Source organism: Natator depressus, chromosome 22 (genome assembly GCF_965152275.1).
Source record: "Natator depressus isolate rNatDep1 chromosome 22, rNatDep2.hap1, whole genome shotgun sequence".
NCBI lineage: Eukaryota > Metazoa > Chordata > Testudines > Cheloniidae > Natator > Natator depressus.
The window spans coordinates 17,016,922-17,584,317 of NC_134255.1; the positions used below are offsets into that span (position 1 = coordinate 17,016,922).

Sequence of the window (567,396 nt, forward strand, 5' to 3'; positions counted from 1 at the left end):
GAACAGTCCACCCGACAGTCCACAGTGCACCCGAGTGTGCTAACCACTCCACTGAGCTGTCCCTAATAACCTCATCTCTCTGTGTCTGATCAGAGAGTTGGCAACGATTGTATCCTGGAGGCAGTACATCACTCCCCAGCCCCACCTGCGAGGGACAGATCATGTAGGCGCAGGGGGCAGTGTTTGGTGTGTGGCCTCACTCCTCCTGACTGTCTCTTTGAGCAGGCTGCTGCCCCCGTTTGATTGATCTTGGGCTAGCTGTCTGTCTGTCCAGGCCCTAGTACTAGTGGCCTCGTTAGTTAGGGGAAAGAGTTGCTCAAGTCAATTTCTAATATGTATTAGGGAGAAACAGCAAAATCAATATCTCTGCAGAGTCATGGAGGGGAGGGATGGGACACAGGGGCAAGTTTAGATAATTGATGAGCTTAAAAAAGCTGTTCCCAACATCTGTGCTCATGTTAAATACATAATTGTGCCCATCAAATTCTGATTAACTTCGTGAGATGCTTTTCATTTGCAGCTCCTTTCCCCCCTCCCCTTGCATCACTTGGGCCTCTGAGCTGCAGGGCCCTGACAACCTCGTGTTCCATTAGCAAAGACATCCAGCCAGCCGCTCTTCTTACACTGACACTGGGGCTTGGAGGTGGGCTTGAGTCAGCCTCCTCACCTCTCCAAATCTGGGGTTATCCCCATTAGCTCCTGCAATATTGGGGGCTGGTTTGGAGAGCAAACTTCCCTGGAAATGCGCAATTAAGGAGTCTAAACAATAGAGATTTGCTTGAAAGTGTAATTTCCCTGGTCTAATGCTCTACGGTCATCCAGTTCAGGAGTTATGAACATGTTCCTTATGTTCTCCCCTTTCATCTCCAACTCAAGAAGGATGTTGATAAATTGGAGAGGGCACACAGAATGATAAAAGGGTTGGAAAACCTTCCTTAGAGTGATCGACTCCAGGAGCTCAGTGTGTTTAATTTAACAAAACAGATTGGTGACTTGATCCCAGCCTGTAAGTACCTACACATGAAACAAAACTTTAATAGTAGAGGGTTCTGCAGCAGCAGACAAAGGCACAACAATATCCAATGGATGGAAGCTGAAACTAGACAAATTCAGAATAGAAATAAGGCTCTCATTTTTGACAGTGACCATTTTTAACCATTGGAACATCTTACCAAAAGTTGTGGTGGATTCTCCATCACTGACAATTTTTGAATCAAGATTGAATGTTTTTTCTAACAGATCTGCTCTCGGAATTAATTCGGGGAAGTCCTATGGCCCGTGTTATACAGGAGGTCAGACTTGAAGATCACAGTGATCCCGTCTGGCTTTATAATCTGTAAACCTGTCAATCTGTAGACCTCACCACCCTTCCTTAACTTGTTCCTCTTTGAAGTCTTCTAGGCACAGTGTTCCATTTAGTGGTAACTTTTTTAATGGGTTATTTTTATTGTGTGGTTTCACAATCTGTTGTTTATGAGACTATCCAAGGAGTTGGCAGATAAATTTCTCCTCTCCCTGTTTTGTTTCTTTCCCAGTTGGCCCCCATCAGGTTGATTTCCCTCACCTTCTGTGTTTTACATACAGAGCATACATTAACATAGCTGCTTTCAAAGAGAATCTTTGATTTACATAGCAATATATCTGGCCAATGTAAGCATTCGTGTCTATGAGCCCAGCATCTGAGATGAAGAGAGAGCACAGTGCATAACAGTATTTGTTGGTGAACTGTTGTTGCCAAGCACTGTGTTTATATAGGGCCTATAAAAATGGGGAAATGGAAAAAGCAGTGGCAGATTTTAAAACATATTTCAAATCTGGCAGACTTTTTCCATCAGATTATTGCAACTATAAGAAATTCTATTTTATGTGTTATGGCAGTGCCAAGAGCCTCCCGCTAAGATTAGGGCTCTGTTGTGCCAGTCACTGCACAGACACAATCTGCCCCAGGGAGCTCACAATCTAAACAGCAAGACAAACCAAAGATGAGAGTAAAGATGTATTGGTATCCCTGTTCTACAGATGGGGATGTGGCACACAGAGACACGCAGCTGAGGTCACACAAGGAGTCCATACCAGCGCAGGGAACTGAATCGAGATCTCCCAAGTCCCAGTCCAGTCCCTTAACTACGAAACCATCTAGTTCTAACAAAAATATTAGACTTAGCAACCCTACAATAACAACCCAGGCTGTGTGCATGGCCTGTGTGAAGCAGGTGAGTTTTATTCTACCCATTTTATAGAAGGGAGACCAAGGCACAGCAGAGGGAAATGATTTGCCTGAAGCCAAACAATGAGCCAGCAACAGATATCTGATCTCCCGATTCCCAGCAAGAATTATTGACCCATTAGACCAAACTCCCTTCCTTCTGCCTATGAGTCCTTGTCCCACCGCTAAAGCCCCATGACAGCAGTGCCTTTCCCTCCCTGGCCCTTTAACTCTTCGGAGGCTTAGGGAATCACTCCTTCCTCACTTTTGTTATTGCACGATCCTGGTTTCCCTTTTTCTTTTCGCTAGCAATTTTTTGCCTTATAAATTTTGCATTTTCAGCCTGCTTGTCATATTTCCTACTGGATTGGGTGTTTAATTAAAATCATAATTAAAACTGATCTCCTCATTAGCATGCACCTGCTCTGCTGCTCACATCCCGGCATTCCATTATCCACTGAAGATGTCAAGTCTGACAGGCGAGAATGAGACCCCGGCCATCAACCCCTGACAGGACTTCCCAGCAACAACATCTGGACAGCAGGAACCCGTCTGCCAAAGTATTCCTGCGTGGGAGGGGGTGGCGGTGGTGCAGGCTGGGGATGTGGTTGCTAGAGAAACAACAAACACTTAGCATAGAGAGGCTTGCCAGGGATGGTCTGAGGTACGCTGCCTTCCTGCTTTTCCCTTCCATAGGCATGCAGCTGATAGCTTGACCCAGCTGCACTTCTCAACACCAAGCCCCAGTTCTAAGCCTGTGCTGCCTTCCCCCTTTCAGAGGATGGTACCGTGGGTCCTTAGGACATGACTAAGATGAAACATACAGTGCCATCAGCATAGAGGGACTTTATAGTCATCACTAAGGCTATGGGAGAGGAACCATCTAGCCCATTCCTCTACGTCACTGCAAGCAGTGAACCCACAAAGCCAGTGGGATAAGACAGTGCTCCTAGGTTTCACTGAGTGCTGCAGGTTTGGCTAGCGAAAGTTGGATTTAATGTGCAGTTCCCATCATGGTGCGAGGAGATACACCACAGACTATGTGTGGCACATCAGATTTATACCCTGTATCTTAGCTGGGGCCTGGAGCCACTTGTTTCAATGCAGTCCTCTCTCTCCTTTTACACATCTCTGAAATCTGATGGGAGGAGATTGCTGGGTTGTGTGGGGGGTAGACTTGAGCTGCTGGTTTTGCTCAGGTTATGTTCGCTGAAGCAATGTCGGAGGTGCAGACGGTGCAGTTCTCTATGTTATAAATTGCAGTAAGTAAATAACAAACTACATTACAACTTCAATAGCTCCACTGCAGTCAATATCGAACCATTAGCCAAGGGGATTATGGGGGCGTCACTCTCCCCTAAAGAATCAATTCTGGTTACTGTTTCTGCAGGCAGGACACTAGACTGGATGAACCACTGGGCTAGGTGAAGCAATGGTCTGCATCCAGCCTGGCAAATCAGCTGTATGGAAATCTGCACTGTATGGACATTCATTTTATCTCCCAAACTGATATTAAGCAGATATGGGCCTGAACCAAAGCCCCAGCGCAATTCCCCCAAACCCATGGCGGTACTTGAAATCCTGGTCTACAGCAGGACCCAAATTTTGCAAATGTGTTTATAATTGCACACCCAACCCCCAAACCTCCCAGCCCAGAACTAATACCGCCATACTCTGCAGAGTCACACTGGTGTAAATTGGCCATAGCCCCACTGGAGTCACTGCCCCAGATCCAGTGAATCGGCATCACTTCATTGATGACAGTGGTGTTCTGTGTGTAGTTTTTGTTTTCCTGAGAGCGCAGGAGTGGGCCTAGCACCGGCCTTTCTGAGAACACATGGCTACATGCCTCCATGGCCATGTGTGTGCTTACTCCAGGAGTATCACGGAGGCAGATTAAACCCCTTGGAGTACCAGTTGTCTTCTGAAGACAGAAAATAAATAGGGAACAAGAAGAACTAATGTGGCACCTTTAGGAGGCTATTACTGTCCTTCATATAATAGCAACCACTTAAAAACATGAACAAACAAAGTGAAAAAGGAAGTGGAGAAGGAAGCTGCTGTTTGCGCTCATGCCCTCCCCATTTGTATTAGGATTACAGGGAAGGAAGATGTGCTTAATTACAGACTTATCATTTTTATGACAAGCTCCTGGCAGCGATGCTGCGGGTTATGGAGCAGAGGACTTATTGAGTGTGAGATTCAAAGGAGCTGAGCGTGATACGGGATGACTGTTACAGCTTTTCTCCAGGCGTGCAGGTGACCCAATCACATGCCATTAAACATTGGGGTTAGCAACATTCAAGAGATGCTAAATAGCCAATCCTCCAAAGGAGGTGAAAAAACCCCACATCTCTAACTGACATAGTTACGCCAACAAAACCCCCAGAGTAGATGCAGCTATGCTGATGGAAGAGTGCTTCAATGGATGTATCAATGCATCCGATGAAGTGGGTATTCACCCACGAAAGCTTACGCTCCAATACGTCTGTTAGTCTATACGGTGCCACAGGACTCTTTGCTGCTTTTACAGATCCAGACTAACATGGCTACCCCTCTGATCAATGGATGTTGTTAAGGTCATTTGGGGAGGTAGTGTTCCTGCATCAACAGAAATACTCCTTTTGTCAGCGTAGGCTGCATCTACACCAGAGGGCTATGCCAACATAGCTATGCCAGTTCAGGCTCTATAATGCAGACATAATCATAGAAATGCAGGGCTGGAAGGGACCTCAAGAGGTGGTCTAGTTCATTTTCCCTCCCTAAGATAGAATTAAGTATATCTTTCTAGCTGTGGTCTCATTGAGTCCATACTAGGGGGTGGGGAGTTGTACCACTTTAACTATACTAGCCTAGTTAAAGCAGTACAATTTTTGTGTCTAGATTCTCCCATCACCCTCTCCTTTTATTATTATTGCTATTACCTCAGTGGCTACTGTGCGCAGCAGAAACTTAAAAACTGGACCTACTCCTTATTCTGTGCATTGAAAATAAAGCTGCTAAAAGACTTTTTTGTGGGAGGGAGCATTATAAATGAGAAGTTTCATTCCCCTGCACCCTTAACATCTCTGACTGATGGATGGAAGTCCAGCAGGATTCATGAAATGATGAGAGCTGTCACCAGAACATACCTACCAGCTTCAACATTCTCCCTGTTGCTCCTTGAGGATCAGATGGGTTTTAAAAATACCCAGTGGCCTTCCCCCTTTGCCCCGTCCCCTTCTCCCATACTGGAAGGGTGTCCAGGCAGTTTCAAAGCAAATACATCTCTGCCTACCCACCTCCTAAGACTTTGTGATTACTGAACCATCAGTTCAGACAGCAGGATGACGTAATGGCGAATATTTACAAAAGTGGCTTCTAATAAAATGATAAGGAGGCCTTTAAATCTTCCTTTGATTGTTCTTATTGTAACTTCAATTCTGACCATTTATCATGAGTTTCCTCACTGGGGAGGTCCTGCTTGTATGGTGCAGAATGAATCTGAGAGAGCATGCAAAAGCAATATATTACAGCATAGTTGCCCTTAAATTGTTAGGCTACTTATAAGACTGAGGCCATCAAATGCCAGATGCAGGGACCTTTTTGCAACAAGAGGCAAAGCTGATGAAACTCAAAGCTGAAACTTATGAATCTTTGGCTCTTCCAAAGTTGATGATGTTGGAGAATAACTTGCTGGTTTGAAAAAAGGAGCCATAGCAGGGTATGGCCAATGTGTGGGTTGGTTTATGCCAGGACAAGGGATAAGTGTGAAGTTTCAACCATACCCATTATGCATAATGAATGAAAAGCAGACATTTCCGGTTCATTAAAGGACATGAAAAATAATGATTAAAATACAAACAAAACAAAAAACAGATCAGATAATGGTATGAATTTTTCTGCTCTTCAAAAAGACGATACCTCCCTCTAATAAGGAACAGGACATTTGAATATTATAAAGGAATACATCCAGTACTATGAATGGCCAGATATCAGCACAGCATCTTGATGGGGAATATTATTTATGTGGCTACATCATTAGTAAACCTGCTGGGAATAATATTATTTAACAAAATAAGAGAGAAGGGGACTCTGCAGTTTATTTGGGGTGGGGGAGTACAGCAGGTTGGGGGATTGGAGAAAAGAGAATGCTGGACTCTGAGGGCCACATCGTCAGCTGGTGCAAACTGTCATAGTTCCAAAGACGTCAACGGAGGTTTGGCAACAGCTGAGGACCTAGACACGTGGCCCTAACCCTGACTATACGATACCTCTCATACTACAAACCAGAATCAGGCTACCACATCCTGAGGTTCTTAACTCACACAAACTCCCAGTGTTTTTAATGAGTTTTTGCCTATGTAAAGATTCGTCAGCATTGAGTACGGGCCAGGGAAGAATTAAGTGTGGACACGTACGTGACTGTGACAGTGGAGAAAGGGGGATACTAATATTACAGAGGTACACATACTCAAGGAGAAAGGATGTCAGAAGTGAGCCTGAAGCCAAGTATTGCATTTAGAATTTAGAGGAATGAAAGGATCCATTTTTCACTTGGTCTAAGTAAACATTTGTCATTTCGTTTCTAATTACACAATTACGTAAATGTGTGATATTAGTAAATGAAAGCCTGAAGATGTTCAATAAAGAATCACTTAAGTAAATAAATGCTGGAAAGCAATTTTGTCACTGGGTTTAAAGTTTAAAAAACAAACGTCTATATTTGTTCAGAATAAAACACAATGCAAGAGAAAATCAGGAAAAGGAAGGCCTACAAAACATGAAAACAGATATAGACACAGGATTAAGTAACAAAGGAATTTATTTTAGTGTTGATGATACAAGAGACAGGAATTATGTTACTATAACTGTTCTCCAAAGGTTCAGTTCAGGCTTCGCAGAATTGCTTTGCTCAGTTTCAAAAACTGAGAGGTAATTCCTGCTGTCAAGCTGTCTGGCACTGGCTCAAGAACATGAGTACCAACTATAGTGCATACTGTTAAGAACCAGGGCACAAACCCCCTGGGTGGGAGATTGAAACTTAGATTTCAACAACCAGTTATCAAGTGTAAATTTCTCAGGCATTGTAACAGCCTTAACATGGAGTCACAGACAGTCCCCTTGGGTACTCCGATCTGTCTTGCCAGCCAGGTGAGCCTACCTTTGTGATAGATGGTCCCTTACACCAAGTATTACAGCAATATTCAGGTTACTCCCAATCCCAAAGGACCAGTCACTTACCCCAGGTAAATTGCACTGTAGATCTCATAGCAAAGTAGCAAAGGCAACACTTGCAGCCAAGCCTATAATAAACTATAGGCAGATTTATTAATAGGAAAAGAAAATACAAGAGTTATTTACAAAGTAAAAGCAGGGAAACAGATACACCCAAATGAGTTCCAATCTTAAGTTTCAAACAGTAATAGAAACTTCTATAATAAGCAAGCTTTATATGTCCTTTAGGGCTAACTCAGGCTAAGCACTGGAGATCCTTTGCTTATGCCTAATAATCCTTGCCCCCAAACACCAACCAGAAATAAAGAAACAATTCCTCCTCATTAGTGGTTTTTATTGCCTTCCCCTCGAGTGCTCTGAGCTACAAACTCATCTGATGGGAGGAATTCACTTGCTTGCCTCATCTTCACTGTGGATTGGGGGGGGGGGAGACAGAGTAAATAACAACGTTTTTTATTGTCTTTAATGTTCCATACTAGTCCGTCTGGTGTCAATGGGCCTTCCTCACTGGACAAGATGTAACACCTTCTGCTGGAGACCAGCATTTCACACCAGTTAATGTCTCTCTCCTGGCTGGTGATTTACAAAGTTACAGAGGCGTACATAGCAAATACTCCACTATTACCTTATAATATGGGATACAAATGTGGTAAGAGAGATTCATGCCTGCAGCAACTTACACGACAAGTGTTCCATAAATTCTAACCACTAGACACATCCTTATAATTCTAATCCCGATTTTAACAACGCTAATGCACAGGCGAGCCAGACTGACTCCAGCCGTGTATCTGCCAGCGTTCAGCTGGTGCCTGGTCACCTCGGTGTGAGCTGGCACCTGCTGCCACCCCTGCATGCTGGCTCTCGTGATTTTATTTTAGCACTTCCTCATTGTGTCTGACTTGAAAATAAACGAAGGACAGACTCCCAGAAGGTTCATAGTCTAGAGATTAAAGTAGGAGACTCGGAGCCAGGGATCCTGAGGACTAATCAGCGCTCAGTCAATGATTCACTGTGGGACTTTCAAACCACTGTGCCTCAGTTTCCCCTACTGTAAAATAAGGCTGTTAATACTTAACCAGCTCACACTCTCTCTCTCCACACACACACACACACACACACACAGAGTGATTGCATGTCAGGAAGACAAGGTTAAAAAAAATACAGCTAAATGGCCTTGAGCCAATCAATTAAACGCGCCCCTCAGTCACCACTGTTTAGCTTGAGAAAACCTCCAGGGAGCCCGGCATGAAAAGAGCAACCATCCAGCACATGTGCAGCATCCCCCACAGCACCACGGAGGCGCAGGGGGTGATCATGGATGCCCCAGGTGTGGTTGATTTTGGCACAGGGAACCTGAACTTGTTGAGCTGGCTCCAGAGGTGGCTTGGGAGCCCAAAGCCAGGCAGCCATTCTGGCCGGATGATGATGTAGGCATCCCTGGTCATGGCAGAGGTTTTCTCCCATTCTGTCCACCACAGTGAGCTGATGATGTTGTCAGCTGATGATGTTGTGCAGCGCTTGGCCGGGGGTTTGGAGCCCCATAATGAGCTTAGCATATGGAAGGTGCACTAAGGGAGCAAAGGGTTATTACTGCTGTGGCCCTGTTTACTTCCAGCCTCAGCTGAAACCAGGATAGGCAGAGACAGCAATGAAACTAAAGCTCACTGACCCTTCCTCACCTCCTTTGCTGTTCAGTTTGAATCCTGGGTTTGAGCCAGGAGGGGGCTGGTGCTGTTGTGAGAAGAATGGGAGATGCTCAGACAGGCTCCATCTCAGATGTGTGAAATCTGGACAGGCCACCTAGGAAATCAGAGACACAGAGCTCAGGGGGGAAAGACTTACGCTGCAAAGCACAGGCATAGCTCCTGTGTATAAAATCTAAGCTTTATGCTACCTGAGCTGGACCATCTAGAGTAGTGTCTGATGGTGCCAGTGTCAGAATTGTGGGGCTCAAACCTGCGAGGTGCTGAGCATGCTGGCCCTGATCCAGCATGGGCTTAGCTTTAGGTATGAGTAATTGCACTGGTTTTAGCGGGATGAAGCACATGCTTGACATTAAGCCTGTGCTTTGAAGGATCAGGGTCAGCGCACTCAGCACGTTGCAGAACCAAGTCCCTGGAAGGAAGAAGAATGTCTCCCCCACTCCTCCTACTGGCTTACATGGAGCTGTACAGCATTGAATTAGGCATGCAGGGGAGTCTGCATCTCTGCTTAATGTTTGCCTATGCAAGGAGCTAAATATTCATTGAGTAATTAGCCAGTTCAGATTGGCGGTATGAAAAGACAATTCCTTCTAATTACAAGGGATGTCAGTTAGAAGATGCCACACAAGAATGTCAGTCACAGTGGAAAAGCAGCAATAAAATAGTATATAGAGAGACATTGTCCTTGCTTTGATTCACATTCAAAAAACCAAAAACATAAACAAACAATCAAACAATTTCCCCACGTTACTTTAGATAATTAAATATTTATCAGAGTTGAGGAATTAAAACCCATGTAATGTTTCAGGCTAGTTAATATCTCTCTCTCTCTCTTTTTAATGCCTCTTGCAATTGCTTTAGCGTTTCCCTGCCTTTCCCAGATGTGGGGATTCTGGTGTCTGCAGCAATGGCTTGTGAACCTTGCAGAGTATCCTCTCACCTGATCTGGGGAAAAGAGAGAGAAAGAGAGAGGGACAACTTGTTGCATGGGACTTTCCCTTACAGCCACTAATTCCAGGTCCCCCTTTTCCTTACTTTGTCATTCCAGTGCCCAGCGTGATTGCTTGTCAGGGTAGATGCAGGCTAAAGGAATCCCTTCAACAATGCCTACCATTATCTCAGAGATTGTGCCAAGTGTTTTCTTCCTCCTTGGTAAGGGCTGCAAAGAACTGTGTCTAACCAAGACAAACTCATCAAAGCTCCGTCTGATCAATTCAGGGGTTTTTGCCTATGTGGAGGGATGACTCACTTGACCGATGTGCTGCCTTTGGACTTCAAGGTTTCTGGTGAAAGCCTCAACTATGTTAATGTTTATGACATCCCACCAGCATATGGGTTACTCTGAGCTGGTCAAACCCACGCAGATGTCTGACCATCAGTTGTTAGACAAAATAGATCGCGATTTTTCACTAGGAGTGACCCACATTGATAGCCATTGTGATCCAGAAATGTGCAATGGTAAGTGTGGAAATGCAAGGAATTGACCAAGGCATCGCAAAATGGGTCAAATACTATAAATTGAACTTAAGTCCTCTCTTGTGTGACCTGCTGTGCCAGCTTTGCTGGCTTCCAGGGAACCCAGTCTTTGTGCGTCTCAGTAGGGTTGCCCAATGGGCAATGTAATGAGTTGATTGTGCTTCCCTCTGGTGTGATTTAGGCTCTGAGGGCAAAATTTAACCCTATCCTAAAAATCTCCAACTTCCCTTGAAGTCAAAGAGAGCTGTGCTCGAATTCCGTCAGAACTGGTGGCATAGTAAATTGCTGCTGAAGAAAGCAGGAGAGAGGCCACTGGCAGAAGATGCACTGGTGTGATGGTCTGAGTTTGAGTCTCGCCATCTGGGAATGTCATACTGGATAGCACAAGGGACCACTTCTGGCCTCTCTGCTGTACATGGGGAGTTCAGAGGTGCTTCAAGACTCTTTAATAAAAACAGTTCATGAGAGGACAAGAGCTACCTAGGAAAGAAGTGCAAAAGACTCCTCTGAGTTTATAACACTGCAAAATGGCTTTGAGGACACTGTGCAGCCTGCTGCCTGGTTGTCCTTACTGTGCAAACACTTTGGGAAAAGCTATGTATCTCTATAGTATGGAGAATCTCAGCACAATCAATGCAAATTGCATAAGGATACTTTGTTACCAATGCACAGCAATAGCCTCCTGCCAGACCGAGGAGGCTATTTATAAACAGCGGGAGGGAAGACATGAATGCCAGTAACTGAACTGTGCCAGCCTTTTGTTACCAGCCAGTCATCTTTGTAGCTCTTTTTAATGTTGGAGAAGACACGTCATTGGATGAGCAAAGGGGTGGGATACATCTAGGAGAAGATCCCTCCTTCTTTGCCTGTCTCCAAGTAGAGAAGCTGGGCTCTGTATTATGAAATTTCACATTTGGGATAATTGCATTAGGGTAATTGCCACTACAGCATTATTTTCGATTCCTAGGAGGGGCTGAGAAGAAGACTGAGTGTATTGTGTCTGCGTTAGCAGATTAATAATTACAGTCTGTTGGAACATTGCTAGTTTGTATAGATTTGCAGCTGCTAGGTCATTATGATGCAAACTTGAAGATACCCTATAGGAACAATGTACTGTGCTATATATATTTTACTTCAACTGCTTGTCTGTGTGTTTTCTATATTTTCATCAGATTCACAGCTTGTTACAAATAGAAAACATTTACTACTCAAAGAAATCAAAAGCTGGAACATTGTAGAATGACAATGTGCTGTTGTGGTCATGGATTATCTATTTAGCAGATTTGGGGGAAAAATTCTGGGCACAGTAATGACACTCCGCACGTCTCTGTAGCACTACGTTCTTTAGAGGTTTTCAAAGTACCTCACAAACATGAGTTAACTGAGCCTCATCACACCCTTGTGAGATAGAGAAGGAGATCTGTAGAGATCACTCTGCCGGCCACTGCAATCGATCCACCTCTGCAATGTAGACCCTTTGCAGCAGCTGTTTAATCTCTGCACAGAAGTTCAGGACAGGAAGTGAATTCCATAGCTAATTGAAAAGGCAGCGACAATTTAGGGAGGCAGAATTGGATTTCTCACTTGGGTTAATACTCTGGTGCTGCTGACTCATCCTTTGCGAAAATGTCATGGGATCTTTCATGACAGCAAACAGCGACGGGACATCTGTTTTACGGAGAGACTGCACCTCCTAGCACACACACTGTGCCAACGCATGAGAACCTAAAAGATGACTCTACACAGAAAGAGCAACAGTCCCATTAAGTTTCACTCTCCCACTAGGAGTAAAATGCAAAAAGCAAACTAACAACATAAACAGTGAAAAGCCAATTAGATTTGTGAAATGATTTCAATTTGCATGATCTAAGTAAGGCATCACGCCGCTAAGGAATTGTGTCAAATCTAAGATTTTTGTCTTCCTTGATGGTGTCTCTTTCACATAATGAATATTTATATCGAGTACACCATCTAATATATGACACAGAAAAACAATATTGTATTTCTCCTGTGGAGGACCTCAAGGGATTTAATGTAAGATTTCAAAGTAAAGTGAATATTGTTTATTCATGTGCAATTTAATCTTTATAACTGAGTCCATGGAGACGGTGTAACTTATTTATGGGGTGGGGCGGGAGAGCAAATGGTAAGTAGTGAGCATAGGAACATGAAGATGGAGCTATGCACATATCCATCATTCTGCTCCCCACAGGGTGGGGGATTGGAGAGAGCTTGGCATGTGTCACTACCCAAGAATCGGATCCAAAGCTCACTGAAGTCAGTGGAAAGACTCCCATAGACATCAATGGGCTTTGGGTCAGGCCCTAAGCAAACAGCAAAACACTGTTAACTGTGTGGTTCTACTGGATATCCTCGTGGCTCAGCCAGCATCAGAGATTATATTACAAATCTCCCTACAACACCCAGTGGAGAAAATTATAGTATCAGTACTGTGCACCTCCAGCCACTCAGCAGAGGAAATAAGATGACAGCTACATCCGTAACACCCAGTGGAGAAAAGGGGACCACTTGTATATTTTTTTACATATGCAATTATAGTGCTGAGCATTATTTGGATTTGCTTCTGCAGCTGCTGCTGTCCCGGAGTGTGTTCCAGCCAAATTACAGTTCCAAAATGAAATGTACACGTGCAGAACCACAGAGCGGCTCACCTTTGAATGGGAGCAAAGGGGCCATAATGACTTGCGCATGCTCTCTCCCAATGAGATCTAACCTGCTATCATGCAGGGGGATGGATTCTATTTGCCCACTAGTCTGCAATACATCCAGTTAAGATATACTACCTGGATTGGAGGGTGGGGTCAGAGGTCATCATTTAAATAGCTCTATCTATCTATCTGTTCATTCCCATAAGTATCTCTCTATTTATCTAACCATCCATCCATACCAAGCTTACTACTTTAGCATCTGATGCCCTCCAACTGTTTTTATATGGCCACCTACCTTCTAACAAAATTGTAATAAAATTGCACAGTGAAGTGGCATCTTTCCTTCTAAAAGGTAAAAATCACACCAACTTGTAGATGTACCCAGCTGTGAAGTCCTGACTTAGTCCTTCTGCAGGCAACTCTCTCCCTGGAAGTAACTATCACAGTGAGGATGCTGTCAAGATAATAATGTGATTCTTTCGTAATTTTATCATTCCTCCGTGAGCCTCCCTTGAAATGAAGGGCTAGGTAGGATAAAGGTTTATGTAGTTAGATCTCTGTTCACTTACCAGTGTCCTCTCTCCTTCTGCGCCTGCCAATCCTAACCCAGGCTGGAAAAATGCGGCCACCGCTGCTCTGTTAACAAAATAAAATAAAAATAAAAATAACTAAAGTCAAAATAATGCCTTAAATTAGCACCATTCTAGGACTCTATCTCCATAGCTGGCTAATGGTTTATACCATGAGGCCTCCCAAGACATATTTGTCTCTGTTCTTTGTCTATTTAGACTGAGAGGCTTCATCAACACAGGCTCTGAAACCCCACACGGCAGGTCCCACAGCTTGGGCTCCAGCCCGAGCCCGAACATCTACACTGCAATTTTATAGCCCTGCAGTCCAAGCCCCGCAAGCCCAAGTCAGCTGACCCGGGCTCTGCGACTCAGAACTGCATGTTTTGTATTGAAGTGTAGGCATACCCATGGAGTCTGGCAAGCTCTTATATCAGTAGCACTTGTTTGTTTAATTCTTTGGTTTTTTGTTTAACAGCCCATCCGAGGCCTTAAGTGCCCTGACCACATTAAAAGCACAAGCAGCTTGTAATCTGCTCACTGTACAGCAATCTAATTAAGTCTCATGTCTCTTTTGATGCTCCATGTTGTTGTCAAGAACCAGGATGGCCTGGTGGGAGTTACTTTGATCCTAAATAAGAAGGCTAAAGAGGGTCTCAGGAAAAGTTATCACCTTCTTCTTAAGAGCCTGTGTTGTCCCTTATTGCTTGGAAGCTGGGGGTCACCTCATAGGCTGGAAGGCTGGGGAGGGGTGTGAGGTGAGACCAGTTGGAGACAGAACACCTGGAAATACAGAATAGGTTCCTCGGTCAATCTCTCTCTACCCCAGTAGGCACTCACAGCTTTTAAAAAGTCAGAGATCTGGTAAACGAATTCCAGTTCATACCTGAGTCACGCTGCTCTTCTTCCGGGTGTGTGGTCAATGGGAACATTCATAAGAGTTCTGAGAAAAGGCACAAGCTGCAATGAAAGAGCTTTAGCCTGCTGCAAACAGAAGGATGTGGTCCTTACTTTCTGGCCTGAAGATTCTGCATAGGTGGCATTTGAAGTGCCCATGCCAAGCCCTTAGAATTACTGGCTGCCGTGCTCTCACTTGGTCGGATACCTGGACACCTCTTCTTTGAAGCAGAAGGTGGAATAACAACAACGAGTCCCTTACATCTGGAGCATAGGGGGCAGCGGGCCAGTACTTGTGGACATTGGCAGAGCTGAGTGAGCCCTTAGTGCTGGGTTATCATAGTGAGCCACAAGACCGGAGAAAAGTGTCCTGGCAAAGCTGTACATGGAAACTCAGAACTTCAGCAGCTGGGGTGGCTGTCAGTCATGGCTGAATTGCTTCAGCAAAGCTGTGTGGGAAACCCAGAAGTGGAATAACAGAGGGTGCTGCTTGACAAGGTACAGGTGCGTAGGCAGAGAACTGGACGAGCAGAGGGTGCCACAGTGCAGGTAGCATTTAGATGGCCATCGGCAGAGCTGTGTAGCAGTTTGGGCAGTGAGACCATGCCTGCAGTTTATCTGGCTGCAGCTAATGCTAGGAGTCGTTTAAAATCTTGAAACACAAATTGCCAATTCCTTGAAATAAATAAAACGGGAAGAGGTGGGGAGGAAACCGTTAACATCCACCCAAGGAGTCAGATTTGGCCCTGTGTTGCATCTCAAACAGTGCAAAGGGAAGCCACTGGCGAAGTAAGTAATGGCCTCAGGCTGCATAAAGTTTGCCTCCGCTGGCCCATTTTTGTTTTTGAAAGAGGTATATTTGCTAAGCTTCTTTTGCTGCCCATCTAATCAATGTTAAAAGAGCTCCAGATAGCTCCTCAGAGAAAGCCAATGTAAACAAGATTCAAATCAATGCAGAAGCCCCACTTACCTCATCAAGCCTGCCGCAGGCAGAGAAAGCAGTGCTGGCGTTGGCTCTTTCGAAGCAGCCATGTTTTGCTCCCGCCATGGAGACTGCCCTCCCAGGGCTTGTTCGCTGGAATTTGCAACACAGCCTCTGAGCAGAAACCGCTTCCCGCACCTGGCCAATGAGCTAAGTCTGAGCCAGTGAAATGAACAGAGCTACAGCTTCTCTGCAGGATGCCTCTTTATAGGCCTGAAGAACCCCGGCGCTCAGCTGCATTTGGCTGATTATAATATGTCTCCTTAAGATGTTGCTCACTGTACTCGTAACAAACACCATGCTGCCAGCAAATACTCTGCAGCCAATTACTCTGCTCTGATCAAGCCATCAGCAGCTTATTGCTTTGTTCCCCGTCTGATACTGTAAGGGTATGTCTACACTGCAACAAAACATCTGGGAGCTGACTCAAGCTGTGGGGCTATCAAATTACCCAAGATACCCTCTTGTGTCCCAGAGTCCAGGCTCCAGCCTGAGCCTGAACGTTTACACTGCAATTTTATAAACCCACAGCCTGAGCCCCCGGGAGCCCAAGTCAGCTGACATGGGCCAGCCACATGTGTTTTACTGCAGTGCAGACATACCCTTAGTAAAATGAGGCATGAGGCATAAAGCTTTGAACTTAACTTTCCTTTCATATGGTAGGAAGCCTTGGATGGATCTCTGATGAAGCACGCTCAGCTGTAATCTGTCTGCCAGTTTGCCCCAAAATACCTCCTCTTTGCATCCTTTCCTTCCCCTCCCCTACTCTCCCATCCCATCCCGCACCCAATTTTGCGGCTCTTCTCACCTTAGACTGAAGTGTGGGATTTCATAAGGGCTTAAATGGAGAAGGCAGGTGATGCCAAGCGCTGACTCAGCACCCTGGAGCTGACCAACCTTAATTTACCTCATCACCCAACCAGCTGCTAGCACACAGCTGAAATGGAAAAGTAGAGTTAACCCTTGGAAGGCCAGCACTGTCTAGGCTGCCTGCCAAATGAGCATTTCCGGGGGAGGATGTGAATGCAGAAACCCCTGATGCCTGCTGAATGCCACCCAGTTCTGCAGAAATCCAAATGTGTTCAGTCCTGCCCATCTGTCCGGAGTGCTCCAAGTTAGTAGCTACAGGCCTGGGCTTCCCACTCTATCCTCACATCAGTAATAAAAGCAGAAGATTAGAAAAGAAATGTCATCTCAGTGAGTTGATGCCTGGATCTCATGTCTGATGACACCCTCTTCATAGGCCCTTCAACTGCTCAATCCCAGTGGCATGAAAAAAATAAGATTGCTGCTAGGAAAAACAATTAGAAATACAATTAGTATTTTGAGAGCTAACGATAAATATTTGAGTTCTTTCTCTCCAGGGGAGAGACAGTGATGACAGCTCTCAACTCCTTGTATTGACAAAGGAGGAAACAGTCCATGAAACCGGTCATTTGCTGGGAATTTTTATCTATCAGTTCTGAGTGGGGAAAACAACAGAAGCACGAAAAGTCAGATTAACCGTCAAACCTTCATTCATTTTTGCAACATCGGCAATATGCAGTTACTGCAACACTCTCTCTCTCTCTCTCTCACACACACACACACACACACATTGAAGCACTTACACAGACACAAAGGCTTATGTATATTTCAGCCTGGAGAGGTACACACAAACCATGCCAAAAAGAAACAGACTTGAGCACAGACACACACTTGGTCACAAAACCACAGAACTCCAAAGGCAGGCAGGAGCTGAGTGTGCAGTGCCCATGAGAATCAATGGGTTAGTCACTGGTGCATTAGAAATGATCTTTTATTTATTTAAAAGACTGGTAAAGTGCTAAGAACAGAAATGTGCTAGTGACTTAAAAGACACCCTCCTCCTTCTTCAAGAGGGACTGAAAGGCTTTTATGTGCCAGGAGCCAAGGACAGGTTTCTGGGATTCTCTTGGTTATTCATAAATATTGTGGGAAGAAAAGTTAAAACGTAGGGTTTGCATTTTGCCATTTACACAAGCGGCCCACACTGGCTTTGTGAGGCTAATGGAAACGTGTGATCCTTCTCAGGTTTGTGCTTCGGACATTGTGTCTCCTGTTGTCAGTGCCTGTCAGTGTGGGGTTCCCTGCACGCAGGAGGGGAGTTAGTGTGTTCCCAGTACACAGGGGCCCAATGCGGTGCTTTACCTACTGCCTGCCATTATGGTATGAGCAGTGAGCAGAAAGCCTAGGGGATTACTTTGCCCATTCCACGCACCTGGCAATCCCCACCCGGTCAGGGCTCTTGGAGATACTCCTTGTGGTGTGGTCAGATCTGCCAGTTGCCCCACAGATCTGCAACGTCCGTAATATCCTCTCCTCTCTGTGCCATCATCTGAGTGTCAGCAGGTGTAACCGAGCAAATCATGTGTGCTGTCAGCATGCGATGCCAGTACACTTTAACCCTGGCACAGAGCAAGGCCTTCTTGCAGCAGACATGACACTGGCAGTGTTCTGCAGCCTTCCGCTTATTCCCCTGGTTGCTTGGCACCCATGCCTGAGGGCAAGTGCCTGACCAATTTGTGTGTGGGCACTGTGCCTTCCTAACAGATGGGCATGAGGGTAGCAGCCACCATAGCAGGGGTGTGCTTCAAGTGGCCTGTCACGGGGGGCAGAATTCTCCAAACTGACAACACTGACACAGCTGGAGAGTCTTTGGGCTTCTTCACAGCTACGGGCCAGGGGAACGTGCCTCATTTCCGCCAGTCCTGCTCTGAGCTGCATACGTGCTCCGAAACAGACACATCCCAGCTTCTGCAGCCACCCCAGGCTAGCTGCTGGGCTTGGTGACTCAGATGCTGGGTTGTGCGGCTGGACAGCGACATGGGGGAGTGATTCTCTCCCCCTCCTTCTTTCATTCAGGGCCAGGCATTAAACTTACATGTCAGCAGTGATTTCCCAGGGAAGGGGAAGCATTGATCTGCCTCTGCCATTGAGAAGTGAACGAGTACGAGCAGCACCATTTTAACATACGAATTTCTGATCAATACCCTGTTTTCATTGATTCCTTTGCTTGCTGTAATGAACTGATTAAGAGAAATACAGCTGCAAAACCAAGCGCTTTTTAATAACCAAAGCAGTAGCCTGGTCTCCTTAGTTAGGCGAGAGCCAAAGCAATATGCATGCATACACGCACGCTGGACTGAGTACACACACGCACACAGACATTAGACATGTTACGGATCATGGCTCCATAATTAAGACTGACTACACATACACACAAATAAATAAATAAGTGATGGATAAAAGTCCCCATGTCTTTGAATCAGAATGGTCTGACAATAAGGTTCATGCTGGGACTTCTCTGAGAAAACTTGTTTCTCATGTGACCTTCGGCCCTTCTTGTTTTTGCTCATACCTGGAATACTGCAAGACCTGCCTGTCTTGCAGCATCACCTTCTGTCAAGGCTGATTCCCCACTCTGGCACTCTGAGTGCAGAAGGCGGGGGCCCACAAGGATTCTAAAAATCAATACTTGCCACTCCAGGCTTGTATTAAGCTCCCAAGGTTACAGCTTCTCTCTGACCTTGGATGGGTAGATGCTGCCACCACCCACAGGCAAAAAACCCCTTTGGACCCAGGAAGGCGCACTTGGGAATTCCTCCCTCTGGGGCACCCTCAAGCCCTTTCACCGCCCCCTCCAGGGAAGAGCTGAGAAAGAAAACAAAGGAAATGAGCTGTTGCCACCAGCTAATTAAACAACATGTGCACAAACCTCTTAGGACACAAAAACCTCAATCGTGTTCTTAAAAAAGGTAAATTTTATTAAAAACAAAAAAGAAAGAAAATACATCTGGAACTTAGGCTATTGCTAAATTTAAAAAGAGCAAATATAATAATTAAGCATCAAGAACGGTTTTCTTGAGGTCCAGCTTAAAGGTTACAAGCAAAACAAAAGCACCTGGGGTTAGCACAGAGGAGTCCACAAGCCATAAAGAAATAAAAGAGAGAAACCCCATCGCGTCTCCCTAGACATTTCCTGATCTACTTACATATTGGGGCTTTCAAATGAGGAGTTTCTAGGGATGATCTGATGGTTTTCCATACCTGGCTTAAAGCTTCTTATAGCATAGTCCAGCCCTGTCCCTGCTCACTGGGAGAACAACCACAGACAGACAAAGGAAAAGTTTTTTTCCAATTTTAAAAAGTTCTAGCCCTCCCATTGGCTCTTTTGGTCAGGTGCCCACTCCCTGCCTTTTCCTATGGGCTTTTTTAACCCTTTACAGGTAAAGCAAGTAGAGAACAGCTACTAACAGGGATTTTGTAGCTAACTGGCTGGCTGGGTATCCATAAAAGGGAGCTACCCCCACCCTTCATTTATCACACCTTCTCTACAGCGTTTCAGAATTTCCATCCAACATCCAAATGAAAACCAAGATGCACAGAAGTTGATGTTCCAGTTGATGAGGAAGAAAGTTAGCAGAACATTTTCAAAGTCCAGAAAGATGTACATTTGGTTTGAATTTGCCCTGGAGGTTCAGGGCTTTCTTATTTTATCCAGACTGGTCCATTTGTATCCATTTCTTCATCTATCCCTCTATCTCCAACTCCATCCATCTACCTCTCTCATCTCAAGATAAAGAGTAAAAAATGTCTTTTTTTCCCTTCTTAACTGTATTCATTTTGAGTTAGAACTTACTTTGGCTGACCCTGCTGTGGCTGAATCTCAATGTCCTCTATATTGAATCCTTCTTCTGAAATTTATTAGATAGTATGGTATTACCCTCATAAAAATACAATAAATGGCCCTGTTTGCAATATATGCCATAATGATTCTAACCCAGTGGCATTCTTGGAAAGACCTCCCTAGAAATAAAGTGGGAGAAAAACCTAACGGAAATCTTTTGGATAATTAGATTGCTGGAGTGCAGAAACCTTTTGAATCATTTAAAAATCAAAAGGGACCCAGCCTTTAAATCATAGGTTAACAGTGCTTTGGTAGAGTTGCAAAATTCTGCAGTCTCGCCATATCTTCTTTGAACTGTGTGTATATTAAAAATCCCCAGCGACCGCTGAAATGTGTGTCTCTTTTATGTCTTTCCCTTTGCCTTCTCGTCGGTTTGGGAAAAGTCAGTGAGCTTGCTTATGGTATCACCTTGGTGTAAACCAGGAGTTACTCCACAGTGTCAAAACCATGACACTGACATAAAGGTGGTATAAGTAGCAGGGGAATCAGGACCAGCGTATTTGACTCCTGCTCTTGCTGCCAAAAACACTGTCTTCCTAGAAATGGCAGATGGGATCTTATTTTGTGTCACATAACCTGCTGGAACCCCAAGTGTCGCATGACTCTCACGGCTTCACATTATAACTATCGGAGAGGTCCTCGCCTACTCAGGCTACGGCTACACTTGGTGCTCGGGGGTTGATTCCCAGCTCCAGGACACATACTCGTGCTAGGTCTCGTCAAGCTAGCATGCTAAAAATAGTCCTGTAGCTGTGGGCAGCAGGGATAAATCTGCCCAGACCCTGTGGGCATACTCAGCCAATGCTGCTGCTTGCCGCTCCCCGTGCTACTACAGTGATGCTATTTTCTGAGCGTGTTAGCTTGATCAGAGCTAGTGCGAATATGTCTTCCCAAGCTGGGAATCACACCCCCGTTCCAAGGGTAGATATAGCCTAAGATATAGGTACCTCTGAACATAGCTGCACCAAACAACTCCCAAGTGCTCTGACCTGCACCGCGATGCCACAGAAATTGCTGCCAATCCCAGGAGCTGTAATCAGTCCTCGTGGCTGCTCTCTAAACCATAAGCCTTGTTTCCACTAGGAAGATTTTGCACAACATTCCCACCCTTGTTAACACTGGGGAAGCTGAACTGATGGTGGGGAATGTTTGCAAAATCTCCCTAGTAGAAACAAGGCTTATGGTTCTGATCCTGCATAGGGGTCGGCTAGAATGGCCTCATGTGGACTCCCAGGGATGTCAGTGTGGCCCCTCACAGAAGCAACTTGCAGGGTTGCAGCCTTAATGAGCAACAGCCATAATAATCCCAGTGCATTGGTGAGGGATCCTGTCACTTTAAGAGAAGCTGTCCTTTACGTAAAGTCTCTCCGGGGGGGGGGGTGTACGTGTGCTGGGGGTTGAGTAGCTGAATGTTGTGTATATGATATGGTGTGGGGAAAGCGGGTGAATGTATGTATGTGGATGAATGTTGTTTGATATGACGGGGTGGAGAGGAGGAGAAGAGGGAGTATGTGTTTCTATTTCTCCGTGTGTTACAGTAGCATGTGGGTCTGTGAGTGTTTGGGAGATGGAGTCTGGGAATGTCGATGTGTGTGTATATCATGGGGCTGAAGGTACATGTGAGATGAAGGTGGTAGTTTTGTGTGTGTGTGTGTGTGTGTGTGTGTGTGTGTGTGTGTATCTAGGTGATGTACGTATAGTTAATAGTCACTGGATTTATTTGCCTCATTTTGCACTACTAGCTTGAATTTGCCCCTGTGACTTCTGAAATTCAGCCACAGGGAAAGACTATATATTTTTACCATACCTGTATTACATGTCATAAAGTGTTTGGCACATTGATTTAAAATAGATGTGACAGTACTTAAAAATATCTCACATGGTATGAAACGAGTCACATTTTACTGCATTTGAAATCGATGGTGTGGCATGAAATAGCCGGCTAGATACAGAGACCCTCTAAATTAGTGAAAGTGTTTAATAAATAATAGATATACCAACATGTGTCAAATACACCAGGCCAGATTCAGAACCCCAATAGGGCTCCTTTATGGAGTTTATGTGGTATAAAGGGGCTGAAATAGACTTCATGGGACTTCATCCCATTCCCTCTCTCAGACCCCAGCATACAAGGTACTGGGGGCATGGCCAGGAACAGGAGGGGGCAGATTGGTTGGGGATGGTCTACCATGCTAGGCTGATTTAATTAACAGCAACCTTGGGGTTGATGTAATTTACTTGAAGGGACACTCTGGCCCCTGGAGCTGTACCTGAATCTCGGAAAATAAAGCCACCTTAGCTCCACCTCTTCTGGGGCTCCTGAGAGGCACTGCTCAGTCATGCCACAAAGGTTTTTAATATGAGTTGCATTATAGATCTGGGTCTTTTAGACTCAGTGCAAGCCCCCCTGCCCTGGCCAGGAGCATGGCTGGATAGGGCTTGTGATGTTGGGGAGAGACGGAGTTCAGCCTGCAGACACAGGCTAGCAGTTTGAGTAGCAGTTGTGATGCTGGCATGCCAGGTGCCAGCTCATGCCAAGGTCCCCAAGCCTCAGCTGAATACTGGTAGATATATAGCTGGAATCAGTCTGGCTCACCAGCATGTTAGTATTGTTAAAATATGTATGAGAATTATAAGAATGTGTTTAGTGTTTAGATGTTATGGAATACATGTAAATTGTTGCATGCACTAAACTCACTTATATAATCTGTCTCCCATAGTATAAGATCATATTGGAGAATTTGCATTGTAAGCCTCTATAACTATGTAGATGACCAGCCAGGAGAGAGACATTAACTGGTGTGAAATGCTGGTCTCCAGCAAAAGGTGTTACGTCCTGTCCAACAAGGAAGGCCCACTGACACTGGATGGTCTAGTGTGGAACATTAAAGACAATAAAAACATTGTTGTTTATTTTCCTCCAATCCCATAAAGCTGAGGCATGCAAATGAATTCCTCCCATGAGCTGAATTTATTTCTCAAAGCATAAGGAGCTGGGAGTGCGCATGGCTGGGAATTAAAACGCCTAACAAGAAGGAACTGTCTTTCTGTGCTGCTTGGACTCCACCAGGCAGGGTTTTCTAGGCATAAGCAAGAGAACCCCACTGCTTAGCCTGGGTTAGCCCTAAAGGACATATAGAGCTTGCTGGTTACAGAAGGTTCTATTACCTTTTAAAACTTAAGATTGGAACTCATTTGTGTATGTACGTTTATCTGCTTTAACCTTGTAAATAACTCTCATTGCCTTTTCAATAAATATTTAGATGGTTTAGTGTAGGATTGGCTACAAGCGTATTTAGTGTGAGATGTAAGGTACAACTGACCTAAGGTAAGTGGCTGGTCCTTTGGAACTGGGAGTAACCTGAATACTGTTGTGATTCTTGATGTAAGAATCTTCATCTATCACAAAGGTAGGCTCACGTGGGTGGTGAGACAGATCAGAGTACCCAGGGGGACTGTCTGTGACTCCATGTTTAGGCTGCTATCGTGTCTGAGGAGTTTACGCTTGATAATTGGTTATTGAAATCTAAGTCTAGAATTCCCAACCAGTTTGTGTTCTTACCAGTCTGCCCTGAGGTTGGTATTCATGCTCTTTGCCCACTGCAGGACAGCTTGACAGCAGTTAAATAGAATAAAAGCAATCTGGTGATTCTTAGATGTAGCAAGCAGAGCTGTGGGGTAGTGAGAGATATCAGGTTAAGAAATCTTTCTCCACATATGAAAGGCCTATATAAAGCAACCAGAAAAGAAGAGGAGAAAAATAAAACACCAGCAAAACCAAACAGACAAACAACACTTAGATCACAGGGAATTGCTTTACTTACATATTGATTGAACCAAAACTTTGCAAAAGCTCTGGAGGACACCAGCTCTTCCTCACACTACATTTTTTCAGGATTTGTCCAGCTCTCTGGAAAAGTAGGAAGCAATACTCATCTGGCACCGAGAACAATCAAGACTGGGGCAAATGAAAAGTTTTAGAGCTTGTCCTAGCAGCTGCTGACTTCCATGGGTAAAATTTTCAAAAATCACCTACGTGATTTAGGAGCTTAAGTCCCCTTTTCAAACATTACTTAGGTATTTAGTTGCCTAAGTCTCATGGCAAGACAATTTCAAAGCCAACTAAACATTTTATGAAAAATTTGTGAGCTGCTCTATTGTTGTGCTTAAACTAATGACCACAAGCTGCATGAATGTGAAGGGAACATAAAACATAAAAATCCTGCATGCGAAATGACTGAAGAAAAGTGGGCAACATCATCTGGAGAGATGAGAATGTAGATTCAAGCTGCTTAATTCTATACTCGAGGTGGGAGAAGGGCAATGGGGACCAATGTGGTTAAGTAGGGATGTAAAAATGAGTGTAAATAATAAGTAGAAAAGAAAAACAAAACAAAAAGAAAAGAAAAAATCCTTTCAAAAATATAAACAATCTGATAAACAGGGGCACTGGGGGATCCAGAAAAATAAGCAAACTCATCTTGGAGAGAGAGAGAGATTCATGATGGGAAGAGCAAAGAAATACAGGATGATGAATTGCAGGGAATCTTTCAACTAACACGAAAGGACTCATCAAATATATCTGCAGCTGACACAAGGCAAAAGGGAAAATTGGTCCAATTGAAAGCCATCAAACAAAAAACCAGTCAACCAACCAAAAAACCAGCAAACCTTAGTGCTGAATTGGAGACAGGGGAGGAGGAGGAAGATGCATAAAGCAGATAGAGGTGGTGGTTGTTGTTTGCAGCTTCCTCTTCTCCAAGGAAGGAAGAGAGAGGAAAATTGTCCCTTTGGCTGAGATGAGATGTAGTCTGGGAAGCAGAGAACTGTAATGAGAGTGGATGGGACATCCAGGTTAGTGCTGCATGAAGCCCAGTGAAGAAAGAGGGAGTATTGACCACTGTTTAGCAGTGAGGACCGGGAGACAGGACTCCTACAGCACTAAAAGGATCTTTAATGTAGCCGAGAAAGGCAGAACAAGAACTAATGGCTGGAAGCCAAAGCCAGGCACATTCAAATGAGAACTGGTGCACAAATGTTTAACAGGGATGGTGGCTAACCATTGGAACAAACTCCCAAGGGAAATCTCTTGAGGTCTTCGGATCAAGAGTGGAGGCCTTTTGGAAGATGTCAAACGCAAAGTATTGAGCTCAATCCTGGGTAAGTGGGTGAAGTGTAATGGCCTATGCTATCCAGGAGGTCAAACAAGATGATCGAATGGTCCTATAAAGGTTACAAATCGGATTTCTGGGTTCCGTTCCTGACTCTGAGACTAACACGCTGGGTGATTTGGGGCGAATTCCTTGCCCTCTCTGGGGCAGACTGGGTGAGACTCGTACTGGGACCCACCAATGCAGACTCTCCATTGGCCAGAGAGAATGCTATTGAGTGACACTTCGCTATCCCACCAAGGGCTTCCCACATTGCTTCTACAGCACTCCTCTCACTCCCTGTAGATCCCAGGGAATGTCACCAGGAACTTAACCCTGCTCTCCGTGACAGGGCTGGAGCACCCAACCCGCTGTCTCCTTGACACCTGAAAGAGCACAGCATGAGAGCCATGCTGGCTTGTGCACCAACTGTGTCTGAGCTTGGCATCTCTACCACTTTGGCCCTAGGAACCAGCCCCACTGGTGCAGTTGCAAAGTGGAGCCCTCTTTTGCTCAGGGTGCTTCTCACTGTGGGTGAATTCAGGGCCGGGAGCAGTAAGTTTCCCCTGGTTAAAGAGGAAGAAGACGGAAGAGCTGAGGCCTGTGAGAGCTCGGTGGGAAAGCGGGGGCTGAGGGGGAAGTTAGTTCAAGAATCTAGGGCCTGCTAGGTGACTCTTCCACGCCTAATGTTTTGTAAGGCCAGCAGCTTCTTTACCAAGCTGGTGCTGGGGGCGAGGGAAGGCTGCTGGTGGTGTGATGACTGTCACCTACGTTATGGGAAAGAGCAGAAGCGGATGCGTGAGTCTCCACAGCTTGACCTGGCTGGGTAGCCGAGGGCTGTAGCAGATTCACAGCCTTTGTAGATCGGGTACAGAGGGGGATGAGAACACACCCTGATCAGCATCATAGGGTTACCCTGGCATCTTCTTTGGGAGATGAAGATGAATCCTTTAATTTAGAGAATATCTCCTGCTAAAAACTCCCATGACCTGGTGTGAGCCTCCACTACCCAGTCTGAGTCTGGCCACATGCAGCTGCCCGACTCTTACTGGCTTTGCTTACTACTGGCTTGGGAGCATGGTTTATCCGTGGACTCAGATTTACTTGGCTTCGACTGAATGCTACTTAAAGGGAAAGCTCCATAACCACACAGGAGGATTTTGCTTGGTCAGCTGGTCTGACTTCTCCAGACCCCAAATTTGTTTGGATGGTATGCCTGTGGCAGTTTCATCTTCCATCTCAGCCTCTCTCTTCTTCCTCCTTTCAGTCTCTTACTGTATGCAGACAGGCTTCTCTGTGTAATAAGAACATGGGAATACCAGACTGGATCAGTTTCGAAGCCCAGCTAAACCAGTATCTGGGCTCTGACTGTAGTCATCACCAGATGATTCAGAGGATGCCTTGAGAACCCTGCAATAGAGAAATCTGGGATAATCTAACCCCCTCTAATAGATGAGCTAGAGATGCACTAAAGCCCTGAAGCAGGAGATTTAATATCCCTTCCTGAAGGTTTGTTAGCAGTAATTATGATAACTCCGGATAATAGCACAAGCCAATAGTGCACGACAAGATGATGTTTATATCTGCAGGGTGGGTATCATAAAGTGTGCACCTGGAGGTGATTTGTTAATTAATAGTGTCTGTTTCCAATGGGAGGGGACTAAATTGAATGTGTTCAGAGGTGAGGACATAGCACAGTGCAATTCATTCTGAGTGAGTTGTTTGGGGAAGATAGAAGAGACCAGTTTAAGCTCCAAAAGGAGAGGGATTGGATTAATATTCCACCAAACAAACAGCATTCCTGTTTGGATCCTATTTAAAAGTAAATATCAGATAATCCTTCCTGGATCTCTAAGGAGCTACACTGAGATCAGATCAGCTAATCAATGATCAGACAAGAAAATCACTGTCTTCCTCGTAAATTTGGCAGACAAGCTCTCTGGCCAGTTGCCTCATGCTTCCCAGCACAAAGCTGCACTTTGATCTGTTTTTCAGTTTGAAATCCCGCCTTCGATCCATTATTCACCACCATCACCAGAGCCCTGCGCCTGAGTCCTGATGGGGATGGAGCGGCTGCACCGCAGCCTTCTCAGGCTGCTACTCCCTAATTATTTACTGTTCACATTCTGGTGACAGCCTGTATAATGCAATAATGTTTAGGAGCAAATAGTATACACACAATAAACGGCTTTCAGCTTTGGTAAATGCTTGAGCGTTTGCTTTGCTGTTTACCTGACCTGGCAGCCATTTATTGCTCCTTCAGCTACTCACTTCTAAACATTATGCCTTAATTATATTTTAGGAAAGTGGCACTTCAGAAATATGGACTTTGCAGTTACAGTCAGGGTGTGTGTTTACTTGGGCCCTGTTTCTACACAGGATAGTGCAGTTTATTTGTACTCTGCTTCCTTTAGTTAAATAATAAAGTTGAGATATAAATCCACAGCAGAGGGAGAGGCATAGCCAAGAGACGGCGATTCAATAAGGCGTCTCTATAGTAAGGCAAGAGCTGCACAGGAGAAGACTCCTGCACCCAAGGTCTGATCATGGACTATAAAGATCCATAGGCAACAGGTCTCACAGGGTTGAAAAGTCAGTCTGCCTCCCGCACTGAGCCAGTCGTAGTCATGCTTACATCAGGTTCATTTTACCTGCTTGCACCAGTGGCATTTTAAGAGGAGCACTGGAAAATTTAAAGAACACCAGCCTGTTAAATAAGGGTCAGGATACTTGGAAAAACTGAAGAATGAGTGATGGATTTGCTCCACGTTGTGTGCGTGGACTAGGGTCATGCACAGATCTGGGTCTTGTTAACCCATGACCAAGCCAAAGTAGACAAATTCAAATATAGTCTAGCAGCTAGATTTCTTCCTCCATCCCCCAGGGCAGGACTCCTATCCTGTAATTTACTCTGATGGTATGTGGAAATGGAAACAAAGGGAGCATGAAAACAAAAGCTCTCTGCTCTGCAAGGCCAGTAATCAAAAACTCCTGATGCTAAACAGAAATGAAAACGTTAATGGCAAACACCCAAAGCAAATGTATTTCATATGCACAGGACAGCTATTGGCTGAAGAACACACATTTCACCTGAGTTACAGTGGAAGGAAAATGAAAAAACATTACAGGCAGGAGGAAAGTGGATTTGCTTCCTGCTGAGCCCAATCCAGCTCCCTGTCACTAGTAGCTCTATTTGGCCCTCTTTGCTATGGGCCCACCCCAACTGCAACACCAGATCACTGATTTCCACATTGTCTAGGTCTATAATGTTAGAGGCCAGATGGTCCATGGCAGTAGATTGAATGTTATAACAAAATGGCATATTTTTGTGACAGTTGGGTGTGGCTAGTACTTAATTCATCTGTGCTACTGTTACAACTGCTAGTGGATTGGAGATGCTATAAAACCACAGGGTCAAAGTCATCCCTGGAGAAACCCCTCTGAAGTGAAGCATAAATCTGGCCCCTTAGCAGAGCTGTGCATAACCTGCTGCCTTCAAAGCAAGCAAAACTCAGCAATTTCCACAGAGCTTCCATTTTGGGTTTATTGGTTCAACCCCTGAACTCAAAACCAAAATGAGTGCAGAACCCCATGGGAACCCAAATGGACAAATGATTCACAAGTCCCATCGTCATGAATGGGAACTCCCAGATATCCCACAGCTCTGAACATTCATGTTCTTATCACAGCTTCTAGTGTCATTATCCTGCTCTGGGTTGAACAAAATCTGTAGTAGATGGGCTTGGACAAAGCTTACACAAGCAGTTCCGGAAAGGTTGGTGTGATGGGCTGCAGCTTGTTAGGACTGCGGTAGCTCCTTGAAGTTCCAGGCAGGAGTGCCCCACGTGTGCAAAGCACTGTACAAACATAGAGTAAATGACAGTCCCTGCCCCGGGGCGTGTACAGCCCTAAAGGGCTGCCTTCTGATGAAAATCTCCCATGGCAACTTCTACAGCTTGTGCAAGGAAAATATGTCTGGGCATCACAGTGAACTAAGGAAATGAAACTTTTAGCACAAAGGGGAGAGAGGATGCAAAGTGGGATGGCTCCAAACTAGCCAGGACAGTAGAATGATGGGATTTAGGCCTCCCTTCCTTACACCAGCAGTGTCTAAGTCAGAAGGTCAGATGCCTTCTGACTCCTGCTTCCAGGCCAGTCCTGCCTGGGCAGAGCCAGCTGGGGGGAAGGCTTGAGCAAGGCTCTCTTAACATGAAACTGTTTTCAGAACAACATGCTGTGGGGTATATTTTTGGATGGGAGCCTTTTACTGCCTCTCTCTGTGACTGACTGAGAGCAGCCTTTAGCTTTGTCCCCAGCTAGAATTGCCACAAGCAGAGCTGGCATCAGGTTATGCAGCTGGGATCTGGGAATGTTTCCGAGCTGGGGTGGGGCTGGAACTTTGTCCTCTCAGAAACTTTTCTTGCCTCGATACTATCACTGTGGCACATGACACAGGCTCAGCACAGCTCAGCACCAAAGTCCTGGAACAAGGAGTTCTGGTGATGTCAGCGTAAGTGACTGACTCCACAGAGCCTCATGTTAAACAATGTCAACTTTGCTGAGTGCTGGGGGACCTGAAGTACAAAACTGCAGCCCTGGTTTAAAAGCAGTGTGTTTGGTGCCAGACTGACAGCACAGGGGACTCTAGACTTCTGTCCTCAAGCAGGTTCAGTACGAGTAGCTACAATGGAAACTTTCCCCCATGCTGTCCTCTACCATTGTGCCTCATCTTACACCTGTAGGGACTACTTGTATCTATCCTAGGTACTTATCTGGCCTGTTATCCTAGTATCTGAGAGCCTCACCATCTTTAATGTGTAACATCCCTGTGAGGTGGGGAAGTGTTGCTGTTTTTACAGATGGGAACGCAGGACACAGGAACTAACTAACTTGCCAGAGACGTCTGTGGCAGGGCAGTTTATTGAATGAGGGTCTCCTGAGCTCTTGGCCAGTGCCCAAGCCACTTGGCTTAGGGATTCTGAGGAACGAGGGGTCAGTCTCCATTGACCTTTTCAGCCCCTGATGTCTCTGCTGTGACTTCCAATTGCTACAGTGCATTTAGGCCCCGATTTTTCAAGGTATACAGTCATTGCTATGCTCAGGGTGCAATGCCCAGCTGATTATGGGGCCTTTTTGGAGTTTGTTAGCAGGACTCACAGAGAGTCATAGAGTTTAAGCCCAGCAGGGACCACTGGTTCATCTAGTCTGACCTTCAGTGTGTCACAGGCCACCCCCCATCCCCCACACTAAACCCAACAACCAAAATGTAGACTGAAGTATTACAGCCCAACAGAGACTACCAGTGGTTCTCAACCCATGGCCTGTTAGCCCCCTGCGGCCCAATCAGCACACAGCTGCAGCCCATGTGACATCCTCTGGGCCACACAGGTAGTACATATATTGTGTGGATGTGGTCCACATAACGCATATGAGGCCCACAATGGTAAATAGGTTGAGAACCTCTGGACAAGACTGTTCTGTGCCACAGAAAGAAAGCAGGAGGGGCCAAGTGCGCCAGTGCCTGAGGCCCTCTCAGTGGCAGGGAACGGACAAAGTGAGATATACCCAGATAATCCTGGCATGTAACCTGCACTCGCACGCTGCAGAGGGAGGCAAAATATTCCAAGGTCATTGCCATTGTCTCATTTTAAAAAGGGATTTAAGGCACGTAGCAGCCAAAATCCCATTGACTGTCAATGGGCATTCAGGCAACAGACTGCTACTAGCGATCCTAACCCTAGATGGGGCCTTGCTTTTATAACTGATCCTACTTACTGACGGTGGGGTTTGAGCCCAGGATTTATAAAGCTAAAACTAAGAGATTAAATCCCCTAGCTGGCAGCTGCAGTAGACTCATTAACTTCTGATACCAAGAGAGAACACTCCTCCTTGGTATTATTTTACTGTGGGTTAAATAATGATGCCAAGCAAAAACCTGATGCAGTATTCAAGTGCTTTCAACTGACCCTCCAAAGCTGATGTAATGTGCAAACCCAGTGCACATCAGGTGACTATACTGATGGAAGGGAGCAGCTCTTGTTCCTGTTAATAGATCATGAGAATCCTGCTAACAAACTCCAAAAAGAAGGGGCTGGAAGGAAACAGATGAAAGCAATATCCATTAGGGAAGAACATTCAACACCATGAATTATTGTGTTGATTGGAGGAGACACCATAAATTCTTCTTATTAAACTTCCTGATGCACAATATGAGGCAGAGACTAATTACCTAAAAATAATATACAGAAATGTAGCAGGAATACAGAATGTCTGGTTCGCAGGCCCCAGGGAAATCAGCCTAATGCTTAGCAAATGTTGGACAGTGAGCGTTGTTGTTTTTTCAATGGCCCCTAAACAACACCACTGGGACAGCTTATAGCACTGGGTGTTTTACATCAGGAGTTCTTTATGGCTCCAGTTGTTTTTAATGCAAATAGAGATTCTCTATAGAACTTAACTGCCCTGTGTTGGACAACAATGGTCCAGGGGTTGGGGTACTAACCTAGGATTTAGGAGATCTGGTTCATTGCCTGCTCCATCAAAAGCTTCCTTCATGAGCTTGGAGAAGCCACCTGAATTCTCCATTTCTGAAAAAAGAATATAGCACTTCTTTGCTACACAGCGGGATTGGGATACTTTGGTAATGGGAGCCAAGTATGTAACTAAGATAGGTAGATGAGGAAAAGCATTCCTTTCCCTGTCCTCACTCCTCCATGTTGTCTTTGACTGGCTGTTTACGTGCAGGTAGTGGTTACAGTGGCATATGGAGGTTCTAACTCATCACTCTGCCACTGACTGCTGGATGGATTTAGGTAGGTGATGTTGTTCCTCTGAGACTCAGCTTCTCCAAACTCCCCTTTGCACTTTGCGCAAAGTTCTCATCACCCAAATTTGGGGCTTGGATACCTTGGGCGTGTCACTTTTTTCTCTCTCCTGCCATCTACCTTCAAAAGCTCTTCCCCCACAACACACATAGAAATCAACATCCCTGAAGTTAATCAAGCGCAGAGGCACATCCCAGGGACAACTGTGAGGCAAATGCCTTGGTTCATAGTGAATCTACAGTAACCACACGCACCCTCCCAAGGCAGATAAAAGCAGAGTCCATCTTGTAGTGGACCGGCCCACTGAAGCAGAGCCAGCGAATGGCACAAATTGGATTTTCTACTTGCTGGTTCTCTCTCATTTTTAGAAAATCTTCTTCTTCTTCTTTTTAATATTAACCAGAATTAAAGTTAAATGTGAAGTCGAAACAATAAGACATGGAAATTGCAGAAATAACTTAATTAAGTTTTTAAAGATTTCCATGCTTGAATAAATTAGCTTCTCTGCAAATGTCACAACAGTCAGAAAAAAATGGTAATCAATGGAGCACAATGTGACTCTGCTCTTTATTTAAATGAAAGTTCCGTGGTGCATTTCCTTTCACCGCTTCCCTCCCCCCACATCCATCCTGAGGGCTCCAGGGGAAAAACTCCAAACGTTGACCATCAGCATTTTTCATCACTGAAATGATCTGGAGAGCTTTCATTTGCTGTTATATTAGCCAGTTCTGGTTTGCACATCCAGATTCCTTCTGTAGCTTGAGAATCAAACAGCTTCTCAGGGAAAATGGTATGAAAATTTCCTGCATGCAGCTGGCAGAAAGAGGGTGGAGGGGAAATCATTACTTTTGTAAAACAATTTTGCTAGTTACGTGAAAAATTTGGTGCCGTGTGCTTGAATTTTGTTTGCAGGTTCTACTATGGTGAAAGGCACTTTGCTTCTGGCACATGAGCAAGGCTTCCCAGTGTAAATCAGCGTCCGTATTCAGCACTGCATGGAGGGGATGTGGCTTGTGAGAAAGGGCCCAGGTGAAAACAGAAAAATGAGAAAGTATCACTCCCACAAAGTTCTCAAAGATCTGTGGTTTGGAAGGAGGGAGTTCGGAGTTGGCAACGGCACCTCCATGCAGTTCACGCCTAACTGGTTCTGAAAGAATAGAGGTGCAGTGGGGGGCGGTACCTAGTCTCAGGGTGCCTTTGGAAATGCAGGAGGAAAGCATAATTGCTTTAAAAACTTTGGTGCTAAAGTGACAGAGCTTGGAACTGAAGCTTTCTATAGTCAGACGTCGAGTGCACTGCCACCTTCCCACCCTGTGCCCTATTAAATGTGCCTGAATATTGTCATACACAAATAGGCTGAAACGGAGAAAACAGGCCAGTCTACACGGTCCTTTCAGCTCTTGGGCCCTTTGTGAAGGCTGCTAAAGAGGGGGCCAGTTGTTTTGTGACATAGACAGCTGTGCCCCTGAACATCAACACATTTCACACAGGAAACCAAACAGCCATAAATGAGAGCAGCTTTCAGTTATGTCTGGCCTTGATCAGACTTGAACCTGTGGCCTAGAAAAGATAAAAGGCAGCATATTCTAGCCTACTATTAAGCTCTAGAGTCACCCAGGCTGCTCAGGGAAGGGTTCTGAGATATGAAGTGAACTGTCAGTGGTGTTAAATGGCACCTCAGACCCCTCTATCATACAATCAATCCCCCCAAAAAATAACTTTCCAGAAGGGGATCTGCCTGGGGATCATTTGGGTCTATTCTGAGGTCTTTAGACCATTAAGGTCCATGCTGGAACTATAGTAAAAGAAGAAAGAAGTTATTTTTCAGGACAGGTCATTCCTCACGTTTCCTATTGTATTTTCAAGGCAGTGGGTATATAGAACAATTCTAGAAACAGCAGCAGCAATCAAACCATGCTGTGTGACCATGAAACCAAAGCAGGAAATCAAACCCAAGTTCTCCCACGTGGCATGGACAATAGTACAAGTATATTTTCAGTCCATTTGTGATATATTTGGATAACTATAAGGGCAAGCTAGTAAACTGCCTTTCTTTCCTATTGGAGTTAAGTTTTGGAGCAGGATTTCTGCTGTCTTTCAGATATAGAATGACTTATGCTTTCTAACACACCAAATTAGGCATGTAGGAAATTGTTCCAAGGCCATATTGAGTGTCCTAGAGGAATCAGTGACCAGAACTAGAATCCCAGGAGGAAGAAAATGACTGCCAGATTAAAAAGGGGAGAGCAAGGACATTTCTTCTTTGACTCGGCAGCCAATTAGATTTTCAGCACCACAAAAGTGAAGGGCAAACTGTTAGCTAATGGCTTTTGCTGCCAATCCCCTTACCAATGATGTCATGCTAAGCTCACGGCACTGAGGTAATGCAGCCGCGAGGATTCCATGGGGAAATCTTGGGGGAAATATAAGAAGCCTACAAAGCAGCAAAAGGCCTGGCAAAGTCAGGGAAATTGGAATCAGAGTCAGGCTGAAAGCAAATGTGCTAGACAATTTACATTTTCATAGGGAACTGGATTCTACTTTAGATGGGGGCGTTGCATTGTTTAGTCTAAATACCTCTTCTTTTACAGTGTTTTTAATAGTGAACTGAGCGTTGGTGAAAGCCAATGGATTGATCGCCCTGGAGAGAGACTGCCAGGAGCAGTGGCGTATTAATGCCTAGGCCAACAAGGCCTAGGCCTGGGGCAGCAAATTTATAATAGCAGCCAGAGGCTGCTTCCCCCGGTGCCAGTTCACGCCCTCCGCCCCCGGCCCCGCCCCAACTCCACCCCTTCCCCACCCTCATTCCCTGCCCCCTCCCTGTCCCTATTGGTCCCCTTCCACAAATCCCCGCCCCAGCCCCGCCTCCTCTCCTAAGCACGCCGCGTTCCCCCCCTTTCCCCCCTCCTTCGCGAAGCTGTTTCACGCACAAGCATGGGCAGGGAGCGGGGAGAAGCAGGACCTGGCTGCGCGCTCAGGGGAGGAGGTGGAAGCGGAGCTGGAGCCGGAGTGGAGGTGAGCTGGGCGGGGTGGTAATTATTTCTGGGCCTTTCAGATCTGGGCGGCAAAACCATTAATCCGCCACTGGCCAGGAGGTCAGACTAGATGATCACAATGGTCTCTTCCGGCCTTATAAATCATGCACTGCTTATTCATAGTGCTACAGGATAGGCAAGGGCAGTGACAGCTTTCTACATACACTGCTTTGCACCCACCAGGGTACTCCAAATATGACCTGTACAGACTGCCTTTAAATATTTGATCCAAGTGCACTGAAGTCAATATAAACCTTTCCATTGACATCAGTGATCAGACCAATGTCAATGACTCATGCAGTTCCTGGCCTCTCTGCTGATATTAGACCCAATCTTGTTCTCGCTGAAATTGACGGCAAAACTCGCATTGACTTTAATGGTGCATGATCAGCCCCATTGTCAACAAGGGAGCTAACTAATTACAGCTTGGCTGATCGGTCTTATAAGGTGAATAGCTGGCCCACTAGCACTTGCACTGTTACTTGTATCTCTAGTCATGGAAAAACAAATATCAGCCTGTGGGAAAAGTGATGAAATTATTAGATGCAATTAAGGCTACACTTGGCCCCAAGTGTGGTGTACTGGGGCAAAGATGAGAGTCGGCAGAACAATTTGTGTAGTTTCAGATAGGAAGTACGGATCAGTGTGATGAATCACATTCATCCATGTTTACAACTAGAGCGGACGGACAAACTGGAAAAAAAATCATAAGAATGTTGCCAATTTTTTCAGGTCCAAATTGCAAATTTTGATGAAAACTGTCAAAATTGCAAAATGCTAAAAAAAAATATAATAATGTGTCCTGGAATTATTAATGACTGTGTACTGGGCTGTAGAATTCTTTCAAATATATATTTTTAAACTTTTCAGGATTTTTATTTGCCAGTTCTTGATCCAAGAAACTTATCTCAAGTTTAAAGAAATGCCTTATGTCCTGCAGCTAGCACCACTGATATTTTAGGTGCTGTACAAACAAATAAGAAGGCAAGGCCTCTGTCCCAAGGAGCATGCAGTTTCAATTAAACTAGTAAAAAATGGATCAGGTCCTTAGTTCTTTTCTATTTTTCGTTTCTGGACCTTTATTTTGCATTAGATTTAGATTCCTGAAGGACAGGAACTACAGATTTTCTTCCCCTTCTGGGTATTATTTTTTAAAAAGTTGTTTTTAAAACGCTCCAGACAAATTATTTATCTGAAAGGCAAAAGCTTGGAAAATTACACTTGTCTTAATTGAAGATAAATCTTTCTTCCTCTGGCAAAATTTGGGTCCACTCTTACTAATGACCCCTTTGGAGCTGTGCCCAGAACACAAAGATATCATCTCCTGATCTGGGTACTGAGGTTGCAGCTGATCCTGAACAAATGTCAGAATTATTTAATAATCATTTTGTGAAGTCTGCCAATGACATGTCTGTTCGTCAGGCTAAGAAGCACCTATTTATCAGCAGGCCACATGAAGGGGTCTGATTATTTTAGATGACTTGTCTGGCAGGAGTTGGTTTCTTTTCATTCTCTCAACATTTCAAGGGATCACAGTCTATGAATTCAAATCAAATTAATGGCCGACTGTAACTGTTGGCACATCCTGATTGGGAGATGGTGGTGTTTCTCCCAATTCAATCCAGAGACATGGCAAACAGAACGTTATTGTTTATTATTTTGATCAGGGTAGCATGTAAAGACCCCACTGTGCCAAGCCATTGTATAAGTGCTTATAATTTAAACAGACAAAAAGTGGGAGGGGAAACAGAGAGAGATGCAGTGACTTCCCTAATGTGATGAGCAGATCCAGGAACAGATCACAGTCTCCTGACTCCTAGTCTAGTTCCCTGTGCATTAGACTCTTCTGGTTTTCACAAGAGCTGCAGAACTGTAACTTGCACATAACAAAGCTGGCAACATTCTGCCGCACAGAGTGAAAGCCAGATTTACTCCTCGTGCTTGGATTACCCTGGTACAGAAGGCTGGCCAGGTGGGCTCTGAGTGAGCTGCCCCCTGACAATAATGGGTCAATGGGGGAGACTTCTGGAAATAGCATCAAGTGCCAATTCACGGTGGAGTCAATGGAGTTCCAGCAGAGCTAGATTTAGCCCAGCATATCTTAACAGGCCTAGCGCGATCAAGGCAGAGTATCACATGCTGATATAATGAACTGACTCTACACACATACAGAGAGCTGGGACATCACTGGGACCTGCAGTTTGGACTTTCTGCACCAAAAGTACCCATGAATGCCCTTTAAAGTCAATGGGTGACTTTGCACTGGCTGCAGTGGGTGTTGGATCTGGCCTTAAGGAAGAAAATCCTTTAGCAGTGTGCAGGTGGCCTGTTCTGACCTGCACTGGTGCCTTGATTCAGGAAGGTACATAGTGACTTCTTCAGTGGGACTTCTTACATACTTATAGAGACCCATGTGCTCAAGTACCTTCCTGAGTCAGTGTTTGGAGACAGACCGAAGAGAGGAACTAAGTCACTGTATTAAACTGGGACGTGTAATCTCTGTGGATGTGTGTCTGAATTCAAGAGGAGAGCAACGTTTGTGGCACTACAGGATGCATGTGCCGTATTTGTCTCACGGGTTGCTCATTGGCCTTCTTGAAAAGGACGTTCTGTTTAAACACTAAGGTCGATCATCTCTGAGCATCAGCCACAGGAAGCTGGCCCTGTTCCTGTCTCCACCAGTGCTCACGTGTGCTGCTCACCTCCGGGCCTCATCCTTTCCAGGGAAAGCAGCCCAAAGCCCCTCACAAAACTGTCTGACGAATGCCCCTTGGCTGTCCTGTTTGTATAACTGTTCACAGGAAGCCTTGCCTTTCATTTCCTTAATCTTAAATTGCATCAAAAAGGCAGAGATTAGAGGTAAAACCTCAATAAAAGACTGAACAAAAGCCTGTGTCCAGATCGGATCCTCACACCGAGCTTTGCCTTATTTTTTTCTCCTCTTGTCTGACAGACGCTGAGTCTGAACCTTGGGGGAAAAAACCCCCAACCCTCAGATTAAAACTCTATTTAGAAAAGGCCATGTCAGTTTGAAATCACTTGTGGTTCATACATTAAACATCAAATGTACATTAACTCTGAATTATGGTCATGAAAAGCAAATCCTTTAATACTGGTTTTTGTGTTCCGCTAGCTGAAGCTTAGCATTAATGGTCCCTGTTTTCCCCCCAGCCCAGTCAATGGAATACTACTTTTCTGCCTTTTATTATTCTTCAGCATTTCAAATGTTCATGCTCTGGAAAAAAACACATGCAAAAAAGCTGGGAGAGTCAACTCTCATTTTGGTTGGGCTGCTTATTGACCCATTGCCAGCACCTTCAAAGATTTTTCGAAACAGGGGGTTGCAGCTACCAGGGCTCCTCTGGCTGGTAGGAAAGGATGCCATAGTAGTAAGGTCACAGGTTGAGTGATGCATCTGAGAAAAAGAGAGACAATCTGAAAGGTCTTTTCCTCAAAAAACAATGGGCCTAGAAGTATGCTGATCATCAGCTCCAAGGTTTGTGAAAAGAAATCAAAAGCAGCAGAAAATTCCAGCTTATGGTTCAACTTGGTCCTCTTTAGCTAAGATTTTTCTACTAAACTCATCACTGCAGCTTCTAAGGAATTCAAAGCTAATTTATATCAATGTGAGTCTTTGCATTGACTCCAATGGGCTTTGAATCAAGCCCTCAATGCAGGACAGGTAAATGAGAATTGCATGGACAGGTAGCAGAGGACATTATTATTAACCCCTCTGATTCTGGATGTAGAGCCTGGAGCAATGGAGGTGGTGGAGCTAAGCCCATTATTATAGCTGAGTGTCTGGACCCATGATCCTTCAGTTCTGGAATTTATGCTCTTGGTGGGCTTTCAGGGCATGCTGGAAAGGTTACATACCTAGGCTCTTCCTGAGAGGGAGAGCAGAAGGAATGTCTCTGATTTTATGGGGTTGGACAGCACTTGAGTTTTGATGGTGCATCAGCTCTGTATTACTTCTGCATGCGTCTTCAAACTACAATTGTTTTTGTGCTTAAGAGCTTGAAACAAGCACCTTGTAGGCACCACAGCAATAAATAATAAATCCAAACCTGCATCATCTTCCTAAAATAACACAACAGTTAAAGGAAACCATAACGTAAGTGACAATAAGTATAATGAAATCAAAGCAGCTTCACTCTTTGATCTGTCAGATGTTTTCTTGGGTGACAATCTTTTAAAGAAAAGAAAATGTTGTCTTCAAATGGCACCTGGAAGGAAAAGAACCGAATGCCCCACACCAAATGGACATAATTAATTCCAGGCACTGAGGCTGGGTTTTTGTGTTTTCTGCTTTTATTTCAGACCATTATTGAAAGTTGTCAGAACGTGTCTTGCTTTTCTTTTATTATTAATAATAATAACGTGAAAATAACATGCCCTGGGAGTGTTCCTGACATGCAGTGCCTAATCCCGAGAGATTAATTTATGAATGCAGCATAGGGCGAAGCTGACTCTCAGCTACTGTAAATTGCTGTCAGTTAGAACCAAACGTACTATCCGCAGCAAAACAAAGAGGCATCCAACAGCATTGCTGTGAGGCACAGAGGACAGGGGAACAGCAGCCCAGTAAGATAATAAGAATCCTATTTTTACATTTGTGCAGCATCTTTCATCCCAATGGATCCAAAACATTTTGCAAACTGGACTCAAGTTCTTTATCCCCAGCACAGATGCAGCACAGATGCAGACTTCCCCCATATTGTTCCATCATAATGGTTCAGATTCCACATGGAGGACCCTATTGTACGGCTAAGGGGTGTGACCAAGACCTATTCATTACCTTTATTATATTGTATTATGGACCCAAACAGGAATTAGACCCCCTTGTTCTAGGCATGTCCCACTACTAATACTCCTATTCACCCCGTGGAAGCTCTTCTTCCCCTGGTGTTATCATTGTTTTTATTTATGATTTGTGTTGTGGTAATACCATTGTGCCCCAGTCATGGACCAGGTCCGCAGTGCGCCAGGCGCTGCACAAACACAGAACAAAAAAACAGTCCCTTACAAGGATAGCTGTTGTGGGGATGGTTTGTATCACATGGACAACAGAACGAAGCACAGGCTCCTGGTGGGCGTCTGATGAGAGCAGCTGGAGCAGAGCTCTAACTTGAGCTCTCATTTCTTGTCTGCCCCGTTCATGTCTAGTGATATGCTATGATAGATCTAATATGACTGTCCTTCCCAGTGTGCCAAGCAGACAGCATGGGGCCAGCCGCACTGCCCAGAGCCCCTGTCACAGACAGTACCAACCAGAGCACTGGGCACTTATATATTACAGCTTTTCATCCCTAGGTCTCAGGAAATTTTACAAAGCCAAGTAACCACCCCCATTTTACAAATGGGGAAACTGAAGCAGGGAAACAACTTGCCCAGCAACACACAAGTCCGGATCCGAGCCCAGGCATCCCAACTCCTACCCCTCAGCGTAGGCCCATGACTGCAGCTGCCCCTATGCTTGGGCTCTGAATGCTGCCGAGGAAACAGGGAGGGGATATTAATTGTCTTAAGCCCACTGTATTATTTAGCTTCAACTATGAGACACACTTGTGCCACTACCATGCAGGATCTATCCCAGCTCTTTGCCTTTTAGCTCAGACTTCTTGCTCAGAGAGGGTCGGTGCTAGCATTTGACAAGGGGGCAGGCGGAAGGAGACAATGTGCATTGCTAGCCGTGTTTGTAGCAGGAGCAGTGGCTGTTTTTTTAAAGTAACTAACATTTCTCCATGCTGCTTAGTTTTCTGTTGAATCCTTTTCCCCAGAGAAGAGGCCCGTTAACTCTTCCCTTCCCACGAACTTCTTAGAGGACAGACATTTTTTGCATTTGTTCTGGCTTCATATTAGTGCAGCATTAAGTTAGGCTGTAACACTGGTCTGATGTTCCTGCCTACACGTGCTCCCTTTGTCACCAGAGTCCTCTTTCTGCACGTAGTGCTTTAATGACCCAAACAGGCTTTCAGGGCGGCAAGGCTAATGGAGAAAGATGAGAAACAGCATGTTTTAATGGGTACAGACTAGCTTTTCTACTACTTTCAGGTCCTTTCTACTCCTGCTTCTGCCACTGAGCAGAGGTGTCACCTGCTGACCCTGTCTAAATAAGTCTCCATGGGTTCCTGACACCATGCCTCTCTATCTTCTGTGTGTCCATGTTGCCAACCAGGACTGGCCTTAGACCAAACGGTGCTCCAGACGAGGCACATCTCTGGCGCATCTCCTCCATTTGTTAAACTTTCAAATATCTTATTTTTTTGATGCACGATTTGCATGCGTGATTTATCCCTGTCATGTCAGATGATAAATAAGCACGCTAGGGTCTGTAAATGTGTATTTATATCTCACTGACTGCCTGGCGACGCCTCACCCCTTATATACCCGCGAGAGCCTGGCTGACAACATTCTAGGATGGGGTGGGCAAACTACGGTCCGTGGGCCAGATCTGGCCCCTCAAGGCTTTGGATCCAGCCCGCAGGATTGCCCCCCGTGGTGCGACAGGCCCTGCGCTGCTCTCAGAAGCAGCCGCCACCTCGTCCCTGGGGCCCCGGGGTGGGGGCAGAGGGCTCCATGCGTTGCCCTTGCCTCCAGGCACCGTCCCCCACAGCTCCCATTGGCCAGGAAAGGGGAACTGCGGCCAACGGGAGCTTTGGGGAAGGTACCTGGAGGCATGGCAAGGGCAGCGCTCGGAGCCCTGCCACCACGGAGCTGCTTTAGGTACGTGGTGCCGGGCTGGAGCCCGAACCCCTCCTGCACCCTGTCCCCCAACTCCCTGCACTAAGCCCCCTGCCTGCACCTCAACCCCCTGCTGCACCGCTCCTGCACCCCACCCCAACTCCCTGCCTGCACCTCGCACCCCTCCTGCACCCCAACCCCCTGCTTTGAGCCCCCTGCTGCACCCCACACCCTTCCTGCACCCCAAACCCCTGCTCTGAGCCCCCTGCTGCACCCTGCACCTCTCCTGCACCCCAACCCCCTGCTCTGAGCCCCCTGCTGCACCCTGCACCTCTCCTGCACCCCAGCTCCCTGCCCTGAGCCCCTGCCGCACCCCTCCTGCACCCCAATCCCCTGCTCTGAGCCCCCTGCTGCACCCTGCACCTCTCCTGCACCCCAGCCCCCTGCCCTGAGCCCCTGCCACATCCCCATGCACCCCAACCCCCTGCCCTGAGCCCCCGCCGCACCCCACACCCTTCCTGCACCCCAACCCCCTGCTCTGAGCCCCCTGCTGCACCCCACACCCTTCCTGCACCCCAACCCCCTGCTCTGAGCCTCTGCCGCACCTCTCCTGCACCCCAACCCCCTGCTCTGAGCCCCCTGCTGCACCCTGCACCTCTCCTGCACCCCAGCCCCCTGCCCTGAGCCCCTGCCGCACCCCTCCTGCACCCCAACCCCCTGCTCTGAGCCCCCTGCTGCACCCTGCACCTCTCCTGCACCCCAGCTCCCTACCCTGAGCCCCTGCCACATCCCCATGCACCCCAACCCCCTGCCCTGAGCCCCCGCCGCACCCCACACCCTTCCTGCACCCCAACCCCCTGCTCTGAGCTCCCTCCTGCACTCTGTACCCCTTCTGCACCCCAACCCCCTTCCCTGAGACCATTCCTGCACACTGCACCCCATCCCACACCCCGCACTCCCTCCCACACCCCAACCCCCTGCCCCAGCTCTGCATACAAATTCCCCACCCAGATGTGGCCCTCGGCCCAAAAAGTTTGCCCACCCCTGTTCTAGGAGGTTTGAGGAGAATGTGGTTCTCAGAAAGTCTGGAAGGTTCCACGAGATACTACAAAGGTCCAGAACATTCTAGGAGGTGAGTGAAAGATGAATCCACACACGGATACTTCACACATTCTATTTTCCCTTTTGCCACTAACAACAAAAACAGCATCCTGCGCCCGGCGCCCCCCAAGCCCGGCACCCCAAGCAGTCGCCTGGGTCGCCTGCCCCTAAATCCGGCCCCGTTGCCAACTCATGTGATTTTATTGTGAGTCGCAAAATATTCGATGTCTTTCGCAAAGCCCCAGCTCTGGAATCCTGTGATTATGTGAGACTCTCGCTTGTTATATATTAGTTCCTATCCCTCGTGGTTTCAGAGAAAAGCTTGAGAACATGAATCCTAAAGGCAAAGAAGGTTATGATTTACATTTACATTCATTATTTAAAAAGACCCTCCTGGTTGTTAAGCCAGTCTCATGATTTTTGAGGGTTGGGTTAATAATATTGGGAGGAGAGAGGGGCTTGGCCCTGTTAAGATTACGAGCAAATAAAAGTGTCCACACTGCAGCAGGGAGCCAGTGTCCTCACCCGGGTATATGGACTTGCACTTGCGGGGCTTGAGCTAGCGCACTAAAAATAGCCGTGTGGACATTGCGGCACGGCTGCAGGCTCGGGCTAGCCACCCGGGCACAAGCCCACCCTACCCCTGGGTCCAAGTGGCTAGCCAGAGCCTCCGTCGGTGCCACCACCCTGCTATTTTTAGTGTGCTGGCTTGAGTCCCACGACCGTGAGTCTGTTCACCAGGGCTGGGGGGCTCATTCGCAGCTGCAGAAGAGATGCACCATTAGAGCCCAGCTCCCATTGAGATAGAGGGGCCGGGAGAGAGCCTCAGAAGCTCCTATGCACAAATATTGTGGCCCTTCGCGGGTACCCAGGGATCCCATAGACAGCAGGACGGTTGGCAGGCCCTAGGTGACCCTTCCAGGTTGCCATATCCCACCTACTGGACAGGAAGAAGCAGCCCGAAGGCTGCAGCTTACAGGCCAAATTGCTCACTACTGCTTAGCTTTTGTCGCTGTGCAGCTTTTCACATGGGAGAGGGAAACGTGGCCCTGTGTCTGTGGTGCCACGGAGTCTCACTTACTGTCACTTACACCTGCCCAGAGCTGGGCTATTGTCTTTTGTGACTCTCATTTTTTTAGGAGGGTAGCAACACAGAGGCAGCAATGAATTATCAGCTCAGCACCCCATCTCTCAACACCTGCCTTTCACCCTCTCCCCTGCACCGGCCAGCCCAGTCAGACCCAGGGTTATTATTGCTCTGGGTTTAACACCTGAAATTTATATGGCAGCACTTGGGTGATTTTGAACAGGAAATATTAGCAGAAGGAAATGGAAGAATCTCACTGATTAGCCAAGGCAATTACAGCGGAAACTCTCTACTCTTATGATGTAAGGGACTCCTTGAAGCTGCAACGGCTGACCTGCTCATCACCCTCCTGCATTTTGCTCTTGTGGGATGGAGGCGACAAGGGAGGAGGTGGAGACGGAGGTGATCTGAGGTTTCCCAAGGGACCTCACTCTGTGAAAAGCTTTGCTGGCAAATTCTCATCCCTCCTGTCTTCCAGACTCTCAGCCTAAGGGCTGCTGGGGCTAAGTGACCCCTACCGCCCAGGACACAAGAAACAGGGACAGCAAACGCCAAGCCTGTCTGAGTTTCATATTTAAAACTCTCCAGATGAAATACTGCTGGTGGTTTTACCCCAGCCCCACCCCCGGGTGGGGACATAGCTCCAGATGCAGGACTCATGAGTGCTGGGAAGAAAGTGACTAAGATCAGCTGGTTTGCACCTCTAGAAAAGAGTGTCAGTTTCCCCACTGATATTTTGCCAGTTTCAAGCCTTAAGAACAGGGACATTTCAGCCTTTGGAGGGCTGGAAATTTGGAGCTAGTTCTACGTTTTGTGGCTTGTACCCATTTCTGCTTGAAGTTAAATGAACACTGTCATAGGCAATTCTAATACAAAGGAACAGAGAAATTGCATTACTGGATCAGACCAGGTCCATCTAGCCCAGTGTCATACCTCTAACAGTGCCAGCACCAGCTGTTTCAGAGGTAGGTTCAAGGAACTGTGCAGTAATAAGGTAATCTGCCCCCCAGGGAAAGTTTTTTTTCTAGCTAGAAGTAGGCATCTGCCAACTCCACCCACCCAAAGCATCTCTGAAACTGGAGTGCAACCTCACACTTTTACTGAGGGTTGATCTAAATCCAGTAGACTTTTCTTCCTCTATTTAAAAACAAGTTTGAGTTGCCTTTCAGCTCTTTCTGGTTCTGGCTGGGCAACAAAAAATGCAAAACATAACAAGAAACTTCCCTTCTCCATGGTTTCAAGGTCCACTTCTGTAGACCCAAACAATTTGGTAAGTTTGGAGAAGTTTCCAAACTTTGGGATCCTTTCTCTGACCCAAACTTTGAAGTTCCCTGTTCACACAAACAAAAGGATTACTCTCCCAGGGACGCATCCAGTGCAGACCACAAAAATGACCGCAGCCTCATAGTTCCTGTTTTTTTGCAGGAGACACTTCCCTTGCTCAGGTCTGCAGATGCTTTCTGCAGCATTCAAGCTCCAGCGCGACAGCTTCTTGCTTTTTTCTCCTTTGCTAAATCCCGGCTCCCTTAGCGGGACTTTAACCTGATTTATTTTTGATCTTTTGAGCATTTACTTTCTCATGTATAAATATTGAGTTGTGTGGGGGCTGAAGCCAGCGCTCTGTGCCGAGGAGCAGTGACAGCAGAACTCCAACTGGGTTATTTTAAATACAAACTAAAAATTACGGGGCTCCCAAAATGTTTTCCAGCATCTTATTTTTTTCCCCATTCATAAGGGACACGCACAAAAATGTGGCCTCTGGCTTTGCTGAATTTTTTCATGGCCCTGAACTTGTGGTTAAAATGAAGGAAAGGAATGATTATTTATAAATAGGAGAAATGTTCACTCCATGCATTAGGAATGCAGCCCCTGAGCTACTAGAATGCACGATAAAATATTACCTTAATAAAGTACTCTGGGAGACCAACATGTAAATGGTAACAGCTGCTTTTGTGATGACCACATTACAAATGGTTGCAGTCTGATCATTAATATTGCATTGGAACAATAACATCTTGATTTGCAGGGAGAGCTACAGTCTCTCATTATTTCACTGAGGTGGGTTAGTTCTCCTCTTCTCTTTAAAGGAAGTTAGTCACATTAGGGTTACATTTCACCCTTGCCAGCTAAGGGTTGAAAATAAAAGCCCTTAGTAAATGGAATTGGTGCACCCAGAAAGGTTTAGAAATCATTGCCCAGGGAAGGAGGCCAGAGGGGGGTTGGAAAGTGAAGATAATTTTTCTTCTAACTGGCTCCTTGAGAAAATGCTTTGTTCTGTATGTGATTAGCTGTCTGTCTACGAAACAGCAGACTGGATCACGCTGTCCCTCAGTGTTCCAAACACTCTCATTGTCCCGCAGATGCCAACTGATCAGTGCCCAAGCTGAACTTCTCACCAGGCTAGATTTGGACTGAGACTGTGCCACCAAGCAGGGGCTTGAGTGGGAGTCAGACTCCTCAATGCCCCCCACAATGTACGGACTTGAACAGGCACAGAGGTAAGAGGCAACTGTCCACCAGAGCAGGTGGGGAGTGGTCTGACCTCCCCTACTCCAGTGCACCAGTCAGCACAGCTGAGCTGGGGTGGGTGGTAATTTGCAGCTGGCCTAGCTCAGAAGCAAAATTATCACCCCTTGGGAAAAAGCAGGGAGCAGTGAGAAAACTAACTTCCAGAGCTACAGTTCCTGCCCTGAGCTGCTCCTGAGCTGGCTCCTTAGTTGAGCTCTGTCCCTGGGACGTGATCTAGCCCACAGTGTATAGAGGAGTTCAGTGACCAAAGATGCCAGTCTGGCATCTTTTGCCCACACTGAAAATTCACTCACAATCTCAAACAACCTTCTCCCCCAAAGCCAGGAGAATAACAATGAAACTGACTTGACCAAAGTATTCCTTCCCATTTTTCTGACATGTGGTCCCCCTGAATGGCTGAGTCTAATCAATTCTCCTTCTGGGCCTGCTGCCTGCTTCATTCCAGCGGGGATGGGAAGGACACTTGTAAATAAGGCAAACATGCTGCTCAGAAGAGGAGGGAGACTTCCTGGGGAAAGATTGCATTCTGTGTTTTACCTTAATGAACAACGGTATTTATTACCAAAGACGTTTGCTCCTCAGAGTGATACACTCAGAGAATTTCATCTCAAGCCTGTTGCTTTCCCAGGTACCAAATGCTTTGTAATTGCTGCTCATAAACGCAGTGGACAGGGTTGCCAAGAAAAATAACTCCTAGCTGTAAATCTTAATAATAAAAATCAGCAGACCTTTGCTTTTCTATTTGGACACAATGCCCCAGAGAAAGTGGCATGGTATATGCCTTTGCTAATGCTCTCATTCCTCCTCCTCCTCTCTTTGCTCCAAAAATCCAATGCAATTTATGAAAGAAAGAGCTTCATGACAATTGCAGGGGAAGAGGGAGGCCAGCAGCTGCCTGCTGAGGGTCGGAGAACTCGCTGGACATTTACAAGATCAGCAGTGGCTTTCAGGGCTACATTCAGAACTAGGGGAGCTATGGCAGACCCGCACATGTGCAGGTGCATGCATTGGGTCTGCAACATCCACTTTAGTGCATGCAAATAGGGATTTGTGTGTGCAGATTGGGAAATTACACCCTTACCTACCCATTTGTCTGCGCAGTTACCTGACTTGCAAGAACAAATATAGGATTTTGCAGGTGCAATAGATACGTGCACATATTTTACTGATCTGCCCCTAATGCTGAGGTTTGAATATTTGGGCCTGAAACTCACTTTAGACAAAACCCTCTAAAGAACAGCAATGGGTGAACCTCAGTCGGTTTGGCTGAAGATATTGGCTGAATCGTAGGGTTGATGATGGGCACAGGGGCCAAGATTTCAACACTAGCAGTGATTCTGTGTGTTCAACTTGAGTCTCACAGAGAGTCCTGATTTCCATCAGCATTTTCTGAAAATCGGACTCCTTTGAGGTGTTTCCACTTGGGCATCCAAAAATAGAGGCATCACTATTCACTTTTGAAATATATTCCAGAGGCTTTTACTGCGAGGCCACTGGCTTGTGTCTGTCCTTGGACAATGGTGACGGAAAGTTGTGTTACCAACCGATAGTTGTTCATTCACCTACCTGAAATAGGGATAGTTGCCTTGATTACTTTCCCAGTGGACAGAGCTCTTTTTTCTAAAATAAGCACTTACATGACTGGCAGCATTTGTGGGCAATCTCAATTAGTCTGTTCTACAAAAATGGCTTTTCCATCAAAACAAAAATCTCATTGTGAAATGTCTGATGGTGATGATTTTGGGGAGCGGGTTGTCCAGAAACACCCCAAAATGTTGACAAAACAAACAAACAGAAAATATATTCCTTTACTTTCAAACTTTTTTCACAGGAGCAAATATAAATATCCTGATCAGCTCTACTGAATGGTGCTCTGGTGCCTAAAAATGGCCACTTCCAGGACAGAGTTGAATCACACTGGCAAGGTAATACAGAGATGTTTGCCCTCATTCTCCAGACTGTCCATGTTCTGAAGTTGATCAAGGATTTCAGTGTTCAGGGCTGTCAAGCCAACATCTTACATAAGAAATACTGCAGTAGAAAAGCTGCTGTTAAGATATATCTGCCACATGACACTTATGTTATCCAAACTTGTTCCTTTCCCCTTCTCCTCTTCCCCGCACACCTCTCCTGTACAAAAACTTACGTGTCATGGCAACTTTTGAATGTCAGAAAGCTGTCTAAACTTGAGCTGACAAAAGGGAAAGCAAAAGTCCTACTCAGACAAGTTCTCCTGTCTATAATGACAGCTCAACAGACATGTGAGATGGCTCCTTTGATAATATTTAATATGGCTTGGCTATAATGATGTCATGTCATTTGCAATGATACCGAATCACTCAGGGAGGGGGAAAAAAAGAGTACATGGTGTACCTATCAGCTTTGGAGTGGAATGAATTATAACTTTTGACAATGGCCATCTTATCTCCTGCAGATGTGCTCTTCATAGAATTCCCCTACAAGATTACGAGGGTATAAGAATGTAATGGTAGGAGCAGTCAATAATTCAAGGGATATTGATTGAAACCAGCTCTTTCTTCTTTTTTAATTTATATTTTATCCATTTTTTTTACCTGTTTTATTTTTTTAGTCATTCGAGGACTCCAGGGCTCTCTCTTCTGACAAAGGCACCTACTGGGCAAGATTGGCTCTTAATCAATTTATAATTTCCCCCCATTCTTTAAATTGTAGGGGTAATTCACAGAGCACTTATGAAAGTGGAAGAACTGATAGTGCTGGAGAGAGGCCAGAAAATAGAGCCAGCACGGACTGTGCAAGTTGCCAGCAACACATTGCTATGTCCATTAGTTACGGCCAGCCCTCAGGCTGCGTGTGGATAGAGGAAGCACTGAGATCTTCCCATGTTGCTATATGGCCTAGGAAAGGTAACATAAAAACGACCACACTGGATTGAACTAATGGCCCATCTAGTACAATATCCTGAGTGACTCACTTCCCCCCATCCATGCCTTTGTCTGTCTTGTCTCTTTGGATGTAAGCTCAGTGGGGCATGAACGTTCTGTCACTGTGCATGTGTCCAGAGCCTTGCTAAATGGGGCCTGAATCCTGAATGGTCCTTCTGGAAAACAAACTGTAGCACAACACAGTGGAGCATCTACAGAGACATACGTTCACAACACGTGATGGTACATGTGAAACTGGGCTGTTCCACCCACCCCACACTACAGAGACCATCCGCTAAACCCCCTCCCTCCCTCTAGCCCACGGACATTCATTCCATTACAGGCAGCTCAGGACTTCACTGATCACCACAGGGCCATTTTAACCTTCATTCTGCACATCTCCCCGCATAGGTTAATTTTATAAGAACTCCATGAGCCACTGTTTTTACACCTGTCATTCCAGTTGCTTTTTTAACTTGCAATTTTGAAGCAGGTATAGATTGCATGATCCCTGTAATTTACGAGCCAAGGGACACTGTTCTCCTCTAGTCCAGTGGTTCTTGGTTTGTTTGGTCACGTGGTTCTGACTTTTCAGTGCGCTGTTAAAAATCTGGCCATTACCTATGCAAATGAAAGGAGCAGATTCAGAGGGTGTGCTCTTCCTGGAGAGAAAGGCTGCGCTCTTCGAGCAGTAAGTAATAAATCATTCCAGTGTTCTTATTAAATAGCTCTTCTCCCAGGCCTACCTCTCCACACGCCTCTGCCTTTCCTTGCTACGTCATCAGCACAGTTAAAAAACACCATGGGAAAGATGGACAGAGGGGAAATATAAAGGCTGGACTGCCTCGCTTTCTAATAAGGTGAGCAAATTAAATGGAACAACCAAATACCAGCTGGTGTCACAAAAGCCTTGTGTGACAGATGCTGCAGGGTACCTGATTAATATTCTGTGCTGGGCCATGGGAGAACTGGTTTCTGAATTTCCATCTGAATTCATTAGTGGTTGTATCGTGCTTTGAGATCCACAGAGGGAAGCAGAGTGTTACTACATGGAATCCTGCTATCCCAGGGCTGGGTACGGTAAGCCCACTGACAGCCAGCCCTCCTCCCTTTGCTCCGTAGCCCAAAAAATGCTGCAAGTTGCACCCGTCCCTTCTAGGGATGGAGAAGACACTGGCGTGGTTCCACGCCTGCCCCCCGGGGTGAACCAGGCTAGCGCCTCAGCATGCTCTGGAGGAAGCTGCGTCTAACAAAGCTGTGTGGTGGAACCTTCATAATGAAGTCTCTGAAACTATGTCAAACACGCAAAGTTTGGGGTTGGTTATTGCCCTGAAACAGAGGCCAAGCTCCCTGAAAAATGTGCTGAGATTTGTGATCCTGGGGCCAGCGGATCTAAGCAAATTGAGGCCTATTGATAGCACTCTGACAACCAAAGCAGACACACAGCCCACTTCAGCCAAGCCCAAAGCAAAGGGTTAAAGCATCCATAGAAGCTAATGAATGAAAAACACTTCCCCTCTTTCTTTTCCCTGCTTCAGCTCTCCTCCTAGAGACCCTGACTCTCCCTAGCAAACTAAACTGGTCCCCCTCTCCATCTTTCTTATAGCCACTGGGAAATATAATTAATGCCCCACAGCTGGAGGCCCAGCCCCGCTTCTCAGCAAATCCCTGCACTTAGCTAGTCAGCTGTAAGCCTTCCTTGAGAGTTATCTCTTTCCTTGCCAGTCTCTGGAGGAGGCCTATACAGACTAGGCATCTAGACACCCAGCTCACACGGAGATCCATAGAAGTTAGGCACACAAAGAGCTTTGAGGAGCTGGACTTACAAGCATTCACAGGTCATGTATCTGTGTTATTAATATTATTATGTGACGTTTGTACCATGGGAGTGTCCATGCAGGATAAGGCGCCACTGGGTAGGTGCTGTACAAAACGCATGCACAGCACAGTCAGTTGGAAAATGTTTTCCTTTTTCCACAGAAGGTAATTTTTTGTGGAAAAAAATCAAAATCTGTAATATTTAGGACAAAAACTGAAATATTTAAGTTCTGAAATGCCTCCATGGTGCCATACGGAAGTCATAGTTTGGAAGTCATAGTCTCATTCTCCTTTGAAGGCTGGGCTCTCTGTTCAGCCCACTTCTCCCTCGATGCACCATGGAACGTGCTCGAGTTGAGCAAGGTATTGTGGCAGTTGCACGGCCGGGGTGCATGCTGGTGCATTTTCAACCAGTCCTCATATAAAGGCACAGCCAAGGTTTTCAAAAGTGATTAGTTATTTGGGGGCTCTTCAGTTCTTGAGGGCTCAGCCTGAGACACGTTCAGGGGCCTGATTCGTAGGTGGTGATTGCTCACCACCGTCCGATTGCAGCTGGATAGAATGCTGCTAGCCCACGGTGCACTCCCCTGCCAAAACGCACCCCCTATTCTATCAAGCATGCTTCAAGTCCTGAAGCAGCCCCTGCAATTCTAATCCTGCACCCTTCTCCCCCAGCTCTGCCAATTCATCTCAGTCCCAGCCTGTGCTTCCCACACTGTTCCAGTTTGGTGAGCCCCACCCAGCATCGGCTATGCACTTAAACTCTGTCCTGCAGTCCAGTTTTTGGGACCTTCCTATGCAGAGGGATGTCAGTCCTACTGAGCTGTGCCATGTGAAATCAGCTAGTAGTTTGAAAGTGTGCGGGGAAAAAATGGAGCTCAAGCCATTGGCAACCAGCAAACTCATTGCACTTGTGCCCTGCAAATGGCTTCGATTGCCAGCTGCTCAAAGTTAAATTAATCTAGTGCACAGCCTAGCTTCCCCATGACATATTATCACCTGCCATTTTGGACACCTGCTCCTACCTGTCTGCTCAGCTGTATTTATACGAACACAAAATCAGAAGCTCAAACAATCATGTCAGGGATAGTTTAGGGGGTGAGTTGATCCTGGCCTTCACTTGTCATGGAGCCTGGCTAAGTCATAGGAATTTATATCTAAGACAGATTTGATCTCTGTTCCTTTTGTAGCATTTAACTAAATATCTGTTTGTCTCAAGTCACTCACTGACAGCTATGAAACCTCCAATGGTTTATCAATAAACACAATGAGATAATTGACTGGAATCTCACCTCACCTTTCCTCTGCTCATAGAAAAAGGGAATTTCATTGGTTTATCCTTCTAGACTTTCATATTATTTCTTGCCTTTCCACTCTTTGCCATACGCTAAGTTTGCTGATGGTGATTGATGATTTGCTAACAAATATAAAAAAGAAGCTAAAATACCACTGGACAGTTTAACAGCCTTTGAAATATAATGGTCTCTCTTGCTGGACATTTGCAGTAGCCACAGAGTGCCAGGAAGGTCAGATTTTAATGAAGTGGTGAGAATTAAACAGAAGATATGAAACGGAGAGGTGTCCCAATGTCCTGAATTGACTGCAAAGCGTCTGACCTTGGGAAAGGAAGAAACAATTTTGTTTATTACATTTCCAGGGCTTTTTCTTTTTTACAGAACTGATCTGCTCTGTAGCTTCTTGGATGAGTAGCCCAGTGATCTGCCCACCAGCTTGTCACTGCTTGTAACAGGGGTATACTACCAAGGTTTGCCAGCATAAGTATTTCTGGTAGGGCTGTGAGTCACCCCTAAGTGACATAGCTACGACAGCAGGTCCCTGCTCCCCAGGTAGATGCAGCTTATACTGACAACAGAAACCTTTTGCAGATATTGCTTATGTCATTTGGGGAGGTGGTTTATCTCCTTTTGCCGGTATACCTTGTGTTTCTGCTGGAGAACTTTGCTGGGTAGCTGTCAGTAGCTATAGAAGACTATCCCTGGGGTTCGATGCTACATAAAGTCAAATATGTATTGTATAGGTTGGATCTCGGCCAAATTCCCACTTATTAACATTGCTGTATTGCCCCCCGTTCAATACCATGCAGCATGATTGGGAGTATCTGGCCAAGAAAACCCCAGGACTGGAATAGCAAGTGGTGCTTCAGGTCTGGATTCAGGAGCACTGACAAGACCTGTTTGGGCAGCCCAGGACTGGACTAGCAGGCAGACTGCAGCGCAGGACGGACCGAGGTGCATTGAGATGCGTGTGACATCCCCAAATTGGAACCATTTCAAGACAGTCCATGTGAGAGTGCAAAGCAAGTGCCACCAGTGCTGGGACATAAGCCTGTGAGCAACCCCTGTGCACTGAGACCAGGAACGAGGGGGTTTAAAATGAAGCTTTTGACAAAGTTTGAGAAATTGCTTGGGAAAGGAACAACCTCTGCCCTGGGGTAGCTGCAGTTTTGCTCACTTAGGCCTCCTGCGCTTTATTTATTTTGGGTACCTTTCACAGCGAAACAAACAAACAAGTTAAAAACAATCAGTCTGGTTTTGAGCAGGGTAATTGTTTCAGACAGTTATTTATTAATGCAGAGAAAGAACATGTCAACAGACAGCGGGACTCGCTGTAGAACTAATGTTAGCGAGGCGCAGGTTAGGGGTGAGGCAGGGCTGTTGTCAGTCTGCATTTGCTTAACGGTGTGAGTGTCTATTAATTACTGCGGTTTGGCTGTGCTGCTCAGCTGGGTGAGTGGCATGGGCGTTGGTGGGTCCCTTTCCTGTGCTGTGCTGATGCACCGCTGGAGATGGCTGCCATCTTTAGAAAAACACTCCCTGTTTCTTTAGTCTAGTCACAGCAGCTCCAATGCAGTCCAGCAATGATTGCTACTGGCGAAAGCGAGAGCAGAATTTAGCCCCATTTGCTTTCCTCTTGCTGTCTTAAACCTTCAATGCCAATTTTCAGTTCAAGGGTTGGATTTGTACCTCCAGCTTTGGAGGAATATATTGCTCCCGCCGTTGGGCCATTCTGAGATGAGGGCTTGGAAAGGCAGCATCCAAACCTGCCTGGTTCTTGCTAATCTGTGTACCAGGAGCTACTTGACTCTACAGGTCATTCTTCATAGGGTATGTCTACACTGCCATTAAAAACCCATGGCTGGCCTGTGCCAGCTGACTCAGGCTCACGGAGTTCAAGCTAAGGGGCTGTTTAATTGCAGTGTAGATGTTGGGGCTTGGGCTGGAGCCTGGGTCTAGGGTCCTGCAAGGTTGGGGATCCCAGAACTTGAACTGCACCCTACCCCCTATGTCTACACTGCCGTTAAACAGCCCTGCAGCCTGTACTCTGCAAGCCCAAGTCAGCTGAGCCAGGCCAGCCACACCATGGGGCTTTTATCCCCATGTAGACATACCCTGAGAGAACCTATGGTGCTGGGTGAAAATCATGCAAAACTCAGTGACTTTAGATTTTTGACCTGAAGCAAGGCTCCAGCTGGTGGTTTTGGCTGCTTTGTTCTGCAGGTGTAGGCTGATCAGATAGCAACTGTGAAAAAACAGGACAGGGGGTGGGGGGTAATAGACGCCTATATAAGAAAGTCCCCCAAAATGGGACTGTACCTTTAAAAACAGGACATCTGGTCACCCTACGTAGGTACAAACATCACAGAAATTGACCCTCAGATTCTGGCTCACATGAACCCCTTGAAAGTGAAACCACTGAGTTTTGCATGAGCCCAAGAAGCAAGCAGTACAATTACCCACAGCTGTTGTTCTCTGCGACTGTGGTTGCTTTGCAGCTACAGCAATGGGGCCTCCTGTCCTTTGAACGTGCAGTTGGTGAAATAAGCTCCAGTGGGCAGCTCGAGAAGAATCTGAATCCAGTTAATAATATTATTATTTGAAATATGCAGCTATGTAAATTAAATCCCAAGCAATGAGGCAGCCTTTTTATTTGCCAGGCAGGAAGCTCTGGGTCTGGTTCTAATCTCATCTGTACAGCTCCAGTGATTCCAGTGGTTACACCACCATGCGAGAGAAGACACTCGGGCCAGCTATTTCCCCTTTCTATTTCAAACCGTAATGGGGAGGGAACCCAGGACCTCCACAGCTAAAGGAGCAGCAGCTGCCGCAGCTTGCGCTGAAGGACCCGCTCCGGCACCCAGCAGTTGTTGCAGAGTCTTATCCTGTGCGGATCCTGCCCAAGGTGCATGCAGAGCACACACCAAACAGTGGGTATCACCAGCATGTCATTTGGTACTCCCCAGAGGAATGGGAGTCTCCAGCACCTCAGAGGCCACAGGATCCTCTGCTTTCCCCATCTTTATATCAGAGTCTTTATGGAGGAAACTCCTGGCAGAGTCCATCAATACCCACCCTAAACTATTCCTTGAAGGATGCTGGTTGAGCAGCCTGATGCTCTCAGTCTCTCTTCTCCAGTGACCAAGCGGCTCTGTGCAGCATTCTCTGTCTACACTAACCCTGGATGCAAGAGAGCAGGAGCCGGGTTCTGATCTCAGTTCCACTCGGGTGAAATCCAGAGCAGCTCTATTGACTTCAGGAGAGTTATCCCTATTGATGCTGGTGTGAGCCCACGATCTAGCCCAGAACTCGGAACTGGACTTGAGCCTCCCACACGGCACTATGCCGCGTCAGGACAGCCCAACTACATCGCTTGTCTAATATAATCGGAAAGCCCACATTTTCCCAAATGGGTGGGTCCTCTCCTGTGGCTTATGGACCAAATTCATCCCCAGTGTATCTACTGACAGTGATGGAATTAATCCAGGCATGGACTCGGCCTGTGGTGCTTTAGAAGTTGCTCCTATCTCTCCTGCAGTCATTTCGTGGTGATAGCGATACGGAAGCAAGGCTGGTAAAATGCAAACTTTCCCTGAACATATTCCTCAGCATGACACGTGTCAGCGGCAGACACAGTGAATAAATCCATTTTAATGGAATTATCCATTTCAGTTCCCAACTTAATTGAGCTTTGCCCTGTAACTTAGCACAAGAGTGCCTCTGCTAATTAACCCCACGCAGGCTACAGTGTTTTACCAGCACTTACACACATATTCAAAGTTTGAGAACCGATATCTGTGCAACATGATTTCTCCTGGCTTGAAAAATCGTCTTTCTCCTGCTGAAATGTGCCGATTTTTATTCAGCTGAGCTGGGTCTGAAACTGTGCAATGGTGAAGTGAGAGGTGAAGCTTCAGACTCTGTCAGTTGCTATTTATTAGAAACTGTGGGTGAGTTTTGTTACTTGTTTGCTTTTATAAGGTAGAACAAAACCTACACTGAATAAAGGGTTCTTGGAAAATCAGGTCTCCATCAAGCTGAGATGTGCTCCTATTTAAATTTCTTGTCTGCCTTTTGGCTTGATTTAAAGTTACAGTGTGGTGATAAAAATCATATCTATTTTTACAAGTTCTTACCTCTAAATGCCTGAAATAACTTTTAAAATCAGATATCTTGTTCACCATTTGCACTGCTTGTTTACATCCTGCATTCCACTCAAATCATGACACAAGACTTGTCAGCTCGACTTTCTACTGTACAATAGATTTTCATTTCTGGTTCTCATGATGCTGTTGTGGGTCTAGACTGAGGGTTTACTTTTACTCATAGTAAAGAGCAGCTTGTATCTGCACTGCCCCAGGGGTAGACTAGGGAGCGAACAGTGACTCAGAGGGGCTCCCCACTTACTGCATAGAGGAAATTTGCTACTGGTATGGGTCAGCAACACTGGCCCATGTTTCATTCCTTCCACTCCCCAGTCGCCTGTGCAGGAGAGGGAGCAATGGCCCATGGAACATGCTGTCCTCCCGTGCCCTGAGACGCCCCAACTCAAGCAAACGTACGCAGAAGAGTGGAGACGCATTATAATGACTGTTCAGGAGAAACTCAGCAGCCAGCATGTGTTGTGCAGCCGCTTCTGCACCTGATCCACAGAGAAGGCCAGACTGTTACAGCCCCTGCCGGCAAAGACTTGAGACTCCAGCTACAGTGACTCATGCTTTGAACATTGGAGGTCCTCTTACAATGTTACGTTTGTCAGCCAAGGTGGCCACCGACACACAAGCAGGTAATGCAACCCCTGATTTTGCCTTTACATGGAAAAGTTCCTTGAACTGGAGAGCTCCTTTCTCAAAGACGGTATCACATGCACTAGGGATCTGCTAAGCCCCAGGAAGTCCAGCCATTCACTTAAGTCATTGCGGACGCATGGTTTAATTAACTCAGCAAAAATTCCTCCTTTCTCTTTCCCACTTTTGCTATTAATATTTTCTCACTATCTGATAATGCAGCAGAGCTAATTCTTTCTGGCTTTATAATGAATGGCATTGTAATGAAAAAGGTGAGGGATGCTTCAGGCAGCTTTTAATTATCTCACTCAGCAGGTAAAAGAACCTTGCTTCCCTTCCCCCCACCCTTACTTCGCTCTGAACGGTAGAGCGTGGTGCCTTGTTGTTTTCTAAAGACAGTGAGCATGCACTGCCATTCGCCATTTTCCTGCTGTAACTGAACAGGGAGTTTAAGGCTAGGTGGTTCGTTCTCCTTGGCTCCTCTTGCATATGGAATGGGAGAATGCCCAGCTGTTAGAGATACATTAGATATGGCCCTCAGTCAGCAAGTTTCTTAAATACATGTCTAACTTTAAGCAGGTGATTATTCCTATTGAAGTCAACGAGACGACTCACACACATCAAAATTAGGCTTGTGCTTACGTATTTTGTGGAATCAGACCCTAATCAGGCCAGGTCCTGAGGGCCTTCCTCAGACCAAATTCCCATTGGCTTCAGTCGACTTCACTGACAACAGCAGGAGCTGCAAATAACTGTGCAAGACCCTCAAGGGTTGGTCCAGGGTGTATGCCTTGGTTTGCCATTGATTTCAGTAAGAATGGGATTAGGCCAGATCTTCCCCTGGTGTAAATCAGCATAGATCCATATTCTTGTAGCCAATCCTGTAATACTAACTAAAGATGTATCCACTAAGACAAAGAAATGAGGGTTATTTACAAGGGTAAAGCAGGTAAACGAACAGACACAAATGAGACACAGTCTTAGGTTCCAAAAGGTAATAGTTGTTGCTATAATTTGCAAGCTCTATATATCCTTTAGAGCTAACCTGACCCAAGCCGCTTGGGGATACCTTGTTATGCTTAGAAATATTGCCCTCTCCAATATTCCAAGCAGCACAGTGATCACAATTTCTCCTTGGCAGGGATTTTTAACCCCTTCTCCCAGCATTCAAGCTGTGATGAGAGGAGGGCTTGTGCAGGTTCCCTTTTCATGGATGGGGGAATCAATCAACAGAGCAGTTTGTCCCCTGATATTCCACAATGACTTGCCTAGTGTCTACAGGCCTTCTTTTGTTGGGAAGGAGAGCACACCTCTTGTGGTAAGCTAGCATTTCATACTTGGTAATGTTTCTCCCTTGACTGTGGGGTTTTAGAAAACACCTTTACAGTTACAGAGCAAACACTTAGCTATTACTGTATACCATGGGACACAGAGGTTATAAGTAAGATTAATACATGCAGCATCCTACAAGCATTTCATAAACACAAAAACACATTCTTATAACTCTAATATCTATTTTAACAATACTAACACACAGGTGAGACCGACAGGCTTCCAGCTACGCATTTGTCAGTGTGCACTGAGACCTAGGGGCCTTGGCATGAGCTGGTACCTGGTCTGCCAGTGTCGCAATCATAACAACCAGGTTGTTACATGAGTCAAACTTCTGAGCTATTAGACACTGACCCCTACTGTGTTGAAGCTCTGGTTTCCCAAATTGGGACATTATGCCATCCACTTATCCCTGCTGCTTGTGCAGAATCAGAAAGTTAACAAATAAATCGGATATTTACAAGGGCCTGTGTTTATAACCGCATCAGCAAATCCATAAATCAAAAGCAACTCATACTGAAACTTCTTTGCAGTAAATCACAATCCTTGTCTTATAAATAAGGCATCTCAGATGCTTATCGATCACACCGACTAGTAAATCAACTGAGTTTCTACGTAGGGGGAGGAGGGGAAGGGAAGGAATTTGGCAACCTGCCCCAATGTTTATGAACAGAGCTGGGGCATCTGTCCAGAAATGGATGGGGAGTTAAAGTCATCAGAAGTGGTAATTTGTTTTTAATTTATTTCCTTGGCTTTTATATATGACAGTACATCCTACACCCAGGGTCGGTCACAGGATGGCTTAGCAACTCACTAAAACACCCTCCTGGAAGCAGATTCTAGTACTTGGGGTTATTATAGCAATTTTATACATTCTTCCCCTGCGGGTTCCTAAAACCCACTAAACACAGTGTTTCCCCTGATCTCCTGCCAGTGAGTTAACTCCTTTATTTCAACACTCCCGTCCTCTCCTCTTGCAGATGCGAAAATAAGAATAAGCTGCCCTTTGGGAGAGCTGAGGAAATAAATCTCACACCAACGGGGCAAAGGCTTCGATTCTTAACTGGAGAGTCGTCTTTTTCTTGTTCCCTCTCTAAATGCAGCCTTCAGAGCCAATCTCTAACCACTACAGACCAGAATGAGACCTGATGTGGCGGGAACATTGTCCCGCAGGTGCTACAGCGGGGTTCTTACACCTTCCAATGAAGCTTCTGGTGCTGGCCATTGTCAGAGGGAGACAGGACACTGGGCTAGATGGGCCGTATCACTAGACTGGCTAGATGAGCCAGGCCACTGTCAGAGAGACAGAACTCTGGGCTAGATGGGCCAAGGGTCTGATCCAGTCTGGCAATCTCTTTGCTGCAATGTTCCAGGCTCTCAGCCCTTCTTGGCCCCTGGTATAACTACTGGCGGCTGTTGATCACTATTGCTTGTGCACTCACTTGGCTACCATGTGGCAAATAATTTCCTCAAGAAATAGGCACCAGCACCGTTCCCTCGCAAGATTGGTTACCCTGGGGAAGAGCTCTCTGCACAACCAGAAATGCTTGGTGGATTCCCTCCTCCGCGGGATTCATGGAGCTCTTGTGCAAGAAGCACCTTGTGAGATATTCGGTGCTCTGCTTCTCACAGAATCTTGCTTTGCATGGGTCTCAATGGCCTATATTTTCCCCCTGGGGAATGTGTATAATCATCTCGGGCTAGCTCCTACAAGGCACTGAGCAAAGTATTTAGACACATGATTAAAGTTAGGCATGTGCTTAAGTCACGTTGACATCACATGTTTAAGCACTTTGCTGGGTCTGGGCCAGTGGGGTCAGCACCTACCAGGATTGAGCCCTTAGGCTCTGACTCATCAGTTCATCCTTATTCAGCCCAGCACTTGAGCACCTACATAACTCTAAGCACTCCATGGAAGTCACTGGGACTTGGGCAGGTGCTTAAGTGCTTTGCTGGATCAAGGCCCTTGGAAGTATTTCAGTGTCCCCTGGAGACACAAGCTCTTCGCTGTACACTCATTCCCTATTGACGGGGGCCCTGGAAGCTGCTGGGATGGAGCAATGGCCTGCCCACTGCAGCACACCATGTGAAAAGGAAACCATACAAAGCTGTGCAAAGGAAAGGAGTCACCTAAGGCACCCCTCCCACCCCGGGCTGGTGCTCCGCATTCCCCAGAGTGATGTGATCTCCCTGGCTTCAGAGCACATTTAAATTTGTTGAAGGCTGTTTTCGTGGTTTGAGCTATGAAGTGGAATTCATAATCTCCTGCAATGACCAGTGAAAATAGCCACATTACATGGTTTCCCATTGAACATTTCTTTATCGTGGCTACTGTGGAGTTGTTTCTTTCTATTAACTGTAGGACTCCCATTCTTAAAAAAAGGAGGGACCAGCCAGTATCTTCCTATTTACTATTTTTTCCCCCATCATTGTACTTATTGGGAAATCGAGGCACAGAGAGGTGAAATGACTTGCCCCAACTCATACAGAGAGTCACATTCAGGGCTTGTCTGCACTTATCATGCTCAGCACCTGCCGTGCTTAGTGAAGACGCTACCTACACCGACCGGGGGAGCATCTCCTGTCGACGTTTGTACTCCACCTCTCCAAGAGCTAGTAGCTATGTCTCTGGGAGAAGACGTCCCATCGACATAGTGCTGTCTACACAAGGAGTTCAATCGGTACAACTGCATCACTCAGGGGGCATGGCTTTTAGTAATTTTACCCACATAAGTTTGTAGCATAGACCAGGGTTCAAAAGCACAGCTCTCTTAAGTCCAGGTGCTGTGTATTAATGACCCAACCAAGCTTCTGCTGTCAAAGTCCTCCAGCTTCCCCCAATTATTCAAATCTCTTCTGACTACAAACTTTATGAGCACATTAGATTATTGGTGTTCCTGCTTCCAGTCCCAAATGGAAATGTAACATGGACAGTCTCCATGGTGATATTTTTGCTGGTAAGGAAGTGAACTTTTTCCCCTTGTGAAAAATTTTGATGGAAATATATTTTGTCAAAAATTTTCTCAAAAGTTTTTGTGTTTTTTTTTAAAAACCAAAAACATTTTCAACAGCCAAAACCCAAAATGTTTCAGATTTCAGGGTTTCGTGTTTTTAAATGAAAAGCCACACAGTTTGGATTAAAATTATTTTTTTCCCCACAAAAATTTCCATTTGATAAAAAAGACATTTACCAAAATTTTCAACCAACTCTGCTTCCCTATCTGACTACGAGTTTAGGCCACTGAAGTCAATGGACTATTCATACCACATAAAGTTAAGCAGATGCATAAATCTTCACAAGATCAGGGCTTAAAAGTACAGGAAAAAGCAACAGGGGCCTGTAGCACAAAAATCATAATCATTAAAAAATATTATGTGAATATCTTCAAACAATAGAAAGTACGCATCAGTGCTGAGAGATTGCAGGGATGGGCACAAGATAGATTAGATAGAGGAACTAGTAAAAAATGGGAACACTTTTCACAACCATTTTCTTGATTAAAGTCAACGAAGTTTTTTTCATTGAAAAATCATAATTTGGAACATTTTGGCCACCTCTAATAGATAGAAAGATAGAAATATTCAGGGCTTGTTTCCGATTGCTTCATATTTGACCTAACCTGGTCACCCTTAGCACACAGCCATCTTAAAGCTATCTCTTCTGGGATGCTTACAGAAGATTGCCACATGACAATGGCTCGGCAAATGGGACCTAATTCAAAGCCTGTTGAAGTCCATGTGAGTCTATCCAGTGATTTACATGTGCTCTGGATTACTCAGAGGTAATTATTTTTTAACTGAAAATTGTTCTTTCAACATTGACCCGTTTTCCATGCAAAGTTGTTGGTTTGTGAAATGTGTCTATTTTTTTTTCATTCGTTGTCATTTTCTGTTTTAAGCAGTTTTTTTAAAACAGAATGTTTAATGTTTGAAATAGACTAATTGCAGTTCCCGAGTGACCAAAACTCATTTTCTAAACATTTCTTATTTTGAAAATGGAAAATGATCAATAGAAATTGTCAATTAAAAATTTTGCAAAAAAAGTTCTGAGAAAACATGTAAAAAAACCAAACAAACAAAAAAAGGAGATGAAAATGACTTTAAAAATGTTCACACAATTTATTTTCATTTTTTGATCAACTCTGCTATTAAATGTGCAAAAATCCTCTTGCTTTACTGTTACCTCGTTATATCATTAAATAAATAAGATTGTCTTCCCACCTCTACACAGCCCCTACTTTGGGTGTCACTTACCTGTGGCATCTTACCTGTTGGACTGTGACCTCTCTGGTCCAGATATTGTCTTTGTATTACTTGCTTGTATTGCACATAATACAATGGGTCCATGAACCACATTACTGACGGGGGCTCCCTAGGAACTAAGAAAATACAAATCAATAAACACATAAACATGAACTCATAATAATTTGCTCAATCACCGTTGCAGGGAGTATATCTGAACACATTTTAAGCCAGACCAGCTGGCTGCAACACGGACAGCATTTAAGAAATAGGCTACTAGATTCTGGCTGGTCATATGAAACCACTCATCCTTGATTTCCCTCCCCTCTTCCTATTTTCAGCTGGGGTCCCTCCATTCTGGTCCAGTCCCCACCCCAATGAATCTATTGATGACTATGGGCTGGATACGGCTGCTGATCCTGAGGATTATCCCAGCTGGGGATTTATTCCCTAAATCAGCAGAGAGCTTGGCAGGGCCAGGAAAGACGCGGGTGATTATATTTAGTCTCTTGTTCCTCTGACTGGATTGTGCATCACAAAAGAATGCTAATGCTCAGTGTCTTTATGAAAGCACTCGAGTTCATCAGCTTTGCAAAGAAGTGAAATTAAATCAAGATTTAATTGGGATATGCATGTTTTATTCATGGTACTATCCGCAGGAGAAGCCAGACAGTTGAAGGTAAAGAGGAAAAAAAAATTCTTTTGAAAAGTTGTTTCTCTCTGATTAAATAGAGATAGTTTCCCACTTCAAAGGAAATGCTTCTTTAATGTATTTTAAATGCTTGAATGCGCATGATGCCTCTGTGCATAAGGCTGACAAGGGCAACATGGGCTTTCTCCCGTTCCTTCTTACTATGGCCTCTAAAGCAGGTTTGCTGCCCCAGAACAGCATGCATGGAATGGCCTGCAGCAAGTCAAATGTGCATTCAGATTTTCAATGGCTTTTGTGTACAATGGCAGAGAGGCTGGGCCAGACTCCTTGGGATCATAAAAGAACCCAGCCAAACTTTTGTCCCAGTCTTAAATGTTTCCAAAAGCGCAGCTCAGCTCTGCAAACAGACTCTGTGAAAATGGCACCTTCTTAATGCTCCCTTTGAATGATCTCTGGATCTGGGCCACCGACTAAACTCACACTCCCATTTGCCCTGCAGAGCCAGCACTGGTCAGAGAGAGGGAGTGGGGTTGTGTTCATTCTTGTGCATCATCAGTAGAATTATTTACTCCGTTCCAACTGGAGCCCTGTTCATGGCTACAGAGTTTGGCCAGGAGGTGTCACTGGGGTCATAATTAAAAGACAAGGGGTGTACGGTGGTTGCTGAGGGGCTAATTTGACCTGAATAATCTTTCTTCCTGGTGGCACATGAAAAAGGCAGAACCCAGCTTGACTTTCAGATTGTAGGCTGAGTTGGCAAGGCTGGCAGTGTTGTGAGGTAAACAAGCAAATACTCTGGACCAAAGCTCTGAAGCTTTGCCTCCTCAGATAAAACCAGAGCTCCAGAATGCTGTGGGTGGAGTGGGGTGAAACCTGGGGCCACCTCACCTCACCCTAGACCGAGTTCTCCATTGTGCCGCATACCTTCTGTCACTGTTGACACCAGGGCAAAGTCATATTCCGATGCAGTGGGCTGTAGCTCACGAAAGCTCATGCTCAAATAAATTTGTTTTCTCTAAGGTGCCACAAGTCCTCCTTTTCTTTTATTCCGAGGAGGAACACCCACTGTGCATTTATTTTGCACTTGTGTCAGTGTCAGGTACGGGTAGCTCAGGCCTTGGGCATGCAGCAGGCTATAGGTGTTTGAGTATGCAGCATGCACAGGACAATCAGTAAAAAGCTCAGGAGTGAAACTGCATGCAGGTGCTTGCTCTGTTTTCCCCCGCATTGTCTAGGATTAGAGCTAATAACGTTGGGGTGATGGACACATCTGCTTTGGTCTACCCTGAGCCCTGTCAAATTTACAGACTTGGATTACAGGACAATCATGCTGAGTGAACATTGCTAATGTGGCTGTGATTCCCCCCCCCCACACACACACACACCCTTTCACATTTTAATGTAAACGCTGCAAGACCTGCTTTATTTTTACACATTTTATTCTTGTTAGCAAGAGTGGGGAACAGAAGGAGGCAAACACAGCAGTGAGATATGGGGAAGGAGGAGCTAGACATGGCACAAAGGCTGAAGAATGAGTGAAATGGAAGAGTATTTATAGGTTACAGTAGGGGTGAAGCAAAATGGGAAATGAAAATAGGCAGGGGAGCATGGTGTGGGGAGAGAGATGAGGGGTAAGGGAGAGAAAGGAAAGAAAATGAGGCATATCTAATTTAGTTCATTTGGACTCTACTATTCAGGGTCGCTGGGATTTGAACATGCTCAAAGTTAAGCACCTGCTTAAATGCTGTCTTGAATAGGGATGGACATAAGTGCTTTCTTACCAGCACCCATCACCTTATTACCTGAGTGTCTGAATTTGGGAAGCACCGGGCAAAAGGCTCCTCGAGAGCTTTGGAGAAAAGGTCGATGTGCATGAACCCAGGGCTCTGCTGGGAAATGCTCCTCACCTCTTCCTCTCCTGCTGCTTGTGTCCTCATCAGTTCAGGTGCTGGATGCAGACGAGAAATGCATCCACCAATGAGGATATAGGTGAGGGGACCGAGAGGGGCAGAATTAGAGTAGGGGACTAGGAGAGACCTGGATACAGCAGGCAGAAAAGTGATGGGACAGCAGGAAGGAGGAGAGTCTGGCTCAGACATGGAGATAACACCAGCGATGGCATGCACTCACACTCACACACACAGAGAAAGGCAGAGCCACGGGAAGGGGGAACATAACACCGAAGAGGCACAAAAGCAAGACTTTGAGGATACAGGGAACTTTTTGCTTCCTTTAAAATTAAAATCAGTAGTTAATCCATTGCAGCACCGCAGCTTGTAGGGTGGGGGAAGCAAATCTACACTGCAAGGTTTGTGCCATTCCAGGTGGGAATTTTTGCATAAAGGCCCTTTTGTTCATTGGCTGTGCCTGGCAAAAACTACAATTGGAAAACAGAAAAAATGCGACAACTCTGTAACTTGTGCCCTTCAGAAGCAGCCCCTTTGCGTTCGCCTTTTCGTAAAGCTGCTGCCTGGGGAATCTCAGATCTTTGTTAAGAAAAGGACATGCAAAAGAAACATACGTTCTCCGGGAGACTCATTACTCAAACGGTTCCAGATCCAGAGAACGAGTGGCGGTGACTTTGGAAGATGAACAATCTTATCTCCTGGGTGAAAAGGACCATTTGTTGTTTACTGTCCAGGAGAGAAAACTCACAATAGACATGAGGGGAACTTGGAGAATAGCTAAGCAAAAGTCACTGAATGAGCTGAGAAGGAAAAAGAAATATCCTGTGCTGAACCAGTGACATGTATTCAGCTGAGGCACAAACTCTTCCGCAGTGCAAAGCTAGCTCAGTGGAATTAATTAAAAAACAACCATCTTCTTGTCAGTCATGTTTGAGTGTCATTTTCTGGTTAGTTCAGTTTGTGACCCAACATAAACGGGGCCCAGGCAGTTCCTCCCGGCCCCTTCCCCACCCACACAAAGAAGAAGAGAAAGGACTGACTGGAAATTCATTCTGTAGCTGTTATTAACTAACTAATTCATGAAACCCACCTTAAGGTACCACACCAGCATGAAGCTGGTTAAAACGACTCTAACAGAACTTTAGGATGCAAAATCGGGTTTTCAATTAAATAAATTGCACAAAGTGTTGGCTTTTTATGGAAAACGTTGGGGTTTTGGTCAAAATATGTTGGCTGAAAATGGGAGTTATGGAGCACCATGCGAGTTGTAGTTTGCTTCTCTTGCCCCCATTCTCCTCTAAGGGCCAAGATCCCCAGCTGGACCCCATCTCCCATAATGGACCACAGCTCGGGATGCCACGATGCACAGCTTCCCCTCACCACGAGTTCAGTTTGGGGCCGAAATATTTTGGTTTTTGAGGTTTTCAGTCAAAAATAGAAATTGTTGATCCAAAATTCATTTCTCCAGTGAGGGAGCAGGGAGTGTCTGGGGTCTGAAAGCATTGGCAGCATTGGCCTCGGGAAGGCTGCCCAGTCAGGTTTCTATTGGATTTCTAGGCAACTATTGTTGCATAATTGCTTGTTTAGTTTGGAGATTGCAATGCCAAATCCTGGTTCACCCAGGACATCAGTTAGTTGGTCTCTGTAGTGTCTGGAGGAGTCATAGTTCAGATTCCAGAGGAGATCAAGGCTGGACAGAGGCATGAAATTTGCTGGCATATCTTTAATCAAAAGAGATTTTACATCCTGCCACTGCTGAATGGCATCTATTAATGATAAAAGTTCCTGTGGTTTATAATTACCAGTTTGACGAGTTCACAAGTTCTCTGTTAATTATTATAATTAGCTTTCACTCAGTGAGAATACAGGAGTTTAACAACAATATTAACAATGGGAGGACTACTATCAAGAATTAACTACAAAGACCTGACTAGAAAGATTTCCTCCCGACTGCCAGTGAGATTTATTAATGAACAAGAACCCTGCTTTTTTTCCTTCAGTCTTGCTTAACTCAGCAACTGGCTTGAAAGGTGTTCAGATAGTTAAAAGCAATAGTTTTGTCCACATGTTAAAGTGCCAGCATTGGAAATATGAACCAACCCTGTGCTGCTTAAAATAGGATTGAGCTTGAAACCAGTAAACACAAGGAAATTATAAGCTAAGGATGCCACAGACCACCTGGCACTTAGGAGAATGTTGCTTGCACTCAGTTTGCTCAGCTCAGCATTTTAAAACCTTCCTCCAAAGACTGCCACGTTTCGCCACGTAGCCGCTGTGAAATGGCCATGTGTATAGATATATTGCTCCCCGTGGGCCTCTTTGCATCTCCCTAGGCTGTTGGGTAGGCATACTCTGCCAGCTCTGCCCAGGGAGCGATTTGGGATGGGTGGATCTGCAGGAAGAGGGGAGGAAGAAGAGGCATGTTGAGGGCAATCCTGAGCACTGGCAATCCCCCACAGCAGCAGGGATGCCTTTGGGGATTCTCTAGCATGCAGAGGGGGCCAACAAGGCTGCACAGCCCCAGAATGGGGGCAGTGGTCTGTCCTCAATCCCAGGGGTAGCCCTGACACCAGCCACAGGGATGAATTCGCCCCTCATGCTTAGGAAAGGAACAGAAAGACACCACTGGCCAGAGCCAAGCAGGGTGCAACACGATACATGCGCCTACATGCAATGCCCCATCTATCCTTGTTCTGAGCCCCCATCTCCCATATTCAGCAGCCCCGGGCCCTAACACCGCTCTGCTAATGTATCAAACTCCAATCCACGTGCACTCGGGGATCTGGCACCTTTTCATCTCTCCGCCTATATCCTTCAGGGGTGTAGCCCACCCTGGCCTCGACAACCACACAAACGCCTCCCTGGCTCGTGGTTACATTGGATACCTGGGGCTACCAGCCTGGTGGAGTTACTCCTATTTTAGACCGGTGCACTTGCCACCTGATACAATGATCACTAAGGCAATGGGACTCCCTTATGGAATTCAGTGGGCTTTGAGTCAGGCCATGTGTGGAAAGAGAATCATGACAGCATGCTCGATTCCCCTCTCGCTTATGCCACATTTACACCAGTGATTGCACTGATTCACTGGATTGACCCCTATTTACACTGGTGTGAGTGAAGGAGAATTGGGCCCAATGAACATATTTTTGTATGCATATGTTCAACACCATACACTCTGAAGTAGCATAGCCAAGGAGGTCTTAAGACCCAGTGATTAAATTTCTGCTAAAGCCTTTCCTCCAGGGAATACACAGCAAGAGACAATAGGCTGAGCAAATATTAGAAAAATATCAATTTTCTGCCTTCCCCAATTTGCTGAAGATGAATGGATTGACTTCTCAAACACAGCAAGATCTTGACAGCAAAGCTGGATTCAAGATCAACATCGCTCAACTTCTCCCCTAATTTCCAAGTTCAAACGTATACAAAATATTTATCTAAAGTACAGAGGCGCTCAGAGAGCCAAGCTGTGCAAATAATTAGTTATCTTAAGCTGTTTCACACCTGAAACAGAAGGTTTTTTTTTTTTTAATTTTTAATCACATCTTTGTGGAACTGAGGTAATGACTAAGCAGCTTGTGGGGATAGTCAACTAGATCAATATTATCAGCAGAAAATGCCTTATGACACCCATGTAAATCTGTCTGAGATCTGAAACCCCAACATGAAGGAAGTACAGTCACAAAGAGAAAGATTTAGGAGAAGCAGATAGTGCCTGCAGCTGGGAACCAAATATGCAGCCTCTCATCTCTAGGGCTGTGTCTTCACTGTGATGAAAGGGGTGGATTGGGTGTGTTTTTTTAGAGCAAACATTGAGATAGCTGTCTCAGTGTGAAATTCTGGTGCAGACGAAGCACATGTAGCCTCAATGTAGCTAGTTAAGCTCAACTGTGTACCCCTCACATGGGGTTTACTATACCTGTTCACAGTGAAGGTATCGTCCAGGTCACTGCTGAGGATCCAGCCCAGGTCAACAGTGATTGAAGAAAATCACTGAAGGTCACTAGGAGGCCTATGTGAAATGAGGTGGGGGTCTGAGTCCTTGAAGTCATAGATATCTGCATATAATGCTACCACCCCCAACTAGTGCCACCTGCCCCCCTCATCATTCTTAGCAGGAACTAAGGATTAGAGCTGGTAGGGAATTTAACACTGAACCATTTTTCATCAGAAAGGGCCAGTTAGTTGACACTGAAGCTGTTCACAGGAAAGGTTTGCTTTCAGTGAATTTCCCATTAAAAAAAAAATTGAAAAAAATACACTGAGATTGTCAAAACATTCTGCTTCAACGTTTTTCAACCAAAACCTTCCATTTTTTATCTGATGCCACTTTTCATTGAGAAATGTAAGTTAATTTATAGTAAAATGTTAATTAAACAAATCAGAAGATATTTTGATTGCTCAGACCCAGATTTTTTTTTCCAGACTTTTGATTCATGAAAATTTGAGATTTTGACTTTTCATCCTCATTCCAAAAGGGAAAGTTTTTTGAAATCTCAAAAATTTTCACAGTATGGGAAAAATGTTTCCTACCTACCTCTACTGAGGATAGAAGGGCTGCAGAGCTTGAGAACGACAAAGAACACACTATGAAAGACAACTCTGTCTGTGTTCCATGATGTTATATTCAATTGCTTTCCCCAATATGAGGGACCTAGAGCCCCACCTGGCAGGGTCCTAGAGCCCGGGCTACAGCACAAGCCCAAATGTCTACACTGTAATTAAACAGCCCCTTTAGCCTGAGCCAGCTGGCGCAGGTTTTTAATTGCAGTGTAGGCATACCCATAGACACAATTTTAACTGTTTGACTACCACTGAGTGGTGTCTAAGCAGAATGCACCTGTGCTCTGCTGCTGAATGCATTAGGGAAAAGTCCAGGTGGATTACACCTGCTGTGCTGTGTCATGTACCCTTCTTCAGGTTTAGTATGTTACAGGTTTGTCTACTTCTCAGCAAGCAAGTTCTGTAAATCTCCAACTCCCACTGTTTTCAACAGATTACTAACAGATCAGACTAATAACACCGCCTCTTTCTTGTCTAGCCCTTTTCATCCATCGGTCTCGAAGTGCTTTACAAAGGAGATCAGGACCATTATCCCTGTTTAACAGAGGTGGAAACTGAGGCCAAGAGAGGGGACATTGCTTGCCCAAGGTCACTCAGAAGACCAGTTGTGGAGCATGGAAGAGAGCGCTGGTCTTTCTAAGCCCCAGTCCACTGCTCCGTCCACACTGCTGGCCAAATAACCGCAGACCAGAAAGTGTGATGGTGGCTCAGTCGTTAAAAAATGATGTCATAGCGTAACATCCCTTCCAAAACCCAGTTATAAAATACTTCTAATTTTTTTCCCGCTTAGCTATTAGCATAAGTAATTTATTTATGAAATTCCCAGGGGGAGGAAATTCTTGCAAACATCTCAAAGTCACAGACAAAGGTAAAAACCACATCATAACACATTTAACAAGTGAAAGTACAAACCACAGAAAAACAGAGCAGGAGATGGAGGTGATGGGGGTTGTGTGCATGTGTGACAAGAACCCATTCCCCTTCTGGGAAATTACTGAAGGTTTAGCACCAGGGAACAGATAGTTTAAGTGAAGGAAAAATTCTGATTCCCCCCTTGCAAATAAATCCCTAGTTAAAACAAGCATAACTATGGGGATGCTGGCTTACTCCTCTCTCTCTCTCTCTCTCTCTCTCTCTCTCACACACAGCTTTCTGGGAAATTTCTTTGAACATTTGCAATCTGAGAGTGCAGGCCCTGAGATTTGTTAGACACGTCTGACTTTATTATTTTTTTAAAAGGGGGATATTATCTCCCGCCTCCCAAGGGAAGGGGGAAAGGGAAAAGCCACCAATATGGAGAGACTGGAGATGGGCTGCAGTGTCTTATTATTTTTAAAAAAATATTAAAATATACAGACAGAAATATGCTTTTGCTTTATAACTGAATTCTGTCCTCTAAATATTTCATTTCCGACTAATGCATGAGCCAAATGGAAATTTTCAAGCAAAACTGCACTACTTAGAACATGCTAAATTATTGATTCAACCAAGGAAAAAAAGAAAAAGGAAGAAAGCACGCCATGCTGCTGTTGAGTTTGCTCTCCTGGCCCATTCTGTGCACCAGTGGGCACCTGGGCAGGCATTACCAGCCCCAGGATCTGCACACACTCCCCCTTTGAACTCTTGGAAGGGGAAGTGGAATTTCATCGTGGAGTGTGGTGAGGGAACAACAGAGATGCAGGGGCTCAAGGAAAATTTTTTAGCTGAGAGCAAGTGCCCTTCTCTGGCCAGGAGACGCAGGAAGGAGTGGGTGACTTGAAGGAGTTAGTGTTCATGGCAGGCATCCCACTGCCAGAACGTGGGATGGAAGCAGAAGCTTGTTGCACCAGCTTGCTGGAGGCCAGAGAGAGCAGCAGATGTGACAAACGTGCCAAGTCCTCCATGTAGGGACAGGAGTTGCTGTGAGCATCCTGCACGTTAACACAGCCAAGATTCACGCTACATCTTCGGTGATCCAGGGACAGGGGTTGGGGCGTGAGAGCCCAATACAAGGGCCGATACGAGCTTCACAATGCTGGCCTCAGCTGGCAGTCCCCCTTCCCCAGCTAGCCATTTCATCTGCGCTAACCCAGTGCTGTGCGGTAACAGTGCTGAGCTGGCCGGGGGCTCCCCTCCGACTTGCGACTGACCCTCCGAATCATCCGTCCAGTAGGAGACTCACTGAACTGGTCTAGTCTGGGAATTGGCCCCTCCTGGATGAGCTGGGCATGAACTTCACTAAGCTGCATGAGGCTGAACATGGTGGCAGGAGCTGTGCAGCATGGACTCCACGGGGTGCCTGCTCGCTACCTTACAGTGCCCTCTCCGGGGCTTTGTGCTGCCAACTCCCTACTGACCTTGGACACGTCCCTGGACTCAGCACCCTCTGCAAACATGCATCTCACCTAGTTCTCCCTCACTTAACTACCAGCCACAAGTGCCATCCCTGCACTGCCCCTGCTACAGCCAGACAAACAGTTCCTGAGGAAAGATGTGAATCAATAGGAAATTGAATTTCCAACTAGATGAAAGTGTCCATGGATGGAGTCTGCTTTCACTGGGAACTTCCAATTTTTCATCAATCCCTTTCCCCCCAAAGAAATCATTTCCACAATTTTGGTGACACTTTCAGTGGAAAATCCCTCATTTCCCAGCTGGCCCGGGGGGTGGACGAGTTACCCTGAAGAATGGACATTATCGTGCACAAGCTGCTTTCTCCCTCGCCCCCATGAAAGAAAAATCTGTAGAGAAAAGTCACTTGGTGCTCACGCCGGAGGAAAAAAAGATGGCTGTCTCTGAGGGTACGGATACGCTACAGAAACTGGCCTAGTCCTTTCGTGCAGATGAAGCCTACAGAAACAGAAGGGATTTTTCTGTCAGGATAGGAACACGACCGTCCTGAATGCAATTAGTAACTTTGACAGATGTCCTCTTCTGCCAATACAGACACAGCCACGGCATGGTTACATCGGGCATTGGTGTGATTTTTACCTGGCTCTGACTGAAGTAGCAATCATCTCTTTTTTTGGCTTCTCTTAACCACACTGCTATCACTTGCCAGGCCCAAATAAAGTGCCAGATCTGGAAGGTTTTACAGAAGGAAAACCATGGAGGAATATTTGTTCTCTGTTATTTATACTGCATGTAATAACTTTTTTTCTTCAGTGATTATATTTGCATGAGCTCTTCCTTGAGGGTGTCTTGCTCAAAAATGCTTTTTAGCCTATTGAAGCTAAGTACCACGTTAGGGAGAAGAGGAATAGGAAGAGTTTGACTCATCTAGTTTCAGCTAACAGAACCACAGCTAAGACTTACATTATTTTCTGAGGTTAAAAACAAGCAACTGAAATGTCTGGATGTTTTTTTAACTGGGTTATAAAGTGTGGGTAAGGTAAATTCCATCACCTGGATGTTACCATTTCCCTTCCCCTTTGGGTTTAAACACAGCCCAGTTACACAGCAGAACAGAGTGACACATCAGAAACACACTGGTTGGGAAACATATAGTCCATTCCAGTTGTTGGACAGATGGAGTTAAGTGCCTTTGGAACACACTCGCACAGTTTCTGCCATTGTCCTCATCTCACAGTTGGTCCACGCAGAAGATAACAGCCTAGTACTGCTACCCCCGATGGAGTTATTCTCTTAGCTCAACCATTGGAGCTCAGACTTTTGGTGCGGAAGGCAAGGGGTCCAAATCTTGCTTTTGACTGATGTGGAGGGGGCATGAGCTGGAGGACAGAAGTAGGTTTCTGGCCAGCCTACATCTTACCAGAGTGAAAGCGACCAATGCAGGAGAGAGATGTAAGGTTACAAGTGCCCCAACCAGCTGACCTCTCGGTTTCCAAGGCCTGGTCTGCACTACAGCAGTCAGGGGTATGAAAAATCCCCAGCCCTGAGTGCTGTCGCTATGCCAACCGAACTCCTGGTGTAGACACAGCTAGGTCAGTGGAAGAATGACTGGGGAGGCGATGTTCCTGCAGAGATGAAAAAATCCTGCCATGGCTACACCATTAGAGTCCCCATAGTGTAGATGAGGCCAAAGTCATGGCATCCACCAGACTGATATCTACCCAAACCAAACCTGCGGATCTCCTCTGTGACTGAGTGGGGCTGGATAATTGAATTTTGATGTCTGTTGGTACACAAGTGCAAGCAGCTGGGAACATGAGAGCTTCTTACCACGACAAAGTAACTAACTAAACACACCTGTGTTTGTGGCATTAGCTGGAAAACAGCTTTGCCAAGCAGAGGAAAGGAACAGAAAATAGGAAATCAATGGCAAGTCGAGACCAGGGAGAGCAATTAGTCCTTGGAGCGCTGCTGCTCACTGTGGCGGGACGGCATTTTTAAGTGTAGATGAACTGGATTTATACACTTACACAGGGCTGAAAAATCTCTCAGACAAAGCAGTTTATTACTGTGGTGCCATTTACAAGGAGAAAAACTTTGGCTGCTGTAACATGCACAAATGGACTCCAGGGGCCTGATTTTCCTCTCGCACCAGAGTAAATCAGGAGCAGCTCCCCGCCGTTCAGTGCAATTGCAGCAGTGTACAGCCAGGATAAGGAGAGAGGTGAGCCAAGCCCAAGAGGAACCTGAAGGGGAATATCTCCAGTGTGTTTTGGTAAAAGGTTTCACCGGTGTCTGTCACACTCTGCTAAGGGGGTGGGGGTGGGTTGCACCCTCTGAGAATGTTAAAACAAACAACAAAAACCACCACCAGGATTGTCTCCTGCAGGAGAAAACTTGAATCATGTTGGGGAGGAAAATATTTCATAGGGCCAGCTGAAAGTTTTCCACTGACATTTTTTCTTGACCAAAAATGGTTTTTGAGGAAATGAAAATTTTTGTGGCTAGTATCTGTGGTCCTCTTAAAATATTTGATTTTTTTTTTTGGTTGGAAAAAAAGAAAACCTTCAGTTAAAATTTCAGGTTTTGATAGTTTGGGGGTGCAAGAGGGAATCATATTTGGCATTTTTCAGCTGATTTTTTGTTTTTGTTTTCATTTTTCTGACAAAAAAGCCAAAATTTTCCACTGAAATTTGACAAAAAATGAACCATTTTTTATTTCCATTGAATATTGCCACAGAAAAAATTCTGACTACCTCTAGTATCTCCTTCTTCATCCACACCTGTCCTCTATCTCCTCAGTTTGAAAAGCCACCAACCTCTCCTCATTCAAATCCCTTGTAATAAACCAAATTTCTCCCATAAGCCATGGTTTATTGTAGTTCTAGAGGCATATTTATCACCACCTCCTCAAAATTCTTAAGTTAGCCTCACGTCTGCGGTTTCACAGTGCATTCTGCCTTCATTCTGTGGAGCCTCTAGGTTACAGGTACAGGGATTGTTTGTTTTTTGTGTGCATTGTATAGGGCTCAACACAATTATTATCATTAAATTAATTGTAATAACTAATAACATTCCAAGATCTGTGATCAATGGAGCAGGAGAGCTGGAGGTGAATCTACCCAGCTCAGAGTATTAGCTCATTTTTTTTAAGTGTTAAATTCCTACTACTCTCCAATTTCTCTAAGTTTTATGTCCATCTCAAGTTAAACTGGATAACCTACATGACTCTGTCTTAGTGGCTGTTACTGCTCTTTATTAGTTAGCCGAGGGAGTTAAAAGTCCCCCAAGGAGCCCTGGGAAAGGGATTTCTGAGACAAGTAGAATAGGACTTTTTCTTCCTCCATGGATGGAGGCAACAAGGGAGGGAAGGAGTTGTCTTGAGGTTAAAGCTAACGGAGAGAGAGGCCAGTGCTAGTATTAGACCTGGACCGTGTATGCATATATTGGGTTTAAGGAATAATTGAAAAAAAGAGATACTTCGCTTTTCTTAAAGAGGAGAGATAGTTGGGGGATAACGCACTGGACTAGGACCCAGAAGACCTTGGTTTGGTTCCCTGCACTACCACAGACTCCCTGTGTTACCACTAGTAAATCACATACTCAGTGTCACAGCTGTAAACTGGGGATGATAATCGTTCCTTTGTCTATCTGGACGGTAAAAGTTTCAGAGCAGGGACTGTCCCGCAGTATGCGAAGGTGCAGCACCTACCACAGTGGGGTTGTGATCTCAGCTAGGACTTTTAGGTACTACTGTAATATAAGAATGAGATCCCAGTAGGCCATGTTTTAAGCCTTTTCTTCTGCTGACAAAAATCGTAAAGTTTCCTCCGAAAAAACTGACTCAGACTAAATCCAAGTATTCTCTTGCATTCAGTGTTCTAGGGTTTAACATTTTTGTCTTGCAGTTTTTTCTTTACCAGAAAAATCAACAACTCGATCATCACGGCTGTGACCTGTTTGTATCACAGGGATCTGTTCTCCCTGTGCTCCTCTGTGTCAACATTCCAGGCACAGCTATCATTTCACATCCCTGGGCTCTTCTAGCACAGAGCAATTGCCGGCTCCATTAGCAAAATTAAGTTGTGCACACTGGGTGTGCTGCGAAAGAATCTTTTCTTCACCTCCTCTGAAAATTAAATACTACAAATAAATAACACAACAAGGCTCCTACAGTCCTATGGATAACTGAGGAGAAACTAGTCACCCAATATCTTTATCCATCCACCCACCCACCACACCATGTTTTATTATCTATTATCCTATAGCTATCTATTCATCTTCATCTAGTTTTTTATCTTCATCTACCTCTATTTTTAAATTGCCTATTGGTATTTGGAATCAGTTTGCCCGGTGGATCTATAAAGGCATAGCAACAAAGAAATCTATGACGAAAGATCATATTTTAAAAAAAAAAAAAATTATAGGGGACGGAAGGCAGTGGGGAGAGCACTGTGTTTTCCCGACTACCCTGATCTAAATATTTATAAGTCACTGACCTCCGGGAACCCCTTCTGATGAGCTGCCACTAGAAACAGCACAAGAGCAGGCAGGGCACTCAGTTGACATTGCCTGCGTAGTCCTGCATTGAAGCCTGGGACGAGCTCGCAAAGGAAAGAGGGCTCTGATAATTGGAATGCTGAATGTATTCCTGCCTATAACTGAAATGGGGGAACATCAAGCCTGCAAAATTAAGTGCAGATTCAATTAGAAATTTCACTGAAATTTCAAATTATGGCCATTTTTTAAGCGACAGAATTATACTATGTTACAGAGAAAGTGACAGGTAATTTGGGACACTAAAGATTTCTCGGACTCTGTAGTTAATGGGGAGTTTAGCACCAATTCCTCTGTAATTTGCACTTCTGAGAAACTGCATTATTATAAAGTCAGAAATCTCTAGCTCTTTCAACTCCAAGATCTGCAAGCTACAGATGACCAGAAATTGAGAAGGCCCGAGTCCATAGGTCAACCATTTCAATATCTGAGGCTGTGTGGCTTCCAAAACCTGGCATTCCAATTGAAGAGTTGAAAATTGGAGGTGACATTCAGAAGTCTCTGAAAATTATAACCCTGACTTCCTCCCAGTAAAGCTTATCTGAATCCTAGCTTATCCTTTGATGAGGTTACTAAAAAAGCATTCTGTTCTGAGTACTTGAAAGATAACAGGCAATGCATGTGAGCCAGTGTACTTCTCCCTAGGGGAGAAACACTATTGACTGAAACAAGCATGGAGCACTAATGAAATGGTCCAAATTATGCTGGACATCAAGATCCTGGTACGTTGCATCTTTCTCCTCTACAGCCCTAGTCTGATTCAGTACTGGACAAGCCCTGCAATGCTGAATTCTGGCCATAGAAACTGCAGGCTTTAATATAACATGTTACCAGCTGAGACTGTTGTCCATCTCTTCCTCTGAGTGCATGTCTTGGTCTTAATAGTCCCCAAGGGTGAAAAAGAACCAGTTTCTGGATCTCAGCGTAAAGATTGCGATCCTCAGAAAATCTCTAAAACTTTAATTAATTAAACACATTCTTTATTTTAGAGGATATAGAAAACTGAGGTCCTAGCTGCTGTTGCTCATTGAAAAGCCCACGAGAACAGGGAAATTAGTGTCACCCTATTCAGGAGAGCATTTAAGTATGTACTTAAAATTTAAGCACATGCCTAAGTCTCACTGACTAAAATGGAACTTAAGCACATGCTTAAAGTTAAGCAGCTACTGAAGTATTTTCCTCAATGTGGTCCTTAACAGAGAGAAAAGTGAGTGAAACAAGTTAATAGCCTCCCAAAGATATCACTGAGAAACAATGGACTCAGGCGTGTTCTGTTTAACCTGAACCCAGTTATCTGCTGAGCAAGCCAAGAAAATGACCAAATATGATATTTGTGAAGGAAAATAAAGTAGGTTATTTTATAAACTAGAGTGATATTTGAAGCTCATGAAAAACAAGATAATGCATATAAAAATAAGATATTATGGTAAAATCAGTATTAATTATCAGGAGCAAAAGTGCTGCACTTGAAGTAATAAAAGTTTTAATATTCTAAAAGAAAATGACTCTCGTAAAAGGCTAACAACTGGGCTGTGTGCCAGAATCCCATTGTAGGAATGTAATGCCACTGCCGCAGAACCCTCCCCAAATAAACATCCACACAGCACAGCGCTAATTTGGCTCCTATAACTAGGGTAGGAACAGTGGGGGAGAAAAGTGCTATTCCAGCAATTTACCTTTTTAATAACAGTAAATTATTCTATACATAAAGCTACTTTGTAAACCTTGTGTGCTTTACAAAGGCTATTTACCATTTATTGCTCACTTCACAAGTCTGAGGTTTTTTTTAGGGTGGTTTTAAAACATACATAGTGCATTTTTGTCACTCATTTCTCCTGCAAAAGCCCCCAAAAGCCCTTTAATTTATGGCAAGCCAGAATTACACTATTTTTTTTTTATATTTTGAATTTTAAGTGACTTCTACAGTTTAATACAGACTACAAATAAGATGCAAATATGATCTTAAGTTGAGGCCCGCAAATTATTTGTAATTAAATGCAAAACAATGTAAAATTCAGGGGTGGGGGGTGCTACATTTTATAACAAACTCCGAAGTGGGCTCATTCCTGTGAAAAAGTTTGGCGAGATAAGTACATTCTTCAAGTGGAAAGGGATGCATTTTCAAGAGAAGGCAGCTTTGCATCTTCACATTCAGCAGTTTGTAGGGCTTTGCATGTGAAGATTCAAATTTTGCATAAAGACAGATTCTGAGGGCTGCAAAATCATGCAAAACAGCAATGGTAAAATTACATTAAATTAGAAATTTAAAACTGATGTTCGAATTTTGCACCGATCGAATCATTGTTTCAACTAAACTGCATTATGCAAAGAATTCTAAGAGTTAATGCTTAAATAAAAAAAAAACAACAAATTTTGGCAGGGATATAAAATCTCATGTTTCAGGGTTAAAATCAATTTCTAACTATTAGGGGTTAAGATGAGACTTTCACCTGATGCAGATGATCCTACATCTCCCCACAGCAGGGTTTCTTGCACTTTTCTCTGAAGCAGCTAGTATTGGCCACTGACAGAGACAGGATACTGGACTAGGTGGACCATACATCTCATCCAGTCTGGAAACTCATTTGTTCCTCATTTACTTATCCAGACATATATATTTTTAAATCAAGATATTTTTGTTGATTTTATTATGAAATAATACAGGCCCTGATCCTGCAAACACTTACCCACGTGAGTAACTTTATGTATGCTAATGATACCTTTTAAGTCAGTGGGAGAACTCATTTGTGTGGAGTTGCTTGTCTGCATAAGGGTTTGCAGGATTGGGGCCCTGAAGAGACTAAATTTAGGGAGAAAAAAAAAGTTACTCAGCTGAAATCATGTGTTCTAAAACTAGTTGTGTTTCTTAATTCCCTCCCCACCTACACTGACAATAATTGTTTTTTTGGTTCACTGCCCCCACGCACGCCCCCACCAGTGCCTTCAGCATTCCAGTCACTGCAGTGTGAGAGTAGCTGGTATTTTGAGTGCTTTGCATCAAATGGATTGCAATACTATACATTTAACAGAGAGTATTTTGCAACTGCCAGAAAAAAATTGGAAGTAACTTTGAAATGGAAGGTCCATTTAATCTGATTCTGGAGGAAGATCAATGAAGCTAATATGTCTAGGGGGAAATGTTGCAAACTGCAGATACTTAATTGAAGAAAACCTGGAAAACAATAAGACTGATAGATGATAGAGCTCACCAAATTAAGTATGATCAAAGAATGCTTTACAGATCCAAAATGTGAAGGGAATTTTGGGTGGTAGACTCAGAAGCAGGAGGCCAGAAGAAGAGCTGTGTTTGTTGGTGCAGCTGTAATGGGATCATACATTTACACCTGCCAAGAGCAGGTCTGAATCTAGTCTGTTGTGTTACAAAGCAAGCAGATAATACTTCTCCTGGACCCCTCCGTCGGTAGCTCTGTCAGAGTACCTTAATACCAGCAAGAAGGGACAAACTCAGAGGGGTTCAGAGAACAGCAAGGAGAATCATCATGGATGAGGGCTAGAGGGGATTGAGACAGAGAGAGGGAGGGCTCACTTTCTCTGCAGAGTGTTACCTAAGCATCTGAAAAACAGGGAAGGAAGAAAGAAAGGGATGAAAAATGGGGAGGGAAAAAAAATGAAGCTAGAAGGATCAAAGGTTAGGAAAATGTTCCATGAATTACCCATGACAAGCTGCCATCTTTAATAAATCTCTCCCCGCTTGCCCTGCCCCCGCCCCCCCCTACACACATTGCCTAAGTGCTCACCTGTTATGTTACACTGGCTTTTAATGGTGTGATTGCTGATGGACTGTTCTCCCTGGCTGCAGTGGCCAAAACAACAAAGCTAAGCAGCACTTCAGGGAAATCCTTCAAAGGCCCCTCGCCTTGAAAACGCTGAACATTATTTCCGTGGGCTCTTAAACAGAATAATTCATTAGTCAGCTAAGAACAATCAATATCCCACTCCAACAATTTATACACTGACTGTTTACCCAGTGGACCCTCTTTGATAATATTATTTATGGTTCTAAATAACTCCATCGGTGTTCAATAGAGCTGGGAGGTGCCTATGGGACCAGAGCACAATCAAATTATGAAGACATATGGTTTACTCAGCACTGGAAATGTTCAAATGCATTTCATTGCTGTTAGCCTTGCTGCAGTACCTACCCCAATCAGTTATACAACCTTCTTAATATCCTTTACTATATGGGAACACTTCTTCAGGGAGAGAGAGGGCTCTGACTCAGCCAACTGAGAGAGGCTGCTCTAACGAGTATTTTATTGTGGCTATTTCAGGATTCTTAGAACTGAAGGACACCAACAGTTCAGTGCATCCCAGACTGAAGCTGCAATTAAGCTTCTGCACGGCTTAGGATCTAGGGGGAGGGAGAGAGATGGAAAGAGGAGGAGGGTTTTTTGTGAAAGTTACAATACCCTCCACTAGAGAGGAGTCAAATAAGTGCAGCACTAGCTCAGAACTACCCTGCTGAGAACATCCCAGAACTCTGCGTCTACATGCTGTATTTATGTCCAAGGAGTCCATTGTGTCCGTTTTAGTACAGGGCTTCTAAAATACTCAGAGACTAGCCAAACACTGAGCCTCATTGCGTATGTCTCCACTGCAATAAAACACCAGCGACTGGTCTGAGTCAGCTGACTTGGGCTCATGGAGCTCGTGCTGAGGGGCAATAAAATTCCAGTGTAGACCTTGAGGTCTGGGACCATGCCCCCCCCCACGTTTGGAGAGGTGTGCACATACATGTTTTGTCCATGTAAATGTGTGTTTTGTATCTGCACGTACAATATTGTTAATTGTAATGCAAAGTGTTCTCCTGTGCATGCAAATATCATCTTTCCAGTGCGGGGGAACCATTCTGTGGACACAACTTACTGACTTTTGCAAATCTCCCCCTGTCAGATTTTAAAATGCTTTAATTATTGTTTGTACTCTGGTAGGGTGTTGGTGGTCACCTTTAGATCTTTGGTGCCTCCTTGCAGCAAAAACAGACAACACAGTACCTCTGTTTCAGTTCCCCTCCTTTGATAGGCCAATAACCAACTTGCTTGCATGTCAATTCTTTGTTACAACCTTGGCTCCCCTGTTAAACCCTCCAATACTTCAGGCGGCCGGTCACCAGCCAAAAGAAAAGGAGGACTTGTGGCACCTTAGAGACTAACCAATTTATTTGAGCATGAGCTTTCGTGAGCTACAGCTCACTTCTGCAGTTTCCACAGTATGCATCCGATGAAGTGAGCTGTAGCTCACGAAAGCTCATGCTCAAATAAATTGGTTAGTCTCTAAGGTGCCACAAGTCCTCCTTTTCTTTTTGTGAATACAGACTAACACGGCTGTTACTCTGAAACCGGTCACCAGCCAGTCTCTTTAGATAACAGGCACACAATTCCTGCCCTCTTTGAGCACAGCTCACATGTTCAAGGCCTTAATAAACCCCCTTGCTGGTTTGAAAGGGGAACCCAGCCCAATCTGCTGCTCTGGGGTTCCAGACCAGGGACCCCATACACAGGGATTGGCACTATGCTCTTCCAACCTTGTACTGTTTCCCTAGCCTACTTCCTACCATACCCCTCTTGCAGGCTGTTCTCTGGCGTGGCTCTCTTGTCTGGAGGATCCAGTCTCCTGGATGGCTTCTCCCCACAATCTTGCTGAGGACAGCCACTCTCAACCCCTCTGGTCTCCTCAGCTGTCTCCTTAGCTGTGGGGAGGCCACCAATCAGCCTCAGCTGAACAGACAGTCAGGTTCCCTATTAACCGTTTATCATCTGAGACAGCTGGGGGTTTGCACACTCCAGGACATAGGGTCTAGCGACCCCACCTGATATTAGAGCCCCAGGGTGTCAGACATTGCATGAAACAGACAGTCCCAGCCCTGCAGCGTTTACAATCTAAGCAGACAACGACAGACAAAGGGTAAGGAAGGAGGAAGTATTATTAGCCTCATTTTTCAAATGGGTGACTGAGAGACAAAGAGATTTCACCACAGTCATCTCAAAAGCCTGTGGCAGATCTGGGAATTAAAGCCGGCTGTCCGAAGTCACAGCCCAGTGCCTTTACCCCAGCCCCGCCTTACTCTTTCCTTGCAAAGGGAGAGGTTTGTGTTCTTGAGTTCCACTTCCCTCCACTCTGCATTCCTGTGTCACAGACATTGCCTGAGAGGGTATGAGATGCTGGATTATGCAGCTTTAATCTCCCAGCTCAGGGTTGCTTGTTTCTCCTCCATATTGTTTGCAGTATCTTGCATGTTGTGTCCCTCTGTGAACTCAGCAGTCAGCCATGCTGGGTGATGCTGTTCAAATGCTGCAGCCTCTGTGTTTGCCGAGCTCCTTGCTGAACAAATTTACAGAGTAAACATTCTGGGGCATCATCGATTGCAAAAATAAATATATAATAAAACAACAAAACGCCTTTTGTTGTCTTCTGTCTCACTGAGTCTCTCTCCCTTCTGTCACTCTTTGTTCCCTTCCCTGATCCCTTGCGGTAATTAAAGATCCCAGTGCACTTCTACTGTACGAACAAGGGTGTTAACCCCAGGGTCCTGGCCAAATTCCACTCCAGGAAATTACGTCTGGCCTCTCTAAGTTCCCGGTGACGTCACCTGGATTCAGCATCCGTTTCCCCTACCTGTCCTCAGCTGTTGGCTAATGTGGCTGCAACCCCTGGCTGAGAGGAGCTTCCACCAGCTGAGTAAGGAACCAGGGGAGAGTGGTTTGCTCCTGTCTGGCCTGACAGAACCGCATCCTACAGACCCACTGTTCCAGTAAGTCTTGGCGGTCGGTTGGCCAGTTATTATTTTACTACTTCCATGCCTTCCACTTAGAAGTGAATGTTAACGTGTGCAGCAAACAGCCTCATCAGAGTGGGGAAGAGCTAGCTACTCGTGGTCATAGTTACTAGGCGTGAAGCCCCCAATCCAGGAAAGCACTTGAGCATGTGCATAATTGTAAGAGGTGAGTAGATCCTGCTCTCCCTCCTCACCCTGACAGCCCTATTCTGCAGACTCTCATCTGGGAGGTGGTATTTTACTGAGTCAGGCTCACATGTTCAGAGGTGGCCCCTGCTCCTGGAGATGCCTTGGTACCCATATTTTGTAAGGTTCTGAGCATCTGCAGTTCACAGGGAGTAGGTCAGAATGAGTTGTGGTTGCTCGGCACCTCTGAAAATCATGCTTTTCGCTGGGCACAAGATATGGAGCCCCCCCAATTTAATCCAGCCACCTCCCTGATATTCCTGTTTGAACCCTGCTCAGGAATTCTCTATCCAAAAAACAGAGATCGAACCTAGAACATATCTCCCCCTGCCCAAACCCTTGCATTCGAAGCCTCTAGCCTGAAGAGGAAAAGTGGCAAAGTTGTGTAGCAGTACTGGATGCCCAACTTGAGACTCCTGGTTATGAGAGGATGCTTAGCACCCAACCCTTTGGAAATCAGGCCCCTTGAAGGTCACTAGTTGCACACCCCAAATCACTGGTCATTCTTCAGAACCCTGGCCTGGAAATATAGGGCAGCTTCTGAGCAACCATCCTTAGGGAGAGGAATGACCCCTCCCAAATGCAGACCTCTCCAAACCATTCTGCTCTCCTGGGAGGCAGGGCTTTGCAGAAAGGCAAGAAACATCGGGCTGTCTTGACTCACATGAGATCCTCAATGTGGGAAAGGCCCATAAACCAGCATCCAACAACGGAAGGAAAAACAAATCGACAGCCAAAAGTCCTTCCCTGCTGTCACTCCTCTTGCCCAAGTGCATCGGCTTGTTTGTTATGTTCCAGCTAAAAGGGAAGGGGGTCCCATTCCAATCCCTCTTTCGCAGGCTCGGTTTAAATAACACACTGGGTAATATACTTCTCATTCCTCCAGTTTAATACCCTGAACTCCTTAAATGGCACTGAATCTAACTGAGTGGTGGATAAACATTAGTTTCACAGCTCACAAAGCAGAACTGCTGGCTACTGGCAGTCTAAATGTAATGAGTTCCTTTTTAGACCCCTGGGAGCATTTAGAATGGGTTCGTCTTTCCCCAAGCTGCCAGTCAAGTTGGTACCAGGGGGGGAAAAACACTGTTAATCTATTTCCCACCATCCCATCCCTAGCTGAAATCCCTTCGAGCATGTAACAGTTTTATTTTAATGTGCCATCCTGCCAGCCAATGGACAGGAGTGGAGTGGGCCACTCAGCGCTCGCCCAGCCGAGCGACTGGCAGAAACCTGTATGCTTGGCTTTCGATGCCTTTTAGAATGTGAACTTTGGCTGGAGAATTCTTAATTTGGTGGGAGAGGAAGGGACAAGAAGACTAGATGAAACAAACAATGAAAAAAAGTTTTCACGTTTCCCTTTTCACCCAGGCTTGGCATTGTCAGCTCTTTCCTCGGATACTCCTTAATTAAAAGCAGATTGATATTCTAGGGAGAAAAACTAATTTAGCATCCAAAAGTAGCAAAGAATGACTGCCAAGCAAGCTATCACCAGTGGCCAGAGACATCTCCCACTGCATTACGCTTTCACTGGGACTCTGAATCACTTGTCAGAAACTTTTCCCAACAGCCAAAGCTTTAGAGTAAATTAACTAACAAAGATGATGTTGTGACAAAGTGGGAATTTTCTGTGACATTTTTAAGAATGATATGCCTGACAGTGACTTACTTGGCGAGGGATTGCAACCCAGTGGATGCAAATGGCTGCTCTTGGGCCACAGCATAAGATATAAAGTGCTTGCATCATGCACCCGTCTGGGGTAGTATCAATGGGTCATTAAAGTTCTGGATGAAACTAATCCATATTAATGAAGGATCTGGAAAGCAATGGGAACCCCAAGGACTGAACAACTGATACCTATCCATGGGAATCTCTTGCTGGAGGAACACATGAACTCAGCCTGGGTCTGCAGGAGGAAGACAATGGACCAAGAGGTGACAGTAGGCTAGGATAAGAGATGGCCTTTGGAGAGACATGGGAGCTCACCTGGGACTGACAGAAAAAGGAACAGAGACCGAGAGAGGAAAAAAAGATGGTTCCTTCAGCAGCATGACAGCAGAAAGTCCTGTCCTGGCCTGTAGAAACTAGGATTTAAGCTTTGCTTCTCTGTGCCAACCTAGAGACTTCCCAACACTGTGTTCCCTGCTCTGTTCTGAACAGGCTGCATGGTGTCACTGCAAACAGTTGTGGTGGTGCATTGACCTGTGAATAAGGCAAAAAGTGTCTGAACAGGAGTTCCTCTCAGTTGGACTCGTGCAGAGCTCAGTGTGAACCAGGAACACTGGAGCCCAGAGGCTCAGTCTCTGAGGCATTGTGGCCTACCTGTGAGGAAGAGTGGGATGCTGGAGGGTCTGGGACACTGAAGGGGTTCCTCCAAGGAACTGTTTAAAGGCTGGAGCATAGCGCAGATCCTGTGGATCCAGGACAGAAGTCTGTCTAGGTTTGCAAGAGCAGCCGCAATGGATTCAACCTGTGGTGTCTCCTGCATTGGCAAATACTGTAAGCCATTCTCCAGTCCAGTGTGCACAGTGTCCTGTCTCCTTCAAGGAGGAAAATAAAACATAAAAAACCCCTATGGCAGGGAGGTCAAACTCATTGGGTGGAGGGCTGGATTTCGCTTGGAATTATGGTCCGTGGGTCAGGGCATATCTTTCAGGCTCAGTGCTGCCCTAGTTGGGTCAGAGAGCAAAGACAGACTGTTGGATGTGAGAAGGGACGGATCACCCAATAATTGCCCAGTTCTGTCCAATCTCTCTGGGGCACCTGGCATTGGCCACTGTGTGAAGCTGGGGTACTGGGCTGGATGTACCATTGGTCTGACCCACTTGAGCCATTCTTATGTCCCTATGGCTTTTAATCTTGCTGTCGCAACTAATATTTAATTCTTTATTCTGCTATCCCTGCCGAAGAGTCACATTCAGCATCAGTCAGAGAAAAATCTGCTTCCCTTTTGGTAGACTGTTATTTCTGCCTTTCATCTCTCTTGCTTCCCCATCTTCTTGTCTCTGATTCTCTTCCTGTTTTAGTATCCCTCCTCCTTTTCCAGTCTACATCTCCTTCCCTGCAGCAACTCTCAGTTCCAGCCTCCAGGGCGTTGCTCTGAATACCTCTGGAAAGTTGCCTGCAGTGACATGAGCATGAATACTAATCTCAGTGCAGAGTGTTAAGAACCAGGGCACAAACCCCAAGTTGGTTGTGAATTTTATACCTAGATTTCATTAACCAATTATCTAGTGTAAACTCCTCAGGTTCTATAACAGCCTCGACATGGAATCACAAACAGTCCCCCTGGGTACTCCAGTCTGTCTTGCCACAATGCCACCCAGGAGAATATACCTTTGTGATAGATGTTCCCATACACCAAGAATCACAGCACTATTCAGGTTACTCCTGGTCCCAAAGGACCAGTCCCTTAGCCCATGTCAATTGTACCTGAGATCTTACATCGAAGACAACACTTGTGGCCAATTCTACGGTAATCTAAGGATTTATTAAATAGGAAAAGGAAACAAAAGAGTTATTTACATGGTTAACGCAGGTAAACATACACACACAAATGAGTTCCAATCTTAAATTTCTAAAGGTAATGAAAGCTTCTATAATCCACAAGCTCTCTATGTGCTTTAGCGCTAACCCAGGCAAAGCACTGAAGAGCTCTTGAATATGCCTCGTAAACCTTGCCTCTCCCCCTGCCCCAGTCCAAGCAGCATAGAGAATTAGCTCCTTCTGTTTAGGGGTTTTATCCCCCTCCTGCCGTGTGCTCTGAGCTGCAAACTCAGCTCAATAAAGTCTAAACACTAAACACATTCTTATAAGCCCAACGCTGCTTTTAACAACGCTAACCTATAAGTGAGCCAGACTGATTCCAGCCTGGTATTTGTCAGGGTTCCATTGAGGCAGGGGGATCTTGGCATGACCTGGCACCTGGTCTGCCAGTGTCACAGCCTCCTCCATACCCACTGCTAAAAACGACATGGGTGAGGTGGGTCAGAACAGTGAGGGTATCCCTTCCTGAACTCCCCAGCAGCTGATGTATTCCCAGAGGCCTGGCCATCTTCACTGGCTTATACAAAGACAAATATCCAGGTGTAATTGGTAAATTATACTGTGATCCCATCCTGTCTCACAAGCTAAGCTAAGCCAATACATGCAAGGAGACCTCCATGGGGCAGCTATGGGACCTAGTGCAGAACCTTAAGAACATAGGAATAGCCACACTGAATTAGACCAATTGTCTGAAGAACTTTACCTGAAGCACATAGTGTTTGGAGAAAAGTTAAATAGCAAGCACCCCCAAACTCACGACACCTCTCAGCCCTTCCCCTTGCTGCTCACTTACACTCTCTGTGGTGTAAGAACTCAAGGGCCTGTTAGTGTTACAAAGTGATGGTAATTACATTGTTGGCCTTTTAACACATCTTCTAGGGTATTAATAGCCATCAGTGTCCTGCTCTAGTGTCCAGGCAGCCAGCAGGTTTCCACAGGGCACCTCAGCCCTTGCTTCAGTTTAAGCCCCTTGCTTCTTGTCCTAGCCTCAGAGTTTAAGGAGAACAATTTTTCTCTCTCCTCCTTGTAACAACCAGTTCTGTACCTGAAAACTGTTACCATGCCTCATTTTGTGGATTCAGGCTGGAATTTTCAGAAGAGTCGGAATGGAAATTAATGGGAGTTGGGTGCCGAACTTTTTCAGGGTCCTTTGAAAATCACAGCTTTGCTTCTTAAGGTCTCTCCCCTTAAACACTTCCAGAGACATTCTTCTTTGGTGACTTTTATCCCTCCTTGCAAATTGAAAAACTCTCAAGTCAGTGACTTACTTGAAAGCCTCATATGTACCCAGAGGCTTTGACTGCAGCCTCCTATTGCTCTTCTCCCAGGAGGTTGCCTCTGATGGTTTGAAATGTATATTCCCGTGGCTCCCAGAGGCCCTAGGTTATGTGCTTTGATGATCTATTGCCCTTAAGATTTGCCATAATTGAATGTTCACTTATAATGAGGTTTGTCAAAATCTCCTTAAAGCCCCATTGGAAAGTGACAAATCTTATCTATTCCGTTCCAAGAAGCAGTTGTCTGTACATCTGATTACAGTCCAAATCCAGGTATCAATTGAGGATGTTTTCAAATCAGATGCACAGGTGGACATCAATCACTGACATAATCCTCAGTTGGCGGAACACAAAAACAAAACCCCACCTTTCCTTGTAAGTGCAACCTTGTTAGTCTTGGGATAGACTATACATGGGTGCATAGAGTGAACAGCCAGCAATAGAAAAAAGAAAAGGAGTACTTGTGGCACCTTAGAGACTAACCAGTTTATTTGAGCATGAGCTTTCGTGAGCTACAGCTCACTTCATCGGATGCATAGCATATTGTGGAAACTGCAGAAGACATTATATACACACAGAGACCATGAAACAAAACTTCCTCCCATTGGTCAAACTGGACAGTCTCTACGTAAAAGAATAAATGGACACAAATCAGATGTTAAGAATTATAACATTCATAAACCAGTCGGAGAACACTTCAATCTCTCTGGTCACGCAATCACAGACATGAGGGTCGCTATCTTAAAGCAAAAAAACTTGAAATCCAGACTCCAGCGAGAAACTGCTGAATTGGAATTCATTTGCAAATTGGATACTATTAATTTGGGCTTGAATAGAGACTGGGAGTGGCTAAGTCATTATGCAAGGTAGCCTATCTCCCCTTGTTTTTTTCCTACAACCCCCCCCCCCCCAAGACGTTCTGGTTAAACTTGGATTATTGCTGTGCACATTGTAAGATGAGCTATTGCCAGCAGGAGAGTGAGTTTGTGTGTGGGGTTTTTGGAGGGGGGTGTGTGTGGGGGGGGGTGGTGGTGGTGAGAAAACCTGGATTAGTGCTGGAAATGACCCACCTTGATTATCATGCGCATTATAAAGAGAGGTTTCAAAGAGGGATGGGCTATTACCAGCAGGAGAGTGAGTTTGTATGTGTGTCTGTGGGGGGGGGGAAGGGTGAGAAAACCTGGATTTGTGCTGGAAATGGCCCTCCCTTGATGATCACTTTAGATAAGCTGTTACGAGCAGGACAGTGGGGTGGGAGGAAGTTTTGTTTCATGGTCTCTGTGTGTATATAATGTCTTCTGCAGTTTCCACGATATGCTATGCATCCGATGAAGTGAGCTGTAGCTCACGAAAGCTCATGCTCAAATAAACTGGTTAGTCTCTAAGGTGCCACAAGTACTCCTTTTCTTTTTTCTTTTTACGAATACAGACTAACACGGCTGTTACTCTGAAACCAGCCAGCAATAGGGGAGTGTTAGCAGATGAAACAGCAGCACTTGGTAGTGAATGACAAATCATTACTCGCTCCTTTCCCCATCAAGTGTAACCCCATTTGTCACATGTTGGGAATCTCTGGGTTTAAAGATGGATAGGCTACCATCATCCAGATGCCCGTGTGCGGCCTGCCTGGCAGAGTCCACTGTGATCAGTAAAGGGGAATGGCTTAGTACTTGCGTGCAGGGTGGGGGAACAGGCAGAGAGGGTGTGACATTTACTAAAATGCTGTCTTCAAAGGCGTTGCACTAGAAGTGTTAGGTTAATTGTCAGTGCAACCTAGTCCATGCAAAAAGAAATAACGTTGTTGGGAAAAGAGGTTGGTGGGATTCAAAGGTAGAAATTATTTTGGAGGGGGTTGACATCTGGAGCGAGGGGTGTAGCGTGGGTATAGTAATTACAGCTGGATGCCAATTTGACAACAAAATGTTTTTTTCATTGGAAAATGTCAATTTGTCAAAACTGAAAGTGTTTTGACGAATCTTCCTGTAGCGGGGCGGTCACCCCGCTCCGGCTCGGAAAGGGTTAAAGACAGCCCTTGGAGCGGGCTGGGGCTGAGAGAAGAGGCTAGGCTGATTCGGAAGGCAGCCACAGCTGGGGCCATGCCCCAATCAGGCCACAGCTGGCCCTATAAAAGGCCAGTGAGCCAGGAGACTCCCTTTAGCTTTTGAGAGAGAAGAACTGGTTGCTGGGGAGAAAAGGGTACCTGGAGTGGAGTAGGGCTGGGGGAAGGCCAGAGGAGCTGGGGAACTCCAGCCTGGAAAACCCCCAGGCTGCAGGCCTTGCTAAAGGCCAGGAAAGGTACTGGGGCTACAAAGGGGTAGCCTGGGAATAGGCAGGGGCAGCTGGTCCAACCCCCTTGCCAATGATGAGTGGTTTCCAGACTGCAGTCTGTCCCAGTGAGCGGGGGCTAGAAGATGACTGGCAGTAGTCATTGAGGCAAGGTGGGGATAGAGGGTTGGGAGTTCCCCGGGGTGGGGAAACCCAGATTGTAGGTGCCTGCTGGAGGCAGAACCCTGACATAGAGGGACACCAGGTTCCGGGAGAGACACCGGGGCCAGCGGCAGGTGAGACACTGGCCTGCGGCGGGCACTCCAGGCTGGAAGAGCTAATTCCCAGGATGACCATCAGGATTTGCTGCAGCGGTGAGTCATCGCCTTGCTACACTCCTTGATTTGAAAAAAATGTTTTAAAAGAGCTTTGAAATTGTGAAAACATCCCATTTTGACATTTTTGAAATGAAAAGTTTCAGGTTTCGGTTCTAAACTCTACCCCCTCCCACATTTTAGTTAATTTATACTTTTTTTAAAAAGGCAAAAATAAAAAGTTCAACATTGAAGCAAAATGTTTTGATTGACCAAATCTGACTCTTTTTTTTTTTTTTCCTTTTTTTCCTTGGGTGAAAATAGTCAAAATTTTGACTTTTTGTACTGATTCAGAATGGGAATTCTCATGGGACAGAAAACCCGCTTCCCTTCCAGCTCTAATATTAATGCCTACACTGTGCATATCTTTTGAATTTAAGGATATCCTTCAGGGTATGGCTAGAGGGATGTGCAAATGGGGAAAGGGACTTTTTCTCTTTAAATTCTAACAGATCCTGTTGCACGTTCCCAACCCTCTATTAGGGACACTGCTAAAAGCATTTGCTAGAATCATAGAAATCAGAGATGGAAAGTACCTTTGCAGACTCAGCCCATTCATCTTTTGCTAGTACAAGGTTTCTCCCGAATATACTTACTAGCACTTTGTCCAGTCTAACTTTAAATGTTTCAATCAATGAGGCTCCCACTGTTTTCTGTTAGTTGCTTTTCCTGTTACTACTGCCACTTCCTTTGCTCAGTGCGTCCGTTACACCTGCCTTGGTTTGTACATGCACCGGATCTATCTGCCTGTCGCCTTATGCCATTTCCATCATTACAATGAAATGTCAAATTGGCGCAAGTTGCACAACTATCCCACTAAAATTCATTGCCTGACCCACTAACACACAATGTACGCCTTAATTTAACTCCGGTATTTCCATGGGAATTGCATCTGCTTCTATCAGATGTGAATTTGGGCCAGTGTCTTTAAGGGTGACTGACAGAAGAGAAATCTGGGAACTATGTGGCATATCAGCAGAATGTGCTATATAGCTTCTCTACAGAGGCAAGGGCAGACTAATGACAATACCAGTTTTCCGGGCGGGGGGGGGGGGGGGGGAGAAGTACATTTTTCTCCTCTGGTTGGATGTGTTTCTGAAGTGGGTAACCAGTTTCTCCCACCCACATCCACTACAGTAGTTTTTCTCCACTTTAGCATGCCATACCTGCTGCAAAGTGCTGCCAACGGGAATATGAATAGCTTTGGATGACATCACCTCTGTCAATTATTCATAGGCTAAGGAGCATTTGAACTGGTCAAGAGGGGCCCCTTGAAGCACAATTGACAGCACGGGAGTTATTGTAGAACCTTACCCAAACAACATTAAATACTGTCGTGCAGTGACGGCCGTGTCTGCAGAGCAGGTGGCAAGAGGCTTTTGAACGCTCCCAACTCTGCTCAGAGTGTCCATTCCAAACTGATCATTAACTAGATGGAATCAAGGTCATTGCACAATATACATTGTTACTGTCTTTTAATGGATTTTTCCAAGACATGATTATTTCTGAACCAGAGAATCCACAGCTGAGACTTCTTAGCATAGGCCTGGAATAACCATCAAGGACCAGATAAATCTTTCCTATCAGTGGAGTTAAACAAGGGATGACTTTTCTCACAAATATTTGTCTAATCATGTGTGGCCTGGTAGTAGAACTGGAAATGTATCTGGACCAAACTTCTATACCACTTAGCACAACTATTAGGGTGACCAGATGTCCGATTTTATAGGGATAGGCCCGATATTCAGGGCTTTTTCTTATATAGGGACCTATTACCGCTCACCCCCTCTCCAGTCACCCTAACAACTATGCATCACCCCTACTTTCCTCCCACCCCACTTAAAACCATGGCACGATCCTTAGGAGTTTTTAAAAAAAAAAGCACTGCATGGTAACAGGAGTTTTTACAGTGATAAGGCGGAACAATATTTATAATATTAAATGTACTATAAAAGCACAGATCATCTTGTAAACCTCTTTTAATAAAGTCAGCCCACAGTAAATCAGTCTTATCCATAGTAATGCTACCATGAAACTGTAGGTAGCCAAGTAATGTTGTGGTAAACCATGCTGAGCTATTAACTACAGCTTTATGTTACCATCTGTGCTGTTACTATATTTTTACTATAACAGCCTTCATTCTGTTAATGTGCACTTCCCTGTACACTTGATATAACCTTTACAATGTGTGACAGGGTTGGGCCAGATGGCTACAGGAGAGTAATAGAAGGTTGATATATTAGCCCCAGGCTAAGTAGGTCCCTTTTCCCTGGGTAAGGTAATAGGGAAGGTTCCAGAACAATCAGGAACCATCTGGAGACACAGGCTGATTGGCTGCAGGTGTTCTAATCAAGAAGCTACCAGAATCAATTAAGGCAGGCTAATCAGGGCCCCTGGGTTTTAAAAAGGAGCTCACTTCAGTTTGTGGTGTGCGTGTGAGGAGCTGGGAGCCAGAGGTGCTAGGAGCTGAGAGTGAGAACGTGGACTGCTGGAGGACTGAGGAGTACAAGCATTATGAGACACCAGGAGGATGGTCCTGTGGTGAGGATAAAGAAGGTGTTGGGAGGAGGCCCTGGGGAAGTAGCCCAGGGAGTTGTAGCTGTCGCACAGCTGTTCCAGGAGGCACTCTAGACAGCTGCATTCCACAGGGCCCTGGGCTGGAACCCGGAGTAGAGGGCGGGCCCGGGTTCCCCCCAAACCTCCCAACTCCTGGTCAGACACAGGAGTCGTCGACCTGGACTGTGGGTTCAGAAAAACGGCCAAGCTGAGGGCTGCCGTGAAGCGCGAAGGCGAGCAAATCCGCCAATAAGCGCAAGACCCACCAAGGTAGAGCAGGAGCTTTGTCACAAATGCAACACAAAACAGAACTCTTCATCAGAAGACTGGAAGGAAGTGAAGTCTAATACTGCACCAACCCACTGGGATATATTTAGGTATCTTATTAAGTGTGTCTGGGTGTACTGCATTTTTAAATGTGTACAAAACTGCTGTCTTTGCAGAGAGAGGCAGACATTTTGTGTTCAGTTCAATACAGACTGTCACAGAGGAGAGATGCATACACATAGTATGCTCTTACCGGGCAACTTTATTTTAGATTAAGAGAAGAACAAAAAATAAAGGACATGCTAACTGAAAGCATCAGTGTGTTTGCATGGAGACGCACAATGCTTTCTCCCACTTTTCACTGCAGAAAATCAGCAGAGTTGAGCAAATTTAGTGTGAATAATTTATTCAATGAATTTTGACTCTTTGCCCACAAGCTGCTTATGATTCTCTCAAAAGTGTTGGTCCTATGAAATTATTCAGAAAACCTGTTTCTACAAATCAATCTTGGCCTGTAGCTTGTTCACTAGCAGTTCATAGTGAGTATTTGACATCTTGTATTTGAAATTCTAGTTGCTTGGTTAGTTTCAGTTAGACCCATAGGTCTCATGATATTTATTCTGGCTCAATGGAGAGCTCTTGGATGAAAACTCCTACAGGCAAAATATTGTTGTTACAACTTGGATTTTGGTTCCTAGATCAGGTGTTCCCAAATGCAGAATTAAGTACCATGAATTCAGCAAATGTGGAAAGTGGGCCCATGGAGTGTAGGTTACTTCTAGCAATGGTCAAAATGTAACCTTTCAGATTGTAAACTCTTTGGGTTATGGACTGTCATTTATTAAACCTTTGTATGGCATATAACGTAGTGTGACACTGACATGGTTAAGGACTCTGGGTATAATTATAAATAATTACTAGCAACCATACTGTTTATACCAATTGGTTTGTCTATGGGAAAGAGAAGGGGGGGGGTGTGTTGAGGAATTATGCTGCAGCCTTTGCCAAAACATATGAAGATCTGCCTCCAATTTATCTGACTTCCCTGCATTTTAAACATTTAAACTGCAAACCAAGTTGCATCTGTTATTTTTGTGACTCATGTTCTTTTGGCTGTTCACTGTGCCACCGTGTTGCACTGATCCACCATATATCACTGCTTTTCTGCAGGCTGGCTACCCGGATAGCACTCTCAAGATTGTAAACAGGATGATTCACAAACTGGTGGCAGAAGCTAAAAGCAGAGCAGTTCACAACCCCGAGAGCCATGCCAAGATTCTAAGTGGAACGTTGCAACAACAAATGTGATCTGAAGATTCTAAAACACAATGTGTCATCAGTGGGCTCTAAATCGGGTTAGATAACCTGTAACTGACATGCTCTGCAGTTGGTTTTCCATAGTCTCCACATCCTGTCACCCACTTAATACTTGTTGCACACTATATTTATGTATTTGTTGTAAAAAGGGGTGGCAGCAGACCAACCACAGTAGCTGGAGTGTCTTTCCGTTTGTTTTACCACACTGTAAAACAAACAAGCAGGATTAATTTCCTGATGAAAACAGCTTTGTCCAAAAATCTTAGATTTTGCTTAAGATAAAAATGAAAAAAGTGGCATGTTTTTGTTGTGCTTTGGATTTTAATTATAAAGCAATGAGGCACTGGAGGAATTTGTATGTAAACTTTGCTTTTTCAACATCAGCAACCTGAACACAGCATCACTGAGTTCCAGCATGAGATCACCTTGTTCTGCTGGGATTTTAGTGATGCAAAGAGGCAGAGTTAGCCAGCAGTTAGAACTTCTAGGTTCCGTTGTTGCCTTGCTTGTGTAAACTTGAGCAAATCACATCATCTCTCTGCCTCAGTTTTTCCATTTGTAAAATGATGTTTATAAACCTTGCTTAATTCACAGAAGTATTGCCAGACAACTTTTATGTAGCACTTTATGGTCTTTCGGTGTATGGCACCAAGAATTCCTGACTATTTATTATTATAGTTGGTTTTAAGATAGCTGATATTGATTGTTACTATTTTTCTATTTCTGCTCTTATCTATCACTAAGATGCTCAGAGGCACACAGGAAAAAACATGATGATTTTGATTCTTAATAAGCTTCAGTCATGTTTGAATTGTTTTTATTATTATTATTGGGACTGGTTCATCTGTCCCTGTGGTATTGGGGACTGTGCCTTTTTGGGTACATCTACATTGCACTGTAAACCCAGGCTTGTGGACTCGGTGTTCCAAGTCCACACTTAAGTATCTGCATGGGAAACCTGGGTTTACAATGGCAGAACCCGGGTCTCGCAGCTATGCTAAACACTTTCATTCTTCACTACTCAGACTTTCTGACTTGAATCTGAGGTTTGAGCTGTGTCCATACTGGAAAATGACAGGGCTTGGACCCAAGTCACAGTGGGACTCAAACTCTGACCCATCACCCAGCAGGATCCAAGGATCCAGGTCCTGAGTGTTTGCTGACCCAAGTCAGACTGATTTGTGTGTGGACAGAACTGGGGCTTAGGCTCAAACCTGCATTAGAGCCTGGACTAGTGTGCAGAGTAGACAAACCCTTGATGGTTGAGCTTCCCAGTGAGTCAGGGAAGAACTTGTTATGCACAGGCTCTTAGAACAAGACCTAGAATAACCAAGACCTCTCTTGCAAGCCCTTCAAGTACTTCAGTGAACACCACAGTCCCCACTTAAAAGAACCTTATAATTAATCCATAGGTCTGTTGCCATTATAACACCCTTCACTGTTTGTGGGTGACACTCTGTACCTACTGGAATAGCTAATGCAACTTTGCATTCACTATTCTGCATAGGGAGAGAATTACTGTGTTCATAAAAAAAGAATCTCCATATTAATGTCTGATTGCGAATCATTGTACTGCCTTTCTTAATACCTTGATTCCTCCTCCTCCTCTCTGCTGCAAGGCATTTGAATTGCAGCCGCTCTACAGAAAATAGCCTGCAACCCATTTTGTAGCCTCAAAACTCGGTAATCTGGCTGTCCATCAGAGCTATTGTACTTGGCGTTAACCGCTCATGCCAAGAGGAAGAAGGTTGACTTTGTGTTCCCAGTGTTGAAATCTCTGGTGGATTCTATGCAGAAACATCCCTTTTGTTTTCCTTTTTAAATGTTGAGGGCAGAACATCAGTGTAAAAATGAAGGTAGGTGTATAGGCTTACTTGAGAGAAAGACAGACTTAAAATTTGTTCTATCCTGAACTGGCATGTTAGCTCTTGGAAGCCAAATGAAATAATCCAAGTTATGAATAATGTGCATACACAACTTTCATTTTTTAAACCCAGCCATACATTCGAGCATGAGTCAAGCATGTGGTGAGAGAATAGACAGGCTGGGGATGGTATTTTTATGCTTTTGTGAATCATTATTGTACACAATATTTTCCTTCACTGCACTTTTCTGTCTTAATATTTTTCCTGCAATGAAATCCATTCGGCTGTACTGGAAATGTAGGCACTTTATAGAAAATCTTTAACAGTGCCGGCACAAATGGATGGGTCTTATTTCCTCTCTGCAGTGTGTGGATTTGCAAAGGCATTGCCAACAAATATTTTTTAAAAACACACTAAAGAAAGGCTTATGGAAATGAAAGCAAGCACATGTACAGGAATACACACTGCATAGGTGCCCATATGCACATATAGACCCAAATACACGCATGTACTTAACAGGCACCACACCCATGCACACACAAATTCACACACAGACACCACAAAAGACACACAAATACATACGCACTGAAACAGACACACACACAGATGCACAACAAGGTATACACATGCACTCACCGCCGCCCAACATACCACCTCATGCATGTAAACACTGCACAAGGCACACAAATTCACATACACAGATGCACATGAGTACAGACACGCAAATACATGTGCACACAGATACACAAATGCATATGCATATATACACGTGCATACGTACACATGCCTTCACAAACAGGAAAATATACAGGTTTCTTATTTTGTATCCTGGCTGTAGTGTCTGATTTTTTTGGAACTCTTATTTTGCCTTTTTTTTAAACATTTAATTAGTTGAGCCAGCTGGTTGGATTTTGAGTTATTTTTGTTTGCATTTGTTTTGTTAGCATGACCAATATACTCTCTGGCTGAGTTATACCTCTCAATCCCCCAGAACCCACCATTGTTTGTATTAATGCTGCTCAAGGTATAGGTTAGTAGCTGCAGGCTCTGCATTGGTGATTTCAGCCAAAGAGCTGGACTCCAGCCTGTGCTTGGATGAGAATAAGTACAGAACAGTGATATATTTTCTCCTTCATCCTTCTCATCTGGATTGGAACTGGGAGTGACCTTATACTTTACAGATTATTGTCCCTTGGCAATGGGATGAAAATCAGAGGCTTCACCAAGCAGAAGAAAGATTTCCAGCCAGCATGGCAGGATATGGATGCTGTTCCCCCGGTGAAGGGATTCTGACCAGCTGCAGCATACTCACTGCCTGCATGGATGAAAGGTGCTGATTTTTTTTAACAACCAGGCTAAAAATCCCCTCTGAGCTCCAAGAAAGGAACCCAAGCTCCAAGAAAGGAACCGGGAGAACTCTTTGGTTACAAGTGCCTAGCCCCGTTTCTGGAAAGGCTCTGGGAAACACCACTTTTTCTGGAGCTGCTCTGGCTCACTTGTTGCCGTTGTCCTCAGAGCGAAGTGAGAGCCCTGCAGAGGCACACAAGATTGATGATGGACCTGATTCAAAATCACTGAGCTCAAGGGGGGAGGGGGGGAGACCAGGAGGGGGTCTTTTCACTGCTTCAGGTCCATAGTTAGGAGCAGATTCTGGCTGGCTCCTGTGTGTGTGTTCAGAGAGTTGTTTTTCTAAGAGAATCTTCCTTTGCATTTGAGGTACGAATCTTCCTTTGCATTTGAGTGCGTCTGGCTACTAAACCCTCACAGGCGGGATTGTGATGTTCTGATAGTGTTCTGCTTTACTGACGCAGGCTATGTCTGGAGTCTCATCTGAGATCAGGTCACGGATAGCAGAACTGCTTGTTGGTTGATCTTGCATTCAGCAGCTTGAGTTTAAAATCCTGGGTATGGCTTGCATGTGGTAGGGTTTTGATATACAACTTCTAAGATGCTGGCACAAATCCAGCCCTGTGATCAAGCTTCTAACTGTTCAGGGCCCTATGCACAATAACTTGGGAAGGGTGGGTGTTCGGTGCATGTCCTGAATGGGACAAGGGTCCATGGCCACCAAATGCAAATGGCATGTATTGGTGTCCTTGCTAGCAGAGTCAGCGGAGAGGCCAAAAACAAGGTGTAGAAAATGAGTTACCCTCTCATCCTGCGAAGGTGACCCTCTGAGACAGTACCTGACATCACAGGGGACGCTTGCACTCTTACCTGTTACCTAGGGAAGCATCACACAGAGCACAGGACGGACAGCAGGCCTGAAAGTGCTGACACCTGAAGACAGTCTAATAAGAGAAAAGATGCTCCTGGACCCTCTCATAGGCCAGGAACAGAAGGAACCAGGGCCACCCTGGAATCTATTTCACACCCCTGCCTCCAGGCACAGCTTAGTGTAAACACAAATCTCATGAGTAACACCAAACACAGTGATTTCCCCCTGCCTCACATAGCCTGCTGTACTCAGAGTCCCAGCCCAGGGAAGGGGGGTCTCTCCTTTTTCTTAAATCCCTTGGTAGCTTGTGGGACAGGCAGGTAGCCCTTATCCTCTCCCTGGCCGCTTTAGCCCATTGCAATCTCCTAGCCTTTTGTGTGGTCACTCCACTCAGGAGGCTAAAATAAACAGGATGAGGCTTGGGAAAGAGGTACGTACTTAGGTGACAGGTTTGGCTTGAAATGACCCAGTTGTGGTCCTGTTTTTTCCTCTTCCTTGACCTCCACTCTTAATCTCCTGGAAACCTCCCTTCTCCCTTCCTCCCCAAATATCTCCTCTTCCAGGCTGCCTTTCATTCACCCCCAGCCCTTGCTTTTCCACTCGCTTTCCTTCTCAACATGGTACATTCGTGTCTGGCGTTTGCCTTGCTCTCCCTGACCTGCAGTTCCACATTTCCTTTCTGTTTTAGTCCCTGTAACTCCTGGAAAGTTGTTGGGTTGTTTTAATGTTTCTTCCCCACTCTCGTTTGTTTGTTCCCCATCCTCCCCCCACTGCTCCCCTTACATTTTCTGCTTCTGCTTTAACAGATCCACAGGGGGATCTGGAAAGCTCCTTGTTGAAATTCTGGCCCCAAACTGCACTGAGTATTGGGGTGATTTCCCTGCCACAGATGTCACCCCCCCACCCATTGCATGCTGCTAATTCATGCCTGCCAGAGATTAGGGGTGAAGCATTTGCCTTTGGAATGGGCTGGTTTACTACAAATGTCATGTCGTTGCAAAGCATTGCCATAGCCTTTGAAAAAGCTCCTCAATTCTAATGACAGACACTGATTCCTGGGCCAATCTGTCTAGACGAGGTCTGATCCTGCCCCTTGAATGTCAGTGGGAGTCTTGCACCGTATCAGTTGCAGTGTAAACTTTAGAGCTACTTGGAAAATGCCAGTTTTATTTTCTGGTAAATTATGTTTTTAATTGTTTTTGTTTTTCTAAAGTTCCTGTGAAAAATTTTTGTTTTTATTGAAAAAACAAAACACATCTAAAGTTTTCAGTTTCCAAGAATTGTTTTCTTTTTAAAAAAAGGCCAATTGTTGGTAAATAAAATTACTGAAACATTTTTCTGTTTCTTAAAAAGAAAAATCCACCTTCCCCACCCCAAATATTTCCACGACAATATTTCAGCCATTGCTAATACACGTTTCCAGCAGGAGCATTAATATAAGCTTGTTTGCCGAGTTGGATTCACTGCTCCCTTGATTATAGTTAGAAGAAGCTTTAAAAAATATATTGGAAAAGGAAATTAATAGTTTCCCCAGTTGTTCATGACCTCCTGGGGAGCTTGGGGTTTTTTTACAGAATGAGTGGAGCCTCATGTGTAATATTTGCAAATACAGCTCTACAATTAATTCCCAGCAAAGGGCAAGGTGAATTCTCTCTCCCCCTGCCCCTTTTCGGTTTCCAAATTGTCAGTGAGCAAAGTTTTCTAATGTTCTAAATTAATTTGTCATTGTCATTGTTTAGCTAACAATCTCCACGGATCATTTTGGTCCAACCAAGGCTCATGACCTCTTTGTTGTAAATATTGGTTCTATTCAAAATTTCAAAAATTGAAAATATCTTGGCTAATTTTGATTGGATTCACACATCTCATGACATTGTTTCTCTTCCCTAATTGGATGAGTGACACTTACAATCAGGTTTCTGGTTCAAATATTTGTATTTGAGTCTAAAATTAATTTCCCACGGGCACTAGCTTAAGAATTGCTGTCCCTGTAAAAGGTCCTACCAGCAACCTTATTAGCAAAGATATTCAGAGGCCAAACACAAGATATTCAGAGACCAAAGGGAGGGGCAAACACAGCCACCCAAACACTATTGACAGTATATCCCTTCCGCTGCCTCAAGAGTGAAGAATAATCTGATACCAAAAGGCTTTTTATTAAAAAAAAAATAAATCCTTGCTCCTCTCAGTTTTAGTTTCATCAGGAGCTGGATATAGACATTCCTAAGCTTCCCCCAGAAAACTGCTGATCTTGCAGGCTTTTCAGCCTCAGCTACAAAGCTTAGCCTTATTTCCAGCCCCAATGCGAGAATGAAATTCATTTGGTTGAGGCTATCCAATGGGAATCACACCAGCATTGGACACCCATTCATTGTTAAAGTGGCTGCTCTCATTGGTTTGGAGCTGAGTGGATGATTTTCACCTTCTAACAGCAGAATGAAAAAGAAATTCAAAGGAGCACGCACCCCTCCCTGCAATGGGCTGGCCAGCTCCAAAGGCAGGTTACCCCCCATGCACCTGGCCTAGACATCTCTCATGTCCCAATTAAGTTCTTTAATTGCACCAAATGTCAGGTATTTAAGTAGTACATTGGCATTTCACCCATTCTTGTATTCCATCACTGACCTCTTCATGTACTGCAGGAGTTAATTCCCCCTGGCCCTGACACTGTGAAACTCGAGATCCGTACACCCTGCAGGTCAGAGTGGAGCCCCTGGGATGAAATGGCAGAGACAGCTGCATTTTTTTCTCTTCCTGCAAATCCCTATGAACCTGTGACAGAAGTTGTCTGTGAGGTATCCAGGTATTTGTTTATCATATAAGCATCTCTCTGGTTGTCCCACACTAATCATTCGTGCTTTGCCTCCTTGGCTTGCTCTCGACACAATGGGTGGCTTGTATCTCTCTCTTGAGAGCAGCTGTGTGCAATTCCTTAACTTTTACCCATAATAAAAGTGAGTTGCTGGTTTCACAAACTGATGATCATAATCCATCCCAGCTTTTCAAGGATCGAGTGACAAATGGAGTATGGCCTGGTATTGTTGGCTAGTGATTTCACTGCTTTAGGATTACACCAGGTAATATTTCCTCTGTACGCAGCCCTGGTGAGCTGGTACAGAAAATACTGTTTACAGTTAGTGGCATCTTCCCCCCGCCGCCCAAAAAAAAAAAGCTTTAAAATCAAGTGGAAACAAAGATAAGAGGGTTGGAAGGTCTGATGTGAGAAAAAGATAAAGGAACTTAACTTATGGAGCTTTAAAGAAATAAAGGGGCATAAGGGAGTTGGGAAGAATAAGACAGCTATACAAAGAATAATTTTATTTATAAACTGCTCCACTCCAAGACACACAGTGGCCCAGGCAGACAATTAAAACACAATAATAATAAACAATAATAATTAAAACATCATAAAATGCACAATGTAAAAAGCAAACAATGTACTAAAAAGCCCACGAAATCCTAGAAAGGAAATAAAATAAAGGCAAAGGGGGGAAACATATTTGAAGTTGATTGAGGCTATATCTCAGGCATTAATGGCTTTGCACTTGGAAAAGGCCAAGTTTAGATTAGATGTAAGGGAAAACATCCTAGCAGGGAGAGCACATGGGCAGTGAGAGCTCTACTGAGAGTGGGCATGGTGGGGCAACAACATTGGACGTCCTCGCAAAGAGGTCATACCACACACTCGGATAACAGTGGCGTGAGCAGGTGGTTGAATCTGAAGTCCAGAGCCATTCCCGAGGTCTGTGATCACAGCATGGACAGTGAGAAGCAAAGAGAGAAACGCCTGAGTTCTGTCTAAAGCCCAGTACTGGTGACTCAGAACTTTCGTCTTTGAAAAGTAGCTCACCACAAGTCTGATGGAGCTGGGATGCAGTAGGTAAGCAGCCTTGCAGACCTGTGCCCGCTCTTCTTGTTTACGTGGAAGACACAAAACTAAACATAAGGATTGTCACCTCTCCAAACAGACCAATGGTCCAGCTCACTCGGAGTCCCAACTCCAAGAGCAGGTTTCACCCCCTCGTCTCCTCTCTGCCTCCTAAAAGTGCATCACTGTGCCAGGTGCCACTATACTGCCGGAGGAAGGTTCCTCCTGCCTCTTGTCCCCCACCCCCCCCCGCTACTGATCAAGTCTTGACCTGAAGCATGAGGAGAGAACTTCATCCTAGAGAGTGTTGTCCCCCCAACATGACACCGACTCCAGCTGCATGGGTATGCCCTGTGTGGTGCCGAGTGGCTGGCTATGGAGTGGAGAAAGGGCAGGATGGCCACGGCTATGTGGGTAACTTGCCAATGTCCCCCTGCAAATGGGGCATGCAAGCAGCAGCACAGAGCCTACGTCAGCCCGGTGTCTGGAGGAGCCAGTGAGAAGAAACTCTCCCATGCTCAGCCAGGTTCTGGGCCTGGAAACGTAAGTATTTGCAGATACTGTGTTTGCCATCGGGGGGTATAGGAACTGCCATGGCCGATCTGACCTGGGGTCGCTCTAGCTTACTGTCCTCTCTCTGATAGTGGCCAGGACCAGCTGCTTTCTAGGAAGGTGCAAGGAACTCTGCAGTTATGGGACAACCTGCTCTGGGGGAAAGGTTCGTCTTTGCTCGTTTCTGCCCAGAAGTAACTACTGGAGATAAGTCTCCTGTTAGCTCATTATACACAATAGCCCTAAACCTTTAGCATGAAACTGCCTTGGCAGGTGAAAAAGCATTTCTGCATGGCTAGTTTGGGCATGCATAAAGCTTTCTTCTCACTGTGGAAGTGGCCTAGTGTGCCAGGTTGCATATAACTGGAGATTTGCAGGGAACTGTTCACGGCTATTTCAAATAATTTCCTTTTACTTAGTGGCTAATCTGCTAGCTCTTCACCAAATGTTGGATCAAATTTCAGGAAACAATGGACATCACATCTAAAACCAGCAGGACTCCTTTATGTGATGTTGCCTTGCCACATTGTGTTATGTCATGTTGTCCCAAACTTCAGCACAGCTTCGGCTGGCATGAGGGTAACACATCCTGATTAAGAATGTAAAGACATGTGCAAACTTCTCTGTGTATAGTCCATGGAGATGGGAGTCAAGATCAGGGAGACTAAAATGCAGCATGACTGCTGCACGCACAAACCAGAGGATGCCAGAATACTTCTGACAAGTTACATCAATTATATTCCAGTTATTTGTCACACCGATTAGTTCATCAGTTTCCATTTCGAGCATGAGGCTATGTCTAAAGATGAGCCATTAATAAGGAAGTGGGGCAGGTCAACAGGAAGAGGGATGAGGTTTGGGGAGTGCCTGAACTCGTATACCTGCAAAGGAATACCCCAGGCTAATGCAACATAAATAAATATGCCATATAGCAACAGTGTATCTCTGCATTTTGCCATGTATTATGTGTGGGGAAAGACTCGGACGATACGCCGTACAGGATAATGATGAGAATATATTGTAGGGTAGCCAGCTCTTGGAAAAGAGTCAAACCTGCCGGTTAATAGTTGGAGAACTGTGCTGCTGGAAAATTCAGTTTGCCCTTGGAACATTAGCCATAAGGTTTGAAAGCTTCTTGTCTCAGCTGTGGGTGATGCCTGCAACAGGGAGACTCTCAGAAAAGATGCATTTTCTGACCGTGAGACAGTCACTCTGACCGAGAGCATCTACTGTGTGCTATGGCTACGTTGAAATTTCAGTGTCCTCCATCAGTTTAGCCTGGTATTAGGGATAGGAAGGTTGGCCCAGAAAATGCTTTTCAGATCCACCTGTGAGTCAGGAGCTGTGGGGAATTAGTTCTCCTGTGACCCCTCAATCCTACAGTCCTTTGAGCCTAAAAATAAGGGTTGGGCTGGGCAGATTTTAATGGGGGGAATGGTGAGGGGTTTTGCCATGCCTGGGGTAGCAGGCCAGTGCAGAGGCAGGAAAGACCATGGCTCTGCCTCCCCAGTACCCGTTCCTGACACGTTAGGGGCAAGGTGACACTTTGGGGGCTCACAGAAGGAGCAGTCCCTGCACTCTCCCTCCAGACCCAGGAGGAACCAGGGGAGAAAGCATTGTTAAAGGCTGTTAGTACCACATATCTCACGGCTTTATTACATCCCAGCACTTCCAAGGTGGCATCCAATTAGGGGGGACTTCTGTTGAATTTAATTACATGGGAACATGAGATTTGACAAACAGGACTAGGCAATTGGTCCATCTACTCCAGCATCTCAACTCACAATGTCTGGTGCTTCAAAGGAAGGTGGAAATGTAACCACTCATAAGTGTACCTGGCTGGGGGAAAAATTCCTGCCGGACCTCTTCAGACATTATCTTCAGCATGAGCTTGGATTAGCCCTCTCTTTTCCTTGCATCACTAAAAATGTTACTATTGATTGTAAAATTATGCAGCTTCTTTTTAAATCCAGCTACATTTAACTTTATGACCTCCTATGGATGCTAATTCCACAGGCTGCCAACATACTGGGTGAGGAAACAATGACTTCTGTTTATTCTAGATTTACCTATTAACTGCAGTGAACAGGTCCTTGTTCTCTTACTTCAGTATAGCAAACTAGGGACTGATCAGTTTTCATTCTACTCTTCATAACCTTAATACTTCATATTGAATGCTTTCTAGCCCTTCTCCTTGCCAGGCTAAATAATCCCAGTTTGTATATAGGTTCTATCATACTGCATATTATGCAGGCTTAATTTTGTGCCAACAATTTTTGCACCTACAATGAATAACAGGTGAAACTGGGAGTCCTTAGACATCTTACTACTGCATTGCACCAACAAATCAGGAGGTTAGTTGTCTAAGGGCTACCAGCCATGCCCGCAGTTCATTGCAGCTGCTTTTATTTGGAAAATCATGCCCCTAAGTCTGAAGGCTTGTCTGAAAATCACCCCATTGTCTGCTTCTGCAGGTAAGCAAAGAAAGAGGGAGAGAGGGATGCACATGCAGACATCAACACACAGATTTCCAGCCTGAATTTGTATCACTTTTGGTTCTTCAAAGGTAAACAAATAGATTGGTGTTTTTCCCCTCCTGCAACTGCTGAGCTGGTGTGCGGTGTCTTTTGTAGAGAGAGCCCTTTAAAAGCTCTGGGAAGCAGTTCCAGCATTTTCTATAGGTGCAGACAGATAATTGAATGCTTTCAAAGAACACTGTGAGGCAGGAAATCTTCAATTTTGCAGCATCGCGTTCTCTGCATGGACTGAGCTTTGTGCCTTGGTGAGTTTGTTTTTTTTTGTTTTGTTTTGTTTTTTGTTTTTGTGTTTTGCCCTCCTCCGTTCCTCTAGACGTTGAATTGCTCTCTGTGCTTTTGTGGTTTGTCGCTAACAAAGCAGGTAGGGTGGGAAAGGAGAAGTTATTAAAATCTGACCAAAGACTCTTGTAATCTATCAATCGGTAGAGCAGGGACTATTTTTTTATCTCATCTGAAATAAAGGAGCCTTTTCCAGGCAGTGATGATGGTCAGAAAGCCTTAACCCACACAGCAGCACAAAAGACAGCTCCAGGCAATTTGCTGGGTTTTGGTGGTTTTGTTTTGAATTTGTTGATTCATAGGCAGAACTAGAGTGATATTTTGGAAGCAGAGAGGGGATTTTCTTATCTCTTCAGTGCTTGCTGGCACAGCGATTAGATCTGTTTGGGTGTGAAGGGAAGAGCTTACTGCTGGCTGGAAATGAGCACCCTGCAGGCCTGAAGCAGCCAGATATTCTCTCATCGCTCTTTCAACGCACCCCCAGCCTGGAGTTCCAGGAGATGGGGTAGGAGCAAGAGAAGGAGAGTGGGTGTCTTTACTCTGACTATCCAAGGATCCAGTTACCTTCAGACACCTCTCACTCTGTGGCTCTGCCTCTTTAGATGTGGATGCTGCACATGCCCCAGTCAGTAGCAAGTGGTCCAGAAACCCAAGCTCCCCCAGTGTCTGTGGGGTCCATGTTGGGACTGGCACAGGCTGAGGTACATGAATTATTCTGGGCATTTGTCAGGGTCGATGTGGCTCAGCTGACATATTTGACCAGACACCATGTTGCTTTCAAGAACTCAGCCCACTCCTGTTGCTGCTGACGCCTCCAGCACTGTAGAAAATACAGATGGAAACAAATCTGTTAAGTCCCATTTTGCCAATCCCACTGCCAAATGTTTATTCCGCTGATTAGACTGCATCGTCTAACCTACTCATGAAGGGCCTATGCCATGTGCCTTCCACTGCTTCAGTAGCATGGTGTCCTGCAAAAGTCCAACAGGCTTCACCGTGGTAACAAAGGAACAATGATCTTTGGGTTAAAGCATCAGACTGGGGCTCAGGAGGTCTAGGCTCAGTTCCCAGGACCACCCCCAATCCCCCGTGTGACTCAGTCATTTAAACTCTCTGCCTCAGCACCCCCTCTGTAGAATGGGGATAAGAATTCTTCTTTTCTGCCACTCTTCAACTATCTTGTCTGTTTGGATTGTAATCTCTTTGGGGCAGGGACAGTTATTTATTGTGTGTATACAGCACCAAACAACGGGAACTGATCTCAGTGGGAGCCTCTAGGTGCTACCATAATGCAAATCAATAATAATAAAATAACATTTGTTGCTCTGCAGCTCCGAACCTCACTCAGTGTCATTTCAGTGTTCCTACTTACACCCCTTTGGTGCACCTCTAAATCTCCTCTCCTTGCTTGGCCTTTATTGCACCAGAGCACACCGAGACCAGGCCTCTGACAGAGCCTGGAACAAGGTCTGCCCGAGAATTCTGAGCGTTGTGTGCTGTCTCTAAGGCCCATCCTGGATATTGTTACTAGAGCTGCTCGGCAAAGCAGGCGTTTATCCTCTCGCTGTATCACAGCATCACAAGAAAGTGAGAGTTGTTCCTGTTCTTAGAACACAGCAGCGCAGGGGGGTGTTTTTAGCATGCTAACATAATTTCCGTTTTAATACCTGCTACGGCAGAAGAAGCAGCAGGTGTCTGTTGGTGGGATGAAGAGCTGTAGAAATGTTCAGGTGAGGGCTACCAGCAGGCAGCCACACACAGGATATTTTAAGGATACAGTGATTGGATTTTAAAGTTAACCCACCTGGAAGTAGGCTAATTCCCTATTTTAGTTCCCCACTGTGTGTGTGTTGGGGCGGGGGCCTGGGGGGAGGAGAGCGTGGAAGGGGGAGCTCAGAAGTTTAGTGCGTTCTTCACCTTTTGCATTTCAGGGCGGGTGGTTATTCCGTACAGGCGCAATCCATGTAGTTTATTTCTGGACCAAAGAAAAGACCAGTTTAAGTCTTGTTTCTGTTGGAAGCAACATTGCTTATGCACAGCCCCATGAGCTTCACAGGCTCTGTGCTGGCCCCTGGAACATCAGTGGGAGTTTTGCATTGAATGACACGATACAAAAATAAATTGTATTGTATTTAAATATTCCTAAAGTCATTTTCGTGCATTTAAGTCTTAATTCATCTTCTCTAAATCCCTTTTCACTACATTAATGTGATGTATTGATAGAAAAATGAATGACGTTACTAAAGAATCTTGCTGGCAATTTTAGTCATAAAATCTTTTTTTTTCCCCATTCCCTTTCTCCTTTCCTGTTCAGGCCCTCTTGCTTTCTTAATCTTCTAAGGCTATTCTTGGGTTCCTTGAAGAGGCTTCAAGATGTCTCCTAAATCTTTTCATTGCAGCTAATTTAATATGCACCAATTTAAAGATGTAATGAAGAAGAATCAGGTTTGGACTGGGGGAGTGAGGCCTGTTCAAGGAACGATCTTCTATTTAGAAAGAAGGGTGGAACATTTATTAAGGGCTTCCAGGCATGCACGCATGCACACACACAGGTCCAAATGGAGCATGTTCCTCCCCCGGTCCCCCACCCTAGCCTCTCTATTAAGAAATCTCAATCAGTTGATATTTGAATGCTGGATGCCACCCAACTTGAGAGTTGCATTGGCAGCAGGCCTCAAGTTTCTACCATTCAAGTCCTGAGCAGCCCGGCTCTGAATTTATGCACTGCTTTCCCATTCCTTCTTGATTTATCATTTCCAGCGTGCCAGCTAAGTCATATACATTAATCATCTCAACTTTTAAACCTTCTCCCTTAAATCATTTTTCACGCTGGGAGCCATTTGTTTTGCACACTGGAGGGCCCTTCTCTGTTTGCAATGCACATCTCCAGTGAAAGTATGATAAGCTGAGACAATTAGGGTTCTCCTCAAAAGGCTATGCCTCTTTTTGTTAAAGTAGGTAGGTAGATAAATAGGTGCAGAACTGTCCCTCCTGGATTGTTCAATTCTCTCCAGTAACAGGGAACTTGGCAACAAGATAGGATGGAAAAGCACAGAGAGAAGCTGCTTTTAACAAGAGCTGGGACTCTGAACCAGAAAGCTCAGATCCAAAGACCTTCAAGCTAAGGGCAATTTAGAATCATGTCTGGACTGGAACAAATGCAGTGGGACTGCTCTGGATTTACATAGACACATGACAGCACAAAATTAGACGCCACTTTTGTAAGTATTCCGATGGGGGTGTGTGCATGCAAGGGAGAGAGGACTGGGAACAAGGATGTTAACAGTCAAAGCTGCCTAGTAGTTCCACTAAGCTGCTTTACAACTGTGCTAACAATGGCTCTTCTCCCCCACCCAACCTCTTCATATCACGCTGCACATTTGGTTAGATTTGGATGGGAGCACTAGGCTGTTACTTCCCATATTCTGTAGGGCTCTGGTGGTGATGCCAGCCAGGTGGTGCTAACAGACAGATGCCTGTCCGGCTCTTTCGGAGGCTTATTTCCCACAGCAGGGCCAGTAGTCTATTACCAGCTGTGGAAAGCATTGCAGAGATCACTGTATTGCTGAGGATCCATTCCGTGCATTTTCACCACCACCCGCATGTGAATTCCCTTTGAGGGGCAGATTGTTCTTTTCATAAGGGATATGTAAGGAAAACACAAAGCAGGTGCCTGAAGAGGCTCCGACAGTGGCCAGTGCCGGATGTTTCAGAGGAAGATGTAAGAACTCTGCAGTAACAGATGTGGGATAATCCACCACCATTAGGTCTCATCCTGGTCTCCTAATAGCTAGAGACTGGCTTAACCCCAGAAGCCAGCGTTTGTTGTTACAGTCCGCTGAGTAAGAGAATGAGCGGCGCATTCTCCTCTGCCTGACATGTTGTATTTCCCCAGTCGGGGAGGTATGCATTTTGCTGTAGTGCCACATTAGCTTTTCTATATTGCAAATTAGATCTGGCTAATTAGATGAAGAAGAGGAATCCACTTTAAGGTCTGAAGCCTCCTGGTGTCTCTTGGTAACTAACCAGACTGCTGCCTTTACCGAACTGTTCACAAACCAAGAGCCCACAAGCAGAGAGGAGAGTGTGATTCAAAGTACACTTGATTTTGTGGTTCTAATCAGGTGTATTCTCTTGATCCCAGCAGCTCAGGGCATTGTGCATTATCCACGCATCCTGGTGTGAAAGGAGCCATTGACATTAGAAACAGAAAAGGTCTGTCTGGTCCCATTAGTCTTGCCCCTGGGGACTAGAGTATGATTGTGCATACAGTCCATTTTATGCTGCTTGGTCCTCTTGTTTTAAATGCTCCAAGCAATGGAAGTTCCTGTGAGCCTCGGTCATTGGCCCACTGTCGATGTATGGAAGGCGTGGACAGATGCTTCTGAGGTTACTAAATGGACAAAGCCACATGTTCCAGCAGACCACTCTCAGCCAGAGCATCTTGTGGCACTCAGGGGCAGAGCACAGCAGCTAAATACCAGAGTATAGGGCTCAGCTGGTCCTGAACCCAGGAATTTGGTGCCCTTTCGCTGCATGGGATCAGTTTGTTCTGTCCACGGTAAGCTCACCACATGTAGAAAGGGATATATGTCCGCTCATGTGGCAATCTTCCCAATGTCCAGGCACCCAGTGGAATTCAGAAGCAACACATGGAGCAGGGTGGTGGAGTTACTGCCATATATTGCTTTTGTACTATTATTCCCACACGTCCTATCTCCTGAAGGTGGTAATTCCTACCATGGGGCCAGGGTGGAGGCAACCCCCCACCATCATTTTTGCCCTAGAAAGCTAGAGAAATTGCTGAAAATGGCAAAAAATCCACCCCACAAACAAAATGTTCATGAACACTCACAAGGCCAAACTGATGGCGCAAACAATGATGGTTAGTGCCAACCAAAATTCAGGCAGAGGATTGAACCCTGCTTCTGGGGTTAAGCCAGTCTCTAGCTATTAGGAGACCAGGATGAGACCTAATGGTGGTGGATTATCCCACATGTGTTACTACAGAGTTCTTACATCTTCCTCCTGAAACATCTGGCATTGGCCATTGTCAGAGACTGGGCTAGATGGACCTTGGTTCTGATCCTGGCTGGCCATTTCTATGTTCCTATGATACTGGGTCACAGGACAGAACTCCAAGTGTAACTGAATTCCTTGGGGCAGGGCCCATGCCTGGAACAGGGACAAGCCCACTGCCAGGGTTTAGCAAGTAACAATAATTATTCTCATGGAATGTGGGCCCAGCTGAGAAGACACTGTGTGCTTTGTCTCTAAAGCCCTGTCGCCAACACAGCACCAAACGGCAGTCCGAGCAGAATGGGATCAGTCTGTGTGGGCTGTCCACCTCTCCTGCAGTCACTCCGTTCCCCAGTCAGGAGGGATGGAGGTGTGCACACATTGTATGAGTAGAGGGGAGTGATGTTGGAAGCTGGTAATCTAAGGAGAAGCCAAAAGAATGGGAAGATTTCTTTGCTAAGGCATAATCCACTTCAGTTCATCACCTGCCAAAGTAACTGCATCTGAATGGAGACCTGGAGCATGCAGCTGCCTTTTCCACATCTTAAAGCATCTGAGGCCAAACTCACTGTCTCAGCCCCTCTTCTGACCAAATCCCTCTCCAGCTCCCGACCCTTACTTTCCCTCGCTATGGTTTCAACAGCCATCTCAGGAGTCTAGATCGATGAGAAATCCCAGCCTGGAAGGCTCAGTGGGGGCTACCTAGGACTAGTCACAGGATGACACAGCCTGGTTTCCCATATGCTGCTCTGTAACAGAGTCTGAATCATCGCACTGCTGTGGTGAAAGCTTCCCATCCAGTGCACACAAGTCCTCTTTAATGCTCCAAGGTATATCTGCACCCCATGTAAATGCAAGAGACATGGCTTAGCACAAATGTAAGCAATGCACAGATTCGTTTTGACAGCCTGTGAATTATGTTGTAGGAGGGCAAGAAAAGGGAACAAATCAACTGGGGTCTGGGTAGCTTGCACTGTGTTGATTACTGTTTTAAAGGGCCAGCAGCTCCGAGACTTCCAGATTAAAAGGTGCATGTTAGCTGGAAAAGTGTGTATTGGTATGTTTGTAACAGGCTCTGCTCACTGTGCTGTGCTCTCACATACTGTGTTGGAATTGCAGGTTCAAACTGTGTGCACTGATCCTCGGCTGACATAAACGTAGCTTAAAAATAGAAAGTCAGATGAAAAGTGCAAAGAGAAACTGTAGGCTATGTGTGTGTTTAATATGAAATATTGAAGAGACAGCTCAGAATGGAGTTGTCAGTGCTTTGGGGGTTTGAGGAAGAACTAGAAGGGTGGATCTGCCACACTTTTATATTTATTTGGATAAGAGGGAGCAAATATAGCAGGGAGTTCGTGTTTCCAGTGTCGTGACAGGTGGGGAAGAGGGGGATTCTCTTTGCTGATGCATACTCTAAAGCCAAAGTGGGATCCCCATAATCCCATCAGCTTGAAATCACAGAAGGATTTCCCTATAACCTGTGACTTAAAATCTCCTGGATCCTCTCAAACATTATAGTCATTTTCTGGGATATTTAGCATCTATGTGCTAACCTCATGTTCTCGGGGGGGGCGGGGGGGGGAGGGTGTGTGTGTGTGTGGGGGGGGGGGTGTGTGTGTGCGTGTGACTTCTCCACATGAACAGTGCTGCCACAAGCAGTATTGTCCAGACCCATCTGGCCTGACGGGTCATGTAATTTATCTGTCAGGCCATGTGAGTGCCGTTCCCCAGTGACCTGGATTTTCTAGAGACACCCTGGAGCAAAGCCTCACACCTGCCAGCCATACATGATCACATTATCTCGCATGGCTTGGCCGTCAGCAAACCTTGTAAGATTCGAAATGAGTCTCTGGAGCTCCAGGCCTTACAGACCTCTTTGACCTGGACACCTTGTGTGAAAAAGTCCCCTTGTGAGATTCCCAGTACCTCTTCCTCCCATACCAGCTACCTACCCTGCAAGAACAGCCTCCGTCCCAGCTGTCTCCCTCAAGGGCATGGGCCTCCAGCATCTTCTCTGTACTCTCAGCCCATGGAAATAACATATCTTACTGATAGGACTGAGTCCACCGCTTGACTGGTTCCAGGAGCATCTGTGGCACACCCAGGGGCAAAGGCTACGGCTCAGCAGTGCAGACCATTCTCCAGTGGGCCAGCCTTCGCTACATTGCACTGTGTCACACAGGCGTGTAAGATCCGATTCCACAGCCAGCATTCACCTGCCCCACTCCAGGTATCTCTTATGCAGCACGACAGAGCCAGGCTTTGTCAGAAGCCAGCTGCCAATGCACTGGTGGCTCATCTCCGAGAATCACTCCTGTGCCTCAGACCTGCACAGCCCATTCAGTTCCAAGCAGTGAGCAGAATGAATTTTTCATTCCTTCATGTTCCACTTTTAATTCCTTAGGCGTTGGGGACGGCTAGCGTGAAAGGATTTACACGACCCACCACCCAGACGACTTAGGCAAGTAAAATAAACATGGGCCTTGAATAATTGACAGGGGGTTTCAACAGAGGGTGGGAAGCAGCCTGTGTGTAAAGACTCCAAGCTGCACAGAGGTCTCACCTGACTCCTTCCAGGGAAATACAAGAGGATCCCGGGGGCTGGTGTTCTAGGAATTCTACAGAGTTTCTGTCAGACTCTAACCTTTGCAAGTGCTGCAGTTTGGCCCAAACAGGAGGAATTTTAAAGGTTTATTTCCTGGATCCCAGCACTGCAGAAGAAAGCACTTATAATGGCTTCATCTCTGACATAAATCAGCGAGGGACACTTTTTGGCCTCCTAATTCATCTTGTATTTTTCCTGTTGTATGTTGGACTGTCCCCTGGGATGTTGGAGGGGCTGTTCCAGTACTCTCAGCTTTCATGTTGATGGAGCCCCAGGAAGAATCCAGACCTTATGTTACACAGCACAGCAGGGCCCCAGAAGGATAGTGCTGCAGTCACTCATCTCGCATGTGTTTGTGGACTCTCTCCCCCACTTATCCTGTATCTAGAAGGGTTGGGGATGAACTGGACCTTTGTGGATGGTAAGAAGGAGACCCACAAGCAAAGCATCTGCAGCATACACCTGCTTGAATTTTGCTTGGTCCTGTTGCTGGAAGTGGGTCCTGGACCTTAAATTGCTGTGCTCAATAATTCCTCCCCTTCCTTGGTATTTGCAATCCCCAAATACTTGTAGATGGTTATCAGAGCTTCACTTAGTCAGCATTTACCCTAGATCTAATTCTAAAAGTGTCCCTTTTGTAAGCCAGCCCTTTAATACACTGACTGGTTTCCCCCCGCCCAGTTTCTGCCAGGCTATAGTACTGAAATGCCCCAAGGATTCTTGAGTGCCGACATGCCCAGGCACTGCAAGGTCAGGTTTAAGAAGCTGCTGCAGCTGAAAGTCAGCACCTGAAACTCAGTGTTATACAATCCACACCACGTGGGAAGGTTTACATTTGTGCCTGATACCTGAAAGTACTTTGGCTACTTGGGAGAGACACGTGTGGAAGGTCTACAACACCCTACCCACACCCCGGGCAGGCCTGTTGCTTGAAAGAGAAGAAAGCTCTTCCGCTTACTCACTGTTTAGGCTCTCTAATGTTTCAGCCATCTACCTAGGTTAGGGCTCAACAAGCTGCATTTCTGCTCCAGGTTAATGCAGCTGCTCCTCAATGAATAAAATGCCTTTTATTCTGCTGCACCCAGAACAGGAGCTCCAAAAAGTATCTTGTTTCTTTTTCTTATTACCCATGTGCTTGTTTTTGACAAATTCTTACGAAGAGGAATAGTTTCTGTATCTCTTCTTGTAATAGTTCAACTGGTCTGTATTGCTTATTATTTATAATACAATAGCACTCAGAGGGTCTGATCAGGGCACGATACAAACAAATGTGAAGACATAATCCCTTCCCTGCAGAGTTTACAATGGAGAAACAGGATTTTTCTAGCAGATTTCTGTTGATTTCTGTGTGTAGCAGGGTGGAAGGGTTGGGGGAAGCACCAGGAACCTTGTGAATCAGATCATGATATCTGCTAGAGATGCTATCATTTCTGTACCCCAACCCGTAGCTGATTGATTAGAACCATTCGCAAGCTGATGAAAATGTGGTTACGGAGTTTCTGAAAGTTTGTAGGAACATTGGCCAGATTTGAGTTTGGACCTGGAGTACTTTATTTGGTCAAACTAAATGAGTATTTGTAAGGACTACTATGCTTTGATTTTAGGTGACAGGGCACTGGAATAGGCCATGCACTATCCCTGGGCATGATCACCCTCTGAGTCCATCTTCCCTTGTCACAAGGAAGAAGTGGAAATGTGTGAAAGGGTAATTGACAATGAATTGCTATTTATATTTAGCAAAGTGAGAATGGGCCTTCTCACATGGAAGTCTGCTTCAAGCTCCTTCTTACATGGGCCCCTCAATGTCCTGCTTATGAAGGGGACATCTGATTGTGGTTACCAATGGATTTGGCAAGAAAGTGTCCACCTTAGACTGGTACTTTCGCCTCTGACCTCAGATTATGATTTGTCCACGTTGAGCTATAGCCAACATCGTGGTACACCTAACTGCACAAGAGTGGAACCTGAGGCAAAGCCAGGGGACACTGAACCCTACAAAAGATTCTCCCACCGATGACACCTGGAGCTGTCTCCTGCTTCTTCCCTGGACAGGCCATCCAGAGAAGACAAAGACTCCGTCCACCAGCTAAGCCAAGCCTGAAATCCATCTGTAAGAGAGAGAAGAGACCAACCACCTCCCTGCATGTGAAAGAAGCTCAACTTGTTTGCAGCATCAGAACTAGTTCTCAGCTAAGACAAATCACGTGAGTGAGAGACTGTAAGGAGGCATGAGCGTGTTTTTGTATAGAATCCAGAGATGAGTCCTCCAACATTCCAGCTGTGTGTGTGTGTCACTGAACTATTCCCCCAGATAGACACTAACCCCCCTGATCTGTTACCTAATTAATAGGAAAGTGTTCTGGGTTAACAGCATGTTATTCCAAAGCTGCTAAGTGCCTGATTTAAGAATCATTTCTACATCTGTGTAAAAGTGTCAGATGCAGACACTGTATTAATGTGGGACAGGGAATAAGCCGAGTAAATAACATCTAACCTGGGTGGTATGTTCAGAGAAAATTCAGGTAGAGCCGCAAAGTGGGAAGGTACAAAGAAATCATTTTAAAGAGTTTTACTTCTTAAAACAAAGGCAAAAGTCAGCTTCTGTTTTTGGTAGATTCTGAGCTCAGTTGTTGGGATTGAAATAAAGGTGTTCTTTCTTTACTTCCCGTAAAGGATTGAAGTAATTCTTAGGTTAACCTTATATATTGATTTACTTATTCATTGTAATTGGGAGCCTGATAAATTGAACCATTGCTCTATTGATTTGACTTTCAGTTGCAACCTGGATTTGATTATTGCATTGTGTTATATTTGATTAGTTACAGGAAATTAGAAGTACAATTAGCTAGTGACATTTGCTAACCTTCATATTTGTTTGCTTATTCTTTTAATAAACCCATAAAAATACACTCGACTGGTTACACTCTCAAAACCTCAACTCCAGAAAGCAACCTTTTTAGAGGTAAAGGTAAATACACTGAATAGCTCCTGGACACACTTTCATTATTCAATTAAAATCCTGTTACCATCACAGTTGGAAAGGTTTTGGCTCTGATTCATCTCTAGCTCAGACTGCTCGAACCAATAACTTCTCTCAGATATTATGGCACTGCATCAGGACATGCAGGGCAACATGGGATATATAATTAATGTATAAGTAAGTGGGGGGGGGGCAGGGGGGTGAAGGGCAGTTACCAAACTTCTTTTGTGCTTGAGTTTGAATTTTGGACAAAGTTTCATACACAGGAATTAAAATCTCTATTTTAAAGTACTTCTGATCAACAGCATGAGAGGTACAAGGAGGCTGATGTAAATACTGGCACCCACACCATGAATAACATGACATTCTTATCGCTTTAATGTGCATCCTCAAACACAGGGACTTGTGAGAGATGATTTAATTCTTAACATGAAGCAGACGTAAGGAGATTTAAAGGGATAGCTATCAAACATGCACAGTAGAACTTCATAAGGATTACTTCTTTTGAGTCCACATTCCCTATTTGTCATACTCAAATTGCTGGTTTATAATTTCACGGGCTTTAGGTGAGTCAACAGCAGAAAACAAGGCAGGGAACAGTTGAAGGTTTATTCCCTGCTTGCAGCATGCAACTCAGTGTATGATTGAATTGTTTGAGTGTTCAAACTATTTTTTAGGTACAATGTTGGTATAAATTCAGACCCTTGTGAACCAATCCTCATTTCCCAGAATGCTGTTGCTGTTTGTAATTATTCACCACATAATTATTCAGAGAAACTATCTGCCTATTCTATTTTAGCCAACTTGTTCGCTCAGAATAGTTTGAATTTGTAATATTCAGTACCTGTGGTGTGCATAGTCACGTTGTATTATTTCTACTCTTTGGCTGGCTCAAAGTTTTTTAACTTCAGAATAATGAATGACAAGCAACATTCATAATGAATTTTTGGTAGAATAATCAATTAATTAAACTTTTTGGATCTGTAAGTGTGTGAATATCTGTTAGTGGACCATATACTCATGAATAATATTGCCCCCTGACTTTTAACATACTGAACGTGGTATTTTTGTTTGGAAAATTTTTTTGTGAATCATAATTCTTGCACTGTTTGACAACAGCTCTGGTGTACTGCCTCTGAAGAAATTGTAGGGGTTTGGTGTTGCGATGGGGGTATTCACTCCCCACCGGAAAGGAAGGGGTTAAAAAGTCTAAGGAGGCTGTGCAGGGGGCAGCCAATTGGGGAGAGGCTGCACAGAGCAACCAATCAGGCTCAGTAGGCTCACATAAAAGGGACCTACAGGGCAGAGTAGGGGTCCAGGAAGTCCCAGGAGAGAGGACTGTGTTCCTAATGGATTGCATGATGGTAGCATCTTGGGCAGAGCAGTTGCTGACAAGGATTGGGAGAGCAAGAGGGAGCTCCTGGCTGGCTGCTGGGATGTGCTGGCTGGAGGCCCTGAGAGAAGAGCGAAGAAGGTGCTGGGGCCGTGGGGAAGTGGCCCAGGGAATTGAAGCAGATCTGGCAGAGAAGTTAAGGAGGGCACCAGGAGGCTGCTAGTGACACGAGTCTCCGCCACTGGGAAAAGTCTGGACTATAGAACGAGGAGATATTCCCTCCTGCCTGGAAGGGGGAAAACGTGGATGGTGACATGGCCGGTGGGCTGAGTCTTGAAGAGGACACTGCGGGACTTTGGACTGGGGTGGGTCTGCAGGCAGAGACAATGGGAGAGGCACCACCTGGAGAGGGCGCAGCAGCTGGCGAAGCTAATGCCCATGATGGCCAGTGGGAGGCGCTGCTGTGGTGAGTGAACTGTCCCAGGTGTGTGTGAGACTGTGCATATAAGCATGTGTGTCAGTGCACATGTGAGTGTTTGTTTGCATGTGAGAATGTGTATCTCTGCGTGTGTTTTCCACCGGACATGGTTACAGAATTGCAGGACATGATGCTCACACTGTAGTCTTGAAAACCCACTGACTCTTGGGAGAACTATGAAAAACATTTTACTAAGACAAATCTGCTGCTCAGTTTCCTGTTTTCTTCTTCCCTGTCTCTATTTCTGCAGAGAGATTTGCATGAAAACAATTCTGTTTTTGCCTACTGCAGCTCCTTCCCCATCTGAACACTTAATCCCCCTGCCTGTGAGCTCCAAGTGACCTGCTGCAATGTCCGAGACGGTTCAGGCCTCAGGTTGGGGAAATAACTTGCGGTGGGAGCAAACACTTAAAAAAAAAAAAAACAAAAAACAAAACACTCCCAAAGATGATGGCAAAATTGTTCCTAAATTGAATGTTTTTCCTATTTTTCCATGTGGTGTTTGCAGCACTTTAAGACTATCCTCTCCTGGGGGCTTCATTAAAGCTGTAAATACTCTGAAATGCTTTCAACGCTAGCCCTATGAAAGTTCAGTTCTCAAGGAAATATATGTACTAATATGCATTGCCATCATTATTTGGGAGACCTAGGTGCAGATGCTTTTGTGTCTATGAAGAAAAGATTGCTGATTGCTAGTGTTTTGCTAAATGTTAAATACATCCAGTCTTTGTAGTTCACAAGAAATTTTTTTAAAGATAAACTCGAGTGGCGACTCCAATCCAGTGAGTCCCAGCTCCAGGGTTTATTTAGAGACTGAATCAAATTTTCATAAGTGACTTGAGAGCATCCGTCCCATTTTCAAAACTGACCTAAGAGCCTAAGTCTCACTGGAAGTTAATGGGCGCTAGGTGCCTGACCTGCTTAGGCACTTCTGATCCAATGGAGCAGATTCACAGCTGTTCACTTCACTGCCTGCCTATGCCATGGCTGGATTTGGCCTTCTGGATAGGCTCTTTAGGGGCAATACTCCGTACGCTGGAAAGGGAGAGTAGATACCCCTAAGAACAGCTATCCGTGTGACCTCTCTTAATGAAGCAGAAGTTTTTATTATTGTTGTATCTATTTATGAATTCGTATAGTGATAGAACGTAGGCAACTCAGCCCCATTGTGCTAGGCCCTGTACAGATATGTAAAAAAAAAAGGCCGTCCTTGCCCTGATTTAATTCATTTATTTGTATGTCCATAGCAGCTGAACACCTCAAAACGCTAACGCATTAGGCCACACAGCCCCACTGAAATATAAAGTGATTATCCCCATTCTACAGATGAGGAACCAAAGCCACTAAAGGACTAGCTAAAGTTACCCAGGGAGCGTGTGGCACAGCTAGGACAGAACCCAGGTCTCCTGACTCAGGCTTTTCCCTTATCCACAAGCCCACCTTCCCCTGAGTGTTCAGCAATGTATCATTTGAGCTACCTCCATTTCCTGGCATTGGAGCTCAGAAATGTTTCAGAAATCAGGGGGGAAAAGTGATGGGAGCATTTACTGCCAGGCTGCATTTGCAATAGAGTTACTGAAGACTGGTTACTCAACCATGTGGAGTCAACAGCCGCCCATGCACCCTCACCATCGGGTGTCAACACAGCTACCCAGTCAGCTGTCTCTGGGTGAATGTCGACACTGCAGTCAGAGGAGTAACTGCAGCATATGTGAGTGTACCTGAGCTAGCTTGGATTGAGCTGGCTTGCTAAAAATAGCCATGAAGCTGTGATAGCATGGGAGATGCTTGGAGCTGAGGCAAAATACTTTTCAAATAAAGGTGAGACTAGGTGACATCTGCATTTTATTTAGTTTTGTACTGGTGACAGAGGAAAATTCCTTTAGTTTGCACACCCTGCCCTCCCCCCTGCCAAAAAAAAACAACCCCTCCCCGCCCAAAGTGATGACATTTTCACTTTAAAAAAGGCCGGTCATTAAAAGGTCATTAAAAAGAGCCCATTTCTGCATGGGCATCATCTGTTCTATGCACAAAGCTGCTGGACACTCTGTTTTTCGATTCAGAGCAGCTGTTTTGTAGAAAATCGGTTGTCTGAGGGGAGGTGAACTTCCCCCAGATGAATCACGCAAAAAGCTTTGAGAACAATATCCCACTAATTTTTCACAGCTCTCGAGGCAGAATGGCTGCATGCTGCACATTGCAGCCAACTGCCTTTTAAGTGCCCTGGCCATTAGGCAATAGCAGAGATGCATATTGTCTGCTGACAACTGCCCTGGCTGTTTAGCTGCACATTTAGGAGTTTTAATCAATTTTAGTGGTTTTTTTTCTTTCTTTCTTCAGCCATATTTGGAAATTGGGTGAAACATCCCAGTGCTTGGCAATGAACACAGGTGACAAATGTGATCTCAACAGCAGCTTTCTGTGTAGGAGGGCAGGCTCTTAATCACACACACACACACACACACAGGCTCAGCAGCACAGATTAAGTGCCAGCATGATTTTTGTGGGAGTAATATCAGGAGGCATCCACCCCATACTGACTTGGAAACGCAAGCAGCTGAGCACTAGCAAACTCAGTACATGTGTTATAGCACATGGAATTTTTGTGTGTGTCTGCCATGCAGGCTGGGAAGAAATAGCAAATGCTCCCAAGCATCATCTTTGAAGCTAATGTTTTTTTTATGGAGGAGTAGAAGACATAAATCCAAGCCACTGGCCTGCACTGGATTTCAGCAGCACGGCTATCAGCAAGGAGTAGCCAAGACTTGAAGCATGGTGCTGAAGAAAATTCTGATTCTACTTAGACCTAGATATCTAAGTACTTATCTGGTGCCCATCACCATGGTACCGAAGCACCTCACCATCTTTACTGTATCTATTGTCAGAACACCCCGGTGAGGTCAGGCAGTGCTATTATCCCCACCTTACGCAAGGGGCACTGAGACAGACTTACCAAAGGTCACACCGGGATTACCTAGCATAGCAGGGATTGACTTCATGTCTCCTGAGGCCTACACTAGCACCCCATGTTTGCAGTGATTTTCCTCTTAAGGTGCATTAGCAGCTCTGAAGGGGGTGAGGGAAGTGAGCAGGACTAGAATCAGGAAACACCAGGAGATTTATGAGGCAGAGAGGGGGACCCTGGTTTCATAAACTTCCCAGTACTGGTTTTACAGATCCAGAAGCTGGGAGAGTTTGGGAAAGCTGAGCCGACCCTGAGCTCTGAAGTTTGTGGAGTTCATCCAACCCCTGGTCTCTAGGTTTCTCAATCTGGCATCTTTTACTGGCACCAAATTCTTTTACACAAAGTAATAATGACTAAAAACAGCCCTCCTACAAATCCCCTGTGGGTGGCCTCCTGACTTGGATTTTCCGGGGTTACCCAGCTTTTCTAGGGAGGAACTCCTGTTGCCCCACCAGAGGTTGTGGGATCTGAACAAGCCCTGAAATCCCTTTTTTTTTTTCTCACTTGTCTGCTTTAATACCACGTGCATCACCCCATGACTGACAGCGACATTCTGGAACAGGCGCAACATCATCCCATCTTGATGCAACGTTTATTCCTGCAAACTCATCCGTTGGGTTGTGCTGCTGAGGCAACAGCTTGATGGAGAAATCCAGACTCCAGCGTCATTCTCAAGCACAGTGCATGGCTGTGGATTTAAGAGACACAGGGAGACACGGCAAGCTAAACACAATTCATGTTAGAAATATACCCCATGTAAAGCCCTTCATAGAATGTCATGGCTTGTGGTATCGTTGTGGTCAGAAAGACATGCTGAGGGGAAAGGTTTGTAATCTACCACCCTTTAGGCTTGAGTGTCCTTGAAAGACAACTGAGAAATCCTCAAAGAAAGCAAGAGAAAGACCAGAGCTTTGGCGCGCTCGGCTTTCATTCCGGTGAACAACGAGGGGGAGAGGAGAAATGAGAAGCGGAGCTTTCCACTGGGAACACAATTCCGACAGACCCCAAATAAGCCTTTAGCAGACTAAAATAACAGGGGATGTAAATATCCGAGCTTCCCTATGCTGTCATATGTGAGATGATTGCTTGTGAGGATTCTCCTATCTGGTGTGTGTGCGTGTGCATAAGAGAGCTGGTGTGTGCGATTCATTAACTGATTCTTATAACAGTCTTGGACCAAACCAAGTACGATGATCCCCACTGAGTGCTGTGGAAGCTTTTATAACAAAGGCCCCAGGCTCTAGCCGTGTAAATGTGTGAATAAGAATCAGGGCCTGAGACATGGGACCAGTGTGACTCCCACTGTCTTGGGAGAAGATCCAGAAGAGGCTTTCCATGCCGAGCTGGAACAGACTTCTGGTCCAGTCTGACACCCACCATTACTGAGTTTAAGCTTTGCGAGGAACCCAGGGCTAGCAGGGCCTCCCTGGATTGAGATTAACCCGCTTTGCTTGGTATTTGTTGTTGTTTCACCTGCCTTCAGATGGGACCTGAAAGCACTTTGATAAATGAGCCCAGGGGTTTGTCTGGCTTCACTGTAACTCTTGCGAGTGCTTCTGCATCCTTTTGCAGACCTCCCTGTCTTGGGTCTAGCCTGGTCCTCCAGTGCAGGCAGGTTCATGGAGGGTGAAGTGCTCCCCAGTGCACTCAAGTGGTGCATGGGTCAGTGCTAGCTATCTGCAGAAAGATCCTGCTGACAGTGACGAGTTCCGAGGAAATTGCAACTTCAGGTTTAGGATGGATTTAGGTGGTGCATAGGGCTTGAGTTGCCCCTTGGTACTGGGATGAGTTTCCTCCATGACGGGACTAGTAAGGAGCAGCCATTTGCTAGCTTGACTGGAGCAAGAAAATCCCTGGAGACGTCTTGCAGTAACACTCATCAGTGAGTTGCATCAGATAGCTCATCACATCCTACGGCAACACGACACCGGGGAACTCGTCGTCTTCACATCAGAGTCACAAAGAGCTGTGCCACACCTGCAGCCTTCCACCCTTGGATGTCAAGGGCTCCCAAGCAAGGCTGGGATGCGTTCCAGAATGCAGACTGCTATCCCAGAGGGTTCCCTGGGACCAAAAAGACAAGAGTAAGAAAGTCAAACAAAGCCAGCTTTTCTTCGGTCAGTTTGTGCTCCCAAGGCAAAGCATTAATATGCATTTCTCTGACGTGCTGTAAGTCACTTGTGTGAGGTGCTGCATCTAATTGATTTGAGATGCACCAGCCAAGCCTTGTGACTGTCTCTGCTGTGCCTGCGTGTAATAAGTGCAACACGCTGGAAAGAGGGGAATTACTCTTGACACTGGGATTATATCTCTGCCAAAGGCATCAATATTCTATTAAAGATGTGTGATAATATAACACTAATTATCAATTGAGGGCCTATTAAAGGGAGAATACAAACAGCAATTCGATCTCACCTTTCACATTAAAAACCCACAACGATTTTCTGTTCCCTGTGCTTTATTTTTTTAATTTTTTTGTCTCCTGCATTGTTCAGTAATCCAAATTGCAGGCAAACACCTCAGAAACATCTGTCTTCCCCCAGCATGCTGGGGAAAAAGCTCCTCAGGACTGACCCATGCTAGGGGAAGCGCTCTCATCTCCACAAGCTGAGAACAGCGCAGGGAACATCATAGTCTGTTCTTATTTGCCTACTTGCCTCAGGGCAACATAATAAATTGCCTTGATTAAATTATTGAGAAAAGCACAGGGCATGTGAGATGAATTGGTACTAAACCAGCCTCTCAAAGCCCTCAGTAACTATAAATCCAGCCAGCAGAAGGAGTGCAACTTATGTTTCCAGGGTGAAGCTGTGGTGTATTGAAAACTGGGTTAAAATGATAAGCTATCACTTTAAGAGTAAAGGGCTTCCTGGTCCTACTTGCAGGCTACAAGTCTCTGTAGGGAAGTGTGTGATATGGGCGCTCTGCAGTCAAGTCTGTCAAGTCACCCTAGAGCAAAGCAGCGTGAGTTGTGCCTCATTGCCTCAGGGAGCAGCCTGATTTGTCACTCTCTGGCTTTTGCTTCTTATGTGCTAGGGTTTTGGATTTTAAGAAATAAGGTAATGTTATGTTCCAGCCTTCCAGCAAGAGTATTTGATGTTTTTATTGAACTTCCTCTGTGTGTTGTGAACATAAGAGAGGATAGGGCAGTTTTTGGCTACAAGTGAGCTGTAGGAAAGATCCATGTGAATTGGACAAAGGTCTGAAAGGAAATGGGAAGTAGGGTTAGTCAAGAGAGTAGTTAGTGTAGCCACCAGCTGCCAGAGATTATTGTCGTAGTGCCCAAGGGCCCCCTTTGGGATCAGGCCCCCATTGTGCTGTACATCTACATAGGAAGAGGTAGTTACTGCACTGAAGAGTTAGGTCCAAATGTGAGAAGTGAAGTAGGGTGAGGGTACCAATGATGGAAGCACATGGCTGCATAGGTGAACTGTATTATGGGTTGCAAGTAAATTCTTTCCCCTGCCTTCAGTATAAATAACACTGCAATATCCAGAATCCCTGCTTGCCCCTTGCCTAGCCATTATCTGCAATGGATTGAAGCTTCCAGGCTCTGAGTCAGTAGCATGCCACCAACGTCCCTCCAGCACTTCCAGACTCTCTAGCAGATGCCAATTCCTCCACAGAAAGGTCCAGCACAAGGCCAAGGCACCACTTACATCCTCAAAAAGGGCTTAGTTGGGAGCAAAATGGTGCAAGGCTTTGTGCCTGCTTTCCCCCAGGGCTGACCGTCACCCTAGAGAGCAGTTCTGCTGTCCCTTCTCCCTACTTCTTATTTAAGCCTGTTTCTATTTATCTTAATTACTTCTAAGGGGCCTATCACCTGAGATCTAAGGTCCAGGTCGGAGCCCTGGTCTGTGGTACATGCATGGGTTTAACTAAAGGTGTGTTTTATTTCAATCTGGCCAAACCAGTGTAAATCTTAAAGATTTAAGACTGTCCACACAGGGTCTGCACTGGTTTAGCTAATCCAATTAAAAAATTAAACTGGTGCAACTAACTAGCTAGTTAAACGGGCACAACTTGCAATGTAAGCAAGGCCAAGGTGCTATTATCTAAGTGGTGGTGTCTAAAGTTATATCTACACAGCGCTCTACACCTGGGCTTTGACGCAGGTCTAACCCCAACCTTTCCTTCCTTCCACACACAAATCAGTTTGACTTGGGTCAGCAAACACTCAGGACCTGGGTCCTAGGAGTCTTCGGAGAGCTGGGCCCAAGCCCTGTCATTTTACAGTGTGGATGCAGGTCAGGCAACAATCCCAAGTCAGAAGGCCTGTGTAGTCCAGTACGGATGTGTGAGCATGGCTGTGAGACCCAGGGCCGTCCATTGTAAACCCAGGCTCGCAATGCAATGTGGCTGCTCAAGTAGAAACCAAGTCCACAAGCCTGGGTCCCACAGACCTGGGCTTAGTGTGCAATGTAGACATACCTAAGGATGCTTCCACTCCTTGCTTTTAATAGGGCCTCTCTCTCTAGTGGCTGGAAACATGCACAAAAGCTTTAAAGCCCCAGTAATTTTGCTGGTTTTTGCAGTCTCCTTTCCCACAGCTGTAGGGCTGCCGCAGCTTTGAGCACTGATTGTTCCCATGTCGAAGTCCCAACAGGGAGAGGTTCCTAACTAAACTTGATGAGGAGAATGTCGTCTTGACCTCTCCAGAGGCGGTTTCCCTTTCACCTTGCACAAAAAACCAGCTGCCTGGGTAGGAGAATGGGCCTTTGTCAAGTACTTTGCAGCTCTGAAGAAGAGCTGGGTTTTTTTCCTCCTTGAAGACTTCATTTTCTGAGGGCAGGAACTAAGTAATATTTAACATCACTAGAGGGACACCCCCCTTCCTCCCTGGAAGAGACCTTTCCAAAAATTTGGGGCCAGTGGCTGATCTCCTGCCTACAAAAGGAGGCTAATGAAGCTAAATTCCCTTTAAACGTCACAGGAGGCATCTCAAGGCAATGGGCTTTTTTCCAAGCGGAATGTTTTTTCCCCTGCCCTTGTAAACCCAGTGCCTGTAGTTCTGCTAGCTAGTGTATTAAGCATCTCGGAGCAAGAGTCATTGACTTCCACGGTTTCCTCCCTCCTTTCACCCCCAACAGCTCTGGTCTCTCTGATCAACTTAGTGATGGTCTGTAGTGCTGAGCTAGCCTGCAAAGGTCAGGCTGAGATGAAATTCATTTTTACATCCCCTGTTTTGGAAGGGGAAAAAATGACCCGTGCCAGGGGAGAGCTGTTGCTTAGATTCAAACCATGCATTCCAAGAGCCCCCATCTAAACAACCAGCATGTATTAGAGTAGTTCATACCAGCTCTTTAACCTCTTCCTTGTCAAGGGGATTTACAACTCACTGTGCTCCAGGAACTGGATGGCGAAAATACTGTTAAGGCAGGAATAAGTGCACATCAACTTCTAGATTCTTTCAATGCTTCTGGCTTCTAAGATGCCTGCTGCATGCACGCTCACCACAGCCCTGAAAACAAAATCTGGCCTCATGATCACACAACCAGTTCAGCAGAGAGTGTAAAAGCCTATTGCTGTTGTGCTGGTCTCATTACCTGAGTGAGTGCTCCAAGGCCCCAACCATGCCAGCTCCTGTGTGGGTGCAGAGCCTGGCACCTGAGGGAGCCCCCATGTCCTCCCATGCAGAACATTTTGCAGGATCAGGGCCTAAAAGTAGAATCAAAATTGCTCCGCCACTAATGCCAATACAAGGGCACACCTTACCTCCTGTGACTGGGTGCCATGCAAGCACCCTGAATTTCCAATACATATCTGCAAACATTCCTGGGATGGGGATGAATTCCAGAGACCTGGACTCGCCCGGGTGTAGCATTGACAGAGAGATGCTATTCTGGGAATTCCTCCTGAGTGTTTGTTTTCTTGCATGCAGCAGCAATAGTCAGCTATGCGTTATTTTAAAGAGAGAGAATATTATTCTATCGGCTCTAGGAGCTATAGGTTGAAACCACCGAGAGAATCAATCTCAACCTCTATATGATCAATCCTGTCAAAATATGATCATTTAATTCCCTATAAAAGCAAGGAAGGCATGTTTAAAATGTCATCCTTTGGGTCTATGAGCAGGATTCCTAAAAATCAATCACCTCAGGTAAACTGTATTATTTAGGAGCTTTCTGACAGCAGACAAGCTGAAAACATTTTTAAACAATGCACACAAGATTCACAGTATCTCAGACTTTTAAATGATGCTGATGTTGTGTTGTGTTTTCAGGTTTATCCTACAGATTAATCACAATGGAGTGATTGTACCCAGAGACACACAAAAGAGGAAGGTGGCTTTGCAGAGGTTAGCATGGGCACACATGACCCATGCCTGAGATAATGCACCACTGAAACTCCACACTAATAATCTGTGAAATTGACAAGGAAATCTGAGTGGGTAAAAAATTGAAGTAAATGATTCAATGGAACTCTGTCTCCTGAAGACTTAGGTGCTTTGAAAATGGGACTTAGGCTCCAAAGTCACTTAGGGTATGTCTACATCGCAGTGAAACACTTTTGGCTGGCCCGTGTCAGTTGACTTGGTTTGCAGGGCTTGGGCTGCAAGGCTATCCAATTGCAATGTAGACACTTCGGCTGGAGCCCGGGTTCTGGGACCCTCCTGCCTCTTGAATGCAGAAAAGATAATCTTGCGAACTGATACATAAGAGACACACAGGTGCACTCATTTAGTGTCGGAGATGAGTGATAGGGAGATATACATATTTAAATGAAAATATAAACCATGGCATGTGGGTTCACTCACTCCGATACCTGACTATAAAGGAGGAGTCATGGAGCAGGTGACTAGTCCGGACCTCTTGGTTCTGTTCATGAATCTGCCATTGATTTTCCGTGAGGCCTTGGGTGAACTACCTCAACTCTCTGAGACTTGGTTAACACACTGATCTAGTCATGTTTACCTACATCGCAGGGATGCTGGGAGGCTTAGAATGATTTGAGATGTTTGCCTTAAACAAGTACAAAGTAGTATGGTAAAAGCACCAGCATGGAACAAGGTAGCAGCCTTAACTCTGACTTTCCCATCTTGATAATGCTGTGTGCTAAGCTTAATGCTAGCTGACTCCCAGAGCATGGGCTAAAGCCAATTTGAAGACAATTGTGATATCCTCATTGAGTTTAATGGGCTTTGATTCAGAGTCTCAGACAGCAAAATCAGATACCCAGAGACACTCATGATATCACCAGCAACAAAGATTCTCAGGATAGATGTCCTGAGAATGTCAGACCGCACTCAGAAGGATGTCCTTCTAGGAGAAAAGCATGGTGCAGAGAGGGGATTTTTTTTAAATACCCCCCCCCCCATTTAAAAGAAAAGATATTTGACCAATATGACAATAGGCATGGATCAGCTGGGTTCTTTATTGGTTCTGAAGGTGCTTATATTTAAAACAATTTGTTACGGTCTCTGTGATTTACTGCTGCACTGGAAAATGGGGCTGAGTATTGATTCTTTGCCTTTTCTATTGCAAATGGGTGTCATGTTTTATGGTATGTCAGAATAATAGCAGCGGGCACTTTATCAATGTCAAATGTTAAAAATGATCAGCTATTGTGATGTAGGAGATTAAATATGAAAGCTTGATGGGTATATAAAAGCGAAATGGCAATAATAAAGGGATTTTTATGTTCAACTCGTTGCTCTCTTGAATCTACCTGGGGAGCTATTAGAACCAATTGTGCTGATCAGTGACACATCGCCATGGGTTAAAGGACTGGAAAGTGCTGGGTTTTATTCCCCAGGTGGTTGTATTTGTTGCTGAGCTGATGTGGGGGCTGAGAGTTCTAACTTGCCCTTCTCAGGGAGGACTGAATGATGGTGCTTTTGATGGCTGAGCATGAGCCACACAGTGCTGACGTCCGGTGTTTCTGCAAAATGCAAACCCACCAGGGCATTGAGCACACAAGATGCAAGGCTTGTGAATCTGCCAACAGGTGGGCCAGGCGCTGGAATGGACTTTCCCAATGGGAATATTCACCCATTCAGCAGCTAGTTTCACTGTGTGCACTTGTACATTACTACAGCCAAGGAGTTTCCTGGTGCACTGCCCTCATTGTTGAGTGGAGAAGGCCAGTAGGAGACATGCTGAGCTCATTTCATGTGCAACTCACTTATTTCATACTAGGGCGTCTGGCTGAATGGAAACCGACCCAGACAGTCCCAAGGGGAGAGGTGTTTGAAATCCAAAGCAGCTTCTGAATTTTGCAGATGGATGCTATTTTCATAACAGGTTGAACAAGAACCCCAGATCCAAACCACGCCTAAAACTGGAGTGTTTGACGTGTGGATCTGCATGTTACAGCATGAGCACCTCTCTCTTTAAGATAAACAAACATGTTCTTGAAGCATTTAATAAATTGATTAGAAAATTTGTGCTTTAATAGTCAGTTGGGAACCCAGCATATCGGGGAAAAATGGAAAACAGCAGTAGCAGCACCAAAGATGCTGTCTGCCCAGCTGTTTGGAAATGAAACTGAGATATCACGTTTCAGCTGCTGAACTGGTTGAAATTTTTTCATTGAAAAAATTTTTGAGAAAATGTGGCTTTGTGATTTTTAGTCAAAATTTTCTTGTTTCTTGGCAAAAAATCTGAAAACAAGTGTGTTTTGTTTTGTTTTTTTCCTCAATTAAAAACAATTAGTTTTTAGTTTTAATTTTGGGATTTTGGAATTCAGGTTTTTTGTTAAAAGAGGTGGGTGGGTGGGGTTTTGATTGTTTGTTTGTTACTAAAATGGTATTCAAACATGAAAACATTTCATTTATTTTTGAAAAGCTGAACAAATTTCATGGGAAATTTTAAAAAGTACAAACCAAATATTTTTCAAATTTCCTCTGAGACATAATTAACTTTTTTCAGACACATCTGATCATCAACCCCTAAGGAACCTCTTACAAACTGAACTGCTTCTGACAAGCTGCTTGGAGCTGGAAAAGAAGCTAACCTCCACATAAGGGAGTAAAGATAAAGCTTTCCCATAAGTGTTAAAGTGTAAAGAATGTGCTGCTGCCCCTTTAAAGACAAAATACAAACACAGCAGAGCTTCCTGCAATCAAAGTGCAAAGCAGAGGGCTGGAGCATGGCTCATTGCAGCCAAGCTCCCAAGAAGAACGTTCACAACCATGTTGTCAACACTGTTCACGCTGCCTGTGTGTTCTATTCCTTTCCCCTAGCTTGTGTCTGTCTTGTCTATTTAGATGGTCCACTCTTCAGGGCAAGGACAACCTGAGACTCTGTTTGTACAGCATCTAGCACAATAGGGCCCCACTCTTGGTTCTTAAGTATTACCATAGTATACCTGTTTAATAATAGTGTTTTCCTCTCAATTCCATCCCTCTTCCTAAAGAACCTCTCACTGCTCAGTTCATCCCCCCAGTCCTACCCAGCACCATGCCTACTACAATGAGATGGAGGACTTAATTCCCAGCAGGCGGTCCTGCAAATCCTTGCGTTCAGGGCAATCAGATGTGCTGCTTCCTCTAGCCAAAGGCATGGCTAACCCCTTCCCAGCCAACCATTGGACAGGATCTGTCTCTATAACCCCTCCCAGTACTAGTGGTCCTCTGACTCCATCCCTCCCTTGAGAATGTCTTCAAGTTCACCTGCGTAACTTGGATACAAAAAGCAAAATTAAAGAGCAGCTGAATTTAGAAGAGGTGGGGAATCGGGTGTTTGGGAAGTTACTTCCTGGACTGGGGAAAGTGCAGAATTTCACCCAATGGAGAAATCAGACACTGAAACTGATTGGTTTGGGGTCTGGCACTGGTTTATGGACATAGGCATCCATCTAAACCTAACCTAAGAACAAGTGCCGTGTGGATACTGCAGTATATACCACAGACCAGCAGCCACGCACAGCAGCTGTCAAAGGGAATGTTGGGGGGGGGGCAGATTTTTAAATGCTGATTTCTGGCTGAGTGACAGGTCTCTGAGCTGGAAGTGAAGTGTGACTCCTGCCTTCTCAGCCCTGGAGTAGGATAAGAAAGGAACGTCATTGACACCAACATGTCTACTGTAGGCAGGAGATACTCCCAAAGGGCATCACTCACAGCACCCAAGAGGGAATAGACTGCTTCTGCTGCTATTTGATCTACCCCTGGAGACTGAGGAACTCAACCTCCCACCAGTTCTCCCTGTGCTGAAAAAAAAAAAAGTAACTTTTTAACTTGATCAGTAAAATGTTATTTCAGTTAGTAATTATTAATAATTACACAAGTACTGTATTACGGAGTAACTAAGAAAAGCATACAGTTCTTGAAGTCTAGACTCTAAGTATTTTTTTAAAATTGTTGTAAACAAGAAAAAAATATGCAGGCGGGACAAATGTTCTCCTAATTACCCAAGGACTTCATTAGCTGGCACTAATTAAAGCATTTTTTGGAGTCTGACGAATGTCTAGAATTACTCTGTTTAGAAGTTAGCTTTGACTCTGGTAATTTATTTAAAACTAGAATGTACTGGAAAAAAAACAAACCCTCAACAAATTTTATTTATGAAAGTTGATTACAATAATTAGTTATGTTACTAAGAGGAAGGCTCTGTTGAGGGTAATTTGTAAGAGAGGGATGGATTGGCTTAGGTCCAATACTAACTGGTTTGAACTTTGCTAACCCATTGCAGAACGATTGCCCCAAACTCAGGTCCACCCAGTGTGAATCTTTTGTTGACCTTCAGAAAAGTTTATCAGACCCTTCTGTTCATTATTAATTCAGTTGCATCCTAACTCTTCTCTTCCATACTCCAGCCAAAAACAAACAGAAGGATATGCACTATGAGAGGCTGTTCTGTGCCATTATAGCTGGGAGCGAAATCTTCCTTTTTTCTCATGGAATTTTGCAGCCTCTAGCCACATTTGTTTCTTTTAAAAAAAGAAACTACCATCTTTTGGATGCTGCTGGGACTTAAACTTCTGAAACCCTCAAGATTTGTCCATCACCAAAAGAGGAAACCTTGTAAAAATACTACAGTATTATCCAATAATCGTTCAAAATGCAACGGGCCAGTCGTAGCCCTGTGTCATCACCTAAACAGGGATAGAGGGGAGAATTTGCATCTCTCCTAATCGGGGACTGTGAGGGTCTTCCCAGTCATGGCCCTTCCTAGCCCATCCATCTCACCTCACCTCTACTGCAGTGCAGATCACTGACCGTTCCCTTTGCACAGGGGTAGTGCAGAACTGGCAGAACCAGTCCTGTGCCTGAATGGAACCGCCCCCTTCTCTGGGTGTATTACCCTTGCCCCATGCCTTGTGTAAAGGGCAATGAAGGATAGGGTTCAATAGCATCACTGCAGTTTTGGATCCATGCTTCCTGGCACTGCAGGATTTTTTTTTTTTTTTGATAAATGAACAGGTGTATTTGATTTCAGTAAAATAAACATCTCACTTAAAAAAAAATCTAATTCTTGGAGCAAACAGTACAGTCATAACAGGAGTGACTCAGTTTCTTAGTAAATGAAATTCAGTAATTACAGATGTGGATGTCCTTATAGCTCTTACATTGCTAAAAGTAGGCCTAAGTGTTTTGTTCTGCACAGTCCCACGCAGCAAAGACATTGCCCAATTAGTAACAAGCTACTCACTCAGAGGAGAAATATTTTGCACGGAAAAACAACACATTAATTTTGTTCCAGAGAATGGTTGCTCCCTTAAAGGGACACTGTCAAGAATTTTAGGACTGCCATGGCTTTCCCTGCACACAAGGAAACAAGTGGGAGGGAATCTGCCATTGTTGCCACCTCTCCTGAGTTTATCAGAAGACTTGAAATATTTGTGTTCCGTAAAGCCCCAGCTGGGGGAATCAATAGGTTGCATGAGGATGTCCGGTTTCATTTAAAAAATAAATTAGTTTTTAGTCAGCATGGTTGCAGAGAAAAGCTTGAGCCCATGAAGCAAGTACTCCCTCAGGGGTCCGAAATCAGAAGGCAAAGGAAAGAACCCACAATATATTATTTTAAAAAGCTCATGATTTTTAAGCCTGTCTCCTAATTTTTGGGGCCTGACTCATGATTATTTGATGCTGGAGGTCCGTGATACCAGTTTGTATTTCTTCTCTCCTGTATGTTCACCCTTAGAAAATGTTGCAGAGACAAATGTGGTCCAGGGACAAAGTAAACGGATAATACAGGCAAAGAGAAATGCAGAGGTGTACTGTCTGGGGAAAAGAGACAAACTACACAGAAGAGTCAGGGAAATGGCAAATGTAATTTGTTCGTGTTAAAAGGATGGAGATGAGGTTGATATTTACGGGGAAGACAGAGGGTTATAGGAGTCCATACCAGAGCCAGAAATTGACCCCGCAGCTTCCAAGTCCCAAAGCGCAGTCTGAGCCACAAAATCATCCGTCCTCTCTACCGCCTGAGCCCATAGAGGGTTTAAAAGACTAATACAAGAAAGCAATTTTGCCCTGGGTGTTGAAAGATCATGAGCCAGATTCAGCTTTGTTATGCCCGTGCAATCCCGCTGTGTTAAAAGGTGTCAGTAGGGTAAACCAGATCAGAATTTGACCTGGTAAAATATTCAGAGCTTTTTGTGGAGATATCTCTTTCCTCTCTTTATCTTTCTCTCTTTAAAAAAAAATAAAAATAGAGGAATGTGCTGTGGACTGAGAAAGGCACTTTAAACCTCACTTGCTACAGAGGTTAACTGGGAAGCCTTGACAGCTATGCTAATACTCTGCTATTTAGTCTGTCGAAAATGACATTGAAGGGTCTTGGTTAAAGATGTGGCTCATTGTTTGAGCAATTTAATGAGGTGTGACACACATACCGACCCTGTAGGAAGTATCATGGCTTTCTGAATGTTGCTGGTTGTGTTGGCCATTTGGTCCGACATCTGGTCTTACTACTAGTCGAACACTCAGTAATGTCTTTGAGGGGCCAGTCACATCTCAAGCAAGCATAAGAACGGCCAGACTGGGTCAGACCAAAGGTCCACCTAGCCCAGTATCCTGTCTTCCGACAGTGGCCAGTGCGAGGTGCCCCAGAGGAATGAACAGAACAGGGAATCAAAAAGTGATCCATCCATGATGAACCCTATTATAGTCTTGGCCTTCACAACATCCTCTGGCAAGGCTGATTGTGCATTGGTTTAAACCTGCTGCCTATTAATTTCATTTGGTGACCTCTAGTTCTTGTGTTGTGAGAAGGAGTAAATAACACTTCCTTATTTACTTTCTCCGTAACAGTCATGATTTCATAAACCTCTTACATAACCCCCCCCCCCCCCAGTCGTTTCTTTTCCGAGCTGAAAAGTCCCAGTCTTATTAATCCTTCCCTACGTGGAAGCTGTTCCATACCCCAAATCATTTTGTTGCCATTTTCTGAACCTTTTCTAAGTCCAATATATCTTTTTTTTGAGATGGGGTGACCACGTCTGCATGCTGTATTCAAGATGTGGGCGTACCATGGATTTATAGAGGGGGCAATATGATATTTTCTGTCTTATTAGCTAGCCCTTTCTTAATGATTCCCAATGTTCTGTTCACTTTTTTGACTGCCGCTGCACACTGAGTGGATGTTTTCAGAGAACTATCCACAATGACGAGATAACTGGCTCTGTGGATGAGGGGAAAGTGGTGGATGTGTTGTTCCTTGACTTTAGCAAAGCTTTTGACACGGTCTCCCACAGTATTCTTGCGAGCAAGTTAAAGAAGTATGGGCTGGATGAATGGACTATAAGGTGGATAGAAAGTTGGCTAGATTGTCGGGCTCAACGGGTAGTGATCAATGGCTCCATGTTTAGTTGGCAGCTGGTATCAAGTGGAGTGCCTCAAGGGTCGGTCCTCGGGCTGGTTTTGTTCAATATCTTCATCAATGATCTGGAGGATGGTGTGGATTGCACCCTCAGCAAGTTTGCAGATGACACTAAACTGGGAGGAGAGGTAGATACGCTGGAGGGTAGGGATAGGATACAGAGGGTCCTAGACAAATTAGAGGATTGGGCCAAAAGAAATCTGATGAGGTTCAACAAGGACAAGTGCAGAGTCCTGCACTTAGGATGGAAGAATCCAATGTACCGCTACAGACTAGGGACCGAATGGCTCGGCAGCAGTTCTGCAGAAAAGGACCTAGGGGTTACAGTGGACGAGAAGCTGGATATGAGTCAACAGTGTGCCCTTGTTGCCAAGAAGGCCAATGGCATTTTGGGATGTATAAGTAGCAGCATTGCCAGCAGATCAAGGGACGTGATCGTTCCCCTCTATTCAACATTGGTGAGGCCTCATCTGGAGTACTGTGTCCAGTTTTGGGCCCCACACTACAAGAAGGATGTGGAAAAATTGGAAAGCGTCCAGCGGAGGGCAACAAAAATGATTAGGGGACTGGAACACATGACTTATGAGGAGAGACTGAGGGAACTGGGGTTGTTTAGTCTGCGGAAGAGAAGAATGAGGGGGGATTTGATAGCTGCTTTCAACTACCTGAAAGGGGGTTCCAAAGAGGATGGATCTTGACTGTTCTCAGTGGTAGCTGATGACAGAACGAGGAGTAATGGTCTCAAATTGCAGTGGGGGAGGTTTAGGTTGGATATTAGGAAAAACTTTTTCACTAGGAGGGTGGTGAAACACTGGAATGCGTTACCTAGGGAGGTGGTGGAATCTCCTTCCCTAGAGGTTTTTAAGGTCAGGCTTGACAAAGCCCTGGCTGGGATGATTTAGTTGGGGATTGGCCCTGCTTTGAGCAGGGGGTTGGACTAGATGACCTCCTGAGGTCCCTTCCAACCCTGATATTCTATGATTCTATGACTCCAAGATCTCTTTCTTGAGTGGTAACAGCTAATTTAGCCCCCATCATTTTACAGGTATAGTTGGGATTATGTTTTCCAATGTGCATTACTTTGCATTTATCAACCTTGAATTTCATCTGCCATTTTGCTGCTCAGTCACCCAGTTTTGTGAGATCCCTCTGTAGATCTTCGCAGTCTGCTTGGAACATAACTATCTTGAGTAGTTTTGTATCATCTGCAAATTTTGCCACCTCGCTGCTTACCCCTTTTTCCAGATCATTTATGAATATGTGGAATAGCACAGACCCCTGGGGGTCACCACTATTTCTCCAGAGGTGCTGCTGTGATTAAAAAGTGTGCATGGTATGGAAAAAATGGTGCCTTCTAACACTCAGTAGAACTGGGAGGGAAGTGGTTTTCTCATTCCACAAGAATTTGAGATTTAAAAAAAAAATTTCTCATCCCAAATCAGGACCAATAATGGAAATCTTGAAAAAACCAAAAATATGAAAAAATTCAGATTAGGTCAATCAAAATATTTTGTTCTGATCATTTCAGAAAGTTGCAATATCTACCTTTTTATTTATATTTTTAAATATTTTAGTACAAATTATCTTAAATTTCAAACCAAAGGGAATTTCGAAGCAAACAACGCATTCTTTTAATTTCAGAAAAGTCAAAATGGGACGTTTCAACAATTTCAGAACCTTTTCCCCCCATTTTTATTGTAACAGAAGACTTGTTCAAGCCAAGCCTTTCTCGCCAACAGTTTTGGTTTCAACAAATTGGCATTTTCTGACAAGAAAAGGGTTGTTGAAGAATTCCTAATCAGCTCTACTACTTGACATATCTGCTCCTCGGGCATCTTTGAGTCAGAGCTCCTCACTTTGCTGACAGATAATAGCGGTACTCCTGCTGATCCAGCCCTGCCATGGAAGAGTGAGCTGGATTCTGCTCCGGCTTGTTCCAACGGCTGTGAAACTGCCAGTTAAGTTCTGATGGCAAAATCTTGATTGTTTGAGAGGCAGAAAGAACCCTGCTTAACTTTTACATTCCAGGTGGAATTTGCAAGGCAGGTAGGAAAAACATCTTTGGATTGTGAATTGGGCACAAATTGGGATCTGGAATCTCAAAGTGAGAGAATAATTATGCAGTTCTACGTAGTCATTTTTACAATCACTTATGACTAGTAGCCTGATTCTCCATGCCCTAGACCTTGTGCCTTCATTCACACCTCTGCAAAGAAATTGTAAAGCACGACCAAATCAGAGCTCCCCACTCCCAACGGTGATAGTGTTTCACGCTTTCTTTGCACTGGTCTCAGTGATGGCAAAGTGAAAGGCGGTGAGGAGGTAGGGCTGTCACTGCAGTGTGATATGCTATATTGCATTGTGGAAAGCATTTCAGTGGTCTGCCAGAGTAGGATGTCTAAGCTGGGCTGCTAGCATTTATTGGGTGGTGCCAGAGAGAGTGACTTTTTGCAGGGGTGGGTAAACTACGGCCCGCGGGCTGGATCCAGCCCCTCAGGGCTTTGGATCTGGCCCATGGGATTGCCCCCCATGGTGCCGCAGGCCCTGCGCCGCTCTCATAAGCGGCTGGCACCATGTCCCTGTGGCCTGGGGGGAGGGGGGCAGAGAGCTCCGTGCATGCCCTTACCTCCAGGCACCGCCTCCTGCAGCTCCCGTTGGCCGGGAACAGGGAACCGCGGCCAGTGGGAGTTTTGGGGGAGGTACCTGGAGGTGTGGCAAGGGCAGCTTGTGGAGCCCTGTGGGCCCCCCCAGGGGCCGCACAGTGACGTGGTGCTAGATGCTTCCTGGAGTGGTGTGGCGTGGGGCCAGGGTGGGCAGGCAGGGAGCCTGCCCTGGCCCCTGTGTGCACCGCTGCCACCCTGGAGCCACTTTAGGTAAGCGGCGCCAGGACGGAACCCGAACCCCTCCTGCACCCTGTCCCCCAACTCCCTGCCCTAAGACCCCTGCTGCACCCTGCACCTCAACTCCCTGCCCTGAGCCCCCTCCTGCACTTTGCACCCTTCCTTCACCCCGACCCCCTTCCCAGAACCCCCTCAAACACCCCACACCCCTCCTCTGCCCCAATCCCTTGCCCTGAGCCCATTCCTGCACACCGCACCCCCTCCCACGCTCCCTCCTGCACCCCAACCCCCTGCCAGCCCTGCATACAATTTCCCCACCCAGATGTGGCCCTCGGCCGAAAAAGTTTGCCCACCCCTGGCTTATTGTCTTAAAGGGAGGGGAGACAGGATTATTTTTCCTGAAGGAAAGTCCCACAATGCCACTCCCAGCCTGTGCAGGAGATGCTGAGCTCACACACTGGCCTGAGACCGTCTCCCCTGTCACGAAGGAGTCTGGAATGGATTGAATGGACGATAGAGGGAAGGCAGAGAAAGAGGTCTCAAAAGGATCAGGTGCTGAGAACCAAAGGAGAATGTGGCCCCAGAACAAATCACGCTTGGGAGGTGCCGCATCCATATTAAGCAATGTGAAGTTTGGCCATCTCTAGTGTAAGGTCAGATCTTTCAGAGGTGCTGGACTCTGTCACTGAAGCCAATGGAAGCTGAGGATGCTGACAAAAATAGTGTGGGCTGAGCAAAGAGAGATTTCACTTCCTCTGTATCTTTGGTCCAGGCACTCCTCAGAAAGGAGCTCACACAATGTCTGATTGCCAGTCATTCTTCTTCCTCCCTTTATTCCCATTCCAGTAGAAACAGATTAGGGTGCCAGACTTTAGTGACAGGCACTTGAGACTCAAATTGCTTTGGACAAACAGATGTACTACCCGCTCCGCTTTTAATATTTTAAAGTCAGAGGGAATGGCACAGCTTGTACCATTTAGCTCAACTCGAACACCCCTGTAATTTACAGGTTGCCAGGTTCTCAGCCTTGGAGCCTGTATTTCTCTCTCCCTCTCTGGAGGCTACTTGAGGCCTCTGGCGGCAATGAGTAACAGAGCACAGGGAGGATTTTGACAGCTGAGAGCAAAAGTCCTGGTCAGAAATAAGGGCAAGGCTATTTTTGGAGCTGTCCCCGGTGGTATGGGCATCCACTGCCCATCTCCCAGGGGTGCTGAGAACTCCCGCCCTAACTCCAGTGAAGTGCAAGGAATGGTCCATCAAGTTTTAAGTCAGGAGTGGATTTATTTTTTTTTAAAAAGATCTACTCTAGTTCAAACACAAATTATTTGAAGACGTTCGCTGGCCTGCATTACACAGGAAGTCACCTAGATTGTGGCAGTGGTCCCTTCTGGCTTGGGAATCTGTGACTCTCTGGAGAGCTAAAGATAAGGCTAGGATTTTTGAAGAGTGCTTAGAGAACTAGGCACCCAACCTAAAGGGCCCTTTGATAATCGCCGCCTTTGAAAACCCCTGCGGCCAGATTTTGACTTAACATGCACAACCCTATTCAATTCTATGGGGTTGGGCTGGGTATGCATAGGGCCTAAATGGGGCCCTTTGCACCTCACAAACAGATTTGAAGATGATAGCAAAGGATGGGAGAATTTCAAAGACATTCTTCAAATCCTTCCTGCCCGTGCACAATCAGGCAGCAGACCAGCATTCTAGGACTATAAGCTACCCATGTCCGGGGGCTCCCTGGCTGGCGCAGAACTGCGGGAGTAAATGGCTCAGTGGCAGCCTCCTCCCAGCCACTAGTGTAGGGGATGTGGCTGGAGGTGTGAGGAGGGAGGAATGGCAGAAGCACAGCAAAACCCTTCTGTGTAAATTAGAGGAGCCCTGCTCTGATTGATGTCAGATGCTTCAGGGGCCCTCAGATGACCTGAGAAGACAGGTTTGAAACCACCTTTACCTCCTGTGATACTGAACCCCATATTCTTCATCGTGATATTGTAATGTGATTATAGCATAATTATGATGCATTTTGTGCAAAACGGGTCATGTGAGGTGTCAGTGGAAAAGTTCTGATTTGCTGAATATGATTCTCCTATTTGTATGCATATCATTTTTGTATCTGAAGTTATGAATATGATTATGTATCTGTATTTCAAATGTAGTTACACCTGGGTAACGCCCACTAGGCAAGATGCTTTCCGTCTAGATAGCTGGTTGGGAAGAGCCTATTCAGGGCAATGAGCCATTGGGGAAAACAGTAGGCCTTCGGAGAAGCTTATCCTCCACCTGGTGAGCCTTCCTGAGAACGCTCCAGCCAGTGTGTAAGTAATGGCTGCTGTGACACCACAAGGGCATGTGACCAGGCCACAAGACTCTGGACTCCATTTTGGGGTGTTTGTATTTTTCCACAAACTGGTCGGGGAACTGGTTTTGGAACAAAGGGTTCCCGCCATATGCTACAGCTATATAAGGCAGGGAGTGACATCATCTCTTGTTCTTCAGGCCCCATATAAGAAAACTGCTGGAAACACCTGAAGAATAAAGACTGAACTGGGGGAAGTGCTGGACCCAGGCTAAAGGGGTTTCTAGGCTGTGTATTAAAAACCTGGGGATTCCAAGCTGCAAAGCAAGTGCAGCTTGGGCCTTGAATCTGCTTGTACCATCACTCAGGGTGAGAAACTACTAATTCATATCTATCTAGTATTTTAGGCTTAGTTTGCATTTTTGTTTATTTACTAGGTAATCTGCTTTGATCTGTTTGCTATCACTTAAGCTCTATTTTTTTGTAGTTAATTTTATATGTATTTTAAGTTTTAATCTAAACCAGTAGGTTTGGAGTGAAGTTCTTGGGAATCTTAGCTCAAGGGGCAGGGGCTGTTGCATTTCCTTTCCACATTGAGGGGGAGGCGAACTGGATAATCAATCCATACTGGTCAGGGTTTTGACCAGGGCAGGACGGTACAGCTCTGGGGTCCTAGGCTGGGAAGCTGGCAGTTATTTTGGCTGTAGCCTCTCTGTTGTTGGTTCATGCAGTGGCTGGTCAGAGTCTGCCTGTATCTGTAACTGGGTGTGTCCCTATCTGTGTGAATGCTGGTGGAAGTGTAGGACTGGGAGCGGGTCTGCAGCTTGTCACAGCAGCACAGTGTGAGAGGGAGCCCAGGCTGATGGGTCAGAGGGCTCAGTGGTACCCCAGTTCCAGGTGGCATCCTGGGCGAACTCATCACACACCCCTTCCCTTTCTTTACTCAACCTGCTGCTGGAACCGAGATGCAGGGCTGATGTATTGACAAGAACACACACAACTGTTATTTCTCTAATTTGTCCTGGGATCCTTAGATGCTATGGACCAAACTCTCTGGATGAAACTCCATTTAAGTCAATAGAGCTGGGGCCATTTACATCAGCCGGTATTTCGGCTTTATCACAGTTCTTGATGAGGCGGAAGTGCAGAGAGGGGGAAGGAAACAAATGGCAAAGCAACCCGAGCAAAGCACAGGAGGGGCACACTGCCTGGTGGAGCATGGTTAAATGGAAGAACAGGAAATCAGAAGGGGAAAAAGCACTTTATCTTGAAGCTTCTAATGGAGCATTGAAAAGGGGGGGGGTTGCTTTATTATTATTATTATTATTATTAAAAAGCTTTTAAATAAATAGCTGACAATGTCTCTTATTTGAGTAATTCTTTGCTAGCAATAAATGTGTCACTCTAAAGTGCTTTATTTAGAAGTAAAAAATGTATTTTTTTGTAGAATGCTCTGCTTTACATCAAGTCACAGGCTAGAAGCAAAATTCCTTCCTCTCTTCTCACCCCTCCCTGCTTGAGACAGTCAGTCATATATTCTTCTATAACTTGATCTTGATTATAAAAATATATATATATAAAAGAACAGAGAGACAGCTGGCGCTCCCACACATTTGACATTTCCCTTTCTGCCTGGTTTAACTTTTTTATGACTGCCAGGGTTGGCTTCATTGGAGAATTTCTCCCTTCAAATGAGTTTCATGTTTTATGTTAGAAATTTTCCTTTGGATAAACCTGGTAATTTTTCAAGTTAAAATGTGTACATTTTAAGCACTGAGGAAGTTTAAGGATCCCACTGATGGGCCAATAAATCTGAGTTTTTATTCACGCTGGAGTCTCTGCATCTACTTCCTTTAATAATAAAAAAAAAAAGAGAGAGAGAAAGAGACAGAACAAGAGCGAAGAAAGAGCCTGGCCTATTTTTAACTTATTTTAAAGTAGGATAAAACCCCACCTGTCAATTCTCTAAGTAATTTATTAGTATCTGCTCATTCTTCCAGCTCTTTATGTAGTAATGTCAGTGTAACACTGTACTTGCAGTTCTTCAAGCATGTACTCGTTTAATAGAAAATAAAGCTGAGGCTGATTTGGTTTCATTGTTATTTACTACATAAAATCAGGCTCCACTAAGGGAGTGAAATATATGTTGCATGCCTGCACTCAGTTATGCATCCAAAATCCTCCCATTCGACGTAGGTGGTGCTTCTGGAAATGACACCATCCCAGCACCAGCCACTGCGGGCTTCCAGGTACTGTTACATCCTTTCCTGGAGGGATGTATCTGTGTCGAAGTAGACTTGGGCTTGAGCCATCAAGTTTGGCACTGGATATGAATTCATGTATTTTCCAAGCTCACGGGGTTTCCTCAGATTCTGCATCATGGTTTGGGCTTCACCCCGGAGATGCACATTTTAGAATTAAATGCTGATCAGAATCCAAAGGTTCCTAAAGTTCAAAAGAGGTCAGAAAAAAGTCTTTGTGGAACCATTAAGCTGGGATTTCTCAGCATCTTCCACTTTTACAGCTTGCTTGTTTTCTAGGCCATGAAGCAGTAGCATCTCCAACCCCAAACTTTAAAAAAGGGAAGAAGGAGGATCCTGGGAACTACAGGCCAGTCAGCCTCACCTCAGTCCCTGGAAAAATCATGGAGCAGGTCCTCAAAGAATCAATCCTGAAGCACTTACATGAGAGGAAAGTGATCAGGAACAGTCAGCATGGATTCACCAAGGGAAGGTCATGCCTGACTAATCTAATTGCCTTCTATGATGAGATTACTGGTTCTGTGGATGAAGGGAAAGCAGTGGATGTATTGTTTCTTGACTTTAGCAAAGCTTTTGACACGGTCTCCCACAGTATTCTTGTCAGCAAGTTAAGGAAGTATGGGCTGGATGAATGCACTATAAGGTGGGTAGAAAGCTGGCTAGATTGTCGGGCTCAACGGGTAGTGATCAATGGCTCCATGTCTAGTTGGCAGCCGGTGTCAAGTGGAGTGCCCCAGGGGTCGGTCCTGGGGCCGGTTTTGTTCAATATCTTCATAAATGATCTGGAGGATGGTGTGGATTGCACTCTCAGCAAATTTGCAGATGATACTAAACTGGGAGGAGTGGTAGATACGCTGGAGGGGAGGGATAGGATACAGAAGGACCTAGACAAATTGGAGGATTGGGCCAAAAGAAATCTGATGAGGTTCAATAAGGATAAGTGCAGGGTCCTGCACTTAGGATGGAAGAATCCAATGCACCGCTACAGACTAGGGACCGAATGGCTAGGCAGCAGTTCTGCGGAAAAGGACCTAGGGGTGACAGTGGACGAGAAGCTGGATATGAGTCAACAGTGTGCCCTTGTTGCCAAGAAGGCCAATGGCATTTTGGGATGTATAAGTAGGGGCATAGCGAGCAGATCGAGGGACGTGATCGTTCCCCTCTATTCGACACTGGTGAGGCCTCATCTGGAGTACTGTGTCCAGTTTTGGGCCCCACACTACAAGAAGGATGTGGATAAATTGGAGAGAGTCCAGCGAAGGGCAACAAAAATGATTAGGGGTCTAGAGCACATGACTTATGAAGAGAGGCTGAAGGAGCTGGGATTGTTTAGTCTGCAGAAGAGAAGAATGAGGGGGGATTTGATAGCTGCTTTCAACTACCTGAAAGGGGGTTCCAAAGAGGATGGCTCTAGACTGTTCTCAATGGTAGCAGATGACAGAACGAGGAGTAATGGTCTCAAGTTGCAATGGGGGAGGTTTAGATTGGATATTAGGAAAAACTTTTTCACTAAGAGGGTGGTGAAACACTGGAATGCGTTACCTAGGGAGGTGGTAGAATCTCCTTCCTTAGAGGTTTTTAAGGTCAGGCTTGACAAAGCCCTGGCTGGGATGATTTAACTGGGAATTGGTCCTGCTTCGAGCAGGGGGTTGGACTAGATGACCTTCTGGGGTCCCTTCCAACCCTGATATTCTATGATTCTATGAAACCTCTTTCTGATACCTACTCCCTCACCCCCTTCTCTGTCTGTTGAATTGTTATAACACAAGATCACGTAATGAATCAAAGTGGGACCGGTCCTATTGTCTGGAAAGAAGAAGAAAAAATAAAAAAGCCAGGGACTTAAAAGACCAGTATTATTTTTCAAATAGAATGGGAAAAAAATCTAACATGGCTTATCGCAAGGAGAACAAGCACTGTGCAAATGTGTGGGTCTCTGAGTGGCGTGCGGGTTGTTTTGAATAGATGTATGACATTGTCAAAGAACCTGCCATTGTGTTCCTGAAAGGCACTTGCAACATTGCATAGAAATCAGTCATTCATGTCACCCTGAGACTAGGAAAAGATGGCATAGATTATTTATTTATTTTAAAAAGGAAATGTCGCCAGAATAAGACCTTCAAAGCCAGATAAAGCTTATTTTTGAAAGTCATCAGAAACTAATATATATATATATATATATATATATATATATATATATATATATATAGTTGACAGAGAGAGAACAATTTCATCTTCCCCTTGTATTTGTTTGAATGGTCTTTGGTCTCCAATCACTGGAGTTAGCCCAGGCTCATTGGTTGGCATATTTTGGGAATCAGAGTCAAAACTGCTCTCAGTGAGTGCTACTGCTCTAGCTGAGTGAAAAGAAGAGGAGATGCTCAGTTAGGGAGTTAGAAAGAGGACCCCACTTGTCCCAAAGGTGGGTGAAATTCAGTGCACTCTGAGGCTTTACACCATGGAAACCCGGAGCAGAGCCCTTTGCAGGAGTTGGCAGCAGGTGTTTAGGATAGGGCCAACACTCAGTGGGGGCACTGCATGGATTTTTGGATCTGGCTTTGATGCAGGACAATCTTTCACTGCCACTGCAAGGTTTTAGAAAGAGAACCTCTAAAGAAGAATTCAATTACAGCAGTGTGTAATTTTCTGTTTGCAGTGCCCTTATTGTATGTGTAATTGAATCAGAGTAAAAAGATCCAGCCAATTGCTGCAGGGCAGGGATAAAACTGTGGAGATAAACTGATGGAGCCTGACTTGAAAAGGCAGAGGAGGTGAGACCAGGTGTATGTGTAACACCAATTTCTGTCTCTGTCAAAGCATAGTGGTTAGAGCAAGGCTCTGGGAGCAAAAGTCCTAGATTTTCCACCTGGCCCAAGGAGGTATTCTAAGTCATTAGAGCAAGTGCCAGGGATTCTGGAGTCTTGAGTTCCATCCCTAGCTTTGGAAGTAAGTTTGTGTTGTGGTTAGAGCAGAGGTTTGGGAGCCAGGAGTCATCCTGGGTCCTATTCTCAGGCTTTCCTACTGGACTCAGGTGACCTTTGGCAGGTCCCTTCTGTAATACAGCTGTGAAAATGCTTGTCTATTTCACAGGGGCGCTACTAGCAGAAGAGAGACTGGTAAGGTGCTTTGAGATGCTGTGTAAGTGCACTTTTTGTTTGTCTCCTTGCTTGGCTTAATGTAGGTCAGTGCATTAGCTTTTGACTCATGAATTCAAATGAATCACTGAGCCATGTAGTCTAATGTTTGCAGCCAGGGGCATGGAATTAGGAGAACATTCACCATGTGCTCCTACTCAAATCTCTCCTACTATTTAAAGCAGTGAGGTGGGATCCCAGAACTCCTGGGTTCTATTCCCAGCTCTGTCACTGCCTTGATGGGTGATCTTGTGCTGGTCAGTTCACCTGTCTATGCCTCACTTTGTCCATTTGTAAATGAGGTCTAAGCAGTGCCTACCATACAGTGATCTTAAAGCTTAATTAACCCAGGAAGCTGATAAAGTGCTTTGGGAGCCTGGGCTAATGGTGGCAGAGAGGAGAGCAAAGCATTGTTCTCAAGTTCCATGACTTTGCCATGAGGGACACAGGAGGGGAGAAGGTTGTCCGGGGCTCAGATCAGAACCTGAGCCATATCAGGAGCCTTGTATCCACTTGGAAAATATCATCTGTCCCTGCCTCCATACCAGCCAGGGCTGGTTAGTTCCCCAAAGTATCCACTATTGACTAGGTCTTGTCCCAGGTTATTTCAAGGCTTTGGTAGGCAATTCATCCCTGCACTGGCGCAAAGCCTGGCACAGGGACTAGGGTTTGCACCTCTCCTATGCTAGGGACCATGGGGACTGGATCAACCACTGGACAAAGTTAGAGCAACCTGAGAGCTGCCCTAACCAAACCCTGCTCACATAGCCTGTAACAGGGTGGACTACGCCCAGAGGCCCTCTGCTGTATGCCTCAGGGTCCTTCCACACCCATCCTAGGAAAGAAGCAATGGAGCTAAGTCCTCCAAACAGCCTAGAGAGACTGTGCAGGAAAGCAGCCAATCAGGGGGTGGCTGCAAAGGGCTAGCCGATCAGTGGGTTCAGGCGGGTATAAAAGGAGCTGCAGTGCTGGAGCTACAGGAGTACAGATAGTGTGCCTGACTGGCCAAGAGAACTGTAGCACCATAGGCAGCTCAGTGCTAGCAAGGAATGAGAGCTCCTGGCTTGCTGCTGGGCCTGAGCACAGAAGAGCCCTGATGTAAGGGTGAAATATTGCTGAAGGCTGGGGCTGTAGCACATGGCTGCTATTCTTAGGGTCCCTGGGGTGGGGCCTGGGTCTCTCCCCACAGGCCACTGCAGAAGTAGTGTGCAATTGGACAGTGATAAACCACCAGAAAGGGATCTGAACTGTTAAGAGGCCCAGCTGGGGCCAGAACAGACCAGAATGGGTGAAGAGTCTCCAGGGAGAAAGCCATGGGGGCACAACCCCTACCAGGGCTAGGAGTACTTAGTCCAACAGATGTTCAGAGTGCAAACTGCATAGGGCCCAATGTAAATAGCTGCAGAAGCATGCCCCCGTCTTCTCCCACCACCCCCAAAGAGAGAGAAACCAAATAAACATATAATGGGGAGGGGGAGGATGGATGACAAAACAAGGATGCAGCAGCTTTGGACTCCCAAGCACTTGTTAATAGCTGGAGAGCAGGGGAAAGGAAGTGTCTCAGACTGTCATCCTTCACTGTGATGAGCACTTAGAATGCCAGGACCCCTTTCAGTAGCTCCATACAAGCAATCAGTCCCTCATGTCAGTCACTGCTGTTTGCTTGCCACCTCTCCAGCTTATTATAGGGATGCATTTAAAGAAGAATATTCTATCATATAGAAACAGCAGGGTGGGTGGAATGCTTCTGTCCAGGCCATTTAGGGAGTGTCAGCGTTGTCATAACACTGCTTTTCTGAGAAGCCCACCATACGGGGTTGAGCTTGCACTAGCTCTTGCTTAGGCTGGCATGGGAGGGAGTATGGTCTAGGGGACTGGGCACTGGATTAGTATTCTGAGCCTTGGGTTCTATTCCTGACTTTGCCATTGACTTGCAGTGCAAATCCCTCCTCTTCATTGTGACTAAGCTTCACCCTCTGTATATGGGGCCTTATCTTTTCCTTGCTCCTAGAGTGATTGTCTTGGAAGCCAAAACCCTGCTGGGGCTGCTTTGCAAGAATAATTGGGGGATTTACCTTCCTAGTTCTGGGCTCTAGTATCCGCCAATCTGTGGGTGGATCTCTCCCTGCTCATGGGGCCTGTGGCATATCTTGAGAGAGCCACAGGGTTTGAGGGACAGATGGATGGCTTTCTAAAGGGGTGCATGTCCTGCTCCTGGCAGAATCAAGAAAACACTTTCCAAAGGGGAGCCATGTTAAGGTTTTTCTCCCATAGCTCCCTCCTGTGGGATTCCTTGAATGAGGGAGTGATCTGGGCCTCTGTGTTCACTAGCAAGTCACCTACAGCAGCAGTGCTTAGTGGGAAAAAGTTTGGAAGATGTGGAGAGAGGCTAAGAGGCAGTTTGGTTTCCTGTGCAATGGGCATATTAGGGAGTTCAGAAATAAATACAGAAATTGTCAGAGCCTTCTAACTTCCAGCTGTGTCTCTGGATTGTGTTTTTGGAGGGGTTGCATGCAGTGCATTTCCACGAGGGTTGGAATGAAATCAGAACATAGATGCAGTTACGTTTCTTCTCTCACCCTTGTAGCGTCCCAGTTTCCAAGATCCACATTTTGGAGAGTAGAGCAATGAGGGTTGCTAATTCTAGCCCCTTGATCAGGGTGGATAAAAATCAATCAAAATCCCCTTTTTTAAATTTAAATACACTTCTCTTTTAAAATAAACTCATTTAAAACCAATTTTGAAATTATAACTAATATTAAGGCCTAAGCTTACTATAATCGATTTACCCTCATTTAAATTAAACAAAAAAAGGTAAGCAACACGTTTTTGCCGCTGAAGTTCTAAACAAAACCAGGCCATGGAATGGGTGAAAGTCCCTGTCTAAGCACCTGGAATCCATTTGCTGAAGTACTAAACCAGCTTTCGATAGTAGCTGCTTCTGCAGGTTGAGGGAATATTTTTCATTTCAGTTTATTCAGATAGTTCACTGTAATGATTAGTTATTCAAAGTTAAGCAGCCAATTGGGAGTTGAAGCTGGAAAGCTTGCTTTCCTCTTCCAATCTATGAATAAAAATGAAGTGTGAAAGGATGAGCTCTACTCATTCTAAAATCTTGAAGCACATGGAGACCAGTAAAAATCAGTTCAAATCACTAAGTACGGATAATAGTTGTTTTAGAGAACATTTTGTATTTAAAACTCAGTTATTAAACTTTTTTTATTTACCCAGCACATTTAAGGTAGTTCTAGTTATGCATCTTTCATTGAATTTCAATTTTCATTTAGAGATTGACATAAATCACAAGTAAAAATTGTCTAGTAAATAAATAATTAATCGTCCTTTTCTAGGATAATACAAATATAAAAAAGAATATGAATAAATGCATATTAAGCTATATAATTGCTTACATTAATGTATATAGACATTGTAATCTTCTGATTAGCAAAAAGTCCTAAATTTAGTGGAAAGGCTATATTTAGTTGCAAATCTACATATTTTAAGGAGAATCAACTTTTCTTTTAGGAAAATAACTAGAAAATACAATGCAAAACAAGATTAAAATTGATTATTTAAATCAAGCTTTCCTGCTTGTTTTAAATCATGATTAAAATTTGAGCTATAAGAACTTTGGTTTAAATCAGCCTTGCTCTTGATCCAATTCCCCAAAGACTCTGGGCTGTCCCCAAGCCTGGCTTACTTTTTGGAGGGAGCAGAGGCAGAGCAGGGGGCTGAGTGAGTTTTTCTGCACGTGCCGATGTGGTGCACTCAGCTGTCTCTGGGATTCGTAGCGGTCAACAAATGAGAGCCAATTATTTGAACTTGGTTTAAAGGGAAAAAATATTGTGTTGTCTGTTCCGAAAGAGCCTGGGAGTAGGCAGAATGGAGTTTAAGAGGCCAACAGATGGAGGACTGTGGAAATGACCGACATGGAGCGGATGAATGAGCAGTAAAACATGAGCATTTGCAAACTTATGTGGGTTTGGAGCTTAGCGGACTGAAGACTTCAGCTGAGCCTGCTTCCCAGCACTGCAGCTTCATTAGCTCTGCTTATGCTTTATTATCATTTAAGGCATGTTAAGTGCCAGTGAAAGATACTGGATTGACAGCCCCCGAGAGTGAGGCTGTCAACATGCTGCCCTACCAGCACTGTTGTTACTGTGTGTTAGTGGTGAGAGCCTCAAAGGGGGGCAGGGGTTTGGTCTGCATGACACATCCAATCCAAGCTGGGTGACTAAAATGTTTTCAACATTTTTTTAAAAAGGACAATTTTGTGGTGACATTTTAAGATCACGAAATCATTCAAAAGACTGTTTTGTCATTTCTGACTCAACAGTGAACTTATTTCTTGGAGTGGAGAGTATTTTTTAGTTGCATAGGTTTGTCTACATGAGAAAGTTGCAGTTGAATCAATTTTTAAAACGGATATAGTTAAACCAGTACAAATGTGTGGCAGGAGGCTCTGACTTGTATATGAGTGGCTTATATTTTGGTTTAGTTAAACATGTTCCGAATCAAAGTAAGCTAAAATAATCCACTTACACCAAAATAAGTGTCTGTGTGACCTTTTGCACCAATGTAACTATCAGTTTAAATACCCACCTTAAGTTATACCAGTGCAATGGTCTCATGTAGACAAGCCCCAGGTGTGTAAATGAGTTTATTGCAGAACACTAATCAAGTGTTGCCATTGTTCACTCTGAGCAAAGTAACCGCTCTGACAGCGCTGACTCTCTGGCTTTTTCATGCCAAACACTGATTATTACAGTGGACTCTCATTCCACTGGTCTGTTTGCTCCTGATAAACACAAAGCAAATTTCGCTCAGTGCCACTAAGCGTCTCGAAGTAACATTTTGTAGTTTAAATAAAACAAATATCTTAGTGAAATGGGACAGTTCAGATGTCCTGAAAGAAGATCCCAGGGCACCAAGACTGTCCTGGTAAAGCTGGGATATACTGCTACCTTATGTATGGCCAACAACGGGGCCGATTGTGCTAATGGTGTTTGACATGGAGTTGTACTGAACCACCCTTGTATTTCAAAAAGAAAAGGAGTATTTGTGGCACCTTAGAGACTAACAAATTTATTTGAGCCTTTAAGGTGCCACAAGTACTCCTTTTCTTTTTGCGAATACAGACTAACGCGGCTGCTACTCTGAAACCTTGTATTTCAAAAATTACCATCTGGTTGTTCAGTGGCCTGGCTTTTGGTCACTACTGAGTCTGACTAGACCTGCATTTGAACAGGTGCCAGGCAGGCAGACCACTCTGGGTTGTCAGTTTGCCCCATTATGGTTGATAATGATTCAAACTCCCCAATAGCACCATGCATGGGCTGGCTGGCTGGTGGTTTGAAATGAGATTGTGTTAGTGGCTCTGTAATAAAGGGGGTGGTGGAAGAGTACAGACAAACAAATGAGAAACCCACACTGCCTTAAATTCCTTATCCTTCTGTGGCTCGGAGCATTTCCAGATGTGGCCGTGAGTTGCTAGGCTCTGAATCTATTACCTTGTTGGTGAGGTGCGTGCACAACTGACCTTCCAGGTCCTGAGAAAAGGGACAAACCCAGGAGGGACTGTGGGGCAGTGCTTACCATGCAGGGCCATTAGGATTATTTGGTTGAGGAAATAATCAGACCACTGCAGTAAAATGATTAACATTCAGCAATGTCTGGCTGGACTTCCATGAGCCTGACTTCTGCTGTTCTTGAAGGGCACGTGACTGTGAGAGAAGGTGCAGAGGCAGCAAGAATCCTGACCCTAGATTGGGCAGGTAGACGGGTGGGATGGCGCAGCTGCAGGGGGATTGCTGGAGTGGGTGGGAACATGGGTGCATAGTAGCTGGAAGCCCAAGGCTAACCCGGGGGGAAACACGTGCCATACTTCCAACAGGTAGCTAAAGATGCTTCCTTGCATCCCTATGGATGCCCTGCCTAGATCAGCAACTTGCAAGCAGAACGTCTCCAGAGACTGCCACGCAGATGCCAGGCCTCGTGTGCTGCACCCTCCACTCTATATCTGGTTAAGTGCTTTTGGCCTCCCTTGGTTCCATGGAGAGGCAGGAGAGCTTATGTCACACAGGGATCCCGGGGCTGCATCCGCTGGGTGCACGTGAAACAGATGGCTCCAGCACCCCATATCCCATGTAGCTGAGCCAAAAGGCCACAGGGTTGGTGGGAACCAACAAGCAGTTTATGTGAATGTGGGAAGCTCTTAACTGGGCCCTATGGCTCAAAGGAGAGGGAGACTGTTATTGGTCCCCTTCCTGAAGCCCCAGGCCCGCTGGGCAGGGCAGTGTCTGTTCACTCAGGCGCAGTCCCACCGAATAACAAGTGGGGACAAACGTTTGAGTTTTGTGTCCCTCCACTCGACAACTTCTTATTGAAAGCCCTGGGATGACAGGGTGCTGGGACTTTTCCCTCTCCTGCCTATCGTTCGACCTGCTCTTTCTAGTCTCTCGTCCATAATGACTAACCGCTATTCTTTCCTTTACAGCCTCTGCTTTTCCTCCGTCTCTTCCTCCTTGCTGCCTTTCAGCTGCTCATGAGTCATTCTGGGCTGCTTTGCCTGCCACCCACTTGCTTCACTGAGCTTAAAAAAGCTATTTCGAGCACACTCTGCAGGAGGATCACAGGCTGGGGAACCCAGCTCCAAAAGAGCCACCCCTTGGACAAGAAATTCCTAGCCCTGGATTAAAGCCCAAAGAACTAAAGCAGAGAGAAGCAGCAGGGTCTAGTGGAGCGTGCACTTGATTGGGACTCGGGATACTTGGAGTCTATTCCTGCCTCTGCTCTGACCTCCAACAAGTCATTTTGCCTCTTTAGAGTCGATGCAGACAAATGGTAGGAGAAAGTTCCTGCCCTGACGAACTGTCTCTTGCTATGTGTCCGTGTAGCACCCAACACAGTGTGGTCCTGATCTCTAAGCACGAGTACTACCATAATGTTACTAATAATTTCCAAAAGGGCCCACTGATTGCAGGTGTCTCGATTTTTAGGGGCCCAGTTGGAGACCCCTTGGGCCTGTTTTTTCAGAGATTCTGCAGCCCGGGTGACTTCATTGGGGGTGGTAGGTCCAGAGTCTCGTCTCTTTACATCCCCAGGGTCTGTTTATTGGGGCAATGTGGAGTGATGTCCCAGGAATCTCAGGCATGTGCCCGGTTTATTACTGGTGATTGCTGGGAGCTGTGTGTGCTGCCCTTGTCTCCCTTGCTGAAAAGCTACTGCATTCTCCTTAAACAGCACTGAAATTTTGTTTCATTCATGAGGAATCTGTTGCTATAGAAATTGAATCTTTGTTCCCCTTTTTCTGCCTGTAAAGGGATATAAGTTACACTTTAAGTTCAATTTATTCTTTGCTATGTATTCATTAAATCCTGGTTAGTTACTGCATTATTTAATGGAATTGATGATGTAATTAAACCATAGGCAGACATTAACAACCAGAACCGTCAGGGAGGTTTAGGATCTTTTACTAATACGTTCCTAGCGTTACACAGCTTCTAATTTTATAACAATTACTCTAACAAGTTGGCTAGATCCACACACTTCAAGCATACTGAAAACACAAACCATCATGCTTGAGAAGAGCAAGGATAGGGATGCAGCTGAGCGTTTCATCACCCATGACTTCTGCTCCTTTGCTCTACTGTAAAATATCACAGTGCAGATGACCTCTTGCTATAGACTAGGACTCTATCTCCTTTCTTTTGTTTTGCTTCATGTTCTAGGTTTGCCGTGTTCAGATTACAAGTTCTCAGGGGCTCACTTTTTTTTAATTCTAATTTTAAAAAAATCATTGAAATATCATGCAGCAGTCACATCACTCTCTGGACTTTGTTGTTATTATTAATAACGGCAGAGCCCAACAAGGCATTGGAGTGAGCTGTCCTTGGAGAGCCTCAGGTGAAAAATAATGTAGCTAACGTGAATTGTTCAGGAATTACGCCTCACTATTTCGGGACATCACCGTTGTCAAAGCCAGGAATAGAACTCAGGACTCCTGAGTGCCAGCAGCCCACTGCACTAACCACTAGTGATCACTAACAGTCCAGGGTGAAAGCCAGTCCTACCTCTCTAGTGAAATCAATGGCATCCTTCCCACAGCCATCCATGGATGTCCAATCAGGGCCTTGATCAGTTTTCTGGGTGAGTGTGATTCCACACAGGAAGTGGTCCCAACCTCCCTAAGGCCAAATTGGGGAATTGGTGGTTCAGCCAGGATTAGAACTCAAGATCCTTCTCCAGGGAAACCACTGCCCAGACCTGATCTTTAGTCAGCGTTGTCTTGATAGGTGTGTAATCAGCCCTTTGGCAGGGGCAGGACGGGGCCTTAAAGGCAAGCCCCAGGACAGGCGGTCATCTACCTGAGTTCATGCTTAGGTTTCTTGAGGCTGTCCCCACTCTCACGCATGCTGATTTTACACTGATTAACCTCAGTCGACTTACTCCTGACTTATGTTGGTGTGTGATAAAGGGCTTCAGCCCCCTTATGTTTCCTTAACCAAGTTGGGTTACATTCCTGTGACTGTAATGTGGGGATAACCATCTCCCCTTGCCACCCAAGGCTGCGGTGAGTAGACATCTGTTATGCCTTGCCAAGGACTTTGAGATCCTCGGACAGGAAGACAGCCTTATTTTTGCTATAAGGGAATGTGCTCAGAGTATGCTGTCACCTATGTATGCCATCCTAGGAGCAATAATGTCACAGTGTGTCTAGGGCTTGATTCTCAGTGACACTATGCTCACTCTGGCAGCTTACAGGGGGCTGGGAGTGGGGATCACGTCCATGCAGAGGGTCCCCCTATCTGGTTTAGTCTGCCACAAGGGCTCTGGACCCCCTGTTCCAAACCCTGCATAGGGGGCAAACAATATAAGGTAGAACAGCCCTATCTTGCTAGGCATGGCCCTAAAATATGAGAACTGCAAAGCTGGTTTAAAGCAACCTCAGTCCCCCACACTGTGTCCTGCCCCACACCCAGCAATGGAGTCCCCAAGAATCAAGCCCATAACGTCTCCACTCTTAGTCCTTGTCTATACATGCAGTGTGGAGTAGGGTCTGTGTGACACGCTGCAGGGAAAGGCAGGCTGCGTCCACACTCCGGTGTGTACACATGCGGCAGAGGGGAGACAGCAGGATGCTACACTGCTAAAAATAGTAGTGGAGAGGGGCGAGGCTGTGCGTGTGTGTGTGTGTAGAGCTGTATAGGGTATGTCCCCTGGGGTTCTGGCGTGGCTGTACGCTACTTGCCTAAGCAGCACCTCACTGTCTAGGCTGCTGTTTACACCCGTGCTGGCTGGGCGTGCAGTGTCTGTACTCTACACGCTGCTGTAACGTAGGCCTCGCCTTAGGCTATGTCTGCACTAGAGAGCTTACAGCGGCATGACTGGAGGGATGCAGCTGCGCCACTGTAAGATCTCTCGCTCTGGGCCGATGGGAGAGAGCACTCCCATAGACATCCTTCATCCACCCTCAACCAGCGATGGAAGAAGCTCTCGCTTCATTTATGCCAGTGAAACATATGTCGCTCGGGGGGGGGGGGGGTGGAATATTCACACCCTTGAGCAACATACATTTCGCCAACATAAGTGGTGGTGTAGAAATAGCCTTCGTCACTGCTACAGTTACGGACATAATACGAATCAGCCTGATTCACTTTTAAATTCCCAAAGATCATAGCACGTACCCAGACAGACCAGCAAACCAGCCCACTCAGGCCTGCTCATCGCTGATCAGGACACGGCAGAGGATAAGCCAGGCAGGAGAGTTCGTGGGCCCACGCAGTGGTCAGCACCAAAGGATGGGAATGGAGCTATCCAATGCAGGACCATCACAGGTGTGCCCAAGGATCTTGCATTGTCGGGAGGTAAGCAGCCATGGCACGGCTGGGGTTCTTTCATCCAGTTTGCCTAGTTACTATGGGCACTGTGCTGGAGGCTTAGAGGAATGTGGTGATAACTTCCCACTGAGGTCGTGTTGAGAGAGCGCTTCCTGGTGCCTTATCTGCCCAGGGATATCAGCAGCAAGGATCTTATCCAATTTTAATTACCAGGCCTATATTTGCACTAATTGGCTCTCTGGAGTAAAGTTACTTCCAATCTGTATATTATGGGTGCACAGCAGGAAGCGTGTGTGATGATCTGTCAAGGATCAGCTGTAACTACAAACAAAGAGCAGGGGATTGGGTGAGTGAGTGAAACAAATGTGTGTGTGATATGCACTGTGGACAGAGCTCAGGAATGAATTCCCCTGACCCTACCCCTTGCCTAAGGGTATCTGCCATGGACTCCTCCTTGCACCTGATGCAAATACTTCAGTCAGTTGCAAATGTAGCAACGTGGCCTGGGTTTCTGCTTTTGGGACTTCAGTAAATTGGGGCACCAGGAGCAGTCGCGTTACTGTGCACTCAGGAAGGGCCATGACTTAGGAAAGCAAAACAGACAATAATTCTTACATACGTCTGCAGGTCTGTGCTCAGAATCCACTCCAGCTCGGCACACCAATCCAGCTGTAGTTCTTCTCCACCCAGAGTGTGCAGCCCGATTCCACTGTACGTGGGCACAAACCTGTGATTCAGCTTCTGCCTTCAGTGGAGGAACAGACTGAGCTGTTCCTCCCAGGCCATGAATCTTATTGTTCTATACGAAAGCATGCCCATGTTGTTGGCTAATGCTCTTCATCTCTAAAAGCCCTCTGTGCATTGTAAGCAGGATTGTTTTATATCCCATCATGATAAAAAGTGCACAGCAATTAGGAAAAGTCCGGAGGAAAATATTGTCTCTGAATACTTACCAAGGTTTCACAACTGAGAAGTTGTGCTCTGATGCTGGAATGTACATTTGGACTCCGCTTTACTCTGTAATTAGCCCATATTTGTCTCTGACTTCAACTAATATTTAGCAGTTTGGAGCTTGGGACCCACATTACTTCAGCAAAGCAATAAAAAAAAATAGAGAAGTAATTGAAATGCTGCTGGGTTCCTGTGGGACTCTAGTATGTTGCTTCACTCTGCTGAATGATAAAGATATGTTGCCCTGATCAGAGGCAGATAAGTAGGCTGGCTGATGAGGCTGAATCCCACAGGCAAGCCCTAATCTAGCACTCTGTTTGTTAACTATCAGTCTTTTTGTGATATTTGGTTTGCATAATGTGATAATATAATAACGTGATCATTCTTTAAGGGGAAATGAATCCAAATTAGGGGTAGTGGGGCGGAGGGTGGAGAAGCAATGCAGTCAAATCTCTTTCTCCATGGCAGATTTTATCATACACTCAATGAGCCAATTCTCAAGGCTTCATTTTGGGCCAATTTACTGCCCATTTTGGAATCCACTTAACTTGCGCAGTGTGAAGCAATAACCAGCTTGTGGTCAAACTCTGTACCATACACAGGAGTGTGTGTGTCCTTTATTTTCAGTAGTTACAGCTGATATTGCAATGGATCCCTAAAGGTTCCTGTTGGGATTGTGTTAGGTGCTGGACATAGAATGGAAACAGCCCATGCCTCTGAGGCCCTACAATGGTCAAGACATGGATGGACAAAGGGTAGAAGATGTCTATGTATGTGTGGATATGTATGTACAGTAGCGGTCAGATCCTCAGCAGGTATAAATGGTGCAGCTCCGTAGAAGATAATGGAGTTACACTGCCAATTTAGTCTATGAACTTAAGCCCTAGCCCCTGTGTATGGAACAGAAACCTACACTTTCCCTGAATTCAGAACACATCAACAAAACTTCATCAATGAACTTCCATCTGGGATCATTATGTACTTCCCACCTAAATGACCCCCGCAGTTTCAAATAATGATGGCATAATAAATATAATGACAATATAATGCAATGTTGTGAGCTTCTAATGAGCTGCCACCTTCACCCAAGACAGGGTGAGATCATCTCTGTGTATTGTTTTATGTTTAGAAAACACTTTGGGGCACTTTGGCATGAAAAGCACTACACAAATATAGGCAATTGCTAATATTTTCTATTCTAGTCACATCACAAAGTAACACATAATCCTGGGGGAAAAAACCAAAACTGAAAATAATGCAGAGAAGAAGGTAGGTATGAAATAGATTTTTTTTTTAATCTAGTCTCTGTACTCATATAAGAGCTCCGAAGAAAATCAGAGAGCCAATCATGGTCCAGATTCTCATTAACCTCCTATCGCTGGGACGTCCTCATCAAATTTTGGCTTGAAGGTTTCTTCACTCTGGTCAGTGTGGGCATGTTGCATTAATTAGATAGTTGATGTTACCTTTGCAAAGGGGCTTTTGTTTAGTTTTGTTTTTTCACATTTCTTATTCGGGCAAAACTCCCTTTGAAATCAATGGGTGGGAGTTTAGTCTGAGAGAGTTAAGGAACCAATCCTGCCAACACTTTGTTGGCTAATGTGTATGATCTCACTGACATCGGTGGGACAGATTGGCAGTAGTAGGTAGGGTGCTATGCCTTGTATGCATTAATTTTTTACTTTAGCTAAGGACTTCATGATTTGATCCATTGTTACTTACTCAACATTTTTAATTTCGAGTGTTGAGTAGAGATGAGCCTCAAAATGAAATCTAGCAGCCAAACAAGTCCTCAAACTTCGGGAAAGTTTAAATCTACATCCACATGTTGAACACTGTGTCTCAGGCCAGTCTCTGGCCTGCTAGGCCATCTAGTTTGTATCCTTCTGAGAGTAACTCCAGATGCTACTCTTATTATTATGCACAGTCCTTTCTTGATTCTTACTAAACTAATTGCCAGAATAATATCCTGCACCAGTGAGTTTCACAGGTTAATTATTTATTGTAATAAATGTTTCCTTTTATTCATTTTAAATGTATTGCCTTTTAATTCTGTCGAGTGCTCACTTTTCCTTGCATTATGGAAAAGGTTAAATATTATTGCTGCTAATGGGAACAAATTGAATTAGGCAGAGAAAATATGCCTAGAAGGAGAAATTCAGAAATTGGTCTGGAGTCCTTTGTTCATCCACCAAGCAGAAGGAACAGCTAAGTGGTAGCTTTCCCCACACACTGTGCCCTGCCCATGTGGCTCAACCCTGACTTAGAGGGACTACTACTACCCTGACTTAGAAGGGTGACGGGGAGGTTGGCCTCCATTAAAACCAAATTCTTCATCGCTCTGCTAAGATTAGTGGCAAGGAGGACAATCAGTGCCACTTGGGATACTAGTCTTTATGATATATAAACCTGTCCATTAGGCCAGTGTGTATTGAAATCTGGGCTGTCCCCTGCTCTAGGGGAAGGGTGCTGGACAACTACCTGGGAGTCACAGAAAGGCCTCCATTGTTCTCTAGAGTTTTGTCGGTAATTAAAAAAAAAAGTGTCTACCTGTTATTGGAGTTAAAACAACCAACCAACCAACAACAAAAAACCAGCTACATAATACTTCTGCATCCGTTACATTTGCTTTGTGTCTGCCTGGGTTTGCAGAAAGCCTGAAACAGTATCCCTGAGATGTGAATTGTCCCATTTGTTTCCAATGCTAATGATACTTTAAATGTCAGTATTGTGAACTGCATCACTGTTCACCAAAGCATGTAAGAAAGGAGAAGGAGCCTAGTCTGAAGCTCTGTGCGAGTGTTGAGATGTGAGCCAATAACAATACCTGCTGGGGTTGGAGGGGAGTGGGAAGGAAGGGAAAATTGCTTCCGTTTTCCTGAAGTGTGGGCTCAGCTTTTGAAAGTTAGGGAAATTTTGCATTATGCAGTGGACTGACATTCACTAACTCATCTCAGGCAAGCCACTGGACAGCTGTTAGAGAGGAACTACTTTTGAACATTGTCAGCTTGGTTGGCTGGGCTAGATTTGAAAGTGGGGGGCGGGGGGAAGACAGAGTCCAAGCGTCAGTCTCCTGAGCCATTCAATCCCTTGGTCTACTAAACATTCAGTAGGCCAGCTCCTCAGCTGGTGTAAAATGGCATAGCTGCATGACCTTCAGGGGAGTGATGCCAGTTTACTCCAGTTGAGAATCTGGCCCAATACTTGTCTCATTTCACTACAGTATGGTTCCTGGTAAGGTTGGCTCAGGAACAACAGTGCTAGTTTGAAAGCAATCCTTAATTTCAACCCAGCTGGGAAGCTCTGGTTGGTCTATTCGGGATCCCCTCCCTCGTTCTGACACATCATGCTTTTCTATCCTACACATGATAGCTCAATATTTCTATTTTGCCCACCGCCTCCTTCTCCCCCACTTCCCGGACTCCAGCAGCCTTTGGAAACTGACCTCTCTATAACTGAACAAAAGCCCAAGGTCACTGTGGGAAGGTTCCTTGGAGGCCAGCCCTCCTCTTCCAAACTCCTCACCAGCATCATGTCAGCAGGGAACTGAGACAAGATGTACCTTCCTCACTTGTGGAAAAGTCCACATCCTTTTTGTGTGGCTGTGAGAGTGGAGGAGTTTCTTCTGATGGGCTCTCATCTCACTCGAGCAGAGGTCCTCAGAATGACTCAGACGTTGTGGGGGGAATCTTTCCCATATTGTGAATCTTGGACAAAGCAATAACGAGTTCCCGATCCTCTTTGGACAGGGCTTCATTATACTGTTCCCTGCCCAAAGCACCTTTCCCTATAAACCTCACTCAGGGTTTGTTTCATAGCTCTCTCTCTCTCTATTTTATACCCTGAGGTGAATGTGGGACTCTTGGATCATCTGGGATTTCAGTGGGCATTATGAGCTTTCAAACCATAGTGCATGCTTCTGATTCAAAAGTGGGTCATGTACAGTGGTGTGCTGGAGATGCTTTGATGTGTAAAGAAAGGGAAGGAGGATTGGGGAACTTGCTGGTACTATTCAAATGCCAGTGAGCACCTGTCCAACTGAACTGATTTTACTCATGCAGTGCTGGGAGTTTGACCTGGCGCAGTAGCTGCTCTGTACTGATTCCCTGACTTCTTTCTGTGTTACAGCAATTACTGGTGGCTGCACCACTGCACAACTTGTGACAGAGGAATGACAGGGCCAGCTGGGGGGAACCTGGAGTCAAGGCAGAGTGGCTGTGGCAGGAGAATGTAGTCGAATGTGGTGTCTCCAGCTCAGTCACTCTGTATTTTCTCTGGGCCTTTCTTTTCCTGTATCACCCAAGCCATGCCTGCCTTTCCTCTGTTTGGGATCCGTAAATAAAAGGAGCTTTACGCACATGCAAGGTTTTCTTAGCTGTAGCAGGGTAAATAATGGCAAGAAGAGAGAAGATGCCACAGGAGAACTGATCCCTGGGCCTGTTTCTCCATTGGCCTGCATCTTGTGTTGTCACTGCCACCTTTACAAAATGGGTGTCTCTCATTACCATTCGGGTAGTAATGTTTTGTGCCATGAATTACGTCACCAGCTGCAAGGCTGTGGAGAATCAGACCCTGTATTTTCCCCTTCACAGATTCTATTAGTCTGTTCTGTGCATCAGATATAATATCACAACAAGTCCGCTCTTATGACCCCAAAAATCAGGATTCTACCTGCATTCCCCACCTTACTGGTGAGTGTAACAAACTCAGAAAAAAGAAGCCTATTAATAATAATTACCCAAAAAGAAAAAAACTTTCTTTTTTTTTAATGAGCTCTATAAAAAATAAGTTCCTTAATTAAAAAGCTTTTTACTTTGGAGATAGCAACAACACTTCAGAGAACTCCAGACGGCTCCGGCCGTGAATGAAGATGAAACGAACAAACTTGTCAGATAGCTCCTTATACGAGCATGAAAGAGAAACCTGAAAGTCAAAGGTCAGATGAAAGAGATCACTCAGATTCGAGGAACTATCAACAAGGCACTAATTGCACTGAAAGGAGGAGACAGATGGAAAGAAACAAAGCAGGAAAACATCTTTGGGACAAGCATAATTTAAAAACAAAAGTTTGGGGAAGAAAAAGCACCAAGCATTGGTGCAGGAGATAAACAGATGGTGACCCCATTCGTGACTTGCAGGGTGGAAGGTTTTGGAATTTACGGGTGGACCAAGTCACACATTAGCCCCTCTCTGCTGATTCCTTGTGGAAATTGGTTCTGGGGATGGGCTCTCCATAGAAACTGTTGAATAGGAGAAGGCCAGAGAGCAATACACATTCATATACACCTGTGCAAAGCAGGTATAAAGTTCTACCAAACCACAATGCTTGCATTCCACACCCCCTTCACATGGGGGCAGTTAACAACACAGTGATCAATTTGGCCCAGGACATTCAGGACTCATTGTGATAAATATGTCAATTTTCTGCAACATCCTTGGAAAAAGTGTTGAATTAAGTTTGTGTCTTTGGAGTCAATTAAATGCAAAGGTTTTGTATTATTGTGGGTCGAGATGTGACTACTCTAGGGGGCAGAGGGGATGTGAATCCTGAACTTCAAAGGACTGTACTGAATGATGTGCCAGACAAGAATAGACTTTTGGGACAAACAGTGGCAAGTGGTTTGCCTGGAGAGGTGAATGCAAATTTCCCACCTCTGCTTATGCAAAACCCCAGCCTTTTGCAGGTAAGCCCCAGGGAGAGTACCATTGTCTGCTATTTATCAGATTGTGCTACTCTCCATAAATTTTCACTGTAATCTGTGGGGTTCCTGAAGTCTCAAGATCAAAGGCCCCAAGCTGTATAAAAGAAAGACTGAGCTATTCATGGCTATTCTGGTTCTGAATCTGAGATAGCTGTGAACCTGTAACCAAGCAGAAAACTCAGAGCCTGAGACTGGATTTGGGAGTGACCTCTGGCAAGCTTTGTAGCATACATGTAGGTTCTGTTATTGCTTTTAATGTGTTTTCTCTGTAATTCTTTTACCGTAAGAATAAATGTACTTGCTTTTACAGAGCTCTGTGGTAACCTACAGGCAATTATAGATGTTCATAGACTTCAGAGAGAAAGCAAAGCACAGATGCTGGCTTGTTTGAGCAGTCAGGCTTGCTGGGCATATCCGTGTTGGCAAGCAATTGTGCAGCCTGAAAAAGCCTGGTCAGGAGGGAGACAGAGAGGTGGGTCTCTCCCAAAAAGAGGTGATGGCTGAGGAGCCTAGAGTGCAGGCCCTTGATGAACCACAGAGGGGGAAATACAGGTACAGTTGGCCTGAACTGTGACAATTATTCTGGCTGTTTTTGCTACTGGAGAGACCTCCACGGCTTGGACAAGGATGTTTAACAAGTAATCAGCACTAGGACCATACCAGGCCTGAGGCAATTCTCCTTTCAAGGAGAATCTCAGAGGCTTGTGATGTGAGGTCAGACTAAACAAAAAAATGCGGGACTGTCCTTGGAAATGTGTAAAGCTCCCCTTTGTGGTTGGTTGGTTGGCAGGATTTGCCTATGGAGAAAGAGCTCAGGAGGCTTCATTTCCGTGCCCTCTTCTTGCAGGGTCTTAATGCAGAGGCTGCTGCACTACAATGTAAAGCAAATCATATGGAGCAAGAGTGTGTGTATTTCTCTCCTATGGCAGAGAGTTGAGCCAACCTGGCTGGTTGCAAGGTGTTTTCGGTCCTTTAGCTCACTCACGGTAACTGAGACTGCAGCCCAGGAGGTAGAGAGAAGGGGAGTAAGACAAACCCAGTCCTAGGAAGGGATAAAAGAGGGAGCTAATGAGATGTGGAGAGGGGAGAAAGGTGTCCTGTGGCTGCCCTCTGCTTTGTGCAGCCCATGGGGACTGCTGGTGCCAGAGCTGGTCTCCCTTTTGTGCAGCCCTTCACTGAGCCTCATGTTATGACTGTGGCTCATGGTGGGCAGCCCTTGTGGTGAGGCAGATGCAGATCAATAGCCACTACGGACAGCTGAAGGCATGGCTGAGTGAGGTACAATCCAAGGGGCTAAGCCCCAGCCAGCCGAGTGCAGAGAAGCCACTTTTAATTTGCCAGCAGCAAGACATGTGAGTCGATCCATTGGGGCTGGTCCAATGCTCCCATTGACTTCAACGGGCCATGGAGTGGGCTCCTAGCTAGCAATGTGTGTGTTTGTGGGGGGGGAGTTAACATAGTCCCTTGCTCTAAAACAATAAGGCTTTTAAAAATAAGCCATCTGCATGGAGCATATTGCACTGGAGCGTTTCCTATTTCCGGTTCATAACCATTCACTTAAAGCTTTATCACCAAGTAAGACAAACCTTATGGTTTGAGAATCTATCACTCCTATTGCTTTTTCTGAATGGGCCATGGGAAATTATAGCTGCAGCAGCAGGCAAAATAACCTTTGTAAATTATGATGATCGGGTCTCCCCTCCCCCCCTGCACTCATCCCTGTGTGGGGAGCAGGTTTTCTTTCTGCTTTTGCTACCATCTGGCAAAAGGCCAGCCCAAAACAGAAATAATTTACATTGAGGCCAGTCAACCTAGCTTCATATTTGGCTACTCATCTGCTTGATTAATGGAATGTGGGATCCTGGCTGTGACAACACTCTGTTTGTTATATTTACACCCGCTATCCCTCCAGATCTACTTCTCTCAGCTTTCCCTCTGGGGAAGTCAAGAGCGAGGCCGCATTCAAGTGATGGTCAATGGTTAGCCTTCTCCCAGTGCTATTTCCCTTATTTATAATCCCTGCCCTCCTCTCCCACCTATGGGAGCACTTTATTATGAGCCATGGAGAAGCGCAAAACGCTCCTTGAACTCCTTAGATAGGCGCTGGTCTTTCTGAGATGAACAATGTGAACAACAGACTGACAGGTAGCCAGCTGCTGTTGCTCACCGTGGCCTGAGCTCTCCATCTGGTCTGTGGCTACTTCATTGTAAATCACGTGCCATGCAGGGAACTAGTTTAGCCAGGCTTCTTATTTATTTTATTGCACAGTGCCATAAATCTGCATCATCTTTCATCAGGTGTTGTGTTTGAAATACACCTCTTCCAGGTCAGTAGAAGATCTAATTCCCAGCCTTGTTTCATGTACACTCTGGGAATCAAGGAAAGAAGGCATAAGATGGTCTGGCCCTTTAATGCAGGAAGGAACTGGGTCCTGTGACTCCACCTACCTTCAGAGAAGCCCTCCAGACAGAAACTAGAAAACAGCCAGACACTGTGGAGATCATGAGACTAACAAAGTTAACCCTTTGCATAACTCCCAGAGAAGTCAGTGGAGGGATGAACTGGCCCCAAGATATCTCAAAGACATGTTGAAAATCCGTTTCATTGATTTTTTGTTTGTTTTGTTTTTTGTGTGTCTGTGTGCATTCTCTCCCCTCTTATAGGAGCCTGGCAGACAGTTGAGACCCAAATTCACATTTGTGACTAGGACTGTTTGCTTAGCTAGTCATAGCATATCAGAGCAGGGCATGTGTCAGATGATCGGGTGGTGGGAAGCTGCTAATAACTGGAGCTGGCCAGAAAATGTTTCGAAATTTTGAAGAAAAAATACAAAAAAAGTTGGAAAATGTTCCCGACAAAATTATTTCATTTTTTTCCAACAAGGCCTGATAATAACTCTTGTTGTTCCTTAGAAGCCGGATCACCTGGTGAAGATTTGCATACCTGAGTCAACAGACTTATTTCAGCTGAGAATCTGGCCCGAAAACTTTACCTTTTTATTCATTTAATGAGCTAAAAGTAATAACAAGGGTTGGGGACCTTAGATTCTGGCCAAGAAGTGGACTAGATCCTTATAGCACTTTCCTGTATTCCTGACTAGAAGTGGGGAAGACCTATGCAAAGCTTGGCTCTTCATAACACAAACACTCCTCCTCACTCCCTACAAGCAGGCTATACTGCTGTAGCCACAGGATGCATGTGGCTGCTGGAGACTTACCTTCCCCCCATCAAGTCCTCTCTTGAATTCTGCCCAAGTCCTCGCCAATTTTAGAGACAAACAACAAACACAATGAGACTTGATGTGTTTTTCTTCACCCCTCCCTCCGACTCCTCCTGTTTCTCAAATGAACTCCTTCAAGAAATGAACCGTCCCTTTGTGTGACAGCAAACACAGATATTTCACAGGCACTCTCGTGGGACGGCGCTCAGCAGCATGCACACGCACGGCTTTCATGTTTCCAAGTGTATTTAATGTGTGGGGCCCTTGGCAGCTCAAGGACGGCATTTCAAGTTGGGTAAAAAGACTGAAGCAAAGTTTTGATTGCTGAAAGAAACAGATCCTTAACAGACTTGATTGATAAAACATCACACTTGGGCCGATTAAAGCAGGCAGCTCAGAAGTTTTTGCAAAGAAAGGAACAATTGATTTTGGTGTCATACTTCCATTAGATCCCCAGAATAAGACTGCTGAAGCTTTAAATATTTATGAAGGTGAAAACTGATTGGGAGCTCCAGCGGCATGAGAGTGCAAAGCCTTGGGACCTGTAGACAGGGGTGGTGCTGGCTGCTGGTTAGAAATGAGGTTCACGGGTATTGCTTTACTGGGCAGAGAAGGAAATGGCGCACGTCTTTAGCACAAAGAGTTGCGTGATGTTTGGTTAATAAGGGCATGGTTGGGGCAAACAGGGTGCCATTTCCTCATCTCCTTGCAAGTTATCTTGGTTGCAGTTTGTTTGTCGAGGAGTATTACACTGGGAATGTGTGGGACAGTTGACTATTTACCAGATAGGGCTACTCTCCATAAATCCGCACTGGATCTGTGGGGTTTTTATGGAGAATTGCATGGAGCATGGAGAATTGCATGTCTTCCTCCTTGGCACATCACAAAGGTCCCTGTAGAGAAGTGACCTGCACCTGCTGACAGAATCTGTAATGCAAACACCTACATTTGCCTTTGATCGTTAATTAAGCCTCACCACATCCCTATAAGGGCTTGATCCTCTGAGCTCCCACTGGAAGTGGCCACTGGGAGTTGATAGATCCTTGTGGCACTCCTCCATATTCCTTCCTCAGCATGGGGAACTCATTGCCATAGGATGTCATTTCAGTCCCTTCAAAGAGCACCTCAATGGATCAATTTGCTAGAGGGATGTAATGAGGCTTAATTAACTATGGCCAAATTGTGAACCCCTTACTCAAATTACTGAGCAGTTATTCCTATGTGTTGGCTATTTGCAGCGTAAAGTACTATTCCGTGTGAGTAAGGGCATTGGAATTTGGCCTTGTATATAAGTACAAAGTATTTCCTGTAGCATAATAAAAGGCAGGTTGAAAGTCCCTGTTTCACTGATTTTTTTGTGTGTGTGTGAGAGCGAATATTCTCTTGTCAGGCACTATAGCTTAGCTGATACACACACATACCCATTGTACAATACCTTAAAGTATCTATGCAAATTGGATCTTAATAGCATTCAGATAAATGGTTTAAGGAAGAAAAGGGATACAATAGTGTGTCACAGAGTTAATGTTATAGGCTCTACCTTCCAAATTGGCTCAGAAATTAGCAGGAAGGAAGGAAGGATCAGACAAAATAATAAACCTGCTTACCTGCTCATTAATTTAATCTTTTCTCTTTCTCTCTCTCTCTCTCCCTTTCTCATAGCTTTTGTGGTTTCTATAACTGTGGAATAACGACGGAATTGCAAAGTCGTAGATGAAAGGGAGACTAGGTCTGAAAGCACAAAGATTAAAGAAGAGTTTTTAGGATTTGTCTTGGATTATTATTAATATTATTATTATTATTTTATTTTATCTTTCAGGTTTGTGATGGTTATTCCCTGCTCTTCTCACAGCTATTCTTCTGGGTGTACTTATAGAGCACAGAAGCAGAGCATAGAGGCTCTTGGGTAAGTTCCCTGCATTTTTCTGAGGACATTATTGAAAATACTGATTATCAATGGAGCAGGCTGCAGGAACCTTATATACCTCTAAAAATGAACTTTCTTTTAGCTGTATTTGTAACAGAGATGGGTCCAGACATGCCCCCTCCCCCAGATCCAAACACCTAAACTTTGAAGTAGTTCAGATTTAAATCCAAACTTTGTAGTTTTGGGCTTCGCTCTCATTTCTATACAGCTGAAAGGAGGTTTACATAACCACAGCTGGGTAGTTTCTTTTAATAGGATGTCTCTTTCTGTGTTCTGTTGCTTGTTGAAAAATGGTTACCCTAGTCCTGGACAGGTGACCAAAAGGAGTATTCCAAAGCATACACCCATGTCAAATTAGTTTTCTCTTGTTGAGGCCGGGGATGGGAGCTAGTGAGTTGATTCTCCTGTTGTTTGCTCAGCAGTTTGTTCTGTGGCTATGCACATTTATCCATTGTGCAGGCAGAACCTTTCCTTTAGTGTAGCCTGGGCATCTCTGAGCTGTAGTTAGGTACGTTTCTGGATATTGGAGATGTAGTGAATAGGCATTTGCAGAGTGTTGGACAAGGGGGAGGTGAAAAAGGGAAAAGCAATTTCTAAATCACTCTGGGCCAGATTCTACCACCTCACTCATGTTGCTGTCTACCTTACTCCATGATCTGCCCATTGAGTTCACTGGGGCTAATGGGAAAGTGAAGGTATAGCTCCGTGTGAGTAAGAGTGGAAGAAACTGGGTCTAGCTGTGTGGACAAAAATAAAAATAAAAGAAAGCCCTTATCAATGGTGTAGTCTTTCCCTGGCAGATGTTCTGTATCTAGCTGGAACCACAGAGCTATGTTTTTGGTAAGGTGAGGATTATCTCAAGAACAGCTTTTCCCATTGGATTTGGCTCTCCCAGTCCTGTCTGGAAGCAAAACCAAAAACAAAGGCTTGGCTCAGATTTGGGGAGGAGGGAAAGAAAGAAGAATTCCCCTTTGCTCCGCACATCAGTACACAACCCTGCCAAAGCAGAATTGTAGCCTTTTACACACATTTTGCACAGGGTAATGACAACAAGGTGCAGAGCAATGGGGAATCAGACCCAGGAATTCTTTTAGCACTTATTGTGGACTTTTCACAAAACCAGCAGGGGAAAAAAGAGACCCCAGAGAAAGCTCCTCATAAGTTTTGTGCATGTGCAGCCCCCTGATTCCCAGTGAACTGGGGAGGGCTCAGACAATGCCCGTCTGCAATCGAGATCTCCCTGACATGATCATCAGGCACTTCCTTGTTGGCTGGCTGCTCTTTCATGCAGGGGAGACCTGAAGCATCAAATCAGTGAAGCTCTCAGGCAGAGAGAAAGCTGAGCCAGGCTCGGAATATGATTTATGATGCCACTGAGCGTCTGGTTGGGTTTCGTACTGTAATGGCCTCTCGGCAAAGTAGTATCCAATTAGGTGACCCCCTGGGTCCCTCTTCTGATTTTTTTTGAAGGGAAGGGGGTGTCACTTTTCCATTACTCTTTCAGTAGCTGTACCGTCGACGCTGGGTTGAGGGACGCCTTGTGAGAGCAGAAACCTCACAAGGTGTCGTGGGGACCACTTAGGAAGCTCCAGGATCTTGTGGGGGGGTCGGGGCGGGGGGCGCGGATAATTTGTTGTCTGGTAGAGGCGGCTGCGGTAAGTGAAGCCAGAAGGATAAAACGTCAGATATTACAGCGCACAGCTGTTACGTTCCCAGTGGCCGGGTTTGCAGCCTACTTCTCCAGTCTGTGACAAGCAAGGCAGCCCAATTCAATGGGGAGAGGAGAGAGAGAAGGCAGACCCAGCTCGAACTACAGCCATGCTCCTTTGAACCAGAAAACGCATAGGAACATATTGGGTAAGGCTCCAGTGGTTCCCAAACTTGTTCCACCGCTTGTGCAGGGAAAGCCCCTGGCAGGCCGGGCCGGTTTGTTTACCTGCCACGTCCACAGGTTCGGCCGATCGCGGCTCCCAGTGGCCGCGGTTCGCTGCTCCCGGCCAATGGGAGCTGCTGGAAGCGGCGCGGGCTGAGGGACGTACTGGCCGCTGCTTCCAGCAGCTCCCATTGGCCAGGAGTGGTGAACCACGGCCACTGGGAGCCGCGATCGGCCGAACTTGTGGACGCGGCAGGTAAACAAACCGGCCCGGCCCGCCAGGGGCTTTCCCTGCAGAACCGGCGGAACAAGTTTGGGAACCACTGGGGTAAGCCATGAGATGTCAGCAGGGAAGGGGTTAATATAACTACTGTTACTATAATATTACAGTAACGCTTGGTGCCCCAGCTGATCCCCATTGCATTAAGGGCTGGACACACACCTAACGAGAGCTAGTCCCCGCCCCAAAGAACTTACACTCCACCTCAGTCTTGTCTTACTCCGAGAGACTTGCCCAAGGTCCCCCAGGTGGCTCTGTAATGCCAGCAACAGGTCGAACTTGTTGCTCTGTGCTCCTTCCCTTCAGGCAAGAATGGAATGGGAAGGGCGGCCAACCAGCTCTCCCACTCCGGAGGCAGCCTTGCCAGAGCAGCACCCTGTAGAGATGACTGGAAAGCACCATGGCTAGAAGCCATTAGGAGCATGTAGTAATCTTGTATAAGGTGAATTCTCAGCTATAAGGCATGCCCCCGCTCTTAGGCCAGAAGACGGGTCTTCCTTCCAGCGTACTGCAGACACACACGCACACTATACACTATATACTAAAATAGACCATCCATTGGATTTATGCAAACTGTATTGAGCACTTGGGATAATTATTAATTTTCTCCGAATTTCAGCACAACAACTCCACTCTCTCTTACGGTGCAACATGAATCGTATGCTTCACTCTTTGGCCATAACGGTGTAGAATGGCTAACTAACCAAAACTGCAGGCTTCACTCACCCATCCTGACAGGTTCCCCTGTAATTGGCCCATGAAATTCCACAGCTGATCTGTGACTGGAGCAATGCTGCAGTTTCATCTCTCCCTTGCATGATACCTCTTTTGAAATGAGCCCAGGAGTAAAAGGTTCATTTTTCAAGTGCTTCTACCTCCCACCTCTCATTAAACAAAGGGGGGCGAGAGGGGAGAACCCAAGATGATAGACCAAGTGTGCTGATTAATTGAAGAACTCTAAGTAATGCCCTTTATGTTTTACATAATAATATAAAGCTTTATTCAGAGACAACAGCCTCCTACATCAAAGATTCCTCTCTCTCATTCTGAACTTTTGAGCCCTTCTCCATGCAATTAATGCAGAAAGATCTAAATAAAGTTACACAGAGCAGCCTGCCGATAATATCTTGAACTGTGAAGCAGGGCTCGCTCCGCTCTGCAGGCAGAATCACAAAAGCTGCTTTGCTTGATATTCCTTGCCTGCAGGGTCCCATTTCACTATTGTTAGATTGTGTGTGTGTATGTGTAAAAGGAGAAATTGCTTGAGCTGGCACAGTGACTGGAGGTTGCAATGCTCTTTATCCCACAGAGCTGGCGTAGAGGAGAGGTCTGAGAAGGAAGTAGTGTAATTGATTCTGGAATATCAAAGCCACGTCGGGAAAGCTTGCATCAGGCACTGCACAAATACTTTGGGACAGACTCTGATGCCCTTCCTCACGCCAAGTATCATCTTGCTCAGTGAGCCGGCCCTGTGGAAACCTGTGGGATTAATTGCCGAGTAGCGTGCACTGCCATGTGATTAAGGGCAGCAGAATGTAAACCGTGGTTATGAGTTAACAGGCTTTGCCATGGGCCCAATCTATGGGGTAGTGAGTTGCTCTGCTGCTCCAAGAGCATAGCAGGGAACGAATCTCCTGCTTCAAGAGTGATGTGCCCTGTGTCCTCCCTACGCTTGGCACAGAATACATCCCCTGTGCGTCAGCTCACCTGCAGTTCCTGGTGTGTTGGAGGGAAGCCAAGGCTCCTCCCACTCCTGGCTCCTTCCTGCCCACTCTCCACGAGCTGCAGGGGATGGGGAGTCTTTCCACTGACTTCTGCCCCATCTAAGCCCCCTTGTGTATGGGATTTTTGCATGTGTTCTTCATCACAGCTGGTCTTTTTGCAAAAGCCTGAAAATATTTTTTCCTCTGTAGTTTCCACTTGGCAATTAAATGATGACGATTTACCTCCACCCCATTGTTTTCCAATGAAGCATGAACCAGCATGGAGTAGTTAAAGAGGGGAGTCCATGTGGGACGGCACTGTCTAGGAGAGACAATGGGGTGTGAGAGGGTGCTCTCAACGAGGAAGGGAACTTGCAGGCTTAGTAATTGCAGCCTGTGCTGGCCCCATCATGCAGCTGCGACCCCGTGCGTCCTGGTATAGTAGAGAGCAGCCGTAAGCCGAAAAGCAAGAGAAATGGTCTGATCGTCTGAGGACTGATTCTACTGCAATGCAGAGAGGGGTCTGAACCAGAACACCGGGTCTGAGCACGGCTAAATGCTTGGTGAGGCCAAATGTGGTCGGGGGGAGTTTGGATTTGGATCCAAAGCTTTGTTGTGGAGAGATCACCCCCCTCTCTGGGATGTTAAATCTGGCTTCTAAAACCAGGAGTCTGCCACCCACTCACTGTTTTGAGCCTGGGAAAGCCACACACGCTCAGCTAACCCACCTGAGGACATGAGAAAGAGGAGCAGATGCTGCGTCAAAGGAGAACTATGCAGAGGAAGCTAGCTATGATTAAGAACGTCCTCCTTCTCCTTTATAGTTCATACGTGTCTTCGTTTCAGAGAGGCCAGTTAGCCTTCGCTGCACGTCAGATTGTGGCTTTGATGAATAAGGAAGCAGTAAGATTCACTCTGCTGTTCAGGCCTTTGCCCCCATGTATGGTATGTACTACCTAGTGCCTGGGAGTTCCATTCCTTCGTACTGTACAGAGCTTCTATTCCACACCTTACTGCAGGATAAGCTGTACCATTTCTGTTCTTAGATCTCTGCAAAATGCTAATTATGTGCCTGGCCTCTCCAAGATAACAAGGGAAAACCTCCTCTCATTAGCACTGCAGTCTGTGGGTGAAGGAAATCAAATGTTTATTGTAGAAGGAATGCACTTACTGTAAATTCCAACATGTGCTGTGGAAAAATGCCAGCTAAATAGGACTTCAGAAGCTCGGGGTGTTTAAATAATAATGAATACCCACTGCTGTTTATTACAGAGTAGAAATGTAATGAAAGACAAAGCTGCAGTTGCATTTCATCTTTTCTTACAGGACACATTGCATCAGGCCTGCAGTTAAAAAGCTGAAAGAAAAAATCTGAGTAACACAGGAACATGATAGCAGTAACTCTGAGCATTTTATAGAGCACTTGATGAACATTAATTCATTCAGCTTCCCAGTATCCCTGTGAGCTGGGTAACTGTTTTCCTCATTTCACTAAGGAGGAAACTGAGGCACCGAAAGAGGAGGAGACTTTCCCATGGTCACCCATCAGGTCAGTATGAGATCGAGCATTGGCGCTCAGGAGTCCGTATTACACCATGACAACAGCCGAGCTCTGAGAGGATCCCAGGAGGAGAAAAGCCAAGGCCATCTGCAGGTCGAGCTCCCAGTCCACAGGCAGAATTGTGTGGGGAGACCCACTGACAAAAGGAGGAAGTGCTGCAGGTGAAGTTTGAGGAACATTTGCAGAGCTATGTACGACTGCAGGACTGGAACAGCAGGGATGTGGAATAGCTGGGAGGGTTGTCAGAAAATGATTCCGCAAGTCAGAACGAGGACTCGCTGGCCGCACTGAGAGTGGAGAATACTCCTACAAATGCTATCTGCAGTTTGCCAGCTTTAGATAGAACCATAGGGACCAAATTCATGCCTCATGTAATGCCCTTGACTTCAGTGGAATGCAATAGAAATGAATTTGGCCTTAAATGTGTTCCTGAGATGGACACTAAAATTTCCCCAATTTTGTATGCATCTGTCTTTAGGCAAATATCCATCCATTCACATGCAGCGTGCAAGAGATCACTGGACTGTGGTCAGGTTGCTAAAGGTATCAGCACCCATTTAAAGAAACAGGCCTATTAAAGGAGTTAGAATTTGGGGACACTTCTCTGCTTCAGCAGGTTTCTACTGCCTTTTCCTCCTCGTATAATTCAGGACACTTTTTTTCCTCAGACTGAATGCTGCATGGACAGTGCTAGTGTAACCCCACACCTCCTTGGGTGTGGTGTTCAGTCCCATCTAGTGGCACCAAGACCACGCTGAGAGAGAGAAAACGATCTGTTCTACAGCCTTAGCTGATAGGCAGTTGGCTTTTAGCTCCTGTGGAGAAGGCTCATGCGCTGAGCTGCAAAGGTTCCTGGTTTGATCCCGCCTACTGATGACTGGGGTCTGTCGGCATTACACTAGCCTTTTTACCTTCCTAGGGACACGGGTGCTATTCTACAGTTCTTTGCAGGTGCAAATGCCTGGCTCTGGTACACATTGCTGAGAGTCTGAATTTTTATTTGATGCTTTTCTTGTAATGTGTTGTGGAAGCTGAAACAGCTGCCTGCCTCTCTCCAGCAGCCTGAGTGTGGCACAAAGTGGCAACCTAGTCAAAGATTTACAGCCAGCTAGGAGAGGTTCTCCAAGACTTCTGGGTCTCCAGTGGTCACTTGTGGTAGTCCCAATGATCTAATATATTCGGTCCTAATTAGGACTAATTACCACTTAACCCAGAGAAGGGACATACCCAGAGTTCCCAGCAGTTCAATACATTTGCTAGTGAATCATCTCCACTACAGCCAATTAAAAGGCAAGAGCTATAGTCTGCGCTGGCCCCTCTGCAAACTTGCACTGAGTTTGTGTGCTCTAGAAGGAAGGACCTTGTGTAACAGAGCAAGCAAAGTGCTGATGCTCACAGCCTGAGGTCTGTGCCATTTCACTCAAAGCCTCCCTTTCGGGTGCCGTCCTAAAGGAAAGTCTGCTTCACTTGTGATTTTATTTTGATTATTTTTTCCTCCCTTCTGGTTCAGCTTCATCTCCAAATGTCATTCTCGCTCTCTCGTGCTCTCTCTCTCATTTTTCACCTTTGAAGAGACCTTTTCCTTTCCCTCCGCTCCCTTGAGCGGCCTCTTTCCGCGAATGTTTTTTCTGCATATAACACTGACCTTTCCCTCATCTCCCTAGGACAAAGGCAGCTTGGCACTTTCCTAATGGGAATTGGCTCAAAAAGTTCCAGTAATTGCTCCATCCTGAGTGTTTAACTGCAGAGTCTCATTCAGCTTCCACTGCTGCAGATGCCCTTTCCCCTCTCTTTGCTATTCTCCTACGACTTGGACAGGCTGAAAACAGATTGTGAATAAGAGCCCCAATTAACCGTCCTTTGATCAGAACCTCTCTTTCTTTCTTACTGGGCCCGTTCAGTTTATTATTGTTTCCACCCTATTGCTTGGGAATCCTTCAGCCAGAAAACCCCTCCGGTGCAGCAACCTTGGCTTTGCTATTCCTGTTCCTACGCTGAGATGCCCACTGCATGCTAAAAATTGTGAGGGGCTGAGATGCTCCCCACACCATCTTCTTTGCTCTCCCCATGGTGCTTTGCATTCACCCCGATCCAACTTTGAATTTGGGGCAGGAATTGTGTCGTGTGCTTGAACGCCACACGTGCATACAACCTTAACACTTATGTGGCCCCTTCACTGTAGTATTTGAGCACTTCACAATTATGAATGGGTTCATCCTTCGAACGGGATCTGATTAGCAATCCCCTTTTACAAATGGGGAACCAAGGCACCCCAAGGTTAAGTGAGTTGCTAACGGTCACATGAGAAGACCATGGCAATAGCGGGATTTGAACCTGCATCTCCCATGCCCATGCCTTAGCCACATACTCTTTTGTCTTCGTGGCTGTTCCACTGATGCCCTGCCAATGCAGGAGAATGGAGAAATTCACCAGAACTGACCCTTTCTCACAAATAGTTTTGGTTTTGACTAATCAGCATTTTGCGATGGAAAAATACTGCATCAAAAATGTCCTGGCCAGCTCTGCTGAAAACCGTCTCTCCCACAGCCCCAGACGCACAAAACTAGGGACAGACAGCTGAGACTGTCCATTGGCACTCATCTGCCAGGCTAGAATGTAAGGGGAGGGGTGTATTGTGAAACTAGTTGCATCTGCACCACGCAGGCCCTTACAGATCCCAGACATGACCTGGGAGCTTGTGACATATAGAGTGTACAAGGGCTACTCTGCTCTGAGAGGTGCACCATTAGTTATGTGGGGAGCTGCAATCTGTGTCTACCAGTTTCTGAGTGGTCTTTGATTATCGCTCACACCTTGCAATAATCTGAGCTAAGGGATAAATACACCAAGGTGCCGTAGCCAAGAAGAATGGTTGCAAATTCCTGGCCAACCTCAGATAGCTTCTCGACCTCCTTGCTTCTCCTTCCCTCATCTCTCCCCCAGTCAAGCAGCATTACCCACATTATCTAAACTGAGCTTCACCCTAATGCCAGATTGACAGTAGCAGTCCCAAGAGAGTGTCCCTTTTTATTCACTCTATACAAGAGAAAGAGAGAGCGTTGGGCGCCTAACCAGGTTTAAAGGATTTAAACATGTTTGGACAGAGCTGTGTGAATAATATTCATTTGGACTGGCATGTGCACACACTGACTCAGGGAAAATAACATTTTCTCACTGCTGCAATGAGGTTATAGCATCCTGTGGAGACACAGGCTGCCTAGCTTTGAGAAACAAATATTGTTTCTTTGCACATGGGAGCCCACTGTGGATGCAGCCACATCCTTTGCTTCTTATGACTGCCGTACAGCGAACATTCAATGCCCATCTCTTCTCCCCTTTCCGGAGAAGTGGGGCCCAGTTGCTTTGTATTTAGCATTTGACAGAGCTGTACAAGAGGCCTGGGTTGCTTTCTTGCTCTCTGGGTAGATGAACATACGCGCATCTGAACTCAACCATGCACAGCTCTGGCTCCCAAGACCCTAGCAGAAACTCAAGCCCTGTCTATACTGGGGTTTTTTGCACTGAGTTAGCTCCAGCAATGCAACCCCCCACTGTAGATACGGTGCACAGTGTAAGATAGCACTTGGATGGGTGTGACTTACTCCAGTGAGTTGCACCACTTCAAACCCATTTTGCCCTGGTGCTGCATGTCTACATTAGAAGTTTGTGCTGGTGTAGTGACATTCATGTGGACACACCAATGCAAATTCACCATGTCTAGACGAGCCCTTACGTCCACTTATTCAAGAATCAGCTGCTGCTAACCTGCAAAGATGTTTATAACATAGCTGCACCTAACCAACAGCTGTTCTCTCCGGCTCCAGTCCATCAATCACTGCTGACTGTTTGACCTCCTTGGTCAATAATATGAGCTTCACTTTAATTTCTGAGGAGTGCTTTCTTGCCTGTTGGAAGCTGAAAAATACCACTTTGCAAGCACAGGTAGGGCTAATGATAGATGGCAGCCTTGCAGATATGCCAGAGACTTTGACCTAACTGTCACTGAGATACTTCCTGATTAACTAACAGAGAAAACACAATTAAAACTTCCACTCTTCCTAAAGTCTCTTCTGTCTTTTACTTTTTCTCCCCCTCCTGCCCTTTGTTTTAAATTGGCTCCAAATCAAAACACACCTGGTTTGGTGATGTCCTTTCCCTTTGGACCCACCAGTCCTCTTGGAAATCAAGTGAGTCATCCAAAGAGCAAAGGTTTGTTACTCCCATTGCTGAGTCACGCTCTGGATTTCTGATCCTAGCTGGAATGACTCTCAGAGCAGGTCCTGGGAGAAGAACTGAAATTAGATTTCTCTGTCCACTTGGAATGGACCCTCAGGCATCTCACAGAGGGGGCCAGTGGAATCTGAACTGGATTTCTCAGCCCATCTGGAATGGATTCTGGGTAAAGCCAATGGAAGGAAGAAATCTAAACTGGAGTTCTGCAGCAGCCTTAGTTCCCCTGATTTTTTATTTCTTTGCTAAACCTCAATAAAACGACAGCCCAGCAGAAGTCTGCTTCGCACATTTGCTTTGATGTGCAATAACGTAATTACCATAATAGGTTCATCCCTCCCCCCCTCCCGGTGTTGAATCACGTAGCCCATTCATACAAATTGATAAAGCGTGTCTCTGATTAATTCAATTTCCTTTTTTAAAAGACCTAGGAATAGCAGTATTGCTTCAGGTTCAGAAAGAGGCTTTTCTAGCCCCATTTAACAGGTTTATTCACTCTTTTTTCAGATATTCATGATGACATGGCGGGGCCTGAAAGAGGCGTTCCGCAGAAAGATAGCTTCTTTGGGCCTTGGCCTTGCACTCCCTTGTGGGTGCACAGCAGGGAGTTCCAGCTTGTTGCACTTCAGTACGAAGGTGAGGGAAGGCTACACACAGGTGAAATCAGGGTACCTGCTAGGCATGACTCTGCACTGAACACTGCAATCTCAGGAAGGGTTAGATTCTGATCTCGCATGCACCAGTTTCAGTCTGGACTAGGCCTACAGACATCATTAGCCTTATCTAGTAGGTCTGAATCTGGGCTAGCATTAAATCAGGCTGTCCTGAACTCCTTGTCCTGCTGGTCTCTGTTTGTGTTAGCCTGGAGGGCTGAGCATACAAGCCTAACGCTATGCAGGATCAAATCCTTAATGCACAGAAACATTAAGTGAAAAAGGTTGCTGGGTACCACCATCATACTCTGAAAACCCGAGCGGTAAGCAGCATTCTTCAAGTGCCAATCACCAAATGCCTTGGCAGCACTCGGTGTCTCGGGAAGGTGCAGGCTTCCGTCTCCATGAGAAGGGGGACTCATAGCTACGAACCTGGCACATTTCGCATGCAAATGCATTGAATGCTTACCCAGGAACGACCCTTTTATTGGATGTTTTTCTGTAAGTGAGAAGTATTAGACTGACATCCTTGGAAACTGGACTTGTATTTAACTACAGAGCAGGCTCAGCATAGGGAATGGCAGAGAAAACATCCCCCTCCCTGCTAATCTGCCCCATTCCTGACCTTGTGAGATCACCTTTAGTGGCAAGGGAGTACTCACCACCCAAGACCAATAAGATCTTCACCCGTCTGCTTGGATTGCCATTAAGGGCACAGCTTTCTGGGGGGGGGTCTTACAGTCTCACCCCACTGGCCTAAAAGCCAATGCCCATTTTCAGCCGAATGGCCATCACTGGCAGTGGGCAGCCAGGGACCATAGCGACTGTGCAATAAGGGGCTGATTCAAAATGCCTCAGAGCCAAGGGGAAGCTTCCCATTAGCTTCCAAGGACTTTGCGTTAGGCTCTAACAGTGGTTTCTCAAATCTCTTTCGCCGTTCGTGGCAAGAGAGACTCATTGCCATGCTGAGAACGACGCGCTGAGAAAAATGGGGGCAGCCCGCTGCCCTCGAGTGCTAGTCTTCTCTCTCCCAGCCACCTGTTGAGCTTATTAGATTTGTAACCATACATGTGAGTGCGATGGGGCCTTGGGGAATCACTGATGTTTGACAAGGTGACACACATGCCCAGAAAATCTTTACACACTCTCTCTCTCTCTTCCCCCCCTTCTTTCCTTTTTTAAAGTAATCTCTAGCTAATGAAGTCAGTCCTGCTGGGCCATTTTACATGGCTCCTGGAGCTTTTCTGTTGACTCGGTCCTGCTAAGATCCAGTCTCTTACCACGGATTAACTCTGTAGCTCTGACAGCGCAGCTGTGGGAATTGGTGAAGATGCATGCTGCTGTCCAAGGTGGTTTTGGATGGGGCTCCAGGAGACAGGTGGGTGGAGGATGTTTGGCATTGGACCCATCTGAAGATGAGCAAGCTGAGGATTGAATGAGCAGTGATGAAACAAGCAGAACACGTCTCGGGTTGCAAAATGTGCAGGGTTATTTGAGGTTGCCTGAACTTCTCTGTTCTTCCAGTTCCTAGTCAAAAGAGCCCACGTTACCAAAATTACCACCACAGTAAGCGGCACTGACATGAGCAGGACAATGGGAAATTGGAAGGAAGACGTAGGGTAGGCAAGGCCCATATCTCATATGTGGCAGCTGCATCTCAGCTCTGTTCAAACTGATGCCCCTGCCCCAATGACCTGTCTCGATGGTGGTACGGGTGTGGAGAGTTAGAGTGCCTCCCTCATTTGTACGCTTATGGCACTTGCTGAGAAGAGCTAATGTGAGGTTGCTCCTTCTCCCTTCGCTGGCTGGGAGAGGGTTTGCCGCACCTGCCCTGTTTAGGTACTCTGTTCAGGACCAGCTCTGCAGAAGGGGCCATCAAGTCTGTTTGCTGCTTTACCCAGGCTATCATAATGCTGTGTCTCAGCAGGGGACTGTAAATGACTTTATAGTTGTTCCTTCAATTGGACACCCCCTTGGAGCTTATATAATATGAGATGAAACAGCCTGCAGGAGGTTGCAGTCAAGTGGAACTGTGATGGAGGTTTTCCGCCCCCCCCTTCCGCAGAAGAAACACTCCATAAATTTACTCCTCCTCTACATGTCCCCTTCTCTGTTACAATTTCTAGCAGAGCTACACCTGGCAGTGCCAAGGGTGAATTTAGGCATAATCACCAAGCAAACTGAGCTGCCTGAACCCTGTACGGATGAATGAATTTTGCATGCTAGAATTTGGAAATACAGATTTGATAGCAAGCCCTAAAGAGGAATGGGAAAGCAGAATATGTGTTTCAGTTTCTCACTCTATTTCCTACTCCAGCAGGGTTTTCAAGGAAATGCTATTACCAGTAAAGTAGAAATATCATTTCATGTCATTTGGCTTCACGGAGCTCATATAACCATGTGAGTGCTGAAGAGGAGAGGGAGAGGTGTTTGGAAGAGGGCATGGGTGTGGCTTGTGATTGGAGATGCTGAAAGTACAGGAAAGAAAGTGAAATAGCTAGGAGCATGGGGAGGGGAAAAGACGGTTTCAGGTCTTGAGGTTATAAGACAGAGGCCTAGACTGGGAGGAGGGAGCCCAGAAGTGAAAGAGAAGTGGAGGACTGGAGGAAAGAGAGCATTCTGGAGAGGAGAAGCCTGCCGGAAAGAGTGTACGTGTGTGGTGGGGAGAGGAGGCTGGAGTAGAAAAAGGGAAATGGAGTACAGAGACTGCTTTAGAGCTTGGAGGATAGTGATCCAGAGTTGGGATAAGACACTTGGAGAGGAGAAATAGTTGAGAAAAGTGGAGTTTCTAAGGAGTCAGGAAGCCAAGTGTCTGAGAGAGCCCTGGTGTGTTGGAGCATTCTGAGCTATTTAGATCCACTGACTGACTCATTGATTGATTTTAGTTTACCCAAAATCTCCAAGTCTTTGAGGGGGGAAAAATCTCTTTAGAGTTTAAAAGTTTTACCTGTGTTAGAGAAAACCTCTGACTTTTCAGAGACCTTCCTAAAATCTTGAGTGACTGCACTGGGGAAGCAAATGCACAGAAGGCAAAAGCTCCTGCCCACATCCCTGGTCCCCAACCACTAAGAATATACCCTAAAAACAGAGTGGGGAAAAAATTAGAGCTCTGGGCTAGTAACAATAGTAGTGCACCTTCTTTGTGAAAGCTAGTGCCAGAGGCTTTCCTGGGGTGTGTTTCAGGACCTTGGATAGCAGGAAGTCCAGGAATGGTGCAAGAGGAAGCAGACCAATTGCTACAAAGCCTTCTCTGCAGGAAGTTTGGGACAGTTTGTGAGCTCTTTGGGACAGGTACTGTCTCTTTGTTCTGTGTTTGTATAGTGCCTACACCTAGAACCATGGGGTCCTGGTCCATGGCGTAGGGTCCTGGGCACTATTACTGTAACACACACACATAATAAAAATAAAAAGATGAAATTTTGGCTCCATTGAGGTCAATGACAAAACTCTTATTGACTTCAATGGGCCAGGATTTCAGTCCACACGTGTGTGTGTCCATCTGTACATGTATATATTTGTTGACACACTAATCTGTGCACACACAGAGGACAGACAGCTTGTATTCTATTTCTTCCAACCCCTCAGAAAGGAGCATATTAACCGTAACACAGCGAAGATATTTCGCAGCATCGTTTCCAGTTCTAGACAACTCACAGGAAGCTGAGCAGAGGGAAAGCTCTGAATTGCATGTGATCACAGTCATTCTGTTTGCTTTTTTCCATAGCAGATCTGATGATTTAAATTAGGTCTCGATTCGTGTTTAAATTATAGTTTACTGTTCTGTGCCTCGCTCAGAAGTGAATTACCTTAAGCAGAAGTATTAATAACACGGTTATAATTAAGCTTCATTACTGTAGGCAGTTTGCTGAAACAAATTGCTTCTTCATTATTATTATGGCACCTTTGGTAAAAAGACATTTCCCCAGAATGCGACCTTGATGCTTTATATAGCAAAAGCCAAGATATGATAGAGATGTAAGGATGAATTAGCATCTTTTGCCTTCTATATCAAGCTCATTAAAAGGAAAGCAACTCAAGTCAAAACCAAGCAGCTTTGATGGAAATTTTAATCTGTGCAAACTGGATAATGAATAGGTTTGAACTTTTGCTGCCATTTTTATAATGGTGCTGTATTTATATTATGTTAAGAATACAAATAAATAAATAACAGAAGTGGGGGGAATGGAATATTTACAAGAATCCAGCTGGCTCAAGATCCCAAATTGGTTTCAGGGTTGCATTGTAGCTGGAGTTAGGTATGATGGGGTGTTGCTCAGAGCTCTAGACTATCAGGGATGGAGAAGTGGGGGCAGAGGAAAGGGGCATTTTCTGACTACAAAGAATCTATTACACTTAATTCTCTGTTTTATTTAAATCACTTGGCTTGAGTCTGCGTGAGAGTGTCCTGCATGAAGCTGGGAGACAGTGTCAGCCCAATCAGGCTTCAAACAGACTGGTTTGTTTTAGGGTTGGAAAAGGACCATGAGTTGCCCACTCCAACACCCTTACACAAGTGCTGGGGTTCTTCCTCCCAGCTTCTCTGTGCATTAAATACAACCATCTTGGGAAATGTCTCTAGGGATGGGGCCTCCTTGACTTCCAGCAGGAGGCTGCCCCTTGCCTGACTGGCATCATTGCCAGGAATTCTTTCCTGTTTAGTTTAGCATGGTTATAATACTATCGTGCATCCCTTTCATCAAAGGCTCACAACCATTAGGCTTCATAACCCAGATGTCCTTTCCCCTACCCAGTTTCATAGAGTTTAAGGCCAGGTCTTCTAGTCTGACCACCTGTATAGCACAGGTCATTCAATCCACCCAGCTATCCCTTTGCGATGCCCAGTGACCCTAGTAAGACCAAAGCATTTCATTTTTCAGGACACTAAACCACTGTGTGCCACAGGTAGAGAACAGGAGAGACTGAGGTGCCCCCACTGCACAAGACCCCTTCAGCTGCACACGACTGATTAGGTAAGATCCCAGCAGGTGATCCATGCCCCTTGCTGTGGAGGAAGTAAAAAAAAATAAATAAACCCAAGGTCCCTGCCAATCCAACCTGAGGGAAAATTCCTTCCCATCCCCAGATCTGGCCATCATCTTGACCCTGAGCGTGTGGGCACACCAACCAGGCATATAAGAAAGAGGAATGTCTGTACCACCTCAGAGCACTGGTCCACCCTAGCCAGAATCCCATCACCAGTTATGGCCAATCTCTGATGCTTCAGAGGAAGGCCAAAAAAAAAAAAGGCCAATTCTGCAAAAGGGGGGAAAAGTCCTTCCTGACCCCTATAGCCAAGTGGCTAATGCCTGGAACCATGAGATTTTTATAGTCATTGTCTTCTCTAATCACTAGACCACACTCCCTCTTTCTAGCTGTGTTCCCAAACACACCTGAACCATTCCTTCCTTTCCTTATTTTGAGGCCTCTCTGCCGAATGTGCTTGCTTAGATGGTCAGCCTGAGAGCAGTGGGACTGAGCCTGTGCCCAGGAAAGGATAGTCATGACTTCGATTGTAAGTTCTCTGAAGACAGACTACTTTTGTCCTGTCATGCATGTGCAGCCCTAGCACCATGGAGCCCCAAATCCCTGATGGAGGCCCCTCGCTACTACTGCGATAGAAATAATAAAATGAAATATCTGCTCACACGTTTTAAATTAAGCCATTAAAATCAGTGAGTGTTTAATTTCTGCTCTGTAAATACTCAGCAACTGAAAGGAAATAGCTGAAAATAAATAGATATTTAGAGGCAAGGAGGATAAAACTAGATGAGTTTTAAAATAAGACAAATTAAAGGGGCAGGGAAAGAGGCCTGGGAGTGGAAGACTATTCAGTTGGTGGGACTGTATCAGGCCTCAGAAGCTGACACTTTGTAGAACCCACTTACTAGCATGGTGGTCGCAAACCTGGCAGGTTTCCCTCAACTCAGTCCCCTTGAGAAAAAGCCCTGAGAAAACCAAACTGAAAGCGTTTTCCCACAAACAGATCGCAATCCTGATTTGCTTTACTCACCCTGGCCTTCTTCCCATGAGGTAACTTCACTAAATAAGGCTGGGAAAGAACCTTTAAAGAAAACAGCCTCTCTACAGTGAAACTGTAAGTACAATGCTTCACACACCCCCTTTAGGAGGAACAACCCTGCTTGCTACTCTAACCTCTCCTTTTATATGGCTCACGTTAGCTGGTGGCCTATTGCCAGTGGAATGTAATTAGCCTTCTGTTATCACCACTAACATTCTCATCTGTGCCTCTTGCTAATCCCTTGTCCACTTCACAAGCTCTCAACTCAGCTCATCACAGGCGGACAATAGGGAAGCATTTAACCCTTCACCCGTCAACCTTTACAACTGGTGTCCCACCCCAATGCTAGGCTGCCTTACGGCAGCAGGCAACATGCTGAGCAGTCAGCGCACCCACAGCATGGGAGTCAGGATTCTTGAGTTATACACGGGCATCTTCCACTAACCCTCAGGGGTTCCTCTCTCTGTACTGTAACTTCCCGTACCCCACACCCCATAAAATGAAGATAATAACAGCGACCCATCTTCCAGGGTGGTTCTGAGGTTTAATGAGTGTTTGCAAAGGGCTTGGAGATCCTGGGGTGAAAGATGCACTGGCAACACCAACACTTAGCATTAGTATAAAGTCTTTCTTTAGCATAATTAAATCCCCAGAGGGATTGTCTGAATGCAACACTGGTATTTAATTATCTAAGGCAGCTGGTTTCTGGCATGGGCTACGGCGATCAATGAAGCAATGGCTAAATGTTCTTTCCTGGCTTTGCACATCTCTCTCCACAACTCATAAATAATGCATCTGAATGATCGATATACCACTGGAAGAATTGGTTATGATCATGGCATTCAAGCCCTGGGTTAAAGATAGGGATGATGGCAGGTGTGAGGAGAGTGAAAGTGACCCCTTTCATACAGGTTATGGCAGTCTTTCTTGTTTTGGACCAGACCTTTGGGGTATGCTTACCCCACCCTTACCCCTACTGTGACTCTCCCAGCTGGGGCAGGTGATGAAATCTGGGCAGATGGACCAGGTATTGAGGAGAGCTGCAGCCAATCTGGATCTTTTATACAATACCTGGTGGATGTTTGGCTTCTGGTTGGTGAGGTCTCTGGTTGAGAGCTTTGATCTTATTTTTCTTTCTCATACCTTGGTTCTGCAACCAGTCACACAAACACACGTCATACATGTGCCATGCGTGTGATACACCCCTTCTGCATTCCACACAGTCACACACATGTCATATGTCAAACAACTGCAGCACTGAAAAGAAAAGCTCTCTTGTCTCTATGCTGGGCTTCTGGAATTCTTCTAAGCAAGCATCTTCCCATCACACAGCTGTTAAAGGTCTCCTGCTGCCACATTAACCCCCTGTTAAGATGCACATGTGTGTATCTGTTTTAACCCAAGCCTGTAGCCATTAGCCATCAATACTGCAGCCTGGCACATACCTGAGCCCCATACAATCACACCTGCATGAGCAGATTTTCATCCCAACAGCTGCTGAGTACATGCCGGCTTCAGGCACCCAGGCAGTGCTCCAGGTAAAACCCCACAAAGCTCAGGTTCAAATTTTAACAACCCTTCAAATGCTTGTCATTTCCCTTCTATGTAACTCCTAGCAGCCCTCTGTGAATGTCTGTTAGCATGCAATTAAACTAGCTTCTCAAAAGGTTACTGATAAAAATGTTTCTCTCCATTGTAAAACTGGGCATTTATCGGGTCTCTTGCTAACCTTTAGCATGGCAGAGTTTAACACTTTATGTGCCAAAGGCTGGTGAGCATATTTGTGTATGCGCACCCATGCCAGAAATGAGGCAGCTTTATATTACAAATAAACAGTAAAAAATGGCCCATTAGGCTATCCAAATAGCAGGATCATGGACATTTTCATGCCACACAGATCACTGGTTTTCTGTGCCACATAGTACTTCCGTGGAAAATATCCAATTGCAAGTAGCTACGTATAGAATACTTTTCTGTTGAAGATGGGATTCCCTCCTGACCCTTGTTAATGGGCTTTCTCTCATGCTGCAGCATGACAACTGATGTGCCTGGTAACATTTTTACTCCAGTTCCCACCAGGTGTAGCTGTGTGAGATTCATTGATGCAAATATTAAATTCCTTCAGGAACTGAATTGCACTTTTAGCCTTACTGATTTCCTGGGGCATTAAGTTCCACAAGTTGACAGTATGCTGTTACATAAGTATTTGCCTTTCTATATACACATCATAACTCTAATCTGTGTATACACACATACACTCATTGAAAAATCCTAGATGTAAATTTCATTGAAAGCTTATTCTGATAACTGTTTATCACTTAGCATATCTGGATCCAGCTCAAGTTTAAAATCTATTTAGTTAGAAATTACACTCTTTGATAACTCTGTTTTACTTGTAATGTAATAAAAAATAAAGGTAAGCTGAAAAATAATTTTTCCTTTAAGTATCTCTGCTCCTGACACACTGTGTGACCTTGGATGAGTCACTCCCCCTCTCTTTGATGGAGTTTCCCCATGTACAGTGGGAATAATGATACTAAGTACCTCCTGCAGATGTGAGGAGTTGTCTTATGCTTTATGGTGATGCAGACTCGCCTACTAAGTCTATACCCACCAGCTACTATATTACTTATACATTCAAGCCGTTACACTCTTACCCTGCTCTATTGCCTTTAAAAAATGTAGGAGAGCTTTTTTACTATTACCCCCCTGTTCCCAACACTCTCACTAACCCCCTCATAGTATATTCTGTCACCGTAAAGCGTCCAAGTTCATCAGAAAGAGCCTGTCTTTCCTGGATCGCTCCCTGTATTCCTGTATCAGCTGATTGGCTGTTTATTTAACCTGATGTGTTACATAACCCAGCTCTGTGTCTCTTCAGTACATACCAATTATTATTTAAACCACAGTGGCCAGTTAACAGTCTAAATATGAGCACTTCACTGATCTTTTCAGAACTTTGGAATGGCGCATTATCCTCTATTTTGGGGCACACTTGATAGAATCTCTTTTCTACTTGGTCCACAATTCTTGCCATTCCTTTTTTAACTAACCTGCATAATTCCTGTTTACTCAAAGGAATCTTTACATAAATGTCTCCATTTTTAGACCATTTTCCACTTCTTTCTCTGCCATTTCATTGCCTGGGATCTCGGCATGTGCTGGGATCCATGCTAGTACTATATTTAACCCAGGCGTACTAACTCTGTCAAAAAACAATATTTCATTTTTTAGATCATTCTTGCTTTTGGAGGTACTCTTTTGAATTGCCAGTATACCTGATAATGAATCCAAAAAGAGAACAGCTGCGGTAGGCGGTATGTGCCTTATCCAGTTTAATGCTAACATTATTTCCACCAATTCCGCTGTCATAACGGCTACAAAATTAAATATTCTCTTAGATTGAACTCTAATCTCAGGGATGTAAAAAGCTTCTCCAACTCAACTATTGTTTTTATCTTTAGATCCATCACTATACATTTCGCCATGGCAACTCCATTTGCCATATATAACTCAAACTTAATCTGTCATACACGATGACACATTCCCCCTTTATTTGATTACATAATTCTAAATCAAAATCCGGAGAGATGATTTTCCAGGTATAATTTACAACCCCACAACTATGGATCTTACTCTCTTCTTGTCCTTCCTTTTTGCTCAACTCTTTTACCCACACTTTAACCCCAAGAGCACGAGCGAGATTATTGTGTTGGGCTTTGTATCATCTGCTTAATTCCCAACATTACTCATATTTGTCCACTATTCTTCTGTGCTCTGTTTCCCTTGACTTTAGTCCAGAACATCAGAGCTAACATTTTCGTTCTTACACGGATAGGCGTTAATCCAGTAGCTACCTGCATTACACACACTGGTGGTGTAGGGAATGCACCACAGGCAATCTGTAGTGCCTGAGCGTGAATTCACTAACTTCTTAAGCTCCGATCTGGATGCAGAGCTTAAGACTTGATTCTTGTCATCTAAGACTGATCTTATTAATGCTCTACATGGCATCATGAGCACTTTCTTATCTGCTCCCCAATTAATTCCAGCAATACTTACAAGTAGATCAATTCTACCCTTACATTTGTTTGTACTACTGTCTATATGGCTCTTCCAAGTACGTTTATTATCAAAGAGTACCCCTAGAGATGTAAAACTGCTCTGTGCACCTGTTCTCCATAGAGAGATAAATGACATTCAGTTTTAATCTTTCTTCTCGTGAAGATCACTCCCTTTGTTTTAACGATAGAATGGGGAGCTGCTTGTAGATTTAAATTTCAGAGACCTCCCCGAGTGCTTCAGTGAGGTTCTCTCTAGCCACTCTCATTCTCCTGGGTTTAACTCATGTAACCGTTTTGTGAGGAGTATTCATAAAATTGTAGGAATGCAAAGAACCTCAAGAGGTCTTCTAACCCAGTCCCCTGCACTCAAGGTAGGACTAAGTATTATTTAGACCATCCCTGACAGGTGTATGTCCAACCTGCTCTTAAAAATCTCCAATGATGGAGATTCTACAACCTCCGTAAGCAATTTATTCCAGCGCTTTAACGACCCTGACAGGAAGTTTTTCCTAATGTCCAACCTAATCCTCCCTTGCTGCAATTTTTAAGCCCATTGCTTCTTGTCCTATCCTCAGAAGTTAAGAAGAATATTTTTTTCTCCATCCTCCTTGCAACAGCCTTTTATGTACTTGAAAACTGTTATGTCCCCTCTCAGTCTTCTCTTCTCCAGACTAAACAAACCCATATTTTTTTCAATCTTCCCTCATCATAGGTCATGTTTTCTAAAAGTTTAATTATTTTTGTTGCTCTTCTCTGGATGTTCTCCAATTTGTCTACATCTTTCCTGAAATGTGGCACCTAGAACTGGACACACTACTCCAGTTGAGGCCTAATCAGCGTGGAGTAGAGCAGAAGAATTACTTCTTGCATCTTGCTTGCAATACTGCAACTGTCAAAGAAAGCTATTCGGTTGGTTTGACGGGATTTGTTCTTGACAAATCCATCCTGACTGTTACTTATCACCTTTATTATCTTGATTTCAGATCCCTGGATGGAAGGTGCTAACTTTTGCTATTTATTATTATTTTAGCTAATCAGCGTACTTGGACTTTTCCAATGCAATGCCATAGATAACAAACATAAAATAAAAGATAGCTGAATCAGTAGCAGTAGAAGGAGTTGTTCCCAAATGTTTGGGGGTAAAGGTTTGCACTTTACAGCAAGACAGAGTGCTCTCAGTGCCTGCTCCCCTGATTTGCGTATGTAATTGACAGCTCATTAACTGCTCATTAGAAACATAGGGATCCTTATGACAAAAACAAACCCTAGCGACTCAGAAGGGGGCAAAGATCCTGCTTGGGAATTACTGAGGAAACTCGAAAAGATTCACAACAGGCCAGAAAGCAGCCTGCCTGCCAGGAAATAGACACCCTGAAGGCTGTAAACACCTGGGATGGAGAAAGGAATTGTTCTGGGTGTTCGGAGAGAGGCTAACACAGAACCTGTCCATTCTTCACTTGCCTGGCCCATGTTTGCTGGCCATGGGGGGGTTGTATAGGAGCTGCTAGTTATGGTGGCTCTGTGCAACTTCCAGAGTCCCCTACACAGGTGAAGTCCTCCTGTGATCAGCTACAAGTCCACCACAGGCTTCAGCCAGAACTATCAGGGCATGACAGTGTTTAGTGAGGCTGAGTGGTTTCCTCTGGACTCGAGAGTGAGGGACTGCTACCCTCCCCCTGGTGGGCAGAGCCAAACCTGTCCGGTCGAGCCAAAGTTGCCCAGCCTCCTTTGCCAGAAGTAGTGGGGCAGGACAGGAAGTATAAAAGGAGGACCCTGTAGCTCAGTTGGGGCTGGAACAGGGAAGGAGGTAGGCATCTCTTCTAGGAAGCCAAGCCCACTCTGGGATCCTGGACCAGGGGCCAAGCAGACTAGCATCCTGCTGCCTGAGGAGGCTGAAGGCTCTGAGGAGTTACTGGAGAGGATGCCACCCGACTGCCAAGCGGCAAGATGGATCCTAGTGTCGACAGAGCAACGACGGCAGAGTTGGGTAGGAAGTAGCCGTGGGGAACCAGACTTTGGTCCGGTTGCACTGCTGGCAAGTGAGACAGCGTGTATGTGTTTCCTTGCTGACCCTGGAGCGGGACCATCTGCCACTAACAGGGCCCTGGGCTGGAGACCTGGTGGAGTACGGTGGGCCTGGGTCCGCCTACCCTCTGCTGCCACCCCACTGCAGGGATATGGAGGTGGAGCTGGCAGTAGCCATGGTACCAGATGTAGTAAAAAAGGGCATGTGGAGGAGGGGCATGAAGATGATGGTAAGAGAGGCAAAGGGGAAGATTTTTAGCTAGCCCCCCCACTCACCTTTTTCCAAAACAGTCAGAATGGCCAGGCTGAGTTTAAGGGAACCCCTTCCCCCAGTCAGATACGGGGAATGAGTTCTTGAGTCATAACAAATTCTAGAGGCTGGATACAAAATAACTACCCATGAGAAACTGGTTGTTTGGGAAAATAATACTTACCACTCACACAGCAATTTATGCCTTTGAAGCATTAGACAAATATTCATATTCTCAGAACACCCCACAAGGCAGCTGCTATTATTTATCAGCCTTGCAGAGGGGGAAACTGACACACAGAGCGGTTATGGCCCAAACTGTTTGGAGAAGGGTGCCTACAGTTAGGCACCTAAATGCATAATTAAGCATTTACTAAGTGGCCTGATCTTCAGAGTGGCCTGATCTTCACCTACAGCTCCCAGTGATTTTCAAGATATAGAGGATGGAACACTGGCCCCGCTGAACTCAGTGGCAAAATTCCTGTTGACTTCAATGGGATAGGATTTCACCCAGTGCCGAGGGGGCTCTCTTTGTGGGATGCAGTTTTGCATATTTTGGTTGATGTGACTAGCGCTCTTGGACGCCCTCCCCTTACGTGCTCTCTAAAAACCACGAGGATGACCACTGCCCATCCTGAGGGACAATCCAGTTCCATTTCTTGTCCTCTTCCCCATCACAGGTGACCAGGAGTGTCTATTCCTTACCTGATCCATGAGTGAAGAAATTGGTGGTGACATTCACAGAGGGAATCCCAGATTGAGATCCTGCAGCCCACCCATGGATCCCACTCCTAGGATCAAGGGATTCTAGCCCCAGCCCTGAGAACAATGAAGGTTTTGCCCGCCCCTGCTCTGGTTGTCCAACAGTCAGTACCATGGCCCTGTGATGAAGTCCAAGTGACAGAAATAGGAGATGGAGACGACGAAGAGGAGGAAAGGACTAGAATGGCCTTTTCTGCCTAGCTGCCAGCCCCTTCTCTGCGAGTGCCACTGACATAGCAAAGAACAATTTAAGTTTCTTGGTCTCCCTTATGAGTGTGAGCAGCCAATGTGCTATAGCAACTACAATCTTGAAAGTCGGGAGTGAGGGGAGGGGGCTATCCAGCTGTGGGGAATGAATTGCTGGCACACTCAAGGGGCCAGTCCAAGTAAGCCCGCCTGCTACAACAAGATAAGGTGGCTGGTTACTCAGGCCTCCATGAGAATCTGGCATCACTGTGGCATCTTGCTGTGTGGGAGAAATATCTCCAACCAAGACAAAGAGATTGCAATGGCAGAAGTAGTAGTCAGTGCCAAATTTTACCCCTCTAATTCAATGCTAGGGCTGAATCTTAGTGCTCCTCAAAATAAGGGAGCGAGAGCCTTTGGGTCATGCCAGGATAGGCTTCTCGTGCTCCTATCAATCCCAATCCCACACCTTTTCTGCCACTAGAGTCCAGTCCTGATAGGCAAACCCCTTCTTCAATAGTCTAGTCCTAGCTCCCCTGACAGCTCTGCCGCAGCACCTCAGTCCTACCATGCGACAGTCATAGTTACAACACGCCTCCAAGTGAGTGACAGATTGTGGCCGGTAAAGTCGTGTTACCTAGTTATGAATTGAAGTGCAAAGCCAGCTCTCCCAGAGCGACAAGTGTTACCCTCCTCCATCCTAAATTCCCTCAGCGATTCTATTTTCACAGCTTCCCCCATGGCTCCGAATCCAGTGGTGACAGCAAGTGCTTGGCAACCTCAAATACCTGCCAGTGCTCCCATGTGAGGCATGGGGAGTGTCTGGCCAAGTTGCCCATTCAGATGGGAATGAGCAGATTAAACCCTGACGGAGGCTTTCACCTAACAGTGGACTGTCCTAAACTGCTGTGTGGTGTTGCTGTTTGTGTATTTGATGGTGAGAGTCTTACAGTTATACAGCACCTTTCATCCCAAATCATGCAACAGACTTAAACTCACCAGAGGGGTCACTTCACCCGCCGCTGAAATGCAACAAGTGAAACACAGCAGCTGTTTAGCAGCATCGCACAACAGGCGAAGGAAGGAAGTGAAGAGGAATACTTAACAGAAAACATTGGATCCGTACTTAATAATAAAAGTACGGAGTGCTGTTACAGAGCGTGGGCTCGGCCGCAAAGGGAATAGCAGTATCGTTCTTCTCACTTTGCGGACTGAGGTACAGACCAGTGACTGCCTCAGATCACAGGGAGTTAGCGGTAGAACCCAGACATCCTGTCGCTAAAGTCCCACGCTCTGCCCCTGCTTTATCCCTTCCAGCACGAGTCTGGTGGTGAGTACTGCAGATTTCAATGGGAGTTAGGTGGCTCAGTACCTTGGAGGATCTGTGCCTCTGGGCCTGTTTCCCCATCTGCCCACAGGGAGAATAATCCTTCCTTTCTCTCCCCTGCCCGCCTTTTCTCTCTCGTTTATGTAGCCTGTAAACTCTTAAGTTTGTGCAACAGCTCCTAGCACCATGAGGCCCTGATCTCAGCTAAGGTCACTAGACACTACTATAATGCAAATCAATAATCCATTTCAGCAGGAGATGCACTGATTCCTATCTTCCGTTCGTGAAAAGCACTAGGACCCCCTTCAGGATGAAAGGTAAGATATTCTTGTTGTTTTGTTTAAGGCCCTGGCTTTAAAGCTCCTATTTGCTGCCCTTAAACTCCATCTTGTAGTGTTGTCCACTCTTGCTCCCCACATAGTGGACAAATAATTTGCATAACTTAATTAAATTTAATCTTCCCTGAAGCCTGCCTCTAAATGATGCTGTGTACATGGTCTTAAAGCAAATCAGTGCAAAATGATGCACGAGCCTATTTCAGTTAAGCAAATTATGAGGCGGCAGGTGACGTCCTCAGTATAATAATTCCCTGTGAATTATTTATATGGAATCTGCAATTACATTGAGCAAAACAGTGTTGTGTGCATAAAGCACACTTAATTACCCAACCACCTGTTACAAATTCAGGCACAGCCAATAGTGGGATCCCTTATAAATTATCCTGCTGCGGTAGTCGTAGGTTATCGACATGGTGAGGGAAAGGGGGAGATGGGTCAGGAATAATTGAGGGACACACCCCCTGGGTAAAACAGAGCAGTGGAAAGGAATTGCCCAACTTCTGTGGCTACTCAGCTGAAACTAAGAAACAAGCAATTTCAGAGGCAAGTTTGGCCAAACTCAGTGCTAGCTCTATTGACAACATGCTCTCATCTTTCGGCACCCTACTGCTTATCCTCGTCACTCTACCCATACCAGGCTCAAAGTGTGTGTGTTACACTCTGATTTCTGGGGCCTTTTCTATGCATCTGCAGGCACCAAGAATCTGTCAGTTTGTCATCCCTCTGAATTCTTATGTTGGCACCCATCATCGTATCATCCAAATCCCATCTCTGACTTAGTCCATCACCAGTCCCACTTGACATGCACCTTTTCCAAAAAGCCTGTTGATCCCCATTCCTCCCTACAGGGAAGTGCTAACAGACACCCAAGCTAGTTCCAAATAGAACTAACAGACTTAACAAGAAGTGAGCAAGACTTTGCCAGACATTACACTACTGTTTGTTACATCCTAGGCCTCCATGCTTCCATTCATACATTGTGTACCTAGGCTGCAAGCACCTCAAGCTGGGATTCCTGTTGTCCTACCTATCTACTGGTTAACACAGCTGTGGCAGATGTCCATGAGAAATCAACCCCAAGGTATGGCGACACGGCCATTTTAGCTCATCTTCCTCCTGTGCTAGGATGAAGTTTAGAACCAACACTAAAAATAGCCTGGATGGAGCTGCATGAGGAGGCTGCAGGAAAGGAAATGGGGTTGGGTCATGATGGGCTTGCATTCATTCTGTTAGGTCAGCAAATGACCAGGGATGTGGTACATATAAGCCATCTGGGACCTCAGAGCATTGAAAATTTAAATTAATGGAGGATAGGTCCACCAATGGCTATTAGCCAGGATGGGCAGGGATGGTTTCCCTAGCCTCTGTTTGCCAGAAGCTGGGAATGGATCACTTAATGATAACCTGTTCTGTTCATTCCCTCTGGGGCACCTGGCACTGGTTACTGTCAGAACACCCAGCCCCCGCTCCACTCCTGGGTCCCCTCCCATTGCCCTGAGCTCCCTTCTGTGGCCTCACACCACAGGCCCACCCTGCTCCTTGCCTCTTGACCATGGCAGCTGGAAAACAGCAGCTTCTGGTTCAGCCCCGGCCCAAATTAAGCACCGATAGCGCCCCCCTGACTATGGTGTCCTGGGCACTCGCCTACCTGTAGGGCCAGACCTGCCTGCTAATACATTTCTCTGCCATGCAAAGAACAGGGGGGCCAGAGCTCTGATTGCAGAGCAGCGCTAGCCAGCTCTGCAACCCCCCACTGCTATACCACTCCTGGGCTTCTCCTATGCAGAAATCACCTATCGAGCACACCATGTAGTACTTTTATGTGTTGCAGAAATGTCCTGTTTGACCTCAGTGGAGACCTTTCACTCATTTTGCACATGCTGTAATGTCAGATTCAAGCCCCCTCTTCAGAAAATGGAAAAAGTCTCTCCCCTTCAAGTTCATTAGCCCAAAGTGGGGCAGACGTTGTCTGGGACAGAAAGCAGAAGTTAGTTGTTGAGTGAGTGGCCCACAGGAGCATGTACTCTTTCCCCATCAGATATTGGGCCATTTTTGAATGTTTAATAGGAAAGAAATGAGGGTAAATCTTTAAAGGAGAAAAACAATGTACAAATGTATGAGAATATTAAAAGGCAACAATTAACTTTATTGGAAACCTTATATTCTCCAGCCTCATTAGAGCTGCCAACACGATCTATTATTAGTATTACTATGCAGATAATGTAATAAAAAGGGTATTTAAAGTAGATAGTTTTGAATTGAAATAAAATAGCTTTTCTTTCCCTTTCTCTTGCTCACTCTCTTTTTAAAAAGTTAGATCATACCAGAGGCATTAAGCAAGTGTTTGATCACCCCAACATGCAGAGGGGGAAGGGTCTGCACCCCTTCCTTTGAAAATGTTTTCTGGCAAAAACAGATCTTCATTAACATCAGGATAACGAATAATGCACTGCACTCACGGAGCATCTCATGGAGCCTTGGAGAAGCTCAGAACACTCTGCAGCCATTAATGAATGAATCCTCACAGTCCCCGGCGTTCTATTAACCTAGACTTCATCGATGCGGGAAACTGAAGTGCAGAGAAGTGAGTGCCCCACGGTGCATCAATTGCAGAGCAAGGGAGAGAACCCAGGAGCCCTGACTCCTATGACGTCTCCCATTTTGAAACGGGGACCTGCTTGGGCATGCTTCTATCTGCATCATTCCCTGTAACAGCTCTCAGCTCTATCAACCATCCCACCAGTGCACCAATTGCACACACCACTAACCCCAGCAAGGGGGCTAACCAGCATGTTGTGTCTGTGCTCTCCACACAGCTCTAAGAGGTGAGAAAACCACAGTTGGGTTCCAGATGAGCGTGTTTCCTAGCACTACGCCAACTCACAAGGCCACTTACATATGTGCACTGCTGTTCTCTCAGGTTCTGGTGGCTCATGCAATAGAAGGCAGTTGTATGAGGCCCTCAGGGGTCCCAAACTATTTAAAGGGATAATACTCAATCCCTGTACGCTGCCCTGTGGTTTCACAGTTGGGGGTTCACACACCACTCCTGGTAGACGGAGAACTGAGCTGTGAGGATAAGCGCAGGGGATTGGACAGGAGCTGGGTCCATTGGTGGATCCCTCTCTTTTTCCAGTGATCCACACCATGAAGCTGCTGGACTCCTACCTTTAAACTTCAGTGCAGCTGCCCTTTCCCTGTTCCTCACTAGGACACCAGAGGGGCACAGCACTTTTATGAGGGAGAGGGAGTATGGGGGCAGGGGGGCTATGCTGAGAAAAGCTGCTGAAAGTGCACAGGCCAAACGGAAGAAAGATCAGGGTTTGGTTTTTTGAAAACCCCCATGAGAAGCTGAGCAGGGCAGGTTCTCACGCTTTGGTTAGCTCACAGGATGGTTTGTCCAGCTGTGACTGTAGGTACCATCTAGGGTCCTCCACTGTGATGACTGGCTAGCACAGTAGAGGAATTCCTCACAATGGGAAGCCCAGGGCATGAGGCTCCAGTACCATGTGTTACCATGGTGGGGCAGACCATGGGGCAACCCCCTCCACCCTGCAAGCACACCCAGCAGCAACAGCAGCTGTTCCTGCAGGGTCAGAGAAACCAAGGGTTGCACACTAGTGCTCAGATCCCTTGGTATGGGCACCCGAGAAATACCTGAGACAGGTGGTCAGATAGATAGTAACAGGTGCTCACCCACACGGACACCCTGTGCCCATAGACACACCATTAAGAATGCCACAGCAAGGGCTGTTTCTGTAATTCACTGCTCCTGTTCATGGGTCATTTTGCTCCTGCTGTCATTATTGATCACGTGCCAAACATGGCAGCCCTGAGAGATTTGGGACCTGGCCATGCCAGGCTGATAACCTGCTCTGCCATATCTGTTCGGTGCATTTGCTTGGGCCCCACAGAGACAGCTGCCACTGCCTTACCAATGGCAGTTGGCTCTTCCTGTTCAGTCATTCCTGGGCCCCGCCAACGGAGAGCGCTACTCAGAGGGTCAGCACCAACTCGCCACCACCATACAGAGCTAGGGCAAGTTGGAGGAGAGGGATGGCTGCAGGAGGGTGAGCGCACAAGACATGGAGAGGATACAGCCTCGTGCGATGGCACCAGGAGACAGTTAGGGACAGCATGAGGAGCAATGGCATTATCAAAGCAGAAAGCATCAAGAGTGTTATGTCCTGGAGATAGTGCACACTAGCCGACTCCCCTCACTGCAATGACTGAGTGGAGTGTGCATGCATGTTTGCACATGGATGTAAACACAGACTGCTGCCAGACATCTTATAACACATAAGTGGGGAAACAATTTGCATAACTTAATTAAAATTTTACAGTAATCTTCAACTAGTCAGGTTCTAACAAACAAACACAGAATTCTCTGCCTTAAACCCCAAAGGTTAATTAGCCTCTCATAGGTGTCTGCCACCTCAAGGAAAGCAAATTGCAGAAGAGCAACAGTTGATTTGCCTTGGTTTTTGACTGGTTGAATACAGTAAATGAACAGCTGATTAAACAGGGCCATGAAAACCAAACTAGGCCTAGGAATCTAGCTTGGAATGGACACTATCTCCAGTTGCCAGGCCAGAGATTTGCTCCTGCTCTTTGTACTAATCACTGTTCACTCACATTGAATAGGCTAGCTATGCTGCCAAATGTGCCAGGTGCAGACAGGCTAGAGAGCATCACAGGAATTGCCATCCTGTATAAGACCATTGTCCATAATCCAGTGCCCTCTCACCAACAACGCCAGCACCAGCTGCTTCAGAGAAGGTGCAAGAAACCCTGCAGTTATGGGATAACCTGCCCCCAGAGACAACTTCTTCATGGCCCTCAAAAGCTAAAGCCTGGATGAAGTCCTGAAGCCTAAAGATAGATACTAGAACTGGTCAGAAAATGAATTCCCCCCTCCCCTCCCAGAAAATTTTGACTCTTCACCAAAAAACCAAAACCTGAACATTTTTGCCAGAAAGGTTTTTGAATGTTTGGGGCAAAATGAAAAACTTGAGGAAAGCAGACATTCCTCCAAAATAGTTGTTTAATCAAAAATCTTATTGTCCATAGGAAAAAAGTTCCAATGAAAATTTCCTACCATCCCTGCTAATGACCTCACACTAACAGTGCAACTCTGCTTTGCATTGGGAAAGAAATCTTTCTTTGCATCATCAAATTGTATATGGTCTGATTGCTATTTTATCTGATGTGAAACACTTCCATTTCTTGTTCTTGTCATTTACTCTTGCCCATGGTTAGACACATGGGTTAGAATCTATCCTTTCACGCTCCCGCTTCCATTTAACCAAATTACATCTGGGCAGCAGGTGGGCATGGGAGAGGAACAAGCACTTAAGGAGTCAACAAAAATATAGGTTACATTTGGTGACAAGAAATTCCTGCATAAAAATATCAGGGCTCATTTTCCTCCCACCTCCTCTCCTGAGTTTTGCTCTGAATCACAGCTTTAAATATGAATCTACAAACACAAAATGGAACTCAACTGCAGCATTAAGTCAGTGGAGTTACCCCCTTGTAAAACTGGCATAAATGAGAAGAGATTCAGGCCCTTTCCCTCCTCCAAGGCCTTGCAGAACACTGTCCTGTGGGAGTAGCAAGTGCCACGGCCTAGCAGCTTCGGCACAGAAAGGGGATTTGAGAGGCTATGTGGGCTGGTTGGGAATGAACAGACCTGCTCTTGAAATCCGTAAGCCGTTTGTGAACAGTGGTTTTTCAGCCAGCGTTGGGCTTCTCAGCATCGCTGCGCGGAGCGAAGTGGTGTTCAGGGACTCGGAACATGGACTCTTATCATAAAAAAGAATTGTTTAATTTGTGGGTTTAAATTTTAAATAACTCTGCCAGAGGAGAGCAGCTCCTGGGCTGCTCTCAGCTCTCGACCTTGCACTCAGCTGCTCCATTCAAATTCCATTTCTGCAAGAGACCCGCAGTGGGGATTCAAATACCATTTAAATTAGCTCATTTCTCTCATTCCTCTGAATGTCTCTCTGCTGCAGAACACAGGGCAGGACAGCTCTGCCATGGTCCCTGTCTTCCCATATGGATGGTGTGTGACATCCTCTGTTCTGTTCTATTCTCTAGAGGTTTTTATACCATGCTCATCACTGTAATATGTCAGCACCTGTTGGGCATAGGACTCCACATAGAATCACAGAAATGTCAGGCTAGAAGGGACCTTGAGAGGTCATCTAGTCCATCCCCTGGTGCTGAGACAGGACCAAGGAAACCTAGACTGTCCCTGGCATGTGTTTGTCTAGCCTGTTCTAATAGGAGGAATGTAAAAACTTCCCCATCACTGGATGTTTTAGAGATGGAAACATTGGCACAGAAGTATCACTTTATACATTTGGGCTGAAATTTTCAAAACCTCTTATCAGATTTCAAGATAACCAACCCCCAAGCACTCAAAATCACATCAGACCCCCAAAACTTTGAGATTTTCTTAGAAATAAGGAGATTTTCATAAGTTAATTTTTTTTTAATTTCCTGCCTGGTTTTGAGCTTTTAGTGTGCAGATTTTCCAAAATTTCTCCACCATCCTAAGGCTGGAAACTTTTGAATGACAATTGTGTGAGTGAGACATGTGAATGCAGTGGACTCAACTTTCTCAGCAACTGACCCACAATTGCTGGGCTGTCTTCCACCAGGGATTCAAGTGGCCATGAACCTCACTACCTCATCTTTTTTAATGTGATGTCTGATTTGTAAAGCACTCGGATACCCAGAAGAAGAACAAGGTAGAAATACCCAAAGAGATGCATTCTATTTCCTATTTCTTGAGTGATGCTAAAGCAGCTGTATTGCAGAGCGGATTTGGATAAATCTTGGTGGTCTAAATGGCAATTTAGGGCCCAATTCTTCCAGCCTTTCTTACCTTTCATCTTAATTTGTGGAGTAAAAGGCTGGCAGCATCAGAAACTCAGAAAATGTAATATTTCCAATTGACTAGTTCAGGTCAGATGTCCAGTTGGACTCTAAGGTGCCAGCAAATAGAACTTTGTCTCCCTGGTAGCTGTTATTTCTTTTCTTCCCCTTGAGTTTATGCACATTGGCCCTGCAAGAGCTGAATTGGGCCAGGTGGGCCCAATCAACTAATTAGGCTGCAAACAGGGGAGCTTTAGGCTGGAGGCAGCTAATTAGAGAGAGGCTCACCTGTGCAGGAACAGGCCAAGTCTATAAAGCCAGGTATCAGGCTACAGACAAGCTACTGGGACAGGCTGCAGGAATGCGTGTAGCAGTCACTCCCTAGGAAGAGGGAGGAGTGTTTGGGGGCCCTAGGGAGAGTCTGCAGTCACCCCTTGGGTGGAGGGTTCTTGCGACTGGCACACCCAGAGGGAGAAGGGGAACCACAGTGTAGGAAGCAGTCTGGGGAAGGGGCAGAGAGAGGAAGCCCAGAACTGTGGCACTGAGGGTCCCTGGACTGGAACCTGGAGGACAGAGGAGGCCTGAGTTCCCTTACTAGCCACCAAGGAACTGAGGCAGTGAATAGGAGGACTGCTGAGGGACTGTACCTCAGAAGGGGGAATGCTGAGCAGAGTGGAGTACCCCAGAGGGTTAAGTCACAAAGGAGATGCTGAGGGTCCTGGAGTGAGCAAGGAGCTGCAGCCCTGAGAGAGAGTGTAACAGTGTGCAAACTGTGGAAGGGGGATCTACCTCAAGAGCTAATCCCCAGAGCGACCAAGAGCAGGCGCCAGACCAGCGGTGAGTGGAGCACCCTGTGAGAGTTTGCCACTAGATCCCCTTGTACAAAGGACTGTTCCACTGTATTTGTGACACTTTGCAGTCTAAGGCTATGTCTGCACTACAGCCTATGTCAGTGAAACTCATGTTGCACAGGGGTGTGAATATTCCACCCCACAAGCGCCATAAATTACACCGACATAAGTGCTTGTGTGCACGGTGCTCTGTCAGCAGGAGAGCTTCTCCTGCCCACATAGCTTAAGCTGCTCACAGAGGGGGTTTCCTTATGCTGACAGGAGAGTTTTCACCCATCACCAGAGTGTGTCTTCACCACACGTGCTGCAAGGGCACAGCTGTACTGGCACCAATGCACTGCTGTGGACATACAGACATGGCCTAGGAGAGATGAGTCCAAGGACCTGAAAGCAATGCTAGTAATGAATAACCACTCAGCTCCCAGTGGGTGACAGTGATCAGGGAGCTAATATTGCACCAGGGTCTCCTTCGGGAGTAATGGCCCAGGCTGGGTGAAAGGGAAGAAGGGGTGTTTTTCAGTATGCTGTATTGAGGGCTGTCTGGAGAACCAGTAGCCATAGCTGAGGTCTGCCTGCCCCTCTTATTCTTACGTTCCTGCACTTAAAACTTGAGGGGCTTCTATGCAATTTCAAGAGCTCCTTGTTCTCTGTTTGACCTGGCAAGGCTATGAAGGGGGGAGGGGGGGGTGTATTCCAATGCCAGGACTTAATTTCCAAGGCAGTGGCAGAAATGCTGTGACATTCAATAGCCCTTGAATGGAAAGTGTGGCTACTCTGAATGAATTCTGACGGCTTATGCTATACTAAATTGTAAAGTCTTTGGGTCAGGGACAGTCTTTCTGCTAGATCTGTGTGTGGTGCCTGGTGTCATGGGGTCCTGAGCCCTTTTAGGGCTCCTAGATGCTACCATATTACAAATGAAAAGAAAAATGCAGGCACAGAAGGATTGCCTTGCTGGAAAGTCCAGTGGTCCATCCAGTCTTGCCTCTTGTTACATAGTGAGTAAAGCTCTGAGACACTGAACTCATGCTACCTGGCACTCCTTCCAAGTGGCTGGGCATCTGTAAGGCTCAGAGGATCTGATGGGACACTGAGCTCAGATCTATGCAATTATCTGTGGAGAGCTTGGTTTTGCTGATAATTTGTTAGCTCCACACATATCCTTACTAATTATAAATCTCAACTGAGATTTGCATTTTTATGAAATGCTTGTGCTGAAGTCTTTATTAAAAGAAACACCCATTCATATTAATTCAGTCGTGGTTGTTTGGGGTTCCATAAGAAAGTACTTTTGTAAAGCTACAAACCTAACATCTAGAACGCGCCAGTTTCCCTACCCAGCAAACCTCTGCATTAAGTGTTGTGTTTATCTGTGAAGATAGTATATCATCCTTTTATAATAGAATCTAATGAAGTCGGAGTCCTCCACTATCCCAGCATCTTCAGCCTGGATGCTTACCTAGTCTGAATGCCCTGGGTCAAATTCATCCCTGAAGCAACTTCATTGCAGGAGGATGGACTTGATCTACAGCTTTGCAGGGAGAAAAATCAATGGAGTTGCACCAGAGGTGAATTTGATCCAATGATTGTTGGTTGTTTAGATTGTAGGGCCGGGTGTTTTCCAAAGGTGGAGAGCATCACAATACCTGCCCCAAACAGCTGGCAGTGTACAGATGATAGAGAACCTGCTTTTCCACCATGTTGCACTAGATTTATGCAGGTGCAATTCCACGGACTCCAAGTGGGTTGCAGAGACACAGCAGAGAAGAATCAGGCCCTAGAGAGTCTCTTTTTTTGAGTCTGTTAATGATGCACTGGAGAGGATCAGGAGCAGAGCCAGGCAAGGGACAGGGATTTTGTGCAAACCCACAGGGAATATCAATACAGATCCCAGTTTGCCAGGGGCTTGTGCAAACATCTAGCAATCAGACTTTGGGGAGTTCAGATCAAACTTTTGCGCATCTGTCCATAGGGATATCAGTTAGCAGGAGTTTCCCTCAGAACTTTGGGGGGTGAGCCCTGAGGACATACATTGGCAGCAGGCTTTTATTCAGTGGGATCAGTCTGTGGTGATTCAAGCTGTCGGGACATTCACACAAACCTTGTTTCCAGTGTTGGTTTGCAGCCCCAGAGATTTACTGGGGATCACTGGTTTAATATAGATTTTAAAAAAAAATTGAAACCAAGGACAAGTTTGGGATTGACACCCCTGAGCAGAACCATCAATCTGCCCAGGCTTACATGAGGCAAATTCATGGAAAGATGCATGAACTGCTACACAGTCAGCCTGAGAACTGGGTTTATGAAGAAACGTGGGAGTTGCTTTGCTATCATAGCATTTACACTATGCAACTAATCAAAGATCACTCCAGTTACCCCTAACGCTTCCCTTGCATTGGCCATGGAAGCTCCTGAAGGAAAGCTGAATGTGCAGAATGGATTGGGCTACTTGAAACCTTCTGTTCCAATGGTTGAATAGGACTTGTCCTCTTCTTGTTTGAACAGGTTTATTTTTTAATTATTTAGAGCCCCCAAACAAGATCAGGGCCTTATTGTGCTGAGTGCTGTACAAAAACATACTAAAACAGTCCCTGCCCCATAAAAAACCAAGCAGGCCTATTGTCCACATTGTGCCAATGGGGAATTGAGGCACTGAGAGGTAAAATGACTTACCCCCATATCACTCAGGGAATCTGAGAAGGACGCAGTGTGGTCTAGTGGCTAGGACACTCAGATTCCGAAGACCTAGATACCATATTGGGCTCAGCAAATGACCTGCTCTGTAACCATGTGCAATTCCCCTCCCCTCACTGTGCCTCCTCTCCCCCTGCACTCTATTTAGATTGCAAGCTTTTTGGGGCAGAGACTGTCTCCAACTATGTGTTCATACAGCACCTAGCCCAATGGGTCTCCAATCTCCGTTATTACTGCAATGGAAACAAAATAGTAATAAATAAATAATAATGAGCAGAACAGGGAACTGAACCCAGATATTCAGAGTCCCAGTTCAGGGCCTTAACCCCACTCCCAAAAAACACACGTTTAGCCTTGTGTTGAGGATGAGAAGCAAACAAGTTAGCTGGGACAGACTGGAGACCACCAAGTCAGTTTCTTGGCTTGAGACAAATAGTCCCCTAGCAAAGAAGAGTGTTTCTTTCTTGACAGTGCTCAGTGAGAGTCACAGAAAATGTGTGTCTTCCCTTTAACAGGGACTCTTCTTTAATTGGACTCTTCCTAGATGAGGCTCAAAGCCAATAATTTAATCAGCAATTTGTCTCATTTGAAATGCCTTTGTCTGGAGTCAGGGGGAAAAAAGATTAGCGTTTCCTCCCTGAAACATGGCTGCCGGATGCAAGGGAATAGAGAACGCAAATAGGCAAAGCAAAGTTAAGCTTTCTGTATAGAGCTGGAGGCTTAGCGGTGCAGATTACAACAGCAGGTGATGAGCAACTTTAGCCTCCGCTGTGTAGGCTGTGAAAAATCCTGTTACTCCAAAAGCATTTTAGCTACAGCTCCGAGTTTCAGAAAGGATTGATCTGAAATCTAAAGGGCTGCCGACAACTGGAGACCAAAAGTTATTTAGCTCTCGGCCAGGAGGAGACTCAGTAGGGCCAAAGAGCTGTTGAATTCCAAGAGCGAGCTTGAGTTTGGAGCCTGCCTTCCTTATCGCTGTCACCTGGGGGAACTTCTGATCTGCCTTGGAACTTGGCAGATAAATTGTTTGCAGCTGTATTGTAGGTCCACATAGCACAGCATTAGGTTGATCACCAATGTTGACAATAGATGCCTGTGAAGTTTCTGTTCATTAGCAACAGATAACTAATTAACCAATTAGCTAATATTACATTTCTTAGGCCAGATCCTGTTGACCTAAATGGAGCTGTACTGATTTTAACTTTCTGAAGATCTTGGATGAAATCCTGGCCTGACTGAAGTAAATGGCACAGGTCCCATTGAATTCAATGGAGCCAGAATTTTGCTTCTTGTTTTTAAGAGCTGGTCTGCATGCAAAACCAGCACCAGTTTCACTAAATTGGTCCAATACTGGATTTCAGTTAAACCACTGGAAGCCTATATGTAGGCACACTTAAATCATTTTGCAAGAGGATGATATGGATTTAGCTTCATTTGGTGAATTACCAGTGTAGACACGGCCTTAGGAAAAAATATCCCCAAAGGGTTACTGAATCCAAAAAAAGGTTGTGTTGTAAAACAGCTGTAGATGGGGAGGGACACAACTGTCCAAAATTGAGAACTTCAGCACCCAACTCGGTCTGTAATTTTGACAGACACCTGTGCCAACTGGTTTTGATGGAAAGAGTGACCAGAAAGGCCAGAATCTGGTAGCTGCTAAACTCACCACAGGATTAATCCTACACTCTTACTATGTGTTTGGACAGCACCTACCACCTTGGGGCCCTGATCCTTATGGGGATATGCACGCTATCATAACATTACTTATTATAGCAGGAAAGAATCTCTGGAGTCTGTGTCCACTTATTTCACTCCTAGCAAGGAACTAACTCACTCCAAGGCTCTGAACTTTGTCTGCTCAGGAGCTGGGAAAGCATCCTTTAGTTGTACTGGCAGCTTATAGTTTAGGGGAAAGTACCACATTTGTTCTACTTTAAGGTGGCTACATGCCTCCTGAGAGGATATTAAACACCTGACACTAGTTCACAAAGGGGCAACAGTTATTCCTTCATGGGATTCCAAGTCTCTTGATACAACATGAAAGGAAAAAAGTATTCTCAGCCTGTGGCTGACATCCCTGGAGCTTGTCCCAGTCAGCAGTTAAACCTGTAGGCCCCATTTGTGCAGACATGAAGGGAATTTACTCTTTCTTGAAGAAAAACCAAACTGAAATGGAGAATCCCCTGGTTTGCTTTCTTAGCAGTCTCCACTAAACACAGACCTAGCAATATTGCCAAACTCAGAGGCAGGTGCCCCCCCCCCATCTCCGAAGCATGGGCACATCCCTTCTGCAGGGGTCAGTGGGGTGTTTTCACTGCAAGGGGCATCAGGAGAGAACAGTGTCCCAAAGAGAGGCTGTGAGAGACTTCAGGGATGTCTGGTGGGAGCTGGCCCAGGTTTGGAGCATTCAGTCCATCACTGAGCACTGGCTGCTTGCTTCAAAGCTTCAAGAACAGATCAGCAGTCGGAGTTCTGAAGCTGCTGGCTAATGAAGCCCAGCTGTGTCAGTTCAGAACCCTGCAAAACGCTGAGGCACAAATGACAGGTTAGAAACTTTCAATCTCTCGTAAGTGCCCTTTCTGCTGTAGTATGCTGGGGGGGAGAGTGCATGGGGATATCCTTCCGTTCTAGAGACCTGCAGCACAGTGCCAGGGGAGAGCCTGGTGCCCTGCAGGTTTCACTAACAATGTGGTGCGACCTGCTGCAAGTGCATGCTGCGCTCTGATGGAGACAAAACTGAAATGAACCAGCATAGTGCAAGGAGATGCTGCATGGTGATGCCGCTAATACTGATTTGCGGCAGCACAGTGCAGGGAGACAGAGCATCAGGATTCAGTTCAATACTGATGTGCCACACAACGTGGCAAGGCACTCTAGTGTAATGCACAGGGTCCAGGTATCTGCTTTTAGGGTGTTCAGGGCAGTCACCCCACAATAGTAAGTGTGATATAAATGCTTAGATAGAAGAAAGATCCAGTGGTACCTGGTACTGTACTTTTGGCAATTCAGAGGCACAAACAGGTGCAGCCTACCTGGATGGACAGTACCTGGGATGTGCAGGCAGTAAGCAGCTCAGGAGTGTCTCTTTAAAGACCCAAGCGGTGTCTCCAGTAGAAGGCTGAGTTGAACACCACAAGAGAGGTCTGTCTGTTCCTACTGCACTCTGATAGCTTCTCTTTTTATGTTAAAATCCTTTCCTAATGTTTAAGATGCTAATTCCCTTCCCTCCCCTCCCCCTCCTGCCCATCTGAAGGAGACAGGAGGGAATGAGAGTTTTTAAGAAGGGCTCTGGATCCATTCTGTTTTACTCCCCTGGCACCACATTTAATTTTGGGTTTATCATCATCATCATCGAGGGCTTATTTTTATTAACTTTATGGTAATGATGCTGGCGCGGTGTGGTCCCAGAGCCTTTGGCTGAAGGAGGAGTTGACATTTCCAGGCTCCAGACTGTGCGGAGACTAGATGCAAGTGGAGGAGCATGGCGGGAGCAGCTGCTCCCTCTAGCTCAGCTGAGTCGGGAGCCCCACGTACATCCCGTTGCAGGGAGAAATAAGCTGCTTTGTTAAATGTACGGAAATTTCCAACAAGAATAGGAAGGAATAGACAGTATAGAAAGAGGCCTTCCCGTAGGAGATGAGAAAACAGAGTTGGATCTGCTGGATAAAATACACTGCTGGGGCCATATAAATACGTAGCGTGTCCAAAAACCTTCCCCCATCTTAAGAGCATTTGGGTTTCAAAGTCAAGCACGCAGAAGTTAGGAAATGCCAGAATTAAGGTTGCCCATTCCTAATTTGCCCCCCTTGTGTGTATGCATCACGATACAAACCTTGAATTACCTGATCACACATGCCAGAGAGAGGAGGAGGCCTTTACCTGGGTAACTGTCGGCTCCAGGGCTATACATGCAGCTCAAAGGTGAAAGCAGGGGCCCGAGCTGAGCTGGGGAGCAGAGCTGCAGCCCCAAAGCCAGAGAGAGCGGACTTGCCCTGGGAGCAGAGCTGCAGCAACCAGAGCCAGAGGGGCCAGAAAAGCAGCCCAGGAAGCAGGTCAGTGCGGGGAGCAGAGTCCCAGAAGCAGCCTGCAGAGCAGACCTGTCCTGGGAGCAGAGCTGCAGCAACCAGAGCCAGAGGGGCCAGAACAGCAGCCCAGGGAGCTGGAGGCAGAGCAGAAGAGACAGAGTGGTGGAGCTGGGGCTGGAGCAGTCCGGAGCTGGGTGTGAAACTGAGGATGGAGCTGTCTGAGAAATACGCATCCTGCACCGGTCACAAAAAACAAATGGAAGAACCCCAGACGGAACTGAAGAATGTGAGAGCACTGAAGAAGCAACAGGAAGGAAGTAACCAAAACCAGATTAAATTTCTAAATGAGGAACTGGAGAAATGTCAGAATGAGATTGCTGGGCTCAAGAAAGAATTCGCTTCTAAAGGACACAATGGAGCTGCTCAGTCCAGAGATGGACTTGCAGAAGCAAGAGTCTACACTGCTTTGGGACAAGAAGAAACACAGGCTACTGGAAGACTACCTCAAAGTCAAGCACCACAAAGAACTGGGCATCTTGAAACAAGAGCATTGTAAGGAAATCCAGAAGATGATAGCTGATTTCAGCAGTGCTCAGGCCCATCTCCAAGCAAAGATTGGCTCCCTAGAAATCGAACTTAAAGAATTAGAAGAGAAACCAAGAAAGCAAGAGTCCAGGCCAGAAGATATGCACCTTCTAGGTTGCTTGCAAAATAAAGAGGGAAGAAAAATGTCAGCATGTGCTTTTACCCAGCACTGAATCTCATCTGAATAAATTTTTCTTTCAACCCTAATCCTGGATGCTTAACTCCTTCCATGAAGCAGAAGAAACTGAACGAGGTGCCAACCAGTGTTGTCAGTGTTCTGAATTTAGCCTCCAACACAAAACTTTGAGTTGTGACTTGAGATCAGAGAAATTCCCCTCCAATAACTAAATCGACAAGCTTAGACCAGAGTGCTGGCTGCATCAGGGCCAGCTATCTATCAGCACAGTCGTCAAGACAGTAACCAGGCCACAAGGACACAAGGCAATGAAGCACCCATAACCAAAGATGACCAGAAACAAGACCCTCAGCATCGGTTTACTAAATATTTTTCATCCTAAACTAATTCTTTCCAGAGTACTCAGAAAGATGACCTCGATAATTTCACACACTCATGGGAAATGTTTCATCAGGAATAGATCTGCACACAGCTGACTAGGAATCTAAGTGTTCTTGGCATCCAGACATCATGGGATTAGAGGGTGGGTGCCTTAGAAATATATAATAAAAATGAAAGCAGGTTAGATGAAAAATTATGGGTATGTTATCTCAATAGCACAGGAAGAGTCTTTCATATCAAGATAGGAACACCATAGCGATGCTTTGCACTGCCCCAATACCCCCTCCAGGGGAGGCTTTGCAGGAGAAGTCCATAGCACTTTACGCAGCAAGCTTGGCAGCAGCAGTCACCCCTAGTCTCTCGAGTGAATTTTGGTTGAATTTGTTGCACTACAGACCCCCTGTTTCAGATTTTCATGTGTAATTCATTATTAGGGTTACCCAAAAGGGGACAGGGTCAATTCTCCACTTTGCAGGTACAGCCAGGGAGCTATTCCCATCTCTGGGGACATGCATTAGAGCCTTGCTAATTCACATATCACTGATCCACAAGCCCAGTTATACTCCCCAAAGACACCCATCCCTGCTCTCAGCCCTCTTCTCAGCTCTGATTTCATAGTAGGGGCTGTGATAGAACGCTCACTAGTGTATGATAAAGTATCATCACTTACAAGTCAACTGCTCTTGCTTAAGTTAATGAACAATATCAGAGGAAGCAGCAATGCTGAGTTTTACTGTTATACTTGCTCACCAATTCACAAGTGACTTGAGCCAGAAACTCATTGAAGGACAATGGAAAGTGTCCCACTGACTTTGGTGGGCTTTGAATCGGGACCCAATTTGGCAAATTGCAATGGCTCTCTTAGCAGGTAGTGTGAATTTGCAGTGGTTCTATGGTTATTTATATTATATACTAGGAAGGGGACAAAACTTCTACCCTAACCCTTTTGGATCTCAGCATGTGTGATGGGAGTTGGATCTGAATTCCCAGAGCAAAATCCATCCGAACCGAGTTTCATACTGGTTTAAAAATCAGAGAAGGCCTAACTGAGAATTTGTTCTCTCAGAATTTGAGGCCAAGGTAGTGGAAGTCTCATGAGAAGAGCTAGCCTTTTAAGATTTCCACAATTCAAAATGGTGGAGACATGTTTGGCTGTGAGATTGCTGCAGTTTGGTGTTGACAAATGCAAGAGAAAAATTAAGTTCAGATTTTTGCTTTGAACCTGAATCCTAAACTAGATCTGAGCACTGGAGCCCAGAGACGCTAATTAGAGCTGGTTGGGAGTTTTTCACCAAAACCTTTTTTGGTAAAATATTGATCCATCAAAATGAGAATTTTGTAGGAAAGCGTTGGTTTTGACAAAATTTGACTCAACTTTTTGAAAAGTTTTTAAAAATTGTAAACATTTTGTTTCAACATAATCAAAACAAAAAAATTGATTTTTCCAGGTCAAAATTTTCTAAAATTAACCAAATGATGGCAAACAAGTTAAGGCCAGTTGAAATGAAATGCGTTGATTGACCCAAACCAATTTTTCAGATTTTTGAAAATTTGAGATTTAGACTTTGTCCTGATTAAAAATGAGAGAAACTGATCTCAAAAATGTTCATGGGATGGGAAAACCATTTTCTACCCAGCTCTGAAGCAAATATGTACTGTCAAGTCATGCCCTGGGAAAGAGTGAAGAGGATTCTCTTGTTTAGAAGATTCGTGTCCGAGGGCTGGTCCACACTAGGAAGTGGGGGTCGACCTAACGACATCACCATGGGGTATGAAAAATTCACGCCCCCAAGAGACTAAGCCCAGTGTAGACCGTGCTAGGTTGATGGAAAAATTCTTCTGCGAACCTAGGTACAGCATCTCAAAGAAATAGATTTACTACAGTGGTGGAAGAACATGCGAACACATGCATCAAGTCCCCACTCAGCTGAAGGGCTGAGGACGGAGGGGAATTATTCTGAAACAAAGCGTAAAAGACTCTGGCAAAAACATCTCTCTCCTCCTCTTGAGCTGCCCTTTGAAATGGATTTCCCTCACGGTGGCATTTCTCATTTTGACTGTGTCTCCCAGGAGCATCCGGAATTAATATTCTGTGTTCCTGGTGCCTGCTGCTGTCTGGCTACCTTTTAATTGAGGGGCGCATCTGACGAAGCCTTAAATCACTGCTGATAGAGTGAACAATGGAACTTGAAACATCAGTATCTCATCCTGGGAACTGGCAGCTTGTTTCACTGCAGGTGTCTAGGGCTGGGGGGGGGGGGAGAAATGGGTGAGCTATGCATTCAGCTACTGGCTCCAGATTCAATTTGAGCCCCCCTCTCCCCCCGGCAGAACGACCTGTTCCTTCCATCTTGCGCCAGGCCTGGCAGAAGTTCCCTTGTAGATCACAGAGGATGCTGAACATGTCAGATGAGCCACCTGTGTTATTTTAAGTGAATTTTATGCTGGTAAAAGGTGCCAGGATAACAACCCAGAGGATTGGTGTCTTTTATCCATAGAACAGGTACCACATGGGAGGATGAACTGTGTTGGCTTTTCACACACCCTGCTGCCTGCCGGTGGGTCCAGCTGCTCACTTGGAAGCATCTCCTCTACTAATTCATTCTCAGTGGTCCACTTAATTTTTGGCCTCTCTACTGAGAGCAGCCAACAAGGCTGCCAGTGGTGTGGACGCTTGGAATGAGGCGTGCCAAAATCCTGTCACTTGGGCCACCAAATATCCATCCCAGTGGTGTGGACGCTTGGAATGAGGCGTGCCAAAATCCTGTCACTTGGGCCACCAAATATCCATCCCTGTGTTGTACTGGGAAGAAAGTTCAAGCACCAATATATTCCCATTGTCCCTCAGTCTGGAGGAGGCAGAACAGGCCAAGAAGGGAGAAGCGGGGCAGGGTTGGTGGTTTTGGGAGGAGGGATGATGAAGGTGGAAGAGAAGGAAAAGCGGCACAGACAAGATGTAAAGGTCCCTGGCAGCAGAGCAGTGCCAGGACTTGGTTGCAGTCAATACAAAGAGGATTCCTGAGCAAGGGTGTTTGACACAGACAGACCCTGCAGTTTTGTCTGGCTCTGGAGCTCCCAGACTGACGAATGCAGCCTGTGCTGCCCAGTGTCACCGCACAGGGTCTCTACGTGCTGGCATATGACGAGCAGCCCGGAAACAGACTGCTGCCTATGTGGCCTAAGGATTCAGATAAGCTTTTTTTTTTTTTAAGGGTGGGGGGGAGAAGCCAAACTTTTGCAGGTTTAGCCATAGTGAACCGCGGCTCCCTGTCAGGTTTGTCCTTCACTAGAAATTAGCAACAACTTTCCAAAGCTTTCCTCCACCATCTGCCCTGGTTTTAGTTGAAATGCAACTAAAGAAAGCAACGTTGCTCCAGCAATCAGCTGGTAATCTTGTCGGCATTTAATCTTGTCCGCATTACGTAGCGGAGCTATGCCTGTCCTGCCCATCTGATGCACTCTGCAACAGAGGCAGAATTGTGGCTTCCTCATGGAAGAGGAGGGGGAGGGAACTGAGGTTGACTTGGAGATGACAGTGAGCCACAGGAGCTTAAAATAAGCATCAGCTAATTCCAGCAAAAACAAACCTGCACTGAGAACAGACTTCCCCGGACCACAGCCCCACTTTCAAGTGTTTTGGAATTCTAAATGTGCCTCAGAGCATTGACTCCTTTCAGAGTCTCTCACTTGCTTTGCTGTTTCCTAGCAGGCAAATGAGGTCTGAAGTTTGAAACAATGTTTTCTCATCAATACTCAAGCCAATACTAATAAAGACTCTGCATACTGATCAGACTCCTGGCACTTACAGCCCTGTCCTCATGGTCATGGGGTTGCTGGGACCTTGGCAGCTCAGAAGGGGCAAGGTTAGGCATATCAGGGTAGGCTTTGACTGGATGCCCCAGGTGGTTTTTCTGCAGCCAGGCTGGGGGCTGTGAAGCTGAGGGGTGAAGGGATTTTCTGTGGTTACAAAAAGGGGAGGTTTTTCTTCCCTGAAACATCCTGATGCGAAGGAGACCAGCCTGGCTGCCCGTGGAACGTGATCCAAAATTTGTATCCCAGCAATCAGAGCTGCCTGTTGTCCTCCAGTCCCCCCAACTGGTATTGTTAAGGTTTGGTAATCCATCTTCCAGTGCCAGTATTGCCAATCTCACCTATAAAAGTCACGTTTGTTTGGGTTTTTTTTACTACAATGTGGGGTTTGTGATTTGCCTTTTGGTTCCTGAGCTTTTGTGTTTGAGTTTTTTCCCCCCACATCCAGAAGGGTTAGAAACTTACTTTTTACTTTAAATGACAGCTGAAACTGACAGGATAGCATGGTAGCTCAGTGGTTTGAGCACTCAGTGGCCTGCTAAACCCAGGGTTGTGAGTTCAATCCTTGAGGGGGACATTTAGGGATCTGGGGCCAAAATTGGGGATTGGTCCTGCTTTGAGCAGGGGGTTGGACTAGATGACCTCTTGAGGTCCCTTCCAACCGTAACCTTCTATGATTCTATAATGCCTGGAGCTGGTCTCTCTCAATCTGGGGCTTTTGTTAGACTTGTGATAATCACAAGCGTCGTCAATGCTGACTAATGATTTCATGCCACCTACAGCCTTTCCCCAATAGATCTTGCTTGCTAAAGAGATGCTGCCACTCTGCTGGCTTGAGCGTGGGCTGAGAGTCTGGACTCAGGTCCTAGGCTCAGCTGTGCCACTGACCTGATGTGTGACCTTGAGCAAATCACTTCCCATCTTTGCGCTCCAGTTAGGGTTGGCCAAGGGGCCCATCTCAGTAAAGTGCTTTGAGATTTACTGCTGAAAAAGCAGTGTCAAAGCAGAGTCTGCTCTTAGGCCTTGCTTATACTTGCAGCTAGTCCCCATCTCCACAGCTGTTGGCACAAGCTGTGAGGGTGCAAACCAGGCCTTTCTTTCACGGTGTACGGCACAACGAACATGGCGGCTCTGTGTCCCTCTGCAGCGGCTGGCACCTGTAATGAGGCTCATGAATCTGGAGCTGCGCTAGGGTCCCAGTCCATTGGGTTAAGAGGCATCAGGTTTGTTCTCTGTACAAGTGTCATGACATTTGCCTGTGCTTGTGGCTTGCAGCTGTACAGTTGCGCCGGTGACCGAAAAACAGGCTTCGGGCCACTGGCCTCCTTTGGTTAGGGTCACAGTGTATTATCTCAGGCAAACTGACCCATCTTCCCTTTTCTCCCAGGCAGGAGACCTGACAGATTCTGCTAGTTAAAAGGAGAGAACACCCCCACCATCACAGTCAGCTCCCAGTAAACCAGTCCATCTGCTACAGCATGGCAATCCCCTTCAGATTGATCTCCTTCGCCCACAACACACTTCCTCCCTCTCCCTCCTTTGCATGCCACACAGAGGTAGACACTGATAATTAATCAATCTTGCAGAGGGGGAATAGAATAGCCTGTCAAATGTTAAGGCATCAGAGGCACTGGTTGAATTGATCAGGGGAGAGCTGAACAGCCACTGCTAATTAACGTATTGTTCTCTAGACACTGCTCTCCTGCAGCACAGGGGACAAGGCACACAAACCTGAGCGTTCAGGTTCTGATAGATAACGTTGTAAGCCTGCTCCTGTGGCCAAGCTACCTTGGCCTCTGGGCTGTGACAGGAGAGAGGCCCTGTGGAGGTGCAGTCTCAGAGTTCAGCTGGAGGGCAGCACTTTCCCATGGTAGATGTGATTTGAGGGAGAACATAAATGAAGTTTTGATGGGCTTGAAATGGTCCCAGAAAATGGCCAGGGCCATCCTTGCCCCAGGAAGGAACTTCATGTACTCTAACACCTTGTGCCACTCCAGTCACACGGCTGTTGCTTCCTGTGGGGGAGCGAGGGATGGGGGAGCGAAGTCTGACTGAATAGGGAGTTGAAATGGCCTGAATTTACTGTAGGACCATCTCAGTCTACTGAGAGATTGGCCAACAGGGAAAAACACTGGTATTGCTCAGCTCCAAAATGGCTAACTCAGAGCACCTGCCCATAGAAACCCAGGAGATTTATTCTTGCCCCAAAATGAAGAACCCCATCTCCATCCCCAATGCCTTAGTGTATTACAGCACCACTGCTAGCAAAGTCCTGGCTTTAAAAGAGAAGGGCATTTCCAGGGAAATACGCTGCCAGTCAGCTTAACCAATACAGGGTTTACAGTTTCCCCAGTCATACTCAGTGAGGTCACATCACTGCAGTTGTGATACGTATGGCACTGACCTCCAGCCAAGGATCTCAGAACACTTCATCATGCATTATATCATCCTTATTTGCGTTACCATAGTACCTACATTTCAGAGTAGCTGCCGTGTTAGTCTGTATCTGTAAAAAAGAACAGGAGTACTTGTGGCACCTTAGACTAACAAATGTATTAGAGCTAGTCTCTAAGGTGCCACAAGTATGCCTTTTCATAGTACCTAGATGTCCTAGTCATGGGCCAGGAGCACACTGAGTTAAATTATTAAAACCCACACAGTCCTTTGCCATGTTGGTGAATATCATTTTCTCTGTTTTACAAAAGATCCAGCTAAGACATCCTATGGTGAAGTGACTCGCCCAAAGCAACATAGCTGAGTGAGGAACAGAACCAAGAATTGAACCCAGGAGTCCTGCTCTAACTAAGAAAAAACCCTGACACTTAAGGTGCTGCAGGTAATTTCACAAAAATGCGCATTATCTTGTTTCTGCCTTTCACAGAATACTAGAGCTTGGTTGAAATGTTTTCACTGAAAAAATGCCCACCTAAAAAACTGTTATCAAACTTTTTTTTCCCCCCCCAGGGAAACCATTGGGGGAGCATTACTATATTATATATGTATTTGCATTTTATCTTTCAACAGGAAATTCCAAAATGAAATGGAAAATTTCAGTTTTTGAATTAAATCTGAAACATTTCCTGTTTTGAACGGACATGAAACAAATGTTTTTCACTTAACTTAGAAATCTCTCATGAAAAATCCAAACATTTGAATAAGAAGCTTCAAATGAACAAAATGTTCAGAATTCTGTGTAGGAGAGGAAAGTTTTGTTTATTTGTTTTACCAGCTCTACAAAATACAACTTTCTTCCCAGCTCTGTCTCCTATGTATAGAGCAGGTTAATGTGTAGATGTAGTAGAGAACCTCTGAGCCACACAAAAGAACTGTATTCCTAGGCTCAGATGAGCTGCAGAGTCAGGACAAGCGTCCAGGCAGTATCAGTTCACACAGCTAATAAGCAGCAGGGAGGCAGAACCCAGGATCTTTGGTTCTAACATTCCAGCTGCCAGACAGCTGCCCAAGGTCTGTCCCCTGCAGAGCGGAGATGCTGTGCATGTTACCATGCAGATGTGTAAAATAATTGAGTCATCTGGAAGCAATTTAAAGCTGGGAGCAGGAGTGAAATATACCCCTACCCCAATGGGGAGGGGAATCTCCAGATGGATTTTTGGATGCATATAAACATTAGAGGAAAAGCAAGTGCAGAGGCCTCTTTTGCTTATGTTTGTAACTCTCTTTTGTGCCTAGATAGTACAATCGATGTCTGGCGTTTTATAAATAGCACAGACACAAAGACAGGCAGGGGAACCTTCCTCTTGTTACAGTCTAGTTTTTGTTGTGTTTTTTTCTCCTTTTGCTCTAGATTATGAATTGTTTGATATGGAATTTCAAATGATCACTTAAGGATCTAATTAGCCCATAACAGCTCCAACTAAACAACCTGGGTGTAGTGTGGGTTTAAGTGGTTAGTGCCTCTCTCCCTTCTTAATTGGTGTTTAATTAAAAGAATAAAAAAGAAAAGCAGCTTTGTCTGGGCCATTTGGGTTTAAGTATTAAACAGCACGTTTCTACTTGGGACAGGAGTGGCCTAGGTTTGGGGTCCTCTAGGGAGAAGCTAAAAAGTCTCCCTGATCACTCTAGCCCATATAGAAATGTTCCCTCCCCCTGCAGCAGTACTAGGGGGTGTGTGTATGGGGAGAACAGTGTGTGCATGTGTGTTTAGCTGTAGGTATGTAGGCAGATGTGTATTGTGTGTGCATGCGATCTGACAGCAATGGGCTTTTCTGCTCCTCATACAACGCACTGCAGAAACTCAGCCTTGCAGCCAGTGGCACATCATTCACCTTTCTTGAAGCTCAGTGAGGCGCAGATGTGGTTCAAACTAGGGAAAATGTCAGCTCCCAGGAGGAGCACAGGGTTCACTTACAGTGAGCCTATTACTGCTTGCATGCATTTACATACGCTCTTTTGGACAGCCTTCAACGGTCTCCCACCTGCTTCCCTTTCCCTCTCCTCCACTTCGAGTCCGGTTCCCCTCTCTCCTTCATGTCCCTGCCTCTCTCCCCTTTCACTCCTGTTATGTTTTGTGCACACACCCCTGTGTGCATGGAGCAAGGCATTTTCCTCAGTGGTTTTTGATTTACATGAAGTAAAAACAACAAAACAACAGTAAACAGCTCCCTGAGCTAGACTTACACCGTGCTCTCTCTGCAACAACATGGGCCTCAGTGCTGGGTGGAATTCTCTGGCCTTAAACCCTATGACGATTAACCGGTGCAGCACTGGGTCTGCCTCCCAAAAAGGCAGCTGACCTGCAGATAGGGAGAGACCTTGCAAAATGCATTAGTGCCAAAACTACAACTGTTGGATTGCAATCAACACCTAAACCCCATGGTTTTGTGCTCTGGTCCCTTCTCCCCCAGACTCTGTACCAGTCCTGCAAGGAAATCCATGAAAGCAGCTGCATCCTTGTGGGATGCCCATTACTGCCAGAACAAATCTTCAAAAATACTGAGGGTTTAAAAAAACTGGATTCTTTCTTTGCCTTCTAGTTTGAGCTTCAGGGTCACAATTTCAAGCTTTTCTCTGCAAGCATGAGGACTATTATTCTTATTCCCTGTATTTCTATAGTGTGTAGGTGCCACACTCATTGATCAGGACCCTATTGGGCTAGGTGCTGTACAAACATACACCAAAGCTGACAAACATCCTGTTTTGTAAAACGAAAGCTTTTGTAAAATTAAAAAGCTTCATGTGTAATCCCTTATGGGCACAAGCTGGGGCTTTGTGGAAAACATCCTGTGTTGAGAGCTGGCAATGCTGGATGTCTCCAGAAGCACTGAAAGAAAAGTGGCCTTGTCTTTGGAGTATATCCCTGTTTGCAGTTGATTTTCCGTGGCTGGAGCAATCGGCATGAGGTACACAGCAATGTCTGCCTGTCTCTTAATTCTGAGTAGGCTTCTCCCAACTTCATGAGTATCATCCAGCACCACAAGCAGCAGGCCATCCTGCAGCAAACAGCTTGGTGACTAGCCTTGCTCCCCTTCGGATGCCAACAGGAGCTCTCACTCACTGCACTAGCCTTCCATGGGTACGTTTTCCAGTGGAGACCATAATGCAGCAAAGCCCTCCTTTGCTTTTCCCTTGGGGGTGCAGTCTTTGTGCCTGCAATGTGACCTGAGCAGGGATGCAATGAGTGGGAGGGGGCATCCATTAGCAAAGTATCCAATAATTCCTGCTCTGATTTATTATAGTCACTAATGTCTGAAACTTGTCTAGTGTTCTTGCTTCCTTGGCCTCTTGGCAAAGGCTGGCAGGCTAAGTTATAATGGCATCAGGAAGGCTATTACATCTGTGCCACTGCTCAGGCATCCAACAGTAACTGAAGACCAGGCAGTCCTGAGCAGCTTTTGAACCAGCGGTGGTTTTCAAAGTCATTTTCTGCACAAGTGTAATTACAATAGGGGAAGGAGGCATGTCTTCTCTTCCTACCTTTGATACCCCCATGTGAGGTCATCCCAGCTGGAGATTATTGGTTTGAGGGCTATTCCCACACCCTCTGCATCTCTTTTCTGACTTGGGGGAAGTATAGCCCTGATTATCCTGGAAAAGCCAGACTGCACCTCCTGGAAGCACCTGAGTACAAGGGGCAAAAAACCTCCTTTTGTAGGCTACAGCATATTGCAAATAATTGAACCCTACCAGCGGGGTCTCAATGAGTGATTCTATCCATAGTCCTCGCTCATAGTTCTGTGGAAATGAACATGGCAAATGTTCTGGCACAACTCCTGTAGCAAGAAATCTTAAGTAGTAATTCAACATTTCTGCACCATCAGGGGAAGAGGTAGGATATTTAAATCTTGTCTAGCAAGCCAGGGGGCAGAGCACTCGCAATGATGGTTCTGAGCATGGGTCTCTCCACCCTCCCCTTTTCTAACCTGGCTGCTGTTAAAAATAAATAAATGGATACACCCAGAAAAGTCAATGGCCACAAGTTTAACTTTCCCCTGCCTCGTTAGAATTTGGGGAGACTTGGTGCACAACATACAAAATGTGCAAGCCTATGAATACCAAGCATGTTACTAGGTTAAGTAAATCTAAAGTAACATTTGAAAGTTGAAAGATGAAAGCAGATCACAGGCCAAAGATCAAACGCTCTAGAACCACTTCTAAGCCTTTTACTACTGGAGCTTATTAGCATTTTAAAGTGAAGAGCATTAGTGACGGGGGTGGGGAGAAGGAAAAGTGCAGAGGCCTCTGTTGCAGGGACAAAATTTCTGTTGCAGAGACAAAAATCTGAAAGGAATGACCATGGACAAGGAGGAATAAAAAGCATCTGGCTTCTGAAGCCACACATACAAAAAAAGGGGGGGTGTGCATCTCGGGGGGGGGAGACCATCAGTTTATTTTTTAGATCCTGGATAAATATTTTAGTGGGTTGAACTGCTGGGTTTATGTTGTGTTCTCAACAAAATTGTTAAGGTGGTTTAGTCCAGCAGGTGGTTTGTGTCCAGTTTCCTGAAGCATCTGGGCAAAGGCTCAGTCTCATTCAGGTTTCTCCCTGCTGCTATAGTAAGTGGGAGGGAGGGCGCCTCTCATAGGACCCAGCTGCTGCAGGCACCTCCCTCCCCCCACATCTTGCTGAAGGTCAGGCTGGTTGGCACTTCTGTCCCAAGGGGTGAATGTGATGAACTGATGGGAGAGAAGGGTGTTGAATAAGGTGACCCCCTGCTGCCCTGTCAATTCATCTGTTCTCTTTCCTCCCCCCGCCCCCACTCTGGTCTCTGTATCCTGTCTCTTTACAAGGTTTCAGAGTAACAGCCGTGTTAGTCTGTATTTGCAAAAAGAAAAGGAGTACTTGTGGCACCTTAGAGACGATGCTCAAATAAATTGGTTAGTCTCTAAGGTGCCACAAATACTCCTTTTCTTTTCTCTTTAGAAGGGGTGGGTTGGACTTGACAGGATGGAAAGGAGACCAGCAAAGTGTTAAGGGTGTGGGCGGGATACCGTCTAGGATCTCAAGCTGCAGGAAAATAATTTGAACTGACCAAATAAGAGGAGGGGGGAGCCCTCTCAAATTTAACTTGGTGTGCTGTGAACTGTTTCTCTTTTCTGTCTGTTTCCTGCCTCCTCCTCCTCAGTCTGAACTGGTTTCCTCCAGCGTGGCAAATCTTAACAGACCAGTTTATAAACCCGCTGCGTTAGCGCAGTCGGTGCATGCTCACGACGAGCAGCATAGCTGCAAAGCTCACGTGTGGAACAAGAACTGGACCATTCAGGCTAATCTCCAGAAAAAAATATGAGTCGGGGCAGATGTGCTCTCACCGGATTCTGGGCTACTTATGTAGCCCTTTCTCAGAGATCTGGCCCTAAGGGGAGTCTGGCTGCATACAGACTGCAGCATCTCTGCCTTTGTTTGCAGGAATATTGTTTGCAGACACTTGTGTGCCCTCAAAATGAGCTGCAAATGAGGGGCAAATCTACGAATGTGTGCTGCAGGTGATTTGATTACACCTACAGTCCAGTAGCAGGAAGAGCTACAGAGGCTCAGCTCTGCTCTCATAAATCACAAGTATTCAGTATCCTGAGTGTAATGAGCAGTTCCTCATAAACTAATGCTTACATCACATCTGAAAAAGCACCATCACAATTTGCAGCTTTGTCAGTCTCAGAAGAGAGACCAAGGATTAAATGAATCACAGAACCCAAATTCTCCCTTTTTTGCATAGGATGGGTCCCTCTGGATTAATGGTGACTTATTTTGGGGAAGTTTGTCCAAAAGAGGCAGTGTGGCCTAGTGCATAGGACTCTAGATTGGGATTCAGAAAACCTGGATACTATTGCTGGCTCTGCTATGTATACTCTCACTAGCTGGGTGACCACTAACTTGGGGATATGCACCCAAGCTGGAATCACACCCCAGCACATCTGGTAGAGGTAGTCTAAGAGTGCACATTTGTTAAGTGTGCCCAAGTCACCCCTGCTCATCTGTGCATTGTGAACAGGCATTTGCTATTTACTGCTCATTCATAAGACTCCCCTTTGCTTTCTGTAGCTGCAGAGATGGGCCTGAGCCACAAAGCTCTGATTCAAACTTCCTCAACTTTTGGGTGTGGGGGACCCAGGGCATCGGTTTGGGTCCCTGTCTGTATTATACCTTACAGCCCCATGTTTGTTGCCGGCTGCACACCCTACGGAATGCATCTGTCTCTGAAATGGAAGATGGCCATGCACAGCACTGACCTTTCTCCAGGCTCTGGGTGTGACTGACCAGCTGCCATTGAGCACACTAACACATATGCCCTTCGTCTTTTCTCCCCATAAGCTCTGTCTGCCAAGCTCCCAGCACTCACTCACAGAGATGGGGCAATTTGTTTTTTTGGAAGCTATTTTAAACCTCCTAGGAGGAGCCTTCCCCTTCTGTTTGCACAAGAGCTACTATTTTGTAATTATACAGAGGAGGAGGATAAACTTCTCCTTATCCACTAGAAACAGGACAAGCAGCAATGGGGCTGAAATTGCACTAAGGGAGGTTTAGGTTGGACATTAGGAAAAACTCCCTAACTGTCAGGGCAGTTTAAGCACAGCAACAAATTAGCTAGGGAGGTTGTGGAATCCTCCATCACTGGAGGTTTTTAGAACATGTTTGACAGTCATCAGGGATGGTCTAGACAATACTTAATTCTGCCCCAGCACAGGGTGGACTGGACTAGATGACCCATCAAGGTCCCTTCCAGTCCTAAATTTCTATGGTTCTATTTTTATTTAGTAAATAAATGAAAGAAAGTGGCAGAAAAAGCCCTTCCATGTAGTTTCACATGACTTTTGACTTGATTGAGGGAGAGGGGAATGCACACAGCTGAGCCAGGAGGAAAACAAATGGCCAGAAGGCAGCAGCCGTGCCAATAAAACATTGATGTTTTCTAATAAAGATGTTTAATATCAAAATACTTATTTATAGCTTTTCATCTGTAGCTGGAACTTCTTCAGCTGGCCAATTAATGTCCTTGGAGTTATAGCCAGCATGCAAATATGACATGCATGAGGACAAAAGGAGAGCGAGACATTGAGAGATGCAATTTTGTCCATGTTTTCAAGAGTGGCTGCTGACAGACAGACCAAGTGGTTCAAAAGTAACCAGTCATTTTGGGTGACTTTGTTTTAGGGTGCAATGTATGATATGTTGGTCTGACTTTCAGAGGTGCTGAGCTCCAATCACTTCTGCTGAAGTCCAGGGGAGCTGCAAGCGCTTGGCAAATTTTAAAATGGGGTCCAAATAACGTCACAAGAAGTTGTGTAAATGAAATCCATTCCCATCTGTATCTGCTCACCCACAGGGGCAGGTGGCCAGAGAAGGAAAGACTCTCTACACATTGGATGAAGTGAGCTGTAGCTCACGAAAGCTTATGCTCAAATAAATTGGTTAGTCTCTAAGGTGCCACAAGTACTCATTTTCTTTTTGCGAATACAGACTAACACGGCTGTTACTCTGAAACCTCTCTGTACTTGGTTTACAGAGGATTCAGTCAGCGTTGAGCCTCCCATAAAAAACAAGCACTCTCCTAATAGTCTGAGGGACTGTTTGTCCTCTGTTTGCTGTAATTTCACTCTGTCCCTCCCTCGTGCTGTGTCTGACTCCTCGTTTCTGAATCTGATTTCACCCCACCCTTAAATCTGCTCTGCAAACTGCCACCCTGGTGTGACAAGTTTGATCTTTAATTTGTTTTATGAGGCTGTGAATTACTGCCTGGGCGCATGAAGAGTGGATCATGGTATGGCAACAGCCCCCTCCAAAATCAGTACCAAGCAGCCGATCACTGCACCACCAGCAAAGCCTGGGGCCAGCAGCATGGGGCTTCTCCACCCCAGAACCTCTCCCAACTTTCCCAGGCTTTCCCCTGCTGAGCAGCGATGGTGACATTTACGGGAGTTCTCCCTGAACTGCCCATTCCTCCCTGAACATGCTCGCTCCCTCTCTCTCTCTCCTCTGACTTTTCAGCAGCAAACATCCACCTCCCTCAGCTCGATCCCAGCTCTGTTTTTAACCTGGGAGCTTGCTTCACTTCGAGCCAGCCTGTTCTGCATGGTGGTTGCTAAATCTCTCTCCCATCTCTATCGCTTCCAAACCAATGCCAGACCAGGGATGGAGGTGTCCTTCACCACGGGGGAGGGAATGAAAAAGCCACTTGGTCTAATTCCTGGCAGGATTTATGATTTGAGTTGCTTGCTGTGACTTCTGAGAGTTAACTTGTACATTGGCCTCGCCTAGGGTCAGGTGGAACCAGCTCAGTACTAGTTTTCTGACTGCCTTTTGAGTGGTTTCCGTTTCCACTGTGCATGGAGTCTCAGGCTACCTGGCTGATGGATACAGCCTCTTGTGTAATTTTCCTATTCAGAGTGGGGGCAGGACTCCTGAGTTCTGATTCTGGCTGGTCTCTTGACTATTTCTATAATCCTGATTCAAGCATAGTTATGGTCCAGAGAAGTGACACTGAAAATGTAACCTTGTTACTCAACAGTGCTGCTCCCTGTGGTCTTCCAAATCAGAGCTGCTGGCTTCATTCATATTTAACACTCTGATACTGTGCTAGTGTCTAGAGGTTTCAACCAGGGTGGTATCCCCTCATGGCAGGTGCTGTACAAACGTAAAGTAAATGAGTCTTTACACATAGAAGATGAAAGTAGTAATGACTTATCAGCCAGGAAGAGCCTCTTATTCTTATTAACATCATAATGGCCAGAGGCCTTGGTCAAGATAGGGAGCCCACTGTGCTAGGCACTGGGCAAATGCATATCAAGACCCCGTCCCTTGTCTGAAGAGAATTGCTATCTAAAAATAAAAGCGACATACAAAGGCTAGTGGGATACAATCAAATACAGATCTTAGTAGGCAGAGACATTTTTGCAATTTTTCTCAAAAGTATTCTAAGGAAAGTAAGTGTCAACATGCCTCATACACCCCTCTTCCTAACCTTCCTTCCACTGCTAATTGCCGGTAAGTGAGCTGGATTCTATTCTGGCTTGCACAGCACTATCAGACTGGTGCACTGATTTTCAGTACAGGGTCTTTATTACGAGTGATGATGCCCAAAAGAGCCCAGTCCAACTCTCCTCTTCCAGGGGCACTGGCTATTAGAAAAGAATTATTTTTACTTGCAAACTGAGCACATTTGATCCATAGTCCGTAAAAAAAGGCATTATTTCGGAGTTGCTTTTCAAAGCATAATTACCTTTTAATCTTTAATCTTCTAAATGTGGTCAGTCTAAGGAGTCTAATAGGCCTAGAGGGCATCTAAATTTGTTTGGCTTACACCGTATCCCACCACTTTAGACTATCTGGTGACTCTCACTCACTTACCACCTTGCAGCTTATACCCCATAGTGTGGTTCTCACCTGCTCTGTGCAAAGTGCAGGAAAATGGGTGTAAAATGCTACAGAATCAGAACTCTCCACTCACTTGCACTAGTGCACCCCATGTGCTGATTATTAAATGAAGATAAGAATAATAATGCAGAAATACAAGAGACCTATAGGCCTAGACCTGTAAGAGGTAGCTTAAGCAGTTAGCCTAAGTATGAAGCCAAACAGCCTGAGTAGGACTAAAGTTGCTGAACTGGCTTGGCACAAGTAAGTAAACTAAAAATGACCTTAAGTCATAAGATTTTGTTTTGCTTGTTTTGTAATTATCACAAGTGTTGAAATTGAGCATCAAGTGCTGACAGGTAACCACAAGAAGGTAGTTTGTACCAGCTTTAGGGTCTTTTTGGAGGACAACATCAACACATGTTTAACTGCAGGTAGTTATGACAACTAATTGACATATGCTAATGAGTTAATATATTGAATAGGCTAAAGACATGCCCGGCTGAACAGTAATTTGGGTACCACTGGGGCCTGATCTAGGGACAAGAACCTACCAAATTTCAGAATGTTAATTGGGAATTCTAAATAATCAAAGTAATTAATACTGAACCAATAGATCAGGCAACACTAGCATAGAATCATAGAATATCAGGGTTGGAAGGGACCCCAGAAGGTCATCTAGTCCAACCCCCTGCTCGAAGCAGGACCAATTCCCAGTTAAATCATCCCAGCCAGGGCTTTGTCAAGCCTGACCTTAAAAACCTCTAAGGAAGGAGATTCTACCACCTCCCTAGGTAACGCATTCCAGTGTTTCACCACCCTCTTAGTGAAAAAGTTTTTCCTAATATCCAATCTAAACCTCCCCCATTGCAACTTGAGACCATTACTCCTCGTTCTGTCATCTGCTACCATTGAGAACAGTCTAGAGCCATCCTCTTTGGAACCCCCTTTCAGGTAGTTGAAAGCAGCTATCAAATCCCCCCTCGTTCTTCTCTTCTGCAGACTAAACAATCCCAGCTCCCTCAGCCTCTCTTCATAAGTCATGTGCTCTAGACCCCTAATCATTTTTGTTGCCCTTCGCTGGACTCTCTCCAATTTATCCACATCCTTCTTGTAGTGTGGGGCCCAAAACTGGACACAGTACTCCAGATGAGGCCTCACCAGTGTTGAATAGAGGGGAACGATCACGTCCCTCGATCTGCTCGCTATGCCCCTACTTATACATCCCAAAATGCCATTGGCCTTCTTGGCAACAAGGGCACACTGTTGACTCATATCCAGCTTCTCGTCCACTGTCACCCCTAGGTCCTTTTCCGCAGAACTGCTGCCTAGCCATTCGGTCCCTAGTCTGTAGCGGTGCATTGGATTCTTCCATCCTAAGTGCAGGACCCTGCACTTATCCTTATTGAACCTCATCAGATTTCTTTTGGCCCAATCCTCCAATTTGTCTAGGTCCTTCTGTATCCTATCCCTCCCCTCCAGCGTATCTACCACTCCTCCCAGTTTAGTATCATCCGCAAATTTGCTGAGAGTGCAATCCACACCATCCTCCAGATCATTTATGAAGATATTGAACAAAACCGGCCCCAGGACTGACCCCTGGGGCACTCCACTTGACACCGGCTGCCAACTAGACATGGAGCCATTGATCACTACCCGTTGAGCCCGATAATCTAGCCAGCTTTCTACCCACCTTATAGTGCATTCATCCAGCCCATACTTCCTTAACTTGCTGACAAGAATACTGTGGGAGACCGTGTCAAAAGCTTTGCTAAAGTCAAGAAACAATACATCCACTGCTTTCCCTTCATCCACAGAACCAGTAATCTCATCATAAAAGGCGATTAGATTAGTCAGGCATGACCTTCCCTTGGTGAATCCATGCTGACTGTTCCTGATCACTTTCCTCTCATGTAAGTGCTTCAGGATTGATTCTTTGAGGACCTGCTCCATGATTTTTCCAGGGACTGAGGTGAGGCTGACTGGCCTGTAGTTCCCAGGATCCTCCTTCTTCCCTTTTTTAAAGATTGGCACTACATTAGCCTTTTTCCAGTCATCCGGGACTTCCCCCGTTCGCCACGAGTTTTCAAAGATAATGGCCAAGGGCTCTGCAATCACAGCCGCCAATTCCTTCAGCACTCTCGGATGCAACTCATCCGGCCCCATGGACTTGTGCACGTCCAGCTTTTCTAAATAGTCCCTAACCACCTCTATCTCCACAGAGGGCTGGCCATCTCTTCCCCATTCTGTGATGCCCAGCGCAGCAGTCTGGGAGCTGACCTTGTTAGTGAAAACAGAGGCAAAAAAAGCATTGAGTACATTAGCTTTTTCCACATCCTCTGTCACTAGGTTGCCTCCCTCATTCAGTAAGGGGCCCACACTTTCCTTGGCTTTCTTCTTGTTGCCAACATACCTGAAGAAACCCTTCTTGTTACTCTTGACATCTCTTGCTAGCTGCAGCTCCAGGTGCATCTCATATCCACAGTGCTCAGTTGTGAAGGACATGGGGAGTCAAACCAGCTCTTATGCATCCCCATCCCCTCGGAAACTGACCTACAGAGGTTAAGTGAGGGTAAGTGAATCCAGACATTAAGATGTCAGAAGAGAAGAGTATACCAAGCAAAGCCAACAATGGGGGGGGGGTGTCCGAATGTGTATGCGAACATAAGCTGTACCCTATTTTAACTTACACCTTGGTGGCATGTAACCTACATCTTAGTCTCCCTTTCACTTCCTGCTGTGTCAATCAGTGTATGCAATTAGGTCTAACTGGGTTAGTGGGGGTCTAGCCTACATTACCTCTGAACTTGGCCCTCTCTCTCTATTAACATATCTGCGTAAGGGATGTCAGTAACTCCCTCCCTGGGTATTGTGGGACTTCGTTTAATTAATGGGGTAAAAGCTCTCAGATCCCCAGATCCAAGATGTTTCTCTACATGTATTATTTTTGTTACCTGGTGGTGTAACGCTTCCACAGCAAACCTGGTGGCTGAACTTTGTGACTTTGTCCTCACCCATAAGTATTTCACATTTGGGGACCATGTATACCTTCAAATCAGCGGCACTGCTATGGGTACCCGCATGGCCCCACAGGATGCCAACATTTCTATGGCTGACTTAGAACAACGGTTCCTCAGCTCTCGTCCCCAAACGCCCCTACTCTACTTGCGCTACATTGATGACATCTTCATCATCTGGACCTATGGAAAAGCCGCCCTTGAGGAATTCCACCATGATTTCAACAATTTCCATCCCACCATCAACCTCAGCCTGGACCAGTCCACACAAGAGATCCATTTCCTGGACACTAGGGTGCTAATAAGCTATGGTCACATAACCACCACCCTATACCGGAAACCTACTGACCACTATTCCTACCGCCATGCCTCCAGCTTTCATCCAGACCACACCACACGATCCATTGTCTACAGCCAAGCTCTACGATACAACCGCATTTGCTCCAACCCCTCAGAGAGGGAGACAAACACCTACAAGATCTCTATCAACCGTTCTTACAACTACAATGCCCTCCTGCTGAAGTGAAGAAACAGACTGACAGAGCCAGAAGAGTACCCAGAAGTCACCTACTACAGGACAGGCCCAACAAAGAAAAGAATAGAACGCCACTAGCCATCACCTTCAGCCCCCAACTAAAACCTCTCCAACGCATCATCAACCTAGATCTACAACCTATCCTGAAGGACGACCCATCACTCTCTCAGATCTTGGGAGACAGGCCAGTCCTTGCTTACACACAGCCCCACAACCTGAAGCAAATACTCACCAGCAACCACACACCACACAACAGAACCACTAACCCAGGAACCTGTCCTTGCAACAAAGCCCGTTGCCAACTGTGCCCACATATCTATTCAGGGGACACCATCATAGGGCCTAATCACATCAGCCACACTATCAGAGGCTCGTTCACATGCACATCTACCAATGTGATATATGCCATCCTGTGCCAGCAATGCCCCTCTGCCATGTACATTGGTCAAACTGGACAGTCTTTACGTAAAAGAATAAATGGACACAAATCAGACATCAAGAATTATAACATTCAATAACCAGTTGGAGAACACTTCAATCTCTCTGGTCACTCCATTACAGACCTAAAAGTTGCAATTCTTCAACAAAAACTTCAAAAACAGACTCCAACGAGAGACTGCTGAATTGGAATTAATTTGCAAACTGGATACAATTAACTTAGGCTTGAATAGAGACTGGGAGTGGATGGTTCATTACACAAAGTAAACTATTTCCCCATGTTTATCCCCCCCCCCCCACTGTTCCTCAGACGTTCTTGTCAACTGCTGGAAATGGCCCACCTTGATCACTACAAAAGGTCCCCTCCACCCCCCCGCTCTCCTGCTGGTAATAGCTCACCTTAAGTGATCACTCTCGTTACAGTGTGTATGGTAACACCCATTGTTTCTCTATGTATATAAATCTCCCCACTGTATTTTCCACTGAATGCATCTGATGAGGTGAGCTGTAGCTCACAAAAGCTTATGCTCAAATAAATGTGTTTGTCTCTAAGGTGCCACAAATACTCCTTCACTCAGGGATACATTCTTATACACAGGTACAAATAGGTTACACATCACTCCTGATACATTGAGGTACAGCCCCCCCTACGCATTAGGGTGCTGCCTCTCCCCTGGTACAGGTTGGTTCAAAACAACAAGTCTATCCATCATATTGTCCTTTTGACCCTGTCTTTAGGATGGGTCTGCCTGTTCCTTGTTATCTCTGTGGGATGTGTTCATACTGGGATGTTCTGGTGCCATCCTGACACATGCTTATCTTATTAGTGCTTATATGTGTATGTGCTTTTAGCAGCTGCCTTCTTGCCAACTTCTGTGAGCAGGGCCTGCCTCTGGCTCATAGCATAACTTTTGCTTTATGTTAGCAACGTCTTGACCATTACTTTAGTTCAGGCTGCAGGCCTCATTCCAGGCCTCTGATACAAGGGTTTATGTTTCAGGGACTCATCTTACTACACCTGGATGAGGTGGTATGAGGATGAGAGCTATCAAGGTAAATTATGAGATGACCCCAAAATAAAAAGTAGGCCCCAAGGTTTGGTTTCCACCAAGAGAAAAAAGGAAACATGACAACCTGCCCTTTTGCAAATTGCATCTCTAAGCAGAAACATCAGAAGCGGGGAACCTTGGTACACAAGAGAGGGCTCACAACTAGTATCAAGAGGATTGACATAAACAACTGTCTGTCTGAGCAGCCATGTGGAAGGCAGTCTAACCCACGGATGCTGTGTGGCGGGGGAGACAAGACTTTGAAAAGCAGAAACTATTTTCCTTTCAACCAGCAATTGAAAAAGCCCTTGGTGCCTATTGGAGCTGGATGTGGCGCATTTCTGGAGCAGAAAAAAACCCTCACAAAACCAAAATTTAAGAAAAACAAGCACAGAAAACCCCAGTGAAATCTCAGGTGAGAGAAGTTTGGGAAGTTGCCTATCACTGCCAGTCACTGGCACATGACCACGGGTGACATCACCACGGTTCCAGGCACTCCAGTCAACAGGAAACAAAGGTACTTTGTGCCTCGTGGTCATAGTAAAGCTGGCTGATTATTTAGCCCATACATTACACCTGCCTAGACCTTGGATAATCCACTTGCCAGCTTCATTACTGGTGGCACCGGTTTGAGGACTGAGATAGCAGGAAGTGCTTCAGGTCAGGAGTCAGGTACACTGGCAAAGCTGTGCATGGCGAGCTCAAAGACTGCAGTAACAGGGGAGCTGACTGAAGTGCATTGGATGAACTGTTTATGGGATCACAATTTGATGCTGCAAGATAGGAGAGAAAAGTATTGCTAGGGATATGTAAAGGCTCCGGCTGGAATAGCAGAAGTGTTGAGCGTCAGGTAAGATAGAGCAAATCCCACACTTCATCCAGTGCATGAAGTCCTGCACTAAGCAAACAAGTCGTGCTTTTTATTCCCTTCACCCCCAACTTGCCTGGTCTGCCATCACCACCAGTAGCACGATCTCAGCTGACAGTCTATGGGGCTGCAGTTTCAAGCAGCAGATTATTTAAAAAGAGAAGAAAGTGAATGCCATACCTGTGAAATGCAGCCTTGGCTGTAATAAACGCTGAAGTTGACTATTCCCGGAGGGACTTGCTAATGTAGGAGATTGATTCACTGCAATGTAACCCCCCAAGGCCTTTACACAGAGCTCTGACTAAACTTCCTATAAAATCAATCCAGCCTTTTCACCACTTTTGACAGGGTGTTCTAATATTAATCCACTCTCCTTGTCAGTCAGCTCCACTAACAAAGGCTTTAATGAGCTTTAACCAGACAAACACTAGATGGAGGATTCCTGGACCCCTTTGGAAAATACCATCCTGGCCACAGGTAAAAGGCAGGCATTGCTGTTTTAGAAAAATAAATGCCAACAGCTGCCAAGCCCGGAGGAGGTGAGGTGTGGGGGTTGAGTGATGAATTGAGTCGCCTCGCTCTCAAGAAATGTGTATGTAAAGGAGGTAGGTTCTTTCCCTGGCTAAAAATGACCCAGATTTAATGGCCCAGGGGGCTGCCACTTTCTGGAGCCACTGAAGTGAAAGGCAAAGGCTAGCAGGCAAGTCAGCCGGAGGAGCACAGGCACGGTGATCCAGGCTGACCGTACTCTCTGCCACTGTGGGGAAGTGGCGTTTTGCTGTGTGAAAAGTGTCAGGCAGGTGAATCCTGCGATTAAGCCAGGCACAAAATACTATCCTGCATGCCCTTTCTCCTGTCTCATTTCTGCAGCTTGGCCTCACTCCCCACTAACTCTGCCCCACTGCAGCTGGAAAAGGAGCTGTCCACTGGGGTTTGCTCACACTAATTAGGAAAGCCTTGAGCTCCCTGCATGCAGGTCAGGCAGGCTCAGAACACACTGCAGGGGAAGCACAGCGATGCGATTCCTCTCCAGAGCCACAGGGCCCTTGAGTTACTGTCAGGGAATCTGACAAACAAAGGGAGAAAGGGAAGAGATGGAGGGAGCTGGGCTAGGCACTGAGATGCGTTGGCACAGCTGTGGGGGTGGGGGCCTCAGACCTGCAATAGCTGGGGGTGCTGGAGGTCAAAACTGATTTGCATTGTGCAGGGGACAGAGACGCATGATGGGAGTAACAGGGGGTGTCTTCGGACAGGCTGAGGAACACTGGCACAGCTGGGGGAGGGAAGTTTGCTCACCTTCCACTGGTTATAGGCTTGACTTGAGCCAGGTACATTTACATGGAGCTCCTCTCTAGCCCAATATGGGTTCAGGTAACCAGCACATTTTCATGTATCCCAGGTAGCCTGGGTTCCCTATGGCTCCGAGCTACTGGAGGAGGTAGCGGCTTTTGTTTTATCTGAGAGCAAGGATAGCACCCAAGGTCTGCCCTGTCACAGACATCCCTGCCCCTTCCCCAGATGTTCTCACTGCAACCTCTGGTGACCAGGGCCTTGCTCCTTGCCTAGTTCTTCCTCTGAGAAGGAGGCAAACAGACCACAGCAGCTGGTGGGTCAGACTCTGCTCTGGATTCATTTATTAAGAAATAGGCCATGCCAAGACTGGGTGGCTTAAAGGCTGGTGGTGGGAGAGACGGGGAGCTAAGACCAGGCAAAATCAACCCTATTTTTCTGAATTTGCACCCGGGGCTCACGTGGGGAGCATATCTAGGCCTGCATGCCCACAGGAACAGACACTGCAGCACTGCCTCGGCAGAGTCCAACCAGCTGGCATCACACTAACAGCTGGGGTTTTACTGCCCTCCTCACATTCACGCTCAGATTACTGCTGCAGAAGGAGCTAATTAAACCACCTCTTCCTGCTTGGCCCAGGAGATAAGTCAGGCAAGATGGAAGCTAGGTTCAGCCACCATGCCTGACTATTGGATGGAGGGGAGGGAAGGACAATGGTCCTACTGCACCTCCCCAGTTTGGTTACCTGCACCACCCAGAGCCCCTGTGCTGCCTCATACCCGGTTGTGAGAGTCACACTGAGCTCCGGAGTGTACCCACCCCCAGCCAGCACAACTCTCCTTATTATCCTGCTGGTCACAGGATTGCTCTCTTGACATCATGTGCTCCATCCACCCTGTTTGCTGTATCCACTGGTAGCCTCTCACTTTGTACTGCTAATGTAAGCTGTGTGGGGCATGGACTGTCTTAAGTGTGTGTGTGTCTACACGTGTGTACAGCAACAGGGGGTGTTATTGTTAATACTACATCATAATTTAAGAGCCAATGGTCAAAGTCCTCAGCCATTACTTAGGTCAATGGGAATTTTGCCAAGTCGAAACCTCAGAGGCCCCTCTGCATCTAACCTTCATTGTGCATCTCCAAATTTACCTACATTTCCTTCTGCACATGCTTTGCACACAATCTTCCCTAATAACCAGTTCGGGTTTGAGTTTTCTTAACTCTAACCCATTGTCCTGCCCCCTCCTCCCGAAGCCCAGCACAGGCGCTGTCCCTCACTGGGTAATTCGCCTGAGCCTAATTTCGAGGTGTTAGAGTGCAGCTGTGTGTCGCTGGATGTGTTTCAAAAAGAATAAATTGGGGTTGGACTCTTTCAGCTCCAGGAGAGGCTATTTTATGTTTCCTTCTTTCATCCTACACACTCAAATAGCTGTAAATCATCTCTGGGCCAAGAGCAAAACCTGGATCATTTCATTCCAAGGGGTAATATTTTTTATTTGTAAGGAAGCCTGTGAAAATAGGGGTTGCAGTGGAGATGCCTTTGCGCTGTTAACTACAGCGGGGCCGTGCTGGCAGCATGCACGTATACCTAGGTTACAGGCCTAGTATAATTTTGATGCTGCACATGTAATCTATCTGCAGCGGGTCAGTTCCCCATATTTCCCCCTGAATACCCTTTTAAAAGTGGTCATTTCTCCTGACAGGCTGGTCAGTGGCTTTCTTTGAGAGATGCTCAATGTCTCCGTGGCTGAAGTGCCACGTGCAGCTGTGACACGTTGAAGCGGCAGTAACGATGCATTTTTTGAGTAAGCGAGTTAATGGGCATGTACAACACCCGCAACTTGTCAGCCCTGTTAGCTGCTGCCGCTGCCTGGGGCTGCAGTAAATTGCCCAGCCTCTCCCGTGCTCTCATTCTGGGTCTCCCCCCCCCCAAAGCTTTCCTGGTGTTTTGATTTTCAGAAATGGGCTTGCTGAGGCTTCAGCCGCAGGGGGCCTCTGGCTTCGCTGACTCAGCTGTTTTCCTTGGTGCACTTACCCCTGGTGCATTAGCAGGGAAGGGGGAGAGAAGGAACCCCCACATGGAGTGCTGCGGCTCCTTATCGCTAGCAACCATGTTAGCCTCCCCTGGCTTGCAGAATGGCATTACCCTGTATCCCTCTCCCGGGGGCCAAACTTTGCAGTGCTCGTTCTATCACCTGGGAATGGAATCCCCGAGAGCACCCTCTGCGGTAAAGGGGAACAATCCAGCCCCACAGCCGTACTGAGGGTATTTTAATGGGGAAATTGGTCTCTTCCTTTTGGGCTAGGTGCATTATACAGTAGTACCTTCCATGAGTGTGCCATCCAGGCCAGGACTCAGGGAGACCCTGTGTGGTGATAGTAGACAGCATGGGCTGTGGTTAGCTAATCCAGAAGCTAGAGGGACAAAATCAAAGGGCCTGTCTGTGACAAGCAGCCTGAATCTTGCAGCTATGCTCATTGTAACTAGAGCAGGTAAAAAAAATTTTACCCTCTTTTGGAGAATCAAAAACTAACTAATTAAAACCAAAGTCCTGACTCATCCCCCTTTTCCCAGGAAGATGACAGCCTGTTAGCCTTACTGCTTCCCTCCCAGTGAGGCTAGCCCTGCAAAAGAGGTGGCCACTATATTCTACAATGGAGGGTGCAGACAAACGGAAACCCAGGGAGAGCTAGGGTGCAACCTGCAGTTTGCATCCTCTGTATTATAGAGTTGGGACTTGCCAAGTGTACAGGCCCCAGGGTATGATGCTCCATGTTGAGCCAGGCAATCAAGCCACAGAACCTAGGTATGTCTGCAAAGCACCACGTATGTGTACCGAGTGTGTGATTTTGCAATGCCCACAGATTGAAAGGAAGATAGAAATGTATAAATTAATTGCCCCATCTTTCTCGGCGACCTTTCGGCAGGGATTTTCTGAAACTCAGCATTGACCTCTCTTCTACCATTGAGGTCAATGGGGGTTTATCATTCACTTGCTTCATTAATGGGAGCAGACTATGGCCAAAGCTGAGTGCTTTGGAAAACCTCATACTTTCTCTCCCCAGGCTGCACCTCTATTTTGAGGACAAGCAGGACAGAAGTCAATTTATGGAGCTTTAGTGAGGCCCCGATGAGATTGACCTGACTGGACTGTCACTAGAAGAGGTGCAAAAATTGCTAGCAAGAGAAGGGTGGAAGCAGAAGCGTTAGTCTGTCTTTTCATGAGATTTTTAGAACTATGGGGACATCTAAGTCTGTTGAGAAGGCAAAGCCATTCCTGCCCAAATTGGAGGCGGCATTGGAGTGTGTTGAGCCCTTCAAATATTGGGTAGCATGGCTACAAGAGATGTTACACATCAGTTAGCTAGAACTGGACTTGTGACTGCTGGTCTAGCAACACCAGCCACATTTGGAGAAGCAAAGGTATAACCGAATGTAAAATGAAATTGCTGCAGTCTCTCATCTTCAGTATCTTGCTACATGCTTCTGCCTTTGAACTGAAATGTTACAGGTGGTTGCTGCATGTGAGCTATATCTACCACACAATTAATGAGCAAGTAATCAGCCAGTTTTACCCCCTCACCAGAGTGATACCAGATAGCGTCAAGACAATGAGACGAAGAAAACTTGAGTTTGTGGGAGATGTGAGTCGATGAGCAGAATGAAGATTGCTGAGGCAAGTCTTGCAGGGACTGATGCCAAGTGCCAGGGGCAGAGGGCACCCACAGCACATGTGGTTCAGGGGACAGTGTGATGCGCTTCTTAAGGTGGTGTAAAGACTGAAATGTGGAAGATGATAGCAGGCCAAGGACTCCTGTGTGCGGTGTTTATGGTTCTTTGTGATGCGACTTGCCTTGCACTATGAGAATAATAAATAAAATAGTACGGGTGCTTAGGTTGCTGGTAATTTGCTTGCCCAGCCCTTAGCCAGGCAAAGTTGGAGCATCACCCTGCCTTTCTGTAGTGAATATTCAGTGTGCAGCAGATGTTTGTTTACCTATGAAAAACAGGTGAACACATTCAAGTCAGAAGAGAAACACTACCTCCTTTGTTCTTGAGTTGGCATGTCCCTAACCCTGGAAGAAGGTGGAGTCACCTCACGATGCCAGTCTGTCAGTCTAAGAAACTCTCCTCTGAAGTTTTCCTTCCTTATATTTTTTTTGAGAGGATACTACTCCAGTCAAAATGTGACTTGTGAGCAGGCTCCTTCCCTCAGTTACACTGATAAAGCACTGGACTTGCTCTGCATACCTACCAGGGTAACGGACGACAGAATTTGGCTCTGCACCTTGAAGTCCTATGATTCATGTTATTATCTGGACAGATCTGGGTCCAGCTAGCGGACATTGGCAAAGCACCTTTGAATTATGCAGAGCTGAGGAGATGGCCCTTTATTTTTCCAGTATACAGCAGAACAGAATTAAAAAGTAGACCTGGAAATCAGAGGAGGGAACACACAGGAATCATCATCTGAATTGGTGTAACAACCTGCAGGATCCATTCTTTGTGCTTAATTCTATGGGAACTGGAACTGCAAATATTTACTCAAAATTAATATCATCAATATTAATAGTCATCAACAGGAAGTCCCTGGGCCATTTCTTAAGGATCACCTTAGTATTGTCTGCCTTGAAAGAAGGTCCTGAGTGGGCATTACAGTAGCTGTAATGTTCAAAACAAATCTAATGGTTTGCTTTACTTTTCCCCTCAGCAGAGCTGTTAATTATGTATCTTGCAAATGTGCTTGGAAAATGGATTAGATGCACCAGCTGTTTACTACCATGGCAGAGCCTTTTCCAAAGCATTTGTAGTGGCTCCCAAGTATTATATCCACAGTCCCTGCTCTAGCAGTGCAAGCATGTGATCAGGAAGGACCCGCTTTGGTTCAGTGTAAAGATTAGCCTGGGTTTTGTAGACCAGATGAAAGGTATTTTGCTTGAATCAGTCACAGCTGTCTCTGCTCAGAAGTAAGGAATAGGGACAATTTATGCAAGGTTGGTTTACTTTGTTGGTATGTTGTTGTCAGGATTCCTTCCCCACTCTGAACTCTGGGGTACAGATGTGGGGACCCACATGAAAGACCCCCTAAGCTTATTCTTACCAGTTTAGGTTAAACCTTCCCCAAGACACAGATCCCATTCTTGCCTTGGGATCACTGCCACCACCAAGTGATTTAAAAAACAATCAGGGAAAGGACCACTTGGCGTCCTATTTCCCCCAAAATATTCCCCAAAGCCTATACGCCCCCTTTCCTGGGGAGGCTTGAGAATATCCTAACCAACCAGTTACAACATGATCAAAGACCCAAACCCCTGGGTCTTGGAACAATGGAAAAATCAGTCAGGTTCTTAAAAAGAAAGATTTTATTTAAAGAGAAAAAGGTAAAAGAATCACCTCTGTAAACTTAGGCTGGTAGTTAACCTTACAGACTAGCAGAAAATTCAAAGAGCACAGAGGAACCCCCTCTAGCCTTAATTTCAAAGTTACAACAAAACAGAAATAAACCTCCCTCTAGCAAAGGGAAAATTCACAAGTTGAGAAAACAAAGGTAAACGAATATGCCTTGCCTGGCTGTTACTTACAAGTTTGAAATATGAGAGACTTGTTCAGGGAGATTTGGAGAACATGGATTGATGTCCGGTCCCTCTTAGTCCCAAGAGTGAACGGCCACAGAAAACAAAGAACCCAAAACAACCCCCACCACACATACCCCAGATTTGAAAGTATCTTTTGTCCCCATTGGTTCCTTTGGTCAGGTGCCAACCAGGTTACTTGAGCTTCTTAATCCCATACAGATAAGGGGGAATTTAGGCTACCCCTACGGTTATGACAGTTGTTTTGCAGGAGGATGGTGGGAGAGAATACAGGAGCATTTAAGAAACAAAAACCACACACATTAGAGGAATTTATCTCAGAAGCAATAGCTGACGTGAGGTGTGGCAGGGCAAGGGAGAGCAACCAGGCTGAGGATTTTGCAACATGCAAAAGGAAGAACAGTCAAAAACCAAAGTGTTGGCATAGCAGCAGAACATGGCATGCTTCCCCTCTTTCCCAATGTACAGAGTATACTATAATAATTATAACTATAACTAATGCACCTCTCCTCCTTACTGTCTAACCTCATCTGGTTTCCTCCCACCCACGGTTACAAGACCCTGCAGAAGACTGGAGCACCTTCAGTACCCCAATGGGAGAGAGCCTGCTCATCTGAACCTCATGCAGCTACAATTAACTGTACAAGGGATGGTTTTCTTTTTTCAACTAAAATTTCCTGGGAGGAAATGACAATAATCCAAGCTCACAGTGCAGACCAGGGGCATTTTCAAAGGCACAAAGTGGAGTAGGGTGCCTACCTGCCCTTTGTGCCTTGGGAAAACATGTGGCTGTTACGGGCTGCTCCAGGAACACTAGCTTTTGTTTTTTGTAATTTCAAAACATTTATCTTTGGGTCTGTGTGGCAGTGTATGCACACCCCATCTCCTGGCAGGGTGGATAGTGGGTGTGTTGAGACCACAGTTACAGTCTACCAGACTGTCTTGGGCATCACCATGATGAGGTCCAATGGCCAGAATCCCTACCACAGCCTTCAGGTACAGGGCAGCATGGCCTAGCAGCTAGATCCAGGGGCCACCACCAGATGGGGTGGCAGTCAGGGTAGGGGGACCCAGGCCCACCTGACTCCACTGGGTCCCAACCTTGTGCCTTAATGACAGAGTGATCCACCACTGGGTCAGTAGGGAATCCAACCTCAACGTGCTAGCCTTAGATGGGTGGGAGATAGCACGCACGCACGCACTCACTCACTCACTCACTCACTCACTCACTCACTCACTCACTCACTCACTCACTCACTCACTCACTCACTCACTCACTCACTCACTCACTCACTCACTCACCCTCCCTCCCTCCCTGGGTCACTTCCTACCAGGCTCCTGAAGCTGCAGTCTACAGGGCAACAGGTCTTCAGTCCAGGTCACAGGATCTCCAGCTCCTGCACTACAGCCTCCACCACATATCCTTCCTTCTCGGCAGACAAACCAGGTTGAGCTGAGCTGCTCTCCTTTTATACTAGCACAGCATTTGGAGCATGCCCAGCACGGTCTGAGGGGCGGGGCTTTCTCGGCCCATAGTGGGGGATTAACCCTTTCCTGTCTAGTGCACACCCTGTCACAGCCTGTAACCTGCAAAGATCAAAATCCAGCCAACAATCAGAGGCCTGGATGCAGTGAGATGGGACAGCAATACTTCACTTTCATAATCCAGACAGTACAAATAGCTGTTGAAATCAGAGCTATTATTAAAGATATGATGAGTATACAGGAAGCATGACCTCTCCCTTAGAGCAGCTGGTGCTTTAAATGCACCTAGCTTTAGGTAACTATTAGTATGGATAGAGATGGGAAGACTTTGAGGGGGGGCTATGGTGCAATTCTCTAATCAAAAGCTCTGAGGGAGGACTGAGATGATTGGTACTAATGGATAACTGAGTATTGAGGAAAGTGGGTGGATGCTGTATTTTATGGGAATTGAACAGACATGAGCTAACTGGAGGGTCTGGATGCTGGTCCACAAAGGGAGACGGGTGAGGTAATATCCCTCTTTTTAACTGATGGGTAAAGGCAGTCTGATAGGCTTTTCTAAAAAAATTTTGTATGGTGTTTTCTAATCTGCTATACAGATCTCCTGACCTATAAGAATCTCTACATTGAGCAGCAAAGAGTCCTGTGGCACCTTATAGACTAACAGACGTATTAGAGCATGAGCTTTCGTGGGTGAATACCCACTTCATCTGATACATCTGATACATTGAGCAGAGGGCTCAGCTAATCCAGCCCAAGTGAAATTGACTGGAAACAGACAAGCACTATGTGATAATGGCATCATAAGCAGCAAGGAAGTGAAATCCAAGGAACAGAGAAATTAAAGGATTTTTGTAATAGGTACTGAACAGAAATGCTACTTGAACAGTTGGGAGAAAAGGTCTCTAAGTAGTCCCCCATGTTGCAGTTTGCTGCTCCTCCAAGGAGATTGCCACCAAACCAGACTTTATTTTTAAGTTAAAACACTGAAAAGGGAGATTTTCTGAGGGCATGAGGGGAACTTTCAGGCCCTCCAGCTCGGTCATCAAGAAGCAAAAGAATCTCTTTTCTTGCAAGTCACTTTGGAAAAGGAGATGAGAGGGAAAGAAGGGGGGTGGAGCTGATAAATCTATAACATTTTGCTTTGAGGAAAAGCCCCCTTTCAGCTGATTGCCTCCTGGTTTTGGTCAAAACACGAGATGGGGTAGAGGTTAGATATAAAGAATAACATGTTAAACATGCAGCTGTAGCCTGCACAGCTGGACCAATGACAGTGATCTGGGCCCTGTTTCTTATTGTCATTCCCAGCTACCCAGAAACACACAGTGTTTTAACGATGGATGAATAAATGCACTAAATATAACTGCACTCAACAAGGGGCCGTAAGGCGCGATTTACCAAACATTTTGCCACTGTTCTTGCTGATGGGTCTCAGAAAGCCCGGCCCGGCATATGATGAACTGAGTTACACTGCGTTACAAGCAACCTGTAAAAGACATGCCAGCTCCAACCTTGCCCTACCACTGCCCCATTTTGGCTGGGCACTGAAGACAGGATCTAAAAACCTCTGCTCATTAGCCAGATTCAAAAAGGGCTCTTATAAATGAATTAAGGTAATACATCAGCTAGAAAAAATTCATTGCTAAGCACATGTTAAGCACCTATCTGGTGGTCATCACGAGGGTGTTTGCAGATGCAGGAAGTGGGGCAGTTATTCTGTATCATGTAATGTTCAAATGTTAGTGGGCATCCAATCTGGAAAAATCATAAAATCACTTAAAGGGCCATAACTCTAAGAAACAGTCTAATTTTCACCGCAGTCAGCAGAAATTTTCTAAATACAATTGATAATGCAACTATGTAATCAAAATAGTGCTGTTTTGGAAAGTGTGGGAAATATTTAGCCCCAGGTGATATGTTTTGTGTATTTTCCCATCCATGTTTGTTTTCGGGTAAGACAGAAGTCTGTAGTCCCAGGACAGTATGAGTATGTTTGAACCATGTAATACATAAAAATATCTGTCATTATTTGTAGAATGGACTGATTGGAGAAGTTTTTCTGTCTGCTATTTTATATTTTATGAATATTGGCTATTGTGCAATGATTCCTGCACTGGCAACTGATGTTAATACAGCATACACCAGGACGAAATATTTTCAAGATATGTTCCACTCTCTGGGCCAAGACTGGACTTATGTCATGTATGATGAAGCAATTTATTGCAAAGCACAGTTGAGGAATCAAACCGACTTTGACAATGACCTCTTTGAGATGGGAGGCGTGCATCGTACAGTGAATTTCTTGGGTGACATAGGCAGTGTGATACAGGAAAGTGAGTTTGAAGACTTCCTTATGGAAGCCAACATCTGTGGTGCTTCAGTCATCTGCCTTGCTCTAAGAGGGAAAGCACATAACCCTGGAGTTAGAATCCACAACCCTATGAATGAAGCAATGAATTGCTTGAAGTGGAGGGCACTCGGCAGTTCCATGAACAGTCATGTTCTCCCAGAAGATGAGAAGAGACGCATCTTGGAGAAAGCTTGACCTTGCACGGAAGCATTTGAAGATGTGAACAAGGCACACAGAGAAAAGAGCGTGGAAGCACAGAATTCTCTGGCAGACGTCATGAATAGAACAGAACCCAATCACTCCACCAGCTCATGGACACTTAGGTTACCCAAGGGAAAAACTGTTGAGATAAATTTCTGCTCTAGAAAAACTATGTAATGGATGTTGCCCAACTCCTGATGGATACACTGCAGCAAAGAGAGAGGATAACAAGTTCATGTCGTTTGAGACACTGGCAGAGATGATTGCACTTGAACTGCAGTGTGGTCATGTGAACTATGCTAGATGGGGTTGTGTAAAACGCAGCAGAAGCCAGACTTCTGGAGGAGGAGAAGCCAGATATATATTATGCCCTAGTTGATAGGGTGCAGTATACCAGACTGCTAGACCCTTTCGTAATGTATGGCATGACATGGCCATGGAGTAGTCACTCAACGAGGACTGTGGGAAGCATCAGCATCTTTGCACAAACGATAAGGCTCTGACCAGGTATTACCTGACTGCACATTTTATGTTGTTTGCAGTGTGGTTGAGGCCATGTAACAGGATATAACAGGTGGGTGTGGTACTATCTTTTATTGAACCAACTTCTCCTGGTGAAAGAGAGACGCTTTCGAGCTACACATCTTAGTGATGTGTCTGTGGTATGAACTGAGCATGCCCACTCTCAGCAACCCCTCTCCTCTGGTCTCAGGGCAATAGGATTGTGGCATGTCTCTTCTCAGCTCCCTTACAGAGACAGTGCTCTTTGCCAGTAATATGGGCCAAGTATACCCTGTCTCCGCTCCCCTCTGTCTCAGCACTGTGGACCAGACCCACAAAGGGGTATAGATGTGGCAATCTCACCATTGCCCTGGCTTCTAGATGCCTAGAAAATCATTGGAACAACAATGGGATTCCCAATGCCTGAGTTAGGGGCTTGGGCTCTGTCTTGGAGGAAGGGGCAGAGACAGGTACCAAAGAATGGGATACACAAAAACAAGAATGACAGGCATGGAACTGCCTAAGCTAGCCACTGGGAGATGCTGAGAAGAGGGGTGGTGCTAAGCCCTGACCCTTTTTGGCAGCTCGGGACCTAGATCTACTTGCGATCTGCAGCCAGGAACCCCTCCTAGAGTAAGGTGACGTAGGTGCATGAACCATTGCGTGTGACATAGATATGTACCTGCCGAAGACCCCACAAAACAGATGTGAGCAGAGGGGGAAGGAGGCACAAGCCTTCTGTGTAGCTTTTAGTGCAATGCTTAAGGTCCTCACAAGGGCTGTGAGGGACCCTGCCACAAATCCCCTTTGTGCCTGTGCTAAAAAGAGATTTGGACAGGTGGCAAATGCAGCCCTGGTGGGTGTTCCCCAGTCTTTGGGGTTCTGCAGTGTAAGGGCGGGGGTTGCCTCCCTCTTGCCTGTGGAAGCTGTTCCACTTTAATTAAATTGTTGTTGGGCCTCCGGCTGACACAGTTCCCTCTGTAGGCTGATGGTTCTCCTCCCATTTCCTCTTGCTGAGAAGGGAGTTGAGCACTTATCTCTCAACCGAAGGGCCTCAGTGCCTAGCTAGGAGGTAGTGGGATGTGGGCTCTCCCTCTGTCCTCTCTGTTGAAGGTGGGCCACTTTCAGTAAATATTACCTGAGAATTGGGCCTGTCGCTCTCTGTAACTCCCTTGGTAGCCCTATGGTTGGCTACTTGCCTGCTGAGCTGCTGGCTCAAACCCCCTTTCTGTTTGTTGAGAAGGGTTGGCCCCTTGATCTCTTGCCTCACAAGTGTTCCACTTTAACTAGATATTAACCGGGGCAAAGGCAACTCTTGAAGCACCCTATGGTATGAGGGTTAGGGTGCTCGCTTGGATTGTGTGTGACCCTGGTTCAGAGGGTCACTTTGGTTACATATTCGTTGGGCCAAAGGCATAGCAAGCAGCTCTGGGTAGTCCAGTGGTTGGAAGGTGTGCCCAGCATGTGGGAGGTTGGTGGTTCCTATCCCATTTCTTCTTGAAGAAAGGGAGTTGAGTATTTATCTCTCAACTGAATGGCCTAAGTGCCTGGCTAGGAAGTAGTGAGCTGTGGGGACTTCCTCTGTCTTTTCTGTTGAAGGTGGGACACTTTCAGTAAATATTACCTGAGAATTGGGCCAATCACTCTCTGTGACTCCCTCAGTAGTCCTGTGGGTTGGCTACTTACCCCTTGAACCGGTGAGCTGCTGGTTCAAATCCACTCTGTGTTGGTGGAGACGGGATGGGCGCCTCAATCTCTTACCGCTCAAGCGTTCTACTTTAACTATATATTAACCGGGGCGAGGTAAGCTCTCAAGTCCCTCTACGGTACAGGGGTGAGGGTGCTCGCTTGGATGATGGGTGACACTGGTTCTAATCCCCTCTGTGTTGGTGGAGAACGGAGGGGTGCCTCAATCTCTTACTGCTTGAGCCTTCCACTTTAACTATATATTACCCGGGGCGAGGTAAGCTCTCAAGTCCCTCTACGGTACGGGGGTTAGGGTGCTCGCTTGGATGGTGGGTGATGCTGGTTCTAATCCCCTCTGTGTTGGTGGAGAACGGCGGGGTGCCTCAATCTCTTACCGCTCAAGCCTTCCACTTTAACTATATATTAACCGGGGCGAGGTAAGCTCTCAAGTCCCTCTATGGTATCGGGGTTAGGGTGCTTGCTTGGATTGTGGGTGACCCTGGTTCAAATCCCCGCTCGGCGGGACAGGAGGGCTTCTGGTGAGTGAGAGGAGGCCCCTCCTAGCTGAGCAAGAGGCCCAGCACAGGGCCTCTTGCTCTTTTAATTAAAGAGGAAATGCTGCTCTACAGTAAAACCCCCCTCTCACTCTTGTCCACCCTGATCAGGATACACGCCCAGGTTGTGGCAGACCCCAGGGCACTCCCCTGCTCTTTTGAGGGGTGTGAACTGGGGGCCGCCACCTCCTGGGGAGAGTCACTGGCGAGCGATCCCTGTCCGAATCCCCTCTCCGTCCCAAGAAGACAACGGCCTCTTGAGAAAGAGAGGGGCTTCGGACAAGGATGGCCCACCCCAAAGGACGGTCGCCTAGGAGGCAGGAAATCCCTGTGCAAATCCCTGCTGAATGGGCAGCTGGGGGATTTGAACCAGGATCTCCCCCAACCCAGGCGAGTATCCTAACCACTGGACTAGAGAGTGAGGGTAGCCTTGAGGCCGGCCCAGAGCACATTTAACTAAAGTGGAACAGCTTCAACAGGCAAGAAGAAAGTGGGCAACCCCCTCGCTAATAGAGAAAGGTCCAGGGACACACACACATCAGGGGAGATTCAAACCCGCATCTCACGCACCCCAGGCACCCAGTGTGACCATCAGCCTACGGAGGGCGTTGCGGCAAAGAGAGTCCCAAATACCATTTAATTGAAGTGGAACAGCTTTGAAAGGCAAGAAGGGAGGCACCCCCAGAAAGACGGCTGCCCACGCACCAGATGAGATTTGAACTCACAGCTTGCGCCACCCAAGGCGCACAGTCTAGCCGTCAGCCTACAGAGGGAACTGGGTCAGCCTGAGACCCAAATACCATTTAATTAAAGTGGAACAGCTTCCACAGGCAAGAGGGAGGCAGCCGCCCCAGTGCAGAACCTGAGAAAGCAGGGAACACCCACCAGGCTTGCATTAGAGACTCATCTCAAGCCCTTCTTAGCATCAGCAGAGGGAGGGATGCAGGGTGGAGAATCGAACACACAGCACCCACATCCCACATGTACTGCCGAACCACTGGACCAGGGATGGCTGTGGTTTTGTCCAAACAATAGTTAATTTATGTGGAACACCTTCTACGGCAAAAAGCAAGGGACCTGCCCATGATTAGGGCACTCACCCAGTCAGTAGGTGAGCCCTTTGCAAATCCCTTGTGCTGGGCACACACTCCAACCACTGGACCACCCAATTTTGCACAGTCAAAGTCATTGCTACTTGAGCTGAAAGTTCCATTATAGCTCAAGTAGCAATGACTTTGACTTTGCAAAATGGCACTCTGTTCTAGCCAAATTAACTGGTAATGCTTGCATTAGTGTAAAATCCTCCATCGAACCATGAAGGCTGTCATTAAAAACACTCAAGGCCAAAAAATACAGGGGGTGAGGAAGGAAGAACCCTGCACAGTTAACAATCAGAGAGGATGATTTTCCAATGACTTGCTCTGGCATCATCCTTTGTACCTGGGCAAAGTGTGTGCAACCCACTGCCCACTTTGCCCAGGAGTAAAAGACAACATGTGAGGGGGAAGGCAGTGGGGAATCTGGCCCACATGCATCAAGCTGGAGAACTGAATGTCAGATCTGCGCAAGAATTTCCCTGTTACTATAGACCCTGCACCTTGTTGCTACAGCCCTGCACACAGCTTCAGTAAATAAAACACAGTCCCTTTGTGCAGGACAGGTGGGATCAGGACTGCACGTGGCTTCACATTGCTCTGGAAATTCCTCAGCTCCAGGCAGACCCATGGAATTCACACTGGCCTTTTTTAACACCAGGCAGCACAGAGTCCAGCTCTCCCTCTTCCTCTCCAGTCACACAGCCATGCTCAGATCCCTTGCAGCCTTTCCCTCTTCTTGCTGTGTAGGCAGTTGGTGAGCAAGCTGCATACATTAACATTTCTTTAATTCTATCAGTGCTTCTGAAATACACTGAGTCACAACTCAATGGGTTTCAAACCGGGTGAACTGTCAGGCTTATTCAGAAATGCCAGTTCTACTTTGCTTCCTTAACGGGACGAGTGTCTGGGCCATTCTGGGTGTCAGCAGTGGCTGCGGCTCACTCCATTTTCTGGAACCATTGCAGATCTGCTCCATGAACTTTTTCTGCGCCCAGCACTCACACCAACTTAGGAGAATTTCTCTGGACATGCAAATAGGTTTCATCATAATAGACTGGCAGACAAATCTTTCTAGCTAATATTAATTCTACCTGGTCTCCAGCTAACTGGTGCAGAGTTCAAACTATCTGCTGCTTCCAAGGTGCATTTGCAGTAGCCGCTGCCCTACAGTGTGAAGGGACATTGGTTAAAGACCAAGGCTGGGTGAGACTTTGGATAAAGTTATATGATCCCTCTGTGGTGGAGGGTAGCTTTTTTTCTAAGCTGTTCACTCTGCTTAGCTCGATGGTATCTCCACGCTCATCTTCCCCATCTGCAGAGTAGATACAATACCTAAGAGGGCTGTATGAGGCTGCAATAATGGTTGTTAGAGCACTAGAGGATCTCCAAATGGATGAGAAGAACAAAGTGCCATCGATACAGTCCTGGAGCCTTCACTTTCCAGCTGCTCTGCAGGGAAGAATTTGATCCAATGGATGCTAAGTTTCCAGGATTGCTTTATTAACAAAGCAAAACAGAAACTTTACTGGGTCCCAGTCCAAAGTAAACATCCATCATTAGGCAAACAGCACACACACACCCCTCCCCAAGGTAGCACTGTGATGTTTCAGAGGCTTAAAATCATTTGGAAGGATGATGTTACAAACAGATGTTAGTAGCATGGGGCCTGGCCCAGTGCCTATTGCAGCCAGTAGAAAGACTCCCATTGATTTCAGTGGGCCCTGGATCTGGGCTATAGTCCACAGTCCTTTGCTTGAGTAGGAGGTCTAGAGTTGGGGTGGTGACAACCACTCACTGGAGGCTGTATTACCCCACTCTGGGAGCTCATTCAAGACCAGCTACTGAACCGTGCCCAGCAGTCTAAGCAGTTATTACGGTTTATCTGTTATAGGCTTGTAACACTTAGGAGCCCCAGTCCTGGAGCAGGCCCCCCCTTGTGCTAGGCACTGGACAAACACAGAAGAAAAAGATGGTCCCTGCCCACCAGTCTATCTTGGGGCATGGGGAGGGAGGCAGGGTTGTCAGACTGGGCCCTCATGAGAAGATCCTAACTGGCTCTTCCCACAGCAACCGAGCAAGGAACACCAGCTGCAGAAACCTAATTGTGAAATTAAAATAGGAAAATCAGGGGATGGGTATTTTTTGTGCCTGGGTGTTAATGATCACATTTTATTATGCCAGTTCTTTCATGGCTAAAAGCTTCCCTCCTTCTCTTCCACAAGGGGGAACTGAGATCCTGGTTGCATTTTCCCAAACACACAAATTCTGTCATTGCTGGAATGCTGTCTTAGTTTCCGGGCTTTTTGGTTTTTTATTGTCATTCAGGCAGATCAGTATGGGGGAGTTGTCTATTAATAGGTGTTCCAGGAAGCTTAAGCAACTCAAGCAGAAGAAAACCTAGAAGAAACTAAAGAGGTTCTGATGGAAGAATGTGCTGAAATCAAATGGGGCTTAATTAGGAGAACATGACTTTCCTGTTAATGCTCCCCATCCATGTGACACAGGCAAAGAGGGAGGAAAAAAACTGCCAAAGAGCTTATTTGTTTTGCAATTACGGATGAAATAAAAAATTACTTGGTCTAATTAGACCTCTTTTAGTAAGAGAACCATGCAAAATAAACTCCATTTCATTATCAATTCCAACACAATTCTCTCTTGCGTTTTATATGTTTAAGTGAAAATGTGGAGGGTCAATTTGCTATGTAAATTTCCACAAATTTGGCTAAACTAAAACGATTAACCTAATGTGTATGCAAATTATCTTAATTGATGACTTCTCTTGGTAACTTTAAAGAGAGGGAGGGGGTTGTGGAAATTATTCCAATTGTGACAATTCTCTAAAGCATTTCTTTGCGCAATAAAGAAATTATATCTTGACAAATTAAAGAGAATATAATGAAATCAGATTAATTAATGCCAAGACCAATTAGCACATGCAAAGAGAGAGAGATTTAGGGAATCAAGATTTGCTATTAGATGATTCCAAGAACTCATCAGCCTTCACAAAGATAGCTATGTACATATATTTCCATTCCACAGACAATTAGCAAACTCCTTGCTTACGTTTCATTTGCTTTTGGAATGCACAAAAAGGCCAAATGCTGGAACATGGAGCAAATCTGGAATGAAAGGTAATTTTCCCCATGGAAACACGGATGGAATCCTCATCCTTCAACTGCTGAGGCAGCTGCCTGGCTGTGGCACAGCCATTGTGAGGGAATCCGAGGGTGAGAGAAGTACACGCTGGCTGCTGCTTCCCTGCATATGTGCAAGTTTGGTCCACTGGATCCAGAAGATTGATTGATTAGCCCACTTACATTTGCCGATAGCCCATGGTGAACCATAGATAGTTGGCACCTGCACTCTTCTGGGCTGCAAAATCCTACTGCTTAGGGTCTGCTGCCTTTGCCTCCCTGTGTAGATGACACAGTTTGTTAAACTACTGTTGTGCTTTTTAAGCCTCCCCACAAAATGTGGTCCACAAGCAATTGCTCTGCCACTGATCCATCCAGCCCAGCATCCCATCTCTGGCAATACTCACTACCCGAAGTGGAGGAAGATGAAAAGAAAAACACATTGAGTTTGCCCAGCTATTTGATATTATACCATGGTGCCCCCTAACAGTTTATATTTTTAAGCATGAAGATCTGTGATCCTTGCAATTTTTATCAGAGCTAAGGTCAATATTCTTATGCCTCTGGGTTTCTAGCCCTTTATGGGAACTTGCTAAGACATTTGCCCTAATAACATCCTGCTGCAGCTAGTTCCACAAGTTCATTATTCAAAGCATACACAAACATTTATCCCAATAAACTTTCCTAAGAAATGCAACTGAAACTTGTATTTTTATCACCTGTTTCTGGTGATAACAGAAGCATTACAACACAATGAGAGACAGAAGTGGAGGGGTGCTGTTAGTTTAAACACAGAAATACGAGTAAAGGAACCAAAGGACCCAAGTCTTTGTTGCCTTGCACCTTGTGAAAGTATTTACACCAGTGCAAAGTGCCCTGCATGGGTACATGGCAATGGAGAATGAGGTGCAAGGCTTGATTCTGTATAAATCAGGAGAAAATGCACTGAAGCCAGTAGATTTATACTGCCGTAAAACTGGGGTGAGTGAGATTATAATCAGATGCCAGAAGTAAACATCAGGAATATATATCCAGTACTATCCCCATTCCTTCCTGGCTCCCTTAATGCACTTCTCTTTTTCTGAATTGAGCTCCATTAGTTCTTCCTCTGTTCTTCTGATATCACGTTAGACGAGGGGCCCCGTATGGGCATGTTTTGCTGCAGCCTCAGAAGCAGAGATTCTTTTTCAATATGGTAGAGTTCCAAGCTGGCCTTTATCTCCATAGCCATGGATTGAATTGTTACAGCCCACAACGTGCTCTTACTTTTCATGACCTGCCAATCCCGGGCTTGCGCTCTCCCGAGGGGACGTGGTACTGTGCAGCGGCTTTGATGGACTCTGAAGTGAGCTGTGTTTGGTCTGCTCCACATGGAAGAAGGGCAGCAGCAGTTGCAGGGTCTAGCTGGGGGTGGAGAGGCTGGTGTGGAGAAAAAACTAGGGCAAGATGCAAAGGCCTTTGCCCAACAAGGGGGAGCAACAAAAAGCTCAAATAAACATCCCTTCTCTAACTTGCAACACAGCCACCCTCGAAATAGCATCAGCCAGGGGGCAGGGAAGACAAACATCTGTCCCTGAGCAACAATGTCACTGTGTGCGGCGTTGGGAGCACTTTTTGTTGACAGACTGACTGATGTCCGTGGCAAGGTACAGAAGGGTAAAGCATGGCTGAATTTAAGGAGAAAAAGCATTTTCACAAGGTAGAAATAAAGGCCTTGGTCCAGCAAAGCATTACACATGTATTTAAGTACATGAATGATTCCATTAAAGTCATCAGGACTGCTCCTGTGTCTAAAGATGAACACGAGCTTCAGAGCTTTGCGAGATTGGGCCCAAACTGGACAAACCCCCTTGACCCTGTGCTCCAGGGATCTGACTTTCACTGTCTCTCTGCAACTGCTGCGTACCCCAGGTCTCTCTTGGAGAACATTAATTACTTTCACACTGACAGCGATGACTAAAATGTCTCTCGACCACCACTATAAAATGCACATGATGCAATGAAAATAATTACCAGCAACACTGCATGTAATATCCTTCTTGTGTCGCCTCTCTCTTGTTGGTAATAAAGCTACATAACAAAGTAACTGTAAGGGAGGGCCCGTTTATTTACCTTGTAATTAGACTGTGCTGGGAAATGCTTAATATAAAATGTCACAGGGAAGGGCATAAATTACTGATTGTCAAATATAACATGGTCTCAGCACAGCACGCCGGCTCCTTCCCATGCAGCCGTGCGGGCTGCAGTGCAATACTTTCTGATTCTTTTGGAGATGGGCTATAGCATTCAGCTTTCCAGGGGTGAATGGGACTTTGGTGACTCCCCTTTAACAGCCAGCGGTGTCATGATGCCTGGTCTATCCATGTTAGATTCTCATTTGGCCTCCATTACCGTAGTGCCTGAGCCCCTCATAATCCAGACTGTACTTAGCCTCACAGCCCCCTGGGGAGGCAGGGAGCAGCTATTATTTCCATTGCACAGACTGCAAACCGAGACTCAGAGACACAAAGTGACTTGATCTAGGTCGTGCTGGGAGTCTGTGACAGAGCAGCAAATTGAAACCAGGCCTCCTAAGTCCCAAGCTATTACGCTAACCCCTGGGCCTTCCTTCCTCTCTGCTTCTGTTGGGCAGGGAGGCAGACACTCACAACGTGAGGCTTGGCTTCCAGTCACCCAGTGGCTCATAGTTGCTCCTTCATAGCTCCGAGCCCCTTCCTGGGTGAGTAAGGGATGGTGACAACAGCCAGCTGCTGCCATCTCCTGCCACACCCTCAACAGGCCGGTCTGTTGTTGCAAGGTATAACACTGTTGCATCAGCTGCAGGCCTGAGGTGTGTTGCAGCCCGGGGCAGAATGCCTCTGGGAGGAGGAGGGGTGTGAGTCCCAATGGAAGACACATTGGACCTGAATGACTTGCCAACACAGTAGCTCCTGCAACTGTAGTTGAGCCAAAACATAAGACGCATGAGTACTGTTCTTGGGTTTAATCTGTGGAACCGGCAGCCACTGGATATTGCTGAAGCAAATAGCTTGGAAGGATTCTAAAGGACCAGAAGCTTTTATACGTATGAAAGCAGCATTAGGTGACGTTAAAAACACAACCCTTAGGTCCCCTCTTTACACTCTCTGCACTCGTAACACAACATCACATGAGTGGGTCCCAGTCCTGCAATGTCCTGTGGGGGATGGTTTGTGGGGGGTTCTGTTTGGTTTGTTTACTCTCAGAGCTGTGTAACTGTGCTCACTTGGCATTTGCTTGGGAAGTGTGGCCTAGTGGTCATGTCTGCAACCCGTGGCTGGCAGGGGGGTTGTTGGTAGGAGAGCCTGGTCCCTCCCACTCCACCGGGCTCTGGTCTAGGGCCCTTTCAGCTACCAGTATTCAAAATCTGGGCACACCATGGATTTACATAGTGGCATTATGATATTTTGTCTTATTTTCTATCCCTTCCCTGATAGTTCCGAATACACTGTTAGACTTTTGGACCACTGCTGAACACTGAATGGAAATTTTCAGAAAACTATCTACAGTGGCTCCAAGATCTCTTTCTTGTGTGGTACCAGCTAATTTAGAACCCATCATTATATTTGTATAGTTGGAATTATTTTTTCCAATGTTCATTATTTTGCACGTATCAATATTGACTTTCATCTGGCATTTGTTGTCCAGTTTTGTGAGATCCTTCTGAACTCCTCTGCCCTGGACTTAACTATCTTGGATAATTTTATATCTTCTGCAAACTTTGCCACTTCACTGTTCACCCTATTTTCCAGATCATTGATTAATATGTTAAACAGTACAGATCCTAGTACAGATCCTTGGAGGACCCTGCTGTTCACCTCTCATCACTGTTAAACTGACCATTTATTTCTACTCTTTGTTTCCTGTCTTTCAACCAGTTGCTGATCCATGAGAGAACCTTCTTTCTTATCCCATGGCTATTTAATTTCCTTAAGAGCCTTTGGTGAGAGATCGTCTCAAAGACTTTTTCAAAATCCAAGTACACTATATTGACTAGATCACCCTTGTCCACATGCTTGTTGACTCCCTCAAAGAATTCTCATAGATTGGTGAGGCATGGTTTCCCTTCACAAATTCCATGCTGATTCTTCCCCAACAACTCATGTTTGTGTGACTGATAGCTCTGTCCTTTACTATAGTTTCTATGAATTTGCCTAGTGTTGAAGTTAGGCTCACTGGCTGGTAATTGCCAGGATCTCCTTTGGAGTCCTTTTTAAAAATCAGTGTTACATTTAGCTATCTTCCAGTCATCTGGTACAGAGTTGCTTCTTCTCTTAGGAACTTGCAAGTTTGGTCAGGTAAATTCCAGACACCACTAGCTGCTTGTGACTGTGGGCAGCAAAGAAGGGAGAAGAGAAGACAGGTTTTATGGTGACCTTTATTGTGCATGGTGACCAGATACCACAGGAATGGGCGCAAGATCAGCTAAAATTCAATTGCATGGAAAAGGCATTCCTTTGAAGCATGAGGTTGTAGGCTGCAGGATACCAGACTGGCTGAACTTATGGTCTGCTCAAGCCTGAAAAGTCCAAACTTCCAAATAACTGAGTCTCTTTAGAGGACTGACAACTAGGTCAGTACTGTATGATGAAGTGCACTCAGAGACGGGAATTTTCTGAAGGCATTATCTGAGCTGTTAAGATATCTGAACCATTGAATGAGCGTTATTGTAGGCATTATGGTACCATTCTGCTAAAGTTCACGTCTCCGATGCATTACCTCACTCTCGCCATTCAGAGGGGGGAGAAAAAAAGGTCATTTATAAAAAAAGAAAGAAAGAAAAAGGGGAAAAAAGGCTGTGGTCCAGACAGCACTATACCCTGCCTGCTGCCGGATGGGAAATGCTCTTTATGAAGTGGCAAGTAACCTTCAATCAGAGGGTGCAGGCAGGCTGATTCCTCCGCACCCAGCTACAGAGAATTCAGACTCTGGCTCCAGCCCAGCTAATGGGATCTGAGCAGGAAATAAAGCAGGGAGCTTTATAAAGGTTTATGGCTTTGAAGTAGAAGATGGAGAGCAGGAGTCCGAATGAGCCAGGCAATATTCTCTCTGCTGATTCTGGAGTCTTGCTGTTCTCGTTCTCTGGTTGCCTCACGCACCAGTAAACAATTGGAAAAGGCTTCCTGATATTTGCTGGACTCACAGACACTGATGGGTCCTTCGCACCTTCTCTTAGCACATCTGAATGGAGTTGGAGAATTGGTTGTTTGTGAAACTAAGAAGCTGAGGGAGTGTCGATGGTGCAAAGCAGCAGATTGCCTGCCTCCCACCTCCAGCTCTCCCAGCGTCCCTCAAGTACAGACCCGCATCCCACTGCTATACCAGTCCTGGGGTTTGTCCTGCCCAGCTCTGCCAACTGGGAGCAGGTAATGGGTATCTGATGCTTCTGGAAAGGGTACACTCTAGGCACTGACATTGCCTCATCAGACTATGCTCACTGGCTCATGCAGCAAAGTCAGGCCCAAGAAGTACCAGTTTCAAAGTGATGCCTCCAGAAGCCAGACAGGGACAACGGAGGCCTCGAGTGGCAGATGTGACTGTTGGCAACAGACCAGCACCTTCTGGCGATTCCCTGACTCCCGCCCTCCGAAGGACCTTTCGCTCACCAATGGCCACAGCCTAGTCCCATGCAGAGACCTGCTCCTCACTTCCTGCCAATGTGTGTCTGGATAGTTCCTGGCTTGAGTTCCATGCTGAGTGGCTCAGAGCACAAGTCTCATGCCTTATGGAGAAGGAGCAGAATGATTCATACAGAAGCTTCAGGAAGGATGTAGAAAGCAGGGGACGTGTGAGGAGTCAAGCACCACACACAAACACGCATATGCACGCACACACACACTTGTGTGTGTGTGTGAATATATAACATATATACACACACATACATATATGGAATTGCATGGCTCTGGTGGCTTTCAAGGAAAGGTTTGCCCTCCTCCCTCTCTTCCCCCAAAACATAGCAGAGCCTGCAGGGTTGCAAAATGAAACCTTTTGCTCCATTTATTTCACTGTGATTGACTCCACACTGTGGATCCCAGTTTACTGGGGTACCTTGATAGCAAAGGAGGTTCTTTCCATCTCACTGGCATCATGCATGAGCTAAGATATAAAATGAGCAAACTGCTGGTTGGATTAAACACCCTGAAGAGGCTCTTTCTTTCTTTCTTTCTTTCTTTCTTTCTTTCTTTCTTTCTTTCATTTTTCTCCTCTTCATTTTTTGGCACAGTTCATCATCCACCTACACTGCAGCAGCAAAGAAGTGCTCTGTCTTCCAATCACCAGGATAATTCATCCTCTCTCTCCTCCCCCAGTCTGCAGCACTATTTGTTAAACTGTAAAACACTAAAGAAGGGGGGAAATGATGTGCTTTTTCAACTTTGCCTCTCGAATGCCTTCGTTAATTGAACTCATCAGCTAAAATCATTTGTGGAGGGGATGTTGGGGGGGGGGGGGGAATAGAAGGAACCGATCATATGCAGGGGAAATAACTCAGATGTGAAAATACTTCAGACTAGGAGATTGCACTATTTATTCACACAACTGTCCTGCTGTGCTTCTGAAATACAGTGATTTAATGAGATGCTGCAAAGGTATTTGTTATTAAGAAATTCTGTCTCTGGTTATTCTCTTCTGTATGATTAGGACAGAGCCAGGCAGAAGTTCTGACTTGGTGCATTATTAAAGATTTACAGGTTTGCTTCCCCCCTTCTTGCTCCTGTCTCAGAAGATTTTTTTTAAAAACTTTTTGAAACCAAAATTAAATCTTGTACAAGCTGAAGGGGGGCTTGTTTAACGCAGCTGCTGAGCAAGTGCTAAGAAGAAATGAGAAAGGCATATTCGTGTTAACAGATGTTCCTCCTCTCTGCCTTGGCTCTGTGATGAGTAGGGTTGGGTAGCTCCAGTCCACCTAGAGCCAAGAAGGAGGCGCCAGAGCTAGAGGCTGAAAGGGGTTCAAAGACAAACATTCAGTTCTTGCCTCCACCAAAGCACTGAGCTCTGGCCATCCACTGGGAGGTGGCAACAGCAAAGCCATCCACCTGAGCTGCCCTGGCTAAGCCCCTCTCCCCATCTGTGCCACTGTGCAGTCACTTGGAGAGCCACTGCGGCTTTCAGAGCTCTCAATCCCAGCTCTCTTCTTCCCCTAATTCCACTTTACAAATGTTGTGTCATTATTATTGTCATACAGCAGCATCCAGAGACCCCAACCAGGATCAAGGCCTCATGTGCCAGTCGCTGCACAAACACACAGTGAGACACAGCCCCCTTACACTCTAGGTGGACAAGAGAGACAAAGGGTAGGAGGAGAAACAGAGGTGCAGAGAGGGGAAGTGATTTGCACACGGTCATAGAACAGGTCCATGGGAGAGCTGGCTCCTACTCCTGTGCTCTGTCCATTGGACCACATGCCTCTCTATCATAAAAGCCAGAACTTTGCCTCTTCACGGGACTGGATAAGCATTAAGTATTACAACCCCTGGAAGGCAGGGAGCTATGATCCTCATTGTGTAGCTAGGTGAGCTAGGACACACAGAGGGTAAATAACTTGACCAAGGCCACAGAATAAGTCAGTGGTAGAGTCAGGGTTTCTGGCTCTGAGTCCCATGCACAGACCTGTAACATGATGCTCCTGTGCAAATACTTTTAGCTCACGGTTACCTTGAATATGCCCACCCTGCATAAACCAAAGAGGGAGTACTAGTCTGCTAAGACACACTGCTTTCACTGGGGATGTTTGTGCCGTTCTTTACGCTCTGGCGTTTGGCAATCTCCGAGTGATTTTGGGAACAGGGCAAAGTCATTATCGGTACCACATCGAAAACATTGTTCTCTTCCTCCTTCATCTGGCTGAGATGTGATCAATTAGCTCCCAGTAATTGAGTGTCAAGTCTGCCCTCAGGCCTGGTCTCCCATGCGAGTAATTCAGACCTGGCACCAGCTCACATTGTCTTGTAGCCATTGGGAGAAATTCGTGGGTGACTTGGAATTTCAGCAACAGTGTGAGTTTCCCACCATCTGGCAGGGACTCTGCAAACCCGGCCCCATCTCCGGTGTGCCAGATGCACTACAGAGAAGGAGAATGGGCAGGCTAGTCCATCAATACTATGGGAGGGGACAAGACAGTGTGGGAGGTATTTATACTATTGGCTTAGACACATGCACGTGCATGTGTACACACATTCACTGCATACATGCACACCCTTCTTGGTTCCAGTTGCCCTCCCCAGGCCTCAACCCTGGCTTTCAGGGCACAAATCAGACTGTTACTGATACGTGAACATAGGTAAATCAGCAGAATTTGGTTCTCACCTTGACTGTAACGAGGCTGTCAACACAAAGTCATCATTTGGATCCAGCGGGATCTGTGATGCTACAGAAATGTCCTTGTGTAAGACAGAGAGGGACTGCACTATCTCAGACTTTACTGAGTGACATTGTTAAACATGGTATTGTTAAACATGGACCTTTCCATGGTGATTACTGTGGTTTATTAAGATCGTATGATGTAAGTAGAATTTTCCAAGCTCTGAGCTCATCCCAGTGGGGTGCCCTGTGGGGGTTTTACCATAGCGGACTCCCCACGTCTGACAATCATGACAGATCCCCATTTGACTATTAATCCACAAGGCCATCTCTGATTCTCCCATTCAGTTCCTCATTGTGGACTAGAGATGGTCAGAAAAGTTGTGTAGAAAAAAAAATTTCCACAAGAAAATGCTGTTTTGGCTAAACCAAATTATTTTGCAAAATTGCATCAAAGTTCACAATATTTAGTTTTAAAAAACTGGAAAAAAGACATTTAAAAATATCAAAATGTCCTGATTTGACATGGTTGAAATGAAAGGGTTTGATTTTGACATGTCAAAGCAACTTTTCATTTTGAAATTTACTTTATTTTCTTAAAAAACAAATTAAATTAAAAAGGGTCAAAATCACCACAAAGCACATCAAAATTATTGAAACTAATTGTTTTGATTGACCTGAAACAAATGTTGTTTTTCATCATTTTGTTTCACAAAATGTTTTGAAATTTTGGCTATTTGTCCCAATTTACAATGGGAAAAAATTCAAAATCGTAAAATGTTGAACGGGATGGAAAATCCACATATTGACCAATGAGATCATAGAGTCCTCTCAGTCTCATGCCACTGAGTGAAGGCAGCTCATGGGATGGCCTGCATCAAGAAGCATCAAAGGACTGGTTTGACTGGGTTTAGGATTTTATTCTCAGAGCCAGGCCTCACTTCAGATGTACTAGTGAGAGACACCAATAACTAGCAGAGTAAGCTTGGGGAAGCCAGCCAGGAACTCCTGAGTTCTCTGCCAGTGACTCATGCCGTGACCTTGGATACAAATATATTTTAATGATCTAAGGTCATAATTCCAGCTCTGCAACGTGTGCCCTGCAACTCACTCCATACCAAATGGAAGGAGTGAGTCCAATACCTTCCCTCCTAGATAAGCAATGGAGGCGTCCCTCCAAAATATGATGGCTGCCCTCTAACAATCGGACCTCCCCAGCCTGCTATACTATGGAAATTACAAGCCGCTGCTTCTGCCTCTGACCCACAATGGAAGGGAAGGATAGCCTTGTTATTGGGACTTGAGATTGAGCTACAGGAGAACTGCATTCTGTTTCCAGCTCAGCCACCGACTTCTTGTGCAACCTTGGGCAAGTCACTTAATCTCTCTGTGTCTCAGTTCTCCCATCTGCACAAAGAGATGAATACTTATTTTCCCCCACCCTTTTTCTATCTTGCTTAGTTAGATTAGGGCAGATAGTGTCTCTTCCCATGTGTATGCACAGTGCCTAGCACAACAGAGCCCTGATCTCAGGTGGAGCCTCTGGGTGCTGCTGCAAAACAAATAAATAACAATAATGAAGAGCTTCTGCTAAGCCCCTTCTCCCTGACAATTTCAAAGACACTCCATGCAGCAGGTCTGCTCTGGTTTCTCTGCTGGAGCAGAGTGTTTCTCCTTTCAAGTTGCTTGAGCACTGCCATTTCTCCGAGGCTAAGCAGCGCTAATGGAGAAAGCATTCCAAGTTTCATTTTCCTCTGTAATGGAAAATGCAAGAGCGAGATTTCAGTCTGTGAGCACTTGTATGAAAAAACAAATATCTTTATTGGCACTGGACAGCCTGCCAATCAGCTACAAAATTGCTGGCTTCTCTTTCTCCCCTGAAGGAATGCCTCTGCATACAAAGCTATGGAAAAACTTCAGGGCCTGGAGGATAAAAGGCCCCTTCTCTGCCTGTCGTTGAATGATTTGCAATGCATTGCTTCAGCATAATTTCCCATCTCTACTGCTCACAAAGGAAGCTCTGTTGCTATCTGTGAGTTTAATAATTTCTATTCCCTATACCTTGCATTCATAATGCATCTTTCAACACTCCAGCTCATGCTATCCGCCTGCTCTGTGGCTCTGCCTGAGCTCTACCTTTTAGTTAAGGCTAAGAAAGGTACAAAAATAGAGTCTTAACATTCAAAGACATCTCACAGCAGGGAGTAAGGGATGATGCTCATTCTGGAACAAGAGGGAAGGTGCAGCCACTCAGCAATGTGTCCCTTCCTCCCTAGCCCCTGAAGTGTGGGTGCCCACATTTTGCTCAGAAGATAGTGTCATCTGAGAGCCACACCTAATTTCCATACAAATGAGCAGACTTCAGCAGCGCCCTCTCTAATGCACCAATGTTAATACAGGTCCCAGTGGGAACATGCGCCATCTTGATCCAGGCACAGGCTGGAGAATCATATGCTGGTCTCTGTGGGGTGCAGACAGTTCTATTGAAAATGAGGATGGCCAAGGTGCCATATTGTAGTGTTCTGTGGGTTGCCTGTTTGCCAGCCTTGCTCTAACAATCAGCAGCAGGTAGGAACCAGGAGGGAGGGGAGCGGAAGTAGTGGTTCAAGCTAGTTAATTAATTAAGATCAAGAGGTAATTTGATTAGTGTGTAAGTACCTTCACAGGGAGAAAATACCATGTATTAACAGGCTCTTTAATGTAGCAGAGAAAGGCATAACAAGAACGAATGGCAGTAAGTTAAAGCCAGATAAATTCAAATTAGAAATAAGGGACAAATTTTTAACAGTGTGGGTGACTAACCACTGGAACAAACTAAAAAGGGAAGTGGTGGATTCTCCATCTTGTGGTGTCTTCAAATCAAGAGTGCAGGCCTCTCTAGAAGAGATTCTTTAGTCAAATACAAGTGACCGAGCTCTGTACAGGGATAATGGGGTGAAATTCTCTGTCCTGTGCTATACAGGAAGTCAGACTAGTCTAGTAGTTCCTCCTGGCCTTAGTATCTATGAACTGTCTAAGCCGTTCACCTTTGTGTCTTGTGTCTCACAGGATAGGACTTGCCTGGACCAGTCTTTGTTCCGATTTTTATAGATTGATATTTCTTGCACTTCTATCTCTCATCATGATTTTTCGAAGTGCTTTCTTCTGTCCATGTTGTATAACTTTGTGTTTCTATTAAACGTCCACCATATTTTCCTCCGAGTCCTTTGGGATTCTGTTCAGGTTCTTGTCCTTCTCTCATCACCCCAGGATCTGAGCACCTCCTGTCTGTGCACAAGCCACGTGACTAACATCTGTCATGTGTGATTCTCTCTTTCTCCCCTTTCCTCTCCAAGGAGAAAATGATGTGATTTTCTTTTCATTTAGTATAGCATTTATTTATTTAATGTCCGCGGTCCTGTGTGTGTTTGTTACTGAAGGCAAGCTCAAACACATGCACGTGGACTAGACAGTGGTTTGAGGCAGTTCTTAATTTCTCCAGAAGTTGGTCCCATAGCTTTGTACCAGCCCCAGAGAAAGCTCTGTCTCCTAAACAAACAAGCTGTACCTTTGCTGGGGACAGTTCCATGGCACCCGGGGAGTGGATTTCTCAAGGCAATACTGGACCTTGAATTTAACTTGCTATTCTATGGGAAGACCGATGAAAGGTGCTATATATGTATACGATATCATTAAATATTAGCTATTAAATTGGCATGTCTCAGATCGAGTAGTTGGTTTCTGCACAAAATTAACGGTGGCATTTAGAATAGCTGAATAATCTCTGTTGAGCAGAGGAAAACATATTGTATAAAGACTGTTTGGTTCCAAGCATAGTCTGAGTCCATGTAACTGGACTCAACCCTTTCCAGCGTGTTACAGTGAAACAAACGCACACACACAATTAAAGTGAAAGAAGCCCTTGTTAGAGGGTACAGGCACTTGGCAGCAAAGGTTTTTAATTGGACACATCACTTTACATCTGAGCCCTTCCCTGTCTGTTCTGCCCACTCATTACAAATGGAAACTAGCAAAACAGAAACACAGAGACTTAAGTGATTTAAATATATGGGAATATTTGCCTGTGATCCATGCATTATGCATCTGCATGGTGTCAGTTCCCCCCTCCTCTCTTGTTCTTTCACACACACAAATCCTGGAGAGAGATTGGGAATAAAAACATTCTTTGCCAACATCCCTGGCTCCGAGACAGTGACATTTCATTCATGGCAAAGAGAAACTTGCCATCCAAGAGGTTGGGTTGTGAACCACTCAGTCAAAGAAGAGAATTGCAGAAATGGCCTCTTAAGTGATATCCAGCTCCCTCAGCCAGTGCAGAATTATTCCTTAAAGTGTATTTGATAGCGGCATCTATCTGTCTAACATACATACCCATCTATCTATCTGTCTGTCTAATCTGGCTTGGGTTTTTCTCAGGAATGGTTTGGAGAGAGAGTAGCCCAACAGGTTCCCACTTTGATTATTTCTTCATCCCCAGTAGGCTTAAAAGGAGATCACCAGATCTTTTTTCCAGCATGAAGAATAGAATTTCCCACAGTTGTTTGATTTCTAAATGGCTTTCAGGATCTTCCTCCAACAGAACAGAATGTATCTTTTACTCATACAAAATGAAAATAAAATCTAGCAGTCCTAGAGTCCAGCAAAGGTGAACTAAGGAGACATTCATTCTAAAACTTAAAAACAATTGCTCTTCAGCAAGTGTAACCGGAGAGACCATTGTGTTTGCTGCATTAAATAAACCTCTCTTGGCTTAGTGCTCTCTGACATCTGACCCTGTTCTCAAAAACATGTCAGAAGGCTTCTCCTCCATCAGACAGAAGCTCTTTTATAAATGAGAGAAAAAGAAATTTATTTCAGTATTTATTCTGATAAATCCACAAGAAGTATTGTCAGACCTAGAGTCTGGGTTGAATCAGTCATAAAGGAGCAGGGGTGTCACTGAGAACTTGCCTTGAGGCCTGGAAGATGGATGGTGATTTCTTGCAGTGTCTGCAAAGAGAACTAGAGCAAACCTTTTCTATTTTCATGAAACATACAAGTTTGCCATGCAGCAGCCTCACAGGGAAACAGCACATGGATTTAGATTAACCAAGAGATTTTAGCAAGGTGAATGGTTGACTAATGAAGGGGATTTTGTGAACACCTACAAATACCTGGCAGGGCATAAGCAGAAAAGAGGGAGGTGGATTGTTTGGGGGCATCCTAAGGATTGATTAGGAGTACATGGAGTTTCCAATGTAAGATCTGACTTATGGTCTCTTGAGTCCATTGTCCTCCCCACCCTGGCAGTGGCCAAGAGAGGATGCCTCAATGGAAGGTGAAAACCCCTGGGTATAAGCTCATCCAGCTGTGCAGTGCTGTGTAGGGGGAAGGGGACCAGATCAATGTGGACTATTTTATCTGGGGCAGGGACTGTCTTTGTGTTCTGTTTGTATGGCACATAGCACAATGGCTAGGGCTTTGAGGGGCTAAGGTAATACAAATAAATGGGCACGTACCAGAAAATACTAGACAGTGTAAAATGCCTACCTCTCGGGGGGTTGAAATCTACCTGCTGTCTGTCTAAGAGCCAGTACCAGGCTTGACAACTTGGCATCTTAGTGCTAGAGTACTCCGAGATCTGTCGGTGGTGCTGGAGAAGTGCAAAGTAATTCATTACTATTATTACATTGCATTAGTAATGTGCGCCGTGTCTTGTTGAGGAGAGGCCATACTGGCATCACTCTGCTGCCTGTTCTGTAATTCTCGCACTAGCAAGTGGGAATCACAGAATTCCCTGGGCAGAGTTCATGGCTTCGGTTCCATGTCAGAAGCTGGAGAGAAGCTGCAGACTTTTTTCACTCCCAGGTATGCTCCAGGCATGTGTGAATCTTTCATCATTGAGAGCGTCTCACCAGCCAAAAGGGCAAGATCATGCAGACTGCTCCTCCTTCCCCATTGACTGGGAACTTTGGTTTATTCTCCTCAGACTGGGGCAGTGGCTGCAGATCCCCGGAGGTTTCTGCACTTTCAGAGTGATGTGCTTTTCACAGTGGAATTAGATGCAAATTTTGCTTCTTCTCCAGCTTTGAGTGACAGGCTGGAGGGCTCCCAGACCCAGAACCAGACCCTGAATGGATACCAGTTTGCTAAGCCTAGTTTGGGTCCCAAGGCCTAGCTGTGAACTCCATTAATGAGAGGCATGTGTTTATTTCATATGCTGTCTTTGTCCAGCTCTATTGCTTGTGAGTACATATTATGCAGTGCATAATATACCAGCATAGAATTGGGTTTCATATAGCACTGCTTACATTCAAGAATCATCTCAAAAGCACATTACAAAGCAATTGAGTTAGATCCTGCCAGTGCAGTGACTGTGCAGATAAATATGGCAGCTACTAGACACCCAGAGAGAGCTCTCGCATGGTCTTGAAAGGTGCATATAACCAGCACAGCTGTCTGGCAAGATCATGGTTCTCTGCCAGTGCTCCTGGTGTTACATCAAGCCCTATTCTCGCTCAGCTTGATTGAGACTTATAGACTGTGCATATTACCCTCTAAGTCCTTCTCGGTCCAGGCCTACCTATTCCTGCGGACAAACAGAATTTTGCAATACTTAGCCTTTATACAGGGCCTGATCCAAAGCCTGCTGAAGTCATTGGGAGTCTTTCCATTAACTTCAAGTGTGTTTTGCAACAGATCTATAGAGAAAAAGTGCTGTATGGTGTTAAATCATTAGTCTTCAGATTAATCCACTCCTCTCTCCACTCCATGTGAGGCAAGCATTGTTATCCCCATTTTACAGATGGGGAAGCTGAGGTACAGAGAGCACGAAGTGACCTGCCTGTGGGTCCAGGAGGAGGCAAGATTATAAATCAGGAATTCTTGGTTCCAGTCCCCCTTTCTAATCAGCAGACAGCATTCCCTCCCCATCTCAAACCTAGACTGAGAGACCCAGCTACACGCATGCATGACCCAGAGCCAAAATTTGAAACTCGTTCCTTATCCGAAGCCGACTACAATGGTCTTGTGTTGGTGGGGTTTGGTGTGTAGCACAACCTCACACAAATAAATAATTCAGGCCACTGAAGACTGCTGCACAGGTGACTTTCCTGGGGATTTAATGCTCGCATCCTTCACAGTTCTGCCACAGCAAAAAAGAAAAATTACAAATTGATCCACAGGACCGGACTCCCATCTCCGACTCCTTTGCTCCTTCTTTATAAATAACAGCTAAGCCTTTGACAGGTTGGATTTATTCTGCGGGGGGCTGCGGGGAGAGGACAGGCAGAGTTGAGGTTCAGTTCTTTGAAAACTTTGGTGCTGGGATGAATAATGCATGAGGCTGCGGAATCGATGCAGATGCATCAGAGATGGAAGCCAGTCAACAGGTACGGGGCTCGAGTGAGTGAATACAGCAAAGACTAATTTGTTTCAGTGGTGTAAGCAACTCACTTGGCCTGTGTCAGTGCCCCTTTGCCTTTCTTTCTGCATGTATTCCGGTGAGTGAGTTTCCCAGGAGGAGCGTTAGCACCTGCGATCTGAGGATCTCAATGCACTTTAGAATCATCAGTGAGCAGAGCTATCAGAAATATTTTTCCCACCAGAAAATGGCCTTTCCTCCCCCCAAAAAATTATAATTGTTGTTTCATTCCAAAAGCTGCATTTAGCTAAAAGCCAATGAGGCCAGATTTGCTACTGGAGTAAATTGATGACACTCTATTGGTACCCACAGGACAATTTACACCAGCAGAGAGTTTGGCCCTACGTCTGAAAAATGCTACTTAATCAGGACAGAAAAGGATGAGCTTTTAGTGCTGTTTACAGACCCAGAAAAATCCCATTCTGCTGCTTTTGTGTCTCCCACATTGCCCCTCTTCTCGGGACCACCCCCTCTGCTCTCCATGGCACAGACTGCGTTGTCAGACAGCGGCAAAGCCTGTTACCTTGTCTCCCTCACCCCATTGGTCCATCTTCTGCAGTCCTTGAAATTTTCCATCTCGAGGGTCAAGTCCCTGGTGCATCCTCACAGAGTAATTGTGAAATTATTATGGTTGGTGATTTTAATTTAAATTGGATGGAGAAATGTTGTACTGCGGCTGACTCATTTGCTGTGGGTTTTCACTTAACCAAATTGATTAGTCAACCAACTAGACTTAACTTGAAAGTTCTAATCATTCATTATTAGATCTAATTTTCATGTCGCTCCCAGACTATGTTCAGAAATTACACTGCAAAGAAGACTTTAACGACATTAGGTCCAGGGTCCTGACAGAAATTCAGGCCTGAGGCTGAAAGCTCCATCCTTAACCCACCCTTCAGCACCCAGGAAGAGCCAATCACCTGAGATGTTGCTGGGTTCCTTTTTCTGGAGCTCCACAGAAGAGTGAGTCAGAAAATGGTATGTCAAGTTTCTGTGGAATTTTTTTTTCTGGGGGTGGAAAAAACAGGTGCAATACGGCACAAGTCCCATGTGTCTCCCTAAGTCTGTGATGGGGAACATTCCTTAACAGCTCAGCTTCTGCACGTCCCTCCCCACAAGGACATACCAGGCTGTCCTGAGCCCCACTAGTGACTAGGCATTCTTCTTCTCATCACTGACAAAGGGGTGCCAATGCAGCTTGTTGTCTGTCACTAGCCCACTGCCCAAATCCAAGGTTCCTATGCAGGCTGAAAATCTTTAGTCTAGAAATAGTGTGTTCTTGGGGGTAGTGCAGGTTGAATAGAAGTCAGGACTCCAGATTCTAGTCCTGCTTAGGCAGGATAGGGTGGCTGGCAGTCTTGGATTCTAATCCTAAACCTGCCACAGGCTCTCTGGGTTTCCTCTGGGAAGCCACTTCAGGTCTCGCTGCCTCCTTTGACTCTCTACACCACAGAGGATAACACCACCTACCTCTCAGGGGAGTGACAGCGTTTAGTTAATGCTGGTAAAGCACTTTGTGATCCTTGGAGACAGTCACTGAATAGTTATTTGACCCTTTGGAGGCTGTGGAGTATAAAAGCCTGGGTTTTCATTAACACCGAGCTCCCACAACTCCAGGTGAAGTCAGTGGGAGATTCGGGCTGCCAACATTACTGGAAATCAAACCTACACATTCCTACTCACCCCGGGCTAGAGCTCTGGATCTTAGGGGCCACATGTGCAGGTGTTTTCTGAGGATGGAAGGGGCTATGAAAGAGATTGGTGCCTCAGACATTACGGGACATCGGAGCTCTCAAGTATGGGGCACATGGCTAAGGTTCAGAATCTGCTCCCAGCACAGAGACATCCTGGGCCAACTGATCAGTGCTCTCCTTTTTCTCTGACTACGCCAGTGATTTCAGAAAAACTCACTGCATCTCTAATTGCTACCAGACACTTCAGAGGCCATTGCATCAGCTCCCTTTGTATAAGTAAGCAGGCTGCGTGCCAAATAATACCTTTAATTAACAGTGAGGACTCACTGGAGGGACTCGAACTTGTACTCCCAGATGGTCTTCCTGCCTGTTGATCTAAACGGAGCAGCTCTGATAGGTCAGGCCAGCCACAATGTCCTACTGAGTTACCTGCCATTCCCTGCCAATTAAAATAACTGCCAGGGAAAAGATCCCACCTGTGGGACAGACGGGTGGGCAGTGGGGCAAAGCTGGAGGAATCCAGCAACCTGCACAGCATGGAGGCATTTTCCACTTTGTAAGGTCTGTGGTGGAACATTCTTCGGGTGTCTCATAAAGGCCTTTTCAAGGGAAATGACTGTAAAATGCTGTAAAATGACATGGCTCATTCTCTAGCTGAGCAGGCCAGTCTTAAGGAATGTGAGTGCATAAATGAAGAGAGCTGGGACAGGCGTCTTCCGTGGCGGCATGGTGAGAGAGGGTCAGTTTGTCTCTGTCATTTTCTCTCACTTCCAAGCCCTCCCACTACTGCATTAGACAGGAGGATGCTGCAGAATAAGAATAACAACAATGTGAACCCTCATACTTCAAGGCATGAGCTAACCACCAGCAGGCAGGTTACTTTGTAATGACGGGGTTCCTTACATCAACATACAAGACTGAACTAGATTAGCTCTTGCATTGATCTAGGATGCCAGTTCCTCTGTTCCCCTCCACAGTGAGCTGCCTAGTCTCTAACCACCATTTTAAGGTTGGCTGCAGCCAATCACACACTTTGTCCTTCCAGTGCAGAGAATCCAAAGTGATGCACCTTTTGGGCGCTCAGCACAGATGCCGATGTTGATACCACATGTCCGCAGGAGGAGGCAGCCTCAGACCATTGTGTACGGCTGCAAGCATGCTGGAGTGGCTTTGTGAGAGCTCAATACTCAAGGAAAAGACTTCCCATCGCCCTACGCTGAGAGGCTACTGGGAACCACAGCAGGAGGGCTGCTAACAAAACCCCTTTATCAACAGCTTATTGCCACTAACCACATGAGAGAAAACTCCCCCTCACTTGTATAGACAGAGGGATCAGTCTCGACAAAGGGGAGGCTGTAGTAGATTCCAATACATCACTCAGATTGCCAAATCCATAGGCCCCTCACAGAGCAGAGCGCAGACAGATACTAACCATCTCCAGAGATGTAGCCCTCAAATGGCTGATCGTTGTGTTACTACTGATCAGTATGTTACTGGCTGATGGGTTCGTTACTACTGCTCTGGAAAAATTAAAAGAAATGCAACCAAAGGCAATTTATTTATTTAAATAAAGTAGCTCTATCTACACGAGAATACTGGGTGAAATCCTATGGCCTGTGTTATAAAGGAGGTCAGATGAGGTGATCTAACTGTCCCTTCTAAGCTTAAAAATCTATCTATCTATGAATCTATGCCAGTGGTTCTCAAACTTTTTTTTTTGAGGACCACTTGAAAATTGCTGAGGGTGTCAGCGGACCACTAAATGATCTTTCCAAATGTTGTTTGTACCGTTAGCTAACTTTTGGAAAGCACTTTGGATGAAAGCGCTATACAAAAAAACCCAATAATAATTAACATATTTTGTTCTACAAATGACAGCACACAACTCATATTTTAATATCAGTAGCCTTACCTTTCTAATGAGATGGATGTGCCCTCTCTCCCCCGCTGGGGCAGGAAAGGAGGGGGGTCTCTTCCTGGCAGCTGCAGCCCTGGAGCTGGGAAAAGTCACCTCTTTCTCTGGCTGCTGCAGCCCTGCATATCAGAAATTCCCCCCACTCCCTCTTCTCACCCCACTGCCCCCTTCCACCTACCTCCTATTCCCCCCAAGGCCACCACCTCACCTTACATGTGCGTCTTCTCCAGGGTCCAGACACCTAATTAGTGGAGCCCCGCCTGTGCAGCTCCACTAATTAGGTGGGTGGCCCTTCATTCTCTCATGTGTGGCCACCCAGGTGCGCATCTTAGAGGGAACTATCCGCGGACCACCTGAATGGAGCTCGTGGACCACAGTTTGAGAACCTCTGATCTATGCTATTTCTGAAACATCTGTCTCTGTGGCATTTAAACAGCATGATACAACATTGATGCCTGTGCAGAAATATTTTGCATTTTAGTCCCAAACCTTCCAATTCAAACAATTTTAGTTGTAGTAGGTGTGGGAGGAGAGGGCCGGAGAGAGATCCTTCTTCAAAGCAATGTATGTTAGCGGCTCCAAAAGCTTTTAACGGAGGCCATTATTCCCATTCTGAGAATCAATGCATTTTATTTTCCTCTGAGGTATTTGTTTGGCTTTGCTTCTGTATTTCAAACACACAAGGCATGTTTAACAAAACAAGGCAGCCCTGCAATGGAGACAGCAAATTGTATTTTCCCTGAAATTACTGGAAGTTCATTTTCAAAGCAGAGTAGTTTTCTTGGAATCAATACATATCAACTAAAATCAATAGCTACTCTACACAGATGGGCTGAGGCCCCTAACTGATAGCACTCTATTGCATTTGTATCCAAATCTGTACATTTTCAACACGTCAATGCATTTAAGCATCTGCCACTGTCTTTCCACTTAAAAATAATCTGTTTGCAGATAACACTGTACCTTTCCATGGACTCCAGTAATATATTCTGTGTATTGACTGCAGCCAATGTATATTTACCCATATCAAAACATTTCCACTTAATATCCAATCTAGTTCATTCCAGCTTCAGCTAACCACTTATGCACCATTCTGAACCAACTGATTTCAGCCATATCCCTGCATTTCCCCTCACAACCGCTAGACTTAACGGCTTTCCCAGAACAGGGTCTTCTGGACATAATGATGCAATTGTACACAAGCTCCTTGAAAATTCACCTGAGAGGGGATGGAAACCATGTTGTACAAGCAGGCAATTGCTAGGAGGGATGGAGAAGAGGGGGAGAGTGAAGAGAGATGGAACAACCATGTCAGGGGACCGCAGAGGTGAAAATCTGTTTCTCAAGGCAGGTAGCATTTTTGTTGAAGGACTATCAGTGGCTGCTCATGTGGACATTGTAATGAGTCTTAGCCATGAATCTCACACGGAATCAGGCCTCAGGAATCTCTTTCTCACAACATTCAAGCAGGTCTGACATTTCATAGATAGATGGCATTGGGCACACATCCTTTTAAATTCTCTGACCAGTTCAGCTAGTTGCATTCTGCCTGGCCACATGCCCCATCTATGCTTTCAATTTGAAATTGGGTTATTTTTGACTTGCTGTCCTACTCTATTGTGTAGTGTTGTTGTGTACTGCTAACCAGCCGCCATATCTCACACCAGAGATGGCTGCATTTCTGTGGTGGGTGAAGTGTATGTTTTGCATAGCAGTTTGTTAATTTTTCTCTGTGTGTGTATTTTAGATATATAGCTATACCTGTTTTTTCTTGGCAGCCAAATTATATCTCCCATGACACACCATATTCTGCCCTCTGGTTAAACCACCAAGGTGCATCCTGGGAGTTCCATGACTATGGTGCATCATGGAAGATTAAGTCCAACCAGGGAACCTGGCCCGTAGAGAAGAAAGGGGGCTTGAGGTTCTTCAGTGTTGAACCAATCGAAAATGAAATATTTTGACATTTCCAAAACAAAGTTTTTTGGAACTTTCCATTCCACAGAAAATGTTGCTCTTTCAATTTTTTGTCTTGATGTGGGATGAAAACAAATGTTGAAATATTGGAATTTGCTGTTGGCCAGAAATTCCAAATTTGACCAGCTCTAATATACGTGTGTGTGTGTACGTGTATATATATCACATCACAGACACCTATTTATCTACCGTAGATCTTTCATAGAATACATCACCATAGTATCTAGGTACTTTGGCATGAAAGACAATATATAAATGTCATTTTTACAGGACAGAGGGACACAGCTTGGTTGAAAGACTCTGGTGAGAGCGGTTCCTTTAAGAAGAAAAGAATTGCAAGTCCCACTTGTCCCAGATACTATTAGAAAACTCTAAGCAGGGAAGTTGTCCAGGGTGAGTTTTTTCAATCAAATGTTTCTCTGATGTTCAGAGGGAGGCATTTTTCTTGGGTTCTCTCTGTTCCTTGTGCTGTATGCAAATCACAGCTCTCTGTAAGTTATTAGATAACAAAGGACTGTTTTCTCTGCAGAGACTTGCTTGCGTCTGAACCTGGTGAGAAGGATAATTAAGGAATGCCATAGGAAGCTGCACTGATGATCATTTGCATCCCTTCCCCAACATAATCTCTAGGTGAAAAGCACAGCAGGGTCCCTCCCACCTGAAATGAGATATCAGAGTGGCTTGGAAGGGAGAGAGAAGGTGGGAACCTAACATGGTGAATATGAGCATCTTTAGGCCAGCTAAGAATGCTCACACATACACGCATGTGTGCACACACACTCCCCATTTCATCATATGAATGGCCCCCTTCTTGGTTTCCATGGTGGACATAGTCTTGCAATGCAGGTTTCTGCCATGGCCCAGGACCCCAGTGTGCGAGGTATTGTACATACACAGAACAGAAAGATGGTCCTTAACCCAAATTGCTCACAATCTGTTGAGGCAGAAGTCCCCCTTTGCATAGGCCTGGAACTTGTGATGCCAGGGAGTCAGAGCATTCCAAAGCACAATCTTAGACCCTAAGGTGGGGAATGCTCATGCAAACCCAGACACCAAGCCTTCCCTCACTACATACTGTCCCTGCAAGCCCCCAGACTCTGCCCAGGAATTGCAGGCAGCACACGACCCGGCTGGAGCAGGAATTCAAACCTTCCCTTTAAGGGTCATTTTTATCTTCTGCTGGGAAAAAATAAACAAACCCAAGCGCCCAGGTATTCAGCAGCTCCGAGGATATTTAGTAAGCTGGTCCCCCCACAATCTGCTGCAGGCATCAACTCACTCACTGCTCCCTACCTCTCCAGGCCTCTGCAGATGCCTCACCCACAGCCCAAAGAAAATGTGACAAGATAAACAAACACCATTTAAGAATTCCCATTAAAGAATTCCTTCAAGGTGCATTTCAGGTACCTTCCCCATGCTCTGTGCCAGCCCCATCTCCTCCTGCCTGTGGATTTTTCCCTTCCTGTAGGAATCTTGGCAGTCCCTTGCCAGTCCTGGTGCCTGTGAAACCATACTGTGTTGCTATGGTGAAGATTATTATGACACCAGTAACACAAAAGAAATTTCACAATCCCGAGCTCGCCTGGGATGCAGAGTTAATGAGGAGGAGGAGGAGGAGAATGGGAAAGGGTTTTTTTTCTCTTTCTTTCAGAAATGACAAAACAAAACAAAAACAATTAAAAAAATCAAATCTGGGTTGGAGGGACCCAGCCTCCCAGCTCGGCAAACGGTGGAAACATTTACAATGAAAGAGCTTTTGTTCTTGTCTATTAGGGCGATCAGCAGGCAAAGCCCCCGAAGGAAATGTCACTGAACTGGCACCGGCTGCTGCCAACATCAGACCAACAAGTGAGAAAAGAAAGTGGCCCTGGGTCCCTGCCTTTACACTGAAAGCTCTGCCCAGCCCCTTCACACAGAGACCATGCCACCTCACAGAGCACCATGGGCGCTGTGCAGATGGGCAGAAGGGTGGATCAGAAATTAGCTGCTAAACCTGCAAGTTGGGGCAAGTGGACACATAGAGAGGGCAGGATCCTGCGCCCACTGAAGCCAGTGTGTGTGTTTTGCAGGCCTGCAGCCTACAGAAGTTTAGCTGGCAGAACCCAGTGGCTTCACCCCTCAGCTCCCATGCCACCACTTGTCCCACTGCTGAGTCACTCAGGTGGCTCCCCATATTCAGTGAAGGGCACAAGTCAGCCCATTTCAGAGGGGCCTATGCCATAATTAATGCCTCAAAACTCAGCTTCAGTGATGCATCTCAAAATTGGCTTGTCTGGTGGTTAGAGCAGGGCACTGAAAGCTGATTCTCCTCGGGTCCATTCTTGACTCTACTACATGGCCCCAGGCAATGGAATCCATCCCTCACCTACACACTGCAGAGACTGGTCCTGATCCCCAGCTGCTGCTGAGGACAGCATGGTGCAGCCAAGGACAGGGAGTGCACCAGGTCAGCTTGGGGCCCCCTTCTGCACTTCCCTGATTCTGGGGCTGTTTTATGCAGGGCTGGTCCCCAACTGGGGATCTCCAAGGCACAGGGACAGTCAGGCCTCAACCCCTTTCCCTGCATCACACCCCATACACTGGTGAGGGAGAGGGGAATGGTGATGCATTGACATACACAGAGGCAATCATCCCTTCGGTAGGCATGCTGGATTTATGGATGCTTTGCTCCGGCAATGCAATGCAGTGCAGCTGAGGATAGAGGCCACTATGCACAGTATCAGCCTGATTTGTTTTATTAGGCAGTATCACAGCCTTACTGTTAGGAATGGGTATACAACTGTATCTTTGACAATTAGCATAATTAGAGCTGCATTGTGATCTAGCAGATAAGATGGGAGACCTGGATTCTATTCCTGGTTCTGCCACTGACCTGTTGGGTGACCTTGGGCCAGTCACTTCCCCTCCCATCCTTTGTCTGACTTGGCTATTTAGAACATAAGCTCTCTGGGACAGGGGCTGTCTCTTAATATGGGTTTGTACAGCGCCTAGCACAATGGGGCCCTGATCTCAGCTGGGGCCTCCTGTCATGTAGCTCGTAATAACGATGTGTGGGTAACTTGTATACCTCACTGCTGAGCCAGCCAGCCCAAGGCCATAAATTCCCATTTACGCTATAAAGTTTGATTTTTTAGCATCGCCCAGACATTCCCTCACTTTCCTAGAATTGATGGGATCATGTGTAATTTGTAAATGATATTAAGCACAGTAATAACACTCTGGAAACCAAGTGAAAATCATAAATTATTAAAAATTACTGAGCTGAAATGTGGCTTCTTTGGTTTGATGCTAACTGATGGGTTACACGCTGCCTTCTGTACCCTCAAGCCTTCTGTACTCTCAGATAAGCTCCCCTCCATACGTTACACCTGCCCGGAAAGCCATGGGTGCAGCAAAGGAAGAGCCATAGAAATGGCTTAGACCAGGGGGTCTCAACTTTTTTCTTTCTGAGCCTCCCCTGTCCCCCCCAACATGCTATAAAAACTCCCCGTCCCACCTGTGCCACAACATCTGATTTTCTGCATATAAAAGCCCGGGCCGGCGTTAGGGGTCACAAGCAGGGCAATTGCCTGGGGCCCCATGCCACAGGGGCCCCCACGAAGACACTTTTGCTCAGGCTTCAGCTTCAGCCCCGAAGGGGTGGGGCTCAGGGCCCCGGGCTTCAGCCCCATGCGGTTGGGCTTCAGCTTTCTGCCTTGGACCCTAGCAAGTCTAACACTGGCCTTCCTTTGTGGACCCCCTGAAACCTGCTCATTGCCCCCCAGGGGGTCCTGGACCCCTGGTTGAGAACCACTGGCTTAGACAGCAATTTTCAGACTCCTTGGTTTGAATGTGAGCAAAGGCAGTTGGAGACTGTCTGCTCCCTTCTGAAAATGCTCACAGGAGATGCTGCGGCAATGCGATCTCTGTCACATCTATTCAGACCTGCACTCAGGAGATACCCTCATTTTAAACATCCCGCTTTCAGGGGAAGCCCTGACCTGCTGTGGCGATGGAAGATCCTATGGCACTTGTAAGTGCATGATGATAGCTAAACCTGTCACACCCTCCTCTACTGACTGAGCAGTATAGAAGATAACAGCCTGCTACTGCTGCCACCTGATGATTTTACTCCTTTACCTCAGCTGGGAAATGCCTGGCTATTGGCACTGAAGATTCCAGGTTTTATTCCCCATGATGGGGATCCTTATACAAGGACAGGCTTCAATTAGCCAAATTATAAGTAATTACATTGTCTTCCCAAAACTATGCCTAGAGTTTCAATTAGATCCAGTATTCTTCTTCCTCTTCTTGTTCCAAGATGTTAGCTAGCATTGCTCTTCAAAGCTTCCATGTTCCAGCCCAGAGTCAGCTGCACTCTTGTGATGAGCGAAATAGCTTAGGGTCCCTTGGGGAGAAAGATGCTCTCCAAAATTGAAGCTACGTGTTATTAACCAGGCACAGAATTCCTGAAGTGAAGCATCTGATATGCTTTTTTTCTTGATAAAATTATGAAATTAAAACAGAAAAACAATGTTGGTATCATACAATTATATCTATAGCAGCACAGTAGGATACTAGTGATCTATCTATCACCATAAAAACCACAGGATCAAAATATCTATCCATCATCACATAAGCTTTCTCTCTCTCTCTCTCCTTATCGACTGCTATATATTCTTTCCCTGTCTATTACAATATGTGCTCTCTATGCTATGATCATCAGCATGGTCTGATTGCCTGTGCACCTGACCGCCTAATAAGAGCTTGTTTACATCCCCATCAAAGGAGATCTCGTCCCTTCGCAGTCCCGAGGTTGTTCCCAGACCCCAGCTGGAGGAGCTGTGGGAGACCTCTTTGCACCCTGGATATAATGTAACTGTGTTCTGTTGAGCTAGCTGCACCCTCCCTCCCCCAAGTCAGGGATATCACGGCTACCCAGACTACAGTCATCGCTCAGTTCTGGCTCAGTTTTGTTGAAACCGCTGCTTCAGATGCTGCTTGACAAGGGCGCAAACTCATGCATTTTTCAAGCCGATCAATGCGGCCAGGCACCCTGTAGTCATAATGACTGCATTGGCCTGGCTGCGAGACAGACTGGGTGAGTCTCTCCAAGTCTGGCGTAACAGGCAGAGCCCCAGAAAGCTGGGCATTATTTATAATTTAACTTATAATTTGCTGTTCAAACCCAGTGGTTAGAAGTAGTTGGATGTCAGTGTGCTTTTGGAGAAAGGAGCGGGGCGGGGGAAAGACAGAGGAGACAAAAGGATCATAGCACTTCACAGCTTCAAAAAGCAGAGTATATGAAAAGCTCTTCACTAAGGTTCTGACCTACTTTGCATGGCAATAAGCAATCTCCATCATAAAAAAATATTAAAAATAGCAAAATACAACCCAGCAGGTTATAAAAATGCAGCCCCAGCGGCTCCAGCGTGGCAATCAGAGGCAATTTGGGAACAATGCCTCAGATAATTATCAAAGATTTCAGCTGCAATACCCCCCCCCCCCCTTAAATGGAAATGGAATGCCAGTGTAAGAGGGCAATGGGGGGGAAATGACAGCTTCTCACTTAATGTGCATGTTCTGGGAGGTGCTACCTGTACTCACCCATCTGCCTGTCTGCAAAAACATCCTTGCAAAAATTTTATAATCAAAATCAGATGGTGTGATGGACATTTTGGCTGGGGATAAGGAAAACACACTGATGAAAGGAGAACGGGGCATTTCATCCATGGCCACAGCAGTGGAGTTGCTCAAACATTTCAGCTGAAACTTTTTTTTTGATAGAAAATTGCATTTTCAAGGAAAGAAAAATGTTGTTGGAAAGGGTCTGCATTCCTTCAAATATTTTCAGACTTTTTTTTATAATATTCAGCCAATTTTTGGTTATTTTTATTGGTACTTTTGGGCCAAATTTTTCCATATTTTGATAGATTTAAGCTGAATTGCTTTGGGGGGGTCAACAAAAAAATCGTAAGTTTAAATGAAATATAAAGCATTTTCTGACCAATTCTAGAAAGAAGCAAGAAACCTAAGAACGGCCATACTGGGTCAGACCAGTGGTCCATCTAGCCCAGAATCCTGTCTTCTGACAATGGCCAGTGCCAGACGCTTCAGAGAGAAAGAACAGAACAGGGCAATTATCATGTGAACCAGCCCCCTTTCTCCAGTCACAACTTTCAGGAGTCAGAAGTTTCGGGAGACTCAGAGCACGGGAGCGGTGACAGCAAGGAAAATAGCATTTATAGGTAGAGCCAGACAATTGTTTGTTGTGAATAATTCATGTAACGACTCTAACCCTTTCTCGCTCTCAATAGTCAAACCTGGTTTCTATAGACTTTGGGGCTCATATAAAGCCCACTGAACTCAATGGGCAACATTCCATTTCATTCGGTTAACTTTGGATGAGGCCTCTTCTTCCTTATTCACGGAGGTTTGGACTGTTTATGCAAACAAGTTTCAGCCTATTCATTAGTTATTATTCCTGATATGTCATTGGTCACTTAAGTCACAAGGCCTTATATCTGCATCTTGATTGAAAGTCTGTGGCTCCTTTCACCCCCAGATGAGAATTAAGAATAAGGAAATCTGAAGAGCAGATTACGAATAGCAAATGCTGCCCTGTTAATTCACAACTTGCCTTGTTGGGGTGAAAATAAGAGCCATCCCATGAAGAACAGCCAGTCCCCAAACATCTGTTCAGTACAAGACCTAGGCCCCACTTAAGCCCTATGTTTAGGGTTTCAGCAGGGCTTGAGGGGTGTGTAAACCTGTTCTGGCTCCTCTGCTTTGGAGTGAATTTCACACTTAGTGCATCATAAGTGTTGTGTGGGTGGGTGTTTTGTGTGTGTGTGACTGAGAAACTAACAATTGCACAGCATGGTGCCCTCACTGCCCTGAGAAAGTTCCAGTGCTGGGAAGACAATGGCTTGTCTGCAGAATACACTCCACGGGCTGCAGCTATCCAGCAGGTGAGAGGTCAGGCAGGCTTCCCAGGAGACAGACAGATAGGATTTGCATGTACTTACGAAGAAGAGAGGTCACAGCTGGGAAAATGAAAGGATCAGCCCCCTCAGGTCAGCTAAAAACTGCAGCCAGCAGAAAAGATAACAGTCAAGGAGTGAAACTGAGGGAAGGGAATGCAGCTAACGGAAACAACACAGGAAGGGATAAAAATAGACTTTTCATACAAACACGTTGAGCTTGCTTTTCAATAAGGAAAAAACAGAAGTTGTGCTTTTCTCTGGTGCTTGTGGGAAACAGATTCCCACGCTGCAGAGTGGCAAAGCAGGGAACATTCCCAAAGTGATTCAGAAACAATCTTGTGCCTTTCTGCAGAGAAGCGAGGGCAACCCAGAGCGTAATCAGTGCTGGCATGAGAGCGCATTCACTTTCCTCAGTGCTCCCTCCAGATTCCCAGGCACCCCACCCCTGGAAGCGCTTCAGGGCAAGGATATTTTTTTATTGTGCAGCACCTGGCACTTTGGGACCTGATCTCAGCATGTCTGGCCTCCAGACGCTCCACTGAGAAAAATAGTAGTAATCGTAACAACAACTTGTGCTTGATGCAGTGAAAAACAGTGAGCCTGTGGGGTGTGGAAGATCTTTAGTGGATCAAAATATGCTAGACATTTTCCACAAAACATGTAAAACAAAATGCACAATTTTTTTTTCATTTTTACGCAATTGTTCAGTTTTCTGATTGAATCAAAATTGGGAAAAAATCTTTTTTGCCTTTCTCTACCTTTAGTCCTTCCCCCCTCCCCCTTCCTTGCTCCTTTCCCCTGGAATAGAGAGGGAAGAGAGGAGAAAAATTGGACATGTTTTGGTTTTGATAGTAAAAAAATTGAAAAATTTGGACCAAAATAAACATTTTTGTTTTGGTCCAAAAGCCTTTTTTGTCTCCCCCCACCCCTCAAAAAAAGTTTCAATGACAAAATGTTAACCAGCTCTCGGGGATCCAAAGAGAAGAGAGGTGTGACATGTTTAGAGAGCGAATCGTTTCTGTAACTCAGAATTAGTGGTGCACCCTTTATGAAAAAAATACAAAGATCCCTGCAGGCAAGTCATTGTTAGCAGCTTCTGCGTAGGACAGTTTGCATTGGCCTGAGTGTATCCGATAGGACAGCATGAGAGCCTGGCACACACTGGCTGGTGCTCAGAGCCTTGTTTAACCAGAATGTTTGAACACACAGAGAGGCCCTACCGGATTGTGAGAAACCTGCAGGGACCTGAACAGCAACAAGGCCAGAGAGCCAGGATGCTTCTTGGGGATTAATTATCCTCACAATCAGCTGGCCTGGGGAGGGGCCTGAGGCTAATTATTGTTCTTGGGATTAATAGAGGAAATGAATTAAAATAAATGTGATGGCTCCCCCCTTTCTCACTCCACTCCCTGCCCAGAGAGCACCAAGGACCCAAAGACAGAACTGTGGAGCCCAATATGTCTAAGGGATTCAGGCCCAGGCTCTCAACCCATCAAAGCATTGGGTTTATTCTAAAAGTCAGGGGCACCATCAGCAGCTTGAACACTGCAAACAGGCCCCCCGCTATCAGAGCCACTGCTCTGCCCTCCCACCCACCCCAACAGCAAACTGCTGCTCCCATTAAAACCCAGGCGAGGGCCCTTGGTCATGGTTCAGAGGCAGCTGCTCTCACTGGCTAAGCTAGCAGGAGCCAAACTAATCTCACCTGCACTGGAAATCTGCACCCTGTGCAGATCTTATAGTGTATGATACTGATTTCCTCTGTACCTCATGCGGAGTTGGAATTTGTGTGTGTGTGTGTGTGTCCATGTCTGTGTTCTGGTGTGACTAGCGAGTGTGTGCACATGCACGCATGCACACACACAAACACACACAACTAGTGCTGGGATTCGTTTTCACTGCATGCCTAAAGACACTGTAAAACTCAGTTCCTGCCCCTGGACCCCTGCAGATTCTTTAGTGCCTGCTATTTCTGCTGCTTCTCCAGGGCTTTCCAAGTGTGTTCGCTGCATTGAGGGGAAGGTGCTGGGCCTGTCCTCTCCATTTCTTGTATATGCGCAGATCCTGTACAGCACTGAAGTAGCACGGCTGTCCTTCAGGAGGTCCCTGTGCTGGACAGCTCCCCTGGGAAGAACAGCATCAGCACAAGAACTAGGAACCTGCAGCCCTTGTCACTCAGTGGCACCCACTGCAGAGCTGATGGCTGGATCCAGTTCCCGCTTTTGAATGTTTCCTTTTTTCACTCTGAGATGGGAGCATTTGGGGTTGGGGGGAGGAGGAGGGAGAGAAGATGAAGCCTTTCTCTCCCTCTCCCTCTCTGACACAAACACACATGAAAGAACAAAGGTGTGAAAAACGGAGGTGATGAGATTGTTCTGGTAGCCTGAGATGTTGTGAAATGAAATCCCAACATGCCCAGGCAGTGCGAGGTGTGCCACGGCACCAGAGCGGACATGGCTGCTCTCACCGTGAGGGAAATCAACAACAAAAAAATCTTATAGCACCAGGCCCTTCTTTCCCTGAGAGGAAAAGCTCACGCATCACCTACACGCAGCATAACAGAGCCCGGGACCATCTGATGGTGGTGGGTGAGTGATGAGTGGGCAGTAACTATCTGTATTCCTGGCCCATGGATTTTGGACATCTTTATATTGGGACCTACTGTCTCCATAAGGCCTAACTCTCTGCTGTTAGTTGCCAGCTGGGAGGAAGAGGAGAGTTTACTAGGTTAACCCAATGTTTTGATGCATAGGTATTCCTCCCACCATCCCAAGGGATCTTTCTTCTCCATACACCGTGGATGGAATTCACTCCAGTGCAGAGAGCCAGCACAAGGCCTATGATCCAATTCCATCCTCAGAACAAGGTTTAAGGGGGGAACTGACCTTATTCTGTATGTCACCCCATCTGTGTACTATAAAAGAAAGGAGTGATTTTCAAAGGGGCCCCAGTCTGGACTCTTTTTGCATGTGCCAGTGCCTGGATGCGGTGTTTGGAAGCATTAGCACCTGTGCACACAGGTGTTTCATTTGAGTGTGTGGCTTTGATCACCTCTCATTCTTAATTATTAGTATCACAGCTGTGCCTGGACAATCCAGTTGAGATCGGTGCCTGGTTGTTCTCAGGGCTGCACAAACACATGGGTCGAGCTGCCCCAGAGATCTCATAATCTAAGCAGACAAGACATCAGGGAAGAAGCAGGGAAGTGACTTGCCCCAGGTCACAGAGGCTAGCCCTTCACTGCATTCCACTGATATCTATCCCTGTGTAAAACCTTTGTCAAGACAAAACATAGTCATTTTCATTCCCATGTACCGAGCTGAGCTCAACCCTATGCTCCTCCTCAAACCTGGGGCTTAACTAAACTAGCTGCACTAAGGTTAAAAATGACCTGTGTCTTGTCTCCCCTAAGACTATACATCAAGTTTGCTTGTCCTTTTTTGCAGGGAAGACAAAACCATGGCAAATTAGTAGCAGAGCTGGGACTCATGTCTCCTAAACCCCAGGTCAGTTCTCTATCCATGAGGCGACACTGCCTCTCTATCTCACCTATACAGGCAGGTGTTAATGAATGAAAGGAGAGACTGCACATTTTCAAAAGGGAAGGTTTGTCTCTTCTGTCTACACCTCACTCCTTAACCCAGGATCTGCAAGGCTGAGGCCTCTTTCTCAGTCAGGCCTTTGCTTCCTTCCTTTGCTTAGCATCTTCTTCCTCCCCGCAGGCTGAAGTCAAGTACAAGGAGTGTGTGTTGTGGTCTTTTGTTTACCAGTCCTGGCATCTCATTAAAATTAGCTGATACTCTTCTGGGTGGGTTTGCATCCTACCTATTTTAAGCCCTTGCTGTTGGATCAGTGAGGCAGCTCATAAGCCGTCAAATCAAATTTTCAAAAGCAGATTGCTTTTATAATTAATTTAATTATTATTACTGTGCCAAGTTGGTGTGTTGCTTAATGAACACAATCAGGTTTCACCCTCTGTTTCCCCTGCCCCCCCTTCCCATGCCCCACCTCCAGTTTGGCAAAGGAGGGGGCGCCAGACTCAAGCTGAGTAATTAAAGTTTCGATTGTTGTCACTTGTTAAATGATAAATGTTTTAATTACCCTTTGAGTCTGCCCATGCGTTTGAGCCACCAAGGCTCACTGAGGAGGAAAACAGCCACCACAGCCTGCCACTAGCTTGCACAGAAACAGAAAGACTCCTGAACACACGGCCTTTTTTTTAACCCCAAACAAAGTGAGTAATTTTGAGTTGCCATAGCGACTGTAATAGACGTGACAGTTTAAGATTTTGTTGTTGTCAAAAATGCTTGAAACTTAATTATCTTGGCAGCTCCCTCCCCCACCCCATCGTGCACACCTTGGTCCTGCAATGCCCCGTTAGCAAGGGTTGCAGCATTGAATTAATGCCCGTGACTGAGATCAGGGCCTCGCTGCGCTAAGCACTGTACAGACACACTGTAATAAACAGCCCTGGCACCCAAGTTGCTTCCAATCAAAGCCAGAAAAGGAGGAGAGAAAAATAAGATTATCCCTTTTGCACAGACTGGGAACAGAGGCACCGAAGGAAGGAATGATTTGCCCAGAACCTATAGCAGAGCTAGGATTTCAACCCTGAGCCCCACTCCAAATGCCTTAATCATGAGACCATCTTTCCAGCTCTGCAAGGACCCACTCCCGTGCAGTTCTGAGAAGAGGCAATTCTGGGATGCCTATCAGACTGGGGGCCCAGTGCCGCCCTTCGCATCCAAACGAAAATCGGGATGAGCCTGCTAACGAGTCACGAACTGAAGAAGGGCTTGGCCCGCTGCAGCACTGAGCCATAGCTCTCACTACAGAATAGCCGCAAAAATCAGCATCCTCCTGGTAAGGATGAAGCATCAGCCCCGGCACATGAATGGAAGCTAAGTAGGTGCTCAGAGATGTTGGTAAACAAGGCGAGGAGCAATTCCAGGCAGCAGAGATTTTCAGGATAGCATCCCTCTGCCAGTCCGGGGTCTGCTGGCTTTTTTCCCCTTCGTCTCTGCTCTCCTTTTGTAGATAGATTTCAGTGTATTGATTTCCTACCTCCCCGGACTTTAGTCTTTTATGGATCAGAGGTGAAGAGAAAATGAAAGCTGAAGTTTAAGGCCCCTGAATTAGATGGTTTGGGAGATTATTTTGATGAAATACCTCTAAACATGCTCTCGTCCTGGAGGAGGGGCAGACAGCAGGCCACCGAGGCTTGAAAGATCCAATTAAAATTAACCCTGCACCCACCACCCTGCAATAAAAAAATAATCCAGCTACTAAAATTGGCTCTGTAGTGGCACCTCAGCAGTTCTGGAGAAAAGCTGGATACTCAGTGGTTACTGCTAAAACTTTAAGCTCCTTCTTAGCATCCCTGACCTGTCCGGTTCTTCACAGTAAAAGACGGGGATTGGGAGAATTGACATAGTTTTCTTGCCACTTTCTCTGCTTCTCATACAAATGAAACAGGCTCTGAGCCTGTGCTGCTTTTCAAGAAATATTGGCCTATGTTCCCTTCAGCACCAAGATGTGCTTGACACAAGAGAAGTCTGAGGGATGTCAGGGAGCCAGTGATTCTCTGGGCTGATCTGCTCCAGCATTGGCATAGGCTAGAGCAGCCTATGGACTGCTCTAATTTATGCCCACTGGCAACAGTTCCCAAGGAACTGGCAGTCAGTTGGGGATTGCTGGAGAGCAGTGGGCTCAGACCACACAACTTCCCTACTCTCTATGCTGAGGCAGAGAGGCATGGTCTATAACCAGCCATGCATCAGCTGAGAACTCCCCCATGCTGAGAGAGTTCTCAGCTGACCAGGTCCAGCTGTCTTCTAGCTTCTTTTTGCTGCCGCAGTGGAACAGTGGAGCTAGACTGCAGGAGAGAATCTGGCGCTTATAGACATTTTACGTTAATGGTCAAAGATATCCTGGGAAAGAGCTGGAATTGACATTAGAAGTGAGTGAGAATAGGAATAAACAGCAGTGAGCAGAAGCAGGGTGACCAGAAAGCAAATGTGAAAAATCGGGACAGGGGGTGGGGGGTAGTAGGCGCCTATATAAGAAAAAGCCCTGAATATCAGGACTGTCCCTATAAAATCAGGACATCTGGTCACCCTAAGCAGAAGGGAGTGACCAGGAGCTCCTGTGTGTGTAGGAAGGAGGATGCAGGGTACACCAGGGCAGCAGGGCCTCCAACAGACATCAAATGCCTGACGTAGCCTGTCACAATCACATTAAGAAAAGGAGGACTTGTGGCACCTTAGAGACTAACCAATTTATTTGAGACTACAGACTAACATGGCTGTTACTCTGAAACAATCACATTAGCGCTTCTAGCCTCAGCGTCACACTGGGAGTTCATGTTCAGCTCCCCTCCCCCATTCTTTTTCAGAGTCCCTGCTTCCCAGGATAGAGTTCCCCACCCTGTAAGTATGGCCGACAGTCTTGGTTCCTAGATGTTTAACTTTACATTTGGCCTTATTAAAACACATATTGTTTGCTTGTTCCCAGCTTACCAAGCCATCCAGATGGCAGTGACTGTCCTCTTCACTAGTTACCACTCTCCCACAATCTTTGTGTCATCTCTAATTGTTAGCAGGGATGATTTTATATTTTCTTCCAGGTCATTGATAAAAATGTTAAAAGGTCTAGGACCAAGAACCGATCCCGCAGGGACCCCTCTAGAAAAACGCACACTAGATGATGATTCCTCATTTACAATTATGTTTTGAGACCCATCAGTTAGCCAGTTTTTAATCTATTTAAGGTGACACGTTGAATTTGTATTGTCATAGGTTTTTCGATCAAAATGTTGAGTGGTATCACTTGCCTTACAAAAGTATATTATGTCAACACTGTTACCTTTATCAACCAAACCCATAACCTCATCCAAAAAGTATCACAGTCATTTGACAGGATCTATATTCCATAAAGCCATGTTGATGGGCATTAATTGTATTACCATCCTTTAATTCTTTATGAATCGAATCCCATATCAGCCATTCCATTATATTTGCTTAGGATCAACATCCAGATGATAGTCCGAATGACAGGCCTATACCCTACTGGGTAGTCCTTTTTACTCTTTTTAAATATTGGCATAAGATGAGCTAGCTTCCACTCTTCTGGAACCTCCCCAGCGTACCAAGACTTAGGGCACGTCTGCACTGCACTCAAGGGGTGTGATTACAGCTCATACACACAAACCTGAGCGAGCTTGAAGCCAGCTCCCGTACTGGAGCAGCGAAGCTGCAGCACAGGCTTCAGCGTGAGCTAGCTGCCCAAAGGGTTAACCAGAGCTTGGTGTGGGCTTGTACACCTGCTACCGCAGCTTCACTGCTCCAGTGCACCATTTAGCTAGATTAAGGCGAGCTATGTATGTCTGAAAGCTGCAACCATACCCTGTGGTTGCAGGATAAATATCCTTAGACATTGCAGTAGGGAATAGGCCCATCCCAGCGCTGCTTTTCTCTTGGCACCTGCGTTACCCCAACGGGAAGTGTTAAGGCAGAAAGACTAGTATGTAGCCAGTCCCTGCTCCCCATTCCTCTCACCCAAATGCAGCTTGCAGGGCTCTTTGGCCTGCTGTCTTATTAATTCCTAATTTCCAATTTGCAGGAGGAGAGAACCTTCGCCCTCCATCATGCCAGCCCAGCAATCACAGCAATGAGCCAAGTATCTCTAGACAGTCTTTAATTTATTTCCTGGCGCACATGGGCACTGCTGAGAGACTCGATGGCACCAGCTTAAACATAATAAATTACTCAAGTACCAGAGATTAGTTAATAAAGTGTCAAGCGCCCGTAAAGTGCTGCTTTGTCAAAGATACAAAATATTCTTCTGTTTTTCCAAAGATAAATAGTCCCTGCGAAAGGCTGGAACGCCCCGCCCTGTGCAGCGCCACAGCCTCCTCCTTGCAATCAGGTACCTCTGTGCACAAAATACTTCGAGATGCTGCCAAACTGCAGGATCATGCTGGTCAGAAATTCCGAACATAAAGCCAATGCTTTACAAGTCAATGGCCCTTGGATCATTCCAAGTTGCCTCTCGGACTGACTGCAAAAAAAATATAATCAAACCGAATGGGCCTTTCTTTGGTGATATTTTCCCAGGCAGCTTTCTGTAGGGAGAAATGCAATATTGTGCAGAAAAGGAAGAGGTGACAGTTTTCCCCGGGTAAATCTGCATCAGGCTTTTGTTGCTTTATCCTACACAGAAGGGACTGGATCAGTGGGACATTACTGACTGGCCATTGGGTGACCCAGCTGAGACCAAGGCTGAAAGGGTTGGCTTGTTCGTTTTATCTAAAAGTAAACTAAAATTCAGGGCACAAAGGGCTCACTCAGGGAACTAACTGGCAGGTCAATCTAGAAGAAATCAAGAACAAATACCCCTAAATACTTTGCTGCAGGATTTGCAATGAAAATGAAATGCCTCTGGTTTTAAAGAGGGCAGCATACCATCATGACCAATAGCAGAGAACATTCCTAGTTAAGAGTTACACACCCTGCACACTTAGATGGAGCAATCCAGTCACAAGCTTCTAGGCATAAGGGGGCATTCGATATATTACATCGTTGGCCAAGTGCATTGTGGGAGCATCCATCCAATATTAATAACTGCTAGAGGCAGGCTACCAGACTTACAGAAGGAGGGTCTTGTGGTTAAAGCACCGGACAAGGATTCAGGAGATCGGAGTTAAGTTCACAGCTGCGTCACAGACTTCCTGTGTGACCTTGGGCGACTCACGTAAGCTGCTTGTGCTTTGGCTCCCCAGTGGTAAAATGGCAGTGGAAGCCCTGCCCTGCAGCCCAGGAGGGTTGCCAGGGTAAATCAAATTGTGTTTGTGGGGCTCTTGAGTACTTGAGATCCTGAGCCCATTTCTGAAGGCCAGTGAGGTGCAGAGAGACACTCAGCCTGAGCCTTCCTGCCTAATGAAGTTTAGTAATCGCTGGCCTCTGGGGAAAATCCAGATTACAGCTAAGAAGTAAGAACAGACCATGCTGCCCTTGATCAACCAGCTAAGTGCTTCAGCAAAATCAAAAAATAAGTCCTCACCCCACTGCTGAAAAGCTGTGAAGTCAGCTCTTACTGATAAACCAGCTACCTAATGGCATGGACCTGCTGACTCAACATGGCTGGGAATGTCTGTCCCGAGGGAAACCTTGCCCCTGCCTCAGAGCTTGCTATGCATGGAATGGGGTCACTGCAGAATCTGCAGCGAGATGTAAACATTACAAATGGGCAAACTTCATGGAGTTTAAAGGTGTTCTTAACCTTGAGGGGCCATAGTTTAGATTCATAGAGTATTTTCAAAAGTAACTTGATACAAATTCAATAATGCTACCAGGGCTGGGGGGCAAATGACTGTTTCCCATGAAAAATCTGAAGGAAAGCAAAACTGTTTTTTCTTTAAAAATTCTCAGGTTTTCATTGTAAAACCAAAAACCTGACATTTCTGTTGAGTCAAACAAAAACCAACAAGAAAACTGGGGGAGGTTTTGACATAGAACTTTTGACCAGCTCTAAATAAATATAAAATAAAATGATAACAACGTCACGCACTGGTAGTTGTGAATGATGGTGTCTATGTGATGTGGACAGCAGCTGTCTGCTGAGAACTAGGCTAAGATTCCCTCAAAACCACCATGCAATGTTATCTGCAGATTTACAGCAATGAATGCAAGCTGATTGTTGAAACACTTTGGAACCAAAAGGAGGACCACAGTGGAAGGGAGTGGGGAGAGGGAAGAATCAAGATATAAAGAGGAAATGCTGGGCAGGAATACCACGGCAGAGGATGGAGAAGGGAAGGATTCCCAGTTGAACAGATCATGACTGAGTCCAATCAATGCAAGCAGGCTGCTAACGAGGTACAATCACAGCGTGGGTGATTACAGATATCCTTCAGGAAGGGCAGTCGGACAGCTGCTTGGAAGTTGCTGAGACACCCGCATCCCCAGCAGAGAGGAAAGTGGAGGTGCAGAGCTCAGGGGCGAACCAGTCACATTAACACCCAAACTCCCGCATTGCAATTCAGGGAAAGATTCATTCCCACTTTCTACCCTCGTGTCTTTGGAGAGGAGTCTGTGAATCTGACAAATGGATGGGAACCACATGGGATACAGTGCACTTTCACTCTAGTTAGCCTCGCAGAGCCAGCCCAGCTCTGAAAGAGGGAGCTGGGTTCTCTCTTACCTTGTGTGTCATGAATGGAATAGTTAAATAAAACGCCAATGATAGCATCTCCATTACAGAGGAACCCAGCTTGACTTTCAGATCACAGGGAGAGTCAGTGGCTCTGGCAGTTAGAAACTTCATTGCCTTAATTGGAAACTGAGCACCTTTACTCTGGAAGCCACCCAGAGACTGGGTGTCTTTCTAGAAGATCTCCTTTCTTTAATTCAACTGTCTTCTGGACTCTCTGTGACGTTCTCTTATGTAGCACACGAGGCAGATTAATGTCCAGAATGATGGGAATTGCTGAGTGAAACTCTATGGCTTGTGCACTGCTGGAGGCCCTAAAGTGGCCTCTTATGACTTGAAATCTATGAGTCTGTGACTATCTGAGATAATAAACATGAAACCACACAACTACTCTCTCACAGGAGAACTGCACATTATTAATAAAGAACCACGCATACCCAAAATGGCAGACAGCCTCAGTGCCAGACCTGGGTTTCAAACTCAGCAATTCCTGCATCCTAATGCTGTGCTCAGGCCACTAGTCCCTCCTGCCATATACAGACAGCATGGCAGCATTTCATCAACTTGATTGCCTCCTCTTATATAGACATCTGTATAAGACATCCTCCCCTAGCAGGAGCTGAAATGACTGAGGCATGGAGAGACTTCAGGGCTCTGTATGGCTTCTGCTGCATTCCCTGCATGAATGGAAGTGTTAATACCTTGGAGCATTTCACTCTCTGACTTGGGCCTTGTCTACACCAGAGATTTTGTCCACCATTAGCAGCACTGGTGCAAACCCCAACGTATACAGACAAACTGGCTATTTGCACCGGTGTAGATCAGCCTTGCTTGAAAATGTGGCAAGCTGTACTGCTGAAATGATGATCTCTAGTGGTTTACCTTGCCTGCACTTGGAGGTTGCACTGGTGGCTTTACCCTGGGTTAATTTACAATGAGCATGAGCATGTCTCCCACTAGTGACTCGGCCCCATCGAAGAGAACAGCCTACTATGTATTCCCACCCGGAAGAGTGATACCACTCGGTCTGGCAGGATTGGGGCTTATGGTCTTGGTGCTTTGCACCCCATTGCTGGCTGTGGTGTCTGTCTGTCTCCAGTCCTGGTCTGTTGCATCAGGGATGCCATTTACTCGAGCAGGTGAGCAGACGCTCTCTCGACTTGTGACAGAATCACTTTCCAAATTGCTCAAGTCCCTGGCTTTGCAGGGAGCCTTCTGCTACCGTGAGAATGGAGCCAAATCACCACTTGGGCTGAAAATTCTCGCTGACTGGATGGAAGTTTGGAAGACATCCCAGGCAAACGCAGCATAACCTTTGCCAGTGGGCCAAACAGCTTCGAGAGAATCCTGCTAAAACCTGCCAGATTCTGCACAGTCACCTGCCAAGCTCCTAAGCAGAGGTAGCTATTGCAGGTTCTTTCTCCCACACAGTACAATGCGTAAGGCCACTTGGTGCTGCAAACCTAGAGGAGTTGTACAGGCCATCGCTATTGTCCCTTCTCCATCCACCTGCCACCACTGGCAGTGATTAATGGTGAGATCAACAGAGAATGTGCACACAGACACACTGCATCTTGCCTGAGTTTTGGTTTCATATTTGGATGCTCTCGTTAACAGCAGAGCCAGTGCAAGGTCGGATAGTCAGTACGAAGCAGCAGCTGGGCAGAATGGCTGCTGGATGGACCATTCAATTCACCACCTCTTGTGCATGTGGGCATTGACCCATCCAAATATTTTTTTCCTCACCTGGACTTGTTTGCCGCTGTATGGACATATTCTGAAGGGACCTGCAGCATCTGGAGTGGCTCCTGGTCAGCTAGTAATTATAAGTGCTACAGGCTTGGAAGTTAGGTTTGGATGAGCACTCAAAAGCACAGGAGTCTCTCCAAACTATCTAAACCTTCTGAGTTAGCAAGACTGGGTTGGAAATTTCAGTCAAGAAGGCCCTCCCATTTAGCTTGAAGTTCTACAAGAGTTGCTGGCATTGTCTCACTTAATCTCATCTCCCTAGTCTTTTACACTTCAGTTCTCACAATGACCCTTAAGCTTTGACAACAGCCGCCCCTGAGATATTTCAGCATTTGCACTCTTAGTCCCATTTGGACCTGTGCAAATTGAAAAAAGTTATCAAAAAGCTTCTTTGAAGTCCCAAAGAGTCCTGGTTTTTTCTGAGATTTTGAAGATGGGTCAGGAAGAATTGAGTTCTTTCATTTTTCATCCAGATTGGTTCTTGATCCTGTTTTAGAGGCAAATCCTCAGCTAGTATAAACTCACATAGCTTTATTTGAGCATAAGCTTCCATGGGCTAAAACCCACTTCATCGGTTGCATGCAGTGGAAAATACAGTACGAAGATAGATATGAACATGAAAAATGGGTGTTGCCATACCCACTATAATGAGAGTGATCAGTTAAGGTGAGCTGTTATCAGCAGGAGAAAAAAAACCTTTTGTAGTGATAATCAGGGTGGCCCATTTCCAACAGTTGACAGGAAGGTGTGAGTAACAGTAGGGGGAAAAATAAGCATGGGGAAATAGTTTTACTTTGTGTAATGACCCATCCACTCCCAGTCTTTATTCAACCCTAATTTAATGGTGTCCAGTTTGTAAATTAATTCCAGTTGTGCAGTTTCTCGTTGGAGTCTGTTTTTGAAGTTTTTTTGTTGTAGTATTGCGACTTTTAGGTCTGTAATTGAGCGACCAGGGAGACTGAAGTGCTCTCCGACTGGTTTTTGAATGTTATAATTCTTGAAGTCTGATTTGTGTCCATTTATTCCTTTGCATAGAGACTGTCCGGTTTGACCAACGTACATGGCAGAGGGGCATGGGAGACTGAAAAACAGGGGTGGGGGGTCTGAGGGTGGGAAGGAATGTGAGATCAGAAACCAGAGTGATTAAACAAACTGCTTGCAATAAATTTAGAACAATGTTTGAAATTGTGCACTTTGTTTTCATGCAAAATGATTGGCAGCTCCTGGGTGTTGATAGAGTACCAGATCGGATCTGACGAGGTGTTTTTGCCCTTATGCGGTTTGATTTAATTACCAAACCATGGATAGTGCCTGTAGAGACAAGTCATTACAGAGAGAGGGAGGATTAGTTTGGGGGGGCATATTTAAAATATGCTGCAGGGAGCGACAGGAAGCCAATTCTGATGCTGGTTACATGCAGCCCCTTTTGAGGCATGTTGTTTATAGAGGCTCAGGAATGCTCCCTGACGGTGAGTCTGTGTTATATCCCTTCAGATGCATAGAAGGCTTTCAATGCACAGCTCAGGTGCATTAAGCAGAGCTATTCCTCTCGCCTTTTGTTCTTTGTAACAGGTATGCTCCTTATTGCAAGGACATTTGCTTCTCCTATACCTGCATGGAGGTTACATTAATTGGTGTAATGTGGCTGAGCTATCCTGTTAAATAGACATATTTATTAAACATGAGAGGTAATGATGGCTGTGTATGTCACAGGTTAGTGCAGTATGTGTTAATTAGCAGACCTGTCCTTTTCCAATCAAAGTGTTTTGAAGAGGATTAGTCCATCATATTCAGCTGATTGATGCAAACACACCAGCTGACTATGGGGATGGGTACTGTAGAAATGCATGTAACAATAAAAACAATCCTCGCCGGCACATATCTACCTGCCATTGATGGAGGTAGCTCGTGTGTGCATGGGTGGAAGAGGTTACATCTTCTAGGGTTATTTCCTTGCAGGGATGCTATTCCCACACACAGCAATAGCTGGGCAGGAGGTGAGCTATGAGAACAGCTATTTAGTAGACATTACTTGGCCATTTCCCTTTGGTCTTGTCCTCCCTCCTTTCTCCTGACACCCTCTCTTTGTTCCATCCCCTGGCTGTATCTTGTCACAGATCAAGACTAGACCCTTTGGGGCAGGGACTGTCTTTGCATGATCATTGCTCAGTTGTATGCTGGTAGCATCTAGAAGCCCTAACCAATACCAAGGCCCCATAGTGGTAGCTGCTGTACGTATACATGGTAAAAGGTACCCGCGGCCCCAAAGAGATTACAATCCAAAGAGAGAAACCAAAGGCAGGTTCATTATCCCCATTGTACAGATGGGGAACTGAGATGCAGATGAAGTGAGTGGCTTATGGTCACACAGGCAGTCTGTGGCAGTGCTGGGAAGTGAACCCAAGTCTTCTAAATCCCATTCCACTCCGTAAGACATAACCTGTCTTGATGTTAAGGCACTAGGGCTTTCTCTATTCCTTTTCCACCAACGAGCCTGAGCTTTGAGCTGATCCTAGAGCACAGTTTACTGTTTTATGGATGGTCGGTTGGTTGGTTGGTTGGTTGGGTCCCCCCCGCCCCACCAGTCCTTCAGAAAATCCTGCAAACTGGGCTCTTTCATGCAGAGTTCCTTCCCTAACCTTAGAAGGTCGAGTGCTCTTGCTTGTTTTTTTTCCCACAGTGCTGGCGCTCCATGGAGGAGATAATATATTCAACTAGGCTTTCAGATCTCCTGTGCTATTGACCAAGTGACTGCAGGTTATATTTTGGCTTTTGTATTACAAAGGAGCCATGTATTTAATCAGAATATAAGAGTGATTTCTTACTGCGTGAAATGTGAATCTGCATCCATCCCTCTTCTCTCTCTCTCTCTCTCTCTCTTTCATTCATACACACACAAATCACACACTCTTTCTGTCCATGATATACACAGAGAGACATTCTCTCAGATCTTTTTTTTGAAAGTGACAATACTGGATTTCTCTTGTCAAAGCAGTTGTATTTATCCCATTGGTACATATCTGAATCTTGTTGTCTGACTCCCATGCCAAGAGATTCATTCTATTCCTATAAAGTAACAAATGAAACGTATGGTTCTAGGAAAGTTTCCTTGTTAGCCTAGGCTGGACTTTGGAAATTATATTTATGCAGTGCTCATACTTATTCTTCTTGTTTATTACTTGTATTGGGGGAGTGCCTAGAAGCTGCCATCATGGATCGGACCCCATCGTGCACAGAACTAAGAGACAGCCTTTGCTCCAAAGACCTTATATTACAATCTAAGTAAAAGGGTTTTTTTTGTTTCTGGAAAGAGAGACCAGTATTCCGCACTTAAAATCCTAGGGAGTCTCTCTCAAACCAGGAGAGACATTTTAAGTGTGAAAACTGTATTTGAAAATATATGAAAATATATACACATGTACACATATAAACAAGGAGGAGAGAGCAAATCTAGACACTCTTGCTCTTTCTAGATACTTCTATGCCCTCTTTTCCCATAGCATCTGAGCCACAGTCCAAGTCTTCAGTCACCTTGTCTCATTATAGGTATCCAAAGGTAAACTTTGAATGTTGTGCCAGGTGACCAGCCCTGGAGAATGGAGTCCTTCATTAACCCGCATGTGGCAAGGGCAGGGACCACACAAGCTTCCCCTGCACTGCCCTTCCACCAGTGTGCCTTATCAATCTTGACCTTTTGGGATGAGAGGAGTGTCCAAGGTTATACGGCCTGTTCAAATCTCCGGATTTCTGACTGCAAAAGAAAGGCCAGTCAATGTCCCGGGCAGCATGCTGTGCGTGTGCAGGGCAGGTGTCCAGACAGAGGAAACAACTGGAAGGATGGACAGACAGACAGAGCAAGCATATCTTGTCCAAGCACATAAAGTCTGAGTATGACTACAGGTGGGGCAGTTGGTTTGTTTGTATCTGGCTGCTTACCTTGCAGTGTCACTAGGTAATCAGAGCAAACCTAGCGTTGTGTGCAATTCAGAGGCATGTAAATCCCACTCAGATGCAGCATGTCAGCTTGTCTAAGAGTCCCAGCCTGGTTTTTGCATGCTGTCCCGCCTCATCTTGCTTCGTGCCCTCCCCCTTTCACAGGCGCGGACAATGACACATGCAAGCATGCTGCACCATAGCTAGGGATGCCACCTCTTGTTGCAGGCAAATCACTCAGCTTTGCTTACAAGCCTGTTTAAATATTGCCCGGCTCTTCAATCCAGGTTAGACCCCTCTGTATGAAAGCTTTGCTTCTGCGCGTCAAGACTGATTGTCTTCTGAGTTTTAAACTCCCTCAGAGTGGATCAATTAAAATATTGATACGGACATGATGTAGATCAAAACCGTCAGCCCTGTTTACACGGTGTATGGCTCCCAGTCAATAATCCCTGTCTGAAAGATCTGGTGTATTTGCTCAACACAACCTTTTGGGGCTGGGAAAAGCACCAGGGTTTCAGAAATACTGTTTAACTAGTATTTCCTTATTTCAGCCGTTACACAATGGAGGAGCCATTACTGCTGGTATTTCTGCTCTTGCACGGGAGGGTGGCGCTAGCAGTATTGTGGGGGTGGCGAGTCATCTCCTTTTTTACGATTAATAAAGCAAACCATTAAGGAAAACCAAGTGTGACGAAAGGTAGCAGTGTCTGGGACAGGTGAGGAAAAGCAGGAGAGTTGGAGCCCGCATTACCCTGTACTGGTGCCATTTAACACCAGTGCAAAGTGAGTGTAAAACACTATCTTTGTGTCTTTGCTCTTTAGGCTGTGTCTACACTATGCAGCTTTCAGCAACACGGCTCTGCTGCTACAGCTGTGCCGCTAACAGGCGTGTAGCGTAGTCCCTGTTTGTCAGCAGGAGAGAGCTCCCTGCTGACAAAAAACTTCCACCCCCCACGAGCGGCATTAGTGTTGCTGGCAGGAGAGGGCGCCTGCTGACAGCGCTGTTCACACCAGCGCTTGTCATCAACAAAACTTTTGTTTGTCATTCGGGGGAGGGGGGGGCTGTTTTAACACTTCTGAATGACAAAACTTTTGTCTTTCACTTGCTAGTGTAGACAAAGCCCTACATACTAAGAATGTGAGGAAACCACATCGATACAGCTGGGCTCCAAATGCCCATGTTTATTAACTACATACGAACATATAAGGCCTAGCTTCCTGTAGGTACATATAGAGACTGACAGGTGGCTTCTGCCAAGGAGCCCCCACTCAATTCCTACGCATTGTAGCTACCACTCAGATGGAGCAGCATTTTGCTCCCACTATGCACAAGCTGCCAAGAAACAGAGAATCAGGCCCAGAGAGTCTGGCAAGGAGCCAGAAATCCCTAGTTCTAATCCTAGCTCCCTCACTTTTGTTTTTGTTAGCCTTGGGCAAGTCACTTTTCCTCCACACCTCTGTTTTCCCCTCTGCATAACGGATATAAGATGTGCTACCCCAGGCTCTCTGCTGCATTGCAGAGTCATTGTCATGAGCAAATACAAGCAACAGAAGCAAGCAGAGAGAATTATGATTTGGTTGCATTTTGGCACAGGTGTAAATGAATATGCAAGCTGCAAGGCACTGGAGGTTCAGGGCTCTCTAGCCTATTTAACAAGGGTTCTAAGAGGAGTAGCCTGCTGGACACTGGAAAGACAAGCACTGCTGAGAATGGTTACAGCTGTTAATCACAGAACAGGTTCTGACAAGCCCTGGCGATTCCAGACCTCACCCTGAAGGCAGCCCTCAGGGTGGAGGTAACAATGAAGGGAGAAGAACAGGGGAGAGCTATGTATAACCCTTAGGCTTTAGCTTCTAGTGAGAACCCCAGCACGCTGTGGTGCTTCTGAATTGAGACACAAGGCACTTGGTGCAGGGAAATCAGGTGTGGTGTGCAGCCAGGCCAATTGGTCATGCGTAACCATTGGTGAGGGAATGAACTCCCTGCACGAAGCTTTACCAGGAGGCAGGAAACAGCAGGGCTGGGAGGAATAGTTAGTTTGTTTGTTTGTTTTTCTTTTCCTCCCCTAATTTCTTTTCAAATCCAGAGAGAGGCACTCTGGAAAAGACCTCAGCCCCTGCACTTACCAACCCTCTTCACCTTTCTGTGTCTTGTTCCCCTTTCGCCTATCTAAATTAAAATCTCTGTCTCTTCCCTGCTTCTCTCTCTCCCTCCTTCAGTCTCCTCCTTCTGAAGCTCTTGGAGTTACACCCTTTATCTTGCAGTGAGCTCTGCGGTGTTCATGGGGGGGCTCAGGGTAGGACTGAAGCCTTGAGGAGGAATTCTATGTATCCCTAGATGCTTAAGGCATCTCCACTGCTGTGAGCTCTATGCTGAGCAGAAAGAATTCAAAATGGAGCATGAGTTTTTATAGAGTAACTCCCCCTCCCAATAAACAGGGAGGGTTATGCTAAGTAAGGGGCAGGGCTGGGCTCCTGCCATCAATGAGGGTGGGAGCACATAGGAAGAATGGAGAGATGCATTCATCAGAGTAAAACACAGGACAGTTTTGTGGATTGATACTGTGGGCCCGACTTTCAGAAGTGCTCAGGGTCAGATTTTTCAAGTGCTCAGTTCTCACAGTGGGAGCCAGATTATCCAAAGATCTTAACACCCAAAATGCATGCAATAATGCTGTGCTGTTTGGAAAATCTGCCCACTTATTTTCGTATCCAAAGGGGAGGTGAGCAGTTTGGAAAATCTGCCCCTTCATGTACAGATAAATTAATATGTGGCCAGCAAAAAACATTGTCTTGACCAAAGCCGGGTGAATGCAGCAAAAAGTGTTTCCCTAATTATTTTGTTTGGGTTTTTTTTAATTAATTAGCTGTAGCCACTTTCATGGCCCTTGGGAGTTTGCTTTCTATGAATATTGGAGTCAGTGGGCTTTACCAGCACAACTATATACATAAAGCAAATCTTAAAGTTACACGTCTGTGACTATTACCACTCACAAGTACTCCCAAAGGGGATTTTTTTCACAAGTGTCCAAGTGATTTGGGAACACAAAATTATACCCTGTGTGCTCATCCAATCAGAGAACAGAAATGAAGCTATGTGACTTATGTATCCAGTGCCAATCAAGCAATCCAGCTTGTGTGTTGGATGCACCCAGAGAATTGTTTGGGATCAATCCATACATTTAAAAATAAATGAGAATTATAGTAGAAAATTTTTGAACAAATAAATTTGAAGATTTCAGGGCCCATTTGCAGATATCCTGTGAGCAGGATAAATTCATCTAAGAAATGATCAGTTACAAATTCTTAACAATCCCTATCTTGTCCTGACTAGGTTACAAAAACTCCAAAGCCAACACATAGACTAATATGAAACCCCTAGAATTTCAATCAGGTTTCTGAATAAGCTCCAAAACAGTTGTGCAAGCAGCTGTTACTCCCTCGTATACATCTTTGCATGCTTCAGTAGAGTTTGTGGAGTCTATTTACCACATCTAAGACCAATTTCCTTCCCTTCAGTTGCTTTGAAGATAATTGAAGATACTTGCATTGTCTGCCTTCAAATGTAGAAAGCTGGCTAATGCTGAAATCAATGCTTCCTAGTTAATGTTGCATCTCCACTGGCATTGAACACTGTGTAACAAAGCCTTGAATGACCGGATCAGCAAATCTTCACTGACGGGCTACTTTGTTAATCAGAAGAGGCTGCGAGCAAGCCCTGGCCGGCCCCTCTGATAATGCCAGATAGATTGAGCTGTTAAAACTGAATTAAATATTTAATACCAAACTTTGCAAAATTGAACTATGGTGGGAATTTCCCCCAGTTAAGCAGGTGAGGCAGCAGCATGAATGGCAGGGATTTTGCAGGCCCTAGCTTGTTTATGTCAGTGGTAGGCCGGTTCCCAGGTTACAGACAGGAACAGATGAGATTCAGCATGACGTGTGAGATTGCATGTCCAGGAGCAAGGAGCTCTCTGGGTTTTCAACAATGAAAAGGAAACGGGATGCAGCTTTCCAGATCCAGCTGTGGGTGCCTCTCTCTCTCTATAGAAGATTTTGTTGCTCTACCAGGCTGCATCTGCTACGACAGCACAGTACATCAGGGCATGCTAAGCCAGAACAGCACGAGGAAGCAGCGGGAGAACAGGATTCCTCAGTGGGATCGTACAGAGAATAGAACGTGGAAGAGAAAAAAGAGGAGGAAACAATGCTGAGGATGAAGACAGCTCTTTTGCTCATTCTGAGGGACTCTTATGACAGTTGTCTTTCAGCTGCTGTTTATTCTCTTCTTGCCCTTCTAATTCTCCTGCTCGCCTCTCGCTCAGATTCCCTCATTGGGAGAATCAATGGACTGTACTTCTCCTGCATTTTCATAGTGAGATTACGGTCTCTCTTGCTAAGTAACATCACCATACGCACCCCTCTGTTCTGTCTCTTTCCCTCTCATTGACTGTTTCCATCCAGATCTCATCTGAGAACATCTCTTTCCTCTCTTGCCTCTTTCTCGCCCTCCCACTCCCTCAGCCAGTCTTTATTATTTAACTGCAAGCACGTTGTTTATTTAACACTGTGAAACGTTTGGTGAGACGCTTTGTATGAAAGATGCTCTACAAAACGGATCTGTGTTGTGCTACACTGTAAGTGGTTTGTCCACTGAACAATGGAGAGAGATCCTAAGAAATAAGATGTTAAGATTTTTTCCAAGTCTGAGCAGAATTTTATTTGAAATATTCTTTTTTAAAATCAAAGTCACAGACTTTCCACGTTGCCAGATGATGGAGATATGTGTCAAACTTGGTTATTGTTGTTATAATTATTATTAATGTCTAAGGGCTCCAACTAAAATCAGTGTGGGTCATTGTACAGAGATCTAGTCAGAAACCATTTGTGCCCTGAAGAGTTCACAATCTAAATAGACAATTTCCACAAAAAGAGTTATGGGGAAACTGAGGCACAGAGTTTGTTGGGGTTTTTTAGTCACACAGGAAGATTATGGCAAAGACAGCATTTGAATCCAGTGTGTCTGGGTCCCAGTCTTGTTCTTTAGCCACATGATCATTGTTCCTCACATCTGTTCATTATGGTCACCAAACTCCCTGACTTTTCATCTTTACACTTTAATCATTCCTGTTTTGCCTTTAATACCAGACTTAGTCAGACACCGCCCCCTTTTGGATACAGCACCACCCCCTTTTGGATATAAAAAGACTGGACTACAAATAGCCATAAGTTTGCTTTATCATCTGCAAATAATCCTGCATTACAGTGTAAAGAGAGAGAGTGTGTAATTGTGGGATAATGAAATGCAGAAACTCCAAAATCAGCTTAGCCAGCAACTTGTTCTTTTTGGTTTGTTTTGGTCTCATGTTTTTTGTTGTCACTGAGTTTTGTTTCTTTTATTTTGTGCTCATAGAGCTAATTTCAGCATACGCTTTCCCAGCAGGCACACCATAGTGGGAAGTGACCTTAGATCTTCCGGCCTCACCAGTCTTAGGGCTAATGTGTGTAGTAAGTGTTTGGAAGGTTTTCCTTCCAGAACATCTGGGTGTTTGTGATTTAGAAGGTTCTCTTCCCAAGGACTTGATTAGTTCTCATTAAATATCTCTCCCCCGAGAATAAAGACTACTAATCCTCATGCCCTGCCCAAATTCTAACTGAGCTAATTATCGTCCCTGCCTAAAATTCTCCTTGCTCTTTTCAGTTCAACAGAATGTTCTTTTCCACCTCCCCACCCTAAGCTGTTGGGCAGTGTTCCACTCCAGAGACAGCTGCACTTCAGTGGTGAAAGTAGTAGCTCCTTGGAGGTGAACTGGTGCCACATGCAGCCAGCTTTTATAAATACTCAGCTTCGCAGCTTCGCATAGATGCGTGCAGTCAGCTCCAGTAAGAAAGGGTTCACAGAGTCACCACATGTATCACTGGTACCCTCTGTGGCTCGCATTACAGTCACATCTGAGCACGTCACACTCTTTGTGGAGAGGTAGTATTTCCCTATTATACAGCGCGGGAAAGAGGGGGAATACAGAGAGGCTAAGAGCTAGTCTACACCTGGAGTTATTCCAGACCAGTTGTTGTGCTTTATATTCACACCCTAGAATCATAGAATATCAGGGTTGGAAGGGACCTCAGGAGGTCATCTAGTCCAACCCCCTGCTCAAAGCAGGACCGATCCCCAATTAAATCATCCCAGCCAGGGCTTTGTCAAGCCTGACCTTAAAAACTTCTAAGGAAGGAGATTCCACCACCTCCCTAGGTAACGCATTCCAGTGTTTCACCACCCTCCTAGTGAAAAAGTTTTTCCTGATATCCAACCTAAACCTCCCCCACTGCAACTTGAGACCATTACTCCTTGTTCTGTCATCTGCTACCACTGAGAACAGTCTAGAGCCATCCTCTTTGGAACCCCCTTTCAGGTAGTTGAAAGCAGCTATCAAATCCCCCCTCATTCTTCTCTTCCGTAGACTAAACATCCCCAGTTCCCTCAGCATCTCCTCATAACTCATGTGTTCCAGTCCCCTAATCATTTTTGTTGCCCTCCGCTGGACTCTTTCCAATTTTTCCACATCCTTCTTGTAGTGTGGGGCCCAAAACTGGACACAGTACTCCAGATGAGGTCTCCCCAGTGTCGAATAGAAGGGAACGATCACATCCCTCGATCTGCCGGCAATGCTGCTACTTATACATCCCAAAATGCCATTGGCCTTCTTGGCAACAAGGGCACACTGTTGACTCATATCCAGCTTCTCGTCCACTGTAACCCCTAGGTCCTTTTCTGCAGAATTGCTGCCTAGACATTTGGTCCCTAGTCTGTAGCGGTGCATGGGATTCTTCCGTCCTAAGCGCAGGACTCTGCACTTGTTCTTGTTGAACCTCATCAGATTTCTTTTGGCCCAATCCTCTAATTTGTCTAGGTCCCTCTGTATCCTATCCCTACCCTCCAGCGTATTTACCTCTCCTCCCAGTTTAGTGTCATCTGCAAACTTGCTGAGGGTGCAATCCACACCATCCTTCAGATCATTTATGAAGATATTGAACAAAACCGGCCCCAGGACCGACCCTTGGGGCACACCACTTGATACCGGCTGCCAACTAGACATGGAGCCATTGATCACTACCCGTTGAGCCCGACAATCTAGCCAACTTTCTATCCACCTTATAGTCCATTCATCCAGCCCATACTTCTTTAGCTTGCTGGCAAGAATACTGTGGGAGACTGTGTCAAAAGCTTTGCTAAAGTCAAGGAACAACACGTCCACTGCTTTCCCCTCATCCACAGAGCCAGTTATCTCATCATAGAAGGCAATTAGATTAGTCAGGCATGACTTGCCCTTGGTGAATCCATGCTGACTGTTCCTGATCACTTTCCTCTCCTCTAAGTGCTTCAGAATTGATTCCTTGAGGACCTGCTCCATGATTTTTCCAGGGACTGAGGTGAGGCTGACTGGCCTGTAGTTCCCAGGATCCTCCTCCTTCCCTACTTTAATCTGAATTAACTTTCGAGTGTAGACAAGCTAGGGTGACCAGATGTCCCGAATTTATAGGGACAGTCCTGATATTCAGGGCTTTTTCTTATATAGGCGCCTTTTATCCCCCACACTCTGTCCCGATTTTTCATACTTGCTATCTGGGCACCCTAAGACAAGCCCCAAGTGACTTGCAAGCTGTCACACGGGTAGTCAGTTACAGAGCAGGGATTTGAACAGAGCTCTCGCAAATCCCAGGCTCGAGCCCAGCCACTGGACCATCCCTTCTCTCTCTAGTGACCCGCCTAATTCAAATGATGACAAGAAAACTACATTCACATTTAAAATGCATTGTTTCCAAGCATGCCTCTCATTCCAGCTGGTGGCCTTTGAAACCTTCCTGCTTCTTCCTTTGGTGACAATACTGTGGTTTCTACGGAATTCTGCAGCAGTGGAGAAAATCACCCCAGGGTGCCGGGCAGCCTTCCTGCTCTTCTGACTTCCCTGCCTGAGGCCCACGGGCCTGCTCTAGTTCTGGTGGCTGGGGTTGCCTTTCCCCTGCACTGATCAGTGCTTAGGCACAATTAGAAGTCAGGGGGTGCAGAAGGGTCCTAGATAAGGTGACCAGACAGCAAGTGTGAAATATCACCCTAGTCCTAGAGGTCACCAGAAATATACGCTTTTTAGTACAAAGCAGGCCAAAGAATCACCTTACTCCCCCTTCAGCAGCCAACCAGGGGCACAGGGAGGCAATCACTGGGCACTGTATTGTTACTTTGTGGGTGATGCTCATAGATACGGATATTGGGTTTGATTTGGTGTGGGTGTGTAGTGGGGGAACGTTCAGATATAGTGCCAGAGGGGATTGTTTGTGCCTAGCAAAAGGAAACAGCCTTGCAGCGCTAGCCAATGGAGTGCCATCACCAGCACCCAGCTCGGCCTTCTGGCATGGAATTACATTTGAACCTTGTCCCTTAAGTGTACAGTTCCTGAGGTGTTCCCTGCGGGAGGCAGGACAACCCCTGCAGCCAGCAAAAGGGATGTGGGCTGAGGTGGAGCATTGTCTGCAGAGTGAGTCTGGCCCTGGAAGACAGTATGTGAGTGTCAGTGAAGCAGCCCACATGTGAGACAGGGAAGAGCTTAGATCTAGAGAGAACATAAATTCTCTTGAGGCTTTGAATTGGAGCAGAGAAACCTCTGGGGACCTGAGCTGCTGTACAAAGAAAAGCTTTGAGGGAAGGAAGGATCAGAAATGTCAGTCTGGAAATGGACTGGATTGTGACACAATGAATAAAAACAAGTGACCCTTGTGAGAGGCTATAATGGGGCTGGTGCTTTTGGTATTTAATTCACAGGCTATCTATTTAGCTATCCATTTCCATACATACCCTTCTATCCATCCATCCATCCATCCATCTCTCTATCACCTCTTATGCTGCACCCATAATTTCCCTTATTCAACACAAAATTACTCAAGAACAATTGTTACTGTGGTTATTATTTATTTGCTAAGTGCTGATAATGGCTCCCTCCTTCTCTTTTGTTACACTGCTCTCGGTGCCTGCTCATTTCTATATGTAGTTTCATTTTTTATAACTTCCATAAACTTCAGTGTATGGCAATAAAAACTCATTATTTCACCTGAGCCTAGTGGATCATAATAATGCACAGACCATGTTTACGAGGCTCCTCAGATTGCTGGTCAGACCTTTAATGAGTGACCCTGGTAGCTTTATGGAGAGTGGCTCCTTTTTATGGAGTTACAAACAATAAGGACACAGAGGTAGCCTCTGCAAGGGGCACCAATGCTTTAACAAATTGCTGGCACCTTCTTTTCAAATCAGCTGACCCCTTTCACATCTCTTCAAAAATCAAGAAATAGGCCAGAGATTATTCCTCAATTTAAAAATATTGATGAAAATAACCTCTCAGGGTGTGTCTACACAGCAAAGAAAAACCCGCAGCTGGCCTGTGCCAGCCGACTCAGGCTCGCAGGGCTCAGGCTGCTTCAGCGTTGGGGCTCGGGTTGAAGCCCAAGCTCTGGGACCCTCCCACCCCACAGGATCCTAGAACCCAGGCACCAGCCCGAGCCCGGAAGCCTACACAGCCATGAAACAGCCCCACAGCCTGAGCCCCACAGGGTTTTCTTTGCTGTGTAGACATACCCTCAGAATCCTGAGACCAACATCTGTTTCCTTACTGAAGGTTTCCCTCATGCAAGTGGATCCAGGTTTGTTATGGTAGGGTTGCTCGTGAGAGCGGGACATACAGGTAAAGCAGGCTGAAATTTTTTCATTAAAATATCTTTGACCAAAAAAGGTTTTTTCATGAAAAAATTTCAAATTTTTTCATTTTTTTCAGGTTTTTGTCAAGAAATCGAACCCCCCCCAAAAATGTCAAAGAAAATTTTCTATGAAAATTATTTTGTTTTCATCCTACGTGTTTGTGGCGGGGGATTGTTTCCCAAACCACTCTACATATTGGTTTGTTATTGCCAGGAGGCTCCAGCCAACAGGGCTCGGTACATAACTTTGTTATTGTAGGGCTGGCAAAGGATTTTGAACTATGTAGTGTGTAGGGTTCCTGGCAGTGATCGGGGAGGTGGTGTAGTCTCTATTGGTTAGCCTACACTAGATTTCTTTACCTCTAATTCATTAATTGCCAATTAGCTCAAGTACTTAACACCTTCATATAGGCTAGTGTGGATACATTTGTGCTCTACCCTAGGCTAAAGCATGAAGGTCTATAGCCCAGAACAATCACAGAAACCTCCCCTACAAATCCCCTCGCTTGGAGGCTGCATTTCCAATTAAACAAAGAAAAACGGGGGGAACGGGCAGTGCAGGGAATTGAATGGAAAGGAGCTGTTCTGCATGAGTTATGAAGAAAAGCCTTTAGCACACAGGACATACAAGTTTAATTACAACGAAGTCTGACCTAAATCCTTTTGAATTTGTACATATCTGTTCCTGACAGTTACATACTTGTCCTTGTATGACTAAATTAGAAGGTTTAGAAAGTACAAAAGCCGCGTGGAAGCTAATTGTATTCCTAAAAGACAGCGAGAATAAGACGAGGAGTTCGGCAGTGATTTAATTATGCAGAGAAACCCATTGGAGCTGTTGAAAATCTCTAGCAGCTTTTAATGTTTTAACAGTGACCATGTGCGAGGATAGACGGTGGAGAAGAGAACAGGAACTCCTGTCCAGCCCTCTCAGAAAGGCTAGGGGAAGGCAATCGATCCTTGCTCTATTGTCTGTCAACAAATTAGGTGCTGGTTTGATGGTTCTCTGTTCACCCCAGTCCAGATGCAGTAAAGGCAGTGGCAGGGTGAGTTTCCCCACACATTATCCCACCAATCCTGTATAAACCCTGCATTCCCAGGGCTGAGATGGGAGCTTAAACTCCACTGACCATTCACTCCTTGGCCTGCCTGCTCAGACCCACAACAGGGCTCAGTGGCTTTTGTGCAACACTGTGTGGGCTGAGATTTCACATGGGTCATCGAACAGCCCTCTGAATGGACGCTTCGTCCCCAGACTGGAGGCCACGTTCTTTCCACTAAAAGCCTCAACCTGCCCCCACTGAAGTCAATGAGCGCGCTGGTATGGACCTCATGGAGCACAGTGCCGGGTCCTAAATGAGCCTCCGCCGTTACTCCTGCCCATTCAGCTTTAACATAATGCAGCCTCACTAGGCCACCTCAAGTCTCTTTCTGTAAACGCTTCTCTCTCCATGCTTCAGGCTTCTAATATACGCATCAGTGAATCCTACAGACCAGCAGCCTCTCCCCAGGCCCTCAGCCTGTTCAGTCTGGGAGGACTGTACTTTTCTGGACATTTCAATTCTTTCGGTTTGCTAAACGCATTCTTTAAAAAACAAAGATCAGCAGGGGAGTGTACTCCCCCTCCCCAGCACAAACACAGCTCAGGGCAGAACAGGCCCATGATACCCTGTCAGCCAGGCATGCAGTTGATCATAGGACATGGTCTAGTCCAATGTACATTTCAGAAACATTCCTTGTCCAAATGTTCCTGGTGCCAGCCAGCTGTAAATGCCTTTGCATGTGGGATACAGCTTTTTACACCCTGGCAACTCACTGTCAGAACTGGGTCTGAATCAGACCACCGGATTGGAGTCTTCCCCCCAGAATTTGTGGATCTAGGTCCTCATTTGGAAACCAGCCTTGGTGGTTCAAACCCATATAATGGGCCAAACCAAAACACTTTAGGAAAGTCCAGATTCAGAGCCAGAACATTGCGACTCAGGCCCATCTCTACTCATAACCACTTGTCCTCTTTTGATTCCCCCAGAAACACTTCCAGCAGTTTGCCCCGTGCTTTATACAAGGTGCCAAAAGAATGGGTGTGATGCTCAATGTGGCCTTCCTGGCTTTTGAATAGGAGCCAGATACAACTCACTGAACAAATGCAGTTCAGCAGAAGTGTTGGGATAGGTGATGGGAGTGGGGAAATGACCTTCTCTCCCACATGAGCTACTTGGGAGTCCACAAGCACTATTAGGGATCATCTGTGTTTCTCTAGAGCCTTCCATTGGAGAATCTCAGAGCGATTTACAAATATTCACGAGTGAAGCCTCAGGACTCCTTGGCAAGGTAGGTGAGCGTACTTGTGTCTATTTCACATGCTGGGACACTGAGGGATGGAGAGGAGAAGTGGCTTGTCCAAGGTCCCAAGCCTGTAGCAGAGTCAAGAAGAGATCCCTGGCTTCCTTTAAGTCTGATCCTGCACTGCCCTGTACCTTGTGTCATTATTTACCACTCTGTAAAGGGCGTGTAAAATACTCCCTCCAGTGGCCATGAGCAGAAGATTCTGATTCTTTACCATTTTATACCCATCCTTCCCTTCCTTAGTATTTGGTTCCCAAATGGTCAGCTGGCTGTGAAAGCCAATAAAGGCCAAGCCCGAATAGCCATACAGGTGTGCAGCAATTTTCCAAAAAGGGCCATAGTTTTGGAGTTGAATGTACCCATCCTACACACACCCACATCATATATCATTTCAGAGTGTATTTTATGCACACGTAAAGGAAGTCTGATGTGGAGCTGTCAATTCATATGAGGAGGTACCCAAAATGAGAATGCTGCATTTCTTGCACCATTCCAGAAACATTGCAACATGACTATTCTGACAGTTCGCACTGTTTCAGCTAACTTCAACTCCTTAATGTGGTGTTCATTGGTCAAAGCTACCAAACAAGAATGTATTAAAACAATTAGTATTGGTTCTGCATGAACAAGTATGGTTTTTCCCCCACAAATAATGAAGCTGTTTAGCATGTGGTAAAAATGGTGAAAATCAATTGTGATAGGGTCGGGCCAGATGGCTACAGGAGAGTAATAGAAGGTAGATATATTAGCCCCAGGTTAAGTAGGTCCCTTTTCCCCGGGTAAGGTAACAGGGAAGGTTCCAGAACAATCAGGAACCTTGTGGAGACAATTAAGACAGACAGGATGATTAGAACACCTGCAGCCAATCAAGAAGCTTCTAGAATCAATTAAGGCAGCTAATCAGGGCACCTGGGTTTAAAAAGGAGCTCACTTCAGTTTGTGGTGCGCGTGTAAGGAGCTGGGAGCAAGAGGCGCTACGAGCTGAGAACGCGGACTGCTGGAGGACTGAGGAGTACAAGCATTATCAGACACCAGGAGGAAGGTCCTATGGTGAGGATAAAGAAGGTGTTGGGAGGAGGCCATGGGGAAGAAGCCCAGGGAGTGTAGCTGTCGCACAGCTGTTCCAGGAGGCACTCTAGACAGCTGCATTCCACAGGGCCCTGGGCTGGAACCCGGAGTAGAGGGCGGGCCCGGGTTCCCCCCAAACCTCCCAACTCCTGGTCAGACACAGGAGGAGTTGCCCTGTACTGTAGGTTCATGAAAACGGCCAAACTGAGGGCTGCCGTGAAGCTCGAAGGCGAGCAAATCCGCCAAAAAGCGCAAGACCCACCAAGGTAGAGGAGGAACTTTGTCACACAATATTTTGCATTACACAAAATAACACAATGTTTTCATATTGCATCATCTTAATTGTCACAGTATCTCAGGTGACTATGATAGTTTTCTGTATTTTTAATTAATGTAGGTTGCATGCCCATAGAGTTTGTACTACATAGTAGGTGGATATAAATGTATGTGAATTCCTAATGTAATGCTTCTCCATTTGTAAGCTTTTGTACATACAATGTAGCATCTAGTCTGCTGGGTAGAAGGTTTTGATTTGTAATTGCCTATTCATGCAGTACTAGCCTTTGAAATATTCTAGAAAGTAGCCTTTTAATTCAGTGACGCTTATGCATAGGTCATTCTTAGTGTTTGAGGTGACAATAAACAGCTTCACACTGGGTTGCAATCAAAGTGCTCACTAAACAAAAATGGCCATTTGATACTAACATATAGTTCCAGTTTATATCTAATTTAGCACAAGTCTGTATATGTCTACAAAATGAAAAGTGGTGGTACTGGTGGTGGTAATGCTAACAACATGTATTGGGAATTTTACCTCTACAGGGAACCTCATAGGTGCTGAAGCTAAGGATGCTGGGAGTGCTGCAGAACCCCCTGGCTTGAAGTGGTTTCCATCATATGCAGGGTTTACAGTTTGGCTCAATGGCTCTCAGCACCCCCACTATACAGATTGTTCCAGCCCCCCTGCAGGGAAGTTGCAGTACATGAAGACATGGAAGATGCAAGCCCCTTGAGGCTTACATCAAAGAGAAAAAGATTCTCCGCAAACTTTGAAAAATGCGTCATTTGTCAAGAAAAATCAAAAGAATGCCAAACTGTCTAAAGCCACCAGTACTGGACAGAAGTCTGTAATGTTGGCAGCAGAAGCTAGGAGAGATGAATTGTATTGGTAGCTACTGAATGCGTTTTCACAGGGGTTGCTTTCAGAAATACACTAGTAAGTTGAATTTGGCACATGTCAGAGTTGGATTGAACCCAGGGAAAAAAAGAGACAATCTGATCAGATCATCATGTTCATCTGCTTCTCTAGGCACCAGAGCAAGGCTGTCCTCCAGCAACTTGCCCTGTTGCATTGTTGGCCTAAGAAAAACATGCAAGAAAGACAAGAAATTCATAAAAGAGAAACATTTGAGAAGGCAGCCAATCTAAGGGAGGCAGCACATCAAAGGGGAGATGATGACACATTGCATAGAAGATCTGTGGAAAACTTGGTTGCTAAGGATGCAGTTTATCACTCAACACGCCTTTCTTCCTCCTTGGTAAAATGAATCTTAAAGCAAAACCATCTAGTTATATTGCAGCAGCAACAGACATCTTATGACATTGCATTTTATCAGCTGATTGAAGAGACAGATAACGATCCTATATGTACAACAAGAAGGCTCTTCTCCTGTCCAAGCTACAAAGATATAACGCCCTCCTTCTCTCAGATGTAGAAACAGCAAGCTATTCCAGTAGCAAATCACAGGCAACCTTAGAAAACACTATGGTTCTGCAATTTCATTCCACACACAGCAAGGACAAGGTAAGTCTACCATTGTTCTGTGCAGCTCAGTAACATTAGCTGATGCTATCCAAGCTGCTATCATCTGAAGCTGGAACTTAAGTCATCCAAATGTTTTGTGGATGGTCTTCTGGTGAGTGAGCCCGATGAACAAGTTTTCAAATGAACAAGTGGTTTCGTATAATGCCACTTCAATCCTTCAGTCTGAAATAGCCATCATGAAAGCCTCAGAATATTACCCAAAACCGGGCGATTGTAGTTTATACAGGCTGGCTATTTTTGTGCCCCAATTGGTGCAGGAGTTTATCCTTTGGGTGACAGATAAAGAGGCACATAATTTAGTCAGCAGTGAGTATCATCCTTCAGAAGACATTCAAAGAAGGTGCCCCTCAATTGTGGAGTTCCTAGTATTTAACAGTTCCAAAATTATCACACTACTGCACACAAGCCTTGCTCTGCAACTGTACCATGAATTTGGCTCTTGCTAATTAATTGGCATACTACACCTTCATGGATTCTGCATCAATTATGAGGAACTGAGGCAGTTTTTCACTAGTGCTGTAAAAACGGAAGCAGAAAGACTCCAGGGGTGTGTGTTCATTCCAAATGGAATTGTACCACTTGATGCTCGTGGAATTCTCATCCACGAAGGAGATAACAATATAGACATCAACGTAGAGACCACAGATGGAAAGAATACCTTCCATTCAATGACCAGAGTGGTATTTCAAGAACGGTCTGCAGATATTTCTTGCGATGCTGGATTAACACTGAAGCATGGGAAAGAAAAGTCACTTACTCTCCCCAGGGTAATCAGAGTCACTGATGCAGCGTGCAGCATTTGAAAAACCTAGAACACATCCAGAACTGACTCACCCACAAAAAGTCCACGAAAAAGGACTTGAGAAAAAATCAACCGTGTCTGTAGTCAGACTTATCTTTGCAGCCCTGAACTGTGCGCCTACCGAGGTAATGAAGCCTGTGGTAACCCACGCACTCTCAGAGATCGTAATGATGAACACACTGATGATAATGATGTTGACTCAAAATGTCACCAGCACTATTATATTTCAATGATGCCTGTACAAAGTTATTAGCAGCTTTTATTTCACCCTGTAGATTGTTGTTGTGGTGCTTTGAGGTCACGGTAAAATCCAGTGTTATGTCTTGAAATAACACAGAGAGTTATTAAAACTAACAGAAACAAATGCAAATATATTTCAAAGTGGTCATTTTAATGTGCTGCCGTCGTCGTTGTTTATCCCCCTTTCTATGGTAATGGCACTACTTGACAGCTCCACATCATACCTCATCTCAAAGCAGACATAAGCAGCTTTCAAATGAGGTGAGTGTATGTAGAGAGGGTACATTAAGTCGACAAATCGGTGGTGCCTGCTACTCGCCTAATGTAGTGGAGGAAGTGTAGCAGACAGACAGACAGACAAATGATTGAAGGCTTTCAGCTACGTCAGTGGGGAAAATATTCTTCACTCTCTGCTTGTAAGACGGTGTTGCAGCGTGTGCTTCCCTCGTGACATCACTAATTTGTGGAGTGCATCGTCTGTAGATCGGCTGCTTAACGGTGCCCGGTCAGCACAAGAGCGTCTTTTCGTTAACAATAAGAACTCATTCGTGCAGCAGGAACCCACAGCGGACTGTGGAGCAGCAGCATGTGTTCTCTGTTGTGCCTGCTCCTCACAGGGGTGAGTATGGCGAGACGCAGCACGGAGCTCTGATGCTCTGGGCTGATTCCTCAATGCCTGACTGTGAGCACAACTCTGCCAGATTCCGCAGAAGCACCTGGTGGTTTTGTAACACGTGTTTCACTTTGTTGCAACACCTAAACTCTGCTCTCTACCTTGCTCCACCTTTTGCCTGTAAGCAACGGTGAGCATCACAGAAATGTTTATTTCTTTTTGCACCCTCCCCAGTGACTCTCCATGACCATGTGACAGGGAGACGCATATGCCATGCAGTTCTCCCCAGGAGTGGGCTGGAGGTATCAGACGTTCTTCTCAGCTCTGCTCTAGCCTTGGAGACTGCTTCCCATTCCCCTCTGTAGGAAATCGTCTTGCATTTGCTTAGTTAAAAAGGCAACTTCCCATCAGGGAATTCCTTTGGATTGTGTTGCCCTTTCCACATGCAGTGGATAAACATTTCAGGCAGGGTTCAGGAAAGATCTCTCCGAAGAGCTGCGATTAAAGCATAACCTTTTCCAGGGCACCTGTTAAGTCCTTGCATCCTAGAGGCTGGCTTTTTAAAGTGCAGAGGGTAGGTTTAGAGGCTTGGGAAGGGATCGACAGGACAGGCTCTTTTCAGTCTCACTGCCTTGGGCCAAATACTGCAAAGCAGAAGCAACTCTGAGGAGCATTGCTCATCTTTGCTATTTATAAACCCAGGACACACAGTGTGTCAACATTTCATAATTCAATATTTATGAAGTCCTGGCTTGCGCCTGCCATGAAATGTGACAGTGCGTGTCCTAAGTGCACCACGGCAAAGGAATACACACCTCTGCTCAGGATATTCCTCCGCAGCTGTATGGCATGGCCCCTCCCAGTCCAGAAAGCATTTTTGCAAAGCTCTCAGAGGCAGGTTGGTGTTATTATCCATATTCTTCAAATGGAGAATCTCAGGCACAGGTAAGGGAAAGGACTTGCCTGAAGCCACAGAGCAAGACAGAGCCTAGGAATCCTGGCTCCCAGTCCACTGATCTAACCTCTAGACTATGCTCCCCTCCCAAAAATCAATGGTAATCAGCAGACTACTAGAGATTATCAGACTCTGGATGGTTTGTGGTACAGACTCAGATCCCTGAACTTTGCAGGAATGCAGACAGTGGCTGTCCCACCAACCTACCCTGTGTGCAGGCTCACAGAACCAAGATGCAGGTGGGGGAACACGTCTGAGCTTTGAAAACACATCAGTCAGTCACTGTCACGAGGCAATGAGAGGTATTCTAAGGGTGCACACACCAGGCAAATTGCACACTACTCTGAGCCCTAGGATCACACTGCAGAGGCCACGAGAACTAAAGAGCTAATCCATCGCATTAACTCTAAATGTTATTACTGCAATTTTCCCTGTGCATTTCAAACACCTCTTTGCCTGTCTCTCTCCCCAGAGTGGACATAGCTTGCTGTGCACCAGGAAGCAGCAAACGGAAAAGTTCACATGGAGGAAAACAAAACGGTAATGACAACAACAGCAAAGCACAACACAAAGAAGATGCCCCTTTGCTGCTCTGTCCTCTGCAGAGCTAACTGCAGCGGTGCTTTGACGTACGCGGGTCGCTCGGTGAGCCTCAACAGGTGGCTCAGCGTGTGACAAAGGAGGAAGGCGGGTGTGGAAGTGAAGGAAGAAGGGGAAAAAGGAGCCTGCAAGAGGCTGATGGGGAGGCGCAGGCTAGGAGTTTAATTTGAGCCACCGGGGGAAAGCGTGGGTGTGTCCCGTACACTGGAGACAACCCGTTAACTACAGTCCTTGCACAGCTCCCTCTCCGCAGCGTCACACGCGCTGCTTGTCCTGCTGCCGGCACGCTCCGTTCTGCTGCTCTGCAGCCACGCCTGGCTCCCTTATGCCGGGCAGAGTGCTGTGAAGCAGCCGGGGCCGTGGGAAGAATTACACAGAGGAGGCAGCCTCTGCTTCGCAAAAGCTACTATGAATTAAAATGGCCGCCTTTATAGAATTGCTGCTGGCACCTACCCACACGTCCTTGCTCTAGTGAGAAGTTGTGGGTGACTCCCAGGCACCATGGCCACCTGGCGTCACAGAAGACAACATGGTCTATAACTAGAGTGACCAGCTGCCCCTCAACCTCCTGTCATCACTCCTGCAGCCGGCCTCACACTGAGATGGCAAATTTTATCTGAATTCAGACTAAATTCTGTCCTTGGACACTTGGGGAATTGACTTTGAACTGCAAACCTAAAACTGAGTGTGTTAATTACCCTGGCGCTTAGTCCGGCTCAGGTGTGGACAACTGGTCACCTCTCCCGCTTGCCTCTCCCTTGTCCTGTCTTGTCTCTAGCGGCCCATGAGAACCACAGCCTCATGACCCTAAATCTAGGGGTCTGGAACATATCACCTCCAGGACATGGGTTCAAATCCAGTGCAGGGTGGAAGCAGCCCAAAGCAGTTACCACCAGATGGCTATTCGCGGACCCCTACTTGAATGCGTTTGGGAAGTGTCAGCCCCAGTCCCACAAGATGTGGGTTCTGAATGGCCTCAGAGGCAACAGCATGAAGAGGCCAGAGACTGACCTCCCCTCTCAGCCCTAGGCCTTCTCTGGACAAGGGACATCCACACCCGTGTAAATCTCTAGTGTAGACAAGTTGCACCAATGCAAGCCCCGTCTAAACATCACACCATGCGTCTACACTGGAGATGTTTAGCTACACTGCAAAACAACTTCCCCCCCCCCAGCATATATGCATAGTCCCTCTGGGGTGGCTTTGGGGCACACTGGCAGGAGATGGCGTTTGTGGGGAGCCTGCATACCCCAACGCATGCAGATATATTCGCCATTCAGTGTGACGGAAGGGGGATGCGCATGCTGCATCAGATGAAATTCCAGCCGAGTCTCTCCCAGGCACCATCTTGTGTGCTCCATGAGCCTGCTTTGATATCTGTGCTGAAGGTGCGTGCAACTGGTGCCCCTCTGCTGATTGTGGGTATTGTTTACTTTCCGCTTGGCATGGGGACAATACAGCTAGCATTAATGTGCAGCCAAGTGCAACAAAGAGGAGTTTAAAGCAAAATGGGTAACACTTCAATGGGGCTTATTACCCCAACCTTATTTCACAGTGTAATAAGTCAGTCTCAGGTGCCAGTCACCACCCTATGGTGAGCCGTCTTCTCTCCCAGCACCCCCCGGTGAGCAGCCAAGGCCTCTAGGAACTGAACCTCTGGTTGGCAAGCTGCCAGTCTGCAGCCAGCTTGCTGCTCTCTGTGTATTTGGTTTCCAATGTTACCTTTTCATCCCCCTCTCCTGCTTCCCAGACAAAGAGCAAAGGGCACCAAGGAGAGGCAGTGTTTGCTCTGACCTCCTGGATGGCCTAAAATTAGAGCCCATTTTCTGGGTGCTGCTGAGTGAGCCTGTCAGATAAACAGACCAAATGCATTTGTTAGCAAAAGCCTGGCTAGAGCTGTCGTTAAAAGGTTTCAAAAATAACCCCCCAAAGCAGCTCTGACTCAAGCAGTCTAACTCAGGCTGAGAATTGATCCTCCTCCGACTGTTGTTTCATGGTGTTAAAAGCAAGATTGATTGTAAATTTATGTTGTAAAAGTGCATCATTATTTGGGCACATTAATGCAGCACTTTTCTGTGCAAATTGATGTTATTTTTATGATGTTGTTTATGGGCCTGAATAATCAGATTGATTCTTAATTTCAAAGGCTCTGTAGCTGAGCATGAGAAGAGACTCACAAACTAGGCTGTGTTTCAATATCTCCATGCACTATAGAACTAGGGAAGAGCCAAACATGGATCCAGATGTCATCCTTGAGGGTATGAGCAAACCTCTAACTAATGGGGAATGGGAAGTAATTTCCCTGGGGCTGGAATATCCCACAACTGCCTACTACAGGGTTCCTTGCACCTTCATTCAATGCAGCGGATAGTGACCACTGTCATCGGGGACAGACTGCTGGACCAGATGGACCCTGCTGTCCCTCTGGCAATTCTTCTATTCTTATTAGATTTGGAGGTGGGGTTTGATTTAAGCCCATCTCTGGGGCAGGTCTAAGTAAATGTGCCTTGAATAATGGACCAGACCTGGACTTTACCCTCAAATTAAACCCAAATTCTGAATCTTTTAACAAAAACAGGTCTGGGCAATGTTTGTATTTGCTTGTAACATGTTGATGCTGCCTAGGGATTGAGACACAGTGGCCCTAGGTGTGAATCACCACTGGTGAGAGTTTTGTGAAATAAAACCCCAGCCAGCCCTAACAGACTGGGCTGTGAATCCCAGTCCAACATCCCTGTGCTATCCGGGGTTGCTTCAGTGCGAATGCGCGTGCAGGGCAGGATGAGCTACACGGCAATACCCGAGCAGAGCTCTGTGCAGAACAGCTTCAGCTCCTTTTGTGCGCATGCTGCGAAATGCAGCTGTCCGAGGCCTGCATTTAACGATGCACCAGCACGGCCTGTCAGAGTGAGTCAGAGCAATGGCAATGAGTGGACGGCCTCAGCTATTGCGATAACAGAAGCGGTTGCCATGGCAAACCTGTTGCTCACGGCCAAAATACAGATGTTCAGAGCGTGCTAGTTGCCAAGCAGTTGGTAAGTGCTGTTTGCAGGGATGATTGGCTCCTCCTCCCACTGCTGGTGCAGGGTTTCTGGCTGCATCTGCAAGGAGCTGGGGAATCAATCAGGAGTCCAGTTCTGAGCACTTCCCAAAATGAAGTAGAGGAAGAGAGAACCCAGCAAGAGGATGAGATCAGCCCTCCTCCCTAGGACGTGCCCGAAGTCTGGAGTTAGTCAGGGCCAGATTCTGATTTCAGTGGGGCTGCTCACAGGGCAAGACAGCACTTAGCATGCAGACTGGTATCAGAATCTAGCCCTTGAAGTTGGGGGCGAGGAGAGCATTTGCTTCTCCTCTTCCTCCTCCTCCCTTCTGCTTCTCAGTGGCTATTGCTGCCGTGGGCAGGCCAAGCTAAGGACGTGGAATCAGCCCCGGTCAGGAAGGCAGTGAGGCCTCTCCCCGAAGGAGGTTCCACAGTTCTGGCTCCAGAGAAATCTCCATCCCCTGCTTTCACAAGCATGGCCCTCGACCATACCCAATCCACAAGTACACAAGGATGGTGCAGGGATTAGGGACCTGGGAGGCCTGGGGTCAAATCCCTGCTCTGCCACAGGCCTCCGGTGTGACCGTGGGCAAATCACTGAGCCTCGCTGTGCCTCGGCTCTCCGTGCAGTGGGGATAACAGCGCTGCCACTACTCACAAGGCTGCGAGGACGATAAACACATTACAGATCATGAGACGCTCAGTTAATAAGGGGATGGGGCCCACTTAGGTAGCCTGTAATGATACGGAAGGCCTTAACGATGATTTTGAAATCAACCTCTGATTCCACAAGGAGCCAATGGAGGGAGCAGGGCACTGGAGTGATGTGCTCTTGGTGGACAGCATCACTCAGCCATTGGACCAGCTGAATCCTTGTCTGTACCTTCGTTCCCACCCTGCGTGCTGTGAGCAGCAGTAATCCAACTGGCCAGGCCTGGATCACCCTGGTTCCCCTTCAGTTGCTCCCTGCAGTTGGTGTGGGAGACTTAGCTGGGCCACAGGCGTGAGTGAGCAGGAACAGCGGGGGAAGATGCTGGGTCTAGAGCAGCGAATGAAAGTTCGTGGAAACAAGGTGTTTATCAGTATTGTAATGATCTTGCATTTACAGAACACAGTCCATTCTAATTGTGCATGCACACGTGTGTGTGTGTGTGTGTGTGTGTGTGTTAGAGATCAAAAAGACAACTATCCCCAATGGTACATTTTGCTCGAGACACACAATGGACTAAAACCTCCACTGCTGAAAACAGGCCTGGCTCCAGTGAAGTGATTGGTGTTACGCTGATTGACACCAGCTGAGGATCTGGCCCACCACTTCCAAAGTCACAACCTGTAAATATTCTCCATTGTTCACATAGGCCCCAGCATTTCTATGAAAGTTCTTGCCAGTGGACTCCCTAGAACAGTTGCAAAAAGTGACCTCAAAAGGGGAAGGGACGCAGCCCAAGCAAATCTGTTAAAGTGTGAACGAATGTTCCTGGAAACCATTTGCCTCGCCCTGTTTTATTTGACACTGCTCGGAGACCCTGAGATGAAAGGTCAGAGGGCCACTAGCAGCATATTGCTGCAACACACGTGCTTACTTTAATTGATTTTTAGTTGCAGAACTGACTGCCATGAATAATTAATTGCCATCCAATCTGATCCCAGATCTCCTCGCTGGGGGTCTGTTCCCCTTCCTTTCCCATTTCTTTCTTTCCCCACTCATCCTTCTTGCAAAGATATGACAGAGGGTGAGAAGTGCTTCCCTGTCTAAAGAACTTTTACCAGGCCATTTAAATCATTCTAATTACTTGAGAAACACACCATTAACTTTTCCAATGAGGTCTGCCGAGGGGAAAGGGAAATCTATGTATTATATATATCTACTGTATTTTATGCGGCCTATAGGAATAATACGGAGGAATAAGACAAGGGCAGAGAGAAAATAAACAGGCAATGTAATGTCCTGACATTAGGAATTCAGAATTCATTAGAAAAGCATTGATTGCCGTGGACTGATTTAGCACATAGTTTGATTGTCAGGCATACAGTAGAGCCAGCAAAAATGCCTTGCAATTCAGAATTACTTTGAAATGGGGGTAGAAGTACTACAAGGACATATTCCAAATGTTTGACTCACCAGAGCAGGTACAGCACATTGCATGCTCTCACAGCAGTGAGCAAGAGTTTATTACCGAGGACCAGCCAGTTTCTAGTCTTCATCCAGGCCTTACTTTTTTGTTTAGTTTTAAACCTTCTGCTAGATCTCTTTAATTGCACCTGGGGCCTGTGCTTCAGTGGTGCTGAGCACTTGCAACTCGCATTGACTTCAGCTGGCATCCTGGGTGCTCAGCACCTCTGAACAATCATACTTGAGCTGTTGAGGCCCTATCCAGCTCCCGCAGAGGCAAATGGAACTCCTCCCACAATGAGCCTACTGGGTCTAAGCTGGAGGTTCGGACTCGAGGCAGTCAGAAATTTCCAATGGAACGTTTTTCCCATCCAAAAATGCTGATTCATCAAAAGCTAAATGTTTCACAGGAAATGTGACAATTTCAACAAAGTTTCATTTTGAAAGAAAAATTGAAAAAAGGATTTCAGTGTCTGAATGGAATGTTCCAATTTTCTGTTTTGGAACAACTTTTCCTTTCAGTTTTTATTATATAATATCACAGAATAGTAGAAGAGTTGCCTGACCTGTACAATGCCCCACCATGTCTGGGTGTGGCTTAGCAGCCTCTCCTCTTCTCACGGTCCCTGCGACTCTCACTCTGGTCCCACGGTAGCCTGAGCTCCAGCCAGGTCACTTGAAAGTCTCTCTCCTCCTAAGGTAACAAAAGTACAACTCAGAGTCCAAAAACGTCCCAACACCAAAGATCCTTCTGCTCCCTCTTGGGCTGTCCCTTGATCCATCATCAGCCCCACTCTGGGCTCAGTTCTTACACTGGGTGTGGGTGCCCCTTCCTCAGGGTTGGGAGGGGAAGCCAGGTCCAGGCTCTGTTCTAGGTTCCAGCCATGGGCCCTGTATTGAGCAGCTAGATTTGCTCCTTCAGAGATGGTGCTGTTTCCCTGGGCCAGTTCCTATCTCTGAGCCCCTTGCACTGCATCTCTGCAACCTGTGCTTAACACAGCCTCTCCTCTGGTTCTCAGGGCTCTGGCTTTGCCCTTGGTCCTCCAAACTCCTTTCTCTGCTGGAATATCAACCCCTCTGGACTGCCTCTCTGTGCCTTGCCCCCTTGCCAGGGCTCACTACAGAAATTAATTCCGTCCCTGGGGCCTTCTTCAGTCTGCCTTTCCCAGGCCATTCCCCTTTTCACTCCGGGTTTCCTCTGTCCTGGCTCCCTGTCCTGGACCCCCTCTGTAGATTTCCCTTCCTTCTTTTATGAAGAAGCCAGAGTTTCCCCAGCACCAGCTGAGCCTAATAACAAATCAAACCCGACACACCCTCCAGATGCAGCTAAGCGAGCTAACTGGACTCCCAAATGCCTGTTAATGTTCACCTGTGCGAGGCAGACACCCCCTTGCTATAACATAATTATAATTAATAATTAATGTAGCATAGGCAAAATTAGAACAAAACTTTTAGATTAAGTAGAAACATTTTTTCTTGCATTTTGTTTCATGGAAAATTTTGAATTTTTTTGTTCTCATTCTGTTTCAGAATGGATTTTTTTTTTAAAATCACAGATTTTCCTTCACCCCACCTCAGAAACTAGAACGAGGGACCATTCAATGAAACTGAAAAACAGCTCTTTGGAAACTGGTAAAAGAAGAGTACTTCTGCACAGCAGCTCAGTGAGCTCATGGAACTCATCACCCCAAGAGATCATTGGGACCGAGAGGTTAGCAGCATTCAGAAAAAGAAACCGATTTTATGTGGATGAAGAGAGGATCCAGCATTACAATAGAAAGAGTTAAAAACTATCCAGGAAGGGCTGTACCCCCTCCTGCAGCAGGAAAAACCTCTTACTAACGGGGGTTAGGAAAGGATTGTCCTTGGAGGCAATTTATTCTGTAACTTCCCAGCATAGGGTTTCCACTGAAGTAGCTGGTACTGGTCACTGTCAGACACAGAGTACTGGGCTAGATGGTACTTTGCTCTGATCGGGCCTGGCAAAACCCATCAGTATTATTATTATTATTCATTTGCATTACCATAGTGTATATCCATGAGCTGCAGTCCTGGATCAGGGCCCCATTGTGCTAGGTGTTGTATAAACAGATGGGAAGAAAAGGTTGGTCCCTGCCCTGAAGTGCCTACAATTTAAATAGACCAGATGGACCCAGAGTGGGAGAAGGGGAAGGACATGCAAGCAGAGTGAAATGTGATGGCCACAAACATCATGCTAGGCCACGTCAACACCTCCACTCATGTTGGCAAAACTTACAGTAGGACCTCAGAGCTACGAGCGCCTCAGGAATGGGGTTGTTCATAACTCTGAAATGTTTGTAACTCTATACAAAACATTATGGTTGGTCTTTCAAAAGTTTAGAACTGAACATTGACTTAATACAGCTTTGAAACTTTACTAGACAGAAGAAAAATGCTTCTTTCCCCTTATTTTTTAGTGGGTTTGTACTGTATTCGCTTTTTTTTTTTTTTTTTTTTGCGCAGAGGGGGGCATAGTTGCTGCCTGATTGTGTGCTTCCGGTTCCAAATGAGGTGTGTGGTTGACTGATCTGTTCATAACTCTGAGGTTCTGCTGTATGTTGCTTAGGGCTCTGTGTGTGCACGTGCGGTGAGCAAATGGAACAATATTTAAAGAGCAGAGCATTGCAATTCACTAGATTTCATCTAGCAACTGCCGCATATCTGCCACAGAAAATGTAAAGCCCCCCGAGAGATGGATAAGAAGCAAACTGCCCCTCTGTGGATTATGATGTCCCTTGAATGTCCCCCTAACTCCTGGAGGAGTCTTCAGGCTGCCTCCGTAGCACAGTGGATCAGGACGATAGTGAGAGGAGAATGTCAGCACTGAGAACATGGGAGGGGAGAACACACAAAAGCTTTGAAAGTTGTTCTTACAAACATAATTTATTCAATTACGAAATGATAATCTGCAGCTCTTTTTGGGCTTTTCCAAAGGTTTAGGCTTAAATCACCCAATTAGTCTATCAAAATCTCTGCTAGAGCATCACGTGGCAAAGCTTGCTGTGAGGATGACAGGAACCCTTTGGAGAATGGGAGGGTGGGCTTTGGAACTTTAATAGTGGTGCACAAAACTATCCCTCTCTACTCGGTTCAGCTCCTTGGGATGGGGGAGCAAAAGAGTTCAGGGCCAGATTTGCAAGTGCTCAGCACCAAATATGCACCCAAGACATTGAGCTCCTTTGAAAACCTGGCCCCAGTTTTGGTTGCTGAGCTCTTTTGAAAAATCTGGCCTACTGCAACTCTGAAGCCAGGGCCAGTGCAGGCAGATATAATGAAGACTCCCCACACACTCTCTCCAATGCACCCGCCCAGCCCTAAATATCATGATTATATATTCTTTCTAGTGTGGTACCCCCCAATCAGGGATCCAGACCCCATTGTGCTAAGCGCTGTACAAGCAAACACTAAGAAAGTCCTTGCCCCAGGGCACTTGGGATGTTGCCTCTAGAGACAACAGGTGAATAAACTGACATACTGGGACAGAGAGAGGAGGGGGAGAGAAGACACAAGGAGAGACAGTGACTTTTGCATCCATTCGCCATCACAGTGAGGTCACTCGTCACAGCTGCTTGCCTAACCTGCACCATCCCTTGCTATTCCAGCTTGGAAAAGAGACCTTTGTTCTGGCCAAAGCACCCCTGGCTGTTTCCTTCACAAGTATCTGCCTGCCTCACATATATCTGTCCTGTGCTATGCCAGTCCTGCATCGCCATGGATCTGTGCTGTTTCTTGCCGCTTCAGTCCTGATCTGCCAAACACACACAATGCACCTCAAAACCTCCCCCCTCTCCTTATAGAAACCCCATTATTATGGCAGGACACAAAGCTGCTTCTCATCTGCCCCGGAAGGACTGGAAATTGCAGTGAGTCTTGTGGACTGAGCTCTCCTTTAAACTCTCCTTAAAGCTTCAGCATTAGCCTATGAGATGTGGAAGGCAGCAATACTTACACAGCGTGTGCTGTCAATGATGCCAATATCTTTAGTTAAACAGTAAAAAGTTTACTACCCAATGCATCAATTCACGACACACAGAGAGGCCTGAGACTGCTCATTCTATCCAATTTCACTGGCACGCCAGTTCAGAGTTCATTTATCCATGTTTGCAGAAGCTCTGGCCAACCTCACTGTCCCCTTGCTCTTCTAGATAAAGATGTCAGGCTATGGCCCTAGCTCATGTAGACTGACCTGGCTCCACTGTCTCTGAGGAAGTTATACTGACTTACACCAGCTGTGGATCTGGCCTCTCATTCCCAGCTCCGAGCTGGGTTTCCTCTGAGCTCTGTGTGATACTATCTCTCCAGCTCTGTGGGAAGCTGACAGCTCCATGAAAGTGTGATGGTTCCTCACTCCTATGGAGCATTCTCATTAAAATCTCATTTCCAAATCAGATTGTATGAGGGTTGCATGATCTCTTCCTCCCCATAGGGGTGCGAAGGCATCTGTGGCTGGATTTACCTCCTCTCTTCCTCCTCCTCTAATGCATTCTTGCTTTAATTTCCTCTGCACAAGGGACTGATTGAAAATGCCTTGTGATGGGGTTTGGACTCACCACCGCAGCACCTCCCGCTGGCACATCTGGGAATTAGCTCTGTCCTCAGCGGCATCCTCTGCAGGACACTCTGCAGCCACTTCAGGACACTGTCCTCCAGCAGCGCCCACCACTCTGGTCTCACCCCCTTCCTGGGGGGGTGGGGTTAGCAGCAGTCTTCCAATTTGCCTCTTCCGTGATGGCCAATGGCCAACCACAACCCCCAAAGTCTAGCCTCTCTGCTCAAGGGCTGGTTGCAGTCTGTCACAGCCACTCCTCCACGGCCAGGTGCAGTAAAAGAGGGGGACCCAGGCCCACCCATTGCTCTGGGTCCCAACCCAGGGACCCTCTAGTAGCAGCCCTCTCCGCCCTCCTTCTCTCCCCTTGTCTGTCCATCCTCCCTGGGTCACTTCCCCTCTGACCCCTTGCACCCTCTCGGCCCTTCTGGTCAGGGCCCGCAGTCTGACAGGTATTGAGCTGGAGCTCGCCTCTGCTCCCCCCAGCCTGCGCTGCGCTGTCCAAGGTGCTAGTCTCCTGAGCTCAGGAGACAGAACTTCCCCTCTGAAGGTCTGGGAGAGACTGACTGCTTTTCTCCTGGACAGCTTTTATATAGGGCCTAGCCTGGCCCCGATTGGCTGCCCTCTACTCAGCACTGATTGGCTCCCCCACAGGTCCTCTCTGATTGGCTGCTGTTCCGCGCAGCCGCTTTGGCCTGTTATAGCCCAATTTTGCTTGGGAGTGGGGCACTGCCCCACCACATGCCTACATTGAAAGAGGCCACCATCAAGGGAAGAACCATTTCTACCAGTCTGATCTGGATTTGAACCAGCGGTCCAAATGCTGACTATGTCTCTCGATGACCAACGCTGCTTGGGAATTTTGACACCCACTTACTAAGTTAACTTCCCTTCAGGAGTTAATATTTCCCCCTTAGTCACATATGATTCCATCTCCCAGGGTGATATTGCTTTGTGGGTAAATCTGGTGGATGGAAAACTTTCCTCCCTTCTTCGCATCCAGTGTTAACATGAGCAGGCTGGGATATGCTAACAAGCATTTTTTATAATACACACACACACACACACACACACACACACCCCATCCAGCTAATTACTCCTCTCCTGCGCTCTGCCTCCCATTGTTAATTAACATGCTTTTTATATCAGTGCATCGCCACGGCTTCAAAAGTGGTTTTCAATCCTCGACTGCAAACCTAAGAGGCATGTCCTGCCTTTTTTCACTTCTGGAACGGAGGTTCAGTCAGCGCAGATAATGAATCTGCGCCAGCCAGCACAGTCGACTGAATTTTATAGGGGATTGTCATGTGACCCAGCCAGTGGAAATGTGAAATAAACCTTTACAGAATAATTAAAGGAGTTTTTTAAAAAAAAAAGTTTTAAATACTTAAACATGAACAGGATGTTAGCAAGGGGCCCAAAACAAAGCCACTGAGCTATCTGGAGGCCACCCAAAGTTGGTGACTCAGGCCCAATTCTAGTCTAAGGCTAGCGGGGTCTGAGTTACCCTGGTGTGACTCTGGAGTGACTCTGCATATGGCAGTGGCGTTATCCTAGTGCAATTCTTGAGTGTGACCTGAGTCAGGCCCAGAGTTGGAACAAACTCTGGACCATTTATACAAATCCCTTTTGATGTGAGGTATTCTAGAAAACCTGTGACTTGGATCAGAATTACCACTATTTGGGCTTTAAAAAACACAAAACTTCTCTGTCACTAGTAGAAATATTCATATTACATTCGCATCTAGTGGACCCAACCAAGATCAGAGCCCCATTGTGCTGGGTGCTGTACAGACACAGAGATGGTCATGGAATCATAGGGTTAGAAGGGACCACACAGGTCATCGAGTCTAACTCCCTGCCAAGATGCAGGATTTGTTGTGTCTAAACCATCAAACTAAATTATCTAGCCTCCTTCTGAAAACCACCAGTGAAGGAGATTCCATGACCCCCCGAGGCATCTGTTCCATTGTCCTACTGTTCTTACAGGTAGGAAGTTTTTCCTGAGATTTAATCTAAATCTGCTGTGCTGTAGTTTGAACCCATTGCCTCTTATCCTGCCCTCTGTGGCAAAAGAGAACAACTTTTCTCCATCTTTTTTAGTCCTTGCTTTGAAGAGTTTACAATCTAAATAGACAAGAGAAATAGTGGGAGAAAGGAAGTGTCACCTCCATTTTACAGCTGAGGAACTCAGACGCAGACAGATTAAATGATTTTCCCCAGGTCACGTGGGAGGTCTGTGGTGGAGCTGGGAATTGAGCCCAGCTGCCCAGGGTCCCATCCCATTGCCCCAAGAACAACTTTCTTCTCTGAAACACTTCTGGGTCAATAAATTCAAATCCTGAATTCAGAATTCTGTGTTTCCCTGTTTTCACTAGCAGTCAAAAGGCTAAATGTGATCCTCAGAAACAACATATTAGAGGACCCCAGAGTATATCTGTTGGGAGAGCTCAACTTGCTAATAAATTACAGAAAATAAATTATAATGAGAGCAAGCCTAATGACTAAAAAGTTAATATTCCAGGAGTTGAAAAGCACAAAAGATCTCAGATTGTAAGATGGCCTGTTGGTTTGCTCGACCTCCATAATCGGGAAAAAGAAAGATCCTTCCAAATGAAGAAAGGGGAGAAGATTTTAGTTCTTTATGGCCAGAGGTTTGGGAGATAAATAATGATGGTGTTTAGTGCTGTAATGCAAGTAGCAAGGCGATTTATGAGTGCTCAATTTAGAACACATGATGGAGAGGTTTGTGTGTGTTTAGCATGCCTATTATTATGTGGTATTATGGGTTCTTCTAGATATATAATCATTGTTTGAAGTGGGGATTACTGGAGTAGTCTATTTTTATAATTGTATTTTTAAATGCCTCAAGAAGTACCTCATGCAAAAAAATAGACACTCCTGTTATTGAATTAGAGTGAAAATCCACATCAATCAAATATGTGTGTGTGTGTGTATTCACACATACATATGCATATGCATTTAGACACACACTTACCCAGTAAAAAAGAGCCCCCATCCCTTGCATTAAGAGCTCATCATCCACCATAAAAGAGACCACTCCAATTAGTCCCCATTCCTTTTGACCATTAGTAAACAGGTTTATTCATTTATGTCATGTTTTCTACTCTGCAATGACAAGTGCCCATCACATGCCCTGGACAAACTTTTAAAAAATATCAGTAAACAGACCTGCTCAACTATCCCAAGATCAAGTCAAATGACCCCACAGCAGCAAATCTGTAGGACCAGACAACTTGCATCCAAGAGTATTAAAAGAATTAGCTGAAGAGCTCTCTGAACCAGTAATGTTGATTTTTAACAAATCTTACATGAGAACATAAGAACGGCCAGACTGGGTTAGCCCAATGGTTCATTTAGTCCAGGAACTGTCTTCTAATTTCATTTTCCACTGAATGCATCCGATGAAGTGAGCTGTCGTCACGAAAGCTTATGCTCAAATAAATGTGTTAGTCTCTAAGGTGCCACAAGTACTCCTTTTCTTTTTGTCTTCTAACAGTGGCCTATGCCAGATGCTTCAGAGGGAATGAACGGTACAGGGCAGTTATGAAGTGATCCATCCCCTGTCATCCAGTCCCAGCTTCTTGGAACAATGGGGACTGGAAAAAAGCCAATGTTATGTCAATATTTTAAAAGGACAAACCTGATGACCTGGAAGACGACAGGCTGATTAGCCTCAGTAAATGTATGACTTTGTGAAGCAAATTAATTAGCCTCCCACAAAATTCCCCCAGGCTCCCTGCCCCCAGCCACACTCACCATCCATGTTCTTGCAGGTGAAGAAGAAGAGATGGTTGTTGCAGCACACTCTAAAGGAAGTGCTAGTTTGGCCCTGTGGAGGGATGGAGTTCCAAAGTCTCTAGGCCCCCTTGAAGAATGCCCTGCCAGTTGCCTTCTCTTTTCCTTCTGCCAAAATCCACCACCACCAGCAAGAGCTTATCAATAAGAAACACATTTACCATCTTCAAGATCTCTCACCAAAGGCCATCCTTACCCTTCACAGCTCTGAAAAATGCACCAAGTCCTTGAGGCCAAGAAACTTGGGCCATTGTGAACCCAAATGGGAACCGAGTTCACAGAGACACCCTGCCAGCTGCCCCTGCTCTTTATCTGAAGGGCATCTAGCTTGGGCACTGTTACTGTTCACAACTGGGGCAGTGTGTCCAAGGAAGAGAGAGGGCCTTTCAGCTAAATATGGCCCACGTCAGTTAGGACTTCATAGACAACACCTTTAAGATACATGAGTGAGTGTGTGTATAGATAGACAGACTCCTTAAAGGTGTTGTTTTTGACCTATAATATTCTAAGTGGCCTAGGAGCGATAGCAATATAGTAGAGAGAGAGAGAGACTATTTCTCCTACCCTGAAAAAAAAGAAACCAAAAAGCAAGACTGAAAGACAATTTTTTCACTTCTTCCTCTTGGTTTCTCTCCACCCCAGTCACACCATGAAGGAGTAGGAGCCTTTTCAAGGTCAAAGCATCAGTTTCCCAGTCAGAGAAACCCTACCGGCAAGCAATTATGTAATTAGTATTAAATGTGTCACTTTTACAATAATTATTTCACTTTAATTATGTAAAAAAATACTCGATTTTTAGAGTGGCATAAAAATGGACTTAGAATATTTTCTTCAATTCCATTTAATTTTTTAAAAAAACAAGTGGGAGAAATGATTGCTCTACACAGTGGGGGGCTGGCAGCACTGGCTACTGCGAGATCTGCTCAGTGAAGCTACAGAGTGTAACTCTGTCAATGCTTCTCAGTCCTGATTGACAGGCCAGCACAGAACCTGCACTGGGACTCCTTCACCCCACAGGTCTGCCCATGGACCCTGCTTTCCCAGACCTAGCCTTCTGAACCAGCTCTGCCAATATACCTCAGTCCTGACTGGCAGCACCCGCTGCTACTCCAGTCCTGTCTCCTCACAGCACCACACTGACATACTGTCTTTCTGCAGTGCCTTCTGCTAGTTCAGCCTGGGCCTTTCTTATGCAGAGTTGATCACTTGAACCAGTCCTTGGGAGATTTTATGATGTGGGCAAATATTCATTAAGGGACGAGACACACAACAATATCCTTTTGCCTCCAAGGGGCCAAGCAAGTTTAATATTCCATTGTGTCAGCTCCCGGGGTTTCAAACCTTCACTCCCAGGTATTACACTGCATTTCACTTGAACCCCATGTGGTTGCCTTGATCTAATAATGCCAGGAGTCCCTGGTAATATTGACTCTGAGATTCAATATATGAGGTCATTGTAAATCATTTATTTCATTTCCTTGGAAAGGTCTTCATCTATGGTGACTAAGAGAGGAAGTAGGTGACATTCAAAAGCAATAATGATAGCCAGAGCAATTATTACAAAGGGTGAAATGATCTTTGCGACAAGTTCTCTTTGTGGGTTAGCACAAGACTGTAGTGGCCTCCTTCCAACAATCCAGCAATTCATGACACACAGAGTCATGAATAACCATTCCCTGCTCTTCCACCATATACACCTGACTGTAACTTTAAAACACTCTAATGAACTGGATAATGTCTGAGATGTGACTGCCCTCCACAGGATAGAATCAGAGCTGCTCAACTGTGGGCCAAAGGCCCCCTATTGCTAACAGAGGTTCCTATTTGGCTCAAGTGATAGGGATCTGTGGCTTCTAGAGCAGAAGGCTATGAGTTCTGGCCCTGTGAAGTTCTGAGACCACACTAAGCAGCATAATACAACTGTTAAATCCTAGAGGCAGCCATGGATTAGTTTAAATTCTTATAGTGATTTAAAAGATTAGTAGCAATGGATAAACTGACCAAAGATTTTGAGTTTGGCTTTGGTTCAGCTCATCAGACAGAAGTTTGGACAAGAAGCACTAGCCAAAGATAGAGCTACTCTCAGCAACCCACAACCTCTGGCTTGGCAAAACGGGGTTGGACATCTTGCAAGGAGAGGATTTTTGTGGGATTCCTGGTTTAAATTGTTTTCTAACTGGTGTTTTTTGGAGTGGACATTAGCCAAGGAAATGCCTTGGGTTTTTAAAGGAAAAAAAACAAAAAATGGAACTAGTCACCATTTTTCACATGTAAAGTGGCCTTTTTTCAAAAACAAAACTTTTCACTAAAATTGACATTGGATTTTTCTGTGTTCACTAAATTTCCCACAATGTTTTACCAACATGTTTATCAGAATTATGACACACATTTTGTTGTTTCCCAAAACTACATTTTCTTACTAAAAAACTAGGTTTTCATCAAATAAAAAAATGGAAAACACTTGGAAAGATTTTGGTAAAAAAAAAAAAAAAAAAAAAAGATACCAAAGGAAATTTCACACAAGTTGGAAAATAGCTCCATGTCAAACCCCACAACTTTGATATTTCTAAATTTCTCATTACATTGCTTTCCTGATTTTTGACCCGCTGGGTCAGAAATTTTTGACTTCGTTTTTCCAAAACTCAAGAAAAGTTTCCAGCCTGAACTGAGTTTCGGACAAAACTTAAGCTTATTCAAACCAGTTTGCCCAGGTCACAACCGCCTAAACTAGCGCAGAGGATTCCCTTGCACTCTCTGCTTTGTGTCTTAGGGCCTGTCAGCACTACCAGAGCAACCGAGTCAAGGGACCCATTAAAACACAGTTAAAATCCGTAACGTGGATTGAACCTGCCTGTGCTGGATTGGATAATGTGGCCAAACCCAAAAGGTGTGGGCCAACAATTTCAGACTCAGTTGCCTCAAGTTAGGCACATAAAGTTCGGTGTACACTGCATTCCCCTCCCGCTCCAGCGGGGTATAAACAGTACTGCAGATGAGGCAGTGCTGAGACAAGGAGGGCACAGAGACACCAGAACCTAGGGTATGTTCCCTACACAGCTCTCTACATGCCCAATCAGGGCCTCCCCCATCTACACTGCTAGAAATAGCAGTGTAGTGTCCCGTTGTCTCCCTGCTGCTGGAGCCTTTCCCCACCACAGGGAAGGACTGCAGCACGGAAAGGCTCTGGCTGTGGGGAGCTTCCAGGGCCTGTCACTGTTGCACGTAGTTACACTGCAGTGCAGACGCAGCCTGCTATTCACTGCAGCTACACGTACCTTGCACACAGCCACCAGTGTAGACAAGACCTAAATAACTGGCCTGATTTTCAGAGATGCTGAACTCCCCCCTCCCCACCCCCACTCTCCAGCTCCTCTTGACTTTTACTTGGATGCCCAACTTTAGGCACCCAAGTCTGAAAACATTGGCCATAAGTGGCTTTGCTCCCAGTCCCACAGCAAGCGGCTGGTGGAGCTGGGAAAAGAGGGCACATCTCTGAGCTCCCCAAGAGGCTGCCTTTCTCCTCGGGGACAGGCAGAGTGATGAGAACGTGAATGAACAGGGGAAGGAAAATCACCAGTGCTCCCCGGGTTTTAATGTGCAATTAAAGCACCAAGGCGGTGACCCTGTCAGGCAGGGCGGGGGATTTACGGTGCCAGGAGAGACGGTAGGTCCAAAGACATGCAATGAGTCTCACCCAAGTCCAGGTCATCCTTCCCACAAGAATTAGAGTGCCCAGGAGGCCAGATTCATCATGGCGAGCCAGGCTGGAGACAGGAAATGTGGCCACACTAACAAGGGGAGGAGGTGAGCAGTACGTGGTAAATCAGAGGGAGGGAAAGGACCGGGGCTGCTGAAACTCTGAAGCCCAGGACTTCAAATGAGGTGAGCAAAGACGTCTTCCATTAGCACAAAGGAGCTGATGAATCATTGAGGGGAGCAGCTAGGTGGCCACCCCTGTCAAGTTAAACATGGCTTGGAAATGAACGAGCCATGCGGGAAGAGGAACAGACATGGGGTGATGCCGAGCAATGCCTCCTGAGGATATTAGCATCAGCGAGGAAGCCAGATTCAGGCATCTGCTCTGGGAAGTGTGCTCGAGTGGGGAGAGCAGAGGCCAGCAGTCAGGACTCGTGGGGTTCTAACTGGTCACTAACTCTGGGCAACCTACATATGGGCTGGTTTTCCGAGCTGCTGGGTGCCCATTGAAAGCAATCAGGGCAGCACCTCGTGTGACACATATGCCCTTAAGCCTCTCTATGCCTCAGCTTCCCCGTCTGCAAAATGGGGATGCAACTGCCTTGGGGAAGGGCAGGAGGAGGGGACGTGAAGCTCCGTTAATTACTGCACATAGGTGATAGCTATATTGCAGATCTATTGATATCATCTGTGGGAAGGAAGAGAGAGAGAGAGAGAGCGCGCAGCATGTCTTGGATACTCACAGCTAAGGCTGACTTCATTCCCAGTACTGGAGCTCACTGAAGGGCCTGTATCACACTTGCCCTGAGTTACAGCAGCCCTGAGTTGCTCTTGCCAGAGAAAGAACCGCCCAAGGTGCCGTGGCAGACAGTAAATGAATCCAGGCCAACAAGCTGCCAGCAGGGACCGCCAGACTAAGTCTGCCCCTAACGAATAAAGAGTTTTGTGATGCCAGTGGCGTCCTTACCTGGGTGACAACCCCATGAGGTTAGCCTTCAAAATCCAAGTAGGCTTCAGTCCCAGGGCCATCTCTGAAGTGGGGGCGGTGTGTGGTGCAGAGCACAAACTGAGGACGAGCAATAGAACTGGGCGCAGGATCCATAGCTGTCTCTGACCTGAGAGGCCTCACTATCGCCGCATCCCTAAAGCAAAGAGCTGTTCACCTTGGCGGATTATAAAATGTGTCTTCTGTAACTTGTCAGCTCATTCACCCGGTACTCAGCTGCAGGCTCTCCCTGTCCCCTCCGATGTGCCTCGAATTTAGCTAGACACAGATTGGGTTAGTGGGCGTCGGCGTGGGCATAGCCGGCCTCCTGCAGCAGTTCCCATTGCAATCAATCATGTTTCTCGCTCAGACTGCTGCTCGTTCTCTCCGCACACAGCTACAGTTATTCTAATAATTTGCCCTTCCCCCATGCCTTGCACACAACCCCCACCAAGGACTTTGCAAACCTTTAGCACCTTTTGGCCTTGTCTACCCTAAAGAAAATTATGCCAAAATTCCCCCCCGGTTGCTAACATGGATTGAGCTCCGTCGGAGGAAGCACCACTAGCCGGGAGCCTGGGGTGACCGGCTGCCAGTCGCCACTGTGGGTCTCACCACCAGTTCATCTAACACTGCTCAGAACAAATCTTAACAACATGGTACTTAAAACAGCAGCAGCAACCAGCAACACTCGGGCTCCTAACCAGTGGAGCTGAACTAGGGTGAGGAACATAGATATAGACACTAAGTGTACTTCTGCACTGCAAAAAACCACCCTGCAGCAGTGGGTCTCAGAGCCTGGGTCACGGGACTTGCTTTGTGGAGCTCGCACTACAGGGCTAAAGATAGCAGCACAGATGTTCCCACTTGGGCAGGGCCCAAGCTCTGAAACCTGGCCAGGGGGTGGGTTTCAAAGCCCAAACTTCAACTGACCCAGGCGCTGAGACTTGCAGCTTTGGAGGGAGGTTTGCAGTGTAGATGTATGCAAAGACTCACCCTCCTGGAGGGTCAGTAAGTATCAGCAGATGAAGAAGCAGACACATTTTGAGGCAAAATGACTTGCCTAGCACAACCCAATGACTCCAGGGTAGAGCTGCGAGTAACAGCGCTGGCCCCCTGACCTGTTCTCTAACCACTGGTCACAATCTTCCCCACAGCTGGGACTAGAACCCAGCTCCAACTTTCAAAACACGTATTGGACCAACTCTGCCCTGATGCCGCTGCCTTGGCTTTGGTGGAGTGACCCCAGGGACAGGTCTGGTGCTGGGTCTGCTTCAGATTCCAGCCGGGTGGGGTCCTGATGATACTATTCTCAAGGCAGGACAGCACTGCACGTTCGCTGAGGAAGCAATCTCCATGGACAGAGAAGGAGACCCCAATTAGAGCCGACTGATGGTGGAACCCTCACAACAAGCAGCGTTGAGTAATAAGCCCCTGAGAACCTGCTTGCCCAGTGCTAAGCTTTAGTTTAATTTTTAATGTCCTTAAAGGCTCTTTGATGGTCTCCATGCTGTGCACAGAGGAAAAGACGGCCCTAGACTGAGGGTTTAGGCACATTCCCTTTAGAGAAAAGCTTCCACACTGGTGGAAACACTGGGTGTGGAGAGGGCAAAATAAAGGAGGGGGGGCGCCTCGGGATTCAATTAGCCTAATTACTGCTTGAGCTCTGTGGCCTGGAAAGTTCAGATCAGCTGCAGGCATAAGAAACAGTGAAAAAAGTGATAGAGAAGAGATCAGACTAGGAGATAAAGATGGAGTCTCTGTCAACACAAACTATCTTCACTGGTGCCCCCATTCTCCCGAGCACTCGGCACACACTTCCCCTTCTCGCTAGAGAATCAGGGTGTAGAAGGAACCCTGCTTTCAAATGTGCAGGTTTACATGGCAAGAAGAAGTGAGGCCAGGCTGGACTCTTCCAAAGTGAGGTGTGATTTCGGGTGCCTGGTTTCAGACACCTTAAGGAGGCCGGCTCTTCCCACAGCACTAAGCACCTACCTAAATCAGCCCCATGTATGACACCTCAAGCTGCCGACCAGAATAAAGGAGTTTACTAGCCGTTTGGGAGTGTCTCCTGAACCCATGCTCTGTTAGGTTTGCTGTCCCCACAGAGAGTCCTTAGACAAAAAGCTGCTTCTCAAGGTTCCCCTTTTGTCCTAAACCTGATCTCACCTTCTCTTTCTGGAGCATGGAACTTCTAAATCAGCAAGACAGAGTCTCTGGGGACACACATTGGGTCTGAGTCTTCTTTCTCTCGTGCTGGCTTTACACTGATATAACTCTGGTGTGCGTGAGAGAAGCAGCAGATCCATAGTCAGATCCTCAGGCTGAGAAACGCTTGGTGCAGCTGAAGAGATGGGGAAGCAAAGGTAGCTCCAAACCACCTTCATTTCCCCCCGCCTCAGGGTAATGCGATCATGCTGTCTGTTCTCACTCATGTGCTTCATCTAGCTGGGAAATGAACTCACCTGCTTCCACGGTTCCAATTACATTTGCCCATCTAAGGACCTCTCAGTGCTTTGCAGGTATAGAGCCATCCCTGTGTGGCAGGCAAGGAGAGGGTGACCAGACAGCAAGTGTGAAAAATCAGGATGGGGGTGGGGGGTAAGAGGGGCCTATATAAGACAAAGCGCCAAATATCGGGACTGTCCCTATAAAATTGGGACATCGGTCACCCTAGGTAAGGAGTTTTACAGGTGGGGAAACAGACACAGCAAGGGGAAGGGACTTACCCATGATTACATAGCAAGGAAGAGCAGAGCTAGGAAGAGAACGCAGTAGTCCCGTCTCCTGCCTGAAGTATTACATCAAAGTCCTCTACGAACTCCCTAGAGTCCTTGCTTCATTACCAAGTCCTACTCCCTTGGTACGAACCCCACAGGATGTTCTCACCAGAACATTTTCTTCTCCCTGCTCCCCAACCTCCCACTTACCTGTCTGCTTTACGAGATCTGATCAGCAGTTTTTTAATCAGTCTTTTACTAACTGGAGAATGGGAGATCTTGGATGTGAAGAGACACTTATTTATCCCTTACCAGTGGTCTAATGAATAATTTCATGTTTGCAAAAGCTCATTTTGAAATTTGAAGACAAGAGATATATTGCCGAGATGGCTGGAAGACTACGACATTAATTTTGTGCTGAAAGATTTACTTAAAAATTAGATTTTACAATTTTAATGCCTCCATTCTTTTCTTTAAATAAGCTGTGAAATACAGTTAATTAGACTTAAAACCTAGAAGCTTAGACATTTGGGCTTCAGTGTAAGCTACAAAAGAAAAATCTTTTTCACTTGCAAATTAAATCTAAATTCATTTTATGGCTAAACCCTCATTTAAACATATGCAAGCCCCCAAATTGCTATATTATATGTGGTGGGTGTTGTGGGGACATGGTAAAAATGGACAGGGTATTTCTCTCCTCCAGCCATGTTAAGACTGAGTAACATTTTCAAAAGTACTAAATGACTTAGGAGCCTGATTCCCATTTTCAAAAGTATATTGAAAATAGGACTTAAAACTACTAAAACCCTTAGGTGCTTTTAAAAATTGTCCACCTTGTCACAGTGTTCTGGTAATAAAATAAGATACTGGAGCCTAAAGAGTCTGGGATTGGGGGAGTTGACTCTTCTTAGCCAACACTGTTGTGTAGTATTCCTGACTGCTATTAAGCTATTGCTGTGTTCCATCCCAGAGCTGGCTGGATTTTTATGGGGAATGAAGATACGACGACTCACTGGCACAGAGCCTCCTGCTGGTCATCCTGGGAATTAGCTCTTTTCCAGCTTACAGAGCACCCTCTGCAGGCTGGTGTCTCGCCTGCCACTGGCCCCGTGTCCCTCCCAGACCCCGGTGCCCTTTACCCTGGGGTTCTGTCCCAGCAGTACCCCCACACTCTGGGTTTCCCCTCCCTGGGGAACCCCCAACCCTCTATCCCCACCTTGGCTCAGTGGCTACTGCCAGTCATCATCTAACCCCCGCTCACTTGGGCAGCCAGCAGTCTGTAATGGCCACTCATCATTGGCAAGGGGTTAGGACCTGCTGCCTTTGCCTATCTCTGGGCTGCCCCAGTACCTTTGTAGGCCTTCACCAAGGCCTGCAGCCTGGGGTTTTACCAGTCTGGAACTCCGCAGCTCCCTCTGCCCTTCCCCAGGCACTACTCCACCTCAGGTGCCTTGCTCCCAGGCAGACAGCCCTTCCCACTCCTGGGCTAGTGTGAGACTCCTCCAGCTTCTGGCCCCCAGCCCTCTCATCAGGGCCAACTGTGGCCTGATTGAGCTGGCCACAGCTGTGGCTGCTTCCCCCATCAGCCTAGCCTTTCCCAGCTGCAGCCCTCTCCAGGGCTGCTTTAACCCCCACCAGGCTGGAGCAGGGTGACCACCCCACTACATAGCCTTTCCCTAACGCACCAAGGTGTTATGGAGATTGGCTGGTTAATGCTGGTGAAATGCTTTCGATCTTTGCCTCCGTCTATGCCAGCCCATGGCCCTCTAAAAGTCCTCACCACGGCTCATGCCAATGCGACGCTACTAGTGACAGCAACAGCTGAAGCACAAGCGTGGGAAAGGTGACAGGACTGTGCTGTCTAACCCTGACCAGGGCAAGAGCTTGCAAAATTATGCTTCAACAGCAGCAGCTGCAGGCCCCCTGTCGGCACGGGCATTCCTATCCCTGGGGGAGCCGCACCTGTGGGGGCAAGCGTGGAACAGTTTACCAATAATTCCTCTCTCTCTGTTGGGGTTCACACTCTTCAGACACAGGGGTCCTGCTGTCCCAAGATGATGCTTAACATCTCTTAGCCCAAGTTCTGGGTCTCCTTCCACCAACGCAGCTATTGTGCCAGTCTCTGTATGAGGGCTCCCGTTACCAGCCACAGACTATCCTGCGCTGAGTTCCACCGAGTGCATTTAATTACCCCACACCTGCAGAATCAGATGTGTGCAGGGAAGGGGAAAAAAATGAGAGAGAGAGAGAGAAAGCCTTTGACTCATTAGCTGAATATTAAATTCCGGAGTTCGAAGCTGATGGGATTTATAATAATGAATTAATCTCACAGAAGGAGACAGGTTTTTAGCTACTTGGTTATTAGCTGCCTGGGGAGGAAAGGAGACCCTGCTGTGCAGATGTGTGGCATTAAGTTATTCCTCTTACACCTGGTGCATGCTGTGTGTTCCTTGTTTCGGCAAAGAACAGCCTTGTAGGAAATATCCCCATGCGTTCCCCCTGACAGGACTCCATTCCTCAGGGCACTGTCCGTAGGCAGCTCAGCCTGCACTACGTGGGCCATGGCTCAATTGAAGGTCTGCAGTTTAAAGTAATGTTCTGAGTCTGGGGGTTCCAAGTTGCGTGACCATGAATTCTGTAGTAGGGTGAGACGAAAGTAGAGCTGACGTGCGGTACCATGAGGCCTCCATTCTTGCCTCTTCCCTGTTCTAATTTTCATGGGTCCCTTCTTCCCCTCTTATTTCATTTAAAAAGAAAAGGAGTACTTGTGGCACCTTAGAGACTAACCAATTTATTTGAGCATACGCTTTCGTGAGCTACAGCTCACTTCATCGGATGCAACGAAAGCTCACGAAAGCGTATGCTCAAATAAATTGGTTAGTCTCTAAGGTGCCACAAGTACTCCTTTTCTTTCTACCACTATAGGAAATCTGTGTTAGAGCCAGGAACAGAACCTAGATTGCGAGTACCAGTCTAATGCTTTAACCACAATCCTTCATCTGCCCACCATTTAAATGCTCCTTCAACCCGACCATCCCTTTTTCATTGTTGCTGTTTCATGTCTGTCTACTTTCGCCTGCCTTTTTCTTTTAGCCAGTAAGGTTAGACTTACAGTTACATGCATCCAGCTTCCATCCAGGACACACCACACAATCCATTGTCTACAGCCAAGCTCTAAGATACAACCGCATTTGCTCCAATCCCTCAGACAGAGACAAACACCTTCAAGATCTCTATCAAACATTCTTAAAACTACAATACCCACCAGCTTAAGTGAAAAAACAGATTGACAGAGCCAGAAGAGTACCCAGAATTCACCTACTACAGGACAGGCCCGACAAAGAAAATAACAGAACACCACTAGCCGTCACCTTCAGCCCTCAACTAAAACCTCTCCAGCGCATCATCAAAGATCTACAGCCTATCCTGAAAGACGATCCCTCACTCTCACAGATCTTGGGAGACAGGCCAGTCCTCGCTTACAGACAGTCCTCCAACCTGAAGCAAATACTCACCAGCAACCACACACCACACAACAGAACCACTAACCCAGGGACCTATCCTTGCAACAAAGCCCAATGCCAACTCTGTCCACATATCTATTCAAGTGACAACATCATAGGACCTAATCGCATCAGCCACACCATCAGGGGTTCGTTCACTGCACATCTACCAATGTGATCTATGCCATCATGTGCCAGCAATGCCCCTCTGCCATGTACATTGGCCAAACCAGACAGTCTCTACGCAAAAGAATAAATGGACACAAATCTGACAACAGGAATCATAACATTCAAAAACCAGTCGGAGAATACTTCAACCTCCCTGGTCACTCAGTAACAGACTTAAAGGTGGCAATTTTGCAACAAGAAAAGGAATACTTGTGGCACCTTAGAGACTAACCAATTTATTTGAGCATGAGCTTTCGTGAGCTACAGCAGAAATTGGTTAGTCTCTAAGGTGCCACAAGTCCTCCTTTTCTTTTTGCGAATACAGACTAACACGGCTGTTACTCTGAAACCTGCAATTTTGCAACAGAAAAGCTTCAAAAACAGACTCCAACGAGAAACTGCTTGGAATTAATTTGCAAACTAGATACCATTAATTTGGGCTTGAATAGAGACTGGGAGTGGCTGGGTCATTACATAAATTGAATCTATTTCCCCATGTTAAGTATCCTCACACCTTCTTGTCAACTGTCTGAAATGGGCCATCTTGATTATCACTACAAAAGTTTTTTTTCTCCTGCTGATAATAGCTCATCTTAATTAATTAGCCTCTTAGAGTTGGTGTGGCAACTTCCACCTTTTCATGTTCTCTGTATGTGTATACGTATATATATATCTTCTTACTATATGTTCCATCCTATGCATCCGATGAAGTGAGCTGTAGCTCACGAAAGCTTATGCTCAAATAAATTTGTTAGTCTCTAAGGTGCCACAAGTACTCCTGTTCTTTATGCGGATACTGACTAACACGGCTGCTACTCTGAAACCAGTTACATCTGATGCATTCCTCTTGGCTTATGCTGAATGAATTCAGATGATCTCATGTATGATCAATATTTAAAGTGCCTTGCTCTGGTTCTCTGTATAAAAAGTGAGAGAGAAGCATTGCTTGCACTATAATGGATTTCAGACCTGGGCACAGATTGATGGATGGGCCAGCCTTTTAGTGCAGAGACTGATGAAATGGCAATTCCAGTTTGCAGGACTTAATTTAAAAGACTTCCCACCCTTCCCTCTATGACTACCTGCTGGAAGAAGGGGAGACTGCAAAAGGGAGACAGATTTTCTGAATGCAAATCTGCAGAATATAGAAACGGATATTGGGGGAGAACTTTAAATCAGAGATGGGCCCAAGCCAGACTGGTCAGATCCAGTCAGATCTCAACTTTCTCACACCTCAGCACTGTTGAGGTCAAGGGTTCTGATTCAGTCATTACAGAGACAAAGGCTAGGCACAAAGCTAGGTATCCTGATCTGAACTTTCCCAAATTTCTGAGCTGTTTGTACATGGCATTTTGATGTGGGGCTGTTTCCACTTTAAACTGAAATATTTAATTAAAAGCACAATCAGTGGGCCAGATCCCTTTATGCTGCCCCAGTGACACAGGGGGCTGGAAAGCTAACCCTAAACTGGCAGCTCTGGATTCCCCTGACACTGGGGACAGGGATGGCATAGACTTAACCAAAGAATTGGGGAGCCCAGAGATGCTCAGAATTCAACCAAGCAACTCTTCCCCAAAGAATGTAATAATCCCAAATATTAAAAGTACTTCCACTGAGCTGCTAACTAGACCAGCCATTTACAGCCTGATAACCCCCATGAGCCACATAAGTTACACCGACGTAAGTGCCAGTATGGACAGAGCTATGTCAGTGGGAGAGCTTCTGCCGTTTGTGGGGGCTGGAGTTAAGCCGACAGGAGCACTCTCTCCCATCGGCTTAGAGTGGCTACATTAGAAAGCTTGCAGCGGCGCCGCTGTAAATGCTCCTGGGTAGCCGTGCCACTCCAAATAAATGATTCACGTTCTGGAAATAGCAGGAGTTTAGGAGCCACCTTATTATTTATGATGAGCATGCTTGGAGCTACATTGTGTTTGGCACTGCACAGACTGAGTAAAACACAGATCCAGCCTCCGGAAAAGTTAATACTCTAAGTAGACAATACAAAGAAGTCTCTTTCTCCCCATTTTAAAGATGGAGAAGGGAGATGCAGAGATTACAAGATTTGCCCAAGGGGTCAGCATCAGAGTTGGGTCCTCTAACTCCCAGCTCAGTGTCCTACTTCTCAGCCATCTTTCCTCCCTTCCTCATGCACCCGCAGCTCAGTGCATTACCTATACATTGCTCCAGGGGGTATGCGGTAGGAACCCACAGGCTGGCTATTCTGTATGTACAGACCTATCCACACCCTCATTGAGATGCCTCCTCAAGTGACAGTGAGCCATGCTCAGAGCTAGCGCACCTTATTGCTGAGCCCATGAAGCTTTGGGAATCAAAGCAGCTCCCCCAGTAAGGGAGCTCTTCACAAATGGTGGATTAATTGACTGAAAACTTCTAATGCCAAGTGGGCTGCACAGGCATTTTAATAATTCCGGAGGTGAAATTAATCACTGGCTCCTGCTCTTTCATGCTGTCTCCGAGGCACTTTTTAAATTCCACAGAGAGTTCCTGGGTGGTCTATTTTCCATGGGTAACTTTACCTTTCGACCCCAATTAAATCTGATTCCCACCTATTTTGTGGGGGGCACCTGTTGAAATACCATCTCTGCTTGGCCATAACTCAAAACAAAAGTCAGTCCTCCGGAAGCTGGGTTACCTGGACACCGTACAGGTCTGTGATTTCATATGGCTCTGGGATGTTAGAGCACACCCTGTATCTTGGGGTGAAAAGAGGGGACGCTAAAGGCAGAGTGACTGAAAGATGTAGTAATCTCCTTAAATATAATGCCTGGGGTAGCGTCTTACTGCTTCATTAATGTACTCACCTGAGATATGTCAAATAATTAAAAGAGAAGGGGAAAAACAAGCCTATGGATTTATTCTAGTGCTTTTATCTTCTCCAGCGTCTTCTGCCCAGGAAGCCGAATATGTTTTATTGGCACTGATTAATTAATCCTCACTAATCCCCTTGTGAGGTAGCCAAGTGGTATTATCCCCATTATGCAGAAAAGAAAACTGAGACCCAGAGCAATGTAACACAAGTCTGTGTCAGACCCCAACACACACTCATACACACAAAGAGCACACATGCACTACACCCATGGCATTAAGATCATTATTATTAGATGATATGAACACACTGGAACAATCTCTCCTGGAATGTCTCACCTCATTCTTCCAAGCCCAGGGGCTCGGCTCCTTCGTGGGTGTGGATGGGAGTGAAGCTCCATGGATATTATTTTTTCCATAAACGGCCCCCATCAATGAGGAATCAATATGGTCTCCTTACTTGAAGGAACGTTTCAGTAATCCTAACTGGTCACTATGGCAACCCCAGCAGCCTCAGCTTCCCATGGTCTCAATGAAGAGACAGTGAGATGAGAGTGAGCCAGATAGAGGTTAAGCCTATTTATTGTATAATGCTCTGCTTTGATATCACCTAGATCCACATGCTAAGTACCTGGAAGGAAACAAAATCCTGTGTAAATTAGAATGATACCATCCAATCCTCTCCTCATTCCCTGACTAGCTGGAGACGATAAGACTATTGTCTGGAGGCTCGGGGTCTCCGCAGCTGCCTGACCTCTCTTCGTCTTCCCAGCTAATAGAGTTTCCTCAACTCCCTAACTTTGCTGGGATTTGAAAAGTGAAAGTCCTAGCGACTCACATGGACACTGACGTTTATCATGCTGGGACTTCGGGACTGAGTCTTGGCTCATGTCTTGTACAGGGTTGAGTGCATCTTTGGAGCTTTAAACAGGCAAATAAATAATCACCTATCTCTGCCTCAAATCCCTCCTGCCTGGGATTGGCAAGACACGTGGCCAGCTGGGGCTTTGCTTTTTCTGCTAAACCCCATTTGTTTCATTATTACTGTATCCTCCCTGCCCATCCTCCTCTGTCTCATCTTTCCGCTGCATTTCCCCCACTCCTTGGGCTTCATTCTTATTTACGCCGGGCCTGAGTCTGCTGCCCTGAGCCTTGGTCCGTAGTTCACACCAGAGCAATGCTACCCAATCGGAAGGCAGTGTTTTGAATGCACTTTTCACTCACATTGCACTAGTGGAAATGGCTGCACAAGGTGCAGGGAAATGGAGAACCTGTTTGTAAGGATCAGGCCTTTGTCTGCAGCCATATTGTACGGCCTAAAGGCTAAGGCCTTCGTCTGCAGCCAGATTAAAAGAGCAGCCGAGCAGCAGCCATTAGCTGAGAAGCAGGAAGACACAGCCGCACATTCCATGTAAATTAGATTAAAACAAGATCAGGGTAAGATCAGGCTGTTAAGAAGGAGACCCTGTCCTAATAGCACCCACTGGCACCATATAAAGAAACAGATCTTAAGATGGTTAAAGAAAACTTAGTTCAATAGCATTCTGTCTAGCAAGAAATCACTTATCAATAGTTGTGGTTGTGAAATCCTCATTTCTTATTGTTTTGTCATTATGGTCCCCACTTCCCTATTGTTTGTCTGTATGGTCTCTGTCTGGTTCTTTGATTGTTTCTGTCTGTTCCATAATTAGTTTTGCTAGGTGTAAATTAATTAACGGGGTAGGATTGGTTAGAGAATTTTGTTACACTCTGTTAGGATTGGTTAGTAAAATTTTAGTATAATGATTGGTTAAGGTATAGGTTCACCCCAGGACTCAAGTTGCACTATGTAAAGTGGAGTCCAAAAGGAAGTTCTTTGGGAACCAACTCCAAGGCTCAGCCCCAAAGATCAGAGCTGCCAGACCTCAACATTCTGCCAATGACATTATGCAGAAACTAGGGTCCCCCAGATGGATCTGATCCTGACTGGCCATCAAGAAAAGTTCATCTGTCTTATTGGGAGTGGTGAGCAGTGTATGTGTAGTGTGTGCAGTCTGTTTTTGGTGGTTGTTAATAAATAGAGGATAAGGATGTTACTGTGTAAGGCTCTGTAAGGGAGTGGACTCACCCCTGCGGCGCCTCCTGCTGGTCTTGGTTGGGAATTAGCTCACCAGGCTCTGGAGCGCCCTCTGCAGGCCGGTGACCCACCTTACCGCTGGCCCCACATCCCTCCCAGACCTGGTGCCCCTTGTCTCCTGGATAGTTGCCCCCAGGCAGTACACCCAGTGTCTCTCAGGGTTCCCCCCCAGGGTAACCTCCACCCACTATCCCCACCTTGCCTCAGTGTAAGGCTACTGCCGGTCATCAACTAGCCCCTTGTATCGGGGGGAAGACTGCAGTGTCAAAGCCACTCATCACTGGCAAGGAGGGGTTTGGACCTGCTGCCTCGACCTACCCATGGGCTGCCCCCTATGCAACCTCGGTACCTGCCTGGCTTTCTACGAGGCCGCAGCCTGGGATTTTCCCGGCCAGAGCTCCCCAGCTCCGTTGGCCTTTCCCCAGCCCTGCTCCAACCTAGGTACTCTCTGCTCCCTGCAGCCAGGTCCCTCCCTCTCCAAAGGCTAGAGAGAGAGTGTGTCAGCTCCTGGCTCACCGCCTACTTATGAGGCCAGCTGAGCCCTAACTGGGGCATGGCCCCAGCTGAGCCTCCTTCCCGACTCAGCCTAGGCTGCTTGCCCCAGCCCCAGCCCTCTCCTGGGCTGTTCTAAGCCCCTCAGAGCAGGAGCGGGTGTCTAACCCGCCACAGGCTCTTTCACTGGTAAAAGGTCCTGCAAACCCGCAGGGTTACACCTGAGCCCTAGGAACAGGGAACGGGTGGGTGCCCTAGAGTGTAAGGTTATGCCTGGGCCCTAGGAATGGGGTGAGGGTGGGTACCTAAATTAAGAGGGTTTCACCTTGAGCCCAAGGAACTGGGTAAAGGTGCGTGCCCCTAGAGTGTGTGCGTAACAGAGAATTTTGTGTGGGTAACCTGTCCTCTACACTGCGTTGTCGGTACAGGGACGGTCTTCTTCGCTACTTGCCTGAACACGGCTAGCACACTGTGGTCCTCGTCTTTGGCTGGAGTTCTTAAGAATAATCAATACATTAAGTGGGGAGGAAGGTCTGACCCCAAAGTGATAGAGTCTACAGAAGGTGGGCAAGAAGGAAGGTTACATTAAGGGGCAAGATGAAGCATGCAGACCATTCCTCCTACCTGAGGGCTGATACAGAGCAGGCTGTTTCTGTCTAGGTAACCTGACAGCCCCCAGGGGAAACTACCTACTCAGGTGCTTTGACATCCAGCGCTCAGCTGGGTCCCTTCTGAAAAAAGCAACTCTCCAGCTGTTCTGTGCATGCAAATGGATTCCTTTCTTCTGTTAGTAAATAAGGCAACAAACTTTCATTTTCCAAAGAAGATAGCGAGCATTAGAGACCTGGAGTCACCAGAAGTTTATTTGAGTTGAAAGAGGAGAGAGAAGCATGTGGCATTTATTTAAAAAACAAACAAACCCACCTTCCCCAGAGAAGAACTGGGAAGATGAGCTGGGGGTGTTTGGATTGAAAAAGCTCAGAAGGAAAAGGGGAATCCAAGGGGGAATTTGAATACAAGAAGAGAAAGAAAATTCTTCATATTTAAATCTGAAAAGGACACTGAGGGATTCAGCAGCCAGAGACAAAGAGACGCTTTGCGAAGTCCCTCAAAAGAGAAGAAAGGCTATGCAGCCACTGCCTTGTGATAAATTATACATCATGCAGGATGGTCTCTTTGCACAGGGCTTGGATGGCAGGTACAAGTGAATTCACACCAGCTCTGGAATTTTTTGTCAAAAACAAGTTAGTCTTGCATGTGTTTTACCAGGAGCCAGTTCTTAAAAGGCACAGCGGGTAACTGGCACTAGCGTAAAATAAAAAGGCGACTCAGAGCCCGAGGGGGAAATCTCTTAAAACACATAATTATGAATGGTGTTAAACTATGGAAGACAAAATGATGTCTCTGTTTAGATGCTGGATTTACAGTAAATACCAAGTTCTCCCTGTGGCTGCTGTTGTATTTATTAACATTATTTGAACACATCAGAGGGCCTGCATTCAAACAACTTCACACAACAGCAACAAACCATTGCTAGATGCCTCTGAGACCATCCTGGGGCCTGAACCCTGCCCCACAGACAGACATTAACAGCAGTTCAAAGTGCGCATACTTCAGATGTGATGGCGTATTACCCGCACTGTGCACTCGTATTGCCCCGGTGTCAAAGACAACAAAGTGCAGAGACGCTATGAAATGGTCCTGCAGTCTAGTGGGATTTGGGAGCGATCGGGGCTCTAGAACGATGCTTTGCTCTGTCCTCACCCTGCAAACACCTCACTCTTCCATTGCCTTGTCCCCTGACAGACGTCTAGCCCAATGGCTTTTCTTCCATCGCACCAGAGGGCAGAGGAAGCCATGTTACCAGATGGATGGTCCCCCTGCAGAGGAGTGAGTGGCTTAGAGAATGCACGGCGAGCTTGGCAATAAACCCAGCTGGGATGGGAGACATCCAGTTCCACGGATAATCATGTTCATTCAGTGGGCACTAGACCATTACGTGAACTTATTGTGCGCTGACTAGCTAAGCCAAAGAGACATAACAATGGCTATTTATAGACTAGCTGGTGGTTCCTTGGGCCAGGATCAGGGACCTACTGTAAGAGCCAAGGACAGCCATTGGTCTGGATCCTTACCCAAGCCCCCTGACTTCCCCTCTACACACGCCAGCTGCCAGGTGGAGTCTGCCCTGCCTGTTGTAGCTTGGTTTCTTTATAGCAGTGGCTGGAGGTCACATGACCTCCATTCATCCAGCGGGCCAGGCCAGCTGACATTGCAAAAGTGCGCACCCTGCTTTATACATGTGCTGCACTCACAGCCACCCCATCACCCACAAACATCCCAAACACAAGTACCAGTCAAAGGGATGAGGAAGAAATGCAGCGCAAACTCTGAACCCCTTCCTGCCCCAGACCTCATGAAGAGGAAGAAGGAACCACCACCAACAAACCCCATCCCTGGCTGAAATGGGAGAACCCAAAACTCCTTTAGCCTGTCTGAGCTACCCCTTCTACAACCATGAACACAGTGGGCAATGGAGAAGAATTTGGCTTACAAGCCAAGAATGAGATATAATTCCTCTAAGCAGCTGAACAGAGGAACATGTAAATGGCAGTGCATTTAAACAACCAACCCATAGTAGTGAGACCTATTCAACTGCGCAACAGTCCCCAGAGTAATGTAAAACTGGCCTGGACAGAGCACTGGAGTATAGACTGTAGGAAATGTCTCACGCTGGCTATAGGGATGGGGCAAATGCACTATCCCATCCTGAGGTCTTGCACTCTTTGATATATGATATGTTTGCCATCTTTCAGTTTCATTGAATGTCCCTTGCTTTTCTGTAGGAGACAGCTGAGCAGCTCCTTTCTGCCTCTCTCACACACAGCCTCTGACTTTCCTCAGAATTTCCTCTCCTCTTGCATTGTCCCAGCCCCACAAGGCAACTCCTCTGTTTGTTTTCCTAAAAAGAAAGCATCATTTGATTTCCCCTCCTGAGAGACTGATCTATCAGCTTCCTTTGCTTTCTGACCTCTCTTGATGGCATTCAGCAATGTGACGATGCCCGGTGCTTGAAACCTTTTAGCAAAACCCTCTGCCCTCATACAGACTCCCATATGAAGATCTGATCTCTCGCACTCCTGAGCCGCATGAGGGAAATGAGCAGTTCTCTCCAATGGGGGCTGCTAGTCATCTTCCTTCCCAGGACAGACAGAGAGAGCTGCATCTCAGGCCTCTTCTGGGACCCTAGTTGGTAAGACCTGTTATTCCTTAGGGTGCTGTCTCTCCTGCACGCTCTGTCAGGGCATTGGCTTGTTAATCTTGTCACATTATCCCGATGTAATAATCGTTTCTTCCCCCCAGTTTCATTGTGTTGCCAGAGATGACAAAATACATATTCTAATAAGCGCGTTGCTCTGAGGGCCCGGACCATGTGTCAGCATCAGTTTGCAATCTCACTGCCAGAGGGATCTCAAGATAATAGGAACCTCTTCATCGACAATGGAGCTGGATTGGAGCAATTGAATGTCTGAGGAAGATTACAAGCAGTTATGGATATTGCTTGTCATGCTGCCATCAGCAGACGCCTTTTTCAATTGACTAGTCGCATGTATTTCCGGAATAGGTAATGCCAGACAGATTTACTGTAGCAAAATTAGGCTGTGATGGTCCTCGGCAATGATTTGCAGATGTCATTTGTCAATGGAGCCTACAAAGCTTTAACCCTTCATTGTCTGTTTAATGGTCATCACTGAAGAATCACCCTTGGGATAATTAAGCAACTCTTACCAAGCAAGTCAGTTTTTGCCCTGTGAAACTGCAACAGGCCAGGGAAACTGTTCTGGAAAAGCTCTAGGATGCAATAGGGATGAGACCAACAGAGTCACAGAGAAATGCAATTTGGCAGCGCTTCAGGTAACATTAAGCAGCACAGCTCCACTGACTTTGTTGGAGATGCACGGATTAATACCCGCTGAGGAGCTGGCCCACAGAATTTAACAGAGGTTCCGTGCATCCCCTGCTCCCACTGATTGCCATGGGATCAGTGTTAGGTCCAGTTGCCTGCAATGAGAGTTCAGGTAGCACAGCACCTTGCTGTACCAGGGGCTTATTTGGACTGAAATGTAAACATCTCTAAGCAGGTCCTGGGGCAAAGACCACTGGATATGTGGCATGTAGGGCACAGCAAATGACATGAAGATGGAGGGTTTAGGGCACTCCATTACAGTTCTGATTTGCTTCTGGGATGCTGGGTTCCTTAAAGGTAAGAGGGCCCTGAATTAGGAATGTGTGTGGTACATCTGATAGGCTTGGACAGATCTCAGAGGCTGCTCCTGAATGGGAAATGATGGCAAGTCAAGGGAATAAGTTCTTCTAATGGATTTACATGCCCTGAAGTTGACTCTGCTGGTCCCAGAGCTATCACCTGCCAAGCAGCCATGCTGATGACTGGTTCCGCCTACTGCAGGAGGCGAGATCCTGCCATATCATCTGTGAAATTGTTACTGTCATCCCCTTCCCATCTCCCAGCACAGCCACTTGGCCATCACTGTTCACACCAACATGGAACGGAGTGTGGTGATGGGACAGCTGCATAGCGTCCCCTGTTCCTAAGGCGTGAATCTCTCAGCAGCCCTCCTCTTATGCCTCTCTCTCATTTCTCTCTCACATGCAGGGGAGGGTAGAAATTCCATCCACACTGGGCCTTTTGGCTCAAACTTTATACCCCGTCTTAGACAGAACCAGGCCTGGACTGGAAGTCACCTGCCACATCCTCCAGAGGCAAGTGAAACCTCACCCTCTGCTACGCACAAGCCTTAGGAGAAAACCCCACCCCAATGCAAAATGTCCTCATCAAATCACAGCAGGATGAGAGGGAAGCAGACAGGTGCAGACCTCTATCCTTCCAACCTCAGCAATTCCAGGGTTATTCCAGCGCGGTCCATGGCCGTCGGCCACCGGAACAGGGCTCTCTCACACCTGCTACCTGGAACTGCGGGGGATGCCACCGCTGGGGTCAAGGGCACAGGCAGAGGCAACAGCTGCACAAACGTCCTCTTGTCCCTGATGAGGGTTTTGATTTTTGCTCTCTCTTCCTGGAGTCTGTTTTAGATATAGATACAGATACGTTAGCCAGCTAAATACTGACATGCCAGAGGGGCCCTCCACCAAGAGCCGCACCACACTTAAGCATGATAGATGGCAACAGCAGCAGTCAGGTGGTCAGGAGGCAAAACCAGAACACCCCGAGGAGCCAGAGATTTGTGATCAGATCTTATGTGGGCAACAATCCCATTCATCACTCAGGAACAAGGGAGAGGGAGGGGTAAGGTAGCCTAGGCCCCAAGGGCAGCACTTTTCAGGCAGCTTGTTTAACACTTTTGAGGGCTGAGGCAGGGTGTTTTTCATCCCTCGGACTGAGGCCCTTTGAGCACTGCCCTGGCTGTGAGGAGCCTGTGGGCCTTTTCCTGCTGTTGGAGCTGAGTGTTGCCTAGCCTGAGAGTTCTCTCCATCCACCCCATTCATTTCCCTCTCTCTTTCTTTCTCGCACTCGCTGTCGAATCCAGCCACCTCGAAAAAGCACCTTGCCCTTTCTAAAAGGCATGGTCAGCTCATGTCCTGGCAGCCTCTTTAGCAGAAGCTCTCACTTGCTGCCCACTGATCACAGCAGAGCTGCCAATGCCCAAAATCTGACGTGAGTCAGGAGATGCCCTGTTATTTGTCCCAGCTGCCAAAGTATCTTCCCCGCTCCAATTTTCCTTCCAGCAACACTCAGAGATTTTAAACACATACTCCCTGCCCCCCCCCATCAGAAATGTTCTGTTCTCTCGCAGCTAAGCCTGGAGTTGTCATAAACAGACCGTAGCCACCTGCCTTGATCAGACTTCGATTTCTCATTTGACAGCATTGTTCATATGAAAGCACAGACCCCGGCTTGAAAATGCTCGGTGTGGGTTGCCTCCTCATGTTGCACAGGGGGTGGGGAGTCAGCAGGGGGGATTGGCGTGTTTGCTGTCCTGCAAGGCAGCACTTGAAAATCTCCAAGCCCGACTTCACTGCTAAAAGAACTGGCAGCATCACTGGCAGAGTTAAGGGTGAAGGGCTTGTTGAGGAGGCTCCATGCTGTGAGCTGCAAAGGTCAGCACTCATCTACCGCCTAGCGTGTGCCGGAACGCTGGCAGCCCATGTGGCTTGCAGCTCAGAGAGGCTCTGCTGAGACAGATGGATTATTGACGGCAAGGAACATCCGCCACGCTGAGGATAAAAGTAGATGCACAATGGTATAAGGGGCCTGGCAGAGAGGGAGGAATCGGAGGGAAGGGAGTGCAGCGTGACAGGCATCTGGACATCGAGCTTTGGCGTCTGCATACAAGAGAGAGCATGACAGGCACTCCCCCTGGAAGGAAAACTTCACGGTATTCACAGTATGTGCTGAAGAGGAGGGGGAGGAAGGAAGGAAAGACAGATACAGGGCCAACCATGAAACCTGAACGTGAAACCACTCCTATTAACAAGCCCTCTGTCTTACGTGACTGCTCGAAAGAGCCCCCAAATGTCCAGAGCTGTGTTCTGTTCCACTTTCACTCAGTCACTTGCATTGAGCACCTGAGCTCCGCCACCCCCTTGACATGTCGTTTCAGATTGGTCTGGCTGTATGTGCATGGGAAAGAACTAGTGATGGACTAGTGCAGGAGCCCTTCTCGCTGCGAAGCTCAGGGTGCAACAAGATGAGAAGAAACTAGGGTCTTCTGTCAGGTCGGATGTGATGAATCCAGTGCACAGAAGCTACAATCACACCCTCTGCAACCTCTGCCACACACAGCTTCACCGAAGAACTCTAGGCAGACGTGCATAGGCCAGATCTTCAAGGGGTGTCAGTGGTATAGCTCAGGATCTGCCCGCACTGCTCAGGGAACTAGGTGCTGCTGTGTGATAAACCTCACAGCCTCCACACAGCCTGAGCACCCATCTACGGGAATCCATCAGGAACAGGGCTGTACGTGATGAGTCCCAGTGCACCTGGTACTGCCATGGGCCCTTGAAAACTGGGAGCGGCAGTGGCCAGGAGCCAGCAGGTGATCTGTGGGAAGTCTTCATGCCTCTTAGGTAAAGGCAGCAGATAGGAGATACACAGTGTCTCCCTCCATCCCAGCTGGCCAGAGGAGCTGGGAGAGCCTCGGGAATTAGTAGTTTGAGTTTATTCGCTCTAGTTTGAAAAAACAGCCCGCCCTGGGGAAAGGGGCTTGACTGAGTGGTTGTTGGGAGTTTGCCCACCAGCTTACACCTTCTCTTGCAGGCTGAAGCATGGTGGTGCAGCCTCCTCCAGGGGAAAATGGCCCGTAAACCTGTATAGTCACTGGTTCACCAGTCACACCCTCATCATCCCGCTTTGCTCTTGGGTGCAGGGAGTCCAGACGCAGCTCTGCTGTATGGCATACAGACACCATGGCAGGATCCCCAAAGCTGCCCCTCCATATGTCCTCCCCCAGCACGGCAGAACCACGCAGGCACTGTACCCGGGACAAGGGTGGAGGGAGAACAGAGGTAAGATTTCTGCTTTTCACTGTCTTTCCAGCTCCAGCAACCCTGTATGGGTTTAACGAGGGACAAGACGATCCTGCCTCTTCTAGCAGCTACTCTGAGAGGAAGCATGGTCTAATGAGAGCTGAGTCCTAGTCCTGGTGCTGTGCCTGGCCAGCTGTGAGACCCTGGCAAGTCACTCCCCCGCTCTGTGACTCCAGTTCCACTCCGACCCAGGGTCTGTCTTCTCAACTTTGGCTGAAAGCTCTTGGAGGAAGGGGCTGTTTCTTTCTATGTGTTTGTGCAGCGCCCTGCACAACAGGGCCCCACAAGCTCAGCTGGAGCGTCTCTGTTCTACTGTAACACAAAATAATAAAAATAGATAACAACACTATTCCTTGAGCCCATCTGAAAAACTGATTCAGCCACCAAGTGATGCATTCGTCAAAATAGGATCATTCAATTCCTGACTAAAAGCAAAAGGCAGACGTGATTTAAAATGTCATCCTCTGGGTATATGGTCAGGAGCCCTATAAATCATTCACCATTACTCAGCAACTGCCATGTTACTTATCTGCAGACCAGCTGGACAAACAGGGGGCGGGGAGGGACAAACTATTTTGAATAGACATGTTGCTTTCTGTTCCATGCTGTCGTTATCATGTTTTCAGCAGCCCCCTGTTGCAGCAGCAACTCTCCAAAGGTACAAGAAGGAATGGATGTTGTCCCAAGGATGGCCGGGCAGACAAACAGACCGAGGTGAGTTTTTAAGAAGGATGTAGACTGGGGTGGGGAGGTGCTTTGCAGAGGAGTTCAGGGAGGCTAAGCTATGTGGAGGGGGCATTTGGAAGAAGGAACAGAAGTAGAGTGGACCAAAGTAGAGTCATGATTTTTTTAAAATGAAAAACGGCTTTTTGGACAAAACAGAAAAATGTCCTGAACAAACAACATCTGTTTTGATAGACGATGTTCACCTTGGCATTGGACAAAGCCTTCTGACAAAAAAAGAAAACAATGGTGGGTTTATCAAATTTTTTAGCAGTGAGAAAAAACATACCCAGAGCTGCTTTACCCAGACATGACAGAGGTCACGCAGGGTCTGAGAAGAGGTGGGATCTACTGATTAGGACAGGATGCCAAGACTCAAGACTCTGGGGTTCTATTTCCAGCTCTGGTACCGACCCACCATGTGACCTTGGGCAAATCCCATCCTCACCCCTCTACCATGCTCTCTCCATGAGTGAAATGGTGCTATGGGTGCTCAGAAAGGTCCCAGGAGGGCTGAATGAAATCCTGCCTGTGAAGCGCTGAGAGATCCTTAGATGGAGTACTACCCTTGGTGTTCACCACTAAATAGGCAGGTCCCTCAGATGCCCATATGACGCACAGTGAGTGCTGTGAAGATTAACATGCCTTGTCTCCTGCCTGGGCTGAGCTTCGAGCCAGAGATGTTCCAACCTGCCTGCAAGGGAAGTCTGAATGCTCTGCTTCATCTGCCAGCGCACGTCTGGATCATATGCTCTCTCTCCAAACTGACACTGGGTAGCAGACCTGACATAATTTCTTTCCTGGATGTCCTCATGCTGTACACTGGGTCACAGCCACAGAGGTTGGTATCGCTGGGTGAGGAGCAGAGGAGAAGCAAAATCCCAGCGCATCCAGCTTGTCAGCAGCCGAGAGCTGGCCGGGGGTTTGACTAGAAAAGGAAGAGAAGGGGGTGAGAAGTTCACTGTTCAATATTTGACCCATTCAACCCACGGCCTCACTGTGAGATGGACAGCACGGGAACAGTTTTAGCCAGCTGTGATGGAGAGGCTCTGTGATGCAGACTCAGGCCTGCAGGAACTGGCCTCAGACAGGCAATTACATCACCGGGACTGGATTCTGATGCCCCGACACATGCTGAACAGCACTTTACTCTGCAAATGACTCTGCTGAGCTCATTGAGGCTCTTCTAGGTGAAAATGAATCCAGGTATCAGAATCTGGCCCTAACTATTAACTTCAGTGGAACGACTCCTGGAATATGGCGTTATCGGTGTGGAAAAGGACTTCAGCATTCGAGCTCTTGTATCCTGCAGAAGTACATTATGGAGTTTTCAATATCCCTGAAGAAGTTGTCTCCTTAAATAGTTTCCATTGGCCTTACAGAGGTTAGCTATGGCTAAGAGCGGGTATTGTCACTTAAATTCTCAAGGCAATTCAAATCTTTGGTTTTTCCTGAACCTGAAAGTAGGGAGGTGGAGTAGAAAAAGAGAGTGTGTGTGTGTACGTACACCTGCAGACTGGTTATGAGGTTATCAAGCAGGAAATACCCCTCTGGGGAACAGAAAGGATATTCCCCCCCCCCGGTCCCTTTATACTAAGACTGAGTAAACAGCAGGAATTTGTCCTGAAATAAACAAGACAAGCACTTTTTATAATGTGGGGAATTATATTTACACTTCCCGAGAGCATTAGCACATCCAGGATTATGTCATGTTTCTCATTAATGAGCTTTTTCATCAAATTCATCTTACAGTAAAAGGGAGCCCTGTTCCATGGTCAGTGTTTAATGAAAGTCAGGTCTCTGGAGAGAGGCCAGCCACTACATGAGTCCACTCCAGCAAATCTTCGAGACATTGGGGTGAAAAAGAATCAGAATCAATATGCTGCCCTGGTGTGAACAGAAATGTGTCTGTGTAAGCCTGTACTTTCTGGGGATGTCTGTCCACACGTGCTTAATCACTGAATGTAGCTTAGTCATTCTGCATACGTGTCTTCTGTGCCTGTTGCCATGTGTATCTTTATCAGTTTGCCTCTATTTCTATGTGTGTGACTGTCTGAGTCTTTGTACACGAGTATCTCTGTCTGTATTTATGTCAGTCTGAGCATGCTTCCTTTTTGCCCATCTCTCTCTGTACATCATAAGTCTATGTGCGCATGCATCTCCACCTGGCACATGGCTTCCCGGGACTGGCTCCACGCTAACTGGGAGAAGATGGACTTTTCCATATTTTTACATTAATGAACAGATGTGTGTCTCTCCAGCAGTCTGACCTTCACGGGCCAAGACAGCTCTCAGCAACTGCTGAAGCTCTTCTCAGCACAAATGCGAGGTGTTTAATAAGGTGTCTAAGTGCTTATAACAGGAACTTCTAAGGTCTGCAGGTTCTTTTCTTTTAAACCATGTGGGACCCGATTATAGCGGATGAGCATTCTCCCTCCAATCGCAGGCAGCTCAATTCCCGGCTGGCAGATCAGACGGTGGTGGGTTGACCCTCCTCTGATTATTTACAGAGAAATGAGCTCCTCAGCCACTCACTTAGAAGCAGGAGCCAGGCTCCTGCACTAACTTTTTTTGGAACCATCTTTTATTAAGCTTCTCCGGATAGAGATCAACTTTCTCCTCACTCTGCATTCATCGCGGTTACACCTGCCTTGGAAAGGAGCTGCCCAGAGGATTGAAAGCTTGGGTTCATTTCACTGCTGCTGCCAGCAGTTCCTCTGCTGAAATACCTGAACCCACACCCTTCACTGACCCTCTGCACATCCCCCCCCCCCCCCCGATGCCCCCTGCGACTGAGGTAAGAAATGCACAGTTCTGGAGAGCCCTGAGCCATACAACAGGAAAGGCTTGGTCAAAGCAGGGCAGAACCATCATCCCCATTTGCAGAGCAGGTTAAGGTGACTCATGGAGAGGGAGGCTCCTTCCACAGCCTTCTGATGCAGACAGAGCCACAAACAGTTCCCCGATCCACCTCCTGAGTGCAGACTTTCAAGACCAGTCACTGCCTGGGGACACATCGCTTCCTAAGCCCTTTAACCCTCTATGCATTGACCCACCACTCATGCTTCCACTAGTCTGGGCTGCAAGAAATTCTTTTACCATCCTGCTGTCAGATAACCCTCAGTCACCTGACCCCTGTAGAGCCTACAACTCCCTGCTCCTCTCTTTAAAGGGCCAGACTCACAACAGCGATGGGCTCCGGTGCAGGGCTACCGACCCTGTGACAGATACAAAGGGATCAGGCAGACTGAACATTACTGGGACTTTATGGTACAGGGATTGAGGAGCATCAATATTCTGTAGGACCATTTACCACATGCATGGTGACTGTTAACTAATTAATGACTTGGTTAATTAGTTGCTATTGTAATGGTACGAGGTAAACACAGGGTTATGGCATCTGTCTTAAAAACCCAAATGGTTAACAGGAAATATTAATTTTGTTCCTATTAAGTGTAATTACCCACAAATGTGTGGGAGCCTGTTATTTCCATCTAATTACAGGGTATTTAACAAATAAACCAGCGGGAGGGTGGACTCCACAGGGGGGTAGGAGTAAGTGCTGTGCTGCTTACGTTGATACTGCTGTGAGAGGCTCAGAAGGGGGCAGGTGGTCCCAGATTACATAAGGGCCAGGAGAGTCCTGCACTCAGTCTGCTGGGGCGCTCTTAGAGTGAGTGCAGCTAAGAGAGGCAGAGAACATTCAGTCATGCAACTTGTATAACGGCACTTGCTTTTCAAGAGCAGGCGTCCCCAGCCTGCCCCTCCCCACACCCAGCTCCTCTCCCATCCCCATAAAAAGGGAGACAGAAAAACAATTTCAATCCTAGTTTTCTATTCGTTAATTGCATTTATTTATATCTATGGAGCTGGCATCGAAAGGCTCCTGTTAGGGATCGGGGTGTGCTATAAGCACTGTGCACACTCTGATTTTCTTAAAAGAGGTAGTCCTTGCCCTCAAAGAGCTTACAACCCCAGCAACAATCGAGCACAGAAGGGGGATGAAATGGACGAACAGGCTGAGATGGAGAAAGGGGTAACAGCAAAACTAATGTATCTTAGCAGCACAAAGAGCACGGGTCATTCTAAATAAAGTCTCAGAAGAGTCGAGGGAAAGCAATTGTAACAGGCTTTGAAAAAATACCTTTTGTGTTGGGCAATCACCCTGGAAGAGTGACCCACTCTGAGATCATCAATTCCAGGCAAAGTGGTTTTACAATAACACTATGAATAAGGTGCCAGATACCATGGTGACGGGTGCAGTATAAGAATCTGAACAGAATAGAGTAGAAAAAATTCCTGATGGTCCTCTCGTGTCTATCTTACAAACGGGGAATGCAGAGTTTGATTTGCCTTACACAAAGACCTGGCATAAGGCAGCACAGTCCAGTGACTTTCCTGGAATAACACCAGCTCCTTGGAATAACACCAGCTCTGAATCTGACCCATAATTTCCAAGCTGGCAGATACTGGCTGCTTTCTTTGCAGTACACACATGCTTTGCACAACTCAGCAAAACAAAAACCCTGCTTCTGAAGCACAGGTCCACTGGCAAGTGGTTATCTGCAATTCTTCCCACTCCACCTGCCCATGGGATCACTAGTAGCTGAGCAGAGACACTCAAAATCTATACTCCTTTCACTTGTGACATGGCAAGACCCTAGATCCTAATGATCTCAGACCCAGGACTTTAGATTGGATAGAACACCAAGTCCCAGCGATTGCACACTTATCCTCCAAACCACCAGTCAACCCTGACGGGACCTCATTTCATTCATGCCAGCACATGGCTTGGAGCACTCAGCATGCCAATCCACGCCAGCGGAACGGGGCGTAAATCAGAGTGAGCACATTCTATCACCTGATTGTTTGATTGTGTCAGGTTTGATCAAGTTGGGCCTGAGCGCTTGACTGTTTACAGGGTTGATTTCGAGAATCCAGCAAGAAGAACAGAGGCAGTTTGCAGCTGTGCGGGAGGAAGCTCAAAGGAGACAGCAGCAATCACGTACCAAGATGATGGGCACAGTATTAAACCATAGATGGGTAGATATGGGGATGGATAAATACATAAGAGGATGAATAGAGAGAGAGACCTGTAAGGGGATTGATTGACAGACAGATAGTACTGCACACAGATAATACAATAACCATTTAGAATCTTGACTTTATTTTTTATCAAAGAGCTGTAATAAAGAAGGGAAGGAGATGAGAGCGTGTGCCCGCGTGAAAGGGCCAGGAGCACTCGATAGACAGTAAAACTGGGATATGCGAGTTGGCTTATCAGTATCACACCTCTCTGCCATGGTCTCTGGTGTGGGAACGACGCCAAAGGTAAAGAAACCTGAACACTGCCAAAGGCATGGCTCCCGCACTCTCACGAGCCAAAGTTGAATGTCCTGGAGCTTTATGAAGCTACCACAGTCAACCTTCTGCCAACTAAATCCCTAGATTGAGAAGTTACCCTGTGTACCATGTCCTCAAGGCCAGACAAGGCCTCTAGCAGACCACAAGAGGGGGTGAATCCCAGAGCTGAGAGCACTCCTCCCTCAGGGAAGTCCTAGTTTCCAACCCAGAAGGTCATCCTTGATGACAGCCAAAGCAGCCTACCAGCTGAGCACCCATGACAGGTTGAGACATGGGTGTGGGCCAGTCATTGAGCATTGGGCCCCAAACCATTTACCATTATTATTAATTATCTTAGGCCAGTGCTCACTGTCCCCAGCTGAGGTCAGGGACCTATTTTGTTAAGTGCTGTGAGAGACAGTCCCTGCCCAAATGAGCTTACAATAGAAGCAGACAGAGACAGACAGAGTAGGAGAAAGGATGTGTCATTATGTCCTTTGTACAGGCAGGTGTGAGTGGGACATCGTGGGTGCCCAGGCCCACTGTACATGAGTGAATCACACCCATATTAAGCTGTGAGCTAATCTTTGTTTGAGAGAAATTCCCTTCCTGTTGGAATGTGTCTTAAACTGTTCTCCCTGTCCCTACCCCACCATCCCCTGATCCAGAGCAAACCACACAGGCCTCCAAATGAGCATACGCTGCAAAGCCATTTGCTTCCCCTAAGACGCATCTGTGAATATTCATGAAGCTGCGTTTCTGGGATCACACATTCATCTTTGCCTGATTTACAGCCTCCATTTCCCCCTCGAGGAGCTGGGATATTTATTTATTGTCTCTCTCTTGCCTTATCTACCAGCCGCTGTTCTTCGAATAGGCTCCACATCCCTGTAATTCTTCAATTGTTATGGAGATCGGTTCTGAAGGAATCAGGCTAGGAATCCTGGCAGGACAGCGGGGAGGTGGGTGAGGGGGTGAGATGCCAGCCCTTCCTTCCTATCCTGTGTAAACAGACTGCGGCCACAGCAGTGCTTCAGCCACCTCTGGCTCGGGGTGACCTGTTGTGGCATTATGTCATGCGTTTTAATGTGACTGCGGGGAAGGAAATCAATATCTCTTTGTTTTGCCCAGTTGTTACCAGTTCTTAATGTCAGGCGTTTCTCGCCAACGTGCTGTGGTCCCAGGTCTCACAGCTGGTTCTGATTAATGGTCTGAACGCTGGTACCCAGGATCATCTCTGGGTCACAGCCACTCCAAAACAGTGCATTCAAATGGCAGTGTTGTTATCCATGGGGCAACTGTGTTTTTTATTGTGGGCCTCTTCTCCCCTCAACATGCTATAGCATTTCCAAATTTGGACAAACAGATCAGTACTTGGGTCCCCAAATGCCTGTATGTTAGCAGCATTCCTGGCACCTTCCTTCCTGGGACAGTCTGTAATGCTTGCAAGCTTTTTATTTTAAAAATTGTTACATTTCTCCATGCACAAAGAGCAGCAGATATCTGCAGTGTGAATGAGCTTTCTTTTAAACTGAGAACACCACATGAAGAAGGACTCATAAAATATCCAGGAAAGAGCACTTTGTGTGTGTCTCCATCTATCTGCTATGGATCAAACGCAAAATGGCTGCCTCTCTGCAGACAGCAGAATCCTAGGAGATTTAAAGTCTCAATACAGGAAAAACAAAGGCATAACAGTTCCTAAACGTGCCACAAATTTTCACAACGAACATGCAGCCTGTGTCACATGTCGCTGTATTTCCATGAGAGCCAGCCTGTGCACACTTCAGGAAAGCCCATGGTAGGTGCAGTTCTCTGTACTGCAGCAGCAGTTCAGTCCAAATTAGCATCAAGGTTATCAGGGGTTACTCTCCTACTGCAGCTAATGAGTTGTTCAGATTTTTCAGTGTTTACCTGGGTTGTTGTTGCTGACTCACAGCTCCGAGGCTGTGGTTTGTCACAAACGCTAGCCTGACCTGACTTGACATGCTTCAACCATCCATACCTACACAGTACTCATGTCCGTGGGTTGAGTTTCCATGCTCTCTCTCTTTTAGCAAAGGGATTCTAGCACCAGAGTCTGTATGAGTTTCACGCCCCTGGTGGCCCTTTGCATTTCTTCCTATGATGCTGTCATGAGAGATGTATGGTGAACGTTTTAAAATGTCAGCGCTTTCTCCATTGCTGCATGCAGGAAAGCAAACTGATGGGAAATTCCCCTTGTCTTTTGCATGGCAACCATGTTCCATTGAGAGAAAACGGGGGTGCAGCTTTTCAAAGGACAGTCACAGATGAGCAGCTGATAAACCAAAGCATGTGTCATGGGCTGCCTTTTCTGGACTCTTAAGTGGCACCAAACTGGACCTCTTGCTCAAACCATTTTCCATCCCAAATATAAGCTCAGAGAGCCAAACCCAGAACCCATACTCACTCCAGACCCCTGACTGAACCTAACCTGACCCCAGTGGGTAAAAACTGAGGGAGGCAGTCACGAGTTGACACCTCCAATTTGCAGCCCACTCTTACTCATGTTTGTATTGCCCATTGTGGGGCCCATTGTGCTAGGTGCTGTATGTATACATAACAGAAAGATGATCCCTGTCCCAAGGAGCTTACCACCAAGAGCAAACAGGGGGATACAACAGATAGCTGGGGGAGTACAAGGAAACAGACACAAATGTGGTCACTGGAAGGTGCTGTGAGCATTGCTTCTTAGTGCTTACGGACTGCTATCACCATCAAGTGATCTGTAGGCATCATGACAGAGGTGAGTTTTAAGGAGATATTTGCTCTCTCTCAAGCAACTAGTTCAATGCACTCCAGTGGTTTCGTGTACTATTTTATTCATCCTATAAGTAAAGACTGATTTAGGAAACTAAGTTTTACAGGTCTCTTATTTGGTGGCATATGGCATCGTTTTCTGCACCCAGCCACATTCCCCATAGGGCTGGATAAGGGTCATGTCCTTATCCAAATTATTGCATGATCATTTTCAGATCCCCTGCTCAGATGTATACCTAGCTCACTGGACATTTGACTGGCTTTCACATCCAATCACCCTGAGTGATTCCCATCTTTCACTGTGTCCCATGTGCCATGTCCCCGTTGGAACTCCTGCTACACAGCACGTTCTAGAGACAGCCTTGCAGCATGCACAATCAAAAAATCTTTGATTCACGTAACTGAAAGAAAGGGGACACAGTTCTTGCTACTAATAGTCTCATACTAGATCAAACCCTGCTCTCAGTTAAACCAGTGTCATTTTGGAGTATCCCCGATTACTCCAGTAATTGCACCAGTTTAATTTAGAGCCGCATCTGTCCCATTTGCTTTATCATGTCACATGGTGATTATTTAAAGAAAAAGGTAACTGAAGCATCATTAGCAAGTGTGTGTTTTAAGGGGGAAATATCAAGGGAATAATTGCTTGATTTAAAGTGATCTATTCCATTAAGTAACTCTTTGCCATTGGCTCTATTTAGACTTTCAAGTGTATTTTTCATTCATTCTTCATAATAAAATAATTGCTGATTTATTAAGGGATGTATCATCTGTTATATGAAATTATATTTAAGAAAGGCAGAAATATTTATTCCCTTTTGTATTTACTATGTTGTAATAAATTGAAGGCCAAACACCGGTGCTGAAGAACCTAAAAGTAAGACTAGATTCTGATGCCTTCATTTACACTGAGTAGTACTTTACTCTCCTAGTCACCCTCTCGATTTAAACGGGGGAAGTAAGGTTTCTCTCAGGGAGAGTAATGCTGGGAGAATCTGTCCCTTAATGACCACCTCTCCTGCCATCTTCATTTCAGGCTGTCAAGATTTTTGTCATGCTCCATCGTAGCCCAATGAAAACAAGGAGAAAATCTCTGCCTCCTTCGTGTCCTAGGTACCCAGCGTTCATTTGTTTTTATTAAGTGCTGGTGAAAGTTGCCAGATTGATTACCTTTCCCTATGGAAATGTCCTATGGAATTTAATAGGCGTGAAATCAATAGTGTTCCATAGTTATTTAATGGGGCTCTACTGAAGTTACTCTATAACCCTATCGAATAGAATAGAGAATGATACCCTTTCTGTAGGTTTCTTTGCTAAGCATCCTATGTCAGAAACAGAATTCTCCATTAACTGAAAGGTGTTTCCACCGGGCAAGCTCAGCTGTGCAAGGGTCTCTTTAGCCACTGTTCCACTGTGCCCGATTCCTGATCTGGAGGGACCATGCTCCAGGGAAGAGAAGCTTGTCCGGGATCGATCACCAGTTTCATCACTAGCCTCCCTTCTGAGACTGGCACGAATGTTTCGTCTCAGGAATGACCAGATTCCATCACTACTACGTAACAGGTGGTTAATGCCGAATTAGATCACTATGGCTAATTCACGAGGGCTCGTTGTGGTGGTGCCTGACTCATCTTTGATGTCAGTAGTGATGTACCACGGAACAGTCTAGAAACAAACAATTCAGTTTGGAATGGAAATGTCAATATATTCAGAGAGCACTGAGACAAGAAATTATCCAATTAGGATGGAAGAACTTCACCCTGCCAAAGAAAGAGGGAGGTGAAAGGAGGAAGGGAAGATGGGGGGTGGGGGCGGGCACAAGAATCAGACATACATGCATGCACACAATGAGACACATGCACAGAACGACATACACCCATCCAGAGAGACACAGAAAATGAGACATACGTACATGCTGCTACATATACCAGGCATATGCACTCCAGTATGCATACATGAAATAAAATACATAACACACGCACACATTCAGAGAGTTAGAAAAGGTAGACAAGACAATACACGTGCCCAGCCTGTGATATGCACACAAAGAGACGTTTGGGCAAATAGGGAGAGAAGCCAGCAGGCACACAAGCACAAAGAGACAAATAGAGATATACACACTCATACAAATACACTCAGAGAGGGAGAATAAGGGGCGTGCAACCAGATCCACATGAGCAGGCATGAGCACCCACGCACACAGCACCAAATTCCTTTACCAATAGCAGGGGGTTAGGAGCAGAATTTAAACTGTCTCACTATCATTCTAATATGGCGGGGGGGGGGGCAGTCTCCCAGAGTCAACATGTCTAGGATTTTCTAGGTTTGTCTCAGTTCTACATCTACCTCTTTCATCACCAGTAGAATAAAAAACAAAAACTATAGACTGGTTTAGCAGACCCTACAAAAATGCAATGGTTTGAGCTCCCTCTAATGGCTCAATGGCAGCAGTACATAGGGGAAAAACCCCAACAACAAACCCCTTGGAAGATTCTGATGCACAAAAGGCCAGATCTGCAGCAGCTGTAGATCAGCCTCCCTGAGTGCAGTGGAGCGATGCCCAATTACACCAGCTGAAAATCTGGTCCAAAGCCTTTAGATTTCCACGAGGCTTCTGTCAAACAGGGAAGAACCTTGACAAACTCAGGGCTGGGAAGTGACTGTTTGCCATGTGGACAAGGCCTAACTCAGCAGGGGAGCAAAATCAAGTTGATCAACGCAAGTTCAGACTGGAAATAAGGTAAAAAAATGTAACGGTAAGAGCAATTAACAACTGGAACAATTTCCCAAGGGTCGTGGTGGATCTCCATCACTGAAGCTGATGGGGCGTGGGAGTTTGGTTGTGAAGGGGGAGGTTGCTCAGCAGAATGTGTTGGGGGGGATTCAAATACCCTGTGATCCCGAGAGAGAGCATCCCACATTCATTACCAATGTCCTCCACAAAGGGGATGGGTGCCATCTTCCCAAACCTCTCACACCATGGACTGCCATCAGAACATCACAAGTGTCCCCAGTGGATTGTGAGGGGTCCAGGGAAGGGCATTTCCTGAGCCGGCTCTGCAGTGCTCAGCCAGAGTGGGAACGTGCGATGGAAAAATATCCTGGTGAAGGAGACAGCCCCATCATAACTAAGGCCATGTCTTCGGTGCAAAGAAGGGGTTTGTGTGTGAGTATGTGTGTCGGTCAGGGGGGTTTACAGTCAGATAACTAATGTGCACTAGCCATCCCGCTGCAAAATCCTAGCAGAGACAAGATACCTCTAGATTTTACCACAACAGAGCTAGCCAAGGTCAGCACGATACCCTGCCAGGGGTTGACCTTGCCTTTTTACCCTATAGTCAGACTCCAGTGCCCGGTCCCCACTGGGGCGTCACAGGAGGTTAGCTAATGTGCTAGAGTTATCCCTTGGTAAAACACACTTGGCTTTTTCTTTTTTTGCAGTGATGACAAAGCCTCAGAGCAGGTAGGTGGAGGCAGCCTCTCCAGAGCTGTTCACACATGCATTGAATTTAATAGAGCTGTTTGTTTTCCAAGTACAGCCTGCACCACAGTCAGACAGCATTTGAGGGACTGGTATTGAGTCTGACCCAACAAATCTATTCTTTATTGTCAGCTCTGTATTTGTTTCCATGAACTAATTAGGAGAAAAGAGAGATTCCATCAGGAGAGCAGACAGGGAGGCGGGGAGTGACGGGGAATAGAATCCTGCAAAAGCTGAGGAAGTAGCAACCCGATATGATTGGTGTCTGCTCCAGCAAACAGCCCAGAGAAAGGCAACCCTTAGATTATCATGAGTGCTGGGTGCAGAGCAAATGAGAGCATTGCAATGAGGGGAAATCGTGACCCCACTCAATACATTATCCCCAGCACAACGGGTACTATGGGTAGGGAGTATTTATATTCTGGTAGCATCCAAAAGTTCCAATTGCAATCAGGGCCCCATTGTGCAGGGCGCTGAACAAACCCAGAGTAAGAGAAGTCTCTACCCTGATGGGTTTACAATCTCCTACGGGATCATTCTCAAAAAGAAACCATGTCAGATTGATTAGATAGATACACAGGCGACTTCTTTGAGATTGGTATGGGGATTATGGGCTTTCATCTTCCGGGCACAGCTTCAAATTTAGCCCAGGGCAGGGCAGTGAATCAGTTCAGTGGGTCAGGAGTGGGATGCAGAATGGGTCACTTATTCAAACCTGCCCCAAGGGTCTACGATGGGATTAGAGATGGGCAACATTTTTCAACTGAAACTTTTTTCAGAGAACAATGCCGATGCAGGCCCACTGAAACATTTCACAAATGTGCCGCGAACACACCAAATTGTTTTGGATGAAAAAAAACAAAAGTCTGCGGGGGGGAAATCTAACTGTCCAATGTCCACATTGTTTAAATGAACTAGTTTATATTTCAATTCAGAATTACTTTTTGTTTGAAAACTTCCTTCGGGTTCGTTTGTAAAAGTTCCAAAACGTTTTTAAAAGCTCCAAATCAAAAGGAAACATTTTGTTTCAGGTTAAACAAAACATTTAGTTGGACCCCAAACCAATGTTTATTTTTTGGAACAGCTGAAAAATCAGTTAATCCCACAGCTCCAAATGGGAAACGAGCCCTTCGCCTCTGCACCACCGGTGCCATTGCATCCCCAGAGCAGAGCGCATTGGGATACAGAGACGGACGTTAGGTCATTTCTTCATATCCAGCTAAAACTAGCGCCTGGAAGTGGCTGTCTTGTGGCTGTTTGGTGGCTTGTGTGAAATGAGCTGATGATGGCAACCCAGATCCCCAGCATCACTAACCCTCCATCTCTATTGACACAAAGACTCTGTTTTTCTCAACTCTTTGCCACCTTTGTATGCATTGGCTGGGCAGCTTTGCATGTGCAATTACCCTAGCCTCACACACACAAAGTTGCACAAGGACCCTGAGCTTCTCTCTGTACCTGGCTCTCTCAGCAAGCTGGCCCAGGGGAAACTAAATGGGCATGTGGATATGTGCCAGATGGGAGAGCTGCTGATAATAGCTGGAGTGAAGACCGGGGATTATTTCTCCAAGGAGACAGTGAGTCACAGCAGGCCGGAGAGGGAGCTGAAAACATTTGGTTAGTTGCTAATCTCCCTGGATAATAGGGTTTGAAGAGCTAGGAGGAAAGAAAAAGCAAATCTCTGGCAGCATCCCTGGGTGCCTAGGAAATGGCTTCATCTCTATGTTAGCTACACTGTTGGCTCTCTGGCTTGGCCTGCGTGGCCATGACTCAGCTTAACACTGCTAGAAAGCCTCAGCAAATGCACTGTGAGTGCCAGCTTTGTGACTGGTCTCCATCCCTGTGCTGCACAGCCCAGCCTACGGCTCAGAGGGCAGGATGCCTTTGTGTGCTACCATCCTTCTCCCCTGCCCCTAGAGCAGCCTTTCCATGAGTCACTGCTCAGCAGTGCTTTGCTGGTTTGAGACCGTGAGTTAGAAGACAGGAGTGAGTGAATAAAGAAACAAAACCAGTCTGTCCCTTGGGGCCTTCCCAAGATACCTGTGCAAAGTGGTTGCAAGACGCTAACCCAGGTGTCAGCAAGTAGAAAATTCTAGCCTGGTGGCTTTTCACACCAATTTTGTATTATGCAAGGCAAAGGGGATTCCAGCCCAGAGAAGTTAAGTGACTTGACAAAGGTGACAATGTTTAATATGACAGGTTTCAGAGTAGCAGCCGTGTTAGTCTGTATTCGCAAAAAGAAAAGGAGGACTTGTGGCTCCTTAGAGACTAACAAATTTATTTGTTATATATGGAAGACCTGGGTTCTACTACCAGCCCTATGTTCTAGTGATTAAAATGGGGGTCTGGGAAACAGGACCCCTGTCCTGACTCACGAGGTCTCAAAACAGAAAAGCAATACTGAGCAGTGACGCTTGCATAGGCTTTTCTGGAATCTGGGGGTCCCAACTCGCTAACCAGTAGAGTGCAGGGCTGGGAGGAGAACTCCGGGCCCTTGCACTAACCACACGCCGTTTTGTTGGCTGACCTATACTGACCAGAACGAGATGTACCAAGTGCCCTGCTCTTCTCCCTGGTTCTGCCCTTCCCGCTGCCAACAGGAGATGCATCATACTTGCCACCGCAGTGTCCAGTGCCCCCGCTGATCTCCTCTTTGGGCACCAGCTGCCTCTTCCTCGGGAAGCCAGGCACAAGGCAAATAAAGTTTTCCTCGGTGCTATTAAGAGTGAAGCCAAGATTTTTGTTGGAGTCTCAAGAAAGGAGCAACCTCTGCATCCTCCTCACCTCCCTCATTCATCACTGTCACATCTGGAGAGGTTTTTTATTTAACAACCAATTTATTTCCAATTTAACTAATCTCAGGCTGGAGCATCTCGCACAAACACACCAAAGACACTGGAGCTGTAAATAGACTTACAACTACACCAGTTAATATAAACTCCCATCAAAGCACATCAGGCAAAAGAGATACTAGAGGGAGATTGCAGGCCACTAAAATATGCAAGCCGCCGCAGTAAACAATCCCTTCCCATCCTCCCCACTGTTTCTTCTGGTGACTTTAAACTGCTGAGATTTATATATTTGCCTTCCGGATTGCCCTGTCTCACCTTGAAAACGCAACAAAAGCTTTCATCAACAATTTATGGGGAGATAATATAGAGAGACTTGGTGGGGAGATGGAGGCAAACAATCAGAAAAAGGAAAACGTATTTCTCCAGGACCCACCACAGTGTATAACTCTCAGCACCCTATTATTCTACCCTTGCCTGTAAGGTCATGTTGCATCTGTAGATGTACTTTGGAACAACAATTGCTGTAGATAAGGAAAATCTAACTGGATAAAAAGGACAGCTAATCAGACTACAAGCCCCCGAATTGCTCAAGGAATCCATATTGATCTGAACAAGATATCAAATATAAAATAAAGGATTTGCTAACTCCACAGACTCCATTTCAGTTTCTGCACCTCGCACTGTTTTTCCAAGAATAGGAGCCAGACTGCTTCCTTTTTCAGTTTCTCCTCCTCAAAGATAAAGTCTCAGCTGCCCGTTCAAAGGCAGCAGCTGCTTTTAAAACATTTATTTATTAAAAGCACCCTCCTGATTCCAATCTTTCCACAAGCCCATGAATGTTAGAGATAAACAATCCCTTGAAAAGGCAACTTATCCAGTCTGGGTTCTCTTTTTCTCAAGCGAACTCAGCCCAGGACTGGTTTAGATGTCACCGGGGCTGCTCACCGTCGAGGCAATGGCCCTGCTGCTGTCATTCCTCAGCATTACTCCAACTTAACAGCTGGAGTCTCTCAATACCACCCGCTGATTGCTTCAAACTAGTGTAGTGTCAGCCCTTTCTCTGGCACGCTTTCACCACTTCAGAATAGACCAATGCCCATCTGATCCAGCCTCTTGTCTCCAATAGTGGTCAGTGGCCACAGCTTCACAGGTAGGTATAACCTCTCTCTAATGTTCCTTGTGCAGTACCATTCCTTGGCATACATTTCTTTCTAGGACCCATGCTAGCAATTAGCTTACGTCCTGGAATAGGAGGACTGATGGACGCTTGTCATAGGAGGTAGAAACAATCTATGAAATTATCCACTCCCTCTCTCTGAAAGTTCAGGATGGTACCGGGAGTAGGAGAGCCTTCACAGCAGTCTTCCTAACTACCAAGGATCACTTTATTTATGCATTTCTAACAGAGCTGGTCAAAAACAATTGACTGAACATTTTTCCCATTGGAAAACGTGGCTTTGTCGATTTGGAGAAAACATGGATTTTCCAAGTGGGAGAACGAGAACAAAAGATGGGTTTAGTTTTGTAATGTAAATGTGAAATGAAAAATTCCTTTTTGACACATCAAATCATTTCATTTTGATCCAAAATGTTGACAATTTCCATTCTGACATTTCCAATTCAAAACATTGCGGAATTTTTTGTCCTGCAAAAATGTTCAATATTTCGATTTTTTGTTCCAATTCACAATGGACACTACTTTCAAAATAATTGAAATTTCCCACAAAAGAAAAAATCCATTTTTGAGCTGCTCTGAAATCAAATAATTTTTAAACCTCTCTGAGCTATGTCATTCCATAGCGTAAAGCAGCTAGTTCCGCAGGTTAACAGCATGCTGTGCTGAAATATGCTTCCAGTCCTCCGCTCCCCTCCCCTCCTCTCCCACAGCTGAACAACACTGATGTTTTTCCCCAGAACTCCTTATTTATTTAAAACATTTTGGCTGCTGATCAGCTCTGTGCTCATTTAATGCTCTCTACCTCGAACTGGGAGCTTCAAGCACTTTGATAAATGGATTGAAAGGTTTCTCTGGTATCAATGAATCTACACAGCATCCGCTGCTGAAATGAGATGATGTAATTTCTTGCAGCAGCCCTCAGCCAGAAGTCACAACAGATACCCTTCTTCTAGCACCAGCATGTGCCCCAGCAAGCTGGAAGCCTGGAATACATACAGATGTAAGAGCCTGATTTGCCTCACACTCACACCTGGGTAACTCCATTGACAGCAGTGAAGTAACACCAACATAAGCGAGAGGAGACTCAGGCCCTAATAGGCAGCATTAATGTACTGTCAGAAACTATCAGCTTCTTTTGAGCACAGCCAGTCCGGCTGGACACCTATAGTGCAGCATGGACTGAGCGCTCAATCCTGGCTGGTTCAGAGGATCTCCTGCAAGGAGTTGCACCCGCAGCTCCTGCTGGAGTCAATGGGGATTACAGGTACTTGGTGCCTTGCAGGGTTAAGCCCCAGAGTTCTCTCCCAGAATGGAGGAGGGACCTAAGCATAAGCTTAAAATTAAAAAAAAAAAAAAAAGAAGAGGAGTACTTGTGGCACCTTAGAGACTAACCAATTTATTTGAGCATACGCTTTCGTGAGCTACAGCTCACTTCATCGGATCCGATGAAGTGAGCTGTAGCTCACAAACGCTTATGCTCAAATAAATTGGTTAGTCTCTAAGGTGCCACAAGTACTCCTCTTCTTTTTGCGACTACAGACTAACACGGCTGCTACTCTGAAACCATAAAATTAAATACTCCCAAGACCCACAGGTTGAAATTCCCACCCTTTTCTTTTTCAGAGGGTGGAGACTTCCCTTAATTTCTTAACAGCTGGTGTTCATGCTCTGCATAGGTATTGAAGACCCCACAGAACTGTATGGGACACAAGATGTTTGCTCTGAAGATCCCAGCCAAACTTCCCACTCATCCCCACTGTTATGTTGTGGGCTGGCTGCCACACTTTCCCCGCAGAGATGGCTGCACTTCAGCAGGGTGTGTTTCAAGTTCTTTCAGGATTCACGGGGATAAAAGATTCCTTGGGCTCAGTTGTCCCTGATAGGCACAGCTGTTCATAAGGGCCATGGTGGAAACTCCAGGAGGCATAATCCATCTTGGATCTCCCCAGCATGCACAGAGAGCCTCTTGCTAACGCACCCCTTGTGCCGGGTGCTTTTCCTCCATGGCCAGTACAAAGGAGACAAGGACCCCCCCTCCCATGTGGATCCCAGGCCAAACCCAGCCCTGGATCAGTCACTACCTACTGCTGCGTCAGGGCAGTTGCCATTTCACCTGGATTTCAGAAAACGAATCTAAAACCCGAGCCCAGGCAGCCGAGGCCAGCATTGCCCTGGAGGGCAGAAACATAACGAGATTCCGCAGATGCTGGGGGAGATTCATGGACTCGCCAGCTCTGGTGAGAAATGTTGCCAGCAAGCCTTTAAATTACGCCTTTGAACTGTGCTTAACCCTATTTCCACTTCGATTTTGTTGGGGAGTTGGTTCATGCTAAACAAACTTTGCTTGATTATTAAAAACATATTTCGCAGCTTCAGTAATAGAGACTTGGCTGAGGCCAGCGTGCCCCTTCCAGGCAGCGCGACACACACCAAACATTCCAAAACTTGGCTTTGGGAAAGAGACGTCAACTGCCATGAAAAGAGCCACAGTCATTACTGGTGGCTTCGGGGCATCCCCTTGTTTTCAAAACATAGTTAAAATGTTTAGTTAATAAAACTGATCTGATCGTAAAAGCGTGGGTGTTTGCAAATTATCCTGAAGTGACAATACATTGCACCACAGAATGCTGGGCTCATCACACCGACGTATCTCTGGTAATAAGGCTTAAGCATGCAGGTGAGCCTTGTGCTCTCACAGACCCTGCTGACCTCAATGGGGCTTGAAGTCAACAGCAGTCTTTCCATTGACTCTGGTAGTCTTTGGAGCATACCCAATGGGACCGATGTCTTTGGATCAGGACATGCGGAAAGAGTAGAGTGCAATGTAATCCAAGCCTAAAAGAGTGGTGAAGTGGGAAGGCATAGGTATGGAGCAGACAAAAGGGAAGTGAGGAAGTCCCCATGTGACAATGCAGCTGCCATGTTATGGGGATGCAGGAGCATCCACGGGGCACTGTGAGAGTTATGCATGGACTCTGCACCCAGGCCTTATTTCTCCCCGTAAGCTCAGCACTGATAAGGCTTCAACTGGAATACTGTGTCCAGTTCTAGATAGTACACTTCAGGAAAGATGTGGATAAACTGAAAAAAGCCCAGAGGAGAGCAAGAAAAATGACTAAGGTTCTAGAAAACATGACCTATGAGGAAAGACTGAAAAAGCTGGGTTTGTTGTGTCTGGAGAAGAGAAGACTGAGGTGGGACATGCTAACAGTCTCCAAGTACATAAAAGGTTGTTAAAAAGAGAAGGGTGATAAATTTCTCCTTATCCACTGAGAACAGGAGGACAGGGCTTAAATTGCAGCAAGGGCAGGGTTGGTTGGACATTAGGAAAAACTTCCTAACTGTGTGGATAGTTAAGCACTGGAACAAGTTACCTAGGGAGGCTGTGGAATCTCCATCACTGGGGGGGTTTCAGAGCAGGTTAGACAAACACTGCTCAGCGATAGTCTAGGAAATACTTAGTCCTGCCTCAGTGCAGGGTGGACTAGATGACCTATCAAGGTCCCTTCCAGACCTACATTTCTCTAGCTAATGAGAAATGCAACACGGGAGCACTGGAACCAGCCTTCCTCCTGAATCGTCATGCTGTGAAGCGTGGTAACCCAAAGCGCTGCTTTGGGTCAGATCCACAACTGGTGCAAATCAGCAGAATTCCACTTAAGTCCTGGACTTGTGCTGAACTGTCCTGTTGCAGATCTGGTTCCATTCCCTTACTGCCCGACTCTGCAGAACTATTTTTATTTTATTTTGGTCTGTACTGAAAGATGAGGCCAGAGAACTGGGAAAGCAGGGTCAGGGACGAGGAGCTGCTGCAACACGCTTGGCCAGTGGAGACTCGATGTCCCCGCCAGAGCAAGAAATATTTTATCTTTCACTTGTTTTGATCCCTGTCCCTGGTAACAAGGAGATGTTACCATGGCAATTGCCAAGTGATAAATCTACATTATTATAGCCCAGTACATTAGGCTAGGAACAGAAACGACCCTTTTAGAACCACAGCGCTGCCTGCTTTATTTCTCCTTTCTTTTTTTTACGGCAGAACCTTCCCTTGGTGTAGCACACAGCAAAACCCCGCTGGAAAGGAACACATCCATAGATACACCAGCAGCCTCTGGGAACGGAAAGCCCAGCAAGTTAAACCTGCAAGACGTCATTTACCCAAAGCCCTGTCGGGTGGCAAAACACAAATATTTTTTCTAAGCCTGTCTTCACCCAACCCTTTGGGAACATGCATTGGGCTAGATTATTATTGCGGTTTGTTTCTCAGAAGCACATAGAGACCGCAGGCTGAGACCACGCCCCCGTTGTGCTGGGCACTGCACAGACCCGAGGGAAGAAACTGTCCCTGTCCCAGAGAGCTCACAATTGAACGAGACACAACACACAAGGGGAGGGAAAAAGGAAGTATCTCCTCCCCGTCTTACAGATGGAGAATTGTGATACAGGAAGCTCAGGTGACTTGCCCAGCCCTGGCGGTGTGTGAGCACCAGCCTTCTAACCCAGCTCTCCTGAATCTTAGTCTTGTACCTCCACCACAAGACGTGTTACTATTTCTACCTGGGGGTGTAGCTCTGAAATACTCTAGACAGAAGTTGTCAAAGGCATTTGGGATAATATAGATAAGTACCTGAGCCCAGCTCCCATTTTCTTGTCCAGAAAAACGAGGATGAGCAGGGCTGGATTCAGGTACAGACATACAGACCCATGTCTATGACCCAAGCTTTCTGGAGTCTCCTGATGAGCCCAGAATCTCAGCTGTCATTTATTTTTAATTATGTCTCCAGACCTCATGGATGCAAAGAAAAACGTGAAAACATGAACGGCGCCTGAATGTGCAGATAGCTCTCCGATGGGGTGATTGCCCTAGTCATCTTAACTCCAGAACCTGCTGCCACTGCGGGGGCAGGGGTCGTGGCTTGAGGTATGACCCATGGCATGATGGTGGGGGCCACACAGGGTATACTTAGGGTCTTAGGTAGCTTAAATTCATCCTTGGAGATATGCAAATAATCAGGACCCTATTTATTTCACAAACACTGCACCTCTGATGTCTCAACCAGCTCTAGCTCTGAGCATGGGCAAATCACACATCACTTTCAGAGTCAAATGAATATTCCCAAATAACTTGCTGTGCTCTTTGTCCACTTCTAACTGGCAGCTTCTTCAATAAAAGCATTGAGTGGACCTCAGGGGTGTGGGGGAATTTGTCTGGTACTGCAGGGAACCTATAGGTGCATGTAGCCCATCACATTTAGGAGTTCACACCTCCATCCAGGAAAGTGGCATCAAAAATCAACCCTCGGGGGAGACAGACAAAACAGCTTCCTTATTTCTGAGCAGGTTCTCATTGCCCCTCCTGGACAGATGTCATTGGCAATGCATATTCCAGGCTGGGCTTTCATCTCAGTCCCTTTCACATTTTGCCAGAATATTTCTGTGTGTAATTTCCCCCGGGGGGAAATACACATTTGAAATTCTGCTTTTAAAATTCCCTTTCCTCTGCCTCCCCAGCTCTCTCCCATGCTGGCTTTCCCCTCTATGCAGGCACAGCCCCAATTGGCTGTAAATCTATAAACCAGCTCCTTTCCCCTTTGAAGTACAACCAGTGTTGTTCGGAATCCCTGACTTTTTGCTCCTTTTATCATTCCCCATATTTCACTTATTCAGATCCACAGATTACATTTGTCTTTCAAAATTGCTTTCTCAGTCGCTAACTCCTTCCCCAGCCTGTTCTTCTGATGTGTTTGTTCAGCCGGTTCCCACTCCAGTAGATTAGCACATATTATTTGTGTTTTAGTAGCCCCAACGTGCCTCAGCTGCAACTGGGGTCCCATTGTGCTGGGCACTGCATATATAGTGAGAGAGTCCCAGCTCCAAAGACCTTAGGAAAACTACAATTGCCAGACTGGATCAGACCCAAGGTCCTAGCCCAGCATCTTGTCCACCTCTGTCTCTGGCAGTGACCAGCTTCAAAGGAAGGGGGAAGAACCCTACAGTAGCAGATGTGGGATAATGTGCTTTAGGTCTCATCCTAATCTCCAATAGGGATCGATTTACGCACTGAAGCAGAGGTTTAACATCCTTTCCTCAATGCTTGTTGTCATTCATTAGGAGAATGCTGCACACACTTGATATTATAGAATGATCCCAATCTAACCAGACAAGGGAAAACTATCACCCGTTTTACAGACAGGGAGCAATGGTGTGACTTCACCAAGGCCCCACAGGGAGTTTGTGGCGGAGCTCAGAAGTGACCCCACGTCTCGTGAGTCCCAGTCTGGAGCCGTGACCACAAGACCATTCTTCCCCTGTGATCATGCAACCAGCTCATCGGCCGAGTATCCCTACTACAGAGCGCTGCTCTCCCTTCCTACAGGATTTCACTGGCATCCTCATGCAGGAGCCATCGGGGTCTCTCAGCATCTCCAGTACTGCTTTGGGTGAAATGACAAAGAAGGTTTTCGGACAAAGAGCAAATGATTCCCTGCCACCACCCAGCCCACTGTCAGAGATTTGTGGAAAGGTCGATGAGCCACTGCAGCCAGGTCTGAGCTGGGAAGGGACACTATTGGGTTGGCTATAAACTCTCCTACGAAGATTTCACAGATTGTCTATCTCTAGTTCTTAGACACAGGGACGAGCATGTTCCAGTAGTTCAAGGAGGACTTTAGGACCCAGGACTCCTGGGTTCTATTAATGGTTCCATCCTCAGCGCTGCCCTCTCAGACACCACCAGGAGAAGGCTGAGAGACCCACTCACAGGGACCAATCTGAACCTCCCAGCCTTTGATTCCCTTTTCCCCATTGGCGGAGCAAGGCAGCGCACTGCAGGATGGGGAGTCGGGGAGACAGATTGGTCTCTGTGCCACTCGCAGCCACCCTTGTCTTTCACCAGGAGTCTGTCAGAACGGCCAAGGCGCTAACCGGGAGATCAAGCTGATGAAACCTGGATGGATCCAGCCTTGGCCACCAACATCAAAGGGAGTAATCGGAGCTCTGCGATGCTTCCAGGGAAGTAGATGCTGCTGCGAATGCTTTCTGCGACCGGCGCTGGCTCCATTCCCCTCCCCAACAACAACTCCCTTTTATCTGCAAAATCATTAATTGAATTAACTCAAGTGGAGAAGCTGGGGCAGAGTCAGTGAGGCCCATCCACCCAGAGCCTCCTTCCTCTGGAACAAAAGAGTGTGACAGTATCAGATGGACACAGTCCCGGGGCAGCCCTTAGGGCTCTGGATGGAAAGTAGGAGACCAAAAATAAATGAAAAAGAAAGAAAGAAAGAAAGAAAGAAAGAAAGAAAGAAAGAAAGAAAGAAAGAAAGAAAGAAAGAAAGAAAGAAAGAAAGAAAGAAAGAAAGCTCTCAGCTTTCTAGTGGTTTCCTATCACTCATCAGGGGCCAACATGCTCTGACCATGAGAGAGGCAGGGTCTCAGCATCAGGCATAGACACCAAACTTTGCAGTGTCTCCACATTCATAAAGTACCACCCTGAAGGGCGCCAGTCTGACCCTGGAGAGACGGAAGCACGTGGTGATATGTGCAGTGGTAGAGAGATGTTCCTGGTGATAGACGGGCGGCTCTTCATAGAATCATAGAATATCAGGGTTGGAAGGGACCTCAGGAGGTCATGTAGTCCAACCCCCTACTCAAAGCAGGACCGATCCCCAACTAAATCATCCCAGCCAGAGCTTTGTCAAGTCTGACCTTACAAATATCTAAGGAAGGAGATTCCACCACCTCCCTAGGTAACGCATTCCAGTGTTTCACCACCCTCCTAGTGAAAAAGTTTTTCCTAATATCCAACCTAAACCTCCCCCACTGCAACTTGAGACCATTACTCCTTGTTCTGTCATCTGCTACCACTGAGAACAGTCTAGAGCCATCCTCTTTGGAACCCCCTTTCAGGTAGTTGAAAGCAGCTATCAAACCCCCCTCGTTCTTCTCTTCCGCAGACTAAACAATCCCAGTTCCCTCAGCCTCTCCTCATAACTCATGTGTTCCAGTCCCCTAATCATTTTTGTTGCCCTTCGCTGGACTCTCTCCAATTTTTCCACATCCTTCTTGTAGTGTGGGGCCCAAAACTGGACACAGTACTCCAGATGAGGCCTCACCAATGTCGAATAGAGGGGAACGATCGCGTCTCTCAATCTGCTGGCAATGCCCCTACGTATACATCCCAAAATGCCATTGGCCTTCTTGGCAACAAGGGCACCCTGTTGACTCATATCCAGCTTCTCGTCCACTGTAACCCCTAGGTCCTTTTCTGCAGAACTGCTGCCTAGACATTCGGTCCCTAGTCTGTAGCGGTGCATGGGATTCTTCCATCCTAAGTGCAGGACTCTGCACTTGTCCTTGCTGAACCTCATCGGATTTCTTTTGGCCCAATCCTCTAATTTGTCTAGGGTCCTCTGTATCCTATCCCTACCCTCCAGCGTATCTACCTCTCCTCCCAGTTTAGTGTCATCTGCAAACTTGCTGAGGGTGCAATCCACACCATCCTCCAGATCATTTATGAAGATATTGAACAAAACCAGCCCGAGGACTGACCTTTGGGGCACTCCACTTGATACTGGCTGCCAACTAGACATGGAGCCATTGATCACTACCCGTTGAGCCTGACAATCTAGCCAGCTTTCTATCCACCTTATAGTCCATTCTTCCAGCCCATACTTCTTTAACTTGCTGGCAAGAATACTGTGGGAGACCGTATCAAAAGCTTTGCTAAAGTCAAGGAACAACATGTGCGGTTGTTCCCTGCTGCAGACTTGAATTTGGCTGCCCCCAGTGATGGGCAGAAAAGCATTCAGCAGGGAAGAAGAGGGGGGACTGAGGCATGTGAAGCGCTAATACAAGTTGGTGGCTGTTTCATGTTATGTTTCTGTGCAGGTCCCAATCCCTTCCCCTGGGAGAATTACGAGCCAGACGCTGCTTTTCCACTTCCCCAGCCGTGGAACTAAGCCCAGAAATGTTTGACCTGTCCAAAGCTCCCGTATCAGTGTGATTTCTGGAGGTGGGGCTGGTGAAAGGGACTAAACGGACGCCCCTGCCAACTGAGGCCCTCTGCTTATATCACAGGCACCGCATGGGTGGTGGCAGGACAAGCTTCCTACACCAGCAACACACCCGCATGCAGGGAGATTGGATGGAGTTCAGCTAGCATGGAGCATCGATGCCTTGGCTTCTCTGTTGAGACTCCCCATGGGGAGAGAGACAGCAACACAGACCATGCTCCAGGACGGGCTGGATTCAGACCAGCAGCTTATTCCCATGTAGGCCACAGAACAGCTCTCCTGAGCCAAAGACCATCCATCCAAGTGCATATCCCCTGCCCCGTCTCTACAGTATTTCTCAGCCAACCCTTCCTACTGCCCTTGGGGTGGCTTCTTGGATTAAAGCTGGTCTGATCATCCATAGGCCAAGGGGATACTGCCAGGATGCTGCCTGGAGATCACATGAAACAGACCTCAGGAACATCCAGATCCACGCACCCAAGATGTGTTCAGAGCCAGCGGGAGCTGAACAGCAAAATGGCCTTGCCACCGAGGCTGATGCAGACAGAGACGGCTCCCCTGTGCTGGTTTGCTGGAAAGAGGGATGTGTCACTGGGAGAGAGAACAGATATTCTATGATATCCGGCCTGTGCTACACCATCATGATGAGCTCGCAAGGCAGGCTGTCTAAGGCCATGCCTCTGCACAGTCTAGACCCCCATGTATGTACCTCAGAGTACTTTGCAGTAGTAGCCACAGACTAAGGCAGCACGGTCCAGTGCTTAGAACCAGATCTGGGACCTGTTTCCACCTCTGAGGCTGCCCTTGGACAAGTCAACTCTGCTTCCTTCTCACATCCTCAGTTATGTCTATTCAGACTGAGTTCTTTGGGGCAGGGACTGTCTCTCGTTATGTGCCTCACACAAGATGACTCTGGTTAATTATCCCCATTTTACAGATGGGGAAAGTGAAGCACAGGGAAGCAAAGAGACTTGCCCATGGCCACTCAGAAACAGTGGCAGAGTCAGGAATGTGTTTATATCTCCCAATATCTGTGTTACACAATGGAAACTGTGTGCTGTGTAATGCCCCCCAAATAGCTCTGTTCTTTTGTCTATATATTATTAAACATGGCTGGGGTGGGGGGTGTCGAACCATGACAAACCTGGCAGTTTATTTCTTTGCTGGATTCCAGCTCCCACGGTCGCTGTCAGGTTTAGAATTCTTTCTACCGGATGATCTCACTCTGCTTCCAAACAATATTCTCCCAGCAGACCTCCCCGGGTCTCTGTCACTTTAGAAATAAAACAAAACTATCAATTCCTTAATTGTTTTCCTTCCTCTCTAGGGCATCATAAACCGCAGATGTCATTCAACAGCTAATATACTGCTCCTTCCCTCACTCTAGCCATCCGGGGTCTTTCTCTCAGCTAGAGTGATAGCAAACTACCTGCAGGCTGCTTTTGTTGGCGGCCAGCACAGAAGGCTAGAACAGGACCCAGGGGACATGGGGAGGCAAAGCATCTCCTTTCTGGAGGACTTCCAAACACAAGGCAGGAGTCCGTCTCATTTGCTTTTCTCTGCTTTCCATTCATTGGCGGCACAGGTTTGTTTCCAAGAAAGTGAGGAATTAAGATCATTAGCACTCAGGTGCTGTTGCCAGGTACTAAGGTTTTCAAACACAGCTCTGCTCACTCCTGACCTGCAGCGTCCCGCCCCCTGGCCCTCTAATTCCCCTGCTGTTCCACTCCTGTGCTCCGATACAGCTCTCCTGGTGCACCTCTGTCCTGTCCTGCAGCAACTCCACCACCCCTGCCACTATTCCAGTCTTAGGCTTCCAACACAGCTCTGACAATGCCCTTCAACCTTGTCTTACAGCACCCCTGCTGCTCCAGCCCTTGGCTCCCCGTGCAGTTCTGCCAACAAACCCCAGCCCTGCCTTGATGCATCCCCCTACTAGCCCATTCTTGGGCCCCTCACTCAGCAAAGCCAGTGCCCCTCAGTCTTGTCCGGCAGCACCTCTTGCTATTTCAGTCCTGGGCTCCCCACACAGTACTACCCCGCTAGCCAATTCTTGCCACCCCCACACCTCTATTCCCTCGAATCTGGTCCCGAGGCTCCCCTTACGTCAGGAACTGCTCGCTGCACAGGTCTCTGTAAGCAGTTACACAGCAGAGTTTCAGGAGAGAACAAGGAAGCTACAAGGAAACTAGCCAAACCTTTCAATCCATTTATCAAAGCGCCTGCAGTTCCCATTTCAGGGCGAGGGAAACAATAAAACACATTGAGCATAGAAAGCTGCATCCAGAGCATTTTATTAAATGTAGGGGAAAAAATAAATAAGTGCAGACCTGTTGGCTCATGCCAACTCTTGTTCTACATCAAACGCCTCTGGTCCCAGACTAATGGTGTTATGTAGGCTGCTATATTGGTTCTTTGCTTTATGATACTGCCCCTTATGCTTGCGATTTATTCTCTTGAGTTCAGCAATTATTGGACATATTCGCCTCAAATGTGACTTATTGAATCATTGCTATAATGTCCGTAACAAGCCCCATTACACGTTGTCTGTGGGCTGTGAACTACAGATCTTCAGCCCCAGACATTGAGCAAAAGGGGATAATTCCATTAGCTGGCCTCAGTAATAGACTGTTGGCCAATAGTTATGGAGGGAGGCAGCGCTGCCTAGTAGACAGAACCCTGGACAAGGACCCAAAAGACTTGAGTTCTGTTTCTAGGTCCTCCGCTGGTTGCTGAGTGAATATGGGCAAGTCACTTTGCCTCCCTTTATGCCTCAGTTTCCCCATGTGAAAAGCAAAGATAATATTATTCCTTTGTAACGTTCTTTGAGATCTACGAATGAAAACACTATGCAAGAGCTAGGTCTTGTCTCTTATTATGTGCACTAGCCACAAGAGCAAGCAGAACAAACATCTCACATGCCCACCTTACTTGTGAGCTTGCCAGCCCTTGCCTGTGGTACAGAAAGGCATGACAGTAATGTTAAAGCCATGGAGTGATGTTGCCAACATCTAAAGGTGGGGGTTACCATAGTTTAGGCCAACCCATGCTGGCTTCAGAGCAGACTCTAGGCCACATTAAGTGTGCCTGAGTACAAAAAGTGAAGATGTTATATCTAAAATTGGGTGGGAAAGGAATTTGGGGCTAGGAACCCGCTGAAAATCTAGCCCCAAAGTCTTGGGGTTTAGCTGCTGAGAGGCGGACAAAGATCTGGGACAGTTATTACAATCAAATCCCATTTATCTCCTCTTGACTGCTTGGGATAGACTAGAGCATGGAGTCAGGCTCACTTTGAAAGCTGGGTTTTATCATCTACAGGATTATTAGCAGGTATGACGGGGATGTTTTTTTCTTCAGAAGAATAAATCAGTTCCTTCTTCTTCCGACTTGTCTGAACACCTCATTTAAACATTTATCATAGGGCACGGCATGCGATCTTCTTTACAAATTGAGGTGTTACACAGCCTTGAATAAGCTGACACGCTGCAGATAGCATTGTGAGTATTTTGTCACCCTGATATTTTGCGGTGTAGTTGTGTATCACTTTTGACTGCTGCTTGTTCACGAGATGTAATGATCCTTTTTAAACAGTGCCACTATAATTAAAGTTTTATAAAAATCTTCAAAAGAGGAGTGGGGGGTGGGGGAAGCCTTCTTCAAAACAGACTTACAAAGAGATGTCACAGAGGGAGAAAGCGAAACTCTGACATGTGTAGCAATCACTCTGAGACTACAAATCCCTCGGAAATGTTTCACTGGAGCTCAGGATTCAAGTACTAATATATATAAAACCAGCAGCACCTAGATAGCATTCCTGGATTCTATTGATTAAGGACTGCCTGCCTCTGGAAGACTAGACTCAGAAGGCTTGATTCACCACCACATTACTTCAGTCTTTTGCTGGTGTAACTCCATCAGTTCTGGTGTCACACTGGAGTAATGCCTGCAGAGAATCAGGCCCTGAGAAGCAAAGAGGCTTGCAGAACTAATTGGCTCTCAGTTTCTCTATTTCAGTGCACAGAAAACAGTATACTGTACTACCTAGGGTTCTAGCTTTCTACCAACACTTCCTGGACAAGATTACTTGGGTTTATGATCAGTTAACATTCAATCAGTGCACACCAGGTGTAATTAGTTGATTTTTCTGAACATCCTCAAAAAATGGTTCTTAAAATGCTCGTTTTACTAAAGCTGGAAATATCAGTGGTGAGGAGATGAAACGGCAAATAGGCAGCCCAATTCTGGCTGATGCCTGGGGCAAAATGTCTGGATGAGTCACTGAATTATCTGAAGCTCTTGAAATTGTAGATCTTGATCTGAAAGCCACATCTCTCTCTCTCTCGCTCGCTTGCTCTCCTTCTCGCTTCCTCTCTCCATGTTTCAGTGCTTTTCACGTCTTCAGAGGAGAACAGGACTCCAGGAGGAAGCATGCGCTGCACTAGGAGTCAGGAGACCTGCAATCTAAGTTCTCCACTGGCCTGCTCTGTGATCGGAGGCAAATCACTTCACCCCTGTTTCCCATCTGCCTTGTCTATTTAGGTTGTAAAGTCTTCAGGGTAAGCAGTTTCTCTTTCTGTGTTCATACAGCAGCTAAAGCAACAGGGCCCTGATTGCAATATAAGCTAGCAAACAAAACCTATGTTTAGGGGCAGTTGAAACTGTGACAGGGCACCCCGTCCATCCCCACCCAGAAAAGCATGGAAATAAGAAGTGAAGAGGAAAGACTCGTACACTCCTTTCCACCTTCGTATTGCCTGCAACACTGTCCATAACGAACGTCTATCCAAAAGCTATACGTACTCCAGCTCCATCCAACTGCGGCTCAAAATGCAAAACCTTAATAGGGACCTCGTGTGTTATATCAGCAGATTCAGCACTGTCCCACATTCCATGCACTGGGGATGTTTTTGTACCTTAACACTGCTGAGGCCACTGCTAAAGGTCTCAGGGCAAAGGTAAGCAGTGACATCAGGCCAGGCCAAAGACTGCGCCATTGCTCTGAGGGCTGGGCATGGGTAAATTTCTTTGGGTGCTTTGGGGAGATAGATTACCCAAGGCTCTGGATGGAGTAGCATGGTGCTGTGATTGTCATGACGACCCCGTCATTCATGACAAACACTCTCCCACAAATGAGACAAGAGCTGCAGATGGAAGACCCTCCAGCCAGCCCCGGCTGGCAAGGCAATCCACATTCACTGTACGAGCAGCATCAGCACTTGGTGTGTCACCAGACGGGCTGCTGCCACCTCCAGGGTTGTTTCCCGGGACCTGCTGCCTGCCACATGTTTACACAACCCTGCTTAAGGGGAGGCAGTATCTCTCTCTCCATCCTGCTGAGCATCCTGATGGGAAGCCTTTATTCATGTGAGTACGCCAGGACTGCACAGTCAGCGTGGACAGCTTGTTTTCCCGGCCAGGAGCGCATTACTAAAGACCTCTCCAGTGCCAAACACTGTGATATAAAGAGCCCCCTGTTTTTTCAACACTCAAAATGCAGTTGAGCGGTTGCGGGGGGGACTTGAGCTGATTGTTCCAGCCATGGTTTTGGTGTCATAATGAGCCATTTCAAAGGAGAATGATAATACTTTGGAGTTACACAATGGTTTCATCTGAGCATCCCAAAGCACCTTAACAAACATCCCCTAACTCAAAATCCAGTCAGTTTAAGAACGAAAAAAAATTAGATGTAGTTTAAGGTGCCACCTCTGCACCTGAATCCCCTTCTGGTTCAATCACACTCTCCTCTCTGACAAAAATATATTTTCCTCTTCTCTGCTGCTGCAGGAAAGACCCACACAACCAGGAAGTAACTGTATAGTGGAAGCTGTTAAACAGACTCTGCGTGCAATGCTGCTAAGTGCACAAAGCAAGCAGACTGAAAAGAAGAGAGAAACCTTTTCCTCTCCTGCAATCTCTTACCATCACAATGCCTCAGGAGGTGTGGAATCGGAATGGTGCTATGAACTCTGATGGAGCAATGCCCATTTCCGCTTGCTGGGCATCTGGCCACGGGGATACTGGTGACAAAGGCAAGTAACACATTTTCAGACGTGTGATCTCTAAGTTGGACACATGCCTTGAAGCTCCACCAGCCATTCTTGGGAATTATTAGTATTATTATTTGTATTACCGTAATGCCTTGGCACCTCAGTCATGGACCAGCACCCCATTGTGCTAGGCACTGTACTGGCAGATATTATTATCCTCCTTTAACATATGGGGAAATAGTGAAGGGAAGTGATTTTCCCTAGGCTGCACAGTGAGTCAGTGGCATAGCTGGGAATAGAACCAGGTGCGTTCTGACTCCCAGCCCCAGATCTAATCACAGGACAACAATATTTCACCTCTTTCATCAGCACCTTCCCTCTCAATTCCCCTCCCTTCTCCTCTCCCAGGGGTTCGTGTTGACTATTGACAAACAGCACCATTATGATGTGCACTAAAGCTTGTGGTGGAGCAAAAATTACAGGCTTTTAAGCTGAGAAGAAGCAATTTCTGATGCAATGCTATCAGTGCTTGGCACAACCATCCCAAAGCACATCACTTGGGCGGCAAAGATTGAGAGGTTTATGGGAGTTGGGAGGGTGAAGGATATAATCCCTAATGGTATTGCACTAACTCTTCTCAGCTAGGAAGGGCTGCATCAGTGTGATGGACTCCCAGATAAACAGATTATCTCATCCACCCTCACAAAAGAAGCCTGACCCCTAATTTGTTAAATCCAGAGATATAATGCTGAGTTAACCGCTAACAAGCAGTTTGGAGACAGAGGTGGCAATGGGGCTCAGCACAGAGGAATTTCTCACCTTTTTTTTGTGGCACCAAATAGGAATCACACCAGGGTGATTCAGGTCCTTGGACACAGGGTTTTGGAGAAGGTTATAATTTGTAACCACCTGACAGGTACTGTGGCTTGGAATTCAGTTGATTAGTTTTCTCTCCAGTGGGCCGCATGTATTTAGAGGAGCTGTGCAGAAACACAGTCTGGGTCTTCCTTTCTCTGAGTGGCAAATGCATCAGGGGCTTTCAATACAAGGCTTAGTTCTTTTTACTTTCTAGGTAGGGATACAGACCTGAAGGACTGGTTGGTTATAAATGGACATGCTGCTGGGCCTCTGAGGTTGTAGAGCCAAATCGGAGTCTCAAATGCAAACCCAGGAGAAACTTTTCAACTCCTTTGGGCCCAAGTCACCATTTCCCTGCACCAGTGCAAAGAGGGCGAAAATCATTGTCCTTCTGAGTCAGCAGCATTGTGCACTAATGGAAATGACTCCCTAAGAGCCCAAACAAGAGGAATCAGGCCCCTTTGAGTGAGGAGGAGTCTGCTCTGATGGTTCAGACAGTCACAATCCACCACTCCAGATACAATGATTTTTTGCCCCAGGACTTCAGCGCATTAGATCCTATAATCTGTATAAGGCACAAAAGCAAAACCCATTGACTTCTTGAGCTGTGCATCTCCTACCACCAGCTCCTATCTGTCTCTAAAGGTTTCTGGCACACCATGGGCTTCTCTTTGCTTTAATGGTTACCCTTCTAAGTCTGCAAAAGAAAACTTGAGAAAAACCCTGTGAAGTGTTGGAGGATGACTTTGGTTTATATATTTATATATTTTTCAAGTGTGTGACAATCTCATTCAGTCTTATCTGACCGAACCTCTGTGCTGATCAGCCTTGGAAAGGCATCCCAGAGAGCGGGGGCATCTCAGCACTGCATCTGGAAATGCTCGCAGAGCTGATGCTGTGCTCAGAGACAAGAAATCACCTTGGAGTCCAAAGACTCGGAAAGGAGATAGTCACCCTGGAAACGAGGAGTGATGGCCAGGCACGGCCGTGCACGGAACCCTGGGCTCTGCTTCCTCAGCCCGTTGGGAAGGGAGCCGCAGCCTGCTTGGGGAGGGAAGGATGTGGGTGTGAATGAGGACTGGGTCATGGAGAAAAGATGAGTCCCAGCCTTACTTAACAGAAGTCCCGAATGCTTCTCTTGAACAAGACAAACACCTCTAACTGTGTGTGTTTAATATTAAAGTGCAGTTCCACTCCAAAACGTGGCTATGGAGCCCAGTATTCTGAATACACTTTGATTTTTATTAATCGAATCATTATTCACAATTGTTGGGTGATTTGCAGTTTGCAGCCTATGGGGTGGGCTGATACTCGCCATTCATGGCATGGCACCCGTCATTTAAGTCTAGGGTGACCAGATGTCCCGATTTTATAGGGACAGTCCCGATTTTGGGGTATTTTTCTTATATAGGCTCCTATTACCCCCCACCCCCGTCCTGATTTTTCACACTTGCTGTCTGGTCACCCTATTTAAGTCGCCTGGTTTCTGTTCCTGATTGGGTGACTGAAACTTTTTAAGCTGGGTAACAAGCAGCAAGCAGTGAATAAGCCCCACATGAACTGAAGATTCCCATATCTCTGTATGAACACACTTCATTCATGCAGGGAATAAATACAGTAATAATATGAATACTACTTTGCTTTTGTGTAGGGGGCAAACATGCCTGTTGTGAACAGTTGTTTGGGAGGCCAAGGAGTGTTTGCAAGCATCATTTAGCAGCCTTCATCTAGCTGTTGTAATGGGGCTATTGGCATTCAATTCAGTGGGCCAAGTTCATCCCTGATGTGACTCCACTGCAACTAATTGTAATTACAGAGGCATTAATTGGAGAGCTCCTCAGTTGATGTCAATCAGCATAGCTCCACTGAAGTCCTTGGAGCTATACCAATTTACATCTGTCCAACGGATTTACACCAAGGATAACTTTCACCCATCACATTAAAAGTTCACTTGCTTTCCTGCAGGAAACACACAATTGGAACCACTGACTGGACCAGCAAACCTAGCCTGTGGTGTATGTGTGAGCCACTGGTGGTAGGAACGTGATAAGATGTCCCTTTAACCCTGATAACCCTGGCACTGCTAACAGGAATCCCAGCACTCCTCAACCCGTTACATACAATAGAGCCTGTTCCTGTATCAGTAAAACACACGCACACGGGGCTGAGTTTGCTCTACAAGCCAATACAATACTTCGTGAGCCCCTTTCCCAAGGAAATCTGGAGGGCGCTGGCAACAGCACCAAGTGTCTCGAGATGTCAGAGAGATTTCATCACCCAGGAACCTGGCATTTTATAACAGGAGATCCGGAGATAAAAGTTGTCACTTCCAGTTTGTCGCCCACCCCTCAGCCCCCAGTGATACAACTGGGATCATCTGGTAGTGCAGAGGCTGAACTCTCCTACTGCTGCTGCCTTTTTATAACAAGAAATGGTTTAGAATTGATGATTCCTGGTCTGAAGCAGTTTATCACCTGTGCTTTTATGATTACAGCAACTAAGGGGAAAAAGATGTCCTTTCAGATAAGCATTTGAAAGGGGGGGGAAATAGAAGCTTTCAAAGGGTCTTTGTTCTCTTGAAGTGCTCTCGCTCCAGAAGCCTGGCAGATTTCTCTGGAGGAGGGGAAGGAGGTGGAATTTAAAAACAAAATGCATCCTCGTTTTCAAACTGTTTCATATTAGCAGCCATCAATTATGGAATTTGCCTTGACTAATGTTTCAGGCCATTATATCACCCTCGATGTTTATAATTGGATCCTACATTAGGATAAATTCTCAAGGAAAAGGTTCCATGCTAAACAGGTTGTTTCGCTCTCTGTGGAACTCCCAGTGACATTTTCATTACTAAAATAATCATTTGCTTTTTAACATTTATATGGAGAGATAAAAAAAAGGGCTAACCTTTTCCAAAAGCTGTACAGTCCCGGCTGAGGTCACTGTGGGGAATGAGGCTGGTGGCTCATGTCGTCTTAGTTGTTTGTAGCGACAAGTTCCAACTGCAGCGTCACGGCACTTGGGTTTGGAGTTGGTTCTGTTTTAGAAGCAGGTGCGGACTGCAGGGTTGGGTCGGGCAGAAAGATCAACGCTAGGATTGATACCAATCATCCCAAGGCAGAACAGTCCATGGAGATGGGGCCACACTCCACATGGATCAGGGTGAAATGTGCTGGATGGGGGGCCCTGGAATGCCACTGCCTGGAAGACAAATCACACGGACCAGGGCTGTCAATGTGGCCTTTCTCACAGGTATCATGTTCACTTTTCAGTTACATTTTTTGCAGCTGCTAAACATGAAACAGGGAGGTGACAAAGGGCAGGAAGAAAAGTCATTCTGTGGCCTTAATGAACGTGGGTGTCACTATCATTAGAACTCAGAAGGAGTGCCTTCCCCGAATACTTATCCTTCCTTGTTGATATGCATCCCACCAGCTGCGGCCAGTCCCTCTGCCAGTGCTGATGGCTTGTGTTTGCAGAGTTGGGGCACATCTAAATAAAAGCCCAGGCCCTACAGTCTTATCTGTTTGTCACACGGAGATAACAGATGAACCTTTGCCACTCTGACAGCGTGAGGCCGCACACAAAGGGTGACCTTTAGCGTGCCATTAATTTACAGACCAACCCAATTTCCAGTCTCACTCGAGGGCATAATCACATCAATTAAAGCCTTTCGTTTTGAAATTCTCCCTATCAGCCTGCACTCTTAATGTGATATAAGGGCCAAAGAGCAGTGAGTGAGTGTGTGTGTGTGTCTGTGTGTGTGAGAGAGAGAGAGAGAGAGAGAAGTGGGGGACCAGAGTGACATTTAGAAGCTGCTTCCTTGCTATTTGACAGGGTTTAGGCAGATAAACATAACATCAGGAGGTAAAGGGAAAACCCAAGCTTGGATTAAACAAGAACCAACTCAGTGAACCCAAATGCAACCTTTGGTGACATTAGAATGGGCTTGTGGTGCTTTGGTGAATTGCAGGAGACTCTGAAAAAAACCGGTAACACAAGAGTCCCAGGACACATGCCTAGAGCTTAGATAACTGGCTCATGGTTAGAGGGGGAAAGGAGTTGTGAGACTAGTGTTGGAACCAGGATTGTTCTTGGCTGAGCTGAATGGAATGATAATTGATGGGGGGATGACAAACAATTGACTAGTTGTTCCTTGATGAAAGTTCAGAGAAAGAAGAAGCTGCAAGTAAGAAAAGTGATTTCCTTTCCAAAGGCCTTGTCATAGAACCCTTGACAATGCTAACTCGGAAACCGAAAGAGAGAGGGCACCTGTCATAAATATAAAGGGAAGGGTAAACCCCTTTAAAATCTCTCCTCGCCAGAGGAAAAATCCTCTCACCTGTAAAGGGTTAAGATGCTAGGATAACCTTGCTGGCACCTGACCAAAATGACCAATGAGGAGACAAGATACTTTCAAAAGCTGGGGGGAGGGAAAAACAAAGACTCTGTCTGTGTGATGCTTTTGCCGGGGACAGAACAGGAATGGAGTCTTAGAACTTAGTAAGTAATCTAGCTAGATATGCGTTAGATTATGATTTCTTTAAATGGCTGAGAAATTAAGCTGTGCTGAATAGAATGGATATTCCTGTCTGTGTGTCTTTTTGTAACTTAAGGTTTTGCCTAGAGGGATTCTCTATGTTTTGAATCTAATTACCCTGTAAGGTATTTACCATCCTGATTTTACAGAGGTGATTCTTTTTTACTTTTTACTTCTATTAAAATCCTTCTTTTCAGAAACTGAATGCTTTTTCATTGTTCTTAAGATCCAAGGGTTTGGGTCTGTGGTCACCTATGCAAATTGGTGAGGATTTTTACCAAACCTTCCCCAGGAAGTGGGGTGCAAGGGTTGGGAGGATTTGGGGGGGAAAGACGTTTCCAAACAATGCTTTCCTAATAAAAATAAACCCAGATAAACGTTTGGTGGTGGCAGTGGAAGTCCAAGGGCAAAGGGTAAAATAGTTTGTACCTTGGGGAAGTTTTAACCTAAGCTGGTAAAAGTAAGCTTAGGAGGTTTTCATGCAGGTCCCCACAACCGTACCCTAGAGTGCAGAGTGGGGAACGAACCTTGACAGCTCCTTTGGAAACAGACTGCCTGATTCACCCCTCCATTGCGAGCATGAAACTGTAGCATTCAGCAACGCTTCCCTGGAGACGCTTGTCCTGATTTACGACAATTGAGATTGGAAATTCCCAACATGTTGGGAAAAGTTTTGCCTCCTACCAGAGGTCTGCTCTGAGATGAGATGGGGAGTTGGTCCTTCAAAGTGTTCTCATGATGGGGAACATAGACAGTGTGCATACAGTCTGCATGTTGGGGGCAGGTGGGGAGGAAAGGGGCTTGCCCCTCAACAAAAGACCCTCCACTCCTTCCTTTTCCCTCTTTCCTTTGCCTCTCCTGCAAACCCAGAGGCTCTGGTGGTAACATGACTAACGGACCATGCCAGACGACCAAAATACTGGGTTCACCATGTGATTTCCCCATGTCTATGGAATCTAACTGTCACATGGGTGATCTACATTACTTCATTGTTTATTGGCTGCATAGGCAAAGGGTTCTCGGGTTCCTAGTCTAAGAATGTTTCCAGGACAGATGTGCCCTATTGTTTCCCTGCAGCAGCAATTAAGAGTGAATGAGTACTAGTCATGTAACTAGGATCCCTAGTTTCCCATGCTACTGGCCTACTCCTCTGTTTGTATCAGAGACACAGGTACCCAAGGTGGGCCTCTGAGCTGCTGTGATGTCACCATGCTCTACAGCTCCTCAGGCACCTGGCCGGGCTCATCTGCTATAAATTAGGGCTGGGAAGCCAAGGCCAGGGAGAGGCCATGTTCAGAGACCCAAAACCTCCCTACTGAGGCTCGGAAGGCAGAGCTGGAGTGAGCCCTGATCTGAGCTCTACAACAAGTGCCTAAGAAACAGGCATAGGCCCCAGGAGATCTGGGCTCTAAGCCTGACTTTGACAGTGACTCACTGTCTGAACTGGGCAAGTCTCTTACCCCTGGTGTCCCAGTTTTGCCGTCTTTAAAATGGAAACAACAATATGTCGCTACCTCACAGAGAGGTTGTGAGGCCAAAATTATTCTGGGTGAATTTCTGATTCCTTTGCTGACACTGGGCAGCACCTTGCTCAGTGAGTTGTCCCATTGATTTCATCCGGTCTGATAGAGGAATCCTCAATAAGCCAGAGTTTACTCTTTCTCATCCCTCTTTTACATCAGTATCATTCCACCCACTCCAACGGAGTTACCCCTGATTTATACCAGTATAAGGGAGAGGAGAACCAGGCCCACTGTGAGTAGGGGTAGCACAATCAGTCCCTGATCATCAAACAGCTTGTACTAGCATAAAAGCTGCGACTGATTTGTATACCTAGTTCATTAAACCAGTGGAGTTTTATGTCTGGACACACACGTCTCAGTTAAATCTGGCTCCACTGCAAACTAAACCAATATAACCCAGATTTAAAATGATAAAGAAAATCCACACAGGGTTTTCACCAGTTTAACCAAAGAATTTTTAAAACTGATTTGGGAACATAAGACTTCAGACTGGACGGCACCTCCTGAGTCAACAAGTTCATTCCCTGCTATTGCAGGAAAACCCAGTGTGTCTGTATGTAGACAAGGCCTAAGTGTTTGCAAAGCACTTTGGTAGCCTGGGTACAAGGCACTGGAGGGGGCAAAATGGTGTTAACTCCATCTTGCACCCAGTGCAATCACCATGATAGAGTTTGTAATGCAGTTTGCAGCCCTTCCAAATGACTTTACAGTGAGGCATTGTTATTATTTATTAAACAGGTGGTGTATTCCTTAACAAAAATTTCATTAGGAGCATTAGGTAGAGATAGTCACCAGCCCAGAACCTACAAGTAATTATGTGTAATTATTATGCCTGTATGTTTGGAATAATGATCGCTCCCGAGCTCTGAGGCCAAGAAGCAGAGTCAATTGGAACGGGAGCTATTTATTTTTTCCTTAAGTTTTCTTCCACTATTAATTTGTTTTCACATCTCTTAATGAGCGGTAAGTGATTGCAAGTGATGCCTAGAAGCGTCTGACCCCCTCCCCCGTTTCTACTTTATTTGTAATGCCGGAGAATTACTGAAACTGTGGGTGAGAGAAAGGGGAGGGGCTTTGTCTGAACACATCTCAAGCCCGCAGGGGCCGCAGAGTGACAACAGGATAAGTGGGAGGAGAGAGTGTGGCAATGTGCCTCCATGACTCTCTGCTCCTGCTGTTCCAGCAAATCTGAAGGAGATAACACATCAGGAGGTGGAATGGCCTACTGGATCGGTCTATTTATTTAAAAAAAAAAACTATCAAAACAAGTTGCTCCACTGCACACACTTCTCCTGCAGGGGACAGAGTGAGAGGTCAAATTTGTGACAGATGTGTAGTCATGTTGCTTAATGCACTACTGGAAGGTGCTCAGATACCATGGTGATGGGCATGGTAAGAAAAATTATATAGACTAGACTGGAATAGACAGGCCCTTGGAAACTGAGTCAGGAAACCTAGGTTTGTTCCCAACTCTGCTGTGTCCCAGGCAAATCATTTCCTCTCTTTGTGCCTCTGTGTCCGCTCCCATCCTCTGTACAGTGCTAGCGGGGCTGGGCGTCTAGGTGTCACAGTAATATTCATAACAACATAGTTCTTATACAGATGATACACTGCAAGGTGACCAGCGGGAGTTTTCAGAGGGGAGACTTCACTGAGTAAATATATTTGTTTTGCTCTTAGCCAGGGAAGCTCCTGCACACACATTCCTTGGAGAAATGATCTGTCTGCATTGATTCTATTAACTCGGTGCCGTCTATTGGGTAGAGCAGAAGACGGGCAGTCAGGACATCCAGGTTCTAGTTGCAGCCTTGCAACTGACTTGTTGCATCACCTCAAACAGGTCACTTAACTGGAACCTCTTTTTGCCTCAGCTGATCCAGCAATAAAATAATTATAATATTAACATACCTCACGGTAAGGAGATTGCGAAGCTAGACAAAAAGCTATCCCTGCCTTCTCACTGAGACCTAACTGGTAAGACTATTGTGAACTCTTTCCTCTTGGGAAACCCAATAAAAATTATTAGCGAATTATACACGCCAGCTATAGAATTCACTAGGTTCGGTTAAAAAAATTGCAGGCACAATATTATTTAGATTAATCAAGACTACAGATGACTGAGGGACCTAACCAAACAGAGGGAATGGCCAACGAAGGGGCAAATAATTCCCATTGCTGACAAGGTATTGCATACTGGAAGGAATAGTTTGATCTACTCACACATGTTGCTGGCTTCTGAACCAGCTCTAAGCACACAAGTAAAAGTCCTGGGCATCACTGTGGACAGCTCACTGCCAGCGCAGCACAGGTCAATAAAATCCACCAACATGTTAGAATGCATCACAAACAGGATGGAAAACAATAATGGAAATATTACTGTGCCATGATGTGAATAAATCAAGGGCTTGCCCGCCCCTGGAACACTGTGTTCAGTACTGTTCGCCCTATCTCTATAGTGAGATAGCAGAAGTAGAAAGGTTCAGATACAGGTGATGGAAATGATTAAAGGCTTGGAGAGGCTTCTGTCGGAAAAGGGGTTGAAAAGTTTGGAACTGTTTGGTTTAGAGAGGAAACACATAAGAGAGGACATCACATAACAATAAGTCTGGGAGGCTCTAACTCGGAGCTTTGATCAGCTCCACTCTTTGAAGTCTCTGAGTGGTTAATTGCTCCCTGGTGATGAGGGGAGGAGCTAGGCTGAACTAAGCAGGGATACTTCCTATAAAAAGTCACTTACTAACAGGAGCTGCAAACACACGAAGCTGCCAGGAGAGTTCTGGAGGGAGTGGCTTTCCTTCCAGGTTCAGCGCTATCGAGAGGCCCAGAGATGGAACAGTGGTGGTGACCTACAATGAATGGGCCATGTTTCTTTCCTGCCTGAACCCAGAAGGGACAAAGTGCCAGTTGGTGGCTGCGCTGCAGAGAAGATTCTGAGATTCGAGGGGCAAGTAGAGATGCTACTGAGAATCAGAGAAGCTGAGGTGTTGCTAGAGAGCTAGGCGTGGAAAACACCAGTCCCCCGGGTCCAAGGAAGAAAGCAGCTGGCCACCACGGAGTCAGAGAGAGAGGAAGTCAGAGAAGGGGCTGGGAAGTTCATAACCACTAGAGGCAGTAGGTCACAGCGGCATTCTGCACAACTGGAGATAGGCTCTGGCCATCAGAGAGAAGAGGATTGGGAGGAATTCCACACTGCTGGAAGTTTCCAGTTGATTCCAGATCCTCAACATGGAAACCGTGGAAGAGACCTCTCAAGAGCCAGCTGGTTCAAAGGAATGGAGAGATGTACGGGATACACTTGTGAATGGCAGGTCATCCCAACCTGTAAGAAAATCATGCTTGTCCACAAGAAGTTCTCCAACCATCCAGGAAGACAGACAGGCCTTGTTGGGATTCAATACTCAGGATAATTAAGAGAACATTCTGCAAGGGACAGGCAGGCAACAGGACAGTGTGCTGCCTTCCTGGAGCGAGGACACAAGACATCACTGTATCATTGGATGGGCTTCTGAAGTCGACAGAAAAGGATCCATTGGTGATGGCTCATAACAGCACTAATGGTGCTGTGTGGTGAGATATCATGCAGATAGCAGATGACTTCAGGGAACTTGGAAGCATACTGGAGAAGAATAATGTCCAAGCAATCTTCTCAGAGAGCCTTCCTGTCCCAAGAGCAAGGGAAGGCAGAATGCAGAAGAATGAAAGGAGTGTAATGTAATTAATGCCAATCAACATGGGTTTATAGAAAACAGATCTTGTCAAAGTAACTTGGCCCTACACTATTTAACATTTTTATTAATGACCTGGAAGAAAAACATTACTCCTCACTGATAACATTTGCCCATGACACACAAACTGGGAAGAGGTAAATAAGGAAGAAGACAGGTCATGGATATAAAGTGATCTAGATGCTTGGCAAGCTGGGCATAAGCAAACAACATGCATTTTAAATGATGCAGGGAAGGTAAACCAGACTTTCCTACTTACCATTTCTCACATTACAAGAACAAGGATGAGTCAATGACATTGAAAGCCAACATGCTTAAAACGGAAACAAAATTTTGAAATATTTTTGCACAATACATAATTAGCCCACAAGATTGCAATTAGGCCAAGAGCCTCGGCAGACTCAAAAAAAGCTTTAGGCATTTGTCTGGGTAGCGAGAACACGCATAATTACATTCCATAGGACTAAAATGTATTTTTTCTTTTAGGAGGAACCTAAACCCTCTTGTTTCAGGGCATAAATCAACTTCCAGTTGACAGGGATTAGGAAGAAACTTCCCCTCTGGGTAGGCTGTGCCACAATGGTCCATTAAGGAGCTTCTTGCATCTTCCTCTGAAGCAGCTGGTACTGGCCACTATTGCAGATAGGATACTGGATTAGGTGACACCTTGGTGGGATCTGTTATGGTTCCTATGCTCTTCTGATAGAAACAGTCTCGAGAGGATGTGGCTGGAGCTGCAGGCATGGGAAGTCCATTCAGTGAGAGCCAGGGAGAACGCAGAGAAGAGATGTGCACCCTTCCTACATGTTCCACTCATCCCAAATAGCTCCACCCTGCCCCATAACCCCCTCTGCAATGCCTTCTGCCACCTGTCAGCAGAGGCTGCCAACACACCATGCAGACAGTGGCCATCCTCTGCTTATTAATTATGAATGAAGGCATCCATAATTAATGACAGGCCTTTTTATCTAATTAAGGGAGCTGCTAGGTAGGACTCATCACGCTGGGTACCTGACTGGAATTGTGTGGAACTTACTAAGTGTGGAGTTACTCTCTGTGCCTGGGAGTCTAAAGCTGGCATGTGCCAGTCATGCCTGACTCCCTTCATCATGTTCTCTCCTGGGTATTCCTAAATTGCAGCAGCCAGAAGCCTGGAGGAATCAAAGTGTTTGTGAAGGAAAACAGAGCTACACAGAGACAATGTTGAATGTAAATACCAGTTAAATATGCATTACCATATGCTTGCACCGTCGCTGTCTGTTAGGAGGTAACGCAAGCCAGTCAGAAGATGTATAAGCAAAGAGCTGGAAGCTCAGAAGGACGTATGCCAGCCTGGCATCCCACCAGCCCATGCTGGAACCATTGCTCATGTAAATAAACATCTGTGGATCTGCTCTGGGTCTCCTCCCAAATGAGCATAGCCTGCTGCATGCCTGTCTCTGTGGGATCTGGACCTCTGCCATTGGCCCACGGTTCTTGTGACTACTCGGGCCGATACAGGGAGGAGGCTGGAGTCTGCCCCCTTCCATACTAATTCCACGGGGAAAAGCAGCTATGAACTGGCTCCCAAGTAAAACACAAATACTGATGAACCACTCCTGCCTCTGAGGGCCAGATCCATGATAGTCATGCCCAAAGACCAAGAGGAAGGACAGTCAGTTAAGGTGCTGGACAGGGACTCAGCAGACCTGAGTTCAAATCCTGCCCCTGGTACTGATTCCCTTGTGACCTTGGTCAAATAACGGAATCTCGCAGTTGCATGTCTGTACAATGGGGATAATTGAGCCTTCCTTTATCTGGCCAAAATAACCATCACACAAACACAGGCACCCACTGCAGCAGCCTGCCCTCTGCAAATCATTCTTTTAGGAAACCCCTTTAGGGAGGAAGATCAGTCAGGTTTTCTCACCCACACTATGCAGACAGCTGTGATGCATATCCCACGTTAGCAAGGCAGGCTGCCCCAGCCAGCCCTTCCCCTTTCTCCTCACAGCAATGCCCCAACTGGGTCTGCAGTTTTAACGGACATGCTGAGTCCAGATGGTAACTGTGGCTAATTATGCGGGCCTATATTAGCCCAAAATGTTTGATTATCTCTGGAGTTTCTGAGGAGATCACAGCAAGTCTACTCGGGGCAGACGGATTACACAAATGGCATTAATTGTTACTGGGTCATACTGCGCATTTCAGTCATTTGCTTTGCATCGGTCCTGCTGCCTAGGAACATGCCCCTGCTTTTCACAGCTCCTTGCATTCACTCCCAGCCCCCATGGGACAGATTGACTCTGCTTTGTGTACCTTACTGTGGGAAGTTCTTTCCTGAGGGGAAGGAAGGGTTTTGGTTGTTCATTTGGGGAGAAGGGGGTTGACTCTTAGGTGGGAGGATCATCCCGTTCCTTCAAAATTAGGAAGTCTCATGGAAATCAATGTTGTCTGTCATCTACATACTCATCTCATCTCTGTGGTAACCCAGGGCCTCTTTAGGGGACCCAGTTCCAAGGGAGTCATGTGTGGGATTCTTAGGGCTTGCATTCCCACCCCTTTCCTTTTCAGTGGGAAAAAGGCAAAAGGGGGGAAACTTAAAAACAAATCAACGCACATTTTTCTAACTTGAAAATTTTTGAACCCCAAAATTCCTGTGAAAAAATGGAAATAAATGGAAAATCATTCCTTTCCGGAATCCGTGGACCAAAATCTTCTGAAATTTTTCCTGCAGATGCTACCATTCTTCAGCCAGTTCGGGTCCTGCTTCTGAGCAAGAACACCACTATTCCTGCCAAGGTTTTTGCAACTGAAGGCCCCTCTCCATTATGCCTGCCTGGTCTAGTGATGATTCACAACAAGGTGATGAACAAGCTGCTCTGTTGGAATCATCCAGCGTCACCAGGTCTGTACTTGAAACTGACTACGCCCCCAGTTCAGCAAAGCACTTCAGCACATGCTCAAATTTCAGCACATCCTTAAACGCTTTGCTGAGGAGGGATGGGATTAACCATGTGCTTAAAGTTCAGCAAGTGTGCGTTTGTGTCTTTTGCTGAATTGAGGCCTAAAACTCAGTCCTCCATCATATTATTGTATAAAATGTGGGCTGAGTCTTTAAGTAGCTGCCTTGACTTCAAGTTCTTCCAAGGGCCGGGTCAGAAACATGTTACCCAGGTGGAGGAAGAAGCTGCAATGAAACCTCATTCATTCTCACCGGGGTCATGACTGTCCCTCTGACTCAACTGACGTGCACCCCAGCTGCTGGGTACCCTTGGAATACAGAGGATTGTCTTCATACAAGCCTGGCCAAATTCCAGACAAACCTGGCTCTTTCTAACAGATTTCCTAATGTCTGATTTTTCACCCAAGTGCCACGCAGTCAGAGACGTGGTGAAGTGCTGCTCTCTGTACAATGCACATGCTCTGGTACAGATTAGCCTCTCTCTGCTCTGCCTCTGCCCTCCCCTGACCCAACCAGATCCAGATCTGCTGCTTAGTTCCTTCCACCTCTCTCTAAGGGAATTGTGTAAACAGGTGTCTCTCAGTCACACACACCATGTGCCACATATGGCCTCTCTGTCTTGATAGGAATTTAGCATCAGCTGTTCAGCCAGCCCCAGCCCCATTATAGGTCTGTGGCTGGAGCACAGATCAGCTGTTTGCAAGCACTAAAAAAAATGCAAACCCAGCTGCACTCCCTACATGAGGCATTACAGGGGTCAACGGAGATTAGGGAGCTCAGGCAGAGCAGAAAACTAAAGATCAGAGATGGTGCTGCTCAAACTGAAGGGCCTTTTCTTCTAGACAAGCATCATGTCCATCAATCTCAGGTAATGACTCTTGGCTGACATCCCATGGTTGGCTCAGGTGTTCACAGGTGTCATTTCCTAAGCAGTAAGATTCTATAGTTGGTTTATTACCCCATCAGCAAGGCCATGTGAGCAAAGGAATAATGAACAGTAATTTTGACTTTATTTTGCTATCACCGCACTGTCATTATATTTAATGGATGTTTAACAGGTGCCTTGATGCACCAAACCAGCAGACTTTGCTGGAGCAGCATTCTGCAGAGTACAGGAGGTCACCTCCATTACATTTACTCACACCAGCCAAGTCAGTAATGGAAGTGCTTGTACCATGTTTTTGTAATTATTTGCATGTTTTCTTTAGAGTTTTTCCCCATGCTTATTCTGTTTAAATCTGTTGCTTGACAGGTGAGAGCAAAAGAATAGCCAGCAAACAAGGAGAAATATATGTCTTAATAGTTACATCATTGCCTTGTGCTGCAAATTATGTCTTACAATTTAAGCTCACTGGGCTAGTTCTGTTCTTCGATGGAACATGTACCCACTGTAGGGAGCGTTGATGGAGACTGAATAGGCTCAGCACAGCCTCTGTTTACCAGAAGCTGGGAATGGGCGATGGGATGGGTCACTTGATGATTTCCTGTTCTATTCATTCCCTCTGGGGCACCTGGCACTGGCCACTGTCGGAAGACAGATACTGGGCTAGATGGACCTTTGGTCTGACCCAGTATGGCCATTCTTATGTTCTTATGTTCCTCACAGCTAGGCAAAGTCCTCAAGACATTTTCTGCAAACTTGCATTCAAATCATTAAACAAATCCATTTCTTCTGAGTTTGGCTCCTATGCAGAAATATTCCAGCAAACAAGTTCACTGGCAGGGATGTTCGTCAAAGCAGGGAAATGTAATGAATGTTCACAGGCAGCAAATTTCAATTCAGAATCATGAGTGTTCACACTGAAAAAGGAAGCTAAGAGTTACCTTGAACAGGAACAATCTCGATGTGGCCAACATGTCCAGTCAAAACTACTGTTATGTTGAATGTTGAACACTTGCAAAGAATTGCTCGCAAACAAGCTACAGACGAAGAATCTCTAGCAGGATTATTCAGCAAATGATTTCAAATAACAAATGAATGTGGTACAATCACAATCACTTCATGGAGAGTGAGAGCATTGATGAAACATGGCAAGTAAAAGACACATTATGAATAATTCACTCAGTTCTAATCCTGGGCACTTAGGGTTTTTCATACCCTTCTGTGCTTTTTCTAAGAGTAGTAATATTAACCCCAGCGTCCTGGTCAAATCCCACCTTGGGTGATGAATTACATTCTAATTGGATCCGTATTGTCCCTAACATTCCTTCTGCAGTTACAAATGGATAAGGGATTCTTCTTCAATTCCTTTTTTATAACATTGCATTGGTTGTTGTATGCTGCATTTCCCCTTGAAGTGATTGTATTTCAGAGGTGGATCCCTTTACATGACATTTTATCACTCATCTCCAAAGAGTCAATACACTTTTTTCCCCATGTATGTTATTAAATGTCTCTCTGTTATTTGGTAGTCTACACAGTATCCTTTTGTCAACCTGCTGCATAGAACCAGATACGCTCTAGGCAGGAGAGAAAAAATTCTTCCAGTTGTACGGTATCATTTCTTTTGCCTTTATCCAAGTTACACGTAACTCATTAAGCATGCCAGATAGTCTCACAGGAAGAGATGCTTGATATGGCTAATATGTCATTCAGGATGCATAAGAGCAAAGTAACTTGTGTTTTGAAGGCTCAGTGTTGTGTCCCAAGTTACAAGGAGATTCTTGAACCAATGGCACTCAATACGGAGGTACATAACTTATCATTAGCTTTACTGATTGCATCTGCACTGCAGGAATACCACATGACGCTAGTGACACTCCCAAAGTTCTGGCCCTGACTACACTGGAATCATTGCAAAACTTTTAAAGTCCTTCTTCTCTTACGCGTTGTTCCTGCTGTGATAAACAAACAACATTTTGGCTTGAAGAAAGCTGTCTGGTCTCTGTATGCACCATTGGTCACAGACTCCTGACACGAAGAACTACAGGCGCCGAACCCAGTTGGACCTGCTGGGTAAGCATGGTGGATGCCCAGAGTTCTGTAGCCAAGAGCCTGGTTTCAGAGTGGGAGAACTGTGCAATTCTACCCCAAGAGAGGTAAAGGCCCAAGGCTGGACACCTGAAGAAGTGCACGCAGGAGACCAGGAAGGGGACAGGTGCAGCTAGCCCTGTAACCATGACAGCCGGTATCCCTTACTTCGGGCTTCTCTGATTTCTTATACTTTGCTTCCTGAATGGTCCCAAACAGTCTAATTTCAGGGTTTCTAGGCCTGAGATGGCTCACACTGGCCTGAAACATGAAATCCCTGTTCCTTACCCAGCTGGAGCCAATTCCCACTCAGCCACTGACAGGACTTGACAAATTTCTTTGATCAATGCGTGTTTCGAGAGGAGCGGTGAAGCTCTGTCTCCCAGTCAGGCTGAATCATTTGTTTTTTCTTGAACTATGAGAGATGTGTTTTCAAGGCCTTGTTGAGATCAGTGTGGAGGCTACTGAACTGTGGCAAAGGCTAGTTCCAAGCTGCAGGTAGGGGAGGGGGGAAAAGAAAGACAATTTACACAAGATCTGATAGGCAGATGCACAGACCTCGAGGGAATTGCTCAACTTGTTTGGCCATTAAATACAGGGGCAGCAGGGAACAGATGAACTGCTGTTATCCAAATTCCTTTGGGTGCTTTTTCCCCCTCCAGACAGCAATGGACTTAGGGAAGCTGAGAATACATGCAGGTTTAACAATCGCTGCAGGATAACCAGATCCCTTATAATTATGTATGAGTTGTGTAACTGGGAGGCCAAAGGCCCCCACTGTGCTAGTCAGGCAAGGTCCCTGGCCTGGAGGGCTTACAGTCTAATTCTGGGAACAGGCAGGTTCACACCAGGAGAAGAATTGCAGAATTGCTGATCTGGAGAAAGCGTATGTGGTGCTAAGCGATATTCCAGAGATAACACTGTCATGGTCTGGATAGAGATGAAGTATCTAACCTTTCTTTCTTCTGTTATCTGTTTTCAAAATCCAGGCAATGTTCAGGATGTGTCCAGTTTCACAGTTTGTTTTTTGATGCTCTTTAAAAAATTAGAATGAGAAAAGCCCTTCATATGAGCAACTCTAAACTACAGAATCAGCAGGCCCATCTCCAAGTGATCAGGAGCAATCCTACAATTACAAACCAATGTACACACCCCAGGCTGCCCAGATTTGTTACTGTAGGATTTTTCCTGGGAACCCTGGGGTAGATACACTGCTTTGTTACTGTAGGGTTGCTCATGAGTCTATAATAACAAATCAGTGTGCTCATTCCAGGACTCATGAGAAACGTTACGATAACAGATCTGAGCATCTGGGGATGGGCACGTTGGTTTGTTATTGTAGGGATGCTCCTATGTTGGGTCATTCTCATTCTATTTTTTTTTTATTATGATGATTTCTCATTCTGCTCCGGGTGCAGCCCCATTCTCATGAGAAATCCTTCTGCATCCACCCCAAGGTGCCAAATAGGTCTGAACAGAAATAGTCTCTTCCAGCCACAAATACCCACCCATTCAACTCTGTTTTAAAAACTTCCTGCAGTGGGAAAGCGAAGAGAAGCCAGCCCGCCGTGGCAACCTGCCCAAATGGAGAGAGGCGCCTACCCCACCCTAACTCATTCTCCTCTAAAATCTTTTGGCAGGGACACAGTCAACTCTAATTGCAATTTCCATTCTAGTGACTGTGCTCTGCCGGCAAAATAGGTCCCTTCTCGATAATGAGTCACTCCAGAATATCAATCTCTCCAGGATAAAGTGGAGACAATAGCTGCTAACATGCATAGTGAGTTAATTATGAGCATCTGCTATTAATCTTGCTCTCCGACTGCTAATTGCTCCTTCTCCTCCTGTTGGAGGTGAAGCAGCTCAGCTGCCCTTCCCAAGCCCAACAGGAAGGTCTCAGCTCCTCGGAACGGAGTGACAGGGGACAATCAGAGTATGAGGATCAGAAAACTGAGACAGAGGCACTTCCAGGCTGTTTTTGCTGAGGATGGTGGGTCCATGTGTGTGCTCTGGAGTGTGCTCAGATGAGTCCACAGTCTGCCTTGGCTAATAGAGGAGACATGGGCCCTGTAGAGCAAAAGGGCAGAATGAGGTCCGTACCCTAGCCTGTCACCTCTGGAGACCTGGGATCAAATGCTGGCTAGAGTCGTCAGCTGAAAAGGAGCTTGGGTCTCAGTCTAGTGTCTGTGTGTGAGCACATCAGGAGATCACTGCTTGGCAGGCCTGCCAAGGTGAGCGCACAGGAGAAGAACACAGGACTGGACTATCAGGAAGGCTACAGGGCACATCTATGGGGCACTGGCAGAGCTGAGTGTGGGATGCTCAGGACTGGAACATTGTAAGGCTACAGATAGGCACTGGCTAAGTAGCAGGACCAGGACCAGAATATTGGAGACCTGCAGGTCAGGATGGAGGGGTACTGGCATAGCTGGGGGTGCGGGTAATCCAGAACTGGAATATCAGGGGAGGCTACCAGTCAGGATTGAGAGGCATTTGCAAAGCTGGAGAGGTGAGGAGATTGTGTGGCACCTAGCTCAAGCCAATACTACCTGCCTGATCACTTTCATGAGAGCTAAACTAACTCCCACCTTTAAACAATGTGTGACAAAGTTCCTCCTCTACCTTGGTGGGTCTTGCGCTTATTGGCGGATTTGCTCGCCTTCGCGCTTCACGGCAGCCCTCAGTTTGGCCGTTTTCGTGAATCCACACTCCAGATCAACTCCTCCTGTGTCTGACCAGGAGTTGGGAAGTTTGGGGGGATCCCAGGCCTGCCTTCTACTCCGGGTTCCAGCCCAGGGCCCTGTAGAAAGCAGCTGTCTAGAGTGCCTCCTGGAACAGCTGTGCGATAGCTACAACTCCCTGGGTGTCTTCCCCATGGCCTCCTCCCAACACCTTCTTTATCCTCACCATAGGACCTTCCTCCTGGTGTCTGATAATGCTTGTACTCCTCAGTCCTCCAGCAGTCCACGTTCTCACTCTCAGCTCCTCACACGCGCACCACAAACTGAAGTGAGCTCCTTTTTAAACCCAGGTGCCCTGATTAGCTGCCTTAATTGATTCTAGCAGCTTCTTGATTGGCTGCAGGTGTTCTAATCATCCTGTCTGTCTTAATTGTCTCCACAAGGTTCCTGATTGTTCTGGAACCTTCCCTGTTACCTTACCCAGGGAAAAGGGACCTACTTAACCTGGGGCTAATATATCTACCTTCTATCACTCTCCTGTAGCCATCTGGCCTGACCCTGTCACAAATGTTAAAAACCAGGAAATAAAAGGTTGGCCCAGGCCCTTGAGCACTGAGTGAGCCACCTGCATGTGGTTGGGAAAGGAGATGAAACTCAGGTTCAGTTGTGGGTGACTGTGGCTGGGCTGCAGAGCTGCTGCAGTTTATCCCAGGGTGGTAATGCTGAGATAGGACAGTGTCAGTAGGGCAGGAAGCTGGAGGTAGACCCAGGGATCTGTGTAAAGCCAGGAGTAAAGCATCTCTGCACCAGATGCATGCTCTGTGCGTGATGCCATGGCCCTGTCACTAGGCTGCTTGTATTGAGAGACTGAATTCCGGGGAGGGGAGCTGCATTCAGACATGGAGTTGGACTCTCACAGGTGAGAAGCTGATGTATCGCATGTAATGAGGAAATGACAAGAGGGTCAGAAATGCCTCCTTCTTCCACAGACTGATTCTGTCAACCAGTTTTGTCAACCAGCCAGTCAGAAAAGCAGAAGAAAAAACTCTTTAGAGCTTTCAACTGCAAATCCTTTGGCATTCTGGAAAGGCTGGTGCCCTTCGATGCAGGGTGTGCTCAGTGCTGATTATGTAACAGGAGACGTGTACACACAGCTCTGCCAATGCACTTCCCTCCTGACCTGCAGCACCCCATGCACATCCCTAGCCCCCTACTCAAGTTCTGAGCCCCCCATTCACATCCCTCCCAATGCCCCTCAGTCCCAACCTGCAGCACACGCTGCTGCTGTTCCATTCCTGGTTCCCTCATAACAAGGAGATGGGCAGAATGATCCCAGACAGGGCCTGGCTGTCTTCTTTTTTTCATTAATTTTCTTGGTTTGTCATTGCTTTTTGCCTCCCTTTTGCCTTTCCCCTTCCAGAGCAGAGTGGTCTGTCATATGCACAAAATGAGGGAATGTGAAACCCTAGTACTGTATGCCATACCACACTGTATTATACTATACATATTCTTATCCTGTCTTCACCTTAGTATCTGAGAACCTGCCGGGAGCACATTAAGCGATGTGACTAACATCTGCCACGTGTAGAGTTGGACAAAGAACAGACCCTTCAGTTTGCTGGTAATTCCAAAAAATAATTTTAAAAAATCATTTCTGGTAGAGCCAAAAATGAAAGGTTTTGACACGTCTGACAAATTGAAAAGTAGAAAAAATCATTTCAGGTCAAGCTAAAATGTTTCATTTTGATTTTGAACATTTTTAATACATTTTTAAAATACAATTAAAGGAAATTTTGAAACAAAAAGTTGTTTTGAATAAAAAAATTGAATCATTTCATTTGATAATCTCAAAATGAAATGTTTGGGGAGGTTTTCTGAATCTTTAAGGTTTATTTCAACTGAAACAATTCAAGGAAATCGATCTGATTTCACAGAATGTTTTGGTGTCACCTACTCCGCATTTTTCACCAGAAAAAGTTGATCAATAAAATTTGTCCTGCTCTAGGCACATGTGGTTTGTTCTCTCTCTGGTCCTCTTCCCCGGAGGAGAATTGTGTGGGCAGCACAGTGTTTTACTTTGGTAGGGTTGTGTTTTTAATGTCTGCTCTGCTTTGTGTCCATGTTAGAAAAGGCAGGTCAGAGCAGTGTACCAAACACTTGGAATAGAAAGTGGTGAGGTTTGTGCTGGGGAACAGTTACTATTCAAGGCCTGGGCGCACTGAACATTCGTGCGACTGATACCATTTGCACAGTGGTCATGCCCACTGGGATGTGGATAATCGGATTTCATGCTTCAGACTGCGAAATAATCCCCATAAAGATCAGGAAGAAATTGCCCACCCTCCATCCCCATATGCAACAATCATCCAGGTGCATTTTCAAGAGGCTCATTCTCCTCTGAAGCATCACATACTAGCCACTGCTGGAGCCAGGATAATGGACTCTAGGCTGAACCAGTCTAAGCCTGTGCTCCTCAGTATGAAAGTCTAGTGCCAATTTCCATTTTTAAATCCAAACCCCCTCATCTGCAGCTGTCAAAATTCATGTAAAAGGTACATGCAACCTATAACATGGTCATACTCATTTATTTCTCTTTTACTCAGCTACTTTTTGTCCGTCTGCCCAAGGTCTAAGCTTTACAGTAGTGTTTATGGTAGCCTGCTGAAAGGCCCGGGTTCTTTCCCTCAATGCACAAGTGTGCCAGTTGGGGATTTCCTGTCACTGTTCCAGAATCTCCAGGTTCCCTTTTATTCTGTATTTGTAGAGCATGAGCATGAGTTGAGCTGGGCCAGCTTCCACAGAAGTCGCTGCCCTGAGGTACTTACAGACCTGGCGCCCGATACCAGCAGACAAAGCCAAACCAAAAGAACCAGAGGAACCTGAGGCTGAGAGTTTCAGAGGTGACCAGTGAGTCTCGGGGCCTCAATTTTTGGGTGCCAGGCAAAGGGCCTGATTTTTAGCGCATGGGCTTGGGCTTGGTGCCCTCACTCTCAGAAGTCTGTCACATCCACGAACGGACTGCTGTCCACACCCTGGGATCTGCCATTTTAGCCATGGTTCCCAGTAAGAGCTCCAGTGTGCTGAGGGGGCTTGAGACACAGCAACTGAACGCCTGGGGTCCCAGAGCGCTCCAATGAGATCTGTTGTTATTTAAATGGGTTAACTTAACCATGAAACAAAACAGAACTTACAACAGCTTTGGAAATCTCCTGCCTTTCTCGTGCATGCAATTTTTGATTGGCACGTCAGGTGTCAATCTCATCAGACTGCCAAAATGGCCATTTCCTCTTCCTGCCTGGTAGTTATGTTTTGCTTTACGCAGATAGGGCCAAATTCTTCTCTCACTTATTCCAATGAAAGCCCGCTGAAGCTAAGAGGCTGTGCCAGCCAAAGGGAGAGGAGAATTTGTAATATTTAAGACACTCTTAAAATCTTTTGTATTGATTTGTCCTTCTCTGTAATTAGATGTAGTGATTAGAATCTCCTTTCTATTACACTGCAGCATTGGTTTAAGCACAGGCTGCATGGGGAGATTAGACTTCACTTTACAATGGAGATGCTAACATAACCTAATCCACATGCAGAGCAAACAGCCCAGCTGTATGACCAGAAAAAATTTCCTGTGAATCTGGCATCAGGATATGATATACATAATATATAACAAGCATGTTTATCAAATGATAACACATCACAACTGCTGTTAAACTAGCACATGAGCCTTGAACTGCACAGAAACGTCATGTATTATTTAAAATACTTTCCCATGAATACTGTCAAATCAAAAGCAGCTACTTCACCCCAGAGGATAGTGGTCCAGGTATTGCAGTAATGTCTCTCAATGATAATGTCTACCATGCTCCTGCTGGAGAACAATACACCGTGTGCAACACACCGAGCCCTATCATCTGTTTCAATTTCAATGGACGCTGGACAGCTCTCTAATAGTTATTATGCATTCCATGTCTCTCACACCACTATACAGATTTTAAATACAAGTACAAGGCATTTTATGGAAGACAAATACAGTCTGTAGAATACTCCCCCATTGAAAGGAATGCAATACCAGTCTAAAACCCTGAAGATCCAGGAACATGAGAAGCTGCAGGAGGGAAATGCATTTTTTACAGTAAAGTTGACTTGTTTCATTTCTTTTAAGATTTTTTTTTTAAATCAATGTCCTTTCAAGGAAGCGAGTTCTCTGGGGATAACACCCCACTTTATTTCCCACTGAAGTCATTGCGTAAATCCATCCCTTTTCAGCAAAGACTTAAGCACATGCTTAATAGGGGCTATGGAAGGGTACCCAATCCAAGCTCATTGAAGTTAATAGAACTCTTTCCATGGAATTGAATGGCATTTGGTTTACAAGTGGTGATAGCAACAGTTAACATGCCATGAGCTATTTTAAATTATCCTGGCAATTGTCTAATTTCAGAGTATATTAACCATTGCTTTAAATTGCTAATAATATGATGTTTCAAATGTGTGCAATACATTATATCTAGTATTCCATAGAGCCCGCTACCGTAGTCATTCGCAGAGGTAATCTCCATGTTCCCAAGGAGCTAGGCTCTTGAAAACTGTAACTTTGTTCCATCTTTTGTTTGTGGGCAGGCATGGGGAACAGGGAAAATCCCACTTCCCATTTTGATGCTGAATTTTCCATCTGAGGTCACCAAGAGTTCACCAGTGTTTCTTATCAGACTTCAGCTCTTCAAATTTCCTTGTAAACTAGCCTGTTGAAATTTGGCTCACATCACTCATTCATTATAGAGGGCTAATTACAAGGTGTTGGAGGTGGGGGTGAAATCTGACATTTTTGCACAGGTCACCAAAAAGCCATCAGTCAAACCATTTACAACATCAGAATTTCCTCCGTCTACAAGTCAGTGAGGTTGGATTTTAGGTGTCCAGTCCAGGGGAATAAAAGGAATCTCAGGCAGATTTGGTCAGAAAAAGATGGAACATTTGTCACAAAACAATTATTGATGTTTTTTCCATGAAAATTTGTCAAGTTCGAAGTTTTGAAAACTGCTGACCACATACAGCTCACGGGGCTGGTAAAAAAAAATAAAACAACAAAAAATTGCTGCCAAAATATTGGTGTCAAATGTTTTCAACCTGCTTTAGTCTCAGATGAGCAATTCCACATTAGATTTGAACCCAGTGAGAGCCCCACAAACACTGATGGTGCTGGCTGCAAAACACACTGGAAGGGCCGACTTCTGCCAGCTGCATCGCCCCAACTACCCAGTACAGCCCCCCTGACTTCATCTTCAATTGTAATTAGTCCAGCTATGATGAGCTCATCGGGCTACCCTGACCGTAGGGCTCTGTATCCCATCCCCTCCAGTGGTCGGCTCCCCAGTGGGCACAGTCATTCCCATTGCCAAAGTCTGCATGCGGGGTTGATGAGGGGAGACAGGGTGGGCAGCGACATGAGGCCCTGAACAGCATCAGACTCTGGCTTTAATCTCACCCAGCCTCAGAGTGAGTGTGGCAGTGGTGGGATGGACTCTGTGCTTCTTGGAGCAGGGACTGTGTGTCCGTATAGCACCCACTATGCCGAGGCCACAATCCTGGGTTCATGCCCCAGGGGCAACACAAATAAAGAACAATGGGCACAGATGGGTAGGGCGGGACCTTGCTCCACCAGGTGTGTGTGTTATAAACTCAAAGAAAGGGTTGGTTCAGAGGCTGGGCCCATTGTACCCAACTCCCTTGGGTTCAGGGATTGGCATCTTTTAGCGACTAGGCACTAGGCTGAGATTCAGGAGAGCCGGCTTCTAGCCCTGGCTCTGCCACTGCCCAGCGGGGTCATCTTGGGGAAGGCACAGCATGTCCCCGTGCCTCAGTTTCCCCATCTGTAAGATGAGGATAATGAGAATGTCCTCCTTAATGAGGTGGTTTGAGATCTGCAGATGGAAAGCACTAGATAAGAACCGTGTAATTACATTAATGCAGAGCGTTCATCCTGCAGCAGCCAAAGGGCTTTACAAACACTGCACATACCAGGCCAGACCCTGATTCCAGCTACAGATGGTGTAAATTCATCCTTAGGCGTCCTTGTTGCTTCTCCTTGCCTTGCCCTGCCAAACTAACACCTAGCTCCCAACCCCTGGCAGATTGTATGGAGGCAGGATTGGCCAAGCAATTGAGGATTTTGCATTGGTTTCTCCAAAGCAGCTGCAGCAGGCGTGGTGCGATATTGATTCATTCTAATGCGAGCAGCCAGTGTAACCTTGTTTGCTCAGAGACGGTATAATTTGGAGATTATGCTTTAATGAACAGATGATGTATGTTTCAATATACAGAACAAGAAAAGTAATGGAAATTTCAGACAGGTAAATAGAAAGCATAATTCTTGACTGATGTTAACTAATCCCAACTCCCCCAGCAGAACGCCGAGCTGCCGTGGTAATAAAACTCTTGCCTTAGAATTCATCCTCAAAAAAGGAAGAAAGGGAAGGAGCCCCCATCAGCCACATGGCTCTTGCATGATGGACTTTCAAATGCCTCTGGTCCCTCTGGGCTAATCCTGCTTTTAGGGCTCTCATGCTGGCCGTTGCTGCATGGGGAAGGCATACTACAGTTATGCTCTGCTACCAGGACAAAGTGGTCATGGGGGTCGGGAAGGATAGATGATATGTATCATCTCTTAGCACCCTCTAGCGGTTTAAGGGTTGGGATGTAAGCCAGGAGCGTGGGGGTGGGGAGGCAGTATGCCTTCAAAAGCAGCAGAAAGGATCTGTAGCAAAGAGAACTGAAGGACCCTGACACGCATTAGCTATGGAAGCCAGCTTGTGCTGGGAGCTGCCTTGATGCTGGCAATCTGGAGAGATTCTGCTGCTCTGGGCTTGCTCCTCTGCAACAGCTGGTTCTGGCTTTTCATTAATAAAGGGAAAGGGCACAGGGATGGGAGTACACAGTGACTGCTTCCCTGCCCCTGACACCCACGGCTGCTGGCAATAGCAGGTAGCTGATGTTATCAGGGACCCCGTCACTATGGATACTGTAAGTGCCTGCCTGTCCCTGGCCAGAAGAACTGCTCAAGTGTTAGCACATGGTGGGATTGCCCAGGGCTGAGCCATGGGGCCAGCTTCGGAAACACCCCAGCTTCTGGAAGCACTAAGGGATTAGAGACACCTGCATAGGAAGGGCCCCCTGTGGTTCCAGGTTGGCTGCCCGCAGCAATGGGCCAGAACCTCCTCCTAACATCCTTCACCCTCTAGAGGCTTTGAGTAAATGGGACCCACATTCCCTGCGCCCAGCTTCAGACCCAAATGCTGTCGGCGCTGCAGACCCTCATATTCCCTACACCGCTCTCAGGTAGCCCCACCCCTTCCTTTTAAGGCCTCTCATCACTCTCAGCTGCACCCATTTACCTCAGCTCAGTGCAGCCTTTTAGCTGGGACTCCGCTCCGACCCCCCCAAACACAATGGCACAGTCTGGCTCACTGGGGCCTCTCTATACATGGTGGGGGGGGTCTTTCTGGCAGGATTCCTCCAGGGGGACAGGTAGGCACCAAAAGACCTGTGTATCCCATCACAGCAGCAAAGCACAGGCTACCTGTACTGGGACACTACAATGCAGCCAACTCTAGGGTGGGGTGCAGCAGCCCTTCTTCATTCCAGCTGAACTGCAGAGGGGATGTATATCAACAGAATGGGGCAGATTCTTCTCTCAAGTAACTCTACCACAATCTGTGGCATGACACCAGGCACGAATTGGCCATGCTTGGATTGGAATTTGGCCACGCCACGATGACTAATATGATCCTATTAACTCGCCCACATGGCTCCCTGCAGCACAGGGTTCCCTAACACCACCCTGGGGTCAGGATGAACAGAGAGGTGAAAGCACCCTTTAAAGAGTCACCCTCCCTGCAGCACCGGGGCATTAGTTCTGTGCTGATTCAGCAGGGAGCGCAGCCCTACAGAATAACCAGCACCATTTCCTGCAGCACCTTTCCCTCTGAATGAGGCGCTGGGAGATGGGGCAAGGGAAAGTGCTCCTCCGTTCCCATGCTGCTGAGCAGCCCTTTCCCCTAGGACTTTCCCTCCTAGTGCTGTGTTTCTCTCGAGGTTTTGGGCTGATGCAGCCATGTATGGTTGAGCTCAGCAGGGGAGCAAAAGATAAATGGTTTAATATGTGCAAAATCCAGACTCCGGCTTCAGCACTTATTTTTTCCCCTCTTTCCTCTTAATATTTCATATGGCTCCAGATAAGAACTAATGCAAGCACTGTTATTAAAATCTCCCTATATATTATACATACAGGTTGGTGTGAGGGGCCCTGTCATCTGCATTTTTAAAAGTATTTCAGAAACTGGTTTTCTTTTCACAGTGAAAAATTAAATAAACCTGAAAGCTGAGCAGGAATAAAAATGGCTCCTGTATTAGAAAAAAAGGTTAGGGAAAGGAATTGAGGAGAAGGAATTCCATTGCCTGCTTGCCAGAGACGCCCTGGGCGATGTTGGGCAAGTCTTTTTCTCTGTGCCTCAGTTTCTGCATCTGTAAAATGGGGATAATGAAACATATACACTTCCCCAGGGAACTCTAAGGCCTAATTCATTCATGTTTGTGAATTATTGTTATTTGTATTACAATAGCATCAAGAGGTCCCAGTTTGATTTGAGATCCTATTTTGCAAGGTTCTGAACATACACTCAGGACATGTCTACACTATAGTGGCACAGCTGTGGCACTGCAGCACCATAGCGTAGATGCTTCCTACATCAAGGGAAGGGGTTTTTCCATAAATGTAGTTAATCCATCTCTCTGAGAGGCAGCAGTTAAGTTGATGGAAGATTTCTTCCATCAGCCTACCCATGTCTACCCAGGGATTTAGGTTGACCTAACTAAGGCAGTCAAGGAGCAGAAATTGTTCACAGCCCTGAGAAACAGAGCTAGATCGATCTAATTTTTAAGTGTAGACCAGGCCATGGTAAGAAGCAGTCCCTGCCCTGAAAAGCTTACACTCCAAGTGGACAAGACAGACAGTGGAAGGTTGTTTACTTCATTTTACAGGCAGGGATGAGAGGCATAAAGAGATGGAGAGGCATGGTCTACACTTAAAATCCATATCCCAACTGCTGCAGCTAGGCCAACCTCAGCAAAGGTAGACGCAGCTAGGTCGGAGGAAGGATGTTTCCGTCAACCTAATTACCGCCACGTCGCAACAGTGTCAGAAAAGCTCCTTCTGTTGCTACAGGCCAGGTTACAGCACCATTGCTATGTCAGGAACTGTAGCTCTGTTTCAGGTCTAGTGTGTTACCCACAAGCCCACACTTCCCTCCCGGAGCACTAGGAATCAAAGCCACAAGGAAGGCGCTAAATGTCGTCTTCTATCTTCCTCCCCACGACGCCGAGCATGGACCAGACACAAGGAAGTGGCTTTGGACTTCCATGTAGAAGTCCTGCTAGCTGACTGCACCAACCTGATCCAAACCTCTCCCCGGTCCCAAATCGGCCTGTACGTTTCTCGAGAACTGTCAAGCTGATTTCTGCTTCCAGCCTCTCTCTTTATTTATTTATTTCCCATTAAGTCTGCCTCAGAAAGCCCAGGAGAAGCTGCTGAGGAACTCTTCTGTTTGGGAAAAGAAAAACTGCCATAAATTTATTTACTTAAAAGATTTCTCACCAGAAAGCAGCCCCTTGAGACGCCTATTCTCCAAGAGCGAATCTCTCACCTAATCACAAAGTGCTGCTTTTCACTGTATCTGCTATCAAAGCAGGCAGTCTCTGTCCCACCTTTCCTAAAGTCTATTTACCAAATCCATTTGCAAGTCTAAAATTTAATCAGCTAGGTTTCATCTTACAGGCATTAACATTCAAACAGGACTCACTCCCAGAGATGGAGCCAGAGTAAACTGACGATTCAAGCGGTGTTTGTGCATTAATAATGGGTGTTTGCGAGCCGGGTGCGTCTCTCGCTGCTGATTTAGATATTCATTGGGTTATTCACAGGTTAAATATGAAATCAAATGAGGTAGAGGAGGCTGGTGTTGTGAGGGGCTTCTGTGCTAGTCCCTGGCACTTGCAGCAATAAATAATGAACCAAGCTTCCTCTCTGCCTCAGACTCAGAGCAAGACTGTAGCTATTCAAGAGGTTTCTTTTAGTCTTGAGGAGAAGGACACAACACCCTGAAGGACAATTGCTGGAGACCTGAGCACAGAACTGGGAGCAAAAGACCTCAGAATCCCCATCTGGCTCCGACCCTGACCCTGGCACCAGAGATCTGTAGCTTCCCTCTCTGGGTCTCAGTGGACCTATGCATAAAATGGGGCTAATACGGTACCTTAGGGCTGGTCGCAAATTCTCTATCAAAATGTTTCTTCTGTGGGAAATGTCTTTTTTACTGAAATGGAAATTTCCCTGGGAAATGCCAATTTTCAGAAAAAAAATCTGGGTTTTCATTGACCAAACCCTCTTCCCTCCCCCCCCCCCCCAAAAAAAAAGTTTGGTTTTCAATGAAAACCCCTCAAAACATTGAAGAATATTTTTTTCATGAGGGAAAAAAATTCCCCACCAGCTCTGTTTATAACAGTTGTCTCATGAGAGGGATTAATAAGATCATGCTCATACAGCAATGTTTATAGCCTGTTATAATGGGAGTCTTGCAATCAACTTCAATAGGAGCAGGGGAGATCCCTAGTGATGGAAGTCCAAGGATATATCAGAATTAACAATCCCTTAGGCTACCAGATTTTCCATAGGATAGTCAGTAGCCCATTTATTATGAGCAAAATATGGTTACGAAAAAGCAAAAATCAGCCCTGCATCATCACACCTCTAAAATCACTGCCGGTGGAATTCAGTAAAACACAGCTGAAAGACAGGCCTCACTTATGGCCTGCACACAGCCTCTACTGCTCCAGTGCCAGTGTGCCTGAGCCTGGACAGCAGACCACCCAGCTACTCCAACCCTTGGCTCCCAGTCAGATCGGTCGAGCCGCCCTCCTAACTAGCCATGCCCGGCCATTCCAGTTTGGACCTCCCATACAGTCCTGCTAATGCCACTTAGTCCTGCCTCACTGTTCCAGATCCAGGACTCTCTTTGATTGCCAATCATGCCAAACTGCATGGTAGTTTTATGATGCAGGAATTGCTTTTTCATGGTTACAGGGACAAACAACTGGCTCTCAAACAGGCTAAAGCTTTTCCTTTGTTTAACCAGAAATGTCCCCATCGGTTCAGCAATCCCCACTCTTTCCAAGTCAGGCTTGCTTTAGCCCTGTTATTCCTACATGACACAGGAAGAATGAGAGGCTCAGTTAACATGTCCCCTTGCACCCCCCCAGACAGGTGATGACACCATTTTAATGAAGTGCCTGATGGAGCTAAGGTGACAGGCATTCTCTGGTCTGCTTTCATCTTTCATGCTCTGTGACGTTGACATATCTGTTATTTGCACCATTCTCCTGTGTATTTGATTACGCCTGCTTTAAATCTTTTAATAGTAATTTCAGTAGGAGTAACCAGTGCTCAGAACCTTTCAGGATTAGGCCAAGTGAGAGAATAGAGACTTCAGTCTGGGGTCCTTGTGGGCATCAACAAGGTGATATTGACAGAAGAGTCATAGTTCTCGGACATATACATGAGTGTGGGTTGGACACTTGAGAAAAAGAGAGCATGATATGGAGGTTTGGGAAACAGGCAGCCCTGAGGTTTCGTCCTGGCTCTGCCACTGAAGTTTTGTGTGGCCATGGGCAAGTCACTTCACTTCACTTTTCTGACACAACTTCTCCACCTATAAAATGAGGCTAAAAATATTTATCCACCTACTTCCCCCAGATGTTGTGAGGATTAATTAGTTAAGGCCTGCCTGTAGGGGGCTTTGCACAGGGGAGTATAAAAAATGCTCATTATTAATATATCTGATGCCCTGCTGAAGTCTGAACTCCCTTGGATGCAGGAGTTATGATGGAATCCCTCAGAGAATGGCTACCCACTTGGAATTTCATTGTAAGAGTTGCTCGAAACTGCAGCAGGCGCATACATGAAAACTGGGGAGAAAAAAGTTACCCAAAGTTTTAAAGATGTTAAAAATGTAAGGGTTTTGGGCATTAGCAAGGTTCTGGTGAGATGCTTCTTATTTCTTGCTAGCCCCATCCTCCCATGGCTTGATGGAACCAGTTCATTACAAAGGAGACAACTCTGTTTTAAATAAATGCGCAAGCACCAATCAGAGAGAGACAGACTGAGTGTCCAGATCTTTAAAGCAGAAACTCTTAATCCTGCACTCCTGGGTACAGACCTGATAACAGTATCTCTCCTCATGAAAATAACCTTTGCTGTGATTTATTACAAGCCAGAGAGAGAGAGAGAGAGACATTGAGTGACTCAGTGATAGCATGCGATGTCTTCAACTCCAATAAATAAATAAAGGAAGAAATATTCCCCTGAGTCCCTCTGACATATCTAATTGATATCACTAGGGATCTTCCATGAACCAAATAGGAATCTAATCTATCGCCTCATACAGCCAAATGGAAACAGCGGGGTGTCTGCCACTGAGCCTCCAGCTTCTGACGGGGACACACATAATGAAAATGGAAACAGATTACAGCCAGTCTGATATCCAAATAACAAATACGGCTCCTGGAGAGAAATTTGTCTTACTGATGTGCGAAAGAAGTTCCACTGATTTTCCCCATCCGCTTCCCCTTACCTTTTCAATTGAGCAAGGTGCTAGTTCAGACTTCCCTCAGGTAGAAAAGCACTTGGCAGTTCATAGACACATGCACAGAAATCACACACAGATGTGCGTGCAAGCAGACCAGGGGATTCACTCTATAGGCCTGATTCTCCTTTCACTTGCACTGGTGGAAATCTGGAATAACTCCACTGAACTCAGAGTGAACAAGAAGAAAATGGATACCGGTAATGATTCTACAGCTCTGTCCCAGGACAGGACATGCTGAATATCTTTGGCTGCCTTGATCCTTATTATTATTTGTGTTTGAGACGGATTGGACCCCCGCCCCTTGTGGGCTGCCACCTGATGTACTAGGATTTCACTGAGCCTCTTCTGCTCAACCAGCCTGGGTTCCTTCTCCCTGCTTTGCTGAATTTGGTTCTCTGGCCTCTTGCAGCACGCACACACAGGTATGGCTACACCCCACTGCAGACACAGACTGAAGTCAGCTCTGTGTAAGAGGACTACCCCAGCACTCACGTGCACACCCGTTTTGCGAGATAAACCCAAAATAATACTGTCTTGCGCTGTATAGAAAAATCTGCCCAGCGCAAGCTCATAAAAATCCGCCCTCTTCCTCAATGTGAAGAGAGATGTGCATGACTTCTTGCCCGCCCCCAGTTAGAAATTACATAAACTGGGTTTAATAATAAACAAGAAATATGTTTATTAACAACAAAAGGTAGATTTTTAAGTGGTTAAAGGGATAGCAAACAGAACAAAGCAGATTACCTTAGTAAATAAACAAAAGCCGCAAACTGAGTTTAACACACTAGACAGATAGGATACAAATTAGCAAATTCTCACCCTGAGTGATAAACATGCTGGCAGATTCCTAAGGCACAAGTTGCCTTGGCTTTCCCAGGTTTTCTTACACAGGCTAAAAATCCTTCCAGCCTGGGACCATCACTTTCCACAGTTCAGTCTTTGTTCCTCAGGTGATTTCAGGTGTGGTGTTGTACAGAGAGTGAGGTCCCCTCCTGTTGCCATTGTTCCTCTTTTATATCTTCCCCACACTTGCTGGAAAGCTTTTTTGCTGTGACCTGAGTCAAACAGTTCCCATTCCATCCGAGCTGTCTGACTGGGTCAAACAGTTCCCATTGTGTCACGCTCTCTCTGAGAGGTTTCTACTGCACACAGTTCCTGGGGTAATCCTTATGCTTGTGTGCATTTCTTCAATAAGTCATTAACATTGTTTGGCCTCATCCAATATAGCCCATTTGAAGTACGGAGACATGGTCAATATTCCCATCTTCAGATACAGAAATGATACATGCATACAAATTGGATAAACACATTCAGTAAATCATAACCTTTCCAATGATACCTCACATGAGCCATCTTGCATAAAGTATATCTTAGTTAAGCCATATTCATATCATAACCATATTTCCATGAAGAATATGGGGTGTAACATTACAGTGTTATCGTAGAACATAGAACCCATCGTCATGGACCAGGTCCCCATTATGCTTGGCTGTCCAGTCTGGAGCCCGCACACAGCATTGCCAATGCACCTCATTCATGACCCAGAAAACCCCCTGCTGTTCCAGTCCTGAGCTCCTTCTGAGCTCCTTTTGTAGTTAGGTGGCGATCTTTGTGTTGTGGTCTAATGTCTGCTGTAGATGAGTCTGAGACCAACCAAAACTCCTTTCTTTTTCTGTCATATTGATATGGCCCCCAACACTGCAGAACCTGCTCTCCCCATAATAATTTAATGAATCTATCCTCACAACACCCTCTTGAGAGAGTGCAGGGCTATTCTCCCCATGTTACAGATGGGGAACTGAGACACAGAGAGGCTAAGTGACCTGCCTGAAGTCCCAGAGGAAGTCTGTGGCAGGGCAGGGAACTGAAATGGGATCCCCAAATGCTCTAACCACTGGGCCATGCTTCCTCACTTATGACTTCCTGTCCTCTAAACATTTTCAAACTCAAATGTGACCCCCTGATCCTTTTCCTTACTAAACTGGGTTAACTTCCCCCCATAACCTCCCTCCACCCTCATCCTAACCCATTTTTGCGCTGCCTCTGCACTTGGTCATTCCTGCTGGGGTGGAAGTGCGGACAGACAGTCCTTCCTAGTATTCTGGCCTCAGCTGAAGCAGGAAATGCTGGAAACCTCATGAGAAATCCTTCTGGAGAAACTCCAGAGATGCATTCAAATGTCTGAGCCCCTCCAGACATCTCTAGCAATAACGTGACTAGTCAAGATTTGCCAATGCCTCCCTTTGCTGTGCCCAAAGAGCAAATCCTGAACTGGAACCTGACTCCGTGTGTAAGCTCAGTCTCTGCAGAAATGCCTGAGCCCCCATCAGCTGCCACCTCCCACCTTTCTTGTTTAATTAACTCCCTCCTGATCTCAGTAATGGCGCTTTGGAGTTTTTAAACAAAGATTTAATTAACCTGATCTCTGCACTCGCAGCAACTATCCGCTTACCTCGATTGGTGTGAAATCCCGGGCATATTGAGCCCATGACAACGCTGTTAATAGCTCCTAACATCCTGATGTCCCTGGATGGTCCAGCCTCGAGTCTTTAGACTCTCTTCTGCTAGCATCAAAGGGTCGCCTGGGTCACTGATTTTTTAGCATCAAGCAAATTGAGTCAGCAGGGAACTGGCAACTCTAGTGCATTATTATTGAGGATGGATAAACTCTTACCCCTGGTTCTCAGCCTCTCACCGAGACCGGGGGAGAGCGTTTGACTTATCATGATTGTTTTTAATCCTGCGATGGAACCACAGTACCAAGTGAAGGGGAGCAGGAGAGGGCAAAATCACTTCCTCGTCAGAGATACCTGCCAGAGAAGGGCACCACCCAGCAGGGCACAGAGGGGCAAAGCCATCACCCCTCTCCTCTCCAACCCTGCCACATATACTAGTTCCCTGAAGTGCTATTGAAACCCAGGACCAAACTCAGCCTTTCCCATACTGCCCCTCTGAAGAGAAAGGACGGTCTTAGTGTTAAGATCTAGGAATGGGACTCAGGAGATTTGGCTTGTGTTCCTGGTTCTGCCACAAACTTACTGACGTGACCTTACCCCAGTCACTTCCCCTCTCTGTGTCTCAGTTTTCCCACCTGTAAAATAGGAGACAAAGTCTTTGGCTTACTTCCCAGAGGTAATTCATTCGTCTTTGTAAGAGCTCAAATTCAACAGTGATGAATACCATGGGAATGCCCAAAAAAGTGCGATAGCACCAAACCAAAGCAGTGAGCATCCTGGGGAATCTTTCCCAGCTTGCCCTCTGCTTCCATATCTAACTGAGCTTCTAGAAAGCTCAGTGCTGCTAAGGCACATTGGGTAGAATCCAGTGGGTGAGGCTGAATCTGGAGATGGAGGACAGGAGAAGGGGATTCTGTGATATCATAAAGTTTTGTTGCTGTAGGGCTTGGGTTTGGGGGTTTTATTTAGTTTTAAAGCTCCCTAATAAACAATTTACCAGTGCACTAAATAACCAAAGGAATTGCTACAACAGCATCACAGAACATTCCTCACCCGCTGTTTATGGGGATATCGATCCAGACACAGGAACACTGGTCTCTCAACTATTGTTTGTAATGCGTAATTTGACTAATTTCCCTGCGTTCCACTTGCACAGCTAGGAAATCTGGCACAGGCGGGTGCGGTTATACCCAATCCCAAACTCCTCTATTGGGGAACAGGGCCACGCCCCCGGCATTTCTGGCGAGTTGCTGCTGTAGCCTAGCCTGGCTGTGTTCTCAGTCTCTGCAATTGCCTCTGGTCTCTGCATCAGAGTCTGTGAATCAGCAAGTCCTGTGGCAATACACATACTAACTCTTCAGAGCCCAAATAGCGTCTGACACAGTGGCCCAATCCATTATAACCACGCATGGAATATCCAAAGTCCACCAGGAATCCTTAATGGATTTCCTTTGGTGACAGGGACGCAATGAATGAGCCAATGATCTATTGACAGAACGCTGACATCAAAAGAAAACTCCAGCTTTCCCAGCACCCCCTGCCTCCTTCTCCCCCCAGCAGCGACTCCTTCCCTACCAGAAGCCCATTGCAAATAGACTGGCTCCTGGTAAATTGCAGTAACTTTGCAGAATGCCATTTTAATAAGTGCATCTCCCAGGCAGGGGTGAGAAGCAGCAGCTGCGGTGCTGGCATGGATGTCAAACCACAAATGAGACATCCAACTGCTTCATTTATTAGAGCGAATCAATTCAACTTTTCATATTCACAAGGAGTTTCATGCAGGAAGAGCCCTGTCAACAACAGGCACTAAACCCACTCAACACCAGTGGCACAACACCAGGGGAGGACAAATCTCTCGCGCCGCAGAGCGTCAGACACTGGAGCGGTTTTCCAAACCCAGGAAGTAGCAGGCTCAGAAAAGCATATTGGACACACAGTGCCGGACCCTCTCATTTTCACCAGTTTTACCCCTGTGTAACTCCACTGATTTCACTAGCATTACTGCTAATTTACACCCGAATAGGTGAGAGGGTAGCTGGCTCAGCATCTCCAGACAGTGGGTGCAGAGTCGGGGGGGGCTCAGGGCATGGAAAGAGGGACAAGGAGCCTTGAGCTTGCTGGTTCAAATCAACGCGCCGTCAGTAGCGACCCGCAGTTCTCACTCGGCTGGTCCATATGAAACGAGTTTGGGGGCAGTTCCTAGTGAAAAGGCCTCCAGGCCACAGGCACCTGGTTCCCTTGTCAGAGGAAGATGGGAAATGAACTCTGGCCCATCCCCAGTGATGGTGTCCCGAGGATACAGCTGCAGCACACTGGCACAGGAAGGGAGCACCTTCGCCAGTGAAGGTGTCCATGCTAGCCTCATGCTATGCTTGAAGAGGAGATTGCTTGTCCCAGGGCAATGCCTTTTGCCAGCTGAACACTAAACTCATGGGAACATAACTATTGGATTCTTTTTAAATGAATTCTGCAATAATCTGCTGAGAACAAAATCGAATCTGCCCAGGAAGGGCTGAGCAAGAGGCTTTTGCACAGCACAACACATAAGTGAGACTACAGGGTCAGGCTCGGCAGCCCTGGAACACCATGAAGAGCTACATATTGAAGGGAACGTGGAACTTTCAGTAGGGAGATTGGACGAAGTGGTTTTGTGTTTAAAAAAAAACAAAATAAAGAGGGATCTTTGATGTTTTTCATGTAAAAAATAGTCCCAAATGTTGAAAGTCATAGAAACGTGCATTGTTACACACGTTCTGAATGCCTTCAACGGCAACCTCTTCAGAGCATTTCACGGCAGCCAAGAATTCATCACATGTAACTGAAACTCACATTCTAAAGAGTCTGATCTCGGGAGTTAGCTGACATTTACATGATATACCTATGTGAGCCAGGCCAGTAAGCATATGTACAAAGAGAATTGTATATATTCACCTTTGCCCTTCTCTCCAACCTTCATATGTCACATGTCTGCTGAAGCCCCTATGCTGTAATGAGCTCAATGCGGAGTACATTTTCAAATAAATAAAATAAAGGGGGTTGGTGTGTGGATGAAGGTCTGCAGGACCCTGGGCCTTTGAGCATTTAGAGGCAGGAACTGTGTTTTCCTAATCGTTTGTACATCTCCTAGCAGAAAGGAACCCCTGTCCTGACTGGAGTATTTGGGTACTACTGCAATAAAAATATTAAACAATAAAATAATAATAAATACGATTATAATAAAATAATAAGAACAAGTATGCCTGATAGCTGATGAGCCAACTAGCGAGCGGATAATTGTATATGGAATCTGATTGGATAGCAAAGTTCTGACTTGTCACATGACTGCTTTCAACCAGTCATGAACCAGAAGTCTTTCATTTGTTTATCTATCTTTGCAAGTATATAGCTTTTGTATAATTAGCTCCTCTTTAAACTCGCCCTAATGCTCCAGGGAACATTAGGTACTGGATTCATGGGCCCAGCAAGATGAGTTAGGAAGAGCTGAATTAGTTTCCTTTGCATTGGGGAGCATCAGTCATGCCCTTAAGGATAAAATTAACAGGTGTTTCTGTGTGTGGTGTGGTAGGGAGGGCTTAACCCTCCAACGTTTGCAATTGTTACTGTACAAAAATATTACAGGTCACTAGAAGCAATTTAATGATAATAAAAATAACAAAACCCACAGAAAATGAAGAGGCTGCCATCCTTAATTTTCAGGCTTCTTTATCATGTAAAAACCTTCTGTTCATTTCCCAGCAGACGATTAATGTATCTGCAATTGCAACGGAAAATTCTCCTCTTCTTCTTTCCTGAGCCTCCCCCATGCGTTTACTCAGGCTCATGAAGAAAATGAATTCTTCTTCACCACAATGAATAGGCACACTCCCGTTAAACAGCTCAGAGCCTTGACTCCTTCTCCAATGAGCACAGCACCGCAGCAAGAATTTAGGTCCTCTCTGGTTAAGTGAGGATCTGAAGCTAGCCAAACAGAGAAAAGGATTCCCACCACCACCACTTTTCAGGTCTCTAAAATTTCTGGTGTGTTTTCCCTTATTATTATTGTTTGTATTGCTGTAGAGCCCAGGACCCCATGGTGCTAGGCCAGGAAAGTTGCCTGGAGATGACCCGTGCAGATTCTAGTGCTGTTCATGTAAAAGCTAAAATCACTACCACCACCACAACAAATCCCTGCTGGTTCGAAATATTTAGTTATCAGCACCTAAAAGGCACAACCTGGCTGGGCCGTCCCCCCGTGCTGAGAGCTATACAAATAAATAATAAATGACAGCCACTGCCCCAAATTGCTTACAGTCTAAAAGACAAGATGTAACAGGTGGAAGAGACAAAGAATCAGGCTGGGCAGGAGACAGAATAACAAATCAATAGACTAGGAGGTGCACTATTCTGAGCTAGTCAGCAGCTGGTTTACCTGCCTAGACATTATCTGGTTCCAGTCTGTGAAAGCAAAAGGTTCATGGCATTCATTACAAAAGCCAAACACTGCCTCAGCTCGGAATCAGAATCCCAGCTCCTCAGAGAGGCTAGGGCTGGGCGCTTCCTTGGAGATACACTTTTGACATAACATCCTGGAAATATCCTTTCCAGGTCAGGCCAGGCGTCTGTAAAAACCAAAGAAGACAGAGTGCCTTAAAAAAAAATCTATAGCAGATTTTACAAGCAGGCTAGGGATATCAAATCTCATGCTTCAGGGCATAATCTGATTCTCCCAAAGGGTTAGGAGGAAAGTTTTCCCCCCTCAAGACATTTGCACAATTGGCCAGAGGCATTGTGCACAAAAGTGAATTGCCCTGAATTGACCAGGGATAGGAGGATGTTTGCCATGCTCTGAAGCACCTGCTTGAGAAGGATATTAGATATGATCTCATCTGGGCAGAGAATCCACCCTTATTTGTTCTGAAAAACACCAGGCACACAAACAGCGCAATATACCTAACAGATATAATGCTGAGGGCAGGCGCTGATTGGTGCATTCCAGCCCTTCAGTGCTGCGCCATCTGGAATGTTGCTATGGTTGCCACTTACCCCAGGGCAACCCAGCAGAATTTAGGTCCGTCTCCACAAGGGTGTCTCAGGACCTGCAAATCAGAGAGGGCAGTAAGGGAGCAGCGCTGCCCAGACAGTGGCTTGGCACCAAGGGCTCTTCTGTGATTGTGTTCCAGGGAGCTTTGTGAAAAGGTCATGCTATTACCGCACATCATTGTACTTCACAGAACACGTTTGTCATTAGAATTCTGTCAGATCCTTTTTGAGACACTTGTAATGAGAAAGGGGAAAGGGGGGGAGGGGGGAACACACAGCACTAAATTAATTCTGATGACAAAGATAATAACAGGATCAGGAAATGGTGCAAAATGAATCCATTATAATTAGAGTGTCAGCACTGTCAGACCCAAGGTCCTCTCCTCGGAGGCGTCTTGTAGATAAGCAGAAGAATGGGGCCTCTTAAGGAGTTAGCGGGAGGCCACTGGGTGCAGAGGTAGCATGGTAGAAAGTCCCCTCCTCAGCCGTGCAGGGACAGTGATTGTTAGGAATCGCAAAACGCTTTGCACTTCCCTGGCTACTTGCATCTGTGGATCTCAAAACAATTTATACTTTGCTATTTCATTTATATCATGGCTACTGCCATTGTACCTGGCCTTGTTACAAAGCATGGGGTAGGAACAGCACAGGTTAGGAATCAGGAGACCTGGGTTCTACTCCTGATTCTGCCACCTGACCTGCTGCGTGACCTTAATTTCAAGAACCTCAGTTTCCCTGCCTAGGAAAGGATGGCAGGGTTCTTGTGGGGCTTAATTTGTTCAGCTATCAGGATACACACAGTATAAAAATTTGGTGACAGCTAGATAAGTGGGTAGAGATCCTCAGCCAAAGGTGCTTGATAAAGGTGTTTTTACAACTTTTGCATATGAGCGTGATTCTTACACCCTTTTTACAGACTGAAAAACTGAAGTTCAGGGAGGTGAAGAGATTTGTCTAATGGTCACAAAGAGTCAGTGGCAGAGCAGGATATCACTTAGGAATCCTGCCTCCCAGTCTCTGTGCTCAGCAAAGAGTTTACCCTGATTCCAGATATTCCTGGCTGATGAATATTCCAAGATCCTCCTGTAACATCTCCAGCTGTCTGAGTCCCTTTGTCATAGCTGCTCTCTAAAGAACGTGACACTTATGCTCGGAAAAGTGGCATCTTGACTGTCCCAGGCCAAGCATTTCCAGGTCCAAATTGTTCAATCAAAGTCAGATTTTCTCTGAACTGGCCCAGTGGCACTACTTGCAGCTATTGTCTGAAAATGGCATGCTGTGCTTTTTCTGTTCAATCCCATACAACATCAGTAGCAACAAGGTACCTGGGGGGAGGATTCAGTGGGGGTGTTTCTTATGCGGTACAGAGCAGGCAACGTAGAACTCACTGCAGTCTCATGGCAGATTTTTTTTCTTGAAAATGAAAGGTGGTTTCTGCAGCTGCACATTTAACAACGTGCTTAACTTTAAGCCTATGCTTAAGTCCCATTGAATTAAATGGAATTTAAGAGCATGCTTAAGTGCTTTTGTTAGAATGTAGCCACAATGTACAAATCCTCCCTGCAAGTATTACTTCTCAAATGACTCTAATTGATAACAACATTTGGCAGTCTTTCAACTCTTTTCATCTCTGCAAACATTAACTAATTAATCCTCACAACCAGAGCTGGGCTGACTCTTTGTCACAAATGATTTAGCTGATGAATTTAGCCCTTTATTCTGTTTAGCTCAGTGCAAACACATGGACTTTCATGAACTTGCTTTTCAGAATTGTTCAATGTACCTTCTGTGTGAACTTATTTCAGCCTATGGCTTGTTGTAAACAGTTTGCTTCACTTGTGTCTTTGATTGCTTGCTATGCCTTATTTATGGTATTTGTATTAGATGGGTCCTTAAGTCACATGCTGTCATTTCTGCTTGCTGATTGGATGAGTGAAACTTGGCCAATGCTCAAAGCAATTTAAAGATGATTGCCTGAGTAGTCCCAGCACAAAACTTCATGTGAACACATATTTGCACCAGTATAAAAAAGACTTCAGCTTTCTACCAACATCCCTGAGAATAGCAAAAATAAAAAATTCATTAATAATTCTAGATATGAACACAAAGGGCTGCAAGCATCGTTAGTGAGCTATATGTTCCCTATTTGATCTGACATTGGCAAGCACTGTAAATATCTGCCTGGCTGTATTCCCAGCATACCTGCAAGGAGTGTTATCCCCATTTTACTGATGGAATGACTGTGGCAGAATAAGTGGCCCTGTCCAAAGCCATGAGGAGGGTCGTTACCAGAGTTATGAGTTCCTGGATGCCGATCACACACTCACACTGCACTCCCTGGACACCAGTGATAAACAAAAAGGGAATGGTGGCAGGCAGTAGGGAAAGCAAACACCTCAATAAAAGCCAGCAGCACTATTGCCCTGTGGCTGTCTCACCTGGCTCTGGTTTTGGCAGAATGTGGTCCAGTAGTTAGGGAAAGGCATTTGCAGTCAGGACTCCTGCGTCCCACTCCCAGCTTTGCCACTGATTCACAGAGCAACTTTCAGCAAGCGTGTCTCTGTGCCTCTGTTTCCCCTCTGTAAAATGGACACACTAAATTCACTGGGGTGTTATTGGTGCTTAGTTCATTCAGTGCATTTGGGAAGCCTTTGGAAACCCTCAGAGGGCAGGTGGCTCTTTGTGCAAAGGGCAATGATTTACCACCGTTGTGTTGGCATACAGAGCCCCCTGCCCCGTTTGTTCATGAGCAGCCCAGGCAGGTGTTATCATGCTCCACTAAGTGGGGGGTGAGGGGAGCCCACAAGTCGCTCCTGCTCCAAAGCTCCATGGCTCGGTGTGCCTGGCAGGAATGGTTCCTCCTATCTCAGTCACCAGCTTCCATTTACCAGGCTGCTCACTTAGCTTTTTGGCAGCTCACTGCTTCTCTTTGATTTTCCCATCCAGAACCACAAAGGAGAGCAGGGTCTCAGCGAGCCCTTTCTCCTCTTGCTATGCGGGCACTTGTCCGGGCTAGGCAATGGCGACAGAGTTATTATACATGGCCTCAAAGCCCATTCAAAGCACTGGAAGATGAATTATGTTTCATTTATATCAAAGAAGCAATCTCAGAGCCCATTTGTGATCAAATTTGCTGTCAGAGAAACTTTGCTTTATCTCATTACATCTGATATCTCTTGGCTTCTTGTCCTTGAGACTATTAAAGTTTAATGTCAAATTCAAGATGAAATGGAATCTTTGCTGTATCTTCTCATCAGGGTCCGAGTGCGCCCCCTTCCATCCACAAAATTTTGACAACTAATTACAATGGGGAGGTGGCAGGGAGAAAGGAGACAGAGAGAGGTGCCCCTCCCCACCCTGCTCACTGAAAGTATTATTGTACAGAACGGCTGTAAATTAACATTAGCGTCACTCTCTGGAAGAAGGGATCATAATTTGCTTATTGTCGGATCAACTTTCTTTGTCTTCCCAAGAGATTGATTCTTCCACATCTCATTGGAGACATGGACATAAACCAGGGATGCTCAATATTTGTTACAGCAAGACTCATACTGATGTCTTGCGTAAAGGGTTTTTTTGGGAGGTGGTTGTTTTTTACTCTGAAATAAGTAAACATAGAATATGTGCTCATCGCTGAGAGCTCAATCACATCTGCCTGCTAGCTGGCATGCCCCAGAGGTGAATTGCCTTTGCCCTTAGGGCACCCGCAGCCTGCCCTTTAGGATGCTGTGGGTTGCACAGTTGGGTAACCCTGTTATAAACCAAGTCTGTGGGGGAGACAGAACCAAGCAGGAGTGGAGGCAGGAAAGGCAAGTTAATGAGACTGATCTATTTTTCACAACATATAGTTCATCCATCTCTAGTTTACACTATCCCACTCCCAACATATCGTTTATTGGTTCTATTCTCTTCAGGTTCTTATGCCTGCCTCAGCACTGCGGAAGTTGTGTCATGACTAACGTATGCCACATGTGGTTCATTCTTTCTTTCCTCCAGGGAGGAAACTGTGTGCGCAGTGGAGGGTTTTGTTTTGGTAGAGTTGTACACACTGCTCTGTATTTGTGCTAGAGAAGCACACCTTGCAGTTGGAGTGGAAAGAGGTGAGGTGTGTGATGGCTGCACAATTATTAACCTGTGAATGAATCTCCTAGCCTTATGGAGTACATAGCAGCAAGGAATAAAAGACCTTCTCCAAAGAGCAGCATAAAACATACAGCTGTAGCCCATAAAGCTTAGCTAATACTGAAAACTTGCAGCCTTTGGGTTCTCAGCGATGCCCGCAATGGCCACTATTGGGATTATTTCTCCATTATTTGTATTCTAGTATTAAATGTGTGATGTGCTGACCACATGCTAAGTCCCTGTATGTTTGTCCCTCGTCTCCCACAGCAGGCAGAGGTTTCCAATATGTGCTATATTTGTGATCTCATTCTTGTTTGTACGAGACCCTGTAGCAGATCAATAGATAGGCAGATACTTTGTATTTGTCATGATATTTTCCCCCAATGATAAATTGCAAGGAAATTCTTTTTCTTTTTTGTTCAACATTTTCTTTTACATTTCTCTGGGTTTGGGTTGGTTGTTTTGGTATGGTTTGGGGGCTTGGTTTTGTTTTTTTTAGCAATTGAAAATTCATTTGGTTTTCAGGTTTTTCAATGAAGGCTATTTTTATTGAAATGTCAAACTATTTTCTATCCTACGCGTGCACATAAAAAAATCAACAGAAAGTTTCCAACCAGCTCTCTAGCAGAGGATGGCTGTAGTGCCCAAAGCTTGCTGCAAAAATAAATTTTAGGAGACAGACATAAAGAGTCGAATTTTCGTTCTGTAGTTTTTAGGTACCTAACTTCAGACAGCTTGGCTGAAATTTTCAGAGTAATCTAAGCGATTTAGATGCACAATTCATGCTTCATAGGAAAGACACAAGTAGCTCAATCTGTTTAGATTAACTAAGGGAAGGTTAAGGGGTGATTTGTTCAGTCTATAACTACATACATGGGGAACAGAAATGTGATAATAGACAGCTCTTCAATCTAGCACACAAAGATATAGCAAGATGCAGTAGCTGCAAATTGACAAATCCAGACAAGAAATAAGGTGCAAATTTTTAACAGTCAGGGTAATTAACCATTGAAACAACTTACCAAAGGTTGTGGTGGATTCTCTGTCATTGGCAAATAAGACTGGATGTTTTTCTAAAATATCTGGTCTTGTTCAAACAGGAAGTAATTCTGGGAAGCTCTGTGGCTGATCACCGTGGTCTCTTACAGCTTGAATATCTGTGAACCTATGGGGGGGAAAAAACCAGTTGAGATTAACCATAGCTGTCTATCTAAATCTCATAAGCAAATCTGAAACTCCCAGTCCTAGTTGTCTCAGTTTGGACACTGAAAACTTTCAACACCTAAAACTAGAGGCCGCTTTTGAAAACATGGGCCTGACTGACTTGGCTAAACCCAAAAAGCAAATTAATAGTAGAGTCAGGAGTCCCAGGTCCTGCTCTAGCTATCAGACCACTCTGCTTCTAGCAATGGATTGGCTGTTGCATTCCAAAATCTGTACGCACAGTGCAAATGAAGTGACCCAATTCTCGTTGGCATGATGGGAATCCTGAGGTTAACAGCTGCAGCACGGTGTAATGGCTGCCTCACATGTCCTTTAGCAGCTCATCACCTTCTTTAATGCAGCAATAAACTTCGTTTCCTATTACCCTAGTGGTGCAGGTGTTGAATGGAGTGTGGGGCACACATGGAAGCAGAGTAGGCTAAATGGTCAAGGCTCCATTTAGACAAGATTGTGATGCGGCATGCAGGATGGGGAACAACTGGAACTGATGGCAGAGATTATATTAGTGCCCACGGCAGAGGGTGCATGCTGGCCATATACCACTCACTTGTGCAGCCTTTGTGGAGAAGTTACCCCAGGGATGGATTTGGCTCAGTGTTTTCCTGTCAGTTTTCTATCATTTACACCACCCAGGTTTGGTTTGCTTAGCTCTTTGAGTGCTCTGGGGAGATACAGACTGTGAAAGAAGCTACATAAAGTTGCATTAATGTTGTCTTGTTTTACTAAGCCTTCGCCAGTAGCCTGTATGTACCCAGACCACTTCGCCATTAATGAATAGGTACAAAGTGCATCTGCCTTCTGGAGTGAAGTGTCACCATCTGAAAGTCCAAGGCAGTTTGCAGGCTTAGCCAGTATATTCTGGTCTGACTATACTTGTATTAGGAATTCACAGAAAACCAATAATTGTCTTAATCAGTATAAGGTGTCTACATTCTGGGGATGCAGAAAATGCATAGTAGTAACAAGATGTTACATGTAGAGCTGGGACTTTTCATCTTGGAAAAGAGATGACTAAGCGGGGGATATGATAGAGGTCTATAAAATCATGAAAGGTCTGGAGAAAGTAAATAGGGAAAGTGTTAGTTTCCCCTTCACATAACACAAAAACCAGGGGTCACCCAATGAAATTAAGAGGCAGAGGTTTAAAAGAAGCAAAAGGAAGTACTTCTTCACATAATGCACAGTCAACCTGTGGAATTCATTGCCAGGGGATGTTGTGAAGACCAAAATTATAACTGCATTCAAAAAAGAACTAGGTAAGTTCATGGAGGATAGGTCCATCAATGACTACTAGCTAAGATGGTCTGGGATGCAACAGCTGTTCTGGGTGTCCCTAAACCTCGGACTGCCAGAACATGAGTGATCAATCCCCTATGGTACAGTCCCAATAATTACCGTGTTCTTTTCCCTCCCTCTGAAGCATCTTGCACTGGCGACTTTTGGAAAACAGGATATTGGGCTAGATGGACCATTGGTCTGACCCAGCTTTCTCATGTTCTAAACTTTTTTCAGCAAAAAATGCAGATTCAGGTTTGATTGAAACACTTTGTAAATATGGGTTAATCTCGGCAAATGGTTTCAGTTGCAAAAAACAAAAAAAAATTAAGAAAAAAACAAAATATTTTGTTTCGACGTTTTCTAAACCAAACATTTCAGTTTTTCTATTTGAAACGACTTTTCATTTCCCACCCTCCTTTCATTTCATTTTATTTTAAAATCATTTTTAAAATGCTCAAATTCATTTGACCTGAAATATTTTTTTTCTACTTTTCAATTCACCAAAAATTTCATATTCAATTAGGCCCAAAATGAAATACTTTTTTAGGTTTTTCAGAACTGCCACTAACCCCCAAATTCTTTGCACAGGTCTCGTTGCAGACCATAACAACACAGTGTTACTTATCGGAACACAACTCTGCAAGGACCCAGTCTTACAAGGGTTGAGTGCCTCAAGCCAAGTATTTTCAATTCCCATTAACTTCAGTGGTGACCCAGCAACTCACAGATTCCAGCCTGAGCCCCAGCCACACTGACCCCTGGCTCCTACCCCTCTCTCTCTCTCATGCTCCCAAAGCTGTCTTTAGCATCACTAACCATGTTGAAGCAGCTTGGACATATTCCTTTCCATGCTCAGCACTGCAATGCCAAATATACCCCTTGAATGCAGTTTGGGTTCATGGACAAAATGAGTTGGGATTCCTGAATTCCCAATGCCAGCTCTGTTTCTCTGCTGATCCCCAAAGGGTGAGAACTTGAGACAAGCCCTCAGCAGGGGCACAGCAGTCCCTTATTCACTCCCTGCGCTGATCCGGAACACAGCTTTGAGCATACATCATGCACACACGCCTTGTTCATCTGCTCTTCTGCCTTTTCGGTTGCTTTGACTTGTGTGTGAATTTGACGCTGGTGAAAGGTGGCCCTGGCAGTCCCGGGGGGCACAAGTCCCTGTTAATCCTCCAAACAGGGTCACCCAGATTTGATGTAAGCTACCTCCACCCTGCACCAGCCATGTGCTGCAGCCCCGTCCTGGAGGAAACAAGGCCTCCAGGAGGGAGAGGAGTGTTCAGTCTCTGTGGCCCATTCCCTCTTGGCCCTTTCTGCTGAGACAGCCCATAGCTTGGCCAGAGGAGGCACGCAGGAAGACGCCAAAGACACAAGCTTCGAGAGGGTACGCACCAAAGCGACAAGCAGCTTTTCCAGCCGAGGCCGAACCTCTGGCATCGCCAGCTGCTAAACACATCATCACCCCCACTAAAAGAATAAACAGCAGTTTTCATTAGGGGACCCAGGCTGGGCCCTCTTTTTAAATAGGTTAGTTATGGCACTTCCAAAATGAATGAACTCAGAGCCTGAAAACCCCAGTTCAATTGTCAGTTATTGCTGGCAGTTTATCAGCATTAACTGATTAGACTCAGAATGATAGATTTCCCTGCCTGGCACTTGTGCTAAGGAGAGGAAAAACCTGCTTTCCCTCAGTCTTCCCTGTCACTGGATAGTAATTGCTGTCTCTAATTCTTGCCCCCCGCGCCCCCCTCGCTCCTGCCACAGCCACATCAGACAATAGCATTTGTTTTCTCGCCTGCTGCAATCACAGAAAAAATAATAATAAAATTAAATTAAATTCAAATGAGAAGAGAGCTCAGCCCTGGCAGAACGTAAGTGATGATCATCATGCTTTGGAATCTAAACTCTTTCAATTTCATTGTGGTTCAGGGAGATAAATTATGAAATTACACTCGCCCAATTATAAGTCATGCCTTTGCCTCAAAGGTCTTTCAAGCCCTGTCTTTTCTCTAAATATCTCCGATTCCTTCCTGTGGGTTGGGTTGGGTTGTGCTGCAAAGAGCCTGAAAGTATTGTCTGCTTTTTAGAATATTCATGACACATCTTTTTCTGTTTAAAAGCAGCACAAAGCCAGGTGGAGCTGTGACTTTCAGAGTTCAAAGCACCTGCTTCTCTTGTCTTTTGGTTTCTTTTCAAGATGATTCTAGGGTTAATGATTTTGGATTTGAATTTTTTTTCTTGAGGAGGGGGATGAGAGATGATTTTAAGGACAAAGTCACGGTTTGCTACCTAATCTGCTACCTACTTCAACCAACAGAGGTTCATGGTTGAAGAGCAACTCCTGATGAAACCTCCCCCAAAAGGGGCATCTAGATGACAGTGTCTCCCACAAAGAATGGAAACCAGCCGTGGGTGGATAGTTAATCTGTGCATTTATAACCCACACCTCCTGGGTGTGGAGCTCTGTCACCTTCTAGTGGCACCAAGACCACTTAGAGATTAATGGGTCTGCTACAGCCTTAGCTAAGAGCCACATGGCTTTTAGCTCATGCAGTAGAGGCTCATGCATTTAGCTCCAAAGGTCTACCCTGAGCTACCCTGAGTTCCGGCACCTTTGTGCATGGCTGATAAAACCCACTGACTTCGAGTGGCATGGAAAACCTCGTGCCATGTTACAGGAGCTGGGGTAAGCGTGTCAGCCCTATGATCTCACTCATTTAAGGGATTATGCTGCTCCTGGGTTCTGAGGACAGTTTCATGGACTGAATTCCCCCTCTTTTCACTTCATTTGCCATGAAGATTTTGAGGTAAATGTGGGGATCTTTGCCACTCAGGACAGTGAGAGATTGAGAGAGGTCCTAGTGCTATGCACAGCACTTGAAAGCCTCTCCCACACCACTCAGTCTTGACGCGCTGAATCCCTATTCCAGACCAGCCTCCAGCTCTAGCTGCTTTGCCAAAGCCCTTCATCTCTGACCCACAGCACCCCCTAGCCTCCTCCACAGAGCTCTGCCCAAGCACCACTGTTCCAGTCCCGAGCCATCTAAGCAGTTCTTCCAATTATTGTATATGCCTCCGTCTTGCTCCGCAGCATCCTTTGTGTTCCAGCCCTCATTCTCTTGCAAGCAGAGATTGCCAGTCATGCTTTATTGTGCATTGCTTTGCAATATGGACAGGCATCCACTAGGTAGCAGAGTGAGCCAGACAAACTCACTCCATGCAATAATCAAAGATATGAGCTCAGTTATCCAAAGATGAAAGATTAATGCATTAACAGCCTCCCTACCCCGCACAACCAAATCCCCATGTTGCACTGCCTGGTGCATAATGCTCCAAATTTATCCAGCACAAGTCTCTGTGCTATAATTTACAATAACTGCATTTCAGAAAGAAAAGGAGGACTTGTGGCACCTTAGAGGCTAACACATTTATTTGAGCATAAGCTTTCGTGAGCTACAGCTCACTTTATCGGATGCATTCAGTGGAAAATACAGTGATTTTCCAGTGAATGCATCCGATGAAGTGAGCTGTAGCTCACAAAAGCTCATGCTCAAATAAATTGGTTAGTCTCTAAGGAGCCACAAGTCCTCCTGTTCTTTTTGCGAATACAGACTAACACGGCTGTTACTCTGAAACCTGCATTTCAGAAAGGCACAATGCAACTTTAACAGCTAATTGCAAAAAAAAAAAAAAAAAAAAAATAGCAGCTGACAAACACTGTACTGTGTCTACCACTTGAGGAGTTCAGCAGTAAATGCACCGTTAGAACAAATACAAAGTTATCACCTTCCCCTCATGATAGATTTTATTATTGAGATGCCTTTGGGGTTTTTTTTGTTTGCTCGGTTTGGTTTGGTTTTTTTAAAAGGCAACAATTTTTTTTAAGGCTGAGAGGAAAAATAAAGCCTTTTGCAAAATGTCACTTCTGAAAATTATATATATATATATATATATATATATATATATATACACACACACACACACCCAGCAAAGCCTTGCAAAGAAACAAACAAAAAAAAAAGATAAATTTTGGCTGTCTTACAAAGACAGACCAGTGTTGCTTATAAACCATGATTTGAGCAGATAGCGATTTCACAAAACAGACACTGGTCTTTTTATAATAAATGAAAGCAATACAGCCAAAGTGCCTGCCCAGAACTATAATTAAGAATCACACAGGCTGAAAGCCAGGGAGGCTGGAGAAAGAGCTATTTCCAAGTTACACAGGCAGTTAGCGTAGAACTGCTTGGGGCATTCTGGGAAGGGGGTGCATTTTAGAGAAGGGGGTTACTCTAAAGCTATTGATTCACCCCTGGAAAGACATGCCTACAATGCAGTTATTATGCCTCTTTACAGAGAGATGAAGCTGCTCTGACACTGACTGCTACGCTAGCCCCATCACCGAAAGCTGATCACACTGCTGTTTGAATTATTGCTCAAGAAAAGAAAAACCCGCTGCTCTATGGCTCCCTTAAAAACATCCCTGGATCTGCCTTTTCCTAAAGAGGTGTCTATTTAACACAATTTCCATCTCAAGAGGCTGCTTTGCATTTCCTTTTGGCTTTATTAAAACTGATTTTCTATTGGCACTATACAAACTGATCTGATTACATTTCCATTTTTCCCTGAAGAAATGGTCTTGCTGCTCTCTCTCAGGGAAGATGGATTTCAGTCGGGTTTTTTTGTTTTGGTTCTTTCCCCCCTTTCCTCTCTCAATAGCTCTTCTACAGGGGTACCAGGGATCAGGACTCTCTCACTCACATAGGTTAAAGCTACAAGTTGTTCTATTCCACGGCATCCCATCATCCGTTTCCACGGGGACCAAGACAGAGAGTCAGCAGGCCTCATCCTGCTCTCACTTGCATGCAAGTCAGGAGAGACTGCATGCAGGCAGAGGCGTTACGTGGGGTGAAGGAGGAACTGGTGATACCGAGAGCAGAACAAAGCCGTGTCCAGGAGCAAGGTCCATGTGTCACTCACCCCACCCCACAGCCTGCTGAGGTTCTGCTGCGGCTGCTGGAAGACTTCGGAGACTTAACTTTTTACAGCTCATTGGGTTTGACTCACAAACCCTCGAAAGTCCCCACGCAGCCCGCTCATGCTCGCGGCAGGGGCCTCTCTGCAGCTTGCCTTCTCACTGGGCTCAGAGGGGTCTGGTTACTTTTCCACGCAAACACAGAGGCCCGCGGGATATGTAGGACCTCTGCCATCTTCCACCCGTGGGCAAAGTGCTCTGCTGCATGCTCAGTTCCCCTGACAATGCCGCAGAGACTGCCTAAGTCAGCGACATCAAAGAGCAAGGATTTCACACTAATAAACAGAGAGAGAAACAGCAGGTTGGTACTGGCCACAGGTAAAGGTGGGTCCTGCTCCTAAATGAGGGAGGAGAAGAGAGCTGTATTCCATTCGGAAAAGAGGTGACGAACCAGGCTGCATTTAAATGGTCTTCAGCAAAAAAAGGAAGCACACTAAGGAGTAAACTGAGACCATAAAACTCATTTCACTTGCGACCTAATCCACACTTGAAGCCAGACCGCAAGAGGGGAATGGCTAATGGCCTCTGCTGCTCTTCCAGCCCATCCATCAGCCAGCTAGCGTCTCTCGCATCCCAAAGCTGCCCCTTTCTTCATTGGCATTTTAGGTCTGTTTTGCTCATTCTTCAAGCTAATGGCAAGTGCTATTTAAATGCTTTTGTAAACTGTCTTCCCATTAGCAACTCAGGCTGTCACTGCAACTACAATGGGGAATGAGATGTGGCATGAAAGGGCACAAATGCCAGGAAAATATGTTTTAATTTATATGTCAGCAATTCATCAATCAGCATGGGATGCAGAGGTTCCAGAACATAGTCAAGCGGCACTATAAATCACATGGTAGATGGAAGTACAGGGCCAGATCCTCTGGTCCATCCACTCTGCACAAGACCCCCGGAGTGGACAGGAAAGAGAGTCCGGTGGGTAGGGCATTAGCTTTGGACTTGGAGACCCATGTTTAATCCCTTGCTGCCCACCAGCCTTGCTGTGTGACCTCAGCCAAGTCCATGTCTCAGTTCCCCACCTGCAGAATGCGGGTAACAGCGCTGCCCTCCCTCACAGGGATAAACACATCAGAGACTGTGAGGTGCTCAGATAAAGTGAGAATGGGGGCCAGATAAGTACCTTGGAGAGAGAGAGAGAGAGAGAGAGAGATGATGGCTCTGATCTCGAAACAGCCCTCAAACAACAAAGGCAATCCAGCTCTGGCCACGCCCCCTGCCCCAGGCTAACCCCTTCAGGATGGGGGGAAATTCAAAGTACTAATTTTATTAAGCTTCACTATAAAAAGGCATCTTCCTAATACAACTTTTCAAAAGCCTGTGAAGACTCTGTTAGCTTGGCTGTTGCCGGAGTAAGGCACTTGGGTATTCCAGTGGGGAACACAGCAACAAGAGAGGAGATTCAGGAGCATGGATCCAGACAGAGTTATGGAATCGCCGTTAGACAAGGAGGCACCTGGCTTTTTGATGGGAAGATGTGGGAAACGGATATAGCCACCACAGGCCAGGAGAAATCTCCTTAGCCAGCTTTTGCTGAAAGGCAACATGGCAGCATTTAACACAAGCAATAACTCAGGGCTTCCGGAGGGCTAGCTGGTAAATCCAGTGCCAGTCTCGGTGGTCTCAGGACACAACAGGCTCATGCAGGCCCTTTTGACTGTCATTATTTATATTACAGAAGTGCCCTGGGTCCAAACTGAGATCAGGGCCCCCTTGTGTTGCACATTCACACAGTGAGAAACAGCCTCTACCCCAAAGACCCTGCCGTCTGAACAGACGAGACCGACAAAGGGCTGGAGAAGAAACATATGTTGTCTGTCTTGCCTATTTAGTTTGTAAGCTCTTTAGGGTATGGACTGTCTCTGACACTGCCTGGCACAACAATGGGGCCCTGATTGCATCTGGGATCTCTAGGAGCTATTGTAACATAAATAAAAATAACAATAGCCACTTTCCCCTCACTATATCATAGAGCTCCGAGATGGAAAAGGCCTATTAAACGATCCAGTCCATCTCTCTGCCAGCACAGGATTGCTCCCAGTGGCACATTATTGTGTACTTTACCCAGCTTAGTTTTAAACGTCTCAAGTGATTGGGCTCCCTTCACTTCCCTTGGGAGGTGATTGCTTGGCATGATAGATCTCACCATCAAGGACTTTTTTCCCCTGATCATATTCAGCCTAAATGTTCCTTTGCTCAATTTCACCCCATTACTCCATATTAAGTGTTATTAAAGCAGCTCTCCCTCTTTCCTCGGAGCCCAGGAGACTAACTAGCATGCTCTTGGTGATAATCCATACAGCACAGTAAGACGGACGATGACACAGGAGCATCGCATTGTAAGGGCTTGCCGGTAACTTGACTTCAAAGGGACTTTTGCTCAGTTAAAGACCACAGGATTTGGCCCCTTGTTAAGGACACTGCTGGTGGCTATTTAATGACACCGGTAGCCACCTTGCAGTAGTGGTGTAATTGCATGGTAAATGCTGACCAAGCAATGATAGATTAAATGTGAGAGTTGGAAATCAACAAAGATACAGACAGACATCGGAATGCTTCTGAAAAGCAAATACCCTGGGAAAATATCAGGTGTTAAATGGAATGAATTTATAACCAGTGCTGAGACCGGTCAGAGAGTTCAACTCCCCCTAACCGTTCTACAGAAAAGAAGACGGAAATACCTGGGACGTGTGTGAGGAATGAAGCCAGAACATCTGCCATGGCAGGCCGGCCATAGGGCAGCTGGATGAATGCGCAAAAGGTGCTGACCAAAAGAATCACACCATAGACCCGTACTTAGCAAGGGAAAACATGGGACTTAACAATAGAGGATATGCAAAGAGTATCCCAGAATATACAGGGGTGGCGGAGCTTAATTCAGACCTGGAGCAATGTTTGGTGGCCTGGGATTCAGATATTTCTGGTTTGTAATCCCAAATACATTTTACAAAGCAAATATCAACAGCCTGGTGCAGGGGAAAAAACCCTCCCATAGCCAGTTCAGGTTTGTCCTTGTTGGGAGCAAAGGTTCAGACTTCTAGTGTAATTAACAAGTAATCTGCAGGGATGTTTAATTACTGTGTAGTTACCTTCTATTTACTAAGAAAAACCGCTGTGGCTCCTATGTAAGTAAATAAAACTCACAGGATATTTGTCCCTGTCATTTTCAATGTTGCCCTGTAGGAGTCTCAGATTAAAAAGCAATGAGAAGTTTTCATTTTGGATAAATACTTTTTTAAAAAATGAAGAAACATCCATTAGTGACCCTGCACTCTACAGGGTTTCATAATTTCTCCTCTTCCTTCCCAATCACTCCATCCCTGACCTTGTGGGAAACCATTACTGGGAAGAAGCTTTGAAGTACCAACTTTATTAAGATTGATTCCGCCTGCGTGTAGTTTTGACAGGTCCAAAGCAAACACATGGGGCCATGGGGAGATTTGGTAATAATTACCATCTTTAATTACTGCTAAAACATCAATTGCTCTTCTTCAATTAGTATCACAGATTCAGGCATGGAAAATTTTGCAGCACAAAATAAGCTGAAAATTGATTTCTGAACACTTAATGTAGATCTGAAATTGCTAACCTGATAAGGGGCCAGAGGAGAACAAGCGCACCGTCAGCGAGGAATTTTGTGCTGATGTAATTGCTTTAGTGCAAGATTAATAACTTGTATACTTACATCTTGTACATCAAGCAGGAGTCACTCATTAGGGGGAGTGCAAAGAAGGGGTGAACATGTTAACAAGGACAGCGGCAATTAGACAGGAAATCACAGCAGAAATGCACACAGCCCATTTATTCTTGAACCTGAGCATGATTTCAGGGCCGTGACCATGAGCCCACCCAGCTATTCCTTGTGTAGCTATTGGCCATCGCCAGTGACCAAAGAACCTCAAAATCCTCCAGGAGGAAAAGTGGGTGGGAGCTGGCATTCTGAGTCAGACCAGATGCCTCTCTGTACAGTAGCAACCAAAGGCTTCCACTGGTATCAGAGTCCCACTGTGCTAGACACAGTACAAACACACAGTAAGAGACAGTCCCTCCCCGGAAGAGTTTACAATCCAAGCAGAACAGACAGATAAAGAAAGAGAGAGGAACCAGAGGCAAAAGAGACTTACCTGAGTTCACACAACAGATCACAGGCAGACTCAGGAATATAACTCATGTGTCCTTAGCCCCACGCAGGTGCCCTGTCCACTTAACCATGCTACTTCTCATGTCTGACAGTGGTCAGCCATAGATGCTTAAGAGGAAGGAGCAACAAACCCTACTGAGGATATTTATGGACTGCCCAAAGGAGAAGCATCCTTGACTGCAAAATTCTGTTGGGAACCATCCAAGAGTCCCCATCCTTCCTGCTATGAACAGTCTCTAACCCAGCATTTCTGCCACTTCCTCTTCCCGCCAGGCCGAGGCAGTGCAGGCGTGGCTCAGACATGGATCGTGGCCTGTTTTCTAAACAGTTAATCAGAGTCTGTTTTTAAACTCAGAAAAATGTTGAGGTTCAGTGGATGGCAAATCACTTCCTCGCAGTCCAGTTAACAAACCCCCTGGCAGCAAGATGCGTGAGCTCCCAGGGACCTTGGTGATATCGTGCTCACATGATGTTAGAATATGTCACCCAGCAATCCGGCTGTGTTAAATAAAGGCACTAATATGTGACCTAGAATTTTGTTTTCCTTTCCTACTCCAGGCATCTGAGAGAACCTGGCAAAGCAATCAGCTGGCAGCTCACTGGGACTGCAGCCCTGATTCAGCTGCCATCCAAGAATATGGAACTTTTACCACCGACTTCCGTGGGCTTTATGCAAAGGTGTGGGAGAGGGGCCATTGTCTCTTCCCAGAATGGACGTCTGCCCAGCCCCAAAGACTCTAGGACCCTAGGATTTAACATTACACTTGAAGCACAGCTCTTCTAACTGTACAGCACCCTCCCTGCCACTCCCCTGCAATGACAGCACTGGGGATCAGGAGAGATGGGACCATGCTGCTAAGTTTGGGTTTGCTTACATACTTCCCCAGAGTTTGCCGTTGCTTGCATTTAGGGTTCCAGTCTGAGCTTCTTTGCATAATGCAACAATGTCCAAACCTACATCCGTATCTAGATTTGGACTCCCACAATCTTCTGTGTGGCCAGAGGTCCAACCCGATGTTCCAGTTCAGACCCATCTCCAGCACTAGTCCCAAGCTTTTGTGAAGGACTAGACCCCCCAACATGCTAACCCAGAGGTGACGGCACCGACCACTGAGCCCATGAGTTTATCTGTGCAGATCAGCACCATATCTGAGACCTTCCACATTTGTTAAGTCCCAGGTTTATCCCCACAGGTTGTTTTTTTAATCAAGTCAGACTTCTTTGATTGTGGCTTTTGAGATATCTAGTAATGTGTTATTAAATAATTCCCAACCAGCATTCACCTTTTTCTGATTAAGTTCTTCTTCCCAGCAGATTTGGCTCTGTTGGTTTCTGCTTTGTGAAACTGGCCTTTTTAAAGCACTAAGTATATATGTCTGGTTTGGATTTTTCTCTGTGTGCGCATTATAAATGTGAACAAGCCGTGACCACAGGATAAGCCAGTGTAACGCGGCAGAAGCAGCCAAAGGCGGTGCTCGAAGTGCAGGTCAATGCAAAGCCATCGCTGGACAAAAAGACTGTGAGTAGAAGCGGTTACACTCTCCCATTGAGTTCAACGTGATTATTCGCATGCTTACAGTTAAACATGAAGTATCTGAGCACCTCACAATCTCCAGTGTATTTTTCCTCACCACACTCCATGCAGCAGGGCAGCACTACTATCCTATTGACTACAAGGTGCGGCCAACTGTGTGAGCAAACAGTTCATTCTTTAAAACATTCAAGAGGCCAAATAATAAATTTGGCTAAGACTGGTTGTCTAAAAGACAGAGCAGTACAATATCAGAAGGAAACACACATATCCTCCTTCTGGAAAGCAAACTCTCGCAGAGTGTTCACCTTTCACAGAACATTTCAGCTGGTACTAGTTATAATACGATTTTACAAGCGGCAAAACTCTTAACATGTCACTTAAGTTTACGTTTAGCCCACTAGTTTGTGCCAGCTTTGTCCTCGGTCCCGCCCTTTACATCCCCATATCTTGTTTTGAATACTACATTCCAAGCCAAGAGAGTACTCCGTCATATTCAGGCATCTTTGCTTTGACAAGTTTCCTATTTTCTAACATCGAAGCTGACTTCAGCTTTGCAAAGTGTTGAGAGATGTTTGACATGAGTGAACAGAATTGTGGGAAGAGCATAATACTTCCAGTTGACATAACTTCCCAACGCCTATGCATATAAAATATTAATACCAGGCACATAACACTGATTAATGTGGTGTATACTACATCTAACATAAGTACTGGGTAGGAACCCCTATTTTTACAGATGAGAAACTGAGTCACGGAGAGGCCCACGGTCACATGGGAGATCTGTAGCAGAGTGGAGACTTGAATAGAGGTCTCCCAAAGTTCCAGGTTGGCATCCGAACCTCTGGATCATCCTCCTTCTCTATCAAACTCACACTACCTGGGCCACACATAGCATGTCACCTTGAGACATGCAGCTACAGTTGCTTTGTTAGCTAATCTCCCCTGACACCAACAGCTTCCTTCAGCAGCCTGGAAGGAAAGTTGGAGTCTGATTTTGACTTTGTTTTGTTTTGTTTCCTTTTTTCCCCCAGAAAGAGAGAAAGTTGGGGAATTGTTTGTGGATTGGGTTCCCCCTCATCCCCCACCCTCCTCCTCTGTTTCCAGCTGTCTAGTCAAAAACACAAAGCTGTTCCCAGAGAAACAACCAAGCAACTTCTAAAGAGAGCTAATTTGTGCAGCAGTGGACAGCTGCATTTACATAATGAAATGTAGAAAGGATGTTTAGCTCATGTATTTTTTAGAAGGTTTATCTTTAATTTTATTTTGCTTAAGAAGGGCATGTCACTCAAACTCCACTGGTCATTTATACAAATATTTCAATTGTGTGTCAGCGAAGCCTAAGTGGCTTTAGGCCTAAATGACTCCTGTGCTGGCTCCGAATACTAATGGCAGCTCCACTGACATTCAAGAGAGGAAGCCCAATATTAAATTGCAGGCTGGAAAGTTTTCATTTCGCTGTTTTGGCACATAATTTTCTTCACAAAATCTCTACTTTTTTGTATTGCAAGTAGTGATTTCCTTTTTTTAGATCTCAAGATGATATTTTTTGTTAGTGAGGGATCAAGATTACATCACTGACTGTCGACAAGAGTCCATGAGTAGTTAGTTACTGAAAAAGAGTTTTATTTCAGGGCTGTTTTTTCCCACTCCAAGTGATCCAATCTAAGGTATGCGTCTTTATTTCTAACCCATGCGAAAATGAAGAGTAACTTACTGCAAAAAGGGCATGTCTGTCCTTTAGCACCACCTTCTGGCCAAGTGGGATTCTGCTGAGATCTACCTCAGTTTCCCCTTCAACAGGGCAGCAATGGGTTCACTTTAACAGCCCAGCCAAGGAGAAGCCAAACATTCTAGTTAACATAAGGGTGTCTCCCTTGAATGAAGCCGTCTTGAGAGGAGCACTTGAACTGCTTAAAGGCTCTCACCTCAGGACCCAAGTTTGGATAACCCAAAACTTTAAAGCCCCAAACCAAAAAATCTATGGGTCTGGTCAGCCCAACACGCAGGAAGTGGGTCCAGAGATCACCACCCCTTGCCAGCTGTACAGCCTCTATTTCCACACCCCACCTTCTCAGCCTCCTGTTCAAAATTGGACAGCCCTAGAGCGCAACAGAGACCCTACTGGATTATATGCAGGTGGTTCTGACTGAAGCTCCTGGCCAGCCCTTAAAAGGTAGTAACCCTCCACCACACCAACCTAACCCTCTCCTGGGTTGTCTAAGCTACCAAAAGGCTTTGAACACAAATTGAAACCCATGGATTTTGCTTTAATAATAATCAGTACCTGTCAGGCCAAGGATCACACGGCTCTTTACAAACTTCATAAATTTATAGACTATTAAGGTAAAAAAGGACCATTTATGATCATCTAGACTGATCTCCTGCATAGCACAAGCCAGAGAACCTCACCCAGGGACTCCTGTATCCAGGCCAGAACTTATGGTTGAGCAGTAGTGAACCTTTACAAAGACGACCAGCCTTGCCTTAAAGAGTGCAAGTGATGGAGAATCCACCACATCTCTAGGTAAGTTTTTCCAATAGTTAGTTACTCACACTACAACATATTACAAACCATACAGGGGGATCACTTCAGCCATCATTAAAACGCACCTACCTCTGACATTAGAAAGGCCAGACTAGGTCAGACCAATGGTCCATCTAGCCCAATACCCCATCTGTGACAGTGACCAGTGCCAGATGCTTCACAGGGAGCAAACAGAACAGGGCAATTATGGAGTGATCCATCCCCTGTCGTCCAGTCCCAGATTCTGGCAATCAGAGGTTTGGGGATGCCCAGAGCATGGGGCTGCATCCCTGACTATCTTGGCTAATAGCCATTGATGGACCTATCCTCCATGAACTTATCTAGTTCTTTTTGGAACCCAGCCATACTTTCGATTTTCACAACATCCCCCAGCAATGAGTTCCACAGGTTTACTGTGTGTTGTGTGAAGAAACACTTCCTTATGTTTGTTTTAAACCTGCAGCCTATTAATTTAATTGGGTGACCCCTGGTTCTTGTGTTATGTGAAAAGTTACAGAGAAAGACAACAAACATGATGAGGGGTCTGGAACAGCTTCCATCTGAGGAGAGATTAAAAAGACTGGGACTGTTCAGGTTAGAAAAGAGACAATTGAGGGGGGATATGACAGAGGTCTATAAAATAATGAATGGTCTGGAGAAAGTGAATAGGGAAGTGTTGTGTACCCCTTCACATAACATCCCCAACCCCCCAAGAATTCAGTGCCTGCCTGTAGCTGTCACAGGCAGAATTATGGCTAGGCTGGAGCATTGGCTCGTCTGTCCCCTTATGTAATAACCTGAACAGTGCTTGGGAGGCCTCTCTGTAGATTTTTGTTTTTATGAAGTTGCCCCTCACCCTGGTGTCTGAACACCTTTCTAATCATAGGCCAAGACCAAAGCTCCTAGTCCTCCTGTACAGATGCTGTTAGTAACACAATAGCTCAGATAGATTTGTTAGTCTCCAAGGTGCCACAAGTCCTCCTGTTCTTTTTGCAATAGCTACAAAGGGCTTACTAGGTAAACGTTCTGTAACTAGAGGGTAATAATTACACATTCGTTTTGATTACCAGAGAATAACCCTTAGCTTTTATCTAAGTTCTGTAGCGTCATTGCTATTCCTGTTTATAGTCTCAGGCACAATCTGAGGTTTACCAGCTGGTCTACGGCTGCTGAGCACACTTACGCGTCCCTTGACTGTCCCTTTTACGGGGAAAGATGGCCTGTGCCCAGGAGAAAGACGCTTCTCTAGTGAGGAGTTTATTCCCCCACCCCCACCCCAAAGGCGGTTCTGTAACAAAAATCTGGACTCCCCAAGGTACATGATGGAGTTTGCTTTGAGGGTCTAGTAGGTTTCTGAAACTGGAGTGCATCTACTTTCATTTCCAGTGGTGGTGTGAATGGATTTCACACCGCTTTGGGAACCTCAGAGACACATTTTATGACTGCCCATGTTCCCAAGCGCTTGGTTTGCATAATTATCCCCCCAGCTCTTGGAGTGGCCATCTGTCATTAACGAAGAGAACTCTCCGCAGGTGGACACAGGATCTCGCTCTCACCTGAGAGCCCTCACACTGTTGCTGAATTCACGAGCTAGCTTGTTAAAGCTCTACACACACGGATGTTGGAGACAGAGCTCCAAACTAATTAGCACAGGCACAGCCACTCATTACTGTTATTACTATGACATTATTAAATTCCCCCCCTCTCATCGGCAGTTTTTCTATTGCTTTCTTTCAATCTGCTTTAGTATCAAGAGATGAAAATTAAACCCAGGCATTTATCCCAGAGCAACACAGCCTCCTTTCTCACTCCTTCATCCTGTGTCTTTGATTATCAGAGCCAAGACCTCACCTCATTTATGGGCCTGTTCCAAAGCACATTGATGCCAATAGAAAGACTCCCATTGATTTCAGTTGGGTTTGAATCAGGCCCTATCTAGCACTAGCCAACCTCTGACTAATGGAGATTAAGAAGAAACTTTCCCTGTGGAGATCTTATACGTGCCTTTTGTAGGATTTCTTGCTGCTGCTTCTGAAGCAGTCAGTGCAGGCCACCGTGGGAGACAGGACACAGGGTTGGAGGGACTGCTGATCTGATCCTATGTTCCCATCTCAAACTGAAGCACAGGTCAGGATCACTAAGGTCTGACAAGCATATGCCAAGTTTCAGGCACAACGGGGAGATGTTTTGAGCACACATAGGCAGAGTTCAACATCAGTGCGTTGCTAACATTTTACAGCAGGAGGCTGTTCGATATCTAGCAGCAAAGTGAAATCCCCACAGATACCCAGGAGTGGGGGGCGCAGTTCTGGTGCTCCATTTCTATTACACCATCACGTATCTCAAATGCTACGGCTAACGTATCAGACCCGTGACCGTGGTGGGCAATGCCTTTCCCCTAGCACAGATCACTTTCCCTCCACTAATTCCCTCTATCCCTGATCGAGTCCAGTCGAATCACAAGTTAGTTATTTGGCTCCTATACATTAAGGCCTTTGTTGACTTCAGACGTAACACCAACATATTAGCCATTGCTGAATTCTAATCCTACGCACGAGGGAAGCCAGTAACACTCATGCGTGTGCACGCACACTTCAGCAGCCAAGCAGGAGAAAGGATATTATGATTGAAACAGATTTGTTGGGAGTTATTAGATACTATCTGCAATCAATCCATTACCATAAACGTAAGCTTCCACATTCTTTCATTTTAAATGAATTTTCATATCACATTTCCAAATGAGCGCTGCCTCCAGTCAACTCCCATTTATCTCATAACCCAATGCAAATATTTTGTTACATTTCAATGAAACGTGTCGAAAACTGTTACCTAATGCAATATCTCCACACCAGCACGAAGGGACTGGTTTCTGACATTGGCACTCTGTCACTCACCCTGCTCAGGCCTAAGCAGGATTGACACTACTCCCCCAGTGCCAGCTCTCCCCCATCAGACCTAGGTCATCTTTGGAAGGTCATCCTGAAACAGAAATGATGGGTTTGCCACCTACTCTACCAGCCCCTTCTTCGTAAGGAAGAATGTGAGGTGAAGGCATGGCCGGGGTCAAAATACCGACGCTGCTGACGGATCTGCACTAAACCTCTCCTGTTCAGACAGTGTCCAGTCTAAGGAATTCCATCACCCCACTCACTCTGGTCCCCACATGGCGGTGGATTCAGTGATAACTCTCAGGTCTACATGTTCATGCGATGGTATTGGTGACAATCCCTACATGTGTTTGAAGGGTGTTAGCACTAAGGAGGGGGAAGCATTCATTTCTGAGAGTCAATTGTCAGGTCATAAATAGAGCTAGTCAGAAAATAAGTGGGGGGGGGCAGGGGCAGAAGGCCCACCCCAAGGAAAATTTTGACCAAAACATTTTTTAAATCTTTTTTTTTTTTTTTTTGGGGGGGGGGGGGGTCCTACATCTTCAGTGCATGATTTCAAGTTTCCATTACAGAAAAAACTGTTAAAAATCAAAATATTTTTAATGTTCAGGTTTCAGTTTTCCAGTGAAAAAGCTAAAATATTTGAAGAAAGCAGATACTTTGCCCAAAAATGTTCATTTAGTAACAAACCCAATTTTCCATTAAAAAATTCAGCTAGATGGAGTTACGATTAGATATCATAGTGTGTAATTTAACAAAGAACTGATGGAAGCTGTATTAGCCATTGGAATTGTGCCTCAATTTAGGAGTAGAGGTCCCATCGCTACTGTAATTTAAAACCAGACTTGACAAAGCCCAAGAGAATAGATTCTAGGCAACAACCCTGTGCTGGGGCCTGTGGGGATGGACAAGATGAACTAGTAAGACAGAATTTCTTCATCTCTGTTTCATACCATTTGTCTTACTCCACTCTCCCTCCTCTGGCAAGAGCTATGGAAATTAACAAATCATGGTCAATGGAACCGAAGACATCAAAGGATTAACCGCACTGACTTGCTGGCTAAGCCCCTTGCCATTTGAGTAGCGGCAGGAAACTTCTATCCTGTGACATATTGTCCTGTCCCAATTCCTTTCAGTCTTATGTACATTACAGTTGGTAGGTCTAGATTTAACCCTCTTGACAAATGGGTGTAGATGCAGAGGAATAGCTCTTTCTCACTGAACCCTTATAGGTTTATATGTAGCCACTTGTTACTTTCTGATGGTACCTTGTCCAATGGGAGCATCGCCCGAGGATGTGTGAAATGCTACATGTATGCAGGCTGGGATGAAGAGGCAGGCAAGCATAATCTCTGTCCTGCATTATGCAGGAGGTCAGACAATCATAACTGGGTTAAAAAAAGAATTATCTATTGATGGACCGATCCTCCGTGAACTTGGCTATTAGCCAAGGTTACCTAGGATGCAACCCCATGCTCTGGGTGTCCTAAGCCTCTAACTGCCAGAAGCGGACGACATCCGATCACTCAATTGCTCTATTCTGTTCATTCCCTCTGGGGTACCTGGCACTGGCCACTGACAGTATGGCAGTGGTCAGTATTACCCCTACGGCCAGGAGTCATAGTATACTGACCCCTATGGGTGGCCGTAGGGGTCAGTATTACCCCTACGGTGTCTTTCCCCTGGGAGCTGGAGCCTGAACAAGTGCTGAGCAAACAAATACAATGAAAAGTAATCTGCCAGACAAGTCCTGCCTATCTCCACAAATAAAAACAGCTTCCAGATGCCCCCAGAACTTCCTCAGAGCTGGATGTCTACATCTGGACTCTGATTCAGGGAAGCACCTAAGCACATGCCTTAGTCCCACTGCCATGCAAGTTCAAGTGAAGTACCTGCTTAACTACTCTCCCAAGTCAGGGCCTTGGAAAGCGGCCATACACAGGTATCACTTTGGCAATACCATGTGGAAATGAAATCACCAAGAAAGTGGCCCTCCAAGTCTAATTTCACTCTTGGGACAGCTGAAACAGACAGACAAGACCAGCTCTTATAGCTTCATCTATAGATCCCGTTGTGCTGCTGTCTCCCAGCTGTATGCTTTGGCTACCGTCTCACTACACAGTTAATCAAAATCTTCTTCGACTTTGTGCAACTGTGGACATCATTTTTTATGCACCGATCCTCTGCAAAAAACAATCAATCATTTTTAGTTAAAGAAGAAGAAATAGTAAAATTGTCTTCTCTGCAACAAGTTGCGGCTGTCACAGGTCTCCACTGTGCATTTATCATGTATTTGCTGTATTTATTATCGATGTTATCTCTACAGACTCCTATGCGGGTTGCTGTATGTGGGTTGTTGTGTTGTTGATTTTGGGGGTGTGTGCATGTGCAAGAACTCTAATGAAAATAAAAGTTGGGAAGCATTGTAGGTTCAAAATTTAACTCGCCATATTTTTTGTTTGCAAAAACCGCTTGAGGATTTGTGTATTTTCGGAGGGGGGAATGTTTTAGTGCTTTGGGTTTTGTGTCTTCACTTAAAAAACAAAAAAAACACTATCACTATCACCCAGTGTTCCTAGCAGTGCTGGGGGAGGATGCAAAGACGGAGTCTGTGAATATTCACAGGAATTCTAAATGGATGCTGAGTTCTGGCCTGTCAATGCCCAATTTTTCTCTGTGGGGCCAATCCTGCCCAGCTCTGGTCTCAATTCACCATTGCCCTGCACGCTGTGCAGTCACTTACACCCGGACAAAGGGACTCACATGGACCATCCCTGCCAGAAGGAGCTCCCAATATACAAGAAAATGGAACAGCTTTGATTTAACCGCACAGAGATGTGGCTCCTTCCAATTCACAGGCTGCACAAAGACCTCTTGTTTGTTTACTGGCCATAACTGGTCAGGGCTTCAGTGTTATGTCTTATCAGAACAGCAGCAACTTCCCCAGCACCCAGCCCAACACGGGGCTCTGATCCAGAAGGAAGCATAGAATCTCTCTATTAAAGGCAGCTATCTAGCCCCCTTTACTGTTGGTATCTGAACACCCTCCTGTCTGTAATGCATTTGCCTGACTCACAACGCCCTGCAACATAGGGAATAACCACTCTCCCCATCTTACAGAGGGGGAACGGCGGCACTAAGAGACTTGCCCAAAGTCATACAGGAAGTTTGGAACAGAGCGGGCAACTTGAACCCAACTCTTCCAAGTCCCAGACTAGCACCTTCACCATTGGACCATCCCTGGTCCCCCATGCTGATCGGTGCCCCCTCTGCCCAACCAGTTCCCAAGTTTTAGCAGGGCTGGGCAAGGCATTGTCCTTTCCCAGCTTGTCTGCACATAGTGTTTGATTAGGGGGTATGGGGGCGATCAGATCCTCCTATCTCCTGAAGAGTGCTCCCACCCCTGGATTCCCCCTGCAGAGAAGGAGCTTGGGAACAAATTCCATCCCTCCTTTCAAGCTCTCCAGAAGATCAAACATCACTTTCAGTAGCTACATTGGTGGCCCCAAGGAACCCAGAAAGGGATGCAGTTGTTCATTGATTAAGCATTCCACGAAGGGTGGAATCGCATTTTAAATGTTAATCCATACAGCAGAGTACGTCTACAAGATGGCTCTTGTCCCTCAGCTAATGAACTTTGGGATGCAGATTTTGAAACCTCCGTCCCCCCTCAGTCCAGAAGCAGACGCAGCCTTAACTCACACACCTCCAAGCCAGGATTCCAAAGGGCAGAGACACCTGTGCGAAGAACTTGCCCTTGATTGATAAGGGACACAGTTGTGATACCAGCTCTGCACTACCTCTTCTCCCCTCCCTGCAACATGTTACTGCCAAAGGACACGCTGTCATTCCCCCTCCCCTCCGCCCCCCGAGTCACCTCCTGCTTCTCCAATCTCAGAACTTTGCTTTGTAGATATTTGTAAGCACTTTTATATTTTTAATTGGTATTCCACAAACTCAGGGCTTCCTGTAAAGAGCTGGGATGTTTGTCTTCAAAAAGCCTTTCTTTTATTTTATTAAATTAAATACACATTTTCCTGGGCATGCATGAATGAGCCGCACTGTGCTCTGGTGAACCGGCCCACAGATGGAGCTGCTGATTTTAAAGCAAAAGTTTTAGCAAGAAAGAGGAAGAGCCTGAATCTGTAACTTTGGTATAAAGGGCCCTGCAAAACTCCCTGCATCTCCGTGGGCAGCCTCAGTGACGTGTGCCCCTTTCTGACACTGGTGTGAATTGTGCTGGACTGACAGCCTGGGACCCTGAAGCTCTGGATCTATCCAGGCAGCAGACATAGCTCAGCATCTCCACTGAGCATGTTAGTAAGTAGTGCCAATTAGCATCAGCGGTGCGTGTGGGGACATTTGGGGATTTAGGGTTACATGGATACCTATCCTCCAAGAACTGGACTGGAAACCCCAACTCACCACACTTTAAGGAGAGGAGGCTGCTGCCAGGTGCTGCTCTGGGAATGTGCTATACAAACTCCGGGTGCAGCTGTGGGATAGGAGGAGTTCAGCAAAGTCCCACATATTTCATCAGGGTATGTGTTTAATTACGTGCAGCGACCCTGACAGAGTGAGCACCTTCAGTGAGATTTCTGGGACCTACAGGAGAACGTGTCAAAGGGGGTAACTCCCCAGCTATGCTTGGCATGCCCAGGGGCACAGGAGACCCCACACACACACACCCTGTGTGCGCCTGGTACTCTCCAAATCACAGTGAGCGTCCACCTGCCATACGTCCTCAGCCCATTCCACGGCATAGGAGGTGCCTGCTTACTAGTCACAGGGCCTGTGCAGCTGCATCAAAGGGACTAATTAAAGTGATCTCCCTGCCCCCTGTGCCAAGAGAATGGCTGATAACATGCTCCGGGGTGAGAGGTAAGGAAGCCCCACAGCTCAGCTTAGCTTGATTACGTCATTATTAAGTGCCAGTTCCCACCACCAGCTGGCGAGGAGATGGCAGAGGCTCCCTTTCCCCTGCCCAGACTCTCGTGCACGGGCACCAAATTAAATAACGGCAACTCCCCTTTTATTTCCCATTTGACAGTAATGTATTGCAAATGCGTCTGGTTTTGACATCCTAATATTCAGAGTCATATCCCCTGGGATAAACATGTCGGCTGTTATCTGAGCAGATGATTTGTACCAGGAAGAATGGAGCAGAAAAATGGAGCAGACAGGAGGCTGCCTAGCTGCAGTAGAGAGATACAGGCAGGCACAGCAGGCCCCTTATGCAAACAGGAACGGAAGCTTTGCCACACCAGAGCAGAGCATCAGTCCATCCAGCCCAACGTCCTGCCTCCACGCGTGGCCAGGCAAAAGATCCTATAATGCACCAGCATGCAATGCAATGCTGCATCTTGTGGGTGGGAGTCCCTTCCTGACCCCGAAAGGTGGTGATGCTCTACACCCTGCCACATCACGTTCGTTTGCTCTTATTCCTGCATTGCTGCAAAAGTTCTTATGGATCCAGCTTTATTTTTCCCTGCTACGGTCGTCCTTACCGGGGCCTTTCTAGAGGTAAATGGAGAAACTGACAAACATCAAGATGTGCTTCTACCAAACCTGAGTAACCATGTGATCTTATTACTGTGCCCTTTGCCCTTCGTTATCCTGGTGTTTGTTATTCTCACTCACTGCAAAAACAGTGTGGTGTCTTTATCTGCTGTGTGAAGCACATTTTGGGGCCCTGTGCAAATACTGCGAAAGAGTGACCTCATGCTGTGCAAAGTAGTATTTCCAGTCCTTGGTTCTAAAGGGACAGCTTTTTAAATTCACCGAGTTCCCTCCTTGATCCCCAGCTGCAAGACAGGGTATGCAGAAAGGACTGATAGCTTCTTGTTCAGCCCTTTCAAATTCTGGCTAGTTCAATCACGTCCCCTCTAACTCTCCTCCTTGCTAGCAAAAAGAGTCCTAATCTTTGCAATCTCTCCTCACAAACCTTTATTGCAAGCCCGCCATTCTGTCTGCCTGATGGTAAGTCTTAATGGAGAGAAAGTCGGGGCTGAATGGAGATCAGAGTCTGATGTTGGGAGCACAGTTGTGGAAGAAGTTGGCAGCATCAGCAAAGCAGCTACAAGGAAATCTAATTAGTTGTATATGCTTCCTGGTGGTACCTGGCTCACTAGCCCCGCACTGACCCCATAACAAAACCCAAGACACTTTCCTTTCCTCCCTCTCACTCCTTTCTAAGCATTTGTTTCTCTTGTTGGCCTGGTGATGAGCATCTAAGCCATGAGAGCCACACCACGGCCAGCAGGGTCGCATGCAGGGCAGGAAGTGTTACGCTGGTGGTACTGGGGTTTAGTCACAGGATGCCACTGCTTGAAGATGATTGCCCCTTCTAGCTCCTGGAGCAGGCAAGGGTGCTGCCAGGCTCCAAGGACGCATGCACCCAAATGCAGAGAATGAATGGCTTAGGTGTGAACGCAAATGGAGAGTGCACCAGGCTGGTTCGGGGAGGGCATTAGTGTCATGGTGCACTGGGCTTTCACCACTTACAGTCTGGCTCCAGATTTGCTTCCCAGCCATAAAGTGAGAGCAAATCTCTTAGCCTAACACAAGGATATTCAACCTCTGTGCCACACACAGAGTGGTGAGAAATCACATCAGCCACCTGGGAGCTATGATCCACTCCCCACCTGGATGGAGGAAAGGAGCTGTGGGGACCCCTCCTTCCTAGCCTGCAGGAAAGGCTGGGAAGATGGGAAAGAAACAAGACTGATTTGCATTCTGCAGTACCTTACAGTTAAGGATCCACTCTCGGTCCTCATGGCCTTCTCCCGGACGCTCTCGAGCTGGTACAGCTCAGCCTTCTGGCAACACCAGAACATCATGTTGTCAGACAGTCCATCTAGTCCGGTAGCTCCCCTCCATGGTGAGTAGCGGCCCATGCGGAATGAGCTGCTGATCTAACAGTGGGACAGGAGAACCTACTGCAAAAGCCTTCACCATATTTAGCATAACTGGCCTGCTCACCGGCAGTCTCAACAGAGACCAAGGACTGAATGGACACCAGAAACCAAACTTTCCTCTCATCCACCTCAGGGCTGGGGTGCATTGGCAGGGGACAGAGCACATGGGAAGCTTGTGCTCCCAGCACCTGTGCCCTGCGGATAAACAGCAGAGGTCAGTCTCCAGGGCTGTTCATCCAGCACCTTCCACCCGCACCAAATGCAAATGACACCTTGTTTCAGCCTTTACTGGTCTCGGGTTTTAATTAAGCCTAACACGATTATTGTGGCCCAATGCCATCCAGCCTCTCTCCTCCCCGACCCCTCAGACAAATTAAGAAGGCCCTAAAAGAAATAAGTCAGGGGAAGATTGAAGCAGTGGGAATATTTTTGAAGGATTGTTGACGGCTAGTGCTGACTTTAAAACGCAGAAAGCATGGTAATCTAATAAACACAGCAACAAAGCATTTGTCACCAAGCTAATTTTATCAGAAGAAATCTCAAATGGCTAATTTCCGTTTACTAACGACTAAATTAGTTGAATCTCTGATCTGTTTTTAAGGCACTTATACTAAATAAAACATGAGCGACAGCTGAATTCATTGTGAAGTGTTGTGACACATGCTAAGGCTGAAGGAAAACCAGGGGCATCAGATGCACCAGCTATTTAGTGCCAGCACCTATGTCAATACAGTCTGGATTCTGGACCAATGGGCTTTCACTCCCCAAGGCAGTAAGTGCTGCAGCAAAGCCATGAAATCTGGTAGGAGGAGAAGGAAGCTATGAGAAGGAGACAAGGAATTAGTGTTGTCATAAGAACGATTGGGCCTGCACCAGAGAACAGAGAGAGGCTGGAACAGGTTCAGTGGCTGAGACTATCAGTCCAGAAGGCAAGGACTTTCATCTAAGAGGCTCACCCTAGAGTTTTCACTAAACCAAAAGTGATCCTTCTAATCATCCCCCTTGGGCTATCAGCACGTTTTGAAGCTGAGACCTACAGAGCTAAACACATGAGGCTTCACCACTTGAATTAAAGGTTTGTCTGCACTGCAGAGTTGATTCGAGTTGTCTACACAGGAAGCAGCCTAGCTCCAGTGGGAGCAGCCACACGGTGAAACAACACTCACGTTTCACTCACTCGTGCACGGCACAACGACTCCTGGGGGCACATGCCATGGCTCTTTGCCCTGCAGTGGGCTGAGCTGCTCTGAATTCTTTCCCAAAGAATTGTGGGAGAACCTATCTGTCCTTTCTGGGGAATTGTGGGGCAGGCATGGGAGGACTAGTAGCACTCAGGTCAGACTTGCCTGAAGCCACGCAACAGAGTGGCTGTGTTAGCACCTGACTAGCCATGCTAGCTTGAGCTTTAGTCTACATTCCCTCTCATGTCAGTCAACTTGAGTTAAAAGCACCTCTGCACTCAAGTTAAGAGGTTTTGTGTGCGGACAGGACTCGAGTTAGGAGCAACACTCAAGTTATAACTTGAGTTAACTTTGCAGCGAAGACGAGCCCTAAATCTCTTGGCTGAGAGCTGCAACTGACTGTACTAGAACTGGACAAAGACATATAGTTTTGGCCTATGGGTTATGCTTATACTAAAGAGATCATCTACAGCAAGAATTAACTTGAATCTTTGTTCCAAAGTTGGAACAGAACTTGAACTTTTCCCTAAGGGATGAAAATGTTTGGTGAAATCTAAGAAGGACGGTTTACTTGTTCAATAAGAAGGGAAACACCAAAGCCAACTGAGAAAGTCCTAGTTCAAACCAGCCAGATTCATACCAAGAATCTTGCAAGAAATCCTGCCCTCAGGAGATTTCCTAACAGGTGTCTAGACCAAAGTGGCTGAGATAAACTTTGAATGAATATTTCCATTTAGTCTCTCAACATCTTTGAACTTCCTGCTTTGCTCCTTATAACGTGAGAAAGGAAACCACACTGCATCAGATGCCGTCGTGTGCGGTATGTATCTGTATGTATTGTGTGTGTTGATGTGCCGGCTGGACGATATGCTCCGTGTTGTGTGGGTGAGCTCCACATATTCATGCATTAATGCACTGAGTGCGTTGAAGCGGTGTCTGCATGATAATTAGCATGTGTGTGCACCGTGCGTGTGTGCGCGCATGGATGTGTGCATTGATGTTGCACAGATAACACATTGAACGGCATGCGTGTGGCAACGTGTGAATCATGGTGGGCTTTGCTGCGGTCCATGTGTGCACGTTCATGTATTGGGCGTCTATCCTCAGTGACAGCAACAGCCAGAAAACCAGGACACTAAAAGGGCAGGAAACTAGGCCTCCTGCCCCACCTGATTGTTTCCTGGATAAGCTGGTGCTTAAACGTTTCAATAAATCGTGACGTGAGGAAGGGGAGATGCTCTCGCTCCCCTCCAGACATCCCTGGCAATGGTGTCCCCCCTGCCCTATTTCCACTGTCTCTCTGCACAAAGTTTGATCCCTAGGGGACATTTGGGGTCTGCATGGCCTTTGAACTGCTGCAATATAAATTCAGGAGGGTCAGATACCACAGACAGGACAATTGCTCAGCTAAATGAGCCTACAGCAGAAAGGAAACCCAACCAGGAGCAGGAGGCAGCTGCCTTGGGCCAAAACGCCACAGAACTGGTTTGTGCCAGCTCACTTCCCTTAGCTGAGTGTGGTGTATAACAGGTACCTCAGGGCCCACAAGGCCCTCCTGAACGGGGCATCTCTCATTGTCTTCACAGCGGGGACCAAGTCTCACTCCATGGTTGCGAAGGACCTGGCAGGTGCTGGGCACTATAGCAATTTAAATAACCAGGACACAAGGTCCTGCTCCTATCCCTGTGTCAGTGCCTGGAGGGGAGTTAATGGCTGCTGTCCCAAAGTGCATGGCCAAAACTATTCTCTTTCTCATGCGTGCTGGAGGAATGAGGACCAGCAGCCAGGCCTGCAGCAGGCAGCAAGTAACATTGCCAGTGACAATTGGCAGGGACAAGCAGAGAGGACCAATGAGGAGGAGAGGCTGGGCTGTACACAGCTCTCTGACATGGCTCAAACACCTCACACATTAATTAAAGGGGTGGAAACTGGAGAGACGCATAGGCCAAGCCTCCCTGGCACACGCCGAGCTACAAGAGCAGAACACTGCACGCACCAAGGAGAGCCAGGGCTCAATGTTGCAAAGGCGGAAGGAAAATTCTAATGCGTGGAGCTGAGAAACAGCTTTCAGTCAACCGTAATCCTCCCCTCTGAGGTCCTTCATACTTTCCAAGTGCATATAGATTCTCTGCTAATGGGCAAAGCCTTTGCAGTAAGTAATAGAGTTGGTCCTTTCATGTCATGGCTAGGGCCACTGAATAACATCGATGCCATGCATGCATACGTACAAACGCTGAGCATAAATATACCACAAAACATTCATGTTCAGCATTTCTTGTCCTCCGAGTACTTCACAACCACTAACAGGTTAACCCTGTTTTCCAGATGGGGAAACTGAAGCACCGAAAGAGGAAATGACTTGTTCTAAGTCACATCAATTTGATGGCGGAGACAGGAGCAGAAGCCAGGCGTTCCAACTCCCAGCCCCTTGCTTTACCCTCTAGAACCACGGCCAGTGGGGGAGTCATGACAGGGCTAGGATTGGGATGCAGGGGTCCCTGCCTTGTACGCCAGATTCATGAGCGCATTCACAGGACCATTAGCTAGGCTTGAAATAAAATGGCAGGAGTGACATAAACCCTCCCGCTGCAGGGCATAAACCAAGAGTTAGCTGATGGGCTATGGAAGGAATGTCCCACTCTGGATAGATCATTCCAGGATTGCCCACTCCAGACTCTCATGCACCTTCCTCTGAAGCAGCAGGTGCTGGTCACTGTCAGAGACAGGGGACCGGACGGACCTCAGGTCTGATCCTGTCCGGCTCGCACCTCTCCTACAATACGCATGCTGCATGTACAGCTGCGGTGTCAAATACATATGCTCACACAGCTGGATGTGCTACAGGAAGGAGAGAGTCCTGTGGACTCCAAGTTGTGCTGTACATACGTACGTGGGAATTGTGCCTACATGCAGAAGGGCAGCCCCGCGAGCTACCCCTGTGATGCACAGGTGTGCTGTCTGCCGCCCTCCTGCCCTGTGTGGGTATTTCCATAAGGAATTGTCGGTGGCGTCCATTCTCACCCCCAGGACAGCCTCCCAGCGGCACAGGCTCTGAAGAAGTCATTTCTCAGTTTCATCCATTATTCAGTCATTCCAGCCTGATCAAGGCCTAAAGGCCGGAATGCTCATGTTTATTTTCTCGCTTTCATCTTCGAAGACGTGGAAAGACTAGAGAAATCCTCTCCCAGCCCAGGTGGGGAAGCTAGGAAAGCTACTGCCCTGCTCAGCAACAGTATGGAGCTGCCAGTGGGGGAATCCTCTGGGGAGGACAATGAGATATCATGCGTGATTTACATATGCTCATCATGCACAATAGAACAAGGAGGGGCAGGGCTTTGTCCAACTTTCTGAGGATTTCCCCACATGGTACCCCTTTAAGGACAATCTTTTCAGCCTATTTCCCTTTGCCAGCCTTCTGCATTCAGCTCTGGTCATTTCATTTACTATCTGCCTCTTTGATTGTCACCAGCTACCCCTGATGATCGGTGATTGTGTGCTGGAGCAGCAAATTATTATTTCTGTTTGGAGCTGGCTGAAGCTTTTCATTTGAAAAAGCCATTTTTCATTGGGAAAATAGGTTTCATCAAAACAAATGTCTGACTAAATTTCTCTGTTTTTCATCAAAAAATGGAAACTGAGAAATTTCAGCCAAAAGCCAAATCCTTTCTCAAAACCAAAAAAAAACCTGTCAAAAATCAATTAAATCAGTTTGCAGCCAATTCTTCGGTTCTTTGTTTTGTTTTCAGTTGCTGAAATCTTTTTTTTCCCCATCAAAAATCTGAAAACTTTTGAAGACAAATCTTAATGAATTCCCCCCCTCACACACACTATTTTCATCACAGTAACAAAAAATAACATCCTGGCCAGCTCTATTTGTGTTAGTACACTGAGGCCCCAGCCGAGATGAGCCCCATGGGGCTCGCTGCTGTATGATCCTATGGGAAGTGACAGCTCTTGTCCCACAGGATTTATTACAAAACTAGACAAGACATGGAAAGTGTGGGAGAGAGTGAATACTGTCATCCCCACGCTACACACGGAGAATGCATGCCCAGAGAGAGTTGGTGATCTGTCCCAGCTTGCGCAGGGAGTCTATGGCAGCGCTAGGAAATAAATAGAGATCTCCAGATTCCCTGTCCCAGGCCTTACCCACAAGATCATCCTTCCTATTGCAAGGAATAGCTGCTGCACCAACGGGGTAAAGCTAGGATCCTAAGACCTTCTGGTAATTACAGATTCCCTGGCAGCCCATCTCTCTCAGTGTCTCTAACAGGGAATTACGCTCTGCAGCCCTCAGCTGGGGATGAATGATGACTGACCCTAAATCACCAGTTCTTACTGGACAGCGGAGTTTGGTCCATAGCCTCTGAGCAACAGACTGCAGGGCATGGAGCTGCACCCTCTCCACTTTTGTCTGGAGCTGGATGCATTAAACCAAAAAGAGAGAGAGAGAGAGAGAGAGAGATGTAAGTGAGAATGGCGGTGCCATGTGAAATCCCAGCTGCCCGCTTTAGGCTAAGAGAGCCACAGATCGCCTTCTGACGTCACTTCCTCCCCCAGCCACACACGGCACTTTTCCCTGGAAAGTCCCAGGAACTGCTGTCACCATGAAAAGCGGGGGATTAAATACGGAAGGCAGGAGCAGGTCACAGCAGCAGCTCCAAGAACCTGCAAGGCACCTCCTAAGGCTGTTCTTGTTCCAAGGTGGAGAGGCTGATTGTTTTAAATTTCTGGAGGCCCTTTCTGGATGGCTCAGGAGAAAAGCTCCGTATGATTTATTTTCAGCCAAAGTCCTCCACTGGTACTAGGAGGAGGAGGAGGAAAGCAGGTCACAAATTGCAGCTTGAACATGCTGTTGGTGTGATTTATTTACTGGCCAGCTACATATTTGGTGTTATCAGACCAGCAGCCGTTAGGCTCAAGGAAACACCGGTGCAAAGCAGGACTTACAGCCATGTCAGAACCGGGAGCGTCCGCGCAGTGGAACGACATGGGCAGAGTGCAGTGGGGGTTGGTGACTATCACCTGGGTACCCGCTTCTCAACACCTTCCCCGGCACGCAGACAGCAGCAGAACAGCCCTCAGCCCAGAACGGCTGCGGTGCCATGCCCCCTCTCGGGCAGAGAGCACCGAGAAATAACAATAGTGCAAAATACTAACACAAACCCCTGCCTCCAGGGCGTGGGGTCACTCAGCCCTGCCTCAGCAGCAAGGAGAATGAGCCTTTCGGCTCTGTCCACCCCAAGAGCCGGCTCTGCTCCATGCAGCACAGCTGTCAGCAATAAGGTGCCACTCAGCCTCCTCCCCATGGGTGGGGTGAGGAATAATCTGCCTAACAACCGCCCAGCTCCACCTCAAGTGCTCCCCTAGATAAGAGTGGCGACAAACAGCTCCTGTGGAAGGCTGCTTCGAAACTAGGTGCTTCCCACACAGTAGGGGCATTGGAACAATGTGTACCGTGGGGGTGCTGGGAGCCATTGAACCAAACTGTAAACCCTGCATCTGATGGAAACCACTTCCATCCAGGGGGTGCCGCCACACCCCCAGTGGCCCTAGTTCCAGCACCCTTGGTTGTAGGTGCACACTCAGGGCAGTTGAGCCATCGGACACAGGAGGCAGGGCGATTCACACCATCTTACCTTTTCAGTTTGCTTCAAGCAGCATCAAGCTATGCTCAGCTGGCCCTTTGCTCCTGTCTCAGAGGTAGAAGCAAAGAATGGGACAGGCAGGGGAAGACATGCAAACACGCACAGAAGAACGCTTCCTCTTCCTTCGCCAGGCAGTGGGTTCTCCCAAAGCTGCCGCTGTTGCGTAGCTGGACATTTTAGTAGACATCTGCTCTTTCTGGGCTTAGGAATGAGCATTAGCATTAAGAAACTAATTTTAGCTGAAATTTAAGTGAAAGGAGAGGGCTAGGGACTGTCCAGAAACCAACAGAAATAGAACAGATCTCCCCCCATGATGTCTTTTAACCTCACTGAACAGATTGACTAACTGACACCACAGCACCAAACCAGAGCATAGAGGGAGACACAGGAAGTGAAACCTGACTGTAAACAAAATCTGCTGCTGGCAGCCCAGACTAGTGTTATTGCCCCAGCACCCAGGTGAGAGAATTGTATCCCCAACCTAATCAAACAGCATCTGGGGTGTAAAGAACAGTCCAGTCACCATTCTTTCTCTCTCCTAACCTGGGGTGATAGGAAATCTGAGAAGGGATTTTGTTTCAAAGCTTGTTTGATCGCATCGCTGTTTAAAAGCTGGTTTCAGAGTAGCAGCCGTGTTAGTCTGTATCCGCAAAAAGAACAGGAGGACTTGTGGCACCTTAGAGACTAACAAATTTATTTGAGCATGAGCTTTCGTGAGCTACAGAGGGGCATTGCTGGCACAGGATGGCATATATCACATTGGTAGATGTGCAGGTGAACGAGCCTCTGATAGTGTGGCTGATGTGATTAGGCCCTGTGATGGTGTCCCCTGAATAGATATGTGGACACAGTTGGCAACGGGCTTTGTTGCAAGGATAGTTTCCTGGGTTAGTGGTTCTGTTGTGTGGTGTGTGGTTGCTGGTGAGTATTTGCTTCAGGTTGGAGGGCTGTCTGTAGGCAAGGACTGGCCTGTCTCCCAAGATTTGTGAGAGTGATGGGTCGTCCTTCAGGATAGGCTGTAGATCCTTGATGATGCGTTGGAGGGGTTTTAGTTGGGGGCTGAAGGTGACGGCTAGTGGCGTTCTGTTATTTTCTTTGTTAGGCCTGTCCTGTAGCAGGTGACTTCTACGGAAAAAAAAAAAAAAAAGCTGTTTTTCAGATTCATGCCAGGAGCTCTTTCTGAAGCAAGGTGCAAGGATGAAGATTACAGCAGCCCCTAAAAGTCCTTACGTTAGTCTCTCTTCTGAGCCAATAGGAACAATCACACCATTTGCACGCTGCTCCTAGGGTGAGGTGATTCCTTCTGATGCCTGGTCCTGGAACTGGGATCTTTCCCTCCAAGTCAGAACTAAGGGTGGCCAGCTGTTGTGGACAGTGCTAATGACTCACTGGCGCAGTAACTGTAATGTTACACCGCCCTCAAGCACTGACTGATCATCTCTCTCACAAATGCTTTAAGCTGCCCATTAAGTCTCTGATCAGTGGGATTTTTAGTTGTGGGAGGAGGGGTTATCCTTAATGCCAATTCTGTCCGCTCACCATTGCTCCCTGTAAAAGGTTCACACGGCTTAGGCTGTATCAGAAAATCAATTGATTAGTTTGCTATATGTTTAAGGAATAAAAGTGGAGCTTAAAAAAAACAATAATTTGAGCAAGACAGACAAAACCGTGGCTGAGTACGGGGAAAACGCAGGCTTTTTATTTTTTCCACCCAAGCGCTGGTCTCCAGGCCCCGCTCTGTAGAGATACTTGATTGTGGTGCCTTGGTTAATCAAATGCGGAATCCAGCTCCACTATCTGGCTTATCTCAGATACTTATTGGGCCACCATTACCATAGTATCTGAGTGCCTCAGAATCCTTAATGTATTTATCCACCCAACACCCCTTTGCCACCCATCATTGCTGCACATCTCATTTATTAAGCATTCACAGTTGCTTTACGTTTTCCATACTAATCCTGCTTCCAAACCCAGAGCTTTCCCCAATTGCAAGAAGAGTGGAACGGTCCATTTCTGGCAGTATCATCCTTTAAAAAACCCCACACTGGGCGGTTCTATTTACTGAGCAATCTGCTAGGCTGAACTTCTTGTAAGCACTTTGCATAATACATCCTCTGTTTCCTAATTAGAAAGACAACCTTATGAAAGTAGCCCCCTTCTCACGCAAGAAATCTGCTCACTGTGGCTTGTCAGGGTTGTGCCTACGAGTTATCTAACATGATAAAAACACCCCATTGTCCAAGTGGGGGCTCGCCTGGCATGATTCCAAGTCACTCCTGTGCACTTCACTTCTCTGGAAAGAGATTTTTACTCCAGTTAGAAACCACAAAGCCAATATCAATTCCATGACAGCAAAGCGAGCTGGATTCTAGCCTGGCTCCTGCATCTCTGACAAAGCCACCAGCCTATTGCCCCTAGCGGAATACTTCTCAGCAACAGTGCTGATAGAAGGGGAAAGGACACAACAAGATTTTCACATCCCAGGCTAACTGAGAAGGGGTACGGGCGGGGGGGGGGTCATTTCTTGACTGGTACGCTGAGCGCAGCTGACCTGGAACGACGGAAGAGGAATCGGAGTGGAGTCCCACATTGTTATTCTTATCCACTTTTCTACCTGTAAGCACATTTCAAGGGACTACAGCATTGGACCCTCAAACTAGAAAGCACGGAGCAATTAATCCCCCAGAGGCCCTACCAGCTGGAGACTGGGGAGGAAGAGCCATCACTGGGTGGGACGGTCTCCCCTGGCAAAGGGGAATGCATGTCTAGAGTGCAGCCAAGAACTAGGGACTCCAGCCCCAACCTTATGTTCTGCTTCCCCTTCACAATGCCATATGGGCATCGCTTCCAGACCGGTGTTTAGGCAGACCATGGTACACAGCAGCCTGTAGATGCAAGAGTTGTTGACCCCTTGTTTACACTGCTCGGATGCCCACTCCTCTGTGCCCTCTGCCCTCTCAAATCACTTTGCCATCTCTTTGGGGGTACACAGGGACCACAGGAGCTGTGCATGGTCGGTGCATTGGAAATGATCTCCTCTTGCCATTCAAACCAAGGGCCAGGAGCAGCTTTCCCGTGCTCTCCTGCAAAGAGTCTCGCTCTGACAACATCCTCTCCTTTGGCGCGTCACCTGGCCTTGCACGTTCATCCATATTTCCACTACTATTCAACACTCCTTTAGCTTAGAAATTGCTCGGAGATATTGGGAACAATGAGGCCTGACAGTGTTAGCTCAGAACAAAATGGCTTTTTATAAAGGGGGCACTGTGCTCTGGCTGATGTACTCCCTAGGCAGTGATAGCAGGAAAGAGAGAAAGTCATAGTCCTTCCGATGTACCTGCAGGTCAATTTTAGTAACATCAGTGAATCCCCTGGCACTTTTGCTCACAGCAAGGATTCTATGCGGTTCGTCAATGGCTCTCATCTACCCCAAGGCCCAGCATTTGCTGCCACAAAGCAGAAACTGGCAACAGCTCCCAGATGATATCACCCACTCCGTCCACCTTTGAGAATCAAACATGCTGAGTGTTGCCTAGGGGCGTGGGTGGAAGAGGATGAATTACAATGGGATCTGGTGCAGGCAGCTGGTTCAGAGAACTCAGACTTAAAGGACAGGGCCGAAAGCACATCACCCCTTCTGTCCTTCGTGGTAGAGAAGAGCGAGGGCTCTGCTCTAACGGATGTAAAGAGGATTTTTTATGGAGGCTGCTGGATGCAGATAGACCATGTGGATCTTTCTGGCTTTCCAGCTCCCAGGCTGAATAAACACAGACCATGCAGCCTACGGCCATCAACCTACTGTATATTCTGGCCTCAACCAAGCAGACACAGAAAGGGTTGCTGACTGCAGGACACCCCTTTCCCCTCTCTTTCAGCATGCAGCCTGGGGTATTTTACTGAATTTCTTCTAATTCTCCCTTTTGCTCAACTGTGCCGAGAGGGCGGGGTGATTAATCATCTCAGATGTTCCTAAGTAACAGCTTCCTGCCAAGTGACGCTGAGCCAGTCAGACACGGTTCCATGCCAGCAATGCTGCATGGGATGGGATATCTTGCTAGAGCTTAGCATGGGTGTGATTTGGGGACAGCCAGTCCGAACCAGTTCTTTCCAGCTCTCCTGCTCGTGCAGTTGAATTTAACTCCAATAGTGCAGGAGTTATTTTCTAACCTGTAGGCGGTCTCTTCTAACGCAGCCACCTCCATTCCCTACTGGAGCCGTTCCAAACCCCCTAGATCTCTCCCAAGCTTGCACTCCCTCAGCCTCTACTGACACGGTGAGCCACACCAAGATCAGTGGCCTACTATGGTAGGTGCTGCAGAGACACATGGTGTGAGACAATCCCTGCCCTAGCCTTCAACAGACAAGACAGACAGAGGGTGGAAGGTGAAACAGAAGCACTGGGGGGAAAAGTGACTTGGCCATGGTCACCCAGAAGGTCTGTGGCAGAACCAGGTCTCCTGATTCCCAGCTCACTGCCCTATTAGATGTCTCAAGAATCGCTGTGTGTGGTTTTGTTGAGAATGCTCCTTATTTGGCAAAGCACTCTCAGCCCAGAGAATGAGAAAGAGCTGGCAGCCAATCCACTCTCAGTATCGAGGCTGGTATTGCCCGGCCATAGCATTCCTGATTCCCTTTGCTTCTGAATAGGTTGTTGGGAGAATCAAAGTAACATCCAGCTTTACATATGTGCTTCTACAGCGAACCAGAGCTCCTTGTCAGGGTCCTCAAGGTTGAAATTATAACCTTGACGTGTAATCCAAATTGCAGATACTTCTATCTCTGATATGCCCCTGCTTTTTCTCCCCCATTATTTGCTAATTTTAGACAGGGAAGGTTGCAAGCTGTTTGGAGGTTTGTTATTAAAATCTGCGAGGTAGGAAGAAAGAGGATTGGTGCCCATGAATATTCTGTAGGAGGAGATGGATTAGTGTCTGAGACATATCTGAAGGGATTTGCAAGGGAATTATTTATGGTGGGAACAAGTAAGTACTCATTTAGCTTATATTATACATTATACAAACAAGGCTTTGAGCGCTGGAAGTTAAGGCAGTAATGCCACTCTAAATTAAATTCATCAGTGCTTTAATTAAGATCTATATTTAGTTCTTAATTAAAGGGAGGAGAGCGGGAAAAAAGATGTTGCAATGGGAGTGATTTTGTGCCGAGATAAATATGTGAAGAAGAAATCTGTTTAGAGGGGGTCTGGGATGCTGAGCTGCAATCACCCCTGCTGACTGGCTGCCACCAAAGAGATCTAAGGTAACATTCTTCTGCTGCTGTTCTATCCCGGAGAGAACTTGGTTTGCTTTGTCATCAAGGGGTATGAAAACATCCCCGTTCCTTGTTGCCCACAGGGCATCTGCTGATTCAAGCCACGTGTTTGGCGCCGCTAGATAGGACAGGGTTTTGTTTGGTTTTTGGTTTACTGCCTTTGAAATGCTTCCCCAGAATTCAAATTACAACATCAAAATAGCCATGAAGAAACAACATCTTTTACACCCCCCTTCTGCGCTTTGGAAGATAATTTAAAGACAAGCAGGGAAGGAAATGCAAGTGAATTACAGAGCTGTGCTGGGAATGCAGAGCAGCCTCACTTTAACTCTCTCCTACACTTCAAGATAATTTAAGCAAAAAACAAAAATCCGGTCAATGAGCCATGTTAAAGAAACTGTGGCATGCTGCATACCCATCCCTGCCAGTATCCTAGGCTCATGAGGTAGGATCCACGCTGGAAGAAGCTGGCAGACTGTAAGAGGCAGAGTTGATCCTTCAGACAAACTCCTCTGTTTGAGCAGGTTATTAGAGTTTATTGACAATAATGTGAGGTACAGATCCAGGGCCCAATCCTGCAGGCTATTCTGTGGAGGCAAAAGCTCTGTTAGCGAATCATCTATGAACCAGCCCTGACGTTCCACCAACGGTATTTGTTATTCCTAGCAATTCACAGAACTGTTTGTAGAAATGAGTTTCAACCAGCGGCTCACACTGACTGCTCCCTCTTTGTGGTTGGTCATCTGAGGCCTTGTCTCCACTGCATGCTAACCTTGTGCTCAACCCTGCTTTTTCCCCTTAACGCAGGACACATTCAATCATCCTCCCACGGCAGTGTTTCTGTTCCCTAACTAGATGAGTTAAACACGGTTCGTAAATCGTGACTGCAAAGTACGTACAGTCCCCATATTGGGACAGTTATGGGTGCTGATATTAAATTTCCTGGACTCAAAACCATTTTCACAACCAACTCAAGTTTCTCCAAACCCTTATGAGTAATGAATGCCACCATCCCATGAATCGCAGCAAATGGAACATGACACTTGTTTACGAGCAAAAATATTTACTAAGTGAGCTTTTACCCTTTGATCAGCTCTCTGAATTCTTACCATTTATATAGCACAGCTGGGAAACAGGCAACGTACCATGGTGCAGAGGCCAGGGGACTATGATCCTCATCAGCCAGACAACAGGTTTTCATTTCCTGCATTGGTGATTGGACGCAATGGTGTGATGGGTGCTTTAGAAAAACGCAGACTAACCGACTGGGTGGGAGTAGGCACTGACTTTAGTGTCTAAGATTCTGTATGAATTTTGTGCGAGATAAAGGGTGAGAGATATGGGGAGCTGTGTAGTGGGCTGCGGGGCTCACCAGCTACTGCAGGGCACATCCTATCTCAGTAGAAAGCAGGGAACCAGATCTCAAATGATTGGTTTTGTGCGTGTATTCACTTTGCCTTTTGCAAGCCTGTGTCCTTCATTCTCTGCTCACTGTTCTGGGATCTGTTAACAGTTTCTTTTCATTGCTGAAAATCCCTGATTTTAAACTCCACTCTCCCACCTGAGTAAACAATAACTAAGAGTAAATGTGTACATGAGATAAAACATTTTGGGGCAAAGCTGTGTGGAAAGAGCTAGCAGAGAGGGGAGTTTGATCTGCAAGACGCCTCCTTTTGGACAAAACATCCCCACCAAAACCAGCGGGATTATCCCCTCCTATAGCCAAGTTGGGGAGAAGAGGTAAGAAACTCTGTCCTCCAGGATCCTTGCTAGAGAGATTCAGTTTAAGTCATAAACAATCTATGGTGATGGGGGCGAAAGAAACCTCAGAGCCAGATGACAGGAACATCCCTGAGTTGAGAGACAGGGTGTGAAGGTGGAAAGCGAAGTTCCAAAGCAGAAAGTAAACTTAGCAACAACTGGAATATCAAAGCAGCGCAGTGCGCTACTTTCTTCTTTTGCCTCCCTTGCACCCGATTAATCAGCGGCTACAGCACACGGCTTTGATCCCAGAAATCAAACCCCCAGTCTGATGGGTGACTTGATGTTATGCTAATCTGAGTTGATTGAGCTGAGATAATTACACTTCATCCAGGTTTCCTGGGAGTTTCGAATAAATATTGATGCACATCTGTCCCCTGCTCAGGTGAAGGGGGTTGCTCTTCGCTGGCAACAGTTTCGATGTGGTCTCCGGGAGGCTCGGCTTGCTGATTGCTGGGAACAGCTTGCCTTTGGTACCAATGTCCTGATGCTGCAGACGGGAGCAGGATGCTGTGTGTGCACACGGCGTGCAGAGCGGTAGGGAAGGGTGTGCCAGGAGCCGGTGCGGACAGTGGGCAAAGAGCAACCAAGATGTCTCCCTGGGGCTCATTGTCCTTGCAGCGTGGTCTGAGCACTGAGAGGTTTAGCTGGAACCTGCCTCTCAGTGCTTGGCCAAGGTGGGACCCCTCAGCTGAGCCTCCCTCCATGCTGATGGTGAGACTGGCGCCAAGGTGCTGCTTGCTGAAGGCATCGCTCAGGCATGTGGCCATTAGTCACCGATAGTCGTGTCCAAACTCAGCTCTGGGGAGAGCAATGGACCAACTCCTCCACTTTCCTTTGGGAGGGGTGTGTCCAAGGAAGAGACCCCTCCACGCCCCAAAAGTCACACCCTGCCGCAGCCGCCTTCCTTCCCAAAGCTTCCCTCCTGGCCTCAGCAGGTGAGAATCCCAGGAGGGGAAAGATGTGCTGTGGGGTGTTTCCTGCCTCTAGCCTCTCTAAGTATGGGCCCCTCTAATACAGACCCCACCACACAAAGACACAGCCGAAGCATGCGAATTTGCTAACACCTATTTAGTATCACATTCACCCCACCTGATCAGGCCAGTTGCTCCCCATCACTATGGAGCACATGGGCTAATTCAGCCTGAGAACACGTCTGACACGCGCTGGAGCCTGAGTCAGGGTGCAAGCTCCAGGGAGGCGTGGGAGAGCAGAACCAAAAGGCTTTGTGGAAGCAGCATCTCTTGGGAAGGATCTGAAGGAGGGGAAACATCACCTTGGCTTCCAAGGCAAGTGAGCCAGCCCCAAACCTAAGGGGTAGCATGGAAGAAGGTGCAAACGCTGCGGCGGCGAAGGGTGGAACGTGGGCACTTAGGGGAAGACAGCTGAGTTTCCATGAGACTTTCTGCACTTCAGCAAAGGGGGACTTGGGGACATGAACCCAGACAAACCTACTCCACAGTTGCCTCTGCAACACCTCTCACAACAGACTCTGAACGGCAGCCATCAAAATCTATCGTCTCCAAGCAAAGCTCGGTGCAGCGTCTATTCCCCAAGTGCCATCTCCTTCCCTGCTTTCTAGCCATGGCACAGTTCACCCCCGCAGCCACAGGACTAAGGCCCTGCACCACAGAACACAACAACGCAGCCTCCTAAGCTCTTACATCGGCAGCCTCCCCAAGTCCTCGGGAACGTTAAACGTGTCGCCGCACTGACAAATCAGTCTGTGTACTCACATCATGTACAAGGCTCTCCTCTCCAATAACACCTGCATTCAAACAGCTTCCCGCCAGGGCTGCTGTTACTCTGAGCTCCAGCAAAACAGAAGCAAATCACCCAACGTTAAGAGCATTTCCTAGCTGGAGCTGAAGGGATGCTCTCAAGGAACTGGAGTCTAAAATATAGGTATCTGTGAAGAGAACAGTGGGGGATGCTGCTGGGCAGTGGGAGGTGCGGGAGATTTCACAAATCAAACTGAGAATGAATACCGAAGCTTCTGTCATTGTTTATTGAAGTCACAGAGCCAGATCCTCAGCTGGTAGCTCGGTGGATTTTGATTTACACCTGCTGAGGATGTGGCTCGCTTGTTATTTAAATATTCCCTGCCGAGTTCACAGTTTGACTCCTACCACATTGTACTGGGGTGACAGCATGAGAACCAGGCAGCGAAAGTACCCATCCCAGTTGAAACAGGGTGGGAAAGGAACCCTGCACAATCTGAATCAGGAATGAAAAGCCAGTTCAGTGTTTCAGTCTGTCCAGCGTTAACAGCCTGCAGGGTGCTGTTACCAGGGGGAACTAGGGAACAGTTTCAATAACATTTAAAGCTTGACAGTGTCCTCTGACAGCCTGTTAACAGGGCATGGAAGGACGGGTCAGAGATTGGTCTGTAGGCCACAATCCTTCCCTGCACTCCTAGGTCAAGACAGCTCTTTAAAAGGACAAAGGACCATCCTTAGCTAATGATCCAACCAGCGGACCAAATTCAGTGATGAATCCTAGTCACATGCCACCTGAGGCAGGTTTCGTGTAGGCTAAGCAGCGCTGCAGCTGCAGAAGCCCTAAATGTTCACAGGCAGATCCCTCTGGAGATTTTTCTCCCCTGGCAAGGCAGGAGACACCACAGCAAACGCTGAGCAAGGAGGGCTGGGCTCAGCCAGATCAGGACTGTTTTTGGGTATAAGACGAAAAGCCAGCCCAGCCCTGCCCATGGTGCTCCAGCCCTCTCCACCGGGCCCCTGGTTGCTGTCTGAGTGAACATATTCCATCTCCAGAGCCCAGCTGGAGCATAGCCCCCTTCCCCCCTCACGCTGCCTGCCCTGGCATGTGAAACCCGATGAAAATGAGGCAGATCCATCAATGTGACGCGCTCTCCTCAGGTGGGACGGGGATGCATGGCAGCCCTATAAATCATACCCTCTCTCCTCCCTAGCCCTGGGGGACTCCAGCAAATGGTATGGCCCTCCCAGCTCTACTCACACCTTAAATTCGACCCAACATGAAGGGTAGGGGACAAGGGCCGGCCAGGTCAGGCCACATCACAGGGAGGTGCTGGCAACTCAGGCTGCCCACCCAGAAGAGCTGCCTGGAGCCACAGGTGGCTGAGATGAGCTGAGTGTTAGAGACGGGGAGAGGCATCAGCTCCTTATGTTGCATATTCCTGGGGGCAGGGACTGTCTTTTTGTCCTGGGTCTGTTCCACGCCTAGCACCGTGGGGTCCTGGGCCATGACGGGGCATCTAGGCACTCCCACAATACAATGAGTAACACGGTAATATGGCCTGTGAATACCCTGCTTTGATGCTCAGCTGCCTTAGCACGCAGGGCTGGCCAGCGGGTGCACAGGGAATGCACTAGCGACTTCAGCACGGCCACTAAGTGGCAAAAACCTTGTGTGTTCCTTGCCCCCATATAAGCTCCAAGTAACATGATACACTCACGGCCATTGCCTGCCCCCCCGTGGGAGGCACAGGACATACATCTGCAGTGGGTGTCAGGCAAACTGGACTGGAAAGATGGGCATCTCCCTTCGTGCAGATGGACTGGGTTAAGCACGTGAGTCACCAGATCTCACCCTCCCTTCTCTGCCTTTCCAAACCAGTCTGGCTCTACTCTGGATGTTTTCCCAGGCCACCCTTGTGGCACGGGGGAAGTGCCAGTCGAAGGCAGCAGGCGCTGTTATGTCCTGTTGGGCTCAGCTGGCCTACAGAACATCTCAAGTACTAATGGCCCCATGAGAACTTGGGGGGGCCCGTGGATTGCCCCTCACAGATCCGACCTGCCTCTGCCGACAAAGCAGCAGCTCGGTCGGTTTTCAGTGAGCGGAACATGGGAATTCACCTCCCACACCTAGGGACTGTGCACACCCGTGCGGGCAAGATCTCACGCCTCTCTGCTGGAAGTCTGGTTTCCGTTTCCAGCTTGTCACCTGCAACCGCACCTCAGAAACTCGGCCCAGGGCTGGCACGGTCCTCCCTCATTTAAACACCCTGTGAGCTGGCACATAGCTCCCTGCCACTCCCCGCCTCCCTATTTGGATCAAATTATAAAGAGAGATTCTCCCTAGGTAGGGCACTCGCTCTGTAGCATTGCTTGCTCTGCCTAGTGTGGCTGTGCAAGTTGGGGAAGGAGAGTGGGCAGCCAAACCAGCTCATTTGACTCGCCTTGTCTCATGGTAGATTCCTTAATGAAAGAAGGGAGTATGGGAATCAATTCCAGACTCCATCTGAATTACCAACTAGGAGCTGCTGCTGTCTCCCTCTAGCTAGCAGGAAGGGTGTGACCTCCCTTCAGCACCCACACTCAGCCTTTAGGTGCCTCCTGCTACACGGGACAGTCCTCCCGCAGCCTGAGTGACTGCTGCAGGTCCCTGAAGAACCACCCAGCGCAGGACCACGCACAATTCTCTCTGCCCCATCTGAGGCCCAGCCGGCTTGCCTGGAGCAGCGTGGCCTGGTGGGGAGAGCACAGAAGCATGAGCCAAGCAGGAACTCCAGGGATCTAATCCCAGCCCTTACACTGACACCCTCTGTGGCCATACTCCCTCTGAGCCTTATCACTCCCTCTAACACAGCGCTATTGCTTTCCCCGCAGCATGCAGAGAGCTCTTTGAAGATCGACCATGCTAGCTGCTGTTAGCGTGTTAGCAGAGGGCACAAGCACCATGCACTGATGTTTACCCTGGTAATGACAATTCCTGTGCTGACTGGCAGGTTCTTTGTTTCTTATCAGAGTTTTATTAACCATGTTTTGTAGGGCTGTTGGTGGAGCTAAAGTTTTTGCTTTAGAGCATGAAGCTGTGCATACACCAGCTCTGTGTTCAAGTGGCCTGGCTGGGACCACACACAGAGCTCACTTTTTGAGCTTTGGTATCTCTGGATAGACATCTGCTTTTTATTTTTGGACTGTGCATCATGATTTGAACACTAGCCTTGTGACAGGCACCAGTCTGTGTTCACAATGAGTCCTTGTGAACTCCTCGCAAGCACTGAGAATCTGGAAGAACATCACAGGCGACAGAGCACAGGTAAGCACCATGCCGTGGCTGGGTTCACATTTTAAAGGCTTTACTACCTGGGTACTGACAGTTGCAGTGTTTAGTGTATCCAAAACCACCTCAACCAAAACAGATAAATAGATCAGATGAGCTCCTGGCACCAGCACCAGCTTTACCAATACCAAGCCTCAGAGCCCAGGGCAGCTGACTCAGGCTGACAGGGATCAGGCTATAAAATTGCAGTGCGGACTTTAGGCTTGGGGGGGGGGGGGGAGCCCAGGCTCTGAGACCCTGCAGAGGGGTAGGCTCTCAGAACCTGGCTCCAACCTGAGCCTGAATATCTACACTGCGGTTTTATAGCCACAGTCATGCCACGGGTCTTTTATTTTTGGCGGTGTGGAGATAGCTATTTTTGCATATGAGCGTATGTCTGTGAACTGGCTCCAGGGCAGACTGTGCTAAGAATACTTGTACGTGCTTTGGGGCAGGGCCCACCTTTTTGTTCGGTTTGTGCAGCTCCTAGCTCACTGGGATCCTGGTTGCTGACTAGGACTCCTCGGGGCTACCACAACACAGATAATCGAGGGCTTTTCACCCGCAGAGCGCAGTGAACTTCACAGCAGAGGGGCTGCATGGCTATCACACTTTAGACATGAGGAAACTGAATCACAGAGCAAGTCACCCACCCAATGTCACACAGCCAGGGATTGGAAGAGCTGGAACCACAGGTCTCCCAACTAGCCCTGGGACCCTACTGCCCCCTGAGATCTGAGAGCGCTTTGGCCCCTTCCTGCGCACGGCTGACGAGGCTGTACAGAATGGGGAAGAGGCAGCAGTTAGGAGCCCTGCAATAAGAGGCCATCTTAACTAATCCAGAAATTAAAGTACCATGAGAAAACAGGCTAATCAAATTATACATTCCTAAGAACCATTTATAAGCCTTGTGCATTCTTTAATCTTAATTAGAAATCTTAGCAGCTCTTGCCGACTCTGTAATCAACATTTAAACACGGCTGACCCCCACCGCGCTAACCTTGAGAGTCTGGCGCAGGTATTTGATGAGGGAGTTAGGGAAAGTGTCTGCTTTGCGGAGTTCATTGTAGCCAAGGAAGCCTGGGGGTAGAGAGCCTTAGATCAGAGAACCAGCTACAGGGTAATGATGAGTATTATGTCTGCGCTCTAATTAAACAACATTTGCTGACAATTCCACAAGCCCATAATAATCTCTCTCATTTGGCTCAATAACATTTGTATTTGTAAAGAAATATTATTTCCTTACACTTCCCCGGAGGGGAGGTGTTGGGAGAAAGGAGGCAAGATGCAGATGCTCAGATATCGCTCTGCTCTGGAGAAGGGGTGGGGGCCCATGCACAGCAGTCTCGGGGGCTCCTGAATGGTGCAGGGTAGGGAGAGGCTACCCTCTCTCTCTCACCCACCCACGTTAACCCAACCGGCAAATAACAAAATCTCCTGCCCTTGAAAACCCCAGGGACCTCCAGCAAGGCTACCAGGCTGGGTAGGCAGGTATGTTCAGCATACAAGCCAACCTCTAAGAGTTACCCCATCACTGCAGGGTTTCTTGCACCTTCTTCTCAAGCAGCTGGCACTGGACAAGGTACTGGATTTACTGGACCTCTGGTCTGACCCAGTGTTGATCCATGTGCCCTCCAGAAGTTGAATGGGCTAAAATCAGATTGTAAGTTTCTTGGAGCAGGGCCTGTGACTTTTTATTTGTTCAGCAAGACAGAGAGGGACTTGGCAGCCACCATGAATAACCAGTTGAACGTGGACTGCCAGGCCAATGCTGTAGCTAAGAGGGTTAATGTGATCCTTGGATCCAGGGAAATAGCAAGGAGAGGCAGGAGGTGGTGTTTCCTGTCTATAGGCACGAGTAAGACCAGTCCTGGATCCTGTGTCCAGTTCTGGTGTCTGCACTTCAACTAGGGTGTTAAAAAAATGGAAAGGGTTCAGAAAAACACCACAAGTCTAGAGAGCCTGCCCTATAGTGAGAGACCTGAGAATCTCCCTCTGTTCAGGTTATCCAAGAGAAGGTAAAGTGGTGATGTGATCTCAGGCTGTAAATAGATACATGGGGCAGAGATTATTGATAGTGGACAGCTCTTTAATCTAGCGGGAAAAGGCAAAAAGCAATCCAATGGCTGGAAGCTTAAACTCAACAAATTAAGACTAGCACTAATGTGCACATTTTAACAGTAGGGTAATCAGCCCTGGGAAGCTACCCAAAGGCTTTGGTGGCTTCTCCGTCTCTTGATGCTTGTAAATCTCGATGGTATGTCCTTCTAACAGCTCCAAGTTGGCTGAGACAGAAGTTAGGGTTTGCTGCAGTAATTGGCGGGTGGAGTTCTGTGCGCTGTGACATGCAGGTCAGACTAGCGGAGTCTGGTGGTCCTTTCTGACCTTAAAAGCAATCCAACTCTGAAAGCACCTAACGGTCTCTCAGCCTGATGGGATTTTACCCTCTGTGCCTTTCTTCCTTCTTTGTACCTGCAGGACTCCAGCAAAAATGCTAAGTGGACGTGCCCTATTTGTGTGTGTTACACACGTAGCAGATGTGATCTCTACACAGCAGTTTAGAACAGCCCTGGTTTGCATTAAAACTGGTGGGAGAGGGGGGACTTTAGGCAACAGACCAATAGTTTAGGCTTCTCGGTCACCTTCCCTTAAAGCACATGCCACATGGAGTGAACGAAACCTCACACTGCTGAGAGATGAAGCAGACTCAGGCCCATTTCCCAGACGGGTCAACGAGGCTCAGAGAGGGACTTAGAAAGTACCGTTTCCAAGGTCACAGAATGGGTCAGTGGCATAGAATCCAGTCTGCCCTGCTCTAACCCCTGGATATATACCCCTGCCCTCCCCACACGCCGCTGGATTACCCGTTGTAAGAGCTCCACCCAGGAAGCCATTTGCAGCACATAACAACTTTAGTGAACCTACAGAACTATGAACACCACAACAAATGTGTTATTCTTATGTGCCATTAGATCTTTTTATATATTAACTAAGCACACACACACACCCCATATAGAGATACCGGTGTTGGTATACAGCTCTGGTATCAACTAGGAATATTATTCTGATTCTTGTGAAAAATTCCACTGGGCTCTTTAATACCTATGAGTGATCAGGACCTCAGATTTATGTTTCACTTGAAAGGCAAAGACAACAGTCTGATAGGGCAGAAGCAGGGCAGTGAAGGCTGGGATGTACTCTTTATAGTATAGCCATGGACTGAGAGCTGTAGGTTCCAGAAGCTTCCGTCTCTCCCCCTCTCATACCACATAAATTAAATCACCTCCCTGATTTCTATGGTAGTTCATACTAGGCTCCTCAGCATACAAAGAAATGTGCCCGAGAATCAGCTGCAGAAGGCTGACAAGTGCCACACAATTGTTCAAAGGTAGCAAACACAACCAAAAATATATACATATTAAAATACTCAGCTTTGCAAGAGAAAGCATTGCTCTCTGCCCCTCCGCACTCCAAGGCCTGAAGAATCTTAATGACTAGACAGAACATAACCAGACAGTGGACATGAATTCTAAAGCAGAGAACAGGTCCACGGAGCTCAAGGAGGTCAGGAGAAAAGGTCAGATGCTCTCTTCCCCAAGCAGACAAGTGGCAGCTCATTGAAGGAACTGTACCCTGGTTCCCACTCTAAACTTTGAAAAGCCAGTGAACGTGGGATCTGTGGTATGTTGGCGTAGTTCAATACCCAACAGAAGTTGTGTTCCTAGGAAGGCAGGGAACATGAAAATATTCCAGGCAAGAGGTCAGCAAACTTCAAGTCCTTTCAAAGTCATTCCAGTGTCTTGGCCACTAACAATTTGAATGTACCCTCCTATGACAGCTTCTCTAGTGCCTGGAACCAACAGATTGCTGTCCGGCTGTGATGGTTCTTCTGTGGGCAAGGAAGGGTGATTCTGGAGAGGAAAATCAAGAGAGAGATCGGGAAGCAAAAACTACCATGGTCTGGTTTTGGCTTGGCCACTGAACCCCAGTGGGATCTCAGTGGGGAAGGAGGAGGGCAGTTACTCAGCACTTACAGCCTTGGGGGACTGGGGACAATGCCAGGGAGCATCTGGGGAGTGGGGGGAGGCTCCATTAAAGGACAATGGTAAGCCACTCAGAGGCCCTTGGAGTGAAGGCATTGTAGAAATGCAAAATCTTCTCAGTCTATTGCATTTTTGGTTTGGTTTGCGGGCGACAGGGGTTTGGCCCAGTGGTTCTATTCATATTATTGTTGCCTGGAGTTACCTTCTCTGTCTCTGTAAAGCGCATCTCTCATTTCCTTGGAAAGCCATGACAAACTCTCTTTAGAAACACCCAAATCACAAGCTGCCAGCTTGGTCCCTGCAACTGTGTGCTGGGAATGGCACTGCCAGGCCAGTCCTGCCCATAGGTGTATCAGGGGCTCCCTAGAAAGGTGGTGGGCAGGGTCAATAGGGCAGTGAGTTGGTTCTGTAGTCCGAGTGGTGACATCTCCTGACTCCAGACACTAGAGAAAGTTCGTCCTTTGGACAGATTATTTCCTTATTGGGAGCAAACAAATGTAGAAACAACATAAAAGAGCCTGTGCTGATTGGGAAATCAATAGCAAGTCAGGAGCTCCCTGGTAAGTATGACATGCTGTATACAGTCCTTCTATAAACACAATCATCTTCTAAGTTATTAATGGGCAATGTTCACTGGCTCTTCATTAGTGCTGAATATAAACAGACAATCGTTTACTTACTGCAGATTCCAGCTTGAGCTAAGCAAATTTAGACAGGGATAGTCAAACGTGGAGTTTGTTGTTTGGTGAATTGCAATCACAGTGTAAAGTTTAGACACAGCAAACTTGACTGCAGTCAGTGGATGCGTAGACATGGCTGGAGTCAGACACAGGCCCATGGAATCCTGCAGCTGTGCTTGCAAGGCGAACGACACGACGCTGCAAAGATGGGTTGTGAGGACTCAGTAGTCCGATGGTGGGTTTGGCCCCCTGGGGCATTCATCTGGTGGGCAGAGATGTTTAAGCTTTGTAACTGCGCCAGTCAAAAAATGGGGAAATTATCTCAACAAACAACAACAGCAACAGCATTGTGACAGTGGCTTAGAACGCTAGCCATGGACCAGGAGTCCATTGTGTTAGGTGCTGTACAAACACAGAACAAAACCACAGTCCCTGCCCCAAGGAGGAAAAAAAACAACATTTTGAAGCTGTTTCCATTTCCCAGGGTTTCAAACTGACCCATTTTCCACTTTTCATAAATTTGCCCACTTTGTCTTATACAGAAAACCCAGCTTTTGGGAAACAAAAACATTCAATAATTTGAAAAATGATCTGGATCTAAACCATGGTATAAAACAGAGTGGAAAGTGTTTACAAAACATTTTAAATGTCAACACTGACAAGTTTTTGCAAACAGTTTTTTATTTTTGAAAAACATTTGTCAGATGAAAAAACTTCAGCAACTAATATTTGTACCTTTTCTTTGAGAGCAAAAAACTCGTGAGGAAAAGCTAACAAAGGAACCGAAGGCAGGTGCCAGTCACCTGGGAGCCCCGAGGGAGGCAGTGTGGCATTTTGGCCAGAGCATCAATTCTATTTCAGGCTCTGCCCCGGCCAGCTGTCTGACTTTGGGCAAATCACGCCCCATGTCTGTGCCTCAGTTTCCCCAGCCGTACAATGGGGATGATACCGTGTTCCTTTTGCAAAGGGCATTACGGTCTAGGGATGACAAGTACTAGGTGAGAGCGAAGTATAACTATGCCAAATAGCGTGGATGACCAATCCAGGTGCTTCACAGCAGCCTCTAGGGCTGTATCCAGTGCCTGCTGGACTCAATGAGGTATATTGTATGCATCAAGAAAACTCACCAGCCCAGGCAGGATAGCTGCTATAATTGACAATGATGAAGAAACCTAATGTTACTTAAATCTACCCACGCCACCCTGCCATACCCATGTATGCTCATTCTGGTGACTGGAAATTTTGCAAGGCTCATCTATATGCCAACGTCGGGGAGGTCCCACACATCCCCTTCTCGTGCATGTTAAATATTCCTGGCCAGGATGGGTGCATTGCATGCACTAGGGCCAAGCACAAACCACCAGAGTCTAGGTCCTGTCAGCTACGGTAGGTTTACGCCTTCCCCTTCCTAACTCATCACCCGTTTTAGGGGCTGAGCCGCTCACCAGCCCCAGGGCAACTCAGTGAACATGTGCAAGCTGGGTCCGGAACGAGGAAACAGGAGAGGGCCCAAGGGGCCAGAGAGATTTCAGAGCTCTGCAAAGTCACAACACCACGTCTGTTATTAACATAGCCAATCAATATTTAAATATGTTGAATATTTATACACTGCTCTCCATTAGACAATAAAACAATGCCTTAGCTTTGGTCATTGGCCACCATTTCACCCCAAGAGGCAATACTTTCCTAATATACCTAATTTCTAGTCAATATACTTACAGTCTCTCCGGTGTAGAAAGGCCTCGAAGCAAGGATTTTCCCTGGATACTCAGGGACCTTCAGTGCTGCAAGCTAAGCCTTGTAAATGCAGGGCGGGGGGGGGGGGGGATTTCCTCCAGGATTTCACTCTGCCTATCCCTCCCTGCGGAGACCTCTAGATTTCACAGTCTGCCCTGCGTGCATTATGTATATGTAACAGGCAGAGTTTATTATAAATGTCAATAAATACAGATATCTACTGTATATCATGTACACATGGAGAGAGCAATTTTCTGTTTTCTGCTTTAACAACAGATGGGAAGGAGTGTTAATATGGGGAATATTTGAACTGGAGTCCATTGGCCATAAGAAATGTCACTGCCTGATAGAAATAATTTTAATGTGAAATGCCACCTTCTAATGATTGGTCCTTTAAACCTCCGCCACAAAAGACGGTATGATTTTTCCCAGAGGGCAATTTCTGTTCAAACAGCTTCAATGAGCTGGTCCTTGAAGTATCCCCACCTCGTTTCACAGACTCTTTAATTCAGCGTGGTCTCAGATTGATCAAAGTGGGGGCGGAGTTGTTTTAGTTAATGCCAGAGGCCAAGTGCGACCTCTGATCGAGCATTTTGCATTGGGAAATGCATTTAACTGATTCTCCGGTAAGGATTTGAAGAATCCTTGTTGTACACAAGACGTCCCTCCCTCATCAAGGCAACAGAGAAGAGAGAACAAGTCTGAAGGAACTCGCCCCGGTGCTAGTTGTCCTTTTGGGCCACACAAAGCCTATGAAACTCCAAAATACTGGAGGGCTCCCTCTTTTAAGTCCTGAGGTAATTAGCTCACATACTGTAGGGCTGCGCAGATAGCACACAAGTTAGGAAAGTCTCTAGCTCAGCAGCAGAATTATATGCTCCCTCTACCACAGGAATGCTGAAGCCTCAATTAGTTTCTGAATTTTTAAAATTTCTTTGAAGGTTGGGAGTAAACAAAGCAGTTGTAATAAACAAGAGATCCACCATAACAGGCATTATTGATGTAATCTGCAGTTATTTAATAACCTCTTAGTGGTTTTAAGCACTACAGTTAACAAAACTTCCCTCTCAGGAAAAAACTACAGGGCCTTGCATCCTGGGTACTGCAATGCATAATTGCTAATAAGCAATAAAGACAGAATTTTACAATAATTAAAGTTACCAGCTGAGGACTCCTACATGCCTGGCTTTAATGATTTTAGCTGTTCTGCACAGAGCATTAAAAAATTAAAGGGGTGATGACTGCATGTGCTGAGGCCCAAACTGCAACTCCAGTCTGTCGTTACATGGTTAGCCGCAGTACTTGTCCCTGGAACAATGAGCATTTCCTTTTGGCAAACCATATTGATGGGAATCCCAAGTGAGAGGTAGCCCATCTCTTTAACCCATGGAATCCCATAAACAGCTTGGTAGACCACCCTAGTATAGTAAGCTCCTCCACTACCCAGCTCTGAATATTTTCCATAGCCATCATTATCTGTTTTCAAGATACAGGCGTTAAAAGATCCTCCCATATATCTTGCATCCCCCCTCACTGCTTAGTGGTGGGTGGTTTTGTCACTCCCTAGTTGCCTTTGTATATGTAGCATCTATTTCACTTGTATAAATTGGTTAGTCTCTAAGGTGCCACAAGTCCTCCTTTTCTACTTGTATTCTGTGCCTTGTAAACAACAGCACCCCACTCTTCTAGAGCAGCTGTAATCTGTTCTATTGATTAGAATCTTAGTGACTAATTTAGCCAGGTACTTCCACAAAACTTCTCGCCCCTAATAACTAGGGAAAGGGCTTGTCTTTTCACTGGGGAAATGCAGTCACCTTTGGGCCAGGACACAGACATTGTTTTACACAGCACAGCAACTCTACACAACACTTTAGAACAGGAAGTGAAGAAGAATTTTGTAAGCTGTCGAAACTGCAGGGGAATTTAGGGTGTTACAGGATATATTTACCTGAATTGTAGCTTGGTCTGGATGTTGGGAAAGGTGACATGGGGTCTTTGGACAAAAGGGTCCTATCCAAAAAAAAACTTCAGTACGCCCAGCCTCTATGCTGAGGTACTGTGTTTTATTGATCCTTATTCATTCAGTGATGTCACTGTCCTAAATGAGTGACATCACAATGCACTTCCTGTCCTGCTACTGCTGATAAGCCAGTTAGTCCCGTTTCATTTTCCATGGCACAATTTTTCCATCTCTCTCAAACGTTTGCCAAATCCAACAACATCTCTATGCAGCAAACGGTCCAGTGCTGCCCAATCACCCTCTTGAGTTGAACGTCCAGAGCAGAACTGAGCTACAGACAAGTGGGCACATTTGAAGTTCCCTCTGGTTTCAAAGATTTAACCTAGACTTAAACCAGGGACCACAACCACAACAAGCAGTAGCTTCTTAGCTGTGCTCACTGTATGTATATTTTTTAACCAGGGAGGGAGGAGGGAGCCATTCTTCAAACCAAGAAGGCGAAAGGAGGAGCAATTTGTTAGCATCTTTGCTTCGAGACATGATAAAAATAAATAAATAAGAGAGAAAGAGAAATCCCTGTGAACATGAGTAATGGGCCAGGAATGAGCAGCCTGAGATAAAACTGAATAATAACATGTCAAAAACTACACGATGTGGGTTTTTATTCCCTGGCGGAGTTTCCATCGTGCTAATCCATCACTGTAGAAGATGCAAGATTACGGCTTTCAGAAAAAACTCCGGTAGATAAATGTGAGTAAATTAGGGTTTATTATATTATTTGGGATGATATAATTTCAAACATCCCCTTATTAAATTACTTACACTCTCTGGCAGCAAAGCTCCGGGTGCCAGCCCCTCTCTGTTATAATCTCCCCCGCCCCTTAGATATTTATATAGGTTTGTGGTTATTTAGCTAGGGGTGGGGAGAAGGGTGGTTGTTAGTTATCTCTGCACTATCATCCCCGCTCTGCTGCCTCAGCTGGTATCCAGTGCTGCATTGGAGGCGGGTGGTCCTAGCCCATTAAAATGGAGCAAGGTCTGACCTGCCGGGTGGGCCACTGAGATGTTACAGCCTGTCGAGGATGTGAGAGCCACCGGGCCCCCCATCTGCGTAGGGTGGGTGATGAGAGACCCCAAACAGCGCGCTGAGAGCAAGGAGCTGGGCTGGCACCCAGCACAGGGGAGAGACCTGCAAATTAAACACCCCTTAAACAGACATACACACGTCCATTAGCACTACTCGTCACAGGCACACCAGATGTACCACTAGACTATCCACAGCTTTCCAGCAAGCCGACATCTGAGTGGCAGCATCCTCCCCACCCACGTGCTGTGTTGGCATGGCTGTGTCGGGGCATGTGAAAGGATGTCAGGGCTTGAAGGGCTCTTCCTCTTCCATTCCGTGAAGTCTGGGAGGTGCCAGATACGAGCCCATGCCAAACATACAGACAGGCTGCCCAAGGATCGAGCAGAGCAGCTTCTGCAGGGAGCACCTCGTGGCCAGTGCAAGCCACAGACAGAGGAGCCTGCTTGGTGCTGCTAAGGCCAGCAAAGAACCTGAGTCAGCCAGGAGCAAACTGCTATGTTTAATTGTCACCCAGGCTGCAAATCCTCCACAGAAACAAATTGCCATTTCCATCCCCCAGACAAACACCAGCTACCTCCCAGGGCAGCATGCCATGGGTCTGTAAGGGCCAACTGGGAGGGGAAGGACTAGTCCCCATCCCCTGGGAACTCTCACCCACCCATTAATTTCACACAGGGGCAACCAAACCAGCATCGGGAAATTGTAACTTAAGGTGCAGGCGATAAATGTGGGTTGGCCTGGTTATTGGGATATGCAGAGTATGAATATATTGGTTTAGCTCAACTGATGGGCTAGAAGCAAATGAATGGCTCACAGGAGCCACCTCACCACCAATGGGGCAATGCCAGAACTAAGAGCTTTGATGGTTTTGCCTTTCTCCAGCCAACCCACACATCTGGCTATGACCATTATTAGAAAAATGTGACTTCTCCTCCTATGGAAATGTGGTGTAGTAAAATGTGGACGGTCCTTGCAATGCACAAGCTTCCATACCAAGCATGTACACAAGAGACATGCTCAAAAGAGCATAAGTATGCAGAAATTGTGTCACCCTTATTAGCATATTTACAGGAGGAGGGGTCCCCAGCCAGCAAGCCAAAATGTTTGGCCAGGTTCTTTGAATATGAATCTGATCCTGAAAAAAGGGTTAGTTGATGTAGTATGCTAATGGCTTATTGCAACTTTGTCTTAACAATTTTCCCGAAAAAAAAAAACTGGTTTTGACCAGGAAAAGGAAAGGAGCTGAACACACAAGAACAAAGGAACTCTACAAAGTTCTACAAAGGGTAGAAATGGAATCAAAAGAGGGACAAGTTGTTTGAGGAAACCAGACACACACAGACAGGAACCAGGGCATCTAAGAAGCTGTGCCTGTCTAGGTTACCATCAGGGAGGGGAAGGCTTTCAGGAAGACAGACATGCACCTGGTTTGAAAAATCTTTGTTGCACTAAGGCATTGTTCCGACTGCAGAACAAACTATGCTTTGGTTTAAGGCCACTCCCAGGTGACTAGTCACTGCTGGTCACAGCCTCCGGAAGGGAAGAATCACAGGTGCCAAACCCAGCCAGGCCTGCTGGGTAAGCTCAGTGGATACTCAAGTTCTGTAGCCCAGGGACTGGTCTCAGAGTGGGAGATCGGTGGAGGCCTGCTACCTGAGCAGTGCAAACAGAGGCACAGCTACCCTGCAGCTGTGACAAAGGGTGGCAGGGGCTCTTCAATCTCTCTCCCCGCTGGAGGGTTGCTCGGTCGGTCGGGCTTTCTCTCTAGCCCCTCGTCCTGTGAGCGGCGCCGCTACAACCATCAAAGAAAGCTGGACGTTGCATTGCAAGCCCCTAGGAGTAACCAGTGACCCCAGGTATATGGGGCCCCAGGGCTAGGAGAGCAGACCAAGTTACTTTGACCCATTCCCGAGGATAACACAGGGCCTGTCTGCTGAGCCCGTGGCATCACTGATAGTCCATGCTGCCGAAGGGAGCTGCATATTGGCTGCTGGTCAAGAGTTGCTCAATGGTTGATGGTTACTCCACTTAGTGCCCATGTCCTTCCCCTGTTCCCCTTGCTGCTGTACCACATGCCCCTCCCACCTCCCTGCATGCCCTCCTCTGGGTGCCAGGTGACCCCACGTCTGCAGCAGCAGCAGCCCTGTATCCTGCATGGGGGGCAAGTGTGGTCCAGTGCACAGGCCTATGGGAGCCACGGGGATGAGGCTAAGAGCTTCCTCTTCGGGGCTCAGCATGAGCCTTCCAGCTTCCTGAGAGATGTTTAATGCCCTCTTCTCCCAGTGGCTTCCGAGGAGCTGATCCCACAGCCTTATACCTCTCCCTCCGCCTCCCTCTCTTTTCTGAAATCCCGGCCTTACCCATAAGGCAGCAATCAAATTATCTCTGTGGATCTGAAAGGACAGACATGCATTGAGCCAAATGCCATGATTTTTTCCCCTCTTTAATAAATTCTTTTCCTGATTTGCCATCATTCAATTAGATGGATTAGATTGTAGCTGAAGTGCTTTCTGAGGGGAAGGGAGGGGACAGGTCCTGAGAGAGCCCTGACGAGCAGGGTTAAAAAAAGCCTCTCTCTTCTGGCTGAAAATGGAAAGCCCTAGCCGGGTTGTGATCTGCATGAAGCTCACCATGGGAGGGAGAGCCCAAAGAGCTGAGGTCTTCCAGAGCTGGGAGCAGAGCTAAGGGTTCTGAGCTCTGCACAGGGGAGGAATAACCTGTTGCGTTCCCTCCCACCAGGTCTAGAGTCCCTGGTGCTGTTCGCAGAGTGAGCGCATCACAATCCAACAGCATTCACATTTCTTGATTGAAAAAATGTGCCCCCTTGTTGTAGATCTTTGCCACACACTGGGTCCCACATTTTGGGCCTCGGTAGGCTAAGGGGTGGTGGGCACAGGGACATCTTGTGCAGCCATCCTGTGTGCAGACAGGCCTCGCTTAAATGGTGCCACCTGCAATCAGAACTGGGGTCTCTCTCCTCTGGGCTGATCCATCCCCTTGCAGAATCAGATAGGCCTGATGCAGGAGGAGCAGCAGCATCCGAGTATCCTGCCAGCAGCTCGGGGGGTTAGATTGTCCATGGGGTGGCAGCAAAGGAACCAGTCAACCTTACCACCCTGGCTTCACGCACTGTGCAAACGAGCCTGGGTCCTTCTGCCTTCCATGCTGCAGTTTATACAAGGTGTTGGGCACTTTTCTGTAAATTGCAGCAAAATTACAGTCCCATCAATAATGAAAGGCTTGTCCTAAGGGGATGCTGGCAGGAAGCAGCCGTCCTGCTGAAAGACAAATGTACCCTGTATTTAAATCAAGCGGCACAGATGCTCACTGGTGTATGGCCTTTCTATTAGCGAGAAAGCAAAGCCATGCGGATAGGTCAGTGCTGTCAAAAAAAAAAAAAAATGAAAAGAGACTAAGGCCAAGACAAGCAAAGCAGGTAGGGAAAGGTGAACTTTGTCGTGGCAGGGAACAGAGGCTGCTGACAGATATCTAGCACACTTAATGAGCGGTCAGGCTCCTCCGTGTCAGACCTGACATCTCTGTTTTCAAAAGCAAGCAGCACCCGTCTTTGTGTGCCGCCCATGCATCTCAGCATCCCCACCACAAGGGAAACGAGCCAGGGAGGTGGCTGTCGAATGAACCTTGGCCAACGGTTTAACCAGGCGGCATGGCCCAAGAGGACGGGTGGTCCAGGGGCTGCAGTATTACTCTGCTCCACCAGACACCCCCGTGGCAAACTTGGCAAGTCACTTACTGTCTCTGATGCCACTCCCCACCTGCCCCATGGGGATAACAGCACTTCCCAACCGGAGGATAAACACATTAGATTGCGAGATGATGATGATGGGGACAGATAAGCACCTAACTGAGAGACGTGGGGACTCATAAGACCTTACTGCCCGCTCCATATCCAGGTTTCCCTGCCTGTCTGCTTCTTCCTCTGCCTTTTCTTCCATGCTGTCCCCTCTCCGTGGGGGGAAGCTCCCACCTGGCCATCCTGCACATCTCTCCTTAGCGCTTACCTGCAAGATGCTGCCCTCATGGCTCAGCAGATGGTGAATGCCACCTCCTCCATCTTGTCAGACGCTTAGACCTGAAGCTCACTGAAAACCCCACCGGAGGTGTCTCCAGCAAGGGGCACCCAGAATCAGTGGCCACTTCCAAAACTGCAGCCCCTAACTTCTCTGCTCACTCAGTTCCCGCTCTGTGAGGCAGTGACTGCGAAACCTCCCTGTGGCTTGCTTTGAGAGCTGTGGTTGAAGGGAGCTAGCACTGCACTAAGAATTACATTATTAATTGGGCAAGGGACCCTGCTAGGAGGGTCAATATTTCTGTGAACACATGAAAGGCCAGACGGATCCTGCAAGGCCCTCCTCACATACTGACATGCACAGCGGAGACGGGGGAGCAGTCTGTGTGTGTCTGGGGCTGGCATGAATTGCAGAGACCTTAGGGGTTGGAAACCAAGGAGATCAGCAGGCTACGTGTATGCTGGGTGCGGAGTTCTCCTGACCCCCAACCACCACTTTTTTTCAATTAAATAATAAAGTTTGGATTTTTCCTTTGCCTTTGATTTCTGAGCGTTTAGGCTGCGCCAGGGTCTGATCTTCCAGCTTTTCTCCACAACCAAGTGGGCTAGAACCCTTTTATTTTTAAAACAAAGGCTGAGGTTCCCACAAAAACACAGTTCCGGGAGCTGAGGCTTTAGGAAAAGGATCAGTTAGCACAAGACTTGCAATAAAGTCACAAGTGTTGGCACCAGTGAAATCTGGCCCTCACCTAGAGCACAGCCTCAAACGGGTTAGGACAACAGTGTCGGACACTCGTGTTAAGCTAACTTGGCAGCAGTAGAGCACTTGACCGTGACTCGCCCAAGGTCATTGTGACAGAGGGACCTCCGGCCAAAGGGTCCCCTGTTCTCTGTAAACAGCTCTCACCTCAGGCCTGTCGCACACATCACACCAAACACATCTTGCAGGGTATTTATCCATTAGAGATATCAAGTGAGGGGTCTACAGAAAGCTCACAACTTGTCAAGACTCAGCATCATTGTGAGCTGTAGGTATGGGTAATATTTAAGGAACAAAGTAAGAAGATTGAAAGTCTGCTTTATGGACATGGAGTAGAAATTAATCACCAAGTGGTAATGGGCCTCGGGACTGTTCATCCGAGCAAGAGGGAATGGTCATGCCTCCCTAACCAGATGGAAAGGTAATAAGGCTCAACTGACCAGCCTTGCTCCCTCCCAGAATTAGCAATGGGAAACCATCGGGGCACCAGCGAACAATTGAAACCTCCTGGAGGTGAAAAAGGAACATTCCACCTGACAGAGCTTTGTCCTGGCTGTGAACAAACACCAAAGGCTGGTTTCAGTGTAGGAAAAGACCCTCTGCATCTATTTACTGAGGACAGGCCCAGGCAGACGGAGAATGCACAAGTTCTTGAGAAATCAGCCAGCTCTGCTATAGACTGACCTTGGGAAGGGTGAGGGGAAACCTGCCATATTAGATGGGACAGGTAACTATTGAGAAATGTAGACCCAGGTTTGTGTTCTGATTTTGTTTAGTGTTGTAACCAGTAGTTTCCACCACTCTCCCTTGTTTCTAGTTAAATCTCTATTGTTTCTTAAATAAACCTTCTGTTTTACTGCAAGAGCTCACAAGTATGCTGCAGTTTACAGGAGTGGTAGTTCTAAGTAAAACTGGTAAACTAAGTTGCACTGCACCTTTGGGGGCAGAGGATCTGAGATTTCTGCGAGTAGCCAGTGTCAGGGGCTGGACATCACAGGGGAATGATTCAAAGGGACTTGGGTATTGGGGTGCACCTGTTGTTAACCGGCAAGGTGAAGGAAGGGCCTGCATAGCCAGAGGAGGAGAGTGCTTGGGTGGTTATCAGGCTCGTGGTGTCAGGGAGCTGACCCCCAGTTAAGCACAAGCACGTTTTCCTCTCTCTGGAGGCAGGGGGAACAAGGCGATTCGCCATCCTGAGCACCCTGAGAACCTCACCCTGAGTAGAAGTGGTGCAGCTTGGAGTTGAGCACAGAAGTCCCAGCACGCTGCCTTAAGCATATGACCAGGCTTCCTCTCTAACCCCATTTTTCCCCTACTTAGCACTGGAAGTTAGTGTAGCTGCTCATATACTTGGCGGGCAAACATTGGCTGTGTAGAGGAGGCCAATGCCTTTATGCTGTGGGAGGGCTTTAAAAGTAAGGAGCAAATTGCATAATGCTGTCATTATACCATTACCATTATTTCCCCCAAAAGGCTGCAGTAGTGCCTCAGTGAGCGAGACTTTCCCTTGACCCGTCTCTTTCTGCAGAGTTAATGATGACCGAGCGTGCCCAGTCTGTGCATTCAACCAAACTAATTATAAGACGTTTATTAGTAGGTCAGAAGAGAGACTCTAAAATGGCCCCTTGCTTAGCCTTCTTTGTCCCTGCTACCTGAGAGTCTTCTGAGTCAGAGAGCATGAGAGAATGACACATACACTCTTTTATTGTTCACAGTAAAGCTGAGCCAAAGGGGCGCGAGGCAGGAAGAGATCTGGATTCTATTTTGCCCAGCTAAATTCCAACTGTGAGAACCTTTATTGCTTGTGATAAGGTAGGAAGCTGAAAGAGTCCAGTCTGATTCCCGGGCACCTGGCTAGGCTGAGCGAAGCCAGCAGTCCGGGGAAAGAAAAAAATATCTCACCTTAGCTAGTTAATGGAGTCAATTTGATCTGCAAGTCACACCAAGACTTAAAAAAAAAAACAAAAAAAACGAAACAGTCCTTTTCCTCCTCATAATCGCAGTTTTAAAATGTCAAATAGAGACATGGCCCTGATGGAAAGTGGAAAAGGAGACAAGCCAGCAAGGTGAAAACACACCTGTGGATTGCCTGGAAGGGGAGTTGACTCCCCCCTGAGACAGGAAGGAGTAAAAGGCTCTCTCCTGGAGGAAAGCCCTCAGTCCAGCAGCATCAGCGATCCTGTGTGAAGCACTCAGACACATCCCTGGTGGAACCGGCGATCGGCACTTGAACAATAATCCCTGCTGCAGCTTGTGGGCCGCCCTGGGGCCTGGGCCGCCCAGCAGCAATCACAGTGGCTTAGGAGGGGCTGCACACATCACTTCCCCTCTCCGTTTCTGCTCCCACCCTTTGTCTGTCTTGTCTAGTTAGGCCAGAAGCTCTTTGGGGCAAGGACTCTCTCTCACTAGGTGAGTGAACCGCACCTGACACCTGGGGACACCAGTCTCAGTGGGAGCAGGTGTGCACGGCTGTAAAATAACTGCTGAACACCAGCCTGAAGTGCATGGACAGGAGCAATGTGAGAGGCTGAGGAATCACAGTCCTTTAGCAAAGTCACCTTTTCCCATAACCTCACTCTCAGGATTTCTGATAGCAATAATTTTACAACAGGAGGCACATGGTTCACCCCATCTGATCAGACCATTGTACCCCCAGGTGCAGTGTCCTGGCTTGAGCAGCAGCCAATAACTGATGCTTCCAAGGAAGGTGGGGGAACCCCAGCAATACATCTGTCCAGCTGTGCATTGCCTCTGGGGAGGGAGGGCACAATCTGTCCTGACCGCTGTGGGAATCAGTGGATACCTGAAGCATGGGACTACTTCACGGTCTCTTTAGCCAGCAAAACTTCAGATAGTCCTACTGGGTGTAATATTAGCCAGCTGTCTTTAAAATCCAGCTCCAGAATTTGACACAATGTGTTATGTGTGGCATGGGTTGGAGATACATTTGCACCCATAATTAGGGCAATTCAAATGCACAGCAACCAAATCGGTTAGCAACAGTTCTCTCTTAGCTCCCTTCTGACCTCACCTTTCCCACCTACATTCACCACCCTAGGTAGCAACCTAAGCAGGTAGTTGAGTTTGTATCTCAAGTCAGTTCCATCAGAGCGGTTATTGTCCACTACTAACTGCTGAAATAACATTCTGCATTTTCATTAATACCCTTTGGACTTAAGGATCTCAACGCTCTTTGCTGGCATTAATTAACTGAGCCTCATAAATACCTATTTACAAAAGGGGAAACTGAGGCACAGAACTGCGATGACTTGCCCAAAGTGACACAAGAAGCCTGCAGCAGATCCAGGGAGAGGAGTCAGATCTCCTATATTCCTGTGCTTTAACCAAAGATCACCTAGCTGTTCCCTGCAGATGGGGAAACTGAGGTGCAGAGAAGTGATTCACAGGTAACAAGGTTACAAAGCAAGTCAGTAGCAAAGCGGGAAATAAAACCTAGGAGTTCTGACTCCCAAGTCTCTGCTCTGCCTACTAGACCACGCTCCTCCTCTCTTTCTCCCAGTTGGCTCTGCCAGCAGGACCAGGGTCCCCAGGCAACCACAGAATCATCATCTTTGCTTGTCAGCATCCTTAGTGAAGGCACAGAGACGTCACTGCAGTGCCCAAGACAGCCTCCCCTCTTGTTAGCTCTCCAGAGCGCTTCCATTGCCAGCTAACTAGAACAGAGCTGACAGAGGAGGATTACCCGCTCCCAGGAAGCCGGAGTGATTGTGTTTACTCCGAAACCTGGGCCTATTTAGTTGTCGGTGTGCATCATTAATCTTCTTCTACAATCCCTTCCCCATCTGCTCCCACTTTTTAATGAACTGCCACTTGCCACACTCAATAAAATCAACGCTTTGCAAGGATCGCAACAACAGGGGGAAAGGCGTGAAAGAGGGAAGGAGCGGAGGAAGGGAGGAGACGATGATAAAGATATGCTCTTTGGTTTAGGAAGACACTGTCTTATCTACACGGGCAAATGAATTACAACATCCCTCTGTGAGGCACTTTGGACTGCCTTGCCCCCAAGCAAGTTACTAATAACCACATCAGGCCGAGGCGTACGCAAATCTTACAATGCAAAATGTCAGCCGAAGTTTGATCCAAGCTATCCTGTTTTACACAATTATTTTCAGTGCATGAATACTGCAGGCGGCACCAAGAATGTAGTTTTCCAGCTTGCTGGCAGCTCTGGGGATTCAGCTGATATCAGGCTATTACCTTCTGATTACTTTACTTGGCAGTCAACCCATTTGGAGTCGGCAAATAAACAATAGAGAAAAGAGTGTGATGGGGAGCTTAGCTTTCAAATTACACATTTCAATCATTTGTCACACCAAAGGTACAATGAGGGTTTAATACAAAACTCAAGACTGAAGAGGTGAGGGGTGGGGGAAGCAAAGAAAGTTGTTTTATCTAAGTGGAGAACACTTAGTTTAAGTAAAGTGGCATTTTGAAAAGTTATAGAGACCTTAATTTATTCATCTTGTGATTTATGATGGGGTTTTTTCTATCACTGGTCACAAATGGCACATATGCAGCCCTGTCCCACTCAGGCTCTCCAGTGCTTTGTGAATATCATTTACTTCAGTTTCTCAAGAGGTGGTTAAACTGGGTAAACTGAGGCACAGAGCAGTTGGCTTGCCTAAGTTGGCACAGGAAATCAGTGGCAGAGTCGGGAACAGAACCCAGGAGACCTGACTCCCAGTCACTTGAGCTAAGCATTGGAAAAAATGCCTCTCTCGGTTCTTGAAGAAAAGGACTGACCCTTTCCTTATGCACTCGTAAGGAAAACTGCCTTAAAATCCTGCCACTGAATTTACCCTTGGAAGTTTGATTTTATCCACCTGCTAAAGCCAAAAGGAGTCCCTGGTGAAGCATGAATCTGTCTGAGGTTGGACAGTAACCAGCATCATTTTGATTCCCACCCATTCATTTTTCTAGCCACCAATACTTCAGTCTACTGGCTCATATCTGAAATACCTATGACACCTCCTGGAAGGAGCTGGATTTCCCAGCCTGGAGCAGGAGAGAGGACTACGCCAAACACATCACCTTCGTGGGGGACCAAAGCAAAAATGGGGTGGTTTCAAATTTAAACCCCAGGATAAGTGTAAACACAGAGGGTGCGTGTCACTCAACACTTGAGAATGGTGTAATCCCCCATTAGCTCGGGCTGGCTCTTTGACCCCACCTAGTGGCTGCGGCACATGGCAAGGTTTATGAGTCTGTAACTGCGGCCAAACCAACGGGCCTGGTTCTTCATTTCACGCTCTAACAGCTCGTGCTTTTAGATACGTAGGTCCCAACCTGGGACATGATACTGATCAAACAATGCCACGCAGCCCAGCTCCAGCATACAACCCCCTAAGGTTGCTGTTGTGAGCAGCAGCTCTGTCAGCACCCATCTGTCTGCATGCTTTCACGTGGGATTGCCTCCAGGGGAATTCTGACAAAACTCCACGTACCCATGATGGAGAGACAACAACTCTGGCATTCCAGAAAGGCCTACTGCCAGGATTTACCTTTAACTAGCAACTTCTCCAATTCCCAAACCAGGAACATGCTCCACATCCAAATCTTCCTTTCTTCACATATTTCTATTTATTTCCTCGTAAACATTTGTGAAAATTGCCTACCCTACGGCCTGCGTCACAAGCATGAGCTAAGAGGACAGCATGCAGGGGTGGGAAGGCAATTAGATTAGAGCACTAGGCTGGGACTCTGGAGATTTTGGTTGGGTTCCCCGCTCCGCCACAGACTTTGAGTGACTTTGGACAAGTCACAATATACCCTGTCAAATTCACAATTTATCTTGGTTTGATCGAAGCTGCATTTCTCCTCACTTGAGCTATTCTTTTAAAAAAAAAATCTCCCAGCTCTACCCAGGAACACTTTGGGTTTTGACTAATCCACATTTTCTGACAACAAAACTTTTCATCAGAAAATTCCAGACCAGCTCTACTTAAGACAGATGGAGAGCTGCTGCTGAAGATATTTGTAGGTCCTGTATAAACCATGGTTATTGTTTTTAGTTTCATGCTTTAGTTTCTGTGTCCGACGCCAGCAGTTCCCTGGCAGATAATTGTTCCCCCCTCCCCTTATTTTCCAAGTATATGTCTCCTTGTGCTCCCATTTTCTTTATCGGACTTGGACTGGAATGATCCCTTGTGTCTTGTGCTCAGACCCATTCTGGAGATAATTCTTTGTGGGTTTTAGGTTTTTTCCTTGTCAATTCTCTAGTTTGATCAAAGATTTCACATCTCCTCTCCGGAGCAGTGTGTTGCTCTACAAAACAAACCTCTCTTCCTCCTGCTATCTGTAGGATTTTGACTTGAGTGATTGGCAGCCTTCAAATATGTCTCACATCTCCTCAAAGGGAAGGTTTTAAACCACAGTGCACAACCTACCTGACTGACTCTTACAAGCCGGTTTTATTAATGCACCCTAAAACAATGTCTTTCTTCACATAAAGGTGTCATGCACAGGAACTCGACTGAAAGGCGCCCAAGGAGGAAGAATGAGGCTATTGACAAGCACCTTGGAATGTCTTTGTCCTTTTACTTTTTCTTTTCAATTTAGTTTACAACTTTTGTGCTCAGTGGTAGAGCCAGATTAAATGCAGGCAAGTTCTGGGCAAGCTTCTCACATACAGCTCTGCTAATGCATCTAAGCCTAACTTCCCAGAGCAAAGGCTTTTCTGGTCCTGTCATCACCCTCACAGCTTCATAGAATTTCATGACAAAGGGGATCATGAGATCATCTAGTCTGACCTCCTGTATGGGCTTAAATTGCAGCAAGGGAGGTTTAAGGTGGACATGAGGAAAGACTTCCTAACTGTCAGGGTGGTTAAGCACTGGAATAAATTCCCTAGGGAGGTTGTGGAATCTCCATCATTTGAGGTTTTTAAGAGCAGGTTAGACAAACACCTGTTAGGAATGGTCTGGATAATACTTAGTCCTGCCACGAGTGCAGGGGACTGGACTAGATGACCTCTCGAGGTCCCTTCCAGTCCTATGATTCTATGATATTGCAGGCCATTCAGTTTCACCCAGTTAGTTACCTGCATTGAGCCCAGTAACTTGTTTGACTAAAATGTATCTTCCAGGAATGCATCCAGTCTTGACTTGAAGACATCATGAACTGGAGTCTCCACTTCTTCTCTTGGGAATTTGTTCCAATGCTTAAATTTCCTCACTTAATTTCTAAGGTCTGCCAATGTACTTCAGCTCTGACCTGCAACCCCCTTGCTGTCCTGGTTCTGGGCATACACAACTCCATCAGTGCTCCTCAGTCCCGGCTTGCAGCCCTCCACCCCAGCTATCCTGGTCGTGGGCTCCCCACACAGTCTTGTTAAGGCTTATATTCTCCCACACCCAGGCACAGACACACACAGGCTACTGGTAGATATGAACACACATCTGTATTATTCTTAGCGTGGCCACAGCTCTCTGTAGCTTCCCCTGTGCTCTCCGCTGCAGGAGGCCCTGCTCTCGCTCTCTGCCAGGCCAGCACACCACCTGCAATGATATTATCTATGCAAAGGAAGATTTTACGTGCTTCAATTTGTTTTCCCTCTGAACTCCATTGTTTTCTAGTCTGGAGGAGACAGCTGGAGAGTTTCTTTTATTGTATTCTTAACTTCTCACCCGGAGATCTTCTCTGCCTCCTCTTCCAGCACCTTTCTGTGGGCGGTGTGCACTAAAGACAGCTCAACAAGGAATTGCAGGGAGACTTGTTAGCACTCAATGTCCTACTCTGCCACTGCTGCTTGCCCCGAGTCTGCTCTTCCACACAGCTCTGTAGATCAATGTTGCTTAGTCCCGTCTTGTGCCAACATATATTACCCATCTATTGGTCCAACTCTATTGCAAAACACAGGCAAAGTCTCCGCCACTTACCGATGAAGTGAGCTGTAGCTCACGAAAGCTGATGCTCAAATAAATTTGTTAGTCTCTAAGGTGCCACAAGTCCTCCTTTTCTTTTTGCGAATACAGACTCACACGGCTGCTACTCTGAAACCTTAAAAATCAAGGTTGGACGTCTTTCTAATAAAACTGCTGGAGACCATAAGTTGTTGAACTCAATGCAGGAATTGCTGGGTGAAGTTCTATGGACTGGGCTATGCAGGAGGTCACACCAGATTATAATAAGGTCTCTTCTGGCTTTAAAATCTATTACATTGGTCCTATTTCATGTCATAGGATAAAAAAATATACTGAACAGATGACTGAAAACCCCCTTTAAACACCTCTACATTCCATTCATCCTGAATGGGTTGTTTATTTCATTTGATCTCTTTGGAATGAGGAACTCTGGACAGGTCTGTGCAGCAAGAGCTATTAAAAGAAGCGGGATGAGCTAGTTCAGCAGAATTTAACACCTGTGTATTGTGTTCAGCTCGTCACGGTGACTGGGGAGGGCAAGACGGAGAAGTTTAATGGTGGCAGGGGGGCGCATATGCACCTCCTCGCCCCCCCCCCCCCAGAAAAGTGGGAGAGGATTGACAATTTAAAAACACAGGCACTGGTTATGTTGGTTTGAGCTTTGGGTCAAAGGAAATGAAATGTGGCTAGGAGGCGATTTTATAGGAAGAGAAGCCATGAAATTAGCAAAGACTAGACAGACCTGGGACATGCCCAGGCAGGTCAAGTGCAGAGCAGCTGTGATGGGCTCCCTGCTAAGCCTGATGCATGCCTGGGTATACAACTCCTGTTGCTGCTCTCATTGGGGCGGCTAAGGGCTGTGTCCATTTGGGTACATGCAGAGGACAAGTGAGGAGGGGCAGGCCACTTGTCTGAGCACCATGCAGAGAAGTGCTGCGCCTTTAAGGTCAGTTGGTGATTCTCAAGCAGTCATTGTTCTTACATTATTCATGATCAAACTATTTGGCATTAGAGGGGATCTAATGTATAAATCTATAGGAGCCCCAGAGTTATTTAGTATTAATTAAATACAGCCGTTATAGAACAGATTGCTTTGTGTTTTTAACTCTGCAATTAGCAGATGAAACAGCTGCAGTTTCTTTCTCAAGCAAAGTGTTCCATTGACATGGGGCTGGAGGGAAGGGAAGGCACCTCGGGCAGATGGGCTACAAGCAGCTCCAGACCTCAGAGTTAGGAACGTTCTGGCTTTGGTTGTCTGGAGCCTGACCTGGTTTGTCAGAGCCTCTAGGATGGCCTGGCTTGAGATGCCCAGAATAGGCCTAGTTCAGGACTGGCCCTGGGGGCAAACACAGTGCTCAGGGACAGTAGGTGGATCTCGTTCTAAAGGGAGGTACTTGTTCACTGCAGAGGAACTTATAATTTTCAATAGCTTGGCAAGGTTTGCCATAAGCAAAAGGGAACTTTCACCACCAGAAACTAGTTCCTGGGGAACAGGAATTGCCAAATTTCAACAAAACACTGGCAGAGTTTGGAAAGAGAGAGTAGGCCTTGCAAAACATCATGGAATCTAGCTAAGTCTGGCCTTGCAAACACGTCCTTCCCCAGCGACTCGAGGCCAAAAGATATTTGGGTTTCCCCAAAACTCCAAATCCCCAAGTCTTGTATTGGGTGGTGGACCACTGAGTTGGTAAGGCTGGAGCAAGTCAGTATCCTCCCTTCCCCAGCAGCCTGAGCCTGGCACTTCAGTGGGAGGAGAACGCACCTCTCTGAGATACCTGACTGGTTTGCAATGTATTTATTTGGCTTTCTAGGCATTAACATAAGATGCTCCTACCCCAGGTTGTAGGAATCCTTAGCAAGTAATTAAAAGTGCAATCTAACAAAGACACCAAACACAAATAGCAAACCAGTTCTCCCCATTCCCTTAATGATGCCAAATACATGGGCTTTGCTTGCACACACCCTAAAGGCCAACAGACTGGTGCTATTGCAAAGCACCCACCAGCTCATTCCCAGGATCCAGACCATCTCTGCTCCTAGCACATGCTGCCTTCATCACCCACTTAGAAATCACACCGAACGCCCGAGCATCTGGACTCGGCAGCCACTCCCCCGTCACATCCTTCCCTCAGAGAGCATGAAAGGAAAGCCTCTGTTCGCTCAGAGGAGGCCGCCTGAGGATCAAAGCCCCACCAGGACTGATGCAGCAGGCACCTCCCTCGTGTGGCTGCTGAGCCACGGGAAGCAAAGCCCAGGGGATGGGTGGGTCAGTGCCAGTCACACATGGATCTGCTATGGTCATTCAGGGAGGGATCTCTGATCACCGGACAGGTTAGCCAGGCACCGGGCAGCCTCAGGCCAGACAGCAGCATGTTCCTTCTTCCACAGGCTGGAGAGTTTCCCCGAGCAGCGTGCAGGTATGCCTGCCTGCTGGAGACGTCCAGACGGATTCGGAACGTAGCCCTGGTAGAGTGAAGCCTGGCGCAGCTTGGACAGCAGCCTGCCCTGCTGCTCCACCATCCCTGAATGCCAGCTCAGGGTTGGCAGGTGAATTGTGAGGCTTGATTGATTTATAATCAGTCAGGCATCCTTGTGCTAGCAGCCCTGCTCTTGTCAGCCACATGCCAGTCGCACAGCTTGGCAGTGCCAAACAGACTGGTGTGAGCAAAAAAGGTCACTGGCGGGCAGGAATGTCCCCAGCGCAGTGATAAACACGCCGGATACACATGGTTAGAAGAAGAGGAAGGGAGCACAGGGGTCACTTGGAAATACAGGGTTGGGAGCAGCCCCCCGGCAGGCAGTCTGCTCAGGATGTGGAGCAAAGACCGTGATCCAGGCCAGATGTAACATGAAACAGCCCCAACTGTGAACCCTAGGGCTCGACTTCTGCTTGGGGCTCTGCTGATGCCAGCCACGGTCTCTGCAGTGGGAAGGTAGCCATACTGCAGTGCCTGATTGTCAGGGCTCTGTCATGCTAGGCACTCTACAGACACCTGTGAAGATAGATATGCTCCCTGCCCCAGAGAACGGCTGCACTTTGGTGCTAGTCCTTGTTTAGTACTCATCATGGCCTTGGTGGTGTTGTCCAATCATTAGCCTCATTAGTTTAAATGGAAAGCTCATTCCCAGCCCTGAGACCCCACCCCCACCCCCAAGTGGCTTGTCTCTTGCATTGATCACCATTTATTACTGTAAACTTAAAGGAAAGTATCTTGCAACTGGATCTTGAAGGGGGCTCAGCTTTCTCCCTAAGTGTGTTAAGCTCACTCTGGTTGGTTATTCAGGTTTCCGGCCCTGCTGTCCACATGTCAAAGGAGAGAGAAGAACAGAAATCACTCCTTAAAGTTTCTAACCCATCAGTCTGGCTTTCACAAATACAAGCAAAGATGGCAAAGCAGTAGGGGGAAAATCCATTTCTTTCGTGACGATCTTTCCCAGGAATACATCCTGTTGATTTGCAGTCGGGGAAAGGAAAGTGTGTTCTTATGAGATAGGGAGAATCAGATCTGTATAAACTCTTCTTTACTCCAAATTATCTCCTTCAAAAGAGCGAGAGAGAGAGAGAAATCTTTCCTTTAAATCCCTGTGGTCTCTGGGTGCACCCAATTGGGAAATCACAATTTCTTCTCTCTCTTGTGCTGGTGGCAGGGGGAAACTAGCCAAGAGGACACCTCATGGCCCCTCCTCATTGTCTGCTTTAAAAACATAGACCCTCCCTTGCTGTGGATCTGGAAATAAGCCATCCATCAATGGCTGATGTGAACTTTAGTGCTGGTGAATGGTCCCATCCCACAGGACAGGTGCTGCTCAACAAGGTTCCCCCACGCTGCCTCCTGCCAATGTGTCCCAGCCTCAACTGGCAGGGAGAGAAAGCTGCTCAGTCTCTGTAATATTTGTCCTGCAAGCTGAGACTGCCCATCAGGAAGTAAAATGTAATGTGGGCTGCTAGAAACTGAATCGAGCACGTCAGTCCTCTCACACAGGCCAACTGACAGCTGGGATCAGCCCGTTCTGTCAGTCAAGGTGAGAGAGAGATTCCATATCCCACCACCAGTCACAGCCCCACCCCACAAGCCATCCACTTCCCCTACTATCACCTTGGAGATGAAGCACATTTGCATGTTACCTGGAAAGCCCAAGATTGACCCTCTTGCCCTTTGAGAGCTTAGCCAGTCTCCAAAGAGCGGGAGGGATGATGGACACAGGTAAGCGAAGCGACATTCAGTCAATACCCAGAGCAGGAGGACATTCAGGACATGCTGACTGAGGGTTTGGGGAAACATTTGGAGCAAGATGTCCTGGGAGAAAGCTATCGCTGGGAAGCAACACGTCTAGGGGCAAGGTTAGGACTCTCAAAGGCAGGGAGGAGCACTGGGAATTAAGCTGAGTGACCAGGACCTTGCTAATCACATCAGATCAGTTCCTTGAACTTCGATTTATGGACTTTCCAAAAAATCATCTTTCTTCCCCCTCCCTCCACCCCTGCTGTCCAAGTCTCTGGCTGGGCACTTTTGGCTCGGTCTGCTGGAAAGTTGGCTAAAGAAACCAGTCTGTGAAAGCCCCAGCAATCAGCCGCTTAAAATGCAGCCTGGCCTGATGGCTTGAGTCAGTCACCTGTCACTTAGGCACTTACACACACAACTGTTAAAACCAGCAACTGTTGTTATACTTAATAACCAGTTTCCAGCTCATCAACTCATTGGATTCTGACAGGTGTAGTTAGTGTCAGCTCGCATGGCCTAACAAGTTAGAGAAAAAACGGAGCAACAAATGGAAGGAGGCGAGATGCCAGCATGTTATTCCAAGCACACGCCCGTCCATCCACTGGGAAGACTCACAAGGGCAGCCTGACTCTGCCAACTTCTACAGCACGAGTACTAATCACCATGGTAACCTAATATCCCTGCATACCTGGGTGCTGGGTGAAGAGAAGGAGATATCAGAGCTGGACCAAAACCACGGAGCAAATCAACCCATGCAGAGCATCCCAACACACCCCAGGCCACCACAGCCAACGGAGGTGCTATCTGGCTCCTCAGCCTTCACCAAGGATGCCAAGCCATTCTCAGCTGGAGGCCTGGGATCAAATCCTGACGCAGGTGGCAAGAAGAAATGGGTGGGTCTTTTGCTCATATATTGCTACCTCACCGTCTGGAATAGCTGGACTGACAGCATCTGCTTGGGAAGAGCCCTGGTGACCCAGCTGCAGAATACGGTGCATTGTCCAAGCTGGTAATGCTACACGTTGGGATTATACGGCACTGGCTGAGCTGTGCATGAAAGGAGCCCAGGACTGGAATAGTGAGGGGCCTGCATGTTGGGTCTGAGGGGCATTGGCAGAGCTGTGTATCGGGGGCAGGGCAGGACTGGGAATATAAACCAGGGCAGTAGTGCAGGATTGAGGCATGTTGCATTGGGATTGGAGGAGCGTGCATGACACCTGCCTGTGGTGTACCTGGTTCTAGTTAGTACCAGGGCTCCAAGTATAAAGGAAACTCCTATTACCATTTTCCTTGAAGCCACCAGCGCTGTCTGCCTAAAGAAAGGTGAAAAGCTCAGTGGCTGGGCTGCGACGGATCGAAACCAGCCCCTCTCCAGCCTGGAGATGCCCTTGAAGGAGTGGAAGAGGGGTTATTTATTTCCCCAGGGACAAGTGGAGTTTGTGGGGTTGATTCTTTGACTCCATCGGCTCCTGTAACACCCACAGAGCTGACCCATCCTTGCTCAGGGCATGGGCCCCCCCCCCCGGGGCACACAGAACCCAAACCCATTTTAAACAAACATCTGGCCATATTTCCTTGTAATATCCCAGTTTTAGAGAGAGGCGTGGCCTGAGCACAGGCCTGGGAGCCAGGAATCCCCGAGTTCTAACCCCTGATCTGATAATGACTTCTCCCACGCTTGAATAACTCCACATCTCTGACAAACAGGGAGGATAATACTTTATCTTCCTTGCAAGGGCTGCGGGTTGACAATTAGTTTGCACACAGTTATAGAAGGAATATGCAGGCAATGGAGACATTTTCAAAGAGCCACTAAGCCCCTTTTTTAACAGCGACCTAGACACTCAGGAGCCTGAGTCCCACTGACTTTAAATTGAACATAGGCTAAAATCACGCGGGTGCTTTTGAAGATATGACCCTATCCCTCCCATCGGTCTGATCTAGGTAGGGCACCCATCACATCTAAGGGCCGGCTGCTGCCACGGGGAATAAAGGATTCCAGGGGTGGGTGGCTCTTAATTATCCTATGACTTTGCAATCCGTTCAGTGCAAACACATGAAAAACAGAAGCAAAAGGAAACAACGTTTCTCCAAGTGCAAGAGATTAATAGTTGATGACTCTGCACCATGCTCCAGTCACGGTCCAGGCCCCTGAGTAACATGCCATCCAAGCAGATGAGGCCAGCACCTAGACAATAGCCCTGAAAGCAGGCTGCATTGTGAACTACTGGAGTGCAGAAGGAAGATACTGTTCTTCCCAGCCCTGCCTCAGCTGCCTAGCCTGCGATCATGGCTCACTGCTTTGAAAGCTGCCTTTCAAACCCACCTTGCAGCATGCTGAGTCAGTGCAGTACTGCCATCTTTTGACCACACAATAAATTTGAGAGGCTGAGAAGATGATTGTCATAGACCCAGCGTTGGGCCTGCAGCCCTAATGACTGGATCCAAATTCCCTGCTACAAATGCGTCTCAGCCTGTTGTATTAACATAATGGACTGATGGCTTTGGGGTTTTAAACCAGAAGACACTTAAACTCCAAGGTGCTGGTTGCCTTGGATTTGCCACCTGAATGCCCATTTAAATCCAGAAAGGCCTGTGGAGTGATAAACTGCAGCCACAGCCTCCCTCTCTGTAGCCATACAGCGTCCGAGCTGGGCGAGCTGGTCAGACTCTCCAGGGCAGCTGCACAGAGGAATAGCAATGATCTGAGTTACCATAGAGAATTCTTTCCTGGGTATCTGGCTGGTGAATCTTGCCCACATGCTCAGGGTTCAGCTGATTGCCATATTTGGGGTCGGGAAGGAACTTTCCTCCAGGGCAGATTGGAAGAGGCCCTGGGGGTTTTTCGCCTTCTTCTGTAGCATGGGGCACGGGACACTTGCTGGAGGATTCTCTGCTCTTTGAAGTCTTTAAACCATGATTTGAGGACTTCAATAGCTCAGACATAGGTGAGAGGTTTATTGCAGGAGTGGGTGGGTGAGATTCTGTGGCCTGCATTGTGCAGGAGGTCAGACTAGATGATCATAATGGTCCCTTCTGACCTTAATATCTATGAATCTATGAGGGATGAACACAGGTGAGGGGCTGTTTGGGGATTAGCGGTAGGGGTGCTTGGGTGAAGGGCTGCGAGACCATCAGAGAGAATCCCTGCTAGGACCCTGGAGCACCCATAAGCTCTGCACAGACAGGCCCCTGCACGCCAGGGCCCCCATCAAACTGCAGGGTGCTTGATTAAGAGTCAGGCCTAGTGCAATAAGACAACCATGCCTGGAGACCATTGCCCTCAGGGGGAAGTCACTGCCGTCACCCAGCATCATGAACAGGACATCAAAATTAAGTTCTCAGTTTAAACAAACAATAAACTCTATCAAAAAATGAACAGTGTGACCTACAAACATCTGCCTATGGTCCGTACTCAGAGCCCTTTTAGAGAGAGAAGCCAGGCTCCTCACTACATTTTATAGTCACTTTCCAGGCTGTAACCACAACAAAGACCCCAGGGAAGAGACTGAAGCATTTATCTCTATACCCTCATGGGGTCTCAGAGCCTGGGCTCCAGCCCGCGCCCAAACGTCTACACTGCAATTTTACAGCCCCGGAGCCAAATCCCCATGAGCCTGTCAGCCACGAGGGTGTCATTGCAGCGTGGACAGAGACTTTGTCCCTCCTTTCCCCATCGGTAACATAAGGATAATAGCACTGCCCTACCACATAGGGGTCCGTGAAGATGCTACTCAGTACAGAGAAACAGACCATAAAAGATTGATACCACCTGTAAGCAGAGAGGCCAAGGAGTGAATGGGCCACACAGAGAGAATTCCTCTCATGCCTAGACATTTTAGACAGTACCTTGAAAATATAAAGTGTCACCTAAGTGCCAAGTACTACTACTTAGTGCAAAAGGAAACGAAATTGCCAGCTGGGAACAGACAGATGAAGTCAGGTGGACCAGTGCTGGATGTTACAAAGGTGTTGGTTAAACCCTGCTAATGCATAGGGTAGCAAAGAGGGACCTAGGCAGGAGCACAGACAGGGAGGCTTGGGCTGCCTCTGCTTTACTGATAAGTAGAGGCCTTCTATCTCATTCAGAAGATGTGAAGTGCTGCCAGATCTCACAATTGTAGCCACGCCTTGCAAGATTGGGGGGGTTTTAGTCAAGCTCCTGCTCCTTGGAGTCATGTGATGTAAAAATCCCAGCTTTCACTGGAGAAAAAGTGATTTTGTTCTAGACCTCATGGTTGCAGGGAGACATTTGAAAATGAGACCTGAGCGCATACCAGAGATTCAAAAATCAAAAGTCAAATGAGAACCTCAACTTTATAATTTAATCTCATGATCTGTAAGCCACTCTCAAGACTTTGGAGGGCCTGACTCAATTTTTGAACATCTGGAGTTAGCGATACTGAATCTGATGCCTCTTGCCAGCACTAAACTTCACTCTAAAGACAAAAGACAAAAAGGCTTTTCATGGAGTGGGGTCTGGGCACAGCCTCGCCCAGGAGGAAGACTGGAACTGGATCCCTGTACCCACCTGGAATGGCATCTGGGGCCTGTCATGTTTTAGGGAATCCCAGGGCTAGCTCCAGTCTGTCTTGCATTCACCACCTTGCCTGGTAAAATTTAGCTCTGAGATGGGAGCCAGAGTTCACATAACATAGAAAAATCCTTCTCACCCCTCTTCCCACTCTTTTTATCCCAGGCGCTCTGCCGACGTTCCCACAGGGGCGTTGGTGCGACGTACCTGGATCCCAGGAACAGACAGATTTCTCATTTCCCCTTCACTCACACACATGCTTTGGCATCAGCAGGTTGATAATTAATATGTATTAGCTGTATGACAAGATCAGGCAGGGGCTGCAGTCAGGACCCACCCACCTTGCTTGGTGCCATGTGGACAGTGTTCTGGGCTACCCATAGCGGAGACAAGCTCTGCTGTGCGCTGATAGCCAGCATGAGTCAGACCGATCTCTAAAGGATCTCTTGCCACATACCTAAAAACAGGTATCCTGGTCACACAGGTGATACCAGCCAGGGCTACACACACACCTCCCTTCACATATCCTTCCCCTTGTTTGCTGTCCACAATCCCAGGTGGGCGTTGTCTCTGCACGGAGGAAGATCATTGTTTAAACAAAATTATTCTGATAAGGTGACAATCTCCCAATTCTCACAGCAAATGCCAAAAGCGGCACTCAGCCCTTCTACACTGTGCATCTAAGTCTGACCCACCCGTAGGCATCTTAGGAAGTTCTAACTCTCTAGGTATATACATAGTATATGAGTGTCTCAAACATACCCTGACAACACACACACACCCCAACACTGGGGGATGGCATCACCATTGTACAAACAGGGAACTGAGGCCCAGGAAAATTAAGTGACTTGCCCAAGAACACAGTCTTTGGTGGAGTCAGGAATTAAATCTGGGTCTCTGGAGTCCCAGACCAGTGCCTTAGTTATGAAGGCTCCTCTAGCTATTAGATGTTCCTCATTGAGGAGTATCTTTGGATGTCCAGAGGCTTTCTGGGCCATTCCGTCATGCCCCAGGCGGGCATCAGGTTTTGTAAGTCACAGAAGGTAAAGATGGAAGAGACTGATTAAGTCATCCTGTCCCTTCAGCCAGCTGGAATAGACTGTCTCCAAATAGAGGATGCATCAGGTTTTAAAACAGATACTAGCCTGGATTTTAGCCAGAAAGGCCATGAAAGAACAGCAATCAGAAATAAACAAGAATCCAAATGCAGAATAAGAGGTGGTTAGGGGGAATGCGAGCTGGGAACTCAGGAATGGCTAGAAAACTAGTTTGTGTAACCTTGGAGACAGTGAGAAAATGAGCCCAAAGTAGAAGGAGGGGGGCATGCGGCAGAAGGAACAGACATGGCAGCGAGGAACAGCACTGGAGACAATGAGGAAAATTAATTGAGGCACAGCATAGAACAGAACCCCCTTTTCTGAAAAAGGGGAGTAAATAAGGGGAAAGGAGAGCTGAACAGAGGGCTCTGAATTGGGAACTAAAGAGGTTTTAAAAGGCCAAAAATGATTCTGCAGAGCACCAATTTAGTAAAGAGAGAAGAGAAGGGTTAGGGAGATGAGATAGGGGAAGAAAAAAGAGCCAAGTGAGGAAAATAAAGAGAGAGAACAAGAGAAGAGACATTGATGCAGGAGAGAAGAAAAAAGATCAGATATGAAATACAAGAGAGCGAGGATAAAAGCAGCAAAGAGGCTGTATTGGCACTCCGGCTGCCATGACACAGGGAAAATTGTCTGTCTTGTTAAGCACTATATCTATATTGATAAATCTTAAATATTATCTCAGACGATTTCTCCAGAACAAGCAATTTCTACTATTGCTTCAGAAGTTGGGGTTATTTTTCCTCTTTATAGCTTCACATCTATCCCATCCCACTCACTCTTTTATTCCTTCTGCTTTGCACAAATCTCTTTGTATTTCCTTTCAGCCTTTTCTACCTGCCATTTGTCTTTTGGATTCCTGTAAGATTTAGACTCACGTTGGGTTTTTATTGTATCTGAACCTGTTCATTCCGGCATGTAGACACCACATTGATGCCTGCAAAAGAAAGATTCCAACCCCTGATAGAAGGTGCTTCAATTCAAAGCCACTTCCCATCCACACGTTCCTTTCACATCCACCCAGCAAAGAAGGGAGAGAGATTTTGATCTCACTTGGAAGTAAGGAAGAGGGTTTAGAGCTCTGAAGCTATTGATAAGCATCACCCTAAACTTTGTGTTTCCCCACAATTGGTCACATGGGTTGTTTGAACCTCAGAGAGCTTTCATCTTTCAATGGGACAGCAGCTGGACAAGTATTTCACCTGCTTGAGATCTAGGGTGACCAGATGTCCCGATATTTGGGGGTTTGTCTTATATACGCATCTGTTACCCCCCACCCCTTGTCCCGATTTTTCACACTCACTGTCTGGTCACCCTCTGGAGATCCTCACAGCAGAAATAGTCTCAATAGCCCCAGTTTTTTGGATCTTACAAGGGCCAAGCCCAGAGTGTGCACTGGAAAATGAACTTACCTGCTGACTCTAGAACATTTGTCAGGGAGGCGAGACCAGGAAGTGAGGTATATGAAGGGATGGTCTTGTGGTTAAAGCACTGCCCTGGGAACTCCTATTTATAGGGCCAGAAGGGCCCATTATGACCGTCTAGTCCAACTCCTCCACAACATGGGTTTGAGAACCTCACCCAGTAATTTCTGCTTCAAGCCCATGACATATGTTTGAGCTATACTATACCTGTTAAAAATACCTCCAGTCTTGACTTAGATGCCAAGGGACGGAGACTCTGCCAGGTCCCTAGGTAAACTCTTTCAATGGTTAATTTAGCATCACTGTTAAATGGGCACCTTATTTCTCATCTGAATTTTCTAGCTTCAGCTTCCAGCCACTGGACCTTGTTCTGCCTTTTTCGGCTACACTGAAGAGCCCTCTACTATCAGAAATCATGCCCCCACCTATGTACTGGGAGACCCTGAAAAATCACCGCTTTACCTTCTCTTGGATGAATTCATCCAGTCTCTCACTAGGACTGTCATCATTAGGGGGAAAATGTGTGTTCTTAACTCACGTTAACTAACTCGAGGTAAAATCCTAGAAAAGATAAAGGAGCATGTAGCTAGCAGGTCGAGTTAAAAGACTACATGGGAGCCATATGATATAGTATTGTTATGCTATTGCAATAAAAATAATCAATGGTGAGGAAGGAGGAAGCTTGCCCTATCACTGTCCAGACATCCTGTTCTGGAGGTATAGGAAATGTTCACCCTAAATATGCAAAATGAATCGAAATTCAAGTTATTTCACGTTTTGTTACAAACTCAACAATAGACCCATTTGTGTGGAAATTCAGCTGAGCTACCTCCAGTTTTCACACAAAACCACACCAGGTTCTGAATGAGGACACAGTTTCTCTTTGAAGTGACGATTGCTTTCAAAACAGAGGGCAAGTCAGCGGCTGCAAGTTTTGAGTTTTAAAAAATAACCATATTTGCTTTTTCAGAAAAAGCAAATAAAGCGAAACGGGCGTTGAGGGAGGTTGAAAAAAAAAATTGCACAAATATTTGTGCGAACGCCCACAAGCCAAACCTTGCTGGTTTCACACAGCTAGTGTGAATAGAGACTTCTGTTTCATCTGGCACTTTCCACTGGCATCTAGGTCACTTGGAGGACAGCTATGAAGAAATAAGATAAAAACTACCCGTGATAGGGGTGTGAAAAAGCCTGGGCTAAGAGCTGTGGCTTGGATTTGCCACTGAGTGAAAATCTGCCAAACCCAGGTTAAAAAAAACCTGACACTCCTCTAAAGACATCAACACCAAGACATCAATTTAAGGCATTTATAGCGTGGTTTAGAAGGAAAGTGCAGACGTGGGTCCAACAACCTCCGACAAACAGGCCTCTCTCATCCCTATAAAACACCTCCTCCATCCTTCTGTAGCTGCTCATAGGAAAGAGCTTTTCCCTTGCACAGGAGCCAGGGGCAAAAGACTCTCACTCTGCAGGCCCAGCTATTCAATGCTGGGAGTCAATTATCCTCACAGGGGCCTGCAAGAGAAGAGAGGGTTTCCCAGGATCTGTCCCCACGGTAATGTTACAATACTGAGCGCTTTGCCTCCCTCTAGCACTTTTCATTTCAGGATCTCCATGCACTTGGTGAACACTTGTTAATTAAGCCTCATGCAGAGAATAGAGGTTATTACTGCATTTTATGCGGAAAGAAATTGAGTCAGAGAAGGGAAGCAACTTCCTACAGTCACATGGTGAGTCATGGGAAGCGCCAGGAAATAGAACCCAGGTGTCCCAATTCCCAGTCACTTGTTCTCCTTGCTACACCATGGTTCCATGCAGTGTCCATCGGGCTGTTAGAAAGATGGCTGGACAGCTCCCTTTAAATCACTACGAGAGCCACACAAAGCCCTAATGCCTCCCATTTATCCCCACCACACCATAGTTTGCCAGGGACAACTGGGTTAAATGTAGGGCAACAAACAGCCCACAATTAGCTCCTGATCTTAATTACACACATTATTGATGAGCTCATCAACTTAATCTAATTAGTCTGGAAACCTCAATTGCCTGTCCCTTTTTCTTAAACAATGTGCTGTGTAAGCCTGTTATCCCTTTCGATAAAACCTGTTCCCTTGCAGCCATTTGTCAAGCAAGCTAACAAACGGACACCTGATGCCAGACAGCCTCTACCATGAGCTCCCGGGGATGGCTGTGTGAGGAGTAGGGCGCACGCACTCATTCCCAGCCCCTTGGGAACAACCACCACGCTTGTCTCTCTAGTGCCTGTCATCCTGCGGAATCCCGATGTGCATTCCACAGTGGACCTGCCTCTTAAAGGTAAGTCCATACTGGCCATCACTGTGGTCCTTGGGTGCTTCACAGGAGCCTGGAGTCCCCAGTTAATTCTGGTCAAAAAAGTGGCCCATTCATCAGAGCCAGAATGGCGGGGGCGGTGTTTATGAAGGAAAAGGCAACTCCAGAGTAACACTACAGGAGCAGCAGCCGATGAAATGCAAGGGGGCGCTGGTCCACGACCAGTTCTCCTAGGCACCATGGAAACACAAATACCACCAAAGACTTCTCCCTGCACTTCGCTGCACCTAGGGTTCCTTCCCCAGCAGCCTTTTGCTCCAGGCCCTAACTCTGCCCCAGGGTGCTCCCCTCTTCCCTACCCTACAGTTCTTAGTATTGGTTGTATCATGGTGGCTCTTACAGGTTTCAGCTGAGGCCAAGGTGCCCCACTGTGCTAGGTACTATACAGACACACAAAGACGGCCCCTGCCCTGAACAGCATCCCAAAAGGTGAGAGGAGAAACTGAGGCAGAGAGAGAGGGTCAAGTGACTGGACCAAGGTCACTCAGCAGGTCAGTGGCAGAGCTGGGAATGGAATCCACATCCCCTGACTCCCAGTTCAGTGCCCTACCCATTAGACCATGTCCCAGCACTGAAGGATTCAAGGTGGGATCTAATGAGGCGTGCACGCACATGCACAGTCAGCAGGAACTAACCTGCCTCTCCCTAAAGGGCACTAACAGGGTGGAATGCTGCCCCCTTGGCGTATTATTAACTAGAGAAAACATCAAGATGTCCATCTTTGGCCTGAGATGTTAGTGCAAGGTGCTGCATGATGCTCCTGACAGAGGGTTCCCCAGGGCTGTCCCTCGCTTGCCCCATGCCATACTATGCAACGCCAAATACGCTCTCTAAACAGGGCAAGCGTGGCCAGACAGGTAATCAGAATGCTTCGTGTGGAACGCTCTCCTGAGAGCGGGTTTGCCGTCCTTGCCCCATGTCTCTTCCTCTGTACACTCATTTACATGGTCTAAATTATTCCTGAGCCTGAGAACCTCACGCACGTGGGAAATCCCACTACCAAGCAAAGGGACTCCTCACGGGTCAAAGCCTGGGCCAGCAAAGAGGCGGGGCCTCCATTGCTGTGAACGGTTGTTGCTCCACTGCAATCAATGGAGCTCTGCCAACTTCCACCAGCTGAAGATCGTTCGGGCAGGGACCCCGTGTCGGACGCGCCTGCCAAGCGCCCCCTCTGGCGCTATATGAATAGCAGGACTGTAATGCTGGGATCAGTTACTTCTTTCCTTCTGTACTGACATGTGACAAATTTGTTTCTAACGAGCACTGATGTCCATTAGTGATTTATCGTCTTTGTTTAGGCTTGACTGCATTCTGCTGCTTTTTCTTCGATAAAAGCAATAATCCCAAATGAAAACTCTTGGGGCTGTTTAAAATGAAAGCCCCAGACAGCGCAGGTAGCTCTGTGACCTTTGTTCTGGTCGATCAGTCAGGAACCACCTGGCACACCATGAAAAAAGAAATCAGGCCCTGTTTAAACCAGTTCCCTTTCTTTCCTGGCATGGTTAAGTTTGAATGCGTTCACTATCAAAGCCAAGTCCACAGACTGAAAACCTCTGGAGAGGTCTTTTGAGCCATACAATAGCAGAGTGGATCCTTTGAAAAGGGGGCAGTGCTATCCAGCTGTGCCTGTTCCAGATGTGTGTTGTGGTGCGATTGCATGTGTGCTGAGGGACACAAGTCTTTCTTCTCCTCCGAAGAACACTCTTGAGCTCAGCTAGTCTCTGCATACAAAGCCTCCTATTCCACTGGAGAGAGGCATACACACAACTCCCACTTATGGGATGGGGGATTGGAACTGGGCCTTTTCTATTTTCCCCTTGCAGTTCCTCATATTGTTCAGAGAACAGCCAGCAGCCTGAATGAAAAGAACAAACTTATAAAAGAGAAATTGGTCCTTGTTATTTCTGCAGCGATTCCATTCTGCTTTTGAAAGTCGCTCGTCCTAACAATCACATGTGCGTAGCACAAGGAATACTAATGAAGTGAAAGTGTCTCGCACACACCGCTTTCAATAGACCAAAGGTTGCCCTGCTTGGTAATGAGGCCTCTTTGCAGAGCAGGGCTGGGCTCCACATTCTGACCTGCCTTAGAAAAAGTAGATTTTTCTTTAAAGTGATCTTTCAAGCCAGCAGACATCATACGCATACCAAAACTGGTTCTGTTCTTGTAGGTCCTGTTATAAACAAAGCTATGCATGTGACTATAATAGTGCCCTTCAGGCTACCACTCACCAGGTTGCACCTTGACTGACAGGCTGTGATTTTGAACAACTTTAAAAAAATTAAAAAACTTTAAAAATTCCAGTTTCCCCTCTACTGCCATCCTGCTGCCTTCTGCAGCCTGGGTCTTGTCCCCTAAATCAGGTGACATGTATTCAGCTGGGTCAGGCCCTTGCCCATATAAAATGTGGGATATAAAGAGGGTCAAAAAACACCCCCCTATTTAACCCCAGGAGCCACTGCCCAGCTGCAGATGAAGAATCCTGGCTGAAAATGCTGCCCCTTCCTACTGGCTTTGTCTTCTGCTTCTGTCTCTATTAATTTTCAGGAATAAAGAGAAGCAGGCAACTGTGGATCCAGCCATGTTACCCTGCAGCAGGGTCACTGGGGTAAGAAGCTCCCTGAAAAGCAGACGTTGCATGGATCCTTGATTTCCTAGGGGTGAGCACGTGCCACAACGCAAGCTGAACCAGCGCCTCTGGGTGTGAGAGAACTGACCTCCCCGCAGCCCGCGAGACAGAAAATAATTCCGCCATACCTTGTGGGCTCCCCTTTTGCCAGCACCAATTCAGAGCCTGTCTGCTCGCCGCAACACTTTCCCCACAGTGACGAGCACTCTGAGCGTGAAGGGGACCTCAGCAGAGGTGGTGCATCCCCGTGAGCATTCTCCTGGGTTGTGTTAAAGCTTTCACAAGCCCTTATGCCACTAGCAGCACCCCAGCCTCCTCACGCCGTGGGACTAGTACCTCTTGAGCATCACCGTCTGGCTGGGAGAGAACCAACCCTTCACAGCCTGGTTATTTGACACAGCAACAGAACTGCGCTGCGAGACACTTTATTAACCACGAGAGCTCTACGATCAGACACCACAGCCTCACCTCTGACCCCGTCTCTGGCACAGAACTTCCTGCACCAGCTAGTTCAGCATTGTCAGGTGCATCTTCTCAAAGCTCAGCTCCTGGATTGTGGCACTGGGTTGGCAGAGGAGGAATCCAGTATTCATTTACTCCTCTTGGTTTCTTTTCTAAGGCACCCATCACTCCAGGATCTAGGAGAGATTTTTGGCCATGATATGTATCTGACTACAATGCTACCGTAAATCAACGCTCTGTGCACTAATGCTATTCCCTAAGGGATCCACCCGTGGAGAGCTTCAGGAGGCAGCTATGGCTCATTATAGGTGCAATAGTGCCCCCTAAGTGTCCTCAAATACTGCTGCTGCTGCCACGGCCACCTCTTGACACAGCCTTCAACCTCGGGCACAGTATCTGTGCTTCCAGTAACCCGGCCTCTCTCTCTCTCTCTCTCTCTCTGTGCGTGCCGGAATCAATGCAATCCCCTAAAAGCTCATAAGTCGGAGGTAATTATAAGAAGCATCAATTACCCAGCAATGTGGATTTCATGAATTCAATTAATTTGCATAGTGATCGATTCAGGCGGGTCCTCTCCAGGTCTCTGGAGAAAGTTAGGACATTGTTCTGCAATAACATTGACAGAACAATGTAAAACCAAACCGCGCTCTCGCCTCGTATTCAGAGCTGTTCATTCAGCCATATTAACTTTCAGATAATTTATTTTTGTATGTCTTTCAACTCTGTTTGTTGCTATCAAACAAATGCAGCGTATTACATTGTAGAGAATAATTAAATCAATACAATCATGGTATTTTGGGTCTCCCAGGCTCTCAGGAGCGAGAGCTGGCAAGAGCCAGCACAGAGACTGGGAGGTGGGGTTTTCTTCACCTTTCCAGTTATTAAAATGCTTGTCTGGCTCCATATTAACTTTCTGCGCTGTGAGTTTGCTATTGTTTCCTCTGCCTCAGAGTGGGAGATGCAGGCACTTGGATGAATATATGCAGAGGTTCCCTAAGTGGCTTTATATCCTCCATTGAGATGCTATTGTGTAACATACTACACAGGGCTCTTCAGTGGATTACAAGTCTACCTCTGTGCATCCAGCCCTGGGGAACAGGGGAGCTCTATGGCAGAATCTCATTCAGCCAACCAGCTTGGGCCACCCCAGAGTTGTTCCGATAAATGGGAGTCAATAGAGAGGGAGAGGTAGTTTGTTAGGAAGATGCAGGTACTGAGGGTTTGGACAGCCAAGTTCATGGTGTGTTTTCCTCTTCCAAACCCTGCCCCAACACACAAGGCTGTGTAACCTCAGCGCATTGCCCCGTCCCAGTGCAGTAACAATGCCATACAATACCCATGACATGCTCCTCCCTTTCTAACCAGCTCCCAGCCAGACCCCAGACCCTGCGAACGCACTTTGTGCCACCCAAGTTGTACTGACTATCAAAGCGCTGCTGCCCTCTGTGGGTCTCTCACCCACAAAGCTCTTTGCAGATGTTAATTAACGAAGGCAGGGAAGGCTGAGCAGAGGCTGGCAAGTTTGACTCTGTTGGACCAACAGCCACATCCATTTCGCAGGTGTAGAAAGACCCAGGGAGGGTAAGGGACTTGCTCAAGGCCACCCAGAGTGACTCAGTGGCAAAGGCCGGAGTCGAGTCCTGACTCCCATCCTGGACAGTCTGACTACAGTGAATCCCAGAGGACCCGCCTGCTAATGCCTGTGACTTCGTGCAGTTGTAAGACTTACAGCAGGGATTAGAGGGGAGCCTGGAACAGCGTTGGACCTAGACCAGACTGTGTGCCTGGGAAAAAACAAACATGGAGCTTTCCCCTCCCAATGGCCCAGAGCTTAATTGTGCTACCTCCTGGCCTGCCCAAAAGCCAGCCAGGGGAGAACCCGGGACTCAGCACCCAGAGTGGCTGTTTCTTGGCCTTTTGGAGAAGGCCAATTGCAGTGTTATACTACGTGGTATGTCCTCAGCCGGAGTGGGTAGGAGCAGGACCCTGGCCTGCCCGGGGGACAGACTCTACTCTCTACCTGCTTGTCTACACAGCGAAAGTGCCATCAGCAATGGGGAACATGAACATGGCCTGTGGATGGCAAGGCTCTCGGCTATGCCAGTCCAGCATTGCTGACAAAGCCCTCAGAGGTCTCTTCAATCCCGAACTGCCGATGTCCATCCCTGGCCACACAGCATGGCAAGGAAAGAAACGCAGACCCCTGGCACAGCATGGGAGGGAAAGAGTCCAGCCCTTCCTGCAGTTCAGCACTGCTCAGTAGCTCCCACTCCAGGGCACCAGTGGTGGGCGACACAAGGGAAGAGAGCGTGGGGCCCGATGTGAACGTTTCCCACATCCCAGACACACCCACCTTTTGCACTCAGCGCTGCTGAGCTGCAAATGGCCACACACACAAATGTGAGATTCGGGGAGGAAAAGCCTTCTCATGAAAAGTCACCCAACAACAAAAAGACTCCTTCTGCAGATTCCAAAAAAAAAAAAGGGGGGGGGGGTGTGAAAGGAGAGGCAGTTTTTAGAACTTTGTTGCCCCCCCATCAGGATATTAGGCAGCTAAATAGCAGCGTGGCTGCTGGCTTCAGATAACTGGTTCCCAGTGAGCACCCTAATTGTCCCCGGAATCACTCTGCCACTGTAGAGAGTAGGTCATTTACTGAGCGGTACACACAACTAAATCAAAATCCATTTTCCAAGGGAAAATTCTATTCTTATCAGAGTTCTGCAAGAGGGCTGCAAGCGGCCCGTGTTAATTGAAGCTTTGATGTTTGTTGGAGGAAGCCTCTAATCAGCTCAACAAAGGAGCCGATACATGGCACCTTGTTCGCCCCTAGCAGCGTATATGAGTTCAGGGCTGAGCAGGCGTTGCAGGTCCTTGGTTTGCAGTCGAGCGCATCAAAAGAAAATACAGGAGACTGGCCTTCAAGACGAGTGGATGAAGGGCAAGAGGGCTTAGACACAGTCACCAGATAGCAGCAAGCATGGACCCCTCCCGCATAAGTGGACTTCTCCACCAATGGGAGCCGTCCTGTCTCCAGTCCATCAGATGCATGGGTACTACAGAACACCTGAAATGGCTAGCTTCAGAGCTGCATGGAGCCGTACGGTGCCAAGGATAGGCAAGTGCTGCAGGGCCAGAAGGAGAAACCTGGTAAAATAAATATATTATATATAAAAATAAAAAAAAGGATCTTTCCTGGAGCCAGAGAGGAGCGTTGGTCTGAAATGAGCATGTCTGCTCCAGGGGCTGACAGAGTCCACGAGAGGGCAGGGAGGAGATGGCAGGTGGGGGTGGGACAAATGAAGCACAAGTGGTCCCAGGCACTAGTTGTTGCAGCCCAAACCCTGCTACATAAACCGCCAGCGTGGTAACCTTTTGGATGCTACATCTTCACCCTAAATATCCTGCAGTCTAGAACATGCCTGCTGTCTAAGAGCAAGAATGACTAGACCTCTGTACAGCTCAGTTCCCTCATCATCTACAGCTGGGATAACGGTGCATAACTGACCAACTTCCTGGTGGGTTGGAGAGATCACGTAATGGTCCTACAGTGGTTTGATCATCTGACGCTAATGTAACCTCCCAAGCACTGGTTTTCGTTCCAAGCAAATAATCCATTTTAGTGCATCATAGTCATAAACAATGTACAGACATTCCAGCACGGTCATGTGTATACACAGAGACCATTACACACTGCATCATAGTCACAATGTTTATGTCACACCACACACACACACACATCACAACAACCTCACACCACAGCACACATAGGGTCACCCAGAGAATTATATGCGACTGTTCACATACACCCACCAATGCACATCACACACACTAATTCAAAGGAGAAAGTTTTTTTAACCACTTTGGCATGTCTTCTGCAATATCCTCCAGCAAATCAACCATCCCCTTCTTGGGATGTTTTCAATCTGGTTTATGTTGATTTTAATTAAAGAAGTTGAAACTGAACAAACAGTTCGTCGCAGGTGGCCATACAAGTGTGAAATAAGCAAACTGTTTTATCTGCCACAACGCTGCTAGTAAATTTCTTCAAATTAATCCCAGCCTTAGAAAGTCTGATTCCAACTGAAATGCTAAGCAATTTGACTCCTTTATTCTCTAAATATTTGCCATCGTAACCACGTTAAGAGCAGGTCTATGTGTATGTATATATTTTTGATATGGTCATACTAACAGGTCTTCTTTTCAACTTCCATTGGTTTGAGCCATCTCCCCACCTCTTCAGCGATACAAGAAGGTTAATGACCAACAACAGAAAATTGATTGAGAATTTTTTAAAATGCCAAAATTTGAGTGATTCTAATGCTCATACACTGAACGGTCCATAGCACTCACTCTCCCATACAGCTCTGCCAACACACTTCAAATCCAACCTGCCACACTCCCCATCCAAAGAGGGCCCAGCCACAAATCTCTGAAATTCCTATGAGCATCTCTGGGTTTCTACCAATGAGGGTTTTCAACTCATTGATTTTCCTCAATGCTAATTCACTGCTCTCAATGATCAATATTATAAGCATAATGTGACAGAGCAAACCTATTGTGGGTCTGATTTGCTTCACTAAGAGACCATCCTCATCAGCACAAAATGATGGGTAATTAGTGAGGGGCAAATCTCTGAAGGGACAGAGTTTAGCTGGAGTTCCGTTTTAGTCCGCAGAAAGTTGAGTGTTTTTAATGTACACGCTGAACCAAGCCTGCAGAACTGTGCTGGTGGGAGTCTTACAACAGTCTTGCCATGTGTTACCTAGGTGCTCCCCAGGATCCAAAGCATACACATCAAAAACAGTGCGGGGAAGGGACTAGCCTAACTTAGGGCTTGTCCACACATGCCGGGCATTCTGGAGTAAAGGTAAGATGTGACCTTGAAGCAGAATAGCTATTTTGGAAAAGCTCCATGTGTACTATTATTACTACCTGTAGGGAAGATGGCCATGAACTCCACCATCCCTGGGACCAACAGCCAACTGTGACTGGACATGGTCATCACTAATGAGGACCAGAAGTGCCCTTTGAGAACAGAACCCCAGCCTTCTGCGATGCCCGAGCTTGAAATGTGGAGAAATACACCTCTCTGGCGGAAACCTTGAGAGCTAAGGGTTACCAGGTCCAGACACACGCACTGATCGTTGGCGCCCTGAGCACATGGGACCCCATAATGAGCAAGTGTTGTGGGAATGCGGAATCGGTCAATGCTACGCTCGGCTGATGCGGCAACTCAGTGTCACACACCATCAGGTGGTCTGTCAGCATTAGACAGACAGACAGACAGACAGACAGACATCTACCTAGAACACATCACCGGACATCGGCAATACCAGGAGGGATGAGCTGGAGTGCTGATGAGAAGTGAAGTAAGAAAGTAGCTGAAATACTTCTCCGATGGATTATATCTACTAAGGGACAACCCATCCTAAATGCGCAATTACTGAGGAACAATCTATACTCATTTCTATATTTGCTTTTTACAACCAACTCTCTGTATAACTTTTCATAAGTGATGTACCCGAGTATTCGGATTCTTAGATCTAAACTATCATTAAATGTATCTAAATTTGGGTTATTGCAGATTATGTACTATATGTATTGTATGAGTTTTTAAACAAACTTCGTATTTGTGGATAATCTGAGCAATATACCCAGATGTACAGACCCTTTTCTCAACCTGTGTATTATATAATTTTAACATTAGCCTTAATAAAATATTTTTAATTACTATTATTTCTTTGCAGCACTGCAGCAGCATCCCCAGTCGTGGGCCAGGACCCCCTGGTGTTAGGAGCCATTACAGAACAAAGAGATGGACCCTGCCGCATGGAGCTGACAAGCCCTGATTCAAACCTCAAGAAAGGACCACTACAGGACTAGCCTGAGCTTGGGAGATGCTCTGTGGAGGTTTGTTTTATCCAGACCAGTTCAGCTGGCACTGAACGGCAAGTGAGAGCAAATATCTGGGTATTGCTTCAGAAAAGCTCTAAAAGAGCAAGGCAGCCGAGGGTCCGGACATGGGCAGCGGGATATGGAGCTTTTCCCCAATTCCGATGCTCTGTATGGTTTGTTTTACAGTTGTGCCTAGCGGCCTCACCCAAGGCTGGAATGCCATTGTACCAGAAGCTGCACAGACGCATAGTAACAGACGTTCCCTGCCCCAGAGAGCTGACAGTTTAACTAGAGAGTACAGGAAGGGGAGAGGGAAGATGATGCATTATCCCTACCAGTGCGACAGGGAACTGAGCCGCAGAGAGACAATTTGAGCATGAAAGCGCAGAAGGGGACAGGCCCCAAGGCCCTGTTTTGGAACCGCAGCAGTGCACAAAACTCCCACTGCAGCCGCATCAGCACCTAGCGTTTTTGCAGTCAAGGCTTCCTCAGCACCTGTGTTTCTGTCTCTGAGCGTGCGCCCTGCTGGATGCCCGAAGCCACAGAGTGATGCAGGGCCTGGGGGGGAAGAGAGGCATCCCTCCCCCTAAATCATGTGTGGGGCCCAATCCTGTAGGTTTGCTCAGAGGGTGCCCACTGAAAATTCACACAGAGGAGGAAGACTTCCCTCAGAACTATTTACCCACTCCCTGAGGGGGCGATGGAGGGCTCAGGGATCTGCCAACTCTCAGGTGAGTGCTCTGACTTCTGGGCTAGGGGATATTCTGGGGTGAGGCGCCCTCAATCTCTCCTGTTGAAGCGGCTCCACACATGATTTAGGGCAAGAGTCATGGGAGCAGGGGGACTGGACCCTGGGTCCCCTATTGCCCAGGTGAGTGCTCTAACCACCAGGCTACAGAGCCACTCTCATGCTTGTTCTCTTTCAAGGGAGAAAGCATATAAAAAAAACCCAGAAACAAAATAAAGTGAAAGCACCAGGCAACCAATCCCCTGGAGCTTCCATGGAGCTCATCCAGATTCTTCAACTGAGATTTGCATTTAAGGTGGCACCTGCTGAGACGTGGGTAGCTTGCAAGAGGAAAACCTGAAGGAGCTTCCCCTTCGCTTGGCCACAGACAAGCGGTTGCACCTGAACAATGTGGCTTTTCTTTGCAAAATGGAACTTTTGTGGTAACCTTGAAGGCACAAAGACATTAAAGACCCTTTATCGAGGCAAGAGGCACCGCATATTGATAAGCCCCTGGGGAAGGAGAATATAAAGTGTAGATGCCCACACGCTTTTCTTCTTGCAAGGCTGTGCTGGAGATAACTGCAGGAAAAAACACACACACACACACCCCTCGCATGTTCCTCTTCATTTCTCATGCCTATCTCTTTCCAAAAAAATAAAAAAAAAAAATCTTATCAGCATCTTTAAAAGATCAAGTTTTCCTATCCAGAAATATCATTTTACTGATAGAATCTGAAGGCAAGAGCTGGCAAAATGAAGCCTCTGGTATAGTGAATAGACTCTGATTTCCAGGGTACAGAAAACAGGGACAACCTTCCCCACCCCAAACTCCATCCTACCAATGCCTCTCGGCTGACCAACCAAACAGAACAATGGAATCGTGTTTGTCTTGGAGATGGACTTATCTCCCACAATGCTCTGTAATGTTAGCTTAGCAAAGAATGGCTGGGTGTTGTTATCCAGTGCTTTGAGCACAGATACCTGCATTATACCCCCCCACACACACACAAATGCATATGCAGACTCCTACCATCTGTATTTGCAATGTATGCACACCAATGTATACAGAGATATGTGCACAGAAACGCCACACCTGTGCAGACACGAAAACAAGAAAGGAAGGTGCCCAAGGTGGAAGAATGAACTGATCATAGTGCCGAGAGTCACCATCTGAGGTCTGGGAGAGGACTGGCTGAAAAAACAAGATTTCCATGTAGTGAAAAAATTTCAAGGTTTTGAAATTTTTTGTTGTTCTGTATCAACATGAAAATGGAACCTTCTGAAAACTTTTTTTTTTTTTTTTGCGCAAAAAAAGGGAAACCAACCCCAGAATTGCCAATAATCACCAGGCTGTTTGGGAGGAGGTGAGGGTCTCTCTCTTTGCTTAGCATGTTAACTCAAGAGAAATTCCATCTTGGACCTGGGAAACCTTCCCAATGAAAGTTTCACCAAAACCAATGCATTTCCATGCAAAGTTTGTTTTGGCAAATTAGTATTTCCTCACAAAAAAAAAAATGGTTTCATCACAAAATTCCCACCTCGCACTAACGAACAGCTCGTTGAGCTAGGCCCTGTGTGAACACATAACAGATAGTCCTGGCTCCAACACTCTAAACAGAGGAAGTAGCAGGGAGAGAAGGTTTATCTTTTTTACAGATGGGGAACCAAGGCAGAGATTAAGTGACTTGCCCAAGTTCATGCAGGAAGTCAGTGGCACAGCCAGGAACCAAATCCAGGGCTCATGAGTCCCAGCCCTGAGTCTTAACAAGGCCATTGATGGAAATACAGGCACGTTCCATCCCAGTACACTTCTTGCCCATCGGGGCTTGTTCTATGGACCCATCAGAACTTGCAGGACTAAAGACTGAGTGAGCAGTATTTTCCAGGTCTGGCACAATGCAGGAAAAGAGCCCTTCTGCTGCTGGTATTTCTGCCTCCTCCATTGGTTCCTGCAGCTCCGTATTTGATGGAATTATGCCAATATCTGCAAGCGTCACCAGCTGGCTGACAAACCCAACAAAGGAAAACAAGTATTTGCCAATATTGTGTCTCTCTCCCCCATGCTCCAATCTCGGTTTTGGTTTTGTTAATTATTCCATTTCTCCAAGAGAAGGTCACAAGATCCCATCCTAGGCTTCCTTTGCCCAGTTGATCTTTGCTGGGATGGGTCCCAAAGGAGGCGTTCGGGAAGTTAGCTGGTCTAACCGAGGCACTCAAAGGTATTTAACCTCTTGCTCTCCACGTGGGCTGCTGTTTCCCCCTATGATCACTGGTCCCATGGCTGCTGCACAAAGGCTGCATGTTAGGGCAGCTGGGGAAGACTGCACAGAGCAGACACTAGGCAGCACTAGTGAGCCATGCAGGAAGTAGCGAAGTTGGTCATGTGGTTAAGGCACCAGACTGGGACTCAGGAGACCTTAGCTCATTTCCAAGCTCTGCCGCCAACTCAGTGCGTGACCTTGGGCACATCATTTAATCTGTGTGTCTCCATTCCCACCTCTGTAAAATGGGACTAATAAAGGACTAGAGGCCACATGAGGAGGGACGTGGGGATGGAAGGGAAGAGGAGCATTTCCCCCTGAAACGATCACAGAGTCATTCTCCTTCCCCTCACGCTCTTTACACATCCATAGACTTGAGTCTGTTCCCAAAGCTGGTGGGTTTTCTCGTCCTTGCTTACTTCACCCACTAGGCTGTGATCAAACACATGGAGCAGCTGTGAAATCCAGCATCTGGACTCAGAATTGACTCTGTTCCCAGGCACGCTTGCCAATGGAGATTCACAAAGGGCTGTTTCCGACAGGTCCTGTATGACAGAGGATCTGGACAAATGCTGAGCATGCCAGATGGTTGGCAGGGATTGGAATGTGCCCACACGTGTTGCATGTCTGTGCCAGGGCAGATGCTTTTGCTTTGAGCTGGGGAGCAACATTCTAAGTAGGAATAGAAAGGCTCGTTATCCCTAGCCTGATTCTTGCTTGCATATTTATACCTGCCTCTGGAAATTTCCACTACATGCGTCTGACAAAGTGGGCATTCACCCACGAGAGCTTATGCTCCAATACGTCTGTTAGTCTATAAGGTGCCACAGGACTCTACCACTTTTACAGATCCAGACTAACACGGCTACCCCTCTGATACTTGATTCCTAGTTCAGTTTTCCTGATTTCTTGTCTTGCAATTAGGCAGCATAGTCTAGTGGACAGAGCATCAAATGGAAACCCTGGAGATCTGGTTTAAATTTTGACTCTGCCACAGACTTCCAGTGTAACCTTGGGCAAGTCCCTTTATCTGCCATGTGCCTAGATTCCTGCTCTGTAGCATGGGACTCAAAACACCTCCCAACCTGACGGGGTTGTTGAGGATAAAAATCCATGGATGATTCAGAGTTGCTCAAGTTATAAACAATAAGGATATCAGTGCTTAGATAGAAGTGATAACTATTAAAGCCATGAACAAGATCTTTATCTTCCTCTGGGTTAGCTTCAGGGTACATTTTGCTTGGCAAAATGTTGTGACCATGATGCATATGGAACAACTATTAACGGAAACTGTGGGTGAAAACTCAGGCTAATCCCAGCCAAAAACCCTAACCCTGTGTGGACAGAACCATTTCTTCCTGGGCTGAGGAACAGTTCAACCCTGTTAGTGAAGTTGTGCAAAATGCAGCAGTTTGGGTCCTGAGAACCTTGCATGACTTTGTGCATTCCTTGAGCTAGGCTTTGGCTGGAACCCAGAAATTTCACTAGGAGGGTGGTGAAGCACTGGAATGGGTTACCTAGGGAGGTGGTGGAATCTCCATTCTTAGAGGTTTTTAAGGCCCGGTTTGACAAAGCCCTGGCTGGGATGATTTAGTTGGGGATTGGTCCTGCTTTGAGCAGAGGGTTGGACTAGATGACCTCCTGAGGTCCCTTCCAATCCTGATATTCTATGAAATCTCAAAGTGAAACTCAACCAACAATGCCAAATGTCACCCAGTTTGGGATCAAAACTACCTACTTTCTCTTGGTTTCCACCTAGAACTGCAACTCGGTGATCCAGACTTGATAAAAGTTTTGTGACCTTCAGCACACCTAGCCTGAGGTTCTGATTTGTAGCAAAACCTGAAGCCAGGTGTTTTTCCACTAAAACCATTCTGCCCCAGTCTCCTCCTGAGCAGAACCTGCCAATTAATCCACTAAAACTGTGGGCAGGGCTTAGTGACAAACAACTGCTGTCCACTGGCTTTTACTTGCCTGGGACCCTAATCTGGATCTGGATCCTGGTCCAAGAGGTAAAATGTTGTCACAGCATGAACTGCTCCAGAACACTTTTATCACAGGATCTCACAGCTCTTTACAAGTATTAACGAGCAAAGTCTTCATGACGCACGCGCACACGCAGGTGAATCCCCACATATTACAGACAGGGACACGAAAGCCCAGGGAAAGTCAGATAACTTTCCCAAGGTTTCATACAAGTCAATGGCAGACTCAGAGCTAAAGTCCAGGAGCCTTGCTGACCAGTTCTTTGCTTTGACCACTGGACAACACTCCCTCCGTATGGACTAAAGGAAATAAAATAAAGTTTCCTGGGAATAAAGCTAACCCCAAGTCAAAGAGGCAGGGAGCTCAGTCTGCATGACTAGAATGGCTTCACGAAGTGCTCAGAAAGGGGTGTGTCCGTCTATCCCAGTCATGCCTGGTCAGGGATCTTCCACAAGAGAATTTACAGCTGCAACAGAAAGGTTAAATATGTATTCTACCACCTGCTTTTTTTCTCCTTTCTGGGGGAAATAAATGCTAATGTCCCTGAGTCATTAGCCAGCTCTGAGCATCCCACGGGGCAGGAAGGGCCTAAATAGGTCTGCATGCTCTAATATCCCTGGGCCTAGCAGTCTATCAGAGACACTGATCTGATAGACACTGATCAGACTGATCTGACCAGCTCAGCTGCAGCCTGTCTTGGTAATTGTTATCATGATTACCCTTGACGTGTACGAGCAGCAGCACCGTTGTCTTCTTGGCTGACATTTCTCCGCAACGCACCCTAATGCCTCCTCTTCGTTCAGTGGCAGGAGGCACCAGACAGTTCAGTCTTCTGGAGGTAGCCGATGTTCGAATGACAAGGAGTGATTTCCCAGCAGCAGGGCAGACAGCTCCTGGATTGCCCTAGGGCGCTGAGCCAAGCCAGCCTCCAGAATCATGAATAATGGAGCTCTCCCAGAGAGGGAGCTGAAATACCCCTGAAGATGTCCCTTACAGATTTCCCTTTAGGGCCCCCGGGGGCGGGGGGGAGCTGCAGCACCTGTATTGGACTCCTGCTCCAATCTCCTGTCACACAGACCAGCCTAGGATAATGGCTGCTGGGCCTTCACCACCTATCTGCTTCCAAATAAACTGGCTTCCCCGCCAGCAGGCAGCTCCTCCGTGTACTCTGTATGCCTGTCAGGCAATAGTACCATTGCAAAGTCCACCAGGGAGGAGAAGACAGTAATCAGAAGCCAGGATTCAGACCCTTGCATAGAGACGCTTCAGTTTAACACCAGATCCCAATTTTATAGGCAGCCTCTGCAATGGACCCATCCGGAATATCAAATACAGGGTACCTGGAACTCCGATCCCAGCTTCCTGGCTCAGACTTTGTCTCCATCGAATGCCCAGCAATAGAGAACGGGAAACTTTAGAGCAACATTTCCCCTCTTTACTGGCTGTTCTGGAAGTTTGTGTGGTATCATCAGGGCAAGGAGAAGAGGCTGAGGAGTGAAGCTTCCAGATGGAGGCACCTGAGCCGATTTCCTCTCTGCAATTACCATCTCCACTCCTTCCCAAAGAGCTTCCCGTGATAAATATGGATGCACATCTGTCCTGCTAGGGTACAACAAACCATGGGGAAAGGAGGCTGTGCATGCCCTGATCACACTGCTCAATCACCGGAGCAGGAAAAGCATTACCTCCTGTCAGTTACACTTATCATCGACCAACGAGCAATGTTAATGGGAGAACTGGGTTTTTGCCCATAATAGTGTGACTATTTCAAGAGGGTAGCTTTGAGCTTGCCTCCCACAGCCCAGGCCTTCGTGATGCCTTTCAAAGAGCCAGCCTGGTCCATTTTTTTTTATTTGGTTGCTTTATTATTTTAAATTTCCGTTTGTTCTGCTCAACGCCATGGCTCAGGTGCTCTCTTGCAGCAGCTGTTGGCAGAACTGCTCGGAACCATTCCTACCAGTCCAGCTTACCTGCTTGTAGCATCCCACATTTTCCACCACCATGGGCGCAGAAGACCAGTCCAGGGGAGGGGCAGCTGCCACTTCCTCCCTCTGGGCAGACCCCAATTGACTGCAATGGAAAGACTCCCAGCTGCATCAGGCCAAGGCAACCCGTGCTAATATTCTGTGGGTCTTTTACTCCTTCTAGCAGCTAGACCAAACAGAAAGGCTTTAGGAGCCTTCTGCTGTCTCCGAATGAATGGATCTGGTCTTTTCATTCAGGGAATAGATGTTCTTTTTAGATCCAGAGGGGCAACAAGGACTTGAACCCTGATCTTCAGAGGCGCTGAGCACTGGCAGCTCCAGCTGACCTTGCCTTGAAAAATCAGGCGTTTTGGCTTTTCGATTAATTCCAACCAGTGATGTTATAACATCAAGAACCATTGCAATGCTGGAAACAAGACTCAATGCCCTTCCAAGGAAGTGGTGACAAAGCAATAATTGTACAATGAAAAAAACCCTCTGCTGTATTACCGGTCCAAGACAGTGCTTAACCGAGAAGAATTGCATCTGCATGTCCTGGGATGGGGAGACACTTTTTTTTTTTGCATACTAAAACCCACACCAATCCACCCACATAGAAGATAGTGATGGGCCTTCTAGCCCAGCATCTCCATACGTGTGGGGCTAGCCGAGAGGAAGTACAGACCCCCCCACAACTGTTCTCTAGAGTCTGAGCCTTCATTTAAAAGAAAGAGCAAGTCTCCAGTTGTTACAGTTGCAAAGAAAACTTTCAAAAAAGGACCTAAATGTAACGGATACAGCAATTTCTGCCTGAGTTTGCAATGAGCCTAAAACAGGATTTGAGGTGTGAACTGCTCTGTCCACTTCAGTGGGTGCTAACTCAGAATTGCAAAGGGGACAGTTTAAACATCAGCCTTGTTAACTATTTCACTGCTCATCAGGAAGGTGCAGGAGGAGATTAGGAAGGTCTAACGTTATGGGGTGGTCCTTTAATAGCACATGAATTGGTGGGCGGGAGGCGGGGGGGGGGGCGGATGCAATGTGTTTGCTTCCTCCTTTAGGGAAATGAGCTTTCAAAGGCTTGGGAAATGCAGTTCTAGTTCATCTCCCAGAGAATGCAGAACTGGCCCTTAATATACATTAACCAGAGATTTGTTTTATATAGACCCAAATATATCCACAGAGGTAGAGAGGTGCAGCCATATTAAAATACACATGCACATTAACAGATCACTTATACATCAGGATTCTCAATGAAACTATCTTAATTGTTATTAATTATTATTCCAGGGCAGCTATATTTTCTAGAGCATCTTTCATACACACTGAGGCTTGGCATGATCTGTGCAGATAATGCCCCTCTCCCCGCCTGCTGTCATTTAAGATGGGGAGGCAAAAGGGAAAGGAGATGTTTTCCACAGAGAGCTGGAATGAGCTGGAGTTGATGAGGCAGTGATAAGCATCTACATTTGGTTTTCTGGCACCCTGTATTTTTCACCCTCACTGATGAAAAGGGGTTGGGTCCAGGCTGGCTCTTAGTGCTGTTTAGGATTGCAAGTTGCCCACTCCCTGGAGGACTAGGAGCTGGGAGTATCCTCTAGTCTAGTGGTGAGTGCTCTGTGTGGCTACTTGGGAGACGGGTCTGGTTTCCAGTCCTGGATCAGGACAGAGGTGTTGGGTGTGCTGTGGAGACCACAAACGGAGCCCTGGGAGCAGGAACACAGTTCAGAGGAAGGCTCCCAGAGCTCTGGCTGTGACAACTCTGGCAGGGAGGGGAGAAAACCAAAAGCCGGGGCAATGGATGTAATCTCCAGATGGACAGGGAGAGCTGGGACCCTCCAGGCATAATGACGTCACCCCACTTAGCAGGTGGTGGTTCTCCTGCTTTAGGTCCCTGAGATACAAGGGGACTGTTTTGTGCTCTCCTGACACAGAGCTGGTCAGAGATCTCACAAATTCCTATCACTAGGGTATCCTGGGAAGCGTCCTGAGCCCAGACATTTCTGCAGAACCCTTGCTTGAGGCCAAGCCATGTTTTTCAGAGGCAGGGCTCCACAGACACACATACCCGCCCCCCACCCCCACCCCACTGGAGGAAGGTGGCTGACACAAAAGAAGGGGTCAGAGATGGGCAGGGTGGCGTTCTGCTGCTCGGGTACGACTGGACAAGGAGGGGGCACTGATCAAACCAAATGGCTGGGGTAGCTGTTAAACAAAGAGCCTCACGGTCCTCAGCATAACCGATAACCTTTCCTGCCTCCACTGTGCTGTGTTTCCTGATCCTAACTGACCAAATCTTGGTACACAATGCCCCAGGGTGTCTCAGTGGCACAGAGTGGGCTATGCGAAGCTGATCTCTGAAAGTTCCTCCCCTTTGCTGGGAACTAAAGAAATGAAAGTTAAGGGTCTGATTTTAAAAACTTTCCAAGACCAGAAACAGAATTAAGGCAGCCAGCCTGCCCCGAGGACATAGAAATAACAAGGCCTGGGAAGACACGAGCAGGCAGCTCCTTACACGTGGGTAGAATACTAAAAGCATACTGACTCCACTCACCCACTGCGTCTCAATAGCACATGAGCTCCCCGAACTCTGGGAGCCCCTCCAGGTCTCCTGTGCTGCAACGGGCTTGTCCTTGGCACTGGGATAGAGATGCTGATGTTGGTCGGAAGACACCTACCACAAGGGGAAGCAGCGTGCTCTAGCACTGAGTGGGGGGACGGGGAAGGGAGCTGAGCATCAGGCCTCTTGGTTCGATCCCTGGCTCTGCTGTTTTAACCCCTTACCCAAACCTGTTACTCAGAGAGCTAACACCAAGACTCTCAAGTAGGTATTAAGATCTATAAATGTTCTCTAAGATGCGCAGATGCAACATGCTACAGAATGGGGACATCTTAGATTCTTAAAGAAATCGCCGCTTAGACCAAGAGAAAGTGCAGGGCGTCTGTGCCCCCATGAAACAAAGCACCACAACTGTGCCCCTTTCACTCCGATTCTGTTTTCAAAAGACCCAATATTCAGTGTCCCAGGGAAAAAAAGACACCCTGCCTCTGGTCCCGCACCCCCAGCTACGGGTGCCTGCACTGCCCACGCTGACACGGGAATCGGAGCCTGCCCAGCATTCCTGCTTGAGGGCAAATGGAGGATTTGCCAGGAGCAGACCATCCCCGACTCTGCCTTGGACAGCAGAAAGCTATATGCATGGGATCCCGAGAAGAAAGGCCCTGCATTACTGAACAGCTGCCATGAGCCAGTGCAGAGTCTCTGCCTGCTAAGGAAGAGGAGCCCCCTAATTGTGCGAGAGAGTTAATGTGCATAGAGGCCAGCTCTTCCTATCCTGACTCAGGGTCTCTCTAAGGGTGCCTCAAAATCTGGCACAGCTGGGCTTGTGGGAGGCCCTGGGCAGGACCAGTGGCCCTCGCAGAGCTGGAGGTGGTGGGGGCTGTGACAGAACCATGCACGTGGGGAAGCCAGGACTGGAACAGCAGAGGGGCTGAAAGTCTAGGATTGAGAGACACCAGAAAAGCTGTGCGGGGAGCCCAGGAGGGCTGCATGTCAGGACTAAGGCATGTTAGCAGAGCTGGGTGTGTGGAGGGGAAGCTTACACAGAGCCTGCCTGCACTCTCCTTGAATACCTAGCTGCAGGCACAGGCTTGTCTTGAGTTCCTGGCTGCAGCCATGCTGTCTCTTCTGAAGTCCAGGCAGACTCGCCCTCCTGCTGGGCTTCATTTCAGAATCCAGGGTTGTCATTACAAGGGGAAAAAATAGCTGTTTGCTCACTCATCTGTGCGCCAATTTTCCTCAAAACCTCCCAATCCTTTTCTCAGGGTGCTGCTCCTGAGGCCTGTTAGACTCCAAACACCTTTGTCTCCCTGTATAGATAGGCCCTGCGTGCGTCTGTTTGACACCAGAAACGTACAAGCCCTTCTTACGGCCGTCCCTCTGAGTGGCTCAAGGAGACTCCAGAAGCATGCAAGATCTTGTCCTTACAGATACTCCATCTCAGTCTTGGGCAAGGAGTGCTACCTGGGATGCCCTTTGGCCCCCCGTCCCTCCCATTCCTAGCTCAGACCCAAGAGCGCTCCCTGGAACAGCGCCGCAAAGTGCCTGAATGCGCTATCTACACGGCACCATCCTCCCGGGTGTCTGACACGGCAGCACTGAGCGATGGCCAACACAAGGGCTGCCAGCTCAGCCCCTGGCAGGTAGGACACATTCTTCTGACTCGGGTACCTTGGATGGTGCTTTTTCTGGGGGATCTAGGACTCCCGGTTGTAGGCAGAGCTGTGGGTAGCGTTGAGGTGCATCGGCAGAGCTGTGGAGGATCCCAGGACTGGAACACAAAGGGGTATAACCAGACAGGAGTGAGCTAGATCGGTGCATGCTTGGGAGGGGAGGAAAGCTCGCACACAGTCTGCCTTAGGCCAGTACTGCCCTTCAGAGACCCAGAGATGGGGCTGAGCTGCAGCAGGCTGCCAATGACACAGTGCGTGAGCCCCCGGAGTGTAGCGCCATGCCATCCACTGGAGGGGCAGGGAGAGGGCATGTGCCACAGCCACCCCACTGGCATCTCTTGGTCACGGGCCTGAAGAGAAGAGTAAGTACCATTGCTACATATGGGGCGCAGCTGCCTGGTTTGTTGCAGGCTCTGACCTTTCCTGTCACCAGTCCTCCAGGGAACAGGCAGCCTTTAGCGTGCCGCCGTCTGTCTCACATCCCTTACACACAGCGAGCTAATTGGCCTCGATCTGCTACTAATGGAAATGGAACCTGGAGCTGTGTCAGGCACCGAGTGTTTCTGCTGTCACCGCCTGCGTGCGTCCTTCACTCCTTCGGCGTCATGCCTGACCCACGCAATGGGGAAGCCACAGTTCCATGCACATCCTAGAGCCAGAAGAGTCTCTGGTACCATCAGGGAGCTCCTGCACCCCACAGAGCAGATGGAGTAGCCCTTACGAAGGGCAGGGCATGTGCACCATCACCCTGGTTGGAGCGGCCCAGCATGAGAGTGAGCGAGGAGCAGGCCTGTCCTCTCCCTGCCCCCTGTGCAAGGCGCAGGATGATGTGCTCACTCATGCGCGTTGAGCAGAAAGAACGTGAACAGGATCCCAGAGATGGGTGAGGTTCTGGGGATATAACTAGTCCAGGCCTTGGGTAACTGCAAGGCCAGGGGCAATAGGAACGGCCTGGCTGGATGAGGTCTAGAGCGGCCCGATAGAATCTCAGCCTCAGGGAAACGGGCCATGCAGCTGCCAGGAGCTGTGTGCACAAACCGTACGGGAGCAGCAGTACGACTCTCTGCCATTGGAGCGTTTCCACCAGCCAGCATCCTTCCCCCACAGCCGTCTCAGGCGCGGACGCCTCCAGCTCAGGGCGTGAAATTTGATTTGTGACGATCAGCTGGAGGTGAGGCAGGCGCAGAATTAACTTGACATGTTAATTTCATGTCCTTCTGGGTCTTTGCCCTGCAGAAAGGATTTCCTGGGGGAGGGATGTTAGCAGGGGAACACCATTCCCCGGAGCCTAGCCAATAGCATTCGCCAGAGCCCCAGCTCCCTTTACTCTGCCCCAGCAGGAGTACAGGTGAATAGCGCACTTCCCTGCAGGATTCGTTTCCCAGCTGCCAGTTCCATTTCCAAGAGTTCTGCTCAGTGGGACCATTCCCCTCAGAGACCACAGCTGGTCCAGACCCACTCCCACACACCCTCATTAGCTGCGCCCGACTTGCAAATGGTGCTGCGAGATGCCCCGTTTATATTCCTAACTAGGGACCCTGCTATTTGGAAGCCTGACCCCTGGGGAAAACGCAGTAACACCACTGGAAACATGACAAATTGGGATCCTTCTCGCCAGATGCCAAGTGCTAACATTAACTCACCTCTCATTTACCATCTGCCTTTGATGCTGCTCCCTGTCTCCCTTACAGACAGGGAGGGAGGGCTACCTGAGGCGCTCATGGGCCTGTGCATCTCCCTTTCGCCCTGGCTGTCTTGGTGAACCACCTGCCACGGCAGCAGCGAGCGAGGCCACAATTGCCTTCACAATGGATAAGTCCTACACATCATGAGCAAAGTTTACTACTCAGGTGGCCCCTGTGAAGCCAGAGAAATTGCCCAAATGGACCACTCTAGGCATCCATCTAGCCCAGTGTCCTGTCTCAGTCAGTGCCCAGAGGAAGGTGAGGTAATCTCCTTCCCATAACTAGGACTCATACTGATCTTAATAGTTATTAATTGGCTTAAGCCCTGAAGCAGGAATCCAAAATCTGTGTTAGCGTTAAATCAAAGCAAGGGTTAACCCCAACGTTCACACCCCAGTCTGTTCTGCACTTCCTTCCCCTTTTGGGTCCGAGAGCTCTTGCTGCTGATCTTCCTACGCACACTACCCAGTGTTCTAATTACTCCTCGGTTACTCTGGAATATGCCAGCGCTGGCAGACAGAGTCCTGAACTCCTTGAAGTTATTTCAGGACTTGTCAGGCCTGTGCCTGGGGAAGCAGGAGTTTTAAGAATCTGCCGCGTTTCCCTTGTCTTGCTACAAAAGCTAGGCAAAGGGTGAGTTATGGCGGGGCTGGATGCGCACATATTCTGATAAGGAAAAATAATAACTTGTCAAAGATATATAGGTTGTGTGTTTTTTTTCCAGACAGAATATATACTGGAATAATTCATCAACTTGCCTGGCACTGGCGGGGGAGGGGAGGGGAATAGAATCATAATCAAAAGAAGCCAATGTAGAAAAACCCTTTTGCATTTAGTGCTGTTTTGCCCCATATCATTCTGCTCTGAATTGTGTTTATTAGGGTCTCTTCAGACTGTTCCTGTGGAGCTAGAAAGAGAGTAGCCAGATTGCAGCCCCATTGACTGAAGCCTGTTAGCTATCTGCAGAACAGGGACAGCTGGGAAGAGCCAGTAAAAACCTCCCCCACAGCTCTGCTGATATGCCTGACTCCTAATGAATCTGCGTGTCCCGCAGTACTCCAGTCATGGCACGCGCTACACAGCTCTGCCAATGCGCCCCACTCCTGACCTGCAGGCCCCCTGCTATTCCAGTCCCCTGCTTCTGAGAGGCCGAGATTGCCATTGGGGTGGTCATACTGAGATGTGGCGACGTGGTCAAATGTTCATTAAGGGGCATGCCCGAGGCCCCCATACACATTTTGTATCCAGTTCAAAGCCCGGTCGCCAGAGGAGAAGCGTCAGACAGTGCAGCCTGAGAAATAAAACTCCTCCTCCCTCTGAAATAAGTAAATAAAAAGGCAGCTTTCTGGTCCTGCTGCCAGCTTCACCCAAAGCACAGCACAGCAACGATCTGGTCTTTCACAGTGAAGGGCTCCACTCTCCATTGATGCCAGAAATCAAACTCGGTTCATTTTTCTTCCTACTGATTTTTGTTGTTTTGCAAAAGAAAAAGCCAATCCTCCAGAGCAGGGACTGGGCATTTCCCATCAACGCTCCAAACACAGCATCGCTGGTAGCGAGTTATGGTGGGGCTAGGTAACAGCAACTCTGACCGTGATCAAATGACCCACACGCAGGAAGACAATGGACTAGGGGCCCTGACCCTAGTGATCTCAGTACCTGGTAACATTATTGGGTGGCACTAGATAGTGCTATTACAGACACTCTTACAAGTTCTGTTGAAGTGAATGTAAAACCAGATCATGGAGAAATGCTCATTGTTAGCTATGGTACACCCATCTCTTTGTACATTGAGCCAAGTATAAGTGTGTGTGCTCGCTGTGTCTGACTGGATTCATTCCTCAAGTACAGAGGTGCTGCCTAAAGGATACACACACGTAAGCAAACAAAAGCATTTCACACACACACACACCCCCTTCCTTCCCAGCTCATTTTGCCATATCATGACAACCCTGGGAATTTCTCTTCCCTACACAACTACTCTTCATTTTTTCCAATGTCTATCTTGGTTTTTACTCTATTTGTTGCATTTCTGTCACACAGAAAGCAGAATTCTCCACATAAGGTGGTTTTTTAAGAGTTACACTGGTCTGCTAGTAAAACATCAGATTTCAACACTGAGCTAAATGAAAACTGATGACACTGTGTGTTCAAATACTTTGTTCCAGAAACTCTACTGGGGCTCACTCCATCAAAGATGGAAAGGCAGCCACCTCTGGTGCATAATGTGGCAGCTGTTTAATAGAACAGGAGAGCATTATGCAATGGGTTAGGAGAACTATCCCATATCTAATGGAATATGGGAAGGGCGGCAGGGTTAGGTTCACAACCTACAATTAGCCAAGTTAGAATTTGGCCAGGATTCCAGAGCTATAAACGCTCACTCCTGTGAAAAATGCAAGGTACTCTATAGTGACCCCTCTTTTGGTTCATCTGATGGACAATAACTCCAGCAGAACTTCCTTAGCACCAGACTCACCCCCTACTGAACCACCCACACTACTTACTCCAGCATGTAAGTGTTCCTTGACTGTCTACCCTCCAACACACCTTAATTCTTGGCAGAAACCTGCCCCTGGGCATAATACCCTGATGGAGATGTAACCAGAAGGAATGGAGCTGGCCAGAGCAATTGATTTTGCTTTAGAGAGACAGACAGACACACACACACACACACACACGGCTGTGTCAGCATTGTGGAAGAAAGCAAAAACTATGTTTCCTATTAAACAGCCTGCTACAAACCCCAAACAAGAATAAGGTCAGAAAGACACAAGTTGCAGAGGCTGCTTAGTCCCTTTCAGATGAATGATTACATGCAGCTGGGGTGGCAAGGTGTTCTTTCGTTTTTGTGTTTACCCCCATTAGCTGCTTGTGTCTCCAAATGCTTCCTCATCCATTTCCTCCCACTATAATTAAAGGAGGAAAACAGTAATGAAGAATCAAGGGCAGAGCAGTCCATCAGTTTGAGCATCTCTGCTTTGGCGCATACTAATGCCATCTGCCGCTCCCTTGTGCCATCCACAGCCATGGAGAAGACACCAGTCTATGCTATCTAGTACGATGGGCTGGTTGGCCCAGCACAGTACAGGTCCTTGCTTCAAGAAACCTCATCTTCTCCCATGCACTGAAAGGTGGTGCGGGTTCCGAGTGCTGCAGGCATCTGGGAGTCTGTGAAACGTGTGTTAAGAAGGGAGGCTGGGAAGGTCTCTGACACATGAGAACAGGAACCCAGGAGCCAAGCATCTGGCCCCAATTCAGCAAAGCACTTTAAGCACATTCTTAAGTTTCATCCATTGAGCAGCTGGATAGTGCCAGGTTCATTTAGGGTCCCACAAGCACTGCGTGAGGTGAACCAGGTCCCCCAGGGATCTGTTCTGGGACCTGTGCTGTTCAACATATTTAATAATGATCTAGAAAAGGGGGTGAACAGTGAAGTGGCAAAGTTTGCAGATAATACAAAATTATTAAATTAAGGCAGACTGAGGAGTTACAGGGGGAATCTCACAAAACTGGGTGACTCGGCAACAAAATGGCAGATGAAATTCAGCATTGGTAAGTGTGATCTAATATGCATTGGAAAACATAATCCCAGCTACACGCATATGATGGGCTCTAAATTAGCTGTTACCGTTCAAAAAAGATCTTGGAGTCACCGTGGATAAGTTCTCTGAAAACTTCAGCTCAACAAGCAGCAAGAGTCAAAAAGTCCCTACCATTCTGTTAGTCTATCAGGAACGGGGTAGAGAATAAGACCGAAAATATCATCCTGCCACTATATAAATCCATGGTGCGCCCACACCTTGAATACTGCATCCAGTTCTGGTCACCCCATCTCAGAAAAGGATATGATGGAACTGGAAAAGGTTCAGAGAAAGATGATCAAGGGTACAGAACAACTTCTGTACAAGGAGAGACTAAAGATAAGGGCTGTTCAGATCAACGGGGGAATATGATCGAGGTCTATAAAATCATGACTCGTGTAGAAAAAAAAAGTGTTATTTACACCCTTTCCCACAATACAAAAACCAGGGGTCACCCAATGAAACTAACAGGCAGCAGGTTTATACAATCAAGAGGAAGCACTTTTCCACACCATGCATAATTAACCTGTGGAACTCATTGCAATGGATGGGTTCAAAAAGAACTGGATATGTTCCTGGGGGATAGGCCCATCAATGGCTACTAGCCAAGACAGTCAGGGATGAAACTTCATGCTCAGGGCGGTCGCAAACCTTGGACTGCCAGAAGGGGAAGACGGGGATGGCTCTCTCCAGACTTGCCCTGTTCTGTGCACTCTCCCTGAAGCTCTAGCACTGCCCCTGTCAGAGGCAGGATACTGGGCTAGATGGATCATTGATCTGTCCCAGTATGGCCATTCTTAAGGTTCTTAAAGATGCTGAGAGAGGAGGCTTCAGAGAAGGGGAGTTTCACTGGGGGTAGCTGTATTTACTTCATTGCAGAAGAAAGAGGAGACTCCTCCAAACAGAAGCTTTTGGAAGGCGAGTTCAGAGTGGGATATCCCAAGCAAATGCTGAGGTTAGTTATTGTTAAAGAACGGTGGCTCTTGGCAGTGCAGAGGTGAAAGTCACAGATATACATGAGACTCAGATGCCATGGTGATGGGCACCATATCAGGACCTAGATGTAACCACACGATGCAAGCATCTCATTGACCACTGTAGACAATCACTAACTCCGCCTCACAGCCTCCCGGCATATATTCCATGCCTATCCCACAGGCTGGGCTTTCTCCCAACATTGCCACCTCTGGTGCAGAATGCAGTAGCTGCCTACCCAAGAATATGCATCCTTTTGATTAACACGAGGGGCGGGGACAGTGATTTGGGCAAGATCCTTCCCTCTCAGCCTCTCTTTCTCCTCCCACCCCATTGTCTGTCGTGTCTATTTAGACTATTCTCCACAGGACAGGGGCTGTCTCTTGCTCAGTCTCTGTACAGCTCCCAGCACACTGGGGCCCTGATCTTGGGTATGACAACTAGGTACTACCATGCTAGAATTAATTAAGAACAACAGATACAGGACAAGCACATAGGCACCATTTAAAGACAAGCAGGTGACATTTTAGAGTGACCCCAGAATACCAAAGAGCATGAATTACCTTCACTGTGATAGTGTTTTCCCATTTACTGTGGCCTGCATTCCTTCCTGGCGGGCTGCTTGCAGCTCAGCATTTGAAACCCCTCTCCCCCATTCAAACAGGCTGATCATGTCTACCTTACACCAGGAACTCAGACCCCAGAGGGGGCTTGGCCAACCATTCTCTTGAGTGTCTGGGGGCCCAGAAAACGAGGGAAAGGCCACAGACTGCTCTCCTGCCACCAGTGCGATACGCTTCACCAACAGGTAAAGCCCAAAGCCACTTCTGTGACAAACGAGCCCAGCTGCAGAGCTGCCATCCTGGCTTTGTTTCCCTAGCAACTGAAGGCTGCGGGATACACACTTAATAGCAGAAGAGGCTGATGTAAATAAGATCCCTGGTAGTCTAGTTTCGCTCTGAACAGACTGAAGGCAAAAGGGCCTGCCCTCCAGAGACACGCTCAGCTTAAAAAGGAATAAAACCGCTGACCTGTGAAACAGACGGAGTAATATTTTGCCAGCGGTGTGCGCGTGTCTTTGCTTCCTGCATTTAAATCTTCCCCTGCCAAATGGAGAACTCAAATACCCACGGCACGAACATCTGGGAATCACATTGCTTCTGGCGGATTGGTCTCCGCGTGATGGGATTCGCTCCAATGAACACGTCTGGGCATTGGCTTAGCACCCTGGCCTGAAGGTTACTAAGCACCCATCCAGGTCACGCAACCAAAGGCATCTGTCCTGCAGCCACTCCAGTGATTCTTCCTTCTCTGCCCAGCTAGGTTGGTGCTTTGCCCTCTGAGTTAGCCTTGAGCCAATGCCCCAGCCAGATGAGAAGGGCTGCGCACACTGAGCTGCTTCCCACATGGAGGGGCAGCTCAGTGTGGCTGAGGGGAGGTGTGGGAGCTAAGGCTCAGTGTGGCTGCGGAGTTCTGGGCATGAAATCATCATCCATTAGGAAACTCCAACTAGTAGAGAACACTGCAGGGCATCTCCTCAGCAACACAGGCCATCACACCTGTCCTTAGCGCTCTATCTTGGCTTCCCACATGGAGGGGCAGCTCCCACACCTCTGCAATTCATCCCTTCCCCCCTGAGCAATACCTTCTGACCATCAACAGCCTATGTTGCAGACACTGCTTGTTACATGGGGTACACGACAGGGACCGTAAACACAAATGCAACCTTACGCAGCTAACACCCCCTCCACAGAGAAAAAGCGACACAGCCCAGGCCCCTGCCTTCCAATGGATGCAGCTGTCTAATTCAGCTGATTTGTGACTCTCTGCTACACGGATAGTCCTCTATCCATCCCCTCCAATTCGCTCCCTGTCCCCCCACAAAGGAGACTTCAGCCTTTATCTGGACAGCTGGAAAATATGCCCAAAGTTGAAAGCAGACTGTATTTTTCTGGTCCTGTGTCAGATCAGGAGAGCTAGCAATGCAGAGACAGCAACAAGTGGGTGTGAAGTGGAAGGGTGTGGGGGGACGCGGGGAATTGTCAGATTCTGCTTGTATGAACAGTTCTTTCTGTGGGAAACTCCCTCCCCACCCCCCCCAAATCTGATCCTAGAAGGCCAAAATATAGCCGAGGCACACACCTTCCTCGCTCCTGGGCTACCTTAGGTTTCCTAACAGACGTGTTCTTTACCAGCACCTTGACATGCTGTCCTGGTTCCCCACCCCCGCCCCCGTCCCCGTCCTGACACACTATTCTAAGGATATTGTACAAGGCACCCTGGGAGGAAGCGGCCACGGGAAGCTGATCTGCTAAAGCGAGACAAATGTTCTTGTCTGGCTCAGCCCTGGCTCACCACAGCGTAGTGTGTAACCCGTGTGTGCCTGAGACACTGCTGGGATGGAGCATCACATCCAGGAGATACGAGACGGTCAGTCTTTAGAGGCACAGCCATGGGCCAGAGAAAGTGGGAGGAGAGAGGAAAGGCTGAGCTAGGAAAAGCAGGCCAAGGAGTGGGAGGGAAGGGTTAGTCTGGTCCTCTGTGGGAAAATGGGATGGATGGGGAGGAGCGGCAGACACTAGGCTGCCCTTGCTCCCCCCTCAGGCCACTCAGCTCACACCCCAGGTGTTAATCACCAGCTTCATGTCTAAGGCTTGCTTCTCTCCCCCCTCCATCACAGCCTGGTCTCTGCCCCATCCCATCCCCTGCTCTCTTCACAGGTTGGGCATGCCCTGGTGAGTGGTCCGCACAGCACAATGGGCTGTCTCCCCAGAGGTGCTATTTCCTCCCCAACAAGGTGGCCATGCTAGAGCTGCTCTTCGGCCCATTCATGAGCCATCCCGAAAGAGCTGGGGTGGCTCCATGTGGAAAACACCCAGCAGCTCAAATGAAAACCCGGCTGCCATGCTCATAGCACTGAAACCTGGTATTTCCAGTCTGTAGCTGAAGCTGGGAGCGGGAAGTGCAAGGTAGCCCTGTGCATGAAGAACAATGGAGGAAAAGGCCCCAGCTAAGACATCTTACAGAACAGAGCCCTTTACTTCCTGGACATGCAAGGGAGACCATTGCAAAGCACACACTGAACACACAGACAGGCAGAGCAACACGTAGGGTGCATGTTAAATAAAAATCAAACCACCCCCCTGGGGTCTCTTACGCCCTATAACACCCCACTCCTACCACAGACAGAAACTGACAGGGTAGGGCAGTTTTCTTCCCACCTCAGTGACTGGGAGTCAGATAGTAATTTGCCCCCCAGAAGGATTTCCCCAGCCCTTTTGCACTCAGAGAGCAACAGAGGGCAGCATCCATCTGCCAGGACTCCTCTACCTCTCTCTAGGCAAGAGTTGCCTCGGTCCATTACACAGCTGCTTCTGCTTTTGTAGCTCACAGGGAGGCAGGGAGCTGTTTAAAGCGAAACCTTGGAAACATTAGAGACAGCAGAGAAGCCACCCCACCCCCATTACCTCACAGAGCATTTGCTACAAAGGCAATGCTGTTGAATGGGCAGATGTATTAGAAGAAAGTATCCCTGTTTATCCAAACTGGGCCTCCTGAGAGCGCTCTGGCTTTACCGTACCAAGCCATAAATCCAACTCAAATGTTACCCCTCCAGCAAGAGACTAAAAGGAAGCCTCTACTTAGACACTAGCACTCCCTGCTGAAATTCCCCACACCAGCCTCCTCTAAAGCTCTCTCCCCTTCACACTCACCCAGCGGGGTTAACCTTTACTCTGAATATTTGCGGATTATTTCCGGATTGTGAACAATGCACCTCCTTCCATCATCTGCTCAGAGGGTCTGTTAGTTCCTGGAACATATGCAGAAATATATAGATCTGTACATTGGCAATTACCTGCTCCCAAAACTGGACACCTGCTAATTATTTTCAAACTGCCAGATGGTGCAGTCATAAAACTCTAGCCCCATAACACACGCGCACACGCACACAAAATGGCCAGATTTCCTCATATGTGTGAAGGGATTAGAAATCAAGCTCCTTGCCAATTAATTAGCAATTACTTTGTTTGAAAAAACAAACATACATTCAGGTAAATAAAAGTCACCGCATTCTGCAGCGATGTGCAACTGACATGGAGAGACAGCATTAGCTTTCCTCCCCATCTGATTAACAGCACATTGACGAGGTGCAGAATGCCCCGAGTGCCAGGGAAGCTATGCAAAGTGTTGGAGTTAGTGTCACCTCATCTGCCATTGACCTATGTGACCTTGAGCAAGTCACCTCCCCTCTGTGTCTGTTTCCCCTCCCATCCTTTATCTGTCTTTTCTATTTAGATTGTCATCTCTTCAAAGCAAAGCATCTCTTGTTACGTGCTTGTACAGTATTTTGTGCAACAGCCCTCACTTATACAGGTGCTACCACAAAACAATAAATTACCTTACACAGAATTGGCCCACTGATCACAGCATATCCTGGAGCAGGCTCTTCTGACCCTGAGACACTTGGGTCTAAGAGTTGCTCCTGAAGATTTGAACTGTGGAGAAGGGTTCCAGAGAAAGCACCACAGGACTTTTGGAGCCTGACAATATAAATTGGGATGTTTTTCTTTTACACATATAGGAGGAGTTGCATTTACTTTGTAAGTGCAACTGTTCCATCCGATTTCCCCAAAGCTCGGCTGAGAGTGGGGTCTGGGCGTGACTGTACCCCAGCCTAAATGGAATAATATACTGTGGACTATTGAAAACTGAACAGACCACAAACTACAGATGGAAGGGCTATTATTGGGGCTTCATTACAAAGAAGAATAAAAAGTGAGAGATTCAAAGAAACAGCCATTTGAGCAAAATAAAAAAACACAAATATCAAACAACTTGGTGCCCTGCTGTATAACGCTTCTAAGACTCTACACAAAATAAGTAGAGCTGGTGCAATTGAGAAAATTACATTTACAATGTGCCTCTGCTGTGTTTTTCCCACTTGAGGGGGTGAGTGGAATAAGCTGCAGGAAGACTGCAGGTTAGAAGTTGGTAAATTCCTTACCCTTACAAGGACCACATAAAGCTGTAGAGTAGATTTATTAAATGATTTGTCAACCGACAAGCAAAAATATATTACCAATTTAGGACTGTGATTTGCCTGCAACTTTTTAATCCTTGAGTTGTTGTTGAATAGATTAAAGTGTCTGCTTTGATCCATGCATGTAGATGGAAACATAAATATAGCCGTCACTTATTCTTTCAGCACCACGGACAGCGATGTCATTGCCCATCACGGAGGCTTCCCAACTGCAGAAGAATAATGCATGTGAATGACCTTCTTGCCATTCAAATCCCACTGCATTTCAGCAAGGCTTTTTTTTTTTTTTTTTTTGCTGCCTCTTTCAGATGGCTTTTTGTCCATCTAATATGACTGCTGCACATATGGAAACAGTAGCTCGGGGCGGGATAAAAGCTTTTCCCAGGGTTGAAAAGCATTTCAATTGAGAAACTGACAGGGATGCTTGGTTGAACGTGGGCACTCTCCGATGGTTGTTAGTCATTTATTGTGTAAATCTACAGTAAAATTAGAACAGAATCTCCATCGTTCATGACAGTGCCTACCCATCCCAAACTAACTGCATTAAAGTTTCAGCAACTGAAAAGAACTTAAAAACGAACAGGAGTACTTGTGGCACCTTAGAGACTAACAAATTTATTTGAGCATTTTTGGTATGATGTCCATCTCTTTGCATTTGGAAAGGAAGATGATGTCTGTCTGTATCTGCACGAGTTTTTTCATGAAGTTGATAGATTTCCACTCCATACGGCTAAATTCAGTGCCTTGCATAATGACAGGTTTCAGAGTACTCTGAAACCTGAAAAGAACTTGTGCTCAGTGGCCCAGATGCAAAATGGACACTTTACAGAACAGAAGAAAAATGGGCAAAAGGAAACTAAACCCAGAACAGAAAGACTGGTGAAAACCAAGCTGATCTTACCAGAAAGGTGTGTGCCAAGCTGTGGATTCTCACCCTAAGATACCCTGCTAACTCTGAGAATGCTCCCCAAACAACTGTACAAGGATCTTGTAACTTGACAATCATACAAAAGTCTTCCAACAAAGCCTAATACTTTGCACTTCAGTAACATTTTTAATCTTGGGGATCTGTGCACATTTCAAAATAAATTAATTAATTAAGGCTCACACAACACAATGGGGAAATAGCATACCTCTATCTTACAGAGGGACAAACTGAGGAACAGATATGTTAAGTGATGAGGCCAAGGTCACATAATGAGTCAGCAGTGGAGTCAGGAATAGAGCCCAGGAGTCCTGACACCCAACTGCCTGTTCTAACCAATAGACAACACTGGTCTCTTGTGGTTTTCTCTCTATATGTTCCAGAATGCTTGGTTCTCCCAAGCTCAGTGTTTCAAAGGGATTAGAGAGGCAGTCACCCTCTCCAGCTGTCTCCCAGGACTCTTACTCAACTGATCAAAGCCTGATGACCCGCTATGAGGATTAAATGCTTCACCAGAAGCCAGTAGAGTTGGTGATCAGTAATGCTATGTTCCAGAGTGCAGGGGAAAGGCGCAATCCTAGGAGGCTGGGAGCAATGAGAATGATTGGTGGGGGGGATTTGGACTGTAATCCTGTCTATTCTCAGTACACGCTTGGTTGATTATGTCATCCTTCGTCAACTGGCAGGCATCTAGGAGTGGACTTTATGCTTTTCAGCCTTTCTGTCAGAGCAAATCCTTCTCACATTAAGCCATCAAGCAGGGTTATGCCGGTGAAATTTCCCTTCACACTGATGTACTGGGTTGCATTGCTGTTCTCTCAGGATCCTTAGCTGTTCCAGCTACCCACCTCCCACTGCTGTGATGCAAGCATCTTTGGTACCACCTTCTGCAGGCTCAACTGCCCCTGCCAAGGCAGCACACGATAACATCAGCTGGGGACATGTCTGCATCAGACAGGGCAAGAGACTAGCCCACCTAATAGGCCTTTCGTTTCCACTTTCCCCGCTTGCGTAGGGCAGCCCCAAGTCAAACATGTTCTAGCTGCAGCACAGCCACCGCAACGGTGGAGCAGGAAGGGCTGCTCCACCAGCCGGAGTGTTTGCTCGACTAAGAAGCCATCCACTGAGAACACGGATGGAATCAGAGTGGTTCCAGTATTGGAAAAGCCCGTGTCCAACTGGGGTGGCTAATCCTGATTTTCTCCCCCCCCCCCCCCCGCACAGGACACATGGACTTAAACAGGCCCAATGATCTGCAGCTATTTGATCACGGGGCTTCAGTTCGGCCCACTGCAGAGAGAAAGCCCAGAACCAGCTCCCAATTCAAGTGCGGCTGGGCTTTGGAGACTTTCCCATCCAGGTTGAACTTTCCCACCCCGCCCCAGCTCCGTTTAGTCATTCCTCCCTTATCCAGACCAGCAGACAACATGAGAACAGCTCCAGTATCTGGGCAGCTGAATAAGCAGGGAAGGGCTCAATGTATTTTATTTGTCCTCCAGCAGGGAGGACATGACCCTCCTTCCTGAGAGTCATGTGTTGTAGCTAATCCAGGCCGAGTTACGGAAGGCCTGACTGTCATTTAATTTTTTCCCCCTTGACCCTTTAACTCCGACAATCAAATAGCTGCTTTGATCACAAGGCTTTCAGCTTCCTTGTACCATCACAGCCATTCTTGAGGCCAAGACAGCTCACAATATCCCTGGACTGTGCTTCTCCTCCAGCCTCTCTGCCCACCTGCTTAGATCCTACTACTCAACCCAACCCCCTTCAGTATTCCATCAGGTCCCACTCCCCCTAATTCCTGGGCTTACAAAAACCACTCTGACTGCAGGAGTTATTGAAGGAGATCAGTATTTCCCACCTTCGAAGTGACCTTTACAGTACAAGGTCTTCCCCACACCTCTGTCCTCTACAATTCACAGAGCGGCACCTCAACCTGGATACAGAGCAGCATGCTAGTAACCCTGATCTCAGACAAAAGGCAGGCTCCAGGCCTTACTTTTATGTATGTCTTGAGCAGCCAGGACCAAACAGCTGTGAACAGTGGGATAAAGGTTCTGAACATCTCCAAAGTAATAGCAAAGGCAAATAAGATTTGTAGAAAATAGCTTAGAGCAGCATGATTTGTCATGCAATTAGCACTCAAACAATAGCCATAGAAATGTCAAGGTAACAGGGTGATACGTGGAATTACCCTGACATTTCATTTAGTGGAGATTTGTATGGACTTGCCAATGTTTTAATTATACCATAAAAGCCACTGGCTCTCAGCTGAAAGGCATCTTTCTTGTAGGGGGCGCTCCTGTTTGTGTCTTTTAAAAAGAAACTCTCAGCAAATTTGAGCACCTGCCCCACAGGGCTCCATGCACAAGACTTCATGTCCCAACTCATGTGGATCCCCCCACTGCTAGTCAGCAGTGAGTGGCCTTAACATGACACAGTCACCTGGTATCATGGTAGAAGTCTGTGGGGCATCTTTCACCCTGCTCACTGCATGTCTATTGCAATCCTCGGTTCTCACCCACAGCTGTTCCAGTGCCACTGGACTGTCCTTCTCTAGCACCAGCCAGTCCCGAGCTGCCCCCACACCGCTCCACAGATGCATCTCTGTCCTCACATGCATCTCCCCGCGGGGGAGAGGGGTATGTATTTCAAGGCTGGGTTTAGGTATAAGGACATCTGTCCTCCCTGCTACCAAGAGATGAGACTCATTATTATTTAGCTGGGGGCCAGCAGTGGGTACGGCCCTTCCCAAACTGGCATGAAGATGAGGTCCCTGTCCTGAAGCACATACAATCTAGATGGTGGATGTCTCCCTAGATGTCCCTCCCCACCCAAGTGATTATTATCCTGCAATGACAAAATCCCAGAGTCTCCTCCCGCACCAGTCAGCAGAGATCAATGTTCGGGGTAATTTTATGCTTCAGAAATATGAAGCATAATTCCATTTGGAATGGCAACAAATGAATCTCTGCTTGCTCCCCTCACATTCTTTTCCTCTCTCCAGCCCTCATTTGATACCACTCCATATGGCCACATCAAATACTCTGTGAATATTTTAGCTCCTGTAAAATATTTATTTTATAATGCAAGGAAGGAAGTTAGTGGCTTCCAGTTCATGTAAACATATGCCTTTTAACAGTGGCATTCCCAGTGCCAGTCGCAAGGCTAGGAAGGGATTGTGCCATTGTTGTACCCTTAGGCATTCTAAACAAGATGACAACTGCTCTGCAGCAGCCTACTTAAAACAAGTTGTACAGCAGAGAACAGTCCCTCAGCAAATGATGGGGGTAGGGGCAGTCTGAGAATCTGCATCACTGACAGCTACCCAAGAGATGGAGTCATTGTTCCCCAAATCCCACAGGGAAAAGAGGGGGGCCACAATTTAAAAAAAAAATTACTTCCTTGCAATTTCACTTGAAGAACAAAACTGCTGCTTCCGTGTGTAAATAAAAGCCATCACTCTCGGAGGCAGAAAAAACTGGTGCTTTGGAGTCTGATCAGGCTTGTTCTGCAGCATTTGCTCCTGTTGTCCTATTTCTTCAAGGACCCAGACTCTGATGCAGCCATGTGAAAATAGCCTTCCCTGCTCCCTGGCTCAGCCCTGCCCCACAGCATCACCAGATTGCCTCTGATCTCCTCCCCCATCCCCACCCCTCTCCAACTGTGCTCAGGAGTTATTGCTCCCAGGTGATTTCCCTACAGCGCTTCAGCAATATGGAATCTCATCTGAGCTGGAAGGATGCTGATGGGTTAACCTCCAAGGAGTGGTATATCAGATTGGTGTCCCTGGGTAGGTGATGCTTGAGGCGAAGGTGTTTAACAGAGTCTTTGGGTGCTGCATTTCAGTCCCAGCAGTTCCCTGGAGGGCAGGGTGAGTGGGTAGAGCAGGCTGGAACATTTTGGGTGACTTACACTGTTCTATTGAGCCCAAACCATTTTACCAGGGATGCATCAACTGCAAGGAAGTTTTCAAGAAAGGGTTGGGAGGTCCAGGGAGGACTCGGCTCCATCCCAGAGAAACTAATCTGGAGCCTGACCTTTCTGATCTGCAAACAGAAACCTTGGTCCCATTCTGTTTCATGAAAAGTTTGGGGGGGGGGGGGAAGAAGAGGGTTTGAGGGATAAATGTTTCTGCCCCTCCCCTAGGCCAGCTGTCTCCCCTGGGACCCACGGTGGCTGGAAGAGCACAGCTGTTCCTTCCTGCTCCCCAGCAGCCAGCCTGATCTCATGCATGTGGTGGCCACTCCAGCCCCTCCTCAGGGTCCCACTCTCGCCTTCACCACCCCCCATGAATGCAGAAACATAGCCAAGTCCCCTCTTCTCCCTGCTTCACAAGATATTGGGTGGGCAAAAACACTGAGGGTGAAAACATACATCTTCCCCCCCCCCAGTATTTCCATTGCAAGGCCACTAGTCCCCCTGGTTTCCCCAGTCACTGCAGTAAGCCAGCATTCCAGGCGAGAGGACTCAACCTGCTCCAAAAAGGCAGGCTACTATTTGCTCAGTGCCAGAGGTGCTCCATGCCGGATATCATTCACCACAGGGAAGGTCTAACACGGTGATCTGGTGTGGCAGGAGTGTGGGACAGATGGCAAAACAGACCACTGGCTCACAATTCAGAGGGACAATTCATCAGCTCCAATACAAGCAGGCAATAGGCTCCTGTGCCATGCATATTGCACCACTGCTCTGATCCCATACAGCAACTTCCATTAAACTGAGCTGAACCAAAGCACCCGCAGCCTGGAACTGCTGCCATTTCCCGTCGCCTGTTGGAAAATGTATTAAGTCCATGCTGTTGCAATAGCTGCATGCTGGGTGCCTGGCAAGAGAGGCTCCAGCTGGTCTTTATGAAAGATGCTAATAATCAGCCATTTACTTTTTGACCCCGCTAAACACACACAAGTATTTCTGCAGCATATCTCCCTCCTGCAGGTATGGGAGGTAGAAAAACCCCACAGTGACCTCTATGTTTTCCTGAGTAAAGCTAGGAGATAAACTTGCCAAAACAATCCAGCTCTGTTTATCCTATTCTCTTTAATCAGCGCTGCTAATTAATTATTAGTCTGCTCACCATGCTAAGATCCTGCTCAAATGCTCATGTTCCTGCCTCGCCAAGCTATCAGCCAGTTTCATCCTCATGGTTTCTAGGTAGCTCTTTGGGAATTACAGCAACACTTACAGCCTTTGGCCCTCGCACCTGGCACCACTTCGCACGAGCATTATCAGGGACCAGAAAGTCCAAATGACAGCGGGAATCTGTGAGCAGTTAAAAAACCCGGGTCTGTGCCAGGCCCCTGGATGCTTTTCAAAGAGGAGTTGTAGCGAGTAACAAATGGATCCTCTGGGAGGCCCAGGTCACGAGCAGCAAAGCCATTTTGTCAGAGGGTACCAGTCCCTGGAAGGAAACTATTGTGACAGACAGGGAAGGCAAGTAATAGATATTAGACATAAGGGGTGACCCCTCCTCTTCCACTTTTACATGGGACACGCATGCCATGAGGAGATGGATTAACTCTAACCCTTCCTTGGGTAGAAGGCATGGACTCCATTTCTGGGCTGCCTCTCCCCATCTTTCCTTGCCTTCCCTTAGGCCTCACACTACCTAGCCACCAGGACAGGATGTCAGCTTTAGCCAAAGCAAAAACTGTTTGGAGTGCCCTAACTGGCCATTGGGTGTCAGTCTTGCTCCATAGGAAAAAAGATCTCCAGGGGAACTGGAAGAATCTGGGGATGGGATCATAGAGCCCTTAACCTCTAGGTTATTATCATCATACACATTGTAAGGAGAGTGGTCAGTTTGGATGAGCTATTACCAGCAGGAGAGTAAGTTTGGGGGTGGGGGGTTAGAAAACCTGGATTTGTGCTGGAAATGGCCCACCTTGATTATCATGCACATTGTAGGGAGAGTGGTCACTTTGGATAAGCTATTACCAGCAAGAGTGTGAGTTTGGGTGTGTGGGGTTTTTGGGGGGGGGAGGGGCGGCGGGGGGAGGGGTGAGAAAACCTGGATTTGTGCTGGAAATGGCCCACCTTGATTTTCATACACATTGTAAGGAGAGTGGTCACTTTGGATAAGCTTCAGAGTAACAGCCGTGTTAGTCTGTATTCGCAAAAAGAAAAGGAGTACTTGTGGCACCTTAGAGACTAACCAATTTATTTGAGCATAAGCTTTCGTGAGCTGTAGCTCACGAAAGCTTATGCTCAAATAAATTGGTTAGTCTCTAAGGTGCCACAAGTACTCCTTTTCTTTTTGGATAAGCTATTACCAGCAGGAGAGTGAGTTTGTGTGTGGTTTTTGGGAAAAAAAAAGGGGGGGGGGGGTGAGAAAACCTGGATTTGTGCTGGAAATGGCCCAACTTGATTATCACACACATTGTAAGGAGAGTGATCACTTTAGATAAGCTATTACCAGCAGGAGAGTGGGGTGGGAGGAGGTATTGTTTCATGGTCTCTGTGTATATAATGTCTTCTGCAGTTTCCACAGTATGCATCCGATGAAGTGAGCTGTAGCTCACGAAAGCTTATGCTCAAATAAATTGGTTAGTCTCTAAGGTGCCACAAGTACTCCTTTTCTTTTTGCGAATACAGACTAACATGGCTGTTACTCTGAATCCTTTCCTTAACCTCTAGGTCACCGGCTTGAATCCAGCCCTGGCTGGCCAAGGCTATAAGCCATTAACTGTCTAATGGCTGGAAGGACTGTCCTTATCCCACCTCCCCAGCTGGATCGATTTGGTAACAATGAATGCAGCAGTGGTTCTGGCCTGTGGCTCAGGTGAAGCAGACGCGGCCAGGCGGGGAATAGAGCTGGGTGAAATGTTGTACAGAAAGAAATTGTTCATCTAAAATTGGCTCCTTCTCCTCCCCGCCATGAGAATATTTGTGAGGAATTTTCCCCCTGCTTTTTTGACAAAGCTAGAAAATGAAAAATGGGGGTGTGTTTTCAGGCTCTCATTTTCCTTTCCTGCCCCTACCCTTGTTCAGTGGTCAAATGGGACAAAGGAAAGAGGGAGGGGAAAAGCAAAAGCATTTCTGAACATTGCAAGGTGGAGGAAAGCTTTGGAATAAAAAGCAAGACGGCCCTGTTCTGAAGCCTGCAGCATAGCAAAGACAGAGGTTATCTAGAGTTCTAGGCGGGATTGAGCTCTGGCCCTGAGGACTCCATGGGGACCACAAGCCACGCACATGGCACCAACGTCTATGCTCGCTGCTATATGCAGGCCTGGCCTCTGCCTCTTGGAATAGATCCCTCTGGATGTCAGCCTAAAAACCATGCCTGTTCTGCATCTCCTTCCCAGGAGCCGTCTCAGCTGATAAGAGCCCTATGTGGTTCCAGTCCTGACTCGGGGTGGGCCCGAATGAGGATAGTTCACATTTCACCTCCCAAAGCCTAGTGCAATCTATACCCTCCTGGCTGCACTGAGCTGCAGCCATCTCTGGGGTGAGAGGCCCTTTGGAGCAATGCAGGGCAAATGGCCAAGGGCACCGAGGCAAACCCCAGGGCCTGTTAAAAGAGAGCCATGGGCTGTTGAATGTACCAGCACAGCAGACATCTCATGCCTGTGAAGTGGTCCCTTTTGGGGAAGTCAGTCACTTTGCCTGCCCACCCCAAGCAGAGCAGTGTGGCACCATTCACACATGTGCGTGAAGTGCCTAGAGATCTCTGGTCCTGCAGAAATTCCAGGAGTTCTAGCTGCTTAGGAAACAGATTGTTCTCATCACCTTTACATATTGCTGAGCCACTGGTTTATGTCTAATGGCTGGATCCTATAAAACCAGTGATCAGGTCTCAAAGCTTAGATGATCCCATTACCAAAGCCTAGACAGACAGGGGCCTATTCCCTACCTAACCAGGTATCACTTACAGCTCCAGGATGAAAACTCTGGGCCGCAACTCTGCTCCTCTGGCACAAGGAGACAGACCTTTCCTCAGGACCAGCCAGAGACTACGGAACAAACTCCCCCAGAAACCAAGGACTCTCACAAACCTCCCTGCTTCCACGCCAAGTGCAAGGTGCATTTATCTGACCTAGTCATCTCTAGCGTAGATACATAGTGATGAGTATATTTTAAAAAGACAAAAAACCCTAAAACTGTCCCAAAACAAAATTCTCCACTGCACGCAGAGAGAACAAGTGTGTGACAGATGTGTAATTGCATGGCCTAATCCATGGCTGGAAGGTGCTTAGATACTACCGTGATGAGCATGACATAAGAACCTATATGGAATAGAAACCTAATTATGAGAGGAGCTTTGTGTCTCCCGTAACTTAAATCATTGGGCCCTGATCCTCCTGTTCCATAGGGGTCAGTCCTTGGATCAGGACGCAGTACTAATTCCTGGTAGGTGACAGAGCACAGTTCAACTTCACAATTCAACTTAATTTAGTCCTCACCTTTCCCCTCTGAAATAAGTAGGCGAGGGTCAATACAGACAATCCTTAACGTTACAACGTTTGACTTACGATGAACGGTTTCTGAACTGACACCCTGATTCGACTTACAACAATTGGTTTCGACTTTACAACACTCGGTCCTGCAATGGAGTGGATTGCGGTTCTGAGTTACAATGTTTTGACTTACGACGCAATTTTCAGGAACCAATTGTGTTGTAAGTCCAAGGACTGCCTGTATCCCCATTGTACAGAAGGGGAAGCTGGGTCAATCCCTAAGAGACTCAACGTTAGAGCCAAGATTAGAGCTCAGAGGCCACTAGGACCTTGCCTCTCGCATGGGCCCCAAGGAAGATGCAGTCAATCTAGCTGAATCCCATCCAGGCTGCTATATCGGCACTCCGTTCTTGGGGAAGCATGCCTGGCCTCCTGACCTTGAGTCAGTCTCCAGCCAACAGGAGATGAATTGAAGCCCGCCATTAAAATGTCACTGAGAAAATTAAGTTAAGGTAAACCACCTCGATGCATCAAAAGCAAAGGCAATCAGTCCCAGGCATGTCCCCCTAGGAAATTATGTAGAGTAATTAATCAAAAAGCTAATGAGAAATGTGTTTTCTTTCCCAGCCTAACACCACATCATATTCTTATTAGCCAAGGTTATTACAATAGTAATCATGCATGCTCTGAGTTCAAAATGGGTTTTTTTGCTCCACTGCCACCAATTTAGAAACCCATTAATGGAAAAGATAAACCCAGCTACACAAATCAGCCCTTTGTGTTTATTCACCTGTTATGTGATAATCGCTGCCTGTGACCTACAATCAGCTAACATATTTTGGCTATTATCTAATTACAGGCTAACCTTCTGTCCTGGCCACCAACCTCACCCTGAAGCCTTCTTCCCTTTTAAAAACAAACTGCCCCAAGTGTACGGCAGCTGGTGCTAGGGGAAAATCTTAGAATCATAGGACTAGAAGGGACCTTGAGATGTCGTCTAGTCCAGTCCCCTGCACTCATGGCAGGACTAAGTATTATCTAGACCATCCCCGACAGGTGTTTGTCTAACCTGCTCTTAAAAATCCCCAATGATGGAGATTCCACAACCTCCCAAGGCAATTTATTCCAGTGCTTAACCACCCTGACAGTTAGGAAGTTTTTCCTAATGTCCAGCCTAAACCTCCTTGGCCACAATTTAAGTCCGTTGCTTTGTATCCTATCCTCAGAGGATAACAATTTTTCTCCCTCCTCCTTGTAACAACCTTTTACATACTTGACTGTTATGTCCCCTCTCAGTCTTCTCTTCTCCAGACTAAACAAACCCCAATTTTTTCAATCTTCCCTCATAGGTCATGTTTTCTAGACCTTTAATCATTTTTGTTGCTCTTCTCTGGACTCTCTCCAATTTGTCCCGGTGGCAGCTTAGCAGCCCTGCAGACGAGAATGCTTTGGTCAGCCTCAGAACGGGCACAGCATGGTTCCCTCAGGCTGCCCTGCTAACGGGCCTCAACCCTGCCGGGAAGGGTTCGGTCTTGGCTTCCATTGCTCATTCAGCCCTTGGGCTTTCTGCCTGAAAAGGAGCCAGTTATGAGATACACAGTTGATCTTGGTGCACACGTGGTTGTGAGGGGCACCTGGGGCTCTCCCTGTGGCACACAGTTTACTCTCTTGAGAGAGGTGCTTTGGTCTAACTAGCGTCTTTGGGCTGAGTGTGGTGGTATCAGAGAAAGGCTGGTGGCCTGTGAAACCTGGAGGGTCCAACTATATCATCTCATGGTCCCTTCTGGCCTTAAACTTGATGGAATTTCTTTGTTCAGAGCTGCATTGAGAAGCACCAAGTTCACTTCACTCCAGCCACTGAGGAGCTAACAGTCAGTCACTGCTGGCTTGGATCTGAACCTGCAAGCTGGAGGTACAAGGGCTCTCTGGCCCCTCTCATCAGTCCCCTGAGCTGTGCAGGTGACAGAACATTTCCCTAGCAACGTTCGCTCATGTCACTGTTCATTCCGGGAGCTTTGCAGAATGCATGCTATTACCGCCACACTGCACCCCTGTCCTTGCGGTAAGAAGGATGGAAAGGAGGGTGCGCACTGACCCTGCCATGGCTGCTTTCCTGTCAGTGTCCTTTCTGCATTGCTACTGAAAAGTGAAAAGTGCCTGGAGGGTGGAGACCTAGGCATTAACCCAAGGCAGTGACTCCGCTGCCCCATAGCGCACTACAAATCAGCACCACCCCCAAATACTGACTTTGTGATGTCAGTGCCTTGGGGCAGGGGCTGGCACTAACTTTGTTTTTAATACACCTGGCACCTTGGGGTCTACGCCTGGTTACCTTCTAGGTGCTACCCCACTGCAAATGTTACATAAGAGTATTCAAGGCCCCTGGCCACGTCCAGACAGATGGTAGCAGAGTGACTGCTGCCGGTGCTTTACTGCCAGCTGCCATGCTGTGAATGGAAGTGGTGCCCGCTGAAGCCCCTTCGTGGCCCCCTGCTTCACTGGTGAGATGGTCTTTCAAATGGCAATGAGGGTGCAGCCCCATCTCAGCTGTAGAACCTGTGATGCTCCCCTCCTAGCCACACGTCAGCTTTCTCTGTACAAGTGCATGTGCTAAAGGCAGCTTCTTGACAGGACAGAGCATCCCCAGTTGGGAGATGGCTAACGAACTGCATGCAGCTAGTTTGTGGAGAGTTTTCCCCTCCCATCAGGGTTGGGTTGTTTGTGTTAATTGGCTCTCTCCACAGAAATCCCTTCCCAAGGGGTGGAGAAGACTTGCTGCTCCTCCCTCACAACCTGTTCTGACCAACCTAGGGCCCATGTAGCTCTGTCAGCAAAGCTGACCCTCAGCATCTCCCCCAGCTCCAGCCCCAGAGCTGATCAAGGGCCGTGTCCGCGAAGATGGCCTGTCACCAAGATGCTAGGATGCCTGTTGCGCCCAAGAGCAGCATCTAGAACCTGTCCCTTCTAATTCTTGTTTCCTCCTTTGGCCTTTTGAAGAATTCCAGACAGCAACTGGGCCAATGGACCAGTGCTGCTAACATCCCCGCTCAGACACTCTGCCTCCTGAGAAGGGGGAATGGCCCTGGGGGAGCTCTGCTTTTACCCAGCTCCTTGTTGGCCCCTTGCACAGAGCCCTTGTGTCATGTGCGATCCCTGGTACCTGGGAAAACATCTGGATGAGTCAGGCAGGCTCACCCCATGGGGTGGCACCAAGGGAGGCCAATACTGTGGTCCAAATCACCCTATGCCTGAGGTAGTGTGCATTTCTTCTCCACAGCAATACAACTGGACCACTGACCGGCCTGCATTCTGCCTCTGCTGCCCGTAACTCCCCCTGGTTAGACATTGCCAGCATTAGCCAACAGACAGCCAAGGGTTGGCTTCCACCCATCATGGTCACTCCTCTTACACACTCATGGCTCTCAGGTCTCCGCTGATTGCTCCGATAGCTACTTCGTTCATTCAGAGCAGTGACAAAGAGTGGCCGTGCCCATTTCTTATAGTCCATTTCATCAGCTCCCCCTCCATCCTGCAGCCTCAACCCTCCGATGGTTCATGGGCTTGCTGCTTCCTGCAAAGCTGACGTGATGCAAGAGAAGCAGAGGGAAGCACGCGCTGATTAAAAGAATTCAGCCACCTCAGGTACTTGCATTTCAGCTCTGATGTCCTGGGTTCAGCCACAAGTGAAATGAGTGCGATGGGTCTCAACCCCATCCACCGTTCCAAGAGGCAAACTCTATCCTAGAACACTGGGCACAATTGAGTTGCACCAGGAGAGCTGGGTTGGAAGCCCAGCACTAGAATTGCAGGATGGCTGCAGGTCAGCACCGAGGTGTGCATTGGCAGAGCTATTGAGAGAAGGGAGCTCAGGCTGTGGGTCAGCACAGAGGTGCACTGTCAGAGCCTCGGGGCCCCGTTCCTGCTGCAGGGGACACTAAGGATTTTCACAAATCTCCCCTTCACTCACAAACCAGCAACAATCCCCGACAGCCAGGAGCTGTGGCTCTCGTGAACTGCAGCACGTGACCGGTCAGCAGTGACTAGGAGAGGTGGTGGGGCGAATGGAGCTTGATATTAATTAGGCCGGACGTCCAGAAAAATAACCCGGCTCGGTGAAAGTTGCCAGACCTCTGTGCTTCCCAAGGCCTGTCAAGGTGCCAGGACTGTGATAGCTCCTTCTGCAGGAGACCTCTCTCAATTTAGAGCTGCCTGGTACTGGCTTCTCTACTCACAGCCAGTAATCTGCTCCTCAGCTCCGGCCTTCCTGAATATCGCTGCTCCAAGATGAGCATCCCAGCTCCCCGTGACAGGGTGCCACAAGCCTGCATGCCAGGGAGAGGCAGGCCAGGGAGAGACTGTTCACTAGAGATAAGGGCTGAGCTGATCAGCCTTGCGAGCGGCTATCCAAACTGCCTGCGAGTGATGCTGCAAGCAGGGCTTTTGCTTCTAACCGATAGATAAAAGTTTCTTTTGCTGCCCTTTTATAAGGAAGCAGCAGCAGCATCCAGTTCCTAGCAGTCAGCCTTGCTGCTTGTGAGTGGACAAGGGGCACAGAGCCAGAGTTTGGAGCAAGCAGAGGACAGGAGCAATGTGAAAATATAGAACAGTTCTGGATTCCTGCCCTGCAAGGGACTGAGACATCCTGACTGGCCTGGGACAGGATTCACCTGAACGGTCACTGTAAAAACCATATGAAATGCAATACCTCCCCCCTTCACCTTGCACATGAGCGTGCATATACAAACACACACACACCCACCCCTGCCTAGGTGGTTGCTGCCCTGTGACTCCAGTTAGGAAGCCTGTAAAATTTCTCCAGTGTTTGCGGCTGTGACTTTGAGGTGTACATTAACGAGAACTGACACTGCTTGGGACACGCCATGAGAAGCCCAAAGGCAGGGGCGACACGCTCTATGCTATCCCTTTGACTGCTCAGCGCTCAGATTTGCCTCCCAACAGCAGGGTGGGGCTGCTAAACAGGGGCCAGGAGCATTTGCGGTCTGAGGCCCACAGCAGAAGAGAGGGCAAGGATTAGAGGCCGCGAGTCTGCCCTGAGGCGAGGTACAACATAAAGCCAGCAAAGGGAAATGGGTTCTCCTCTGGGCTGCTAGGTCATTTAGGTGCCCACTTGAAGGCTGGCACTTAGCCCGTCTATCCCTCCTGGAGGGGCCACAGACAGCCCCGCAGTCAGACCCACCGTTCACAGGTGAGCATAGCTGGGCCGGATGCCTCTTGGGTCCTCGCTTGCAGCGAGACGGGGGGAGCTCAGGAGGGCAGCTCAAATTCATGAAGGCGGGTCGGAAAATTTCCCTCTGTTTTTCCAATGGAAATTTTCACAAAAAAGTTTTTCCTCCCTGTTTTTCGACCAGCTCTAAAATAATGCACCAGCAGCCTGGCTTTGTGGTTAAGGGACAGGCCTGGACATCAGGGCTCCTGGGCTCTAATTCTGGTTCTGCCACTGACTCACTGCATAACCTTGGGCAAGTCACTTTGGCTTCCCATATCTTCTCACAAGGCTTTGAGCCAAAACCAGGGGGAGGGGAAAGGAACCTTCCAGGTTTTGATCTGACCTGCAACCAGAACCATGAGAAGAGATTCATGTACCTTAAATCATGTTTCCTCTGGGTATAGTCAAGTATTTATGGAAGGGATGCCTTCCAAATGAGTCCAATATCAAAAGCACATGCTATTTACATGGCATTTACAGAGATCTGACACAGTGGTGTCCCGTATGGATTCAGACACAGGAATAGGGGTTGGACTGTTAAATACGTAAACCCTTTAACATTCAAAGTGGGTTTGGCCTTCGAGGTCCTAGCCCAGCTCGAGTGAGGAGAGGCTCCTACTTGGATGGTCCACATCTCATTTTCAGATCGACATCCCCCAGTGATCAGGGGATTGGGTCAGCAGAAGCAGCCCCTTGTAGATGATTCTTCCAATTCCCCATTGCACTGAGGAGGCTGGGGTTCCCATGGGAACGTTTTGGAGAGCAAACCTATTTCACTGGAGGAGCTGGTAGACAAATCCTTGGCTGCATCATAGTTCCTACTTGCAAAGGATTCTGGGAAGGAGCCCTGCCTCAGGTGCACCCAGAGATAAAGTATGACACCGTCAAAAGCCTCCAAAGAGGAGCTGACAGAATATAGCGACCTCACTCCTAATCTGCCGAGTAACCTCAGGGTGCAGCGTTCCCTGGCAAGGACCCCTGCCAGAGGACCTTCTTTACTCACGCTGATGAGCGGACCCAGGAAGGCTGAGGCCTGAGATGCTGCAGAATGACTCCAATCCCTCTCCCTTAAATGAGCTGACGTATGCTAAAGCCTGCTCCCTGGAATCTCTTTGCTGCTGCTAGGAAACATCTTCATTACAGAGAGGGATGCAGAGGCTTCTGGGCCCTCAGCCGAGCACTGGCTTGAACTGCAGGAGATCTCGCTCTCTGGTAGCCAGTCCAGATCTCACTGGAAGCGGTTTCACAGCCACCGTCCACAAGGAGGAAGAGGAAGCCCAGTGTCCCCCTACACTCAAACCCATGGGGCCTGGGCTTGTTCGCTCACTTATAGACAAGAGTGGTGCATGTGCCATGCTGCTGTTAGCAATTAGGTGAAGGCAGCCTCATCCACTCCCCCCTCTCCCCGGCCTCCATTTGTTTGCCTTAAACTCAAACAGAAGAGTTCCCACAGTTATCATGGCTCATCTGTGCACCTAAGCAGCCAGCTAGGCCTGAAAGCAGCATGGCTCCTCTGCTGAAATGAGCTTGTGCATTGGCATCTCCCCCACGTTGGCAGGGCATTCGGTCTGAAGACTTTAGCGCTGCTGCTTCTGCGTCTTTGCTCCCAACTGCCACGTTAAACACCTCATGCTCGCTCCCGCGCTCTCTTTTCTAATGGACGACATCAAGTAAAAAGGAGAACGTGCAACTTTGATAGGGGAATGAAACGGCCGGTTTGATAATAAGGCCCTGGGAATTCCAACAGGCGTGAACAGCTGTGAGCTGGCACGAGACCCTAACAGCCTGGCTTGCTGGGATCCTCTGATAAATATGGATGTGCAGCTGTCTCAGCTCCAGCACACCCACCAGGTGGTATGTTCCGATGCAGGGCCATGAGAACCATAGATTTGCCTTCCATCAGATGGCTCTTGACAGAGCACTGGCCAGATGTGGTGACAGGCTGCAGGAGGCGTTCTCAAGGAGGCTGCGTTCTTCTGCACCTTTCTGGCTGCACCCCACATCTGCTGCATGAATAAAGGGAGCAATCTTATGGGAGAGATACCTGCACCAGCATTTCGGCCTGCCACGTTCAGTCACAGGGCAGGCTGAGCCTCAGTGTTTCAGAGAAACAAAGGCGCTTTTCACGTTATTTCTCTTTATAGCAATTCAATGAGCTGAGTCCCTGGACAGTGGAAATCTTTGTGAGCACGTACACACAAACACACACACTCCCCATCTCTTTTTCTGCAGTGCCTGCCATGCTTGCTCACTGGTACTGTCTGTTGTGTCCTGAACAGGATCTAAGCTTCTGTACAGTAGAGTTCCTGGGATAACTATAATGTCCTACCTGGTGCTACAAGCCAGCACCCCTGCATGCCAACACATGGTCTCCCACAGGATACCGCGGCCCTGCTGCAAAGCAGTACGCTTGGTATCACCATGGAGCAGAATCCCATTCATAAGGATGGGCTCTGCTGCAGCAGCGACATGGCTGATTAAGCAGCTGCCCTTACTGAGTAAACAGGATTTTTTTTTCCCAAGTCTGCCAAGAGTCCGAAGGAAACCTAATCCCTAATAAAAGGGATATCCCGGCATCGCCACTCTGGTTCTTCATCACTTGGCAACTTCTACCTTGGAAATGCAGAGCTTAGAATAGCACCTGGTAAAACCCTGCATCGCCCAATGAATGAAACGTCAGCTAGCACAGTCCTGGGTAAGCAGCGGTCATTGCTGGTCACTGCCTTTATGTTAAATATTTCCCTTAGACACATCCCAGCAGCCACTTTCTGCCTAGCGCTATACCTGCCTGTGCATCTGCGCACTATGGCTAGGGGATCCCAGACACCAGTGCTGCTTTGTCCTCTAGTCGTAGCTTCTTATTAAGCAGAGTCTATTTAATGCAGAGTCCTCTGGACTCGGACAGTCCCTCAGCCCCCCTTTAAGGCTGTCTACTCTACAGGTGCAGGCACGTACAGGAACTTGGCTGGCCTAAGTCTGGTTACTAACACGGTTCCAGTTTGCCAGGGAGACTGGATGCTAACCAGATTTTGTACATAACCTAAGGCGCCGCTCACTGCGTGGCTCTCAGTCGTAACTGCCTGTGGTTTGGGTCATGGTGGTTTGTGTAAACGGCTAGTTGGTTTGATGTCTTTAGGATCTCCTGCAAGGTTCCACTTCACAAGAACCCCAAATCCCAGAACACAAACAGGCTGTGCTTTGCTTGGTTTCCACCCAAGTCACCTGGAAATTTAGCCTGTTCAGTCCTTGGCCTGTTGGCAGGTGGGCCAATCGGTGGGGATTGTGTTGGGGATTTGTGTGAGGTGGAGGTCAAGTCTAGCTCCCACTGGACACAGCCATTGAACGGTTTCACACAGCAGCCACAAGTAGGTAACACCTCCCCATCACTGGCCCAGAGCGGGATGCTAGAACCCAGTGGCCTGGCAGTGATTCTGCCATGACAGCCAGTGTTACTGCCTAGATACAGCGTTGTCCTGGAGGCACCCCATCCAATCACGATTGGCCAGGGAGAGCCAGGCCCCCTGCAACAAAAGTGTCTCCCCGTTTGTGTACACAGCTGGGGCTAGCTCACCCTTCCTCTCACCGTCCAGAAACACCATGGCCCGTCGAAGCAGGGTGCAAAGGCCCAAGATGCCTATACTGGCCTCCAGCAATAAACAAAGATGGCTAAGGCTCTACATCAAGCACCTCTGACAAGAAATCTATTGGGCAGTAATTACATGCTGGCTAGAACATTACATTGGTATAGCTATAAGCCATGCCACAATTATAACGTGTAATTTCTGTGGTCTGGCGTTTACCGTTACAAGAATACTTGATTTATGTCACTGCCTAAGGCTGGCCCCAGGAGCAAGGGCAGCTGTGCTGCCAAGACCCAAGCAGAGAGAATCAGGCACAGGACAGGAGGTTTCTTTAATTGCTCTCGGATCTTAGTCACTGCAATTCAGGTCCCAACTTCTGCCAAAGTTGCGACATTTAAATGCAACAAGAGCAACAGAGTAAAACAGGCATGTAGGCAGGGGAAGGCAGGTTCCTGCTTTTAAGAGGTCTGTGGTTTATGGTAAGAAAACCAACCCAGTGAGTTGCAGAGCTGGAATGGAATACACACACGCATGCATGCGTGCCCCTGCACCCTTGGGAGAGAGGCCTGGGTTGGATTTCTGTGTCCTTTTGGAATGAAATCCGGATGTAGACCATGGGAAGAGACCTTGGACTCAATTCCTGCTTCTGCCTGGGATGGTCTTTAGGCAAAGCTATCAAAGGAGGAAAGTAGTTTTCTGTACAGATATTTCTGTACCCTCCTGGAATGCATTTCTGATCCCAGCTGTCATGGATTCTGGATGCAGTGGTTTCCCCCTTGTAACCCACATTTCTCAGGAAGAGAAGGATCATTTCACCATCTGTCTTTGCAGAGCCTACAACAAGAGAGAAATCTGATCTCCAGTGAGAAGAGACGAGTCCTGCTGATTTCCACTCCATCCTACCTGCTATTCCTTGAATTGGAAACCAGGATACTGGGCTGCTGAGCAGGCTTGGCCGATAAATTAAAAATTAAAATTAAATTAAATCAGTTTAAGATAGGCTTGGCTGATAAAGTTATTATTTCTAAAGTTATCCAAAATGAATATGGATGCACATCTGTCTCCACTTAGATGTAACAAATTGATAGCAATTTTGTTAAATTATCCTGAAACCGCATCCACCAAGATCCCAAGCACCCTGGGCTCCTTTCAGCCCTGGTCAGAATTTGCCAAGATACACGGCATGCCCCAAAAACAAAAACAAAAAACCACAACACACTGCATTTTTCCTCATTGCTGTGCAGGACAAGTTTCTGCTACTGACAGACAATTGGTCTTTGTAACTCCCTTGCAGTGTATGCACATGAGGAAAGACTACTTCTGGGTACAGATTTGAAACAAAGCCGAATGCTTGGCATTGTCCAAGGCACTCTTTGTATCCAAGCTGGTATTTTAGGAACAAAAGTGTTGCCAGTCCTATTTGCTTGACTGGTCTGTCTGCCCCAGACATGCCTCTAAGCAGTAGCCTAAACTAGATACCTCAGAGCATAGCCACACCTGGCTAATTGAACAATTAAAGTCCTCCCTGTCCCTGGCAGTGATCAGCTTGTCCCTGAACCACAGGTGAGATTTCGTTACTCTGATCTACCAGAGTCACTACAGGTCAGAACTCATTGGACTATCCAAAAGTGAATGAACGAAGCTGGTTCATAACAGCTGGCTGGAGCTGCGATGTGTTCTTTTAATTAGAGGGGAACATTGTATCCACTGCAATGAGGCACAAGGATGGTTGATCCCATTACTGATGTGTCCAGTCCACGTGCCACAAGGCTAATGCTAACAGTGCTTGTTCCCTCTCCTGCTCCTATATAGGGGAAGCCAAGATGAGAGGCAGGAGGGGTAAGTTACATGAAGTTTATAAGGGGTGCCTTTCTGAAGATTATACACAGCTGGACCCCTGAGTTAAGGTGAACTAGACCAGAGGAGGAGGAGGAAAAGCGAGTAATTCTGTTAAGAAGGGAATTTGGAGACCCTCCTGTCCTGCCAATAAGTTGGTTATGTCCAGTACTGTACACCAATGCCTGTGGGGAAAGAAAAGCGGGAGACTGAACTGTTCTCCCAACACCACCTGCCACCGAGTAAGTTGTAAATCGTGTGGAACGCTCCCAGTGAACTCAGACAGAGGGAGACACTGTATCAGTGAAAGCCCCACCTGGATTCCATTTATCACACAGCAGAAACTGCACTTCCCCTCTAAGAGGAAGCTTTGCTCCAAGAGAAGTAGTTTTGAGACAAAATTCCTTTGCTAGAAGATCGTGTCCCCAGCATGGGCTGTTGGAAAGTTCCCTGAAGCCTCTCTAACAGCTTCTGCTGTTCAAAAAGGATTTTGTTATTTGCACAGCTCTGCACACCACCCCATGTCACATGAATGCAGGGAACATCGTTCATTCCCATCCCAGATTTTTTGGTAAACTAGCAGTTTTGAAAAACAAAACAAAAAACCACAGGAAAAAAAGTGGTTTCGGGACTATCCAAAGTAAAAATGTTTAGAAAGCAGATTATCTAATGGCCCCTTCCTGTCTTAGCGTCTATGAAAAAAAAAACAGAGGCTCTGCTCTAGAGTCTGACACGAACAGGGTTCGGGGCGATGGTCTCTTACTTCCCCGAACAACCCACTCCCTCTCTCCAGGCCAATATTCCATCCACCCCCTGTTTTCAGCGGGGCACCAACCCAGCCCCTTCTGGCACACTACATGGGCATGCAGCTAGCCCTTTTTCTAACCCTTGCACATGAGGATTTTCATGCTCAAAGCCCATTTAGACAAGCATTAGCCTCAGCCATCTGCATGCACTCAATGCTAATGCGCTGCGTGGGTACAGCAAGGGCATGTGTACCGGAATAAAGAACAGGGCTGGAAATGGGGCCCTTAATCAATACTGGCGTCTCCCACCTGCACTTTCCAAGTCACAGGAGAGGGTAGAGGGACTGAGAACTTTCCTATGTTACTGTTGCCAAGGGAACAATGTCACCCACACGTTCACTCTCTGTCTTGCTCCTCAGAACACCGACCCTGGGGCACAGCCCCTTTTCAGGAAACAGATGGGAACTCTGTCAGGGAGATGCCAACCTTGTAGGGGACCCAGGTGGGCTGGTGCTGTTCTGACAATTCCCTGGGCCCTTTTTTCCAAGCAGACAATGGCTACAGCAGAGACACATCTCTGCAGTGCACAGACAGGAAGGAGAATGGTTAGTGCATAGCTGAAAACAGGTTTGCTGCTGGCTTCCTGCATTGACGGTGCATCGCTCAGGAGCACGCCAGCCCTTGGATCACTCTGCCATCATCTGTTGAGGTCCCAGGGTGAGCGACAAGGCTAGAGGACTGCTGATTTGAGAAGATGCTGGTGCTCACATTCTGTGGAGCCCTGCTGTGTAGCAGGATGTCGGTCCTGCATTATGAGCAAATGCCTTGCTCTTACTTGTATTGCCAGGATCACCACGCCCACTCCATGCTGAATGGGATTCCCCACTGAGGTTATGGTTTCAGGCTCCAGCCCATTTCCCAAGCCAGTATCTAAAGCTGGGGAGCAGAGGGGAACAGATCTCTTTACACTTGATTTTTCAGTCACCAATTTCCCTTGTTTAAGATGCTCAGCCTTGAATTCTCCCAATGAGGAGCCAACTAAGAACCATCCCCCTTTGCATTGACCCAAGTGCTCTCTATGCCATCCCCAGGAGCCAGAGGCATTCCAGCTCCATTTCCAGACCCATGGCCACCCTAGGCTGTGGTGGGTCCATTCACCTTGAGGAGTTCTTCTCAGGGAAAGGCACTGGTGGTTCTGTCCTTTCCTGTGTCTGCAGCATCCAGGCCCTATCAGCCCCCTCCATTGTGATGCATTGTGTCACAGGCTTTGAAGCAATTATCTGGCTGCTGGCAGAGTGAGAGGAGGCATTGTGTGTCTCAGACAGCAGCATCTCAGCCTTTCATCTTATCAGCCTGGTGTTAGGTTAATGAGTTTTATTGAATTTCATTCTGTGTGCATATGAATAGACTTTCCATTAGGAGGGAGCTTGTGGCAGGCAGGCTGAAGCAAAGTTCACGAGTATGGTGTGGAGGGCAGGGGGGAAAAATGGCATTCACTAGGCCCTACAATGCACTGGGGAGGGTGCTGGCATTTGAGGGCACAGCTAGAGATGGGCTCCAGCTGCAAAGCTCAGCTCGAAACTTTTCTGAAGTACAGGCTGTTCAGTTCTGGGCTGGTCAGGCAGGAGAAACAGCCTTCGCTGCCGGCCGAGCAGCGGCAGCCCTAGCCCCTCGTGCCCTAGCCAGTAGCCACCTGCCTTGCACCCTATGTCCAGCCAAGACGAAGACAGCTTCACTATACAAGCTGTCCTTTCATAAGGAACTCCGAAAGCAGATGGGACATCTGGATGGGTCTTACACATCCTAAAGCGGGACAGGTCCCGGGCCCCAGGCTTTGTTATATCAGGGTCCAGAAGCAGTTAGTTGGCTCAGTGATTGCAGATTCACAGATGGTGGGCTAGTCTACTGATTGACCCACTGCTAAGTCTTCGCTTCTGTAGCTACTGTGTAGTTCTCCCTCCTTTCCACTGTGTGTAAGACACCAATTGCATCAGACCTGCTGCTTCCCGCCTCTGACCCCTTAACTCACAGCAGGAGTAGGTTGGTTATATACCTATATCCTGTTTGGTGTAACTTCATCATATAATCTTTATAAACACAATTTTGTGCTTATAAGCCATAGTGCAAGTGATAGCATGTGCCTTAAAATATGGCATTTTACCTTAAATGTCATGTAGTAGATTGCAAGCAAAATCACTTGTGCATGCAAAATTATCTTCCTCCCTTAGGTCTTTCTAATTAACCATTGGAATACTTTACCAAGGGCTGTGGTAGATTCTCCATCACTGAATTTTTAAATCTAGATGGGATATTTTTCTAAAATCTGATCAAGAAATTATTCTGGGGAAGTTCTCTGGCCTGTGTCATACAGGAGGTCAGACTAGATGATCACAGTGGTTCCTTTGGGACTTGGAATCTATAAGACACCCAGGAGTGTTTGAGTGTCTAGGCGACACTATAGGATACATGAATTTTTCCAACAGAGCTACAAAACCTAAATCTCAGCTGATTCACACTTAGAAATCTGGCAGCAGCTTCACCCCTGCTCCTCTTTTCTGCATGCCCCCATGTCTACTTAAATTAAGTAGGGGGAAAAACCATACTAAACCAAACAGTTACCATCGCAACAGCATCAGGGATAGGAGCAGCAGCAGGGGCCCCGGAGGGAAGGCTGGGTTCCAGACAGCATGGACCTGAGATGCGCTTGTAGCTCAAATGAGGCTCTGGTTTAGCAAGTGAGAAATCCAAGGAGCTAAGGGAGTAAAAGCTCAACCTGTGTGGCCTGAAGGAAATCAAGGTGCCCTTGGAATGCAGGAGCCTGTCACCGCTGGGCCCACAGGGCAGCTGCCAAGTTGCCAATATTCCCCAGTTCTACTGCACCCAGGGGACCAGCACCTCCTTATTACCTGGCATGTAGCTGGGACATTCAGCAGCACTGCAGATACATGAACATGTCTGAAGTGGTCAAGCAACACTGCATGTGCATCCTCCCGGGCGTAACCTGGACTATTAGAGCAGGGGAGCTGCCGGTCAGTACAGAGGTGCACTGGCACCATGGCATAGGGGCTCAAGACTGGAGTAGCAATTAGGATGCTTCAGGCTAGGACTGAAGTGCATCACAACTCTGCAGGGTCCCAGGTCTAACAGGAGCAAGGTTGCTGCATCTCTCTGAACAAAGGCTTATGGGCTGGGCTGTGCCCAAGTCTCCTCTAGCGGGAGTGCTGCGAGGAAGGCGGGAGATAGATGCATTTGGCAAGTTTTCCAGCAAGCACCTTCATGCTTTCTCCCCCTCCACCCCATAAACTTGCCTTTTATGCTTGGGAAGAGCCCCTGTAAAAATCCCCAAGACAGGGGTGCTGGAACTAGGGGTTCTGCCGCACCCCCTGGCTTGAAGCAGTAACAAACATCGAATACATGGTTTCCATCAGCAGCACCCCCACTACCCAAATTGTTCCAGCACCCTTGCCCCTAGGCCACCTCACTGTCCTCCTTCAAAGCCAAGCGTGGCATGAAGCCTGCCAAACACACACAATGGCGAGGATGCTGAGCTGTTGTGTCTCCTTGTTACCTTGTGCTCCCCCATCTCTCTCTGTGCGCTCTGGGTCTGTACAGTACCTACCACAATAGGGTTCTGGTCCAGGCCTGGGGCCCCGACATGCTACAGCAATATAAATAAACTAGAGTAAACTAAGCATCTTTCGTGTTTCCTTCTTCCATTCAGGTTTGCAATCCTAAGGGGATTTTGTTGATGATCTATTCCCTATGTGCATGCATATATAGATCATCATAAAATGAGTTTCACGTCCACAGGGCCAATTCCATACTGGCATAAATTGGACAGCTCCAGTGCCGCTGCACTGATTTCTACCAGCAGAGAATATGGCCTGCAAGGAACATGATCATAATTCCATGTTATGCATTTAACAATGCATGTTAAATATTACAGAGGCACACAAATCCATGGAAACTGACACCAGTAGGATATAAATACTCAATCTTCCCCAGACATGTGTCTATGGTAACAGAACTTTGCACTTAGCTAGGACCTTTCATCTCAAACATTCCCAAGCTTACTTATCATCATCCTCATTTTAGAGAGGGGGGAACTGAGGCACAGAGCAGGGATGTGGCTTGCTCAGCAAGTCAGCAGTAGGGCAGGGAGCAAGACCCACGAGTCCAGTTTCCCAGTGCCTCGCACTAACCACTGGATGACACAGCCTAAGGGTGTTTATTTCCATCCAGACTGCTTTTTAATTTGATTATTTATATCCCATTTAGCCTTTGACAGATCAAAGGCTCAGTGCAGGAGACGCAAAGCCAAGCTGTGCATGAAAATGAGCCGGATACATAATTAATTAACATAAAACAGTTTCATTAGGAGATGGTTTTACACGGCTGTTTGTCTTAAAAATTTAAACTGTGTAAAGAGAGCAAGGAAAAACACGTCTTTGCTTTCAGCTTATTTTCAAAGTGCTTCCACGACAGCTGTAGCCTGGGAGCTGTGGGGGGGGTGCATCAGCAGCGCCTCTGGCTGGCAGCATTGCCATCAGCAGCAGGTACCCGCTGGGGGCACAGTGAAGCTGCCTCTGTGTGCCTCACTCTTAAAAGCAGAGGAAGGCCAAAGGGTAATAAATTTGTCTTCATCCCAATTGCTGCTACTAGTGTGGCAGAATGGCTCTCCCAAGGCAGGAGCCATGCAGCAGTGGGGGCTCAGGGCCCCCCCCAGTCCGTACAGAGCATGTTCCAGTCTAGTCCCCCACACGGTAGTCTCAAAAGACCCCTTCGTAAGGCACAGACAAAGAAAGGACAAGCCTGAAGAGACCAGGGCTCCAGCCCAAGCTCTGCTGTGGACTCCCTGGGTGACTTTACAAAAGCCACTTTGGGTACGTCTACACAGCATGCTAAGCCTGGGTTCTGACTCAGGTTTGAGCCCAAGCCCCACTTCCATCCACACACAAACCAGTTTGACTCCAGTCAACAAGCACTCAGTCCTAGGACCTGGCTGGAGGGTGGGTCTGAGCCTTGCGAAGACTCGGGTCTAAGCCCTGTCACGTTGCCGTGTGGACACAGCTCAAAGCCTCAGGCCCGAGTCAGATGGTCTGTGTCGTGCAGCATGGACTGGGAGTACAGCTGGGAGAGCCGGGTCACAGGTGCTGTCAACCCAGCTTTACAGTGGAGCATGGTCGCTCCAGCACAGGTTTGGAAACCCCAAGGGCACAGCCCAGCTCCCCCAGACTCAGCCTTAGTGTGCAGCGCAGACACACCCCAGGGTCTCTTCCTCATTCCCATCTGTACAACAATCATCCTTCCATGGTTCACCTTGTCTGTTGAGAGGGGATGTTCCTTGGAGCAGGGCCCATCTCTCAGCAGGTCTGTGCAGCCCCCCAAGGCAAGGGGTCCCCATCTCAGCTGGAGCCTCTAGTGGAATACAAATAACTAGGGTACCAGAGCTAAGGCAAGTGACTTCTGAGTGACAGGTATAAAGCCACTCTCCAGACCAGACCTGAAAATGACCAAAGTCACAATACTTGGCACAAGCCCCTCCCTGCCCTCACCGTTGGGAGCTTGTTGAGACAGGCTATCCTGGGGCTGTACCAAATGGCCACCAGGGAGGGGCAGAGGTCATCGATTCAGACTAATCCAGTGGCACACACGGCCTCCCCTCCACAGCCACATTCAAAACCAGAATGACAAACTGGAGTTGGCTCTTTCATGAAAGAAGAGGAATAAAAAAAAAAAAAAACTAGCAGCCATAAGTTTGAGATGCTGCATCACTGCCCCATCACCCACTCCTGCGTCTATAATTGCATACGATGGCTCCTATAGTTGATTATTAATCTGTTTTTAATTCTATTAAGAGATGGCTAGGAGAAAGAGTATCCATTTTAGATTAACAAGGTTATTAGCACTTAATTATGTGAGGTGTCTTTGTAATTGAAAAGCGGAAGCACCATAAATATCCTCCGACTCAGCTCCTGGGGATTTGAGGTGGCTGCTTTTTTATTTTTAATTCACAAGGCTATGGAGCCATAAATATTAAGTGTCTTGTAAGAAAAAATTACAAGGAAGAGAGAGGCTGCCCTGTGGATATTCTGATGCTGAAGTTTCTTGAATTTACAAATATTCATTAACTGGGATCTCTTAAGTTATTTCCACCAAGACAGAAAGTATGAGAAAGAGAGGTTATTTAAAAAAAAAAAAAAAAAACACAAGAGTCTAGAGTAAATATTATCAGTAATTTTTATCTCTGCATGTCCCTAATTATTCCATAATTAGGAAAAGTGCATATCTGCATATGTAATTACTAACCTGTCAGTCTTATTGATTTTCATTCCTACCCCAGCCACCAGCTGAGAGAGAGAGCTGGATTTTAGATGCTTTTATTCTCCCTAATATGAATATGCTGCAGGATATGGAAACAACTGGCGCTGAGGGATGGTATTAGGCTCTGCTTTGTGAGCCAATACCCTAGTGTGGTGCTCTGGGCTCTGCTAAAGGTGCCACTTCTCAACTGAGATGTAAAATGTGAGTGCTGACCACTTGTGGTCATTCAAGATCTCCACAGGGCTTTGCATAAGTGTCCAGGTGGGAACTCCTGTATTGTAGCCAATTCCAACCGGGGGGGGGGGGGGGGGGGGAATGCAACCTACCTCCCAAAACTCCTAAAGTACATTGCATCAGAATTGGGTTTCTCTTCATCTTGCCTAACCTTCTGCATAGCGTTAACAGACTTTGCTCCAAGGGTAAATGCCAAAAGTGGCCTGCATTGACAAAGAGAACCACAGACCTACCTGCCAATAGATGAACAAGCTCCTGCATGCAAGGGAAGGATATTTTGTCCCTGTTGCCTCAACAAACCCTGCAGCTTCCAAAGGAGGGTAGGGGAATGTAAGAGGAAAGGCCTTGGGAACTTGAGGGAGAGGTGACCCCACAGGCCCCCAGTAGCAGAGATGCCTGAAGTCCCAGGCCTGCCCCTTTCAGTGTGGGGGAGGTCTGCAGTGGGAAACCACTGAGCTCATGGGCTCTGAGATTCTCACAGCAGGAAATTTGGGACATAGCCCTGCCAGACTGGTGCTGACTTGGGATCATGGCTACTGCCTCCCAAGAGGTCTGTGTTCTCAGCGATGGGCACCTCCCTGGGAAAGGCAAGAGCTGGAGGGAAGACACCACATGGAGTAGGGTGGTGCATAAAGGGCAAGAGATGTGTCATTTTCTGGGGCTCTTCTGTCAAGTTTCCTCTGCTGGGAGCTATCCCCACAAGAGGCAGAGAGCAAGCCCAGGTTTCCTGTGTTGCTCTCCGTGCCTGGGAGGTAATTCTGTCAGACAGCAGGTAGGTAAAGGCAGGGCTGGATTTAGGAGCAGGCGAGCACTTGGGGTGCCGTTTTTGTTGTTTGTGACAAAAGGGAAAATAGACTGTTCGAACTAACATGTTTTGGGTATTCCGTATGTGAGCTCACCTCCTAGAATGTTCTGGACCTTTGTAGAATCTTGTGGAACCTTCCAGACTTTAAGGACATTTTCCTCAAACCTCCTAGAATGTTGTCAGCCAGGCCCTCGGGGGTGTATCGGGGCGGGCGCCAGTCAGTGAGATATAAGAAAGAAGTCAGAGCCCCGCTGCCATATTGTGAACCTTGTTTTAGTGCGGAATTGTGAAACTGTACTTGTGTTTTAAGACTTGAAGAGTATAAGTAGCAACTAATAAAGGACATATTTAATGAGATGGCGGAGATAATAGAAAAAAAGCTTCTTTTGCCATGCTTAACACATCATGTTTGATGACTTGCTAATACTGTGGAACAGAGACTTTTGCTCTCCCTAATACTGTCCATTTCCCCCATAGAAATGGGCTCCAAATGCAATAAAAATGAGGTATTTAACAAATGGGGGGAGGGTGCTGAAGATGCTCCTCACTTGGGTGCCACTTGGTCTCATGCCAGCCCTGGGTAAAGCGTAGCACCACTGAAGAGCTCTTTAAGAAAGGGTGGTTGCTCTCCGAATCGTCGGAGAAGCAGCGCCCTGAGCAGACCACCCGGATGAGGCTCTAACACTGCCAGCAGCTGCCACTTCCCTCGGTATGCAGGGGAAACGCTGCCCTCCAGCCTGAGAGAAAGTTGTTCCAATAGCCGCACCAGGTGAGCCCACCTGGGTTGAGATCTGCCGCGGGGCATCGCTCAGGATGCTGAAACCAGGGAGGAGTTGCACTGTGAGAAGAACAGATGGAGGACAGGGTTTTGGGGCAGAGTATATTCTGACCAGTGGAAAAACAGAAAAAAGCCATTTCCCTGGATAAATTGCTGAGTGTGCAATACCAACTTCCCCTCCCTTGTTTGCTCCAAAGCAGCCGCCTCCTGCTCTGAGAAGGGCAAAAACACCCATGACCATCTACATTAGTGTTCCCACCCTTCTGACACCTGGGGGAAATGCGGAGGAAACTCCCAGAGTCAGGCCCCCAGCCCAGGACTGTTGCAGCCCCTGCCTCCCTTCAAAACCACCAGAGTTTGACCAGAGAGAGAATTGTGCAGGAACACAGTCTCCAGCTGGGAGAGGAGAGAGGAACAGTAGGTGAAGTCTCTGAAAGGGCCCTATCTAGGAACCATGTCTAAAATGTTTTCAGGCGGGATAAAAGGGCAGCCTTGTGGTTAGTGCATGGTCCAGACCCAGGAGGGCTGGATTCCTTTCCCAGCGTGACCTGGGAAGGTCACTTACTCTGGCTAATGATGCACACTTCGGCCGTTTAGAGTGCCAGGTCTTTGGAGCAAGGAACTCTTATGTGCATTTAGTGTGAATAGCCCAACAGGGCCTTGAGCTCATGAAGTTCCCCCTTTCCTACTAACAAAACAAACCCACCAAACCTGTAAGCAAACCCCTAACCCTTCCTGCAGCTAGGTCTGGATGCTTTATGTCCTTGTGTGTCAGCCCCCAGGGCAGGAGTAGTGTACTGTGACTACACACTCATTGTAAGTAACTGCACAGCCTCGCATGGCTTACTGCCAGCTTGGCCTACCCAGAGCCTTTGGCACTGAAAGCCCAGGACTATTTATGGAGCCATCAGGATTTGCCAAGTACTTGTGACTTGGACCTGCTGCCAGTTCAAGAGAAGTAAAAGTGACAAAGCGCTGGTGGTTCTTAATTCCAAAATAATAGGAGACCTCAGCAGGAAAGAGCTGCTTGAACATGTTGCTCACTCAAACCCACTGTACTGGAGTTTTGGTTTTGGGTTTTTTTAAAAAAAGGCTCTGGTAGCTTGGAGAGGCCACATTTACTTCCAGTGACCCTCATGGATTGATGTCTGCCTCATGGCTGCCAGAGACAGATGCCCAGGGCTGGCTCCTTGGCACCCTTGGAGGAGGGGAAGTGGTCTATTCTCTAGCTCTGTCCCTTCATCTGAACGTGTGTCAAACAGCCAGATGTGCAGGAGCCATCCTAGGGCTAGCCACAGCAGCAGAAGCAGAGTCACTGAGTGAAACACTGCCTGGGGCCAGGGGCCCTGGTACAGGAGACTTGGGCAGACCCCAGTAAGTGAAAGCTGCCATCGGAGGATTGTTCTGCAGCCCATGAGGCACAAGCAGGAAGGGGGGGCCCTCAGGTCAGTTCCTTTGGGGCAGGCAACGACACAGCAAAACCACCACCAGAGTGGGCCCTAGCTCCCCACCATGCCTGTGGGCAGCCTCAGCAGAAGAGCCAAAGAAGAAGTTAACCCCAGAGGCAGGAGATGATCCAAGATTAAAGGCTGGAAGCAGGACGAATTCAGCCTGGGAGAAGGCATACATGTTTTGACAGGGAGAGTCATTAATATTTGGAACAATTTACCCAGGCTCGTGGTGGATTCACCGTCACTGATCATTTTTAAATCAAGAGTGGACACTTCTCTGAAGGATCTGCTGGCAGAATTATTGTGAGGACAGTCTCTAGCCTGTGCTATGCAGGGGGTCAGACAAGAGGATCAGAGTGGTTCCTTCTGGCCTTGGGAATCTACAAGCTCCCTGCCCCTGCTGTGCCAGCTCTGGGGAGAAGCAGAGAGCTGCTGTCCCCAGCCCCCTCAGGCAGCTTTCTCCAGCTCCATACCAAAACACCAAGACGCCATAAGCCCTTTTGCCCTCTGCTGATCCTGAGAGCTGCAAGACAGACTGCCCCAAGCCCCCTCATCTGCCCTGCAAGGACCTCCCCCGGATCGCACTTCTCGGCTTCTCTGGGTATGTCTGCACTGCAATCAGACACCTGTGCTTGCTGACTCGGGGGTCACAGACCTGTTTAATTGGCCCCAGTCTGACCATCTGGGCTGCATCGCACCTTGCGGGGTCTGAGAGCCCATGCTGCAGCCCAAGCAGAAAGGACTACACCACAATTAAACTGCCTCTTTGCCTGAGCCCATGTCAGCTGGCACGGGCCAGCAACAGGTTTTTAATTGCAGTGTAGACATGCCCTTGCTGACAGCCTCAGCTGGTCAGTAGGAGGGGAACCCCCTGTATCCTCAAAGCTGCCTCAAGCCCTGACCCCTCCATACTCACTCCCTCCAGCCCCCCCGCAAACAGCTGCTTCATGGGTACAACCACCCTAAGCTAGAGATGAATATCTGATCTCGACCCAGAGATGACCAGTGAGGAGACACGGTGGAGAGCAGCGCAAGGTTGGTGAGTGCAGGGACAGGAGCCCTCTTCTCAGGGCTGCATGTGAATCCTACTCTTCTCTCAGAGTCTACACTGGACAAAGGCCCCAACTGTACTGCTGGGGAAGGAAGCGTCTTCCTTATGTTTGTTACAGACCCTGCTGGCTCTTTCCTGGAGAATTAGGCTGGTTATCCTTGGTATTTTACCAACCTAGAACTCCCTTGGGGCTTCAAAAAAAATTCTACAACTACCAAGTTCTGTTAAACAGCTGCTGAACTCCACCTCAGAGGTGGTTGCATTGGGGTGCTGAGTCAACCCCACACCCAGGCGGGATGATGACTTATCTCCAGACCAGCTGCCCTGTTCACATTTCTCACCAGCCTTTTTGGACTCATGGTTTCCCTTCTTTCTGTTTAGAAGCAAACCAGGGCCGCAGGAGGAGCTGCAGTTCTCAGACACAAAGCCAACCTGGAAAGGAAGCAACAGACCCTGACATGCATAATGTGCAGCAGCAACAGCTGCCAAGCTGCCACTCTGCTCTGGTGCCCGGACTCCATGCAGGTGCCAGAGGAGCCAGCCTAGGGGTGACAGTCTCACTCCTCCAACAGCCCGGTTAGCGTTTAGGGGATGGTAAATTGGCACAGAGTGAGCAGCGCTGCCTGACCTGATAAATCCCCCCAGTCACTGGTGGGTCAGAGGTACGGAGGGGCAGTTGGGCTTTCTGCTCCTGCCTCTCCGCTGAGCCTTGCTCTTTCCAACTGTTGACAATGTTTGTTGTTAAAGTTTATAAAGGCCCCTCACTGCAGCTATTCCTGGCCTTTGGAGACAGAAGCCAGCCAGAAGCATCTTACCAGGCTAAAGGTTTCCCTCACTCCTCCTGCCCGCCTGGTACAAAGTTCACCAAAGCACA

The 567,396-nt window shown here is 46.6% G+C and overlaps 2 long non-coding RNA genes across 2 annotated transcripts; one reads left to right on the forward strand and one right to left on the reverse strand.

Moving 5' to 3' along the window:
* Positions 1–107,041: 107,041 nt before the first annotated feature.
* LOC141975943 (uncharacterized) lies at positions 107,042–311,140 on the forward strand. The gene is made up of 5 exons (XR_012636031.1): positions 107,042–107,097; positions 153,302–153,648; positions 168,338–168,424; positions 215,786–215,916; positions 310,918–311,140. It is a non-coding gene; the product is annotated as an uncharacterized LOC141975943 (long non-coding RNA).
* Positions 124,457–424,680, reverse strand: LOC141975942 (uncharacterized). The gene is made up of 5 exons (XR_012636030.1): positions 424,496–424,680; positions 383,711–384,004; positions 316,765–316,892; positions 168,126–168,249; positions 124,457–124,575 (listed from the first exon to the last, which is right to left on the reverse strand). It is a non-coding gene; the product is annotated as an uncharacterized LOC141975942 (long non-coding RNA).
* Positions 424,681–567,396: the final 142,716 nt, after the last annotated feature.